Raw genomic sequence first — 550,808 nt, forward strand, 5'->3', positions numbered from 1 at the left:
TCAAGCCCTGGGACAACTCCATGCTGGACCTGGAGCCTGCTTAAGATTTTCTCTCTCTCCCTCCGCCCCTAACTCCACCCCCACCTCTCTTTCTCTTTCTCTCAAAACACACACACACACACACACACACAAACACACATATTTAGATGCTATTACTTAATGAAATTTTTATAATGTTTCAGTAAGTAGCTTCTCATATTACAAGACAGAAATACTTCATATTGCTTTTCATCTTATATAAATTGCTATGATGAGTACCCTATATAGAACTTCCACATGATATTAATAAATATTAATACTTATAAAATAATAAAATAAATATAAGCAGGGATTAGGAAAGTTTATCTCTCTCTAGAGGTCAAACTTGTGGGGTTTGTATTTTTTTATCCCATTTTGCTTGTATTTCCAGTGGAAAAATACTAGTATGAAAAGCTTTTTCCAGAAAGTCTTCTTATTATTATGAAATACTTTGAAAGATAATACTCATCTTAAATTTTACTATGTAATGGTTAAATGTTTGTCTTTAATTTTAAATGGGTCCCATTCTTCACTTTGCCACCATCGTCAAACACATTTCCACGTTTACCTCTCCACTATACAAGTGTGTTGCCTCTGTGATTCATTAATATTTCAAGCTCAATCCCATATCCCCAAAATTCTGATGTTTCCTATTACCTTTTCCCCACCCCCATGACCTTCAGGTTGGGACAGATGCCTCTTCTCTGTGATCCCATAAGACTTCTGTGAATCTCCTAACATCGTTTTCTTTGTTTGTTTGTTTTTCTTGTTCTCTCTTCTCCACTGGGCTGTTACTCTGCTGAAGAAAAAACTTTCTGAACTTTCATATCTCATTTGTTGTATTCCTGAGGTCAAACACAGTGTCTGTGATAAAAACATTTAATAAATTTCTGAAATTTTGACATTTTCCAATTATTAATCCATGTCTATAAGGAACAAATAAATGGATTATTTTGTATTGTAGTTATTTTAGTTAACTTATAGACTCGACAAGATTAACAATGTATTGGCTTTTATAATCAAGTGGAAATTTAGATTCCATAGAACTAACTCAACAGTCAACTAGGCAAATGTCTATTGTTTTGTATAACTGGAAACAGGGTCTTAATTATACCTATGTTTTGCCCAGTTAGTAGCATAGATAATACTGCAGTATCAAAAGGCAATTCAAAAAACAAACAAACAAACAAACAAAAGGCAATTCAACCAAAAAGACCCTATAATTAAATGTAATTAATGTAACAAATGTAACAAAGAAACTTTTAATAAAGTTATAAAATCAAATAGATGTATTTTTAATAGATGTTTTTGTATTAAAATATTGGAATTATCCTGGCTGCCCTTTGACTGATTTGTAGTTTTTTTTATTTTATAGTCTATTACTTTAAGTTTTCAAGGTTATGTAGTTCCTTAAAGAGTTGATTCTCCTAGGTCTGTGAGGCATACAGAAGCATTTGTAGAGTTTCTTTTTTATCAACACTGATTAAATGTTCACTGATGCCAATGACTGTTTACCCATTCTCCACTTTAACCTTTGTTTTCCTTTTTAATGAATGTTGAATAAAGAAGCTCTTAATTCCCCCCCATGCATTATACAGGTGGTATTATCATTTTATAGGCATTTTATCACTCATAAATACATATTGATGGATTACTATTAAAGTTGCTAACAAAGTATCTATCCTCCTTTGCAGATGGTAGAATTATAGAAACAATACTTAAGGAAAATAATCTCCTTAGAGAAATAAAATACCCACCATCATCAAATGAAACACACACACATCAACCAAATTTCTTTTCTAAGTGTTTTTTTAAGGAGCATTTTCCTGTTAATACAGGAATGAGAATGAGAACACGGCCCTATACACAGAATCCTTTAGAGTGCAAGCAATTGGATATGTTTCTGGATGGAAAAAGTATTTTAGGCATTAACATGTATAAATTAAGTTATAAGAAATAACTCATTCAGTGTTTACACAACACTTCAGCAAGCTATAGTAACAGAATCATATAAACCCATTGTACAAATGTGGAAAAATATTTAACAGTTTATACTTGGCTTCTCTCTGAATGCATTATCAAACTTTTCCTTAAAAGAAAAAATCAACACTATACCTTTCATTCTGATGCATGCTATAGTCTTTAAATAGATATTCCTTTTCTACATTCCACTTTTAAGCAATTGACAGTTTACAGTTTTCAAGAGCTTGTGTTTTAAGAAAATTCTAAGTAAAATAAACATTTAAAGGTGGCTTTTACACATGTGAAAATATGTAGGTGAGAATCGATTACATTCCTTTAAAAAGTGGTGAATCTAGCAAAAAATGCCTTTTCTCTATTTTATTTTTATTTTATTCTTATTTTTATCTCATTTTTACTTCTGAAAAATAAAGTTCTCCCAAAGATGATTTTGATTGTCATACTTTCATGAAAAATAACTTCTGTGGATTATATTTTATAATTTTCTTTATTCAAATAGTAATAATTTTGCCCTTGAATCTTACACATTTACAATGAGGACAAGATTTTCTTCTGGGAGATCTTCACATGTAATTATCAGTTATTTTTTGCCTTAATTCATTAAGTTGCATTAAATAATGAAATAAACTAAATTTCGTGTCTATTTTAAACTAAAAGTTTCCATAATATATATTTAAAATTTCAACGTGAGAAACTTCATAAATATGAAATTATATTGATCTTTTTCTGACCCAACAAAAAAATGAAATGCTGATCAGTCATTCTCAGCCTTGACTTTTTATTAGAAACACCTGGGAGCTGGGTGAAACTCCTCACGTTCTGGCTGCACCTCAGATTAATTGCATGAATTTGAAGTGTGGGAACTTGGCAACAATATTTTTAAGAATTCCTAGAAGTTTCCAATGTGCAACGAAGATTAAGAACCACTACCCGAAACAAGTGTTCTCTCTCTTTTTTTTTTTTCACATTAAAATTATCTATGGAGCTTTCAAAACTTCTTTTAAAAAATCCAAAACCATACTCCCTACCAATCAAATCAGGTACAGTGAGACTGTGAAATCAACATTTTTAAAGTGTGCCAGACAATTCCAATGGAGAGCCAAGTTCAAGAACTAGTGCTTTATACTAAAAATCAGTTGAGATATATTGAAGTTTGAGAACTAGTGCTTTAGACTGGATTTTAGATGTATTCATACTTTGTGTGAGTGTGGTGTTTGGTTTTATGAGGTAGGGAGGTGGTTGGAAAGATGTCAGGAAGGGAAAGAATACCATTGCGATTTTAACAAATGCTATTTTATAGATTCTGTATAAAAGCAATTTACAGCTTAACTTCTATTGAATGTGAAACATGTGTAACAGAGACTCTGGCATGAAAACAAAGTAAAAGTGTCTAATGAAGATCTGGAAGGTTTCTCTCAAAATCAGAAGAGTGTATGTGAACCATTATGTAATCCAACCTTTATATCTTTCACAGATAAAATATACCATAAAAGGGACAAGCAAATACTAAATCAACTGTTACTGAAAATTTATTTTCTTTCCTTATACATTGTACCCTTTGTTGAAAACCATTAAATGATAGTTTATTTCTTTATACGCTTAGGTTGTATAAGATGTGCCATTTTCAAGAACTGTTCTAACCTTTTAGTCTGAATTGAGCTTGGATTCCTCCAAGTTGTATTACCATATAGATTAAGTTTCAATCCAAGTTTTAAAATTTACAGTTATGCTTTTCAACAAGAATTCCAAAGAAAAGTAACAGTCAGGTCAATTTCTTAAAATGTGCTACGATAAAAAGCCAAAATAATCATTAACTTTTCGCCCATAATCATTATGTTTGTCCCTATGGATGTCCAAATAATATTTGATAGTTATATGTGTAGTTCACAGTCCACTGTGATAATATAGGTCAATAGGACCAATATTTCTTTTGTGTAATTCTTTCTATAGCAAGTAAACTGCCAAACAGTACAATGTGAGAGATTTATAAATTCTAAAATATGGAACAAATTAAATATTTAAGTTTTTTTATTCCTGTGAATAAAAATTATGAAATTATATTTTAAAATTTGGAACAAAAGTAAGAGTTTTACTAAATAGAGCCTTCATGTTCTTAAACTCCTATTTCTACATGTGTCATCAAAATTACCATCTAGCTGTCAAAGGGTGTTATAATTATCTAAGTGCAGATACCCTCTACAGGGCTCCTATATCACATCCTCCCCCCTCACACACACACACACACCCCGCACACCATATAAAAATTTTTTAGTAATTCCTCTACCAGCTTTTGAAATTATGGGAGTAATTATATTCCTACCCCTGATTTTAACCGTATTTCAGTGATCAAACATTGTACAAACAGGATTAAAACACATCCATGTTTTAATCAAGATCATTTTCCCTGCTGGAGCTATCACTTGTATCAAGGGCAAATGTATGAGCTCAGTTTGAAAATGACTCAGGAGGCTAGAATAACTGTGGCAAAGCATTTAACCAAGATTCTACCTGATCAGCCAAAAACAACTTGTGTCCTCGACTCCTTATGGTGATTTACTCACACACTTGTTCAGGTTGAACTAGTTTTCTGAAGATAATTGTCTATACTTTCTGAAGCCCTATTGAGCATGTGACTCAATGTGTTGAGAGGATTTCTCGGTGTTAGGAACACTATTTTTTTCATGTCAGTGTAAACCCTTACTTTAAATCTGTCTGGTCTGCTGTGAAGCCCTCCCTGAATCTTTGTCTCAACTGTGGAGCATACTGACTATAAATGATTAAAACATAATGCTTGTGGAACACTGTGTATCAGATATTTGAGCTACTGGCTCAACCAATCCTAAATTTAACCTCTCTGCTTCCCAATCTTTGAAAAGAGAAAAATTATCAGAGATGAAACTATATTGTGCTGAATCTATACTTTAGGAATTAGCCTGACTCAATCCGTGCATTTTAGAAGTATTTTATCAGTAGATAGAACATGAGTGTTGAGATTACCCAGACATGAATATAAGCTTCATCACTTACCAGCTCTCACACAATGGGCAAATTTTGTAATTTCTTTAGTCTCCTCATTATAAAAATGGAATTAAATAAAACTACCCAAGTGTTTGTAGAAGCAATTTAGAGGGATATAATTTGTGATATACCTAACACAGCAAGTTGCATAGATTAGGTACCAAAATAATATCAGCTTTCCTCGTTTATACGTGTAAGGAGAGAGAAGTCTGGGTTCTGAGAGTAGGCTTACTTGAAGAGTAACGAAAAAAATAATAATATTGGTGTATAAAAATAAAAACCATGTAAAACTAAAATATTTTTTATCCTTTCTTTATAATTGCATTTACTTTCCTTCTTTGGCCCATTTTCTAGTTTTTCTCACTCCTGTCAAAGATTGTATGCTCTTCTGTTAAGCCTAACAATTTCACATACATAAATATCTACTCTGGCTACCATGCGTGAAGATATTTTAAGGCAAATGTATGAGTTTTAGATCAAAATATACACATAATTGTGGATATTTTGGCCTCTATGTATTTTTAGATCTAGTAGTAACAACAAAAATGTGATGAATTAAGAAAATTAGGAACTACCGTGCCAGTACTAACTGATCTAAAAGCATCTGTTATTGATGCTTCTGATGTGGCTCTATAAACACATCACCAAACTGTTTCAAAACAGAAATACCTATGGCATGGCGACACAAGAAGGAGTAAAAAAAATAAATAAATATCAATGTAACCCATTATGAAACTCTATTGGGGATGTTTCAAGATAACTATTATTTTATTTACTTGACTAATAAAAACAATATTCATTTTTAGGAAAATCTGACTCAAGAATATCATTATACGGATGCCTGGGTGGCTCAGTGGTTGAACTCCTACCTGCCTTCAGCTCAGGGCATGATCCCGGAGTCCCTGTGTAGAGACTGCTTCTCTCTCTGCCTATGTCTCTGCCTCTCTTTCTGTGTCTCTTATAAATGAATAAATAAAATCTTTAAAAAAGAATATAATTATATTTATCTTGGTTTTGGAAGAAAGTTTATTGAAATGGAACATTTGGCCATCTTTTCTCTTTATGTCATGTTTATATTGTTCTCTGTATAAAGACTTAGGGCCACTCTTTACCACAAGCCTTTGAAGATTTGAATTAGTACTAATTGTTCAGCTTTATTACCTATAGAAATATTTTGTGACACCATGTTCTATACACCAGTCATGACTGTAATACTCTGTGATCTCAATTTTTGGACATCTGTTCTTTTCATTCTCTTTATTTTTGAAATCAGCCTTTAAATGGTCAGTGTGCTTCATTGTGATCATGAGAAAAACATCAGATAAATCCCAGTTGAGGGACATTTATAAAATACCTGGCCAGTCCCCCTCAAAATGATGAAGGACATCAAAAGAAAAAAAAAAGTCTGACAAACTGTCACAGTCCAGTTGATTGGCTACTTTTGTAATGTGGTATCCTGGATGGGATCCTGGAACATAAAAAGAAGATTAGGTTAAAAAAACAATATAATGTGGATGTTAGTCAAGAATAATATATTGATACTCCTTAATTGATTGTAACAAATGTGCCATACTAATAAAATTATTAGTAGTAGGATAAACTGAATGAGGAATATATGGGAACTCTCTGTACTGTTCTTATAATTTTTCTATAAATCTATAACCAATCTAAAATAAAATTTTAATTTAAAAAATTCTTTCTGTAATTCACGTTGGGTATTTGATGCCAATTTGAAATCTTTATAATATGTTCAAATTCAAAGCAACAGTTGTTATTCATTATGCAGCATAGAAATTTTCCTTGCCCTTGACATGTACTATCTTCTGCAGATAATATGTATAAGCAAGAAATATCTAAAAGAATAACCCAAGGGCAATGTAAAATTAGGGGATAAAATGAGATAATACCAAAAAATAAAAAAATAAAAAGAACTCTTAGCACTGAGAGGTAAACATTCAAGAAAGTGAGCAGTGTCAGAAAGTATTTCAGGGAGGGAGACTGGCACTGTCCCAGAGAACTTTTTGTGATGATGGAAATGATCCTGTGTGCTATATAACCTGCAGCCTCTAGCCATGCTTGCTGTCAAGCACCTGAAATGTGGCTAGTGTGACTGAAGGACTAAATGTTTTATTTTATTCCATTTAAATTAGTCATTGTGTAGTTAGCACATAAACTGAACACAGAAGCCTAAGTAAAAGTTGTGTGGAATCTCATTTCCGTGCAGGGACAATAGTGAAATGAAAGACACTCCATGTGTGCAACAGTGAGCAGATCTTTGAGCTACGAACGAATCTTAAATCCTACTCACCTCTGTTACTTATTTGAACCAACTCCTTTTCTGTGTAACCAGTTCTAGTTGGGATTTCTATTTTCTATTGCAGCCAAAATCACCCATGAGAATTTAATCCATAAGAATTCAATGAGAAATATCCATGAAGTACCAGTCATTCCCAAGGAGACCCCAGATGCTCCGAAAATGACAGCTTCTTCCCCTGCCCTTCTCTTGAACCATGTCACCTGCACCTTATCCCCTGCCCTAGCATGTTCCCTCTTGACCCATACCACTCACTTGAATTCTTCTCACCCTTCTTTCCCCAACTCAGCTTGCATCTTTCACAAAACTCATCAGCACATGAGAAAGTGCCTCCTATGAGCTGACACCAGCCCTGAATGCCCTACCACTAAAGGCATTTCAAGCTGTCACTAGCAAGTCATTTGGAGTCCTTGCCTGAGAAGAGCTGAGCTGGGGTTGGAGATGAACTTCTGTTCACTTTCTGGACTTGAACCAGGAAGAGAGAGTCCTGAAGCTGCTTCTGGCCATGTCTCCTGTTATGTAGAACACTGAGAGAATGAGACTTACCCATGGAGGAGAAAAGGCGAAGGAAGGAGTGACAGCATTCAAGATGCAGGTTCTAAATATAAACAGATTTTAACAGATTTTCCCACATCTGCCCTAGTCCTTTCAGCCATTCCTTTAATCCCCTCAACCTCTCCTACATTTCCAATAAGCCTTCTTTTATCTTAGGTAATTTGACATTAGATTTCTGTCACTTGCAGAAAACATACACAAAACCTCACATGTGCATATTCAAATATATGTTTGTACACATTTAAATAAGTTACAAGTAAGAATTATTCTATGATACTCAGATGTGACTTGCCAAGATTAATGAAAATTCAAGCCTTAATTATTTTCAGGACTTTCCCTAATACTGTGGGATCACAGGAGAATCCTGTGACATACCCAGGAAAATGAAGGAGGGTGTATGAATTTATCTTACTATGCCTGCTATTCCCAGGGTAGATTGTCCAGGTCTGTATAGTCCACATGGAAAGCTGGGGCAGCTGCTCTTGTGGGCCACAGTTAGTCCCTGAGCCTCTATGACCTCAGAGGTACTAAATGGAACTAGAGTCCCGGTCTTTATCCTCATAGGATATTGTACTAGCCCTTTTCTCAATCTTGGGACATCCCTCTCTGATATACAGCTTGTATATATAACAAAAATGGCATTAAACTATTACATGCTTTTTTAAAAGATTGTATTTATTTATTCATAAGAGACACAGCTAGAGAGGCAGAGACATAGGCAGAGGGAGAGGCAAGCTCCCTGAGGGGAGCCTGATGTGGGACTCCATCCTAGGACCCCACGATCATGACCTGAGCCAAAGGCAGATACCCAACCACTGAGCCACCCAGGTGCCCCTAAACTATTACATGCTTAATTAACTTAGACTCAGTAAGGAAAAAATGAGGGAAGCTTTCCAAGATGGAATAATGCTTGATCTCCAACTTAAAGGAGTAATCGGGAGTACTGGCTTTAAAGAGGACCCAGTTTCATCAGTGACACTTGTATGACTTTGAGCAAATTCCTTGATTCTTTTTTTTTTAAGATTTTATTTATTTATTGATGAGAGACACACACACACACACACACACACAGAGAGAGAGAGAGAGAGAGAGGCAGAGACACAGGCAGAGGGAGGAGCAGGCTCCATGCAGGGAGCCCGACGTGGGACTCGATCCAGGGTCTCCAGGATCACACTCCGGGCTGCAGGCGGTGCTAAACCACTTTTTTAAAAAGTAGATTCTTTACACTTAAAAAATGGAGAGATTAATAGAATTATGAGAAGACCACAGGAGATAAAAACCTTTAAAATATATAAGTATAGTGGAATGTAAACTTTCTAAGACAGGGGTTTTTGTCTTTTTTTTTTTGTTTACTACTTTATCTCTAGTGGAATACTAGAGGATACTAGTGGAATACTAGAGGATATCTCTAGTGGATACTTCCAGCACATAAATATCTGATAAATAAGTAAATGAATCAATCCAACTGTCATTAAGTACTTTAGGAAGCAGAATTGCATGGGCAAAGCAGTAAGTTCAATAGGTTGTTGCATTATTCAACATGTTTTACAAAGAGAATGAGGACGGCTGATTAACCCTATAAGTATGTTAAATGAAAATGTGTTAAGAGCCTCAATTATAACATATATTTTATACACCATGATGCCAGGTGTCACAGAATCAAAGGTAAAGGAAAACATTTCCTGCTTTTTGGAGAATCTGTGATCCAGTGGATAGACATGTATATTTTAAAAGATGATTAAAATACCTTGTGATAAATTTTACAATAAAGGTTTGGTCAGCATTCTAGAGAATATAATTGGGCTTCATCCTGAAAGTTGGGTAGATGTTATACATATGACTAAAGGTAAACTAGAAAAAACAAGCACATGCTTCCCTCTTCCTATGAGCTTAATATACAAGTTTAATCTTCTCCTTAAAAACTTTCTTTTAATTTTTTAAAAGATTTTATTTATGTATTCATGAGAGACAGAGAGAGGCAGAGACATAGGCAGGAAGAAGCAGGCTCCCTGTGGGGAGTCCCATGCAAGACTGATCCCCGGGGATCACGCCTTGAGCTAAAGGCAGATGCTCAGCCGCTGAGCTACTCAGGCATCCCAAAACCTTTCTTTTAATTTAAATCTAATCTTTAGAACAGATCATTGAGAGGAGCACACTTATAAAAGAAAAAACAAAAGGTATATTTGACCCATGAGGTAGAGAACTTGTTTTTTTTTTAAATGTCTCTGCTTTTCTGATCTGATTTTATGGCTGGTATTATGCATAGTACGTTGTGATGAATCCCATAAGGCTAAACTTTTTTTTCTATACCAATGCCTTGGCAGCCACAGTTCTTAGATTTGTGAGTTGGAGTTCTTTTGGCAAGGATATCACTTTTATCCTTCTTTACAACTCTTACCCACTTGAGTTAATAATGTGTAAAGAACAGGAGTTGGCTATATGGCAAGTGTTCCTCTACAGGTGCAAGCACTCAACAATCTGAGCTATAATCCAGAGAAAGATGAATCAGGTGAGGATAATTTCTACCATGTAGTTTTCCATCAACTACCCTAAAATTGCCTAGGACACCGAGCCCAAGAAGCAGGTTATAAAACTACTGAGTTATAAAACTCTTTCTTGCCATGAGAAACCATGTGAAATAATCTCAGGAAGCCTATATTCATATTTATATCATTGATCACCCAATGTTCAATCCTCACAGGTCATCCATCTTCCTCATCTGAACACTTACATCTAAACAGCATCCTCCTCCCCACTAACCTGACCCAATATTCCACCCTTCCCACATGCTGTAAACAATTTCTTATTAATTATCAAGAACATTCTCTATATACTCAGCATTTTCCTGAGCAATCACTTCACTTTCTAGCTCTAATAGAAAACTCTGTATTTCTGAGGTTACTGTTTTCCATGTGGATCTCTCAAGCAGAAAATGTTTTTCCTCTAGCACCCCACAAATGAGATTTCCTGGAGGTGGTGCACTTTTTGCTTCTCATTGCTGCCTTCACAATATTTATCTTTGTCCCACAATCTACCCACCTACTTTGAAGCACTTGACACCAGGTTTCATGATACACCAACTGTTATCCCTCTATGTGTAGTATTTTTCAAGTGCCTCACCCATTGAAGATTTAACTTCCAATCTGTTATAATTCTCGGAAATATCAAATTTCATATATGAAATTAATCTAACATCTAGAATGCTTAGTTTCCTGAACTCACTTTCAATAATATTTTTCCTAAAATTCATTTCAGCCACGCAATTCCGTGGTCATAGCCTGAAGCTTGGCATTAACTATGACAATATTTGTGGTTTCAGCCACCATTCTCTGACCACATATTTTTATCATTTTATCAATCTCTTACTCTCATAACCCATCCCAACAATTTTTTGAGCCCATTAGAACTGCCAATCCACCTACCATCTTACTACTTTTTCATTGTGCACTTTGTCATTTCTGTCCTCTTTGCCCAATTTAAGTCAATGGTCAATCACTTATGATTACTCTCCCACTTCCACCCTCAACTCCCTAGACATACTTTATTATATTAGTTGGACAAATCTCAACCAAGGTTAAATCCAACTTTCTGCCCTATTATACTTAGACTCAAAAGTGGAAGAAAATACAATTGTACTGATTGGGCTTTCTTTTAACTTACCTTACAATTCTATGGTGGTTCTTCTTTAGAGCCTAGAAATTATGCTTCTCTTACTTTTCCTATCTCTTAAATGAGTCATTCAAACTGTTTCCTTCTTCAAATCTCAGACACCTGCTTTTATTTCAACCGATAACTTCAGTTCTTGTTTCCTTGAGGATGGAAGCAACCAGTAAAGAACTCTTTCATTTCTCTATCACCAAATCTAGCAAACTCCCCATCCCTGTGCACTCTTGTCTCCCTAGTGCATGAACACCCTGCTCCTATGTGAGGTGAGTCCCTCCATTTGTGCATCTGACTCTACTCCCTCTTTCTTATACAAGGACTTTAATCTTAATCATTATTTACCTTCCCTAAAGCATGTATTTTCTCTTTGTATTATATCTTTATAAGTTCAAAATTTTTACATTATATATAAATTTTACATCATAAATATATATAAAGATAGTATAGCATTGCATTAATGATCATTGGAACCAGACAGGACAGACTGGATAAAGTTCTTAAATTTGCTGCTTATTAACTGGGTATCCTTTGTAAAAATTGTTTCATCCTCTCTAAATTTCCTAACCTATAAATGAAGAAAATAGTTTTATCTACCTTCCTAATAGGCTTGTTGAGATTATTAAGTGATTTAATACTTGTAAAACTCTTGCATCAGTGCCTGACATCTAGCAAGCATCTAAGGATGCCAGCTATCCAATTTCCAAAACAAAAGCAAAAAATAAAACCTTCTTGGTGCAAAATGCCCCTCCAGCTACCCGATTTTCTTATCAGACTTATATAAAATGTCCTAGTTTTCCCAACTTTTTATAAAATCAGATTCTAACATTCTTCCCCGACTCACCCCATGCCACTGGAGTCCATCTTGCTGTTCCCACAAGGACTCCACTCTTGCTTTTCCTTCCTTGGAACATTTTCCAGCAGACTATCACATGGTTTCCTCCTTCACATCTTTCAGGTATTTGCTCAAAAATCTTCTCAGGGAAGCCTCCTCAGACTACCCTTGCTAAAATACAGTACCTACATGCCTCATTATCTTTCTCTAGCCTGTTTTATTTTTCTCCATAGCACCAGTGATTACTGGAAGTAATATTGCTTATTTGTTTATGTATAAATTGATTGCATTCTCCTTTGAGAATGTAGCTGCAAGAGGGTGTGGAAATCATGTGGTTCATGACCCTTCTTCATAAGGAGGAACTGCCTAACACTTGGCAGAGGATGATGATAAGCAAATGTTTGCTGAACAAGTAGCTAAATTCTGGTGTCCTAAACAGACTTAATAAAAAAGTGCTAGTCTTTGTTCTATGAAAAGATGACTGGGGGTTTCTTTCATGTAAATAAATTTGTCTGGTGAACTTACAACATTGGTAAGTTACATGATCAACTCAGATTTAAAGGCAGGGGTCAAGACTATTGTGTATTGGCACCCCTATTATTCATTGTCTGGTTCTCAGTAGGTGCTCAGTAAATTTTAATAATGAAAGAAAGAAAGCAAAAGCCCAGTCTTAGGCTTAAACCATTGAATATATATAATTCCACATTTTACACTGATGTTGGTGTCTGGAGAAATTATACCCACCAGAGAAGACCATGCATGAGGTCATTTGTGCATGAGGACTTGCATGAGGACCATGCAATTAAGGGTCATTTGTGCTAAGAATAGAATGGAAGTTAGTGAGATTTGACAGAAAGGGAGAGAAACTTTTTTCCCATCTGAGAGAGTAAAGAAGATGGGCAAATGGAGTTCTAATGTTATCTTTATTAGACCAGGTTGCTTATATAAATAGCAACAGTGGATTTCCAAATATTGAATCTCAGAATTATCTAGTCTTTCTGTTCATACTCAGGGTGAATAAATACATGCTCTCATGCTCTGTCAAAAGTTAAGTAAAGAAGCATATCATATACTGACTGTATATGACCAGTTCCTACTAAAAGATTTCCCAATTGGAATTCAGTTCCCCTTTTCTAGGGAGAAGTGAGTGAAAGAATGGAAAAAAAGCTATCAGTTTTCTGCTAATGAATGTCATTCAACATGCAAATACAAAGAAAGGGGTATGAAGATTTCTCCCACACTAGGCCCCAAATCACAGAAGACAGAATGATATTCTTGGCCTATAGAACTTTTTTTTTTTAAGATTTTATTTATTTATTCATGAGAGACACAGAGAGAGAGGCACAGACATAGGTAGAGGGAGAAGCAGGCTCCCTGTGGAGAGCCTGATGTGGGACTCAATGCCAGGACCCCAGTATCATCATCTAAGCCAAAGGCAAACAAACACTGAGCCACCCAGGTGCTCCTTGGCCTATATAACTTAAAGTTAAAAACTGAGGTCCAAGAACCTTCCTGTAGTGAACTGACTAGTATATAGAAATGTTTTAATATCAATAAGAAGACAGGAAGTCAGAGAGCACTGAGGAATTCTTGATGATTTTGTGATGGGGTATTGTCTTTTGGAAGATTTTCTATATATCAATAACCTATTTCCACAATAATCCTGCAGCTGTAACACTGCAGAACAAACTACCAAAAAGCTGCAGTGGTGGTCAACAAAAACTGTTCATTATACATGCATCTGTAACCAAGCAGGAACCAGCTAAGGGGCTTGGCTAACCTTGGCTGTGTTTGCTCAGATATGTGAACCAGCCTCAGCTGATTGTTGGATGATGTAGTCTGGCTTCTTCTAGGGTGATCAGGGTAACTTGGCACTGTCACATGGCATTTAAGTCCACTAGGCTGGGGGCACGTGGGTGACTCAGTGGTTGAGCGTCTGCCTTCGACTCAGGGTGTGATCCCAGGGTCCTGGGATCAAGTCCCGCATCAGGGTCCCTGCAGGGAGCCTGCTTCTCCCTCCCTGTGTCTCTGACTCTCTCTCCTTGTTTCTCATAAATAACTAATAAAATCTTTAAAAAAAAAAAAAAGTCCATTAGGCTGACCCAGACCAATTTCTGGCAATGACAGAGACATGAAAAAGACCTTTTAATGTTGAGGTTCCAAAAAAAAGAACACCTTCACTACTGAAACATTCTATGGACCAGGGCAAGAAGCAGCCAAATTCAGAATGAAAAGATGGGGAAACGCCATCTTCCCTTTTTTCAAAAGGGACTGCAAGGTCATAAGGCAAGGGCAGGGACATGGCTGGAGATAGATGCTTTGCAGATTTCAGGTAAAAGAAGCTTAAGGTAAAAGTTGGCACTTGTTTCTTTCAACAAGTTGTATTTCCAAGAAAACAACATGAAAGAGAAAGTACATGATGTTTTTGAGACGAACGTACAAGAATAACTTCTCTAGATAGACTAAGTAAAATAAATGCTATAGAGAAAGAATTCAGACAGGTTACTAGAGTAATTTGGTTTGTAACACGTTCCTATTAAATCAGCAATCCAAGTGTAAGACTGTGAGCCTAAACCTCCACAACATTCATCAATAACCATAGCCACAAAATTAGAAATCCTATGACAAAACCCTTTATCAGAAACTTGACAATCACTTTGAGTTGAACATGCTGTGCCATAATATACTCAGGGACTTACCAATGACTTCTGACCCAAGTAATTTCCTTCAAAAATGAAAGGGAATCTGATGCTGTAGCTTGGACAGATATCACTAAAGAATTTCTATTGTATTATTTAGCCTAATATGTACTGTAAATCTAGCTTTTTTTTCAACTGATGACATTGGCAGCAGTAAAATTATCTAGATAGATTTTCAGAGTAAATTTTGACCATACAACATTTACAAGTATTGCAGTTTTTGTCTTTTATCACTTATCTATTCAAATGGCCTGGCCTTGCCCTTTGATAATTTTAGCTGGATTTCAACTTATTTGGATAAAATAAGTTGTAATTTAACCCACTGATGCCATAAACTTCACTGCAATGCATGCCCATAACATATACTCATGAGCATAATACATTCTCATTGTGCACTTGCTTGACACACTTATTTATATAAAATGCATTCACTGGAATTAAATTTATTGACCTAGAAGGTATATACAGTATGAACCAGTTTTGTAAAATCCATTTCCTTAAAGATGTTATACATTTATATTTTAATTTATAAGCTGTGTCCTTTCAGTAAAATTGGAACTATTTGCAAATTAATCCTAAACTGATAAAATACAAATAGAAGTTGACTGAACTTCAAACAGAATCAATTTTATTTCTGAAAAGCCACAAACTACCAAAACTGGAACAGGAAGAAATAGAAAACCTGAACCAGGGAGGAAATTGAAGCAGTCATCAAAAACCTCCCAAGACACAAAAGTCCAGGGCCAGATGGCTTCCCAGGGGAATTCTATCAAACATTTAAAGAAGAAACCATACCTATTCTACTAAAGCTGTTTGGAAAGATAGAAAGAGACAGAGTACTTCCAAACTCGTTCTATGAGGCCAGCATCACCTTAATTCCAAAACCAGACAAAGACCCCACCAAAAAGGAGAATTATAGACCAATATCCCTGATGAACATGGATGTAAAAATTCTCAACAAGATACTAGCCAATAGGATCCAACAGTACATTAAGAAAATTATTCACCATGACCAAGTAGGATTTATTCCCAGGACACAAGGCTGGTTCAACACTCATAAAACCAAATCAATGTGATTCATCATATCAGCAAGAGAAAAACCAAGAACCATATGATCCTCTCATTAGATGCAGAGAAAGCATTTGACAAAATACAGCATCCATTCCTGATCAAAACTCTTCAGAGTATAGGGATAGAGGGAACATTCCTCAACATCTTAAAAGCCATCTACGAAAAGCCCACAGCAAATATCATTCTCAATGGGGAAGTACTGGGAGCCTTTCCCCTAAGATCAGGAACAAGACAGGGATGTCCACTCTCACCACTGCTATTCAACATAGTACTGGAAGTCCTAGCCTCAGCAGACAAAAAAAGACATTAAAGGCATTCAAATTGGCAAAGAAGAAGTCAAACGCTCCCTCTTCGCCGATGACATGATACTCTACATAGAAAACCCAAAAGTCTCCACCCCAAGATTGCTAAAACTCATACAGCAATTTGGTAGCATGGCAGGATACAAAATCAATGCCCAGAAGTCAGTGGCATTTCTATACACTAACAATGAGACTGAAGAAAGAGAAATTAAGGAGTCAATCCCATTTACAATTGCACCCAAAAGCATAAGATACCTAGGAATAAACCTAACCACAGAAGTAAAGGATCTATACCCTAAAAACTATAGAACACTTCTGAAAGAAATTGAGGAAGACACAAAGAGATGGAAAAACATTCTTCCATGCTCATGGATTGGCAGAATTAATATTGTGAAAATGTCAATGTTACCCAGGGCAATATACACGTTTAATGCAATCCCTATCAAAATACCATGGACTTTCTTCAGAGAGTTAGAACAAATTATTTTAAGATTTGTGTGGAATCAGAAAAGACCCTGAATAGCCAGGGGAATTTTAAAAAAGAAAACCATCGCTGGGGGCATCACAATGCCAGATTTCAGGTTGTACTACAAAGCTGTGGTCATCAAGACAGTGTGGTACTGGCACAAAAACAGACACATAGATCAGTGGAACAGAATAGAGAATCCAGAAGTGGACCCTGAACTTTATGGGCAACTAATATTCGATAAAGGAGGAAAGACTATCCACTGGAAGAAAGACAGTCTCTTCAATAAATGGTGCTGGGAAAATTGGACATCCACATGCAGAAGAATGAAACTAGACCACTCTCTTGCACCATACACAAAGATAAACTCAAAATGGATGAAAGACCTAAATGTGAGACAAGATTCCATCAAAATCCTAGAGGAGAACACAGGCAACACCCTTTTTGAACTCGGCCACAGTAACTTCTTGCAAGATACATCCACGAAGGCAAAAGAAACAAAAGCAAAAATGAACTATTGGGACTTCATCAAGATAAGAAGCTTTTTCACAGCAAAGGATACAGTCAACAAAACTAAAAGACAACCTACAGAATGGGAGAAGATATTTGCAAATGACGTATCAGATAAAAGGTTAGTTTCCAAGATCTATAAAGAACTTCTTAAACTCAACACCAAAGAAACAAACAATCCAATCATGAAATGGGCAAAAGACATGAAGAGAAATCTCACAGAGGAAGACATAGACATGGACAACATGCACATGGGAAAATGCTCTGCATCACTTGCCATCAGGGAAATACTAATCAAAACCACAATAAGATCCCACCTCACGCCAGTGAGAATGGGGAACATTAACAAGGCAGGAAACCACAAATGTTGGAGAGGATGCGGAGAAAAGGGAACCCTCTTACACTGTTGGTGGGAATGTGAACTGGTGCAGCCACTCTGGAAAACTGTGTGGAGGTTCCTCAAAGAGTTAAAAATAGACCTGCCCTACGACCCAGCAATTGCACTGTTGGGGATTTACCCCAAAGATACAGATGCAATGAAACACCAGGACACCTGCACCCCGATGTTTCTAGCAGCAATGGCCACAATAGCCAAACTGTGGAAGGAGCCTCGGTGTCCATCGAAAGATGAATGGATAAAGAAGCTGTGGTCTATGGATACAATGGAATATTCCTCAGCCATTAGAGATGACAAATACCCACCATTTGCTTCAACGTGGATGGAACTGGAGGCTATTATGCTGAGTGAAGTAAGTCAATCGAAGGACAAACATTATATGTTCTCATTCATTTGGGGAATATAGATAATAGTGAAAGGGAATATAAGGGAAGGGAGAAGAAATGAGTGGAAATATCAGAAAGGGAGACAGAACGTAAAGACTCCTAACTCTGGGAAAGCAACTAGGGGTGGTGGAAGGGGAGGAGGGCGGGGGTTAGGGCGAGTGGGTGACGGGCACTGTGGGGGGCACTTGACGGGATGAGCACTGGGTGTTATTCTGTATGTTGGCAAATTGAACACCAATAAAAAATAAATTTATTATTAAAAAAAATTTTCTCTTTGATAGCTGTGTAGATAATGATAATACATGTACCCTGACATTATTTAATCAGTATTTTGTTGTGTGGGTTATTTTTGAGAATTCACATGCATATTTCCTACTTTTTATATTTTATAAACTAAATGTTTCACACCAGGTTGATTTGGATGAATATAAAAGGGAAGCAGACATTCTAAAGGAGAAAAATGTATATTTAAATGAAAAAATGGACATACAAATCTGTTTAGGGCTGTCCAAAGAAATGTCTCCTCTTTGTAATACTCCCAACCACTCTAACTGGATGGTTCTGTGGAAGACGAGACATACATTGCTTTTATTATATTTACTTATTCCACAGATGACATTGAATGATTGACATGTGTTAGGCATTGTGCTAATTACCAAAATTAAAGTGATGTATCTTTTTGCTCCCAGTGTCCTTCACAGAGCCCTATCTTGGAAGATGCTTTAAAATGTTTGTTGTTATATTGGTCTCCCTCTCTTCTGTGAAGATAAATTGCTCCGTGCTTGATATCATTACACTTTCGTGGAAAATTGAGTTTTTGGAAAATTTTTGCTAAAAATCATATGATACATTATAAAGCCAAGTAGAAATTTTCTCATGACTTGAGGCTATTGTAGAACGTTGTTACTGCCACTGTGATTCTTCATTAGAACAAATTTTTGAGAAGCGCCTGAATTGCTGGAACTAATAGCTTGAGGTTTTTCTTCCTATTACGGCCTGAACTGACATTTTAAACTCAGGCCAGTTTGTTTGTGTGGGACTGGATCTATTCATGTAGTCCTATGGTGAGATTTGATAAGTGCTAGAAAATCTATCCTGCTCCCAAATACTTTCATCACAGCACTTAAAATGAGCAACATTAAAAGTTCTCTCTTTGAGGTTAAAGACTTCACTCCAAAATTTCTGTTTTGAAATAAAAATATGTTAGGAAAATAAATTTATCTTTTATTGGTCCGGAATAAAATTATACTTTGTCAATAATTTTTTTAATTTTTTATATACTTTGTCCATTAGATAAAGAACAGAACACAGACCAGATGAACATTTGTAAATAATCCTCAGCTTTACTGAAGAATAGTTAGCATAAGATTATTCCATTCACTTTACTACACAGTCTGATGAAATTTGAAAAATGGATCACTTTTTGTTGTCACTTCAGTCAACCTTTCCTTCACCCGAAAAAGTTATCTCTTTGTGATTATTTGTGTGTGAGCCATTTCTCTGGCATCTATTTTTTGAACCACTGGTTTCCTTTTTTTTTTTTTTTAAGATTTTATTTATTTATTCATGGGAGACACACACAGAGAGAGAGAGAGAGAGAGGCAGAGACACAGGCCAAGGGGGAAGCAGGCTCCATGCAGGGAGCCTGACGTGGGACTCGATCCCGGGTCTCTAGGATCAGGCCCTGGGCTGAAGGCGGCGCTAAACCGCTGAGCCACCCGGGCTGCCCCGAACCACTGGTTTTCAATAATTTATTATAATGTGTCATGTTGCAGTATTGTTTGTACTTATTTAGCTTAGGTGCCATTTTTGAATGCGATAATTATTTTTATTTGAAAGATTTTGTGTATTCTTTCTTCAAATATCACCCCTTATATACTGGAGTCCAATTTTATTTATATTAGACAACTTGGTATAATCGTATAGGTCCCCGGTGAGCCAATCTATGTTTTCACTCTTTTCTCTCTTTGTGCTTTATTTTGGATAGTTTCTCTTTGTATTTGTATGCCTTCAAGTTCACCGATGTTTCCTTTTTTTCTTTTCCTTTTTTTTTTAAGTAGGCTCCTGGCCCAGCAAGGAGACCAATGTGGCGCCTGTACTTAACGACCCTGAGATTAAGACCTGAGCTCAGATCAAGAGTCAGATGCTTAACTGACTGAGCCCCAGAGATGCTCCATCCTTCTGTAAGTTCTATCTCCAATTGCTTCCAAGTTTTCATTCAAATATTATATTTTTAAACTAAAAACTCTAAAGTTTTCATTTTCATACCTTCTATTTCTTTTCTCATCATGTTTGCCTAATATCCTTGAATCTATAAAGTTTGTACTAGGTGTTTAAAGTATTTTTGTCTGATCAGTCTATCATTTTTGTCATATCTGGGTCTGTTTTATTGATTTTTTTTCTATTAGATATAGGTCATTTAGTCCTGCACTTTTGGATACTGGTTATTTTTTATTAAGTGCAAGGAATTGTGATTTGTTGGTTTTGAATGGTGATTTTCTTTCTTAAACAGTTTTGAATTTTACTGGCATGATGTTACCCAGAATAAATTTGATGCTTTTAAGGCATGCTTTTTCACTTTTTTATTAAAGTTTTAAAACAGCCTTTGCTCTAAGGCTACCACTACATAGGCAGGACTCTTCTAAGTACTCTAACCAGTGCTACGTGTACTGTGACATTAGCAACTCTGGCTTGTGGGAACACAAAGTCTTCCCAGCCCTAGATGAGCTCCCAAGAATTTTCAATGTACTTTCTAGATGGTGTTTATCTTGGCTTCATGAAATTTTACTCCATGCATTCTAGATTTCTATTCAGTCAAAGACTCAAGGAGACATTTCTGTAGATTTCCTCTGAGTGTGTGTGTGTATGTGTATGTGTGTGTATTTGACCCCATCCTTTTCATATTCTGCCCCACAAAATTTAACCAACTTCCTCCCTTAGCTGTAATCTCTTATCTTCAACTCAGATAGCTTGCTCACTCCTGTTTGAACGCCCCCTCGACATACTCTGATCCACAAACTGCCCCAGGGAATATAAGGAAGGAAACTTTAGGATTCACCTCACTTATTTTCCTAATCTCAGAGATCACAGTTGGGCACTGCCTATTGTCCAATATGTGATACTGTTTATTTTTAGTAAATATTTGGTCTAATTTTATAAATGTTTTGACAGAAAGATAATTCCCATAGATAGAGGTTAAACTTTCATGGAGAGTAGTGGAATTTCATGTGAATGCTGATGAAAGTGATGATAAGGCTTCTAGAAAAAGTAACATCACCCTAAGGGGTAAAATTAAGTAGAGAACTGAAGCAGAGAACTCTGGGAAACTAAAATATAACAACAAAAGACACTTATGGGTGAAAGAAGCGAAGATAAATTTTACTTACTGCCCAACTTGTAAGAATATTCTATTTTAGCTATGTCCATCTTCATGAAAAATTCTATGCAGCATCCACCAAAGCTCTGTAAAGAATCATTACCCCCATGTTCCTCTTTCCAACTTCTGAACTGCTGCAAGACAGGAAGTTTAGGTTTATTTAGCCTTGAGGAAATGTAAGATTGGGTTCCAGTTTCTTCTCTATCCCTCCCCTGCTGCTCTTTTTTGAGCTATGTTTCTTCACACTGTTTGGTGCTTCATCTCAGTTCTTTTTGCCTCTAGCTCCCTGTATTCAAGATGTACAATAGCCTGCCAGGGTTTATTACTACTAAGCTTCCCTGGTGCCACACTTAAACCTATTTATTCGCTAAGAATAGTCTACATTTGTAGCATGCTTTTGCAAAAAGTTCTTATACACATTTTTGAAAAAGCAGCCTCTGACATACATGTTATTTCCATAGCCTCAAATACCACCTATATATTGAAAATTCTCAATGCAATGTATCCAAGGTTTCTATCACAAATTTCAGATCCATACATCCAACAGTTTTCTGGACACTTCCAGTTGGACAAATTCAATACAGTGAATTCATCCACTTTCTTCATCAAATATATTGTTGAAGGCAATTACCATTGAGAATCAAAACCAAAAATTAAGGACAGGATGGGTAGGAGATTGCTGGATTTCATTACACACATTATTGTGTTTGTAAAAATACATATATGCTGATTGCTTTTATAGAATTTTAAAAACACTCATGGTGGACTATGAATAAATAAAACAGTAAGTTTTTTCATCTTAAAAAATTTTTTTAAACATTAAAAATAAACAATAAAAAAGGAAAATGTCATCTCCTACCTTGAAAAGCAAACACATCCCAAGTGAAATTAAGGTCCTGGCCCTATGGGAAAGTACAAAGTATGCTATACAATGTTGAACTTGAGCCATATGCTGGCACAAAGGGAGGGGATATTTTCTTTTTCACTTAATGTCTACTCTTTCTCCTTCCTCAGTAATGTTGCGTAAAACAAATCACTTCTGGGTTTTTGGTTTTTTTTTTTTAATTCAAATGTATAGGCCAAATTAAATTCCATGGCAAGGAGACGAATCTTAGCATCTTTTAGGTAGTCTTTTTAGTAATGAACTGTGACAAAAAAAAATTTTTTAATACTTAAGGAATAAATTATATGACATGATTCTTAATGAATGATGGGCAATGATGAAAACAATCCCTAATGTATGATGAGGCTGACTGTTTTCCCTTATTCAGTTTATGTAATTAAATTTAAAACATCTCTGCAAGGTGAAGGAAATTATACTTTTAATTTTTTAATCTAATGTTGAGAATATTCAATTAAGGCTGTCAACATAGCAGTTGATTCTGTATCTGCTATTTGGAGACCTGCTATTACAGACCTTGAAGAAAATTATGCTCTGGTTAAAGAGGCAGATTTGTATTATTAACTCTACAGAGACACAAGGGAAAGGTTGAAGATTCAGTTGAATAATTTAGCTGTTCACTCTGAATTTACTTGCTTCCAAAGACCCAGGTTAAGTAACTAAGAGTATTTTAAAGTACATGTTGCAATTGATTCTGTTTAGTTTAAATGAGACAGGACTTTGACTATCTGTACTAAATCTTCATTTTGAAATATTACTGGTGTTGTACTGCTTCAAATAGTCAAAGGAGGATGGATAGTTCATCCTACCATTTTCTCCCTATAGTTCTAAGTTATGCAAGAAGTACATCTTAGTAGTCAGACCTTATGACTTGATATAGTGGTATTGTACCTACTTCTTTATACTAGTTTTTTTTCTAACAAGCTCACATACTTGTGGTCACTCTATTTCTGACTCTGAGACTTGTCTTGCACATAACAAATACCTCCAAACTAGTTGTATTTTCTTAATGTTAACACATACTTTTTTATTAATGTAAGATTAGTGTATATGGCATTATATGTTTCAAGTGTACATTGTAATTCAACATCTGTATGCAGTACACACCCCTGTGTTCATTTATTTACAGTAACCAAGAAATGGAAACAACCAAAGTGTTTCCTGATGATTGAATGGATAAAGGGGTAGTGTGTATGAACATATTTTCTTACATATTTCTCATTCTGAAGCCAATGCAAGCAAATCAGTATAAATGGACCCAAACATTTACCATCTTCTTTTAAAAGCGCCTTGTCAACTGTGACAAAAGATTTATGCGGACATTTTTAGTTTCCATTAATACATTCCAATCTTTACTGTGGATTATAAGGAGCACTAACCATTTGTTTGATATTTATCTACAACATTTGAAAGTCAAGACCAGGGCGTGCCTGGTGACCCAGTTGGTTAGGCATCAAACTCTTGATTTGGGCTCAGGTCATGATCTCAGGATCATAAGATGAAGCCCTGCATCAGGCTCTAGGTTCAGCATGGAGTCTGCTTGAGATTCTTTCTCTCCCTCTTCCCTTCCTTCTGCTCACACACTCTCTCTCAAATAAATAAATAAATAAATAAATAAATAAATAAATAAATAAATCTTAAAAAATAAGTTAAGACCAGTTATTTTATTTTGGTTCAACCTATAAGTAAATGGCAGTAGAAGCTCATTTTCAGGATTCTAAGGATTAGAAGTATCCAAATATGGATTTTTAAAAATACTTTTAAAAATCATCACGTATTAAAAAATAGCTGTGACATTGTAATAGTTCAAAAATTAAATTATAAAAAGGCACAACTGAAATGTTTGTTTTCAGGTGCCAGAAGAATAGACAGGAAACAAGGTAGGGTATGGAAATAGGAACAAAATTTATTTTTATGTCATTTTGACTTGTGACCATATGATGTATTACCTATGTGAAATAAGCTAAAAGACTTGTGGTAGTAGCCCTCTATTATCAAAAGGGCTAATAATGAATGATAAATGTTCACTCAGCAGCCCAATCTGTGTGACCCAGACAGTGTGTTGTCTGTTTTAATGACGATTGAGAGTCTTGTAAAAATTGCATGGATTTCATGAAACAAAATAATTTAGTACAGAACTGGAGATCCTCCAGATGTACAAGCTGAAGGAAATATTTGAAAAGAAAAGACATAACAAGAGGAAGCAGATGACACTGACGGATGTTTTCAAAGGAACTGTCACATCATCCTGGCTTTGGTTTCTGCAGATGCTGTTAGAACTAATCCTGATGATGAGTGAATTTACTTCAGTGCTATTGCAGATCAAGGATTCTTTGGTTAATAAAGTTTCTGTCAGTTTTGTTTGTTTGTTATTGAGCACAATGCCTTTTGCCATTTTGAAGGAAAAAGGAAATATTGCAAATTTAGCTTAAAGTAAATGAAACACTTGCAATGCAATTATACTTTGCATTTTAGTTAATTAAATATATATGACTTATTTTGCCCCATTTATAGTCAAAGCCTGACATTTTAATATACGTAAAACAATGGACATTTAATATATTCTTCAATTGACTTCATGATATATTTATAGAAAAAAAGGTGTTTAGGACAAATCTGCATTAACTTTTAGACTACTTATCATATATCCATGTTATGTAAATACATTAACTACGACAATATCTTCTTTGTTATTTACTATTGTGCTCTTTAAAATTTAAGATATCAAAACATAGAAACATGAAATTAGAGCAGGACCAGTCTTAGATATACAAGTAAAGTAATATTTGAATGACATGTAGTATCTTGCCTAATATCCTGCATTCTAATTTATATTTATAAAGAACGTTAGAAAATGTTAAGTCAGAAGTCACTCATTTTTCAAATGAGGAAATTTAGAGTCTTAAAAATCTCTCTATTTTTCCCAACCTCGCAGACTGGGTGACGGGCACTGAGGTGGGCACTTGACGGGATGAGCACTGGGTATTATTCTATATGTTGGCAAATTGAACACCAATAAAAAATAAATTTATATTAAAAAAAAGAAATAAAAGTCATGTACAGTAAAGTAAAAAAAAATAAAATAAATAAATAACCAGTAGATTGAGCACCAGAATGAAGTTTGAAGTTTTCTGTCTTTTTTTAGCACAGTGTTCTTGCTTTTAACTCACAAACTGACTTGCTTTTCTTTTTCTTTTTTAAAGATTTAATTTATATATTCATGAGACACACAGAGAGAGGCAGAGACATAGGCAGAGGGAGAAGCAGGCTCCCTGTGGACTTGATCCCAGGACCAGGATCACGCCCTGAGCCAAAGGTAGATGCTCAACCACTGAGCCATTCAGGTGTCTTTCAACTTGCTTTTCAGAAGATTTTTCCAATGATTATGAAAGTTTTGATAGGATTTGAATCTACCTACATAGTTTTAAGGTATACTTGTACGTCTTTACATTGGGCTTAGTTACATAAAATTTTTAGGTCCTAAGAATGTTTACTATTAGATAAAGGGATAGCTCCTGGCCATTCTAAGTTGGAAATCAACAGATAAAATGGTGCGAGGAGAAAAATCTTAGTGAGTCCTCTCTAAAAACATTTCTCGAGCAAAACAAAACAAAATAAACAATAAAAAATTTCAAGATAACTTGGAATACAAAGGAAAATGGCAAATAAAGACAGAACTATCTAGGGAGACTTAGATGGGAAATTTTATAACAATCTGAAATAATCATGAATTTAGTTTACAGTTTAGTCATACGGTAGCTTTATGTGAGATAAATTTAATTTTATTTATATACATTTTATTTATATATGTAAGTTACTTAAATATTTTAGAACCAATATTTTTAACACAGTGGACTAGACCTAAGTACAATGACTTAATTGTCCTTACCCTTCACTCACATTTAAATCTATGCTATTTGGTGCCATATTGGAATAATGACCTCTAAACTTGTTGAAGTGTTTGCTATTATTTCTGGCAATAAGTCGAGGAGACTATGAGAGGATAAACCTTACTTCAGAAATTTTCAAATTATAATGAACAATTTTTCATTCTTAGAACGTATACAACATTCATGTGAATCCGTGGTCTAACCAGATTCTCTACAAAGAAGGTTTTCAAAATCTGTGATGAGAGCTATGACTGCCAAATAATTCTAAATGAGAATATCCTCCCGGCTCTAAAAATACCAAGAAATCCTTCAATGTTTCACTTCTAGTTTTTCCTCATGTTAATTAGATGAGATTTTAATCTTAGGAACAACCCTACTATGTTCTATTTTTCATTTAATTGGCATATCAGATCTTTATTTTGCTTTAATTACACAAAGGAATGGCAATTACAGCTATTACAATGAAGCCTCACTCTTGGGGTCCATACCGCAGGCCCATTAGAGGTAAATCAGTTCATGAGTCATGGTATGCTTGTGGTAATTAAACTCATCTTCAATCATGTCCCACATGTGTCCTGTTCTGTGTCAAGAAAAACTCAGAATCAAGAAAAAAATTTTCACAAAAGCAAATGTCATTCAATTGTAAGACAAACGTGACCCAAAATTCACATTTTTATCCTTAGGAAATAGCTTTTCACAATCTAGATGATTGTTATGGATAAAATTCCCATCACTAGGTGTCATACTCTTGCACTCATGAACATCCTATTACACTTAAAATACTAATAAATTGATATATTTAATGTCTCCAAAAACTTTATTCCTACTCATGACTACCATCCAAGTGCATAAGTAAATGATCCAGTTGTAAGTAATTTCTCTCACAATAAGAACTTTCTAATTAAAGCTACATTGAACTTACCCCAATGCAGCTAAGAAATTAAAAAAATTCCCAATCAAAAATCTAAAACATATATATCCATTATTTTTTTTAATTTTTTATTTATTTATGATAGTCACAGAGAGAGAGAGAGAGGCAGAGACACAGGCAGAGGGAGAAGCAGGCTCCATGCACCGGGAGCCCGACGTGGGATTCGATCCCGGGTCTCCAGGATCGCGCCCTGGGCCAAAGGCAGGCGCCAAACCGCTGCGCCACCCAGGGATCCCCTATATCCATTATTTTTAAACACAGTGATTAGTGATGTAATTTGATAAAGTCTTCGGTAGAGTCAATTATTTTTTCCTGAATGTACAATTTGGGGAATTTTGTAATAATAGTTCCTTTAAAAAATAAATTGCTACTGATTTCTGGGCATTGATTTTGTATCCTGCCACGCTACCGAATTGCTGTATGAGTTCTAGCAATCTTGGGGTGGAGACTTTTGGGTTTTCTATGTAGAGTATCATGTCATCGGCGAAGAGGGAGAGTTTGACTTCTTCTTTGCCAATTTGAATGCCTTTAATGTCTTTTTGTTGTCTGATTGCTGAGGCTAGGACTTCCAGTACTATGTTGAACAGCAGTGGTGAGAGTGGACATCCCTGTCTTGTTCCTGATCTTAGGGGAAAGGCTCCCAGTGCTTCCCCATTGAGAATGGTATTTGCTGTGGGCTTTTCATAGATGGCTTTTAAGATGTCGAGGAATGTTCCCTCTATCCCTACACTCTGAAGAGTTTTGATCAGAAATGGATGCTGTATTTTGTCAAATGCTTTCTCTGCATCTAATGAGAGGATCATATGGTTCTTGGTTTTTCTCTTGCTGATATGATGAATCACATTGATTGTTTTACGGGTTTGAACCAGCCTTGTGTCCCGGGGATAAATCCTACTTGGTCATGGTGAATAATTTTCTTAATGTACTGTTGGATCCTATTGGCCAGTATCTTGTTGAGAATTTTTGCACCCATGTTCATCAGGGATATTGGTCTGTAATTCTCCTTTTTGGTGGGGTCTTTGTCTGGTTTTGGAATTAAGGTGATGCTGGCCTCATAGAACGAGTTTGGAAGTACTCCATCTCTTTCTATCTTTCCAAACAGCTTTAGGAGAATAGGTATGGTTTCTTCTTTAAACGTTTGATAGAATTCCCCTGGGAAGCCATCTGGCCCTGGACTCTTGTGTCTTGGGAGGTTTTGATGACTGCTTCAATTTCCTCCCTGGTTATTGGCCTGTTCAGGTTTTCTATTTCTTCCTGTTCCAGTTTCGGTAGTTTGTGGCTTTCCGGGAATGCGTCCATTTCTTCTAGATTGCCTAATTTATTGGCGTATAGCTGTTCATAATATGTTTTTAAAATCGTTTGTATTTCCTTGGTATTGGTAGTGATCTCTCCTTTCTCATTCATGATTTTATTAATTTGAGTCTTCTCTCTCTTCTTTTTAATAAGGCTGGCTAATGGTTTATCTATCATTAATTCTTTCAAAGAACCAACTCCTGGTTCTGTTGATCTGTTCCACAGTTTTTCTGGTCTCGATTTCGTTGAGTTCTGCTCAATCTTTATTAACTCTCGTCTTCTCCTGGGTGTAGGATCTATCTGCTGTTTTTTCTCATTGCTATACACTAACAATGAGACTGAAGAAAGAGAAATTAAGGAGTCAATCCCATTTACAATTGCACCCAAAAGCATAAGATATCTAGGAATAAACCTAACCAAAGATGTAAAGGATCTATACCCTCAAAACTATAGAACACTTCTGAAAGAAATTGAGGAAGACACAAAGAGATGGAAAAATATTCCATGCTCATGGATTGGCAGAATTAATACTGTGAAATGTCAATGTTACCCAGGGTAATATACACATTTAATGAAATCCCTATCAAAATACCATGGACTTTCTTCAGAGAGTTAGAACAAATTATTTTAAGATTTGTGTGGAATCAGAAAAGACCCCAAATAGCCAAGGGAATTTTAAAAAAGAAAACCATATCTGGGGGCATCACAATGCCAGTTTTCATGTTGTACTACAAAGCTGTGGTCATCAAGACAGTGTGGTACTGGCACAAAAACAGACACATAGATCAGTGGAACAGAATAGAGAACCCAGGAGTGGACCCTGAACTTTATGGTCAACTAATATTCGATAAAGGAGGAAAGACTATCCACTGGAAGAAAGACAGTCTCTTCAATAAATGGTGCTGGGAAAATTGGACATCCACATGCAGAAGAATGAAACTAGACCACTCTCTTGTACCATACACAAAGATAAACTCAAAATGGATGAAAGACCTAAATGTGAGACAAGATTCCATCAAAATCCTAGAGGAGAACACAGGCAACACCCTTTTTGAACTCGGCCACAGTAACTTCTTGCAAGATACATCCACGAAGGCAAAAGAAACAAAAGCAAAAATGAACTATTGGGACTTCATCAAGATAAGAAGCTTTTTCACAGCAAAGGATACAGTCAACAAAACTAAAAGACAACCTACAGAATGGGAGCAGATATTTGCAAATGACGTATCAGATAAAGGGCTAGTTTCCAACATCTATAAAGAGCTTATTAAACTCAACACCAAAGAAACAAACAATCCAATCATGAAATGGGCAAAAGACATGAAGAGAAATCTCACAGAGGAAGACATAGACATGGCCAACATGCACATGAGAAAATGCTCTGCATCACTTGCCATCAGGGAAATACAAATCAAAACCACAATGAGATACCACCTCACGCCAATGAGAATGGGGAACATTAACAAGGCAGGAAACCACAAATGTTGGAGAGGATGCGGAGAAAAGGGAACCCTCCTACACTGTTGGTGGGAATGTTAACTGGTGCAGCCACTCTGGAAACTGTGTGGAGGTTCCTCAAAGAGTTAAAAATAGACCTGCCCTACCACCCAGCAATTGCACTGTTGGGGATTTACTCCAAAGATACAGATGCAATGAAACGCCGGGACACCTGCGCCCCGATGTTTATAGCAGCAATGGCCACAATAGCCAAACTGTGGAAGGAGCCTCGGTGTCCATCGAAAGATGAGTGGATAAAGAAGATGTGGTTTATGTATACAATGGAATATTACTCAGCTATTAGAAATGACAAATACCCACCATTTGCTTCAACGTGGATGGAACTGGAGGGTATTATGCTGAGTGAAGTAAGTCAGTCGGAGAAGGACAAACATTATATGTTCTCATTCATGTGGGGAATATAAATAATAGTGAAAGGGAATATAAGGGAAGGGAGAAGAAATGTGTGGGAAATATCAGAAAGGGAGAACGTAAAGACTCCTAACTCTGGGAAACGAACTAGGGGTGGTAGAAGGGGAGGAGGGCGGGGGGTGGGAGTGAATGGGTGACGGGCACTGGGGGTTATTCTGTATGTTGGTAAATTGAACACCAATAAAAAATAAATAAAAAAAAATAAAATAAAATAAATTGCTGAGTTATAACATCATTCCTTTAAAGAAAGTACACACATACACAATACATACATACACAATACATTTAATTTCAAATAGTTTCACATACCTCCAACACAAACCTGTTTGGATATTAAAATTATTAAGGACCTAGCTTCTAAAGAGTCTTATAATTTTTAAATTGTAAAAGTCTAACTCTTGTACGGTAAAGCAGGCTTGGCAGATGGGTGGAGAGAGAAGAACAACACACAAAGCTGAAAGAAATGCCTGGAATGTGATTGATATTTGGACTTTGTGCAAACACATAGGGCGACGCCTACAGAAGAGGCTACAGTAAGAGAGAGTATAATAATAAATAAAGTTTTGCTGTTCTAAATTTAAAAAAGCAATTTTACAACAATCTGAAATAATCATGAATTTAGTTTACAGTTCAGTCAAGAATAGTTCACCGTAAGTACTCTCAGATATTTCACTTGCCCTTATCACCTTAACTGGTCACGTGCCCAGATGGGTTATGTTTATAAGTCATAAGATGCTTCTTCCATGACTTTAGTGGCTTCTAAACTCACATGAAATTTATATGTTTACATCTTGTCCAAAATGAATCACATCTGGTTTTCTGGAAACTGTGGCCAGTTTAAAACATTCAGTATGACATGAGTACTAAAAATGCTTTAGCTGACTTGGTACAGAAGAAAGAGTTTTGAGAGGATATATAATTTTGATATTATGGGCATTACCCAATTATTTTTGCAGTTTTAATATCAGCAAAAAATACTAATGCTGACATTTGGATATATGTTACCGTGTGGCAGAGCTGTTTCAGTTATGTAGTGGAGAGAATTATTTTTTCTTTTATAACAAAAATAGACTTCATTTTAACTATCAAGGAGAATTAGCAAGCAAAGTTTTCAGAGACTTGATATGATGGAAGCTCTCATTAATAATAAGACAACTTATACCAATGGAGTTATAAGAAATCAATCCTGAGCCAAATAGCCTTGAAGAGCTAAAATATTTAGATGATATATTTCTTTTTTTTTTCTATTCAGTCCATATAATTCTTTGGAACATGTTTCCTATTTCATGATTTATTCTTGTTTATAGTGTTTTATGAGATAGGGATTAAAGACTGAAGAAAATATCATAGTACTGATACTATTCAGTTTGGTAGGATAGTCTGCATTAAGAAATATTCCCCAAGATAAAGGATAAAAGAAAATAGAAATTATTTTCTCAGACCTTTAATAGTTGAAAGAAGGGGCTATATTTTAGCTGGCAGCTCTCCTCTTGTGGTAATTCAAGGACCCACACTCCTTATACCTTGTGACCCTGTCAATTCAGATGTAGGGTCCTTCATTTTGTGTATTTGTGCCATGGACCACCTTGTACTCAGGTAAAGCCTAAATATAACATTTTTAAATACTTAGAAGATATGAGACTATAAAGGCAAGCAATTAAATTGATGTAATTTATTAATATGTGTATAAAATGAATTTATGACACGGTAAATATATGTGCTTTTTAATTAATATTAACTAGATCTAGCACGACAGTTCTAATAACCATGTTGGTTTTGAAGTAGTGATGAAGGTAAATGATATTTCAAAATATATGAGCAGTAGAAATGAGAAGATATAAAATATATGTGATTTTGACTGGCAACTGAATCACAAGTATTAGTACTCATGGGGTTATCATAAGTGAAAAGAAATACTAACTTTCAGTTAGAAGCTAACTAAAAGATACAATTTGTTCCCATCCAAGTTCATGAATTCACTGAAATCTGTCTATAAGCTCCCAAGGGCTAAGAACCTCCACCCTAATCTGACCCAAAACAGCAGGAAGGAAAGTAAGCATAGAGCAAGTCTTCCATCTTTCATACTTAGACTGGTATATTTTAATTTATTTATTCATTGATTGAGTCAACACATACCCATGAAATTTACCATGGAACCAGCATGGTCTTAGGTACCAATACTGTACTCAATAGCTAGATAAAGTCTTTCCATTCATGGAGATTTCACTTTTGTAGGGGTAGAAGAAGAGGAAATAAATGCACAAACAAGTAGCTACATAATAAGTCTTATAGTATGTAAGACTTATAGTATGTAAGTATAGTATAGTATCTGAAATTAATAAATATTTATCTCAAGTTCCTTGAGTCAAGTCTTTCTATGTCTTCTTTTAAGTTATACAAAATATTCAGAGGGTCACAGCTATCAAAAAGAGAATCTTGGTTCTGAGACCAGAAAGAGCTGAACATAAAGAAGTCTACTAAACTCTTAGATATGGGCCTATACAAGGGCAGTGAGAAGGGAAGGCACATATTTTGTAAAAAAGATTTTCTAGTAGCCTACTCAGTTTACAGACCTGAAAGGGGGAGTGCAATGGGTCCTGTTAAATCTCTGGCTCTTTAAAATTGTCTTTCTCTTATGTTTTCTACCTTTTTAATAAATGTGTTTTTTTTTTTTTAGTTTCCATTCCCTTTTTAATTTATTGGTAAACTTAATAAAATGTATTGACAAAATGGGATTAAAATATTATATTAATGTAGTATAACGGAACAAGTATTATTATCTGGCTCTTGAACATGATATTTCTGGAAACAAGCTGGCTTTTTATCTACTAACAATACATTAATGATTCATATGCATATGAGTTGCAGAGAAAGCAGGTAAGTGCCTGAGAGGACCCAAAGAAAACCTGGCGGTAAAACCTGGAGGAAGAGAATGATTGTCCTCAGAAATATAAAACAAAATTTCTAAGTGTGGAAAAAGCTTGCTTTGGGATTTTAGGGATGAATATAGTATTTCAACAGGTAGAGAGATTTAAGGAAATGGCATCCAGAGAACACTGTGAACCAAGGAAAAGAAGAAACCATGTTCTGGAAATGATGAATGTCCTGGGTTGACTGTAATATAAGGGCTTGTGAAGGAGAATAAAACAGAAGACAAGACTGGAAAAAGTTGTAAGGGTCACATCTTGGAAACCTTGATGTTCTGCCAAGATTTTGGTAGTTATATACACAGACACAGGTGTGTCCATGCGTGCGCGAACACACACACACACACACACACACACACACACACACACCTGGTAAGAAAATAACTTGATGGTACCATGAGGAAGAGAGAGGAGGGAGAGCTGGTCTAGAGACCAGCTAGATCACCACTGTGAAATGAAATCCAGGAAAGTGAATAAGCTCCTAAAATAACACATTAGTTATAAAGAGGGAACTGGGTGGATTAATTTGAGAGAAGAATTAGATTTAGAAATAACAGGTCATAATGGTCAATCTGTTTTCAGGAATAAATGAGACAGAGGAAATTGAAGGAGAGTTTTCTGCTTGATTAATCTAGAGGACAGTGATGCTGTATCAACCACAGTGGAAAAACAAAGGCGGACAGGCTGATGGAGGGAAAGAAGTCAATAAACTCAGTTTGAGACATTTTAGGTTTGCTGTATGAGCAAGACATGCTTTTTACATTCAGAGAAATGGTTGAGGGTGTAAATCTGAAACTTAAGAGAGGCCAGGGTTTGGGTCATAGGTCTCCTGGGAACTATTTGAGAAGTGTGAGTAAAATCAGTTAGGAAAGGATTGTCAAATGGAACATAAATCAATTGTAAATCACCTAGGAAAACAGTTCCACTGAGCAATCATGACCATCTCATACTTTTTTTTTTTTTAATTTAACTGATAGATGAGAAAAAAGAAACATCAACAGACCCATTCAAGCAAGATTTTAAAATATGCCCTGCTTTATTTTCAGGGACAAAATTAAAGGAAGATTTATCTTCCCTTTCATGTATTTGTTTCTTTTAAAATGATGACAAGTATGTCGTTGTCAATAGTTTCACTTAAATATTGAAGAATAATTGAGGGCGTTGGTGAGTAAATGCCTCATAAACCTAAGTAGGGTCACATGTCCATTCCTGAGCCAATCATTGACAAAAGGAATGGGACTCCCTCTTGGACCATCATTCTCTTCCTATAGGGAGAGTGGGATTTACCTCATCAAGATACCTAGCTGTATGTGTGTTGGGTGTGAAGTAGTAGTTAGCTGGAAAAAAAATTGGGAAAGTACAAAAAACAAGGATATCATGAGGGCAAAAAGTAGAGTCTGTTATATTATGATGATATAGTTAAGTGAATAAAGAATAATAACAACAATAGCTTGCATCTCAACCTTTATTATTGAATATTATTCTAAAATGTATTATTTCTTCTTACTTGAGTGAATAGAATTTATAAAGTATTTTGTCCCCACGGTTATCAATTTGCATTATCATGAATCATCATTACAAAAAATAATGTAAAGGTATAGAGAATTGAATTAATACAATATCACAAAATATATTGGAAGGTGTTTTAATGAATTTTTGTGATCTACTTAGAATATTTTAAGAATGCAAGTCCAGAAGGAAAGGATATTATTTGTTCAGTTCACTGGTGAATACCCAGTGCCTAAAACAATACCTTATATACAGTAGGGCTCAATAAATATCTATGAAATGCATAAATGAGGAAAATATGTATATCATCTTAGTTGTGATTTTTATCCCTCTCTGAAAAAAGAGAATTCTCTTTAAATATTCTATATCAAATTATTAGTATTTAATTTGCACTGATTCTACTATTCCCTTTTGTAATGCTCTTTCTAAATTTAACTATGTGTGACCTTCTCATTTGCCCTTCAACTTCATCCAAAGTTCTGGGTTTAGTCATATTGGCTTGTTTCTCCACTTGGGAATCAGATATCCTGGTATGATTTGTTTTGAATGGGCAGAACTATATTCTTTTTGATAGCCAATTTCCTTGAACTCCACTTTCTTAGAGAAACCCAAAGATTCACTGTACTAGTTTTTAAACTTGATACAGTTAGCTCCCCAAAGTTAATTTTCCTAAGCTTGCTGACATTTCCATTCCCTTCCCTTAGGGAAAGGAATTTAATTTCAACAATTTGTGATTGGTTCTTTAAAGTTTCCTTCTACTATTAAAAGCCCAACTAATTTTTTTTCCCTATGAGCAAGTATCAAACCTGATGTCTGCCATGGAAAATGTTACCTTTATCATAGAAGACCATTCTATGGAGATCTCTTTGCTTCCAAACTGTTCTATCATTGAGTATTCTCATTTTGATATGTGCCTGCCAACTCTTATCTTGAAAATCACTATCAGTTGGCTAAAGAAAACCTTATTAACCTTCTTTCCTGGTTAAGTGGTTTACACAATTTATATTAGATTTACAATATAGTAATTCTACATGTTCTTTCCATCTTGACTCTAATGCAATTTTTCCCCAAATAATCCCATTACTATGCCTTTATTCTAGGTTTATGAAGGCTTTAATTTCATAAATAATTATGAATGCTCTCTCTTCCCTAGGCCAGCCTATCAATTCCAAGTGCTATTCTACTACTTGTCAGATATTTTCATAGCATCTTCTCTCTGGCCCTGCTATGGGGCCTCCATATACTCCTAATTAATTCCTTCATTCAAAAGTCACATCAGACCCTATTTGAATAGATTTATGATCATTTCATCACAAAAGAATATAGCAATGTAATAGATGAAGAGATATTTTACATCACAAAAGAATATAGCAATGTAATAGATGACGAGATATTTTAAATATGTCACTGTTCATTAAACATAAAAACATTAAAGAAAGTAAGCAAATAATTGTGATAGAATAAGAATAAAAATCTTTAGTTCACTTTTTTAGAAAGAAAAAGGTGATAAAAGATTTGGTGAGAGCCTATGGAGGAGTTAAATGAATAGTTGAATCTACTTGATGAATTAAACAAGGAGATACTGGATGACTACATATGATAAGAAAATGAATATTTTATAAACACTGAAAAATGCCTCAAATTAATTTTCATTAATTCTTTTGATTTCATTAACTAATACGTTTTGAGTGTACAGGTTCAGAGAACACAGGGATAAATAACATGTAGTCTCTGCCAAGAATAAAATTACAGTTTTGGAATGAGAGACAGTTTATGTAAAGCTTTGTTTTCTTTCTTTTGCTGTATGTCTGTGATAGAAATCATAATGAGTACAATGGGGATGCAAAGAAAGTTTGGTAGAGAAGTCAGTTATCCTTAGTATAAGAGAAAATGATTCAGGAGCAAGAATATCTATGTGTAGGTATTTGTAAATAAGATTGTGCTGACTACACAAAGGTAATTGTATTCCATTGCTGTAAAACATCTCCAGCATAGAGTGAGAGAGGATGGTAAAGATTGTGGACATTTTCACTGAAAGTTCACCTCTGAAGTACAGAAGTATTTGGTTTCTTATACAAGGATGCCCAGGCAAATCACCAGGACACAGAGTTGGAGGATGGCTAGCATGTAATTGGGTCAATGGACCATGAGAGAGTGAAAGATGAATTTAAAAAGAGACATTTGCAGTTGCAAGACCACTGAGTTGATAATTTCTCTCAACTTGAAGGGCCATAGCTGATAGAATGGGTCATGAGTATGTTTATGGTGGGGGGAAGTGTCAAATGATATTTCCTTTTGGGCTATTTCTTCTGTTTATGATGCTTGTCAAGACACTTCCTCAATGGTGTTTTTGTCTACCCCAGTATGTCCTAAATGTTCTACTGGGTATTCTCAAGCTAACTACAATGAAATGTTTTATTTTATTTTAAAACTGCATACTAAATTCCTTAAAAGGAGAATCCAATATTTTTGTTTGCTTCAATAATTTTCTGAAAGGTATGTGTTTGACCTTTACGGAAGGTCACTAAGAAAACTATCTTATGATAGCCACACTCATACAAACACATTCTAGTCTCTCCAAAATTAAAAATGAACTCTCAGTGCCCCTGATCTCCACTATACTCCCATCTGTCTCTAACTCTGTTCAAAGCAAACCTTCTCAAAAGAGTTATCTGCATTTGTTGTCTCTCCTTTCTCAACAACTATTTACACACCAGTCCAGCTTCATTCCCAAGCATGGCCCCACAATGCCCTTTACCCTACTCTTGCCAAGGTCATTTACAATCTATAAAATGCTAAATCCAGAAGATATCTTCTGTCCTCATCTTATTAGGTCTCCTAGTAGCATCTGACAAGATTTATCATTACTTCCTTCTTGAAACAGTTTTCCTCCTCCTGCTCTCGCTATCTCTCTCTCTCAAATAAATAAATCTTTTTTAAAAAAAAATGAATACAATAAATCTTTTTTTTAAAAAAGAAAAGAATTGAGAGTTGAAAATATACACAGTTTATCAAAACAGGTTATATTTAAGGCATAAATGACAATAGAAAACCAAGCAGACAGCCCACTGTTAAGAAAGTGGGAACAACTGGTTTGGGAAGCAAATAACTTCACAGCCGAAAGCAACAAAATACCAGCTGTAACCAGCTCAGGAAATAATGGCAGGAAAGAAAAAAAAAAAAAAAAAGCTAGTCTGGCTTGTAGTCGTTGGAAATAGAGTGGCTTTTCTTCATCAGACTTTAGACTGATGGGGAAGTTAAGAGAAAAAGAAGAATGAGAGTTTGTGCCAGATTGAAACGATAACTCAAAAAATTTTCTTCAAATATTTGATAGAAAACAGTGTTTAGAAAATAGTGTTTAGATAGCAAATGGACTTTTTTCTGCTGCATTTTATTACTTTTATAGAAGGTTGACCATTAGCAAATCACCATTGTATATGATAAGCATTTTGAAAAGTTTCAAGAATCAATACTTTATCTTGATAGTTTTATTACATTGGCTAATTTCACTTTTTTTTGGAAACCTTAAAACTAGGTACTTTTGACAAGAATGCCACTTCCAGGTAAAACAATTTATTTATTCAGTGAATACTTTTGTGCATCTGCAAGGTAACAGATACCATAACTGGCTCTGAAGACAAAGATGAAAAAGATGGAAGCTTTTGTTATGAACCCCCTCGTAGAAGAGGAAATCATGATGTAACAGATAATATTGCAGTATTGTATAAAACACAAGGGCTAGAAAGAAGCAGTAGAGTGTAATGGCAAAGCGCATGGACTCGGGAGCCATTTCCTTGTGTTTAAACCCATTTTTAATCATTCTCTTACAATTTGGGTATTTTTGGACTGATTTAACTATTTCTCAGTTTCCTCATTTATAAAATGGGGACAATAATAATGCATTTGCCTTTTATAATCTAAGTGAAGGTTAAACATGAATCGATATGATTCACATGTAAGTCAAGATATGTAAAGCAGAGTGTCTGATGTATATTAGGCATTATGTAAGTGTTAGCTAAAGCTACACACACACACACACACACACACACACATAAATACGTAAGCAGTAGTGCAAGAGGAAAGGAGAGAATGTTGTTGGGAAGAATTTGTCAGGTAAGGCTTAACCAAGGAGGATTCCAAAGATGATTGCAAACTGGTAAGAATGAGAATTTGATCTAAAATCATTTTAGGTCAGGACACCTGGGTGGCTCAGCATTTGAGCATCTGCCTTTGGCTAAGGGCATGATCCCGGAATCCTGGAACGAAGTCCCACATCAGACTCCCGGCATGGAGCCTGTTTCTCCTCCCTCTGCCGTGTCTCTGCCTCTCTCTCTGTCTCTCGTGAATAAATAAATAAAATCCTTTAATAAAATAAAATAAAAATAAATAAATAAATAAAATCATTCTAGGTCATAGAAGTTATTTTTCAGCATAAATAAATAAATAAATAAATAAATAAATAAATAAATACCTGAAACTAGTTTAGCTAGGGGAGGAGGTTGATATTTGCGTATCGAGTTTTTTTCTCCTAGTATATGTAGTAATGTATATTGCATCTGGCTCTTATACTGGGAAAATCTAAGGTACAAACTAATTAATGTTTCACTAGCCACCCCCATCTTTACAATGGATTTTTACTCTGCCTCCAAACTTCAGATTCCCTAATTAATTTAATCAGATATTTCAATGTTTTGGCCACCTGGCCAGTATGGAAGTAAATATACTTACTTTGCTTTTAAATATGCCTGATTACTAATAAACCATTAAGAGACAAGACTGTCTTTTGTTAAATTGATTAAGAATTGGCCCCAAGAATTTCAAATGAAGCTTATTAGATTAAAAGCTCTTGAGGGCTACTATTGTACTTTTTTTTTAATGTATATTTTTTTATTGGAGTTCGATTTGCCAACATATAGCATAACACACAGTCCTCATCTCGTCATGTGCCCCCCTCAGTGCCCGTCACCCGGTCACCCCATTCCCCCAGCCACCTCCCTTTCCACTTCCCCTTGTTCATTTCCTAGAGTTAGGAGTCTCTCATGTTCTGTCTCCCTCTCTGATATTTCCCACTCATTTTTCTCTCTTTTCCCCTTTATTCCCTTTCACTATTTTTTTGTATTCCCCGTATGAGTGAAACCATATAATGATTGTCCTTCTCGAATTGACTTACTTCACTCAGCATAATACCCTCCAGCTCCATCCACGTCGAAGCAAATGGTGGGTATTTGTCGTTTCTAATGGCTGAGGAATATTCCATTGTATATACAGACCACATCTTCTCTATCCATTCATCTGTCGATGGACACCAAGGCTCCTTCCACAGTTTGCCTATTGCGAACATTGCTGCTATGTTTTTTATCATGATAGTCGATTCAACAAACACCCACATTATATGCATTTTAATGTAATAGCTGCCAGGTAAACCTGGAGCTCCACGTGGAATAGGTGTTAGAAGAATATAGGTCACACTGTACTGCGGTCTGGTGTTATGCTGATGGGTTTCATATTTGAGTCTTTCACTACTGTTATCTTTCCTCAATTATTTCCAGTAATTTCAGGGATCGTGGGATTGGGGCATAGAAAACTAAAAGAAAATGGACCTTAATTTAGACCAACAGCTGGTGGTTACACATGTAATTAATGGGGAAGACTGTTTACTGGTATTTATTTTAGAACCGATCCTGTCCCTGCCAAAGAAAATGGCAGTGCTGAAACTTCACATTTTCAAACAGCGAGTTCATTTGGCTGCCATGAACTTGCGGCTGTGACAAATTTATCTCAATTTTTCTCATTTCTTATACTGCATATGTAAGAGTCAGAATTTATACAGGGCATCGAGTTTTATTTTCATTTGATAATAGCCCTCTGGTTTTGATACAGATTAAATGAAATCCATGGCATATACTCTGGGATATAAAATTGTACATCTTAAAATATATTTAATTTGTGTTTTCCCACACTGTTGAGACATTTCAGTATCCTAATAGATACCACAAGTTAGTCTAATGAAGTCTGTGGGTGACTTCCATGCCATAGTCTATGGAACTCTGACATTTCATAATTAACCAAAGTCTGGGGATTCAGTTCTAAGTTGGTCTTTTGCCCAAGCATTCAATTCTTGAATATGATTAAGAAGCTGAATTTTATTTTTGAGTCCTTGGCTTCAGTTCCTTGAAGCCATGCTACTGAAATAATTTGGTCTCTGAGCATTTCCTTGTGGAGGGAATAATTTCCATGAAATAGTGTTTTTTTAGAGATTTTTCAGTTCAGTATTCTGTATAACATAATTCTCTCTACATGACATTCCTTTGCCTCTGCACGACTGGTTCTTTATCTTCCAGGTTTCGGCTTCAATATTATTTCATAAGAGACTTTTCCTGAATGATCTATGATCACAACATTTTCCACCTCAAATTATTTTAAGTCCTACCATATTTGTCATATATGATGTTTAACATTAACATATTTTTAAATGCCCCCAATACATGGAAACCATCAACTGCTCTTATTGTTTTTGCTCTGAGTAATTCAGCTAATTGTCTATTGACATTTTGAAGTTGTTTCCCTTTCCAGACTCTGTGGAATGTTAGGAAAGATTAATGAAAACCAAGAAAATTTGTTCCAATTTTCTTAGCTTAATATATAAGGTTAAAGGATCCAAACAGCTAGCATGTATTTATACTTAGTTATATATTATAGTTTATAAGAAGATTTTCAAAAGAACAAATCTCCAAAGCCCCTAAGAGTATTTTGTGAGCACTGTCTTTTTCCCCCTTCTCTCACCAGAAACTTAATGCAACTGCCTACCTTCTCTGCTCCAGAACTCTGGGTCTCTACTCTTGATTTTCACACAGATCTCTCAAATCCAGCATGTTCAAAACTGAACCCATCATACCCTCTCCAATCCCCATGCCTACAGAATCCTCCTCTGCTAGGCCATATATTGATTATTAGTATCATCTTCCACCACTTCTGGGCCAAGATCTGAGAATGGTGTGGAATTCTCTCTCAATCTACCGCTCCATAAGTCATCAAACGTCTTTCTCTATATTTCTACAGACATAAGTACTTATCTATCTGTACTAGCTACCATGTATACCTATCTGTATGTAATATCTATCCTTTTATCACACATTTGTTTACCTATTTATCTGTTTTTCTCTTTAATAAAATTGGAATCAGGTCCTCCCTCTCCATCCCCTTACCCCACCATCACCCATCTTTGCCACTGCCTGAGTTCAGGTCATTTTTTGGTCTAAGTTATCAAAATCAACCTCTTGCCTTGCCATTTCCAGTTCATTCCATCATCACAGAGTGATTTCTTTTCCAAAATTCTATCCTTTCTGTCTGAACTCCCTCTATCGTTCTTGAATGCCTTCAGGATAAAAACTAGCCTCTTAAGATAATATTTACAATCCTTCATGATATTGCCCTTGCTACTTCTTAGTTATATTTTTTCTTTCTCTCCACTTTGAGCTTTACATACAAAAATGTAGAGCAGCCTCAGCAGTTCTAGCAGAGCAACACCTGAATGTACTCTTCTTTTCCATGTCTCCTGAATGCTTGCACATTCACTGCTTTCTCTCTAAAATGATCTCAGTGCTTTACTTATCCCAGTGCCCTTCAAAATTTAGCTAAGCTATAGTTTCACCTAAAATGAGTTTTCAAGCCTCTCATTTTAGGTAAGTGCTTCCTGTTTCCATGGTGTTGTGAATAGTCCTGTCAGTATTCATTACTCTGCTTTTTTTTTTTTTTAATTTTTCTGCCTCTTCCTCAAGGGTATGGGCTTGTTTAAGACAAAGATTACGTTCTTTATCTAAAGCTCTGGTAGTTAGCACAGTGTCTGGCCCAAGATTTATGTTTAACACTAGATGAATGAAGAAATAGGCATGGAACCAAGAACAATAGATTCTATTCTGCAGCTAGAAAAGGCAATGTAAAAGTGGTTGGTACGTAAAATTTGGCCCTGGATTCTGCTTTCTATGTGTCAGGATATGTTCTAGATGTTTTTCATGTATGAATACATTTGGTCAGTGCAATTATTCTGAGACATGAGTACTACTTGTATCCATTTCCATGTTAGGAAATTTAGACATAGAGAAGTTTATGTGCCTAAGATCATACATTTTCTTAGTCTGTGTTCCTCTGGAAACAGAGCCTGAAGCAAAGGGTTATGTGCTAAAATTTGATTAGACAGTAAAACCAAGGAAGCAAAAGTTAGGGAAAAGGACTGAGACTACAAAGGGGAGAGTCAAAATAAGGTAGCATGATCAGCACTTGGTGTCAACTGTTCTGGCTCTCTCAGGACCATCTCTGGAGAGCCTTTATCATGAATGCATTTCAGGACTGTCTATCTATTGAAGGAGGGGAAAGGGGAAGAATTATCCATGGGTTCATGTGTCCAGTGGGCTAAATGTTTTTGCCACATTTATTTCTGGACTGGGCAAGCACAGTTGTCAAAAGGATCCCCTGGCATTTTATGTCCTTTCCTCAACAAGGGTACACCAGAGGAGACACAGGGGTGTGCAAGCGAATGATTCAAGGTAGAGTTCATTTATTTCCCTCTGGAGCCATTTTGAAGCTTGTGCAAAGATTGGTGCAGCAGGATGATGGATGGAATGACTGGCAAAGGCCCTGGAGAAGGTATGGCAGAAAGAATCTGCGGAGGTGCCTATGAAAAGTTTGATGTGTCCCTCAAATAAATGGTGAAATTCTAATTCAGATGCTAGCGATCTGACTCTAGGTCTTATAGTCCATGCCACCCTTCCATCTGGGCAACAGAGGCCCTTGTCCAATGCTTTAGTGGGACATACCTCACAGAGATATACCAGAAACAAAATTATGAAAGAACACATGGATGCTTCTATTTCTGATACATCCACAAGTCAAAACATCTGCTTTGTTGACCATATACTGCTAAGGCCCCAGGAAAATACTTGTCCACACTTTTTTTCAGAGTCCTTCACCCAAAGCCATGCTTGAGGGTTGTTGGGCTGCTGACACAAAAGAGTATGAGGGGTAAGTAATCTGCTGAAGCACATAACCAAGAGAAAAAGATTTAAAAATTTGCCAAGTCTTTCAGAGAGCATGACCACAACAAGTTCTTATCTGGTAAAATATCATTTCTGAGTGTTCTAATTCATAATATGGAGGGGGTATTCATAAAGAAAGATTGTAATAATTTTATGTGGCGTGTAAGGTTATTCTCTACATGGCCATCTGGTTCCTACTGAATGTTAGAATTATAGATAGTTTTATTTCTAGAAACTAATTTAGTAGGATTCAATTAATTTTTTAATTAAATTTAAAAACTCAGCTGTATATAAAATCTGGACCTGAAATTATTATATTCATCCAGTATAATTTCTATTTGCCCATAATTTTAGTAGATAATATCAAATGTTTTAGAGAAAAATAACTTTGTAAAGTACATATGAAAGGCAATTAAAGTTAATTTAATTCTTAAATTTGCTTTAATGTATACTTCTTGATGAAGATAATTCAACTATTGTGAACTCTGAATATAATTAAGTGTTATTATTTTAGTTCTTTACATCATTAGATATCATTAGAATATAAATTATGCGAAAATCTTGGTAATATCACAATTCAAGATTTGCTGAAACAAAGGCATAAATAAATGTTTGGAATACATATAAAAAAACTTATGAATTATGTATTATTTTAAACTTATCCAGATACCCTCAATCAGCAGAATATTAAGCCATATGCATTAATAATTGAATTTAGCAATCTATGGTATTTGGCTGACTCAATCACTCAAAAACCATAGATTTAAATACATCTTCAAGTTTGTTATTATTAGTTGTATGTGATAAAACATTGTACTTCACAGTTGGTCAACTATGAAATATAATTTTTCAGGGGACCTAGTGGCTTGGTTGATTAAGCATCTGCCTTCAGCTCAGGTCATGATCCCAGGGTCCTGGGCTCTCTGCTCTGCAGGGAGCCTACTTCTCCCTCTCCCACTCCCCCTACTTGTGCTCTCTTTCCCCTTATCAAATAAATAAATTAAATCTTTTTTAAAAAAGAAATATAATTTTTCAAATATTTAGACATAATGTATGTATGTGCCCCCATTTCTACTCTTGCCCCAGACTTCACAGATATTACGGTTGGTTCTGCCCATATTTATAGTAAATGCCTGTATTCCGCTCTACCGTACCACATCCACTCCACCCCACTCCACCCATATAGTACCTACTCTATCTACTCCACTCCGATACTAAACTGCTTCCCTAGTATTTTAGAGATTGGTCCAACTGAGCAATTCTTTCTAGTTACACAGTTATGAAATTGACAAAACTAAGACATCGCTTTAGTGCAATTAAACTATTGACACTGTATTTAAATAGATAATATTTAACTATCTACATACAAATATGAAAATAATTACAGATGATAAGTACTAAATATTCCAACTTATAGTATGGTACAATGTGATACTTTCAGCTCTTGAGGAAAATCCTATTTGAATGTCAGTCACCTCCTCAGTCTCCCAACAGGATTTCATTTAAGTCATCTTAATTAATTCCTCCTGTAAGGAGGAACCCTGCTTTGTCCTCTTCCCTCACTGAATGAATAACTCAGGTAAATTGCCTTAGGTAAATTTCACTAGGCATTTGCTTACTATGTTATTTTTGTGTAAGACAAAATGTTTTCTGGACATGTAGAAATTTTATTAGGTAGTGTTAAAAATATTTCTAAAGGGTTGTAGTTTTACTGATTTTTATATATTCTCTTTTGAATTGATTCCCAATAAGGAGCTTCTGGGGGAGGCAGAGGTAATTAAAAGTTATATCACTTTTACCTCAAATGCTATCCCGTCTCTATTTTTCCCTGATGAAGTCGTAGACCCTGGGCACACTTTTCAAAGAGACTCTGTTTATTTGATACCAAGTTGTTGTTTTTATGTTTTTCCCCCATAATTACAATTTTGGCATGTTATACTCAATAAAAATTAGAATATTATAAAATATTCCATTCTTGATCTTCCTATGAAAGCCAAAGGGGAAGATATAGCTGCTAAGCAATCATCTTGAGAGAATACTCTTATGATAATAAACTCATCTTTAGCCACGAAGTAATTTAAATATATTTTGGTTTTTCCTAACAGTTATATTTTCATCTCTGACTCCATCATAGAAATCTCCCATGACGTATATTTAGGTATTTTGTATTTCTGTATGATAAAGATCTCTTTATTTTTTATCTTTTATATATACAAACTAAAATAAAACCTCCGTATGATTTTTTAGTTCTGGCAAAGTTATTTTGCAAAGTTATTGCAAAATAATATTTGGTTATTCAAACTCTATTCACTTATAGGCTATCAATTTATTATATTCTAAGTTAAACTCAGAAATGTAAATACAGTCTTTAATATATTCTCTGAACCCTTCTATCAGAAGTTTAGTGTAATGTAGGTTCATTCAAATGAGATAGCAAAGCCACTAATAGGCTAAAGTATTTTTAAAAATAATCCAAATATTCACTCTCAAGTATCCATGCAAATGAGACTAAAGATTGGCCTAGTAATTAAATATTTATTTTAAAAATCTGCTCTACTTTTTATGATGCACAGATGTATTCTTAACGTTAAATCATGACACGAGAGGGAAATCAGGTATCCAAGCTTGGCAGATTTCTCAATGCCAAGCAAATCTATGTCTCCGAAGATGGTCTAATGAACTTGACCTAAGCCAGATGGAATCACCAGGACAGCTGGGAGGACAAGCATACTGGTGAGGGCAGAGAATCTCTCACCCTTCTGGCTGAATTGGTTCCATAACTCATACTTGAACTATAATTATTTGAAAGTTGAGTAAGAAGTCATGACATCCAGACATCATATTTCTTACAAAATCCTCTCTGGTGCCAGAGGCATATAGAAATTCCCTGCTTCCAGACAGATTGATGCTCATAATCATGACGATTTGTGACACTTACTTGACCTCCTCAAGCTACAAATAATCAGAATATTTGACCTAAAATAAAAACTTTTCAAAGTAAATTAATAAATTTCTTTGGAAAGCTTAAGAGTAATGAAATGTGTGTGTGTGCATGTGTGTGCATTGTTGCTACTGCTCTATACATCTCATTTATTTTTAGGTTGTAAGATAACCTCTAATACTAATAATATTTATTTACCTTAAATAGCTATTATTGCAATTATCTGAAGTAATCCCTTTATCTGTGAGGAAAACAACTGCAGACAAACAGATTATGGTTATATGTCTTAGAAGTGGATTGTTCTTTAAAAGAACACATTTTTTTGAGAGCTGGCAATCTCCTGCTAAGGTCAAATGAGTTTTAAAGTCAAGTGGTAAAATTAAATGGCTGTGAAATATTTGGAATGCAAGTTAATACCTAGAAACTTACAAATGAAAATATTTTAGAAGAAATCAGCTAAAATCAGGAATGTTTCATTGAACTCAGCTGTAAAAGAGCAGGCAATGCGAAGGGCAAAACACTGGAAGTAATATGTTGCTAAGGTGAAAGAGCAGTTTTATTTACAAGGAGTTTGGAGAATATGACACTTTACTCAACTGTGATAGATTATTTGTGTTGTCATTTCCAATGCATGATAAATGCAAAGTATTTTCTAATCCGGAGAATATGGAACATCTCAGAATTTCTAGCTACCCCATCATATACTGAGCTCTGGCTACACTGAAAATACCCACCAATATCTTCTTCTATACCTTTGCACAGAGTAAACCCTTGTACTACCATTTCCTCTTTTTCTTTCAGCCTACAAAATGTCTTCTCATCCAGCAACAGCAAATCTACCTTGACTTCTCCAGGCAAAGTGAATTCACTTTTCCATTAGTCAGATTATATGATATTATAATTATTTAATCATAGGTATTAAACTCATTTTTATCATACTTCATAATTATTTGAAACCCCAAACCTCAATATCAAACCACGTATTCCATGACTACAGAAAGCATTTGTGTTCTTTTTTATATCCTCAAAACTTCCATAATACATTTGTATGTAATATTCTTGAATCTCATTTGTTGAATCCTTGCTGTGGTGTGGGTCTCCAATCATTTTCTTTTTCTGTGTCCCCCATTCTCCCAGTATTCTCTCAACTTCCCTAGCTTTCCATCCACACCTTCACCCATGCCACCACTGGATGTGACTCTTATTTCATAAGCTCACATTAAGTTGTCCACTTGGAAGATTTTTTTTGAAACTCAGTTACAGGAGTGCCTGAGGTGGCTCAGTTGGTTAAGCACTTGCCTTCGGCTGAGGTTGTGATCCCAGGATCCTGGGATTCAGCCCTGTGTGTGTGGCTCCCTGCTCAGCGGGGAGTCTGCTTCCCCATCTCCCTCTGCTGTTCCCCTTGCTTGTGCTCTCTCTCTAATAAATAAATAAAATCATAAATAAATAAATAAATAAATAAATAAATAAATAAATAATAAACAAATAAAATCTCAGTTACAAAATTCTGTTATCTAGCTTACTTTTTAAGATTGCAAATAAGACAGTTTTTTAAAAGGCAATAAGCCTATCTTTTAAGAGTCTATAATCTAAACCACATTTTCACATAAATATTTTACACTATATATTACAAGGAAAGAAAAGCAGGTGAATCCACTAGATTGCTGAACCTCCCCTCTCTTCCTCCAAAATATCCTGAATGGCATTAATCAATCAGTGCCTGAGACCCTCAGTGCACCCACAGAGAAGTAGGAATGCACATGTCAGTTTGCATATTAAATTTCTATAAAATGTGACTTCTTTCCTTTTTATCTTAATGTAAAATAAATATAAATAAATGTTTTATTTTTATGTCAACACATTACAAGCTATTAGTTAAAAATGTTCTCTCTTAATATTTGCATTATGCTCCACAAAGGATATGATAGGGCTATGTTGAAAAACACCCTTAACTGTAGTATAAGAAAGTAGAATGGAGAGGCACCTGAGGAGCTGTCAGCTAAGCGTCTGCCTTTCACTCAGGTCATGATCCTGGGGTCCTGGGATTGAGCCCCATGTCAGACTCCCTGCTCAGCGGGAGTCTAGTTCTCGCTCTGTCTCTCCTGCTTGTGCAAACATATGTGCGTTCTCTCACTCACTCAAATAAATAAAGTCTTTTTTTTAAAAAAAAGTAGAATGGAAGAGAATTCAGAGCAAACACAATTTTCCCTAGTGTTTACTTTTTATTTTCTTGTGGCTATTTTTTAAAACAGCTTTATTTGAGATACCTTCTATACAATTCACCAATTTAATGGTTTTTAGTATATTTATAGAGTTGTTCAATCATCATTACAATCAATTTTAGAACATTATCATCATCTCACAGAGAAACTCTGTACCCATTAATAGCCACTCCCCATTTCCCAGCAACTTCTACCCTCCCCTGTCCCAGCCCTAGGCAACCAACAATCTACATTCTCTTTCTATTTGTCTTTTCTAGACATTCCACATAAATGGAATCTCAAAATATGTGCTCTTTAATGAGTTTCTTTTAGTTAACATGTTTTCAAGGTTCATCCATATGTAACATGTATCCACATTTCATTTCCTTTTAGCCTAATAATATTCCATTCTACAGATATACCATTTATGTAGCAGTTGATGGATATTTGGGTCCTTTACACATTTTAGCTATTATGAATAATGCTGCTATGAACATTCATGTACAAATGTTTGTATGAGCATATATTTTCATTACTCTTGGGTGTATATACCGAGGAGTGGACTTGCTAGGTCATATGGTAGCATATGCTAAACCTTTGGAGGAACTGTTAGACTGTATCATTTTACTTTTTTCTACATTTTTTCCCACCAGCAATGTATAAATGTTCCAATTTCTTCACATGCCCACCAACATTTGTTATAATTTTATTATAGTCATCTTGGTGGGTGTGACGTGGGTGTGAAGAGATATCTCACCTTGGTTTTGATTTGTATTTCCCTGATGGCTAATGGTGTTGAGCATCTCTTCACATGCTAATTGCTAATTAGAGTATCTTTGCAGAAATGCCTATTCAGATACTTTTCCCCTTGTAATTGGGATACCTGTGTTCTGATTATTAGGTTTTAAGAGTTCTTTATGTGTTATAGATACTAGTCCTTTATCAGATATATGAATTGCAAAATTACTGCTATTCTGTGGGTTTTCATCTCACTTCCTTGATAGTGTCATTTGAATATGAAGCACATAAATTTTTACTTTTGTTAATATCCAACTTATCAATATTTCTTCTTTTGTTGCTTGCCCTTTTGGTGTCATATTTAAGAAGCCACTGTCTAATCCAAGGTCACAAGATCTACACCTAGATTTTCTTCTAAGAATTTTACAGTTTTAGGTCCAATAATTAGGTCCTTAGTCCATTTTGAGTTAGTTTTTGTATCTGAGGTGAGTTCTACTTGTTTAAAAATATGTAATATAACTAAAAATATATACTTGGCCTTTGTCCTTGGTTCCTGGCACATATCTCCTAAGTCTTGAAATCCCCTGAGTGATAAGTGTTTGTATGCTTATAATATGACTGATAACTGTGGTCCCTTGGGTAACTTCAGAATCAGGACTGGTCTCCAAAAGGACCGAGGCATGATTAGAGAGTTGTAATTTTCAGCCCCATCTCACAAACCTGCCGGAAGCAGAGAGGGGCTAGAGACTGAATTCAATCACTAATGGTCAATAATTTATTCAATCATGCTTGTGTTATGAAACCTCCATAAAAACCTCGAAGCGATGGTGTTCAAAGAGCTCTTGAGTTGGTAATATATTGACATGTTTTGAAGGTCCTGTGCATGAGAGGACATAGAAGCTCCTTGCACCCACACACTCCCCCATACGCTACCTCATGCATCTCTTCTATTTCTTTTTCCTGAGTTGTATCCTTTATAATAAGCATAAGTAAGCTTAAGTAAATTGTTTTTTTGAGTTCTAGCAAATTATTGGACCTAAGGAGGAGGCTGTGGGAACCCTCAAATTTATAGCTGATTGGTGAGAAGTACAAGAGACCTCTGGAACCGTTGACTGGTGTCTGAAGTGGAGGTAGTCTTGTGAGACTAAGGTCTTAACTAGCAGTGATGGCACTAATTTCAGAAACTAAGTTTCAGAATTCAGTTGAATTGTTGAACACGCAGTTGATGTTAGAGAATCAAAGAATCACAGAACTGTAATGTTTTGTTTTTTGTTTTCTTTTTGAGAGAGAGAGAGAGCATATGCGCACACGCACATGCATGCACACGTTGGCACGCATGAGTTGGGGAGGGGCAAAGAGGGAGGGAAAGAGGGAATCCCAAGCAGGCTCCATGCCCAGTGAACCTCCCGGGCACCCTGCAATGTTGTTTTGACTGTTATTAGGCACTTGACGGGATGAGCACTGGGTGTTATGCTATATGTGGCAAATCGAATTCCAATAAAAAATATACAAAAAAAGAAACTTATTTTCCTCCTTCTCTCTCTCTCACTCTCCCTCTCTCTCTCTCTCTCTCTCATAAAAGCAAATTAAGTACTATAGTAAAAACAATAGTGCTTAACAAAATCCATTTGCTCTCCTTTACTTCCTAACCCCAATGCAATTAAGGGCCAATGGATCAGAGAGCAGCTCAGGCCATGAAAAGCCCATCTATTGTTTCTCAGTCTCTCTTCCCTGCTCTTCAGACTTCAGAAGATCTTTCCCAAGATGTCATACTGGCCATCAGCCCAGTCCCTAAGTGATTATGTGAGTAGAGGCCTTTGCTGACCTATGTTAGATATATAGTATGAATAATAAATACACCTTTATTGTGTTAAACCACAGTTTTTATTTAGTTTAATCTGTTTCGGCTGTCACAGAATATTGTAGCCTATCCTAACATAGGTCCGTCTACTAATAATTTTCCATTAGCTTTAAACTCTCAAGAGGTAGAACAGCTTTCATGGGGTAGTTTGGTAAAACTGCTTGCCTCTGCTTATTTAACAGAATGACCTTAAGAGTATGATAATTTTTAAGTTACAAAATATCTTACATAAGTAAGATAAATTTTCTTCCTGGTATTCCTGAGTTAAGCAGAGTTGTATTAATATCCAGACTTTACTGATAAGGGAACGGGTTTAAAATGGTTAAGGAAATTAACCACTTAACATTGCATACCTACCCAGCAGCACATTTGTCCTACAAATTTTGATCTATTTCCTCCTGGTGAATATAGTTTTTGAAGCCCTGGGGTTTTCAGGACTTTTAGGACCTTTCTTTCTAAAAAGTTTACTTATGATTTTCTGTTTCTGAATAAATTGATTTTTCATGTTGTTTGATCATTTATTTCAAACAAATAATACAGTCAATCACAGTATGGGTCCAATAGATAATGACTAGGTTATCCTCAAGCTTTTTTCAAAGGTTATCTGTGAGGTCTCTAAGAATCAAATGTGATCATGGGCCATAGGTTAGTTATCATCATTCAGGACAGGTGGTTTTGTTTTTTGTGGGTTTTTTAAAAAATTATGTAACTTCATTTCTTTTAGTGTACTTGTCTGGTTTTGGTATCAAGCTAATGCTGGCCTTATAAAATGAGTTTGTTAAGTGTTCCCTTCTCTTTAATTTTTTGGAGGAGTTTGAAAAGGATTGGGTTAATTCTTTTTTGAATGTTTCATAGAATCACCAGTTGAAGCCATCTGGTCTCAGGCTTCCTTTGTTAGGATATATTGCATTACTCATTCAATCTCCTTACTCATTATTATTCTATTCGTATTTTCTATTTCTTCATGATTCAATCTTGGTAAGCTGTATGTTTTTAGGAGGTTATCCATTCTTTAAAGCTATCCAATTTGTTGGTATATAATTGCTCATAATAATCTCTTATAGGCCTTTGCATTTCTCTGGTATCAGTAGTAAGGTCTCTTTCATTTATAATTTTATTTATCTCTTTTTTCTTCTTAGTCTAGATAAAAGTTTGTCAGTTTTGTTGATCTGGGACACCTGGGTGGTTCAGTGGTTGAGCATCTGCCTTCGGCTCAGGACATGATCCCAGGGTCTGGGATCAAGTCCCACATCAGGGCTCCCTGAAGGAAGCCTGCTTCTCCCTCTGCCTATGTATCTGCCTCTCTCTGTATCTCTCATGAATAAATAAAATCTTTTTTTTTTTAATTTTGTTGATCTTTTCAAAACACCAATTCTTTATTTTGTTGACTTTGTGAATTATTTTCTTGTCTGTATGTATGTACGTATGTATGTATGTATTTTGAAAGATTTTATTTATGTATGTATTTAAGAGAGAAAGAGTGCATGAGCAGGGGGGAGGGGCAGAAAGAGAGGAAAAGAGAGAATCCCAAGCAGACACCATGCCCAGCCCAGAGGCTGACATAGAAGCCCGACAGAGGGCTCAGCTCCATCTTGTGACCCTGAGATCACGACCTGAGCTGAAGTCAAAAGTGTTTGCTCAACTGAATAAGCCACTCAGGCACCCCTGTATATCATTTATTTTTGCTCTAATCTTTACTATCTCCTTCTTTCTGCTAGGCTGGGTTTTAGTTTGTTCATTTTCTAGTTCCTTGGGGTATAAAGTTAGGTTGTTTACTTGAGAGCTTTCCTTTATTTTATGTATTATGACTATAAATTTTCCTCTGAAGTATAGAACTGCTTCTGCTGTATCTCATAAGTTTTAGTATGCTGTTTCCAAGAAATAGAAAGTATCCAAGTTGGAAGAGAAAAATTAAAATTTTCTGTTTGCAGATGACATGATCTTATGCATAGAAAACCCTAAAGATTCCACTAAAAGACTGTTTAAACTAATAAACAAATTTAGTGAAGTTAGATGATATAAAATCACCATACAAAATCAGTTGCATTTCAATATACTAACAGCAAATGACCTGCAAAAGAAATTAAGAAAGCAGTCCCATTTACAACAGCATCAAAAACAATATACTTAGGAATAAATTTAACCAAGGAGGTGAAACATCTGTATACTGAAAACTATAAAATACTGATGAAAGAAATTAAAGAAGACACAAACAAATGGAAAGATGTTTCACATTCATGGATTGGAAGAATTAATATTATCAAAATGTCTATGCTATCTAAAGAAATCTACAGATTCAATGCAATTCTTATAAAAATTTCAATGGCATTTTTCACAGACTAGAGAAACAATCGTAAAATTCATGTAGACATACAAATGATCCCAGATATCTAAAGCTATCTTGAGTAGAACAAAGCTGGGGCATCATACTTCCTATTTCAAACTATATTGCAGAACTATGGTAATCAAAGCCACATGGAACAGGCATAAAAACATACCATTGGAACAAAGTAGAGCCACAGAAATAAACTCACAGACATATGGTCAACTAATCTTCAATCAGGGTGCCAAGAATACAAAATGAAAAAAGAGTAGTTTCTTCAGTCGATAGTGTTGGAAAAACCTAGATACCCACATGTAAGAAGAATGAAATTGAAAATTATCTTACATTATACACAAAAACCAATTCAAAATGGATTAAGACTTAACTAGAAGATCTGAAACTAAACTTCTAGTAGAAAAAAAAAACAGGAAAAAGTTCCTTGACATGAGTCTTGGCAGTGATTTTTTTGGAAATGACACCAAAAGCAAAGGTGATAAAAGCAAAACTAAACAAGTGGGACTACATCAGACTAAAAAGCTTCTGTTTGGCAAAGAAAACAACAAGATGAAAAGACACCCAACAGAATAGGATAAAATATTTGCAAACAACATATCTGGTAATGGGATAACATGTAAGAAACCATTGCAACTCAATAAGAAAAGTAACCATATTCCTTAAAATGGCAAAGAATCTGAATAGATGTTTCTCTAAAGATGACATACTACTGTCCAAGAGGTATATGTAAAGATGCTCAACATCACTATTCTTAGGGAAATGCAAATCAAAACCACAATGAGATCATCTCACAACATTTTATAATGGCTATTATTTTCTTTAAAGATAGTAAGCCAAAAACAAAAAAAATAAAGATAGTAAGCATTTGCAGAGGTGTGGAGAAAAGGGAACACTGGTACATTTTTGGTGGGAATGTAAATGAATTCAGTCATTATGGAAAACAATATGGAGTTTCCTCAAAAATTAAAACTAGAACTGCAACAAGATCCAGCAATGCCATTTCTCAGTATTTATCCAGAAGAATTGAAATCAGGATCAAAGGGACACCTGCACTTCCATGTTCACTGAAGCATTATTGAGAATAGCCAAGACATAGAAGCAAGTTAAATGTTCATAGCTGGATGATTGGTAAAGAAAATGTGGTATAATTATGCTAAGTGAAATAAGTCAGACAGAGACAAATACCACATGATTTCACTTATATGTGGAATCTAAAAGACAAACAACAACAACAAAACACCAGAAACAGACTTATAAATATGGAGGAAAAACTGGTGGTTGCCACAGGGGAAAGAGGTAGAAGGATGGGCAAAATACGTAAAGGAGATTAAGAGGTACAAACTTCCAACTACAAAACAAATAAGTCACGGGGATGAAAAGTACAGCATAAGGAATACAGTCAATAATACTGTAATAACATTGTATGATGACAGACGGTAACTGCTCTTATTGTGGTGAACATTGCATAATGTAGAATAGTTGAATCACTATGATAGGTACCTGAAACTAATAGAACATTGTATGTCAACTATACAATAATAAAAAATTTAAAAAACGAAAGAACAAACACAAATGTAATACATACACACAGTAAAATATTATCAAGCCTTAAAAAAAGCAGGAAATTCTGCCAATTGCAACAACATGGATAGACATGCAAGACATTATGCTAAGTGAAATGAGCCAGACACAGAAAGACAAATACTATATAATCTCACTTATATGTGGAATCCAAAATAGTCAAATTCATAGAAGAGGAGAGTAGAATGGTGGTTGCCAGGGGCGAAGAGGAGGGGAAAATAGGGAGGTGACAATCAAAACATACTAGATTTGTTTCACAATAAGTTCTGGAGACTTCTAGTAATACAGCATAGTGCCCTAAGCCAACAGTACTGTATTGTATACCTAAAATTTGCTTGTTAAGTGTTCTTATCAATGCACATAATAATAATAATAATAATAATTATTATTATTATTATTATTATTATAAAAGAAGGTTAGGAGGAAACTTTGGGAGATAATGGATGTATTGTTCATGGCCTTGATGGTGATGGCTTTACAAGGTCTACTTATCCCCCACTTCACTGAGTTATGTATCTTAAATATGACAGCTTTTTACATGTCCATCATACTTCCATAAAGTGATTTTAAAAAATAAATTATGCAGGGGCACCTGGGTGGCTCAATCCGTTAAGCGTCTGCCCAGGCTCAGGTCATGATCCCAGGGTCCTGGGATCAAGCTCCATTTGGGCTCCCTGCTCAGTGGGGAGTCTGTTTCTCCCTCTCCCTCTGCCTCTCCACTCCCACCTGTGCTCTCCCTCTCTCAAATAAGCAAATAAAATATTAAATAAATATATAAAAAGATGGGTTTGTGGGATCAAGTTATGTATAATGTAAGGCAGAGCATTATTCCACAAAGATGTGGGTTCCTCTTACTCACCCATCCATCCAAATATGAAGAAACTAAATGCAATTAGAGACAGCCCTTTCCAGAAGGTTGAATATTAATTGTGTAGTTATAAAATATTGTGTCATCATCTAATATTTGAAGAATTAAACTCCTTGTCAAATATTTAATATTAAATATTTAAAATATTAAATCTAATTCTTAAAGGCTTTCTCTTCTTTTCCAAAGAGATGAACAAGGTTGACAAGAGGCACAGCAGTTTATGTACTGTGCTGTTCTGAAATTTATTCAATACTGAATTACCATGTGAAGACAGTGAGTGGTAAAGTGTTTCCAAGCAAGGAAGCCAACTGTGTTTACAATTCTCTCACTTAATGGACTAAGCAAATGTATTCATGAGCTTAGTCCCTGAAAATACAAGTGTGATGCATTGCATCCAAAAATTATATACAGTGAGATATTAATAGTTTGGGACTCACTGAATTAAATAATACTTTTCCACTGAAATGCTTCTCAAGATGTTTAATGTGCTATGTGTGTTTTGAACCTCCCCTAAGAAGATAAAGCCTAAAACATCTAATGTTATTTGGCAGTACAAACTTATTTTTGTGGAGTATCCATGATGGAAGACAATTTGAGGAATGTAAATGTATTGAATGTAACTGAGGTGGGAATACGGTCACCTTACATACTCACTAATTCTGAAAACTGGCAAGCTACTTGATTCCTGGACTTCCGCTAATGGTACTGCTTCTGCCTGTTTCATGAGGAGGGTTAAGGAGATAATAATATCCACATAGAACTGTTCATATGCATCATTATATGCTCATCACCAAGTATAGTGCTGCTATATAGTGAATATTCAATAAATATTTATTGGACATGTCAGTAAAACAGCATGTTTATATACATAATACATAACTAGATAATTATAAAGTACTTGACAAATATAAAATAGCATCTCATAATATTAGAATGACTCATCTTGACTTGAAAATAATTTCTAAAGTTTTATCTCTGCCATTATAATTTGGGGTGACTCATGATTTTTTTCACTGTGTAAAGAGGCATATAATTAGCCACTCCTAATGACTATTATTAGTGTCAAGTTTTACATTAGCAATAATCTTGGAAAGAGAACAGTAGTTGAATATGAAAAAGTATAGGAAAATTATGATAGGAAGAGACCTATATTATAAAATGCTATTAGTACGGATCTTATTTAGTTTTTACATGGTCTCTGTGTAGCTCAATAAAACTACAAAAAAACAAGATGGAACATTTTTGTGGCAGGTTACTGATGATGACATAAGTATTTTAAGGTACTAAGAATGAATGGAGATAGTTACAGTAACAAAACTTATAATCAAAAGGGTTACATTTAGGTCTGGATTTTTCTAACATGGTTTTTCATTAGAACTCTTTATGCTTTTACTTTCCTGCACTACTATTGTAGCCTCCTTTCTTCCTCTAGCTACTTAATATATTTACCTGCACTGTTAGATCTCTCAAACAGCATTTATTTCAATGATCTTGACTTGTTTCAATTAAAAAAATAAATAAAATTATGGAAGATAAACCCTGAAGAGCCTATGTTTTGAATGTTTGACCAGTTAGAGCGTTTTCATAGTCATCATTTCAACCTCAAGAAAACTGCCTTTCAAGTACTTTATATGACGTTCCTGAGAACTTTTTGATTTTGACCAAATTATTGAATATATTGGTTACCAGTTCAGGAGCAGGTTTGTGAAGGCAGCATGCCTTTATTCCAGATATAAATCCCCAAAGAAATCAGCCATGTGTGCTAGTTATACCCACAGGGATGTAACTGATGGAAAACTTGTGAAGAAACAGACAAAAATTGTTTTTTGAAAGTGGGAACAAAAATTAACATCTGATTTTAAAGATACATTTATATTTCATTACTTCAAATAAATTATAATTCATGAGAATGGAGACGAGCGCTCCAGAGAAGAGGAAAAATAGTATCACATTGTTTTTTCTGGTCTGAAGCCGAAGTACACTTGTGCAGCTGTGGAAAAAAAAGGGGGGGGGTGGGGCTTTCAAAGACTCTCAACAGGCATGCTTCAATAAGACATCCTACTGTTCTAGAAAATGCCTCAACAGAAAGGTCAATTTTTAAGAAATCATTCAAAGGAATAAGCCAAACTTAAAAGAAATTTGTCTGGGATCCTAGGTAACCTTACTTTGCCCCTTCTGAGTTGATTCTGTTTCATGTCAGAGACACACTAGACAAGTGGATGTGAAAGGGAAGGGCATTTGAGCTTTCTTGGCTGATCCACCACAGCCATTCTTAGCAATGCTTCCTCCATTGTCAACACTTCAAACAGAAACCATAATATGAATATCACCAGTGAGAGATTTGGAAAATGCACCACATCAATGACTTACTCTCCTGCCTCCCTCCCCCAACACCTGCTACCCTCCCCCCCAAGACAACATCAGAGCTTACTATCACGATACTGTAAGAGAAGTTTCGGACAAATTAAGAGTCCCCGCCAAGCCTCATTGTTACCGTATCCAGTGTCATCCTGGCCTCTTGCAACAAAGCCTTTAACGATGAGTTTTGAGTTAGCATTCCAACTCCTGAAAGCATGTTAGGGAATTTTATTTTTTATTTATTTTTATAAGGTTTTTAATTTTTTAAAATAATCTCTACACCCAACATGAGGCTTAAACTCACAACCCTGAGATCAAGAGTCACATGTTCCAGCAACCAAGCCAGCATGTTAGGTAATTTTAAATAAAAGTCAGTTACCTGTTAAGTGTTCAGTACATTCAGGATTTTCTTTGAATATTCTTCTGTCTACAGGTACAGCAGGTAAGAAACTACAATCGAACACTGATGTCAAAACATTAAGAAAAAGGAAAGAGAAATTTTCATTGGGTAACAACACTGTGCTTCAAAAGGAAACACATATTCTGATTGTTAAGTCACTGCTATTTCTACTGCATCATGCTTCCCCCTACCACAAGGATGAGTTTTCTCTATACTATTATCGATACTGGAAAATTGCCAACTACTTTGTTCTTTTGGTTAATTGAACTAGGAGTTTTATACGCATTATTTAATATACAATGATTAAAAACTCCCTGTTTTATTTTAGCACCACGGCTCTCCTCTTAGGGTTTGCAGATAGATATACATATCCAGAATCTATATATCTACATATCTTTATTCCAGACAGCTCTGCTCCCAGGCCCGTCCTTTTTCCTCTTCTTTCCTTCTTCTTCCTTTCAAGAAGGCAAGCTGAGAAATTCCAAAAGTCGGTTCTGGAAAGGTTCGAATGAGATGCCATATCATACCAGGACAATTTGAACAAATTTCCAGTCACTTTCACTAGCTCTACCCTTTTTTTTTTTTTTCCACTCTGGTCCATCCAGCATACCATTCTCAGACAGATAATTCAAAAACCTCACTTTCATTGCTTAATCACTTGATGAAGAACCGACCTGGACTCTCATTTCCTACCGCAGCATGTTCACATACATCAGCCTGACTTCAGCTCTCTGCATAAATAATGTAGCCACAACATATGTCCCACTCTTCTAGAACAAATGGCAGTCTTTCTGAATGAAAAACGTTCCTCGCCTTCTCCCTTTATCAGTTATATTTATTTCCAGTTCTATGATTTAGCTTTGGCTGCCACTCTCCAACCTAGATGCTTTTCTTTTTGTTCTTGAACTAAATAAAACTATTGTTCACGACTCCTCTCTTCTGGAAACTGGGGAGAGAACCCCTCTCTCTGTTACAATATCACTTGGAGTGAGTGACATACGGCTGGTCACTTCATTTTTGACTAAGGTTGTCCTGACCCTTAGTTTTCTTCTTCTGTACTTACCGTAACCTGTTCATGGGACTATGTCTAGCCAATAATCATGTTGTTGGTTTGGGTGCCTACCACTGGCTATCTAATTAGAAGGATCTCTAAACGTGTTTATTTTTTTAAAAGATTTTATTTATTTATTCATGAGAGACACAGAGAGAGAGAGGCAGAGACACAGGCAGACACATGAAGCAGGCTCCATGCAGGGAACCCGACGTGGGACTCAATCCTGGGTCTCCAGGATCAGGCCCTGGGCTGAAGGCGGGCGCTAAACCGCTGAGCCACCCGGGCTGCCCTGTACATGTTTTATTTTAGCAAAAATATTTCTTACTCAAGAAGAAAAGTAGAGAGAAAATCTCTTTACCTCTCTGCCCTGCCCCCCTCTCTCATCCTGTCTCTCTCTCTGGACAAACTGCACAGATTTTGAGTGAAGGCAGACAAGAGCTACCCATGTGGCTTCCCACTAGTTACTGATGAGTTACTAAAACCCATTTCCTCCTGTGGATAACAAGAATGTCATCTAATTCATGGTTCATGTAAGAAGGAAATAATACAATATATGTGAGGCCATTAGCACTATTCCCAGCATAGAGTTCGTACTTGGTAAATGGTGTCTTTTTTTTTTTTCTAATTTAGGAGGGAAAGTCAGTCTAATGATTAAAAGAATAAACCATAAGAAACACAAACCTAGCTTCAAATTCTAGCACTATCATCTATTAATTTGCTAAGTTCTCTTAACCTCTCTGATCCTTACTTTTTCACTTCCAAACATTTGGGTAATAATTTCTGCCAAACACTGGGAAGATTGGGTAATAAAGACATGACCAGTATGTGGACAAGCATGATGTGTGCTTACTGTGATCACCAGGTAAATTTAACGGGATCCTGGGAGACGATATACCTTCTCTGATCCCTGGAGGGAACACTCAGCTTCCCCTGCTTTTCCTCTCATTACAGTGGATTCAACTATGACTATAAATTGAAAACACAGACTCAATTCAGTCACCAGAATGTTTTGTCTGATGTAATAGTGAAAACTACAAATATGATTTAACATGTAACCTAACCCCCAACCATCCAGCACCTGTCTCAGGCTGGAGCTTACAATGGCTCGAGGGCTCTCAGTCTTCTCCCTTCCCATCCACCCATTCTCTCAGGCCTCAGCTGCATTCCAAAATCCCAGTTGAAGAGAGTGAAAAGAAGTAACATCTGAGGTCTTTCTGCTTTCTGATCTGGCAGATAGTTAAGGCTGGCAGCAATTAGTAGAAGGCCATGCATATGTTTACAGCTGCCCTTTGTCTTCATAGTTGCTTTACGGAGTTATTTAAATCTTCTCCTTGGCCAATCTCTCTCATGATTCTCTTGGTCTCAGAAGATACATTTCTATTATAGGGCCTTGGCTCCTGCCTTCGCTACTACTTACCAACTGAACCTCCTTCCCCTGGAATCTTCTCATGCCTCCAGAAGCCCCGAGACAGATCTTGGAAGACCTAAGATAATCCTATACCAGGGCTCTCTTCCCGATGGCCCACAGCCACCTCTCAAGCCTCATTCCTTGTTTCAACAAACCAGATCACCTTCCTTCGATCCTGGTTAGCCTCTCTTTAAGCTTACAGAAGTAGGAGGTGGATCTAAGCCAGAGTCCAGTGCAGCTTCCTCAGGCATGAGTCAGATATCAGGTCTTTGTGGTCTCCTTGAGTCCTTATCTTCCCAACCACAAAAGGATGGGGGACTCATAGCAAGGGGACTGCTGTCTCTGAAGGGGTTTCTTTATGAATATTTTCTCTCTAACCTACTTTTAGATCTTTTTCTGGCCGAAGGATCTAAGACATATGGAATAGGTTCCTAGAGCTACTTCCAATGCCCTCATATGGTGGGCAAGTTGCTTCACACTCACCTTGGTATCCCAGCAGGTACTCTGACATCTGCCCTGTTGTACTCCAGTCAAACTGAGGAAGAAGGAAAACTGAGGAGGAATCCTGTTATTATTCATAAAGCATAGAGCAGTATCTGGCACTGGGACTGGCTACAGAATTTCCTGAGCCAGACAGATGGATATTCAGCTCCTCTTGTTCACATATTATTAAGGATTTCAGGATAATGCTAGGAAAGCGTAAAACCGCCCATCTAAGCGCAGGGCCCTGTGTGACGGCACAAGTGACATGTCCATGAAGTCAACCCTCAAAAACACGTGGTAGAAATAGTCATTGCTGTCAGTCCTTTGGTTCATATCCCAAATAATCCCATTCTGCTCAGTTGTGCCTAAATGGTCCTAGCAGCACTGAGACTTTATTGATAATCCATTACCAAAGACCCCACTGCAGCACATTTGTGCACAGCTCAGAATAGATTTCATGCTGAAACAAAAACCAGTCAATTTAGATCTGAACCGACTTCCCCCAAATTTACTGGCTACTTCCCTGATAAGAAAAGGGGGCTTATTAATATCCTCTGTAATTGCTTCTTCCCAATTCTAGTCAGTTGCAGAAAGCAGAGATGTGTGTGAAAGGCACATAAAGCACCACTACCTATACTGGTAGGCTCTTTGTTTCAGCTTTGAAAAAATAATAACAGAGCAACAAAACAGAAAAAGAGTCCTCTAATCAGAAATATTGAGGATGAAAGCACAATGTGCCATCCATCAAAGCACCTAATGCGTGTCATTATTTCCATTAAAGCATTTTGTATTGGGAGAAAATAAGACATTTCTCGGAAGGGGACGGTTTGCCTCTCTAATTCAATGGCACAGAATCCGGCATCCCCGAGGTAAGGTGCAGCAGGAGCTCAGAGTCAGCGTGGAAATGTAGCCACTGCGGAGACCATCCATCTCCCTGACACGGGCAGGGCCTCATTGTGTGGCTGCCAGACAGTCGGCTGAGATGACAATGTCACAGAATACAGAAAAGCAATCCATGTCATTGGACTCGTTTCTGCTCTTACCTATGAAGAGTTCCATAAAGCAGCTCGGGAGAGCATTATTCCGAGGCAAAGCAATGGAGATTGGGTCCGTGGCTGTCATAACCAATGCAGGTGGTCAAGGAGTTAAGTGAACACCGCACAGCGAGCGTGCAGAAGCTCTAGGTGTTAGCAGTGATGCGGGCACTGCATCTTTTTCAGAGCAATATTTTCTGGTGCAGATGCTGAGTCAGATCAGCTGCCTCTGGAGATTGATGACACCTCAGCCTCTCCCATTCCTTGAATCCAAAAAAAAAAAAAGAAGACCAAGTGTGCCTGATAGGAAAGACATCACTTGGTCATCATTGAAGAGGTAATTAAAATGACGGTGTGATATGGCTTCCCCCCTGATCAAAAAACAAGAAAAATACAACAGGTAATCTGGAACAGGCCAACCCAAGGAGGACTTGAAGGGCTTTGCATAGATCAATATAGCAAAAAGGGCTAGGGGATGGTCTTTTGAGGACGTGGGACAAGGAAATAGTTTAGGGCAGTCTCAAATAAGGGGCATCTGAGGCTAGATCAAACCTGTCCCTTAGCTCCCCTCACTGCCATTATTTGGAGGATCACCTGGTTTACTGCTATGCTTTGGGATATATGATTTGACCTGTGACCTCTAAATCTGCATAATATGATTTTTCTTAAAAGGATCTCATACTATAGAAGAAGCCACACCTCCCCCAACTCCCCCACCTGTTATTTGAAACAGGACTTCTTTCAGGAAAGAGGGCAATTAGTGCAAAATCTATCAGAAGGCGTCTCAACCTGTCCTCCAGTCTCCAGCCAGGAGCTCCCTGGAAGGAGGCCATGCAACTCTCATTATTTGTTAGGCCACGGCCTATTTTTCCAGCCTGTTGTATAAGACAAATCCATTGCCTCATTCCTCATAGCCTCTCTACAAAGGAAAAAGCAGACAGATCTTCCCAAACTCAGACAGAATATTGTGCACAGCCAAGTGGGCTGAAAAAGCACGCTGCCAAATTGGCTAGCACAGTCCCACGTATCGGTCCTTTCCAGAGTTTCAGCAACAACAACAAAGATGCTGACCCCCAAGAAATGAAAAAGAGAGCTCATATGCTTCTATTTGGACAGAATTAGGGCCCTGAAAAGCAAGCAAGAGATGTTGCCATCAAACTTTTCAGTGCTCTTCAGAAGGATCACAGCAAGGCCTGGTAACCAATATTAAAAAAACAAAAAAACAAAACGAAACAAAATGGAAACGGAAAAACTATCAAGCCTGAACTATAAGTCGGATAGGTAGATGAGTGCTGAAATGGTGTAAGTCCTCGCCACATAGAGGACAAGGCATTTACACACACGAGGGGGTCATAGGTCAAGCTCTGCTGCTAAAGCATTACCATTTCTCACAAGGATAATATGATCGTTAGAATCCTAATAAACAGGGATCCCTGGATGGCGCAGCGGTTTGGCGCCTGCCTTTGGCCCAGGGCGCGATCCTGGAGACCCGGGATCGAATCCCACATTGGGCTCCTGGTGCGTGGAGCCTGCTTCTCCCTCTGCCTCTCTCTCTTTCTCTCTGTGTGACTATCATAAATAAATAAAAATTAAAAAAAAAAAAAAAAAGTTGCATTTAAAAAAAAAAAAAAAAAAAAAAAAAAAGAATCCTAATAAACAATTAATAATAGCCACTACTCTTCATGAGTTGACCAAGTGTGACGCACCATGATAAGCCCTATCCCTGGCCTATCTCATTCTCACCCCAACCCTGAAATTATTCCAGACCCACAGCTGAGAATACTGAAGTTCAGAGGAGTTCAGATTCTTGCTCCAGCTAATAGTGGCGGAGTCAGCCCTCGAGGTCAGTACAGACCGATGCAAAGGTCTTCCGCAGTGAAACCAGTTCCCATTCACTTCAGCTGCTCTGAAAATCATCAGCTGTGACTTTGATCCTCATTGGTTTCATCAGTACTTGTGGTATGTAATAAATTTCTATAACAGATGATGTATTTGCCCTCAGAGAATTAAAAATTCCAAAGAGGATCTTCTAGAAATGAATTTAATTTTTTTGGGGGGGGGGGGAGAATATCTTTGAGATGATCAACAATTAGGGAAGAACTGGAATAGAACCACAGCACTTCAGGTATTCCCTCATCCACCCCAGCAGTGGATCAACGTCTCCCCTTCCCCCGTTCTCTCTCTCTCTCTCTCCCTCCCTCCCTCTCTCTCTTCCTCTCTCCCTCTCTCTCTCATTCATTTGTTTGATCACAGCACTCCTATGCCCATGCTACACAATGTGAAGGCTGACTCCCATCTGCCCTCTTTTCTCAGAGACCAATAGTGAGGCATTCAGACTGCAGGGATCACACCCCCAGTGGCTGCAGGGCCTCTGGTGGCAGTCAAGAGATTGGAAACTCTACAATCTCAAAACACTCCATCAAGCCATTCAGCCAGTGGCATTTCACATAATGCTACATGATTAAAGACCATGAAGGTTAAACATTCTAACCAGACACATATGTCTAGCAATGGTCTTTTGAAAACCCCCATTCTGAGGAACCATCTGGACATTCCAGGTGATCTCCATGCCTACTGATGGGGGTCTACTCCATCATACATAATAGTTTGTGTAATCCAGCAGAGAGTGTATTTGATGGCCTCTTTTGTTTTAGCTTCTTTAAGAAGAGAGCCAAAGATTGGCTTCACTTTCATCAAAAGAGTATTGTTACACATAGATAAGAATGCCCTGGCTCTTTAAGAGTTTTAGAATTTAGAACTTGTTCCTGAGTAGTGTAAGGATTTAGATTCTAAGTGAGACTCTGAAGACTAAGGATAACTCAGACAATGGATGCTGAAATGACACAGGGCTAAATTTTAGCTGAATGCAGGGAATACCCTTCTAACAGCAAGAATAGTACAGGGTTTGAATAGATTCCCTGGCTCTCAGAGAGTGAGATATTCATAAAATCTGAGTCAGACAAGATCTTAGTAATTGTCTCTCCAGCACACTCTTTCTACAGAGGAGGAAAAGTGCCAAAGGCTGGGTGCTTGAAGACGGGACCTCAGATTCCTGGACTTTAGATTTACAGGACAGAGCATTTTCCTCAAAAACAAACTGGATACGCTCAAACAGAGGCTTGATTAAACTTTGTTCAGAATGTTACAGTTTAGATAGCAGAAAAGGGCTCAAGGAATATTTTCAACTCTCATAGTCTATGATATTGTAGCTAACTACCTGGGATAAATGGTATAATGCTGGTAGGTGATGATACACTAGATAACTTTAAGATTTCTCCATCATCCTAACACTGTATATAGACAGAAGCACCATCTGTTATTTTTAAAAAAGAATACATCCAATAAAAATCACCTAAAGAGAACTCCTATCTGTCTGTAATCTATCTACCGTCATCTATGTATGTATGTATGTGGATATATGTATATTGTATGTGTATATATGTATATATACACTTCATGTGTGTATATATATTACATATGCATTTATATATGCATTTATATATACATATTCATATAACTTTGCTTTTCTACAGAACGTTGCGAATACAGAAGCAAAATACAATGTTATCCTGATCATTTTATTAAATGACCTAAATAAACATTGTGCTAATAAAGAGTGCTACCCCAATTCTCTTTTAGGAAATAATTTTTTCACACATTTGTTTTTTTAGTGCATAGTATAAGATCTTCCAAAGAATGTTTAATTTAGGTGAAAACTTACCTGTTAGACACAAAATGGATTTTCATAAATTGTCTCTGAAATGCAATGCCTTGCAGTGGGCCAGAGCATTCATCGATTTAATATTTGAAGTTTGGAAACTGAAAAACGAACTCTAGAAGCCAATGCCATTTTGTCATGTTCCATTTTGCTGAGTCATGAATATAAAGGTCAGTATGCAAAAAAGGAATCACTTAAGCAGATAAATGAGATTGTCCAACAAACGCTTTCGCTGAGATTCAATTGAATTCAGCCAAGAGTTTTGAACTTCTATTCTTTCACATTATCAGCGAAGCAGTATTTCTCATTAAGCTTCTGAGGGACCACTTAAACATTTCAATAATGCTTTATTCCATTTTACATGGACAATTATATGCCATATTAGCAGTCATGAATCTGAGGTTTCCTGAAAAAAAAAATAAACAGTCTTTGTGGAAGTCCAGGGCCTGATATTAATTTTGCAATAAAAGAAAGAAAATTTTTGAATAAAAATTTAGAATCAAATATAATCTTGCCAGTATTCAGTGTTTTTTTTTTTTTTAGTATTCAGTGTTTTATTTAAACATACATACATATCATCTACTATCCTTTCCTTGAAACATTATTTATATGACTATATTTTTGTCCATAAATTTTGAATGGACAGTAAAATCTTGCCACTTTTAGAATCAAATTCATTCTGACACTAGAACACTGACTAAACCTGTTATTTGTCCATTTTCACTTAAATTTCTTTTTCTCCATTATGCTATATTCTCTAAATTTCACCTTCCTTTTTTCATAAATTGAGCACAATACACTCTCCAAGCTGTCACTGAATATTAAATTCCATATATTTTCAAAAATTTTAATTGTCCTAGCTCTAGTCAGATTTAATGATACTTGAAAAAGGAGCTACAATAACCCTAGCAAAATGCCCTGGGTTAAGCATAGAGAAAGAGCCCAGAGTCATAGATTTGGGTCCTGAAATGGCTGATCTCAATTGCTTTGTACCCTCCTCCTGGTTCTTTTTCCTAAGCACTGTTGGTTGTCAAAATCACCAACATTTCCATTTATATTCTCACTTATCCTGCCAGCATGGCTAAGATGTAGAACATTCTCTTTATCTTAATTCACTTCTTTGCTTCCGTTTCACTATGCAATGCTCAGATAAAGTGTGGGCTACATCAAATTCAGAACAGAAAGCCTGTATTATTGTCCTCTTTATTCTCCCCAGCTGAGAGATAGGACCTAGATCTAGATATATTTGATATTTCAGAACCCATTCAAAACAATTTAAAGAGTCAGAATTTGTGTAGTCACCTAAGAAATGTATTTTGTAAGTGACAATTATAAAAGCTATGGAAGTTCATTCTCTAGTTTTCTAATTTTAGGAAGGAAAGAGTTATTATTTACTGTCTGTAATGACACAATTTATGCAAAATAAGAAAATGTTTTATGCATTTGACTGTGCCTATTTATTCTATTGTGGCTTGCTTTCTTTTGGTATGTTAGGGAGAGAAGTAAGGATCAAATCATTTGGAGGGTTTTTTTTTTCCCTTATGTTTCATATCAGATGACATTGTATCTGAATAGAGCCGGATCCCAGTTGTTATTCAACCAGTGAGCCAAAGGACGTTGATAATAGAAATTTCCCCAATTGGTTTCTTTGTTTTTAAAGTAGAAGGGTAATTTAAAATAAAACTAATTTTGTTTTAGTTTTTGAAATTTCAAATAATTACTATGCTATAAAATAGAACTCAAAATAGTTAATTTAATTGAGATGTCTAAGCCTAACACTACTAGACCTTTCAAATGAGCATGACTTACACTGATACACTGATAATGATTTAATAATATGTATTATCTCCCTCGAAGTTGGTATACTTACATAAACAATGGTTCGAAAGCCATAAGCCAAATTGAAAGTGAACCAGTACAGAAAGTGCTGAATGCGTCTATTATGCATTATTTTAGCTAGGGTAATGAATATTGTATTATCTCTTAATGTCGAGGTAGTTTTGTACTATTGTGGTGTCTGTTATTCTTAGAGAATCCTTAATGTAATGAAATGGAGCTAAGCTTAAATGCTATTTTGCTGGTTAGGTCATTATTTTTCCTTTTTGCTTGCACTTTGGATTATATAAAATCCTGCAGAGGCGAGAAGACACTTTAAAGATACAATAGAAGCAATGCTAACTTTAAAGTGAATCTTTCCTGGGTGGAACACAAAGTGCTTTCACTCATGATTTCTAATTACAGTATAGGTGACTCAAGAATTGCCACATATTTCATTCCCAGAAAAGGCACCATAAATAAATACTCTGTAGATGAGGAAAATTTAGGGATCATAAGATTAGATGACTTGCTTAGAACTAAATATATATATATACACATATGCATGTATGTGTATATAACTAAATATAGGTATATACACATATATAACTAAATATGTATATAACTGAACATATATACATAACCTATATATATATATATTTATTTATTTATACATATATAAAAGGGAAGGGAACTAAACATTAATTGTCTAGTATGTTCTAGGATTGAGGCAAATAGGTAAATGTTTTATAAATAATACCTCATTGACCCTCCTCCATGTTTTTCTAAGCATCAAATACTTGCAAAATTCCAAGCCACTGTTAGCAAATCAATTCTACCATGAAGATTATTTCACACTCATACCTCATATAGTGAGCTATACTCCCTACCAACCAGACAAAAGCATGGAAGCAGCATCTACTTTGATTTCTTTTCATGACTGACTTGGGAGCCCAAAATCTTTCCAAGGTCACTGAGTAACTAGTGTGAATTCCACTTTCATACTTTCCGGAGATCTAGTAGCCCCTCCCTTCTCTCTCCATTCATGCCCCTGGTTCTTTCTCTACTGCCTCCTTTTGTCACTGCCACACTTAGCAACAGCTGCTCAAATGATGCCCACTTCAGTTCATTATTTAACTCCCTTAACATCTCTCTGTAATAATTGTGTTTATTCAGGAGTTTCATCTTTGAGGATAGTGGATTAATTATAGTCTATGCAGGCACCATCTTCCTAAAACTGCCAATTCATCACCTTGCTACACATGGTTGGACACATTTCCCAACTGATTATTACGCGTGACCACTAGTGGTGATCATTTCCTAACTTGATTTTCTACATTTTCTGGAAGTAGTTTGCTTATTCACTTTTCCCAACATCTATCCTTACACAGATGCAGATAAATTTGTATCTTACTTTATAGACAGATATGAATATAATTTATAAAAAGACCACCTTTGTAGTTGAACATTACTACTTATTTTGAAATTCAAAAATATGTACACATTTCATTACTCATTTTTTCCTTATATTACAACTACGTTTTATGTGCTTAATGTTGACTCAATCATGATTTGATTTATCAAATCAAAGCTTAAAAAATATATTTCCTTTTGGCCAAAATCAAACTTTTGACATTCAACTTATCACCATTAGAGCTCTACAATGTTTGGAAATCCATTTTAGACTGATCTCTTTTTTGTTTTTAGCAGGTATCACTTTTTTTAAAAAAATCTACACCTTTCAGGAGAGTGGTATGCAATAGACCAACATCTTGGTGCTTAATTGGTAAGTTGGTAATTCTAGAAGCAGTGTGCTTTATTTGATAATAATTTTTAAAGTCATAAGCTGATATTTCTCTATGTCATTTGCTTTCTTCTCCTAATGAGATTTAAAATTTTATCCTCATCTTTTTTATATCAGTGATTTTTTTTTTCTATTTCCCATGCTATATATATTGTCACTCTAATCCATATGTTTCAATGACAGTGTTTCCCAAAGATGTAGAAACTTTAATTTGGGGGGGTATACGATTATATTTTATTTAAGTAAACCATAAAGAAACTCCTACGGTTCATTAGTCATCCTCCCCCTCTTTCCCTGCTTCTTATCCCCCCTAGCTTTGGGAAAAAGTAGTGCAATAATAAGGATTATAATTAGATAAGGATACATGGGGACACCTGGGTGGCTCAGCGATTAAGCCCCTGCCTTTAGCCCAGGGCGTGATCCTGGACTCCTGGGATCGAGTCCTGCGTTGGGCTCCCTGCAAAGCAGCCTGCTTTTCTCTCTGTTTCTGTCTTCTCTCTACTCTCTCTGTGTCTCTCATTAATGAACAAATTCTTTAAAAGATAAAAAAAAATAGATAAGGATACATGGGTAGAATATGCTATTACTGAGTAATAGTTACATACTATTTCTTTTTGACCAATGGCTAAAGGAACATGGAGTGATTCCTAGGTGAAAGACCAGATAAATCTGCTAGCTATCATTATTCTAGTCGGAACAAGCTCCCTAAAAAAAAACACTCCCAGCCACTTTCCATTGCAAGGTAGCATACTGAATACAAAGAAACTTATTTTATAAATCGAGTCCACTATTTCTTTATATTTTGCTTCTCCCGTTGTTGTTCTTATTAATATTGTTTTATCATAGGATGTTCCAGTATTGAATTGTAATCCTTTAGAGGAGCTTGAACATAAAGACAGTGATATTTAATACCTTCTGTTTTAACTAATCTTATAACTGAGGTTGAAGTGCAACAAGTTTAGTTTAAGAATAATCAAGAAGAAACGTATCAGACAATTGGAAACACTCACCCCTAAAGATTATGTAGAACAATGTTTTATATATTCTATAAAAAGTTTACAATATTACTTGCAATTTTAAGTACCAATATACAAAAGACCCAGGCACAATTGAGCTATAACATTCAAATTGCAACAGTATAGTTACATTTTGTTAGCCCTTTCATATCACTCCAAATAAATCCACATTTAACAAGGTCTCAGAATGATGGTTTTTTTTTTTCAAATAACATAAATCCAGGAAATTCAGAAAGTTGCACTTAGCTTAGTTTGATTACAAACATCTGTCATTGGCATGCACTAGGCACTGCTTACCTATGTCTCCAATTTAGCACTCTGTGGTAGTTGTAAATTGCCCCTCTAAACCAGCAGATAAAGCTCAATCACCTTGAAACATTTTTTTTTCAGGTTTTGGTTTTAAATTTTAGTATAAGCCAACTGTATATTTTTCAATAATTTGACAATTTAAGCTAATCAAAAGTTCTACTTGGGGAAATGTTACTTTAAGGACACTCCCATTCTGATGTTAGCTATTAAATTTTTACTAAGGTGTTGTCAGTTCCAGTTCAGTAAAATAAGGTTTATACAACTTAAACTCCTAGTTAAGTAATATAAAACATGTTGTTCAGAATTTGTTTTACTCCAGTAATATAATATTCACAGTCACCCCGAGAAATGTGTTCTTTGATCCCCATTATAGAGGTAAAGAGAGGCTTAGAGAAATTAAGTAACAGGCCTCAAGGCAATACCAGCTGCTATGGGCTTACCCAGGATTTGATTTCAAGCCATTCTGACTCCAAAGACATAAATCCAAGTTAAATGCAACTGATGTCTCTGCTTTCTTCTACTCTTCTCTTTGAGAGCTGGTCAACGATGTAAGACCTCTTCTATGTACTATCATCTATAGAGATTTTTCTCTTCTAAAATATATCAAGACCATAGACTATTTTATGTTTTTTTAATTGAAGTTTTGTTGACATACCACGTTATGTTAGCTTCAAGTGTACAACATAGTGAATCAACAATTTTATGCATTACACAGTGCTCAGCATAAGTGTGGTTATCCTCATATCTATACAATGTTATTATAATACAATTAACCATACTCCCTCTGCTGTACTTTTCATTCTCATAAGTTATTTATTTTATAACTGGAAGTTGCTTCTATAGTTTCAAAGCCTAGGCCTTGCATATAATAGAACAAGATAAATTTTGCTACTTGACCAAAATGCTTTTTTTTTTTAATTAGTTTATTTATTTGAGAGAGAGCATGAGCACACGTGTGAGCATGAGGGGGGCAGGCACAGGGAGAGAGAGAGAGAGAGAGAGAGAATGTCAAGCCAACTCCCCTCTGAGAAGGGAGCCTGATATGGGGCTTGATCTTATGACTGAGATCATGACCTGAGTAGAAATCAAGAATCAGATGCTTAACTAACTGAGGCACCCAGATGCCCTTCAAAATGCCTTAGTTGCTTAATAATTCTAATTTTTCTTAGCAGACACAAAGTGACTTAAATGCTATCTAGCCACTGTAAATGAATTTCAGTAGCATAATAATTCCAGGCCTACTTACTTTTATTCTCTATTTTTTTTTCAAAAAAAATTTAAGCAAAAAACCGAGCTAAATTAGAATTAAATATGGGGTGCTTTTTTTCTTTTTCCTAGGGCATAAATGTGTCCCTGATTCCTGAAAGGATGTAAAATATTACCAGAAAGCTAAGAGAAGAGGAAAGTCATCTACCTATTGAAGACGAAATATAACTAACTCATTTAAGAAGTTTACTAGGAGGTTTTGTTTTGTTTTTCATAGAAATTAGATGGGTGACTATTTTTGCTGTAGGTGGTATCCTGGTGCTTTCCAGATACTTTTGTTAGAAGGGAGGCAACAATTTATAATTATGGAGTGCCTAGATGTGTCTTTCAGGAGAGACACAGCATGGAAAACCTGCTAGCACTTGCTGTGGGTTAGGAATCACCACAGACCTTTCAGTTGCGGTTTCTAACTGTGGATACCTTAGCAGGATGCCAGCTATTTGGTTCCTGGAAAATGTACTATAAGTTTTAATGTTTTCATTCTACCATTGACATATATATTGGAAATTTATTATTTGTGAACCACAAGAAAGAATCGCATTTTATAACTGTCCAGATAAATAAAATTAAAACATAAACCCCATCCAAAAAAAGTGAGACTCTTTCTTAGCCAAAGAATTCTTTCAGCAGTTGGCCTTAGAAAGAACAGGATAATGTTTAACCCATAATCATGCTTTGAAAGTTGCCAACTGTCCTGGGCCTTTGATCATTCCAAAGAGAAATACTTTCTTGTCTGTCTGAAAGAGAACCAGATACTGTGTACTTTGGTTACAGGCCCTATGCTTGGTCACTAGATTCATAAATGAAGTTGTTTAAAATGCAAAGAAATGACCAAAAAAAGCTATTAGAATTTCAGGAAGTAGTGGAAGAGAACCGAAGAGATTTAAAAAAATAAAAAGCATACTTTATGAATGAGTATCATAAGATAAAAACTTACAATATACTTATAACTCAAAAAATTTAGTTTGCTCCCAGAAATATTAAACATTAGGTTCATTTATGCCACTGAGAAAGAAATCTCCATGATTATTCAGGGGTTAATTTTGGTGATTGTGTGGAAAAAAATACATTTATGAGGGACAATTAGGAAGGAAAGTTTTATAAATACTCGGATTTCAAGAGATATTGAAGTGAACCGTCTGTTTGGATGAGCATCAGAGAATTCTTAAGGGTACCAGAGCATCTTGTCAGTGAAGCACAATACACAGACTTAGATACTGCAAAGAATCTAGTTGCTTTGAAATCTCACTTCCTGAATAAAACTCCATGAAAAATCTTTGACTTAACTAGTTTTCAACTTTTAACACTTTGGTATCCTTCAAGTAGAATTTAGTTCTTCACTGGAAAAAATATTAAAAACATTCAAGTTTTAGAATAATTTTTCCTCAAAGATAAAAAAAATTCATAAGATGAAACTGGTTAAACTTTGGAAGTTGAGGCAAGTAGAAGCCCATTTTAGGGCTTTAAAATAGCATAAAGCAGTCTATTATAAGTTAACTTCTAGACATTTTCATCTCTCTAGGTTTTATTTAATTTCCTCCTTTCTCTGGCCATCATCTGGGTGGACATTTTTACAAGGTATTCACTTATATGTCTATTCAAAATACAGCTATATTTAATTTGGAAACAAAGAGGGAAACCTGTAGGCAAACCTATAGGCAAAAGATATAGTTAACGAAATTTGCCATCAATGTACCCTACAATAAGGGTTTGGGAGAGATTTTTCTAGAGGGGAAACAATGGAAGAGCTAAATGATTATAATCTTGTATTAGTGGGTTCTACTAAACATGTTTAGCAAATTGAGGTGAATTTCAACCTACTATTACTATATAATAATTAGAGGTTTCAGGATAGTTCTAAGAAAAGCTCGTTTTCTATTAGGTTCCTCTTAGCTATTGCTACTTAACAAATAACTCTGAAACTTTGCAGCTTAAAACAACAATCATTTTATAATACTTTACAATTTGTGAGCCAAGCATTTAGTCAATGCTCAGCTGAGTGATTCTTCTGTTACATATGGCGTTGACTAAGGTTACCCAGTGCTATTCAGCCGGCAGATGGGCTTGTCTGGAGGGTACAGGACAGCTTCAGCCACATGTCTAGTGCCAGAAACTGGATGTGTATGCCCTTTCAAAATTCAGATATTGAAATCCTAACCTTCAATATTATGGTATTTGGAGATGAGGTATTTGGGAAGTAATTAGGTTATAAGCATGAGGGCCTCATGAATGAGATCAGTGCGGGGTCATAAAAAAGACCCCGGAAAGCTCCTTTGCCCCTTCTACTACATGAGAACAGTGAGCAAATGGCTGTCTATAAACCAGGAAGTGGATCCTGGCCAGGCACTGAATCTACTTGTCACATGATCTTGGAATTTCCAGCTTCCAGAACTGTGGGAAATAAATTTTGGTTGTTTCTAAGGCACTTGTTCTATGGTAGTCTGTCATAGCAGCCCAAATAGTCCAAGATATCTGGTGTCTTGAATGGGACGGCTGGATTATGGGTTCAGTTGGAAGTACACCACCCAAGCATAGCCTCCCCATAATGGTGGCCTCAGGGCAGTCAGCTTTCCTCCATGGTAGCTTGTGTTTTGAAAAGAAAGTGGTCTAGGAGACAAAAGCTAGGAGCTTCCAATTTCTTAAGGCTCCCCTAAAGTGGCACACCATCATTTCTGCCATATTGAATTTGTCAAAGATTCAAGGGGAGAGGACACAGATACCTCTTCTTAGTGGGAAGTATTTCAGAAATTTGTAATTTTTATTTTACCATGCTTGTGGTTACTAAAATCAAGTAAGTGTCCCTATTCAAAATCTATATATTCTTAGCAATGTGCTAGGATAGGGAGTCACAAGTAATGAAATCTATTCCTGAATATAAACTTTTTTCATTTTTAATCATTTATAATTCCATAATGACCAAATACAAATGAATAAAACTTTGTTTTGCTCCTCAACTGTAAAAAAAAGAAATTTAGACAAGAGAGGAAATCTGAATATGAACTGGGTATTAGACATAAAGTGAGTACTGAAAAATTTTTTACACGTGATAATGCCACAAAGGTTATGTAAGAAAAGGCTCTTATTGTTATTTTAAAGAAATATAATGAAATATTTAGGAATTAAATAACATTCTTTTGGAGACTTGCTTCAAAATACTCCATCACAAAGGTGACTAGATGGATAAAATTAATATAACAAGATACCGCGATGATTGTTGTTGCTGCTAGTGAGCATATGAGGGTTCATTATACTCCTTTGAATATGCTTATAAATTTTCTAATGATACAAATAAAAAGAAATGCTTTGTTGTTCTAAAAGTGAGTATATTTCATAGTTACCACTGATTCATTGCCTAATACAGAAATATTTCAAAAGTCATAGTGCAGCTTTAAAGATAAAGTTCTTGTTGAGTCCTTTTTAATTTATTATGCACAATTTGTCTCAGCAGATAGCTCTGGATCTTGTCTATTAAGATACTACTAAGTCTATTCTCAGCAGTTTATATACTTTAATTTTCATCATTAATATAACATAATTTTCTTTATAGGTATTTATTTCTTCATCACAAGTATATCTGGAATGCCTCCTATTTGCTATTTCCTTCCTTCTAAAAATCAGGAGAAGCTTTGAGATTTTTAGGGTACAAAAAGGAGCTTTCTTCCTTCCATCCCTCCTTCCTTCCTTTCCTTTCTTCATTCTAAAAAGGAAGAAGCGTTGAGAAACCATGGAGAATAGAATGATGGATGGAGACCAGAATGATCATGCTTTCAGTCTGAAAATAATCTTCTTACAATGTGAAGAGCAGATTCAGGGTAGAGGAAGGGAAATGTATAGATTCACGAAGGTTCCTGTGGACACAGAGACAGTTTAAGAAAAATCAACAAAATTTGGTGAGAGATTAAATATAGAAAATAAATGAGAGGAATTGAAATGTAAGTGCTTGCCATTCACCAATATCCATTATCTCTTGTTTAATAACACTTATTTTAACTGAGAAACACTTATATGTGCCAGGCACGGTTCTAAATACTTTACAAATAACTTTCTCTGAAGCAGAGAGCTCATTCACCTTTTCCCATATGAGGAATCTAATACAGAGAGAAGCAGAATAACTCATGAAAGATCACACAGTTGGTGAGTGGGATATAAATCCAGTCTGCCCTAAGAATCTACATTTTTAATCCCAAACCTTGCTAGCCCATTCAAATTTTAGTTAGGCTCATGGCCAATCAGCTAGACATTACAGTTCTCAGATTACAACTCCCTTACAATTTGATGTGTTCTTGTGACTAAGCCCAGGTCAGTGGCATGTGAGCAATAGTGATACATGCTACTGTTTGGTCATGTGTTTTATTCCTCTGCCTTTCTTTCTTTCCTTTGAGAGAGATGGCATTGGAAAAACTGCCTTGAACCCAGAAATGGAAGCCATATACTGATGATAGCAAGCCTGCCCCCATAACCCAGGACCACTTATTTAGAAACCATGTGAAAGAGAAATGCATTTTTTTGTTACCTAATCTGTGCTAAATTAGTTACTATTTGTTGCATCAAATTAACCTGTCTCTTCCTTAAAGTAAAAACTGTCATAGATAACTGCCCACTTTCTGGAGTGCAGAATTGGAGGCATGATGAGACAAATCGTTAGGAGAGGAAACAAGCAGGTTTGGAGAAAGAAAACCATGTTAGTTACATGTTAAGTTTAAGATAACGTTAAAGCATTCAAGTAGAGATGTTGAGTAGGTAGCTATATACATGGATCCAGAGCTTTAAAAAAAAAATAGAGCTGAAAATAAACATTGATACAACTCTGAAATCAGCTGCACATCAGTGAAAATATATTTTTTTCTGAAATAGTCCATAATAATCTCAAGTGCTACAAAGAGGCTTTTTCCTAGCATTTTACTAACTTCCCAAATTTATATTGGAAAATATACTTTTAAGTGTGAATGTTTAGAATAGATGATCCCTTGAATCTTACATTTTTGAAACAACACTTGTCTACAGCCTCTAGAAAGTTAGTTTAGTAATCTTGTATCAGAAAAATTACTTGGTTTAGGGAGGTTGAGGTTATTGGTAATTGTATTAGTTGTCTACTGCTACATAACAGATTACTCCTAAGCCCAGAACCTTAAAACAACAAAATTTTTATTATGTTATAGCTTCCGTAGGTCAGGAATCTGGGCACATCTTAACTGTGTGCCTCTGGCTCAGGGTCTCTTGTGAGGTTGCCGTCAAGCTGGAGGTCAAGGCTGCATCTCAGAACTCAACCGGGACTCAAAACATCTGCTTCGAAGCTCACGCTAGTGGTTCTTGGAAAGCTTCAAGACCTTGCTGAACTGAGGGCCTCATTTGTTTACAGAGCTCCCAAGGCCTCCCCCAAAGGATTGCTGACAGCATGGCAGCCTATTTCTCCCAGCACTGCAGGCCATGAGAAAGAGAGAACACTGCAGATGGAAGGCATAGTTTTTTCAAAACCTAATCTTGGAAGTGCTACCTGTTACCTCTAAAACAGTCAAATTCATGGAAGCAGAATGGAATGGTGGTGACAACAAAGTTGCTGTGGAGGGGGAAAATGTGAAGATGTTGATCAAGGGGTAAAAAATGCGTTCTGCAAGATGAAGATGCTCTGGAGATCTAATGTATAACAATATGACTACAGTTAAATACTGCATTACATTCTTAAAATTTGCTGAGAGAAAAAAAAAATTGCTGAGAGGGTGGACCTTTAGTGTTCTCAGCATATACATACACAAAAAGTAACTATGTGAGATGATAAATATGTTAATTGGCTTGATTGCAGTGATTACTTCACCATACGCATATCAAAACATAAAGTTATACACCTTAAATATATGCATTTTTTATTTGTCAACTATACCTCGGTGAAGGAGGAAAAAAAGGATAGCAATAAAGAAAAGTGAATTATTTAGCCCAACCTACTCAGGGAAGCAGGTAACAGAGGGCTGAGGGCTAGGAGGCAGAGATTATTGGGGCCATTGTAGAGGCTGTCTAGCATGTAACCAAGAGTGGTCATAATGACATTAATGTAGATTTTGTGAGGGTACTTAAATTCTCTCTTAGAACTTAAGTTCTAAGTTTTTTGTATGTACATTAAATTAACATTAAATTTAAAAATTTAAGTTTATACACACACACATTATGGTAAGTATTCTATGGAATACAGAGATAAATAATTTATGGAACCTGAACTCTTGTTTCTAGTACAACATGTGTGTTATTTATTCCTTGGTTGGAAACTTATATTATTTCTCGAGTTCAGTTAAATATATATGTATACATATATTCCTCATGTGGCAAAGTGGGGTATGAAGAAATACTGTGTTCTTTCTTACATAGAAATAAATGAAATAAAGCCTCTGTATTTAACATTGTAAATGTGCCAGAAATAATAAATACTATTAATGATATGCTTTAAAATTGAAATTCTTAACTTTCATCAACAAGATATTTTTATTCTTAAGAAATGGAAATTGAGGGCAGCCTGCCCAGGTGGGGTCACTGGTTTAGCACCACCTTTGGCCCAGGGCGTGATCCTGGAGACCCGGGATCCAGATCGAGTCCCACATCAGGCTCCCTGCATGGAGCCTACTTCTCCCTCTGCCTGTGTCTCTGCCCCCCACCTCTTTCTCTGTGTGTGTGTATGTCTCTTTCGTGAATAAATAAATAAAATCTTAAAAAAAAAAAAAAAAGAAATCCTATTTAAAAAAAAAAGAAATGGAAATGGAAAATTTTCTAAAAAAATATGCAAAGGTAAAATGTAAAATACTTTTACATTTCATATTTATTATAATCAAATTCAAGATAAGAGAAGTGATGATAAGCTTCTGCAAAGCTTCTTGAAAAATTCCTTGCAGATATATCGTTTAAGTATTAAGATTAATAAAAAGCAATTAAATTAAAATAATTAACACAAAATACAGTGTTCATGCTCAGTAGGGTTACTTTATAGTAGATTTTAATTGAAAATTGACATCTTCTTACCCAGCATACTAACCAAAGGCTTTTATTTCATCTTGAGAAGATTATATATCAGTATAAATCCAGAGATTAGAAAAGTCTTTGTAATTACACAAATTGCCTCTCTAATATCAGGTCAATTTAAATGTTACATAAAGATAGAGCAAGAAAACTAAAAATGCTAAAGCAAACAATCATTGAACTGCTGGGAAAAAGTCCATAGAAAGGGCATATTGTGTCCTCTACTAAGAAAATATCAGAGTTTCAATTCTTTATTGATCAACTCATTTCCATAATGTGAAACCATGTAAACTATTGAACTAGATGGAGAGGAATAGATAAATTCAGATGTTGCAAATAAATGATTATGCTAATTCTCAGATTCAGATACAATTATAAAACATTTTTATACTATTATTGGTTTATTCCACATTTCAAATTAAATTTCTATGATGAGGTAAATGTACTTCTCATAGCACATAGGAGTTATCCTTATATGTCAGTACTACTGTTAGCTAAATCTCTGGTCTATCAATGATTATATTTAAATATACTGCTCTACAATTTAAACAAAAATTGATTAAGAAATACTTGGGTAGATACAGTGCTGACTGGTTAGATAAGCTGCCTACTAACTGAGTAGGCAAAATTTCCTTGGATAGGTAGAGAATTTCTCATATTTTGTGTAAGATGAACATTAAAAAATTCCTCATTATTTTGATATGTAATATCCACTATTCAGTCATCTATTAGATTCCAACAAACATCAGTGAAGCACTTATTATGCAACAGATAATGTAATAAGCACTCTGTGAAAGACAGAAATAAATAAAAACATATATACGAAGGTAATATTAGAAGTGATCCATGAGGCTGACTACAGATAATGTCAGGGAAACTAACCTCATATACTGTCTGATAAACTGTGAAGGCTATTTATTTACCAATTTGAAACTTATATTACTTTTCGGAGCTTAGCTAAGAAATGAATAAGGGAATCTCCCTGTGTAAGTCGGCACTTCAGTTCCCTTTCTCCTCCTAGAAATCATGCAAAAGCCACAATGATAATAAAGACCTCTCTGCCATTTTCAGGGAAACTAGGAAGTAAAATTGAAATGCATGCATTGAGGACAAGCTACATAGAAGAAATTGCAGAGAATAATATGGGAGTTCTAGAATTGCTTAGTGGCAGCATATACCAGAAAGCATCAGCAAAATTATATTTCCTCAGGTGAGTGGCTCTTTGTGAATTGTGAAAATATACCCGTCCTCTGCAGTAACAGGAGAAGGAACAGGTCTGAGCAGCTCTCATGGCAAACCTGCCACCAACCCCAACCTGCAGCGGTTGAGATGAAAGAAGCAAAGGTTGGAGAACTAACAAAAATTTCCCAGGAGAGAAATTTTGGCAAAAAGTAGTCTAGAAAGATATTTGTCAGCAGGAGAAAGAATCTGGAATTTGAAATTTTAAAGAATACTCTGGAATATCTAACCCTACAGAAACTTTCTGTAAATACCTTGTCCAGAAAAACTTCAATGCATTCAGTGATGAGTAATACAAAAGGACCGAGAAGAACATCTATACAAAAATAATATAGAAAATGAAGCATAAAGCATACCAGAGAGTAAACTCGTTGCCATGGTGCCTATAAAAATTATGAACAAATATTTCAGCATGAATTGAAAAACAAAACAAAGCAAACATTAGACTAGAAACACAAATAAAGAAGTCAGGTAAAAGACATCAAGAAAACTTGGATCTGAAGTGATCTTACTTCAGAAAAGAAGTAGAAAAACCATTATAAAGTAAGGGGAAATTTGAAGTCCACAAAGAAGGATAGTCACTAAAAAGAAAAAAGATATGAAAAAGTAAGATAGAAAATAGAGAAGTCACAAATGAAAACATTAAGAGTTAAAAATAACCTAAAATATTAGCTATTTAAATTAGATGGAGGTCTCTCCAATATATATGCATAGAGTCCCTGATGAAGTCCCTTTGAGAAAGCAAAACAAAACAAAACAAAAACCAGAAAAATATATTCAAAGGCATAATTTGATAAAACTCATGAAATATCACAAAAGAAAAATGTATGATTGTGCTCATGTGAGGAATCTAAGGTAGTCAAATTCACAAACAGAAAGTAGGGTGTTGGATGATGGTTGTCAGGGATGGGGTAGGAGGGAATATGGAAATTTTTGTTTAATGGGTACAGAGTTCCAGTTTGGGAAGATGTAAAAAATTCTGGAGATGAATGGTGGTGATGGTTGCACAACAATGGAAATGTATTTATTGCTACTGAACTGTACACTTAAAAATGATTAAATGTGATGTTATGTATAGTCTACCACAGTAAAAAAAAAAAAATCATGAAGGAGGATTTGTCTTTTCATAACAAAAAGGAACAGTGTGTGTCAGAAAATATTGACCTAGAACAGGCCAAGACATAGTCCATTAAGAACACTGGACTTTGAAGATACAGACACCAGCAAAAGTCTCACAGGACTTGGAAAGGGAAAAACAAATCAAGCTGATCTCAAATTTCTCCCCATTAACTTTCCATACTGGAAGCTACCTAAAATATAGTTAAGGAGAGAAAGCATGAACCATGGATTTTACATGCAGACGAGCCATACTGATTTATCAAAATTGCAGATAATTATTTTAAACATGCCAGAAACATGGAATTTTATTTTCAAGAGACCTTTTTAAGAAAATTGTCGGAGGGAGGGACTGACTAAGGAAAGACTGGTGAAAACATGACAAGATAATTGGAAAAAAAACACTAAATATATTTAACTGCAAAACAAATGCAAAGATTACAGTTAAAGTCAAAGCAGGCGAAGTTATATTCCCTGTCAAGAAAAAAATAATAATGAATAGGAAAGAGAAGGTAGGGAAACACTAGAAGGAGAATTTCTTGATGGTCTCTTCTTTTTTTTTTAATTTTTATTTATTTAGGATAGTCACAGAGAGAGAGAGAGAGGCAGAGACACAGGCAGAGGGAGAAGCAGGCTCCATGCAGGGAGCCCGACGTGGGACTCAATCCCGGGACTCCAGGATCACACCCTGGGCTGAAGGCAGGTGCTAAACTGCTGCGTCACCCAGGGTTCCCTTGATGGTCTCTTCTGATATATCTGGGGACCAAAGAATATCATCTATAGATGAAAAATAAAATACAAATATGTAAAATATAATATTTGTAACACCATTATATATGTACATTTGCCCATGGTCACAATCATGCAAAAAAAACAGTGGTTAAAACAATAATCTTTAATTTGCAAGAATCTGCAGTTTGGATAGCTCTGCTCAGGAGGAAAGTCTGTGGGCCCCAGTCTCCTCCATATGGTTATTTTCTTTTTGGGGATAGTAGACTAGCTAGTCAGGCATGATTTTAGGCTTGGGCAGAGCCTTAAGAAATCCATGAATCTCCTTGAGTATTAGCTTTGAAAAAAGCCCTTGCAAAATGGGTGAAGGGGGTCAAAAAATAAGAAACTTCAGATTAAAATAAGTGTCCTAGAGATGTAATGTACAGCATGGTGACTATAGGAAATAATATCATATTGCATATTTGAAAGTTGCTAAGAGGAGCAGCCCCAGGTGGCTCAGCTGTTTAGCACCGCCTTCAGCCCAGGGGGTGATCCTGGAGACCCGGGATCGAGTCCCACGTCAGGCTCCCTGCATGGAGACTGCTTCTCCCTCTGCCTGTGTCTCTGCCTCTCTCTGTGTGTCTCTCATGAACAAATAAAAAAAATCTTAAAAAAAAAAAAAAAAGTTGCTAAGGGGATCCCTGGGTGGCGCAGCGGTTTGGCGCCTGCCTTTGGTCCAGGGCGCGATCCTGGAGACCCGGGATCGAGTCCCACGTCGGGCTCCCGGTGCATGAAGCCTGCTTCTCCCTCTGCCTGTGTCTCTGCCTCTCTCTCTCTCTCTCTCTCTGTGACTATCATAAATAAATTTTCAAAAAATTTTTAAAAAGTTGCTAAGAAGATAAAAGTTCTCATCACAAGAAAAATATTATAACTATGTAAGGTGATACACGTTAACTAGATGTGTTGTGGTGATCATATTGCAATATATACAAATATTGAATCAGTATGCTATATACTGAAATAATATAGTGTGACATGTCAATTATACCTCAAGTTCTAAAAGATTAAATTTTTAAAAAATCCCTCACTTTTCTGAGCTCATCTCTTTCTTATAGTACCTTATTACCTCATCATACGTAGCTAAAAGTCACCAAAATATGTTTCTGACTTTCGGCCTGGCAGTATCTTGCCCAACCTTCCATTCCATGATCCATGCCTGAGATCACAAAAGCTTTGGGTACACTTAAAAATTTTCAATTTATAGTTAAGAGACAGTTTTACCAAATATTTTGCCACTAACATTATTCAGTGTTTGGCTGAATAATCCCCCCTCAAGATGTCCACATCTTAATCCTGGGACTTGTGAATATTTAACCTTGCAGAGCCAAAGGGTCTTTGCAAATGTGATTAAATTAGGGATCTTGAGATGGGGAGAATTTTCCAGGTCATCTAGGGATGCCCAAAAGTAACCACGAGGGTCCTTCTAAAATGGAGGCAGGAAGATCAGAGTTAGAGAAGGTGGTTTGATAAGAGAAGCAGAGAGAGGCCTGAAGATACTACTCTTCCCGCTCTGAAAATGGAGAAGGGGGCCATGGCCCAGAAATGTAGGCAGGCTTAAGAAGTTGGACCAAGCAAGGGAACAGACTCTTCCATACAGCTGCCCTTAGGAACCAACCCTACCAGAATCTTGACTTTAGACTAGTGAGACTGATTTTGGACTTCTGACCTCCAGAATTGTATGGTAATAAATGTGGGTTAAGTCACTAAGATTGTGGTAATCTGTCACAGTAGCAATAGGAAATCAATACACAGGGGTTATCCATTTCCCAAATTTGTATAATAATTTATCTTCTCACCATTTCTTCAACCTATTGTAATAAATATGACACAAACACTCATTGGGAATATAAAAAAATGAATTGGCCATATAGAAAGTTTTTCTGATTGTCTCATCTTAAATACCTGAAAGCTAAATATATTATTTATATTTGGCAAGTCAAGTAATATTAAGTTTATATATATTTAAATACCTGAAAGCTAAATATATTATTTATATTTGGCAAGTCAAGTAATATTAAGTTTATATATATTTAACAGTATGAGGGTAAAGAGTAAAAAAGATAATCAAATGTTGGAAGAGACAAAAATATACTAATGTCATTATTATAGGAACTAATGGGCACTATCTGAATCAATAAAAAAGGGGAGTCAAAATTATAGGAATAGGAATAAAATTCAAATATTCCCAAACATTAAATACACGTGCAGGCATACACCACATATACAACACCCCATAAATATACCAAAATGAAAGAGATCACTCAGTGAAAGTATACAAAAAAAAACACTTTGGGGTAAGGGTGGGAATAGAAAACATAACAAGATAATATGAAAATTTAAAAATGGGCAAGAGTGTACCATGCAAATGCCAAATCAAAAGAAGCAGACGCAGGATTCATTATCAACTAAGATGGAACACATAGTGAAAACATGAAGTGGTACAGAAGGGGGAACTTTACAATCATATATGATACAGTTCACAATGAAGATGTAATAGTTATGAATATGCATGTCCTAAGTAGCATAACACCATTATTGAGAAGGCAGAAATTATAGAATATTCAAGCATAAATGTACTAAACACACCAGCAGGGAGACCCACAATTATTCAACTTAATTCAATCCAGCAATATTGATCGAACCCCCACCAAGCAGTGGGGATATAGCAAAGAAATAGACAAAGACTCCCTCTTTGGTGTGTCTCATTTTCTAGTGTGGAGCGATAAACAGCAAGTGGAAAAAGGAAAATATACAATATAGTAGGACATGATTGGTTCTACGGAGAAATTAGAAGAGTGCCGGGGTATGGGTTTCCCTGTAAGCAGAGGAGACAAGAGAAACCTCAATGAGAGGGTGATTTTGAGCCATGTCTTGAATGAGGTTACGTGGTTCATGGAGTATTGAGAGAGGGATCGATGGCAAGTAGGTAAAATAGGCAAGCAGTGAAAAACACACTTCTCACTCTATGCCTTTTATAAACGTTGAACAATGTGGTTATAATATCTTTTCAAAAAGTTAAAATATGATCGAGAACTAGCACGATTTGGAAAAACAAACTGAACCATGAGATTTGGGTTTTGGTTCAGGTTCACTTACTAACGTACCTATAATTTGGATGAGCCACTAGGTCCTCTGGGCTTCCTTTCCAGATCTGTAAAAAAGGGTGGAGGCGATCCTCAAATTCCTTCCTCCTTTAATATTCTGTGGGTCTATGATTTAATACAGTGTTCATCAAACTGTGGTCTAGGAAAATAGTTTTGGAGTCTAGCCATTAGTCAACCTGTTTATCAGTACCCTGTCCTCAGCTTCCCCGCAACACACAAATAATGAATAGCTGTATTTTCCAATCTAGAATTATGTAATTCAAGTCATGTAAAGAATAAATATTAGAAAACTCAAGAAATATCACTTTTGCAAAGGCATTCAAGACTAAATGACAACAGGAAAGTTCCTTAAACACAGACACACCATACACACACACACACACACACACACCAAACTATCTGGGTAGGCCTCATCATCACAACAAAATTATAATTATATTTTAATATATATATTTAAATTTATAAAAGGTACCTTTTTACTCTTTTGGAGATTGTGATGTGGCCTTTGGGTAAGGCCCAGGACATTTTCTGTTCGTTGTAAAATTAAGTGCAATTAAAAAAAAAAAAATTAAGTGCAATTAAAAATATGGGTGAAATATTTCTTCCTCTAAGTGGTTTGGCAATTCATAAGGTAGTATGATTTATGTTAGTCTTCTAGCAATATACCTAAATTCTGTCTCCTGTCTCTGTATTCTATAGAATTAACTCCTTAGAGTAGATCTCACTCACTTCCTTGATAACTTCCAGAGCACATACTACAAAGCTCTGTGCAAATATGAACTTAAATACAGTTCTTTTTTGTTTTTAAGATGTATTTATGTATTTATTTGAGAGGGAGGAAGAGAGAGAGAAGAGCATGAGATCAAGGTGGGGGCAGGGTGAGAGGCAGAGGGAGAAGCAGACTCCCTGCTGAGCAGGGAGCCTGATGTGGGGCTCAATCCTGGGACTCTGGGATCATGACTTGAGCCAAAGGCAGATGCCTAACTGACTGAGCCATCGAGGCACCCCCTCAAATACAGTTCTATCTTGATTTACCTATGATATGAGGAAAGATATGAGGTGGAAGGTCGGGTGCAGCCCTCTCGGTGAATTATCACTTCTAAATTTTCCTGCCTTGATGTAAATGAGCAATCAAGAAAAATAGGCAAAGGATACAAAATCTCTCCTATTGGGTCACCTGGGTGGCACAGCCATTAAGCTTCAGCCTTCAGCTCAGGTCATGACCTCAAGGTCCTGGGACCAAGCTCCGCATGGGGGTCCCTGCACAGCAGGGGAAACTGCTTCTCCCTCTGCTCCTCCCTGTTCCCCTCCCAACTTGTGTTCTCTCTCTCTCTCTCTGTGTCTCAAATAAATAAATAAAATCTTTAAAAAAAAAAAAAAACCTAGCACAAAATCTCCTATCCACAAGGTCAAGAGCCCTTCCCACAGAGAATAAATGTCCTATGCATAAGATCATACCATTTATACAAGAAAATATTTTCATGGCCCAAAACTCTAATAATGGTATTTTTGTCTTCTATCCAAGGGGGGATTTGATACCTGGCTATTTCCCTTAACAACAAGGGAAGGACGTCTGTGACTCCTATAAATAGCTTTTGCCTTGAAACGCAGGTTGAAAGAAGTTTCTTAAGGATTAGACCCAACCTCCAGTACAGTCTCTATATAAGCTCTGGAAACGCAGAATGTGGCTGCTGTGCCATTTTGGTAATGGCTTACTATGTTTCATTTTTCATTAATCTAAATGTTTTCTTTCTTTTCCCATGGGGACTCTCCTGAAACTGTGGTTTTCTTGTCTAGGAAATGATAAAACCAGTTACAAATCTTGCACCAAAGTCAGAATCAGCATTTCCTAGAGAAATGGTCCCATATATTTCCACTCTCACACAATTATAAGTTGATGCACTATTTTATTCCCCATGCATGAAAGTATGTGTTTGGTGATTTTTTTTCATCAGTATAGCCCATAAAACTGCACAACTTTCTAAAATCCAAGTGGCAGAATTGAACATTTTTTAGCCAGAGAGGGATCGTGTTAATCAAAACAAGATTCAAAACAAGGGCAATAAAATTGCATTTCACTTCTTTGTAGGTCTGACACAGCTGCCTTAGCACGTGAGCCAACAGAAATTTGGGCTGCACTCCTCCTTGGAGGAATTCTGTCCTAATTATACTCAATTATCATGGATATCACCTGTTTTGAATTTCTTACTCCTTGACTAGCTTTTTTCCATTAGAGAATTTGTGTTCGTATGTAGCTCATAAAAGATACATAAAATGTATCTAAATATTCTCTTTATATTTGTCCCCCCATTCTTTGTTATTGTGTTAAAATACCATGTTATTCCTGTGTAAATACCTATTACAACCATACCCAAACTAGAAAAATGTTTCATGTTATTACAAACAATTCTAAAAAATGAAATACTGAAATAATGATTTGGCAAATTGTTGTCCTCTCAAGTTTATATGAGATTTTCAGTAAAACTAAAAAAAAAAAAAAAAAAAAGCTTTAATTTGCTCAATTATGTTTTTCTTTTTCTTACTCCCAGTATTCAGAAATGTCAGAAAATTGAACTACAAAATATCTTTATTTAGATAAGTAGCTTTGTAGGAAAAAAAACGTTTTAAAAATCACAATTTGAATTAGTTGTTCTTGGGAAACTGAAATCCCACCAATCCAAAAACTAGTGTTTTCATTCCTGAGAAAGAGCTAAAACTAAAATGTTATTTTACAGTATTAGTAAAATTGGACAGAAGTTGATATAGGAAACAAAATCAGTCACTTTCCAAAGTGGACCAGAAGCAAACACAAGAAAAGTTGAGTTTTAAAATATTATATATTATATTAGATTCATAAAGGAATAATGATGTAGCCTGTGATAGAAAAATATATTATACCGAATATACACCTAATGCTTCCTTATTTTCCACTTCAATAAAAATTTTTCCTGGTTTCACTGGTCAAAATTTATTTATGCAGGAAATCTTTATGATGTATATTTTCAAGGAATATTTAGATTTAAACTTGGTACTCTGGTACCTCCAGAGGTGATATAACCTTTGAGACATTGGTCCATCAATATCTTTTAATCACTTAAAACCACTGAGTACTTCCTGGGATCTGAGATTTAGAAAGTGATGAGCTGGCTTAGCAAAATCATAGCTGATCATCAACCAACTGTTCTTATTTCACAGGACACATGAATTAGCAAAGTCTTCTGGGGATTCCACATTGTCTGAAAGAGAATGCATTTTGCTTGGAAGGACTTTGTGCTAATCACTGAGTTCCTAGGGCAGAAGGGAATAAATTCTGGAAACTTCTTTGCCTTTGAAGTTTAAGAAGTGATCTATTGTGGGAACTGAGCGGCCCTAACCAGCCAAACCAGAACTGTTTCTGAGACCTACATAACCTCTTCCAGGGCTACTTATTTCCATTCAACTGTTAAATTCAAGACTCTGGATTATGTGCAGTGGAAATGCATGGAAGAAAAAGCTACAGATCCTACCCAGAAGGACCTAATTGTCCCTGAGCAGAGGTAATAATTCTACATAAACATCTGGATAAATACTGAAAACTAACTCACCTAATCTGGAGCCATCATCATTCTACTTGTGCCAAACCTGTGCTTTCTCATGCATTTCCTGTTTTAGTAATGATACTTCTCAATACAGATACATAGCAACTGTCCTAATCCCTTCTGTCTTTACCTCTCCATCTCTGCTACCTATGTTTTATCTCAAAACCTAACCTCATTTTTCCCTCTAAATAACTGTCTAACTAGTTCCCCTAATCCCATAGCTTCTTCAAAATGACATCTCTACTATGCACATCTGATCATATTCCTCATCATTAACCGACAAGCTGAATTCCAAACTCTTGTGTATAGAAGGTAAACCTTTTTCATCTCTCTCCTCATGGCCAGTTCCATATTTTCACTTCTTCCTCCATGCAACTTAAGTTCTGGTCATTCTGAATTATTTAGTTGTCCTCAGATATGTGTCAAGCATGTGACTTTGCACATATTCATCTGTCAGGACTGCCCTGTGCCACCCCACTCTATACCCAATGTGGCTCACTGTGAACTTTTGTTCAGTCTTCATCTCAGTCCAAGCATTTTTTCTCTTTGTAATATATTTCATCATGCCTCAGATAATAATGTAGCCATTATTTATAGAATAGCAGCTGTAGTTCTATAGATTCAGAGCCTTTTCGACAAGATATATTTGTTCTCATGTCTGTCTCACTACTAGATTATGAAGATCTTGAGGGTAGAGGCAATATGAGTGGTTTTTTCACCTTAACATCCCAAGCTCTTGCTGCAATACTAGACATATGATAAATTCTTGATAAATATTGAATTAAAAATATAATTATAAAGTAATAACTCAAATAGCATGTGGAAAATGCTCTAATAGTTATACCTTAGTTGACAGAGTGTTTGTCAGGCTAAGAAAATCAGGAAAGACTTCACAGTATAAGGTATACTTGATACAAACATAAAAGAATGCATAGAATTTATAAACATGGAAATAGAAGGGAGAAAATGAGTGATCAATAATGAGAAGCTGAAAAAATATTTCCTGTGTGTGAGGAACTGATCTGAATAGAAAATAGGCACAAGATAAAGAACTGTAATAAATAAGATAGAAAAGTCAGCTTGGAGAATACATTGGTAAAAGTCATGAATATCTGGCTAAAGAGTATAAATTCATGTTTTTTCCCTAGGAAATAAAATATTTAAGGATTGTTATCTTCACACACACACACACTCACACACACTCGTATATACTCTGTCAGGAAAATGAATTTTAATAAATTAAGGAGAAAAGTTAGCTTAGGGAAAATATTATGGAAATTCACATACAATTGTTTTTCTCTTGAAAAAAAATATATATTTTAAAGGGTACTGCCTTCACCATAGCTATAGCTATAGATGCAGATATAGACATTGACATAGATAATCAGAGAAATTTAAAGCCAAGAAATGAAATAGTAGACCGTTGACAAAATGTAGAGGGTCTTGACAACCTGAATTTGGATGGCTATAATTCAGAGTACATAAAATTCTAGGAAAGGCAATATGCATAATTCAGTATCTGGCTAGAGAGAATGGAGGTAAGGTAAAGGAAAAAGTCAGAACAGAAAGAGATGAGTCAAAATTCCCACTGATTAGGCATCGTTTATTTATTATCCAGAACAATTAATTTCCTTTCTTTGCATCAGCCAGCCAAGCTTACTGAAGGTGGGGTCATTCATTATCTCTTTTGAAACCCCACCACTCAACAGAGAGTGTAGTCAATTTTGGGTAATCAACAAAATTGAATTGATCTGACCACAGATGGATACCTTTTGCCTACAGCTGCTGCCATCTATGGCATTTGACTGTTTTCTTTGAAATTTGCATCCCCTGGGCCATGGCAGAGGCATGGCTATGTTAGACTTACCTGTCTATGGTTTTCTTGTGAGTGCTGGTCATATATCAAATATATACACTGTGCTTTTCAAAGACCTGAGACTATCACACTTAGCTTCAGTGTTCTTATATAGTTCAATGGCCCCTGCTGTTTAATCTTACTGCACATGGAAAAAAAAAAAAAAGAAGTGTGCCAGCTTGAGGAAGCAGTGTCTTATTGTCACAGTAAATATACTGGTTTATGCTAAACTTAGTGAGATGTACCATGTTTGCCAACAAATTATTCTTAGCAAAAATACCAACACTTGTGCATCCATCTAAAGCTCCAAAAAAAAAAATACTGTATTTATCTTTCAAATAGTGAAATGCAAATTTAGAAAACCAAGGGAATTAAGACACTGAATCTTTTATGCCCTCTTTATTATGTTTTCTCTTTGTGGAAAACAAGCTGTGCAGTATAAAGTATCACCTCGAGAAAAAAGGAATGCCAAAAATATGTGTGGCTACCACTTTAAAGAATGCGAGTTTGTTCCCTTTTCTTTCCAAACGATGTATATTATAATTTAGACATCTAGAGAAATTACCTCCTCGACTATACCAGTCCTGAATACTGCCTGTTATGTCTAGAATAGCTATTACAAAGCTTTCTAAAAATCCTTGTAATTTCTAGGGGGATATAGGGACTACCTTTAAACCAAGTATTTTGGCTTTTCTCCTTCTCTTTCCTCTGCAAATTATAAAGAACTGGAGTGCATTTGGCCAATAATGATCTAGTTTGAATTTTTTTAATATCAAAATTGTTAGGGAATTTTCTTTCTGTGATGTAGGCATTGAAAAGAAACTTGTGAATTACTACTGTTCTTTTCTGTGTCTATACATGACAGATCTACTGTTCGTATGGTTAATTCAGCCAAAGAAACCATTTGATCTGAATTTTTGACTGAATGACCAGCGGTTTGACTGAGTTCATAGCCATCATGCCTGCTCTGGCCGCTCATGTCCACCCGGGCTTTGTTTGTGTGCTGGCAGTCTCTGCACAGAGAACACACAGCATATGCCAGGTGGCCATGTGTCTGAGGCAGAGGGAATAGAGAACAAAGCAAAAAAAAAAAAAAAAAAAAAGGCTTCCATTTGGACAGAGATACTTTAAGCCATCCGACTGCCAGTAACATATTAAAGAGAGAAGAAAATGCAGTGATGCCTGAATATACTCAACAGTAAACAACTTCAAGCCTGAGATTCAGATCACAAATCTTTCTCTGCTGCTGCTGACAAGCTCAGCTTGAGCATGGCTGTAGGAGACAAAGAAATCTGCTTCAAGAGGAAAATAGGAGAGCAGATCCTCACACTAATTTTAAAATATCTCAAATGCATGTTTTAGGAAACTGCTATATCATAATCATTGTTTTCTTATGTCAGAAATCTGTTCTATTGAAAGTGGGAATGGGGGAAGAAGGTTCTAGAATGACAAAACCAAGAACTTCCTGTCCCTGTCCTCCCTCTTTAATTCTACCCTCCTCTTGGTATTTACCATACTGCTCACAACCGTCTTCCCCATGAACTGAGGAATAGAGTGGGCAGATGCTAATGCCATCTCACAAGTGTCGGGGGCTCCAAAATATTATTTTAGGAAGGGAGTAGGATGGTGTGGGTTCCCTAAAAGTTGGAATGGGTAATTTCTCTAATAAATACTATATTGTCCTCATCTGCTGCATCATGATTTAGGATAATAAAATGTCTTGACTGCATCATTTTCCTATCACTCATTTATTGAGCAGCTGCTATGGGCTAGGCGGTATGCTCAAAGTCTTACCTTCAGTTCAGTATTTTCAGTCTTCCCAACTGTAGCTACTAACTGCTCCATTGTATTCATCTTACAAATAAGAATAGTGGCATTCAGAGCAGTTAGTTGATGTACCCAAGCTCACTCAGCTAATTACTGTGAGAATGATTTAAGTCCAAAATCATCCATCGTTTTTCTTTGTTTTGTTTTGTTGTGTTTTGTTTTGAGAGAGAGAGACAGTGCATAAGCAGAAGGGGAGGAGCAGAGGGTGAGGGATAGACAATCTTAAGCAGACTCCACGCTCAGCACAGAGCCCAACACAGGGCTCTATCTCACATTCTTGAGATCATGACTTGAGCTGAAATCAAATGTCTGACACTTAACTGACTAAGCTACCCAGGTGCCGCAAATTTACCTGATTCTAAAACCTGTATTAATCATACTACACCAAGCTACAATGCTACACTACACCAAGGTACACCAGGGTACACCAAGCTACTACCAAGCTACTACAACTTACGTACACCAAGCTCCATAAATAAGTCAGTTTCGCAAGTCTCCTAGATGCCCTGTCTTCTACAACCTACATCATTTAATCAAGCCCAAATGAGTCTTTCAATGGAGTATTATCCTATTTCAGATACTAGAACACAAAAACTCTTAGCAGCCAGCTGGCCTAAGGCTCAGTCAAAATTCAAGCATATATATATATATATATATATATATATATATATATATATATATAAATATACTAGTCCAAAAGCTCTTGAGCTGAACTCAAGAGAATGTAGAGTTAGCTTCACCTTTCCTGAAAGTGTCATGTCGTCTTGAAATTTAAAAAATGGGTGCAAGTTTGAATGGATTTAAAATCACAGGACTTTGTATATTTGAATATTTTGTTCCTTCTGCCAGAAATGCTTTTCTCTCTATTACATCCTACAAATTCCTTCCATTTGAACTTTCATAATCTAGTACTGATATATGTTTTTAGATACACTCCAATTCCAAAAGGGAGGACTTGCCGCTCCCTTACTGGTGCTCCAGTAAGCAGTGTATTTGCACCTGTAATTAGAACATTTTGTCATGTTCTACTGGATTGTTATTTGTCTCTGGGTGCATGGCTCCTCCAGGCAACCTGGGATCTCCCAAAGGACGCATTCTGCATCCTGCTGACCTTTAAGCTTCTAGTATCCAGGTCAGTTTCCTATCATATAGGTGTTTCAAAACCCTTGCTGAGTGTGTAATCAAGTGAATTAGAATGAGAAGCCATTAGAAAAAATAGAGGTGTATATGTATATATGTTTAAAAAGCAGTGTGGAAAAGGAAGAAATGCTATTTGTATTACAGGGACAAACTTGTATTACCTCTTATCTGGCTTTTAAGGGGATTTTGCTGAGCAAAAAATCCTATATTTGTAGAAAAGCCTTACCTGAGCCGCCAGTACCATCTAAGATTATTAAAAGAAGGATTTTAAAGATTTAATTTACTTTTTGTCATGCACTGCTTGCTATTTGCATTCCACTCTGGTTGAACATTGAAATGAGACAAGCCTTTATCACCTTTGTGTCTGGTCACGTCTGCTTTCTAGTCTCCCTTGCTAGCACAGCGCTGCAGTACCAGGCTGTAAACACAGCAGCAAAATGGTTCAAGGAAAGAAAAAGAGAAAGAAAAAGGAAAGCTGCTTTGGTTCATAATTGGATGGAAATATATTTAATGTAAACATTTCTATTGGTAGCAGACTTTTTATAAATTTTTCTTTTTCTTATAATTAAATTTTCTAAAATGTAGACATTTGGCCTTAAGTATCTCATGGATGTAATACTGGCACCAGATCAGGACAGCTTGCTTGCCAAGCTTAAAAGGGAAAATATAATGGGAAAATACTATAATTTTATGGTTCTTGTAAAAATGAGGAAATCACAACCCACACAAAACCCCCAAATATTGTGTCCCTAAATCTGCCCATAGAGAGACCAAGATATATGTTTTCAGTTTTGAGGATGACCCTAGAAACCTATTTGGAGTTTATTTTAGTTTACCCTAACATAACTGTAGATCCATCTCAGCAAACAGATGTGCAGAACATGAACTTTATGTTCATTGGCTCAGGAAATGGAGCTGAGAATTTAAACTAATTTCCATTTTTATTATGTAGTATGACTTTTGCTTCTTTGTTCTCTCATAATCAACTTCAGTCCCCCTGAAAATACCTTAACTGATAGCTTCTAACAGGGTTAGATTGTGTGAGCGGAATGTAGACTTGTTTATGACTGCCTTATCCACATATGCACCTGACATACTGTCTCTCAGTGGAACAGCAAATTGGATTTTTCAAGAGCAGGAGAAAGGTACAAGCTCCTTCTAATAAAGTAAATATGATACCACTTGTGTGTGGCGAATCTTTTGAACCGAGTTAAAAGTGCATTTTTGAGGCATCAAGCATAGGAAATTCAGCATCTATAACCTTGCTACAGCATAAATTGCACTGAGCTCCCAGGTGGTGGTGAAGAAGACCCCGTCTGAGCACATGCACAGGCTCTCCTTCCTTTGCCCACAGAACACATTTCCCTCTCTCTCTGACCTCACTGTGCTTGTGTTGGTTAATCTCATGTGTCAACTTGACTGGGTTGAGGGATATCCAAAGAGCTGGTAAAACATTACTTCTGGGTGTGTCAGCGATGGTGTTTCCAGAAGGGATTAGCATTTGAATCACTAGATGGAGGAAAGCAGACCAAAGGCTTGCCCAGTGCAGGTGGACATCATCAAATCCATCGAGCACCCAAGTAGAACAAAAAGGCAGAGGAATGGTGAATTCACTCTCTCTACTTGAGCTATCACCTCCTGCCCTTGGACATCTGTGCTCCTGGTCCCTGGGTATTTGGACTCAGACTGGGTCTACACCATTAGGTCTCCCACCCCATTCCAAGTTCAGACCTTCAGATAGGAACTGAATTATACCACCAGCTTTCCTAAGTCTCCAGCTTGCGGGTGGTAGGTTGTAGGACGTCTCAGCTTCCATAGGTATCAAATTCCTAAAATAAGTCTCTCTCTCTACATATATATGTGATATATATATGTGATATATAGAGAGAAATAGAGAACCAATAGGAAATATATATGTTTATACATATATATGCATGTACATATATGTGTGTGTATAATACATATATATTCCTATACATATATATACATATATACATATATATATGTATATATATACATATATATATACATATATATATACATATATATATATATATATATATATATTTGTCTGAAAAACCCTTACTAATATAGTGCTCCTACAGATGATAACTGTGAACTGCATGTCCTTGGCTCTCCTGCAGGATGACCTTCAGTTAGGTTTGACTACTCAGATCATCTACAATAGAAGAGGGTGGGGAAAAGTAGGAAAAAATCAACTGCATTTATCTTCCCTCTCCTCCTTGCTCTGATGCCTGCCAAAAGTATGGCAGTGGCTGTATCCCTCTACCATTAATGTTTTCATCAGAATGTTTCCCCATGGTCTTCACCCCAGTGGTCCACCATAACTGTGTCTTTCCAGTGTCCCTTTGGCCTTTGGAATGGCCAAGGCTCCCTAATATTGCTAGTGTTTTGGTACCTCACCAACTCTTGTTTGCTCTCTTATTTCTGCTACAATTCTGTATGTCATTTCTCTATTTAAAACTTTTCATATGAACTATCTGAGATGAATCCATTGTCCCGTTAGGACCTTAAATGACAAAAAATACAACCATTCTTCTTTGAAGTTAAATAGTCACTTGAATAAAATAACCCATTGGATAGCCATGGATTGATTCATTGGCTTACAGTAGGAAGAACACTGTAAACAAGGTAGTCTAACTGCCTCCACATCTGACATTCATAGCAAAGACTGATAGAGCATAAAGCAACTAAATTCTGCATCTTCTAAGGAAACTAAAAAGGCTATCAAAACCTTCTAGATTCCTTAAGGAATCTGCTAGACTGAGTGTAAAGTATTTCATATCACAAAAGGGATTGACTCATGATTCTCTGGGTAAGACACAGCATCAAATCAAAGAGGGAAGGGGATAGAGATGACCTAATGAAACTAACATCCTTGAACTCAAAATAGCAAAGACAGGCTGGATTCTGGGACATCTTAGCAAAAGAGAAAGTTTTCTATGACATTTTTGTGACCAGAAAATGAGGAAGTAACTCAAAAAGTATCTAAAAATACTTTAGAAAAAATACTTTAGAATACTTTAGAAAAAATACTTTAGAAAAAAATACTTTAGAAAGACAAAGGATTTAAAGGGGCTCTCACTAGCCAAGTATGGCTATTCCGAGCTCAAAATACATGATAGTAAACACAATGAATAAAATAAGAATCCTTATTTTATACTGAGAAAGAAAGAAGGGAAGAGAGAAAAGAAAAGAAAAAGAGAAGAGAAGAGAAAGAGGGAGGGAGGGAGGAAGAGAAGAAAGAAAGTAGGAAGGAAGGAAATGAATCTTCCCTGCAGTAGAAAACAAAATAATAAATAAATGAGAAAACAAAATATTAAACAAAATAATAATCAATGAGTACTAAAATAGTGAAGCATTGATCAAGAAGACATTTCCAGAGGAAATCAAAGGACCTCACCACAAATTACTTATTAGTTACTAAGCTAGTAACTTTTGTAAGTTATGGTCCTAGAACTACTAAAATCACACTGATCATGTCAATTATTTTTCATTTTCTCTCCTAGTATCTTAGCCTACTCCAAGGATTTGGCTAAAGACTGAATTTGCCAGTCATCTCTTAAAAGACTAGGCTTCCATTTTGGAGGAGCTTGAATCTCTGACAAGTAATCTAATGAATTGATTAATTTATCTCATAATTCCACCAATTCTTAAGGCAGGATTTAGATGGCCCATTTGAAAGAAAAAGTCTCCTTAATATTGAATTCCTTCTTTTTTTTAAGATTTATTTATTTATTTATTCGTGATAGACATAGAGAGAGAGAGAGAGAGAGAGAGGGGCAGAGACACAGGAGGAGGGAGAAGCAGGCTCCATGCCGGGAGCCCGACGTGGGACTCGATCCGGGACTCTAGGATCATGCCCTAAGCCAAAGGCAGGAGCTAAACCGCTGAGCTACCCAGGGATCCCATATTGAATTCTTTCTAATGATAACTCTATCTACTTACTATATTCTCTAATCCCTAAAACGTCTAATTGCTTCCTGTTGAGAGGTTGGGTCCCTTTGTTTTATTTTCATTTTCCATCAGATACAATTCGAAGCAACTTTTCTCAGACTCCATGGTGAACTTTGTCTCCTTACAGCAATTTAAACCAAAAAGACTGCAAATATTCCCCATAAATAACTATACATACTATTTGCATAGTGTACATGAGCCAGCAATTTGGGATTACGATCTTTCTGAGTTGCCTAAGGCTGACAGCTATATCCTGATACCGAACAGTATCTACTTTGGAGATTTAGCAAAGGCTAAGATGCCCCTTCCAGAATGCAGCAAAGTGAATTTCTATAGGAATTTTTCTTTCAGGCTATAACATTATTTCATCACTCATTCATTTTTCCATTAATTCTCATTAATTTTTAAAAAATCACTTATTTGGAATACTTTCAACTCTTTTTGGATTATAAAGGCAAAACAATTTCTCATACTTGTGTACTTTTTCTACAGAATCCTATGATCTCATTTCACTTCATGGTGCAAAGCCTCATGAAGTCTGTGCTAATTTTGCCAATGGTTTCCACCCAGATCTAATCAGACAGGGTCGCTAGATGAATGGTCAAGGGATTTTTCTAACCTTTATCACAGTGGAGTTTCCAGTTCTTCCTTAAAATGTGTATGTACTTCTTCCAAAATTCTGCTTGCTTAACAGGTTCGTGTTTATTCTGTATGGCGAACCTAAGGAAGTAGAAAAGCCAGAATTATATTTCAGACTTTTCCAACTGTCAGTTTTGTACTCAAACAAACGAGTCATTGCTGTCCCTCAGAAGGAAAGCTGCCTCTCACTTAGAAAGAACCTTCCTCTTGGAAGATTCTGTATCTTAAAAGGTTGTTTTGAAATGTTGATATACATATAAGTAAAAAAATTCTCCAGGCAGATTAAATGCATATATAAATTTATAATAGCCCACTGACTCCAGTTGGCAGAGTTATAGCTTTAGGATAAGTGGCAAAACACTTTCCAAAGAAGTTTGGAGACTTTTTTTTTTTTTTTTTTTTTTTTTTGTCTTTCTGCCAAGTCTTCTCCACTGAATCTCATGCACTGACTAATGCATATGCTTGTTTGTGTAAAGGTTCCATGGAATGGTCTTTATTAAGCCTGGTAGGTGAGAATACTATCAACTAAGGCCTATTGGAAATCTTGACCTGGACAGCTTTTGGCTTCTGCTATATTTCTAGTGGCTGTCCTGCTGTATATACCTCAACATTAGCAAAATGGGAGTCCTGCAGCTTTTAATTCATATTCAGTAAGCTCAGATATGAAATATGTTTTATCATTTTAAATGTTCATTATGAAACAATACACACATACTTCTTATTGACCCTCCCACTTCTATCAAGCAATTTCTTTCTTCTCCAGGATCAGTATTCACTGTAATTATTATTCATTGCCGCTTAATATTTCATTATATAAACATATTTAATGTATTTATTTTTCTGCTTATGCATAAACGGGTTGTTTACTGTTTGGGAGCAGCTATAAATAAAGTTAAGGAATATTACTGTGCATGCTTTTTGTTGCTATAAGCATTCATTTCTATTGTGTATACAACTCAGAGAAGAACTGATTATGCATATATTTAGCTTTGGTAAATATTACCAAATAATTTTCCAACAAAGTGATTTTCAATTGGGGTATTAGATTATATAATGTTTGGGAATTCTACTTGATTCATATCTTCTCTAGCATTTAATATTTTTAGTCTTTTACAATCTTAGTCATTCTCCTTGGGATGCAGTGCTATGTCATTGTGATTATCATTTGTATTCAGTTGAAGCTCACTAAAAAGAATTTTTCTGAGTTGTTGGCATTCTTCATATATCGTGCAAAGAAGTCCTTTGATTTTACATATATACCGATATGATTATTTGTATGTAGTCATACATTGTAACTTATAAATTATAAGCTTATGTATAGTTATTAAATTATTATAAAAAGTATAGTTTTAAGTTACATATATAACATACATATAATTATTCTCTCATTTGGTAATTTGACTTTTCATACTCTTACTACTACTATCTTTTAATGAATAGAATTAACTTATTTAAATGAATTCTAACTTATTAATATTTTCTTCACGGCTAATTATTTTTGTTCCAGTTACAAAATCCTCCTACCACAACATCCATGAAGGTATTCTCCTATGATTTCTTCTAGAAGTGTTCTTTTTTGGCTTTTCACATTTATGACTAAATTCCATTGCCAATTCAACTTTGTGAATGGTGTAAAGTACAGACTGATTTTTTAGAAGATTTATTTATTCACGAGAGACACAGACTGAGAGAGAGAGAGAGAGAGAGAGAGAGAGGCAGAGACACAGGCATAGGGAGAAGCAGACTCTTCACAGGGAGCCCAGTGTGGGACTGGATCCCAGATCCCAGGATTACCCCACGAGCCGAAGGCAGGCGCCCAATCGCTGAGCCACCCACGCGTCCCTAACTTATGTTTTTTTTATTTAAATTCAATTTGCCAATATATAGTAACACCCACTGCTCATCACATCATGGGGTAAGACCAACTTATTTTCAGTTGACTCAGTAATTTATTAAAACCACCATCTTCCCTGCATTAAATTGCTGTGGCATCTTTGTGATAAATCAGGCGACCCTTTGTGTGAGTCAGATTCTGGGTATTCTATTCTGTTCTATTGGTCTGCTTATTTTTACATCAGTATCATTCAATACCACCCTGTTTTACTTACTGAACCTTTATAATGAGACTTGATCTCTGGTACAATTCAGCTAGATCTCTTCTCCTTTAAAGATTGCCTATTCTAGGTCTTTTGCATTTCCATACACATTTAGAATTAGCAGACCAATTACCCATCCTCCATAAAAAACAAACAAAGTGGGGATCCCTGGGTGGCGCAGCGGGTTGGGGCCTGCCTTTGGCCCAGGGCGCGATCCTGGGGACCCGGGATCAAATCCCACGTCAGGCTCGCGGTGCATGGAGCCTGCTTCTCCCTCTGCCTGTGTCTCTGCCTCTCTCTCTCTCTCTCTCTCTCTCTCTCTCTCTCTGTGACTATCATAAATAAATTTTAAAAAATTAAAAAAAACAAAAAGAAAATATCCTCTGTTATTTTGATTGAGAGAACACTGAATATATATATCAATTTTGGAAGAACTTACATTTGAATAATATTGAGCTCCACAATGCAAGAGCATGTTCTATCTAACTAAATATCTATTTCTTTGGATTTAAAAAAATTTTTCTTGGCACTCTTTTTTGTTATTGTTTATAATGCAGAGGAGTAGGATGTTTTTCATTTGAACTATTTCTAAATATCTTGGGGCTTTATTTGTGCTATTATAAATAATATGTATTAATTTCTTAATATTTGCTGCTAATTTATAGAAATGCAATCATTTGTTGTACGTTGATTTTATATCCAGTGAATGACTAAATTGACATTATTCCAATCATTTTTTTGCAGATTCTTTTGAATGTTCTAAGTACATATCCCTGCCATTTGTACATAAAAACAGTTTAAAGTTTTTTGTGGGCTTTTTGTTTGTTTTTTCTTTTAGAGAGGGGAGAGGAGCAGAGAGAGAGAGAGTCTTAATCAGATCTCACAATGCTTATATCATGACCTGAGCCAAAATCAAGAGTTGGACACTTAACCAACTAAGACACCCAGGCACCCTTAAAGTTTTGTTTTTTCAATCTCTTTTTAATTTCTTTCATTGCTTTATTTCATTGGCTAGGCCCTCTAATACCATGCTGAATAAAATTAGAAATGATGACCATTGTCGCTTTGCATCCCTGGAGAAAAGGTAACAATATTTACTACAAATTAACATGCTGACTATAGGTTCTTTTCTGGATATAATTTATTAGATTGATAAAATTCCATTCTACTTCTTTAAAAAAGATTTATTTGTTTATTTATTTATTTGAGAGAGAGAAAGAGAGAGAGAGCATGGTGGTGCTGTAGAGGGAGAGAATCTTCAAGCAAGCTCCCTGCTGAGCATAGAGACCAAGGCAGGCTCGATTTCATGTCCCCGAGATCATGACCTGAGCCAAAACCAAGAGTTGGAAGTTTAACCAACTAAGCCACCCAAGAGCTGTGAAGTTCCATTCTACTTCTCATTTGCTTAGGAGTTTTTGTGGTGACTGAATATTGAATTTTATCAAGTGTTTTTTGTAAATGTATTAAGATGGTCACATTATTTTTCTCCTTTATAGGGTTAATGCTGTGAATTACACTATTGCTTTTTGAATATTAAAAAACAGCTTTACAATCTTCTGGTAAGCCACACTACATTATTATTTACTATGTTTTTAAATATACATATACAGATTAAATTTGCTAATATTTTTCTTAGAATTTTTTGCAAAGGTGTTCATGGGAGAATTTGGCTACAATTTTCTTTCCTGGTAATATCCTAATTAGGGTTTGCTATTAAAGATATGCTGGCTCCATGTAATTTCTGAAGCATTCTTCAGAGAGCATGGTGATTTACAGCACGGTCTCTGAAGTCAGACTGCTGAGTTCTAATTTCAACTCCATGATTTACTAGTTGTGTAACTTTGACCAAATAATTCTAGGGAATGGTGTCAGAAGTCTCAGATCACATTAGCTATGCAAGCCTAGAAAAATTATTTACTATATTAAATTTTTAATTCATCATATTAGAATTTACCTTTACATGTTACATAAACATGATAATAGTACTTACTATATAGGGTAGTTATGAGAACTAAATGGGATGTTCTATTAATATATTGAATATGGTGCCTGACACAGGAAGCACTTAAATATTAGCTACATGTGTAGATGATAAATAGGTAGACCAATAAGAGATAACACACACACACACACACACACACACACGAACACAGTTGACCATGTCAGTTGGACTGAAAGTGTATTTTTAATCTATCATTTTCATTACCAAATCTGGACTTTGGTGTCACTGCCCATTCTTGTTCTCTACCTGCCAACCCAATACTTAAACACTCTCCTAACTTTAATGAAAAAAAAAAAAAAAACTCTCACTTTCAATGTGCCTAACACTGTTTGTTTAAGATGGCTGTTAACTCTTCCTTGATTTATCTATTGTATTAGCCAATTTTCTCTAGTTTAACAGAACTAAAAGGATGCATATGTATAGAGAGAAAGAGATTCATTATAAGGAATTCATAATAAGCAAGTATGGAAGCTGTCAAATCCACAATCTGCCCAGTGGGCCAGCAGGTGGAGGTCCAGGAAAGTCAGTGTTCCAGTTTAAGTCAAAAGATCTTTTGGTGTAGAATTCTCTCTTATGTGGGGGAGGCTGATCTTTTTGTTCTCTTTGGGCTTTTGACTGATTGGGTAAAGTCCACCCACATTATGGAGGGTAATCTGCATTATTAAGGATCCACCAATTTTAATGTTAATCTCATCCAAAAACACAGACACTTAGAATAATGTTTACCAAATATCTGGCACCCTGTGGTCCAGTCCAGTTGATACATAAAATTATCATATCCATAATATAAAACCATGCAATTCTGATTTCAGAAAGAATCTTGTTCTGGATTCTGATTTTTTATTTTCAGACAAATAAAATATATTTATGAGTTTTTTAATATTTATTTTTCATTTTGAGGGGGATTTAGGAATGTAAGGAAGCTAGAATTTGTATACTGAGTCCACCATTTTGAACTGCCAGCTTCTGTTTTATAACCTTGATTGGGGAGGGAAAAGTTTAAAGGTATAGCACCTGAATGATTATTACAAAGGTGAGGGTGGTTGATAGATTCCAAAGGGCAAAGTTTATTGGATATTTTTATTTAGGTAAAGGAAATGAGGTTTTAACTGTATGAAGCCAGTTACACATAGCTAGAGGTTCAGCTGCAGTCTCCATGTTGAAAATGTAAGCTCCCCTACCTACAAGGTGTCCTTCTGTGGAATGATGGGTAATTGAGCAAGATGAGACAGGTGATGATCATTTTGGGTCACAGAATGACCATTTGAGGTCCTGCTCAGGATAAGACTGGAGTTTTCTTTATTCCCTTGTGGTGTAAAATTAACTGCCACAAACTATAACTCAAATGTATCAAAGTTATAGTTTTTCTTATTATTATAATAATTACTTTTATTTCTTTTAGCAAATTGTGAGCTCACATGGACCAGTTCAAGCATACTCATAAGCAAAGTATCAGATTTACATGAATCAAATGTCAATTCCAATCATCTCTGGAATCTCAACATTCCAAGTAAGATAGAAATTCAGGACTATGTAAAGTTCTATCTCTGTAGCTTCTGATATTGCTAAGAGAATAAAACACAGATAAGAATATTATGTTGAATTCCACTTAAATTTATGAAAAAATTGGGGGCAATAAACATATGTATTTATATCAGTGATTCCCTCTTGGGCTAAGGGAAAGATTTTCATTTCATGAAATACCCTTTTACACATTTGACTTAAATTTTGTCATGTACATATATTATGTTTTTCAATTAAAAGTTCAATGACTCTAACAAGTCATTTTGTTATAGAGTTAATATTTTTTTTAAAAGAAATAGAGGTGATTGTTCCTTCTGTGAATGAACAGCTGTGGCCTAATGAGATATTCCCTTACATTTCTACCAAGAGAAACAAGAAATAGTAAAGGGAACATGTGTGAAGAAACAATACAAGATTCTGATTTCAGATACCACTGGTTGCCAACCAGTAACTATTTTCTAAGTATGAAGTAGGCATGTAGGTAATTTTCATGACTCCTGAAGAAAACTGAAATTACGGAGTTTTTAATTCCTAGAATGGATTCAGAACACATATGCTTCTTTAATGCAATTGAGTTTCTGTGGTTAGAAAGGGAAAGTACCTACTGCAAGGTCTATTTCACATCCCAAGCAGATAATTTATTCATCTGGTTGGATCTGGCTTCAGTTATTGAGAAATTACCAAAATTTAGTACTTAACACTTCCAAACAAACAGAACTTTGCAATTGAATTCACTTCTAAGTTTTAGTAGATTTGCTTTACTAGAAAAAAAAAAAAAGAAGAAGAAGAAGAAGCTTATATTTTAATGTTATTTTATACGTCCTCTTTATTTTTTTTCTGTCTAGCTTACCGGAATAAATTTTTCTTAAGATAACCAATGACTCTTCAGAGCTAGACCATTTGTCTGGTGTTTATAGGAATTTCACTGAACAAAAATTGTCCCATAAATTTTATTGAAATCTCTCCAGAACCAATAGAAACAGAGACTCCTCCTTTTGCCTAGGCCTCCAGGATTCTGGTATAAAACCGCTGCCATTTGCACTGTACGCTAATGACAAGCTGGATGTTGGCATGAAAGCCAATATGTTCTTACACTGCTTTCTGAGACAAGTAATAATCAGTCTGTCATCAATGTCATGCTGCAATCAGGCTTTGACAAGGTTTGCAAATAACTTGAAAGGAATTGCTTATCCCTGAACGCTGCAGATCAAAACCAGATCTGAACAAAAGCTAAAAGTCTGCTGCGCGTCAGCTGCAGTCTCTGGGAACGTGCTGTGCATAAGCGGAGGGAACACCAACCCTTAATCTCCCCCTTCTCCTCCATTTTTAATTTTTTATTAAGAACTCTCGGCTACCAATCCTGGAAACTCACTATTTGAAACCGCGGTGGAGCCACCTAGAATGCCCAATGTGATTGGAAGTACTAGTTGTATTACTCCTGAAAAAGTCTGGGAAAGTAAACAACACTTCCATCCTTGGGGTGGCTTGTTTTCTTACCTCATGAGCTGCAGGCAGGATTTCTGATCAAACTCAGTAATGCTGTCAGTGAGGAGTCTATGTGCCTATGGGGTGGAGACACAAATTGCCTTCTTTTCCTCTCTTCCCCTTCTCAATCCTTCCCACCCCCCTAGAGGAAGTGGCATGTGTATTGTTTATTCACGGCTGTCCCTGACTCTTGTCAACTGGTAGGCTTTGCAGTCATAAGAAACAAGTGTAATTTATACAACTTTGAGAATACTTACATAAGTTCAACTTATAAAAGTTTGAGGCCCAGAGCCTTTGGGAGAAAAAAAAAAAAAAAGATTTTTTGAGATGTGTCACTTGGCCACAGGTCTGCTCAGAACTCCAAAACTTGTTTGTTCTTCATGTGCGTATAAATAGCTGGACAGTCACATGACACGTGGCCTTGGGCATTCATGAACTATGCTCGAAATAGGAGCATAGATTTGAGATGTGAATTAATTTTTTATTTTACTTTAGCATAAGAGAAGAATTTGATTCAGTTATCTTGTTCTTTATTTTTTAAACAAAGATTTTTATTTATTTATTTATTTTAAAGATTTTATTTATTTATTCATGAGAGACACAGAGAGAGAGAGAGAGAGAGAGAGGCAGAGACACAGGCAGAGGGAGAAGCAGGCTCCATGCAGGGAGCCCGAAGTGTGACTTGATCCCCAGGTCTCCAGGATCAGGCCCTGGGCTGAAGGCTGTGCTAAACCACTGAGCCACCAGGGCTGCCCTATCTTGTTCTTCTTTATAAGGAATCCTGAAAATCAGGTGTTACTGAGGGGTCAAGACATTCAAAGTTAAGTGAAGAAGAGAAGCAAATGCATCATAAATGAAAAGATCACATTATAAAAAGAAAGAAGATGCAAACATATTTAAGATCCTATTTCAGCTGATTATACTTATCTAATACCATGGACCCACAGAGTCCTAGAAAGAACTGTCCAATAAAGTGTCATTTAATAAATACATGCCAAGCACCATAATATCGGTATCATGTGAGTTATTATGAGAGATAAGCATGATATATAAGAATGAATCCCTATTTTTTTTTCAAGGAGCTTATAATCTGGTTAGAGGAAAGATACTAGTGCACATGGATATGTAGCAGTAATTTTTTGAAAGTGAATAATGTAAATACTGAAATATGAGAGAAGAACCACTCGTGAACTACATTGAGGACTTGTAACAAATACCCATAAGCAATTTCTTTAAGCCACGTTTGTATATGTCCCAATTTTCCCAGTCTTCTAAGCTTACCTGTTACCATTTAACTATAATCCAAAGCTCATTCTCAGGAATAGAGGAAGCTCGGACCCCATCTCTGTTTGAGTTCCCTACAACGTGCGCTGCACTTCCGTGTGTAGGCTGTCACTTGTCACCTCTTGATTCTGATTGTAGAGCTGGATTCTTCAACAGCTGCCTCTGTCCATCATTGTATGTCTTTGCTGATCCTGTTGCGTATAGCCCATTTCACTCCAAGCCGCGACTATACCCATATTTTGGCTTCCCTACAGCAGTTTACCAACATTATATTGATTTAACAAATTGAACTGAAGTTTTAAGGACTGTGTCAAGGAATTATAATGCAGAAAAAAAAAAACACCTTAAAATTGGTTATAAAGTAGCATGTCTCTTGGAGTGTACCACCCATGCCTGCTTTTTTTTTGTCCAAGCTTTATTACAAGGCCCTTCTGTCTTCCCCTGGAATCAGAGACTCGTCTCTCCCAACTACCTAGATCTCCAACTTCCCTTTTCAGGTTTCGTCAGTGAAAAGTCCAACATCAGTTAACATGACCACACCTCAGGTATGTGGCCCTGCTCAGAATGAAGTCAGACTTCTATATAATTGACAAAGTCCTTTAAACTCTTTCTACTAAGTTTTGGAACCCAGTATTTTAAATGACAATTTTTAAAATAATTGCGATCTGGAAAACTCTACATTCTTATTCAATGAGAAAGTTCAGTGTAGCAAATTTTGTGTGCTATTTAACAGAAAAGTTTTTCAGTTCCCAAGATATAATATTGAGGTCTGTAAATTAACATATATTCTTTCCCTATTTCCCAGATTCATCTTTGTTTCCCTTTCTATGATAATAGGAAAAATTAAGTAACCTAGAATTCTCAGGAGAGAACCTTCTCCCTTAGGGAAAATTAAACTATGATTTCAATTTTGTTATTTTGAAGAAACCATAAGGAGTTAACATTCTAAGATATTAAGTAGGAGTCTTTTTAATTTAAGTATTTTGCTTCTCAAGTCTATTTCAAATGGCTCAGCATACAGCATCAAGAACAGAGATCTGTGGCAGCATATACTAGTGCCCTTCTGGTGGGTTCATGTTATTCCACTAAATCATGTGTCTGAGAAAATATTTCCAGAATGTCTGCTAATGAAGGTGCTGTGCTGGAGCTGCTGAGTCAGTGATGAACAAGAAAGTGAAGGACTGACCTTCAAAGAGACTATACAACAATCAAAAAGACAAATGATGACCAAGGACAGAAATAAATAATAAATAAAATATTTACACATTGCACTGAGTGCAAAGAAGGAGATAAGACAGCGTTAGGATAAATGGAAAATAAATTTGAACAGTTCTTAAACATATGAAAACAGCCCAACCTCCGCAAAGAGAAAAACATATAAATTAAAACTATGGTGACTGCTTTTGTACTACTTATGGACAAAGATTGGAAGTTTGATAGCATATTCTCTAAGTAAGAGTAAAGGAAAGGGTATTCTGATTGTGGATATAAATCAATTCATCCCGTATGGAAAGTAATCTGACAATATCTATCAATATATATAAGCACATCACTTTTGGGGACCCCTGGGTGGCTCAGTGGTTGAGTGTCTGCCTTTGGCTCAGGTCGTGATCCCGGGATCCTGGGATCGAGTCCCATTTTGGGCTCCCCGCTGGGAGGCTGCTTCTCCCTCTGCCTATGTCTCTGCCTCATTCTCTATGTCTCTCATGAATAAACTTTAAAAATCTAAACAAAAAAAAATTTTTTTTAAACTACATAACTTTTGACCCTTATTTCAGAAATAGAAACAAAACCTATAAATTTTCTCATTGGTACAACATGTGCTGTCATGTACAATGTTATTCATTGCAATACATTTTTAATAAGCAAGATTTGGAAAATATTAAAATATCCATCAACAATATACCAGTTTAACAAATTATACTACATATATATAAATTAGATGCAATGTCGCCATAACAGAGAATAAGAATTCAGTTTTTTGTTTTTGCAGATATGAGCCAATTTATGAGTGTTTAAAAAAAAACCTCATTAAGACTATACAGTTTATAGACTAAGCTACAAAGAACGTGTATATTTTTGTTTGTATATACCTAAATGTCCCTTAAAAGAGTGGAGTGGGAGGAAGTTTTTCCAATGTACATATTTCCTTTTATACCTTTCTAATTATGAATTATGTGAATATATTATCTGTTTTTAAATATTTAGATTTTTTAAGTAAAGGTAAAAGTTCCCAATAGTGTCAAGTATAGATTCACATTACCAGCTCAATAAGTTATAGGGTCTGAGAGCAAGTTCTTCAAAAGTTCATCATACAAGATCCAATTTAAAAAAATACACATTAGGAGCACCTGGGTAGCTCAGTGGTTGAGCATCTACCTTTGGCTCAGGTCGTGATCCCAGGGTCCTGGGATCAAGTCCTGCATCAGGTTCCCTATGGGAAGCCTGCTTCTCTTTCTGCCTATGTCTCTGCCTTTCTCTCTGTGTCTCTCATGAGTAAATAAATAGAAATAAATAAATAATAAAAATAATACAAAAATACACATTAGAACCTATTAGGTTCAAGGTTCTGTCCTCTTGAGATACAAAATTAAAATATATGAGTGCCTGGGTGACTCAGTCAGTTAAGTGTCTGCCTTCAGCTCAGGTCATGATCCCGGGGTCCTGGAATCAAGCCCTGCATCAGGCTCCCTGCTCAACAGCAAGCCTGCTTCTCCCTCTCCTGTGCCCCTGCTTGTGTCTGTGCTCTCTCTCTCTCTCTCTCTCTGTCTCTCTCTCTGTCAAATAAATAAAATCTTTTAAAAAAATAAAATAAAATAAAATATATAAAATATAGACCCTGTTCTTAGGAGAATATATTTCATTGGAGGAACTGGATGTTTCCATAAAAGGTAAATGGTGATAAATATAATTAGCAGGTTTACTATCAAAATTCTTCCAGAGTTACCATGAAGTATTGGGTTCAAATAATTACTAAAAATTTCTAGTATATGATTTATAAAACACCGTTCAATTTGATGTAAACCTCTAAAGTATTATAGGCATACCTTTATTGGCTTATATATGATGAAAACTATTCACTCAAAGGATATGGAAAAGGAATTCTGAAGAACACCTATTTAAACACCTATTTAATTATATTTATTATCAAGATCGCCCAAAAACTTCTTCCAGGCAGAAATCTAATGTTTCCCATAGAAATTAAATAGAATAGAGTGTAGCATGATCAGGAAATAAATTATTTAAAAATAACTCAATCTGTTTATTTTCTGTTATCAAGCATTTCATTTACTACTTACAGTTTTTATTAAATAGTCTTGAAAGTACAACAATGGATGCAAACTACGTGTTTTTTTGTTCCTTTTTTAGAATGTGCAAGCTCAAGATTAGTGGAAGATCTATAATATCCCCTAAAACTTAAGGAAAAAAAGTAAAAACAGACATGAGGATTTAAAACAAAACTACAAGTTTACAAATTTGAATTTCATAAGTGATACAATAGTAATGATATGTGATCAAATAAATCACTTCTATTTCCCCTTGTTTTGAGAGATGGATGCAGAATTTGTGGAACTTAAAGTATATATAATGAGGGAAGGGCTTTTTAGGAATAATAGCAATATATTTATAAATGCAAATTTAGATGCAAGGCCTTGGAAGGGCCCTTGCAAGTGAGACTCTGACGCCTAAGCAACTTTTGCTTCACAGAAATCCACTCTGCTTCTCTTACCAAATAGCATCTTTTCTTCAACTTCATTCTTTCAGTTTAGTCTGAATATTTATTTGGGGGAAAGGATGTAAATATCAATAAAGTCATTGGTGATTAAAAGAAGTTTTCTGTCTTGCTGTCTAGATTACATCTGATTGTTCTAGGTTTTCTTCATTTAAGAGAGTAAAGCTAAATCTGCCATATCAGGTTCAGAACAGACCAGAAATTTCCACTTGCAAAACATAGCATCTTGCGATCCAATTACATACTGTTCTTTTAGCCCACGTGTGGAAATTCAACAATGATTTTTTTTTCATTCCTCACAAGTGGTTTGCAGTAGCAGCTCTGACAAATTCGCCCACCATCGAGCATCTATTAGAGTGTGCGAGCCCACAGCCCTCTCCCTTCTAAGTTATGCCTCCTTGCAGTCTTGACTGCAGAGGTATGCTGAATTTCCCCTGATAGTAAGAAAAAGGCAGACATTTCTAAGTTTTCTCTGTTTCATTCTGCTGGGCACAGGGGCTGGGGGAGAGAACCAGCTTCCACTAATTCTGGTAACCATGTTATCTAACTCTCAAAACAGTGAAAATGATGGGGAAGAGTGGAGGCAGAAGTTCTGAGAAGCATCCCCTGGTTATTGTTGCTAGGGCAACTGCTACTTGGCATCCTCCAAATAGTCATCGTCTGTCACACTTGGGGTATAATTCACAGACATACAACACATCTGAGTAGATTGGGGGGGGGGGGAAGGCAGGGGAGGGGATAAAGATTCATGTAAATAAATGAGAGAATTTTAAATAGGCACATAAACAAAAGTGCATGCCTAATATTTAGAGAGAAGAGAGAGGAGACAAACGTAAGAGGAATTCAGTTTTGAAAATGAGGGTCACTGCTAACTATTAGTGTTTTTCTTCTTGCACAAATTAGTTATCCTCTACCCATTCCCAATAATTGTCTACCCATCTGCCTCCTTTTTTAAAAATCCCTTCTTCCCTCCAAATACTAGTCTTCTGTAGCATGACATCAAACCATTTTTGCAAAGATGTTGATGTCATTTTCCTTCTCACAACCCTTAAGAGAGCAAAGAATACTTAAAAATACTTCTTCCTTGTTTAGTAGAATGTCTGACTCAGAGGCAGGCCTGGCTTTGTTATAAGAGAAGATAAAGCATTTATTACCCAAGTAATCATTCACAAAAACAGACATGAGTCCTGAAATACCCTTGGTTAAGTCTAAGTTATACTTTTCATTTTTCTTATTTCTTCATTCTTAGGGTCAGAGTGTCTGCTTAATCTTTTGAATCACTGTTTCTTCTTCTGAACATTACAGAACGTTATCTTATACATTGTGAAAAAAGAAGCACTGCTGTACAAATCATAAAGCAAAAAAGAAAGCCTTACAATATCTATCATCAAAGTCACATAAAACCCCAACAGTTTCAACCTCCTCTTAGCATTCACTGGTGTCAGCATCATAAAAAATGTGCAGGAAACTCATATCAATGTATCAATCACATTTACAAAATGAGTCTAATAGCAAATGCATTTTTGGAAGCAAGGGGAAGAAGGAGAAAGATTTTAGCCAAATACACTGAATGAATTAAAAAAAAAAAAGGCATGACGGATTAAAGAAGATGAAATAAAATTAAAAAAAAACACCTGTTGTAATGGCTTCACCAAAAGCTTTTCTTTTCCCTTTAGAGAGCATTGCTAAAATTCTCCTGTGAAAGCCAAATATATACTTTCATCTAACCAAAATATTGAAACTAGACACCAAGAAAATAAAAAACAATCATTCAATTACTAAGCTTACCATTGCACATTGGTTCCACCAAATTGGTCAGGCTTCAGTATTGTTTTACATGTTTCTTTTTATTCACCCAAATTTTGTGAGCCAATGCACTCACTTCTTGGAACTATAGGAGGATAATCACATAATGCTAGCCATAATAGAAATGATAGTTTACTTTTGCTAAGCATTTATTATCTGCCAGATGCTATCATATAAACTTTATAGGGATTACTTTAATTAATACTCACATTACAATTATGAGGTAGACACTAGATCAAATTATTCTTATTGTACAGATTAAGGAATTAAAGCACATAGAAACTACATAACAGGCTCAAATTTCAACAATAAGGAAAAAGTAGAACCAAGATAGAAACTGTGTTTTACATTAGCGTCACGTATTGTAGGAAGTTCGTTGGCTGTCCACTCTCTATTTGGGCCCATGATCTCTTTTCACCTGGAGTAATTCCATGCATTTGGGCTACAGCTTCCCTACTTGATCCCCACCTTTTATACAGCAGATGCTCCTGACTGTCCTTCTTTCTGGATCTTTTGTTCCCACCTCAGATCTCTTATTACACATATATTTGCCTTTAACACTAATATTGCAGGTTGAGGCAGCTAATTCTTCCCCTTCTCTGCTGGCATCATTTTGCCAAGGCAGATATCTAATCCTTGGTAATACCTTCTACGAATTTCTGCCTTGTCCTTTTGGTTTAAACAGCTGGGATATTTTATCATTTGAATTTGCATTTCCTCTGCTCAACACTTAGGGAGTTGGTTGCTGCACCTTCTCTCTCTCTCCACCACACACATACAGACACACACACAGGAATATACTACCCCTTGAGAATTCTTCTGCTTCTTTTCCGACATGCAGAATAGAATTGCCCAGCATAACATAACCTGGACCCTGATAGTAAGGATCAAATGCTCATGAGAATAAAGTCCGAACATCTTGAGACCCATGACTTGAGTTCTACTGATTTCTGTGTCTGCATCTCAAATAAATACCTACTGCTGTTCCTTATGCACAAAAGATTTCAATAAGTGATTGTAAATTAAGTGGGATTGTATGCCAAGAAACTAGCTTTTTAATTTACATTAATGAGTATACTAATCAGGATAAGCTAGGCTGTGCACTAACAAGCATACCCAAATCTCAGTGGCTTTTCATAAGAAAAGCTTATTTTTTACTCACCTAGTCCATGCCTTGCAGGGCAGCATGGAGACTGTGCTCATCATAGTCATTCATACTACAGGTTAATGGAGCCTCCATCTCAACACACGATCCCCTGTGGCTGAGACAGGGAAAAGGGTCATACAGCAAAACACATAGCTTCTTTAGGTTTCTGCCCAGACACTTGATGGGATGAGCACTGGGTGTTATACTACATGTTGGCAAATTGAATTTAAATTTAAAAATTTTTAAATATTTCTGCCCAGAAATGACATATATAATCTCCTCTCACATACTACTCATCAAAGTAAAACAACATGGTCATCTCAAATTTCCAAAAGTACAGAGAAGTGCAACCTCTCAATACTGCCACATTCATTGGGGATTATGTTTCAAAATACTAATTTTGCAGAGACACAAACATTCTGTTCATAGCACTTGGATTTTTTTAAAGATTTTATTTATTTATTCATGAGAGATACACACACACGGAGAGAGAGAGAAAGAGAAGCAGAGACACAGGCAGAGGGAGAAGCAGGCTCCATGCAGGGAGCCTGATGGGCCCTGATACCGGGTCTCGATTCTGGGTATCCAGGATCAGGCCCCGGGCTGAAGGCAGCACTAAACTGCTGAGCCACCCAGGCTGCCCAATAGCACTTGGATATTGATCATATTTCACAGCATAAGACATGGAAAGGACTATCAGTGAATCAGGATGCAATGAGCCCTAGCTAACATGTCCCTTAGTGAGACAAGAATATGATATTATCTAAATTCATTTCTTCTCTGAACACTTACATCTGTGAACTTTATGATGTCAAGTGTTGTCTTTAGCCTAGTCTAACATCTCTTGATGTGTTTATGTCCAAAGAGGCCAAGAGTGTATTTGAGAAAAATCATGTGTACTGATTATGTGTGTATGTGAGTGTAGGTGTGTGTACATATATAAAAGGATACACACATACAGAAAGAGAAAGAGAGAGAGAAAGCATGAGCAAGTGCTGGATAAATCCAAACTATAATGCCACTCACAAAATCTCCCAATAATAAATACAAATTTTATTTACTTTCAAAAAGGTGTTATCAAGATGCACTATGTTCAGATTTTATAGTAGGAAAATAATTTAATCAAAGATCAGATTCCTACCTAGTGTCATGATTCCCACATGGTGTAGAGAGTCAGTGGTTCCAAGACTATCTTCCCCAAAAGTGAGCCTGCTACACGGGGTAGGAGACAGGGTAGAAGACATCTCCTTCTTTCATTCCATCAGTACTGGATTTTATAGACAATAATGAGAAAGCACTACAGATATTCTAGAAAGAAGAAAAAACTACAGCCAGCCCGTAGTTACTTTTATACAGTCAATCGTAGTTATTTGATTTTTCCATGGCATGAAATCTCTTTTGAGTATCATGTATGCTTCATAGATTATTTCTGAAATGTACACCAGGAAATTCAAGTACTCTAATAATGATTTCCAAACAATAGAGATTCTTCCAAAAATGTTACTGTGTCCTGTATATTGCCTTACAGTGTATATCACACTGTGTTTACTCCTGGATATCCAAATATAAGTGGGGTATTATAAATGGGACAAAATTGAGAAGCACCTAGTTGTATGAAGAATAAGAATTCTTTGGGTTGGGGGGGGGGCTGGGAATCTACTATTAAGTAACATGGACAATGCAACTGTGAGTTTGACTTAGTTATAAGACCCTAATGGTTAAAAGGGAATAGAGATTCTGAGTACAACATGATAGTTGTTGTGAAGATCTGATGCTGGCCCAGGCCCTTGATGTATATCAATAGCCAGGGAGGGAGTAAATCTTAAGGTATACTAAATGGTGGGTTTGCTGAACCCTATCACATACCCAGGCCCAAGGAACACTGTGTTCGAACCTCACAAAACAGGAGACAACTTTGCCTTATAATCTCGTCTATAGTCTCCACATAGTTTTGGGGTCCCCTAAGGCTGAAGGAACCACTAAGAGATAATACCTCTGCCCAGAAAAGCAACAAGAGAGATTACTACACTCTGAAGTGGAACACAAGTCACTCCAGTGCATGGGACACCAAGAACAGGACTGAGAGTGGCTACTTTGCTGACAGACTGGAAGGAAATGTACACCAGGAAATTCAAGTACTCTAGTACAGTTATTCTCCTTTCTGAAGGAGATGCTGGATCTGAGTAGTAAAGAGCAATGAAAGTGTTCATCACATGCAGAGAATAGCAAGTACACCCACAGTGGAGGAACTGGAGCTGTTGCCAGAGGATAAACTACTCTAGAGGCAGGAAAAGTGAGGACCCCTAGCTTTGGACAGTGGATGTAGCAGCAAGGAAAGGCTATGCCATGCAGAGCAGTTTATGGCATCTTCCAATTGTATCTCCACATATGCATTTAAACATTTGGCAGATCCTTGGAGACTAACATATATGAGTCCAAAGTCTTTGCAAGAAGCTAAAATATATGTGTTGGTAGTACATGAAGACAGCCTTCTTTCTTATTTAGAAATGTATATGACTTCATGTATTCTCATACACTGTTGAGGTTGAGAGCGTTCAAATTTCTTAGTGTCATCATTTTCACACTCAGAGTTAATTTTGTATTAAATTATGCTGCATGTTTGTTAATGGCAGTTCAAGAGGCAATATGGCTCCCCCCAAAATTTTTGCAACGCAAACCAGAGGATGGAAAACTTTTGAAAAGGGAATATTTGAAAACTGTTCTTAAACATGTTATATGGATGGTTCTTAGATTAAGTCACAAGGATCAATCCTTCCTTACCAAGTGTTTCATGCTCTCCATGACTGTTTCAATGGTCTTTTGTCCTAATAATTTATTTTCTTAAATCTTGACAATCCTTTGAAAATATAATTACTTGAATTTCTGCAAGAAACATGTCAGGTCGACAGTTATTCATGAACTTTATTTGCTCTTTTCTTTTCTCTGTGTGTGTGCATGTGCATACATATGGTTGCACACATCAAATACATCTAGTAACATCTCACAAAGGAAGCCACAATTCCAAATAAGGGTATGGGAAAAGAATTTCTGCATCTCCTCTGAAGTGAGAGCTTGACAATAAGCCCTCTCTACAGCATGAAGTTATTTTCTAGAGGGTTTGCACATACTGAGAACTCAATAAACCTTTGTTGAGTGATGAAATCATATTTTCATATATCTCATTAAGGATTAAATGTAAAACTTACCTGAGCTGTTATCCAAGATGAAAAAATTGCTTCTACGATCCCTAATAGACAAATTCAGTCTTTAGAACCAAGAAAAATAATAGGTCTCACTAAAATCTTAAGGCTTTTTATTTAAATTGTATATCTTTATCTGGAGAGTTCCTAGTTATACGGAGTTGAAAATTCACCTCTCTGAAACATCACCCTTTAAGCCTAATCATTTTCTGTGAAGCTTCACAGAAAAAGTTTACCATACTACGCAACCTATATAAGATAATTTCAAATATTCAAAGCAGTCATATTTGTGCATTATATATATACATAGAAATCAGGTATTATATGCACAAATATTTTAATTAATTATATGCATATTAATATATGATATAATGCATTATACGATAAAGTAGTATTATACCGAGTTTATACATAAACGTGCAGTTTAATATCTCCAATTCAACCATTCTTTCATTATCCTTCACCATCTAGGTCATTCTTCCCCTTATTTGTCATGACCTTGTTAAATTGTGATCCTTAGAATTGAATGCAAAGTTCCACATATGAACTAATCAGTATTCATGGTTTGCTCTTTCAATAAATACTTAATAAGCACCTATTATAAGCCACTTATTATAGCAAAGACTAGTGGTTAAACAAGACATGTAGTCTTTACCTGCCTTTGGAGGCTTAAAGTCAAAGATAGTGTTGGGATTGTGGTAAAGATAGCCATATTAATATTAAATTACCACTGTGGTAATTTTACATTAAGAATAGGGTGGATGAAATGTCTTCCATTGGACATTATAATTATATTACAAAAATATAAAATTATGTGAGTATTTTTAACATCCACACCAAAAGCTTAATTAAAATCAGTGGTCATTCATGTTTTCATATAATTTGCTACTAAGGTTAGTCATACAGATAGACACATTTGATATTGAATTTCTTAGGATGTGTGAAAAAAGAGAAACCATAAAAGGAAGAGCCTAAGGAAAAAAAAAAAAGATAGAACATCTCCAGATTTCTAAGAAATTGTAAAAGAAAGCGTATGCCTAAACAAGCAAACAAAAATAAAAGCCTGGAAGTCATTATATTTAAAAAGTAAAGAATTTTGGTTTTCCTTGAGACAGCACTGCACAGAGGACAGAGTACTGAAAAAAATTAGACAAATGGATACCAATCCAGATGGTTTAGGCTAAAATCACTTATTCTCCTTAAGGCCAGTATCCTTATAAGAAATATGGAATTTAAAATGTCCCTTCTTCCCTAATTATCATCCTGAGTGCTAATTCATTTGGTAACATTTTGAGAACAATATTAGATAATGCATGAAAGTGCTTTAAAAAGAGTAAGCCACAATGCCAAGGTAACTATTTGTTTTGTACAGAGGAAGGAGAGAAATTGTGACTAATCCCCAATAGGGAATAACAGGTATTGACTGACTTCCCAACCATCAACAGCTATAAAATGGTTTTGTCATGCACAGACAGTGCAGAGCCATGATCTTTTAAAAAATGAACACATGTTAAGTAAACCCAACATTTACCTTAGCTTCTATCTGGGGACACTTTCTAAGCCGGAACACACAGAAGTAAAGACAAACTGTATTGCTGGGCAGACAAACCAATCTTTTCGTGATGATTTGGGGCTGCTGAGGGGGCTGAAACTTATGAGACAGAACACTCCAGAGGAGAGACATACAGAGAGAAAGAAATCAGAAATCTGCAGGGTTCTTTTTTTTATTCTTTTATGAAACACTAAAGTTGCATTTGCTTGAGGTGTGACACCTTGGGATCTGAAAGAGATCTAAATGGGAGCTGAATGAAAATTCTAGAGGTTTCTCAGTGCTGAGAATACTAAGTAGTCAGAGTATATAAACCTCACTGAAAACTAGAAATTTTTATTTCTGACTTCAGAAAGACTAAGTTTTAGGAGTAAGGCCATTCCAGACATGCCCAAGCTTTGACAGGATCAAGCTGACCTGTGAACAAATTAATCACTTGCCAAAACAAAACTTCATATTCTTTAAAAGAGGCCACATAATTTGGATTTCAGCAATATAACATCCACAGTACCCAGGATAAAAGTAAATATACCAGACATGCGAATAAACAGATAAAAATGAAGGGCAGTCAATAGACACAGATACAGAGATGACACAGATAGTACAAGTATGGAGACAAAAACACTGATGGAACTACAATAAATATGTTCAAATATTTAAAGGATAAAGTGAATATAATAAATAAGCGTATGGAAAAATTTTAGTGGAGAAAGGACAACTATAAAATAGATATTCTAAAACTGAAAAATGCAGTATTTGAAAATTTTAGAAAAACACAGTTGAGCACTGCTGAAGAAAATATCAGAAAATTGAAGACAGGCCACAGAAACTATGCCAACTGAAGCAGAAACTATAAAAGAATGAAAACAAAAAAGGCCTCAGTTATCTATAGGTCAATATCAAGCATTAGGGAAAAAGGTGTAATAATGTTTTTTTTTAAAAATCAGCCCATATCAGCAACATAAAAGAAGCACAATCCATATAAACATTAAAAAAGCACACTTAGGTACATTGTCAAATGGCTAAAACCCAATGATAAATAGAAAAATCTTAAAAGCTGCCAAATAAAAAAGACATTATATAACAGGAAAAACTAAAAGAGAAACCACGGACTTCTTAAATAGAAAATTAGACATTTCAGAAGACAGTTAAACAACATTTTAAAATGCTGAAATTTTAAAAATGTCAATCTAGAATTCTATGTATTGCACAAAAAAAGTTTATTTGAAAATTCTTAAAGAGAAAATAAAAACATTTTTGTTAAACAAATGCTGGGAGGATTTATCACCAGCAGATTTAAAATTCAATCACTGTGAAAGAAAGTTCTTTTGAAGGAACAAATACCATATAGACACTCAAATTTATGTGAAGGAATAGAGTGGGAATAATTAATATACAGTTAATATGAAGTGTGCTTTTACACTTTCTTAATTTTTAAAAGACTGTTTAAATAGTAATAACAATGTATTTTGAAGTTGCTAATATATTTAGAAGCAAATGGTATGAAACAGTGGCACAAAAATAGAAGCAGGTAAGGACAAATGCATTGTCAATATGTTTTACATTAAATATGAGGTGCAGAATATTACTTTGAGGTGGGGATGATAAGTTAAAGATTTACCTTATTTTTAAAATAAAGATAAATGAAGGAATTGTATGTACTTATGTACATACAACAAGAGATAAAGTGGATTTCTATATATAATGGTGGTTGTATAATCCGACAGAAGGCAATTTACTTAATGAAGCAGCAAACTCCTGATGCCCGTGATACCACACGATGGGGGAAAAAAGAAAGAACAAATGGTACCATAGAAAACCAATAGCAAGATGAAAATTTAAACCCAATCATAATCATAATTATATTATTTGGGAGGGATCTGAATACACATTTATGGCTTATAAGAATTTCAATTTTCTGTTTTCACGAAGGAAAGATCTCAAGCCTTTTTGATTGAGTTTCACATTAAGCAGTACTTTATTTGCTTAAAACCTAGACATTGTTAGCTAAGAAAGATCTACTCTGCTGTATAGATCTTGCCATTTAAATTCTAGGTTTGGGGGATCCCTGGGTGGCTCAGCAGTTTAGCATGCCTTTGACCCAGGGCGTGATCCTGGAGTCCCAGGATCAAGTCCCACGTCGGGCTCCCTGCATGGAGCCTGCTTCTCCCTCTGCCTGTGTCTCTGTCTCTGTGTGTGTGTGTCTCTCATGAATAAATAAATAAAATCTTTAAAAAATAAAAAAATAAATTCTAGGTTTTGGGGGGTTTTTTGACCCTTGGTAAAATTTTATCCAAGAAACAGAGTAGATTCTATTTCTTGGATAAATATATTTTGATGATGGATGAAGATATGGATGAAGATATTCAAAAACATGAACCATTAGAGAATGAAAAAGGAAATTTAAGTTTTGGGGCACCTGAATGCCACAGTCGGTTGAGCTCTGACTCTTGGTTTGGGCTCAGGTCATGATCTCAGAGTTGTGAGATTGAGCCCCAATTTGGGCTCCTCATTCAGCAGGAGTCTGCATGGGACTCTCTCCCTCTCCCTCTGCCCCTCCCATGTGTGCATGCATGCACATTATCTCTCGCTGTCTCTCTCTCAATAAATAAATCCTTTTAAAAAAAGAAAGTGATTTAAGTTTTGGTGGTCCTCACCTTTTTTTTCTTTTTTCTTTTTTAAGATGTTCTTTAAAGACCATGGCAGAATAAAAAGGTCACTGGCTCAGGGTCTCTCTGAGATAACAACTTATGAAATTTAAAAAAAGATAAAATATGTGGCATGCCTGAGTGGCTCAGTGGTTGAGCATCTGCCTTCGGCTGGAGACTTGATCCCGGGATTCTGCAATCAAATCCCACATCGGGCTCCCGACATGAGGACCCTGCTTCTCCCTCTGCCTATGTCTCTCTCTGCCTGTCTCTGTGTGTCTCTCATGAATAAATAAATAATTTTTTAAAAGAAATTTTTAAAAATAATAAAAACCACACAAACAAGATCAGATAGCACCATCCCCTGCCCTTCCCTCAAGGTCAAAAATATAATACTTTTGGTAACAATTCAGAATTCCTCTTTATCTCCAACTGGCCCCATCAGTGAAAGTTCAACATCATGATATTTTTTAGACATCTATACTTGTGTATATAGATATATAAACCTGTATTAGATGACAACTGATTTTTTTTAAGTCCAGGTAGAGAAAGAAGCAATATTTAAAAAAAAATACTTTGTTTATTCATGAGACACACAGAAAGAGGCAGAGACACAGACAGAGGGAGAAGTGGGCTCCTTGCAGGTTGCCCCATATGGGGCTGGATCCCCGGACCCGGGATCATGCCCTGAACCAAAGGCAGATGCTTAACCACTGAGCTACCCACGCATCCCAAGAAGCAATCATTTTTAACTAAAATCCTTTTATGCTTTTTGATTCTGTTCAACTTGGTACCATTTGGCAAAAAGCAAAAATATCCATGCCATCCAACCCAAATCTTATTTCTCTATGAGAAATAATATATCTTCCATTAAAAATAAAAAGATAAGGTAGTCAACCTGGGGAACACTTTGACATAGCTTTCATTGGTAAGCAGGGTGATGGCAAAGAGAACACCATATACAAAAAGGTAATTAAGCATATAAAGGTTTTCTTAAAAAGAGAGAGAGATGTTATTTTCAAGAAAAAAAAAAAAAAGCACTGAATTCCCTAAGTCAAGCCATAGCCAAAATCATGTTCTATCCAAATAGGTAAATTTTCTTTTTTTCCTTTACTTTTTTAAAAATAAAATCTCTCTCCAAGAGGGACCTGGGTGGCACAGTTAAGTGTCCCATTCTTGGTTTCAGCTCAAGATTGGTTCTCAGATTGGTGACCCCCACTTTGAGCTCTGCACTCAACCCATGGGGCTGCTTGAGAAGCTCTCTCCCTCTCCCTCTGCTCCTCCTACATGCCCTCTCTCTCTCTCCCTCAAATAAATAAACAAATTATCATCACTTTTTTAAACTCCCCAAGACTGGGCATCATCTTCAGACCCTTCATCCCCTGATTTCTTAGGTGGAGAGTCTGCAGAGGTTTTCTTTCTGGAGGGTTTTCTGGTTCCTCCTCTTCTTCTTTGGGAGGACGAGTCTTTTCCTTTGATGCCTCTGAAGCTGTGAGGTGACCTACTTTCCGTTTGCCTTTCACAGGGCCTAGCGTCCCTGCAGCCTTTAGTCTTGGTTTGGGCATTTTCTTTTCTTTTTTCTCAGGTTTGGACTTTTTTTTTTTCTTTTTTTTCTTTTTTAGGTTTGGACTTCTTAACCATCTTTTTGTTTTCCTTTTTCAAGCTGCCATAGTCAGTGCCATAATCATCTTCCATTAGGAAATCATAATTGCTGCTAGAATCTTTCTCCTGGAATTGTGCCCCATCCTCCTCTTGTTCTTCTCCACTGCCCACATCTTCCATGAGCATCTCTCTCTGTTTGGAAGCTGTTTTAGAGGCTGCCTGCCCTTTCTTGCACACATTCTTATGGGCTTCTTTTTCATCATCCCTGGCCTCTGCTGAGTGAGAATCATCCTTGGTCTTCACATCTTTTTATTCTGAGTCTTCACTATCTTCCTGTGAATTTTTTCCTATCACCTTTTATTTTTAGCTGCTCTAGGAAATGACTGAATTTTCTTAGCTGTAAGGCCTAAATCTCTTCCATAAACCTTCTCAGTATCATTAAATCCCTGATACCAAATAATCAATGACCTTTCTATTTCTCACAGGCAGAGACATATTCTCTGTTGAAACAGGATTGAGTCAAGAAGCCACAGACCAGGCCTGTCACCCACCCCTACACGCGGTCAGCACGTCGCCTTTCAACTTTGGCCCATGGAGCTGCTGCTGCCAAACCCCAACCTGCTGGCTTCTCAAATTCTGCCACTTCTTGGTTCAGGGCCCCTTAATCAGGTGAGCCCCCCATGCACCCCTAAACTCTGCTCCCCCATCTCTTCAAAAAGGATGAATCAAACCTGCCCTTATAATTACATTAAATGCTAGTAGACTAGACATTCCAATTAATAGATAGATGATAGATAGATAGATAGATGATAGATAGATAGATAGATAGATAGATAGATAGATAGATGATAGATCCAACCTACTAGAAACACAGAAAAATGTTCAACTCCCAATATGGCACCATTCGAAGAAGAAACCAAATAGACACTTAGTGTCAATTTGACGTTAGACCCTCTTCACTCTGACAGTGATGTATTATGACTGAAGCCAACATACATTCTGTATATTTTCTGCTTTATAGGACCTCAGCTCCAATATCCAAGTGCTTACAGGGTATTGTATTTTCAAGCATAAACAGTGCCCCAAACCAAATGACTAATTTTATAGTGAGAAGTATGGCAATGTGCAAGCAACAATGGAACCCACTGGTCTTAGTGCATACATCACCACCAGAAGCTGCCAAACTGACCTTTCAGTAGAGTAGCTTATTGAAGTTGCAACTGAGGCACAAGTTCAGATATGGTAATATGTGAGGATGCATACCTCAAGGATACAATATACATTCTTTAATTGGCAATCAATTGATGGTTCTATGTCTTGAACTAATAAAAATCATGGGTCTACAAATCAAAATGCAAAAGTGAAAATATTTACCTAGTTACCATCACTTTTCTTTTTTTTTTTTAATTTTTATTTATTTATGATAGTCACAGAGAGAGAGAGGCAGAGACACAGGCAGAGGGAGAAGCAGGCTCCATGCACCGGGAGCCCGACGTGGGATTTGATCCCGGGTCTCCAGGATCGCGCCCTGGGCCAAAGGCAGGCGCCAAACCGCTGCGCCACCCAGGGATCCCTCATCACTTTTCTTAATTTGTGCTTCTGGTCCTGGCAACACTAACTACAATAAAAGACCTTTGGAGATCCTGGTTTTCCAAAAGGTTAACTCTTCTTTTTTTTAAGATTTTATTTATTTATTCATGAGACACACAGAAAGAGAGAGGCAAAGACATAGGCAGAGAGAGAAGCAGACTTCATGCAGGGAGCCTGATGTGGGACTGGATCCCAGGACTCCGGGATCACGCCCCAAACTGAAGGCAGGTGCTCAATCACTGAGCCACCCAGGCATCCCAGGTTAACTCTTCTAATTGGTGCCACCGAGAGTCTTGAAAGGTTCTATTAAAAACCCCTCCCCAGTCAAACTTACAGACAAAACTCGTAGGTGTCTGTATTTGGCCCTCTTTGTTTTTCTAGATCATGGTGCTCTACCATTTTCTGAGAAAATGGACCACAACTACAAAACATACTCACCTCTAGTTGAACCACAGTCCCCATATGTGACAAGCCCTGGACAGAGCCCCTTGAAAAACCTGTCACCTCTTGCTTTACCTGGCCAAGAACCACCCTCCCCCATGGGTACAGCTTCAACCCTCACACATCCTTAAAATCTCGTAAAAGGCCCAGCCTAACAGAAACTCAGGGCCTACATCTCTTGATATCCAGCCCCTCTCCTCCTTTGGAGAATGAATAAACTCTGTCCTGCTTATTGCTCAACTCTTGGTGCAATTCTTTGCATCCTGTGTCACCGGCTACCCTAAAAAGTCTCAATAGATTTTATTCTCTGGAAATTGTCTGAGAACTTTGAATTCAAGTGCCCAGAAAAAGGCAAAAACATGGAGGTGTCATGGATCTGAGGAGTAGTGTCCCCAAATATCACAAGGAGCTAGAGCTACTGTTATACAGTAAAGGAACAAATTTAGCACTCAGATGGCATACTTCAACGTTTTTTGGTGCCCCATTTGCACAAACTTACTACTTAATGAATAAGTATAGCAGCCACATTCAAAGAACAGTATGGTGACCAGGGCTCTCAGTACCCTCAGATATTAGGTTCTTCATCATGCCACTAAGTAAACTTTCTAAATGAGTTTAGTTTTTAGTCAAAGGTGAGGGAAATCTAGAATGGCTGGTAGAGGGTGAAGATGATGAGTATCAGTTGTGGCCAAGAGACTGCTTCAGTTCATCTCACTAAACTTCCTATGACACATTTGCCAGGGAAGGCCCATCAGAGTCCTAATGGATCTGTTCTCAGAAATTTTATGAAGTGAGTGGATTTAAGTGGCACAAAGGATGAACTATAGTGGACTCAGTCCTGTGCAACCCAGCACACCAGCCCTTTAGTACTGAAGGAATCATTCTCCCAGCTGCTGGAAGTGTTGTTAGCAGATAGCTGTCAGATGTAAGCTCTCTCTGCAAACTGCTCTCAGCTAGAAAGAGCAAACTCATTCAAGGCTACATGTCCTCTTAGTACAACCTGAAACAAAAAACTGATTGATAAGGGTCTTAAAAGTCGGGTCACTTTATTTCAGTTCAACTCAATTTGGAAGGTCTATCCCAGATTTTGATATTCCCATCTGACAAGCTGGTGCGTTTGTTGTAACTGCATTTTAACCCAGCTTCTCCTAACTAATCCCACTTGCACCACTTTCACCATAAGTAAGTTTAGATCAAGTTTAGATCCCAAGAGAACGCTCTACTATAAACTTTCTGCAAGCTAATCTGTCTCAGAGTTGGATCTGTAACTCCCATACACAGAAAAATACAAAAATTTTGATGAAAAGGCAATAAAGAATATCTAAATAAGTTAACATAGATATTAAATTAAATATTGCATGGGTCAATACTGCTAAGATATCCCATAGTGTCCTTTGGATCGATGTGATTCCATTAAATTTTTCTTGCAATTCTTTTGTAGAACTTGGGAAAGTGGTTCTAAATTATATATGTAAATAATAAGTATCTAGATGGTCTAAAACAATTCTGACAAAGGCAAATTTGAAGAATTTATATTACATGACTTCAAGACTTAGAATAAGATGTATTAATCAAGACAATTTAGATTTGTGTAAGGATGAACAAATAAATTCAAAGAAACTAAAGAGACTTAGAAATAGTCCTAATACATACACTCAATTAATTAATTTTCAACAAAGACATTGGAGACTAAATGCAATTTGGGGAGAATAAAAATCTTCCTGCCAAAAGATGCTAAAACAGGCAACATTCATAAGGAAAAAAGAGACCATCATTCCCTAACCACTATTTTGCTACATACAAAAAAGAAAATCTGAGATGGAGGGTAGGTCTGAAAATACACACCAAAATCATAAAGCTTATAGAAGAAATTGTTGGAGAATCTCTCCTATCCCTTTAACTTTCTTAGATAGAACACAAAATGCATGAACTACCAAAAAAAAAAGGATAAATTAGATGCCATCAAAATTAAAACAGCTGCTCATCCAAAAACACCTGTTTAAAAAAGTGGAAAAAAGGCAAGCCACAGCCTAGGAAAGATATTCAGAACACTTACATCTGGCAAAAGAATTGTGTCCAAGATATATATAGATCTTTTACAATTAATTAACAACAATAAAAGAAGCAAAAAATTTTAAATAAGCATAAGACTTGAATAAACCCCATACAAAGGAAAATAAGGAAGATATACAAAAGGCAAATAAACACACACACAAAAATGCTCTGTATCATTAGTCATCAAGGAAATGCAAATTCAAAACACAATGAAGTATCACTTCACAAACTAAAATGGTTATAATTAGAATGTTTGACAACCTGAAGTACTGACATTTTGGAGGAACCAAAATTCTCATACATTGCTGGTGGAAAACTGGCTATTTCTTACAAAGTTAAACAGAGATCTATCCTTTAATTTAGCAATCCCATTCCTTGGTATTTGCCCAATAAAGCAAAATATGTGTCAAACAAAAGATTTCTTTAAAAATATTCATATTTATTCATAATGGCTCAAAGCTGGAAATTATACAGATATTCATCAGTAGTAAAATAGATAAACATGCTGTATTCATACAATGGATTACTACTCAGTAATAAAAAGAATGATCAAAGAACTTGGATGATTCCACTTAAGAACTTGGATGGTTCTAAAAATGTTCCCCACTTACATGAATTTTCATAACAGACAAAACTAATGTCATGATAGCAATTAGACAATAGTTGCATCTGAACGTTTAATTGACTCAGGAAGGAAAGGAAGAAAGTTCCTGGGGTGTTGAAAATATTCTACCCTGATAGGGGTGTGAGTAGCATAAGCACATGCATTTGTCACATACTCTATACTTAAGATGAGTCTATTTCCCTGTATAAAATTATACCTCAAAAAATTTAATAAGAGGTAGAATTAAATGTTGGGAAGTCACTAAGAGGCAACACATTGGAATATTTCTGGGCAGGTCAAAGCCAAATCATAAGTGGGTTGTTTTTAATGACCATGTAACTCAATGTTGTCTTCTTTTCCTCCTTATAAAATATTTTGTTTCTTGTCAGTCAGCAGATAACTATTTGGTGAGCATCCACTATATACTAAGCATAGTAATCTCAGGTTTCCTCTGCCTAGTAGGTCACAGCAGATAGCTAGCTAGTTAATTAACTTACATGAACTTCTTAATATTTGTAAGAACTTTAAGAAAATTAATATGGAAGAATAAAATCAACTGTTGAAAATTGTTCCATCAGTGATGCAATAGTTGGGGAGATATTTTTCATTTGGGAAATTCCTAGCCCTCATGAAATAACTGAAGTCATATTCTTCAAGTTGAATCCTTTTCAATCCTCAAAGAGTTTAATGAAAGCACAAAAACAAAATAAGACTCATCAAGAGTAGAGTTTTATTTCACTGTCACGTTGAGTATGCTTTCCTGGAAGTTTAAGCATTATGGAAGAACTTGATAAATATGGAGATTTTGAGTCCCTATCTTGAAAACTATTTTAGTAAATCTATGCTGCAGGGTTCTTAAAATAGTAAAAAAACAAACTAGCTTTAGACATAAATACAGAAAAAGTCTATGAAAAAAAAAGAAAAGTCTATATGGAAGATTGTTATAGACTGTGTCCCCACAAACTTCTTATGTTGAAAGCTAGCATCCAATGTGGCAGTATTTGGAGATGAGGCCTCTGGGAAGTGAGTAGGTCATAGGGATAGAGTCCTCATGAATGGAATCCTTAAAAAAGACATTGGCCTTTCCCTCCACAAATGGACACACACAGAGACATTGAAAAGACAACCATATATGAACCAGGAAGCAGAATCTCACCGGCCAATCTGCCAGTGCCTTGATCTTGGACTTCCCAGCCTCCTGATCTGTGAGAAATAAGTTATTGTTGTTTATAAGGCACCCAGTGTATAGTATTCTGTTATAGCTGCATGAGTAGATTAAGACAGAGATCATCGCAGACAAAAACCATGGCTGTGTGAATGATTTTTCTCTTCCTAGGATTTACATCTCCCTCTTGGTTCTCTTTTGTCTCTATTTTAGCCTCCAGGGACACCATATTGTCTCCTTGAGGCAAGACCCAGAAATGGACAAGAACTCCTTTCTCATCTTGCTGCTTTCTTAACAAAGAAAAGGTAAAAATTTGAAAATTACTTTAACTAAGACCTAAGGAGAAAGTAAAGGAAAAAAAAAAAGGAAAAAAAAGTAAAGGAAACTAAAGAAAATGCAAATTTAGGAAAGGCTCAGCCTAATAAAATACAGATTTCTGATTCAAACATAGTTAAATTGAAGCCACAAGTTAACTGGTCCAATTTACCAACAGTCAGGCCAGGGTTTTGCTCACTTCCTTCAACACATTCTACTGATTACAGATTCATTTAGGTTTGGGGGGAAAAAAACACTCCTTCTAAACTTACAAATTATTACTTATGGAGGTTAAATCTATTATAAATTCTAATTAGATATCCCTATTTTTGTTGTCATCATCGTTGTTTTTGATACAAAGCTGAGATAACTGGGAAGAAGCAGGGTTAAACAGACAATTTTGGAGCAAAAAACACAGTAGGGAAACAGGTCAGAGTCTAAGCTTTTAGCAACTCCTTGCGTGCCATACTGTAGGCCTGAAGTGTCCTATAAAAAGCAACTAGTCCTTTTTTCACTCAGAGTCTTTCTTTAGTCCCCCATTTAAAGACTCTCCCTGTCTTCTCTTGGCTTTTTAATTCGCTTTGTATGGCTTCTTCTGAACAGTGACTGAGTTGGCTGGTCTGTGACTTGGCTATAAATTACTCCCCTGTAAGTTTCCTCTCATTTGATTGGCTTCAATCTCTATAGTCTAGCCTCTTCCCAGATCTTGGCCTAGACTCCAAAAACACTGCACTACAGCTTAGTCTGTGCTGAGGGGCTCCTCCTTGTCTGAAAGTTGACTCAGATGCATGAGGAGATGAAATACAGAACTCTGTATGAGCAAATCACTATCAGGGCACAGAGTATGTGAGCAAGGGTTGTGTCGGGGGATTCTAAGTTGAAAAGGAATAAAGAAAAGGAAGAGACTGTTAGAATTTTGTCTGACCCTGAGAATTGCATCTGCTTACAACACATATCGAATTTTTTTTCTCTGATGACATGAATGCCAGTTTCTGCCCTCGAGAGTGTTTAAGTTATCTTGGTTCCCCACACACCTCACTGCTTTTCCTCTATGATCTTGAAGGGACCTTCTTTTGCCCCTTCCCAGGATTTAATCCTTGGCTTTCTGCTCTCCTCTCTGAGCTCTATTTAAATCATTCTTCCATTTATACATTTTAAAATTCTGTCCCCATGCTTTCAATTTCTAACTCTGTTAGTGTATGTTCAGCACTCTTCCTCCCATTATTTTCCTTGAAAACAAACGTCACTTGACCTATGGCTTCCAATAGCTACCTTCCTCCTGTTGATAGAATTATTCGCTGACAAATTTATTGGAAAGACAAGAATTATTTGCTGACAAAATTATTTGAAAGATTTTACATCCAAAGCATATGTTTTCTTTTTGTAGTTTCTTACATACTGCCATCTGGTTTCTGTTCCTGCTTTATCTCCCTCTACATTCTCTCTTAGACCTCTTTGCTGCATTAAAAACTAGAAAAGCTGCTTCACTGCAGACCATGAAAATCTTTTAATAATTTCCCTTCTTCCTGAGTTGCTTAAACCAAGTGGAGCTGGGATATATTACAAAGAAAAGGAGTACTAATAAAGCTAGGTATGAACTGGAAAGCTGCCTCTCTCCTAGTCCAAGTAAACATGCCTTTATTGAGGTCTTACTATATCCCAAACACTTTATATAAATGCTAGAGAAGTGAAGGGGAAGGGGAAAAGATGGATTGTTGAATTCCCAGATGATAACTGAGTTCTTGAAAAGAATTCAAGAAATTATCATGTTCATTTTACCTGGGTGAACTTGAGTTCTAAAACTCCATTTGCAAAGGCCTAATAGAAATATCTTTGCCACAATCTTCATATCAACAAAATTAAACTCATTAGCCTTCTTTCAGTTGGTCCTGAAAACTGATTTTATGTTTTACTAATGCAACTGCTTATCACATTTTTATCTTTCTTACATCCCTTTAATCACCAGCTACATTTTCTGATGTCTGAGTACTACTACACTGGTAATGCCTCTCCTGGAATTGATTTACCTGAGCTGAGTTTTGCTTTTTAAGTCTTTGTAAGAATAATGTATCATCATAATGTCAGGAAACTGAAATGTAACATTAAGATCATTAGAAAATACAAAGTGGGATATTTCATGTTGAAAAAGAAATGATCCACCCAAGAAAAAGACTTAAAAATTGTGGAACTTTCTGAACCTCACAAAAGAAGAAGCTAACATTTTGACAATCATCATGGGAAAGTTAGCATACTTTTTTCCAGAAACTAGCAGATAAAATAAATTTACAAGACTAGGGAGAATTTAAGTAACATAAAAAGTAAACATTACGGCATTCAAAAGGCAATACATATCCAGTTGAAATGCATGTACAGTATTTACAAAGAATGACCACATATAAAGCCACAATGGAAGGCCCCAAAAGTAAAATTTAAGAAAATTGGGCACTTGGGTGGCTCAGTGTTTGAGCATCTACCTTTGGCTCAGGTGGTGATCCCAGGGTGCTGGGATCGAGTCCCACATCGGGCTCCTCGTGAGGAGCCTGCTTCTCCCTCTTCCCATGTTTTGACCTCTCTCTTTGTGTCTTTCATGAATAAATAAAATATTTTTTAAAAAATTAAGAAAAGTATTTTATGCATAAAAGTTATATTCACTATTAAAGCAAAAAATAGGTAAAATTCAATAATCTTTCAAGTAAAAGAAAAAAAACAAATAAAAATCTGTCAAATTAGGGAGATAAAATTCTGTTATTCTGATAATGAATATTTATTAGAAGTCCAAGATGCACATCGTGCTGGAAACAGCTAATGGAAAATATTACACATTTTCCTACTAAAATCAGAAACACAATGATAATTTCTGCTATCGCCACTACTATCTATCATAATATTAAAGGTCTTAGCCAATGCAATAAAACAAGAAAAGAAATGAAATTGGAAGATAATTTATATATATATATATATATATATATATTACTAATATACATTAGAGGAGAAAACTAGTATCTTTATAATAGTTAGAACCAATAAGTGAGTTTAGCAATGAAGGAGGATTAAAGTATAATGTATAAATAATAATAGCTTTTCTAAATCCTCCCAATATAAGTAAAAAACAATCATGTTCACAGTAATAATAATAAGTATAAAATGCTTAAGAATATACTTCATAAGAAAGATGAGTATTCAACTTATGACAGCAGAAAAATTTCAGAGTAAATTTTCAGAAAACAAAATTTAAAAATATGCTAAAACTTATGAAAATAAAAATTCAAACATGAGCAACAAAAGTTAAAACTGGATTATATGAAAAAAATTAGTTTAAGAACAAAATGTTAGATAAGGGATTTGGGGAAAATAAGAAAAGGCTTAAATAAAATATAAAAAATGAAAAAAGCATATTTAAAGATGGAATAGAAGAGAGATTTAAAAATTGAAAGAGGGGATCCCTGGGTGGCTCAGCGGTTGAGCGTCTGCCTTCAGCCTGGGGTGTGATCCTGGAGTCCCGGGATCGAGTCCCACCTCAGCCTCCCTGCATGGAGCCTGCTTCTCCCTCTGCCTATGTTTCTGCCTCTCTCTGTCTCTGTGTGTGTGTGTCTCTCATGAATAAATAAGTAAAAATTAAAAAAAAAAAAAAAAGACGAAGAGGGTCACATTAAAAAAAACTCAGGGGATCCCTGGGTGGCGCAGCGGTTTGGCGCCTGCCTTTGGCCCAGGCCGCGATCCTGGAGACCCGGGATCGAATCCCACGTCAGGCTCCCGGTGCATGGAGCCTGCTTCTCCCTCTGCCTGTGTCTCTGCCTCTCTCTCTCTCACTGTGTGCCTATCATAAAAAACAAACAAACAAAAAAAAAAAAAAAAAAACTCAGTTTCTCTTCAAAAAAATAAAAAATAAAAATAAAATAAATAAAAATTGAAAGAAAATATTTTGACCTCTAAAGAGAAAATTATAAAAGCATACACAATGACATAATTACTCCTTAATAAATAAAGAAATATAACATCTTCATTGATGGCAAATCTCAACATAGTTTTTTCTTAACTAATATAAAAAGTCATTACAATGTAAATCAATAAAATCAATATTTAATAGGATTTAATAGAATTCTGCAGGCTGATTCTAAATTTCATATAAAAGATAAATTTGTAGGCATCTGGAAATGAACAAAAAGGACAATCTGTACCACCAAATGTCAAATATACTTTTAAAAGAACTGTGATATTTATGCAAGAATAGAAAATGAAATCTATAAAACTAAATAAAACATTCAGAAAGAGACTCTTAATTAAGTATTTGAAAAAGATGGCACTACATATCAGTGAAGAAAAGAAACATTATTCCACAAATGGTCTTGGAAAATTAATTGAATATTTGGACAAATAAGCTAGCTCTCACCTTAGGCTTATCATAAATATAAATTTTAGGTGGAATTAAGAAAAACATAAAACAAAATATTATAAGACTATGCTTTCTCAAGTGTAGGCTAGGGTGTATAAGAGAAAAAAAGGAAGTTATAAATAAAAATATTGATACACAGACTAAACCAGAATCAATAGCATGAATTCCACTAATATAGCATTAATAAAGTTAAATGATAAGTAAAGATGGAAGAAGAATATCTGCAATATATATGATGCTAAAATTTCAAAAATCAGTAGTTCTCAAATTCTCTGTAGCAAAGAGTCATTTTTTTCTATTTTTGATCTTTAACAGACAAATGCATTTATAGAATACAATAAAAAATGAATTATCAGGAAAATAAAATTTTAAAATATATTTAAGATGTTAAGTATTTTTCTTAAATGAGGTTGAATAGTCATAAAATTACTGGGCCCACTGACTTTCAGTTTCTCCACCTACCATTTTGTACACCAGAAATAAATCATTGGTGGAATAGCACAGGTCCAGATAAGACACTCTAAACTGGACAGACCTTAAGATGTCCTATAGATTAGTATGAAAATGGCAAAAGGCCAAAACCAAAAATGATCCAAGAGTACTAACATGGAAGTAACAAAAAAGCATAAGTATACATGAAAATAGGCAAATAATTCTTGGTAATCAGGATCTTGCAAATTAAGTGAACAAGACCTTTTAAAAGCTTGATAATATCAAGTCTTAAAGGAAGTTGTAGAGAAAATAAGCATCCATACATTGCTGATGAGAGGATAGATTGGTAAGAGCCACTTTGGGAACTCTTTGATACTATCTCTTAAAATTAGCCAGATACTACCAAACCAAAACTTTGTAATACCTCATGTTTAATTCATCTTATACTCTCGTGGAAAACTTCTATATTTTCTCCAGGAGACATATATAAGGATGTTAGTTTAGTGACTGTTTATAAAAGCAATACATTGAAGGGAAAAAACACAAAGGTTCTCAATAAGGGACTATGAAACTTTTATACCATGGAAAACAGATTAAAACTTGTTAGATTACATTGACACTTTCTTTTTGAGGATGAAAACAAAATCTCCATAGTACTCTATAGGCAATGCATATAAATACTTAGAAAAAGTATTAAAGTTTTGAAGCAACTAAGTCAGCATTTCTTTTCATTTTTCTTAGCTTCATTGAGGTACAATTAACAAGTAAAAGTTGTATTTATTTATGGTGTAAAACATGATGTTCTGATATATGTATACATTGTGAAATGATCATCACTATCAAGCTAATTAACATGTCCATCATTTCTGTTGATATTTTAACTCCATGAGTTCTTTGGAGAATTCCTTTATATAACATTCCATAGCTGTCTTTAAAACCAATTATCATGAAATATGTTATTTTGTCATTAACATGTATTGCCCAAGTGCTATGGGAGAGAAAAAAATAAAGTGATAGTGTAGAGAAATGATATAATACATAAGATAAATTCATGAGTGAATGCTGTAATATTTCACAGAATAAAGAAAGAAATTGTATGTAAGCAGCAGAGAAGATTTTATTTTGTTTTGAATGGGAAAAATAAAAACAAACAAGATAAGTGTAATGCTAATAATGTAATAAACAGAAAACCTGGATTGGGACAAGGTATAGGAAAATGTAACATTAAACTGGTAACCAACTTATAAATAATCTGAGCAAATGTGCAGTGTAGTAAATAATAAATAATAAATAATAAATAATAAATAAGTAGTAAGATATAGTAAAGAATAAGGAAAAGATAAAAGAAGTTCCTAAAGGAATTATTGTGGGATGAGACCAACTCATTGAGGTATTCAGAAATTCATTCAGACATAGTTACCACCCAGACACTTTTGACAAACACATAATTGGAAGAATCCACAATAGACCAACTGCAAAGTTAGGGATTATATTGAAGATGTCATCCTAACTTCAGCCAACACCAGAGACATTTTACATATTTATTAGTGCTATCACAGTCCTTCACTATTACACTATTATTTCAACTCCATTCAACAAATGGAAATATTCATTATATTAATAAAAGACACCATCTATTTTAGTGTTTCCCATATGCCTGACACTGTAATAAATAGTTCAAATACTCATTTAATTCTCATAAAAAGTAAAGGTAGAAATTAATATCCTGTAATCATACAGCTAGTAAGCAATGAAGATATGAATAATTCAGGGTTTTTTAATCCAAAGCTTATTTGTAATTGCCATTTTGATACCTCTTAGTTTTATTAATGTTTGTACAACACTATACAGCATTATTGCCTTTAAAATAATTTGTTACATGGTATGTACCCAGCCCTACTGAGTGTACTTACGAATTCCGAGAATTAGTAGCCCTACCTTCAATGGTATACATACATTGATGCTTAAAAGTTTATGATTAAAAGAATTTGAAGATAAAATGCTGGTTTAATGTTCTTTGTCTTCTCCCCAGTCTCTATCATAAGACAGGATGATAATAGCCTTTCATCTCAAAGGAGTGCCAAAAAAAGCAGGACAAATCCTAGGGGCTAGAGGAATTCAGGAAGGGGAAAATTAAAATAAATTTAAATGTTCTGTGAAAACTTCATAAAATGGGAAACTTATACAACTATTCATGGACCAAAAGTCAGTTGTATTTTGCAAATTCATAATGCTTCTTTCTCCCTCACCGTATTGGTTTCCTACAACTTCTATAACGAAGAATCACAAGCCAGGGAGCTTAAGCAACATACATTTATTCTTTGGCAATGATGGAGGTCAATATCTAAGATCAAGATGACAGCAGGGTTTATTCCTTTTAAAACCTGTAGGAGAGAATCCTTCCTTGTCTCTACTAGCTTCTGGTGTTTGCCAGCAATCCTAGTTGGTCCTTGCCCTGTGCTTATCTTTGCCTCCATCTTTATGTGGTCTTTGCCTCTGTGTGTTTGTACCTCTGTCCAAATTTCCCTCTTTGGTCCATCTTCCTCACTACAGCTCTCCTGCATTCTCCTGGTCCACCTGAGCTACCCAAATAACCCCTAACCAGGCCTGCCTCCTTCCCCTCTTACCCGATCCAGTCCATTCTGACACATTAACCTGTCGTCTTTCAACATGTCAGTATGATGTCTCACCACCACCACCCCAAAAAAAATCCTTCAGTGGTTTTCTTTTACTCTTAAGCTGAAATCCAAACTCTTGTTTTAAAAGATTTTATTTATTTATTCATGAGAGAGAGGCAGAGACATAGGCAGAGGGAGAGCCTGATGTGGGACTTGATCCCAGGACCCTGGGATCAGGACCTGAGCCAAAGGCAGACACTCAACCACTGAGCCACGCAGGTGCCCTGAAATCCAAACTTTTTACTGCTTCTCCAACTCTTTGCGTCTCCTGGCCTCCACCTGTCTCTTTCACATGATCTTTAAGCCATTCTTTCCTTCACTGACTTTTTAGTATTGCTCTGAAATCCTGTTTCTTGCATTTTAACCTGGATAATTCCTTTTCATGCTTGAGTCCTTAACTCAAATGTCACTTCCTCAGACAGCTCCCCCCTGACTCAGTCTAAATTAGCCTGCTATTCTTTCTTATAAATAGTTCTTTTCTCTCCCAGTGCTCACCATAAATAGTATAATATACAATTTCACATTTATTTTGGTGCTTACTTTTCTTTTATCACCCATACCCACCACCTTGAAAGCTTATAGAGAAGTAGAGAGTTATTTCTTTATTCCCAGAACTTAAGCACAGCACTCAGAGGGCAGCAGGTGCTCAACAAACACATATGGACTAATTAGATAACTGAGTAAAATAAGGATGGCAAATAAGGAAGGATCCCAAAGCTAAAAATGACCATGAAGGAAGAAGAGAAGAAAGAGAAGAAAGAAGAAAAAATTGAATTGAATGTAAAAAAATAAAAATAATAAATTTGGAAATTTATAATTTACATATAATTATATAATTATACATTTGGAAAAATTATAATACTCATTTTATAAAAGCAAGGAAAATATTTTCTACAAAATATTTTGTAGATAAACATGCCAGGTCATCATTCCTTAATTGCCTTTTTTTTTTTTTTTCAGAATTATGAAGACAGAATAGCGTTTTAGAGTCTTTTCTCTAAGCACATTACTATCACTATGATATCATATGTTAATACAATTTAATATTCAACTACAAAAACATGGGCTGCCTTATTTGCACTATGCTCTCTCACAATATAACAAATGGGATTTTCTTTCTCCATAAACCTTTTTTGAACCACTGAAAGAATTTCACTTCTTCTGGATGTGAGGTGAGGCCAGATGGTTTCTGAATAGTTTTAAAAAACAAAAACAACAACAACTAGAGAATAAAAACAGAAAGCAAAGTAATCACTTGTGTTTGTAATTTATGTGAGATAATATAAATAATGGTAATGTGCCATGTTCTTCCCACAGGCATCATTTCAAGGCTGAGAATGAGGTTCCAAGGTTGAAGAGTCAAATATTGGTTCTCTGTGGGCACATCAAATGAGTTTTTCTTCCCTACCCTGTCTTTTCATTATGTCTGTATCAGTCAGTGTCCTGTTGCAGAGAAAAGAATCTACTCTACTCAATATAACCAGAAGGGATTTACTTGAGAACGTTAAATGCCACACAAGATCATTAGGAGTGCTGAAGACCCTGACTCTTGATGAGGTTTTCAGGAATCATTCAGAAAGCTACACTGCAGAACTGGGTTAAGGGAGCTGCTGTCTCTGCCACTGTCCAGAAGCTGTAAGAGCAGGAAACTGCATATGACATCAAGAGGATGATGCTACAACATCTGCCAGCTCAAGGGCCACACTACATCTGCCAATAGCTGCACCAGTAAAATGGACTTCTGGTATCATGATTCCCTAGCCATATGACTTAGTTTGAAATAAAAATTTTGTCCTAGTTCATCAAATCAAAGGACTTATAGCACCTATAGAAATATACACACACATATATAACAATACATATATAAATTACATCTAGAAATGTATATATATACAATCACATCCAGAACTACACGACTATAAATTCCATCTAGGAACTGTAGTTTGTTGTTGATTTTTGTTTGTTGCATATACTAAAAGGGGGTTAGGGTTTGGAATGTCTGTTGAGAAAGCTCATTCACAGCAGTCATCATACAGAATATGCACCTTCCTCGTTTCTACCAGTGAAGAGGGACTACACAGGTGACTTACGACAATAACAAACAAGATATGGATGTTCTGGGAGATGTTTGATATATTTCTGTTTTACTTTCCACAAAGTATAGGCCTTATTTTAGAGATTCAAGTTGAAACTTTGACATTTATAAATAGTTATTAAATTAAATTATTCATGGCAATATCAAAAATTTATTGGCTTTTCAAAGAAAATATGAAGTTTTTAACAGGTTAGTTCAAAACAGTTAAACCTCAGTGCTATTGACACTTTGGCCAGATCACTGTCTCTTTGAGAGGCTCCCCACATTGTGCGATATTTAGCAGCATGTGTGGCTTCTACCTACAAAATGCCAGTAGTTCCATCTTCCCTCAGGTGTGAAAATCAAAACTGTCTCCAGCTATTGCCAAGTGTCTGCTGGGGAGAGCACAAAATTGTCCTCAGTTTTGAACCTCTGGTATATGTGGGATCACATATGAGAGAGACTGCCAAATCCCACTTCAAAAAATAGAAACAAAGAGTAACATCCAGAAAACATAATTTTTATTTCTTGATCATTTTCTATTCTAAATTTTAGAAATATGTTTTCCAATTTTATGTTTTTAGAAAATATTTTTAAAGATGAGCCTCATCCAAGTTATTAGCACCTGTTTGTAGATTTTCCCCTTTACACAAAGTAGTTTCTCTACATTATGAGGTACTTCAACATAATATAAAGAAGTACCTTTTAAGTAATCCTATTTTTATATGCAACTATAAATTTGAACTGTGTGGATTTTGCATTTTGTATAAATTTTAAAATAACATGGCTTCCCTGTTTCTTTAAATTCATTACAATTTTTCATTTATATCACTTAATGCCAACAGTGATGTTAACCTCAAGAAACCAAAATTTTCACTTGTAAAGATACCACTTTCTCATAGAAATGAATCTAGCTATTAAAATGAAATGGAAAAATACTTATTTCTGGCAAATGTGAGAGAAGTAGTTACTCATTAATATTGCTTTGCAATAATAGTGATAATGAGGTAAATTATATTTTTAATTCTATCTTCCGGTCATCATCATGTAAGCTCCAAGTCAGACTCTTGCCCCATCCTTAACGAGAGAGTTATGGTTCTAGATTTTCTTCTGCTTCAACTTTCTTCAATTAGTAATCATGGCTCAAAATGGCTGGGATTTTCAATGGAATGGATTTTCAATGGAACCTCCAGAAAGAGGTTCTTGAATTCTCAACTCTGGTTACACAATTATCTCTTTGATAGGAAACACTGATGTCTAGATCTCATCCTGAGGGCATCTGATTTAATTCGTCTGGGGTGGAGCCTGGCCATAGGTTTTCTTTTAGAACTCTCTGGATTCATCTAATATACAGCCAAGGTTGAGAAACATTATTGGAGGACAATAGAGCTCAACTCTGAGAAAATTATATATAGTTTGAAAAAGTCCTTTGGATAATTTTCATATAACTTCTTTATGGGAATACCCTGAGAATGAGCTTCCCATGAACCAAGAGTCTTCTTTTCTTGTCTTTTCTCTCTTTTTCTTTCTCTGCTCCACTTACCCCAAAGATGGAACCCTGAAGAAAAACAAGACTCTCCAATGCAGAGTCAGAAAAATTTTGTGTGGCATAGGATGCTTTCTTTAGTCTCAGGATGAAATCTGGGAAGATGAGGCCTAGTGTCATGATCGACCATAAAGTTCCAGGGAGGGATCCCTGGGTGGCGCAGCGGTTTGGCGCCTGCCTTTGGCCCAGGGCGCGATCCTGGAGACCCGGGATCAAATCCCACGTCGGGCTCCTGGTGCATGGAGCCTGCTTCTCCCTCTGCCTGTGTCTCTGCCTCTCTCTCTGTGTGACTATCATAAATAAATAAAAATTTTAAAAAAAAGTTCCAGGGAAAGTGGACAAACAAGCAGCGCAGGGCCCCTAAAAGTGGACTGGGAAGGGTTTTCTGACCTGCCTCTAGGATACTGGACTGTCTCTGCCTCAGTGGCCTGTGTACCATAGACACCAAAGGTCACTCTGAAAGCTTGACCGCACAGCTGCTAGGCCAGCTTCAGTCCTATATAATGTATGCTCCAGATTACTTCTTCCTTGTAGGACTGTGTGGCCATAAGATGAAGACTGCTACATGCCTTTTCTTATCTGTGAAGTAAATAGACTAAATAGCAACTAAAATCAGGTCCTGATTCAATAATTTATAATCCTTCCTTGCAAGATTTTCTGCCAAGTGATTAATTACTGTTATGATCATTGAAAACCCAACGACATATATAACGTTAAACTCAGAGGTTTTGGATATTGCTCTGCCTTCAAAGTCCATCAAATTGTCCTCCTCTACTCTCAGCTCTGTTTCACCTTAGCATTTCCTTTTCTGAGATAGTTAGGGTGATAGAGTATTACTTTTTCTATAGAGGGAAATTAATGGGCTTAGTGTGAAACACAGAAGACAGGGAATAACAATTTAAGTAACAGAGAAAAGAGAGAGGAGGAGTGAGATCATAGACATCAAATGCACATAATTTTTAAAGATGGGAACCTGGAATAACAAGGTGTCAGTAAGGTCAAGTAGATGAGGATCTGGTGTTGGTCTGTAAATGGATTGCACACTCTCTGCCAGCCCCCAACCACAGAGAGCTGCCACATGCTCTCCTGCCACTTTGACAACTCCCCTCAGCACTTCTCCTCCTGCAGAGAGTCATGAGTAATAACCCCAAAGCCCCTGCAAAGACATCCCTCACCCCCACTGTGGGCAGGTGCAGTCATTCAAAATACACACAAATTCCATGGAGAAAAAGACATTATGACGGCATTGCAATCGATCTCCTCACTACTAAAGAAGTTAAATCCACATGACCTATATTCATGTACAGATTAGCTCAGATGGAAAAATGAAAACCAGTGACAGTGAATCATGCAGCAAATACACAGGAGCTCATAAATAAATAAAATCCCTGCGGGTAGGAAACTCAGAGTGGAAATAAGAATGTCTGATAAAATGAAAAAAGAAAAATGGGATTCAAAATATCAAACTTTGGGGGAGTGGGTATAAAAGTTTTTCTAACATCTGAAATATATCTTGGCCCTGGATGAATTAAATCAGGGAGGTTGTACCAGTAAGCAAGCAACAGATACAATCTAAATTTGGGGAGCTGAATAATTCTGTTCTGATAGACTCTACAAGAGAAAAATAGACTAATTACTTTTAAAGTTCAAAGATTAATAAGTAAATAAAACAAGAACAACAACAACTACAACCCTTTATTTTAGCCCTCCAGTCTTGGTCTCTAATAGTAACCACTGTCACAAACTGGTTTCCAAAATATATATACACCAAATATATATTTTTCTGCTACAGACCCTTTTCTTGCTCTAGAGTCCACTTAATACCAGCAAGCTTTTATTTCACCTTGTAAATGGGCTGAAACGGTACTCCAAATTGCTAAATCTGCTGCCTTCAGAATCCAAAGAGGCCTGTCCATTACTGTGTTGCTTGTGAGTGGCAGGGGTTTTAAGAAGCAATCTTTTACTTTTACCTTAGAGAAGAATGTTTCCAAGTCCTATGAAACCCATAAGACTTTGACTACTCTGAAAGGGAAAAAAAAATCATTTTGCCTTGTATCGATAAATATTCCTTGTTATATATATTTGCCTTTTCCCCTAAGAAACCCCCAGTTAACATTTTTTGTGAAGACTTGCAGCATATTTGATCCACCGACATGAGATTTTATATAATACTGTTTCAGGATAAAGAAAATACTTTAAGCTAAAAGCGGCATGTGAATGGACACAACTGTGAGATCCACTTATCATATCATACGTTGCACCCCTCAGAATCTGTCAGCCTGATATTTCAGCATGTTGGCTTCTTAAAAACACAATTAGCATTATTCACTTTAGCCAAGATATAGAAACAACCTAAGTGTCTGCTGGTGAATAAACAGATAAAGAAAATATGACATAGAGATATACACACACATAGATCTTCCTTGACTTACCATGGGGTTGTAGTCCAATAAACCCCTCATAAATTGAAAATACTGCAAGTTGAAAATGCATTGAATACACCAAACCTACCAAACCAGCAGCTTCGCCTAGCCTATCTAAAATGTGCTTAGAACACTCACATTAGCCTACAGTTGGTCAAAATCACGGAACACAAAGTCCATTTTGTAATAGACTCTTCAATATCTTATGTGATTTCTTGAATACTGTGCTGAAAGTGAAAAACAGAATGGTCGTGTGGGTACAGAATGGTTATTAGTGTATCAGCTCTTTACCCTAGTGATCACGTAGGCCTGCCTAGGAGCTGTGGCTGCTGCCACTGCCTGGCATCATGAGAGAGGATCATATCACACATAGCTAGCCCAAAAGATCAAAATTCAAAATTTGAAATATGGTTTCTACCAAATGTGTATTGCTTTCACACCATCATAAAGTTGAAAAATGTAAGTCAGAGACTTAGCATATTATTCAACTACAAAAAAGAAGAAAATCCTGCCATGTGCATACATGACATGGATCTTAAGGGCATTGTTCTAAGTAAATAAGTCAGACAGAGAAAGACAAATATGTATCACTTATATGGAGAATCTAAAAACATTGAACTTGGGGCACCTGGGTGGCTGCTCTAAGAGACCAGCAGACAAGATGAAGAGTCAACATGCTAGTGGGAATAATTAATGTTAACAATCAGGAGGAATCAGGTCTTCTGAGTGCTTCCAGGCCCAGTTTTAATGAAATAGACACAATAAAGAATTCAAGAATAAAAAGCGTTTGGTAACCAGTAGCTCAGACAGCTCATAATTACAGGTCTGAGCCACCCCTCCAGGTAAGACACCTCTATAGCAGAAATGTTAGCCAAGAGTGAGGGCAATATAGAATGGATTCTTGAAGTGGGTATGATGATTATCAGTTATGGGCTCTAGATCAACAGCTTCGTTGAGAGCTATAACTCTACCAACTAACTTTCCTTTTGTAACTTTTCCTAGGAAATTTGACCAACCATAATCCTTAAGAAGCATTTCCCAAATGGGAATTTGCCATAAAAACTAAGCCGATTTGAGCAATGCACGATGTCTATAGTGGATAGTATGGTATATCACCCAGATCCCTCATCAGGGCCAAATAAAAGCTGTGGATGACATTATAAAGCTGGATATGATCAATGCTGATAGTTTTAGCTCTACTTCAAACTAGAAACTGCCCTCGACTACAGGGACTTCCCTCACTTAAATTTCATGTTCCCTTTCCAGGAAGGCTATGATCAATGACTGAGTAATGCAGAAATACAATTCTCCTCTCCATTTTGCCACATTTTGGTGTAACTCTAAAGGACCAGCTCAGGCCAAAGTTTTCTGTAATATCATTTAAGGTCTCAGTTATAATCCCATGGCAGATCAGATTCTCCTTCTTCCTAAACCTTCCATTCTCAATTATTCCTCACTCTCCAGCAAACATTCTGCACACGTTCCTCCTCAGAGTATGTTTCCTGGGAACCTAACCTAAAACATCATATCATGAGTATGTCTCTAGTCAGTAGATAAATATCTACCTCACTAAAATGCCTAAGTGGGGTGCCTGGGTGACTCAGTGGTTGAGCGTCTGCCTTTGGCTCAGGTCGTGATTCCAGAGTCCTGGGATCAAGTCCCACAACAGGATCCTGTTTCTCTTTCTGCCTATGTCTCTGCTTCTCTTTCTGTGTCTCTCATGAATAAATAAATAAATTTTTTAAATGTCTATATAGTTTTCTATTGTATCTATAATTTATAACAGCATAATTTACCTAACTGGTGAGTTAGAAAATTCTTAAGGCAACCTAGACTAGATCTCATGATGATAGCAAGTGTAGATTATAAACGCAACCAGTGAGCCAAAAATTTAGCCTCTCTCTTTATCACTGAAGATGACTTACTGTCATTCACAGGGCTTGTGGTTTATTTAGAATAACTGAGTCAAAAAAGAAACTGACTTTATTTTTTGCTGACAGGCTTACATGGGAAAATCACTGATCCCGTGTGGTAATGTATTTCTTCAATGTTACTTTATTACACTGATTGACAGCTGACGGTAAGTGTGTGTGAGTGAACAGATGAGTAAGAATACAGCAGAACTTGGAATCTAAAGGAGAAAATGTAAAATGGTAAAGTCATTCTAAAGAACCAGGTTAAGGGTTTTTTTTTTTTAATGCAAGTTTTAAGTAGTCAGATTTTTTATTTATAACTTTTGTTTAAAATCTGTTCTTTTTTTTTTTTAAAGATTTTATTTATTTATTCATGATAGTCACAGAGAGAGAGAGAGAGAGAGAGAGGCAGAGACACAGGCAGAGGGAGAAGCGGGCTCCATGCACCGGGAGCCCGACGTGGGATTCGATCCCGGGTCTCCAGGATCGCGCCCTGGGCCAAAGGCAAGCGCCAAACCGCTGCGCCACCCAGGGATCCCTAAAATCTGTTCTTTAAATATTTTACCACTCCTGAAAGGTCAGTGACATCTATAGTCTAATTAGAAGTATGAGAGAGACACAATCCATCTTTGGAGGCCTTTACTGCTACTCAAAACTTCCTTTGTCCACAGACAGATAAAGTTGGTTCCATTCCCTTCCCTTCCCCAATAGAAGGTTGAGGTACATTTTTTTAAAAGGAGAACACACACACACACACACACACACACACACACACAAAACCAAGGGGAAATACTTTTAGTTGCTACAGACCATATTTTTCATCCAGTCATGTGTAAATGCAATGCTGCAACAGTGTCATATTAAGTATTTGTAAGTCTTTGATAGATAACACTAAAAGGACAACAAAATGGGGAATTATCAGACCCAGCTGGTAGGTACTAAAGTTGGTAGGTACTAGACAAAATGTAAAATGATAGACTTTATGTCACTGGGACTTTTATAACTGTGAAGCTTGTTCATTCTTAGCAGAGAAATCAGGTACAGCACACCTGTGATGCTTAACTTCTATGTTCATTCTTGATAGTCATCTTCACATTAGCTCTCACTGGATCTTAGAACTCAGTAGATCTTAACTAAGTTTGGATTTCCTGAAGACACTTTCCCTGCATCCCTTCCAAGTAGAGGCTATATATTTTTTCACAAGCTAGGTACATCAGGGTCCAGAAATGAGGTCATTTCCTCGCTTTGTAAACTCTGCACATCCAGAGTCACACTGTGACTCCCGGACTGTTAGTTCTCCACCTTCTCATTAACGCTAATGTTCTTTGAGGCTCAGATCCTCACCTCTATCATCTACCAGCTTCCAAGTCACTTCTCATCATTGAATACCTCTGCACATGGCTGACATGATTACTCTGCCCAAGTTCTCCCATCTTGGGTGATTTCAAAAGACCATATGGCTGATCATCAACCAATAATGAGGCCCCCTTGCTTCCTTGTTTTCTTCATATTCAGAAATTGATTCTTCAAATCTCTCTCTGCAACTCATTCCTATGGTCACAATCTAGAACTTTTCATACCCAAATGCTCCACCTCCAAAATCATAGATTCAAGCATCTGCTCTTTCATAATGCCTCTCCTTCAGGTGCTTACTTTATAAACTATTTCTGCTATGCTTATATTCTTTTATTTGTCCTTTTCTTTAAATAGCAATCAGTTTTCCCTTTTACTTTATTCTTTTTCATTTCCTTCCTTAAATATTCTTGCCAATCACCTTAATTCTCTGTACCTCTATCGCTTTCCTACATTGACCTGCCAAAGCCTTCATCCTGGATCAACCCCCTTATTTTCTTATATAGTGTCTGCATGTAAGCTGTGGAATGATGCTAGAGAAAGGGATAATTTGATTTTGTTAGATATTTACAGTCACCAATAGAAAAGTGGCTCTAAAAAGAGCACAGAAATTTCTGATCAAGTTTATCTCCTAAGACTTCTCTTTGTTCATTCTTCTCTTGTGCTCATTTACTCATACTTAAGGAAATTTTATCTTTCTCTCTATATTTACATGGATAAAAAATTATTTTTATAGAGGTGATTGTCATCTCCAGTATTTTTCAGGAATGAAAGGGTACAAAATGAAGAGTTCAGTCAAAGATGTACATGAAATCATAGACACAACTATCTCCAAAGAACCCCAAAATGAAAAGTAAAAGTATGAGTGGCATATGTGGCGGGAGTTTTGGTGTATGTACTAATAATGACAATAAAGGCTGGAAATAGTATTTGCCTCTGACACTGTCAAAATTCACTTTTTAGAAAAGGCTTTCCATTTTCCTATTTTAAATTTGAATGACTACTGTTGGTGATTTATGTGATGGTTTTGAGAATGTATCATTGATTCTAAACTAAATTACATGTGACACAGATTTAAGATATTACCTTACATTTTTCTTTTTAATCTAGAAAAGTAAACAACAGTTAGGTTTAATCCCTGCTTCAACATTTTTAATCCCTGTACAATCTTGAAAGTGTAGACAATGTATTGTACCTCTCTGAGTCCTGGTTTCCAACTATATAGTTAGAATAATGAGAATGCTAATACCTCCCTCAAATTGATTATTGTGAGGGTAAAATATAAAAGTCTGTATCATTTAGGCATTCAATAAACAGTAGTTCTTAATAGACTTAATATTGAGCTTCTGTTTTTGAGCCTTCGTTACAATCACAGGTATAATTACCCTGTTTAATTTTGCAAAGCCAACTACAGTGATTTATAAAAACAAAATGAGATATAAATGAGAATTTTATCATCATCATCATCTATAGAAGATAGTGGTTTCTAAGGTCATAAGGTTATTTCATCAGAGGGAAGTAGTCGGGACATGAGTTCTAATCTATTGCAATAAAGTGGTGAGAGTTCAGATGCAAGAGACGTAAATGGTTGTCTATGCTTGCAAATCTCTTGGTTAAATTTCTGGGATAAAACTTCACATTTAATTGCGCCCGCTTAGTAAATAGATACCTGGTAGCAAACATGTAAGCCTCATCTAGCAGGCTGTTTTGGTGACTCCATAATATAGATTATGTTCTTATGCTTAGTGTGAAAGTTTCCTGACCATGAACTTTGCCCTCTAAGAATACATGGTCTAATGAGGAGAAAATCTATAAAGAGATCAATGCAATTTCAACAAAGAAGGTGCTGAGATAGGGGTATGCATAAGATACTATGAGAGTATACAGCAGCAATATTTATTTATAGTTAAATTATCACTTACAGATGAAGAAATTAATAGAAAAAACAAGCAGATATCTGTGTAGATAATAACAAAACCACCATCACCTTAACTTGTTTCTATCAGCAATAAAAGGCTACTGGGATAGTCACCAAAATTTCTGTTTTCTCAGAAAAACAAAAATGTGTTGATATCATTATAACCTTTTATTATTCCTCTATACACCTTTGAAGAAATAGGATGAAAATCTGTTTTCCAAACTGCCAGCTAATATGATTTATATCCCTACTTTCAGAAAACAAACCCAGCTTTAATCAGAGCTTATTCTCCTACACTCTCCCTCTTTGAAATATGAAGAGAAATTCCAAGCAAGAACAAAACAAAAGTCAGGCCACTGTTTGAACTGTTAATAAATAATTATGAGGCTCACCCCTATTTTTTTCCTTTTAATGTTACTTTAAAATATACTAGGCATTGTAAAGCATACTACTAAATACAACATTTTGAGGAAACTTTGGACTGAAATAAATAATATTTTATTCAAAACAAAAGGATAAAAAACAGATGCCACAGGGTAATTTCCTTTTATCCTAGGGGTAAGAAGCAGTCTATTATTTTGGAGTAGAAAAGATAGTGAATGGGATGTTCTAGAGCCATACTATCTCAGTTTATCTCATGAAATCATTACAATAAATAAATTTAATTATTTTTTCCAAAGCCAACCTCTTAGCCTTCCTGTAGAGTTTCATGCTCTTTGTCTCTACTTTTATTATGAAAAAATAACAGTTACGACACCATATAATAGCTAATAATATTGTTACACTCCCTTATTATTCCTTAGGTCAATGAAATGTAACAAAAATTAACATTCATTCAAATCAAAAGAGACTTTATATGAGCATTTTTTAAAATTCCTTTTTTTGTAGTTTATCTTAACTGAAATCTTTTAGAATCCATCATAATATTAAGAAAAACTACACCAGGAGCTATGTATGTGTTATTTTTGACTGCATGATGCCATCTAAGTAGATACTTGAATGAAATAAGGGAGTGCAGCTTGTCCATTTAGGGGACAAATGTAGATTAGAGCTTCTTATTATGGGAACCAAAAAAATATACAAGTATATATATAATAATTTTCAAATTAGAAAGCAAATACAAATAAGGAACAGGTAAAAGGAAATTTAAGAAATGGGAATATCCATATATCTAAATAGAGATTTAAAAGTTAGATCATGAAAAAAATTACATTGTAGATAAAGCAAACTTTTATAGAAGTAATAGTAGAATTAAGTATACATAGATACAGGGGCATGTGGGTGGCTTAGTTGGTTAAGTGTCCGTTTCTTCTTTTCAGCTCAGGTCATGATCTTAGGGTCCTGGGATCGAGCCCCACATTGGGCTCCCTGCTCAGTGGGGAATCTGCTCGTCTCTCTCTCCCTCTGCCCGTTCCTCTGCTCATGCACATCACGCATGTGCTCTCTCACTCTCTCTCTCTGAAATAAAGTATACACAGATACAGAAAAGTCATATCAAAATTGAATAAAATTTTCCTCACACGAATGTATATATACACATATAAATAAAATAAGGAATATATAAATATATAAGTGGATATAAGGAGCATATTTTTGTGCTGTCAGAATTAATGATTACCTTCCTAATAAGGACATGAGATTAATTCTTAAGGATATATGTACTGATTTGTTTTTAGACCAATTTTCTCTTATCCTCTTGACAAATTTTAAAATATGTTATTTTTTTCATCTTTAAAAAAACATGCAGTGTGAGGTTGAAAGACAGAGAATCATGTTCTCAGCAGCTGTGCAATGCTAACATGTTGTGAATATTCAACAAATATTAAGTGACATTGAAATATGAATTGATGGATAATGAATCACTTTAGGGAATTATCCTGCCAAAATGTTTTGGAAGATCCATGAAATGTTTGACAAATCCAAAGGATCCCAAGATTTGCTTTTTGCTGAGATTTATTTATTTATTTGGGGGGATGGGGAGAACAGGTTCTGATTTTTCATCTGGCTCATTATGTCCTTCTGTTAGAGAGTAATTCACGTTCAAATCATATTACTTTAACTTTTGTTCAGCAATTGATTTCTTAGTGGTTATATAATTGGAAAAACAGGACATCTAGAAAAATTGCCTCTTTTTATTAAGTACAGAAATAAAATTGATTAAGCAGAAACTTAATTATAGTAATGGGATTGACCTAGAGGAAGGGAATGAGCACCAGGACAGGACACAAATATTGCATTTACAGAGTTTATTACTAACAATGTTATCTTATTAGCATTTACTTAAATAAGGGGAGAAAATTCACAGCATATTATATATATATATATATATATATATATATATATATATATATATATTTTCCCTACTTTTTGGTTACATTCAAATGAACAGAATATAGTGATTTTAACAAATGATTTAAAAATTATCTCACCTTAAGTACTAAGAAATGTTAGCTTGTTTCTTTCCATTTTAATGTCCCTGACACAGTTTTTCTGTGTCATCACATTTACTCATCATTATAGTTATGTAAACCTTCTCACAATGCCTGTAATATGGAAAGTGTATGGATTAATCAAGATTCTTAAAGTTGCAAATTACAAAAGCCAGCTTAAGTAAAAATCCCTGCATTAGGATACAGGGGTCTCTAACAGTAATTTAAAAAAATAATTTAAAAAAACATTTTTAAAATTAAAATTAAAAAATAAAAAAAAATAATAATGCAGCCAGATGTCAGGTAGGACTGGAAGGAGCACTAGAAGATTATTAGTTCCTGAGACCATCCTCTCACCATCTTTTCTTCATTCTGCTTCTCTCTGTGCATTTTTTGTCTCTCTTTTGGGGCAGACATTTTTTTCTCCTATTCAAGTCACATGATGGCAGAAGAATAGCAGAGGCACAAGTATATATGGTACATTTCAAGCCATATTGGAGAGATGAACTCCCTTGATCTAATTCCTAATTTTCAAGAACATAGTCCCAGAGCTAGGTGCCCAATCATTTCTCAATTAGTTCTGGCCAGAGACTCAAGATGCCATTATATAAATATGGCTGCTACATGCTAACAGTATGAGTTTGAGGAGGTCTGAAGTAGGTGATAGTAATTAAGTACTTCATTATAAGTCGGGCAATACCCAAAGGAGTCTACTACATTATATAAATGAAGTTTTATCTAAGACTCTCCTTTTCAAGTACTTTATTCTTCATACTTACTGTAATTTTTAGGACAATGCCGTGTCACCACTGAAAATCTAGTTTTTAAACCATTTCTTAAGTCCTCCTATTAATGGAAAAATGACCCCCCAACAAAGCCACCTTAGAAAGAATACTGATAAACTGGAAAACTTACAAACCTATCTACCTGAGGTTTCTGGAGACTGAAATATGATAGGCAGCTTCTGAAGCACAGCCACAACAAGGAAAGCAATTAGACAAATTGAGCCCCTCGGGTTTTTCTGCAGTTTTGTTTTAAGGGAAGCCTCAGTCACAGTGGCAATGGTGTGGTGTAGGAATGGTTCAATTAAAGAGAAAGCCCACTGGCTTATCGGCTGAAGGAAATAAGGCAAGAAGCACAGGACGACTGGAGTTACCAGAGAATAAGAGGAGAATAGAAAGAAGAGAGCCAGAGAAAGAGGATCCCAATTTCTGTGCTTAACCTCAACCCAAAACTCTGGCTGACCACTAAACCACATGTTGAATGGGATAAATGGAAAGCAGCTCAGAGCTATAGTTTAAGGAACTGATCTGAGATCTAAGCTGCCGCCCACCACAGACATGCCTGTTTGCCCTCTGAGTCTTACCAAGTTAATTACCTGCTAAAACAAAAGCATCAACACTTCTTGGAACAATATAACAGAATCCAGATTCTCCACAACCTAATATTCTGAATGTTTGGGATACAGTCCAATAATACATATAAATAGCCAGGAAAATGTGATCCAGTCTCACGGGAAAAGGCTTAAAACAGAGGCCAACTCTGAGGTTAGCAGATGTTGGAATTCTCAAGACAAGTTCTTCAAAAGAAGCAGTTATAATTATGCTCAAAGACATAAAGAAAATTACACTTGTAATGAATGAAAACATAAGGTATTTCCGCAAATATTGCAAATTAGAAATTTTAGAACTGAAAACTCTAATACTTGAAACAAAATGTCCACTGGATAGGCTTAAGAGAAACAGAGATAAAAGGGTCAGTAAATTCAAAAACCTATTCTTAGAATGCATCCAATTTGAAAAAATACTATCCTGTACAGCATACTTATTAATTTAAAAGGAAAAAAAAAGTAACTGTGTAATGGAGAAAATGGCAGACACCACTTCCATCAAGTGATAGAGTGAATATCACCATTAATAAGACCCAGTGACAACTTCTTCCTCTTAATATGATCCGCTGAGGAGAGTATAGCATCAGTTCTATGGTTTTCTTTCTGGAAATGAATAACCTAAATTTAATCGTGAATAAATATCAAACAAAAATTGGGAGGTAGTCTACAAAATAATAGTACTCTTCAAATGTGTCAAGGGCAAGAGTGACAAAGACAGAGGTTTCTTCCAGAATGAGAGAAATTAAGAAGACATGACAACTAAATGTAATGTGTGACTCTGGATTGCATCGTGGTCCAGAAAGAGGATGTCAGTAGTAGAACAGTTGATAAAATTTGAATAAGCTCTGTAAATTAGCTGATAGCATTTTACCAATGTTAATATTGTGATTTTGCTAATTATATGTGGTTATGTATGTATTGTTAAGAAATCTGTTTTCACCAAATTTATAATTTCAATGCAATCCCAATCAAAGTCCCAGCATGTTTTCGCACAAGTTGACAAGCTGATTCTAAAATTTTCGTGGAAATGCAAATGAACAAGAATAGCCAAAGCAATTTTTGAAGCGACAGAAAAAATTGGAGAATTTAAATGTTCTGATTTCATGACTTACTATAAATATACAGTAATTGAGAGAATGTAGTAGTGCAGAAAAAATAGACATATAGATAAATGGAAGAGAGTCCAGAAATAGATCCAAACATAATGGGCAAAATGATTTTTTTTAAGTATAAAGGGTCTTTCAGTAAGAAAAAGAAATGCCTTTTCCAAAATAATGTTGCAACAACTGAATATTTGCATGGGAAAACAAGTAAACATTGATCTGTACCTAAAACCATATTGAACACTGAACCTGAAAGGATCTCTAGACCTGAGTGTCAAAACTAGAAAACTTCTAAAAGAAATACGGGAAGAAAGTCTTTGTGTCCTTGAGACATGGAAAACTATCTTTGATAGAATGCAAAATGCTTGAATCATTTTTTATTATATAAGTTAAACTTTATCAAAATGAAAACAGGCCACCCCAGAATAGGCATAACGAGGAAGTTGCCCCATCCCAGACTTTTTTGTAATTCTTTCCATCTTCGAGGTCTAGATTGCCAAAAACACAATTAGATAGATGCTGCTAAAGTGTTTTGCTTGTTACTCACAAGAAGTAATGTCTCTTGGGCTCGGTTTACCTGTTCATTATGATGCTTCACACTGACAACTTCTTTCTAAGATTAATGTTTAGAAAGGATTCTTTACACCCAATACACAGAACATTCTCACTAAGGTGAAACCATATGGGAGTCATTTGCACTAAACATAGAGACTGTTTGACTACTTACCATGACCAATGTGCCTGCCTTGCGGTACAGATAAAAGTTCAAAAGTGAGGGCTAGAAGACATTTTCAAAAAAGGGGAGAAGGATGTTCTCCTCCCCCCAAAAAACCTAGGAATGCATCACTAAGTGATCTCAGGATGGTCTGAGTTAATGTTAGGAGAGTGACAATGTGAGTTAGGTCTTTACACAGCTAGCACGTACTCTTGAGAGAAGATTTCTGGCAAATGGCAACATATTGAACCGAATCCCCATTACATCTCTGACACTCTCAAGGTATTTTTCAATTGTTTGGCTCAACAACAACTCACAAAGCCTTTTGCACAAGCAATTTTTCAAAACCTTGTAATGCTTGTAGATGTGTATTTAATTCCCATTTTTTATTCTCTTTATGTTAAGACACCAGAACACAGGAGTTTCTGTTTTTAAATAAACATAATTTGAATGTCACAGAATCCTGCCGAGTATTTCTTAAAGATTTTTCTCCCTTGCTTAAAAGCTTTACACTGTTTTCCTAAGAGCAAACCTATTCCAACATTAAAAGGTTCCAATTAGATATGAAACTCCAAACCCATGAATTTTGAGAGGGTTCTGAACTTGCCAAAACAATTTCTCGTTAGACTTGATACTTGGATTACACACTCCCACTGCATATTTTAAAAGTCTTTACTATAAAGGTTTCCTATAACAAAAGGGAGATGAAAAGATACTGTAATTATTCACGGAACATATTCAAGCCATCACTGCTGATGAAATATGATATCTATGACATTCTTCCACTGTAAATAAGGCAGTGATTCAGAGGAGTGTTATTAGCTACAGAAAACCCATTCTTATCCTTATTAACACATAAAACAATAGCTTTCATCTCGGAGTGCTCTGCCTCTCAGCCTAAAACATACTAAATCTAAACTCTCTGGGAATAAAATTTAAATTGCAGACCGGTTTCAGCTTTTCAGACTTTCAACTCAAGTGGGAACTTTGGGTGCCTTAACTCTAATGACATGGCCAAGGCTATAACCTTCGCACCTGGAAAACAAGCCCATGTTCTAGCAGCCTGATGCTGTTGGGTAGGGGGACCTGGGCTGTGGAGCTAGGTTAGAGGAAGGCTGCTGATCCCTCAGCAAGGGCTGGCCTCATCGGCCTGGAAATTGTCCTAGAAGTTCCTTGTGAGGCCTATGAGGCATGGATGGCCCTCATCTTTCAGTGCTGTGGAAAGCTACCTCAACTCTGAACTGGACACTGAACACAGAAATTAGAGTGAAGCGCTCTTAATACCTAAAGGCAGCTTGCAGCTTGCAGAGTGAGTGCTACCCTCGCATTCATTCTGATAAGCCATCCCTGAGACTGCTTGTAAACATATTCTGGTAATGACAGAAATGCTGGTAAATGGACAAACACCCAATGAGAGGAGTTTCCCCACTCTCTGTGTGATGCATTCCAGAGGGTCTGTCTTTGCCACTGGCAATGCTTTAGAAAAGGAGTCATGCACACTTTGCATCTCTTGCTCTAATAAGGTCTCTAAACTGCCAGGGCCATTATTAAGGCTTTCAAAAGTGGCATGAGTAGCTTCAGTGCCCTGAGATCTCTCTGGATTTCTTACAGTGAAACTAATGTAAAAAAAAGTGGCGGGAAGATGGCAAGTTGACACTCGTGCCATTTCCTGTTAGGCCATCAGAACCTGCCACTACGTGAGTTTTCTTGCAACCGATGCTGTTTTATGCATCACGACCTTGTCGGACTTAGAAAACCTGCATCCATTTTAGCCACTTGCTGAAAGCACACAGAACTGCTGAAGATAAAATTTCCAGGAATATATTAAAACAAAACTGCAAAGTCAGCCAAATTTCCTACACACTTGGAAAGCCTGTAGAACAGCAGGCCAATGTTAATACGCAGAGAGAAGGGAAGACAGTATAACTAAGTAGAAGCTGCTGTTTTAACGTCAAGGTTTTGAAAATTAGGGGAATGTTTCCATGAGTGCCAATTATCTTTTAGTGACCACAGTTCTTTCAACTCACCTTCGGGGTATTCTTAACACTGAAAATTAAGATTGCAATTTGCTGAAATGTACCAATTTTACTCTTTTACTCTTTTACCAAAGTGAAGAAATAATTTGGTGAATAAAGTTAGGATTTCTGAGAAACTGCCATGTGTTCCAGTTTAGGAAAAAGTCCCCCAAATTGAGAAATACCTTACATGTGTGTGAAATAGGAGATAACATGCAACGATTTCTGATACCAACAAGTAATTTGTGACTTGTCTGATAGCTTTATGTCTTGACCCAGGCACTGAATTTATATTAAATTAAATTTATAAATATAAATTTATATTTCTATCTACTCCTCACTCATTTCCAAATATTCTCATAACTCAAAAATACTTTCCTCAGTTATCCCCACACCATGAATGACCCAGCTCTTAGTTTTTCACCCGATCACAGCTAAAACTGTAGGTTGTAGGTTTCTCACATAAGCTCACTGTTTAGGTCAACTGATACTGTTCTTGGCAAATAGTGGTCCCAGAAAAAGTATGTATTAACAGAAACAAGCTCCATTCCTCACAAAATTTATTTTGATATTTAGACTAAAAAAAATTTTAATGCAAAACATATCGAGTTATTCTACAGATAGGAATATATTATCAGTTTAATACCTATTGTTATTGGCACAGCCTATTTAATCCCTTTTATTTCTATCTTACATCTTTCTTGAATGTTATGGCAGGTTTGGGGTATATACGTAAATTGCTCAACCTATCCGAAATGAGTAATTCTATTCTTTTTTTTTTCCCCCCCTAAAAGCGCATACCAGAGCTAGATACTAATTCTGTTGAGCTGGACTAAAATCAAATTGAGGAATTTTGGGTCTCCTTCATGAGCAATGGCCTTTGCCACTTAAATTAGCATTAACAGAACCTATAGATTACTTGACTTGATACTCCATTTTTAAAAAGAATTATTTTAAGGTGATATTGAACCTGAACCAAAGGAAAATTATCTATTAATTATCTCGCTATTATTTGTAAGTTAAGGATTTAGTATCTTCACCTACCTAAATAGTTGAAATACTATGTGATTAAAAATCTTTCAAAAATTTTTCTATATAGTGGGAAGAAAATTCTGGAGAAAAAAAAAGAATCTTTCTTTAGTTAACAAATAACATAGATTAGGAAAAAGGATTACTGTTGATTTCAAACTGTAAAGAATATTTGCACCACTGTATCAATATTCTTTATGTTTAAGGGGTTAGTGAAAACAGGACATTTTAGGAAGCAAGGAATCAGATTTGTGAAATTTGGTTTTTCTGCATGTAAGTAAATAAATAAAATAATAAAAATTGTCCTACTCGTGAATGGATTTACTCATCTAGATGTCACATTATGTCTAATTGATAACATTTCAACCAGCAATGTTGAAATTGCAAACAATGTCACACAGAATAAGCATTCATCTAGGAGTCCAAGGATCTGTTTTTTAACCCTGGTTCCATCACTAACCAGTCATTGAGTTTATAGTCTTTAGTCTCTGGCCCATAGTCTCTTCCTCTTATTGAGTTAGTTATCAGATCAACCTTAAAGTTATCCTTTCTAGCCTTAAAACTCTCTGATCTTTCAGAAGACTTCAGTTCGGCTGGTAACTAAGGGCTCTTTTTAATTCTGGCCAAAGATTATGTTTAGGAAAGTGTCCTCCTTTCTTTATAACTATTATATTCACTAATATAGCAAAGATGTTTTCAGAGAATTTTGTCTGAAAATAGATAATAATAAAAAAACCAAGATATAAGAGATAGATTTGTTTTGGGGTCACCCATCACCTACACTCATGGATCTGTGTGTTATGTGTATGCATTTTATGTGTTTTCTGTTTGTCTTCGTTTTTTCCTTTTTCTGCTTTTTAGCATTTCTTGCTTTCAGAAACTTTCAAGTGCCAAAAGAACCACATTTATATAAAAAGATTTTTTTTTGGAGCATTCTCGCCAACCTTGATTTGAAGCTAGAGTTTACAAAATCTTCACAGAGCCTATTTTAATGAGGTTTCCAGCTTTAATAAAAGGAGTGTGGTTGCTTAACTGAAATGACCTGCCAAAACTTTCCTAGGTTCATCCATGGTTACACTGAATATTAAAAATATTGAATAATAGATTGAAGCAAAAGCATAAGCTTTCATCTAAAAGGCAGAGCGGCTGCTCCAATCCTTTATATTAAGAACAAATCATCTCAGGGCATATGTAGAAACAACTAATAATTCTCATTAAGTAACATTATTTACTACAGGTATAATTTGTAGTGGTTAGCATTTTGCAAAATTGAACTTGCTTCAGTTTTGATTAAAAGTATTTATTCAGGGTCTGTGAATAAAAGGGCCCCGATAAAAATGGAGAAGATTTTTTAGGTTGCTAAAACAAACTAGCTTTTGTTCTTCAGTCTTTAAAAAAAAAAAAAAAATGAAAGCATATTTGTTTCCAGATGGAAGATAATTAACACAAAAAATTTGCTTTATCTATAAATATGTTTCCTTCTTAAGTTTCAGTAAGTTCATCAAAATATACAAATTCCCTTGAAACAAATTAAAGTAAAGCTGGTATTGGAGAAAAATTAAGTAAGTAAGAACCAGTTATTTCCCTTCCTTTTATCCAAATCATGGGAAAGATGGGTATTATAAGTTGAGAAATTGTCTCTTTGTCATTCTCATTATTTCTTTGTGCAAGATGTTTGTTCCAATGAGGATCAGGCTGTCTATTGACAAAATTATATGACAATCTGCATAATTATGTTGCATATATGTGAGACTAGTTATGAATGACTAGATTGTTGCTCAAAGTTAGAATGTCTTTATTTCAGAAAAGCCAATGACTACGAAATGAATGGGATTGTTTGTGGCAGCAAAAATATGTCCAAATTGCAGAATTAGATGGCCTGCTTAGAAAGGACTTAGGCTGAGTAGTGTTATTTACCTCTGTCCATTAATGACAGGAGCTACATAAAAGAATCTGCATAAACACAACAGTATAAGTCACCGCTAAGTATGGTGTAACTTAAATTATTTCTGTTCCAGTGCATTTAAAGTGTCAATTAATTGCCTCCATTTCAAATGCACACCTTTTCCCCAATTATCAAATTAAAATTTGCGCTGAATCAATGAGCACAATGATAGTTTAATTATATTAAACCACATGAAATAAACAGTGAGGAAGTGTTTGTGCAGATGGGCACCTGAGTCTGTCACCTCCAGGCATAGCCAATGACAAGTGTCATTCTCTTGGTAAATAAAATTGCTTTATTTTACTGTCACTGTAGCATCCCTACTTATAAAGACAGGAGAATGGGTTGAGATAGAGAGATTTGAGGGGAATTACAGAAGGAGAAATTGCAGACGCAGATGTATTTTTTTTCTAAGGGCACCAGGTGTTTTAAATGCCACCAGAAGGGTGCTCCAGGCAATTCCGTGCTGTCCAAGATAGCTTGGCATAGATTATCTGAAAGCTTTTGTGTCTTTTCAGCTTTTGATTAAAGGCCAGTGTCAGGACTCCTCTGGGCTTTTGCTTGGTACAGTAAAGCCGAGGGATTTTTTTTTAAGCTGCTGCCAAAAAGATGCCAGTTAGGATAATTACATTTCAATTTAAATTGGTAATTTTATGAAAATTTAAACTAGAATATGTGTCACCCAAATCTCCTCACTTTCATTCCTCCCAAACATGCATACACACACCCCTCTTGTTTTGGGGGAGACAATGACAGCAGCCCACCAGAACCTTCCCATGACCCAGAGATATGTGCCAGGAATTAAACAGATGAGAGAAAATTGAACAGAGCCTGTTTTCTGCGTCCAAATTTATTTGCTAGCTTGGATTTATCACTAGTGTACACTGGAACCATCCCAGGGCATCCTAGCTTCCAGTATCTTTTTCCCGTGGACCTCGGCAAAAGAAGCTTTAGACCATAACTGTAGTATTTAAGACATTGTTTTCCATTCACAGTCAAGCTTTGTATTTGTTAACAGGATGTAGAAAAGGAATCAAACCAACTTAGAGTCTCTCACCCTCTTGGTGAAAGGCGTGGGGACACAAGTGGCTAGATGAACCCTGAATTTTCTGTCTGCCACTTTCTTTTTCCAGGACACATACGCAAGCTTGGCAGCACCAACAAAGTGGAAGTAATGTTCCTTTGTTTAGAATGCAGTGTGTACGAACATTTACATAATAAAATACACACACAAATAACAGATGGTGAAGAGCCACTCATTTCGCCACATGTTGTAAGCACGATACCGTTCCTTGATGATCTCATTTCTCTTACTTCTGCCTACAGATGTCTACCAGCTATTTAACCTCAGGGGTTATTCAGATGGTTGAAAGGTTTGAAGACAGGCACAAATCTGTCTCCAGAATTTTCTTCTTCCATCAGGTGTAAATGCCCTTTCCGGGTAGAGTTATCAATCCACGAAAATGCTTTCCTCTGTCTAATCGACTGAATAATAAACTCCTTGCTCATGACACTTGTTGGGCAGATATTGTCCACAAAAGAGAACAATAAATACTGTCAATATGCTGACTCTGAAAGAGGTCTTTCCCCTCTAACCTTTTGTTCTGAGCAGAAAGTGGCTTATTAATACTCTTGGTTATTAAATGAATAGCCTTCTTTTATGGAAGTGAAGAAGGACCTTCCGAAATGAATGGGAGTCTCCCAGATGCTGTTTGCTCACATGTCCTATCTGTAATTAGAGTTAAGCCTCAAATGTGTGGTAATAGACATGTTGTATAGATTTAACTGCCACTTCCCTCCCTAATTTACACTTCGATAACACTTTTCTTCCCAAAAGCACAAATTACATTCCTTTTAATTAGCTCCCAATGTACTTTATTAAAGTACATTGAGAATGCACATTATTAACCTAATAATATATGAATGCACATTATGCAAAAGCAGATAATCATTAATTAAATATTGCAACATGGAAGGAGACAGCATTAGCATACCCATTTTACAGAAATGAAGGCATGTTAAATTATTTGCACAAAGACATAGTCCATGTTGATCTGTCTAGTATTCATTACTTCCAAGAGAACACACCTTTGACTAAATTCTCTTATTACTTCTTAAATAAAGGGAATCATAATTTTTAAGCCACAATTGTTTAAAAAAAGAAAAGGACGGTAATGCTTTTAAATTAATTAACATTCTAATTTAAAGAAATCTCATGTTTTGACAAGTATATACATATATGATATATGATATATATATATCATATTTAATACCTGGAGTTGTGTAATAAGGATTTAATAGCACCAATCTAAGCCAACAAATATGGATATTAAAAATAGTCTGCCTAATATTGATATCTTAAGGATAGAACAATGAACTTTATTCAAAATAGCTAAAAACACTCTTATCCTCAGAGAATATTAGAAAATAATATTCAGAAAATTGGGGTGTCTGAGTGGCTCATTGGGTTAAGCATCTGCCTTGCTGGGGTCATGATCTCAGGGTCCTGCTCAGGGAGCTCCTTCCACTCCCTCTGCCACTCCCCCCACCTGTATTTTCTCTCTCTGTCAAGTAAATAAATAAAATTTTAAAAAATAATAATACCTAGAGACAGGCTTAGTGACTGCCTGGAATATGAATGAAAACAATTAAAAAGATGAGAGGGCAGCAGGATGGCTCAGCGGTTTAGCGCTGCCTTCAGCCCAGGGCCTGATCCTGGAGCCCTGGGATCGAGTCCCACGTCAGGTTCCCTGCATAGAGCCTGCTTGTCCCTCTGCCTGTGTCTCTGCCTCTCTCTCTCTCTCTCTGTCTCTCGTGAATAAATAAAATCTTTAAAAAATATATGAGAATAAGTTTTGAAAAGGGAAGACAAGCAAAAAAGGGGATTCATTTAGGCATATTCTGGAGCATTGACTATAGGATATTTGATGACCAATTAAACACAGGCATATTCTAGAATTAGCAAATGATCCATTAACCATTAGAAGAAAAAAGAGTGGTTACAAAAGAAGGAAGAAAAGACAGGAGAGTAGAGGGGAGCAGGAAAGAATAGGCTGTAAGAGGGTGGCACAAGGTGACAAAAGGGCTTTTTACCAGAGAAGGAGCTTTCAGCAAAGGTAGGAAAATGAAAAAGAGCAATGAAAAGCTTATAAGAGCAGAAAAGGAAAAACATAAATTGATAATCTGACAGAAATTATTAGCAAGCACTAGATCTGAGAAGCATCATAATTCCCAAGAATAAACTGTGCACTCATACAGTTGCAGCCTTTACAGAAAACAGAAAACAAAAACAAACAAACAAACAACAACAACAACAAAAAACACGCAACTATATTTCTGAGGACAGGTACTCCAGTTAAATGATTTCACTCGCTTATTTTAGGCATTTCCTGCTGGCTCTCTCTTCTTATATGGTAATGAGCAGAAGACCCTCACATCTGAGTCTTCTCCCATTTTCTTCATTCCCCTTGTTTTTGTATAGTTCCATATGCTTCTGTCACCAACGCCTCTATGTCCCATCCTTTCTTTTACCTGGTGTAGCCAACAATTGACATAAAATAATCATGGCAGACTGTTCCTTTGAGTTTACACCAAAGTCAAACCATCATCAGCCACTGACACAAGAGATGAAAGAAATTCTGAGTTGTGACAGGGATGTGCCAAATGTGAGATAAAATTCCAGTTCTCAGTTTCTGGATTCTTATATGGTACCCTTTTAGAAAATAAGCAAGGAAAATAGGTTGCTAAGGGATGTATATAAAATGCAGCAGGAATTAGGTAAATTTCAAATCACAGACTAGGTTCCTCCAGCAAAGTTGGAACCTTTCTAAATTAAAAATGAAGCCAAAAATTTTTATTTCATTTCTATGGGGTTTACAGAGATCCCAAGCCAGAGCGGAAGTTTGCCCATTAGTGTCTTCACAAAAACTTTACTGCCAGTATTCTTTGCCCAAGTCTGGGAATTCTCGTTTACCACCTTCCTTTGTCATTGTCTGCTCTATCCTCCTGATCTCAGTCTCAAAAAGTTACATAACTGATGTTTGCTGGTTGAGATGCCACGTATTATGCTAATGGCTTGCATGTGTGTTAATTTATTTACTCCTTTCAACATCCTAGGACAGGCCTTCTTATTTCCAATTAGGAGGGAATGGTAATAATATGTGGAAGTTTGAGTTCAAGGAAAAGCCTCAGAACAATCCTATACCCCTCCACCTTCCTCCTGCAGACCACCCTTCCTACACAAATGCTTTTAGCATAGATATCCCCCACTGAAAATCCTTAGTAACTCATCTGTTTTCTTAAGATCGCTATATTGAGAGCATTCTCTTGGAATGCCTTAAAATTCCAGATACTCACATCATTGCACTCCAAAACGTCACACAACTTAACATTTGGGGGATGATCTGCTGCCTCTCTAACTCCTTCCCCAGGCTCTTCCATTCACTTGAAACTTCCCTGCTTCTTCTGAATTCCAACTCTTTTTTTTTTTTTTTAATGTTTATTTTTTTTTTCTTGGACATTCCCAACACCTAACAATGAAAAATTTTTGGTTTATCACAGTTATTTCTTGCTTAAGATACAGTATTTGTTTTTTTTTTTAAAGATTTTATTTATTTATTCATGAGAGACACACACACACACAGATAGAGAGGCAGAGACATAGGCAGAGGGAGAAGCAGGCTCCATGCAGGGAGCCTGACATGGGACTCGATCCCGGGACTCCAGGATCACTCCCTGGGCTGAAGGCAGACGCTAAAACACTGAGCCGATCCGCAAGATACAGTATTTGAATTACAGAATGAAGTTGTGGAATTTTCATAGGTACTTGACTAAACTTGGTATTTTCACATTGCATTGGTCTGTAAGAAAATAAAAAATTTTACTTAAATGACAAACAAATGTCTAGGATAGGAACTATTCCACATTCTAGATAGTTACACACATGAATGTACTTAACACACACACACACACACAAACACGAAGTTATACAACTCAAATATCAGGGATTCCTTAAACAGAAATATAAATATTAGTAGTAGAAATGGGTTGATTCTTTATATTGACTCTTTATTTGTAGTTGATTTGATTCAAGGATTGCTTTTTTTTTTTTTTTTTCAGATTCTTTTTCCTTGAAATACTTACTTCTTAAAATATTTTCCTAATTTCTTTCCTCAACGTCTTTTCTTGGTGGTGGTCATTTTCCATCATTTTTTTCTAATGAAGTCTTCTCTAAACACGACTTGGTCTAAATTTCTGAAGCTCTGCTGGCAATTACACTGAAAAAGTAATGCTTGAGATTGACTTACAGCTCTGGTGCCCAGTTGTTTCTTAACAGAGCATTAACCCATGGTGACCACTACCCTTTATTTCTATTTTTTTAATGAAATAATAATAACTTAGGGGAAACTGTAGCTCTCTTCAATGTAGAGCCAAAAATAATCTTTGACATTCTGACTAAACTGAATTTAAAAATGAATTTAGGGGCAGCCCGGGTGGCTCAGTGGTTTAGCGCCGCCTTCAGCCCAGGGCCTGATCCTGGAGACCCGGAATCGAGTCCCGCGTCGGGCTCCCTGCGTGGAGCCTGCTTCTCCCTCTGCCTATCTCTGCCTCTCTCTCTTTCTCTCTGTCTCTAATAAATAAATAAAATATTTTTTAAAATGTCTTTAGTCCTTACTGCCTTGCCTTACTGCAAATATTGGTGATCAGCTCCATTCTGAGATACAGCCTCATGCAGACTTTAACTCTAGCAGGAATTATAAGAACCACAGAGCCCCTTTGCTTCCAAGCATGCATCTTATACTCTATATTTTTTATTTGCCCCCTCTAGCTCAATTTTCTATACTTTTTCAGCTTTTTTTACCCTATTCCATTCTCAGATGATCTCTATAGATCACATCATTCCAGCTCCTTTGCTTTGTACATCCAGTTGGTTCAACTAGAGGAGAAAAGAGAAGTGAAAGGAGAGAAAAGCAGGAGTATTTACTCTCCTAGCACCCTCCCTGCTTGGCTGAGAGTTAGTAGAGGCTGTGTTCTCTTAATTAATAGACATTTCTTGGTAGATGTACCTTGCCTAGAATTATCCCTCTCACAGGCTTTCAATAACTGCTCCCTCTACTCATCCCGTTAGTCTTAGGAGTGGTGATAAAAGTCTTCCCAATATTGCCTCATTTCTATTATCCCATTTTTAGTGTGTGATCTGCTTCTTTCTGGAACTCTAATGGCTACTGTCTTTTTCTTACCATATTCATTTTTCTGTCTCATAGCTAGAAGTCAATAATTGAACATTTATGGAGCTAATTAGTACTCAAAAAATTTTAAAATAAGAATACTAACTGTAGTAAAAAAAAAAAAAATCCACCCCAAGCTACTAGACCTATATTATTCCCTCATTTCATCTTTCTGAGACTCTACTAAGAATCTTTCAATGTTGTGTTTCTTATTTCAGTCAAATAAACTGAGTTTTGCTTGATCAAAAGAAAAAAAAGTGGAACAATCTTTAATGCTTGAAAATGTAAGCTGAGGGTGCCTGGGTGGCATAGTCGGTTAAGTTACTGCCTTGGGCTCAGGTCATGATCTCAGGGTCCTGAGACTGAGTCCTGCGGGGTCTCTCTCAAATAAATAAATAAAATCTTTTTTTAAAAAGTGTAAGCTTAAATTTTAATAGTTATATTTTACATTCACTTAAAATCAAGTATCATACTTTTTCCCACAAACTTCTATTAAAAATGCTCACACACACACACACACACACAAATGCTCACACACACACACATAGCTAAAGCTATGCGAAAGGAACAATCCATTTCATAATTGCTATAAAGTTTCTGAAACATTTCTTATACTAGTATCTTTAAAACTAAGAGTAAAATAACAGATGATATCTGAAATTTCACTTTCTCAAAAATACCTATATTCCCACCTTTTTGTGCAAAGCTATCAAACACAAAATAGTCCTCCTCAAGAGTGATGAGTGACTCACTCCCTTCATCATTAATATCATATTAATGACTCTACACAATTGCTCTTACACTTTAAAGGGAGAATACCTAAAGAGAATCAGATTTCCAAACAAATCTCTGCATGCTTCAGTTGTAAAACAGATAGAATGCTTGGAACTAAATACCCTGGATGGGTATTTTGTTGACATACCTTTCAGCCCTTGAAAACTTTCTCATAGACTAAATACTGATAGCATCACAGATTAAATATTTTGCAAGGATTCATCTTCATTCATTCATCTTCATCATTCATTCTTCATCTGTGTGCATTTTTTTCTTCTCATGAAAGAATAATGAAATACCCTGAAAATGTTTCATGAAAACATGGACTTCTTTAAAATAGTAGCGTTAACTAAAAATAAAATGCCTTTACCACATGGAGACAATTTTTATTTCCTAAAAAACAGGAAAGAAACATGAAGGAAACTCTTAAGCCTGTGTTCCTCGTGAGGCTTGTGTACCTGCCCACTATAACATGGCAGTATAAGAAATATTTCAAAACACCATCACTTCCTTCTTCACTCTCTGTACTGGTTTAGCCCTCTCCAGGTTCATAGTTTGCCCTACACTGTCCTATGCTTTGCCCTAAAGATTCACATCATAAATGGTATAAGCTTGCCCTCTTGTTTCTGCATAGGCCCTATGCTGGGGGTGGCGGGGATACCAGTAGACAGCACCTAGGACATTTCTCTGTGTATTCCCTTCTCACGTCACTTCTGTAGTTTAGCTATATTTTCTCTTATGACTGCAGTCTTGCTAGGCAGTATGTCTTCTGGTCTTTAACTCTTCCACCACTTCAGTAAGTTTCCTCTGCTTGCTTCTGCAGGCCTGAGCAGTAATGGCCTCCCACTAGGTTAGTCCCTGAGTACTTGAACAGCTCTTGTTGGCTCTTTTAACCCTGTTCTGTAAATAGCCTCCAGAATTTCATCAGGGTGAGCCCCATTCCAATTCAGAATGCTGACATTAACTTTGAATTCAGAATGCTGATACAGCCGCTTTCTTTTAAATTGTGATAATAATACAGCATGAGATTTGCCATCTTGACAAAATTTTAAGTGCACAATACAGTGTTGTTAACCCTAAGTACAATGTTGTATAGCAATTTATAGAACTTATTCATTTTGCATAACTTAAACTTTTTATACCCATTAAACAGCAATTCCCCATTTCCCACTACCCACAGCTCCTAGCAACCACCATTCTACTGTTTTTGTTTGGCTATTTTAGATACTTCATGTAATTGGAAACATACAGTATTTGTCCTTCTATATTTGGCATATTTCACTTAGCATAATACCTTCTGTTGTTATCAATTATGGCAGGATTTCTTTCTTTTTTAAAGCTGAATGATATTCTACTGTGTGCATATACTACATTTTCTTTATCTATTCCTTTGCTGATGCGTATTACATCCCTACTAAGAGAGTGCAAGGGTTCCAATTTCTCCATATCTTCACCAACATTTATTATCTTTTTTAAAATAAAAGCCACCCTAACAGGTATGATATTTCATTGCTGTTTTGATTTGGATTTCCATGATGATTAACTTTAAAATCAAGTTATCTGTCTTCCTGTTTTTAAGTTATAGGAGTTCCCTATATATTTTGGATTGTAACCCCTTATTAAATACATGGTTTTCAAATATTCTTTCACATTCCATAGGCTGCCTTTTCATTTTGTTGATTGTTTATTTTTGCTATGCAGAAGCTTTTTAGTTTGATGTAGTACTACTTGTCTATTTTGGCTTTTGTTGGTCATGCTTTTGATGTAATATCCAAGACATTCCCACCAAGACCAATGTCATGAATCTTTCACCCATGTTTTCTTGGGGAGTTTTACAGTTTTAATGATACATCTTCTTTCAACTACTTTGCCTTACCTCCTCTAGATACTACTAAGTTCATAGTCCCTGTTCACTATTCACAGTATGCTTTAAAAGAACGTGTTTTTTCTGTCTAGGAGTATTTCTAGGTGAAAGTGGAAATATGGTGGGTGATAAACTACTCTGGAAGCAACAAGAAGCAGATTACTTTTTGGCAAAATGAATCTCCTGATGTTCTTAAATTTCCTCTCTATGCCACCACCTATTCACATACCCACCAGGTTCCCTTGCTCTTATTGCTTTGATTTATTGCTGTGGTTAAGTATTTAAAAGGATGAATTATTTTATATAGTCAGTACAATATCCAATAGTTGCCAAAATGAATAGAGCAGCACCACAATAAAACCATAAAGGTTTTAATGTCTGTAGAGTAGGTGTTCAGAATAGAATTTCAAAGTCGAATGTGTTTCCTGATTTCTTTTCTGTTCCTTTCTCATTGCCCTCACCTCAATTTCCAAGGAGTCCATATGTGAAGATGTAAGAAGGTAAACAACATGCATTTGGAAAGAAAATATATTAATGAGAAAATATGGGAAAGCCATGTTTTGGTTGGAGGAAGAACAGAACTACATGGAGACAGAGACTGGATCCTAAGTTAGTCTGTGTACTAGTTGTCTGCAATCATGCCTTGTCCTTTTAATAGAAATGTGTCTGATAGAAAAATGAAAGATTAGATAGAGTCATACAAATCTTTCAGGTCTCCTTTTTATCTCTAAATTAATGAGATCCAGAGAGCCTACATGGCTTCATGTTACAGTTATGAGTCCACTGTAGGTAGACTTGCAACATACCCCATCATACCTGTGCTGGTGAATAAACTCCCTTCCGCAGCAGGGCTCAGAGCTCCAAGACAGGAAACAAAGACAAGAAGACTCAAACTGAAGACACCTGGAATCAGCAGGTTAGTAAATCAAGATACTGCTCAGTCCAGAGTATACTGAAAAGAAAAAAAAAAAAAAAAGGAAAAGGCAGATCCCTAATATGACTTTTCTAGAAAACAAAATCAACATATAGTATCTTCTTCTTTCTTATTCACAGCCTCTGCAATGTGCCAGAAGCCCCTAAGCTCTCTCTTTAAACTATGCTTTAATTCACTCATTGATGCTTGCATTATCAATTACACTTTTTTTCTGTTTTCCATATAGCATCTACAGCATTACTGACTGTCAATTTTGAAAACACAATAGTGCAATTTTCATTCCACAGATTCGCATAAGACTAATTATGTCCTCCAGAGGATAAGAAGATCATACAATAAAAACATAGTATATTAGTATCTGATATTAGAGGAAGTAACACGTAATGTTTAAGAGCCCAGGTTCTGGTATCATGCTGCCTTTGTTTGAATCCTGGCTCAACTACATATTAGATTTATGACCTTGAACAAATTACTTTTCTGTGCATCGGTTTCATCACCTATGAAATTAAGATAATGGTAATACCTGCTTCAGTGTGTCATTTTAAGTATTAAATTGGTTAGAACAGTGCCTGATAAATTTAAGCAGAGGAAAAAATGCAACAGAAGGCCTTGGACCAATCCCCAAGGAACTGATTCCTTATGATAGGCTCCCTCACAATAAAAACTGGAGTTTTAGCCTGATTTTGTCTAATGGTGCCCCCACTTCCACCTTTAGGGAAAATTTTAGGATACATTTTAAACATGTTTGTTCTATCTGCACACACCTGCCAGGGCAACCCTACATCAGGTATCATAAGAATAAAGATGGAAAGCTCATGGTCATGAAGTATATCCTCGCATCTTTCCTGATTTCCTATACCCATCTTCAAGGCCCTTATAAAAATATTTACAAATATTTCTAGAATATCTATAAAATACATTGCATATTAACATATCATATATATTTATAAATACACTTAAGTATTTATGAAATAGTTATGCTCTAAAGAGACTCGTCCACTGAACAATCAGGGTTGATATTTCCCAGTGTGGCATGTTTACTCCTGAGAGAATCAAGGAACAGCAGGCACAAAGTAAGGACACATTATGCAAATTGAGGTTGTATCTCTCACTTTTCTCTCTCTTCTCCTCTAGCCCCACAAAGTTAGAAAAGGAAGAATTGAGGCCATTGTACCCTATTCATATTCTAACACTACCTGATCTTGAGAAGGGATCAGTTGCAAAGGATTGTATGAATTGAGGTTGGAACAGTGAGGTGAGCTCAAAGAATCTGTCTTGGGAAGGATTCAATTTCATAGGTCCTTTTGATTTGCTTAGGAGATATGAAACATGGTGAACCTGCGAATGGCTAGAAAATAGAAAAATCTCCCCGAACTGGGAGAAATGGTTTTTCCCCAGGGAAAATATCTTAAAAATTGAGAAGCTGGAGATCATAAAGATTGAAAGTGAGTTACACAGCCTCAACAAGGACATTTAAAGAGCAATACATAGAATACTCTGGGTATATTAACTTAGAGAGTAATTTAGTTTCATTGTGTATTTCTGGAAAACTTTACACAAAAGGTTTAATATTATGAGATTTGTAGACTAGCCTGCATCACTGAAGACAAGGTAAATGAGAGAGGGAGAGAAATCAGATCCATGATGCCTGGATTAAAATTAAATTAAATCCCATTAAAATGCATAGGATAATATTCAAATTTAAATTGAGATATAAACTGAAGGTTTTACATTTGTGTGTGTGTCATGATTTATTTGCATTGAGCATATATATTGGCCTTTGTGATAATAACTCTTTTAAAAATGTCTAATAAAACATAAGATCATTTTCCAAACCAAGTGGGAATAACTGCAGAAGAAAAATATAAGGCAGATATATGAATCTTGGAGTTGACGCAATTTCACTGGGTTCCTAGTACACACTAAAATCTCTATAATAATTACCAGTGTCACTGGTCCTTGCAAAGACAGTATCAGCACTATTACCCAGTATAAATTGAGAGGACCACTTGATCTATCAAAACAAGGTCCTACCTAAATCACTATAGATTATTCTGGAGCAACCAACTGGAAATTCCCTGAATTAAATATAATTTGGACTCATTTACACTGGGATTTAATGTTAAACCAGGATAGGCTATGAGCAAAATCCAATCCAATCATTTTTCTGAAATATAAGAAAGTATTTTGAACCTTGAAAGTTGTGAAAGATGCTTTGTGGAAATATGGCTACCTATCTTTCCAACCCATATAAAATAGCAAACCAAATGTCTGATCAAAATATAGGACTTTTGAAGTTCCATCATGCAAAGAAACAGCCTCTATTCCTTTGGTCTTCATATTTCCTTTCTCTTTGTACATAGCTACATAAATTGCTAGTGTGACCCTGACATCACTTCTCAAATTCCTATTGCAAGTTTGAATTCCCCTGTTGTGCCCTTTGTGTTACATTACTAATAGGCCTAACTACGAGAATGAAAGTGGGTTAGGTTTCTTTACAATTACTCATCTACTAATTCCATCATTGCCCCTGCCATAGAACCAACTGAAGGACTAGGCCAAACCTATCTAAAGGCATAGAAATGTTATCAAAGGCAGCATGGCAGCCTGAGGTCGGTGAAGAATAAAGTTGTAGCAGAAACCGTGAAAATTTTGAGGTACAACTACAAACTAGGAAATGAAAAAAATGTTTTGTTGATTTCTTGGAAGCCAAAAGAAGGAAGAAAGAAGGAGGGGAGGGAAGGGAAGGAAAAGAAGACAGTTAAATTGTTATTAGGATATAAAAATACTACACTGGGATTTCTAGGTAGATAATGATTTGCTTAGAATTCAGAAACAGCCAGAAAAACCTAGACTCTAGGTTATATCTGGCCCACTAGCTATGCGACATCTTTGTTATTTTCTTTTGGAGGATGATACACTTTATGGAGATTTTGTGTGATTTAAGTAAGTCATATTTGAATAATGAGTCCTTCTTATAATAGGCACTCCATGAGCACTAGTTCTCTTACCTATTATAAAAGACTGGCTGGATACATTCTATTTATGCCCTCTTCTTTAGATCATTGGATAATGAAACAAAATTTGTAATGTCTAGCTAGGAACCCATATAAATTTTAAACAGAAAATGGATTTAGGTAGTGTGATAAAGATCTTATGTTAAAAAATGGATAATTAAATCTGAACAGAGAAAAAAATGAATAGGCTACTAATGCACATATATTAAGTTATGCCATTAAAACCCAAAATTCTCTCTTATTTTCTAACAACAATTTTGTATCTAACATTATAAAATTTTCATTACCTGTACAAAGAAATTGGGAGCTTTCATTTAAGTACAAATATTTATTTCCTATGTAAAATAACAGCAAACATTTTACAGAAGAGGAGGAAAAAGTTACGATTTTTCTAAGATGCCAGTCTAAGAAAAAATATATTATCAGGATCATTATCAGGATCATTATATAAAAGTAGAGAGATTACTGCTGGGTCCATTCTTCAAAGATCCTTTGCAAGGGCTTGCTAGTGACTCAGAGGATAAAAGTGGGGAAGAGAAGCATGGCTTCACCAAATGGTGCAAAAAAGATTAAGAAGCTCCCATAGACAACCAGATAGGCCATAGTCTCCACTGCTCATCACCACCAAAATTGCCAACATGAAAGAGTATAAATTTAAATTTCTTCCTTGGCTACATGTGTGGTTTGGTTATTTTATTTTGTAATATAATATTTTTTCAAGTATCTCTTTGATTTTCAAATGTGTAAAAATATGTTTTAATATGTTGATTCCTAAACACAGTCATTCTTGGCACTAAACCATAATGCATTAAAAAAGAAAATAAGAAGGTACTCAGTTTTTAGTCAATTACTCATGTATGCCCTAGTAGAGAAGACATGGTCAGCACCTATCTACATGCATATCATACCTCTACAAATTATATTAGAGGTAATCTCATTATTAGAGGTAATAATATTAAGATATGTAACCAAATTAAGAGGATATTGCTTTCATTTATCCATAATTCTTGTATATTTTGTTTCTGTAACAAAATAAATTTTATTACAAATTATTTTTTAGATAGCTAAATGAATGCTTTCTTAGGATGAAAATAATAAATAGAGTTGAAACTTTAAATTCATATTTCATGTTTATTTTTTATACCAAATACTAATTTGTTCAACAGGTCAATTTAATAATAAAGATCTAAGAAATATTTTGCAACCTTATAAAATTATTTATAAGTATCAAGTTGTAGAATAGAGCATAGTATAGAAAAGATTTCCAGTATACTTATAATGATTGAATACTACCCTCAAATGTTGACATCAGTTGCCTGAGCTATTTGAAGTATTTTTACAGTGAGTAAAATTGTTATCTCTCTAGTAAAGTATGAAAATATTTCAATAAGGAAACGGATAAGTTACCTAAAACATTTTTAAAAAAATCTCTCAGGAAAACACCAATAAGAAACAATTGAGAACTAATAAATGATGGAGTACAAACAAGATAAATAAGTACAAGTTTGATAAAGAAATTGTGTTACTATAATTGAAATTTCTAAATTGTATAAAGAAGAATAAAATAATGGAAAGCTTCATCCAAGAGTCCTAAATATTCAGTGAGTCACTAAGCCACTCTGACAATTTTTTCTCATATGTACAGGAAGATATAGATATCTACTGTTTTGCTTCGTGACAATTCTGAGTTTCAAAGGAGGAAACATGTGAAAGTACTTGAGAAAAAGATGATACTGTTTGTTTTCACATTGTTTCTGTGAAGATACAGATACATCTCTTCTTCTGTTATATACAAAGTAGAATGATGAAATTCTCTAGTCCTATCTTCTTTTTCATACTTGATTTAGAAAAAAAAATCTTACACTTATAAAGAAGCCAATGCTCCCTACTCACCTATTCTGTGGAAAGAATTCTTCTGTGACTTACATGAAGCATTTAGTTTCAGACATTCTAAAGGTCTTTAGGGAGGTCATAGAGCTCAACCTTTTCATGGCTCTAAGTCTTAGACGATTCACAAATGTCAACATCAGTTTGAGGGGCATTTTAGACAGGTCAGCTATGAGCATAATTTGACATTATGTGGCACTGTGGGATCAACTGCAATTAGATCCTACAAGACTACAACTCTACCTACTGCTACATGCTGCCAGTGAGGGGCACCAGATATTCATAGCAGATAACAACCTGGAGTAACTGTAAGTAAAGGAAATGGAATAAGCAGCTCAAAGTTCCTGAAAGCATTCTTTGGAACAGTCTCTAAAAGAAGTCTTTAAACTAAGTAACTTAACTCTTATAACCATTTCATGACATAGGCATTTTAATCTCCATATTACTAAAGATAAAACCTTTACTAGAAAAGGTAAAATAAGTTGCCTAAAGTTTGTAAAGATAGTGAACAGAAAAGGGAGAATTTGAACCTATGTATATATGTGTCTTAATTAAATTAATCTAGATTGAAAAAATGTAGACGTATATAGCCGAATTCTAAAAACTGCATATTTCCCATTAAAAATAGACATTTAGCAACTGAGAAATTTTTTTTTTCAGATGTTGGACAATTTACATTTAGAAAAAAATGATAACTCTGAAAGTCATATATGAAAGAGTTCTAACAGTCAATTAGCAATATTTAATTGAATAAAATGTAATGAAGAAAATACCTACTATAAATAGATACTAGAAATTGCAATTATTTGTAACATTCAAGAAAAAATAAGTTTTAAATCAAGACATTTTACTTGGGTTCCATAAACTTTATCATATGTATTAAAATATTAAAATTCGCTACAAAACTTTGTGCATACATAACTGGTATGGTGAACTCTTTCTGGTGAAAGAGACTTTCTGGTGAAAGAGTTTGTAGCTTTAGTCTTATGCTATTATCCAAGGAGGGGGAATAATTACTTTTGCAAAGACAAAAAACAAAATTGCTTTAAATAAAACACCTACGAGTTGCTTTTTCTTTTACTGAATTACTCCTAAATAATTTAAGGTAAGCAGTCAAGCCATAGAGAAAAATGTGATTTTTACACTTTTTAATGAAAGAATTAAGTATGTAGGCCACTGAGGATTAGGCCTGATTTTCTCCCCTAGGGTAGAGAGTTTACTTAACAGAATACAATGGAGATTCAGTTAACAATGCAAAAAAGTCTGTTTTGATGGTTTCAAATATGGACCTGATATGAAAATTCAGTCATGATTAAATCTAAGGAGTAAAATAAAATCTAGACCTCCAGTCTGATGTGTAAGGAACTTAGAATTGTTATCACATCCTAATAAAAAGTAAAATGCTGAATAAAATGAAAAATGAACAACTCTTTTTAGATCCATGAGAGACAAGTCACAGGGCTAATTGCTATCCACAAGAGATAGATAGGCAGAGTCACAACTTACCAGAGCAGAAACCCACCAGCAGAAACATGGGAACCAGTGAGTGCTAGGGAAAGAAAACTTGAACTGTGATTGAATTGCTGGAGGCTCAATGTGGACAAATTTGAAAGTTAAAAACTCAAGGGAGGACTCAGTCTTGGAGGTAGCAGGGGGAAGGAACACACTTTTATGAGTTTTACTTTCAGAAGAACTACCAGGTTCTCACATGAATACCAGAGAAAAGGCTCCTCATGTTTTAGGCAGGGAAGAGGAAAAAAGGGAAAGTAATCATTTTTAAAGCCAGAGCATTCTGGTTTTTATAACAAGGCCTGCTCTCAAGAGAAACTATTTTACCAGAGCCTAACATATTGGAGTTTTATAAGAGCTTTACCAACCTGGAAGAAGGGAAATACCCAGATGGAGCCCTTTCTGGCCATCCAGTCTCACCAAGGGATGGAGGGTGGGGACAAACTGAGAAGCACTTGTGAAGTTCCAGCTCATAAACACATGCTCACCGAAAGATTGAGATCTGCTCACAGGACAATAGAACACTTCCACTCCACCACATCTTATCATATTACTAAAGGCTTTTTATCAGAGTTCCTTTTACCAAATATACCATGTCTGGCTTTCAACAACAAATTACAAGGCATACTAAAAATAAAAATATATATATAAGAGATGGAAGAATTTTAAGAACTAGATTCTGATATAACAGAGATGTTGGAATCGAGTGAGGATTAAAAATCATTATGATTAATATGTTAATGACTCTAACAGAGAATAGACACTGTGCAAGAAGAGATGGGTAAGAAAAAAGATGAAAATTCTAAAGCAGAACCAAAAAGGGAATGCTATAGATCCAAAACATTGTAATAGAAATGAAGAATGCCTTCATTAATAGTCTGGACACAGCTTAGGAAAGAATCTCTGATCTCGAGAATATGTCAATAGAAAACTCAAACAAAAAAAAAACAAAGAGGAAAAAGACCAAACTAATGGAAAAGAATATAGAACTATGGAAAAACTGTAAAAGGTATAACATATGGATAATGGGAATACCAGGAGGAGGAAAAAGAAAGAGAAGAAATATTTGAGGTAACCATGACTGAGAATTTCCTCCGAATTAATGTCACACACCAAATCACAGATCCAGGGAGCTCAAAGAACACTAAGCAAAAAAAAAAAAAGAAAAAAAAAAATTGCTGGAAAAACTACATGTAGGCAAATGTCAGAAAATGAAAGATAAAAAATCTTGGAAGATATCAGAGGGAAAAATGAACCTTACCTATAGAGGAAGAGAGGAAGAGAGAAGAGATTTTTATCTAATTTCTCCTCAGAAACCATATAAGCAAGAAGAGAGTGAGGTGAAATATTAAAAATATTGATTTAAAAAAAAATGCACCAGCCTAGGAAATTGTGTCCTATGAAATTATCCTTCAGAAGTTAAGGATAAATTGAAGACTTTCTTAAGTAAACAAAAATTGAGGGAGTTTGTTGACTTGTAAGAATTGTTTAAAACAAGGACAATGATACAAGTTGGAAATTCAGATCTACATAAAGAAAGGAGGAGCATTAGAGCAGAAAGTGGAGGTAAATAAAACCTATTTTTCAAAAAAAAAAAAAAACCTATTTTTCTTATTCTTAATTGATATAACAGATAACAGTTTGCTCAAAATAACAATAGTAACAATGTATTTGGTGATTATAACTTATGTATAAGTGAAATGAATGACAGCAATATTATAAGTAGGGAGAAATTAGAAATATTTTGTTATTCTAAAGTACTTGCCCTAACCACCAAGTGGTATGGTCTATTTGAAAATGGACTTGGAATAGTTGTGTATATTACAAACTCTAGGGCAATTACTAAAATGTTTAAAAGAAAGCATAATTGGTGTGCTAATAAAAGGAGAAAAATCAAGTATATTAAATGCTCAATTAAAGTGACAAAAAGCATAAAAAAGTGAAAGATAAAATAGAAATAAAAAACAAGAACAATGAAAACAGTAACAAAATAAATATTAATCCAACTACATCAATAATCACTTTAAATGTTCATGGTTTAAATATTCCGATAAAAGGCAGAGATTGTCAAAGTGGATAAAAAATCAAACCCAACTATGTTATCTACAAGAGACCCACTTAAAATATAGACACATAGATTAAAAGTAAAGAGATGGAGAAAGAAATATCATGAATAATTCTATGATCATAAATTTGATAACCTAAATGAAATGGACCAATTTCTTGAAAAACACAATCTGCCAAAACTCACAGCCAAAAAGAAACAGACAATTTGAACAGGAATATATCTATTAAAGAAATTGAACCAATAATTAATAACCTTCCCAAACAGAAAGCACCAGTCCCAGATGAGTTACTCTGAGTTTGGTGAATTCTACCAAACAACTAAGGAAGAAACTATATCAATTCCCTACAATCTCTTCCAGAAGATAGAAGCAAAGGAAATACTCCTAATTCTTTGTATGAAGACAGCATTACCCTAATACTAAAACCAGATAAAGGCATTACAAGAAAAGAAGACTGGCGGGGGGGAACTATAGATCAATATCTGGTATAAACATAAATGCAAAAATTCTCAACAAAATACTAGCAAATTAAAACCAAAAGAAAATGTATAAAAAGAATTATACACCATGACTAAGTGGTATTTATCCTGGGACTACAAGATTGATTCAACACGTGAAAATCAATTAATGTCATCCATCACAGCAACAGACTAAAGGGGAAAAATCACATATCATCAAAAGACACACAAAAGGCATTTAACAAAATCCAATACTCATTCAGGATCATCTCAGCAAACTAGGAATAGGAGGAAATGTTCTCAACTTGACAAGGAACATCTTAAAAAAAAAAACCTCATAGCTCACAACATATTAATAGTGAGAAGCTAGATGCTTTCCTGATAAGATCAGAAACAAGGCAAGGATATCTCATTTCACCACTTCTTTTGAACATCACACTAGAAGTCCTAGATCATGCAATAAGACAAGAAAAGAAAAGAAAAAGTATACAGATTAGGAAGAAAGAAATAAAATTGTCTTTGTAAATAACATAATTGTGTAGGTAAAAAAATCAGACAAATGAAAACAAAACAAAGAGCTCCTGGAACTAATAAGCAATTTTAACAAAGTTACCAGATACAAGGTTGATATATAGGTCAATCACTTTCCTATATACCACTAATGAAAAAAAAAGTTAAATTTGAAATTAAAAACACAATATCATTTACATTAGTACCCCGCAAAATGAAATATTTAGGTACAAATCTAACAAAACATATCTGAGATTCACATGAAGAAAACTACAAAATTCTGATAAAAGAAATTAAAGAACTAAATAAATGAAGAGATATTCCCAAGTCATGGAAAGGAAGGAAGACTCCATATTACCAAGATGACAGTTCTCCCCAACTTGATCTTTAGATTCAACAAAATCCCAACAAAAACATCAGCAAGTTATTTTGTGGATATTGACAAACTGATCCTAAAATTTGTAAGTCGAGGTAAGAGACCCAGAAGAGTCAATACACTACTGAGAAAAAGAAAGTTGGAGGATTGACACCATCTGACCTCAGGACTTACTATTAAGTTATGGTAATCAATATAATGTGGTACTGATGAAAGAACAGAATTTAGATAAATGGAAGAGAATAGAAATTCAAACATATATGGAAAACTGATCTTTGATAAAGGAACAAAGGTAATACAATGGAACAAAGACAGTCTTTTCCACAAATGGTGCTGGACATCTGCATGCCAAAAAAGAAAAAAATAATCCAAACCTTGCAACCTTCACAAAAATTAACTCAAAATGGATTACAAATCTCACTATAAAATGTAAAACTCCTAGAAGATAAAAGAAAATCTAGATGACCTTGGGTTTTGTGATGATTCTTTAGATATAACGCCAGAGGCCCAGTTCATGAAAGAAATAACTGATAAGCTTCCTGAATTAAAATTAAAACCTCCTGGCCAGTGAAAGACACTCCCAAGAGAATCAGAAGACAAACCACAGTCTGGGAGGAAATATTTGCAAATATTTTCAAATATCTGATAAAGGACTGTAATCTAAAATATACAGAGAACTCTAAAAACATAACAAAAAGAAAATGAACAACCTGATTAAAAAATGAGGAAAATATTTCAACAGGGACTTCATCATAGAAGGTATCCAGATGACACATAAGCATATGAAAAAAAGTGTTCAATATCATATGTCATTAGAAATTGCAAATTAAACTGACAATGATATGTCACTACACCCCTATTAGAATAGCTGAGATCCAGAACATTGACAACACCAAATGTCTTTCAGTAGGTAAATGGATAAATAAACTGTATAATTCCAGACATGTAGTGCTAAAAAGAAATTAACTAATATATTTATCCATGAAAAGACATGAAGTAACCTTAAACACATATTGCATATTAAGTGAAAGAAGCCAATACAGAAAGGCTACATGTATGATTTAAACTATATGACAGGGCAGCCCCGGTGGCTCGGCAGTTTGGCACCACCTTCAGCCCAGGGTGTGATCCTGGAGACCCGGGATCAAGTCCCATGTCAGGCTCCCTGCATGGAACCTGCTTCTCCCTCTGCCTGTGTCTCTGCCTTGCTCTCTCTATATATATATCTGTCAGGAATAAATAAATAAAACCTTTTAAAAAAATAAATAAACCATATGACATTCCAAAAAAGACAAAGCTATGGAGACAGTAAAACGATAAGTGGTTTCCAGGGGTCAGTGGGGAGATAGAAATGAATAGTTAAGTCACAGAAAAGTTTTAGGGCAGCAAAAACTATTCTATAGGGTATTATGATGATGGATCTTCAATGATCTGTCAAAACCCTTAGCATTGGATCCCTGGGTGGCTCAGAGGTTTAGCACCTGCCTTCGGCCCAGGGCATGATCCTGGAGACCCGGGATCGAGTCCCACATCGGCTCCCTATATGGAGCCTGCTTCTCTCTCTGCCTAGGTCTCTGCCTCTCTCTCTCTCTCTCTCTGTCGCTCATGAATAAATAAAAAGAATTTTATTAAAAAAAAAACCCTTAGAAAGAATATACAACACCAAGAGTGAACCCTAATACAAACTATGGACTTTGGGTAATAATGTGTCACTGTAGGTCAATCAATGATCATAAGTGTACCATTCTGTGTAAGGTATAGATAGTGGTGGAGGCTCTGTAGATATGGGGATAGGATGTATCTTTCACTCAGTCTTGTCATGAATCAAAAAAAGGTTCTAGGGGGCACCTGGGTGGCTCAGTGATTGAGAGTCTGCCTTTGGCTCAGGTCATGATCCTGGGGTCCTGGGATCGAGTTCTGCATCACGCTCCCTGTGGGAGCCTGCTTCTCCCTCTGCCTATGTCTCTGCTTCTCTCTCTGTGTCTCTCATGAACAGACAAATAAAATCTTAAAAAAAAAGTTCCAAAAAATAAAGTCGATTTTTTAAAGAATCTGCATAAATTTAAGTCTAGGATACACTATGGAGACTCAACTAAAGTAGAACCTCAACAGCAGGGATAGCCTCAGAAAGCTGAGAAGAGAGGAAATACATTAGGCTTGATGAGCAGCAAGCACAGCAGGAAGGGTTGTTCTCTTCAAACGTATAAATACGACAAGCCCACCAAACTCTAAACAATCGTCATAGTTACAGACTAAAAGACAGTTTTCCAAAGTCTTAGTAAAGAAAAAACAAATCAGTCTTTTAAGTTAAAAGCATGAAAGTCTACCAAATTCATAAACGGCAGAATGATTATGAAGAAAAGCTATGCAGATACTTCTGTATCGCACAGAGATCTAAACATGCACGAACATCCCGTGTTTGACTTTTATTTACCCTCTATAATTGTTTATCTGTTCCTATCAGGTCTCTGGCTTTGTTATCCTTTCTATTCTTATGGAAGTTTTGAGAAGATGTCATGTTATGGAGCTATTTTGAAAATAAGGAGGGATTCTATCATCAAATGATCCCTTTTAAAATAGATGTATTCTTTGGGGTGCCTGGGTGGCTCAGGTCATGATCCTGGAGTCCTGGGATCCAGCCCAAGTCATGCTTGCTCAGCTGGGAGCCTGCGTCTCCCTCTCCCTTGACCTCTCCCCCTGCTTGTGTGCTTGCTCTCTCTCTCTCTCTCTCTCTCTTTCTCTCTCTCCCTCTCAAATAAATGGGTAAATCTTTAAAAATATTTATTATTTAACTTTATCTTATATTTATGAAAAGTATTTGTTCTTCAAACAAGTTCTGATACTACAAAGCATGAAAAGCTATTTAAATATAGAAATTTTTAAATATAGAAATATTCTCATTATGTTACTTTTTCAATAAGAAAACAGTTTTTATTCATAATGTATATACTCCTGTACAGCCTATAATGTGAACTCAGAACATACATAAAAATTAGATTGCACAGGGGCACTAGGGGTACAGTCAGTTAAATGTCCACCTCTTGACTTCAGCTCAGGTCATGTCTCAGGGTCTTGAGATCAAGCCCCTCTTTGAGCCTTGAATAGAAATAGTGGAGAGTCTGCTTGAGATTCTCTCTCTCCCTTTCCCTCTGTCCCTTCCTCCATGTGTGCACACATGCTCTCTCTCTAAAATAAATCTTTTTTTAAAAATTAGATTGTGCGATAAAAGGCAAAAATTTAGTTTAACTCAAGAAAAGAGAAAAATGTAAATAGGCTTTGTGAACTTGTAATAAATCATATACAAATATAACTGCAAAGGATATTTTTTACATGTCCTTCCCATTAATGACTCAGTCTTCTTTGCTGTTGTCTACCTCCATTTATCTTTTTCTGTTATTCCTTCCTCAATACATGGCTCGAAACCTAATATCTCAGAGAATTTTCTTCTTATTCTTTTCTGACATTTATCAGCCTTTTACTTTCAGTCTACAATTTACTCTTTTTTGGGATCTTGAACAATAAGTGTCTCTGCACACTTGGACATGCACATGTGTTTTTGCACACATGCATGTTTTCACGTGAGTGTTAGCCAAATAACTTATCAGAGGACTACTTCTAACTTATTGCCATATCTCTTACAACAGGGCTCCAACATAAAGGAAAAGCTGAATAAATGTTGCTAAGCCACTGACTTTTGTAACAATGACTTTAATTATTAGAATAAAAACATAATTAGCACTAGTAGATGACATTAGGGTTTAACAAAAGCTTTCAGATACACCAGCTCATATGATTATTGTTTTATAATACATGGTCTGCTATAGTTTATCTATTGATAAAGTGTATAATAACAATTTGTATTTAACCTTGAGGTGTGAGGTTTCTTTAACATTTATGTATGAACATATCCTGGGAATTCATAAGATTTCAAACTGATAATTTATCATTTGGAAGGTTGCTCAGCACTTCCATTATTCTTCTCTGCTTAAAATATGCCTAGTATGTATACCATCCTACTCCTATTCTGTTTTTTAGTTGACTCTTTTTTGTCTTCCACCCTTGGGTAACAAAGATTTCAATTTTTTTTTAAGATTTTATTTATTTATTCATGAGAGACACAGAGAGAGAGGCAGAGACATAAGCAGAGGAAGAGGAAGAAGCAGACTTCCTGCAGGGAACCTGATGCAGGACTCGATCCCTAGACCCAGGATCATGCCCTGAGCTGAACTCAGACACTCAACTGCTGAAGCCACCTAGGTGTCCCTAAAAATTTCAATTTTTAAAAGCTCAAATTGGACTATACTGTAAATCCTCACACTTCCTTTTACTCCTAATAGGCTTTTGATAGTAAATAGAATAGTCAGTGGAGAAGGTAGGAAAATCAACACATTTGCCTAGGCCTCAACAGAGGTCATCTAAATGGAACACTTAGGATAGGCTTATCTAATGGCAAAAGCTAGCATTTGATGAGAGAAAACAACAACAACCAATTGGGTATAGCTGGAGAAAATATTTTCAAAAATTAACCTGAAGGTATTCTATAATTACTAATAACTGTTAGGGAATCCAGAACTATAAGTAATACATCAGGAATATTTTTTAAATGGTCTTCTATTAAATGGGATAGAAAATTCTTAAAATTCACTTATTTGGCCCACACTAAGAACTATAATTTTTAAAACTCTTGCTTAAAAAAATTAGCAAGGGAGATAAATGGAGTAATGTTTATACATAGTTTAATACATTACCTGAATAAAGGTTTTATTTATGTTCAAAGTTAGATCCAGAGGTTAGTCTATAATGTTGACTTAGAGTTGAATGCTTTATTGTAAGAAAGTAAAAGAAATGTTGTGTCATGCACATTTTTTAACATCAGATCCCCTCAACCAGTGAAGATATATATTTGGAAGAGGAAGGGAGGACAAAGCAGAAATGTGGGTGTCAGAAGATGAAAGTCTGAACTATTTTAAAGAATAATAATGTCTAATATTCACATTATTCTTAAATTTGTTTGTTCATTTGTTAGAATAGTTAATATTACATTTCAAAATTCAAAAGATACTATTTTATTTTTGCTTTTTTACATAAATGATAAAATACAATCTCTATTTTACTAAACTGATTATTATTTAATAACAAATGTGGGGAGTTCTTCATATATCAGTATAACAAGGAGAAAAAAAAATGTCCCTTTTTCTTCTAAATGGCTTTTTGAATACGTGTAATGTTTTTACGCCATTCTCTATGAATAGACTTTGTTTTGTTAAGTCCTTTGACCCTCATAAAAACACTACTCACTAAGCAGCTTGGTACATATTATAATTTTGCCCACAAACACACTTAGGCATAGCATAAAGCCCTAGAAGTGGAAGTGCTGCATCAAATGTATGCACATTTTTAACTTTGCAGGATATTGACAAGTTATCCTTCTACAGAATTATACCAATTTAAACCTTCACAAATAATATATGAAAATGCTTGTTTTTTCACATTTTTGCCAGCATAGTGGATGATTAAGATTTTGGGTATTTGCCAAACTTCTCAATGCAAATAGCACAACAGAATAGTTCTAATTTGTAATTATCCTATGACAAGTGTTATTGAGAATGTTTTCATGCTTAAAAATCATTTGTAATTTCTTCTCTGCTCACATGTTTTGCCCATGTTATTCTTGGTTGTTGGAATTTTTCTTGATTTGCAAAAGCATATCAATGAGTTCAAAATATCCTTCTAATCCTTCCTCAAATTTTAATGTCTTTTGACTTTCTTTTGGGTGCTTATTGCTAAGCAGAACTTTTTGTAGGAACTGAAATTCATTTATTTATTATTTATTTATTTATTTATTTATTTATTTATTTATTTGCTTTGAAAACCATCTATATTCCATCATTTAAAAAAATTTTTTTCCCATGGGCTGAGTGGGTGATGGGTATTGAGGGCACTTAATGTAATGAGCACTGGATGTTATATGCAACTGATGAATCAGTCACTAAATTCTACCCCTGGAATTAATAGCATACTATGTGTTAACTAAATTGAATTTAAATAAAAATTTTTTAAAAAGGAGAACACTTGTGATGAGCACTGGGTGTTATATGTAAGTGTTGAATCACTAAATAATAAGTAAATAAGTAAATGAACTTTTTTCCCTATTTTTCCCTAGAATTTTTCCTAAAGCATATTTAGTGTAAGATATGTTTTAGCACCAACTTAATTTTTTTTCAGGATTGCTACCTTGTTATACATTTTTGATAACCCAATCTCTACTAATTAAAAATGACAGTTTGACATATGTTAATTTGTCAAACATATATAGGCCTATTTTTAAACTTTATATTCCTTTCCATTGGTATATATCCATTTCAGCACCTTGCCTCCATCTAATCAATATTAAATGAAAAGTGTATTACAGGAGTGTTTATACCTCATTGGTCTTTATCTCTCAATTTTCCAATTCACTTTTTTTCTTTTGTCATGTGAACTTTATAAAAATAAAACTTTTTAATTTCTAATATTTTTATTGAGATTGCTTTGGATTTATAGATTAATTTAGGGGCACTAAATCTATTTAATGATGTTGAGGCTTCTTCTACAAGGACATGGCTCACCATTGCATTTAAGACATGTTTTACATTCCAGAATACCATCTTCAAGTTTTATTTATTTATTTGTTTGTTTGTTTATTTATTGATTGATTTTATTTTTAAGATTTTATTTATTTATTCATGAGAGACACAGAGAAAGAGAGGCAGAGGGAGAAGTGGGCTCCATGCTGGGAGCCGGATGTGGGACTCGATCTCGGGAATCCAGGATCACGCTCTGAGCTGAAGGCAGACGCTCAACCACTGAGCCACCCAAGCATCTCTCAAGTTCTTTTTATATACATTGCGCATATTTCTTGTTATTCTCAGGTATTATATTTTATTTAGTGGTTAACTTCAGAATGGAATTTTTTTTCTATTATAGCCTCTCACTAGTATGTTATATATATGATGGCTATCGATTTCTGTATATTAATTTTATATTCAGATACATCTGAATTCTTTAAATCTGTACTTGTTTAATTGTTTCTTCAAGATTCGCCAAGTAGAAAATACCGAAATCAACAAATAATATAATAATTTTACATTCTCTTCAAAAATGTTATATTTGTATTATCGTCATCTTTTTTGTTTGTATTGACTATATTTCTGAGGTGTGGATGCCCTTCCAAAGCAAAAGCAAAATTTTTAAAAAAGTAAATAATAAACACCCCGAAGTCATTAAAAATATATAAATTTCAATTTCTAAGAAAGAAACTACCATAAAGAAAGTCACAAGACATATTGAAAAATGATAGAATTATTTTATGCTCATTATAGAAGCCCAACAACTGGGTAGAAAAAGTTGTGAGGATATAGCTCACAGAAAAAATAATTATTCTAAATACAAAAAATGCTCAATATCACTTTTCACTTGATAATTAAAAATTAAAACTATCCTAACTACAATTTCTAACCTAACAGTTTGACATTCTTTTAATAAGGATGTAGAAAAACAAGTACTTTCACATGTTGCTAGTGACGGTTAAGGAACACCATATCAAATTTTTCTTTTCCCTAATTCATGTGGAAATAATTTTATATTTAAGGTTGAGGTAGATGCATTTTACCACTTTATAACATTCATCTACTACATTTTATTGAGAGTTTCTATCTAAAATGGGTGTTGAATTTTATCAAATGCCTTGTCAACACACTTGCTGATTATCTGGTATTCATTACTACCATCACAGCAATGAAGATATCATATATCAAAGCCTTCAGTTTAGAGTGAAAGCGGTGTTCTGAAGAAAAATTCTAACAATCAATAATTACATTAATAAACTAAAAAAGGAAATAAAAGAGCTATAACGCCAATACATGGACTATCCCTTACTCAATGGGCCTAATACTGACCAAGAAATAAAAAGGGTACCCCTATATCAAAGAATTTTTTTCATAGATGATATTATGCACCTGTTACTGAAAGCCTCCAAACTATTCATTTTTGATATTACAATGCTTTGCCTCAATTCCTTTCCTTTAATTTTGTTTCTTTTTATTTTTTTTTTAATTTTTATTTATTTATGATAGTCACACAGAGAGAGAGAGTGAGAGGCAGAGACACAGGCAGAGGGAGAAGCAGGCTCCATGCACCGGGAGCCCCACGTGGGATTCGATCCCGGGTCTCCAGGATCGCGCCCTGGGCCAAAGGCAGGGCCAAACCGCTGCGCCACCCAGGGATCCCTGTTTCTTTTTATATATAATTGTTTTACAGTAGGTTTCTGATTAATATGATAAAAATAGTATATTAACATGAAGTCATTATAATATATCACCTACTAAATCAAGTTTCAAGTTTATAGTTTATTTCCTGCTTGCTCACCCTATAAAATTAGAAAATTCATATTTCCCTTGGCCTACTTCACTGAAGTGGTCCTTTGCTTTTCTAGAGACTTTTTTAGACTACTTGCCAGCCCTCTCTCCACTTTCACTAACTAGTACATTTTTAGTACAACCCTTTGCCATGACCATCACTTCTGTCCTGGTGCAGCATAAAAGTCCAGGTAGTGAAACTCTTGACACAGAAGTTCCTGAATGAAAAGTACCTGGTAATTAGAGTGCAGCTTCTTAGGTACGTCAATGTTGATAAATAAACCCATCTAGTATAATATTTCCACATGAAGTATAATAATTTGTATTTTACTGTCCTTAAAGTTTTAACATTCTGTTATTTAGAGGTGTATTTTCTTGGTTGACTTTTGGGTTTTGTTTGTTCATTTGTTTTTTGAATGTTGACTTTCCCCATTTCTCTGAGGTGGAAAGGAAAATGAGAATATCATCTTGAGAACTTTCCATTATATGATAATCACGCTCCTGATTTGTAGCAGAGCTTACTAAAGAAGAGTAAAAACTGGGATGCCTGGGTGGCTCAGCAGTTGAGCATCTACCTTTGGCTCAGGGAATGATCCCAGAGTCCCGGGATCAAGTCCCACATCAGGCTCCCTACATGGAGCCTGCTTCTCCCTCTGTCTGTGTCTCTGCCTCTCTCTCTGTTTCTCTCATGAATAATTAAATAAAATCTTTTTTAAAAAAAGAGTAAAAACATTCACAGTGGCAGATTATGAGTAATAAAGTGCTAAATTTAGAATAGTCCTAATATTGTTGTCTTGCCATGAATATACTGTTTATGTGCAACATAACCCATCAAGGTTTCATTTATTCCTGAACAATCTAACTGGCATTACAAATAACCAAGGGGTTGGTTCATTCTCTATTAACAAGATGCTACTGAATAACCTTCAGATAAAGCTTTAGATAAATCTATTTATATTTTTGGTTTATAGGTGATGCAATCAGTTCAAATGGTAGAAGTAGTATATTCATATAAAAATCATTATAATGCATCATCTACTGATTTGTTAAGAGGTCAAAGCTTTCTTAAACTGAAAGAAAGTAATTCCTTGTGGTTTATCTTGCTTTTAGCGTCTGCTATTTTCTGGATTTAAGTCATCCATCACCATGTCTATTTTAAAAGTAGAGGCTTTTAAAGGGTCTCATGATAAATGCCTAATATTGATATTTAGAATGAAACTAGGAATATAATCTCATCTATCTCGCTCATTGTTTTATAATTGCACAGTGTATGGCACTGAAGTAAAACCCAATTATAACTTCTGTTCTAATTTCCAAAGCCTTTTCTAACATGAGATACAACCTGACTGTTTATCCAAACCAGGTGATCAAACACATCAACTAGACCAGAATCCCCTTCAAGTGCTGCCCACTCTGTTTTCACACTGCTTTCAAAGGTATGTTGTTGTGTTTACACAGACCTTGTATTTAAGGAAGAACTAATTATGGTGTCTGTGATTAAAACTGCAGAATTATAAGCAAACTCTCTAAATATTCAGAACCCTAAAAAAAAAACTCCTTTATAGAAATTTTCAGTACATATTTGTTAGATTTTATGTAAGTTACATGATCCAGAATATTTTTACCTTGTAACAACAACCATAACAAAATAACACTATTCTATGTAAACTAGAGGGATTCGGTAATTTCTTAGTTACAATAGTAGCATTTTAGAAAGATTCTTAGGGCTTTAGAGCATGATCCTTTCAAAAGAGACTCTCATTCACAAAACATGGCAAAGACACAACTAGCTTTAATGCCATCTCCATGCCTCCTAAGACCCACCACTAATGTAAGGGAAAGTATAGCACAAAAGCAGAGTTAAGAGCTACAGTAATACCTCACCACCCCAGAAAGGGAAATGCAAACTTCAGTGCTAGAGAAGCCTACTGGCATTGTCTCTAAACTCATAGCTTCAGAAAGTGAGCTCATTTTATACACAGACCTAGAAGAGATCAAACTTCATCATAACCCAATGGGGATTTAGTTAGAACGATAGTATAGAGATAAGTACCTAAGTACAAAGAGCAGCCAATCCAAAAAAAAATTATCTTTGTCTTTATTTCAAGTATAAAATAAAATTGTACTTTTTAGTGGCAACACTAATATGGGTACTTTGATTTAATTGAGGAATCTACCTCACAGGCTGCTTCATTTGCAAATTCAGAACTAAAAATAAACCCTCACTGCCCGGATAAAGCATTCAGCAATAACTGCAGATGAGTTATGGAAAAGGAATTGCCAGTGGACTAAAGGGTAAAGGACAGAAAAATTATATGCTCCCCAAACATTATTCTTTGATGTGCCTTATCCTTTTTGCTACAATTTGCAACAAATTTCAAATCTGTATCTTAAATCTATAATAATTTTTATAATGTGACAGGAAAACCCAGATCTCCTGAAACAAAATTCTCACTAGTTTGTGTAGTACATGGACACATGTTTAGCTGCCTATTATCCTACAGATGACCATGTTGTGTGCAGATGTTATGTTTACTATGACTGTTCCAAACTAGCTGTCAAGTTATTCTGAAACCTTCTGTAAGTATATTAGTAATAAGTGCATTTTTTTCATGTTCACATGCTTAATTGTATACCCCAAATAATTTGTAGTAGTTGTCCTAATTTGACCTGGAAATATATAGCATCTTGATCCATGTTCTTTTCATTGAGCATTTATTTTTACTAGTGGCATGTCAAGGACACAAAAGTTCCTTCTCACAGAAATAAAAACCACATCCAGATGGTCAAAGTCTCTTCCAGGAGAGTATGGTTAACAGAAATACAGAACAACCAAAAAAAAAATCATGCTTTGTCAAAAGAAACCTTCTAGCAAATAATCAAAATACATCTGATCCAACACAACCTACCTGATATGTCTTTCCCCTCATCCTGGTGTTTGGCCAGCTTTTTGGCTGTTGGAAGTACCAGGTCTCTTGTTTCCAAAGAGCCGCCTGTGTTGGCCTGTCTTTCAGACTCTCATGTTGCAAAATCTGAAATTCTGTTGCAATAAACACCAGATTTCAAAGGAAAAGCAATGGAAATTGTGCAGAGATGAAACTTCATTTTTATAGCAACAGTCAGCAGTAGCATGATTATGTGTCTAAACAATGCCTCTTCTTCCAATATAATATTAGACTGAGAAAGACCTGTAGTTTATTAGTGCAGAAGCAGGCACTGATTTTCAGGGTACCTTTAGGAAAACATATTTAGGCTTTGGAGAAATAAAGGGTTGTCATCTCTATAAACACAACAAATGTATCCTTTGAATCCCTCCTGAAGGAACCATATGCAAACAGATAACTTTAGAACTGCATTATTCTACAGTAATGCTCAGCCAAATTCGGTTGAAAAGTATTTGGGCAAAAGAAGGGTAACCCTGACACAAACATAAGCAATATGCTTCACAAGCTAACAATTTTAAAATATAAGTCAAATGAGAGCACAGTATTTCAGGAATATTTTTTTTTTCTCTTGATGCTCATTTAGTTTAAATTAGGAATGATGGCCTCAAATAACAGTACCTCATGAATTAGTTTTCTTGGTCTTTTCTCATGGACATCTTCATTAACATTCTAATATATGTAATTTTCAAGGTGTAGGATATAATGTTTAAGGAAGACTAAGGAATTAAAATACCAAAAATTCAGAGAAATGTTCAGAAACAGTTGATAAAAGCAGAAAGAAAGACCCAGGGCACCAAGGAATGTAACACGTTGCTTAAGGGAGAATGTCCTTTACATTTCAACTCACTAACTTTTCTCTAGGTCTCTATTCATTCTTTCTTGATTTTACAAGGTCAGGACTCCCGTGACCTAATTACTATAGAAGTGAAAGCTCTCATATAGATATTCATCATCACAGAAAGGTAGAGCTTAAAGAGTAATCATTTCAGTCCACCTATTTTCAGATGAGGAGGATGAAGTTTGAACTGGTTAAGTGATTTGCTCCAAAGTGATGGCTGTCCTGCATCAATATGGGGAATAAAATCCAGGTTCATAATTGTCAAGTACTCATGCCTTTTCTAGCATACTACAATTTAACTTTCTACAGTAAAAATTTCTTCAATATTCACCAAGATTCTTCAAGATGGAGTGGATTTGGCAATATTTAAACTAACTTTATTGCAAATTATGAAGATAAATCAGAGACCTGACTGAATCAAGGTTGGATAACATATTCATATATATAATTATATATGTAATTTTATATACATACAGATATATATATGGTGATTGATATGATATTGATATTCTAATATAAATGTTTATCCTGGGTGACTACCTGACATTGGTATTCAGCCAGGTGAACTGATTATGGAATATGATTCCTATAAAAAAATGATGGTGGACCATCTCATAATAGTTACTCTGGAGACAACCAATTCTCAAACGGTGGTTGGTAGAGATGCCATGTGGATTTTATCTTATTTTCCCTCAGAATTCACTCTTTCAGTTTTTTTCTTTTTTACACTATCTGCCATGAATTAACTATTAGTGACCTTTGGGAATAATAATATTACTTTTATTTTGTCTGTTTTCCTAATCTTCAAGAAACTGGCAAAACTATTTGGTATATTTATTCCTGGTTGGCTGTCATCTTAGGGATTCTCCACTGGACTTCCATGCCTTCCTCATTCCCAGTCTAAAACCAGGTGTATGGGAGTCAATTTGATTGTACTGGGGTGTTGGGGTGAGCATGGAGATCATCAACAGCATACATGCAAGACACTCTGTAAAAACAGTCCAAAGTGTCAGTCACCTCTTACAGTGCACAGCAAGATGGAGTATCTACTTCTAGTTTTTTTTAAATAATAGTAAAAGATCGGTTTTGTTTTTTTTCCTCTAAAGGAAAAAATAGTATCAGAATAATTGGATGGTTATAAAATATAAATTATTAAGACTTATTTGGGGGACAAATACAAATATTAACAGATTGTGATGGATCATAACCTGCTGAGTCAAACCTGGAACCAAAAAAATTCAGATCACTAGAGTATAAACTTTTAATCTTGAATTTACAATCAGTGAGTTAGAAAAATACATGGTTTATTTTTACATAATTTATAAATACCAATTTTATGGTATTTATTAATTTAATTGCTAATTTAAAATTTTAAAAAGATCTATTTGTATGCCTTGATTTTGTTCATGAAATGAATCCCTTCTATAAAAGAGTCACAAAACTTGAATTAATATTCCTGTCAGAGCAAATCCAATTCAATGATCAAACTGTTTCACTGTCAAGTGTAGTGTCCACTCTGAGGTGAGAACCTCCTGATAGGACCATGGTAATGACTTCCTTTCAATCCATAGCCCTTCCTCCCCCTTCATCCATCACTTAAATAATGTAGTAGGGAATTACAGTTGCATTGTTAGTCAGTAAAAATTATAAAGTCATATAAAACTCCAAATTAAAATTGGCTAAAATCCAGGGACATCACAAGACAAGGGCTGACATTTTAGCCCATCACAGGGTAATGAAACTTTAATAGTTTTGAAATATTCACCAATTGATTTCTTTGATAAACAGAATAATAAATCAATCAATCGGGTAATATTGCCTGTAGATCAGTACAGAAATCACATGCATTAGTTTCACCTTAAGAAAGGTGCAAATTGGGGATGCCTAGGTAGGCTCAGTTGGTTAAGGGTCCAACTCTTGATTTCAGCTTAGGTCGTGATCTCAGGGTCATGAGATTGAGCTGTAAATTGGGCTCTGTGCTCAGCACGGAGTCTACTTGTGCCTCTCCCTCTGCTCCTCCCCCTTGGGCTCACTCTCTCTCTCAAATATTTCTTTTAAAGGTGCAAATTATTTTCTTCCAACTTTTTATCCAAATGTAGACTTTTTAAAAAAATTTCATTGTTTACCATGCTTGTTTTGGTTAAGCTATTCACAGAATTACCATTAATGTGAGAAAGTAAAAAGGAGTGTTCTGGTGGGTCACTGAGACTCTTCTGTTGCAGAATGTGTATCCTGGACCCTTCAGTGAGGCAGTGCAATCTGGAGGTTATTAAGGGCCTTGACCTAAGCTTTAATATGAAATAGCTATATGTCTATTTTCATCACTGAGCTTTGATTTCCTCATCACTAAAGTGGGAATTATAATAGTACCTATCACATTAGCCTGTTCTAAGTACTACATGTTTTAATACATGTACCACAATTGGCAGAGAGCTCAGTTCATAGTAAGCCCTCAATAAATGTTAGATTTTGTTTTTTTAGTATATTTATTATGACAAAAGTGATATAAGTCTTGTTAACATCCATCACATACGTAGAAACGTTTTTCCTTATGATGAGAACTTTTACTTTTTTTGCAACTTTCAGTATTATTAACTACAGCTGCCATGTTGTACATTATATCCCCATGACTTAATTATTTTATAACTAGAAGATTCTACCATTTGACTCCACCCATTTGAAAAGATATCTGCACCTCTATGTTTATTGCAGCTTTATTTACAATAGCCAAGATATGAAAGCAACCCAAATGTCTACAGATAGATGAATGGATTAAGAAAAATATCTATAATGGAATATTACTCAGCCATAAAAAAGAAAAATGTCTTGCCACTTGCAACAACATGGATGAACCTAGAGGTTATTATGCTAAGTGAAATAAATCAGAGAAAGAGACTGTATGATTTCACTTATATGTGGAATATATAAAAACAAACAAACAAAAAAGCAGACTCTTAAATACAGAGGACACATGGTAGTTGCCAAAAGGGAAGTGGTTGTGGGGGGTTGGGCAAAATAGATGAAAAAGATTAAGAGGTTCAAACTTCCAGTTATAAAATAAAGAAGTCACAGAGATAAAAAGTACAGCATAGAGAATATAGTCAGTAATATTGTAATCACATTGCATGGTGACAGAAGGTAACTACATTTATCATGATAAGCACTGAATAATATATACAATTGTCAAATCACTATGCTATATACCTGAAACTAAAAACATAAAAATATATAAATTTAAATTTGGTGGCATTAAAAAAAATCCCCAATCCATAGATAGAACAAATTGGTCGTTGCCAAAGACTGGAAAAAGGGGTAAGCAAAAAAGCTTTTTTTTTATTCCAAGATCACCTTCATTTTACTCTGATGCATTATCTAGTTAGAGATCTGGGGTGTTAGAAGTACCTGCTAACTTCCAAGGTTGCTACCTAACCATCATGGCCCAGCATAAATCTTGGGAGAATATGACTCATTTTTTTTTAAGGCTTCTAGAATAGAGTTCCTCTGGTTTTCATTTCCTTTTAGATAAATCACATTATTTTTTTAACACTCTTACATTGTTTCCACTAGAATGCCTCAGTTCCATCACTGACTTATTCCTATCATCATGGCAAGAAAAAGTAGCTCACAAAAGATAAAAAGCTTTTACATGTAAAATGAGTTACTGAAAGTTTTTCTAACAAGAAGGGGAAATTTGCTTCAAACATACCATTTTTTAAATTGAATATGCTCTATTAACAAAATTAAAATTTCTAAAGAATTTAAATTCTACCAAAATGTAAATGATTTTGTCCTGACTTGGCTTGGGAGAGAGACTTAATTTAATTTTTTATGATTTATGTAGTCTTTAACTTGTGTAGGTTTTTCTTTCCTTTTTTTGTTTGTTTTCTGGCAAACATGACTTTACATAAAGGATGTAACTATTATTCACTATTAAAGTATATTTAAAGCTCTAAAAAAGCTTTAGAATATTAGCAATAGATTTCATTTCAGAGTCAATGAACAAATGTGAATTTCACAATTACTTTGATGTTTAGGGTTTATTTTCTGGCTAGGATATTAGTGGTGAGTCGAATGTTTGCTCTATGCGGTCAATTCCTTCCTGTTATATTTTCATTATATCTTCTCATATTAAAATAATGCCACTTTTCAATAGTAGAAACTGCTAATACTACAGTATGAATTGTGATAATGTTCTTGTGTTAGTACCCTACCGTATTTTCAGGCCCCAATAAAGAAGTATGCACATTTATTCAATACTGAAATGTAGCATACATCTCAGTGGGAAAGCAAGTTTTATTTGTCTTAACCTTCAATCTCTAAATGAGAAAGGGGGAAGAAAAAAGAGGTATTTTTCCCTAGCCGAGTACACTCCAGAAACAAATATGCTACATCTGTTTTAGCTGGCATGGATGGGGCCCTGCAGGGTAATGCATTGCTTTAGATTTCAAAACTGACAGTCTTCAGACTAGTAATCCTCCATGTTGCAAAGCAGCAACCTCCATGCACAGAGATTTTATTTTCCAGCAACGTTTACTTCGGATTTTTTACTGGATGAATTGAGCTTGCAAGTTTATGAACTCTATTGAAGCAATTATCTCCCCAACTCAGAAGGAGCTGTTGGAATTCCTCATGTCAATACCACACAGCCAGCAGGTTCTCTCACCACAGTCACACGAGGCATTTTTGTGGTTTATTTGGAAGGCATTTTTATGCTAAATCCCATTTTTCAATACTCTGCAACTTCTCCAAAAGCTTTCATTAGCCTTAATATGGAGTTAAGAGCAATTTGTCCATTCTTGGAGAGATTGATGTATGAGAGAAAGTGTTCCTAGGATATTTGGTGATGGGATAATATCAAATTAGGCCATGATAAAATATGGTCAAAGCCCAGCATTTGAAATTGAAGAGCCATATGAAAGCATTAAATTCAGATATTTAGATGCGGAACAACACACAGGGAATATTTTACATTTACAAAGGATCTTCTTCCTAAACCCCCTTTCCCTGTATCATCCATTCCCCAAACACAAACATGCACACATTCTTTTGAAGTATGTGAAGGTGAAATCATAGCAGGCATGCCTCACAGTTTATGCCTGTGGGCATGATTTTAAACAGAAACCTTGAGGGGGTTTATTTCTGTTAAAATGCATAGAGAGGACTATGTTTTTTAAAAATTTGCAGCACAAAAACTTAAAAAAAGCAGAGTCAATACATGTTTATACGTATGTTCAAATATATACAGGAGCTTAAAATATAAATATACAATATATTTATGCTACTGGCAGAGATGAGCAATTAAACAATGTGCAATTGGGTGTGTAAAATTCAGGTCCAGTCAACAGATGTGAGTGTATTTGAGGGTAAAGCTGCCAACTTGTGCTATAACACAATATGCTTATACTCAGAAAATCCATCTTACATGAAAGAAACAAAAGAAAAGTGTGCTTTCTTTGTTCTATTTCAAAGGGAGACTGGTTTTTGGTATTGTTTTCATTGCAGAAGAAAAAGCAATAATGATCTAATTGCCGGAAAACATGCATACAACATGAGACTTGGGAATCTGAGTTCTTGAAAGCCATATCCAGAGATTTTCTCTAATACCTTTATTTTCTGAGTATCTTTCCCCAGGGGAACAAAATAGTTCTACAGCCTTTATCTCGTTAATCCTCACATGATCATTGTTAGGGAGTCAGGCAGGCTAGGACTTCTGTAGTTTCCACTGGTGAAACAGACAGACAATGGCTGCTAGAGTGACTTGATTGAAATTATAGAATAAGTCGGGGGCACAGCTGGTGAAAAGATCTGGGTCTGCTGTTTGCCAGAGCTTTCTTTTACCCGACAGAACATATTGCCTAAAGCTGAGAATCCCACAGTGTCCTTGATTACGTATTTTCAAATTATAGTTCACTTTAGAGATTCCTATTAAAAATCAGATATGGCAGCCGGCCTGGAAATCATTTAGAAAACCCCAGGTTTCAAGCAAGTGGGAGATTTAAGAAGAAGGGCTGGAGGGATGGAATATCTACAATGTAGATGGGGGTGGAATGTCTAAATGGCTATCTACTGGCTCTTGCAATATGGAGGGCATCATGGTAGGTGCTATGCTGGTTAATCAAAAAATACAGAAGGCGTTCTTTAGGCATGCAAGTATGTACGCATGTAGGTATGTATGTATTTACTTTTAAAAGTGGCTTCTTGTGAAGGTTTCATTTCTACTTTTAAGATGTGGGAGAAGACAGATTAAGAATAGTAAGATACATAGCTATTTTAGAAGCCCAAGGGCAGCTTGAAATGAACTCCCTCATAAAGTAGAGGGAAGGGCTTCTCTCCTGGGAGAGATTGAGGAGGCTCCCTCTTGTCTCACAAGGATTTTTTAAGACATAGTCTAGTAGGGATAGACTTTTCCCTCATGAATTATTGATACTCTAAAGCAATTTTAATTGTTTTTCCTTTCAGTGCTATATAGAGAAACCCAGTAATGATTCTCACTGCAATATTAGCATATATTTTAAGCGTGCCATAATACCAAGGGAAGGCATCTAATTTTCCTGAAACAATATGCTTCTTTAACTTCAAGAAATATGATTTAAATTAGTAATAAAGATGAGAAGTAATCTAACTTAGGTTATGAAATTCCTTTCTGTGCTGAAATATTCTGTAGGAAAATAAGAAAAAAATACACTTAATGTAAGATTTAATTTAATCACTGAAAAGCATGATTAAACATTGAAATAGATTTGTAGATATAAGATGAATTTCACTACAATATGACAGTCTTTTCTTGGTCACAAATACAAAATATTAAGAAAAAGTCTTAAAATATATAAAGATTTGAAATATTAAATATTTATTGAATATTTAGTAAATTTATTAATATTTATTGAAGTCTTTATTTTTATTAAACTTAATATTTTATTAAATATTCTTATATTTATTAAATTAATACTGTTTTCCTAATAGGAAGAGCTTAAAGACATTTTAAATAAATATTCTTTAATAAAGCAGTTTCCAAACTTATGACCTTAAGACCCCCTTAAATTAATAAAAACCACTGAGGAACCCATAGTACATTTATGTGAACTCTACCCATTGATATTTACTATACTAGAAATTAAAACTGAGAAAATTTTGAAATGTTTACTAATTAAAAATAAACTCTGCATGTTGACATGAATGCATTTTTATGAAAAATTGTGCTGTTTTACAAAAATACATATAATTGAGAAGAGTGATACTGTTTTACATTTTTGTACATATCTTCATTGTCTAGCTTAATTGTCTGGCTGTATTTGCATATCTGCTTTTGCCTTCAATCTGTCATGGAGTCATACACAATGTAGCCTCTGGAAAACTACTATAAATTCATGAGAGAATGAGAGTGTAAAAGGCAAATAACATGTTGGTATTACTATGCATGAGTTTTGACCTTGTGGATCCTGGCAAAGGTCTCATGGATCCTTAGATCAGTCTTTGAGATCAGCTGAAGAAAAGAGCTCCAGTGTGAGGTGTTTCTATTTCTGATGCTATCATCAGCCAGATTTAATTTCTCTTTGGGCTAAACGTTCTGATCCATAAAATGAAGCTGTTAGATCATATAAACTCTAAGGTCACTTTTATACTCTCATAGTCCACAAAAAATTGTTTTCATCATGTTAATCCATACCCACAAATATATTTTTATTTTTGTACATGATATTATAGTTATGATTAAGGTAAAAAAAGAAGCTTATAAGTAAATACTGATCTGGTAAATGCTATTCGTTATTTCTACATGGATGCTTACTTGGATTCTGCTCTAGCACAGCTTGTTTTATTGAAGAAGTGAAAACAAATGGTTGCTTTCTACCTCATTTAGCCGCTGAGGTAATCCTCAGGAAGTGGATGACTCTCACTCCACCTGTACTTGTGTCCTAAATACAAGAGAGCCTTCTCTGGAATTAGATATGTTTGCACCTAAATCCCAGCTCTCCTATTTAGTAATTGTGTTATATTGGTCAAGTAACATAAGCTCTCTAAGCTTCATGGTTGTTAATTATTAAAAGCTGATACAGTAGGTGATGGGAATGCAAAATGGTATAGCCACTTCGGCAGACAGTTTAGTGATGTCTTACAAAATTAAGCATACCCTTACCATACAATCTAGCAATCGCACTCCTTGGTAATTGAAAACATGTCCACACAAAAACCTGCACATGGATGTTTGTATCAGCTTTATTCATAATTGCCAAAACTTGGAAGGAACCAAGATGTCCTTCAGTAGGTGAATGGATAAACAAACTATAGTATATCCTGACAATGAAATATTACTGCACAAGCCATGGAAAGATAGGAACTATAAATACATATTACTAAATGATAGAAGAAAAAGGTTACATACTGTATTTCCATATATATCACATTCTGGAAAAGGCAAAACTATGGAGAGAATAAAAAGATCAGAGGTTGCTAGAGGTTGGCAGCAGTGAGGGATAAATAAGTGAACCACAGAGGAGTTTTTGGGCAGTGGAAATATTCTGTATGGTACCATGATGATGGATACATGTCATTATACATTTATCCAAACCCACAGAATGTACAACATGAAGAGTGAACCATAATGCAAACTATGGGCTTTAAACGATTATGGTATGTCAATGAGGCTCATTGACTGTAACAAATGTACCACTCTGGTGGAGGATATTGATAAAGGAGTAGGCTACAAAGGTTGGAAGCAGGAGGAATATGGAAAATTTCTGGACCTTCCTCTCAATTTTACTGTGAACCTAAATGAACTCTAAAATATAAAATCTTATTAAATTATTTTTTAAATTCAAAAAGGTAATAACAGTCCCATCTTATATAATTTTATAAGAATTACATAAGATAATCCACATAAAACATTTACCATAGTATAGCACCCAGCAAAAACTAAGCACCCAACAATTATAATGCTATTTTCACAAAAATTTCCCCCTATATATCCTTTGTAGCTATTGTTCAGTATATCATTATTATTACTTTCCATTTTAATGCTTCAGATAACTTTTTTTCAACCATGACAACACTCAATGTAGTAAGCATTTATTACAAAACCAAGAAAAACAAAGCACAGAAATATCTATATTCACACTATCAAGGAATAACCACACAATATTTTTATGTGTGCCTCTAGTTTTTACTTTGAATTTATACTTAACTTTAAATAGTATTTTATTAATACATATTTTTAATCTGCTTCTTCTTATTCATATGTTATTAACAATTTCCCATGTTAAATAATTCTACTATAATGAGATTTCTGCACTCTGAATTATATCATAAGGACATTCATAATTTGCTCAGTTTTTTTCCAGGTAAACCATTCCTTTATATTTTTCAATATTGTGATAAAGATGTCATTGTTGACTGATCCTAGTACATATTTCTCATCTCCCATAGAATCCAAATATGTCAGTGTCTTAAATAAAAATATAGGAGCATCCAAACACTTGGCTTTCTGTGGGTTTCCGTCAAATATTTCCTCGGGCTCAGTTTTAAGCCTCATTGTGATCTCTCCTTAAACTCTCTCCCTGAGTGATCTCGTCTATTCTGTTAGCTATTAACTCTCCCAAATTTATATATCCAGCTTTGAACTTTCTCCTGAGACTCAGACCCATATATCCATCTCCCTTCTTGATATCTCTATTTGGATGTATTACAAGCATTTAAAATGTAACTGAGTTTTCATTCCTCTCTTCCCTTAAATCTTTTCCTCCTTCATTTCCCTTCCCATAAATAACAGCAAAAATTTCCTCTAAGTTGCTAACGTCAAGAATATGGAATCATTTTTGGTTCCTACTTTTCTCTGCCTTTCTATAACCATCTACCGTAAGTTGTCAAATGCTATCACTTCTGTATGCTGTTCCTTGTTACTGAGTAAAGCTTCTTTGTCATCTTTACAGAAGGAAGGGCTTTAGTTTCATACAAAGGTCTGTAATTGTGCTTTGTTAGCCAAATCTCATTTTATTTTGGAAGTATTCTTAAAAGTTTATAGATTATAAGAATTTCATTTTTATGAAATACAGGAATATCTAATTAAAATAGTCTTATTGTTGGGTAACATGGCTGGCTCAGTGGGAAGAGCATGTGACTCTTGATCTCAGGGTTGTTGAGTTCAAGCCCCATGTTGGGTGTAGAAATTACTTAAAAATAAAATATTAAAAAAACACACAGTTCTGTTGTCAAAAGAATGGAAACATTTATGAATAAAGAAACAGAAACAGATTTGGGATGACTTAGAGAGCAAGGGGTCTTGCTTTGATTTCAACATTTATTTGAAGCAGCCTGAAAAGTGTGTTGACATAAGAAGGTAGATGGAATGGAAATGATCTGCTGGTTCATATGAAACTACATGATCTTCTGTTAAGATGTCTGTAAAAAGTATAATTTCCTCTCTTTTATATGGAAAAAAATACGAAGAAATATTCTCTAACCATAAACTCCATACCCCACAGTGTACTAGCTTATACAGTCTAATCCAGTCTCAATATCCAAGGTTTAATGGTAAGAAAAATGATGTATTCTGGAGGGAAGAGGCAATACAAAAATTCCCTAGCATGATCAAAAGTGTGATAAGGTTCTTTCATTATAGGTTAAATACTTCCTGAGAAAACAAATTGGTATACCTTTGCCTTCTTCAGAAAGGGAATATTATATGATTTCTTAAACTAAAGGAGATAAGTAAAAACCTGTATTTTTATGCTTTAAATATGCTGTCCCTTAAAGAAAAAGAATCCATCCTCTGCATGTTCAGAAAAAATCAAACTGTGATATTATATTACTTATAAATAACCATTAAGCTAATATCTAATAATCATTAAATGGGTTAGTAAAAGCTTCTTTGAAATATTTAACATTTGTCAAATAAATATGGAGGAATTATATGTATCCTCATTTGTGTAATATTCCTTTTAATCAGGATAACTGTTTCAATGAACTTGATTGGCATGTTAACTTTGGTTTAAAGGAGCTGTGCATCTTCTCTTTGATCCTATCACAGTAAGGAATATAGTCTATCAGTTAACTATAAACCACCTCAAAAGTTAGTGATTTCAAACAACACTAATTTTATTATTTCCTATGAAATAATGGATTAAGTTAGCAGTTTTATTTGTGTGTGGACTCTCAGCTGAAGCTGGATGGTCTGGGATAGCCTCTGATGGCCTCAGCCACTTGGCTCAACAATGTTACCTAAGGTGATGAAGATGATTTGACTATCACCATCCAATAAAGTAGCCTGGGCTTGTTCACATGGTGATAATTGCAAAGTTTCAACTACAGCAAATAGGAGCAAGTTCCAATATGTAAGTCCTTTAAAAGAGCTTCTGCTTGTGTCATATTTGTTAATATCTCATTGGCCAAAGCAAGTCACATTACCAGCCCCAGATTCAAGAGGGGGATTCAAGAAATAAACTCTCAAGTTGCCTGGGTGCCTCAGTTGATTAAGCATCTGATTCCTGGTTTCAGCTCAGGTCACAACCTCAGGATCCTGGAATTGAGCCCCACATTAGGCTCTGCACCCAGCAAGGAGTCGGCCTGGGATACTCTCTCTCCCTTGCCCCTTTCCTTCTTTATGCTCTCTCTCTATCCCTAAAGCTAAAAAAAGAAAATAAAAAATAAATAGAAGAAATAATAAAAAGAAATGAACTTACTTCCTCATGGGAAGACCAACAAAATTAAATTGCAGAGATATGTTAAATAGATGAAACATTGGCAGCAATTTTTGTAATCTGCCACAGACTGCCTTCTGACCACAAATTAGTCTTCCTATGTGTAAAATATGTTCACCCTTCCCAAATGCCAAAGGGCACTCCCATTTATGGCATCTGGCTTGAATGCCAGGTTCTCCTATTTGCTTCTAGCTTAGATATGGATGTGGCTCACTGGATGCATGTGCTCTTCACCCAGACAACTTTAAACTAAAAACATAAATTGTTTGCTGCCAATCAACCTAATATTAAAGAATGAGATGGGAACAAAATAACCACAGTATTTGCTTCTAATCAAAAATGAGACGAATGGGAGGCACAGAGCAGTCATTGGTTTGTATCCATTCTGAAAGCCATCCAGATACACATTAATAGTTTCCCGTATTCTGGACCTGGGAATGTTCTGTGATTAGAGTCCACTTCTGCTTCATGAGAGTGGTTTTTCTTGTTCACTATTCTCTGAGTCTCTTGACTCCAACTCTGGATTTCCATATCTTTACACAAGAAATTGTCATGATTTTCATTCTTATTTCTATACATAGCAGGTTAGGAGCCTAGAAATCTTACTCTTTTTTTAATCACTGCAATCTCTTTTAGAGCAACTAGCAGTTCTTTTTTTTTTAGTATAATGGTCTTAAAAACTTCATGGATTGCCCATGAACCTGATTCACAACTCTATGTCATTCCTAAAATTCTCTATTCCTAAAATTTGCATCTAATTCTTTTCACACAGACCTCTCTCTATTTTCTATGTGTTAGGCTGCTGAGAGAAAAATGCCCCTAGGAATATTAGGAGTCTGTTCTATTTTCCTGAGGTCTCTTAAATATAACTTAGGACTTTTTTTTAAAGATTTTATTTTACTATTTATTCATGAAAAACACAGAGTGAGAGAGAGAGAGAGAGAATGAGAGAGAGAGAGAGAGAGAGAGGCAGAGGGAAAAGCAGGCTCCATGCAGGGAGCCAGACATGGGATTCGATCCTGGGTCTCCAGGATCAGGCCCTGGGCTGAAGGCAGCACTAAACCGCTGAGCCACCCGGGCTGCCCATAACTTAGGACTTTTAAAAGTTATTACAAAGGGTATTCTACCCAACACCATTGATTTTTATCTTTACACTTGAGGCTATTTCCTACTTTGAGAATGTTTAACAACTTGAAAGACTGAAGAAAAACACAATTTTGTTTTTTAACATAGTAAATCCTGGATAACTTTTTATTTCTTCTAAATTCTTATAAACAAAACAGTTCATTTTTCAGCTCATCTCTCTTTCCATATTTTACTAAGTGCAGCTAAAAGAAGTCAAATGACACTTTTAGCATTCTGTCCAAAAATGTCCTTAAGTAGATCCACAAGTTCTTTGGGTACATTTTCTATCACTCAAGTTTCTGCAGATGAAAGTTTTGCCAAATGTCCCACTAAGACCTACCTTCATTCACCATTTTTCCAGCCTTTACTAAAAGTGGTCTCTGTCCACAGCCTGAATTCAAAGCCAATATTATATAGTTGAGGTTTTATTATGGCAATACCTCCTTTCAGCTACCAGTTTTTGTATCAGTTAGTTAGCTTTTGTTATGGGAAATAAAAATTTGCTTTAAAAAGTAAACACTTGTTATCTTTCTGATTCTATGCTTTGTCTGGTTTAATCTTTCCGAGTTAGCTATCTAGTGCTACAGGCTTTTACATAGCCTAATTCACATATCTGGCAGTTGGTTTGAAACTATTAGCTAGGGTGATGGGGATGACTTTGGCACGTGTCTCTCATCATCCAGCACTTTAATATGGACTCATTCAGTTGTGGCAGAGTACCCAAAGTCAAGAGAAATTCCACTGCAATGTTTTTCCAGCTTTATCTTATGTCACCTTTGATCATATCCATTTGCTGAAAGCAAGTCACAAGACCAAGCCCATATTCAAGATTTGAAAAAATGGATTCCACCTCTTGATGGATAGAGCTTCAAAGTCTCATTACAAAATGCAAGATGCATAAAAGAGTAGAAGAATTTCTGGCCATTTTTGCATTCTATCATAGAGAGTATATTTTATGTAACACCTGAATATAATTATTGTTTGACAAATCTAGTCATTTAGAGTTTCCTAAATTTCCTATGTTAGTTTTATGGGAAAGATTGCTATTATTTTCATAAGTTATTTAAGATTATGGGAATATAAGCATATGTATTAAACTAGATTGAATTATAATATTGATGTCTTTAAAGACATCTTATGAACTGGAGACAGTGTGGCAGATTATGTGAACTAATTTACTACACTTCCTCTATCTTGTTACAATTGTAAAAGGTATTTCTTTGACACATATTTAATATCAATTTTGATCCTGTTGCTCTGAAGGACCAATTTAAATATAATTTCCAAAAATTAACAAATTCATGTAATTTCCATTATCCCTAATTTACTCTAAGACTTTCGGTTGGGGAGAGGCATGTAGGTGGCTCAAGTCGGTTAAAGCACCAGCCTCTCGGTTTGGCTCAGGTCATGATCTCATGGGTCATGGGATCAAGCCCCAAGTCAGGCTCTGCACTCAGATAAGAGTCTTCTTGATATTCTCTCTCTCCCTCTCTCCCTCCCCCCAACATGTACTCTCTCTGTCTCTCAAATATATAAGTAAATAAGCCTAAAAAAAAAAAGACTAGGTTAGTATTAATGAATGAGCAATCTTTATAATTAAAGTGTGAAGTCCAAGAAATTATATATATCCTCTTACACTGATAAGTTAGTATTTTAAAGCTAATGGTAAAAGCTTCATCATTTAATATGCTTATTTAAGTTTATATAGACTTATATCCAAATCATTAGATAAAGATTTGTTATGATAAAAAGTAGAATACTGTTAATTCAAAATTGGTCTTAAAGGATTTAATCTTTTTTTTTTTTTTTTTAAGATAATGAATTATTCTCTGTAATCTACCCAGGGAGCAGAGTTTCCTTAACTGAATTCTCTCACCTGAGATCTTGTTATGTTTTTTCATCATACTTTAAAAAAATTGATAATAAACAATTAAAGTTTCTCACTTCAGAAAGAACCAGAGTTACTTTATTATGTTATCTTCTGCTATGTTATTTTAATATATTGTCACTCTGATTAACAGTAATCTAGACTGTAATAATTTACCTATAACTTATCCTCATATCTTGATGTAATGGCCAAAGTCCTCTCATTAATCTTTTTGATATTGCCTTTCCCAAACTGAGAATTATAAAACTCTTTGAATGTCTTTTAAACCTTCACTCTCTTGTGGAAAAGCATTTTTCATTTTGTTTTGGGTTTTTTTTTTTTTTTCCACTTACTTTCTAAGAGAGAAGTGACTAGAAATAATTAGGTAGGTTGGGTATTCTCTATATGTTAATTAGATCAACACCATTGTGTGAGAAAGAACCACTCTATTTGTCAAACTAACAGTACAGGAAGAGCTGTCAAATCAAAAAGAAGCTCAGCCTCATCTGGGTCAATTATGTGCAAGTAAGATATCATTAATATGAACATGTTTCCACAATCATATATGCTTTCAGGATGAATTGAAGCATTTTCATGTTCTTGTGAAAGCCTGGCATAGGTTACTCGAACAAACTGATTCTTTAAATATTTTGTTTCTACATTTATAATACCCTTCTAAGCTGGTGGCACGTGTAACACACATTTTACTAGATGGCTCAGAGGCTCTATAGGTTTTTCAATGCCATCAGTATTCATAATATGTTTGCATACTCATGGTAATCATTCTCTTGATTCTAAGGAATTTTGAACTATGCCCAAATACGCAATTCTAATCTCCTCAGTTCTCATATTTTTGTCACTGTTATAAAATTAATTAAGACTATTCAGTTTTACCATCATCAAGTGGATCCTGCTACCTCTCTCCAAATATGCACTGACTTAAAGGACATGCTATATAAACTGTAGAAAAGAAACTATGTTTAAATATATATATATATATATTTATTTATTTATTTATTTCAAAGAGAAAGAGAAAGCATGAGCAGGAGGGGCAGAGAGACAAGAGAGAGTCTCCTAAGCAGACTGGGTGCTGAACATGGCAGGTCTCAATCTCATGACCATGAGAATCCAATCTGAGCTGAAACCAAGAGTCAGACACTTAACTGACTGTATCACCCAGGAGCCCCAAGAAATAATGTTTTTTAGAAGAAGCATCATAAGGATCACTGTCTCAGTAAAAAATTGTATTAGCTATTGTTAACAGCTGGTACTGAAATCAATAGCTTTATGTTTATAGTGTATAAGCAAATAGCTGCCAGAGAGTATTAGAGAATCCATCAAAATTTCCAAAACACCTTTGGTCCAGGAGCTGATGATTTCTTGCAAGCAGATTACTACCTCAAGTTCTGATGTGACAAAAATTAATTAGGCAAGACTAAATAAAACTGGGAAGGGGCATCTAATTCGTATTGTTTCATTGAAAATTTGATGGCATTGCTTATAATGTTCCACATTCTGGTAGTCATACATTTTTTTCTTTTTCACCTATATCTAACTTTCATTTTAGTGAAATAAATCTGTACAAACTGGAATTAAACATTTTCTCATTGTAACTTCTTCTAACTGACCAAGAATTCAAGAAAAATAGGAGCCCCTCAGTGGCTCAGTTGGTTAAGCGTCTGACTTGATTTTAGCTCACGTCATGATATCAGGGTTGTGAGATTGCACTGGGTGTCAGGCTCCATACTGGGTTTAAGATTCTCTCTCTTCCTCTACCCCTCCCCTACCCCTCATGCTCACTTACTCTAAAAAAAAAAAAAAAAAAAAAAAATAGCCTATAAAAAATCTCAGTATAGATTATAAACCTTATAAAGGATGATATGTGTAGAATAATAATACGTATGGTATTATATAATAATAATAATAATAATAATAATAATAATAATACAGCTTTGTTTAGAAAACTGTTCAGAACAATGTTCAAAGGCATTCCAAATGCCTTTACTGAGTTTCTTTATCTTTTCATGGTATGATACGGTATAACTGCATAATTATATATCTACTTCTTACCAGGTTAGAAGTGAATAAACAAAACATGTAAGAAAGATCACATTTAAAGGCAAATCTTATTTAATTAGTTGTAGTAAGTCCGCAATTAAATAACAAGAACAGGGATGCCTGGGTGGCTCAGCAGTTGAGTGTCTGCCTTTGGCTCAGGGCATATGCGATCCTGGGTCTGGGGATCAAGTCCCACATATTGGGCTCCCTGTGAGGAGCCTGATTCTCCCTCTGTCTGTGTCTCTGTCTCTCTCTGTGCGTCCCTCATGAATAAATAAAATCTTTAAAATAAATACATAAATAAATAAATAAATAAATAAATAAATAAATAAATAACAAGGACAATGTGGAAATAATGCATGCAAAATTCTTTCAAGAAGTGTATTTTAAAGAAGGAATTAGGGGTGTCTAGGTGGCTCAGTCAGTTAAGCGTCTGCCTTTCACTCAGGTCCTGGGATCCAGCCCTGTCTCCTGCAGTCTAACATACTCAAGTCCTTTCTAGTTTCAGTAGTCAGGCCTCCTGTGAGCAATAATATCCTTACTCAACTCCTTCCTCAGTGGGGACTCTGCTTTTCCCTCTCCTTCTCCCCCCCCCCAACCTCATGTTCTCACATGATCTGCTCTCCTCTAAATAAATAAATAAATAAATAAATAAATAAATAAATAAATAAATAAATCTTTTAAAAAAAGGGGAATTAAGGTTGCTAATCAGCTGACCTTGAGATGAGGAGATTTCCCTGCCTTATCTGAATGGTACAGAAAGAAGAGTCTGAGTCAAATAGATACTTGAAGATGCTACCCTACTGGCTTTGAAGGTGGAAGGAGCAGCCATTGGCAAGGTATACAGGTGGCCTCTGGAAGCCAGAAAAGGAAACAGATTCTCCCAAAAGAGACTCCAGCAAAGATCACAGCCTTCCTGATAAGTTGATTTTAGTCCAGTGAAACTCATTTCAGATTTCTGATCTCAAGAACAGAGAGATAATATTTATAAGATAATAAATGCGCATTGTTTTAAGAATTTGTGATAATTTTTATAGCAGCTATAGAATAGTAATACACTTACATATTTTTAACAGCCATTAGAATAAAAGCCAAACTCTTTCCCATGTTCTCATGTCCTAAAAGGAAATGCATGAACAAGCTTCTCCTTCTCTCATGTCATCTTGACACTCCTCAGTTACTCTACTCAAGCAACACTGATATTCTCTCATTTCTTTGAACTTGAAAGGTTCTTCTACCTAAGGGCCTTTATGCTTGCCATGCCTGCGTCCAGAGGGTTTATTTCCCTACTCTGTCATTCTCTTCCCTACTCTTTCTCATTCTTCAAGTTGCCTCTAAGTGTCATTCTTCAACTGGCCTTAAGATAGATCTTAAGATAAACAAATCTTTTAGTGATAGATAGATAGATAGATAGATAGATAGATGTATATTTATATATATAGATATCTTTATATATTATATATACAGATATCTTTATATATTTAAAAGATATATAAATAAATAAATAATATAGATAGATATTTATATCTGTATTTGTGTGTGTGCGTGTATATGTGTGTGTACATATATATATATATATATATATATATATATATATATATATATATCCCAGTCCTTCCCTGGGATAGATAGATAGATGATAGATCTATATTTATATATAGATAGATATCTTTATATATTTAAAATATAAATAAATAAATAAATAAATAAATAAATAAATAAATAAAATATATAGATATTTATATCTGTATTTGTGTGTGTGCATATATATATATCCCAGTCCTTCTCTTTCTCTGGACAACTCTGACAAGTGCAAGATGGGAAAAGATAGTCTACCTCTGGAAAGATGGGAGTATATGCAAGGAAGGAAGGAACTGAAATAGCTGTCTTTGGAAATCACGTAAAATGATTTGCTCTTTCCTTTGAAGAGCCACAGAACCGTGTTCTTCTGTTATGTCTTTCACTACATGACCCTACAGTTTGATCGTCAATCCTTCTACTGGACTTTTAGTACTTTAAAGTTAGTAATTGTGTCTCATTTATCATTATGTTCCTAGCACCTTCATTCTATACAGTATTTAATGATGATGGATGGATGGATGATTGATTGAAAAATGTACCCATACTCATGAATTTTTTACTGAGTTTTTATAAGCTTTATTAATTCCTTCCTCTTAACTCCTACTTAGTTACCTTATATTCTCCCTGACAAAGCCACTACGGTATTCTCTAAGACATCATCACCACTTTAAGATTTCCAAATAATCCAGAACAATATGGAACCAATGATATGCAATTATTGCTCTGTAGTATATGCCCTTCATTTGAGCATAAAGACAACCCAGTTGTAACTAATATTATCCACAAAATTGATGAGATAAATTTAAAATTATAAAATTGTTTTTATACTTAAAAATTCTAAAAATCACATTCTCTAAGCATATATAATTTAAAAATCTAATTTAATAACAAATTCTTTCATACTGATTTTGTTTTGAATGTGATCTTTTTCATATCTGGAAATAATAAATATTCCAGAGCTCAGAACTCTTCTGTGGTAAAAAGAAGATCTGGGTGCATACTTCTCTGAAAGACTTTGGCTGGTTTAACATCCCTCATTCCTACTTCATTGTCTCCTTTTACCACTCTTCATGAGCTCTGCATTTCTAACAAAGAAAAGACACTTTCAGAGCTTTGGAAGGGCCTAAACTTTGCTTTACCAAGGACAATACTGGCAACTTTCCAGAAACCTGGAGGCCATGGCTCATCTGCAAATCATGTACATATATTTGCATGAATTTTATTTTGATTAGTAGCCTCAACCCATGATGGTACTTAGGATGAATGAAGCATTTTACATATATGAATAAATGAAGATGATTTAGTAGTCTGACTGCTCTTGGCTGTGTTTTCCCTATTCCTCTAACTGTAACTCTCCTCATCCATCCCCTTATTATTCCTTCTCCTTAAATCTAAAGTGAGTGTTGCTTTTCTATTTTTAACACATTGATTCTATAAAGGTGATAAGAATGAAGTTTTCCCTGCTTTTGTGTTTTATTGACCTACTTAACCTAAATCTACTCTGCCTCAAATCATTGTGACTTAGTGATTTTTGCAAAGTTCTTTATCTTAACCTGCATAAACTGGCATCTTTTTTGTGCTGAGTCAGTGGAGAATACAAAGCTTGATAACTGTGCAATTTTATTTTGAAGAGCTTATCCCTAATGTACTCCATAAACTGAAATACAACTTTAGGGATAAATATATTAAAAGTAATATATAAAGGTGCCGAAAGTAGTGACAAAGGAGAGTTATCACTCTATTCATGACCTTTTGTTTTCCCTAAACTTTAAAATTCCCCTGAATGTTAAGTGTGTGTTTGTGTATGTGTATGTGAGTGTGTGTATGTGTGTTTTTCACCTAAAGTAGGGTAAGTTGGTGGAAAATAACACAAAAGGTCATGGGTTGATCAGGATACAGGATATGATGACTGCTCTCAGAAAAAGGACGGGAGGAAGACCAATATGGAACTTGAATCTAGTTAGATCTATCTAGATTTGGGGGTGATTTTTTTTCTAACCTTGCTGTTTCATTTTTTCTTCTTTTTTCTTTCCCATTCTTTTGTTTCTTGTTTTGCTCTCCTACAGTCTAACACACTCAAGTCCTTTCTAGTTTCAGAAGTCAGGCCTCCTAGACCAATAATATATTCATTTTTGTATTAGTTATTACTGAGTAGGTCTAGGTTACTTATGAGAAGTTATAGCTATTTATTCCTCTGATGTCTGGAGCAATAGAAAACATGAAATTATTTCAAAGTATAATTAATATCTTCCATATATAAGGGTGACAATATAGTTCTAGCTATTTAAGATTAAAAGTCTACAAATTTTACATAGAATTAAATTAATGTTACTAGGTAACAGAACTATTATTAGAAATAGTGCTTGAATTCAGGCTTAAAATGAATTTGGGAGGGCACCTAGGTGGCTCAGTGGTTGAGCGTCTGCCTTTGGCTCGAGTCCTGATCCTGGGGGGCCTGCTTCTTCCTCTGCCTATGTCTCTGCCTCTTTCTCTGTGTCTCTCATCAATAAATAAATAAAATCTTTTTTAAAAAACTGAAATTTGGAGTTGTGTCAGTTAGGGTTTGATCAGAGAAGTAAAACCATATGGAATAAGAAATTTATTACAAGGATTAGATGTTACACAATTATGAGAGCTGGTGAGGAAGCCCATGGAAAAGCTTGACTCCTGGATCAGATGTACCTGAAGTCACTGCTGGTTATCACGGCCTGCAGTTAGGAAGGAAGGCTGCACTGGACAGAATGGGATAGAGTAAGGATAAACTAGAGCCCATTCAGATAAACTGGAATGCAAAAAGATAAAGGAGAACTCACACCTAGTTTTCACAGCCTCTAACCTGGCATAAGTGACCTGAAGAACAACCTGGTGCTGTTTGCCACAGAGTTGCTAATGTACTTGTTTCCAGAATTTGGAAAAACTGAAGTGGAAGATCCAATAGTACCTTGGGTGGGGGAGGGGGAGGGGAGTGGATGGCAGTTGTCAGCCTGGTGCTGCTACATATCAACAAGATAAGCTAGCACATTCACAACATAAGGAAGCTACAGTAGTTCTGGTACCCCACACTGACTTTCAGAAAGTAGAGTCTGCTGATTTGCTTCCACCTTCTTAATCTCTATGCAAATTTCTCTTGCTGCCCATTGTAACCTGGGCCATACCCAAAGGACATTTAGAGAAATGTAGTTGCACCTTCCATCTACGGTGAAACAGAAAAAAAGACACTACAACCTCTTAAACACTTTTGTAAGTGATCAGTGATATTATGTGTAAATAATTGAGAATGTGCCTGGCACTTAGCAAAGGCTCAATAAGGGTTTAACTCATTATTAAATTATCATCACCATCATTTTGTTATCTTACCTAGATTAAATTTTAAATTGTGGTTATTTTAAGTTTTTATTCATGTATTTTTCATGTTTTTTCCCTTGATTGTAAGTTTTAATTATGAAGATCATGTTTTACACATTTGTAATATGTAGTAGAGTACTAAAGCACAGAATTCTATAATTACTCATAACCTTATTGTATTTAATACACTTGGCTAGAGATATTAGGACTATTAGGAGAATGTTTAGATAGGGACAGAAAAAGTGATGTATGTATTAGCGATATTACACTAAAATATATGCTTCTATTCTGTTCATGGTGATATCTTAGAGTCCAGGACAGAGCTTGGTCCAAAGTGAGGATTCAATAAACATTTGTGGATAAATGATGATCGGTGGGGTTTTGGAAAGTCTGAGGCATAAACTGGAAACCCACACCATGAAAAACTCAATCTTTTTTAGGGGCACTACAAATTCCTGCCCTCTTTCTCCTCAATTACAGGTAGTGATGTTACAATATTTTACACGTAGGTAGAGATTGTAGTTGCTTTCCTCTGAAAGCTTACAACCTTTTTAGGTAAATATAGACACATATGCACATACAGGCACACAAAAGCAAAATGTTTAATTACATACCACTGGATGAATAAAAAAGATGCAAATTGTAATTTAACATTTCACCATAACAACTTATAACAAATGAGTGTCATGTGGTATCTGATTTAGAGGGTGGAGATTCCTGAGCCTAGAGATTTAAGAGTAAGATTTTAGAAAGTATTTGAAACCAAGAAGCAGCAGAAAATTCCTGGAGATAAGAAAATAATTATATAAACCAAAACAATGGAGGTGGATATTGTCATAGTTCCAGGAGAATGGGTTAACTGAAGCAGTTTTGAACTATAAAGTAGTCATTATTCTTCATATTTAAATATGCTCAGTGTCATGTGAGCAAAGAATGCCCAGAAATGACTGCAGACTTGTGTGTGGCATATCGCGTGCTCTGACTGCTGCTGCTCACTCAGGTGTCATGTGTACCCAAAGGGCCAAATATACAGTCAGCATAACATGCTGAAATGGCACAGATCGTGTCTAGCCCTGCAGCCAAATTTATTAGCATCCCAGATTGCAGATAACCAAAAGTGCCAGCAAACCTCCTTCCCAGAGTAAAAACAGTATATTCTTAAGACTGGAACAAATTAAAGGACTGTGTTGTCGATCCACAGGATGTTTGTGAAAAAATAGATGTGTGTTTTACAAAACCTCTAAGCCTTTAGGTTAATTTATGTTATTTTGCACTTACTCAAGTTCAAGTCATTTTAAAACAATGGAAAATAAAAAGGGAAAATAATTTATTCTTTGTCTTCTTTTTAGATATGTGCCACCAATTTAATACACATTTTGAACTCTTTTGTGATCATGAGCAGTAAGGAAAACCTCTCTCTAATACAGTGTTCTGTACACTGTGTCCTGCCTATGACATAGAACGTTTCATAAGTGATCTATTATGATATAAACCATTGTCTGACAATTCAGTACCAAAAGCTTGAATCTGTGAAAATACAATTAGACTGCCTAGGGACATAGCAAAATTAAATGAGACCTGGTTTGATCTTAGACATCTATTGGATGTCTTGAATCTTACTCTTGGCCAGCAAACAATCAACATGGGAATGAAATAAAGGGACATACATAAAACAGAACCAGACTGCACTATCAAAAAAAGTTCCTCAGCTAGTTCTGGATCCTCAAGTAGGTGAGTATTTGCTGTGTAATCCGCCTCAACTCTATGGCTTTCCCTCTGTTGACAGTTTTTTAAACCAAACTATGAAACGTGCATAAATGTTATTTATTTTGTATATTGGTTGATTTACATTTAGTTAATGACCTTAAACTGAAGTGAAAATGTGTGTTGAGGTAACCATATTTTAGGGTTCTCTCCTAGAATCCATGGCCATGCAGAAAACATTATCTCAAATTGCTTCAGTACAACCAACATCTGCTTATACAGTGGATATAATTACCTCCTCTTAGGATTTGTAACCCCTTGAAACTAAGTGAGAAGCCAGAATCAATGTCAAATCTAAAAGAAAAATTTATTGGCCATCTAGACTTTATTTTATTTTTTTTCAGTTTTTATTCAAATTCTAGTTAGTTAACATACAGTGTAAAATTAATTTCAGCTGTACAACATAATGATTCAATACTTCCATACACACCCAGTGCTCAATACAAGTGCCCTCCTTTATCCCCATCACCCATTTAACCCATCCTCCCATCCCACCTCCCTTCTGGTAACCATCAGTTTGTTCTCTTTGGTTGAGTCTATTTCTTGGTTTGCCTCCCTCTCTCTCTTTTTTCCCCCTTTGCTCATTTGTTTCTTAAGTTCCACATATGAGTGAAATCATTTTGCTTAGCTTAATACTCTATCACCATCCCTGTCATTGCAAATGACAAAGCTTCGTTCTTTTTTATGGCTGAATAGTATTCCATTTTCCATCTATCAGTCGGTGGACACTTGGGCTGCTTCCGTAATTTGACTGTTGTAGATAACGCTGCTATAAATGCCGAGGCATATGTATTTCTTAGAATTAGTGTTTTTGTATTTTTAGATCAATACGTAGTAGTGCAATTGCTAGATCATACAGTAGTTATATTATTACCTTTTTGAAGAATCTCCATACTGTTTTCCAGAGTGGCTGCACCAGCTTGCATTCCCATCAGCAGTGTAAGAGGGTTCCCCTTTCTCCACATTCTCACCAGCACCTGTTGTTTCTTGTGTTTTTGATTTTTACCATTCTGACAGGTGTGAGGTGATATCTCATTATAGTTTTGATTTGTATTTCCCTGACGATGACTGGTTCTGAGCATCTTTTCATGTTGGCTATCCGTATGTCTTCTTTGGAAAAATGTCTATTCATGTCTTCTGCCCATTTTTAATAAGACTATTTGATTTTTTGAATGCTGAATTGTACAAATCCTTTATATATTTTAGATAGTGACTATTTATTAGCTATGTCATTTGCAAATATCTTCTCCCATTCCATAAGTTGCCTTTTAGTTTTGCTGATTGCATCTTTCACTCTGCAGAAACTTTTTAATTTGATGAAGTCCCAATAGCCTATTTTTGCTTTTGTTTTCCTTGCCTTAAGAGACCTATCTGGAAAGAAGTTGCTAACACAGACTGCCTGTGTTCTTCTCTAGGATTTTTATGTCTCACACCTAGGTTTTTAATCCATTGTGAATTAATTTTTGTGTTTCGTGCAAGAAAATAGTCCAGTTTCATTCTTTTGCATGTTGCTATCCATTTTTCCCAACACAATTTGTTGAAGATGCTGTCTTTTTCCCATTGGGTAGTCTTTTCTGCTTTGTTGAAAATTAACTGATCAACTGATCACACACTTTCATTTTATATATGAACAAAACTATGAATCTAAAAAGTTTAGAGAGCTGCCCTGGATCACACAGGCCATGAGGAGCAAAGAAAGATCAAGATTCCTTAGGAATCCCAGGAGAGTGACTTTTCCAGTAGATCTCAGAGTCTGAGAATTAGGAGCCCTCAGGTTTGGAACAGGCCCTTTTGGTAGGAGTCACTAGCTGTCGGGCAGTTGAGAAGGCTAGACCAATGACAAAAGTGAGTTTCTTTTAAAAAGTAGCATTTCTTTCTTATTCTCTTTTCATGACTTTTTGTCCCCCTAAATCTTGTATCCAATAGAATTACAACTTAACCAATGGGAAAATTTTCCAGTCCCATGAGTGGGAAATAAGGTCAGGTGCACATACCCCCTAAATTGATATATATTTGGCAGCTAATGGATTTTAAGAAGATAGGAAAGCATAAATCAATTTCTCCTGCAATCTAATCCAAATTGTTTATTTTACATTGTTAACTTTTTGCTCTGCTAAACTCTCATCATAAAAGTTTTCACTAAGCAAAATGAAAGTTGTGTTGTCTTCTTTAGCTTTTCTTTCCTTTGTTCTAGCATTTGATCTATACATAGAGTCTAAAAACTATTGAAAATTACTTCACTCTTTTGTCTTACAATTATGCTACACTGAGTAACCATTTATAAACCTAACCTTCTGTTATAAGTTTTTCTCTCCACTATGTGTTAAAAATAGAAGTTTTGGGTGAAAAATTAAGATCATTTTAATTATGATCAAAACATCTATAAAAGTTCCACCTATTAATATTTCCACCAACAATACATAAGAGTACTTGCTAACCCACTAGACATTCACAAATTCACATTAACGTGGTATATTTTCTCTCATCATGAGTGGTTGACCTATTTTCCTTTATTTCATGACATCTAATTCTTTTTCATATTCTTTGCCCATTTTCCTAAATGTCTATCATAAAGGATTAAATATATTTCTGTGTAGCCAATTAATAAAATAATAGGCAGCCATTACTAAAAGTCAGGCAATTCTAAATGACCTAATATGGGAAAACCTCTGATATATATTGTTAAACTTTTTAAAAGCTGTCAAGTGAGCAAAATGTGTGAAGGGGAATGGGAGGTACAGGCTTCCAGTAATGGAATGAATAAGTAACAAGGATAAAAAGTACAGCATAGGGAATATAGTCAATGGTATTGTAATTGCTTGGTTGTATGGTGGCTGATGGTAGCTACACTTATGGTGAGCACAGCACAGTACTGACTTGTCCAATCACGATGTTGTACACTTGAAACTGATGTAAAATTGTGTATCAGCTATACTTCAACTTTTAAAAATGAGAAAAGCACGTCAAATAGTGTGCATAACATGCTAACATTAATTTTCTCAGAAAGATCTATACACAACTATACTTGTATGTGCAGAGAACATCTCTGGAATGAAAACTAGAAAACATCTCTGGAATGAAAACTAGAAAACCTCTGAGAAGAAGTATGATGGACAGGCTAAGGAGAACAACTTTCTTTTATACTTGTACACAATATGTTATTTGGCAACTTTTTATTTCTTTTGGTTTTTACTACACATATGTGTTAGCAACTTAAATAAAAAATGGTAATATCTGGGCAGCCCAGGTGGCTCAGTGGTTTAGCACCGCCTTCAGCCCAGGGTGTGATCCTGAAGACCCGGGATCAAGTCCCACGTCAGGCTCGCTGGATGGAGCCTGCTTCTCCCTCTCCCTGTGTCTCAGCCTCTCTCTCTCTTTCTCTCTCTCTCTCTCTCTGTGTCTCTCATGAATAAATAAAATCTTTTTTTAAAAAATGATAATATCTGAAAACTGAAAAAAAAATACCATATTAAATAGAAATAGTAAGAAGCAAGGGAAGGTGAAATCAAAAAGTTGTCAGTGAATCCTTCCCCAAACAGTCATAGGAAGTTGAAAATACGGTTGTTGGTTTTAACTGTCAATGAACAGCCAGAGGGCATCAAGACCGGCTGTATTGGCATCTACCTCCTTGGGTGACTGGTAATTCTATTTGTCCCTGGTAGACCTTCCCTTGCTTGAAGGAATCCTGAGGCACAGAAGTAGCACAAAGAGTTTTTGGAAGGCCAGTTAGTAGTGAGTCTTCCTCAGAGAGGCAAAATACAAAACTAGAACAACAAAACCTAATTCACCGGTAAGAAATTTTATCACTAAAAAAAAAAAAAAAAAAAAAAAAAAAAAGAATTTTTATCACTGAGTTCCTAGAAATCATGTAACACTCTGGACTATAGTCTCCATAAGAGAGACACATAATTGGATTATGAATTATTTATTTATGTACTTTTATAACAACAGAAAAAAGAATTACAAAGAATTTCAACCATGAATAAAAAATGAAATCACCTATAATCCCACTTTACAAATAAAGCACAATGTTAATATTTTTATTTTTCTTATATACGAATGCATACATTACATATTTTATATGCTCTGTATACATTTTAAGTTTTTACATATACAGGGCAACCCCGGTGGCGCAGTGGTTTAGCGCCGCCTGCAGCCCAGGGCATGATCTTGGATTCCCTGGATCGAGTCCCACGTCAGGCTCTGTATGATGCCTGCTTCTTTCTCTGCCTGTGTCTCTGCCTCTCTCTCTCTGTCTCTATGAATAAATGAATAAAAAATTTTTTAAAGTTTTTACATATACAGATAATTTATATATATTTATTTCATTTATTTTTACATACTTGGGATAATGCTTTTTAAAAACATTTCTATAAATAGATACAACCAATTATCTCAAGGAATACTTTCAGAGGAAGCAAAATTTATATTGATGTCCAAAGAATTTAGGATTATTCTATTCTCTGTAAGTGCGATGATTGAATTTTCTTCTTTTGGACACTGTTTGGCAAGTTTTGATATTAGGTTATACTAGCTTTGTGGGTTTTTAAAAATATTTTATTTATTTATTTGAGAAAACGAAAGAGTCAAAGCATGAGCTTTGGGGAGGAGGCAGTGGGAAAGGGACAAGCAGACCCCCTGCTGAGCAAGGACCCAATGTGAAGCTCTATTCAGAGTGATCCTGAGACCCTGAGATCATACTCTAAGCCAGATACTTAATCGTCCGAGTCACCCAGGTGCCTCAGGTTATACTAGCTTTGTAAAAACAAGTTTGGAATCGTCTTTATGGGGTGTGTGTGTGTGTGTGTGTGTAAAGCAATTTAAAGAGCGCTGCAATTAAAGTTTGAATATAATTTTCTACAACACTGTCTGGACCCAGAACTTTTGTGGAGGTAGTTGACACATTTTTAAAACTTCTCTCAAGGTTATTGTTATATTTAATTATCTATATCTCCTTGTCTTCATTTTAATTATACGTATTTATCTATAAACCATCCAGTTCAAGGAAATTGTCAAATGTATATTTTTAATCTACTCTTCAGTTTTCATATATGGCCTCTGATTTTCAAAATTTGTGGGGGGTGCTGATGAGCTGCTTTCATTAATTTTTTATCTGATTGCAACTGTATATTTAACTGACTTTTTCTTAGAACCAACTCTTGAAGTTGCTTACTTACAATTAACAGTTTACTCAGACTTAGAATTCTACTCTGATGTTTTCTGATTCTGTTATCTTTATTACCCATTTCATCCTAGTTATTAATTTCCCAAATTTATGAGTTGAATGCTTATTTATTTTCCTTCTTTTATTTTTAAATAATGAAGGCAGGGTTAGAAAAGGATTGCATTATTGATGCATATTGAATGTTATTTCATAAAACAAGGATATATTATATAAATCTCAGAAGGCTTTAAAACATTTACAACTTAAAAATTATACTTGAAGCCACATAAAAATGTACTAGTCATATTGATTACAGAAAAATCTCCAAAGTGCTATAAACATATGGAAAGTATAAATCATAACACTAATAAATTTGATCATATAAAATGAATATAGTAATGACAAATAATAAGGCAATGAATTATCAAAAAGTTTACCTTTTAAGACTTTAAAGAATATTTGGAGATAAGCTTTAACATAGCATACAAAGTCCATCCATTAATAATGGATATAGATCGTTTCTTCTTCAACAACAGAAAATATCACTGGAGGAGATTTTTCTACCCCCCATCCCCACACTTCTTACTGCACATTGTAAGTTCAGCTATGAAAATAAAAATAAATGATATAAAGGTGACTTGAGAATTGTGATTGAATGAATAAATCACCAGAGTTTCCCTTTGTTGAAAAAGAACTATGAAGGTTTTAATAAAACTATTGGCTATAAACTGTCAACTCATCATGTATATGGGGAGCCAAGAGCAGCAGTGTGAAACGTTATGTTTATTTGTTGGAAGGCATTCAACATAATCCACTCAAGTTTTAACGAGCAAATAAATAAAGGCAGCAAAAATTTAACTATAGGATTTTACTTGGTAATTTTAAATAATCAGATTAAACAAATGGGTCATTGCAAGAACTAATTTGTACTGCTGCTATTTATATACATACATTTTGTATCTACTTTCTTAACTGGATTGAGGTCATATGAACAAGTGAATCTCTCCTCTATGTGCAGCCATTTTCAAAACACATTTTAAAGGAACATATTTTCTTCTGGGTATGACATGGACAGGAAGCAAAATTTAACATAAAATAGAACTTTTGTTAAAAATACATAATTAAGTTGGATTCTCTTAACTTTTCCTTCTTTTAAACAAGCATTGATTCTTGTAAGTTGACAGAAAAATTTGAAGAACAACATATTTATGGTCAAAGAATCACTATTATATCTTATAATACTGCTGGGATTAAGAAATTTGATTAAGGATAATGATGTTGCCCATTCCTATCGTTTGGATCAGTAATGATAGCTTTAAAAAAAAAAAGATTTTATTTATTTATTTGAGAGAGAGAAAGAGAAAAAAAGAACAAGTGGAGTCAAAAGGGAAAGGGAGATAGAGAAGCAGATGCCCCACGAGCAAGGAGGCAAAGGTGGGGCTTGATTCCTGGGATCCTGGGGTCATGACCTGAGCCAAAGGCAGACCAGACGGGTAAATGACTAAGCTACTCAGGCACCCCAGTAATGATAACGTTTTAAAATAAAAATTTTGAAAAACTAAATAAATAAATAAATAAATAAATAAATAAATAAATAAAATAAAAATTCTGTAATGTTCTGTTTATAAGCTTATGTAAATGATGCTCTGCAGGAGTCAGCTCCTTTTTGCTATTTCCTGTTTTTAAAAATTTAGCAGTCCTCTTCTGAAGATTTTCTATTTGTTAATAGGTTAAACAAAAGGTTGAACAGGTTAAATAAAATTGTTGCAATTTTTGTTTAATAAAGATCTCATTACTGATCAAACAATGAGACTGAGAAAGAATTTTCGTATCAGATATGGAACTCTGGCCTGCTATTTAAAAGGTAACAGAAATTAAATTCATAAAAACAAGAAATTGAGAAAAAATAAAACTTCAAGCTATTATGCTTATTAGATTATGATTCTGAAAAACTCCTATCTCATCACTCTCATGGTATGAGACTGGTTCTAGTTAACATGATCTGACTCAAATTAAAGTCTGATGAACAGATTTTTGAATGAATAAAATAGAAAATTTAATATTTTATTAGACACCAAAATTGTTTCCAATAAAGAAAGGAAATACAGAAGTTGAACGTTCTATTTCAGGTTGTTGTTACATGTTTTACAAGCAATTTTTGATATTAATTTTGGCTGAAGTTGTTACTGGAAACACTTTAGTTTTCGATTAGAATACAAAACTTCACTTACACAGAAAAAAAGCACACACTCAATTATAAGAATATAAAAGTGGCTAAATAATAGCAAATGATCAATGGTGCTAAATAAATATAAGACCTAAAGTATAATATGATGTTCTTAAAGAATAGGTATGTGGCCAATATTTATTCAATCCTAGTGATGCTTTTCAAAGCACAATGATTACAGAAAATAACAAATCTTCTGGTTTAGGTAGAAATCATTTCAAAATTTATGTTAAAATGGCCAAATATGTACAATGTATTTCTTTAAATATTATCACTTAGAGAAATCAAAATCAGATGATTAACTTAGTGAATAATAAAGTGAGAGAAGCAATTTTACACAAAATTAAAAAGTAAGTAGTATTTATCAGTTCAACCAGAGTGCACAGGAAAATGAGAACTAAGCCGAAAACAACATTTATTGTGCATACCATGGAATTATCAGGAAGAAAACAATGAGGTTGAAATTAATGAGCATTTTAATGTTTTTGCACTTATTATTTTAAAAAGTACACTTTTAAGTGAAGAACTGAAAAAAAACAGCTGGCATTTTTAAGCCTTGGATAAAAAGATTATGGAGGACAACACTATGAAAATGTCACTAGAATGATTGATTTTTTGAGGCTTTACAATCTAGAATTTTGGCTGATAATCCTGAAACATTCCTAAAACATGTGCAGCACATAGTTTGAATCTATTATCAGGAGACCTCAAGTAGACTCAAAGAAATGAAATACTTTGAAATGATTTGAAATCTATATGTGCTATTTTCTGCATCTGCCTAAAAATGTAATATCTGGAAGAAAGTATCAATTTTACAAACATTCTGGGAGACATGATAAAAATGCTGACTAAGTAGTGTTAAAAACATCCAAAATTAAAAACATACTTGAAAAGATAAGCAAAACAATCAAAGAACCTCAAGCTAAAGGAAAATTTGGTCTTTCATAAAAAATGCAATAATCTGCATAATTCAAAATTATTTGATATTAACTTTTGAAAGTTATTCATATTTTCTTAAAAATACAAAAATGAATGTATGTAAGGACCCCATGAAAAAAATGCCCTTTTTTTCTTTGGTCCTTTCCTGCTTCTATTCTTTTTAGGACTTGCATACCCTTCCTTACATATGCCTTAATGTATGTTCTCCTTGTAAAAGTCAAGGAATTAATGATTTCCTTGGAGTCTTCAGCACAATAGATGACATCCAAGGAGTAACTGGGTGAGGTGGTCATGAACTTGTGAACGCTCTCCCAAGAAAACTGGCTCCAAACATCTTGATGCCAACCAAGATCCCTGGCTCCAGGGCATAAGAGACTTATGGAGGACATCTGAGCATTCGTCTTTGTTCATCCAGTTCCTGGATGCCTGAAAAGACACATACACCAGACCACCATCCTCAATAAAAACTCCAGACCCTCAAGCCAAGATGAGATTCATGCCCCTTTTTCTTTCTGAGTCTCCCAGGCACATTATCTGTATCTGCTCTATCCCTTCAGTAAACCCTGCTCTTGCTTCTTCTTGACTCATGTTTGATTTCCATGCTTCATAAAGCCAAGAATCCTCTGGGCTGTGGGACCCACTCTAAGTCCTCAGACTCAGACTGCCTGCATCATCTTATCATGATATAAAATAAAAAATTTAGGGTTTATTTCTCCACCTTAGTTTTAAGAATTTGTTGCCCAGTCTATTAGCCACTGATTCAACAAAATAAACTTCTCCAAATTCAAATGACATTAATCAGAAAAAATTATTTTGGCATTGATGATAATAGAACATAAGTTAGTTGAAGATATTGACTACAAAAACATAACTAGTGAATTTCCTAAAAATGTGTGAAAAAATAATTTTATTAAACTAGTATGACATTTATAATTTATGAATATACTAATTTTATTCTCATCCAAACATCACTGCCCATCAACAAAACATGCAGACAAGTACAATATTTAAATTCATTCATCTTTGGTATTTTGCCAAATTTCAGTCATGAAATGCCACAGATGCACACATTTAGTATGTTGTTATGAAGGTGTATTTGTCAAGATAAAAGAATACCCTGTATTTAATAATTTTAGATATATATATGTATATCTATATATGTGTGTATATCTATATATGTGTGTGTATATATATATATATCTTTTGAATAATTAGACTCATGGTATGTGGGCCTCCATTTGCACTATTTCCCAGAGTCTGAAAATGAGTTTTTTTAAGCTTTGTTTTTTCAGAGTCTGAAAATGTTAATGGCAGGCCTAATCATTGGTATCTCTTTAAAAAAAGTTATTTGCATTCTGAATTGAGCACTAAGTCAGTTTTTAAAATGTAAGAAAACACTTGGTCCTAGGTAGAGTAAGACTAGAAGACAGGCTTTGTCTATAAAAGCCAGGTGACTTCTTATAGATGCTTTTTGTGGGGTGGGGAAGGTTTCTCCAAGTCTGTTGGTCTGGATCCCAATAGAAAATACATTTAAATTAGGGTTAATTCAAGGAAGGTTACCAGAAAACTACAACTGAGAACAATATAGGAAATGACAAGAATGTAGTACCTTAGGGCAGAGCTCTTAACACACCTAGGCTCAAAGGGCTGACTTGAAAGGAAGAGGTTTCAGTAGAGAGAAACAATCCAAAGGACTTAGTCCCACAGGACTAATCCAGGGGAATAAATAAAATTCTCTCCCTTTCTGTCTTCCCTCATATTTTTTTTAAGACTCCCATTGGATGAAAGCAATCATAAAATAGAGGGCAAGAGGGATCCCTGGGTGGCGCAGCGGTTTGGCGCCTGCCTTTGGCCCAGGGCGTGATCCTGGAGACCTGGGATCGAATCCCATGTCGGGCTCCCGGTGCATGGAGCCCGCTTCTCCCTCTGCCTGTGTCTCTGCCTCTCTTTCTCTCTCTCTCTCTGTGACTATAAATAAATAAAAATTTTAAAAAAATAGAGGGCAAGAGAGCTCATTGATACAATCCATATAGACTATCCTCTCAGGATATAAATGTGGGTAGAGAAGGACAGAGAGAGATTTAGTGGGAAAAAAAGTTACCTGGTGAGGTACAACTTTTCTCCCTTTAGATCACTCTTATTCTTCATGGGTTTGAAGTTTCATTCTCCACATAGGAGACATACAAATATCACCAGGTACCATATCATTGTGGCGATATTAATTTGGCCATATGCCCAACTTGAAACCTAAAATATTAACTAAAACTCATATTCTTCATTAAAAAGAAAGAAATAGGTAGAAGGGTAATTTAACATTAAAATAGCTGCAACATTCTGCTTCTACAGCTGATTCAAAGACCTGAATTAGTAAACATAATTGTTTACCTCACAAACTATTCCATGTTCCTTTACACTCTGTCAGTGACTCAGCTCAGACCACTCTCAACACCTTTTGTCACAGACTCAATCTGTGAGTACTCTTGAGAACTATCTCTGAGATCATGATTTATATGTAGAAAGTTTATTTGGACTTGCTCAATATCAACAGTTATGAAGTAAAGAAGCAGAATTGGGCAGAGGGAGAATTTGAACAGTGACACTCTCAACAAAGACTTTAGCTGATTCTATAGATTAGAGCTGGGATGGTTCTTCAGAGATGTTCTATATTGTGGCATGGGAACAGACCTTAATGCCTCTGTATGACCAATTACTGAATTGAGCTGTCTCTAGGAAGGGGGCATGACTTTAGGTAGGTAGAATCTCTTCAGCTAATACGACGTCTTGGATGAGAACTCAATTGAGAACAGTTGGCTGCCAATGACTCCCAGAAGCAGAAGAAATGAATACTTTAGTCTTAGAAAACAGTCATTGGATCATGACCTCTACTATAGCCACTCTTTTTGGGGTCACTTTGAGAACTGCTGTCACCTTCTAACTGATGCTGATACTACAATCAGATCTACCAATAAACCAGGTTCACTCTTTTTCCTTCTGCATGGTGGCAAAGAAGTGAAGTAGGTACCTTGTTCAACTGATTCATCCATTGTGCTAGTGGTCTATTACATACCACCTCCATTTTATAAAGTAATGCTGCTATTCATATCCAACTTTTATATCTGGGCTGATTCTGAATAACATACAGCTCATCTTGGATAATCAGATTCACATAATTACAGTGTTTTACAAGGTCAAGCATCTACTTTCTACCACAGTCCAGTGACAAGCCAGAAACAGTTGATAGAAGAATATGGAGAATATTGCATCACTCCTAAACTGTAGCTGCCTGAGCTGGGATTTCTTGTACTTGGATTTGGAAAAGTGTCATACAACATTGTGTCTGTCACAAATACTTGAAAAAAAAATCATTGGTTATGTTACATAATTAAACTCAAATTATAAAATGGCTTGAGCCAAAATCAGCCTTGTTTCAGAGCTCTTTTTAATTCAAGGCATGAATCAATACTAATACCTTTACTAATCTGGATAAGTAAATGGGTTAAGGAAGAAGATGATGGAGAATATACCGCTTCCAAAAATCCAAGATCTACCAAGCTGTGTCTCTTTCACTAGGTTAGGTGGAATAATTTGTTTTATTGTTTAGAAGGGCTGTCTTACCATGAACCCCTAAAAATTCCATTGATGTGGCATACTACTGAATTTTTTCAGCATTTATCTCCCATTCTCTGACACACATATAGCTTACTCATTTATGGTGCTGTTACTTCTTGTTCACCATTTTCAATCAGCACAACATGTTTGATGTAAGGAATTGAGATGATTTTCAGGCCACACCCAGCTCACACCTCAGACTGAATCTAAATCTGCATTTTAAGGATTCCCAGGTGATTCACATGTACATTAAAATGTGAGGGCAGCCTGGGTGGCTCAGCGGTTTAGCACCACCTTCAGCCTGGGTTGTGATCCTGGAGACCTGGGATCGAGTCCCACGTCTGGCTCCCTGCATGGAGCCTACTCCTCCCTCTGTCTATGTTTCTGCCTCTCTCTCTCTCTCTCTCTCTCTCTCTCTGTGTGTGTGTCTCTCATGAATAAATAAATAAAATGTTTTTGAAAAGTTTTTAAAAAATGTGAGAAGCACAGCCTCACACTACATCATATAGTCATGTAAGTCAGTGATTTGACACAGTCTTGAGGCAAAACAGAATAAGTACACTTTGTCCTACTATGTAAATATCCCCATTCCTACATAAAAGTCCTATCCTTCCCCACTATGGTCCTTACCTTAGTGTGAAATAATTAGCAAGATCGAGTATCTAATTGACTGTTACAATCAACCCCTATTGGTCTTCAGTCTTATATTCCCCTATGAATTCATGAGATTCCTTCAAAACGGCTAAAAAACCTTCCAGCTCTCCACAGTATTCATAATTGTCTGTTAATAGCTGATATTTTCACTTTTCCTATACATGTATCTCTAAAGCTATAAACTGAATCCAAGAAATCCAACAATCATATAATCACTACCATTACCTTAACCACTAAGTGCCACAGCCACTTGATCTCCATCTGTGCTTCATCTAATGATTCGATTTAATTAATCATAATGCCATGCTATGCTATGGATCACCCAGGCCCCATCCCATTTGGCAAAGAGTTATTACCCCTGTGTTTTTGTTTTTTTTTTTTTGCATACATGAATGATTCTATTCTAGAATTCCATTTAACCCTCAATATGGTCCCAGGAAGGCATATTCTATCTAGGATATTTTGAATAAGGCTGAATAAAGTGAAATCATAGGGGGATACTGCCATTATTCCAGGCCTAGTAAAAATGGACTGTTAACACATCTGGATAAGAAAAAGGAGGGTAGGTAAAGTTATTATCAGAATCCAGAAATAGTGTTATAAACAGACCACCTTGAAAGTGGTGTCAGTTAAGTGTCACAGAAAGTCATAGGCACAGAAAGGAATAGTATTCTGACCCCTTAATTGTCCTGCCCTCTTACCTACTTTCAGGGTTTTCCCATTGACCAAATACAACAAGAAGTCAATGGACAAAAGAACCCATTGATGCATATTATTGAAATCAGTCACTTGGGGAAAAGAATCAGGTGCAAAAAAAAAATGGAAAATACACCTGAGGGAAAACAGAAACATACAGCACATCACAATTCAATATCCAAGATACAATGAAAAATAGAAGTGCCTAGAGTAGGAGAGGCTTAAGCCTTCAGCAGAATATTTTCTGCTGGAAGGCAAATTACTGGGGAGGGGAAGGGAAATTATAATCAGAAATTTGTTTGATGAGAAAAGAAACAGGAACAAGTATGTTCATTAGATTAATGATTATTAACAAGTTATTATAACCTGATGTAGTCGTCTTCACTGCAGCGACATTCTTCATTCCTTTTTTTTAAAATAAGGTTTTGAATTCTTCCCATGTCTTCAAAGAGCTCCTGGTCTACTGAAAAAACATAAAATCAAGTAATAAGTTCTATGTCAGAGGTAAACACAAAGTGCATGAGAACTGAAGTAAAGGCACTTACATAGACTAATGGATCAAGGGAGGTTCTTGGTAAGGATTATCTGTGCAGAGTGTTAAGGATTAGTAGGTGTTATATAGGAAAGAAGAATGAGAAGTATATTCAGCAGAAACAACATTATATGCAAAAGTATTGTGGACTATGCAGAAATTTTCAAATTTCAATCTATTATGTCTGGGATGTATGTGTAATGGTTGTGGCAAGAGATGTTCATTTAGCCAGAAACAAAATTAAGCCAAGGCTTTTACATGCTAAGAAACTTATACTTTACCCTGGAGTTAATTGGGGAGCTACAGAAAAAATGTAAAGCTTGGGAATAGCCTGAATCCTGAAAGAAATCCACCCACTAATTAGCTACTCTTTCTCCTAGATAGTGTTAAAGTCATTCTGGCAAATCTTTTTGCTGCTTCAGGCTCTACTTTTTTAGAATTAAAGCTAATGATTGCCCTTCTGTTTATATGTTCTCCTTTCTGACAGTGGTTAACTAACTTGTTAAATTTGATTTTCTGTTACAATGAGTTTCCAAATTTTCTGAAGTAATCTTGACTGAAAATCCATGATCTCTTCAGTCACATATTTATGTATATTTTCCATGGAGTCAGTTACTTATATGATAACTTATCTTTGCCAGTCATCCCAAGAACACATTTCACAGATTTTATTCTTAGGTACTATCTTTTGGGTTTTGGACTTTATAGCTTTTATTCTCAGGTATTGGTTAAAATTAAATGAGGAAAAATTCAGAACATTAGATCAGCTCTTTAGAAAGCTTATCTATGAATGACAGAAAATATTTTTATATATTTATTAGATTATACCATAAGAAATATGAGAATGATGAATATGTACATTATAAATAGACATTAGATGAATGGATAGATAAAGGGATATATGGAGATTAAGACTGATTTCTTCCAAAATAGGAAGGAACTTGTGGAAGGCTGAGATTGATCATTATAAGCAAGAAGATGATTATATGAAGAAACAAGTTATTGAAATAAAAGTTAATTTCATATATAGATGAGAGAAAACCATGGCAAAAAAAAAATCTTCATATATCTTTCTCTAAGAAATAAAAGAAGTTGCAAGTGAAATATAGAACTCTTCAATGAGGGACACCTGGGTGGCTCAGCAGTTGAGCATCCGCCTTCACCTCAGGGTGTGATCCCGGAGTTCCAGGATGGAGTCCCACATCGGGCTCCCTGCATGGAGCCTGCTTCTTCTCCCTCTGCCTGTGTCTCTGCCTCTCTCTCCCTGTGTCTCTCATGAATAAATAAATAAAATCTTTAATAAATAAATAAATAAATAAATAAATAAATAAATAAATAAATAAGCCTAGCATGTAAGGTTAGGAAAGAAAAATTTAAAGACATTTTTAAAAATAAGCTTTATTCTCTGTTAATTATAAAACAACAGCAACAAGCAACCTAGCTTTGAGGCTTAAGTCTTATACTGGGGAAATAAAATTCGTATTTTATAGGATAAAATAGAAAAAAATTCTGTTAAGGACTGCAAGTACTATCTACATCATTGTCTTTTATTTTCAAGATAGTTTTTAATACAGTTGTTATTCAAAAAGAGTGGTAAAAATGAAAGCTACAACTGATGAGGCCACAGGCTTTTTCTCCCTTTTCAACAACAAAAGTGATATACTATGAGGGTCGATGCTTTTACAGAGTAATACTAGATTGCTTCAACAACTATGTTCTTTGAAATGAGTGTATTCATTGAATGTCAATATTCCTGTGTTATGAGCTGAATCCTCACCTCATAAAATTCATATTGTGAAGCTCTAATGTCCAGTATTTCAGAATATGATTGTACGTGGAGATGAATTTGAAAGATATGATTAAATTAAAATGAGGGTGATAGGATGGGTCTTAATCCAATCTGACCAGTGCCCTTATAAGAGAGAAAATTTGGGCACACAAAGAGATACCAGTGATGATGCACAGAGAAGAAAAACCATGTGAGGACACAGGAAAAAGATGGCCATTTGCAAACTGAGAAGACAGGCCTCAGGAGATACTAAACCTGCTGACACCTTGATTTTGGACTTCCTAACAGTAAAAAAATAAATTTCTGTTGTTTACACCACTCGTCAGTGGTATTTAGTTATGACAACCCTATCAGAGTAATACAGATTTTGGTACTGAGAAGTGGGTTCTACTGTAAAAAAAATTTACAAATGTAGAAGTGGCTTTAAAACAGAGTAATGGGTCAAGACTGGAACAGTTTTGAGATGCACATTTTAAAAAGCCACAATTGCTTTTTTTTTTTAAGATTTTATTTATTCATGACAGACACAGAGAGGCAGAGATACAGGCAGAGGGAGAAGCAGGCTCTCAGCAAGGAGCCCGATGCGGGACTCAATCCCAGACCCCAGGATCAAGCCCTGAGCTGAAGAGAGACACTCAACTGCTGAGCCACCCAGGCTTCCCCACAATTGCTTTAAAAAGAGATTGTTGGTAAAAATATAAAAGATGCTTCTGGTCAAATCATTCAAATGGAAATGAGGAACATGTTATTGGACAATGACGGAAGGGTATTTCTTACAAATAACTTGTCTAGTTTTTGTGGAAGATAGAGTTCATGAACAATAAAAACCAATGTTTAGCTGGGGCAGTTTCTAAGCAAAATGTTGAGGGTATAGTCTGATTTCTCCTTACTATTTGTAATAAAATACAAAAAAGAGATGAACTGAAGCAATTATTAAACAAAAAGGAAGCAGAACTTGAAGCTTTGAAAAATTCTCAGCCTATCCATACTTCAAAAAGTGAAAAACTACATTCTGAAGAGAACATCAAGGGTGTGGCTGAACAATCATTTGATAAATAGTGTGACTTACACGTGTGAGTCATATGTGTGAATGACTCATACATGGCTGTATCCAATAGGACTTCTCAGCAGAAGAGAGGAATAGACATGAGTTATACCAGTAGAAACACCACCAGCTTGGATTAAAGAACAGAGAGAGAATGAAACAAAGGAAAACTATCAGAACAGAAAGGATAAGACAACAGAGTTATCTGGCTATAAATATACGTTATCCTTAAAGAAAAGGGAAGAATGACTCAGAAGGTGATCCAGATATCAGTAGGGTGCCCCTACCACCACAGGTGCAGAAGATACAGGCTCACAGGACAACGTGGTCTCTTCCTTGGTTTCAGCAGGGCAGAACTGTTGCCCAGAGCTAAGGGGACAACACTGTCACCCCAGTGGGTCCAGACAAGACCACTACCTCTGTGGGCTTAGAGGACAAAACATTGAACCAAAAGGATTGTTTCAAGCCTCAAAACTAAAGGAATTTTCCCTGCAAGGTTTGGACTTGCTTGGGGCCTGTGACTAGATTCTTCTTTCTAATTTCTCCCTTTTGGAATGGGAATGTCTATCCTATGCCTATCACATGTTTGTGTTTTGTTAAGAACATAATACAATATGTGTATCATGGTTTCACTGGTTACAGGTTCACAGCAGGAAGTGAATTTTACCTCAGGATGAATCACCCATACTTGATTCAGTCACAGCTGAGAAATCGATTTTAGAAATTTCCAATTCTTTATAATGGGCTACAAGAAAGCCTGCTCCACCTTTGCCCTTTGGAGAGATGCATTATCTTTATTATACTTGACAACAAAGAAAACTGTCCTCTGTTCAACAGAAAAGATGCTTTCTCTATATTGCAAGGCTATTTTGCTACTATACTACCTCCTGAAAAAGACACTCTTAAAAAACTGACTGCCACTGCTTGCTTGCAAGAAATGCGTGAGACACCCATGGAGAATTCTCTCCCAACAATAATTAATAGAAAAGTTTATTGACCCTTGTTCTACACTCTTGAATTTGTGCTATCATGTTTGTTTCTTTAGGTCCTTTCTAGACAATTCCTCCTCATCAAAGCCATTTGTGAAAGTGTGCAAAAATCAGTCTTCCTTTTCAATGTCTTATGTGATGAAGTCATACCTGGTTTTTCTCTGAAGCTTTGGAATTTCCCTCTTCATTACTGTATTTACCCAAGTAATTATAATCCAGACAAAGAATGAGGTGAGTGCTACATGAGTGGTACAAATTGTGATGAAAGAATCACAAAGGGAAAAAATAATAATTTACATGGAAAGGATCTGGAATGTCCTTTCAGAAAACAGGATTTAAAGAGGGCCTTAAGGGATCCCTGGGTGGTGCAGCGGTTTAGCGCCTGCCTTTGGCCCAGGGCGCGATCCTGGAGACCCGGGATCGAATCCCATGTCGGGCTCCCGGTGCATGGAGCCTGCTTCTCCCTCTGCCTATGTCTCTCTCTCTCTCTCTCTCTATCATAAATAAATAAAAAATTTAAAAAAAAAATAAAAATAAAAATAAAGAGGGCCTTAAAGAACAGTCGGGGCATTGACAATAAAAATTTTCAGTGTAAGGGAGAGAATTACATGAGCAAAAAAAGCAGGTTGTAGGAAGCAAGGTGGATACTTAGAACAGCAGGGAACAAATCTGCAAGGTTAGGTCAAAGTAATAGGATATGAACATACTTTTTCATATTGTTTTGTGATTCAAATTCTGTTACCGCTAAAATGTCTGGGACATATTATGTGTACATTATGCAGAACAAGAAGGAAAAGGCAGACTCAGCAAAAAGAAGTCCAAGATAGCCTGCTGTGACAAGCAAAGCAAATGAGAAGCTTGTTTGACAAAAATAGATTCTACAGTCCAGTGCCTGTTCCTGATGTTGACAGAGGCAGAGGAGATGTGCATAATATAGAGCATTTATCAAGGTGATGTCAAAGGATGGTGGTTCCCACCTGGGAACTCATTCTAGGATTATGATTTACAAAGGGCAAAGAAAGGCTTCTAAATGTGTAGGCCATCGCAAAAAAGAAAATCTATCATTTACATTTATCATAATGGAATTTCTTAAATTTTTCACAAAACTTGAAAAGCTATCCTAAAAAGTGAATGCTTTGAAATTATATATAAAAATTTTTTAAGGAAGTTATAGTAAAAAAAAATTTCTTCCAGTTTCACCAAGCTATGACAAGTATGTAATAATTTCTTTAATTCTATCGTTCACTTAGAAAATCTAGTCATATGATTTTTAAGAGCATTGTAAGTTACATATTAATATTTAATTCATTATATTATATTTGTGTGGTTGTCTAATGTCATTTCATGTGCAGTAGATATAAATCTCAATCCTAAACTTGAGTGCTCAAGAAATAGTACCTTCTTTTCTGCAACTCAGTGTTATTTCTTTTTTTTTTTTTTTTTTCAGTATTATTTCTTATTCTAAGTCCCTTTCCCTTCAGATACTTAGCCTTTCTCCCATAAGACCACTCTATGGTTCTGATACCTCGATTTAGCACCAAGGCATTACAAGAGGGGATACTCTCTATTCACCAATCATTTCCCTTCATAGACATCTCTTATTCCTAGTTCTTTTACTAGAATCATCACATAGTTTTCTTTTTTTCACTTCATTAATGCCGTAATTTTATGAGTCTGTGAGAAAAATGCCTCTTCAAAATGCTCTAGGTAGCTTCTTCCCTTCTTTCCTACGGAAACTCAGCTCCTCTCTGGCATCAGTCATGACTTTTGAGTTGAAAAGGAATATTTTAATTAGCATAATCATCATGTTTCACAAGGCTGACACTAAGGAAACAGTCCAGAGAATTACAAAAACAGTTAAAGACAAGAGAACTAAATAAATAAGTAAATCTACTCAGAATAATAGGTGTTAGGGCCCTACTGCTAGATAAAGAAGGTACAAATACAAAAGGGGACAAAAGCTAGAGCAAATCTGAGGTATCCATGTGAACATGTAGTTTTTACATAGAAATAGACAAAAATACGTATATATGTGAATTTATGCGTAATCCTGGAGGTAATGAACACACACTTGGTTCCCAGACTGGTGTTTCTAAATCCATTCATTCTCCAATTTAAAAACAACAGCAAAAAGTTGCCAGGGCTTCAGCTAGGAAAATATAAGATTAACCAAAAACATTCTGTCATGACAGAAACTAAGGGAGCTTATTCAAAGATTCATAGGGACATTTCAAAAGATTAGACAAGTTGATCTTAAGGTTGTACCATTGACTAACCTTGGAAAAAAATTAATATCAAAATAAGTAATGATAATTTATTGTAGCCCATTAAAAATGGAAATCTCTATCTTATAGTAGAATGCCAACTAACAAATATAGAAGGCATAGTGAAATTCGAAAATCACCATTCCATAATCATCATCATAATAATCGATTCAGGAAAGAATCATTAATGGATGCTAAAATTAGTAGATCAATGTTTGATGCAAAACAGGATATTTACATAGTCTCAAAGTATCTTCCCACAAAATATTTTTTATTTATTTATAAGTATAAGATACTTATTTTTTTAATAATAAATTTTTATTGGTGTTCAATTTACCAACATACAGAATAACACCCAGTGCTCATCCCGTCAAGTGCCCCCCTCAGTGCCCGTCACCTATTCACCCCCACCCCACGCCCTCCTCCCCTTCCCCTAGTTCGTTTCCCAGAGTTAGGAGTCTTTATCTTCTGTCTCCCTTTCTGATATTTCCCACACAAGATACTTATTTATTAATCTTAGAAAGGAAAAATCTGGCAGACACAATTTTAAACAAGTTATAAAAGTTACCCCTACCAACTGTAGGACAAACCATATGACATCTCATGAGACAGAGTAAATACTACATTACTTTCATGGTATTCCCAAAATGCATAGCTGGAAACAAATTATAAGAAAATATCATAGAATACAGACATCTTAAAAAAGAAGTCAAGGCCATGAAAGATAAAGATTCAAAGAGTCTAAAAACACATGGCCTCTAAATGCAATGTGTAACCTGGATTGGTTTATGGACCAGAAAAGAAACAAACAAATGAAAAAAAAATATTTTACTCTATAAAGGGCACTTTCAGAAAAAACAGGTAAAAATCTGCATGCATGGGGATTAGATGATGGTATTTTATTCATGTTAATTTCCTTATTGTATTAGGTATACTGGAGTTATGAAGGACCATGCCCTGGCTTTTAGGAAACAATGGAAATTTTTGGAATCTGGGTCATTGTATCTATGACTTATTCACGAATAGCTCAAGACAGAAAGAGACAGAGAATGAAAGGTAAAGTGCTAAAAATTGTGGAATACAGGTGAAGGTTTGTATTAGGATTCTTCAGAGAAAAAGAACCAATAGGATATAAATAGAAACATAAGAGATTTATCACAGAAATTGGCTCACATGATTATGGAGGCTGAGATATACCACAATATGCCATCTGCAAGCTAGAGCACCAAGGAAACCAGTGATATAATTCAGCTCAAGTCTAAAAGCCTGAGACTAAATTCTATACCTGAAACTATTATAACACTGTATGTTAACTAACTGGAATTTAAATAAAATCTTGAAGAAAAGAAAAAATGGAAGGCCCAAGAACCAGGCGATTTGATGGTGTAGCTATCTGTCCTGGTCCAAAGTCCCAAGAAGTAGGAGCTCTGGTGTCCAAAGTGGGAGTAAATGGATGTCCAAGCTCAACAAAGAGAGAAAAAGTGAGTTTACCCTTCTTCCTCTTTATTCTTTTCAGGCACTTTAGCAGCTTGGATGATATCCACCACATTAGAGAGGCAGATCACTTTACTCAGTCCATTGATTCAAATGCTAATCTCTTTTAAAAATACCCTCACAGACACACCCAGAAATAATGTTTACCAGCTATCTAAGCATTTCTTAGCCCAGTCAACTTGACACATAAAGTTGACCATCACAAGGTTGTACCAAATTTCTTTGTACTGTTCTAATGATTCTTCTGAAATTTTTTTTTTTTTTAAAACTCTTTTTTTTTTTTTATTTTTTATTTATTTATGATAGTCATACAGAGAGAGAGAGAGGCAGAGACACAGGCAGAGGGAGAAGCAGGCTCCATGCACCGGGAGCCCGATGTGGGATTCGATCCCGGGTCTCCAGGATCGCGCCCTGGGCCAAGGGCAGGCGCCAAACCGCTGCGCCACCCAGGGATCCCTGATTCTTCTGAAATTTTAACATTATTTTAAAAGTAAAAGTTAATGCCAAATACTGCTATTGCTCTATCTTGAAACCCAACCTCTCTTTTACATCCTAACTATTCCTCTTAATTATCCTAAGGGCTTATGAGTTTGGAAAACACATGTCAGGAAACACTGCAGACAACCTTTGCTTTCTACCCTTCCACATAGCTCTTCTCATAAGACGCACGTTGTCACATGAGAACACTTTCTATTGTCTTAGGCTTTATAAAAAACAGATATACAAATCTCGAAAATCTACAGAACACCAATTACTGGGTTATGATTTTTTGTAATTACTTTTAGAAAGCTAAGGTATGATGAAAAATAACTTGGAAAAATTCTTAATGAGCAAGTATTAAAGTCAGTATTTGACCAAAGAGAAGGCCAAAGCCAAAAAATAACAGCATAAATTTCTATCTTTTTTTTAAAGATTTTTATTATTTATTCATGAGAGACACAGAGAGAGGGAGAGAGGCAGAGACACGGACAGAAGGAGAAGCAGGCTCCATGCAGGAAGCCCAATATGGGACTCTTTCCTGGGACTCTAGGATCACGCCGTGGGCCGAAGGCAAGTGCTTAACCACTGAGCCACCCGGGTGTCCCCTAACAGCACAAATTTCTAAAGTAAAAAAAAATTTTTAATCAAATTTTATTAAAATTAGATATTATTATAATTTTATTATTAAAATTTTACTAGTCAGAGTTTGAAATTTTGACATGACTATGCAAGAACAATTACTTTTCAACACATTGAACAGTTAGATTGCTCCTGAAGGCACAGTAATGTACATTATGAAGCTAAACATATGCTCACTTTCAACTGAAGTCACTGAAAAAACAAGGCGGTTTTTGGCTCACTCTGTTACTATATATGTTACTGCTGCTGATGAAGTCACCCCAGTTTATTCAGCATTATTTTCTTTCCATATGAAATAATAACTTGGAAAAATTGTTCATTTCTGAACTCAAGCATTTGGTTGATGGTGGTAATGCAACGTCACTGAAGCGATCCCACAGATTAAAAGCTTCTGCAATATTGGGGGTGCCTTCTGATTATTTTCAGAAGTAGTTTTAAAATAACAGCCCTTAAAGACAAGCAATTCCAGAATGGCAGAGTAAAGAACTTAAAAATTTGATTCCTTTATATAAGCAATAAAAACACTGGATGAATTGTCAAAATCAACTTTTTCAGAAATTTAGAAATTTACCAAGTGCTTACAATAATCCAAGGAGCATTTATGAAGAAAAAAGATAAATCTTTGTAAGAACAGTAGGGAGTTTTGTGGCACTTTCACTTACCCTACTTCCAGTCTCCTTTCCCCAGTTCCACGATAATCTTGGAAATCAGCAAGCCTTTCAAACATGGTAGTTGTGAAAAACAGCAGATTAACACTCAATAAAGTAAGCGCAGAAGGGTTTTTGGAGTCTCCCCCAATCTGGCATCGTCAGAGAACTTCCAGTATTTGAACCTATCAGCTAACTCCTTGAAAAGTCCCTTCACAAGGCTTCTCTTCATTTGACTGGACTAGAGTCCCCTCAGTGTAAAAAGCACTTTCTCCAGGGCATTTCTTTAAAAAAAAAAAAAAAAATCAAACAAATAAAATCTTGGGTAATTATATAACATCACAGCTGCCTCAAGCAGCAATACCAATACAAAAAAAAAAAAAAATGACCAAAAACCATAAAAGAAAAATATAAGCAATTATGTAATTAAAAGTAATAAAAAGACCTTCAAATTAAAAAGAAAGAAGTTAAACTATCTCTATTCACAGATAATATGATCTTGTATGGGAAAAAAAAAAAAAATCCTAAGGAATTTACGAACATGCACACACACCCAGGCACACACAAATGCTCTTAGAACTAATAAATGAGTTCAGGTAAGTTTCAAGATCAATATGCAAACTACAGTTGCCTTCCTATACAGTAGCAATGAATACTCCAGATATGAAATTAAGGAAACAATTCCATTTACAATAGCATCAAAAAGAACAAAGTCAGAAATAACAAAAGAAGTGCAAGGCTTGTATGCTGAAAACTACAAAATACTTTTGAAGTAAAAGATCTAATTATATGGGAAGACACCATGTTCATAAATTGGAAGACTTGATAGTGTTACGATGACCATACTCCTCAAATTAATATACAGATTCAACACAATACCTGTCAAAATCTCAGTTGCTTTCTTACAGAAACTAAGAAGCTAATCTTCAAACTCATATGGCAATGCAACAAGCCTAAAATAGGCAAAACGATCTTAAAAAAACAAACAGGTTGGAGCACTCATTTTTCCTGGTTTGAACTTACTACAAATTACAATAAGTAAGAGACTGTGGTACTGACATAAAGATATAAAATATATAAAATGTGTGTGTGTGTGTATATATATGACATAGGAAACAAAGGCAGAATAAAAAATATTAAATTTCCTTACTGCCTATAGCCCACTGAAAAATCCTTGAAACAGGCAGAGTGATCTTCGTCTAGGGACTCAGTTGCCTCGACGTTAATACTTTGCTAAGGGCAAAAGGCAATCTTAGCCGGACCCCCAGGATCCTATAAATCTACTTTCATATATAAAAATTCTTTTGGAAACTTCCTTTATCTCTACCCCCTAAAATATATATCACCCCATATGCAAAAATAAATTCAATATGCATCATAATATACAGTAATATAAGAGCTAAAACTATAAAATTCTTAGAAAACAACATAGAAATAAATCATTGTTACCTTGTATTAAGCAACAGTTTCTGAGATACGACTTCAGATGTATAAACAACATCAAAATAAAAAATTTATGTGCCTCAAAATATATTTCTAATTTCCTTAATTTTTATTTATTATTTATTGAAATATATTTGACATAAAACATTATATAAATTTAAGATGCACAACGTGTTAATTTGTTGCATTTATATATTGTAGTATGATTGCCGTTGCAGTGATAATTAGTACCTCTATCACGTCACATAATTATAATCTCTTTTTAGTGGTTGGAATAATTAAGATCAAGTCTCATAGCAAGTTTGATGATTATAATACAATATTATTGATGTCAAAGAACATCATCAATAAAGAAAAACACACTCCATAAAATGTGAGGAAATATTTGCAAACCATATATCTGCTAAGGAACTTGTACCCAACATATACAAAAAGCACAATTCAACAATACAGAGACAAATGATCTAATTAGAATAATGGGCAAATGATTTGGATAGATAATTCTCCCAAGAATGAAAACAAATACCCAATAAACAAATCAAAAGATCCTCCACATCATTTATCACTACTGAAATGCAAATATAAGCCACAATGAGCTACCACTTTACTCCTACAAGGATGGCTAAAATAAAAAAGACAGACAATGGATACTAGTAAGATGTGAAGAAATCAGAACTCTCTTATATTGCTGGTGAAAACAAAATGGCAGCCACTTCAGAAAACATTCTGGCAGCTTCTCAAAATATTAATGGAGAATTACCATAGGACCAACAACTCTGCTTCTAGGTATAAACTCAAGAAAAATGAAAATATGTCCACACAAAAACTTGAAAACAAATTTTCATAAAATCATTATGTATAATGGCCCAAGAGTGGAAACACCCAAATATCCTCCAACTGATAATGGATAAACAAAATGTGCTATACCCATACAATGGAATGTTATTATTTCTTATTTTTAAAAAATGAAATATTGATTCATGCTGCAACATAAAAAAAACCTTGAAAACATTATGCTAAAATGAAGTTAGTTATAAAAGGCCATTTTTTATAGGATTCTATTCATGTGAAATGTCCACAGTGACAAATCCATACAGACTGAAAGTAGGTTAGGGGTTGCCTGGGTCCAGGGAGAAGGTTGGAGAATAACAACTAAGGGGTGCAGAGTTTCCTGCTGGCGTAATGAAAATGTTTTAAAATCAACTGTGGCAATTGTTGCACAAGTCAGCTACTATACTGAAAGTCACTGAAGTGTACACTTTAAGTGGGTGAATGATATGATAAGTGAATTATATCTCAATAAAGCTGTTGAAAAAGAAAATTTCAAAAAAATTATAGCCCTCACTTACATTTTTATTTCTAAAGCTTTTTAAATGAACATGCAGCCTCATAAGATCCCTCGAGAAAATTCTGCTCTTAAATCTTGGATCCAGAAACGAAGCCTGAAACGGTGTAACTGGATTTCAAGACAACAAAATCATCTTAGAATTTCTCTCTGTAGCTCCACTTTCCTTACGCACATATACCAATTTTAGCAACAATCCTAGAAAGGACTAATAAGTGGATCCTTACTGCAGGTAACATGTAAGAAACATTGACTATTCTGTTACTTCACAATCAAGTTCCAACCAATGTATTCTGTGGGCAGCTATTGGTTATGTGTTGCTCTACTGATAATGTTAACTACAATGTATAGTGCAAGGTTTTCTTTGTTCAAGTAGGACTTTTTAAAAAATTCACTGAGTTATAATTCACATTCAACAATGTATTCTTTCCAGGTTTACAACATAATTATTTGATATTTCTATATTTTATGAAATGACCACCACATAAGTTTCCCCAATATATATCACCATATATATAATTACAGAATTTTCTTTTTCTAGTAATGGGAACTTTTAAGATCTGGTCTCTTAGCAACTTTCAAATATGCAATAGTTTAACTATAGTCACAATGCTACACATTATATCACCGTGACATTTATTTTAAACAAAAAGTTTGTGCCTTCTGACTCCCTTCACCCATTTTACCCACTCCCTATCTTCCACCTCTGGCAACAACCAACCTGCTTTCCCTATATATGAGCTTACTTTTTTTTTCACACATAAGTGATACCATGTGATGTTTTTGTCTTTGACCTATTTCACTCAGCATGATGCCCTCAACATCCATTCATGTTGTTGCAAATGGCAAGATTTCATTCTGTTTTATGGCTGAATAATATTCTATCTTACAAAAATATACCACCTTTTCTTTATCCATTCATTTATCAATAGAAATTTACATTGCTTCTATATCTTGGCTATTATAAATAATGCTGCAATAAACATGGGGATGCACATATTCAAGTTAGCGTTTTCATTTTCTTCAGATAAATGCCCAGAAGTGGAATTCCTGGATCATAAGCTAATTTTATTTTTAATTTTTTGAGGAACTTCCATACTGTTTTCCAGTGGCTGCACCAATTTACATTCCCACCAACATGCACAGGGTTCCCTTTACTCTACATCCTCAACAGCATTTGTCATCTTTTTTCTTTTTGATAATAGGTATGAGGTGATAGCTCATTTCATTATAGTTTAGATTTGCACTTCACTGATGTTTAGAAATATTAAGCATCTTTTCATGCACCCGCTATTTGTATGTCTTCTTTGGAAAAATGTCTATTAAGATCCTCTGCCCATTTTTTAATCAGATTTTTTTTTTGCAGTTGACTTATAAGAGTATTTTATATATTTTGAATATTAATCCCTTATCAGATATATGTTTTGCAAATATTTTTTCCCATTTGTAGGTTAATTTTTTATTCTCTTGGTGGTTTTCCTTAATTGTGCAGAACCTTTTAAGTTTGATATGGTCCCACTTATTTATCTTTGCTTTTGCTACCTATGTTTTTCTTTTTTAAGATTTTATTCATTTATTCATGAGAGACAGGGAGAGAGAGAGGCAGAGACACAGGCAGAGGGAGAAGCAGGCTCCATGCAGGGACTCGACCCCAGGTCTCCAGGATCAGGCCCTGGGCCGAATGCAGCACAAAACCGCTGAGCCACCCGGGCTGCCCGTTACCTTTGCTTTTTAAATCAGATCCAAAAACTCATCAATAAGACAAATATCAAGGAATTATCACCTATGTTTTCTTCTGGGAGTTTTATGCTCTTGGGTTTTATATTCAAATCTTTAATCCATTTTGAGTTAATTTTCACGTATAAGATAGTGGTCCAGCTTCATTCTTTTGCACGTGCCTATCCAGTTTTCCAGTTTTCCCAACATCATTTATTGAAGAGACTGTCCTTTCCCCATTGCATATCTTTGCCTATTTGTTATAAATTAATTGATACATAGTGTGGGTTTATTTCTGGGATCTCTATTCTGTTCCATTGATCTATATGTCTGTTATATGATAATGCCATGTTTTGATTAATGCCATGCTGTTTTGATAACTTTTGTAATACAGTATGAAATCAAGGAGTTTCATGCCTCCAGTTTTGTTCTTCTTTCTCAAGATTGTGTTTGCTACTTGGGGCCTTTTGTGGTTCCATACAAATTTTAGGATTGTTTGTTCAATTTTTATAAAAAAATACATTGGAATTTTGATAGGTATTGCCATGAATCTGTAAGTTGCTTTGAGGAGAAGGTAAATTTTAACAATAGCGATTCTTCCAATTCATGAACATGAAATATCTTTCCATTTAATTTCTTTCATCAATGTCTACAATTTTTAGCACACTTTCATATCCCTAGTTAAATTTAATCTGGAGTTTTTTGATGCAATTGAAAATTGGGTTGTTTTTTAATTTTTTTTTCTGATAGTTCATTATTAGCATATAGAAATGCAACATATTTCTGTATATTGATTTTGTATCTGCAACTTTACTAATTTTTTTTTATTTTTTTTATTGGAGTTCAATTTGCCAACATATAGCATAACACCCAGTGTGCAACTTTACTAAATTATCTATTGGTTGTAACATTTTGGGGGCAGTCTTTAGGGTTTTCTATATATAATAAGGTCATTTTTGGATTCTTGGTAGAATTCACCAATGTAGCTGTCTGGTCCTGAACTTTTGTTTGTTGGGAGGTTTTTGATTACTGATTCCATCTTCTCACTATTAATTGGTCTGTTCAGATTTTCTCTTTCTTCATGATTCAGTCTGAGAAAACTGTGTATTTCTATGAATTTATCCATTTCTTCTAGGTTACCCAACTGGTTGGCACATATTTGTAATATGTAAAGAACATGGGAAAAGTCACTGAAAAAGATCTTTCTCAACTTATGATAGGGTTATGTCCTGATAAACCTGTCATAAGTTGAAAATATTAAGTTGAAAATGCATTTAATAAACCTATCCTCCGAACATCATAGTTTAGCCTAAAGTACTCAATGTGCTCAGAACACTTATTTTGCCTACGGTCAGGCAAAATCATCTAACATAAAGTCTATTTTGTGATAAACTAATATCTCGTATTCTATTGAATACTGTACCAAAGGTGAAAAACAGAATAGTTGTATGGGTATAGACTGGCTGTTTACCCTCATGATCATGTGGCTGTCTGGGAACTGTGGGTTGCTGCCACTGCCCAACATCATGAGAGAATATGAATCATACTGCATATTGCTAGCTTGAGAAAATATCAAAATTTAAAATTCAAAGGATAATTTCAATTGAATGCATATTGCTTTTGCATCACTATAAAGTCAAAACATCATAAGTCGAACCATAGTAAGTTGGGGACCATCTGTGCCTCTAGTATTTCATGTAACCTGTCTTTGGCTTAAGGTCAGTTATCTTGTTATATTATGGTAGGCAACAATTACTCAGTGAACATATAATTAGTGAGTATGAACACACACATATATCATACTTGCTACATCATCAGTGACAAATTCATAACACTCTATAAAGCGTTTCCATTCTGGAAATATATTTTCAATCACACTCAATACAATGTAAACTGTGAAAGACTCAGAAATACCTAAGCAATGAGTAAAGTAGGAGCACAGAATTAGTCATTATTTCATTCTGCTATTGAATTCAAACTTTTGATTGAATGTTTAGCCTCCATAAATTCAGATTTAGAAGAAATTATCTTCTTAAACTATTTGTTTAGAATCTATTGTTTTGAAATTTAATTAGTGTGAACCAACTATGTTTTGGTTGGACATTATGTTTATAATTAATTTTCACAAGATGTGAAAATTAATAACTTTTTCTCAAAAAAGTCATATCCTAATTAATGTCCTAATTTTAAGTAGTTTCAAATCAAAAATACGATTAAAGTAGTTTCATGCTATAAATGCTATTTCCTTACTTTACTTACTTGAAGTTCTCAATCACTTCATGAATAAAATTTTATATCAATTAATGATATATTTTAACTTTGAAATGACATCTATACAATTCAATGATTAATAGATTTTCAACATAGAACATTTAAGGGCACTTTCCACTCCAACTGATATCTATAATGTTCTATTCATCTAAAATGCATATTCAGATGTCAAAAATAAATTCAAATGATATATCTGTTTGTGTTCCTGAAATTAACTGAATGTGATGATAACCTCTGTGCGCAAATGACTATTGATAACATATTAACTGAAGATGAAAAAATGACATGATATTAAGCATTCACTAATTGGTTTCACAAATACTGAAGCTGAACCCAAGGGTGATGAAATATTTGCGGCCAGTCACTGAGACCAAAGTTGAATTATGGTGCACATGAGGAAGACACATACAAAGCCAAGATAAAAGCATGTCACCCAACATTCTTTGAAAACTTACCAGGCATTAGTTAGTCTATCCAGACATTCCAGAGAATGTATGAACTTTATAGTTTGCCTGAAACAAATACACATATACAGAGAGAGTATTCTTAATGTTCTTTACTTGAGGTAGCCAACATCATTAATATTTATTTTCTTGCAAAGCCACAAAAATATGCAAATAACATCTGCTCTTTCTTATAAATCTAGTTTTAAGAGACAACAATATATTAAAACTGCAACAGAGACCTTTCAAACCAATCTGTTCCACTTTTCCATTAACTGTCTTTTTTATTGTATTTCACTTAGTTACACTTACAATTGACTGGTTCACATCAACTGAGCTATTGAAACAGATATCTGCAGAATGCAACCCGGATGTGCTACTCTCTACATTAATATTGAACATGTAGGGAAATTCAGAACTATTAGTTGTTAGGTTTCCAAAGGAAAGGTGAAATATGGGAATCAACGTGATTTACATGGGTTTGAATATATTTTGGAGAAGATATTTATTCTATATGTTTCGTACACCTTAAAACTTTGGAAGCTAAATACTCATCCTTGGCACCAATGCTTACCTTTTCTAACCATGTTCACTTTATGTCCGAGTCTTTCTCTGCAGAATGTGGCATTTCTACTGACCTCAAAGCAAGTTCTAAACCCTGATGTGTCGTTCAGTCTGGGGAAGGAGAGGCAGTTTTCAATAGAACTCTTTTCTTATAGGTTTCATCATAAACATATTTTATTTCAAACTCAATCAATATTTAAGGCCAGGAGAGAAAAATTCCCAGATAAACTACATCTTAAACTATCTAAACCACGAAAGTGAACACACAAGGAATAGATCTATTTAAGTGCTCTGTCAATATCAGCTTTAGTATTGCCACTGGGTTTTATAAAAATTTTAGGACTTAGTAACTTTTTTTTAACAGAAGCTCTGGAGCTAAATTTAAGTTACTGTTATCAATCCAAGGGCAAACATATTTTTAAAAGTCTGAGTTATCATCCAACAAGAGTTTAAGAGTTAGAACGTGCCCTCCCCCAGGATGTACATGCAGATTTTCCCATTCCCCCTTTTGAATTCCCTACAAGATATAGTCATTGTGTCTTACTGCCGACCAAAACTCTTCCTGAGCTGCTTTAATCATATTTCCTTTGGCATAGAGCAACCCTGAAAAGGATATGGGATGAATAAAAAAACATTCGTGAGTTTTTACAAAGTAAACCCATGAGTTTGTTTTAAAAACAAACACTAAATGTTGTTTCAGGAAAGTCTTGCCATTTCAGTAGAAGTTGTAAAGGAAAAATTTTTGACATCACTATCACATGTTGGGTTTATAGCGCCCTCTCCAAACATAGTCTTTCTTATTTTCTCCTTTTAAGGAAAAAGATGGATGTGTGTGTGAGTGTGTGTAAATATACATAAATGTATAAGTGTATGTTTAAAATTCACTTAACAAAAAGAAGTATGAAACACAAACACCAAGCAAATATATATGGATTAAATTAAAGTTTAGAAAAATAGTTCCCAGGGTTTTCAAGACTCTAAAAAAAATTCCTAACCCTAATGGAAAACAAGATTAGCGCCACAATGTCCCATTGAGTTTCTTAGAAAAGCATAGTGAAATACGTAATATATAAAGGGAAAGTGTGGAAATGGGTCAGTTAGTTTGAGGAGCCTGATAGGAAATTTTATCATACAGTTAAGTATTCAGGAACTACAAATTAATTTACTACAAATGTCTGTTAAAGCCTTCTGCCCATTTCTTGACTGGATTATTTGGGTTTTAAGTGTTCAGTTTGATAAATTCTTTATATATCTTGGATACTAGCCTTTTATCCCTTTATCCCTTTATTTGCAGATATCTTCTCCCATCCCATAAATTGCCTTTTAGTTTGGTTAACTATTTCCTTTGCTGTGCAGAAGCTTTTTATCTTGATGAAATCCCAGTAATACATTTTTTCTTTTGTTTCTCTTGTCTGTGGAGATGTATCTAGCAAGAAGTTGCTGTGGCCAAGGTCGAAGAGGTTGCTGCCTATGTTCTCATCTAGGATTTTGATGGATTCCTTTCTCACATGTAAGTCTTTCATTAAGTTTGAGTTTATCTTTGTGTATGGTATAAGAAAATGGTCCAGTTTCATTCTTCTACATGTGGCTGTCCAGTTTTCCCAGGACCATTTATTGAAGGGACTTTTTCCCATTGGATATTTTTTCCTGCTTTGTCGAAGATGAGTTGACCATAGAGTTGAGGGTCCATTTCTGGGTTCTCTATTCTGTTTCATTGATCTACATGTCTGTTTTTGTGCTAGTACCATACTGTCTTGATGATTAGAGCTTTGTAACACAGCTTGAAGTCAGGCATTGTGATACCACCAGCTTTGGTTTTCTTTTTCAACATTCCTCTGGCTATTCAGGGTCTTTTCTGGTTCCATACAAATTTTTAAATTATTTGTTCCAGCTCCATTAAAAATGTCAGTGGTATTTTGATAGGGATTGCATCAAATGTGTAGATTGCTCTGGGTAGCATAGACATTTTAACAATATTTATGCTTCCAACCCATGGACATGAAATGTTTTTCCACCTCTTTATATCTTCCTCAATTTCTTTCATAAATGTTCTATAGTTTTTAGAGTACAGATCCTTTTTACCTCTTTGGTTAGATTTATTCCTAGGTATCTTATGGTTTTTGGTGCAATTATAAATGGGATCAATTCCTTAATTTCTCTATCTTCAGTCCCATTGTTAGTGTATAGAAATGCAACTGATTTCTGTGCATTGATTTTATATCCTGCCATGTTAATGAATTCCTGTAAGAATTCTAGCGATTTTGGGGTCCTAAACCAAGCAGTAGAAGAGAAATAATAAAGATTAGAGTAAAACTCAATGAAATAGAAACCAGAAGAACAGGAAAAAAGATCAATGAAACTATAAACTGGTTCTTTGAAAGAATTAAGATCAATAAACCCCTCATCAGCGTTATCAAAAAGAAAAGATAAAGGACCCAAATTAATAAAATCATGAATGTAAAAGGAGAAATCATAACCAATGCCAAGGAAATACAAACAATTTTGAGAACATATTATGAGCAACTATATGCCAACAAATTAGGCAATCTGGAAGAAATGGATGCATTCCTGGAAACTTATAAACTACCAAAATTGAAACAGGAAGAAATAGAAAACCTGAAAAAAACCATAACCAGCAAGGAAATTGAACCAGTAATCATAAATCTCCTGACAAACAAGAGTCCAGGGCCAGATGGCTTCCCAGGAGAATTCTACCAAACATTTAAAAAGGAACTAATACTTATTTGTCTGAAGCTATTTCAGAAAATAGAAATGAAAGGAAAACTTCCAAACTCATTCTATGAAGCCAGAATTACCTTGATCCCCAAACCAGACAAAGACCCCATCAACAGGAGAATTACAGACCAATATCCCTGATGAACATGGGATGAACATGCCAAAATCCTTACGAAGATACTAGTCAATAGGATCCAACAGTACATTAAGAGGATTATTCACCATGACCAAGGGGGATTTAATCCTGGGCTGCAAGTGTGGTTCAACATTTGCAAATCAATCAATGATACATCACATTAATAAAAGAAAGGACAAGAACCATATGATCCTCTTAATTGATGCAGAAAAAGCATTTGACAAAATAACAGCATCCTTTCTTGATTAAAACTCACCACAATAGGGGCACTGGGGTGGCTCATTTGGTTGGCCATCTGCCTTTGGCTCAGGTCAAGATCCCAGGGTCCTGGGATGAAGCCCCATGTCGGGCTCCCTGCTTAGCTAGGAGCCTGCTTCTTCCTCTCCCTCCACCTCTGCCCTTGCTTGTGCTCTCTTGTCTCAAATAAAAAATAAAATCTTAAAAATAAAAACAACTTTCCACCATGTAGGGATAGAAGGAACATACCTCAATATCATAAAAATCATCTATGAAAAGCCCATAGTAAATGTCATTCTCAATGAGGAAAAACTGAGAGCTTTTTCCCTAAGGTCAGGAACATGACAGAGATGCCCATTCTCACCACTGTTGTTCAACATAGTACTAGAAGTCCTAGCCTCAGCAATTAGACAACAAAACGAATTAAAAGGCATTCAAATTGGCAAAGAAAAAAAATCAAACTCTCACTCTTTGCAGATGACATGATACTTTCTGTGAAAAACCCAAAAGACTCCACGCCAAAATAGCTTTACATTCTTAACCTCCATGCTGCTGTTTCTTATCTCTTTGTCATCAGAAATTTCTGCAGGGAGCCTGCTTCTCCCTCTCCCTGTGCTGTTCTCCCTGTTTGTGCGCGCGCTCTCTCTCTCTCTCAAATAAACAAATAAATAATCTTTTTTTAAAAAACACATATTTATTGGTGTGTATACATTTAACACATTGTTCCATACTGTGCATCAAATTTTCTGCCAGAATCACCTGGAAATACCCACCCTTATCTCCTTTTCCTATTTACCAAAGCATATGGAAAACAAAATGGGAAGGCAAGTCATATCAGAATCACCTAATCTTTCATCAACAGAGATTAAAGTATCGTATATATAATATGTTAGATTAATGAAGTACTTAAAGTGTGCTTATATTTATACTACATGTGCTCAGAACATTCACATGCTCGTATTTAGGAATTTTGTGGGAGATATTGCTTGATATGCAATATATGGGATGAGGTAGAAAAATTAAAAAGAATCTGGGATAATAAAATTATACGAACTAAAGGGGGGTTATGGAGTGGCTCTAGGAACTAAAAACAGTAATATTTTGGGTTTTTTAAATCACTGATGAATAGTAATATTTGAAGATAAGGAAATTATCTTCATTTAAACAAGTTTTATAGACTCTTCACTACAGTCTCAATTTCATCCTCCTTCAAAAAGTAAGTTTATGGAACACTAACTATGATACAGTCATTTTAATTTAAAAGCAGCAAATTTGAAGTTATTACCCCAATGTGTTAATAAGGAAACTAAGATATTGAGGAATATGCAAAAAGACATAAAATTAAGGCAAGGCAGAAGGAACTGATTCAAGCCTAGAGTTGAACGAGCAGGCTTTGTTCAGAAATGTTTGGTTCAAATCTCAACCCTGCTATTTAACCATTCTCTGACATTTGGCAAGTTACCTGCACTCTCTATGCATTAGTTCCTAATCGGTACAATGAAGTTATTGATTTCTATCTAAAGAATTGCTGTAGATATTAGAGATGAAACATGGAGAATATCCAGCACAGTGTCTCGCATGTAGTTGGGACATATGTATGCAAGTATTTTCTCACTCTTACTAAACTCACACATTTCATGGAAAGGACATTAGAACCCACATTTTGGGGGCATAAATTCAGAACTTGTCTCAGAAGACTAGTTATATCTTTAATTAATCAACATATGAGATACTTCAAAAGCATCTGATGTCTAATCTAACATATTTTGTATCTTTAGTTGCCTTGTTCTCTCAATACTTATTGACCAGAGGAATCTTCCTCTAGTACCAGAGAAATCTTCCTTCTGACCTTTTGCCTGGATCATGTTATTAATTGTCTCAAGAAAGCACCATATTTAAAGCCCCTCACAACCTGGACTCCATCTACTTTCCAAATTCATCTGCTTCTATTACTGGGGCTACAACTTTGGAAAGGTCTGGTCTTTATTCTGCCTTCACTTTTACTTATCAATTGCCTTGCCCATACGTGGTAATCTCTCTTTTATTCATTTCAAATTTTCATCTACTCTTCCAGGATCCTAAAGCCTTTCTTTCCCTGTAACTTGAAGTGTGTAGGACATAGCTTCTCTGAACCTTTGAACTATGGACAATGCCTTTTCCTCTTCTCGTTTGGCATTTACATAGAACTTTAAATTGTAGACATCTATATTCTTAACTCACTCTCCATGGTTAATTAAAGCTTGTTAAAAACAGGAACTCTTTTATTGTCTTACTCATTTCTTGTCAGCTCTTCCACTTCATATATAATACCTTACACACAGCTGGTGCCTAGCCAATATTTGTTGGACATAAGTAAATTAAGAGCTTAAAGGTTTTCATACCTGGGCTGCGGGAACTCTGTTTCTGAAATGACTTTAATCTTCCAGGTAATTTCTATAAGAGCAAAAGTAACTTTCAAGAAGATGATGAAGAACAACTGATGGATAAAAGAGTTAAACTTTCAGGAAGTAGTGACAGCATTCATTTACTTCACCAGCCAAGACAGACTCAACAATGCAATTAAGAGCTATTGAAGTGAGCTGGAAGCCTTGGTGAAACAACATTGCATAATATCTCACAGTGGCTCTAAGTCACCACAGCACAGTGGGTTAAAGCATTTTCCACTTGGAATCCAAGGCAACTTAAAAGGGTTATTGATTTTTTCCCTCTACTTATAAATGAGACTCACATATTAGGAGTGAGAACTGCAGACACAACATAATGACCTTTCTACTTGGCTTCTTTTTCCCAACATAAACAGAATCACTTTCAGCGGTTAAGAGGATATTAAGCAGTAAATCTTGTAATTATGTGTGTGACTGTCTGTACCTTGAGAGCAAAAATTAGCAGCCACATTTTTAATTTTAAAAATATCAGTTCTGTTCACTTAGCATTAGAAATCTCAACATGTAATTGTGTGTTTCTTTTCCTGCACTGGTGTTGAAAAGTCCTATGTTTGTTCACACCTCAGCACTAATACACAAATTTAGCTTGAAACAATCAGTTTATTGAAGACATAAGACCTTGCATGACCTTGCTTTCGATGTAAGATTTAATATAAACTTATTGATTCCTGCCATGTTATCTTAAGAGAAAGATTCTAAAATATCAAACAGTGGGGGAGCCCTTATTCAAAATGTCTCAAAACAAAAGCTAAGAGGTTGATAGCTTAAAATCAGATTTGTTTTGTACCTGTTGGATTTATTTCACCATCATTAATTTAATTAGGGACTTTTTGAAAACAAGTTGAGATTTGATGGATTTCCTTTTTTTTTTTTTTTTTTTTTTTTGCCTATTTCCTTTATCAGAGATTTAAAATAACTATTTTCTCTAACTTTTCACTTTCAGGCATTATATATTTAAACCATTTGTTTATTTCAGGAGGTTTTTTCTTTGGAGTTTTTTGTTATTGTTTTCTTTCCTGGGTATGCAGTGAGATCTATTACCTCTGTAACACTAGAATGGTAACATGCTCTAATTCACTTCAAGTAATCACAGACATTTTTATGATTTTAAAGGTACTGGGTAGATACTTATCTATCTAAAAATACTCACACACCCCACATGCATCTATAGTGCCCGTTGTTATGTCTGAAGTTCTCCCATTGAAAATCTATTCAGTTCAGCTCAGTTTGTTCAGCAACAAATACGTGTTTCACAGATTATTGAGAGTCATTCTGTTAGATACTGGAGTGACAAAGATAACAACATTATGCAATTTAAGCAGCACTAATTGTGTGCAGGGCACAGAGCTAAGTGTTTTGTATCTATTCTCTCATTTCATCCTTACAACATCACTATGTGGTATTATAACCCTCATTTTCCATATAAAGAAAGTGAGGTTCACAGAGTTAAGCACATAGCTGAGGTCACAGAGCCTATTAGTGCCAAAAATGAACAAGTTTTTCTGATTCCAACTGTTTTGGGTCCACCTGAAATCCTATGAATAAGAAAGTCCTCTAGATGATTAAGAGAAAGAAAATGAAACTCCCTTTCCTCTTAAGCATTTGAAAAAGTTTTCGATTTTGGCAAGGATTTCATTTTTATAAGATAAGAGGTTCAGAGAATGTTTTTAACTTTCTCGGCTTATAAACTTAATGTGTCAGTTAACAATTCGTAATGTCTCAGCTTCAAATCCACTTTTCACTGACTGTTGTTCAGTAATAGAAATAGAACCTGTGTATTAGTTTGCTAGGGCTGCCATAACAAATACCACAAACTGGGTTGCTTAAACAATAGAAACTCATTTTCTCATAATTCTGGAGGACAGAAGTCTGAGATAAAGTGTCAGCAGAGTTGGCTTCCTTCTGAGGCTTCTTTCCTTGGCTTGTAGATGGTCATCTTCTCGTTTTGCCTTCACATCTTCCTTTTGTACATGTCTGTATCCTAATCTCTTCTTTTTTTTTTTTTTTTTTTTTAATCTCCTCTTCTTATAAGAACACCAGAAATGCTGGATTTGGGCCCACCCTAATGACCTCATTTAACATTAAATACCTATTTAAAGACCCTATCTTCAAATACAATCACTTCTAAGGTACTAGGGCTTAGAACTTCAACAGATGAATTTAGGAAAGCACAATTCCACCCATAGTACCCTGTACATATTTCTTCTTTGCAGGCTGCATTGTATTAAGCTTTTTCCGTAAAAGGTGCTGATGGCACACTGGAGGGGGAGAGGTTTCTCCTGGTTTAGATGTATACCTCTAAACAGGCTCCTATAGCATATGCAGCACAGCCTCTGTGGTACCAGACTCCTGCAGCACGTGTGGCTTCTACAGCACGTGGTTCCAACAGCACCCACCAGGCAACAACACATGCAGTTCCCTATTGACAGCTTCTTCTTTGGGGGCTTTATAGTGAAGAGTAACTCGTATGACAGCTGCTACAAACAGCTTCTCCAGCATCCTCTTGGGTGGCTGCACAGCCAAATGCTGCTAACCCAGGGCTTCTGTCAGAGAAGGTCAATGGAAAGAAGTGACCTCCAGTTGACCCTTGAGTTGGACCTGGGTAATTGGAGGCTCCTCATCCCCCTCCCTTGTTGTTGGAATATGAGTTCTACTTGCCTTTCCTACTCTGAGAGGCTGCTCCAAGGACACATAATTATGTAGTATTGAGAACATCTGCATGATATACATGACTGAACCCAGTAAAGGCCTCTTTATAAGCTTTTAAGATTTGGCAGGCAGGCTTGGGGAGCCATTCATCTTACTGCCACTCAAGAAAAGTCTCATATGTAAGTTCCCTTTTTTTATTAAAACTGCCACCTACCAACCTGGAGTTACCTGCCTCTTTCTTCTGTTTCTTCCTGCCCTGCTGTAGGCGGGCCAGTTTCAGGTTATACCAGGGAAGTCACTAAGAGGGTTGTGAACCAACAATTTCCCCATAAAAGGTTTTGCTAAGCACACCCAAGGAGCAGCTTCATAGAGAGTTCTCAGGTGTAGCATATCCCCAGGGCAGCTTCCCCCAGAACCCTACAGAATGACTTCCCAGCCAGCACTGCCAACATGGTAATTCCCTGTGATGGCTTCTCCTGGAATCCTTCCAGAACACTCCTGGATGGCTCTGCAGCCTCAGCAAACATTCCTGTCATTCAGTAAACTATGGCTGCACTCTCTCCAATGAAGTTTGGATCTCAGTCCTGGGGTAGGAGGGGTCTTTAGATTTTTTTCCTTCCTTGGGTATTCTTTCTTATCCTTATGGATGGTAGCTACTTCCTGTACCTGCCATTCCTCTTCCCTTTTTACTCCTCAGTATTTTACTCCTCAGTAGTCAATCTCCTGTTATTTCAATCCCCTATTAATAATTCTTTATTATAATTGTCAAATTATTTTGTGGTTTCTGACTCCTGGTTATACCCAAACTGATAATACTGGTAAATGGCAGAGCCAATACTCAGATAATCCTATAAGAAAGAAAAATGTATAGATGCTCTAAAGTTGGCAAGGAATCTGTAAAATTGTCATTCTTTTCGCAGGATAAGATCATCTATATAGAACATTCCCTTATGTCTCCAGTAGACATAGAAAATATAGAGGGAAAAAAAGCAATCTATTCTTACAACAAATTTGTAAACAATCTAAGAAGTAACCTATAATAGAACACATAAGATCATTACAGAAGAATTTTAAATAAAAAATGGAAATATGACATCAATAAATAATATGTTTATAAATAATATTAATAAAAATTTTAAGGAATTCAATACTCCACAAATTAAATTCAATAAAATTCCATATGGAATCTCAGAAGAATTTTCGAGGAATTTGGGAAAATTATATTGAAATAAAAAAATAAGGTTTGGCAAAGTGTTTAATCATCTTTGAAAAACTAAAACAATGAGTAAAGACAGATTTTAAAATATATTGATAAAACTGAAATCCAAAGCAATTAAATAATATGATATTGTATAACAGATAAACAGACCACTGAAATAGAATATGGAAGCCAGAGATAAAACCATGTATGTACAGGAAATTGATGCATGGTAAAAGTAAACTACAAAGCAAGAACAGAATATATTTTATGTAGATAATTTTGGGAGAGCTGTCATACTCTAAGGAGAAAATAAAACTGAATTCATGCCTTATACTATGAACAAAGAAAAAATCAGCATTATTAACCTACATGTAAATGGTAAATTTATAGATCCAATAGGTGAAAATGTAGAATACTTTTGTGACCTATTGCTAAAGAAAGATTTCAAGAAGCACAAATGATAAAGAAAGCATGATTGACCATATTGAAATTTAAATTTTCTATTCAAAAAAGGCCATTATATATGAAGTTAAATACACATAGACTGGGGAAAATATTTGCAATATCTGTAACTGACAAATTTCAGCTATTAAATATACCAAGAGCTCCTGAAAAACAAACAAAATGATAGAAAACCCAATAGAAATTAGAGACAAGAGGTATAAATAGGAAATTCATAAGAGGAGATGTCCAAGCATATTACAAGATGCTCAAAATCACTAATAATCATAAAAATGAAAATTAAAAGAACATTAACATGCCACTTCATATCTATCAAAATGGCAATAATTAGAAAACTCATTAATACCTTGGTAATACCAAGTATCCTCAAGGATATGAGGAGATAAGAATTTTTATATACAATGGGTGGGAATATAAAATGACAACTCTTGTCAAAGCAATCTGGATTTTTTTAAATTATGTTTTTGAGCTATGATACAATGATCCTATTCTTAGCTAAATATACAATAAAAATCATTGGGCAAGTCTGTAAGAGGACATATACAAAGATTTTCACCTAGAAATTGTTTGCATCAATAGGAAATTAGAGGTAAAGTAGTTGTTTAGTTTATCTAACTAGTTGTTAATCTAAACTACTTGTTTTATTTATCACTAATTAAATTATGGTACATGTATACTTGAGAACAACATGCAGCAGGTAGAAGCAACACATTCAGCAATACAAAGAGATCTTAAAATTATAGACTTGAATGAATATAGTAAAAACTGAAAGAGATTATAGTGAAAATTTATAAACAAAGACTTTTTAAAGAATAAATGCATTGTCAGAATATATAAAACTTGTGAAAATGAATGCCTTTAAAACACTGTAATCAAATAGTATGGTACTGGCATAAAGACAAATAAACCATTGGAATCAAATAGAAAGCCCAGAAATAAACACTTTATTAGGGAAAAGACAGTCAACAAATGGTATTGGGAAAACTGAATAACCACATCAGAAGCTGAACCTTTACTTTACACACATACAGAAATTAACTCAAAATGGATTAAAGACCTAATGACCTAAATGTAAGACCTAAAACTATAAAACTCCTAAAATTAAAAAAAAAAGGAAAATGTCATAACTTTGGATATGGCACTGGTTTCTTGAATATGACACCAAAAATACAGGCAGAAAAAGCAAAAATAGACAAGCGATGCTATACGCAACTTAAAAATTTATACACCAAAGGACGCTACAAACAGAGTGAAAAAGCAATCAATGGAATGGGAGAAATTATTTGGAAATCATATATCTGATAAGGAGTTAATATCCAGAATATATAAAGAAGTCCTATAACTCAACAACAAAAAAATAAAGTAACCCAGTTTAAAAATGGGAAAAGGACGTTTCTTCAAAGATGATATACAAATGGCCAACAAGCACAAGAAAAGATGTTCAATTTCACTAATAATTAGAGAAATGCAAATCAAAACCACAATGAGATAATACCTCCCACTATTAGGATGATAGATAGATAGATAGATAGATAGATAGATAGATAGATAGATAGATAATAAAAAGTGTTGGTGAAGACATAGAGAAGTTGGATCCCTTTGCGCTATTGATGGGATTGTAAAATAGTGTAATTGCTATAGAAAAGAGTATAGAGGGACGCCTGGGTGGCTCAGTGGTTGGGCGCCTGCCTTTGGCTCAGGTCATGATCCCGGGATCCCAGACTGAGTCCCGCATCAGGCTCCCTGCGAGGAGCCTGCTTCTCCCTCTACCTATGTCTTTGCCTCTCTCTCTCAGTCTGTGTCTCTCATGAATAAATAAGTAAGACTTTAAGAGAAAAAAAGAAAAAGAAAATAGTATGGAGATTTGGCAAAAAGTCAAAACAAAATTACCATATGACCAGCAATCCCACTTCTGGATATATATTCAAAAAAAAACTATATCAAGGTATCAAAGGAGTATTTGCATAATGATGTTCACAGCAGCACTATTCAAAATAACCAAGAGGAAAAAGCAATCAAAATATCCACCAGTGGATGAATAGGCAAACAAAATGTAGTATATACATGTCCTAGGATATTATTCAGTCTTTAAAAGGAATAAAATCCTGTCACATGCTACAACATAGGTAAGCCTTGAAGATACTATGCTAAGTGAAATAAGCCAGTCACAAAACACAAAAACTATATGATTCCACTTATATAAGGTACTTAAAATAGTCAAACTCATAGAAAAAAGAAAAAAGAAAAGTAAAATGGTCATTACCAGGAGCTAGGGAGAGAGGGGTAGGGAAGTTATAATTTAATGGACATCAAGTTTCAAATGGCAAGATAAAAGTCCTGGAGATCTGTTAGACAACTATATGGATATACTTAACACTACTGAGCTAGACACTTAAAAAAAAAAATGGTTGCAATGGGGGCAGAACACCTGGGTGGCCCAGTTGTTTAAGCAGTTGACTCTTGGTTTGGACTCAGGTCATGATTTCAGGGTCCTGGGATGGAGCCCTGTGTCTTTGGGCTCGGTGCCCAGTGAGGAATCTGTCTGCTGGGAGGGAGGGCTTCTCTCTCTTCCTCTCCCTCTGCCCCTCCAATCACTCAGGCATGTGTGCTTTCTCTAAAATAAATAGATAAATCTTTTATAAAGTGGTCATGATGGTAAATTCTATGTTCTGGTTTTTACCACAATAAAAGGGGAGGCAAAGCACAGAAACACAATGAAAAGAAAGAAATGAATAATAAAAAGCAGTTCCTCACACAAAATAATGGTTACAAACTTAGTGACTCATTTACTTTCTCTACAAAAATTTCCCCCAAAAAAAGTGCAATGAAATAAAATAAAATAAAACAAAATAAAATAAAAGGCTATAGGAATGAATATGACCACTTAGAGATTTTTAACTGGAGGGAAAACGGTTGATCACAATGAGAAATGGAGTAGAGAAGGAATAGCCAGCAAAGGTACTAAAAAGAAATGAACAGAAAAAGTAGAAGGAAAATTGTGGATGTATGATGTAAACTAAAGAACAGGGGTAAACAAAAGTATAGTCTATGAGTCAAACCTGACCTTCTTCCACTTCCTGCCTCCAAACTCTCACCCGGCTTGTTTTTGCACAACCCCTAAACCCCTAAGGTAAAAATGGTTTTCATGGTACAATAACAATGTTGAACAGCTGTAACAGAGACTGTATTTTAGGCTATATTATCTGGCCCTTTATAGAAAACGCTGATGATCCCATAAATAAAGAATGATTTTAAGAAAGGAACTTGTGAGCTATATCAAATGCTATTGTGAAGTGGGATAAAATGAGAACAAAAATATGACCATTGGAAAAAAAAATATGACCATTGGTTGTCTGGTATTCTGGGTCTATTGAATGTGTTACATCACTAAATTGCAGATGTGTAAAAACCTAACCTCTTTCCCCCTAAAACTGAATTTTACCAACTCTTGAACTACCCTTCTCAAATTCAAGATATAATCAGTCACATTTCCATTGTGTCTCCCACAGACTCTTTTGAGTAAATATTCAATCCATATTAGAATCCTCAGATTCTCCTGACCTAAGGGCGATTTAAGCTCCCGACAGATTACTTATCATTCTAAAACTGAGGAGAAAGACTACCTGGTCCACAAGTCTCCTCCACTGACCTCCACCAAGATACATATTCTTCACAAATTTTGGTGGTTGACATTCACTTTCTGGTATGTTTTCTACCCTTCAGGTATGAGGGTGATGGCAGGCATACTCTATCTTCATCACACCAATTATGTATGTCAGGTTAAGTCTTTTAGGTCCTCACAATCCCTATTTAACCCTTCTCAGTTGGGCACTTGGAAACTGTGGCATCACATACCACACTGGATAAGCAAAAATCTGTGACTGTTTGCTCATCTACTAACATTCTGCTATTCAAGAAATTTCTCTGAAGACCTGAATTCACATCAGGCATACCAAGGAAGCAAGCCACAAGCCCTTTATAATTTTGTTCTAACAAAACTTAACAAAAATGTAGAGGAAATGCAGGTCTGAGCTTGAGACTTGCTTAAAGACATTCCCCAAGATCTGACTCTTCCTTTCTCCCCACAATTCTGAAGCTTCTTTCAATCTTAGCATCTCTTCCAGTGGAGGAAAAACTGATTCTTACAAATATTTTATTCATTTAAAAATTCTATTTAATATGGCAAAATAAGGAATGAGAGGTGACATTATAGCATATTCTACACATTTTTTAAAAAATGAGTGAATATTATTTTAAAAACTTAATGCCATAAACTCAACAACTTAGATGAAATGGACAAGTTCCTTAAAAGACACAAACTGCCAAAACTCTCCCAAGAAGAAACAGATAAACCTAAATAGTTCTATATATTAAATAAGGTGAATTCTTAGTAAACACTCTTCTCCCAAAGAAAAATCTACTTCTAGATGTCTTCACTGGTAAATTCTATCCTACAGTTAAAAAGGAATCAACACCAATTCTCATAAACTCTTCTAGAAAACTGAAGATATAATACACCTAAGCTTATTCTGTAAAATCAAGATTACTCAGATACCAAAACTAAACAAAGACATTGTAAGATTTTTTAAATGCAAAAGAATATAACCTCCATAAACATGGATACAAATATCCTAAACAAAATTTTAGCAAATCAAATCCAATCGTACATGAAGATGATAATACATCATGATCAAGTTGTGTTTACCCCTGCAATGCAAGGTTGGTTTTATATTTTTTTAAAAATCAACCCCATATAATTTACCACATTAACAATCTTAAAAAAAAACATATGATCATTTTTATTGATGCGGAAAAAGCATTTGATAAATTTCAACATCTATTCTGACAAAAACTATTCATACTAGTAATGGAAGGGAACTTCCTCAAATTGATAAAAGGCATCTATGAAAAACCACAGCAAGGGTGAGGGATAGGCAAAAGAGTGAAGGAGATTGGGAGATGCAGGCTTCCAGTAATGGAATGTATAATTCATGGGAATAAAAGGCACAGCACTGTCAATGGTATTGTAAAAATATTATAAGTTGACAGGTGGTAGTTACACTTGCAATGAGTATAGCATAATGTATAGAGTTGTCAAACTACTATGTTGTACACTTGAAATGAATGTAATACTGCATGTTAATTGTTCCATAAAAAAATAAATAAAAGTTATAGTATATAAAAAAAAACTACAGCTAACATCATACTTCATGGTAGAGTCAAATTAGGAGCAGAATGGAAATTGTATTGATGTCAGGTTAAAAACGAAGACTTTATTCAATAGACCAGAGAGATGGTAAATTGATTTCAGCTCTAATGCCAATTCTGATCAACTATACTAACAAGGATTCTCCAAGACCAAATTCAGATTTCATAAGAAAGGGAGGTTTGATTAAAGAGCAATATGAGGAGCACCTGGATGGCTCAGTTGGTTGAGCATCTGCCTTCAGCTCAGGACATGATCCCAGGTTCCCAGCCCCGCAATGGACTTCCAGCTCAGTAGGATGCCTGCTTCTCCCTCTCCCTTTGCCATTCCTTCTGCTTGTGCTCTATCTCTGTGTCAAATAAATAAATAAAATCTTTAGAGAGAGAGAGAGAGAGCAATGTGAGATGGTATGTGATATTATTCTCACTACCAACAATGGGAAGTCACTATTAGTGAAAATGGGAATTATATCAATAGAGAATAAGATAATCTAAAACTTGAAAGGACACAAAATTTTAAATTCATGTTTTGGAAAGAACATACTGATGAGAGAATGCAGAATAACTCATATAAGAGATCAAACAGAAGCTATGTATTGTATAATATATGCAATACTGGGGTACTTTTTTAAGAATTTAAAAAGAGAAATATAAGATTACTTATGTCTATAAAGATCAGAGAAGAGATATGCCAAACCATACTAAAGAACCAGATGATCCTTAGACTAAGACTTCACAGGAATTGAATAATAGGTTTTGCCATAGCTAAAGAAATAATTATTATTAATCAGAAGGGAGGTGGCTATTATTATAATTATAGAAAGTGGAATGCCAACAAAAAAAAGAATTATCAATCTATCTACAGCACTCTTCAAGGAAAAGAATGTCCTGGACCATAAAAGGGTTTGTTTGATACTAGTGCCACTCCATACCTTCTTAACACTAGCCATCAAAATCACCTGACCAACTCATCTTCCTCTGATTCTATTCCTACCACCAACTTTCTTTTTTTGTATATATTTTTTATTGGAGTTCTATATGCCAACATATAGCATGCTCATCCCGTCAAGTGCCCCCCTCAGTGCCCATCACCCGGTCACTCCAACCCCCGCCCAGTTCCCTTTCCACCATCCCTTGTTTGTTTCCAGAGTTAGGAGTCTCTCATGTTCTGTCACCCTCACTGATATTTCCCACTCATTTTCTCTCCTTTCCCCTTTATTCCCTTTCACTACTCTTTATATTCCCCAAATGAATGAGACCATATAATGTTTGTCCTTCTCTGACTGACTTACTTCACTCAGCATAATACCCTCCAGTTCCATCCACATTGAAGCAAATTACCACCAACTTTCTAATTATCTTTTGGTTTGCATGTGATTTGTCTTCCAAGAGAGTATACTGACTAATGAACTCTGATCTCTGTTCCAAATTTTATTATAAATTTTTAAATTAGCATTAAATTTTACATATGCATTTATTATGACTTCAGCCAGGCAAGCCCCAGAGCCCTCTAACTTCAACATGCATTGACTCGCATATTTCTCAGACGACAGAGCTGAGATCCTCACCCTGAACTGCAATAGCTACATGAACTTTCTACCACTTTAGAAACATACAGCTAGGGGCACCTAGGTGGCTCATTCGGTAAGCTTCTGCCTTCAGCTCAGGTCCTGATCCCAAGGTCAGCGAGGAGTCTACATATATCAGCTAACTTAAAGGAATTCTGAGAAATAAGATGAAAGCTATACAAAGAAAAAACTGTCTCATGTCCAACTTTGAGGAAAAACAAATTAGAATTTTTCTGATGAGCGGGGGGTATTGCAGACAGGTATTTATATCATAGGGCCAATAAAACTCACATTCTCAGATTCAATTAGCAATTAGCCCTGCAATTTGAAGTAGAAGCTTAGGATAAACAAAAATACATATGCAAAAGTTATGCTCCACCATGCTAAAGTAAAATTTAATCAACAAATAATGGATGTTACATGGCTGGAATTTCCTTCATTTAGTTTCCAAACTAATTATTCAAATTTCAAATGACCAGTTGAAAATCAGAGAGCTAAATACTCCATCTAGATGTGTCATGAACTGCAAACACTCATGCTGAAAACTGGATTCACAACACATCCATTTAAAAACTATTTTGAGAAGATATTATGTTCAATGAGATAGGTCTTCCCATTCTCTATCCCCTCTTTGAGAAAACATAAATGACAGGACAGCAGACAGACTAAACATTTCTGGTATATATACCCCAAAGTTAGCTACTTTATCACACACTTCTATATATTCTTTACAATTATGGACATTATTCAGCAAATAATTGCACAGAATAGCTTGTTAACATGGACTGGTGCCTTCAGACCTTTCTACACCTTCTTATTTCAAAAACTTTCTATCTCAGTGTGGTACAATTCCACAGGTCTCTGCAGAATCTCTACACTGCCTCTCCATTAGTGCTAGGATATTAATTGACAAGAGAACCATAAGGTCATAACTATCACTCCCAGGAAGAGTAGACTTTTTTTTCCCTATAAAAATAAGTTTTTTGTATGACTGATGATACACTGGAAAATCACTGCTTTACCAGGGTATATACCTCTATGAATAGTAAGGATATTTTAAAACTTTGGTTTATACCCAACAATAATAGAATACAAGATATGTTACTAATGATTTCAAAGCATAATTTCTAAATAGGGCTCCTTTGTTCCTTTCTTACCATTACAACACAGCTGTTGTAATGTCCTGACTCTGAACAAGCACATACACACAAATTACATGAATCCTATATTTTACTAAAACCTGAAAAGATTTTGCTCTATTTAAGATCTATAATACGTCACACAATTACATGATGTGCTCCTTCTCTAGCTTTGTTTTTTAACACTTTACCTCAGGGTAAATTGTAATAATAAATATTTACAATATCCTGGCCAAGATTTTCGATAAATAAAACATCAGAAAAAGAAAATGTTAGACCGGTGTCTTAGTCTACTTAAACTGCTATAACAAAATACCATAGACCAGGAGGCTTAAAAACAGACATTTACTTCTCACATATTTAGTCTGAGAATCTCAGATTAAGCTGCCAGCAGATTCAATTCATGGAGATGGCCCTTTTCCTAGATTGTTCTTGCTGTGTCCCCATATTACAGCGATAGCTCTGGTGTCACTTCCTCCTTTATAAGGGCACTAATGCCATCATGAGGGCTTCAGGATATGAATTTTAGAAGACAATTCAGTCCACAGAAGTCTGTTTGTAGTATTCACACAGCCTTCTTCAAAATCAATTCAATATTTTTGAAAAATTTTTTTAATTGTGATATTTGACAAAGCCAAGTTTATTACAACCTATTTTTCCCCTTTACAAGTCATTGTTCAATAAGAAATTTAATAATACTAAGAAAACTATCAATGCAGATCAAACTACTAGCAAAAATAATATTGTGAAAATATTTATGAGTGTCCTTTCTTTTGAAAATACATTGAAAACCAGAGTAATTAATTTTGTATATTACAAATTGTTTTTATCCATCCCTTATGATAGTACTCATAACTTGTAACTACTTATATAAGACATGTTGCCAATAGTAAAAGAGAAATGCACCAAATAGGAATATTATATTATTCAGAGTAAGCTGGGCTGAAATAGCAAATGGACTCTGAATTTCAGCAGCTTAAGAAAATTTGAAGTAAAGAGTAGGCAAAGGAATAGGAATGTATGAACACTGGCATTTCACCAGTCCACAAGGGTAACTGCACGGTTGAGGTGACTAGGGGCTGACCATTTTAATCTGCTTGGTAAACCTCACTATGCTGACTCTAAGACTTGTGTATTTCTGGACACTACCTTCCAGAGAGTTCCATCCAGCTTTCACCAAGGTCTCCTCTGCTGTGAAGAATTCCACCACAAAGAATCAATGGCTCTTAACATCCAGCAGATAATATGCTTAACACCTAGCAGGGAACTGGTATCTGGTATGGAAAAGCTGGCCAAGAACTCAAGGAGGCAGTATTGGAACCATTGGTAGAAAAATATTTACACTTGATCAGTTGAGAAGATGGCTTATTGCTGAATAGTCTGTTTGGTCTTGGAGCATTGTGCTACTATGGCTTAGGAATATACAATTAAATTGGAACTACTGAAAAGGCTGTAATTTGGCCTCAGTATGTTAAGGATAGAAATCATTCTACATATATGTACTTCTCCAGAAGTATTGGTTTTACAGTTTTGTCCACCCTGGAAGTGAACAGAACTCTGCCCATGAATTCATGATGAAAGGCTCTTGGGTGACAATCAGTGCAACCTTTGCAGCCATAATTGGAGCTGGAATACTGGTACAATCAATATTATTTGACGAGAGCCCAGGACCCAAAGCCACTTGCTTAGTTACTATATTCTAGTGTGAAGGGTGCCATAGTGGCTCCTTTCATGATATGGGGCAGTGGGGAGGCTCTTCTCATCAGAGCTGCATAGTACACAGTAGACATCAAAGCCCTTCCACTGTGGTCATGTGCACACTCAGTGGGAAATTTCCAAACATGACAGCATGCCTGGGAGTGGGGCTGGGTCTCATTTTTGTATCCTCACTAGGATCTATGTTTTTTCCACCTACCACTGTGGATGGTGCCATTCTACTCTGTGGCAATTTATGGTGGATTAGTTCTTTTCAGTGTTTCCTTCTATATAATATGCAGAAAGTAATCCGGTGTTTGGAAATAGTACTAATATATAGAGTTCAAAAATACAGTCCCATCAATTCAATGCTGGGAATCTACATGGATATGTTAAATATATTTATGTGAGTTGCCACTATTCTAGCAACTAGAAGCAACAGAAAAAAGTGAAATGACTCAGCTTTTGACTCTTCCAAATAAGGACACACATTTTCAATTTTCATGTTTGAGTAATTCTAAAATGCTTTAATGAATATGAAAACTAGGTTTGTGTTGTGAGAATTTAACTGTTTTATCTATTTTATTTTATTTTTCTAAGATTTATTTATTTATTCATGAGAGACACAGAAAGAGGCAGAGACACAGGCAGAGGGAGAAGCAGGCTCTGGGACTCAATCCCAGGACCCAGGGATCACAACCTGAGCCGAAGGCAGATGCTCAACCACTGAGCCCCACCCAGGTGCCCCTGTTTTACCTATTTTAAAATGTATTTGGTTAAGTAAAAATTAGCAAACTGTGTTTACCTGTATATTTCTGAAATTCAAAATATTAACAAGTAATAAGTGAAGTACAGGTTTGGTAAAGGGACCAAAGAGAAGTAAAGGTTACCTGCAGTCTTTCTTTGAATACTTAGCACTTGCATAATTGGTGGTGAGCCAGTATGAAGGGTCTGGCTATTTGGAAACAAACAAGTCACTGCTGTTTTTATTATCATCTGCTAAACCAGTCAAAAGCATGGAGCATAAAACAAAGACAATAGTGATTCATTCTCCCACTATTCCTTCACTGTGCTATCTTTGCCACATAGATGTGATCATGTTTGGCTTCTCATTGTTTGACACCATTAGGACAGTCTAGAATGTTCATCATACAGAGAACTCCTGATATATAACACCAATATATTCCTGACATATTGGTAAGTTTTACTTTTGAACCTTCTAGAACAAAATATCGGCAAAACTCTTGTCAGGACAAAATACTCAGAGCAAGAAAATAGATGCATTTTTAAATATACAAACACTATGTTCATAACTGTCATTTTTTGCATATTTATTAAGAAATATTTAACAGAATACATGCTTTTTGTCTTATCTCTTCAAGCTTTGAAGATTTTATCAGGAAAGCCTGTTTGTGACTTCCACTTGAGATTATGAAATCAGTTTTCCTCCTAAGAATTGGTTTCTTGAGTTCCTTCTCAGACTAAGCACTAAAACAGCTAGTCTTTCTTCATGAATTATATCAATCAAAAATGTAATAGGCAAAATACCTCATTAGAGTTTCCCCTAGCAGATTTTTCCTTCTCTTCTGCATACACTATTTGATTGTGTTTATATTTTTAAATAAATATACCATATTCAGCAAAAGAACTGAGAATAGAGTATCATTTATTTAACTTTATTTATTGCATCATAATCTGTCATGATCAATTTGTGTTTACAGGGACCACAGAAAGAAATTAAACAGGGATATGATGTTACTAACTCCTCTCTCCATAGTCCTTTAAATATTTCATAGTGGCACTAGGCTGGGCAGTTCCTCTGGGGTTGTACTGTTGCTTCTGATTTTTGCTGAAAATGAGGAAATAGATTCAGGGATATCCCATGAGCCTTCCTACAATGATGGCTTCTTATTTCACAGGTCGGGAAGTGAATTTTAGAGTTCCACCAGTCACAAAATATGCATTCAGTGATTAGGGAAGTGCCTTCCAAGTAGATACATGTACCATGAGGTTCATCAAGAAATGGACTTAGGCCAGAGTTCCATATACATCCTGAACCCCATAAACCCCTACTTTATCCAGAAGACCATAGTGGCATTTTGGGTCACTGGGTAACTGTGTAACCTCAGATCTTTATCCAAACAATGCTCATAGTCTAGGAGTTTCTTTTCCTCCAGAACAGTTACCTTGGTAAGTAACTACAGCTACCTGGGGGAAAATCTGTATTTCTCTCATAAATTTATATGTTGATATTGCGAAGATCTTTCTTAGTGGAATCTGGCCTCTTTTCAAGCAATGAGTATTGGTGTGTGAACTTATATCGGAAAACTCAGTGACACTCTAATTTTTCCAATGCAGAGTCTAACTTCAGGCTTTTGTTCATCAGATAATTGTATTTCGGTTGTTGTTACTGTTGTTATGAGGAGCCATCCCAGAGGCATATCTAAACAGGTTAGACTTACCAAAACATTAAAACTTTGCCCCTATGTCAATAGGTTTTTCCCGATACAGATGCAGTGAAACCCTAGGACACCTGCACCCCGATGTTTATAGCAGCAATGTCCACAATAGCCAAACTGTGGAAGGAGCCTCGGTGTCCATCAAAAGATAAATGAATAAAGAAGATGCTGTATATGTATACAATGGAATATTACTCAGCCATTAGAAATGACAAATACCCACCATTTGCTTCAATGTGAATGGAACTGGAGGGTGTTATGCTGAGTGAAATAAGTCAATCGGAAAAGGACAAACATTATATGGTCTCATTCATTTGGGGAATATAAAAATTAGTGAAAGGGAATAAGGGAAAGGAGAGAAAATGAGTGAAAATATCAGTGAGGGTGACAAAACATGAGAGACACCTAACTCTGGGAAATGAACAAGGGGTAGTGGAAGGGGAGGTGGGTGGGGGGTTGGAGTGACTGGGTGATGGGCACTGAGGGGGGCATTTGGCAGGATGAGCACTGGGTGTTATGCTAAATGTTGGCAAATTGAAGTCCAATAAAAAATTTTTTTTAATTGGTTTTTCCCTACCCAGGCTTATAATTTATTCCTTGAATTCTAACATCCTGAAGATCCTATACACTTTCCTCTGGTTCCTGACAGCATATGTTAGCCAAATCTTGTGATTTCTTTTGTTTGTGAACTATTCCCTCCCATAGCAAGAATTTTATTTTCTTTTTTTTAAGATTTTATTTATTTTTCTCAGCGAGAGAGTGAGAGTATGTGTGAGTGGGGGGAGGAACAAAGAGAAAGAGAAGGCATGAGAGAGTCTCAAGCAGACTCTGCACTGAGCATGGAGCTTGATGCAGGGCCCAATCTCACAACTCTGGCATCATGACCCGAGCCAAAATCAAGAGTTGGATACTTAACCAATTGAACCACCCAGATGCCCCAAGAATTTTATTTTCTAGTTCAGGCTGTGTTGAGCTCTTATCATAATATTAAGTAGAGAACACAGGGAATGACAAGAGCAGAAGTTGTGGACTACAGAGCATTGTGTTTTAAGTTGCTAGTGTTGGCTAAGGTTTTCACCTTTTCTCCAAACAACAATAGTCTTTTTTCTCTGGCATGAGATTCTTTGCAAGCTTAGAGAATTTAGGGAAATTTGGCCATGTTTGTCAGTCTTAAGTCTCAGGCTTATAGTCCCCTCTTATGAAGATCTTGTCTCTGACATAGGGAACTGTTAAGGCTACTCTTTATTGGTCTGCTACACTTATAATTATATGTTGGCACAGTGACAAGAAGGATCCCACAGGCCTACATTGTTTCCTATAAGGGAAAAGAGACCAAGATCAACATCTAATTTCTTCAGCCTTTGACACTGTCTTAGTGGGCCCACTTCTGTCTTGGCTCATGCAGAACAATAAGTGAATTATGGCTCAAACACATGGGAACATCTAGGAACAAATAATAGGAACAAGACTTTTAGATGCCAGCAAGTGCATATCTTGGCACTAGCCCCTTACCTCCACCAGTGGCTTTATAAGCCCTGTGTAATTGCTGCCCTACCAGTTCTTTGCCAGCTTTTCCTAACCACGGAGCCTCCCCTGCCCCTGCAGATGCCACAAGATCAAGAGCTCCACCAGCCACCCTGCCCAACAATGGAGGCTGTCAGAAGTCTCTCTCCCACTGGGGAGCCCTGTCAACAGCCTTGCAACTAAGAAACACCCTCAACTAGCTCTTCCTAATCAGAGCCCTGTTAGGGACCTCAGGACCACAAAGCCCTTCTTACTGGCTCTGCCAGCCATGCATTCCCATAAAGAGCCTGGCCCCACTACAAAAGCTTCACTTGACCCAGGAGCCCTACGTATCAGCCCTATCAAGGAGCCTCATTCAGTAGCATTGCCCCATGTTGGAACCCCACCAGTATGACTGTTGAGCCCTGTTACTGGTCCTACCCAATTGACAAAACCCCATCAATAGCCTCACTACACTGTGAATCCCTGCCAGTGGCCTTGCCTAACTGCAAAACCTCTCTATCCAGCCCCTCCTGACTGCAGGGGCCCCAGCAACAGGTCTGCCTGACCATGGAACACTGATGGTTGATCTCATTTGATCATCAACACTGGCAACAGATCCTGCACAACTCTGGAATCCAGCAGCAGGCCCCATTTATCTGCCTATGGCCCCCAAGTAAGAGATTCCAGGTGACTACAGACAGCACAACTGGCTCATCTAGAATCCACAGCTGAGTGACTGGTGAATGCCTTTCTCTGCTAAAGCCAGTCTGTAAAGATCAGAAAAAGTGTCCACATCTTTAAATGTATAGATACCAATCCAAAGATACAAGAATCATGAAGAATCAGGGAAACATGACACCACCAAAGGAAACTCATAAAACTTCAGTAATTAACCCCAAATATATGGAGATATATATAAAGTACTTGACATCAAAAAGAAGCTCCATATACTACAAGAGAACACAGATAACTAGATGAAATCAGGAAAACAATACGTAAACAAAATGAGAAGTTCAACAAATTAGTAGAAACCATAAAAACAAAGAGAAATCCTAGAACTAAAGAATACAGTGATTGAACCAAGAAATTCATTACAGGGATTCAACATCAAACTCACTGAAGTAGAAGAAAGAGTTAGTAAACTCAAAAATAAGTCATTTGAAATTATCTTGTCAGAGGAGCAAAAAGAAAGAATGATAAAGAATGACAACAGCCTATAAAATTTATAGGATACCATCAAAAGACAATATATACATTATGGGAGTCTTAAAAGAAAGAAGTAGAAGAGGACAGAAAGACTTTCCAAAAAATAATGGCTAAAAACTCCCCAAATCTGCAGAGGGAAATGGACAACTAGATTCACAAAGCCCAAAAATTTTCAAATAGGTTGAACTTGAAGAGGTCTACACCAAAACGTATAACCAAATAATCAAAAATCGAAAATAAAGAGAAAATTCTGCAAACAACAAGAGAAAAGTGACTCATTACATTCAAGAGAATCCCCATGAGACTACTGGCAGATTTCTCAGGAGAAATTTTGCAGACAAGAAAAGAATGGGATGATTTGTTTAAAGAACTGAAAAAAATACCAACCGAGAATACCATACACAGCAAAACTGTCCTTCCAAAATAAAGGAGAGATAAAGCTCTTCCCAGATAACCAAAAACTGAGGTAATTTTTCACCAGTAGAGCTACCTTCCAAGAAGCAGCCTTGCCAGCTCCCATAATTATATGAGCCAATTCCTCAAAATAAATCTCTTTCTATATGCATACATACATCCTATTGTTTCTCTGGAGAATCCTGACTGACTCAGATGAGACTTTATTTTTATGCTTTTATACTTTTAGAAAAGAAGATATCTCCAACCTCTTAAGACCAAGAACAGGATGATAATTACCTTTTTAACAGTAAATGATCCCACTCCAAAATCCAATCCAGAGTATATGCTCCTATAGGCCACTCCCAGAACCACCTGTCTTAGTATGGGCTCTCCACAGATCAGTCTTATTTTCTGTTTCCATTCATGAGTCAGTGGACACTAGGGCTGTTTCCACAATTTGGCTATTGTAGTTAATGCTGCTATAAACATAGGAGTGCATGTAACCCTTTAAATTAGTATTTTTGTACTCTTTGGGTCAATACCTGGTAGTGTAATTGCTGAATTGTAGGATAGTTCTACTTTTTGAGGAACCTCCATACTGTTTTCCAGTGTGGCTGCACCAGTTTGCACTCCCACCAACAGTGCAAGAGGGTTCCCCTTTCTCCACATCCTTGCCAACACCTGTTCTTTCTTGTGTTGTTGATTTTAGCCATTCTGACAGGTGTGAGGTGATATTTCATCGTAGTTTTGATTTATGTTTCCCTGATGATCAGTGATGGGGCCAGAGAGTGTTATGCTAAGTGAAATATGTCAGTCAGAGAAAGACACATACTACATAATTCACTCAAATATGTAATTTAAGAAAAAAATGAGCAAAGAGGGGGGAAAAAGAGAAAGGGGCAAATCAAGAAACAGACTCTTAGCTATATAGAACAAACTGATGGTTACCAGAAGGGAGGTGGATGGAGGGATGGGTTAAATACATGATGGGGATTAAGGAAGGCACTTGCTGTGATGAGTACCAGGTGTTGTCTGGAAATGTGGAATCACTGTATTGTACACCTGAAACTAATATAATGCTGTAAACTAAATGGAATTTAAATAAAAACTTAAAAATAAGTTTAAAATAAATTTAAAATTTTTTAAGTCAGATACTTTATGAATGTCAGTTTCTAATCATAATGCCTAGTGTATAATAATCTTGATACTTTTCAGGATAATTAGAGTTTAAATTCTTTCTTTCTTAGGTGTGTGTAGATGGGTGCTTTAATTCTGAAACTACATAATTACAGTTTCCTTAATACTTATGTAAACCTACTTTTAATATTTTTATTCCACTTACCTAATATTCACATTCATAGAAGTCTTCTTTGTAACTGTTATTATATGGACTCATAATTCACTTTTTGACAATCCTCATCAAATTTGTAGCAACATATTAGAACTTTGATCTTATCGACATAATATCTAAAAGGCATTTACTTTAGAATTTTATTTTCAAATATTTTCAATACTCAAAGAATACACTAAAACCTCAACAGAGATTCCACTATCCCAGTGGGAATAAATCTCTACCAGTTGAAGCTATCTGAATCAAAGTAATTTTCTATATATGTCCCTTCATAAGTAAATACATTATTTTTATACTTCTCTACCAATATTAGAGAAAATACTCGAACTCTGCTGCCTTAACATTACCCTAGGCATGAAACAAGAGAAAATGTAATCATAATATCAGAAGTTCTGTTTAAATCTCCTTCAAAGAAGTTTGGATCAGGTCTCACACTGTGTCTGAAAGTAGATATTTATAAATTGCTTTGAATTATATGACACCTTTCTTCTCCCAAGGAGCTTATTCTGATAGCATTTATTCTGTGGCATTTCAAATAATTGATTTGTTTCGGTGTGCATGTCCAGAGGCCCCAAGGACATGGCCATGTTTTTCACAGACCTAATAAGTAAAATTAACTTGGGGCAAAAACCAATGAAGGTAAGCTAATGCAATCTAGCGGGAGGAACAAAGACTCAGCATGTTGTATGTCATTCATCTTAGAGACTATTTTTCTGTGTGCTGCAAAAATATTGAAGATATATAAGTTATTGAATTTTCTATTTCTATTCCTGGCCCTATGCTGACTCAGTAACTGATCATGGGCAAAAAGTCACTAAACTTTTTGCAGCTGCAATATATTTATTTAGTAGAAATTATGTTATTGGTCAGCTGTGATTTAACAGCATTACTTGCCAGACATTATAGTAATGGATGAGGTCATATTGTATATAACTTTAAATTCCTTAGATGGTGAGAAGTAGCAAATCATAGCTCATATCTCTTAGAGGACAAAAGAGACCTCCTGCTGCTATTCCACTCTGGGTCCACCTTAATGTTACTTGACCCATAAAAATTCCTTGGATTCTCTCATGAACCTTTGCCTTAAGAGAACTTTACAATATCGCCTGAATTGAGGCATCAATGACCAAAGATCTTATCTAATCTAATAGAAATTAGAACAGAAAATGCTGCTAAAACTTCCAGTTTTTAGTAAACACATGCCATAAGACAGACATTAACTCCATTCCCTGAATTTACAATATAACTATTTTCTATTCTTTTTTTTTTAAGATTTTATTTATTTATTCATGAGAGACACAGAGAGAGAGAGAGAGAGAGAGAGAGAAAGGCAGAGATACAGGCAGAAGGAGAAGCAGGCTCCATGCAGGGATGTGGGACTTGATCCCAGGTCTCCAGGATCAGGCCCTGATCTGAAGGTGGCTCTAAACCACTGAGCCACCTGGGCTGCCCATATTCTTTTCTTTAATATAACTCCAATATATAGTCATATTGGTTAAATTAGATTTGTATGAAACACTGTAACCTAAAAAAAAAAAAATCAAGCACTTTTCAAAAATTGCCATTTATGTCATTTCAATCTAAATCTAGGGTCCATTTTTACCCTCAATAAGGTGTTTTCTTTCATTTTAAACAGATGTCAAAAGTTCATACACCTCCTAGAAGTATATTTCTTAGCATTATTGTATGTCCAAGCTGTCAATGTCAGAATTAGAGAACAAAAGTAAAGGAGTATAATGTGCATGTGTACATTTATTTTGTACAAGTTAATGGTGACTCAATCCACTTGAAATGAAATACAGCTAATATATTTACATAAAATGCTATCTACTATTCTTGGTAAAATCTTATCATGAGGGATCCCTGGGTGGCGCAGCGGTTTGGCGCCTGCCTTTGGCCCAGGGCGCGATCCGGGAGACCCTGGATCGAATCCCACGTCGGGCTCCTGGTGCATGGAGCCTGTTTCTCCCTCTGCCTGTGTCTCTGCCTCTCTCTCTCTCTCTCTCTCTCTGTGTGACTATCATAAATAAATAAAAATTAAAAAAAAAATCTTATCATGAAAAAACCCAACAGAATTTAATAAAAGCCTTTTTTTTTAACATAGTCAATTTTCTTTTCTTTTATCCCCCCTATTAACAGTTAACAGTTCCACGGGAATTTTCCCAAGAGCTAGGTTTTGATCTCATATTTCTAACAAATTCTGCCAGTGGAGCAATAGATATAATGTTGCCCACCGGTTCAATTCAATCCTTCCCTCTACTCATATACCATATGCCAAAATAAGTTCTATCTCACAGCTCCATGTGCCTGAACCAGCTTCCACAACTAAAGAAATACCTCTTACACTAAGGTTCCTCTGCAAATGCATAGGTTTGAAAGGAACTATATATATATATATATATATATATATGATTCAGTTTTGAAAAGTTTGCTACATCCAGTTACAAAGATGAAGATTATATAAGACTCTTCAAATTGTTCTATGTTAACTGTTTTATTTTCTTTAACAACCTTAATATTAGTATTCTACCTTAATAGATATATGTTAATGATTATGAATTTTAAGGTGAAACCGGTGTTCTACTTGTGTTTTTCTCCTGGAAGTTTCAGCTGCACAGGTGACGATACTAAGTACGTGGTGAGTTGGATTTAACCTGTGTTACTGTCTCCAAAATAGGTAAAATATTTTTTAAAAAGACTTCAAATGATTAAAAGATATACACAATAGTATTTAAAATGATCACGTGACACTTTCTAAATCAGAACCCACATGAAACAGATGTCTCATTATGTCTAAAATATGAATAGCACTTAAAAACTGATCTGTTTTTATTTCTGCTTCCATCTTGACTCCACTGTTAGAGAACAATGACCTCTGAGACAAGGGGAAAAAACAAAGTAAGTCCTAAAATTGTCCTATTCTGCTGTCTAGGGAAGTTTCCAAAATATAGCACAGGGGAAGGGGACAGCTACACAAGAGAAAACACCAAAGGTCTGCAGAGAGCTCCCTCTGAGCCTTCATCATGAGCATGAGCTTGCAGAGTAGAAAGATTCCTAACACAAGGGGCTTGGGTAGAATCCTTGAAGGATACTGCTTTAAGCCATACCTAACAAGGATCAAGTTGTTTTGAAGCAACTTAATGCTTCCCAGAATAAAGTCCAAAAATATTAAAAGGAATGCAAATACTGTAGCACACCACATATAACACTCACAGTGTGATATCCAATCAAAAAATGAAAGAAAGAAGAAAGAAGAAAAAAAGAAGAAAGAAAAGAAAGAAAGAAAGAAAGAAAGAAAGAAAGAAAGAAAGAAAAAAGAAAGAAAGAAGAAAAAAAGAAAGAAAGAAAGAAAGAAAGAAAGAAAGAAAGAAAGAAAGAAAGAAAGAAAGAAAGAAAGAAAGAAAGAAAGAAAGGAATGTCTGTGCAGCTCAGTGGTTGAGCATTTGCCCTTAGCCCAGGGCATGATCCTGGTCTAGGGATTGAGTCCCACATCGGACTCTCTATGGGGAACCTGCTTCTCCCTCTGCCTGTTTCTCTGCCTCTCTCTGCCTCTTATGAATAAATAAGTGAAATCTTAAAAAAAAAAAAAAAAAAAAAAAAACAAAAACAAGTATGCAAAGAAGCGCAAGAAAAATCACTCAGTACAAACAGATGCAGAAATGACACACATTAAAGAGTAGACAAAAATGTTAGAACAGGGGCACCTGAGTGGCTCAGTTGGTTAATAAGCAGCTGCCTTCAGCTCAGGTCATGATCCCAGGGTCCTGGGATCAAGCCCCACATCAGGTTCCTCACTCAGTGAGGAGTCCGCTTCTCCATTCTCCCTGTTCCTTCCCCCTACTTGTGTTCACCCTCTCTCTCTCTCAAATAAGTAAATAAAATCTTTTTTAAAATGTTAGAACAGCCATTATAAATATGTCCTATATATCCAGGAAAGTAGATCAAAGTGGGCATAAGGAGAGACATGGAAAAACTTATAAAAATTAAAGACCAAAACAATAAAGATAAAAAATGTGACAAAATACAAACTTTTTTTGAACACTTACCAAAATATTTCAGGCCATAAAACAAGTCTCAATGAAAATAAGTTTTTAAAACATAAAAACTTTGATGTCTGATGACAATTAGATTAGAAATCAATAACAGAAAAATATATGGAAAATCCAGAACTTTTTTTCAGAACTTTTTTTAAACAAAACAACATGCTTGTAAATAATTGATGTGTCAAAGAAGAAATAAAAAAGGAAATCATAATATATATGAACTAAATAAAAATGAAAACACAATATTTCAAAATTTGTGCAAGTTAAACAGTTCATAAGGGGATAATTAAAGCTTTAAATACTTATGAAACAAAAACAGAAGGATCTGAAATATTCTAAACTTCCACAATAAGAAATTAAAGAAGAGCAAATAATATTCAAAGTAAGCAGAAGAAAGTAAATAAAGAGCACAAATCAGCAAAAGAATAAAATTACATATATATGTGTGTATATATAGACAGAGACAAAGAGGACAGGAAAAGAGAGTAAGATACAGAGAAAAAGAGAAACCAAGAGAAAAATCAATGAAAGCAAAAGCAGATTATTTGAGAAGATAAATAAAACTGATAAACTTTTGGTCAGAAAAATGAAAGAAGATACGTATTACCAATATCATACAGGAAAAGGAGACTCACTACACATGCTACAGACATTAAAAGAATAATAAAAGAATATTATTTTTTTTAAACTACAATTATTTCAATAATTTAAATGAAATGAATAGAATTCCTTTAAAAAAAACCACTAAAGCGGGATCCCTGGGTGGCACAGCGGTTTGGCGCCTGCCTTTGGCCCAGGGCGCGATCCTGGAGACCCGGGATCGAATCCCACGTCGGGCTCCCGGTGCATGGAGCCTGCTTCTCCCTCTGCCTGTGTCTCTGCCTCTCTCTCTCTCTCTGTGACTATCATAAATAAATAAAAATTTAAAAAATTTAAAAAAAAACTACTAAAGCTCATTCAAGAAGAAATAGACAAACAGAATAGCCCTATATCTATTTTATTTTATTTCATTTCATTTTATTTTATTTCATTTTACAGAGAAAGTATTCATATGCATGCACAATTGAGGGGGCAGAGGGAGAGAGAGAATCCCAAGCAGGCTTTAAGCCCAGTGGTAGAGCCTGAGGTGGGGCTCATGACCCTGAGATCTCACAACCTTGAAATCAGGACCCAAACTAAAATCAAGAGGAGGTTGCTTAACCAACTGAGCCCCTCAGGTGCCCCATATCTATTTAAAAACTAAATTTGTACTTAACAATTTTCCCAACAAGTAAACTCCAGGCAAAGTAAGACTTCACTGGTGAATTCTACCAAACATTTAAGAAAAAAAAATACCAATTGATTTTTTCAGCTCATTCTGAGGCCAGTGTTACTCTAACAAGATTCCAAAAAAAAATCAAAACAAAACTACATATTAATGATCCTCATGAACACAGATGAAAAATTCTTAATCTCACTTTATAAAATGGAATTTAACTATATATAAAAAGAATCATATGTCATGGTTAGATGGGGGACCTATCTCAGAAATGAAAGCTTTATTTAACATTTGAAAAATCAAACAATATAACTCACCATAATACAGAATTAAATAGAAACATCATATGGTATTCCCAATAGATGCAAAAAAATAATTTGGCAAAATTCAATATCCACTTATGATTGTAAAACTTAGTAAACTAGGAATAAAAGTTGTGGTAGACTGAATAACTATTTCCTAATCACTGCAACCTGTCAGTATTATTATATATGGCAAGAAGACTTTGAAGGTATGATTAGGTCAATGATCTCGAAACCAGATTATCTTGGATTACCTGCATGAGTCCTAAAACAACCATGAATGCCAAAATAAGAAGGTAGCAATGTGGAGATTCTAGTACAGAAGAAAAAAGGTTTTATGATGACCTCAGAATCTCAAGATTCTAAGACACAGGTTTTAGAAATAGAGGAAACAGCCATGAGCCAAAGAATGCAAAGAACGGAACTCTCTAGAAGCTGGAAAAGGCAAGAAAATGGATTCTCCCCTAGAGCCTCTGGACACTATGATACCTTGGTTTTGGTCCAGAGTAACTAATTTCAGACTTCTGGCCTTCATAACTGTTGGAAAATAAATTTGTGTTGCATAAGCCACCAAGTTTGTAATAATATGTTACAAGAGCCCTAAGAAACTAATAAGAAAGGAACTTCTACAACTAAATAAAAGGCATCTAAGAAAAATCAACAACTAACATCATACTTAATGAAAGACTGAATATTTTTCCCTTAAGATTGGAAACAAAACAAGGTTGTTCACTCTTACTGCTTCAGTGCAACATTATGCTATAGACACTAAATATAAGACTTCAGGATAGGAAGGAAAAAGGTAAAAACTATGATAGAAAAAGAAGTAACACTATTTACAAAAGTCAAGTGGGTTTAGATAGAAAATCTTAAAGAACTTTTAAAAAAGTACTATAATTAATATGTAAGTAAAGCAAAATCATAATCAATATTTAAAAGTTAAAATATATAACAAAAAAAATCCCAGAAAAAGAAATGGAAAAAAAATACCACTTAAAAGAGCATCAAAAATATTAAATTCTTAGAAATAAGTTTGATGAAGATGTAAACAATTTGTGCACTAAAATCTACAGAATATTTACAGAATTAAAGAAGACTTGCAAAAGTAGAGAGATAGAGCATGCTCAGATATCAGAAGATTAAATGAAAAGTGCAAATTCTTCTCCGACTGACCTGTTTAAAAAAATTCTTAGCTGAGGGGCAGCACAAAAACAGCCTGAAAGCTGGATTTGACATATGGGCTATAGTTCCCAAACTCTTGCTATAGATTCAATGAATCCCAGTGAAAATCCCAGCATGCTATACCATGGAAATTTATATGGAAACACAAAAGTCCTCACATAGCTAAAGTCTGAAAAAGAACAAAGTAGAAAGACTTATAATACCTGATTTGAAGCTTATTTTCAGTCCCCAATAATCAAGTTAGTATGTATTTAGTAGAAAGCTAGATATATAGATCCTTGGAACTATAAAGGAAGTCCTCAACAAGACTCATGCACATATAGTCATTTGAATCAACAAAAATGGCAAGGCAATTCCACAGAGATCAGATAATCTTTTAAAAACAGTGCTGGAACAATTGAATATCCATGTGGAGTAAGAAAAAAAAAAAAGCAAGAGTCCTTAGCTTGGGGAAAAAACTAAGAATAAGTCTTCGGTTAGGCAAAGATTCCTCAATAAAACACAAAAGTCATGGACTATTTAAAAAATCAATAAAATGCTAAATTTTATCAAAATGTAAAACCTATGTTCTTTGTAAGACACTCTTATGGAAATGGAAGGACAAGTCACAACCAGAGAAAATACATTTGCAAAGCATATATCTGAAAAAGAACTTTCATCTAGAACAAAAATAAGCAAAACAAGTCCATTGGCTAAGTCTGATGTGCCATTTGTTTTAGTCAATAAAGTTTTATCGATACACAGCCATATTCATCCATTTAGGTCTCAAGTGCTGTTTTCATGATACAAGGCCAGAGTTGAAATTGTTGCAACAGAAATCACATGGCCCATAAAGCCTAAAATATTCACTTTCTGGCCCTTTAAAGAAAATGTTTACCAATCCCTGATTTAGAATGTGTAAAGAACTTGTACAGCATATCAAGACAAACTTCCAATTTTCAAAAATGATAAAACATTTGAATAGGAACTTCACAAATGAAGATATATGAATGGCAAGTAAATATGAAAACCTGCTCAACATCATTAATGATTAGAGAAATGCAAACTAAAACCATGATGAGATACTGTTACATAACAATTGGAATGGCTAAAATTAAAGACTGTTCATACCAACTAAACAAGTGGGGAAGGAGCAAATAGAATCCTCAAGCATTGCTAGTGGAAGTGTAAGATGATACCATCACCACTGATCATTTGATAATTTCATAAAAAGCTAAACATACACATGCTATACAACTCAGTCATTCTTCTCCTAAAGAAATAAAATATGTCCATTCAAAGACATGTCTGTGAATATCCATGACAGTTTAATGTTACAGCCCCAAACTAGAAATGACACAAATGTCTATCAGCAGCTGGACGGATAAACACAGGGCAGTACATACATTCAATGAAATACTACTCAGCAATAAAAAGTACGTGCTGCTCAATACATGCAACTCAATTATGAGACAAAAACCCAATTTTCAAAAATGGTGAATCTCATAATATTTATGCTGAGTGAAGGAAATGAAAGCAGCTAGATAATAAAAAGTACATATCATATTGTATTTTTAAATAAATTCTAGAAAATGGAAAATAATCTAAAATGACAGAAAGTAGATTAGTGGGCACACAGGCTATGGAGAGGGGAAATCAAGGAAAGATGACAAAGGGGCACGAAGAACTTTTGAGTGATAGAAATGTTCATGATTGTGGCTGTTTTAATGGTTTCTAGGTCATATATATGTCAAAACTCATCAAATTTTACACTTAAAAATGCCAGTTCGTTGTACATCAGTCTCAGCTCAATAAAGTCATACAAAAATGGAAATTTTTCTGGGATAGTATTTCCATAGCCACAATTTCTCCATAGATATTATTTTTGGAGTGTTACTTGTATGGGAAAAATAATTACAGTGACATTCAGCCTAGCTACTCAAATTGTTGTCTGAGGAGCAGCAGCTTTGGCACTGACTGAGCTTGTCAGAAATGCTGAGTTCTTTCACTAACCCAGCCGCCACCCCAGAGCTTTTGATCAGAATACACATTTTGAAAAAGTCTCCAGGCAACTTGCATGCAGTAAAGTTTAAGAAACACTGTACAAGAGACAACAGCTTTGGTTCAATTGAAAAGTAAAAATCAGTACTAATATTCCTCATCAGAGATGTTATTTAAAAGATTCCTTTTATCATGTTGTGGGTATTACCAGAGAATTCTAAAATACCTTTTGATTCTGATCCCACAGTCCCACGTCATTGCCTATTTTCAACTGGGGTTGCCACCACTTTTCACACATGTACTTTCCTCCAGTATCTCCCTCCCTTGCATTTTCCTCATATGTAGCATAATTGTTCAGGTTTGTTTTTGTTTTAAGTCAGCTCCATGCCTGGTGGAGCCCAAAGCAGGGCTTGAACTCATGACCCTGAGATCAAGACCTGGACTGATCAAGAGTCAGATCTTAACCAACTGAGCCACCAGAGCCCCATAAATGTTCATATTTTTAGAGGGAAGATTAAGTGTTTGTAATGTCTTTAAAATTATATTGTGCTCCTTTGCCTTCATTTCTATGCAGAACTCTTGAGCATTGAGGTAAACTGGGGCAAAGGGTGATTTCAGAGAGCTAGTCTCCTAACTTGAGTCAAAATCTCTGAAATGAACACTAGAAATTGAGAGAAATAAATGAGAAAAAAACTTAACCATGTAAGTAATTATCTACTTAATTCTTTTAAAATTCTTTAAAAATACTTTAATTCTTTAAAAACTTATAGTAAAATAAATACAACCCAAAGAGATGAAATAGAAATAAAGATTTGAAAAGAAACTAATATAAAGCAAGTGTATTGAGAAAAGAACACACACTAAGGAAAATAGTACCTTACTTCATACAACTTTTGACAGATTTTAGTGTGCTTTCACATTCATTATTTCATTTAATCTTTTCTATAAATCTATGATATAAGAAGTCAACTGTTATTATCGCCATTTTCCAGTTATATTATTTATCCAGTCTTGCTCAGCTGGGGATTCAAATCCTGTTGTTCCAACTTCCAGCTTACCAGCCCACATTGTATGTATGAAATGTCCTTGCAGGAGACAGTAAAGATCTCTTTCAAGTTTCACATATAAGCGGTTCAATTAAAGACTAAAACAAACACTCTGGGGCATTTGCTCTCATGACAAGCCAAAGTCTGAAAGGGTTTGATATTAAAATCAAAATTGCCTTTGAGTTACAAAAGCACATAAACACATCTTTATCTCCAAAACTCTGACTGTCTTTTTACCTAAAATGAAAAAGCAGGCAGTTAAAAAAAAAAATCTGGGTAGGAGGAATTTTTTTTTTAATCTGGAGAGGTTTTTTTCCCCATAAAGTAGTTAATTCTAGTGAGTTCCAGATGTCGTATTTTAAAAGGCACTGTTCTCAGACCTTTCTATCACCCAAAGAAATCCTCCTTCTTTAGGTAAATTTACTATATTTCTACTACCTTTTATTCTGGAGTCAACCATCTACTGTATCCTTTTTTTCCCTTCTCTTAAATGACAGTTCTCCTTGATTTCTTTCTTATTAAAGGGCTTGACAGAGATAGATAAAAATGACACCTAGGAAAGAACATTTCTGCTCCTGGGAGTCATCAAGTTTCAAACTTAAACTTGGAAAAGTATCTGAAGCAAGCCAAAATGAACACAGAGCAAGCACAAAGACAAATGTTCTTTTTTCTTCTTTTTTAGTTTGAGGGAAAGAGATTATTTTGTTTTGTTTTGTTTTGTTTTACATTTGGTCAGTTGGCACACTGCATAGTTAATTTGAGATTTTTTTCCCCCTTTCTCATTTCAGTTACTTTAGATGTGTCTTACATTAGCTTTTCTTTAAGTCTTGAAGGGAGTTGGCCTCCATTCCCCCAATTGGAACAATAGTTTCTCTCGGTTGACAGTGCCAGCTACATATATTATCTGTCCTGTTCCCAGCAGGAACATTCCAGTGACTGCTTAGAAAAATTAGTCACATGGATTTTTAGACTGGGGAGGGGTTGGCTAGCTTCAGTTGTCATCTTTGTGAGAAAATTGAACTGTTTCTTTTCATGTCTCCCATTTACCTATTTTAGACTTTTATAAATGCTACTACACCTTTTCTTCATGACAGTTAAGAATGAGCCCATCTTTGAAATCCTCCAAGAACTGGGGGCACATTTAGCCTGTTAATGCTTCTTTCTTGGCCCAATTCCACTTAGGCTAATTACATTCTGTTTAAAAAAAAACTCCTTGCATTTTCATTTGGAGATGAAAAAGATTGTTTTTCAACCTTCTCTTCTGAGCTTTAAAACTCTACCCTCAAAAGCCCAGCATGGATCCATCCAAAGTTGCCTAAGGACAATTCCCAGAGTGTGGGAGAATCCAAAAGTACACAGCCATTCCCAGAGGATAAAGTGGCCATCCTTGCACCCAGTCTTCAAAGAAAAATATATGATTATCTATCTGCAGAAGGTTGCCCTTTGCTTTAAAAAGACATACTTCTTTATCAAGGGATAGTGATGACATACTTCAGGATCCACACCAAATACCATCCAAAAGAGACGGGAATTCCCTGGAAACACATTGTCTGTTCCTTTTTTGAAAATGAAAAGCACTGCAAAGTAATCCAAAAAGTCAAATTCTTATAGTTTCTAACCTCTTCTTTGATGCTACATGTTGCATGCTCCAAATATGTTTAGCATGCTACATTCATTGAAATATATACCTCCCATGATGTCTCTTTTTTGCTACAATCTTTACAACAAGAGCTCTTCCCTTTTATTTCAATTGAATAAAGCAATGTGACATTTGCCCTTGTTATTTTAGCTTTATTTCAGAAATTTCTAAAACACTTGTCTCTGCAAGATTTCCTTGACATTAAGGCACAGGAAATTGCTCTAGGCTCTGCTGACTCAACATTTACACATTTTTCTTCTGATGAAATATTTGTTTGCTTTAAAACTAAATGATGTAATGCAACTAAAACAATATAGAATTATACTAATTATGGTCTAAGTTGACAGATTTAGATGGAATCATATTTTATGTCTGTTCTTGTAGTATATATAGTCATTATCTGTCAAGTATTCACATGCAGTTTGGGAATTTTCACAACCAACAAAGTCAGAACTCCAAACCAACAACCTAAAAAAGGGGGCGGGGGGGGGGTAAACTTCAAAAGACTTACAGGTTTAGTTTATACAGTACCACCAAGAAGGGATCATGAACAAATTCATTTTGCTAGTCTTTGTGACTAGAAAGTTCCCACGATTAAGCACTGGGGAAGGGAAAGAGGATATATCTTTTTCTTTAATTTTATTGCATATTTTTAATTTAATGCCAATACAGTTAACATACAGTGGTATATTAGTTTCAGGTGTACAATATATGATTTAACAATTCTTTACAACATTCGGTACTCATCATGGCAGGGGTACCTCTTCATTTTAAGATTCATGAACAGTCTAAAAATAGGTTCATGGGAGGTTTACCCTTAGTGTCACACTTTCACATTTTCAATTACAAGTTTTGTATAAATGTAAAATCATGTTTGTTTATGTCTCATAAGTAGACTTAATAACAAGCTTTCTTATACAAAAAAAATTGCAAGTTGTGCTTACTTCGGCAGCACATATACTAAAATTGGAACAATACAGAGATTAGCATGGCCCCTGTGCAAAGGATGACATGCAAATTCATGAAGCCTTCCATATTTTTGAAACAACAAATATTGGCAAGGATGTGGAGAAAGAGGAACCCTCTTGCACTGTTGATGGGAATGCAAGCTGGTGTAGTGTGGAAATTCCTCAAGAGGATAAAAATAGAGCTACCCTATGACCCAGCAATTGCACTACTGGGTATTTACCCCAAAGATACAGATGTAGATCTATATATCTATATCTATATCTATGTCTATGTCTATGTCTATGTCTATATCTATATCTATATATACCCACAATGGAATATTAGTCAACAGAAGTGATGAATACCTACCATTTGCTTTGACAAATGGAGGGTATGGTGCTGAGTGAAATAAGTCAATCAGAGAAAGACAATTATCATATGGTTTCACTCATGTGGAATATAAAAAAGTACTGAAAGGGGCTATAAGAGAAAGTAGGGAAACTGAGTGGGGAAAAATTAGAGAGGAAGACAAACCATGAGAGGCTCCTAACTCTGGGAAACAGAAGGGTGGGGGGTGGGGTAACTGGGGGATGGGCACTAAGGAGGGCACTTGATGGAATGAGCACTGGGTGTTATATGTTAGCAAATTAAATGTAAATAAAATCAAAACAACTAAAAAAATCACAAGTTGCAAAAAAAATCTTGCTGAGCTCAATGAGAGGGTAGGAAAGTGCCTTCATCTATGGAACAGAATTCTGATAACAGAAGCACTGAAGAACAACATGTGAAGGAATATAAAGAAATGCAGCATGCTTAATAAGAGAGAAATTCCACTGAATCTTTATGGTCTCTCTTCACCACTAGTTCTAAGGCACTATTTGAACATGAAAGAATCCCAGATCCTTCAGATATATTTTCTTTTACTATCCAAATTATAGAATGTCATGGCTCTTTCAGTAGTTCTGTCCTACATTTTTAAGTTTCTAAGAATACATAAAGTGATAACTAGACTTCCTAATATAAAGTGCTAACCTCCCTCTGAGGGACCAGAATCTATATAAACCAGTTCTTAACATTTTCTCTTACTTTCTCTCTGAATCTCACTAAAGATATTCCAATGAGTGTCTAATAAGACTAAAGTTATATAGGCTCTTTAGTGATTTTCTTAGTTACTTTGACAAAAGATAAATTTTTTCTTTTCATACTAGAAAATTTGACGCAAGGAACTGATTTCCACTTCAACATGTAATAACAGTAGAAGAAGCTACAGGTCATTTGTTGAGCTTCTCCGCTGCTTAGAGCTCTTTAAAATGATGTAATTTTGATGGCAGCAACAACCCAAGGGGACAAAAGAAAATATTATAATGCCAATGACCTCTGCTGCTAGGGAAACATGAAAATTTAGGATTTAAAATGACAAAATGCTTTAACAATGTTATAGTCCCCCTATTCTTAATTTAGCTAACTTGCTCAATTTTAACTATCATTTAACTGATTCTATACAATAGCAAATGGAAATTTATACAGTACCATTTGGAACACACTATCTTTCATAAGTGACGTAATTATTCCAAATTCTAACTGTACAGCAAAGGATATACTTGCATGAATGTTGGCTTGAATGTTTTGGCTTCAATTTCAACTTTTGTAATAGCTGCAGCAAAATTTTCCTATCTAAATGTTTTTAAAGGCAGAATGTCTTCATAAATGAGCAAAGAGTTGGGTATCTAGATACTCCCTGGAAGCAAAACACAGACAAGTGTCCAAATGCAAGCTTTCTCATTTATATGTAATGGAGTTTGAATATAACACAGCTGTTTAGTTTTGAAAGATGTGGCTATAATTACTCTCGTTAGGGCTCTATCATTCTACCTGCATGGCATATAGCATCGTGGGCCAATTGTGGGAGAATATATGAGGGAAAGTTGATAAAGCAACCCTGATGTTCATATGGGTTGATGTGATTCAGCTGTTCCTGGCTCATAAAACCCAAGAATAAATGTATTGAGATGAGGATAGAAAATCATGGAGAACTCTTACCAATGTACAAGAGCTGTATACAAACCACAAGATTGATATTTTAGGCAAAGTGGCATCTTGAAGACTATATAGAAAAGAGAGAAAAAGGCATAGTCAAGTGATAAGTTCAAACAGAAAAAAAAAAATATCAAGAAAAAAATGAATAAAAAATGCAGGTAAGGGAAGGTGCTAGCAGTAAAGCTTCCCAAAAAGTAGAGGTAGTAAAAGCCCACCTTAGAGCAGTCAGATGCACGTGGAAAAGTGGTATGAAAGCTAAATTAAACTATAATATAAATTAGTTCACAGAATTAGTCACTAATAATTTTCTTTACATGGAATTGGTGACAGTTTCTGTTCTCCTCCCACTTTGGAATGAGGGAAAGGGAAAACTAACATTTCCTGACGACATACTATGACCCTGGCAAAATGCCATATAGACAACATGCTGTCTTGTTCAATCCCATGAGGATGAAGGGTAATGATCCTTTGGAGTGGTCTGTTGAGGTGGAAGGTACACTGTGCAGAGATTCTCAAGAATGCCTAGACCCCATTAGAAATAAGAGGTGACTGATGACTGATCAGGATACGTCTAATATGATGGGTTAGAATGTCTGTTTCATTCCCTGAGTAAAATTAAAGAAGGAGTACAATCTGAAAAATTCTACCTTTAGAAAGGAAAGCTGAAAACAGAAGTCTAATATAGACTTCAAAATGGTAAGAAAGGAAATGAGTTGGTATCTCTAGAACAGGTACGAAAACTATTAACAAAATAACAAAAAACTATAAAACTATAATTATAGCTTTCCAATGTTCCTGTGACCTATTTGTGTTTTCTCATCTACTTTTATGAAGTGATTTGCTTTAGAGTAAAAAAAGCCTTGTCCTTTAGATTATAAAACAGCCTAATGGTTGGAGAATTTGTGTCCAATTCAACTCAGGTTGGGGAAAGACATCCCCAAAAGCAACCAACGATACCACCAATGGACACTTTAGGTTTCGTTTGCTATAATGCGGGGATGGAAGTGGGAAGGAAAGGATGGAGGGAGAAAGGAAAGGGAGAGATGGAAGGAAAATCAAAAAGAATGGACCTGGGGTTTAAGACTTTGTCCAAGGTCTGAACAGAAAAATCTGTGAACTTTGTGGTAACCCATGAAGCTGACATCACACCTTATTTCTATTGAGAAAATTTAGACTCATAGAAGTTTTGTCATCTGCCCAAGGTCACATACCTTGTAAATGGAGCTGGAATTCAAGAACAGTTGTGATTCACTCCAAAGCCCATAATCATGCTCCTTAATCACAATGACTGGCAGTTGAGAATTTTAAGCCAAGAGTGAGAAAATGGAGCCATAAGAAATAAAGAACAATAGGCATATGCAGCAAAAAGGTTACTTAACAGACATTGGTGTAATTACTTTGAGAGAGAAAAATATTACAGAATTTAATTAAAATATTATTGAATATGTATTAGTCCAATGAAGTACAGATTGTATAAGAATAAAATATCAGTGAAGCACCTTATTTCAATGAGAAAAAATTATGTGCATGAAATAAATAAGCAAATACTCTTGAGGAATAGGCTGGGAAGAACTAAATTTTGTTGTCACTGAGTGGGTTATGTATTACAGCCCATTTTTACTATATCTGAGCTTTCCTGGACATACTGTAGTTTGGGGAATACAAAAGAATACTGGACTAGGGTTCTGAGCCTTAGCTTTTATAAGATCTATAATTAATCACTTCAAGGAATGTCTGGCCTCAAGTTTTCTAACTTACAAAAATGAGGCACTTGGCTAGATTAATGGTTATCATATTTTTTTGTTATAGAACCCTTTTTTTCCAAATAAATTCTCCAGTTGATTTCAAATAAGTAATGCTGATAAAATTGCAGCATGACAAATACCAAAAAAATAAAGACTTTTTTCTTTGAGCTCTTAGATTTATGTTTTAGAAAAGGCCTAGCCTTAAAACATGTGGGAAAATGATACTAAAATGAAATATATTTCCGCATTTCACATATTGTATTCCAAACTGTCCTAGTTCTTGGAAGTAGTGTTTAAAAAGAATTCTCTGGCTAAAAATATCTTTGAGGGATGAACACTGCACTTCCCTTTTGGAGAGTTACGTGTATCATGTTAAGAAATCAGTAGAATTCTGCAGCAAAATAAATTTGTTTAATTTTGCTTATTCACATGCATCACAAATGACCTCAGGTCGCTTTGTTTCGCCTGAAGTGAATGTTCCAGGGATCATGCTTTTTAATGTGGTTTATAAATTCATGAACTTCAAGGGCCCCAGTGTAAGCACACTGACCTACTCATAGGTTCTGAAATGGCACCTACTATACATAAGCACTCAATGAATATAATTTCTATGAATTTAAAGTTGAATTCCACAAAAACAGAGTTAACTGAGCACAAACCATGTCTTAAGATACCTTTTAAAGGAGGAAGGAAACTGCTGATGAGATATAAAGGATATTCAAAGCTCTTCAAGGAAAACAAGCCTGAGATGATGCAGATACACATCCAAAATAGGAAAATATCTTGAAAATTCTTCTACCTTCCCTTTTCTCCTTGGCTTAAACCTAATATTTTGTCCTATTGATCCATCTTCTGTACTTCTCAGCCTTTCTCTTAGTTAAGGTCAGAATAGAAAAAAAAAAAATCTAAAGAATGAAGTGCTAAATCTCAGTAAGTTACCATACCTCCACTCTGCTCCCCTCCTAGATCTGGTCATTCCCATTGCACTGTCCTTATCAGTTCTTATGCCAGATTCCATAAAAGCTCCTCCCATCCCAGAGTTAGTACCTTTTTTTTTTTTTAAGGCTTTTTATTTATTTTATTCATGAGAGACACTTAGAGAGAGGCAGAGACATAAGCAGAGGGAGAAGGAGGCTCCCTGCAGTGAGCCTGATGCAGGACTCAAGCCCATGACCCCAGGATCACAACCGGAGCCAAAGGCAGATGCTCAACCACTCAGCCACCCAGGCATCCCCAGAGTTAGTGCCTTTGGTGACTCTGCAGCATGGCCTATGACTGGTTTTCCACCAAAATGTGGATTGATGTCCTTTAAGCCCTTTTTGTACAGAGATTACTTTCTACCATCCATATGTACCTCTAAAATCATTAAGTGAAAAAAAAAACTTAAAAAAATAAAATCACTAAGTGAAAGAAGGGTAATGTTGCTTTAAAAAAGGACAGTTATTGCCTTATTCCTACAAATGACAAAGAAATAATGAGAAAGAATTTTGTTTGTTTTAGAAAAGGAGATTAAAGAAAAAAAACACTATTTTTCTTCTATGTTAGGCCATCATGAACAGAAACTTTACTTCTAAGCCATAGATGGTGCTGTGAAAGAAAGCAGATGAATAAAGAAAGACAGAAAGAAAGAACGAAAAGAAGAAATTAAGGTCAGAATCCAGTGCCAAAAAGTGAGTTTTCTCTCCAACACTTCAGCTACTTAAATCACTAAACTGGCCCTTAGTGATACTTAGAAAAATTAATTTAGAAAGATTTTCCTTTCTTCTTGCTAAAAGATAGGAGTGTCAGGGAGACTTCCATAATTCCATCACAGTAAAAGATGATGCAATATTGCCAACCCAAACTAAAAATGTAAGACTTTTCATAGAGACATTTAAGTATGCGTTGTTAAATTTCACAGCATTATTGACATAATACTTTTGGTATACAACATGATTGGTGAGCTAGCCTTAGGACTGAAACTCCAGCTGTGACATGATCCCTACCCTTTTGGAACATAACTTGTTCATGAAATGGAGATCGCTCTTATTTTCAGGAAAGTACTGAGGTTTCTCTAATCCAGAATAGTTTAAATATAAGGAAGTGTTCCAAAGGATAGCAATCAAAATGATGAATGAGTCAGATTATTTTATTCATGGAAATACAAATGAAGCATAAATTACCCAAGACAAATTTGCTAAGAAAAAAAAAAATGGGGGAAATTGTGTGATGGTCTGCAGAATGTGAAAGGCACAGACCTCAAGGCTAGAAAAATAATTTAGTGTGATTCAAAGACTAGTAGTACAGATAATAAGAATGTTCAGAGTAAAACAGATGCTGCCTCCTCTGTTGAATAAGTAGCAAAGAAACTACACTAATTTGAACATGGTCTAGGAATCCAAACCAGGTAAAGACTTCAGAATAAATGCTAGTACTGTATTAATATTCTTGTCAAAGGAGATAATACAGCCTAATTAGGTTACCTAGATTATTTAGACATGTCATTTGACCCATTGGAGTCTTCTTTCATGAATATCAGACTCCACCAATGTGCTACCAACTCCCCACCACTGGAAAAGCCTATTAGAAACATCAATGTTTAGGTGGCAAGTTGCTTGTCTTTTTCTCTGGGCATCTAAAAAACAAGTAGATGCATGATAAGCAATTTAAAAATCACAATTAGTTTATTCCCCATGGACAAATAAATAGCAACCCCACATAACCTTAACAGTCTCCAACATTGCCCAACAAAATTATAATATGAAAAATATATGTAATTTTAAATCTTGAAGTAGATACATTTAAAAAAACAAGTAAAATCAATTTATTAATATGTTTGATTTAATCCAATATATTGAAAATATAATTTCATCTTGTGGTACTAGTCACATTTCAGTCCTCAGTAAGCATATGTGGTCAGTATGCCTCAGCATACAGCACAAGTACTAAAAGAAAAGTAGAGGTATAAAACAAAGAAGAAAAAAATGTGCATTGGTCAATGAAGGGACATTCTTTTGGACCCAGGGTAATGAAAATTACGATTGTACTGAACACTACAAGTAACTTCACTGAGAAGGGGAAGGAGGACAATAGGCACTCTGCATGTGAAGTGAAAATATCATTAAAATAATAATTCCTTTATGTAATTTGGAGAGGAGCTAATTTTTAAATAAAATTATTTTCTTTAAATCCCCATCAGTGATCAATCAAAAATATATCAAAACATAATTTTAAACATATTTATAATTCGCAATTGCAATGATGTTAAGATATGATAAGAAAATAAAATATTATTATGAAAATTATTTTAAAATTGTCAAGGACAGCACTTATATTAAGCACTTAAAAACATTTCTAGGACAGTTGAGGATGCCTAGATTTAGACTACCATTGCAGATTATCATTCAGAAATATACCAACAATTTATTTTTTTATTCAATAAAAATTTCTTTAGTATTTATTCTATTCCAGAGCTGTCTTTTGGCCCTGAGGATACAATGCAAACAAAAACTGGTAAAATCCATGCTCCTCAGGATTAATTAGATACTTAATTCAATTTGTCTACCAAAGCTTTGTTAAACAGTTTTTAAAGAATTTCCTTTTTCCATCACCAACTAATACGATCTAGAATTTGTTCTCTTTAGGGAACATATTCATTGACTGTCAGCCTCAAGAAGTCTGGAACCTGTTTTATCTATCATCTAGTTCATTATATAGCAGAGTGACTTATAGATTATTTAATGAATTAATTGAATCAAATTGAAGTAAATCAAACTTAATTTAATTAGAAGGAATAAAATAAGTGTTACTGCACTGCTAAAAATCCTTACTCAAAAACCAGGAATATCTCCATTAAAAATACTGAAACCAAATGAAGACATTAATTACAAGAAAGGAAAACTTCAGACCAATATCTCTCATGAACATAGGTACAAAAATAATCAACACAATATTACCAAATCTAACATTATATAAAAAGAATTATATACCATGACCAAATGGGATTTATTCCAGGTATATAAGACTGGTTCAACAAATGTTAATCAGTTAGGGTTATCAATCATATAAATAGGCTACAAAAGAAAATTTACATTATCATAACAAATGATGTTTAAAAAAAATTGACACATCCTAACATCAAACACTAATTTGTGATAAAAACTCTAAGCAAATTAGGAATTAAGGGGAACTTCCTCAACTTGATAAAGAACATCTGTAAAGAACCGACAGCTAACATCATACTCAATGGTTAGAAACTGGATGCTTAGTAACACTGAAAACAAGGCAAATATATTCCCTCTCAAAACTCCTATTCAACATTATACTACAAGAGCTAACTCATTAATACCAAAAAAATGAAAATAAAGTGTATACAGTATTTGATGTAAAAAATAAAATTGTCCTTGTTTAGAGATGGCATGATTGTCTATGTAGGAAATCCCAAAGAATCATCAAAAAAACTCCTGGAATAAATAAGTGATCATAGCAGAAGTGCAAAATACAAGATTAATACACAAAAGTCAATTGCTTTCCTATATGCCAATGATGAAAAATTGGAATTGGAACTTAAAACACAATACTATTTACATTAAGACCAAAAACAATGCAATACTGTTCACTTTAGCAGCATATATACTAAAATTGGAATGATACAGAGATCAGGATGGCTCCTGTGCAAAGATGACATGCAAATTTGTGAAGTGTCCCATATAAAAAAAAAAGAACAAGAAAATAATATGATTAAGATATAAATTTTTAAAATGTATAGCATTTATATAGAAAAACTACAAAAATCTAATAAAAGAAATTTAGGAATATCTAAATAAGTGGAGAGATATTCCATGTTTATGGATAGGAAGACACAATATCGTTAAGATGCTAATTCTCCCCAACTTGATCTATAGTTTCAAGGTAATCCAAATCAAAATTCCAGAAAGTTATTTTGTGGCTATCAACAAAGTCATCCCCAAAGATTACATGGGAAGATGAAAGACTCAGAATAGTCAACACTGTATTAAAGATGAAAAAGAAGTTAAAAATCTGAGACTGACTACAAGACAATATAAAGCTACAGTAACCAAAAGAGCATGGTTTTGGCAGAAGAACATACACATAAGAAAAAAAGAACATACACATAGATCAATGAAGCAAAATATAGGACCCAGAAATAAGCCCACACAAATAAAGGCTACTGATCTTTAACAAAGCAGAAAAGGCAATTAAATGGAAACAAGATAGCCTTTCAACAAATGATACTGGAATAACTGAATACCCAAATGCAAAATAAATTTAGATTTAAGACTTATACCTTTCAACAAACTAACTGAAATAGATCACAACCAAATGTAAAATGAAAAACTATAAAATTTCTAGAAGATAGTACAGGAGACAATCTAGGTGACTTTGGTTTAAGGATGAGTTTTTAGATGCAACACCGAAAACATGATGATCATAGAAAAAAGTTAGTAAGTTGGTCTTGTTAAAATTGAAAACATCTGCTCTGTGAGAGATAACCTTAAGAGAATGAAAAGACACATACAATGAGAAAATATTGCAAAACATATATTTGGCAAAAGATTTGTATTTAACATATGCAAATAATTCTTAAAGCTCAATAATAAGAAAATAACTCAATAAAAATGGTAAAGCAATCTGAACATACACTTCATCAAAGAAAATACAGATGGCAAATAAGTATATGAAAAATGCTCAACATCATTTTTCATTAGGGAGCTTCAAATTAAAACAACGAGATATCATTATTAGAATGACTGAAATAAAAAAAAGCTGACAACAACAAATGCTGACAACCAAGCTCAGCAACAGGAACTCCTATTCATTGCTAGTAGAAAGATAAGAAGGTACAGCCACTTTGGAAGACAGTTTGGTACTATCTTACAAAGCAAAACATAGTATTATCATATATTTCAGCAATCGTGCTCTTAGGTATTTACCTAATTGAGAAGAAAACATGTACATAAAAGCATCTGCACTCAAATGTTTATAGTTGCTTTATTTATAATTACCCCAAATTGGAAGCAACCAAGATCTCTTCAACAAATAATAAACAAACTGTAGTCCATCCAAGCAATGGAATATTATTCAAGGATTTTTAAAAATGGCCTATCAAGCCACAAAAAGACATGGAGGAACTTTAAATATTACAAGTGAAAGAAGTTAGCCTGAATAATGCTACATAGTTCATGACTCCAATTACAGCACATTCTGGAAAAGACAAAACTAGAGTAAGAGATTATAAAAAAAAAAATCAATGGTTGCCAGGGCTCAGGGTGAGGTACATGAAAGGAATGAAGAGATGAAACAGAGTGCTCAAATTTTTAAAAATTTTATTTAAAATGCTAAAGAAGGTCAAAGTGACACAGGAGTCCACGAAAAGACCTCCCAAAGGTCAAAGCTGGAACAGCTGGAGCAATAAAATAAAGTAGTCCTGGATCATAACTCAAAGGTTAAAATAAGTATCCATGAGTCCATACTGATATAAATAAATTATTAAATAAATTAACAAATGAGAAAGAAGAGACAAATCTCCCATGCAGAAGAATTCCACAGAAATTAATTAGATATACCATCCTGACAGTTGAGGAAAATAACTCCTCATCCTTAAGTGTGAGCTGCACATGATGACTTCATTCCAAAGAGTGTAGTATGAAAATAGGTGGGAGAAAGTAACAGTGAAGAAACCTAAATAACATTACTTTTGCCTGTTGACCAAGGTCAACGTCAATGGTCATAGATCATGCAGATTGTATGTGCCCTTGATATGAGATGATAAAAATGACACTCTTTACCCCTGTGACCTTCTTCCCCAAAACACATAACTCCCATCTAATAAGAAAAACATCCAATTCCAGTAGATGGTCATCACACTCCCCAAAACTGTAAAGGTTATGAAAAACAAGAAAAGTCTTAGAAATTATCAAAACCTAGAGGGGACTAAGGAGACATGATCCCAGAACAGAAAAGAGGCATTAGGTTAAACCTACAGAAGTCTGAATAAATTATGGACTTTGTTAATAATAATGTACCAATGTTGGTTCATTAATTGTAACAAATTGACTATGCTAATGTAAGATATTAACCATAAGGGAAACTGTGTGGAATTGGGGGTGGTAAAAATATGTATGGGAACTCTCTGTAAGATCAATATTTCATAAAACTGAATCTTTTCTAAAAATAGTCAATTAATTAAGTCAATTAATATTCTAACCTATTGGCACACCATTAAATACAAGTAAGATTAATTTTTGGAACATTACTAATAACCAGACTATGGGCCTTATCAATGCCCACTGAAATCAGTGCCAGAAGATCCAGTCTGAAGAAACTTGCCATCCTTACTCATTTATGAAAATTATAATACTATAATTATCTTTGAAACCAGTTCTTATCAGAATATAAACTATAGCTGACTCTTGAACAACACAGTTTTGAACTGCATAGGTCCACTTACTTGGATTTTTCAATAAATACAGTACAATACCATAAAGTATTTTGTCTTATGATTTTCTTAACATTTTCTTTTCTCTAGTTTATTGTAAAAATATGGTATATAATACATGTAAAATACAAAATATGTGTTAATCGACTATTTATGTCACTAGTAAGGCTTCCAGTCAACAGTAGACTATTAGTAGTTAAGTTTTGTGGGAGTGGGATCCCTGGGTGGCTCAGTGATTTAGCGCCTGCCTTTGGCCCAGGGCGCGATCCTGGGGTCCCGAGATCGAGTCCCACGTCGGGCTCCCGGCATGGAGCCTGCTTCTCCCTCCTCCTGTGTCTCTGCTTCTTTCTCTATGTCTATCATAAATAAATAAATCTTTAAAAAAAAAGTTTTGTGGGAGTTAAAAGTTATATACAGATTTTAGACTATGTGGGGGTTGGCACTTCTAACCCTCATATTGTTCAAGGGTCAATTGTACTCAAGTCTCCTCCATAGTCTTACAACCTAATCCAGCCATTGTCCTAACTCTTTATTCCCATTCATTGCTAATCTAAATTCACAGTTATATTCACTATTTCTACCTCCTTATTTTTCACTCACAGTTCACAGTAATTTGGTTCTTCCAAAGTCTTCCAAAGTCAATGATGGTCTACCTAAACCAGTTGATTATTTTACTTCATTCTTTGGAAGTATCTGATATGTTACCCATTCCTTCCTTTTTAAAACACTTTCTTTAAATAAATAAATAAATAAATAAATAAATAAATAAATAAATAAATAAATAAATAAATAAATAAAACACTTTCTTCCTTTGCATTCATCACATTTAATTTTCCTGGTTTTCTTCCCATCTCTCTCGCATCTTCTTGATGTGTGTATGTGTGTATGTATGATTCTTATCCTGTCCTTAAAAGTTATTATCCTTAAAGTTCAGTTAAGTAAATTCTTTTCACTCTATATTACCCTCTCTATGTGAGTACCTTAATGTTCATGGTTCAACTACTACACGTTGATGTATGGTATTTCCACTTTGCAGCTCTACTCACATATTGAAGTCCAAATGTCGCAGAATAATCTACCATGTCCTCTTTCCTAAACTCCTTATATTATCCATATCCAGACATGGTATCACCATTTTCTACTCAAGGCAATATTCATTATAATCAATTGATTCCAATATTAAATCATTCCTTAATTCTCATCATATCTTCTAAAAAATTTCTCACATCCATCAACTTCTGTCCACCCACAGAACTACCATCGTAGCTCAAATAATCATTGTCTCCTAACTAGATTTCTAAAATAGTCCCTTAGAGGTTCCCACAATTCCATGAGTCCTGGCCTCCAGTCCATTCTTCATTCTGTCTCATCATTCCCTAATTCAAGACACTTTAATGATTCCCCTTTGTTGTTAGTTTGAGATCCAAATGATTTAATTTTGTCTATAGGGCTCTTCATAATTAAGGCCCTGCTTAATACTCCAGTCTACTTTCCTACTTCTTTCCCCACGTCCCTAATCCTGGCTCACACCATGCTAAACTGCTTTCAGTTCCTCAAATGTATATGGCTGCTTGCTCTGCATATATTATTACTCTACCCCACTCTCAGTATCATTTACTCTATCTTCAGAGTTCAGCTTAAATCATGTTTTCAAGAGGTCTTCACTAAATCCTCAAATCCCAGATAGTTGCTTCTCCTATATATAGTCACAGAGCCTTTTACTTCTGCTCTCAACACCCTTAACATACACACATACAATTTTAAATTTCCTCATTACTTATCCATACTGCTAAACTCCAAGCCCTCCAAAGGAAATGAGAACATACCCATTATTTATTAACTCTTCTTAAGAATATCTAGAACAGGGGATCCCTGGGTAACTCAGCGGTTTAGCGCCTGCCTTCAGCTCGGGGCATGATCCTGGAGACCCGGGATCGAGTCCCACGTCGGGCTCCCTGCATGGAACCTGCTTCTCCCTCGGCTTGTGTCTCTGCCTCTCTGTCTTTCATGAATAAATAAATAAAATCTTTTTTAAAAAAAGAATATCTAGAACAATGACTGGCATCCAGACAACATTTGATATATTGACTGATGAAAATATGGATGGATGTTTGCAGTAACTCAGAAAAATACTCTGAAAGGGTTTTAAACTTAGACGTTTAAAAGAAAAAGAAAAACACCTCTCTGGAATGAGTTACTGCTTGCTATTTTCTTAGAAATAGACTTGGTTTCTGTGAGTATGAAAAATTCATAAAGAACACACACTGTATCCCAGGTTTAAAATAAGGATTTTCCAAGACAGTATTATTGCTTGAGGTTGCAATAGTCATGTTAATCACCTAATACCATGTTTGAACTACACATGAATGGACAGCCAAAATTTCAAGACATCAAAGGACTCCAGTTTGATAATAATAGTTTGGAAGCAGTCAGAGAATGGTTAAGGAAGGAACTGTCAGCAACTGAAGGATAACAGAGGGAATTAACCAGTACATATCATGGAGCTATGAAGGCAAATTCAGTATGGGATGTATAAGTAACAGTACAAGCCAGGATGAACCCCTGGCTCCAGCAGCCTTTAGACTTGACAATTGGACAGTCTGGGAAGATTTCAAAACTTCAAGAAATAGACATAGAATAGATAAGGAAACTATGAGCATTAGTAGCAGTAAAACACAGAATAGGCTGAGATCAAAGATACGCTACCATGCCTAAGTACAGGAGAGGATTGACTTAAAGAGTGAAAGATACAGTATTTTCTCTAAATCAGCTTTTTTCATTTAATAGCAACAATGATTAAATAGTTATAGTTTCAAAATGCTTTAATTTTTCTTTTGAAAAAAAAATTTCTTTTGGTTATACTTAAATAAAAATCCTACATAAAAACTACTAGTAAATATTTTACTTCCAAAATGTATTTTTGGGACACTTGGGTGGCTCAGCAGTTGAGTGTCTTCCTTTGGCTCAGGGCGTGATCCCAGGCTTCCGAGTTCGAGTCCCACATGAGGCTCCTCCCAGGGAGCCTGCTTATCCTTCTGCCTATATCTCTACTTCTCTCTCTGCATCCCTCATCAATAAATAAATAAAATCTTTAAAATAAAATAGAACAATAAAATAAAATTTTTAATTATGATATCTTAAGTGACAAAGAAATTGGCAACAAATTAACATTAACAATAAAGTCAATGTTAATACAATTAAAGTAACAGTTTCTTTTGACTTCTACTCTAAAGTCTATTATATTATTCATTATTGACTTTTTTGTACATGAAGATACAATCAAAGAAGGAATTGTTGTTAATATTTTATCAATTCTGAAATTATACCATTACATCTTCCTTCACTGATGTCACCTCCACTTAGATTATTCAGAAAGTAGTTGGGTTGGGAAACAACTATGATTAATTTGTCTCAAATATTTTAGATAATCTAGGATCCCGGGGTGGCGCAGCGGTTTAGAGCCTGCCTTTGGCCCAGGGCGCGATCCTGGAGACCTGGGATCGAATCCCACGTTGGGCTCCCGGTGCATGGAGCCTGCTTCTCCCTCTGCCTGTGTCTCTGCCTCTCTCTCTCTCTGTGTGACTATCATAAATAAATAAAAATTAAAAAAGAAAAAGAAAAAAAATATTTTAGATAATCTAGCTCTAAAGATCCAAATCACCAGGCTTTGGCAAATCACCCACTCTTTTCTGTCTAATTTGACCTGCCACATGTTCAACATCATCAAAAACCTCATGAGTCCACAAGTAAGATCAAGCTTTTCCTTATCTCCTATGTGTTGCATAGTAATAAGCAAAAGAAATTCTCATAATAAGTGCTCAGAAAATACTTGTTTGGTGAATGAGTGAACCAGAAGTAAGAGAATTAACTCTCTAATCCATGGCTCACTTTGTGTCAGGTATTATGCCTAAATTAAAAGAGTGGATTAGAACATACTTGACCACCTATCTTTACACATAATATCAAGCTATTGAACTTTTCATTTCTGAAAGGTGTGAGATACTTGGAATATCTCTCTCTTTTTTAATTCCTTTGTTGATTTACTTCCAGGAGTTCTACATTTTCTTATTATCTCTCTTTTCCTGCAGCCATTTGTGCATATAATTGCTTTTAAACCATAAAGTTGTTGTTACAAATACTGCTCTATTTAATGAAGAAGACAGTACTTGACAGATTAATGATATTAAATTATTTAATAACCTATATCTTTAAATAAATTATAAGAGACACAGTTCATTTGTTTATTTTTAGTCCTCAGACTTTGTATAGGCAGGTAATACATAGGAAAGAATTAGAGCAAACTCATTTCTGCCTCAGGAACTAGAGTTGAGCTCTTCTCCTAACGCTGAATATTTATTTGAATTTCTAAGCAGAGCCAAGCGCCAATCACATTAAAATAATCTAAGCATCTTTAAAATCTAAAGGCCCATTCACTGGGTAAGTTGGACACCCAAAATTTATGGAAATAGTGATTTCATAGAAGCCTGCAGTAACTTGTTCCTTTGCCTAATGTGCTCACTGAACTAAACAACACAGATGCAAAATTTTATGGGAAAATTATATTAGGTAGCCATAAATGGAAACATCTAAACCTTTCAGCCAGTTCAACTTAAATAAAGAACAGTGAGCATCATGAAATAAAACTTATAATTAGGTTTATGTTCTCTAAAGACTCGCCAATCCTAATTTTAGAAAACAGGCCTAACTGTTCATTTAAATTTATAAAAAATGAGAATTTGCTTAAGTGTTTTCTATTTATGCCTTTAATTCTCAAATTCAATTAAATTTTAATCTTAGAACTTCTTATGTCTTGGGCTTTTTTCTATAGTTTATTGAACTTAATATTCTGAGGGTGGGGTTTTGTGCATGTATACTTGTTTGGTTTTGTTTTTACTCAATACAAATACACTCCATCTAATTTCCTTTCCATATTTCCATTGGTTTTGTAAAATAACTGGAAGCATGTGTATAGACTTGAATGGAATTCTTTGTATATACCTGAATTTTTAGTGAGAAATTTTCACTTGATGTTTATGAAATAAATGTTTTTTTAAATTTGTAGATAAGTTTTAGAATCTAATCATTCTTCCCTTATGGATATAATACCTGAGGTGCCTGGGTGACTCAGTCATTTGAGCATGTGACTCTTGGTTTCAGCTCAGGTCATGCTCTCCGGGTCAAGAGATTGAGCCCCACATCAGGCTCCACACTCAGCACGGAGACTGCTTGGGATTTTCTCTCTCCCTTTTCTTCTCCCCCTCCTCATACTCATGTACATGCTCTCTCTCTCAAATAAATAAATAAATCTTTGAACTGGATATAATCCCTAACTTTCTAAAATATATTTATCTATTCAATTTATGCTATGTTTATATCAGTTTGACATTCACTATCATTTTTATAACATTTTTTTTAATTTCAGCACATAAATAGGTGTCCCATCAAGTATATTTATTCAAATTTGGATACTATGACAGTAAGTATTATAATTGCTACAGCCACAGAATAAACTTTGAGTCATAAGACTTTTTTTCCCTACATGGTGGTGGCTAGGTGCTCGTCATTTGGGTATGAATGTTCAAAACTGGCAGACTAGAAGAAAAATTTGAAAACTATTATTTTTTAAATGTATTTTCTAATTTAGAGGAAAAATAAAAAACAAGAAAAAATATATTTTCTGAGCAACCTCTAAAGAAATGAATGCCTTGGGTAAACTTTATTACTCACAACATTTATTTTTATTTTTTTAAGATTTTATCTATTTATTCAGGAGAGACACCAGAGAGAGAAAGGCAGAGACACAGGCAGAGGGAGAAGTAGGCTCCATGCAGGGAGCCCAATGCGGGACTCGATCCCAGGACCCCAAGATCATGCCCTAGGCCATAGGGCAGGCGCCCAAATGCTAAACCACCCAGGGATCCCACAACATTTATTTTTAATACATTTTGTATCGTGGTTTGTTTTCCACATTTTATACAATTTTCAGCTCAGGCCTGAAGTCAAAGTTCTCATGGCTGCTTATATCTGAGTGGGCATTGATTTTCTTTCTCTATATGTAGTGTTCTCTCTCTCTCTCTCTCTCTCTCTCTCTCCCCTAATCTCCTCTTCTTGTAGGACACAAATTGTATTGGATTAGAACCCACCCTGATGGCTTCAGTTTAATTAATCACCTTTTTAAAGGGCCTATCTCCAAATACAGTCATATTCTGAGGTACTGGGGGAACCTCAGTAAATGACTTTTGGGAGAACACTATCAAGCCCATAACTACCACAAAATTCTAATCACCTCAAAGTATATTTACCCAAGGATCCCCAAACCCCAGAGGCAATCTTGATTCCCAATTCCCTCCCCGTTCAACTGTCCAACTCTCTTCTCTTTCTGCCTTCAGCTGCCTATCTCCCAACTCTACCTCAAATTTAATCTCCTAACCAGCACCAAGGCTAGAGTGGAAGACTCCCATCTATTTTCCTTGATAAGCATTTGTGGTGCATTATATGTGGGACCCAGACAAATATGTCCTGATTTTTTTAAAAGAGTTGTTTAAGTTTGTAAGTTTACTTTAAGGCAGGATGACAGAAAGACCTCCCTGATGAAGAAGTTTAAATATCCTCTTTCTGATAAAGCTAGCTGATTAACAAGTTTGTTGCCCAGGATATCCAAAGGTTGGAGTCAACTGGTTGGAATAGTATTGGCTAAGAAACTAATTTTGAAATCACTTCAAGTTAGGTCACATCGGTGGCTCAGTCGGTTGAGCACCTGATTCTTGATTTTGGCTCAGATCATAATCTCAGAGTTGTGAGATCAACCCTCGTGCCTGGCTCCACACTCAGCAGGGAGCCTGCTTGAGATTCTCATTCTCTCTCTGTCCCCCCCCCTTCTCTCTCTCTCTCTCTCTCAAATAAATAGATATATCGTTTTTAAAAAAAGAAATCATTTCCAGTTATTCTCTTTTTTTTTTTTTTTTTTTAAGAGACATGCAGAGACATAGGCAGAGGGAGAATCAGGCTCCATGCAGGAAGCCCAATGTGAGACTCGATTCTGGGTCTCCAGGATCACACCCTGGGTGGAAGGTGGCACTAAACCGCTAGCCACCCGGCCTGCCCTCAAGTTATTCTTTTGTTCAAAAAAGTTCTGAGGTTGCTTAGAGTTGTACACATGCTCATGAAGATATCTGATTGTAAGAAGCTGAAGGCTTCTAAACATCAAAGAGAGTGATTTTAAGCCACTACAATTTAGCTTTGAGAATAAACTTTGTGTAGAAGAAATCAATCTTAAATTAAAACACAGATAATACCTAGAAAAAGACATCAATCCATGCTCATAGAGTGTATCTTGAAATCTTGCTTATGATGGTATTTTCTTCCAATGTATAGATAATCTGAGGTTAACAAGTACTCTGTTATAATTTTAATAAACAATTTTTATGTATTTTGTCAAAAATATATCATTGCTATGCTGGATAGTTTGTGTTTAGCCTTATCACAATATCCTGCATTTGAGTAGTACAGAACTGCTAAGGTTACTGCTTTAGTGAAAGACATTAAATTTGGCAAAGTGGTTTGGAGAAATCAACAAATTCCTAAAGATGTGGCCTTCAGATCCAAACCTTTCTTATCATCATAGGTGTGAAGCAAAAGCTCCTTTCTGAGTCCAATGGCGTCTTAAAAAGACATAACCCTCCACCTACTTCCACTACCTCAGTACTGCTCTTATCCTTTCATCTCCTGTCCTCTCAACCTTTATCTCCATGCTCCCATTAAATTCTAATGCCTGCATCTGGTCAGAGTACAACACAAATGATAGTTAGCAAACACCTAGATAACCAGTAAGTCAAGGTCCCAAGAAAGCCCCTTTATGTTTTTCTTTACGAGAAAAAATGCAGCTGCAAAAAAGGTAGATTTCATGAAATGGGAAATGGAAAACATATTGTATGCATTTAAAATGGATGATTTGAATATAAAGAAAATCTCTTTCTCCCTTAGTTCACTCTTCCACCACAATGAGGGTATGAAACTTTAGAATGAGTCAAGAGGGTCATAAGACATGAGAAAGTTTTCAACTATTCCAAATCATTATCCATATGTGGATTTTAAAAACCATTACTCCTATGAGATTGTTTTTCATTTCTAAGACTCCATAGGGCATTCTTTGGTCTTACATCCTATATTCTTCCTTTGTTTGAATGTTATATAGCAGTACAAAAACTCCATAGTTCTTTCTGATGAATACCTTTATTACTTGGGAATATGATCCTCATCTCAGAAGGACTTTGTAACATTCGATACAAAGGTCACCACTGCTATATTGCTTACAAATTACAATTTTTAATAGCCCTTCTGCCCTACTCTTTACCCCCATCACCCATATATGCCTAGCATGAAAAGAAGACCTGTTCTTCTGGCAGGATGAATATGAAACACTAAAGTTTTTGTTTAAATGAAAATTATTTTCAATGAGGCTTTTTGTTAGTTCAATTAATGTATACAGAAACTTGATGGAAGCAATAAGACATGATAGCCATATAGAAGAAAAACTTTGATCTCTCTCTGCCATATCTAGTTGAGCTAAGTGAAAGCTCTCATGCATACAAAAATAATGATGATTAATAAATAATTATGAAGAAGTTATCTAGACTGGCCCCTAGTATTGCAAATTCAAAGGCCTGTAGAAACCAGGTTGACTATGAGGCAACAAGTAGACTAGAGAACATATGTCCATCTGGTTGAGTACCCACTATTGACTCTACAATATTCATAGAAATGCAGTCCTTGATTTGCCAATTCTGGCTTTTCAAAAACATATCAGATTTTGTACATGAAATCTATCCATTTATAAATGTTGGCCATAACTCAATAAAAAAACAAACAAAAACAACTCTATGAACTAAATCAAAAACATCTGCAGGGCAGATTGCTAACAGCCATCAGTTTGTAAGTCCTACTCTAGACCAGTGACTTTGAACCTTGTGCCACCCAGGTGCCTCTCAAGTACTATTTAAATCTCTTGGAGTTATAAATGTTGTAAGAATAAAAACAAGTTTTCAATAAAAAATAAATGTACAGGGGCACTTGTGTGGCACTTGAGCACCTGCCTTTGGCTCAGGTCATGATCCCAGAGTCCTGGGATTAAGTCCCACATCGGATTCCTATGGGGAACCTGCTTCTCCCTCTGCCTATGTCTCTGCCTCTGTTTCTCCATTAATAAATAAATAAAATCTTTAAATGAATGAATGAATGTACAATTCAGTTGTCTTTTTCTTTTAAGAGGTAAGTACACATTGGTCACCAGGCCTGTCCCATGCTGGTACCACGGAAGGAAGAGATTGCTCTGAGAGTCTGTGTAGCACATCCCACATGGCTCCATCTTTCACATTGGTATCATCTGAGTTTTTGAGACCCCACGTATCACCATGCTCACCTCAAAGACTATTCTTTTATATGCACATTTCACTCTAACAAGTTGGAGAAAATATGATTTGGCTGAGAATTCTAAAGAAAGCCTCTTCCATAGAATGGGCAGCCCCATCCTGTGGAAACATGCATCCCCTAGTCATCAGATGCAACTTCATTCCTCTGAACCTCATCACTTTCTTCCTAAAGCAAATGTCCACATCTTTGCAAAACAATGTGTCATTTAAAAATATTTTGTGGGTGCCTGGCTGGCTCAGTCAGTTAAGCATCTGCCTTCAGCTCAGGTCATGATCCCAAGGTCCTGGGATTGAGCCCCACATTGGGCTCCTTGCTCCACTGGGAGCCTGCTTCTCCCTCTCCCTCTCCCTCTGCCTGCTATGTGTGCACATGTGCTCTCTCTCTCTCTCTCTCTCTGAACAAATTTTAAAAATTTTTATAAATAAATAAAAATATTTTTGAATAAAATAAGGTACACAGAGACTAATGCAAATAATAATGTTACATTTTCAAGTTCACTATTATATTTTTAATTTGTTTCTTTTTGAAATTTACTCCTTATTTTTCTTTCAAGATAACTTCTCCTACATTCCTTTACCACAAGCTCTTTCTTTTCTATCTTTCCTCTTTCTTTTTTTGCCTTCTCTTTTTCTACTTTTTTTCCCTTAACGGACACGAAGGTGAACATGAGAAGAAATCCACATTTATCTATTGAAATAAACCTCATATTCATCATAAATGAAAAGACAAGCTAAAAAAATTATATATATATAACACATATATTCATGTACACAATCATACATGTCTTAATATTTAATATATCACCTAAGGGTGGATTTGGCTTCAAGTGACAAAACATCTAAGAATGTCTTAAACAAATAAAACTTACTTTTCTCAATAAGAAGTCCATAGGTAGGCTTTTCCTAACATTAGTTTAGCTATTCTGAAATACCATCAGGGACCCATGCTCTTCCCATTCTCCTCCTCTACTATTTTAATGGTTTTGACTTTCATCTTCTTGCTTGTTACCTCTTCGTTACAAGCTCCAGCTCATGCTGGAACCCCAGACATCACATAAACACCATAAAAGGAAAGAAAATATGAACAGAATACCAGCTGCTTTGCCCTTTCATCAAGAAAGATAAAAGCTTTCCCAGAAACCCTTGCGGACACTCACTTTGATCTTATTGGTTAGATTTTAACCTTTCAAGTCATTAGAACTATGTTACATGGCCAAATCCAGCTGCAAGGGAAATTAGGAAAGAGAATATACACCTAGATTTATTGCTGCATCAAATGACTCATGTTTTGTTACCATGAGTAAGTAAGAAGAGAAAAATAGGTATTAAGAAAGCAAATAACAGGATTTGCCATAGTGACCTATTTAAAGGATAGCAAAAGTAGTCCATATTGTCAGATACGCCATCTCAACTAGGCTAATAGAGGACCCAGTAAGACCCTTAGAAACCCATCTGAAGAATAAATTTATCCCTAACTAGAATAATTATTGTTCTTAGTGGAGTGAGTACCTGTGATGTGCTTTGATCCTTTGGGAAAAAAATGTCTTCGCATGTAATAATTTTCCTTACCAAAATTTGTGCCCCACTGAATTAGTAATACTTATAAAGAAGCATTTGCTTTGCAAAGGTAAATTTGAGCCCAGATTATTCATATTTTACCAATTCAAAGTAAATAGAGTGTGAATGTGCTATTACTACATGGTTTTAAAACAAAGCATGATAATTAATTCAGAGTGTTAAATTCAGATATTGAGCTTGGGTATTTAGTAACACACGAACAGTATTGAACTCCCATTGAAATGACAAATTATTTCATTTCAAATCCTTTATAGTTTACAATGTCCTAATAATGCAGTTTTCACTAAATTGCAGTAGTCAAACCTGTTGAAAACAGCATTTATACACTATTAACAAGTCATAGTAGCACACATTGCCAGCAAAATAATAATGGTGATTTCAAGTAAGCCTAACTTCTGATTTCTAAGATTGGTAAATTCTCTCTAGGAAGAAATTGCTTAACTCATATACTCCCACTGTTGCCTTCCTTTTCTAAATATTCTGGAATGTACAGATGTGAAGAAGCTAAATGTATATGAATCACTTTTATTTTTTCTCAATTATGCCATACTTTTCAATTTCTCCCTCTCTCCTCTCAGGTCTTCTCTGTACTATGCAAATTTTCCCTTACCTCAACTTTCTACAACTTCCTATCCTTCTTTTTCCTCCTCATTTTACCAATCTCACCAATTGTCTTCCTTTTAAATTTCCTTTAAGTGTGTTTCAGGCCTCTCAGAAAGTCAGCAGCAGAACCAAAGGGAAGAGATCTGGTTCTATAACTCTAAGGCAGCGTGCTGCCCAAGTGCACCTTATAATTTGGTGTTGGCTGGTACATGAGTAACAATCTAAATTACCAACATACTGCCTTAAGAGCTTTAGGATTTCAGCTGGTTTTTGTTTATTTGTTTTAAGAAAATTTTTCAGCTCTTTACCCCTTTTTCTTATTCTCACTTTGTCTTTTTTCCCCTTTCAATTATGTTATTGTTTTTAGATACTTGATACCAAATTATTCAAATTAAACTTAAACTGACTGAGAGGATTTTAACTTTTTGAAAATGGAAAGCCTTCTGGGTAAAAGCCAGCTCCCATCTCTCCCCCGCTGTCACCCACACAAACCTATCTATCCAGTAAAAGGCTAAAGTAATAGATTCTGAGATGGGCTGCAAAGAAGTGGGGGATTTTTTCCAAATAAAATTCTTATTATTCTTTAGGCCTCTTTCAAGAACCAAAGTATGTGTCATTAAATTAATCTTTAAAGTGCCTCTTTAAATGACTAACAATTCTCATTTCAACTGTTATGGCATAAAATTTAAATGCAATTATACACAAAGAAATTGCCTTCTTCCTTTGTACCTGATAATGACAAGGTCATAAACTGCCCTAAATCTATATTCTTTGCTTAGCCATTTGCAATATAGTTTATTGTAGGTATTAAGTGCTATTTAATGAAATAGCTTATAACATTAAGAAAGTGTTCTGTTCTCTAGAGGTAAAATGGTAGTAATTCAGACCTTCACTCAAAAGCATTTTGAAAAATGAAGGTTCCAACTTGGTTATCATATGTGAATTAATTGTGTAGCTATCTGAATACTTCCTCTGTCACTCTCCACATTTCTGGATTATCAAAACAGAGCCTGAAGACACAACTTTGCCTTTCTGAGAAGAGGTCTTAATCATGACTACTAGATATTTTTTGTTCAGTTTATTCACATACTCATTCCCTTATGTAACACATGGAATCTGCTTATGTTTTGCTTATGTTAGGAAGAAAAGGTCACAAAGAAATAGGCTGTCATAATCAAGTCAACCAAGGAGTATAGTAATCACTTTAGCAACTAATTACATTGCAATTCCTAAAACATACCAAATAACTTACAAGAAAAAAGTGAGGAGGAGTCTAATGGCCTGAAAATTAGAATGTATTGGTTTTGAAAATGATTTTTTTTCCTGGAACTGGAAATGACTTTGAAGATAATCTAATACAGACTCCTTACTTTGTGTGACTGAAATCAGGAGAGGCAAAGTGACATCCCTGCAGTCCCCGGCTTGTTCCATCACTTGAATTGAATCCAGATTCACATGAGGGCTATTTTCCCAGTGACCTCCCACTGAATCTGGTGTCTGAGACAATGTCTTCACATTCTTCCATAGATGCCATATGGACCTGATAATATGCACCCTATGGTTTTAAAACATGGCCATTTTCCACAGGTGGGGAACTGAACAGTATGAACATGATAACTGTCTTCAGTAAAGCTTTCCATTGAAGGAATGCATACAGTAATATTAATGTGAATAAATATCCAAAGCTAAGGTGTTTCTAAGAGTGTGTGTCATAAGTTTTCAAAACTCATAAGAATACTCAAATCAATATTAATGTCTATGTTGGTTTATGACCTGCCAAATGTGAATTCTCTTCTCAAATACACACATGAATTTTCTGTTGATTATTATTTGACAGGACACATTTTACCTGCAGCAAAATCCAACATTTTACTACCAGCAGCATTATTGGAAAGCTAATCAATACTTTTTGTTAAAGCTTCAGGCAAGAAGCTAATCGTATGCAACACTGATGGATGGAAAATATAAAATCTGATTTACATGTTTCTGGCCCCCTTTAAAATGGTAGTAGGGTTATAATTATCAGGTAAGATTAGCCATTGAACCATGAAGTTTTGGTTTATCTGTTAGGACATAGGAGTTTCAGCAAGCATTGATTATGCCTCTGACATTATTTTCCACACATAATGAGATGGTCATTGTCAGGTTAGGTAAAAGAGTAACTGAGAACTCTATTTTGGCTCACAAAGGTGAAACAACAGAAACCATCCAAGAGACTAAAATCTGGCTTTTGACTCAATTTAATGAATGAGAGCTTGAAGAGGAAACTCATATACTAATACAGAGATTCAAAATTACTCTATCAGCAGACCTCCAGACCAAGAAAAGAAAGCTTATATGTGATTAAATTGGAAAAGTATACATTTGCATGGGATAATTACTCACCTTTAGTCACACACTTTAGACCTATAATTCAAAAGTGCAGGAAACCAGGATTACATTATATTTTCCAAAATGCTTATTCAGTAACTTAAATATTATAGAATAGGTGACTATAAATGCTTCTAAGAACTTAAAAATTGTATCATTTCTCCTGATTATGTGTTTTAAAACTTGACTCTCAGAAATAACAAGATACTGTGATCACATTTCACAGAGATAACAAAGACAGGAAGCCAACATGCCACATGAACGATTAGTTCTTTAATCACGTTCTCCTATTGCCTGTATTTTTGAAATGTTGATATTCATGTTGCATCTATCATATATTACCCAGGCTCAATCAACAACTCACCTCTTTAAACTATTAATGATAAACTAAAGCATTTATTAACATAATGGTTGATTTACATCTTAAACCTAATTCCCAATCTAACACTTTAATATAAAACCAAGCACTGGAATAAACAGCATTAGCTTTTCCTTGCTAAGATACCAAGGGTGGCTTTAAAATAAGTCAGTTTACTGCTGTAACCTATGAATTAATGTGCCTTATAAATATGCCTTGTTAACTGATTAATGAAATGCTTATCATTGCAAATTGTAAATTAGATTGAGGCAGATGGATAGATAAACGAATCTATTTAAAATGTACTTCCTTCCTATTGCATTAAACTAGACCTTATTTTGGGCTTGGATAATAATAAGTTTTCAGATAATTTGAAGTAATTTTCTGCCGTGAGCACTGATCACACCCTCAATCAGCCTTAGTGACTAAAATGAACATTGTTCTCCACCTCTATCCTCAACACATTAACTGAAAATTGATTTTTTTTTTTTTTTTACTCCTTTTTCCAGAATGGTGCAATCAGCAGGTGATCACTTCAGGAAGAAGACCAATGTGTTCATTCAGGTTCTTTTTGTTTTTCCCAGGCTCCTAACAATGATGGCTTGTGATGTATATGGCCTACAAATTCACTATAGACGTCAGTTGGTTTTCATCAATGATCCTTCTTCTTGCACCTATTTTCTTAATAATCCCCTTGTGATTTCCACCCACCTCTATTTATGTAGCAAAAATGTAGTTAAGTGCTTGCTATAGAAAGCCATGAAATGATGTTTTGAAGGAAAGCACAGTCTACATGGGAAATATATAAACATATGATTTAGTGAAATGCAATATAAAGACTACTGAACCTGGGTTTGAAGAAAAGGAGTAGGGAAGAAATCATTTGAATAAAAGTTGAATGAAATTTTGTGAAATGTCTCAGACTGCAGAATATTTCATGCAAAAGGAAAAGTTTGAGCAAATAACATTGTGTTTAATTCCCCTTGCTTAAAATTCAATGTAAGTCAAATGATATCCCTACATCTTTTCCCAAAAAATAGGTAGAGTGAATAAAAAAGCACTCCTAGTGGAGATACTCAGAACTAAAAAAGAACTAAAGTCAACAAAATAAAAGATAAATAAAAAAAAAAAAGATAAATAAAGCAGAAGGAAAAGAAACAGTCCTCTTAGAAGAAATGAAGTAGATAAAACAAAAGCAACTTGGCTTTGAAATTGCATATCTGTATTGGTCAGTGGAAAAAGTTCAAACTTCATTCTAAAGCAAGATGGCTCCAGGTCAGAATGTGTTATTATATGCTTATGTGAAATTTTTGTAAGACTGGGAGTTTTCATAAACACATCTTACCATTTTAAAGATGTGCCTGTCATGATGTATTTAAGAAGATAATAAAATATTTGTGGAAAGAGAATAAATTGGGAATGGAGGATGATAGAGTTGCATCTAACTGACAGAGAATAAATTCAAAACCTAGTCCCAAATGATATGGAAAGAACTAGCTTAAATAAAGACTTGGGAAAAAAAAAAAAAAGACTTGGGTTGGAGAAGACCATGCCTATCCATTTTCCAGTTTTGAGTTCCTTCATAAAGTGCTAATTTATTCATTTTGAAAACAAAGAAATAATACCCGTCATATCAATTCACCCAAAGTATTTATTATGCACTACTCATTGTACATGCTAACTGAACATTGCCTTGTAATGGATAAGTGCAATGCCTGCATACATACTGGTAAAAGAAATACCTAGTATCCCACACATGGGCAATTGACTAACCGCCGGCCTGATAACCCAGTGCACCCTACCCTATCATGCTTTGTACCTGTCCTTTGAAAACTGTTGATCCCTTAATTTGAACTTTACCATAGGCACCGCTGCCTTCAAAGACCAAACAGACATATTTCTCTATTTTTGCTCTCAATGTTTATCATCTGCTAATCCTCTGGCTGTGTACCCAATGCTGAGGAAGGGATTATTACTCCATCTCACTCCAGACCACATCCTTATTGGGGCAGTAGAGACCACTGCTGTGGGATGGACATAAAACTGTAGTGTAACAGGTACTGCAGGTCCTAAGATGATCATACCCAGGTACTCATTTTCTAATGAGTAACATAGGAAGAAGTGTCTAATTCATTGACATGAGTGTTTTTAAAGCATATATTTAGAAATAAAAGAGGATGAATGAATTTTAAAGAATATCTGAGAGAGAAGACAGACATTGCAATGTGAAGACTAGGAAGATAAACTGCCAAAGCACCAGGGAAAAGACAAAATGATGTGTCTGAACAACTACATACATTCTTCTGATAAGGACAACATAGATAATTCCTATAATTTTTTCTACAAGCAACTACTAATAGTTTGGGAAAAGAAAATGAGTTAGGATATGAGTTACAGGACTAAAACTGCTATAAAGAATAATAGTAGCTAAAAAGACTAGAAGAGATTGTTGAGATAAAAGACTGCCAAATGACTTTCTTTCAGAATCTAACTTAGATTAAAAATCCAGAGTGCTCACGGTTCTGCAATTTTCCCAGCATCACTTGTCAATACTAGAATCAAAGACTAAAACAGAAAATAGGGAACCCTGGGTGGCGCAGCGGTTTAGCGCCTGCCTTTGGCCCAGGGTGCGATCCTGGAGACCCGGGGTCGAATCCCACGTCGGGCTCCCGGTGCATAGAGCCTGCTTCTCCCTCTGCCTATGTCTCTGCCTCTCTCTCTCTCTCTGTGACTATCACAAATAAATAAAAATAAAAATAAAAATAAAACAGAAAATAGACACAATGAAGTTTGAAAAAAGATTTGATAGAGGAAAAAGACAAGAGAGGAGTAAACATATGGGAAGGGAGGACAAAGAGGCTTCTTGTCTCAAATTATGTGACTTTAGATGCACCTTATAGACTCCAAAGCCCTATGAATTTGGGAGGTATTTTCTTTATTATCAATTTATTATTACTGAAATATTGCATGTATGTACCCCATACCACCTGGAAAACGGTTACAGGTTTTCCAGAACAAGAGAGAACATACACTTTCATTTCAATTCACAAAAAAACTTAAGTTTCTAGAATTGAGACCTAAAATTTGCCCTGGAGAAGCTTACTGTCAATTATGGGAGACAAAGATGTAATTAGTGCACATTAAAATACTATGCTAAGAACCACATTAAAAATAGGAGAGGCACTTAGTTAAATCTTCCTAGAGAAAATGATGCTGAGGAAATTTGGAAATATAAGTAAAATTGAGTCAGCCAGGACATTTCAGGCAGAAGGAACTGCAGAGGAAAAGGCAAAAGCCTAGAAAATGCATTTAACTAAATCACCAAATCCAAGAAAACAGTCTGCATTATAATATTTGTATCATCTGTAAAACTGAGAAGAACCGATAAGAAGAAATAGTTGGGATTATTGTTCAGAAAATCTTCCCTTCCCTGCGCCTTCCCACTACAATCACGTTGATTTCTTAATTGCCTATATGATTAACCTTAACTTAAGGTATGCTAGAAGTGACTCAAATAGAGACTTGAAATGTGAAGCTTGCCTGTTGGCCACTTGCTCTCTTGCACCTCTGCCAGTGCAATGAGAAGATCATGCCTTGACTTTCCCAATGCTCCAAGGAACATGAAAGACAGGTGGGGGAGCACCAACCATCCAGCTGAGAGATGTGAGGTGTGGAACCCAGCCAGGTCCTGCCTAGATCATTTCATTCCAAGCTAGCTGGTGGACATATGAGTGAATTTAAATGATTTTTATTTTATGATTTTTATTTTAAACCTCCCACTTTTAGAGTGTACGTTATATACCAATAGCTACCTATACACAGTTGAGCATGGCTGACGCTATGTTGAATCACTGTTTTAATTTCCTACTTTTGTTTCACATTCTCTACAAATTTGCGTTTACTTTTGTAATAAAGATAATTTTAAAAAATAAATCATATATGTAAAATATCATTTATGATACAAGAATCTTTCAAAAGGTTATAATGTCTAGTATCTTTCCTCTTAAACAATTGTCACTCATTAACTGTATCTTTAAGTCACAGTACCATTATTCTCAATTGTATTTGTATATGAAACTCCTTTGATGGTCCTAAAGCATTTCTTCTCAACAAACTTCTCTGGTTACTCCTTCAGGAAAAGATGAAGCCCAGAAGGAAGTGGAAAATACAAGTTTCAGATATATGGAGAATTGATTTAACAAAATTAGACAATTCTAAGAAAGCACCTAGTACAGCGCCTGGTGCATAGTAAGAGATGATCAAGAAGGATTTGAGTCATGCTCATAGTCTCCCCTCATATTTTCATTAGCCAGTTTCAGGAAAGCTCTCCTGAGGATTTTCAAATTCATGCTCATTTGCATTTTGGTGGTGGCCCAGGTAAATCATGCTATCTCTTCAATGATGCAGTTAAGAGACAAAAGTCAGGAAGGTTCTGGCCCTTTGGATTTTCATGGAATTTTCAATGTCTGTTTTGACAACTGAGTTTCTGATTTTCTGTGATCTGTCATTTATGAGTGCTGAAGTGAATAAGTGACAGCCATTAAACAGCTGCACAATTTGGGGGACTTTTCACAGCCCAGTTGTTGGACTCTGCAGGGGATCAGTGAGGATTAGGCACAAAAAAGCAGACAGGCATTTTAATTAGAGTAATATTAACATTCACAAACTGTCATATTATGGAAATCATTAGCAGTGTGGAAGCTCTGCTACTGAAGCAAAGGCAGGAAAAGCAAAAACAATCAGACCTCAGAATTTCCAGGATATCCTCAGCAGCTAGCAGCTGACATAGTCAGGTGAGCACCTAGTGTAGCATTCAGGAGAAACAAGTACAGGACTTAAAGAGACATCTAGGGGAATCTCAAGCAGATCTGTGGATTCTCCAAAGCAACTTTTTCTTATTAAGAGTCATTTCTATAAAGAGGCTGTTGTGTTCTGGTCCCAGGCCATCAGCCAGCAATGTTTTTTGTTTGTTTTTGTTTTTTTTATATAATTTTTTTAAGATTTATTTATTTATTTATTCATGAGAGAGAGAGAGAGAGAGAGGCAGAGACACAGACACAGGCAGAGGGAGAAGCAGGCTCCATGCCGGGAGCCCGACGTGGGACTCAATCCCGGGACTCCAGGATCACGCCCTGGGCCAAAGGCAGGCGCTAAACCGCTGAGCCACCCAGGGATCCCCAGCCAGCAATGTTTCTTACTAAGGAAAGGACATTACAGAGACACAGGAAGGTATAAATAAATCTATGGCACAGTCCTTGACTTCAGGGACTTTTGATGAAACTATACACATAACTACACTAAAACAATAACTGAAGTATACATGAAAGAATAACATGTAAGTGAATTTCTGATAGTTAACACAGCTCAAAATTCATTTCTGGGTTCTATAGCCACAAAGTTATCAAGAATATCAACTGAGAATACCTATGAATAACTTCTTATAAGAAATGAATTTTGAGATGAGTTTGACAAAGAGGAAGGATAGGATTGGTGTACAAAATAGAAAAATCACAAATAAGAAAATAACATTCAATATTTACTACATATCTGGGGTGCCTGCGTGGCTCAGTTGGCTAAGCGTCAAAACTCATGACTTCAGCTCAGGTCATGATCTCAGGGTCATGAGATGGAGCCCAGCAACTGGCCCCGCACTCAGTATGGCATGAATTTGAGTTTTTCTCCCTACCTCTCCCTCTTCCCCCACTTGCATGAGTATATGCACATGTGTGTGCGCTTTCTCTCTCTCTCTCATAAAAAAAATAAATATGTATATGTATTTTTTTAAAAAAAGAAATAAGTACTGTTTAAAAACAATATTAACTGGATGCCTTAAAAGTGCTAAGACAAAATCACAGAGAACAAAGAAGGAAAAAATGTAAAGGGGATAAAGTCAACATCACAACGTGTTTATATAGTGTCAAGGTTTTATAGTGGTCCTTTGGGCATGGTCTAGTAATCTCTGCCAAATGTAATCCTCCCACCACCACTCTTGAATCAAAGACTCATGTACAGTTTCACAGGGGAGGCCACTTGGAGGCAGAGTTGAAGGTCTCTAGAGTTATGAAGGAAGTGGGGTATGGTGAAATGGCTGGAGCTCTCTGACTAGTGAGACACCAGTTACACCCTGTCCTTTATTGTAGTTTACTGGTGAGATCATTGAGAAAGGCAAGCTCATAACTACTAATGAGGATATAAATGAACTGAGAATGATAAATATTAACTTTCCCTTAATCCCGCAAAAAAATCCCCACACTCACCACACCACCATAAAAATCAGCCTCATCCACATGCACCACAATCAAGAAAATGAAGCAGGTCTGCAGAGTAGATAAGTTAAATGAATATAAAGTTTGTTCTTGTTTTTTGTTCACCCAAAAAAAGTGCTAACAAGTTGTGAGTAGACAGAATTTGGGTATATCATTTCTGTATTTCCAGTTTCCTTTCATTAAAATATCAGTGATCAGCCTCATCCACATGCACCACAATCAAGAAAATGAAGCAGGTCTGCAGAGTAGATAAGTTAAATGAATATAAAGTTTGTTCTTGTTTTTTGTTCACCCAAAAAAAGTGCTAACAAGTTGTGAGTAGACAGAATTTGGGTATATCATTTCTGTATTTCCAGTTTCCTTTCATTAAAATATCAGTGATTTTCTTTTCATGTTATTTTTCAATTGGCCTCCTGGAGAGGAATCATTAGAGCAATCTCTCCAATAATGCTAAGATTCACTTAAATACACATCAAAGAATGAGCTTTGTAAGAGTTAAACATATCTTTATTTTTCTTGACCTTATTTTATTATTAATTTTTTATCTTCTTTATGGTTGGGCTTCTCTAGTATTAGTTCATACTTATTGAAAGCAGATGCTTATATGTTTTTCAAATTCTTCAGTCAAATGACACATGAAGCAGCAAAGTTGATAAGCATGTTTATGGATGAGAAAATACAAGCAGGGCCAAAATAAGCTTGGAAAATCAAATTCATTTTTTAACTGCCTAATGACTTTTGAAAATTGATGAAATTTCTATATCCAAGAAAAAACACTAACCTCTCATATTTTACAGTAATACATATTCTTATGCAGTAAAAAAAAAAGTTGCAGACAATTATTTCAGAAAACACATCTAGTGAAATTAGAGCAATTTAGGGGAGAAGAATCATTACTCAAAAAATTTTGCGACAGTGGATATTACTTAAAATATGACCACAAAGTAGCAGTCGTAAGAAGTACAGTAGGATAAGAGATAGAAAGGAACAGGGAAGAGTAGAATAAAGTCAAGAAGGAGTGAAGGAAGAGCACCTGGGTGGCCCAGTCAGTCAAATCTTTGACTCTTGGTTTCCGCTCAGGTCACGATCTCAGAGTTGTGGAATCCAGCCCTGCTTCTGGCTCCAGTGCTATGGAGTCTGCTTCTCTGCTTCTACTTCCTCTACTCCTCCCCCACCACCTCCCCAGCACCCCACTCATGCACATATGCTCGGTCTTGTAATCTCTCAAAAAAATAAATAAATAAATCTTAAAAGGAAGAAAAAAGGAGCAAAGGATGAAATAATGAGAAGGTAACAATAAAAGTGTCAAATTAAGGTTCTACTTTATAGGGCAGTTTTCCTGGCCAGACGCTCATCACCTCCACCCCCAGGACAGTCTTCCTGCAGGTACTTCTGTTGCCAGCTTTCCTGTGTGTCACTGCTACCTTAGACTTCATGCCTCCTGCTCTGACCATGCCACTTTCTTGCTCTACGGTTTACAGAGATCTTCGATTATTGCTTATTGGGCAGAATTCACACTCCTAAATGGGCAATCACCTGATCCCATATGTTCTACGAGGCCTTATTTTTCACTCTGTGCCATATACAATTCTCTGCTCTAGTCAAGTCAGCCTTTTCATATCCCCTTTTTCCTTTCCTTTTTCCTTTGCCCTCAATTTCTATACTCATTCCAAGTTCTACCTACACCTTTGATTCCACCATTTATTTCTCTTGTGAAGAATGACTCTGTTCTTCCCAAACTGAAAGCTTAAACTGCTTTCAAGAAAATATGGAAAGTAACAGTCAAATTTTCTCTCTGCTTCTTTACTCAATTTCCAGAGATAAAATGATCACCCCAGGGTTCAATGTGTATACAAGCTCATACAAGAGGGTTCTGATGGGCCTGGGTCCATGTGTCTGTTTCTAACCCCCTTTACACTGGCTTCAAGGGAAGGGGGAGCAGTGTGCGTGAGCAGGTGTATGTTGGGGAGTAGAGTATCCTGTCTCTACATGGAGAGGCTATCTAGTGGAGACTCTAAATGTGGTGATCTCATTTAGATCCAACTGTGGGCTAGTAGTGCACTTGCTCATAAGTCAAAATATTTGCTTTTTAAAGTTTCTGTGCTTTTGCACAGGGTATCAGCAGCCTAAGTGTTGCCTCTTTTTAGTCAGTAGAGAAGCTCTTATCAGTTTGCCATATCAGGGTAAATGATTAACAAATGAACTTAGCTCTTTGTATGAAATACCATATCCAGGATCATGGTGAATTTCCATAATCGAAGAAGACATACATATTGTTTCTAGAGATAATGAATTTTGGCTGGATATAAAACAGCCATCAACCTTAATCTTGAAAATTTCAGGTTTAGAGCCAACAGCCTTATTATATTGTGCCTGGTTTAATCTAGCCAGGCAATGAGACAGATATACACAACCTCTCACTTAACTTTTTTTCTTATTTTTCAGTGAAGGCCAAATGAATGCCTTCCAGTGAAAGCTGAGCATTACAAAATGATCAATATATATTATTATTTCCCAAAAAAATGTACTTATAAGTACCTTGCATATCTTTCCTTTACATAAACTTCCTTTATGATTCTTGTATAGGCTAGTGTACTTGTCTGCTTTAGTAATAAATAGATGTTTGCCTGGACTTAAATGTCAAAGCAAGCCTTTCCCACAAATACTTTGAAAAAACCCAATACCAATAAATTACTTTATGCTTTGCAACAATTTCACTTTCCTACCCCAAGCAAATTATCATCCCATAAGAATTACAGAAATTCTACTTAAACTTCTTGTTTTTACATTGCTCTAAATGTTTGAATCAATAATACATTATTTGTTCCCTCCCATCAAAGCTCATTTTCCTTCATAGCTATTAAATTTATATCAAAGCCACTTCAAAGTGAGCTTTTCATTTAATATTGATAAGCCACACCCTGTATTTAGAAGAAAGATTTTTTTTCTCTACAAGGGTGATGGGCTATTTTTACAGACTCAGAGGGTCCTCAGGAATCTGAGGATTCAAGATTTTCAAATGCAGCAAGCAAGGGTTGCCATCTGATATCTTTGGGTCCCATTCTTTGCCAATCTGGGTTGGAGCACTGCAATGGCAGACCTAACTATTTGAGGAATTTCACTTTCTCTGGAGATCTGCTATCCTTAGACCCTGAGCTTTTCTGCCTTCATGCTACAGGAGATAAAAATCTCTTCATGTGTTTCCAAGGAGGCCCCCTGGCTTTCTCATTTAGCCTTTATCAATGGTTAATTTCCCGTCTTTCATTCTCTCTTCCCAAAACATCAATCAATTGCCCCCAGGAAGCACTATTCAATACCATTGCCCTCGTAATCACTATTTCTCACACATATCTCAAATGCTTAATATAGTGCACCTACTATTGAATTTTCTATCCCCAGTACAGCAACTCATTTTACCTATGGTGAATGCTCTGTAATTGCCACCTTGTACCAGGGGCTTTTTGTACTCCATCTTATTGCTCACTAAGTAGTAGGTTATCCAGCTCCAAAATCCCATTTTAGTATTTGTTTTCTCAGATCATTGTCATATCAACTATAACAGGCTGTGCAGGAAATTGAGATGAAAATTAGCAAACTTCAAGTTTATTAAAGAATGCTCTTGGAATCAAAAACTGTGGGAGAAGGGAACAAAAGTGAATTTGGGTAGAGAGAGAATTTGGTCTGCATTGGGAGTCACAACAGGCCCCAATTCAAATTCACAGGGAGCTCTGAAGCTAACTTGGCTCTTTAGAATTGTCCTGAATTGAAGAAAAAGAGCAAGGCTTTTATATGCTTTCATTGACTTAGATTCCCAGCTCTCTTGCTCTCTCTCTCTCTCTCTCTCACACACACACACCCACATACACACACACACACACACACACACAAACACACCTTTCTCCAGAAAAGGAGTGTGATCTTAAATAAGGCAATTAAACTCAGTTAAAGAACAATTCCCAAAGAGAGTAGACAGCTGAGTCAACCCTCAATCTTTGGAATAATTGGCAATAAATCCATTAGTCCTGAAGTGGAGATCTGAGTGATAGAGATTAGTATCTATTATTGAAGGATTAAGTATTGATGGAGACACGTCAAAGGACAGTGGGACCAGGCTATAAGATATCCCATTGGGGGATCCCTGGGTGGTGCAGCGGTTTGGCGCCTGCCTTTGGCCCAGGGCGCGATCCTGGAGACCCGGGATCGAATCCCACGTCGGGCTCCCGGTGCATGGAGCCTGCTTCTCCCTCTGCCTGTGTCTCTGCCTCTCTCTCTCTCTCTCTGTGACTATCATAAATAAATAAAAATTTAAAAAAAAAAGATATCCCATTGGCTGATTTAGGGCTAAGTATTTATCAAAAAGAATAACAATGATAATATGTTTTAAGGTATCTGAATGGAAAAGAATCCAAGAGTCCATAGCTATACTAAAAGGTAAGTGGGTAGAAGCTTTTCTTTGCAGAATAATGTCAGTTAATTAATGTAGAATGACAGAATTAAAAGATCATTTTCAAAAATCAGTGTATGATTTAGTTATCAACAGTTGCTAATATTGACTAAATATTTGAGGATCAGGAAATTCACACAATTTCAAAGTATCAACATGTAGTATGTACATTAATTATCAACGGAAAAAAACACACCTTTACAATGGGGAGATCTTAAAGATACTAAGTGATCAAACTTAATACCACCAATAAGAGGGAAAAAATGGACATCATTAGCCTTTTGATTTCATGCAGTGGGAAGCACAAAGAATAATCTATGTTATTCTTGACAAAATGTTTAACTTTATGTAAACCTAAGAAAGAAACTGGACAAATCCAGACTGTGAGAGAGTTTATGAGACCACTAGCTTGAATTCTTCAAAAATATCACAATCATGAAAAACGAAACTGTAAGGGGACTGTCCTCAATCAAAAGACTCTAAAAAAATATGACAAACAAATATTCTGCAACACTGTTAATCAAATTCTGAATTAAAAATTAAAAAGCTTTAAAGGATATTTGGGTTCATTTGGGTAAATACAAGTATGGTAAATATAAGTAAATATGAGTATATGGTATTATTTATTATTATTGCATCAATATTAAATTTCTTGAGTATGATAATGTAGTCATGATTATGTTGGAGTTACCTGCTAAAATAGTTAAAGGTCAAATGACATGTTGTGACATTACCAAGGTACTTTTAAAAGTTCTTTTTTACAAAATACATGGAGAAAGAGATGTGGCAAAATGATAACAATTGGTGAATCAAAGTAAGGGTTATAATGGACATTTGTAACATTCTACTTTCTATTCTTCTGTTGGTTTCATTTCTTCAAAATAATATTAGAAATAAATTCTAAAGTTTAACCCAAGTCCTGATTCAATTTCTACAAATCCGCTATTAATAAGGTCTATGTTCATAAAATTTAACTGTTTTGAATTCTAATTATAACCTACCTCACACCACCTTTTTCTTCTTAGTATTAAAAGCAAAATGATTTTTAAGAGACAATACATAAAATACCACACTTACTTTGACTAATCTTCATGACTCCATTCCAGGTCTCCCTTTTAGTAGTCATTTTCACCTTGACAAATTCCTACAACTCTCAAAATAAAATCTCAACACTAGTAATTTTCACTAAATTTTTCCTTTTCACATATTTTAAGTTTATAGAGATTACTTCCCCTGGCTGAGAAGAATGGAAGGCCTCTATCTGGCATAAAGGGAAAAAATCATTTTAAAAAAAAACTGTTTTAACTTCCCTGTTGTGAGCAATATTTTCTCCTTCCTCATTACTTCACTTAATTCTATCAGGATCACTTATCAAACCTGTTTTGAAGAGAATAAAAAAGTAAAATTAAAGTTCTGTATTAGCCATCTTCAGAAGGATTAGGGGAACACAGAAGTTGATAATACACACATGTCTCAAAGTGTATCTAGTAGGAAGGACCTAAGGAAACACTTCAATGCCTGGTTTAAAAAGAAGTGGTAACTCTCTGTGCTCTCACTTTCTCAAGAGCTCTGGTACAGTCATTTAAGGAATGTATCTCTCATTTTCGGCATTTATAGGCTTCACTAGAATTCTTACTGACAAAATACATCAAGATAATATATATACATATTGATAAGGCTTCCATTGCCTAAATATGTATACAATCTTCAAAATACCCTCTCTCAATTCCAAATTTTCAATTATTTCAAAAGTGAAGATCTCTATTATCTAGTGCATTTTCTGACACAATAAAACTTCAGTAGAACTCAAGTAATTTTAACAAGTATGTATATCCTCCAATATTTTCCTTTCTTTGCTATTTAAGGCTGTCTCTCATCTCACAAATGCCCTCATAACTATATAGGCTCATATATTAAAATGTGTGCACATATATACCTATAAACCCTTATAATGTACTTATATAAATGCATTCTAACACGATGCATAAAACAGGTGAGTTATTTTTAATTTTATCATGGGAAATATGTAAAGGTAATGTGAAGGAAGATAAAACAGAATCCCAACTCACAGTTTTTTATTGAAAAAATACTCTAGATGTTTTGTGAGAAGGGAAAAATCTCTATAGAATTGAATTGCAACAGAACTTTTATGTAAAGCAGTTTTATTTGAAATATATTGTCCCAGACAGCAGCGAAAAGAACAGTTTTAATCCAAAATGCTTCCAGGCTCAGTCCCTTCTGGCCAATTAATTTGATTTCAGTAATGCTCTGTTTGCCTCTGCCTAGCACAAGCTATTAAATACAGTGCTGTGCCTTTTAGAAAACTTTTACTTTACATGAGAGCCAAAAGGTAAATCTGTACAAAATTGGACTAGGAGTTGAGATATGATTTTGAAATGGGAAAATACATTAGCTCAAATTCTGACAAATGGGAATCTTTTTTGAAAAAAATAGGTGACAAAAAGTGTCAGTCAGTGTCTGTCAACCATCTGTCACATTTAGACAAAGACTGAGGAAAGACAATCCTTGTCCTCGGGGCAATCTCACGGATAAAATTAAGCAAGTCCTATAATACTATAAGAAATAAGATGACTGTATCAGTTATCTATCATGATACTTAGTAATCTAAACAAAAACCAGTTAGCCCATATCTCTTTCTCTCTCTAGGAAACAACAGAAATTTACTTCTCACAGTTCTGGAGGCTGTAAGTCCAGGATCAGGGTGCCAGCATGGTTGGGTTGTGGTGAGAGACCCTTTCCAGGTTACAAACTACCAGCTTCTGTTGTGTCCTTGCATGGTGGAAAGGGTTAGGGAGCTCCGTGGGGTCTCTTTCCCAAGAGCACTATTCTCACTCATGAGGGCTCCACCCTCATAACCTCAGCACTCTCAAGGACTCCACCTCCTAATACCATCACATTGTGCATGAGGATATTAACAAATGAATGGCGGGGGCTGGGACGCGGGGAGCACAAACATCTTTTGTTGCTGAGAGGCATTCCATTGTACAGATCATTTCCATATAAAATTAGGATCAACTTGTCAATTTCTACCAAAAAAAAAAACAAGTCTACTAGGATTTTGATAGGGACCATGTTTATTTTATAGATCAATTTGAGTTAATCTACATTTCTACAGGCCCTTGCTGATCTGCACCAGATTTCAATCATTTCAAGCCCAATACTGGGCTTGACCATGTATCTGTGGTATTTGCAAGGTCAGCTATGGCTATCTAGTTGCAGATGGTCTTATCCACATGCTTTGCCATTTAACAAAAAACAATAATAATTCCTACTGAAACGAGGGTGGTTGGGGAGGATCTGATAGACATTTTAGAAATAAAAAGAAAAAGCATTATTGATTTAAAGCTTACACTATTATAGACTCTAGGACAATTATTTTTAAATGAGATATTTTGACACATTTCATCTCACTGTTGCTCAACAGCTTTCTTTTTTTTTTTTTTAACTTTGCAAGATATATAAGGTCAGATGATATACCTTTAACCCTTGCAGTACCTCATGATTTTCTCTATCTCTTAAAATAGGACAGTTTTAAAACTTCCAAGTATGATTTTCTTTTCTTTTTCTTCTTCACTTTCCATATCAGATTAGTTGCCAATTTCTTCTGTCTCCAGAATCCTTAGCCCATTGCTATTCCCAACTGCCTTCACTGAATCTCAGATCCGACCTGCCTCTTGCATGGGCTGCTTTAATATGCCGATCCGTAATCTCTTCACACTCAGATTTGCTCCTCACAATCCCACTACTGCCTCCAAATTAATCTCCTTATCTCGCAGCTCTGATCAGATCATTTCCTTCTGCACAGAGGTTTCTATAGCTCCCCATTCTCAACTGAATCCTCAGCCTGGCATTAAAACTTTCCACACTCGGCCCCATTTATATTTCTAAAATATTGTCTCTCACTGTTCTATAGCACCAGCACTGTACATCAATCAAACGAAGACTCAACATTCTTTCAGACTCCAAGACACACTTGGTCCTTTCTAGCAACTTGGAATATCTTCCCTGATCTCAAAAATCCTGAATATTCTTCTACAACCAGTTCATAAAAGCACTTCTATATGAAAAGCCTCCCCCAATCATCTTAGCTGGAAATTCTCACTCTGAATTATATCATTTATTCCACCAACATTATATTAATTTATGTTATAGCTATTTAAATACATATTCTAAGGGCACCTGGTGGCTCAGTGGTTGAGTGTCTGCCTTTGGCTCAGGTTGTGATCTCCGCAGGGAGCCTGCTTCTCCCTCTGCCTATATCTCTGCTTCTCTCTCTGTGTCTCTCATGAATAAAGAAATAAAATCTAAAAAAATTAATAAATACATTTTTATCTTCCTTAAGAAGCAGTATTTCCCTGAACAAAGGTACAACCTTATCTTATAATGTTTTAATACTGCACATGCACACGAGTCTGCCAGTTAAAAAGCCACCAGTCTAGAATGAGAGATAAGTGTGTAAATGAATATCAAAAGAACAAAATAACTATAGTAATAGAAATATGTTCAAACAATCACACAGAGAGTAGCCAATTTCAGTTGGGTAGAACAGAAAGAGTTTCACAGAGGAGAGATCAATGGGGCTAGGTCTTGAGGTATAATACTTTTCAAGTAATCCAGGGCAAAACTATTCTAAGTAGGAGAACTAGAGTATTCAAAGGTATGGAAGCACGGAATGGCTCCTTGTGTTTAGAGACTAAAATTGTTTTTGTTCTCTACTACATAGCAGTCATTTGTGGGAGTAGTGAAAGATCAGGTACACAATTTAATTTTATTCGACATCATAAATCAAAATTTATTTTCTTAAATTGGAGCTATCCTTCACTGCTACACGACGCTGAAAACAGCAATAATAAAAACAATGAACAACTACTCTTCTATTTCTTAGAATACCAAAAATACATTCTGAAATTATATCCTTTTAAAAGATGATCCTTGATGCTGAATTTAGATTTTAGAATAAATCCCACCACAATATCTCAAATTTTCCTGTGTGTGTTCACAGTATTTGGGAACCATTATTATAAGTGATGAAAATGTGGGTAGTTATTAAAGAATTTTAAGCAAGGAAGTAGCAAATTTATTCTACATCTTAGCTAAAAATCTTCAAAGTCCAAACTATCTTGGTAAGGAGACGAATGTTGAAAAGGTCTAAATGACAAATAACGGCCTGTAATATGGTATTAAGTAGTAACAGCAGGGAAGAAGCATCTATAACATGGATGTTAAATTGGCAAGATTTCGGGGCTTCTCATGGAAAGTGAGAAAAATGGATATTTCTGGGTTTGGGGCATAAAAATCAAGAAAAAGAGACAGGTGTGTGATATAGATACAATGAGTTCAGTTTCAGACACCTATGGTTATCTATTGTTTCAATACAAATTAGCTCAAACACAGTGACTTGAGATAGTACATTTTTATTATCTAATGGTTTCTGGGGGTCAAGAATTCAGGGGTACTTTGCAGAGTGATTCTGGCTCAGAGCCTCTCATGAGACTGCAATCAAGATGATGGCCAAGGCTATAGGCATCTGAAGAACCGACTGAGACTGAAGGATCACTTTCAAATTCACTCGTGAGCAGGAGGCCTTAACTCCTCATCTCACGGTCTTCTCCATGGGGTTGAGTGTCCTGACAGTATGGTGGCTAGTTTTCCCCAAAGCAAGCAAGAAGGAAGTGACTACACCTGTTATGCCCTAATCTTGCAAGTCATCTCTATCCTTTCTGCCACATTCTATTCATTAGAAGTGAATTACTAAGTTCAGCCCAACTCAAGGGCCAGGGAATTAAGCTCCAACTCCAGAAAGGAGGAATACCAAAGGAAGTATGGATACATTTTAAAACCATCAAAGACATGTTGAGTTTTACTTTCTTGAGGGACACAGATGGAGATACCCAGTATCTAGTCTAACTTTCAGACTCCTGATCTAGAAATGCACATTTGAGAACTATCAGTTATGTAAAACTGGAGGCTGTGATGGAAATAGTGGACAAGAATGAAATCATTCCATGTGAAGGCAGAGAAGAAAATGGGGTAAATGTAGATATACGGAGGATATCTACTTTAAAGACAAAAACAGTGGAAGAGCCAGCCAGTGGAGCTGAGAAGGAAAAAGCATAACTTTTTTCACTTCCTGTCATAAAATCCAAGAAAAAAAGTTTATTTATTCAGAAAATATTGTATGCCTTGACACTGGGCAACAATAAAGAATGCCAAGAAAAGAAAATATCAAATAAAGTAAGGATTTAGGGTTATAGCTGATCTTTTTTCAAGTAAGAGTCTTTTATTTTAAGATTTTATTTATTCATGAGAGACAGAGAAAGAGGCAGAGACATAGGCAGAGAGAGAAACCGGTTCCCTGCAGGGAGCCTGATGCTGGACTCGATCCCAGGACCCCAGGATCATGACCTAAGCCAAAGGCAGACACTTAACCACCAAGCCGCCCAGGTGCCCCCAAGTAAGAGTCTTTACTGAATACATCTCATGAAGAAGTAGCAAAGGAGAAGTCACGTTGTACAACACATGCAGGGACTTCCTAAAATTCCTCTTATGGGGCACCTGGGTGGTTCAGTCAGTTAAGCTTCTGCCTTCAGCTCAGGTCATGATCCCTGCGTCCTGGGATCAAGCCCTACTTCAGGCTGCCTGCCCAGTGGTGAGTCTGCTTCTCTCTCTGCCTCTCTCTACCCCAGCCCCAGCTTGTACATTCTCTCTCTCTCTCTCTCTCTCTCTCTCTCTCTCTCCCCCCCCGATAAATAAATAGAATCTTTAAAAAATAAACAAATAAATAAATAAAATTTCTCTTCTTTCATTCTCTCCCTAAAGTCCCACGTCTCATGGCAACTGCTTATTATCACTCCTTTCTTCTCTCTCTCCTTCAAAATAAAAATCGAAAAGCTCCTCTAAACTCCCTTCATATTTTGTACTTGCTGGATCTCCATGCAGTTTCTCCTTTTTTTTCCAGCTTTACTGACGTACAATTGTTACCCAAAAACTGCACATAATTAATGTACACAATTTGGTAAATTTGGACATATGTATACATTCATGTTACTATCATCCACCAACAAAGTAATAAAAGTATCCATCACCTCCAAAAGTTTCCTTGAGTCCTTCTGTTGCTTTTTTGTTGTTGTTTATGGTAAGAACACAATGTCAGATCTACATTCATCACAAATGTTCAAGTGCATAAGACCTGTTACTAACTGTAAGGAACTATGGTGTACCCAGACCTCTGGAATTAATTCATTTTGTATTACTGTTAATATGGAGCTTATTGGTAACCTTTTTGCAGTTTCAAAGGTCTAGTGGCAGTAGGAGACAGGCTATAGATTCATGCACAGAGAGTGGAAAATGAGGAAGTGATGTAGCTGTCCTTGCAAGAAGTTTAGCTGAGAACTAAAGGATAGAGATAAATATATGCTATATACAAAGGTTTTGTTTTCCTTTTGTCTTTTCTTAACTTTCTATTATAAAGCTCTCAGTTATGCAACAGAGACTAGTATAATGAACCTCATGTACCCACCAACCAGCTTCTTGCCTCTCTTACAACTGTATTTCCTATAAATTATAGGCACATAAAGAGGCTTAGGTACACATTTGTTTTTGAGCCTGATTATATGAGGTGAAGTCCAGTAGAAATTGAGGCTAAAAACTCAGAAAAGAAAATAATGAATATCAGGTTATTTTTCATATACTTTTCTGACTGATGTCATTTTCACATTCTGTAGGTGATGAGATGAGAAAGAAGAATAAGCATGGGTTTTGAGTCAGAAAACCTTATTAAGATCCTGGCTACAATACTTATCAGCCCTATAACTTCAGCAGCATTTTGCTTGATATCACCAATCTGAGCTTCCTTATCTATAAAACGTTGGTGACAGTGAAAGAAGATAGTGGGTGATAATATTTATATCAAATAAGTAGTTCTCTTGAGAAGTAAATGAAATACTATAAACAAATATTTGAAAAAATCTAAAGAACTGTACTGAGTCTACTTACTATTCATAGTGTACCAAGAGAAACAAGTTCAGGATAAGCATACTATCTAATATTACTCAGCCAGTAGTAAGTGAAAGGCTCTGAATGCTGCTCATCCTGTCCCTAATTCAGGGCTCTTTCTACTTTGCCATGTTGCCTGTCTGGCCTAGAGTTGATACTTAACAAATAATTGTTAAGTTAAAACAAAGGTTAAAGCATGCCTGAAGGAGTAATGGCCAAGATCCATAGGGCAGGATTGTTTAACGATCTGGAAACTTCACAATCAACACTCACTCTTAGGATGTTTTAAGTATCTCTGTTTTAATATGTCTGGTGGTTAAGGCAACTGTAGCTACTGTAATAAATAAATGCAAAAGGTTAATGGCTTAACACAGTCAAATTTTAATGCAAGTGTTTCTTGTTGATAAGAGCTATCTTCCATGTGGTAATTTAGAGACTCAGGCTTCTTCTATCTTGTGGCTCCAATTCCCTATAGCTTCACATTCTCTTGGCAAAATCTAGTTATTAGCTCTATGAGAAGGGAAGTGGGTGAAGTGTAATGTAAACCTTAGCTTGGCAGTTACTTTGCATCAAAAACTCAATACATAATTTGAAAGGAAAGGAAAGGAAAAAGGATCAGACCAAAATTACATGTTAAGAATTAACAGCTCCTGTTTTCCAGAAACCTTGTCACCAGAGCTTTGACCCATGATGGGGATGGCCAAGTAAACCATATCTTCACCCCTCACTCCCTATGGTCTGGCCACCCTGAATGTCATTCAGTTTCACCTACACACCAGTGCTGCCTCCCGTCACAGGCCCATTCCATATTCTAATTTTAATTTTTTTTCTTTTGAGCAAATTTTAGACTTCCATAAATGCTTCAAAAACAGTTCAGTTTCCGTATATTTCCCACTTAGCTCCCCCTAATGTTAACATTCATAGACATAGCTCAAAGTGCAGAAGAAGGCATTAAGTTTCAGGAGGGCAGGGAATAGATCTGCCTTATTCATTGCTGTATCCCTAAGGCTTAGCACAGTGCCTCACCAATAGGAGACACTAAGCAAATTGCTGTCAATGAATGTGTGGTGAATTCACCCCAGCTCCTTCTCATTACTTCTTCTGTATTTGTTTATATTTGAAGAGGATTCTGGGCTACTTACACAGAACAAGTTCTAGTTCTAGTTATCTTTTTAATTTCTGAAAGTGATAATAAATTGTGCAACTCAAGTTGCAGAAACTATGCAATTTGAGTGCCAATATTGTGTTCCTCAAATGCAAACTATTTTGCCTTTTGACTATTTGTATACTGCCCTTGAAGCAGCAACTTAGCATGCTATTTGGGAAAGCTTCTTTACCCCCTGATTTACATACTATCACCACTTTTGGGCAGCATGCTACTTTTTATTTCTGTCTCAGATCCATTTCACCATGCTACACTTCTTAATGTTCATTTTTATCACCTTGATTGTTAAGTCTAAAATTTTTGTAAAAGCTGGTCTTATTCAACTACTTTCATTATCTTTGGGTTTCCTGGGCTAGCGAGTTTTAGAAGCAATAAATTGGAAAGGAATGGAGAGTACAAGAAGGTACACTACAGCAATAAAAAGTAACATCTAATGATGATGACCAACGGTAAGGGAAGAGACCAAAAAAAAAAAAAAAAAAAGACAAAAAGCAGACTTAAGGCAATGAGCTTGCCATTTATCTAAGTAAGACCAAGAAACCTTCCAGAAGTCTCAGAGCATCTCTACATTAGAACATGAAAATGAATTAGGTTCACAGCAATAAGTCATCAAGAAGAAATTAAATAATGCTCAATTTACTTCAACAGAGAATTTTGGGAGTGCTATTCATTTCAAAAGCATTTTGGTTTAAAACAATTTAATTTAAATGAGATGCACTTAAAAATTTAAAGATAGCTTCAAATTATCTTAAAAAATAATGTTTTTAACCATGATGGATTAAGGATTTTATGTGCTTTTAACCATCTCTTAAAGCAACATTATAAATTTAACCTACTTTGTTTTGTAAGATTATCTGTTATTTCAAACATTCTCCAGAAAACATTTTTAAACTTCATGTCAGGTATTTACAATAGAAAATTCAACTTTTAAAATTAAAATACCAAAGGAATGCATTGAGAAAATACATTTCATTACCACCTGGCATCAAAATTGCCCTCAAGGGAAACCCTAAAAATTACCCAATGAAGCTATTAGGTACTAGTACATTCAGAGGCTAGAATTTAATTCTTATTTATCCATCTTTATAATTTTTAGTGATCTCCATGACAGTGAATGAGTACTTCTCATCCCAAACCTCAATAGCACTGCAAGGACCATTTCATCATTATATTTCTAAAATACGTTGTGCAAGAGGAATTTGGATCTCAAATTTCATAGGTGAGATATTAGGAGGCATTAACAATTAAGCAGCCTGTCCAAGAGCACAGAATAATTTATTTGTAAAGAATGGTACTCTAACTCATAATCTTTACATCTGCCATTCCAAGACAAATGGGTTCCCCCCACCCTTAATTTGATTTCCATAACAGATCTATAAGAGAGAGATTGGCTATAGAATTGGAGAAGTCATTCTCTTCAAATTCAACATCATAATCTATCACCCTAAGTAGATGCCTCTTTATGTGGTACACACTTTATGGCTACCACAGATCCCATCTGAACCATACCTTCATAGATTTAAAGAGTAAAATCTCAAACAAAGACTTCCTGAATTCAAGGGAATTTTTTGTTCCTCTTGAATGCTGTGAGACATAACTGATATTACTGACACTGGATAGTATTTCTTAGGGTATATTTCTTATATTTATGATGTTTCTTACATGGTAAATTCATTCCCACTAACCATGAAACTGATTTCCTCCCAGGTTGACCTCCTTCAAATTACTTTTTCTGCCTCCCCTCAGAGCCTGTGAATCCAATTAAATGAAAGAAATTTCCATCTGTTCAGTTTCTGTACTTTACTAGACTGTGGGCCTTTGTGTCCCTTTCCTGGTCTTGAGAGAGTAAATACTTTCCATGCAGAAACAGTTTCAGATCACTTGATGGTTACGAGGGACACAAACAAAACACACAGAAGACACAGCCTCTGTTCTTACTCCTACACGAAATGAAGTGTTAAAATAGTCTACACTTTCTTTTCTCTACTTTTGGTAGCTAAATAGAGGTAACTGTCAGTTTTACCTTGAATTTACTCCTTTTTTCCCTCTCCTACTCACAGAAAAGCCCCAGGGATTTTGGAAGAAGTATGATTTAAGTAGCTGGAAGAAATGAGAGACCAAAAGACATAGACCAGAGGAATCAGGAGCTAATGCATATATATTATTATAAATATTTAGCAAGTAAAAATGATGAACACATACCCAATAAGGTAGGAAAGGAGCCAATGATCAGTTAGGTACAAAGCTTACCTTGCTACCCAATAAGATAATGTCACCTGTGGACCAGAAAAAATTTTAATGTCTAGCAATTTCTTAAACACTTGAAATGAATTGAGACATGTAGAGTGCCTATCTCAATTGTTGTAACAAAAAAAAAAATGCTTTCCTTAAATTTTAAAACTATTCCTGCTTCAGAATTAGTAAGACTTAATGACAAATTGAACTCCACAACAAATTTAGGAACCATCCTGTCTCATCATACTATGTTCCAAAATGGTATAAGCTCCAGAACTTATATATAGGAAGGATTAGAGTGGGAAAGATAATTACAGGGTAGAAAAACAGAGAACCTCTTTTGAAGATGATTTTGTATAACTGTATTACATCAATGTATTTACATAAAAATCACAGGCAGTTAACATGGCTTTGCAGAGAAGAACAACACTCTCTTCACCGAAGTCATCACTGACACTAGTTCTGCTTCATAATTTTATTTTATTTATTTATTTATTTATTTATTTATTTATTTATTTATTTATTTATTGCAAAACGAAATGCAAGGAAGAGGTAGGAGAAATTTATATTCCAGGCTATATACTTTTAATCCTACTTCTCTACAGGTCAGAACCCAACAAGTGGAGTTCTAAAACTTTTGCTTAGACAAGGGTTTATATCTTGAACAAAACCAATTTCCCCCAATCTACTTCATACGTGCATGTGTGTATGCATGCATATTTTTGCTCCACATCTCCTCGCCTCTTGACACCTTGATTGTTCTAACTTTGTCACCTCAAATATGATGCTTGATATCTGTTTTCAGGTTCTAAGCTCTGGCTTTCCTGGACTCACCCCTTAATGATTTAACAAGACCTTACATAACTTTTATTAATCAGTCACTATTCTAAGCATATCACACACACACTATCTCATTTAATCATTATAACAATCCATAAAAGTTAGATGAAATTACTGTTCCCATTCTTGAAATGTTTGACTCCATCTATGAAATACTGCCAACCAGTAAAATTTGCCCAAGCCTTGTCATCCAGGGTAATGATGAAGTGGCAGTCACATATGTATAGAGTATTCAGAGGAGTGATCTTAATTAGTCGATCTCCACCCTTCCAGAAGTGAAAGTAATGCATCCTGGCCTAGGGATGAAATAGGTGATGGGGATTAAGGAGTATACTTGCTGTGATGAGCACTGGGTGATGTATGAAGTACTGAATCACCAAAACTATTCAATTTGAAATTATTATACTGTATGTTAACTAGCTGGAATTTAAATTAAAAAGGGGGTGGATGCCTGGGTGGCTCAATGGTTGGGCATCTGCCTTTGGCCCAGGGCATGATCCTGGAGTCCCAGCATCGAGTCCCACATCAGGCTCCCTGCATTGAGCCTGCTTCTCTCTCTGCCTATGTCTCTGCCTTTCTCTCTGTATCTCTCATGGGTAAATAAATAAAATCTTTAAAAAGGAAGGAAGGAAGGAAGGAAGGAAGGAAGGAAGGAAGGAAGGAAGGAAGGAAGGAAGGAAGGAAGGAATCCTTTCTGAAATTATCTTCTTAATTGGCTTATCTGTCTTCCATTACACCCTCAAGTTGTAAACAGGGACCTTGTCTATTTGGGCACAAAACAGTGCCCCAAAAGAGTAGATATTTCTTAAATATTTGATAAATGTAATGAAATGTCTCATCTGTAAAACTGCCAACAGTAATAACATCTAAATCTTAGAATTTCTATGAATATTATATGAAATAATGCAATAAAATATTTTAAATAACTGGTTTAGGGTAAACACTGTGTTAGCAGAGACAACTGTACTCCTGATAAAAGCCTACTGTGGTAGCTGGAGTTACTCTTTTACTGCATTACCTCAGCTACACAGGGCTTGATATTGAAAGTAATGGAAAAACAAATGTGGTAAGTTACATCAGTCTTTATTCTTCATGTTCCCTTATAGTCACCATTCATCATGTGACTTTTCAGTTTCTCTTATTAAAGGAGAAAAGTAGGGGTGCCTGGGTGGCTCAGTCGGTTACGCATCTACCTCTGCTCAGGTCATGATCTCTGTCCAGGTCTGAGTCCTGGGATGGAGCCTCACATTGGACTCCCTGCTCCATGGGGAGCCTGCTTCTCCCTATCCTTCTGCCTGCCACTCCCCCTGCTCATTATCTCTCTCTCTCTCTCTCTCTAATAAATAAATAAAATTTTTTAAAAAATAAAAATATTTTTTTAAAAAAGGAGAAAAGTATATTTTACCACCTTTGGCCTTGGATTTGAACATGTGATTTGCCAATTAAATGAGGTAAATGTTAGGATATCTGTTTTCTACTCACTCTCTTTGGCTTCTGTCATTGCCATGAGAGGAGAATTGTGGGCTATCCCACTGATATAAATAGATGAGAGACGTGTGGAACAGAGCTGACTCCATATCTACTTCAGACATGGGAACAAACCCCAATGACATCCGTGGTATAGCTCAGACTACCCAAAAGGAAAAGGAAATCCTTATTTCTACATGCCACTGTGATTTTGTGGTTGCTTTTTATGGTGTCTTCTAGTAATAACAGCAAAGTAATACAATTCTGCTTGGTAAAAGCTCCATAGAAATCAAGAATGGTACTGAGCATGCTGTATCTCCAGCAGTGTGCCACTGAGCAACTAAGCCTGTAGTTCAACTGCTGCAACTGGACTGAAATGAATCACTCCAGAGGCAAACAGAAAGTTGGAGCAGAACTTATCTTAATTAAAGATGAACTAAAAGATTAGGGGGAAAAAGGCATTTGGCTCCCTAAGGGAGGTACTTCAGAATAAGAGAAAGGAAGAACACCCAGAATATTTAGAGAAAAAGTGTGTTTTCAGAAAATAATTTAATTAAGGAGCTGGGAAGTTTCACAAAACTGTCATTCTGAAAAGAGTGAAAGTAAATATATTGCCTGAGCATCAGATACCCAAAGTCAAGAGAAAAGACCAAGAAAAGATAGAGATGAAATAGATGAGAAGAAACCAAGATAGACAATATATGAAGACTCATACAAATTTCACCAAAAACCCCAAGAATATGATCTTCTCTCTGAAGAATATGATCTCTTCTGGAGAGATACTGTGAAAGCATAGCTGATACTGCAGAAAATAAAAATCTGTGAGCTATTCTAAAATATGAAACTATAAAAGAGAGGAATGGAAATACAAATAAGAAAATGATAGAACTGGAAAACATAGAATGAATGACCAACATATAAATAACAGGTAACCTTAAAACACACACACACACACACACACACACACACACTTTAAAATAAAACATTAAAAAAAAAATCCAGAGTTAAGCAATCTGCAAAGCTCACTTTACTGAAAACATTTTTAACTACAGAAAGTAAAAAAAAAAAAAAAAAGAAGAAGAAGAAGAAGAAGAAGAAAGAAAAGAAAAGAAAAAAAAAATTTCAATGTGTTACACATTTAAGATGAGCCTTCTAGGGAAGCCTGGGTGGCTCAGTGGTTGAGCAGATGCCTTTGGCTCAGGGCGTAATCCTGGCGTCCTGGGATCAAGTTCCACATCGGGCTCCCTGTAAGAGGCCTGCTTCTCCCTCTGTCTATGCCTCTGCCTCTCTCTGTGTGTCTCTCATGAATAAACAAATAAAATCTTTTTTTAAAAAAATGAGCTTTCTGAAGATAAATACCACACGTAAGGCACAAAGGAAGGAAGAAAATTAGGAAGGATGAAAGGAAGGAAGGAAAGGAGGAAGGAAGGAAAAAGGACCTTATATGTGAGCTCACAAGTGAAACATAAAATTCAAATTGACATACATTAAAAAAAAATGAGAGAGAATTTTTTAAGGGTCCTGAAGGCCAGACTGAAGATGTTGAAGTAATTAGCAAATTAAAGCTACTACAGATTATTTACCAGGGATGCAACATGACTGAAATAATATATGTGGCAGACTTTCTAGTAAAGGTAAGTGGACTAGATCAACAAAGCAAGAAACTTGGACATAGCGGAGAGCGGATAAGTTTCTATATGACAGCATTATTTTACAAAACATGGTGGAGACCTTGGAGAAAAAAAAATAATCAATACTTAGTAAAAGATTAAACCACTAAGAGAGGAAAACAAATAAGGTTGTAAGTCTCAAAGATTTGGAGACAAGTGTGCTAATCTGCTGAATTTGTAAATATCAGAACACTTCCATTCTTATTCTTTAAGGAACACTGCTCTACTAAAATAATGACTATCCCTTTGCATGCATATGTGCTTAAAATGCTTAATAATATGGTGCCTTTCAAATGATATACAAGATACTATGCTTTCAAGGCTGGGGTGGCGCTCATTCTAAGAAGCAACTTACAGAGAAACCACTGTGGGGTTTTGAGCAAGTTTGATCCCATGGCTTAATGCTAAAGAGTTGGATAGAATAAAAGAAACAGTCTAGAAATCAAATTAGAATGTATAGAAGTGGGAATCCTGGGTGCCTCAGCGGTTAGACATCTGCCTTTGGCTCAGGGCGTGATCCCAGGGTTCTGGGATCGAGTCCCACATTGGGCTCCCTGCATGGGGCCTGCTTCTCCCTCTGCCTATGTCTCTGCCTTCTCTATGTGTCTCTCATGAATAAATAAATAAAATCTTTCAAAAAAAGAATGTATAGAAAAAGTTGAAGTTCTAAGTGTAGACTTGTCTTAGAATATTCTATCAAAATTATTGTTATAGAAATAACAACATTGGGATCCCTGGGTGGCGCAGCGGTTTGGTGCCTGCCTTTGGCCCAGGGCGCGATCCTGAAGATTCAGGATGGAATCCCACGTCGGGCTCCTGGTGCATGGAGCCTGCTTCTCCCTCTGCCTGGTGCATGGAGCCTGCTTCTCCCTCTGTCTGTGTCTCTGCCTCTCTCTCTCTCACTGTGTGCCTATCATAAGTAAATAAAAAAATAAAAAAAAAGAAATAACAACATTAAAGGAGCAAATATATTTAAATACTAGCATCCTTGGCTTTGGAATGTTAAAATAAAAATAAAAGGCACTGATATTTCATTTACCTGTTTTTCCCTTAGGGAGGATAATGTAGAAAAGGGAAAGAAAGTCAAGGTTAAAGTCATCAAAAGGAACTTTTTCAGTAGGAGGAAAGGTTACAAGCATGAGTCAGTTTAAAGTATTTTCACTGTCAGTGATATAATCGCTGTACTATGTTATAAAGAGTTTTACCCAACACATAGAGCAATTAAATGCAACTCTGAAGCACATAAATGTGATCCCCACTGCTTCAGATGCAATCAGTGCAGACCTGGGCTCCAAGGTGAAATGTGCCACTAACAACTCTGATGATTTTAGGGAAAAAACTACCTCCTTCAGAGTCAGTTCATATCCCTCTACAATGATAAAGGTGAATTGACATCGTCCATAGTTCTATTTTTAAAATAGACTCATTTTGTAAGGAATTTCTTCACCTGAATGAATTCAAGTTTGTCATAGGACTTAGCTATAGGACAGAGACCAAGAATAAATCTCTGTGCTTACTCTGAATCTCAGTCGAAATCACCTGTAATGTGTGGGAAGGTTAAGAAAAGAGAACACTAGAAGATGCTGAGTATTAAGATAATATAATAATACATAAGAATATTTATAAATTCCTTTTCCCTGCAGCAGAAATCAAAAATTAACAACTTGAGAAACAAGTTCTCTTCAAAAAATAACTAATAATTATACGTCAATTGTATGTCAAATTAATTAATTTAATAGCAAAAAGCAAAAGCAAAACATATCTTTGTTTTAGATGCTCCCAAATTCAAAAACTGATTAACATAAGAGGCTTTCCCCCAAACTTCTTTGGAAAATGTCAAGAAAATGAGTGCCATCTTTTAACTAATTACCCATATATTAGTAACATCTATCACTGAATATTTAGCATCCACTGTACTTTTTATTTAGTTCCATTAAGTGTAGTAGGGGCTATAAAAAAGTTTAGGTGAAGTCCAGGAACCAACACTTTTTTAGCCTTTTAGTTTTTTATTGAGATATAAATGACATATTAGTTTCAGGTGTACAACACAGTTATTCAACATTTGTTTGTACTGCAAAATGATCACCACAATAATCCAGTGAACTACTATCACTACAGTTACAAAAATTTTTTTTCTTGTGATAAGAACTTTTTTATGGATTGTTTTTTAAAGATTTTATTTAAGAGAGCAAGCATGAGCAGAAGAGAGAAGGAGAGGGAGAAAGAGAAGCAGACACCCCACTGAGCAGAGAGTCCAATGCGGGGTTTAATCTCAGAACCCTAAGATCACAACTTGAGCCAAAGGCAGACACTTGACCCACTGAGCCACCCAGGCACCTTGTGATAAGAACTTTTAGGATCTACTCTCTTAGCAACTTTCAAATATGCAATACAGTATTTTAACTACGGTCACCACACTGTACATCCCTGTGACTTACTTATTTTATAACTGGAAGTCTGCACCTTCTGACCACCTTCATCCATTTCACCCCACCCCTACCCTCTGCCTCTGACAACCACCAATCTAGGAACCAATGTTTTAGTTGAAGAGGTGAAAATAATAAAAATGGGGAATAAAATAAGTATAAGTAAATACCATGAAGTCTAAATTTTAGAGTATGGACTCAAACTCTTTTAAGAAATTTAGAGCAGAGAGAGACTAATTTAGCAGAAAACGTTTAATGGGTCAGGTCAAACAGATTCAGAGTGGGTAGGACTGAAGCAGGTAGGAAGAAATATCCTCCAAACCTGTTAGAGAAGAAACACAAGCAAGGACTTAGACGCAAGTCCAAGGTTAGTATAATGAGGACAACAGGCAGGGCAGCTCCAATGGCGCAGCGATTTAGCGCCACCTGCAGCCCGGGACGTGATCCTGGAGACCCGGGATCGAGTCCCACGTCAGCTCCCTGCGTGGAGCCTGCTTCTCCCTCTGCCTGTGTCTCTGCCTCTGTCTGTGTGTGTGTGTGTGTGTGTCCCTATGAATAAATAAAATCTTTAAAAAAAAAATGAGGACAACAGGCAATCATAAAATTTCATATTTCTACCAGAACCAAATATTTTTCCTTCTTCTTTAGCTGTTATTTTGGTGCCAAAGCAATTCTAGTGAGTATTCATGTCAACAGAAAGAAAGAACACGTGCCCCAAAACTCAGTGCATACAAACTATGGCATATACTCAACACCACCTCTAAAGCTGGTCGAAACTGTTAAGTCAGGTATTTTCTCCCAAGCAAGAACATCTTGCCAAGGGAACTCTCAACACCCAGGACTTCAGCTTTATCTAAGAAAAATCTTCACTCCAATCTAATAGTGCTTCTGAACATTTGACAAAATCCATGAACCCAGTCCTGAAATTTCTGTTAGCTCCTGCCAACAAAAGAGCCAGAAGGCAGTGCCTGGTCCTTTTACGTGGTGGACAGAGAGTTAGATATCCTGCCTAAAGGACCTTTGAAGAGAGATGGTATAAAAAGTAAAATGAAAGTTTCCTTTGAAAGTCAATGAAAGAGATGCCTCGGTGGTGCAGTGGGTTAAGCCTCTGACTCTTGGCTTTGCTTCAGGTTGTGATCTTAGGGTTGTGAGATCGAGCTCCATGTCAGGTTCTGCATTCAAAGTGGAGTTGGCTTGAGACTCTCTCCCTCTCCCTCTGCCCCCTCCCCACTGCATGCTCTCTCTCTCCCTCTCTCAAATAAAGAAATCTTAAAAAAAAAAAAAAAAAAAAAAGAAAGTTAATGGGTTATTTAGCCCTATATCTGGATAGAGGTGATAGGAAGAGGGTGCTAAGCAGTGTATGGCAGAAGATGGAAACATGGCTATAGAAGAATTTGACTTGGATTTTTTTTTTTCTTTAGAAGAAGTTAATTGTCCATTTAAGTGCTGTGGTCAGGGACACCTGGGTGGCTCAATGATTGAGTGTCTGCCTTTGGCTCAGGTCATGATCCCAGGGTCCTGGGATCGAGTCCTACATTGGTCTACCTGCAGGGAGCCTGCTTCCCCCTCTGCCTGTGTCTCTGCCTCTCTCTCTCTCTCTCTCTCTCATGAATAAATAAAATCTTTAAAAACAAAATAAGTGGTCAGCCCTGGTGGCCCAGTGGTTTAGTGCCTGCCTTCAGCCCTCAGTGTGATCCTGGAGACACAGGATCGAGTGCCACGTCAGGCTCCCTGCATGGAGCCTGCTTCTCCCTTTGCCTGTGTCTCTGCCTCTCTCTCTCTGTGTCTGTCATGAGTAAATAAATTTTAAAAATCTTTTTAAAAAATAAGTGCTATCATCAGTAACGAAATAAAGATAACTCAAAACCTAGTTCAGCTATACAAAAAAAATAGATTAATGACATCATTAATGATTGTTGTCTTACAACTTTGGTTAATCCCTATGTGCACAATAATCATTGTGCATATTATATGTCATATTAATAGGATTGTATGCTACATTTGATAAAAGCATTAATTTCTATTTAACATCTTTTATTGTTGCATGAAGTTACCTAATGTTGCATAGTTTCATGTTTATTGCTTTTAGAAATTCAAAGGAACTCAAAATCTGAGTCTAAACTTGAACTTGATCTAGTTCCATGGCAAGAAAAACCATCTTAGTGTCTGCAGGAATTAAGAAAATGTGTCTAATAACTGCCCCTTCCCACAATAATATAAATAAATAAAACTTTTGAGCAAATTATGAAACGAAGTGGAATTCCAGAATCTCCCTGCCTATCACTTGAAGAATAAACCAAAAATAGTAACATGTAGTAAAATGTTTATAAAATGAAATACTGAAAGGGAAATATGCCTCAGAGAATGATCAAAAGGAAAAGTCCTCAGATTTGACAAGATTGGCTAAGCAGTTAACCCCACTGTGCCTTCAACATCAGAGATGCTTCGATGGGCAAATGAGGTCTAGTGGAACTCTGTTTGCTATGCTGGAGGCTCTTTGCCCTAAACATGCCCCCAAACAACTTAAAGTTACCTGCAAGAGAACAAACTATGATTTGATTATACTCCCCCCCAACAGCAACCAGACACACTTTTCAGTGATAGTACAAAGTGGATAGTACAAAGAAAACACAGGGAGAAGGATGATAAAAGATATGTGAGGAGTACAAGTACAAAACAATAAAGACAACAAACAATTAAAAGCAAAATAAATCAATAAGATAACACCTATTTAACAATTTTTTCAAGAAAATAGAAAATTAATTTGCCAACTAATTTATGAAGTTGGTATGGTATAATCTTGATACTTCAACTAAATATGGAATAGAACATAATATAAAAGTTAATCCAAACCCATAAAATTTAATATACATGTGTATAGATATACATAAAGAGATACATAATGGTCATATAGATATTTCTCCAATAACACAAGGATGATTTAATCTCATACATGCAATATAATTTACCACCACAAGAATGAAATAAAGGAGGAAAACACACAATCTTCTGAATAAATGGAAAAATTACATAATAACATTTAATTTCTACTTATGATTATGAGAGAAAGTGGAAAACTTAGAAACTAAAAGCAATCTCCCTGCTTTGGTAAAGATTATCATAAACTATAGCAAATATACTCCATGGAGAAACTCCAGGCAATGCCCTGTAGTGTCTGCAATTACATAAGGATGCTCAGTACTAACTTCTTAAGGCAATAATATTAAGAAAAAAAATCCTTGGTGGGACTCCTGGGTGGCTCAGTGGTTGAGCCTGTGTTGACGCCTGTTGACGCCTGTGGCTCAGGGAGTGATCCCGGGGTTCTGGGATCTAGTCCCGCATCGAGCTCCTGCATGGAGCCTGCTTCTCCCTCTGCCTGTGTCTCTGCCTCTCTCTCTCTCTCTGTGTTGCTCATGAATAAATAAATCTTTTTTAAAAATCCTTGTTAAAGCAACTATATTAAGAAAAAAATAAGATAGGAAAGGAAGAGATATTTTTCTATATGCAGTTGGTAAATAATTCTTACATATAACAACCAAGAGGATCCTCAAATCATTAGAACTATTAAATGTTCATGAAGCTTGTTAAGTATAAGATTGCCATGCAAAAAAAAAAAAAAAATTAAGCATCCCTCAACATCGGTCATTCTCAAATGGGGGGATTTTGCCCACCAGCAGACATTCCACATTATATGGAGACATTTGGTTGTCACATCTGAGGGTGTGTGAATGTAAGGTGCAGTTGACATCTAGTAGGTAGAGGCCAGGGATGCTGCTAAACATCCTACAATGCACAGGACAGTCTCCCACAACAAAGAGTTATCCAGCCCAAAATGTCAAATTGCAGGCTGTTAAAAAACCCAGCTCCATACCACCACAATAACCAGTGAGAAAATGTAATAAAAAATAAGATCCCATTTAAAACAGCAAAACGAAGTGCAAAGTATCTAGAGATTGATCTAACGACGTTTAGAGAGACTTAATTTAAGAGAAAATGTTAAACACTCTTAAATGGCCTAAAAGAAAAACCAAATTAGTGAAAAGATATTTTATATTTGTAGATATATTTACTTCATGTTGTAAGAATTATTGACTCTCAAAATTATTGATAAATTTTAAATAATCCAACTTTAAAAATCATCAGGATTTGGGGAACTTGTTCATCAGACTGTAAAGTTTTTAGTGAAGTATGGATTGAAGAATCTTACCTACCCCACACTTTTTGAGTAGCTGGTAACTTCTTTCAAAAAAGTGTAATAAAAGGCAGATGTTGAAACAAATTGAAGTTTGGTATTTGCAGGCTTTGGTTTCTTAGTTCAGTGCAAATTGTAGCAATCTTCAATATATAGAGCTCAGCCTATTTACGAGATAACTAGTTTCTTATCTTGAAGGATAAAAATTATATATCTACCATCATTAGAAAATTAGTTTCTAAAACAGTGTTAATGATATTTTAACATCATCATTGCTTAAAGTATGCGTACCTATAGTTGCACACTACATGAAGACTAGATGATCAGATAGAAAGTTTTCAATGTCATTTTTCCTTTGTTCTTCCCTGACATGGCATTCTACTAATTTTGGTACATGTTTAATATCAAAACTCCCTAACTCTAATCTCTCAGAAACTCATTAATCTGCATTAATAGCCTTTCTGGGAAGCTGTAAGTTTAATCAATTCTTATTTGATAAGGGTCTCTAATGCTTTCAGTGATGGGACACATACTGAGCAACAAATTGTTTCAGAGCCATCAGCATTATCCAAAGTCATGTCAGATGTTGATAAAGCAAAATTCCTCGTACAATACAGGAATGTAATTCTCAATTCTTTATCCACTGAGAAGGTTAATAAAACAGAAGGCCCTCATAATGTTATCTAAATACTTGAAGAAAGATAACTTCTTAAAACATAGTATTTCCTCATAATCTGGATATTTTTATATTTAGATAGAAGAGGGCTGTTTTCTCAATGACCTGATGGAGTTATACAAGTCACTGCTAGGCTCAGTTTTTAAATGTCTAGCCACCACAGTGAAGGCAATAACTGCAGTTACTGTCACTTTTTGCAGCAAATACCCTACCTCTGAGCTGTACACTAACTCACTATACTTATATAGTTTGGTGTCGACTTTTTGGTTTTGGGGGGGGTGCAATTTACATAATCATTCATATCAATCCTCACAAGCCTTATGTTATCCTCACATAAGGATAACAAAAAGAATTTCTTTACGGCTATGTCATATACTAGTTACTTAGCTCCACTGAACTGGAGCAGCAAGCAGCAAGTTGATGCTGCTGGTCAGCCATCATAATATTTGCTGTTTGATTTCTCCAAAGCGGGGATGGTTTTGTACTAACTCCTGTTGCTTTTCTTCTCTGAATGCTCTCATCCAATCTGTCAGGACACACTGAGGACTTAGTGTCTATAAGAGGCAATTTGTGGCTAGGGGACCACAGGATTCTTGAGGGTCATGCTCTCTTATTCTTCTCTGTGTCCCCAGCGCCCAGTATAACATCTATTACCTACAGAAACAATACACACACACGCACACACACTTAAATTCTGAATTCCAGTGGACTGCTACTCTGCTGTGACCCACTGACCTAACTAACAAGCCTGCACAAGTCTACACACACCATATGGACCCAAAAATTGTACCTAGAGCTCATCCAATTATTTATTTGGCAATGCAAGACCCCGAACACTCTTTTTCCCAAAGAGACATCTTTATGCCTTACATGAGTGTTCCTTTCTTTTTTTATCCTCCTGCAGAGCTAAGTTCTCTTCTTCCTTCAAGACAGACCAAATCTCACCCTCCCCTAAAGCTTCTCTGACTCCAGCCGCAGGCCAGATCAAGGGAGTAAATCCCTCCTTGCTTTAAGCCATCATCACACCTTTCACTTCCCTGCATTTTTGCAGAGTGAGACAGTATTTATACTCTAAGTAGCTGGTCTAGGAGGGATTAGAACACTGAAGTCCTTGAGAAAAAGGAACAAAATGATTCTGGTTTTGCATTCAATAAGCTATTTCAGTGAAGTACCACTGCCCTGTGTTCAAACAGGAAATCTTAGTGTCCAGGGATCCCTTTGTTTAAAAGGTAAATTTAAGAGGTTAACTCCAGGGTGAGAGGCAAGAAGAGAGTCCCAATGCTGTAGAACCACTTTTTAGTACCTTGCATCTTCCATGTGTAATGTAACTGTAATCCAAACATGGAATAACTGTAGTAGGTGAGACCAATTAGCAAATTTGGTCTTCTCAAAAACCAAAATTCGCAATAAATAAAATTAGCAATAACTGCTAATTCTATTTAAAATGTATATTTTTCTTTTTTTGCTTAAAGATTTATTTGGGTGAACTAATGTCTTACCCTCAATATTATCACTAGTACTTGAAGTAATAGTTTATTTTCATTTATCAAGTACAATTTCACCTGGACTAGATTCAGTTATTTCTGAGTAAGTTTTATGGGTTTTTTTCTATTCATAAAACCAAGATATAGCTGAAGTCAATTTCAACAGAAGTAATTTTATTTTTTGAAGATATTGGATTGTTTTTATTAATCATCATGTATAATTAAGCCTCTGGCTCTGATCAGATTTTAGCACATATAAATATTTGAGAACTCTGACTGTAGTGAGAAGTCACGATTTATAAATATAAAATAGTATTTCTTGACCTCCACTTTCAAATGGCTAAGTTGCTTACTAAATTAGCTTTGGGAATACAAGCATTAAAGCAAATACAATTACTAATATTCTTCCCTGGAAATTTTTCTGATTTTTTTAAACATGAGAATTTCTGTATAATGTATTCATATAGAAATAAAGTAGTCTTGGGACTCCTGGGTGGCTTGGCGGTTAAGCATCTGCCTTCGGCCCAGGGCATGATCCTGGAGTCCCGGGATCAAGTCCCACATCAGGCTCCCTGCATGGAGTCTGCTTCTTCCTCTGCCTATGTCTCTGCCTCTCCCTCTCTCTCTCTGTCTCTCATGAATAAATAAAATTTTTAAAAAAGAAAGAAAGAAAGAAAGAAAGAAAGAGAGAGAGAGAGAGAGAGAGAAAGAAAGAAAGAAAGAAAGAAAGAAAAGAAAAGAAAGAAAAGAAAAGAAAAGAAAAGAAAAGAAAAGAAAAGAAAAGAAAAGAAAAAAGAAAAGAAAAGAAAAGAAAAGAAAAGAAGGAAAGAAAGTAGTCTATATGTTTCTTAACCATGGATTGATTGGACCTTCCTCCTAAACCACAATTGAGCTCTCCAAATGATAAATCAAAACTAATCAAATGAAAAAACATGTATGAAACTACTTGAAAATTAAAAAGCATGTAAGATGTTATTATTATTCAGCTGCATTAAACTAAACCATCTGAAGATTAAATATCTGTCATCCAGGATTTTGTTTTCATAGTTCCAAGTTGACCAGTGGCTTACTACATTGCCTTGCTTAGAATCTATACATAGTCAACTGTAGGAAGAAAAGCAAACCTAAAATATTTTTCTCTGAGTCTTAGAAGCAAATCCTTAAGGATACTTCCAAAGAAGTAATCAAATTACCTTAAAATATTATTATAGCAGGTAACGTGTGCTCTATTTCATTTTCAGTTCTGGCCTGATTTTGGCTTTTTATTTTGCTTTTCACCTGATATATGCTGGAAATATGTTTTCCATTGTTCTCATTTTCTAGAAACTACATATATTGACTTAGATCTCTGGTTTTGCTTATTGAATTTTCTTATGGGAAATGGAAATTTAGCTTCACCTTTTGTAACAACATAAAAGAACAGCAAGAATCCAAGAAGAAAGCTTGGCCTCTCCCATTATACATGTTAAACACAAACTTTCACAGGCCCGGCCAGACGAAGACAGGCCAACACATGTCCTATCTCTGTGAAGGCAGGTCAGGACGCCAGCTGGCCCAGCAGGATGAGACCTGCAACAATACTCAGTAACAAAAGATGGTGATCTGTCTTTCTTGTGGCCTACGAGACTAGAGTTATGTCTAGTAAGGAAATGCATTTTCATTTTTTACTTTATTTAACCATGTCTATACCTGCCATGAACTAAACATTTGGGTCCTACAGACATAATAAACATCGCAAAAGTCTGAAATTCCTACTGATGAACTACTTCCTCTCTGACATAGGAGAAGGAAAGAAGACTGGATTTGTATTTGGCATATCGAGAACTGCTATGGTTCATTTTCCAAATTGAAGGGGACAGTGGTCTTTTATATTATCATATACACTAGAGTGTCAAAATGCCTTCACCAGCACGCTTCACTCACCTTTCTTGGGAGGCTGCCCACAATTCCACTGTTCTCATTCTGAAGAAGTATCTCTTTTTCACTTTCCTGATGGTTAGTCAAAATGTTTTTCTTTCCAGATTTAGTCTTATAGTCTTATTAATTATAGTTTTATTCCTTTGTACCATGTTAAATAATTCTCCTTGCTACTTGAATCTTTTAAAGATGAGTAGGTGGTTATTATCTTCCCTCCCCTCTTCGTCCTTTTGCAAAGCAATGCATATTTTATGCCCTTTATTTTCCCTTTTAGGATTAATTCTTTTATTTTGTAAATTAATTCAATTGCTCTTCTCCAAATTCTTCTCCTCCAAGATTGTTTCCAAATCTGAAGGGATTAGATGTCCTAATATTAGTTCACTATTCTGAACTCTTTATATATTTTTTTAAAGATTTTATTTATTTATTTGAGAGAGAGCATGAAGAGAGAGAGGAAGAAGCAGACTCCCTGCTGGGCAGGGAGCCTAACTCAGGGCTCCATCCCAGGACCTAAGATCATGATCTGAGCGGAAGGCAGATGCTTAACTGAGGGAGCCACCCAGGCACCCTTGACCTCTTCATATTTATTCACCCATTCAATCCTCACAACAGCTCTGTGAGGCTAAGTCTAGCATTTTAGCAATTGTACTGATAAGCGTGGAAAGGTTAAGTAATTTGCGTCAGCTTATTCATCAAGTAAGTAGCAGATCTAGGACTGGAATTCAGACCTTCTGGTTCTAGAGAACACTATATCTCAATGTCTCCCAGTAACAGCTGGCCTGTAGTTTAAATTTGAGCTCTTATTTCCTTTATTCACAATATGAGCATATTTATGGAACACAAATGTTGAATTGGTTGGAAGAGAGTATTTTTAAATGCTGTGACAATACAATTCAGTATACATTCCCTCTTAACTACTTAATCTCAGCTCAAAATATAAATCAAACAGCCTGCCTTTGTCCCGTCATTTTATGGGCTCTTGGAGATATCTGGACTACAAAAAATTACCTTTTACAATACAAATATTCCCAGAAAAAGTTATGTCTTAGCCATTATTGTATGTGTATCTTACTACTATAATAAGAATAAATGAAAATGTGAATAGTATGTTGGTGGCAACACAAACTGGACACTTACATATATCTTGCTTGTTTGAAAGTGAACACTTGCACTTTTTCTATACTTGCACCAATTTTCTACAATTAACACTTAGGAGTTTTTCATCAAAAAGTACACTTTTTAAAGAGATTACTCTGAATTGTAGAGTATGTTCTGAGTTATACAATATCTGCAATCTTTTCTCACATTGAACATAGTCTAAAAAATTATATATTCATTCACTCACCAAATATTTATGGGGTACCTATGATATTGTTGGCATTAATATAGGTGTGATATATTTAAGGGGTAGGAACATCAAACAGATATTCTGCCCAGGAGCATATAGTAATGGAGATAAAACAAGAATTGAAAAAAAATACAAGAAATGAAAACACGTAACACTGAAAAAACCACTCAAAATAGAACATATTCCCTAACAGAGACAGCAAATTATACTTTAATTAAACCTGAGTAAACATATGTACTTATAATACTTATAATAGGGCAGTAAAAAGGGCAACCATAATAGTATATTGAAAAAGTTAACAATACAAATTTCTTAGTTAACATGACTAACCTAGAACCCTATTTATAGCAAATATTAACACATATTTGCAGAAGGAGCAATAATATACACAATACAGCTCTACTTGTGCTAAAGTTTGTTGCTTCTTCAATTTATATAATGGGTCTGAATTCATCACCCATGAGCCCACCTTCCACTGGGTATCAGGGGAAATTACATAATAATAAGAGTAACAATAATAGCAAATGATTACCTTACTCTCTTCCATTATGAAACATTCTCTTTCAGATAGACCCAGACTCTAAATTCTAGACTTTCAATAATTTCCCCAATCTTACTCTAAAAACATCAAACAAAAACAAAACAAAGAAATAGTATGTCCAGATGGAGAAGAGCCCACTCATCATCCCCTCAGGCCTTTATTGTCTAACACTGGGTGCTGCTCTGGTCAGCACCCTAGACAGCTGGCTGCCTCCCCATCTGAAGCAATAGCTAGTAGAATCCCTGGTGTCCTCTCTCCTGAATCTAATTACAGGTGTCCCCACATCTAATAGCAAATGTTGCCTCCTGACTAATTCAGCTGATGGCTTTATCCAAGTGGCACATCCAGTGGCATCTGGATGTCTAGATGGGTACCATCTGTAACCAGTTAGAGGAAGTTACCCTAAAACCACCTTCTCCTGTAGCCATCCTGTTTCTCTTACCTGAGTCCTAGTCACACATATCAAAAGAACGGAGTTTGAACTTTTACCAATACAAACAGTGAAAACAAAGCAGAAATAATGGCCCAATGTCTCCTTTGGAAGACTAAAAACAACTCAGTCGCCCCCTGTTGCCTTCTCAATTTATGAGCTCTGTTCCAGTTTGCTAGTAGTTTGAACATTTGGGAATCAGTTCACTTTAACTTTTGGTCTTTGTTATATTTTTTAATATTTATTGTTTTGATGTAAGGCCCATTCAACTCCTTAACCAAACTTTTTAAATAAAGAGATAAACATTTTGTCTTTTCTTTATGAAGTACAGCCTGATTGGCTGCACTGAAATATTAGCTTCATTTTCTCCTTAGTCAGATTTATGTTTATATAGTGTATAAATTAAAAAGAAGAGAAGAGAAACATACTGAGAGCTATCTTTACAACCACTGCAGGATTGCCCTTTCTTTCATCCCCAATTTCAAAAAAGACAATATAAAGCATGGCGCTGGCATGTTAACCACAGTCAGGAAGAGGCTGAGCTCAAATGTGTATGTAAAAATTTAGTTGTTTTTCTTTGATTCATCTGATAGCATCACACTGGGTCAGTTTCTTGTTTATGCTATCTTTATTGTTTCTGGTCTTAGAACAATAAACAGCCCTAAGTGGTTTCAATTACAGCAGCAAAACTGTGCAAATGAACTTTGGCTTTGTTTCATGTTGAATAGGGGGTTTTTATGATTTTATAAATGGTGATGTTTAGGAATCTTGCCAACACTGTTCTATAAACAGTGAAGAATCACATTTTGCCAGCTCTAGGCCTTTAATCTCCCAAATATTCTTCCCCTGATATGGATAAAGTATTTTTAACCTTGCACCATAGAGATGAATAGGAATGATCAAATTATCTGTGAATTCAATATTTGCATAAACAAAGTATTGGAATGTTTTTGCTGGTCATGTATCCACAAGCTGATACTTGATTTTTTTTTGTATGTCTCCTTTAATTACAGGAAAATATTAGTTAGCTGTCCTCATATTTTAATGAATATGACACACAGCTGTATCACAAAAGATATAGGGTAAATGTGTGATAACAAACATGACCCCACCCTTCTCAGTGACTTCACAGAATAAAAGGGAGCAATCGTACCTTATACTTCCATAATCACCTGGGCAGAAGGAATTCTGGAGATTCTTGCCCCGACAATTAAATCCTCTAGAACTAGTAACACAGGCCCTCCAGTCACAAGGGGTCCAGGAAATTCAACTATTTGCCTCAGAACAGTGACAATAAAGCACTGATTCATTTATAGAACCTAAAGTTTCAATCTACAGAATGATCTGGGAAAAAAGTAATCGGTTAGTGAATAGATTAGTGAGCTAGAGCTGCCATAACAAAATCCACAGGGCAGGTGGCTTGAACAACCACAAATTTATTTCTTATGATCTTGAAAGCTGGAAGTCCAATATCAAGGTTTCTCCTGAACTCTGTTTCCCCTCCCGAAGTCTTCATGTGGTCCTTTCTCTGTGTTTATGCATACCTAGTGTCTCTTTCTCTTCCTATAAGGACGCCAGTCGTTTTGGATAATGGCCCCACCCTCCTGGCCTCATTTTAACTTAATCACCTCTTTAAAGGCCCAATATCCAAACACAATCATATAATTAGGGTCTACTCCTCTGGCCTCCCTTAACTTTAAGAACGTCTAGAAAGGTCCTATATCCAAGTGTGGCTACATTCTCAAGTACTGGGAGTTGAGACTTCAGCATTATGAATTTGGGGAGGACAAAATTCAGCCCTTTACAATGAACATCACTACAGTCCTGTTAGGGTGTCTTAGCAGTTCAGATTTACAAGATGAAAATAATTTTCAAGGAAAAGTAAGGAACAATACTGTGAAACCTACATGTGGTATATGAGGCCAAAGGCAGGCTGCCCCAAGATGGGCCACTTTGGCATAAAGATCATTGTGAGTAAAAGTGATCAAAATCCACCAGATTCAGGGAAAGCTCTTCATCTCCCTGACAATTGCCTTAAAAAAAAATGGAGCTATGGGTGCCTGGGTGGCTCAGTCTGAGCTTAAGTGTCTGCCTTCAGCTCAGATCATGATCCGGGAGTCCTGGGATCTAGCCCCACATCAGACTCCCTGCTCAGTGGGGAGTCAGCTTCTCCCTCTCCTGCTGCAGCTCCCTCTGCCTGTGCTAGTTCATTCTCTCTCTCTCTCTCTGCCAAATAAATAAATACTTTATTTAAAAAGTTGAGACAGAAGACGTGCTTGGGGAGAAAGCTATTACTATAGATAACTATCTTATACTATGAACTAGGTCTAGTAGATAGGAAGGAACCTAGCAAGACCTGTTTGATCAAAGTCTTCTCTTTGCCCCCATTGTTTCCAAGTGGCCCAATAAACATCTGTTTACCAAACATTTACTGTTTTTCATCTTCATATGAATTGCATTCCTTCCCTTTAAAACCCCAGACCTTTGCCCTGTTCCTCAGTTCCGAATGACTTACATACCTCATTTTGCCTTACTGCCTTTGGAATTTGCAGGTCTATGTTGATTTCCCACATGTATGAAATTAAATTTTGTTTTCTTCATGTCAATTTTATTCTTAGTCTGGCTAAAAGGGCCTTGAAGAAGACAAGTTTTCTTGCTACCCAAAGGTGGCATTTAAAGAGTCTTAAGTATAAGAAAATTTTGTAATTATAGAAAATATCTTTGACTCATGCTGATTTTAAACTTTGAATACAAGATTTGAAAAGAAAATTTAGAACATTGCCTATATTGCTCCAATTAAGTGTTTCAAGTTTTTGCAAAATATGCTAAGTCTTGATTATCACTAAATTTAAAAGACAGGGAAATTCCATGTAAAAACTGTCTGATATTAAGAATTAGAATTTACTCATCAGGGCAGCCCTGGTGGCTTAGCGGTTTAGCATCACCTTCTGCCCAGGGCGTGATCCTGGAGACCTGGGATCAAGTACCACATCAGGCTCCCTGCATGGAGCCTGCTTCTCCCTCTGCCTGTTTCTTTCTCTCTCTCCTGGAGACCTGGGATCAAGTACCACATCAGGCTCCCTGCATGGAGCCTGCTTCTCCCTCTGCCTGTTTCTTTCTCTCTCTCTCTCTCTCTCTCTCTCTGAAAAAAATAAAAAATCTTTAAAAAAAAAAAAAAAGAATTTACTCACCAAACTGAAGAAATTATGTCAATAAAATTATTTGCCTTTAGGAGTCTGTAGCTTATTTTTCATTTGACTTTTCCTTAAATATCTTGACTCAACAGAACTAGGAAAAACTAAATTCACATTTATGTGTGAAGCATGTTCAAATGTGGTTCTGTGGAATGAACCTATGTTATACTTTTAACTCTAAGCACATAACTATTTATAGTTTTTTGTGTATCCTTGTTCTAATCAGTAACCTCACCGAGCTTCAATTTCATTATGTGCATAGAAGAAGATAAGACGACTGACTTTTCACCTTTAACAGAGGATAATATTTGAAAGTGGGTAGTAAATAGGCAATCATATAAAATGTAATGGAAGGCAACTTCAGAAGATAAAGATCCCTAAGATATAAAAATTGAGTTTTATGAGGGGTTGGCAGGAATGGTGAACCATCAATAGAGAAAGGTTGTTAATTTTTGCAACATTCATTTACACTCTTCTCTACTGCAGATGTATAAACAAATTCAATCATTCAATTCAGATTCCTTTCAGTGGATCTTTTATTAAATCATACAACTGTATTTCAACTAATAAAAATCATAGAGGTCACCTAATACAAGGGATAGTGCTGATCATATTAAAATTAATCAGTTTAAAATACCTCGTACATGTGTCAAGACTGCATAACTTAATTTTTTTATAAACTGCACAGATTTTTCTGCAGAGAAAGCAATATTGGCAAAGAAGTCCAGATGTAGTGTTAAATGCAGTATAAGAAATAGGAAATAGGGAGAAGATAGTAGAGTACAATGCAAGATTATAGGATAGTTTGTTTACAAACTGCATAAATTGTTTTAATTCGGAGTTTACAATGGTTTAAATTATATTAATGCTATTGCATTTTTAAAATTATCATTGATATTAACAAATAATACATAAAATATGGTATTCCAATTCTTTAGACTTTTAAAAGCAATCTTCATTTTTTTTTCTTCAGAGAATCCTTCCTTTCCAGGAAAATACTGGCTGACAAATGCTCACCCCATGCAACTCAAATGAAATTAATTTCCAACCTACCTCAGCCCCTACAAGAAACATTTATTCCTTGTATCTGACCATCACTCTGAATCTTTTCATTTCTGAAATCCACAGCTCAGAATCTCCCTATCCTACCATCAAGTCCATCCCAATGAATCTCCTGTCCTTTGTCCTCACACTACCTCCTCCACTCCCTGGGCCCCCTAGTCTATCTGTCTCTCTGCACTGTTTTCTCTCCTACTCTGCCCCTGTAACCAGTTTCTCACCAGCATCTAAAAGCCCATATACCACCTACTAACTTTATTCAGCTTCTAATATTTCAAATATTTTCTATTTTCCCATTTTAACACATAGGCTGCAAAAACAGTACCAAATAATGCCTCATTTCTCCAAACTCTTGCATTCCAAATACCTCCAAATAATGAGCACCTTTTAATTTACCTTTTATCAAGATTAAACATTAGTTTACTAATAAGAATTCCTTTTCTGGAGTTCTTTCTGGAGTATTTTCTGGAGAAAATACAAAAAAGTATACAAATGTGACTAAAAATTATCCAAAATCCCATTACTCAGAGAAAATTATCATTAACATTTTGATAAATGCCCTTCCGTCTCTCTCACCCTCCATTTGTTTTCCTTTTTTTACTGAAGTATAGTTGATATACAGTGTTATACTGGTTTCAGATATACAATATAGTGATTCAACAATTCTATACATTAAGTTGTGCTCACCATGATAAATGTAATTATCTGTCACCAGACAATGTTATTACAATATCATTGACTATATTCCCCATGTTGTACTTTTCATCCCTGTGATTTACTTATTTTATTCCTCTAAATTTCTACATCTTAATCTCCTTCACCATTCTGCTGCCTATCTCCCCACTCACCTCCCTTCTGGCAACCACCAGTTTATTTTCTATATTTATGATTCTCACTCTCCACCTTTTAAAAAATATTTTAATAAAGAATCAACCCTGTCAATCTTTCCATTAAATTTTGAAGTTATTTTCATGCTTATAAAGAACTACCTACCCTCAAGAGTTTTCAAATATTCAATTTTACTTCCTTCATTTTTATAATTTTATTTTTAGACTTTAATTCTGGGTCCTTTACAATTTGGGACATGAAGAAGAAGGAAAAATTAGACCACTATTTTTACAAGGCTAGCCTGGTTTTAATAACTGTAAATTGTAAAATTTTAACTATTTGATAAGATTGATCAAATATTATACATTGAAAAATCCATCCCTCCTTCTGCTGATTCTTAGTATCTTCCTTATCATAAGCTAACTTATTATATTTACTCAAATCTACTTCTGGACTATGTATTTTGATCCACATATCCACTCAACCAGTCAGCCTGGTTGTGTAGCAAATCCATGAGGCTTTAATTATTGCAATCTTGTTATGTGTTTTAATATTTAATCCAACACGTTTCCTCATTATTCTTCTTTGCAAACCACTTTAAAAAGTATTGTTTGTAATTTAATTATACTAATTAATTGATTAAAATTAGTTTTAATTTTTATTAACTCCTTGGACTTACAGCAGTGTTGGTTCACTTTTCCTCTTCCTTCACACCCTTTATCATTCAACTTTTTTCACTCCCAGCATATTCAATCACCTCAGCATTGTTAACAGGGAAGTTGTTCACCCTGAAACTCTTCACTTTTCCAGGCTCCCTCTGAAGGTGTCTCTAAATCCTTACTTTGTCCCTTTCTCCTGTTCCATAAGAAGGAAGAGTACCTCCTTCTTTCTGCATCTAACTTTACCATAGCATCCTTAGTTTTATTTCTTCCATTTCTTTGGAAAATCCTGCCCCATCAGAAATCTTTATCAAACTTTTTTTTATTTTTTTATTTTGTTTAAATTTTCTTAAAAGTTTGACTTATTAATTCATGAGAGACACAGAGAGAGAGTCAGAGACACAGGCAGAGGGAGAAGCAGGCTCCCTGAAGGGAGCCCCATGCAAGACTTAATCCAGAATCCTGGGATCACGCCCCAAGTGCCCCAAGTGCCCCAAGCTCAAAGGCAGATGCTCAACTGCTGAGCCACCCAGGTATCCCCAATCGTTTTTAATTAAATTTTACCTTTCTTTCAATCCATAAACAAGCTAAAACTTCCATACCCTTGCCTTTTTTTGGCATCCTCCTCTCTAATGGCTTTCTTGACCTAATTTTCCTCTTGCTTCCCTGACAGCTCATTTGTAAACTTCTCTGGTTCTATTTCCTGTACTTCCCATATATCTATATATTCCATGATGTTCTATCCTTGGAGTTCTTCCTTTTTATTTCTACACTTACTTCCTTTGCAGTCTCAATTATTCCCACAATTCAAACTATGACGTCTCTGTATGACCCCAAAATTAATCTCAACATCAAAGAGCCCCAGATTACAAAACCTACAAGTAATTTCATCTATAATTCATTTCTTTTTTTTTTAATATTTTATTTTTTTATTCATGACAGACACAGAGAAAGAGAGGCAGAGACACAGGCAGAGGGAGAAGCAGGCTCCATGCAGGGAGCCTGACGTGGGACTCAATCCTGGGTTTCCAGGATCACACTCTGGGCTGAAGGCGGTGCTAAACCGCTGGGCCACCGGGGCTGCCCCACAATCCATTTCAAAGCAATAGCTTTACAAATGAGCAAACCAAGAAAAGATTTATCCTAGTTTGACTATTCCATAATCAGAAATAAAATGTAGGTTTTCGACTCCAGGTCTCTCTTGTATCCTACTTTTCAGACACATTTAATCCCCACTGAAAAAATCTCTACTATGATTTCCTTTGGCTCTACAAATTCATCAAACTTTTTGCCCATAGAGCCCAAGTCTAAAACTTCTAAACAGTGTTTGGTGTTTTCTGTACTCACTACTATTCACCTTTCCACACTAGCTCCTGTTAGACCCTTTTATATATACCACATTCCAAACAAACCTACCTATTTCTAATCTGGAATAGTCTGTTCTTACTCTGTTCCTAAATTGAGAACAGTTTTTTTTTTTCTATTAACAAGTTTACTTCATAGTGATAGAATACAAATTTTATACACAATACACTGACTTTGGTATTACAGAATTTTTTATAAACTGTTTTTATAAACTATCTTATGGTGTTACTCTAAGAGAAAATGTGTTGTACCAACAGACCCCCTTTTCCCATAGCATTGTTTTTACTATGTATTTAAACAGTTTCTTTCCCTTAAACAAGATGAAAAACCCTCAAGTTCCCATACAGGAAAACAGTTAACCCAAATTTCAGTTAAACACTAGAAACCTATTTCTGTGCAACTTCTATCTTTTACCTGAATACTATACAAGGTTACAGTGTTGACCAAAAGAAGACACAGGTTTCTCATTAAACTTTTGTTTTAATGGGTCTCAAAATCCTGTGACAGATGTTTGGTCAATTGTTTCCATTAAAAAGTACTGATTTTAAAAACTAATAACTTAAAACTGCCACACACACACACACACACACACACACACACACACACACAAATGGTCCACAAAACACTCTCCTTTCCTTCTGAAGTTTTTATGATGCATTGTTATCATTAACCAGTCTTTTACTATTAAACGGCCAATTGACACAAACAGTTCTGAGACTGTTCTTCCACCACTGATTAAGACTGGGGTGGCAGGTGTTGGGGATAATATTCACTTAGCCTTCTGAGCTTTCTGGGCAGACTTGGTGACTTTGCCAGCTCCAGCGGCCTTCTTGTCCACTGCTTGGATGACACCCACAGCAACCATCTGTCTCATGTCACGAACAGCAAAACGTCCCAGAGGAGGATAGTCAGAGAAACTCTCAACACACATAGGTTTGCCAGGAACTATATTGACAATGGCAGCATCCCCAGATTTCAAGAACTTGGGATCATCTTCCAGCTTTTTTCCAAAACGACGATCTATCTTCTCCTTCAGCTCAGCAAACTTGCAAGCAATGTGAGCTGTGTGACAATCCAACACAGGTGCATATCCAGCACTGATTTGGCCTGGATGGTTCAGGATAATCACCTGAGCCATGAAGCCAGCTACTTCCATTGGTGGGTCATTTTTGCTGTCACCAGCTACATTGCCACGACGAACATCTTTGACAGATACGTTCTTAACATTGAAGTATACATCGTCCCCAGAAAGAGCCTCACTCAAAGCTTAATGATGCATTTCAACAGACTACTTCAGTTGTAACATTGACCGGAGCAAAGGTGACCCCCATGCCACCTTAAGCCATGACCACCAGGATTAAGAAAACCAGTCTCCTCTTGGCCCACTGGGACAGTACCAATACCACCAATTTTGTAGTGTCCTAGAGAGACAGACGCAAGGGCTTATCAGTTGGATGGGTTGGTGGCAGAATGCAATCCAGAGCTTCACGCAGTATGGTTCCACTGGCATTCCCATCTTTACGGGTGACCTCCCATCCCTTGAACCAAGGCATTTTAGCACTTGGCTCCATCATGTTGTCTCCATTCCAACCAGAAATTGGCACAAATGCTACTGTGTCAGGGTTGTAGCCAATTTTCTTAATGTAGGTGCTGACTTCCTTAACAATTTCCTCGTATCTCTTCTGGCTGTAGGGTGGCTCAGTGGAATCCATTTTGTTAACACTAACAATTAGTTGTTTTACACCCAATATTTAAGCCAGAAGGGCATGGTCACGGGTCTGCCCATTCTTGGAGATACCTGCTTCAAATTCACCAACACCAGCAGCAACAGGACAGCACAGTCAGCCTGAGATGTGCCTGTAATCATGTTTTTGATAAAGTCTCTGTGTCCTGGGGCATCAGTGATGGTCACATAATACTTGCTGGTCTTGAATTTCCACAGGGAGATATCAATGGTGATACCACGTTCACGTTCAGCTTTCAGTTTATCTAAGACCCAGGCATACTTGAAGGAGCCTTTTCCCAACTCAGCAGCCTCCTTCTCAAATTTTTCCATAGTTCTTTTGTTGATCCCACCACATTTGTAGATTAGATGGCCAGCAGCGGTAGACTTGCTCGAAACTTATGTGTCCAATGACAACGATGTTGATGTGAGTCTTTTCCTTTCCCGTTTTGGTTTAGATTTAACAGTGGTTTTCATGACACCTGTGTTCTGGCGGCAAACCCATTGTGAAAAAGACCAGTTTTATTTTACTTCCATCTTTTAGTTCACATCACTCTTCTCAACTGAAATATCATTTTCTCACACTATTCCTTCCATCTCCACCTAATAAATCCCTATTCATAACTTAAAATTTCAATGTAAGTAACAACTATACCATGGTGTCCAGCCTGATAATATTCCCATTCTGTCATCCAGAACATACTATTTTCCTCCATTAAGTTCCAGTATCATATTATATCTCTCTCATAGGCATTTATATTTTGACCTTCATTGCTGTTCCTTGTGTATTGTTTTATTTTACTAGTAAATTATAAACTCCATGAGGTCAAGTATTTCTTTGTATTGTATACATCTTCTTGGTCATAGGTTATAATCAAATATATTAACATTAGGTGGCAGACTAAAGTGAATTCCTTATTTTCATCTACTGTGTTCTGCAATTTTTTTAAGTATTTAGTGAAACTGGTCTTATTTCATATAATTCCATTAGAGTAGGATAGTAAGGAAGAATCTTCAGACCCTTGTAGAGATAATCTATACTAAGATCAAAATTCTCCTGTTAGTATGATAACACTAGAATTTACTAAGTAAAAATAATCCATCTATTGAGAAATTTTAACTACCAAAATTATCAAGAAAAGAGGTAAGTTTTTAGGTTCCTATTGGTGCCCCAACATATTACCACAAATTTAGTGGCTTAAAACACACACACACACACACACACACACAACTCTTACAGTTCTAGAGGCCAGAAGTTCAATAACAGTTTCATTGGCTAAAATCAAAGTATCAGCAAAGCTGTTTCCTTCTGCAGACTCTAGGAGAGACTCTACCTTATTGTCCTTTCCAGTTTCTAATACAACTATGTTCTTTGGCTCATGTTTCCTTCCTCCATTTTCAAAGTCAGCAGTGTAGTGTTTTTCCTCTTCTCTGATCTGTTTCCATCTTTTCTTTTCTCATTTTTTCACACTGATACTGCTGCCTCCATTTTATTAGGACCCTTGTGGCTACAGTGGTCCCATCCAGACAATCCAGGATAGTCTTCTCATTGTCAAGATTCTTAATTTGAGCATTACAAAGTCCTTTTCATAGTGTAAAGTAATATATTCACAGGTTCCAAAGATCAGATCATGGGCATCTTGGAGGGGACTATTATTCAGCCTACTGTAAGAGGTTCATCCAAAGAATATTAGAATCTAAAATACTGAGAAAACAAAAAGCTCAATCACAGCTAATAGTTCTCTAGGCCATGAAAAAACTCTAAACAGGATGGAAAGATCTAAATATGCTAAGTGGCAAGATTCACAAAAAGAAATCTAAGAGGAGGAGGAGGAGCAATATTTCTAAGCAAACTGCATCGACCATTTCCCATTGATTCTGCATTCTTCTTTGACCAATAAATCAGCCAGGATAAGAAACACTGGACATGGTACAGAAATGGCAAAGGCACACCATCATATCCTTTCTTACTCATATTACTTCTTGGTGTTAACCAACCACATGACAATGATCATATAGAAGGAAAAGGTAGGAAAGGTAGGTAATCCATAGCACTTTTTCCCTTCAATTTCTTCTTATCAGTAAACTGAAGGCAGAAGGTATTGGTAGAATGTGTGCATATCAAAAAATGATAAAGAAATAGTTGAATTAGTTTGGGGTAGAGTTTGGTAGAAATAAAATATGCATGCACATATGAGCTACAAAATATAAATTGTATAATTTTGGTGATTCTGCATAAGAATTAAATGCTCTTAAATTTGCATTAAAAGTGGTATTGCACAAGATAAAGATGAACAGTAAAATTCAAGGGTGCCTGGGTGGCTCAGTTGGTTAAATATCCAACTCTTGATTTAGGCTCAGGTCATGATCTTAAAGTCTTGATATTGAGCCCCATATTGGGCTCTGTGCCAGTGCTTAAGGTTCTCTCTCTCTCTCTCTCTCTCTCTCTCTGCCTCTGCCCCTGCCCTTGCCCCCACCCCCAGTCATGTGGGTACACACACACCCCTACGCTTTCTTGTGCAAGTTCTCTCTCTCCCCCTAAAAAAAAAAAGATGAACAGTAAAATTCATACTAATGATTTAAAAAATGAATTTCTCTTTACTTAGAATGACATTATAAATAGCAGATAAAACTCATCATGATAAACCAGAGAAAAATCACGAAAGAAGGAGAAAAATTTTATATTTTAGTACCTTTAGCATGACTTTTCTGCTTTTTGAACATAGGGCCTCACAGTTTCATTTTGCACGGGACCCCACAAATTATGTATGGCCTTGCACACCTCTGAGCAACTGGTTTGAGCATAAAATAATTGAGCCAGAAATGGGCTGCCTGAATAATCAAAACCTTGAAGGAATTTAATCACATGTCTGCTGTCTTCTGAACATAGCTTAATTCTACACATTCACTGCTTTCTGTAATAACTGCTTTATGCAAGTCTCAAAGCTTTCATTGTTCTGCCTTAAAACTCTAGGTAATCTGCCTCTTTCCATACATAAAATATTATGTCCTCTATTCCTCAGGTTACCTGGACTCTGTAACCTGTGATTCTATGTTACCAAGCTGCAGATTATCCTCTCATACTAAAATAAGAGGCTGGTGTATGTCACATGCTGAACCCTATGTGCAAGTGTCTGAATAAATCTTTTGTCGCCTTAATTACAGGTAAGACCATGTTAAATTTAACTCCAACAGATGTTCCCTATGAAAATGTGATAGCTCAATCATTTAAATGGAAATGTTGAAATTCAAACATTTCCTTAGTAAAATGGTGAACTCCTGAAAGCTGACTACCAGTTTATAAGCTTGCAATGTTTTTGTGAAGCTATTTTTTAAAGTGTTAATGATGGGAGTGACAATATATGGATTTACTTCTAATAGCAAAGCTGTGTTGCTTTATATTTGAAAGTAATGATAAAAACTGGCTTCTCCTGGAGCCCAAGGATCTCCAGCATTGCATCGGGACCTACAAAAAGCACTGGATCAAGGATGCCAGTTGAACAGGACTCCAAACCTCTTTTCTACACCACTGTTCCAGGCATAGCAGTTCCATGTAATAAACTAGACTTCCATGTAAAATTTTGTTTGAAGAAACAATTCTGAGGCTTAAAGAAAAACACAGCAAATAACAATAATGTCCCCATTACCTTACAGAATAATCTTATCTTTTTAAAACAAAAGGAATCAAAGATAAAGTAAATGTGAAGAATTTTCTAAGTCAAAAATTTCTTCCTTTAGCAATTATTTTTTATAAGATCTCCATTGATAACCAATTCAAACTATGCATTTTATACTCCTTTGTTCTTAAATGGAGATTCTTTATTTAATATTAGAATCACTAGAATGAAATATTAAATGTTGGTACCCCAGGGAACACTGTACATTGCAGGCCATCTGCACTAAAGGGACCCACAATAGCTTAACCTAGAATATTAAGTTAGTGTCTATATTCCACATTTTCCACCTGTCAGCTTAGTGGAACAGCATCACACCTACCTATAATTTATTACAAATTTACTATATATTTAGTTTGCTAGTTTAAAACCACATTGCTTTAGCATTTAAGAGAGAGAAATAATCTGCAAAGCCCTGCAATTCCAATCCAAACATCCCAGGTAATTACTCTGTGCCCCAGGTATTAGATGCCATCAAATCATTTGGGTTATATGGAATAAATGTGGGAATTAACTTTAAGAAGTCTCTAACTATTGGCAAAGCAGTTGGAAAATTAAATTTATTGTTCTGTTTAACATACATACTTTTTAAGGCGTTTATTTGATGATCTCTTTTACTATAGCCTTACAGAGCTCATGGCCATCAGACAAAGGCATATATACTTCAGGGATACAGATCCATTCAAGGCTTCTGATGCAGAATTTTCAAGATTAAAGCCCCTGCTTTCCAACTGTTGACACACCAAAGGGGAGTTTTCTAATCAGCCAGATATTATAAATCCAACTGATGTCAATAAAACAAAAGTGTTTTATATTTCTTTTTTCTTCTATTTCTTTTTTCTTTTATTTCTTTGAAAAATCTAGACCCTAGAATGGCCATACATTCCTTCCCATATCACAGAATTCTGGCAGTCTAAACTCCAATTTGGAGATATTCCCATAGTATGCTTTGGGACATTTTGATTAGTGTTACCCAAGCCAGTGCCAACTGAGATAAAAAAGATCACTAATCCTTTAACAACATTTTTAAAAGATCATCATTTGAGGGTCAAATTCACTCTGTGCAACACGGGATACTTCATACTTTATTACCTATTATCCTCCAGTGTTCTTAAACAAAAGTTTGCATTTCCATATTTCTTTACATCAAAGATCTCCAATGTTCACTACTTCTCATTCTTTATAGTTTTATACTGCAAAGCTACATGTTCTTTTAAGATTTTTGTTAATAAAAGTAAATAAGTAGAAAACAAAATTTCTCTAACACACATTTCTGTAATGATATTTCTGTAAATGTTTAAGTGTCTTTCTTTCTGGTATCTTCCCAATACATAGTAATATAAATGATTGTTTTCTTAAAAATATGTTGAAACACTTAAAAATGGTTCAGATGGTAAACTGCATGTTTGTTTTTTACTGCAATTAAAACTTTCTAAAAATATCCTAGCATCTTGGTATGTACTCTCTATATAAACTTTTTTTTTAAGATTTTATTTATTTACTCATGAAAGATACACACAAACACAGAGAGAGAGAGAGAGAGAGAGGCAGAGACACAGGCAGAGGGAGAAGCAGGCTCCATGCCAGGAGCCCAATGTGTGACTCGATCCCGGGACTCCAGGATCACGCCCTGGGCCAAAGGCAGACGCTTATTCATATTGCTTATTCTGAGCTGAGTCACCCAGGGATCCCCCTCTTTATAAACTTTTACTACAATAGTATTTTGAACATTTTTCTACATTTTAAGTATTCTTCTATAGTAGCATTTTAACGAATACATAATATTGTATCATAATATAGTTACAAGTTCACTATCAATGAAATTGTCTCTTGCCCAAGGCTATATGCAGTTCCATATTTCAAACATCTTGTTTGCTTAGGTTGAATTTCTAGATAATTTGTGGATCAAAAACTAAGGAAAAATTTAAAGCTTTTGAACATTTTTCTACAAGTTCTTGGATAGATCATATTATTGTTCCAAATTACATTCCTCCCTTGGATTATTCATCCATTGCCATGTGATTTCCAGTGCCTTTAGTGAAAAAAGTATTTATTTTTGTTCCATTGTCACTAAGCATATATATATCCCTTGCTTTGGCCAAGTGCACATAAGAAGGCATGACCAAAGTAGAAGCTTTAAGAGCCATTGTGGTTTTACCACAGCTCTTTTGCTCTTTTCCTCTGACATCATAATTATGTGTACCATATTAGGGCTGTTTCATTAGCTCAGATTCCAGAATGAAAAGGACTCATGCAACAGAGCCATGTGGATAGCAGCTACCAGCCTACTGTGGTGACATCAGTAGCCATAACCCCAACCACAGCCAACAAGAAGAGAATGAAGACCACCACAAAACAAGACAGGTAACATCCATAAGAAGTATATCTTAAAAAAAAAAAAGTATATCTTTATAAACTACTGAGATTTGTACAGCAGTAGGGGTTGTTTGTGACTAATATACAGCAGTAAATAATGGCTGTGATAGATTACACAAATGGCTGCATTTATTGATATTTACCCTGTCTCTACACTGTTGTGCCACTCAGGATGGACCTCAAAATTTGATTTCAGTATCAAGACTAAAGATTCCACACATGTGGAGGGTATGTAAACATGTACCTCTTAGATAAGACTTTTAGGGAAGAGCAGAGCATGTCTCTCATGCTGATTTAAACATGGCTTGAAAGAGCAGAGAAAGGCTCTAGCTTGGAGTTTTATAATAGCTAAGAGGTGGTGTTAGGAGGAGAAAAAAGGCAAATACTCCGCCCCTGATGAAGTCTGCATTCTTAGGAAAACAAGAATAAGCAATATGAATAAGTATATGCTATGCTAGACTGTGATAAAAGTCAAAAAGAAATATAAAGTGGAAAAGAGGAATAAAAAGTCTGGGAAGGGGCTTGAAACATTAGATAGGAGGATCAGGAAACGCCTTTTTGAAAGGTGAATTAGAGCAAAAACCCAAAGGAAAAATTTGCCTTATGTAAGAAATGATAATTAAAGGCAGAAGGGAGAGAAACAGCAATTGTTAAGGCTCAGAGGCATAAGTGTGATAGGCATGTTTAAGCAAAAGCAAGAATGCATTTGCTTAAACAAGAAAGAGTGAACAAGATAGAGAGAGGATGCAAGAAATGGTGTCAGTGAGAAAACTGAGGCCAGATTATAGGAAATACTCCTTGGCATTTATTCTGAGATGAGATGCTACTGGAAGACTTTAAGCAATGGAGAGACTGGATCTGATCTGTATTTAACAGTATCACTCTAGCTACTTTGTTGTGAATAAGCTGTAGAGGAGTAAATGCAAAATAAGGGAAGCCATGAGGGTACTACTACGATGATCCAAGAAAGATGATGGTGGTATGGAGAGCATGGTAATGTGGAACTGGTAAAATGCATCTGGATTCTAGATATATTTTTAGATATAGAAAACTAATGTCAAAGAAGTGAACGCATGAAAAACTAAACACATATCCTTGACTGAGGAAGAGAAGACGAGAGATAGTGGATGGTCTGGCCTCAGCGGCAAAGACATCCACATAACAGGAGAGAAGCGAGAGCATGTGGGCATTATGACAAGGGGTGGATGGACCTGTGACAGTCCTCTTTAAGTTGCTTGACTCTCTCAGTGAGATTGACAGCAAGTTTACCAGCTGAGATTAAACGTGAAGAAAGAAGTTCTAAAAATTAGAGGAAAGAAGAAATGAAATTGGTTCTCAACAGTGGTAGAAAGTGACTTGATAAGAAAATAATTACTAGGCAACTTTGCCAGGCAGCAAGACCACTTCAAGCCTGTGACCATGACTTAAGATGATACCAGTACATTTGGATAGACAGATGTTCTAGGCACTCTGCACCATATTCCCTTGGCTTACTTCTAATTCTCTGCAGTTGTGGTGAGCAATTCTTCATACTCTCACAGAATTCCACCTCAAGCCCTGACTGACTCACTCCGATATCTTCAACAGGTCTTTCACTAATTCATGGAAATGTTCTCAACCCTAGCATAAAGTATCCTAGAAGGATGGGAAGGGTAACACCACTGGTTATGGACTGAATAGCATCCACTCAAAATTTATATGTTGAAGTCCTAACCCCTAGTACCTTGCAATGTGACCATGTTTGCAAACAGGATCTTTACAGAGCTAATTAAGTTAAAATAAGTTCATTAGGATGGGCCCTAATCCAGTATAACTGGTATCCTTATAAGAAGAGGTAATTTGGAGATGTACAAAAGGAAGAGGACATGGAAGATGGCCATCCACAAGTCAGAGACAGGCCTGAAACAGATCCTTCCCTCATGATCCTCAGAAGGAATGAATGCTGCCAACACCTTGATCTCAGTTTCTTAGCCTCCAAAACTGAGAAGAAAATACATTTCTGTTGGTTAAACCATCCAGTCCATAGTACTTTGGTATGATAAGCCCTAGCAAAGCAATACACCATCTGGTGACAATTCTTACCTAACCAGGGCAATATTATATATAATATTTAATTTCCTCCATTTCTTTGGAGGAAAAATTCTAAAGAATCTTCTATATGGAGCCCTGAAGTGATAACCAGTTAAATAATGCACATTTTATTGATTTTACCTTTTTTCCTGACATTGTCCTCACTCCATTGATCCGGTTTCTTGGGATTACTTCCTAAAAACAAACTACCTACACTCAAGTTCTTGTCTTGGGCTCTTTTTTCAGGGGAATCAAAGCCAACACACCACATGTATGCATTTATTCATTGTCATTTCCTCTTTAATTGCTTTCTTCTCTTGACTTTTTTGACACTACATATCTGGTTTTCCTCTTACCTCACTTCTCATGCCTTCCCAGGCTTCTTTCTCTTCTATTCAACCTCTTAATATGGAAGTGATTGCTTGGATCCACTTGACCAGTCCTGGATCTCTCTACATAATTTCCTTAAGTCATCAAAAAGCCAATGCTCATCATTTTTGTTCTATCAGCAGGATTTGATACAATTAGTCTCTCCCCCGTCCTTGACATATTTCTTTACAAAGCTTCCGGGACACCCTATTCTCCTCATTGCCCTACTAGACTATTTCCAGTCATCATTTTTCTCAGTGCTTTTCTCACACTTTCTTTTCTCTTCAATCTCCTAAAATTGGAGAGCATGGCCTAAGTCTTGGACCTATTCCCTTCTCTTCCTACTCTCATTCTCTTGATACTGCATTCAGTCTCAAGACTTTAAAAACTATCTATATATTAGCAACTTCCACATTTATTCTTCCCAAACTCCAGACTCATATATCCTATTACTTACTGAATACTTCTATTTGTGGTGGTTTTGTCATCTATCAATTTGGCTAGACTAAATTGTATTTCCCAAAATTCTTTTCTATATGTATTTCATTAGGCTGGGTCTCAAGACAGAATCCTATGAAAGATTTGTAGGGTCAACATGAAGCAGCAGCCATTTTCTAATTCCCACTTGTTTTCATGTACCTGCTGATTATCTCTGGTATGAGGCAGAGGTGAGACTTGCAATTACTCCACTTTCTCCTAAAATATCTTTTAGCTTTTTAGATCCCAGAGTCAAGTGTCTCTATGTTTAACCTCTCTGACAAAGATCCCTGGCTTCTTCAGGAGGCCATACCATCAAGGTCAAAGGAACCATAAATTGACCTTGCTTATATATTCCAATATATGCTGTTCTTTGTACTCTCTGACCTTGCATCCTTCTTTACTTCCAAACTGCCTTCCCTGGATTTCAAGTTTCAGTATGGGACACAGAGACAACAGTCATACAGAGACTGTTAAAACAGAGCCTACAATTGTGTAATGTCAAATCTAACAAGCCCCTTCATATATTTCTCTCTATATATATACGAGATATATATTCAGCAAATGAGACATATTAAGGGATCTGTATATTTCTATCTTGTATATCCCTAGTTTATGTGTCTACCTTTGATCCAGAAATAAAGTAGAATATATCTCATTTACTGCATGTATATCCAGTATGTGTATAGAGAGAGATATGCAAGTCCCTGCATGTATCTCATTACTGAACATATATCTGGTATATACAAAGATAGATCATATAAAGAGATTTGTTAGACTTCTATCTTCATGAAAAAAGATGTTAGTTGAAAGATGTTTTCTAAGGGGAGTGCTTTTGCACTGTTGGTGCTAATGCAAACTAGTGCCACTACTCTAGTGGATAGTTTGGAGATTCCTCCAAAAGTTAAAAATAGAACTACCCTACAATCCAGCAATTGCACTACTAGGTATTTACCCAAAGGACAGAAAAATACAGATTCAAAGGAGTAGATGCACCCTGATGTTTAAAGCAACACTATCAACAATGGCCAAACTATGGAGAGAGCAGCCCAAATGTCCATCAACTGATGAATGGATAAATAAGATGTGAGATAGATATAAATATAGATATATATAATGGAATATTATTCAGTCATCAAGAAGGATGGAATTTTGCCATTTGCCATAACATTAATGGACCTATAGTATATTATGCTAAGTGCAATAAGTCATTCAGAGAAAGACAAATATCGTATGATCTCACTCATGTAGAAGAAAACAGATAAACACATGGAAAAGGGGTGCGGGTAAGGATAGAGAGAAATAAGCCATAAGTGACTCTTTATGATAGAGAACAAACTGAGGGTTGATGGAAAGAGGTGGAAAGGTATTAATGAAGGTACTTGCTGGGCAGCCCCGGTGGCTCAGCAGTTTAGCGCAGCCTTCAGCCTGGGCATGATCCTGGAGACCCAGGATCGAGTCCCACGTCGGGCTCCCTGCATGGAGCCTGCTCCTCCCTTGGCCTGTGTCTCTGCCTCTCTCTCTCTCTGTGTGTGTCTCTCATGAATAAATAAATAAAATCTTTAAAAAAAAATGAAGGTACTTGCTGTGATGAGGACCGGGTGTTATATGTAAGTGATAAGCCACTGAATTCTACTCTGGAAACCAATATTGCACTGTATCTTAACTAAAATTTAAATTAAAAAATAAAATAAAGGAATTTGTTAGATAGATCTGATTATATATTTATATGTATAAATATGTGAATACATATATAAACACACACACACATATGGTTTCGGCTTCTCTGCTTGAACCTTGAATGACACAGATGTCTAACAGGCATCTCCAAATCAACAAATCCAAAATTAAAGTCCAGACTCCACTCTCACTCTCCACAAAACTTGCTCAATCTGCAACCTTTCTCATCTTGGTTGATAGCAACCCTTTTCTTCTAGCTTCTCAGACCCAATCCTTGAAGTCATCATTAATTCCTATTTTTTCTCAGACTTCACACAATCAAACAACTGGAAATGTTGCCATGTCTATCTTCAAAACACACCTCAAAACCTAGAGGAATTGATAAAATTAGAAGATTACCCATCTATAATGTCTAAGAAACGAATATCAATGACTGCTAAAAATGCTAAGACAAACCATCAGAATTAAGTGCCTCCCATATAAGATGTAAGTAAACTATACCACCTTCTTGTCAGGAAATCAAACCTGAATCAAAATAAGGCTCTAGACATAACTATAAATTTTCAGGAATTATAGGAGCCAGAGGTACTGATTGTGTGACCCAACAGGAACATAGTTAACATTATCTAGAATGTGGTAAACTCCAAAGGACAAAGCAATTCAGTATCTTCAAAGAATACACTCTAAGGGAAAAAGAAGGTGGCAGAGCAAGCAAACCTAAAGATTAAAAAATTTAAGGGACATAGCAATGTGTGTCTCCACAAATACAATGTGTGGCTCTTGTCTGAATACTGATTCAAACATCAATTTAAAAATTATAAGACAAGTGGGGAAATGTACACACTGAATGGATATTTTATACCTAGAATTAATATTTAAGGGGAGGCCTGGGTGGCTCAGTGGTTGAGTGTCTGCCTTTGGCTCAGGGCATGATCCTGGGGTCCTGGGATAGAGTCCCACATCGAGTTCCCCACAGAGAGCCTACTTCTCCCTCTGCCTGTGTCTCTGCCTCTCTCTCTGTATCTCAGTAATAAATAAAATCTTTTTTTAAAAAAAAGAATATTTAAGGTATAAAATAATCTGTAACTTCTATGGATACGTACACTGAAGTAAATACAGAGTAAATAATATTATACCTGGTGATTATTTCAAAATAATCCAATAGAAGTAGAAGGGCTGACTTCAGATGAAAATAGATTGATGGGGATGATGGGGAACTTTGTTTTTTGGGGGTTTTTTTGTTTTGTTTTGTTTTTTCGTTTTTATTGCAGTTCGATTTGCCAACATATAACACCCAGTGCTCATCCCATCAAGTGCCCCCCTCAGTGCCGGTCACCCACTCACCTCAACCCCCCGCCCACCTTCCCTTCCACTACCCCTTGTTTGTTTGTGATGGGGAACTTTGAAGGTGAGTAATGCAGATTCATTCTACTGCTCTCTTTACTTTTATTTTTAACATTTCCCATAATAAAAAGCTTTTGAACACTATTAAGATTTAGTATCATAATAACAAAAAAGGGCAGTGAAAACAAATTGTTACAGAAATGTCAGGAAAGGACAAACTTAAAGTACTAAAAGTAGTTTTGTTGACATTATTTTTTTTTTAGGGTCATGATTATGAGTGCTTTCTTTTTTTTTTTTTTTTACCAGTTTCTTCTTTTTTGTATATTTTTTATTAGAGTTTGATTTGCCAACATATAGTGTAACACCTAGTGCTCTCCCCATCCAGTGCCCCCTTCAGTGCCCGTCACCAAGTCTCCCCATCTCCCCGCCCACCTCCCCTTCCACTACGCCTTGTTTGTTTCCCAGAGTTAGGAATTTCTCATGGTTTGTTACCCTCTCTGATTTTTCCCACTCATTTTCTCTCCTTTCCCTTATGATCCCTTCCACTATTTTTTGTATTATTGACATTTTTCTAATAGAAAAACAATACATTCTGAGAAATAGAACAATAGAGCAATTTTGTTTAAATTTCTTTTAGAGGATAGTTTGGGTTTCTTCATTTGTTTTTAAGATTTAGGTATCTAGGGTATTATGCTGAGTGAAATAAGTAAATCAGAGAAGGACAAACATTATATGGTCTCATTCATTTGGGGAATATAAAAAATAGTAAAAGGTAATAAAGGGGAAAGGAGAAAATGTGACTGGGAAATATCAGAGAGGGAGACAGAACATGAGAGACTCTTAACTCTGGGAAACAAACAAGGGGTGTTAGGGAGGTGGGCAGGGGGTGGGGGTGACTGGGTGATGGGCACTGAGGGGAGCACTTGATGGGATGAGCACTGGGTGTTATTCTATATGTTGGCAAATTGAACAGCAATAAAAAATAAATTTAAAAAAAATTAAAAAAAAATAGATTCCTAACTCTGGGAAACAAACAAGGGGTAGCAGAAGGGGAGGTGGGCGGGGGTAGGGGGGGACAGGGTGACTCGGTGACGGGCACTGAAGGGGGCACTGGATGGGATGAGCACTAGGTGTTATACTATATGTTGGCAAATCGAACTCCAATTAAAAAAATATACATATAAAAAAAGATTTATTTACCTGAGAGAGAGAGAGTACATGCCCATGTGCACACACATGCATGTGCATGTAGGGACAAAAACAGAGGGACAGACTCCTCAAGCAGAACCCCCCCATCCTGGTGAGTTTGGAACCCAAATTAAGGCTTCACCCCACAACCCATAAGATCATAACCCCAGCCAAAACCAAGAGCTGGAGGTCCAACCGGCTGAGCCTCCTAGGCACCCTGCAATAGTTTATTTAAAAAAAAAAAATCTGTTAGGACAAACAATTATAACACCTTTTCATGAGTAAAAAACAACTATTTTCAGATTCAGCATAAAGGCAAATTCAATTCATAACTTTCTGAAAGTATGCTAGAGTACTTTCCTCTTTCTTTTCTAATTTCATACAACGATTCCATGCTATTTTCAAAGAAACACAATTTGCCAAGTGGAAAATGTTTTTATGTGCTATAAAAGATAAAGAGTTGTTTGTTTTTTTTTCCAGGAGTGTTTTACACAGTAACCTGTTTTGCTTTCTGAGTATTAATCACATGTGCCTTGCTCATATCTTTCAACTTACTTTGCTCTGATGAAGGAAAAAGCATGCTTGTGGGGAACTTCAAAGTCATTGAAATCCTCCAAAGATGTGATTCCTATAATCAGCCAGCCGATGGCCAATGCTAGTTGTTTCCAGAGCAGTCCTTAGTCATCAGAGTTCTTGACAAGCTTCTGCAAAGCAGACAACTGGCCTGTATCTATAGCAGCTGTCAACTGTCATCCCCTTGGTTTGAAACTCAAGGTCCTGCTCAGTATGAAGACAGAGCTTTTCTCAGGTGAAAGCCTGCTAAGTACAGGGAATAGTAACAAATGTTAATATGTCAGATATGCCATCTGAGAACAAGGTCATGCTGACCCTAAATGAATACCACAAAAACCCACTGGTGATCTGGACTTCACACCAAAAGGAAAGTGGATCACAATTATCAAAACTCTTCTCATCCTACAGGTTTGGGCCAAAAAATTAGAATCAAAACTCTCATTTTCTCCTCACCATCCTCCTTACTCAGGCACTGGTTTTCAAGGTAGTCATAAAGCAACAATAAAACAGACTAATATGGATGAACCCAAAGGAGGATGCATTTCTTTCATGGTGAACCAGTGCTATATACAGTTTACCAAAGACTGCAAATATTTTTTCTGCTCAATCCAGATCACAGTTATGTAAATTAGTGATACTAACAAACCACATATCACATGTCATCTCAGAGACCTGACTATGGGGAGGCCACACATTGAGTGAAGAGGAAAATGCTTCTTCAAGGTTGGGCTCTTTCAGGGCTTTATGCCCAGCACTCTTAAGGTAGCATTCAAATACAGTGAAGATCTATCCATCTGTCTTTCTGAAATTTTCTCACAACTCATCTACCCTGTGATATCTAAACCCGAGATGTATAGAACTTCAAACTCTTCTCTAACCACTAATTCTGCTGATTGAAGCCTCAGCTAGGAAGGTTCCCACCTCTCAAGGGCACCCCATGACCCATGCAGTAATTTGGCAGTATCCTGAGGATCCCTATTTTGTGGTCAGATAGCAATTACTCTCAGGAATGTACTATCTACCCCATGAACCAGCACGCTATAAAACTGCTGTTTTCCTATTTCCCCAATAAAACCCAGACAATAAATCTGGTTCCTTTTATATTTTTAATAGTGGAAATGTGTTAGTGATAAAAAATAATAACTTTTGTCAAAAGGAAGTATAATACATAGAATTCAACAGCTTCAGGATCCCTTGTCAAAAGAAATAACTGCAGAACTTTAACATAATAATATGATACTATATAGAAAAAAATAGCTCATAAAATGTAACATGACCCTCAGCTTATAAGAATGATATCTGAAAACATGTGAGCCAGTATTTGTAACCAAACGACCAGGCAGTTCAAAAAGTCATGGCATCAATGCCGTTAGAAGAGGATTAAAAACTGCCTTTCTTTTTTCCAGTTCCCAGCTTCACATAGGAACATAAACTCATGGGGCTTTGTAGCAGCCCCACAATTGTCCCTAGTAATAGGGACAATTCACATTTTCCTCCCTTCAGGATTAAGAGTGATAGTTTACATAATGAACAGTTTGTAAAGATAATACAAAGGAACTTCCTGAAAGTGTGGTTAAAAACTAAGTTGGAGATGCCCGGGGGGCTCAACGGTTGAGTGTCTGTCTGCCTTTGGCTCAGGGTATGATTCTGGGGTCTGGGATGGAGTCCCACATCAGGCTCCCTGTGAGGAACCTGTTTCTCCCTCTGCCTATGTCTCTGTCTCTCTCTGTGTGTCTCTCATGATAAATAAAATCTTTATAAATACATACATACATACACACATACATAAATACATACATATGAAGTTGGATAGGCTTACTTTAAGAAGTTTAAAGTATTATTTAGATAAGAAAAAGACACTCTTATTAACCCTAATTAATATACTGTATCTCATCTTCATGCTTTCTCTTAAAACTGGTACTCATCAACTTTTAACTAAAAATGCTGACAACCGGGCAGCCCGGGTGGCTCAGCGGTTTAGCGCCGCTTTCAGCCCAGGTTGTGATCCTGAAGACCCAGGATTGAGTCCCGTGTCGGGTTCCCAGCATGGAGCCTGCTTCTCCCTCTGCCTGTGTTTCTGCCTCTCTCTCTCTCTGTGCCTCTCATGAATAAATAAATAAATAAAATATTTTAAAATGCAACAACCTTTCACGATTCTACTGAAATTCAGTTTATTCCCAGATCACTCTACTAGAAGACTCTCCCTTTAACATAATTCTCATAACTATGAAGACCAGCATTTACTGTATATTCTAATCACCATCGCTAATAAAGTTCGTTAAAAACTGACATATATTACGCACCTTAAAAAAAGATTTAATGTTATTGTAATTCTTGTAATACATACTGAAGAAACAATTTAAATTATCTGATCTAATAAAGGGAAACACATATAAGTGAATATTCTGGATAATGATGTAGAAAATAATAAAGAGGTGATTACTGAAGATTAAAAGACTTTTTCAAGGCATAAAGCAATTCTAAATGCATGATAGTAAATAATTATTTTAGAGCCCAAATGCACTTGCAACTGTGTTTGAGATAGATCTTGAGTCAGGGATTTTATTCTGGCGAAGTTTCTACCTTTGCAAAAGCAGGTAAGTTAGGATACCAGCTAGAATACTGTGTTGAGTTTTTGGTAATGGAAGAGTTTCCTATTCAATTTCACACTCTAATATTATTTGTCACATATTATAAAAATTGAAGAAATTTTGCTGAACTGCTATATTTAAATTTACATTTTATTGTTATAAAATAAGAACTGTTGAGTAAAGCTGCATGAGCTTTCTTTTTTTTTTTTTTTTTTTTTTTGCATGAGCTTTCATCCCAAGAGAGTTTTAAAAGGTGGATAGACAAAAAGGTATAACTATAGTCAGAACTTACAGAAACAATAATACGAGTTTCCTTTTAACTCTTTGGTCCTTAGAATGAACAATCTGCTGAGATACAGACTTACAGATACTTACTCCACCTGTGTTACATAGAGTAGTTTGTATGCTAACAATTTCTTCATGATTCTAATTAACATGATGAAAATCTTAGTTACATAAATAGGCAAATAAATCATTAAAAGCCCACCAAGAAAAAAAAATTTGTAAAAAAGGATAGCTCACAGAACTAGAGTATATGTTCCACCTAGATCGGCTAGATGAACTTGAAGTCATTTATCTCCTCTTTATCAACTCTTTCAAGTGAAAAACTTAGATAATGATCCCTGGCCACTTCACAGGATTGGTGTAAGCACCAAATGAAACAATGAATATTCATGTTCTTCATAAAATATAAAATGCTTACCCAATATGAAGCATTATTTTTAAATTGAGTGTGCTGAATGAGAAAGGAAAGCCTGAGGTCTCCAGCTAATTGTCTTTAAAATCTGAAACACATGTTGTAATAATTATCTTTTTGTGTCACTCTCTTTTTTTGTTTTTTTTTTTTTAATTCTTGAGTGATGGATGCTACGGATCTGAAAATCATTATGCTGGAATATTTCCAGCCCTCCCAGCCACAAAAATGTGTCTATCAAGCAAGACTATACATTGCCTCAACTCCCTAATGGTATTAATAGAAGCAGAGGTTCTAAAATAGTGTTATGAACATTTAAAAAGTTCTGCCATTTTTAATTGGCTCATGAATATTTAAGAAAAATATTGAGTTTATTTTGAAGCAAATCAGAATGATGAGATTTTACCCAAACCCTCTATGAAATTTCATCTCAATGCTAGAATCATCTGATAAGTTATAGCAATTATTTTAAAAGGCAGTAAAGAAGTTTTAAAAAGGACATTAGACGGAAATCTCATAATTCTAGACATAGTATTCTCAGAAGGAAAATTAACAACTAAACTGTTGGTAGTGAAAGTACACCAGTTTATAAATCAGAGTTGTTCTCTTGCCAGTGGGCTCCAAGTGGGGCACACACACCCCAGAAGATATGCAAGAGGCCACAGACGATGTGAAGAATATATTAAAACTTCTAACATTTATCCAAAAGTGAGTGAGCAAGCTTTCATAACATTTAATATTTTAGACTTACGAGGTATACATTATTAACTTATTATTTTAGACTTATAAGGTATATGTTATTAACATAAATAAATATATTTATATTACAAGACGCTATTTGCTCAAGTATTTCTTATTGAGAGAGATACAAACCAAAAATTTTGGAAAACGGATTTACAAAAATTTGGAAATTTTACATTAGATTACCTTCTTTCTAGAAGACACACTATTAGCAGCTTCTTAGGATAACAAAGAGTCCACAGAAAAAAACCTTTTACCAAAAACTATAGCAACAATTTAAAAACTAGTAAATGACTCATGGATCTAATTTAGTGTTACTTAAAATAGATAAACCTAACTATGATGAAAATGAGGAAGGAAGGAAGGAAGGAAGGAAGGAAGGCAGGCCAGCCAGGCGGAAGGAGGGAGGGAGTGAGGGAGGGAGGAAGAGGGGAGAGAAGGAGGGAACATGTCTGGAAGAGGCAACAGAAATAGTGTGGGAGTAAAGGCTAGTGCTTTACCCTTAACTGATAACAAAAAGAAAAGATTTTAGTGGTTAATACAGTATTTTAAAATCTTCCTAACTTTGGGAAACCACCTTTTTTTGTTTTGAGCTAGAGACACTCCAGGAAATTCAGGTGCAAAATAGTATCAAGGCAATTTTTTTCTAGTATGAAAATGAAAAGAATAAAATTGCTATCTTTATATTTTCTGCCATGTTTGTTCTTCTGTCTCCAGTTCTATGGAGTCTCTTATCTAAAAAAAGGAAGCAAGAAGACACTGTGGGTCTTACTTCATCCTGGGAACTATAAATTATACCACAAGTCAGAGTTCAAAACATATGTTCAAATCGTAGTTCAAAATCATTAACTAGGAACCAGAAAACCTAAGCTCTAGAACTATTTCTGTCAAGTATAACTTTAACAATGCATTAATTTTGGAAAGGGGGTGTTCCCCCTCTGTAGAACCCTAATGTTGTCCTCACTGATTTCCAAACTCTTAACTCTAATTGTCTATAATCTATATTATTTCATATTAATTTGAAATGTGACTATTGGGAAAATTTGTATGGCATGTCTCTGTAATTTATTATGTTTTTCATCTGAACTGCAATGTACCAAATATGATCAAAAGATTCATTCATACATTTATATTAAGGAAGTATTTATTGATCCCCTAAGATTTGTCAGGTGCTGTGCTAACTTCTTCACCTGTAAAAGTGATTAGAAAGGTATCTGTTCTATATTCACAGAGCCTAGGGAATGTTAGAAGACAGAAGGGCAAATATTTGCAAACAATATTCTAAGGACTATGATGGGGATATTTGGGATGTGTACAAACACATAAATATTTAATCCAGCTTTTAAGTGTTAAAAATTTCCTGGAAGAAGGGATTTATGTCACCCTAAAATATGACTACGAATTGGCCAGGCAAAGAAGACTGATAAGCTCCAGATTAAGAGAAGTCACTGACACCATACAGAGCAAAAAGAGACACATTTATAAATCTAAAGTCAGGACTTCCATATTACATCTCTGGGAGAAGCTCTGACATCATACCCCACATGGCCCTCCTTTGAGCTGTGCACTCCATAGTATATGTAGCATACAATATATCTCTTATAGACTTAGTTCATTATAGTTGGAGTGAAAAGTATGAATGTGGACATGGAGAACTAAAAAGGGATCAAATATAAAAGGTCATTACAATCTAAGTGTTGGAAGTTTAGGTTGAAGCATTTTAAGCAGAGGAAAAGAATAATAATCATATCACCATTTTACAGGGACTCTTCCTGTGTCTGAAGGTCCCCAAGCCTGGGGCTCTTCCAGATTCCAAGCCACATGCCAGCCCATGTGCACCTAATAAAAGCCTGATTAGATTTTTCTTCTCCCAAGAAAGTTTCTCTGCCTATGTCAAGCATGTTCCTCTGACTGCCTGGATACCCAGATGTAATAAATATGCTAAGAGTGAAAATAGCTTCCATTCTCTGCTCAATTAAGAAGAGGCCAGCCTTCTCTGTACTTCATTACATTTAGACATTTTTGCTTCCATAACTCTTTGATAGTTTTAAGAAAAAATTATGACTTTTAATTTAGTCCGTGTTGTCCCATTATGACAAGAGCAATGAATAGTCTTTTTTGGTCTACTACAGTAGAACTCTCTACTCCAGTTTTTTTCTGTTTGGGAGGGTTCCTTATACTCCATTCTTCCTTAAATAAAACTCCAAACAATTAAATCCTTGATTACTGACAAACATTTCAAATTAAATTATAAATTTACATACATTTACAAATCCATTACTGTAGATAATGATTTTCTCTTTAGGGATCCATGAACAAGTTACAGTAGAGTAAGTTATTTCCAACTGTGAGTGGAATGGTCAATCTGTTTACTTCTTTGATATTATAAAGATCATGATTGTGGATAAGGCCTTTGTAATGGATACACAAAGGGCCCCATCTTACATTCTCACAATCCATCCTATTACTCCAGCCATTCCTATACAATCAGCTGGAAGCATTTGCAACCTGACAGCCAATGATTCAGCTACCTCTTCTATCTCTCATTTCTGTCCCTGGCACATGACTGCTCCTATCTCATGGGAGTCCCCTTAGGAACTCCCTAAACCATCTGACTCATACACAAACCTGAGCTATGAGGAGCTAACACTACAAGGGCAATCCTTGACCTATGAGGAGAGAGGGGAACTCCTGGATAAACACTCCCCAGCACTTCCTTCTGTCATGTTTCAGCTGATCAAGTCTGAGGTTCATCTGACATAGCTCTTCAAAAGTCTCTAGTATGACTGAACTCCAGTTATTCACAGAGGTGATTAGATCAGTGAAGCATGCTTGGATAGACTCTCTCTCCTGTTTCACTCTTTCTACTCCTTAGGACTATTTCTTGGAATCATTTCCCAAAATAAACCACCTATATTCAAGCTCTCATGAGAAGCTCTGCTTGGGGGGTGGAGGGGTGGGGGCACAGCTAAAACTGGCAAGATCGGTTGACCAAAAATTATATGATGAGCAGATGAAAGAAAATAGAGATGGAGGCCCATCATGAATTCAGAGATGTGAAAAGATGAGAACCATCACCACTGTGCCAGGCAATAATGTATCTTTATAGAAAAATACCTCTTAACATTTACTATATCTATGTCCTATAATGCACATCTCAAGCTAATAGTATATAAGTAAATATTTTTTTAAATGTCAAACATTTTCAGAAAATGTGAGACATCCTTTTAAATATTTCCACTAAAGATAAAGAAGATGTAGTGTGTACACACACACACACACACACACACGCATAAAGGAGTATCACTTGGCCATAAAAAAGGGATGAGATCAGAAAACATGAGACATCCTTTTAAATATTTCCACTAAAGATAAAGAAGATGTGGTGTGTACACACACACACACATGCATAAAGGAGTATCACTTGGCCATAAAAAAGGGATGAGATCTTGTCATTTGCAACAACATGGACAAATCTAGATGATATTATGCTAAGTGAAATAAATCAGAAGAGAAATACAAATACCATATGGTTTAACTTACGTTTGGAATCTAAAAGACAAAACAAACGAATAAACAACAAACAAAAAGCAGAAACTCATAAATATAGAGAACAAACTGATGGTCGCCAGAGGAAAAGGAGACGGAGAGATGGACAAAATGAGTGAAGAGGAGTAAGAGGTACGGGCTTCCAGTTATGGAATGAATCTGAGTCACAGGGATAAAAGGTACAGCATAGAGAATATAGTCAATGGTATTGTAATAGCATATGGTGACAGATGGCAGATGCACTTGTGGTGAGTACAGCATAATGTATAGAGTTGTTAAATCACTATGTTGTACAACTGAAACTAATGTAACATTGTGTTGTCAACTACACTTCAATTAAATAAATAAATATTTCCATTTAAAATATCAACACTTTAACACACATACAAAAAGATCAATTGTATAAAATAGTGCTATTCAAAGCATATTATAAAACTCAAAAATTCACAGACCATGGGTCACTACATCTAGTAAAAAGACACAGATGTAAAGTTGTATGATGACTATCTAGTTTCATATTTGTGTATATGCGTGTACATTTATGTGTCTCCTGAGCAAATGGCCTTCTTACTCCAATCCCCCCCTTAACCCTCCAAGGGCCCAGAACTAAGAAATGAAGAGTGAATGATGGGGTAGATGTGGACACTCAAATGGATGGTAGCCATGGTGACACCAAGGAGTAGCTAATTTCATCAGTAATTTGTTCCCACTATCCACCTCAAATAAAGCTACTTCAACTATTATCTACTTATTATCTAGATATTACAACTATTATCTGTTACTACTACGATTGTAAATACTACTACTAATAATATTTTTATATAGACAACTATATTTTCCTAGTAAATTTTTAGTAGAAATATCTTTGGAAAAATCTTTATTTTTTTATCTCTAACTTAAAATATAAATAAAAATTTAAGAAAATGCAGCTTTAAGGGGCATCTGGGTGGCCCAGCAGTTGAGCATCTGCCTTTGGCTAAGGTCATGATTCCAGGGTCCTGGGATTGAGTCCCACATTAGGCTCCCTGCAGGAAGCCTGTTTCTCTCTCTTTGCCCATCTCTGCCTCTCTCTCTGTGTATCTCTCATGAATAAATAAATAAAATATTTTTAAAAAAAGAAAAGGTAGCTTTAAGACAAGTCCCCCAGATACCTTTTCTTCCCAACATATCATACCTGATTATTATTCCCATACAGAAATACCAGAGCCAAAAAGTAGAACAACAATCTCAGTGAGACATTATAGTAGACTCAAATAGAGCAATTTTATAAGAAAGGAGTTAAGCTAAAAAGATTTTTTTAATATTTAGGAAAGCTAAAACTCAGTGACTCATTAGATGTGAGGGATGACAAAAATCTAACACACACTATTAGACATTGGTTTTATACTCCCTTCCAATCTATTTCTAACAATAGCTGCTAGGGAATAGCTTGGCGTAGGTGATAGGTAGTTTTAATTAGGATGAAACAGCTTGATGAAGAAAATTTAGGTGACCCAGAGAGGAAGAAAACCTGGGAAAGAATAGAAATGACAACCATTCAATCTCGTATAGAAGATTAAAGACAGAAAAGGCACTTTGCACTTTGATAAAATGTTACTAAGAGAAGTATGGTCAACTAATGTCTAAATGGAATAAACACTGCTTCTCTTGGACCAAACCCTCGTTATGCTGAATTTCACTAATTTTTCATGTAACCCACTGGTTTTCAAAGAGGGGTGAATTACCCCAAGAGCATCTGGCAATGTCTGAAAATATTTTTGGCTATCATAAACTGGATCTTATACCCAGAGGCCAGGTATGTTGTTAAATATCCTATGATGCACAGAACAGCCCTCTCAATAAAGAATTATCCAGCACAAAATATCAATAGTGTCAAGGTTGGAAAATTCTGAAACCCACTGACATCAGAAATACTAAATTTTACACAGAGGCACTGTGTTATGTTGTGGGAGTCACTAAGAAAAGTCACAGGGACACCTGGGTGGCTCAGCGGTTGGTCTGCTTTCAGCTCAGAGCATCATCTGGGGTCCAGGCATCGAGTTGCACATCAGGCCACCTGTGAGGAGCCTGATTCTCCCTCTGCCTGTGTCTCTGCCTCTCTCTCTCTATGTCTCTCAGGAATAAATAAATAAAATCTTTAAAAGAAAAATAAAAGTAAGTTACAGCCCCTGTCCATGAAGAAGAAAAGACTAAATCCATTTCATTTCAATATAAAAACACCTTGTGGGGATCCCTGGGTGGCGCAGCAGTTTGGCGCCTGCCTTTGGCCCAGGGCGCGATCCTGGTAGACCCAGGATCGAATCCCACATCGGGCTCCCGGTGCATGGAGCCTGCTTCTCCCTCTGCCTGTGTCTCTGCGCCTCTCTCTCTCTCTGTGACTATCATAAATAAATAAAAATTTAAAAGAAAAAAAAAAACCTTGTGATTGCTAAATAAATGATACCAATGATAAATACTGTAAGCAGTTTACAGATTTTTATAGGTTGAAGAGCAAAAGTTTACCTGGGAAAGCCTGTAGATATTTTATAAACAAGGCAAAATCCAAGGTGTTCTCAGAAGAGATAAGCTATGACTTAGCTCCCTACAGAACTATAAGTCATGTGACAGATGGAATGGTATATACCAAGGCTTTATTTTGGGAAAATACCAAAGTTTTCCAGAAAACAAAGGATATATTCCATTGTTTAACTGGAAAAACTAACAAGGCTAGTAAGCAGTTTGGCTCTAAACTGCATAGGTCCACCAACAAGTGGATTTTTTATATTACAATACTATAAATGTATTTTCTTTCCCTTATTACTTTCTTTTTTAAGATTTATTTATTTATTTTAGAGAGAATGTGTGTAGGCAAGGGGAGGGGCAAGGGAGAGGGGAGAGTGAGGAAGAGGGAGAGGGGGAGAGAGAGAGAGAGAGAGAGAGAGGCAGACTCCTCACTGAGCATGGAGCTCCACTCAGGGATCGATTTCACCACCCTGAGATCATGACTTGAACCAACCAAAATCAAAAATCAAAGGCTTAACCAACTGAGCCATCCAGGTACTCCTTCCTTATGATTTTCTTAATAACATTTTCTGTTCCTTAGCTTACTTTATTGTAAGAATACAGTATATAATGAATATACAAAATATGTGTTGTTTTATCAGTAAGCCTACTAGTCAACAGTAGCTAAGTTCTTGAGGAGTCAAAAGTTTTACGTGGATTTTCAACTCCATGGGAGTCAGGGCTCCTAACCTCCATGTTGTTCAAGGGTCAACTGTATTTTGTTTAATTGGAGGTAGAATCTGAAGTAGTGAACAGGATTAAATTTGTATTTTAGGAAAAACAACTAAGTAACAGTATATATAGAATTGACTACCAGAGGGGCCGTGGGCAGCAAGAACTCAAGAAGGATAAAAATGTTTGATATATAGCATAATAGATTCTGGCACCAAAATGGTGGCTCTGAGAAAGAAGACAGATAAGAAAGGCAACTGAAGAAGCAAGAATGGATAGGGCTCTCCTCCAGATGTTTTAATGGCAGAGACGAATATTTCATCGAAAGCAATTTGCTTTGTTAAAAGGAGAATTAAAAACTGACCTAAGCCAATTTGGTCTTTCATCTACTGTTATTCTTTTTCATAAGTAATGGTAAATTCTGGTAATTAGAAGTAGAATTAGACTATAGATGATGATGATGATGATGATGATGATGATGATGATGATAATGATATTATTATTATTATTATTATTATTTTATAACTATTTCCAAGGCATCACAGAGAATTCTCTTGATCTTGCCTGGCTCTTATTCCAGTCCCTGGGCAGGGACAGTCCCATATAAACTCTGTTTAGCTTCCTGTAGATGCCTCCAAGGAGCACCTTGTCTCAGTCTACATTATATGTCTCCTTCCCCCGTACCCAAGGGTTCTGCTTAGTGGGATCCTACTGAAATCTGCTTGTGGCCCATATTCATACAATGTGGAAGTATATGGTGGTTAACACTCTATCAGGGCACACATTAACCAATCAAGATGGAAGACAGAAGATATATGCTATCCCCTCCCCTGCCTACAGAAAATCCCAAGACATGGTTACACTGTTTCCCGGGGGTCCTGTAGGACCAAGAAACCAATAACCTATAGTAATGGTCAAGTTGATGAGATATCCTTGCACTGTCTCTTTCTTCTTTCTGCTTCCTTTTTCCTGTCATTCTTGCACATATCTCTAGGGTCACACACCCCAATTAAGCATTTGCTCTTAACCCTTTGTTTCAGGTCTGCTTTCTGAAGAACTCAGATAAAAGCCATGATGATGATGATGATGAAGATGATGATGATGATAAAGACAATAATAACTAATATTGTTGATATTTGCTAAGTGTCTATCAACATTATAAGCACTTTCATCCTTATTATAATCTTATAAGATTGGTATTATTATTTTCATTTTTACACATGAAGAAACTAAAGCAAGGAGAGGTTCCTGCATTTCCTCTTCAATAAGTTATGGTGACAGTGACTTGTTAATGAGGCTACAGATGTTTATTCATTGACATTTTCCCTCTCCAAATAAAACAAGAGAAAAATGGGGAAAATAGGTGGCAACATTAAGTAGATATTTCTAGCTTGTTTTGGTAACAGATGTAACACTGATTCAGTGAATACATTACAAAGTAGACTTTGAAATTACCTATTTTCATTATCATCCAATTAATTCTGGTTGTGGAATAATTTATTTATGATTATCCATATTTTTTAGAAGAAATCACCAATACCAGATTGATTTTTGAAATTTTAGAAATAATGGCAAATTCTGAGGACGAGAACAGCAAGTGCCTCATTGGGTGACGGAGTCACATCTTCCGGGTATACATTAGCTGTTTCCTACAGTCTTCAGCATTTTATAGATATCCAAATGATGCATCTCCAAATCATATTATGGAAAATAAAAAAGTGAATAAGCATGCATTAAACATCATTTACATTTCTTCCTCAGGCACTTAACTTTGTGATTGTGCCACATACAGCACACCCCAGCAGAAATATACTTCAAGTCACCTTTCTAGAATTGGTGTTTTTTACTGATTTAACAAATGCTGGACACAAAAATCCAGGTTCTGATAACAGGTAATGTCCTCCTAGATATTTATAATGTAGCAATACGAAGGGACGTTCTTTAAGACAGACCTAATTGAGATAAAAATAATTTAAGAATCATTGGATATTTAGAATAAAATATTGGATATTGGATACCTTGATCTAAAAATGATATCATTTATGAACTAGTAAATGTAAACATTATTGTAAATACAGTATATTTAACATAGTATATTCTGTAAGCCTGTTGTTAATTTTTTACCCAAATTCCACTCAGAGAATAGGTGAAACACTTACCAAGAATAGTTAAGTTTGATGCTTCTATCCCTGCTCTTGTTCAGATCTATTTTCTTCATCTAATATTCTTCCTTGATGTGCCAAACTGCCTGCCATTCCCATTGTAATGATCACTTTCTGGTACCAGAGCTTCTAATTCAAATGATGTACCACTTTGAGTTCCTCTGATTATTAGAGTTTACATTTAAGTTTATAGTTATCAACTAATATTTAACTTTTAAGATATCCTATCCCTGAAATGTGTTCATAGAATTACAAAGAAATGACACCTTTCTCCTGCACACTTGCTCATTTGTACCACTTCTTTCTACCTCTCAGGGGCACCATCTTTCTGATTACCTACATTTGCAAGTTGCATACTTAGCAGCATGGTTCAGACTGAGTTTTGGAATGAAGTAGATAAAACTGAGTTTGAAAGTACAGTTGGAAATAAAGGAACTTGAAGATAATTGGGAATAGCTGGTAGATGAGTATGGAATCATTTTAAATACTGATGCAGAAAACAAAAGAAACAAAGATTAAAAATAAACATCAAACTGAAAAATTATTTACAATATTATAAAAGAGAAGGGGAAAGTAAAAATCTCTTGCAAACTAGTAAAAGAATAATTAACACTACAATAGAAATATAAAGTTAAAGGACATTAAAAGTAAATAGAAATATAATCAATATACTTTTTAAAACCTACAGTCAAATGAATAATTAAGCAACAATGAGATGTCAAGCCTATAAAACTGTCCAATGCTTGAAATAATCACATTAGTAAGGTTATTAGGAAATTGAAACTCATATACTACTGTTGGCAGTACACACTGGGACATGCTTTTTCAGAAGCATTTTTCCATTACAAATATTTTGAAAGTCCATTTTGTGACTTGGAAATTCAATTTTTTAAACATTTTCTAATGAAATGATTATTTAGTTATATGACAGTTTAGCTGCATTGATGTCCCTTACAATCTACTTATAATTGCAAAAACAGAATCAACCTAAATAATGCTACTTTTATGCAAGAAAATATTATGCAGCCACTAAAATAAATAGATATATTTTAATTGCTATGAAAAAAAATCCAATCTACACCATAAAATTTTTAAATGTCATCTACAAAGCAATATTTATCATAATGCAATCTTACTTTAGAATAAGTGATATATGCATACTTTTTTGAATATAAAAGTGTATGTGACAAAATACCAAAATGTTAATGGTTCTTGTACCTAGATAATGAGATTTTGATTAAACTTTTTGTTTATCTGCATTTTTAAATTTTCTACTGTAATCCTGGACTCATGAAATACATTAAGACAAAAATGTAACTGAAATATTAAAATAAATTCCTGTAGAAGAAAAATATTCTGTAAGCCAAGTGAATTATTTGGATTTACTAGTAAATATCAATTCTTTTGACTAACCCCTGCTCTACTATAGCTGACAAATTATAATACCCTCTTACCACTTTTAAAATACATGTGTGGGGATCCCTGGGTGGCGCAGCGGTTTGGCGCCTGCCTTTGGCCCAGGGCGCAATCCTGGAGACCCGGGATCGAATCCCACATCGGGCTCCCAGTGCATGGAGCCTGCTTCTCCCTCTGCCTGTGTCTCTGCCTCTCTCTCTCTCTCTCTGTGACTATCATAAATAAATAAAAATTTAAAAAAAAAATACATGTGTGATTTCAATAGAATAGTCATATACTTTGTAACATAAATGCTATACTTGGAAGGCTTCCAGTTTAAAACAGCATCCAGTTAACAGACTTTGATGCAACATTTCTAAATTTCCCACATATATATCTGTAAGTAGCCTGAAAAATGCAAGAACATAATGCTACAAAAATTTGGTCTGCAAGAATTTACTTAGTTACTTAGAGAGCTAAATTGAGAAAGGAAAGAGTAGCCCTCCATGCCATATCTGCCTGAGAATATGTCTTTAGTTCCACCAAAGTTCAACCAAGTATCAAGGAAAGCAAAACAGTGCAATGGCTGAGTAAGTACTCTTGAGTGAGGCAGTGCTTGTAAGGTTAGACCAAGACATATGAAGTTGACACCCTGGATTATGCAAGCTTACTGAAAACACCAGTTACACTATTTTTTAGAGAAGGATGGAAAAGAGAGAAAAGAAAATTCATATGGCCTTGAATATTTTCTACAAGCAGAAACAAAGGACAATTGTTGTCTTGCTAATCAAAGTTAAAAACCAAATATACATCTTTAAGAATTAAAGAAAAAAGCACAGATATGAATAGCCTTAGGAATTTAAAATTGAAGGAACAATGTAGATAATTATGAGGTGGCTTCCTTTTTGGCAGTTAATTTGGATACATTAATCATAATCAACTCTCTTTAATCAGAAATTGGGATTTCCTGAGGACTTTTCATTAATTGCAAACCAGAGCGGTAGGCAAATTATTCTTCACTGTAGATCAGAGTACTCCTTTGTGGGTTATGTTCATATCCCACAGAATTAAGTTCAAATAGAATTTTTACTGAATTTTGCTATCATATTACCACACATTCCCCATTATTTCATTATTGCTAATAGGAAACATATGTATCCTTAAAATGGTATACCATGAAATGACTGAACTAATGAATAAAAGTGAGTCTCAACAGGTACAGCTGGGAGCGTGTAGGTGAATGGTTTAAGGGCTGATGTTTTATTCAGCATGGAAGCAGTTAAGCCAGCTCCACGATTCTCTATTTTACACTGGCTTCTAATGACATTGAATCAAATTATATTTCTTTATAAGATTTAATGTTTAGCTTTTCTAATTTTACTTTTATAACGAAATTGAAGTAGGGCCGTGTGCAGTCATTTGGATAAAATTGAAAGTGCCAACAGCTACGTTCTTTAAACTAAATAGCAGCCTCTTTTGTTTAACTTTAGTAAGGGGTCCAATATCTTATGTGAAAATCTTCTACCTCTTTTGTTGGAATTTGACCAAAAGCTTTGAAACTGCAAGTGAAAATGCTTATTATAAGTGGAGAATTCCCAGAAAGAAAAGTTTAATTATAATGCAATTATTTGAATTAGTGTGTGTTTGATTACATATATACATTTGGGGACAATTACCAATCCCTTTGATATCTACATTTAGTCATTCATGTCTTTTCAGTTTAGAGGCAGTTTCACCAGGGTGGTGGTTTTCCGAATCACTCTTCACCTTCTCCACAAACATCTTGAAAACTTGGTGTGAGGGGCAGCCTCAGAGAAGAGCTTTTCAGGGAAAAGCACTACATGGGAGTCATTGACCAAAATCTCTTTCAGATTCTTCTGACTCTGCTAAGCGTACATCTTTGTGCAAGTCCCGTAAGCTCTCCAGGCCTCTTGTTTCTTCAACCATAAGATTAACTAACAACAGTAATTATTAGTTATGTTATTATGGTGATTATGAAAATAACAGTAGCTAACATTTATTAGGTGCTTAGGCACAGAGCATGTTGTAAGATCTCATTTAGTTGCCGCAAGGACTCTACATCCAGTAAGAACTGTTTCCCCGTTTTACCAGTGAGGACACTCAGGTACAGAGAGGGTTAGAAATTTGCCCAAGTTCACATAGCTAAACAGCAGGACCATAAAATTAGGGTCTAAATTAGCAACAGAAGATGCTCAAAGACCCCTTCAGTTCTAAAATTAAAGTTAAAATAGGAATCATTTAAAAAAAAGAAGAAAACCAGTTAACCGGAAAAAAAAAAAAAAAGGAATCATTTGCCAAATTATAGCTCTGCATAAAGTAAGACTGGCTTTAAAAGTATTATAGGAAAATTTTACCTATGAAACAAACACATTACCCAAAGGGCTAAAAATTGTTCCCTGTTAGTATAACTTTATAATGCTATGTAACATAATTACTTACAAACTTTTTTAAAGCTACCATTTGAAAAGAAGACTACCCCATAATTTTTATATAAAATACCAGAAGTAATGTCACTTGTTAATATTCAATTGGCCATTTTCCTCTTTTAAGTCATACCTACCATTAACATCTGTGCCTCTTTTGACTGTGCATTTGAAATATTTGACTAAAATGTAATTTCATTTTTTATAAAGGCAGAAACAATGAAACCATACTCATATTAATTTTAGTAGAGCATGTACTATAAAATGTTTAGTCAGAGTAACATAGTTCATGTCAATCCTAGTAATTAGCAGCTTATAAATCTCTTAGAATCCATTGCAAAGCCAATTTAAGGGTTTGAGTCTCTTCGTAACAGTTACAATGAACTGCTTTTATAGTTTTCTTCTCACCATGTTGGAGCTTACCCCATCCCTTCGCTAGCACTGAATTTTGGCCTGCAATATTTTCTTCTCCTTGGTGAACTCATATATCCCCCCTTCTTTAAGACTCAGCATTGTGTCACCTCCTTCTAGAACATCATCTTCATGCCCCATGAACACCCACACATTCCCAGAAAAAAAATGGAATCAGTGCCCTTCTACAAGATCTCTTATGTACATGTACTGCATTGTAGTATAATTCTCTGTTTATGTCTTTCTTCCCTACAAGATGACATGTTATTTGTTTCAGGCAGCTTTTGTATATAAAAAAACAACCACAACACTCAAAGGCATACAACAATAATCACGTTTCTCACAGATCTGTGGGTCTGCTGGTAGTCAACTGATGGAAACTGGCTTTCCTAGCTAGTTCTGCCTCAAGCCCTGGATTCAGCTGGGCTTTAATCCTTGCTTTGGTATATGCATATTACTTCTGAGGCCCAGTTTCTACTCATAGTGATGGAAAAGGAATAAGTCAAGCCCCACTAGATAAGCACATTTTGTGCTACTACCAAAAGAAAGCCATGGACAAACTCAAATTCAGAGGGTCAGGGAAATACATTCTACCCGTATCACCTCTAGACAAGGCTTTGAAAGCACAGAATCAATTCAAGGGAGTGACAAGTTGTGACTAATAAGTCAAATGCCATGGAATAAAAACCATCTTTACTCATCTTTACTTATACATACAATGTCTGGAATTGTACTTAACCCATAGAAAGTACTCAAAATATACTTGGTGAATGAATGTCTCTGATACTGCTAACCATGTTCCTGCATTCATTCATTTTATAAAGCATACTCCAAATCACATGAAACTGACAAAGATTTGAAAGAGAGAATGATGAAGTATTCACTTAATTTACTGAGACATGAGACATTCAATAGATCCCAAACAGTATGTATTCATACAGTGAACTGCCAGGTTATAATTTGGGCAAAGGAGTATATAGTAGTGGCCTTAAAAATGTAACTCATTCATTTGTGTTTGTAGTATATTGTTTTCCAACATGGCCACAACAATTGTTCCCTTCCTATGTGTTCCTTAGCAATGTGACTATACCACTCCTCCTATCAAAGAGTGTATGTTTACTCTTTGGATGTAGGATATCTTCATGATTTGTTTAACCAGTAAAATATGGCACAAGTGAGCCAGTGCACAAGTGAGCCAGTGCAATTAAGAGTAAGGCCTTAAAAAGTCTTGTAACTTTGGCTTTTGTTCCTTCAGAATTCATCTTTCATGTAAAGAAACTCAGGCAAAAGAACTAAAAATGAGAGACTACCCAAAAAGAGGCAAGACATCTGGAAAAGAATCAAGATGCCCTGCCAACATTCAGAACCAAGGTCCCAGACACATAAGTGAGGCCATCTTTGATTCTTCAGCCCAAGTTAAACCACCCCAGCCAACACCAGGTAAAACAGAGACAAGCCATCCCCACTGGGCTCTGCTTGAATTCCTGATCCACAGAATCATAAATAATAAAATGTTTGTTATTTTAAGCCACTAAGTTTTAGGGTGGTTTATAGCATAGCAATATATAACTAAAAGAATGCTCAAAACAGATCTTGAAAGAACAGAGAAACCTGATGCTATGTACTCTGAAATAGACCAAATGGAATCATTTTACCAAAAGCTTTTACAAAATGCTTCATCTATAGTAAAGTACATTTTATATTAACATATAAAAAATAAGCACAGAAGTTTTCAGACAAAAAGAAAGCAGACCTCCCACTATTTCTTGTCTAAACTTGAATGTATGGATATAAATATTATTCAGTTTAACTTTGTTAGAAAAATCAGCAAGATGTCAGAGCAATTTAAACATGAATAAGTGTGATACAAACGATATGCTTGAGTATATTACAATTTTAAATGTCTCTACTTTTATCTAAAGAATCTAAATAAACCATTAAAAAAATCTCCAATTTCTATAAACATTTAAGAATTAAACACTTAAACTCATGTAAAAATAGTAATCAGTAAGTAAGTAAATTAAAAAGATTTAATTCTTAGTAAACTCAACTGGCAATTTTTTAAAAGACTACTATTTTTTTAATTTTAAGAATTTTTTAAGATAAAAATCTATCTACTGATAATATGAACTTAAACTGAACTTCTGAAAGGTGTGATTTCAAAATCAAGCAGAGGAAGTAACATGTTTTAGAAATACTTTTTCCCCATCTAGCGAGATGAAAATGCACTCTTGTAGATGCCAAACTTCTTTAGAGCTTGTGTAATGAATATAAAAGTAAACACATTTCAAGTTTGAATTCAATTCCACCTGAATATATTACAGGGCAAGTATGTCACATCCAATATTGAAGGAAACATACGGCTTCTTAAGAAATGTAAACATTTCTACTTTAGCAAGTCTAATCTGATTCATCATCATCAGTAAGTACAAAAAAAAATAGTTTGGAAAGATTCCAAAAATCATTAAAAGTGACAGGGAAAAAATGCTATTAATTTTGCATTTTAACTATAGAATTAACAACAGGAAAGGATTTTAATTAAGGTTACACTCATTTTACATTCTATTTTCTAATGCTTTATTGTTATGAGGAATGTGTGCTCCTGGCAACATGTTGAAGACAGCCTCTCTAAATTGTGATCCTTCTTCCTCAGGGAAAATGCCACTGTTCCTGATTACTGTGGAGGGACCAGTGGGGCCACGGAGAAAAGAGGCATAACAAAGAGTTACTCCATATTTAGTACTTATACAAGAAAGATTCTGTCATAGTCCACTGCACCTGCTTTTTGCATCACATGTGTTTTGGTTTCTCCCTGTGGGTACTATGGACAGCTCAAAGTTTTGCTCAAAAATATCTACTCATCTTTGGGTACTGTGTACAACTAGCCTATCTGCTACTTGTTTCCCAGCAAGCCACAGTTATAACATGTTATCTGGCTATGTTACTGAGTATCACTGCATCCTTGAACTACTGTTTTGGGTTGCTATTATTCTCCTTCAGCTTACCACTTAAGAAGCATATAACCCTGATTCTTTATCAGACCCATTTCAGTCAAGAAATACATGAGTTGTGCACCATGATAAATTTTAATTCAATATCCAATCTTGTCATTGTTGCTGAAATAATTAATATAGTTGGATGATACTGAATATATTGTTTACCCTGACTAGGTTTAGATCTCTTATCTGCTATTAAAGTTGTAATTTTTGCTGTGTCTGGTTCTCCCCACTTCTGAACACCAAGTGGATCCTCCCTTTCTTGCTCCTTTTTTTTTATATATTTTTTATCAAAGTTCGATTTGCCAACATATAGTACAACATTCAGTGCTTATCCCATCAAGTGCCCCCCCTCAGTACCCATCACCCAGTTGCCCCATCCCCCTGCCCACCTCCCCTTCCACTATCCCTTGTTTGTTTCCCAGAATTAGGAGTCTCTCATGTTTTGTCACCCTCTCTAATTTTTCCACTCATTTTCTCCCTTTTATATGAAGTGTGGCTAGGTGACTGGTTTTGGTCAGCAAAATATGAATAGAAGTGGTATCAATACTTTGGAGCAGAAATTTTAAGTGTCAGCATATAATCTACCACATTTCCTTCTGAACGTGGCTATCATGAAAGCATATATTGAAATGGTGCCCCTGTCAGCCTGTAACTCTAACTAGAATGAGCAGAGCCCCTGGTCAACAAGAATGGATGTACAGCATTTATTATTTTAAGCCACTAAGATTTGTTTGCAATGCAGTATAATCTAGCATATGGTGGTTTAGTCATAGTGAGTACAACTTTCACAATACTAATTAGAAAAAAATTTTCACAGAAACATCCTCTGATCTGCTGCTGCATTTTGGATATAAGATGTGTAATGGCCTTAACAAAAGAAGTAATTCTGAGAAAAAGAAAAGAGTGCTTTTGCAGCTTGGACCCCAATCAGGAAGCTATTTCACAATCAAATGTTCATAACACCTCTTCCAAGTATAGTATAGCAAAGAACACAGCACATAAAAAGACCACATTGGTCAGGGCAGACAAAAAGAGGGTGGGTGCTATGTAGCAAAGAGAGGAAATTCACTTTGAAAATATATATACTAAGAAATGAGAATTCTAGCAATATTAGAGAAGAAAGCACTCATCTCTAACAATTCACAAAAGTGATAAAAGGTGCACTCTGAGTACATCCATTGTAGAGGCTGAAAATTAGAGCCCAGGTAAAAAATTGTGACATCACAGTATAGCAGGGAGTAGAAAAAAAACAGTTTAGAAGCTAAAATCAAGAGAACAAAAATGTATTTAAACAAGACCAGAATCAAATTTTAGAAAATGGTTTTTATGTCTCTTAAAATAAATTAGAAGTTTTATCAGAACCCTAAGATATACTAATTATAGTTCACCATTAGGCTTCATTCTATCACATAATACAGAACTTCTTTTGCCATCCTGAAAAAGTCACAAATTAAGGAGACCTTGTAGTTTAAGTACTATCGATAACCATCCTTGAACAGGATCTATGTACCTACCTTCTAATGGTTAAATCAAGGTTATACTGCCCAGAGTAAGCAAACCATAAAAAAACAGCACCAGGTAAACAGCTCTATCTGGTTTTATTTCTGCCTATACAGTACATGTCATGAAATCAATGGCCTCTAAAGCACTTGTCAAAGTGAGATGAATACAGTGAGATGAATCAAGATCCCACTATGAACTATTCCTGAAACAAGATATTTCAGGAGTCTTTCTTCACAGATATATATTTACAATTGTTTTAGCTTGGTCTAGTGTCTAATGCCTTATTGGTACTACATTCTGTCTGCTAGCCACAAAGCTCGTATTCACTTGAAAATGCCAACCTTGTTATTATAAAACAACAACAACAACAGAGCAATATATTATGACACAGAACTCCAGTGAACTCCACTTAAAAAATGTGGAACTCTTTATAGAATTTTAAAAATCAAGGACTGGATCCCTGGGTGGCTCAGCAGTTTAGCGCCTGCCTTTGGCCCAGGGCGTGATCCTGGGGTCCCGGGATCGAGTCCCGCATCAGGCTTCCTGCATGGAGCCTGCTTCTCCCTCTGCCTCTCTCTCTCTGTGTGTGTCTCTCATGAATAAATAAATAAAATATTCTAAAAAAAACAAATAAAAAATAAAAATCAAGGACTACCAGTACTTGCTTAGAAAATGGTCATTATTCCTTTTCTTAATAATTGCTGTCTCTTATTGAGTGTGTTACTATGTCCGTGATCAAATAGCTAGAAAATGGCAAGGCTGAAATTTAAAGACTTTTTAACAAAAAAGACTATCCCTCTTCTTTATCCCACACTGATTCTATTTAATTAATCAAGAGTCATTAAGGGGTGTCTGGGTGGCTCAGTCATTTCGGCATCTGCCTTCGGCTCAGGTCATGATCCCAGCATCCTGGGATCTAGCCCTGCATCAGGCTCCCTACTCAGCAGGGAGCATGCTTCTGCCTGCTTCTGCCTCTGCCTTGCTCCCCTTGCTTGTGCTCTCTCTCTATCAAGTAAATAAATAAAATCTTTTTTAAAAATCAAAGGTCATTAAAAGATTGTCTTGCATTCTTGTATCTCATATCCCTTCCCTTATTCTCAGCCAATTCTAACTGTTGCAGTAGATTGGTTTTAGGCTTTTTACTCACAGCCTTCAATTCTTGGTTTCATCAACAATAATTTTTTAAATATCCTTTTTAGATCAGACATCTGTCTAACCTCTGGAGCCTTAAAGGCCTCTAGTCTCAATAATTTTAGAATCCAGTGAAAATATTCGCTATCTGGTAAAGCTAAAATATGGGCTTCCTTCACTATTTTCCAAGTGTGTGTAATCGTGAGAAGGATCCACTTTCATTTTCATACAGCCATGAGACCACTGGAATCTCTGAGAATTGAGGGACCAGGTAAGGAAATTCACCAATATTGGTTGAATTTGCAGGATTCCAGAGTTCCCATAAACCATGAAGAATGTGTGGTAGAGAAAGTAAAAGTAGAGGGTAGGACATGAAATTCCACTTATAGGTAAAGGTCTATGAATTTTGACTTCTGATATATAACTGAATATAAATACCTTTTCCACTTGTAAAGAGAGTAATGGGTGATTTTCAGTATAGCTTTCCAAGACTAAAAAGAAAATTACAGAGATATATTGTGTATATAAAAAAATTATGAGAGAGAAAAGTAATAACTTTCAAATAGGATTAATATGAGTTATACCTGTGAGGAGGAATGACTAATAAATTTTATGCCTCAGTGAAACATGCGCTCCCTTATTTTACTATGGATATCTAGTATATGAGTTTCTCTCAAGGTTCTCAGAACACATTTCCAATAATCTCTGAGGTCTTCTGGGTCTTTTTTTAACTGAAAGCATAAAGTGAAGGCAGAGAAAGAACAAGTACATGGAGTTTCAAGAGTTACAGAACGATGCATGCTCTGTCAAGCGTCTATTTTTATAGTTGTCAATGGGGTTCAGGGACAGGAAATCTCATAAACACCTTTTGAGTGCCCCTGCTTAAACCACTTTATAATAGAACTAGTGTTAAGCTTCATATTTATAGGAGACATTGAAAATTTTGATCAACATAGAAGAAAATAATCAGGAGAGAGAGAAATCTAATAACTATGTCCACTGTGGAAGAGTTGATAAGCTGAATATTTTTGTTTACAGATAACAAACAAAGCATTGCTAGGTAGCAGGGGCAGGAAAACTTTATACTATTCCAGGAGATTAGTCTAGAATTAACATGTAGAAAATACAAGGATCTGAATAAGATTCTGAAAATAAGGCAATGGAAAAAAAACTTTCTCTTAGATGGGGAAACACCCTTCAGGTAGAGTATTTTAAAAAGTATACAACAAGTGGCCCTTCACTTGGAGAATTCTAAAAAGTGGTAAATACCTCACCAAATTTAGAAATCATTTTTGTTGAGTATGGATCAGGAACTGTGCTATGTTAGCATAATATAGATTATGTCATTTAGTACTAACAATAACACCTTGGGATCAAAATTACTGTTATATCTATTTTTCCAGGTAAGTAAATCAAGGTTTAAAAAATATTTTTATAATGTTTTAGATAATATTAACACAAAGAAGGAGCCAAGGAACAGAACTACATTGGTACAAAGTTTCTATATAATATTGAAATCAAATTGGTATTAATGCAGGCTAGAAATTTTGAATTTATTATCTCTGAGGCAACTAATTACAAAATAACTCAGAAATACAATAAAAGAAGCAATAAGAAAATTAAACTTATATACTAGAAAATGTCTTTTTAAAAAGAATAAAGCAAAAAAAAAGAATAAAGCAATAGGGAAATAGAGGAATAAAATAAAACACAAGACATAAGACGTAAAGAAAACAAATACCAACATGGTGGACATAAATCCAACTTTACCATTAATTACATTAAATACAAATGTAATACACACTCCAATCAAAAGATAGAGTTTGGCAAAATAAATAAAAAGAAAAATTATCCAACTATATACTTCTACAAGAGACATTTTAAATTCAAAGACAAATAAATCAAGAAATAATGAACAAAGACATACCGTGTAGACAGTAAACAAGAGAGCTGGAATGACCATATTAATATAAGACAAAATGCTTAAGAGAAAAAAATGAAACTAGAGGCCAGGAAGGACATATTATATTGATAAAGAAAGCAATTCATGACTGGATTATTTGTTTTTTGGGTGTTCAGTTTGATAAATTCTTTATATACCTTAGATACTAGCCCTTTATCTGATATGTTATTTGCAAATATCTTCTTCCATCCCATAAATTGCCTTTTAGTTTTATTGACTGTTTCTTTTGCTGTGCAGAAGCTTTTTATCTTGATGAAGCCCCAATAGCTCATTTTTGCTTTTGTTTCCCTTGCCTTTAGAGGTGTGTCTAGCAAGAAGTTGCTATGGCCAAGGTCAAAGAGGTTTCTGCTTGTATTCTCCCCTAGGACTTTGATGGATTCCTGTCTCACATTTAGATCTTTCATCCATTTTGAGTTTATCTTTGTGTATGGTATAAGAGAATGGTCCAGTTTCATTCTTCTGCACTTGGCTGTCCAATTTTCCCAGCACCATTTTTTAAAGGGGCTGTCCTTTTCCCATTGGATATTCTTTCATGCTTTGTCAAAAATTAGTTGACCATAGAGTTAAAGGCCATTTCTGGGTTCTCTATTCTGTTCCATTGATCTATGTGTCTGTTTTTTGTGCCAGTACCATACTGTATTGATGATTAGAGTTTTGTAACACAGCTTGAAGTCAGGCATTGTGATGCCCCCAGCTTTGGTTTTCTTTTTCAACATTCCTCTGGCTATTCAGGGTCTTTTCTAGAGGTTCCATACAAATTTTAGGATTATTTATTCCAGCTCTGTGAAAAATGTTGAGGGTATTTTGGTAAGGATTGCACTGAATGTGTAGATTGCTCTGGGTCTTAAAGATACAAGTGTAGTGATCCAAAAGGGCACCTACACCCCAATGTTCATAACAGCAATGTCCACGAGCACTGGGTGTTATACACAACTGATAAATCATTGAACACTACATCTGAAACTAATGCTGTACTACATGTTGATTAATTGAATTTAAATTAAATGACTAAATAAAATACAAAAAAAGAAATTAATTAGAAAGACATACAATTATATATTCTCTTAACAAGTAAGCTCCAAAATGCATGAAGCAAAAAATTGACAGTATTGAAATGGAGAAATGGACACTTCAACCAGTCTCCAGTAGGCCATTTTCAATAATGAATAGAATAAGTAGGCAGAATGTCAGGAAGAAAATAGGAATCTGAACACTACAAAACAATTAGATCTAAGAAATCTACAGGGTCCCTGGTGGCTCCGTGGTTGAGCACCACCTTCAGCCCAGCACGTGATCCTGGAGACCCAGGATCGAGTCCCACGTCGGGCTCCCTGCATGGAGCCTGCTTCTCCCTCTGCCTGTGTCTCTACCTCTCTCTCTCTCTCTCTCTCTCTCTCTCTCTCTCTCCGTATCACTCATGAATAAATAAATAAAATCTTTAAAAAAAAAAAAAGAAATCTACAGAATATCACCTGACAAAGCAGAATATGTACTCTACCCCAGTATCCCTGGGACATTCTCCAAATAGACCATATGTTACACCATAATCAAGTCTCAATAAACTTAAAAGAACTTAAATCATACAAAGTATTCCTCTCAACTATGATGGAATAAAATTAGAAATCAGTAATAAGAGGAAATTTAGGAAATTTACAAATACAGAAAATTAAACACCCTCCTAAAAACAATGGGACAAAAAAGAAATCACAAGGCAAATTAGAAAATACTTTGAAGTGAATGAAAAAATAAAACATTATTAATATTTGTGAATGCCACTAACAAAGCACCTAACAGAAAAATGACAGATATAAATGCTTATATTTTCAAATAAATAATACCAGACTTTCACTTAAGAAGCTAGAAAAAGAAGAGCAAACTAAAACCAAAGCAAGTGGAAGGAAAGAAATAATAAAGGTTAGAGCAGAAATGAATAAAATAGAAAAATATCAACGAAACCAAATTTACTTGAAAACATCAAGCCTTTAGCTAAATTGATCAAGAAAAAAGTGAGATTAAAATTATTAAGATATAGAATAAAAGAAAGGATATCATTTCCAAACTTACAGAAACTTTTTAAAAAGGGATTAAAAGGGAATGCTACAAACAACAGTGTGCTAACAAACTGAATAACCTAGAGGAAATGAACAAATTCCTGGAAAGATACAAACTACAAAAACTGATTCTAGAAAAAAACAGAAAATCATAAAGACCATTAACAAGCAAAAAAGACTGACTTAGTAATCAAAAATAGTCCCACATAGAAAAGCCCAGACTCAGATAGCTTTACTTGTTAAACTATTTTAAGAAGAATTAATATCAATCCTTCACAAACTCTTCCAAATAATAAAAGATGATGAAACACTTCCCAATACATTCTATTTGACTATATTACCATGATACCAAAACCAAAGATATTGTAACAAAAGAAAACTACAAACCAATGACCTTTATGAATATAAATACAAAATCCCCAACAAAATAGCAAACCAAATTGAGTAACATAAGAAACAGAAAGAAAGAAAGAAAGAAAGAAAGAAAGAAAGAAAGAAAGAAAGAAAGAAAGAAAAAAAGAAAGAAAGAAAGAAATTACATACCAAGACTAAGTAGTATTTATCACAGGAGCAAAAACTTGGTTCCACAATGAAAATCAATGTGATACACTACGTTGACACAATAAAGAACAAAAAGCATGTCATCACTCTGACAGATAAAGAAAAAGCACATGACACAATTCAATACCCTTTCATGATAAAAATGTAAGAAACTTGAAACAGAAGGGAGGTTCCTTAACTGGGTAAAGGCCATCTACAAGATGTTAACAGTTGACATCATACTTAATATGAAAGACTAAGTGCTTTCCTTCTAAGAACAAGAACAAGATAAAGATGTCCACTCACACTTCTATTCTACACTGTAGTGGAGGTTCTAGCTATGGCAATTGGGCAAGAAAAAGAAATAAAAGGGGATCCCTGGGTGGCACAGTGGTTTAGCGCCTGCCTTTGGCCCAGGGCGCGATCCTGGAGATCGGGGATCGAATCCCACGTCCGGCTCCCGGTGCATGGAGCCTGCTTCTCCCTCTGCCTGTGTCTCTGCCTCTCTCTCTGTATATGTGACTATCATAAATAAATAAAAATTTTTAAAAAAGAAATAAAAGGCACTCAGATTAAAATGAAAGCAGTAAAATGATTTCCATTCACAGATAACATAATCTTGTATTTAGAAAATCCTAAAAAAAAAAAAATCCTAAAGAACCCACACTTACAAAAAAAGTATAGCAAGGTTACACGATACAAATTCAACATACAAAATCAGTTATATTTCTATACACTAGCATTATACAATCTGAAAAAGGAATTAAGAAAATAACTTTATTACAAGAGCAACAAAAAATAAAATACTTAGGAATAGATTTAACAACAATGTTTAAGACTTAAACACTGAAAACTACAAAACATTATTGAAAAAAATTAAAAAATAAATAAATGGAAAGACATCATATGATGTTCATGGACTGAAAGACTTAATGTTAATATTGTAACACTTCCCAAATTAATATAGATTCAGTGCAATGTCAGCTGCCCTTTTTGCAAGATGATTTTAAAATTCACATGGCTGCAAGGGACCCAGAATAGCCAAAACAATTTCTAAAAGGAAGGATAAACTTGTAGGACTTACACTTATAATTTCAAAAGCTTACTACAAAGTTCCAGTGGTAATACTGTGTGATACTAGCATAATGACAGACATATATATAGATCAATGGAACAGAATTTTAAATCCAGATATACACTTTACATTTATGGTCAAACAGCTTTCATAAGCATGTCAAAGCAATTCAGCTGGCAAAAAAAGTCTCTTTTTTTAAGATTGATTAATTAGGGATCCCTGGGTGGCACAGCGGTTTGGCGCCTGCCTTTGGCCCAGGGCACGATCCTAGAGACCTGGGATCGAATCCCACGTTGGGCTCCCAGTGCATGGAGCCTGCTTCTCTCTCTGCCTGTGTCTCTGCCTCTCTCTCTCTCTTTCTCTCATTCTGTGTGACTACTATAAATAAATAAAAAAAATTTTTTTAAAGATTGATTAATCAATTAATTAATTAAGAGAGACAGAGAGAGCATGAGCTAAGGGGGACTGGAGGGAGAGAGACAAGCAGACCACATACTGACCGTAGAGCCAGAATGGGCTGGATCCCATGACCCTGAGATCACCACCAGAGCCAAAATCAAAAGTCAGATGCTCATTCAACTAAGCCATCCAGGTACCCCAAAAATAGTTTTTAAAAAGAATTCTGAGTCAACTGAATATCTACATGCATAAAAATGCAGTTGGATCCCAACCTCATACTGTATACAAACATTAACTCCAAATGACTGTATATAAACATTAACTCAAAACAGACCTCAGAATTAAATATAAAATCTAAAACATATAAATATAAAATTAAATAAATTAAATTATTATAAATTAAATATAAAATCTTAATGACCTTGGATTAGACAATGATTTCCTAGATGTGACACCAAAAGCACAAGCAACAAAAAATAGATGAATTACACTTCATCAAAATTTAAAAGTTTTGTGCTTCGAAGTCCACTATCAAGAAAAAGAAAAAGTTGGGCAGCCCAGGTGGCTCAGTGGTTTAGCACCGCCTTTCGCCCAGGGCGTGATCCTGGAGACCCTGGATCGAGTCCCACATCAGGCTCCCTGCATGGAGCCTGCTTCTCCCTCTGCCTGTGTCTCTGCCTCTCTCTTACTCTGTGTCTCTCATGAATAAATAAATAAATAAAAACTTTAAAAAAAAAAAAAAAGAAAAAGCACATTGAATTAGAAAAATATTTGTAAATCATAAATGTCAAAATGGACTTGTACTCAGAATATTTAAAGAATCCTTACAAGTCAACAACAAAAGTATAATTAACTTAAATAAAATTTCAAAAGTTATTTCAAAATTTATACGAAAAAAAAAAAAAAAAAAAAACAAAACAAAATTTATACGAATAGCCAAATAAATACAGGAAAAAGTATGCAACATCATTAGTCCTTAGAGAAATACAAATCAAAACTACAACAAGGTTATGAGTTCACACACACTAGAATGGCTATAATTAAAAAGAAAGTAACAAGTGTTAGGGTGTGGATTAATTAGAATCCTCATACAGAGCTGACAGAAATTTAAAATTACACAGTCACTTTGGAAATTGGCTACAAAATTCCTCAAAACTAAACATAAAGTTACTATTTGATCCAGCAATTATACTCCTAACTAATAACCAAGTCAAGCAGAAATGTGTTCACACAAAAATTTGCACAGGAATGTCATAGCAGCATTACAGGAATGCACAGGAATGTCACAGCAGCTATTCATGATAGCCAGAAAGTTTAAACAGTCCAAAATGCCCATCAGCTGATGAATGGGTAAATAAAATGGGTCATACCCACATAGTGAAATATTATTCCATAACAAAACAGGAGTGAAATACTGACACATGCCACAACATGGATGAACCTGGAAACTTGATGCTATCTAAAAGAAAGTCTGCAGGGTAGGGGAAAATGCAGAGCAGTGCCAGTGTCAGTGGATTTTACATGTGAATTATATCTCAACAAAATATTATGTTTTAAGTTTTTAATAAATAAAAGACAGCTAGATTTCCAAAAAATAAATGCCCAAAGTCATCAGTTAAAAGGCAAAGCATCTGAGAAATACAATATTTTTATTCTAAGCCCACTCTAATAATCACTTTACTATGCTGTAGCCATCTCCAAATAGTAAATTGGGGATAAAATCACTAATAAGATGTACTCCATCCCTAAAATTCCTCAGGTCTATGGTTTAGTGCAGAGAGGCTGTATAGGTTTATACCCTACTAATTCAGAACAAATTGGGTACTAGAAAGAACAGATCCCAGGGACTTTAATGTAAAATCAGAATTAAGACCTAACTCTGAATTCCCAGTATGAGGATCATGCCTCCAAAATACATTGGCAAGTAGTTTTCAACTTAAAAGAAAATATCTCTCCTCTGCACCAGAAAAAAAATTCCCTCCAATATGGAAGACTGGCCACTATCAACCTACCCCCTTTACCCCTACCTTGATCACCAGTACCGTACTTCTCAACATTCTGCATATTATCAGCCTTTGCAAACAAAATTCCTTACCCCATCAAACACTTCTACAGTCTTCCTTACAAAAATATCTCCATGATTCCAGAAAAAATTGATTATGTTCAATAATCAAGGCAATCAACAGGTCAAGTAGTATAAACTGAGTTGTCCAATTAATGTTTTCCAAATATAAAACTTAAAGGGCACAGATTTCTACAATTCTATAGAACAGAGAACAGAAATATGAAAAGCTGGTAAGAGGGGAGGGGCACTCAAATATTCACAAGGCTCTGCCAGATATTTATTACATATTTCTTATATTCAGTACACTGAGATGGCACAGGTGTTTCAGTTCTTAGAATAAAGCAAACAGGGATCCCTGGGTAGGGCAGCGGTTTGGCGCCTGCCTTTGGCCCAGGGCGCGATCCTGGAGACCGGGGATCGAATCCCACGTCGGGCTCCCGGTGCATGGAGCCTGCTTCTCCCTCTGCCTGTGTCTCTGCCTCTCTCTCTCTCTCTCTCTGTGTGACTATCATAAATAAATAAAAATTAAAAAAAAAAAAAAAAAAAAAAAAGAATAAAGCAAACATACAAACCACTATTTTCAGAGTTTGAGGAGACCTTAGGAATCACCCAAACCAACCTCCATATTATACAGGCTACAAAAGTGCAGTGCTAAGAAGAAAACAGATATGACTAGCTCATACAGTTAGCTGCAGATGTGGGAATTGAATGCATGTTTGATTCATGGGCCAGTTGTCCTTTTCCAGTTATACTTCCCATGTCTTCACGGCAACTGCAAATTGAGAAATCTATCCTTTTTTAAAAACACAAAGCACGCAAACTATAAGTACAGCCCAGATGAGGAAGTTTAAGTTACTCCTTTTGACTTTCTAAATCGTTCCAATATAACCCTAGCACCATGAAATCTGTTCTCCTGTTAGTCTCAGATAATTCCCTAAATTTAATACTATGAAGCTAGGTTAACTCTCAAAAACATGACACATTGGAAGACGAACACTGAATAATGTCCTTTACCTAGAAACCAACAACTCAACACTATAGATGATTCAAGAGAATAAGAGTTGCTTCACCATTATTCCCTCATATATTTCTCTTATGTTCCTCTTTGCTGTTTTTAAATTCCTTTACATTTCCCCTTGCCTTATTTCCATCTCTCTGGTCAAAAAATTCAAATATACAGCAGAGAGAGTAGGACCAAATTCAATTGAATATTCTATCCCCTTTGCTCCTTACAAAGACCCTCCCTTTTGTCCCCATACAAAGTATATGGAAAAGTTTTTCACTTACTGCCTATTTTCCATTACTTCAGTCCTCATGTATTTTAAGCTCTTGGTTTTTTGTATATAGATACAGTACTCTCACAATTTTTCATAAAATAAAAATCTAGCAATGGGGGTGAAAAGCATTGATATTCTGATCATCTATTATAATAGTAATATTTGTTTTTTTTATTTTAAACAAGCTACAGTTTGGAAAAGCAATGTGTTTTGTTTATCATGTCAAGTTCTTATGAAAGTATTTGAGTTGGATTTCATCCAAAATCTATAATTCACCATGTAATGCATAATTTTGCTGTCATATGGCTGCAAATTTTTACACTTATTTTGCCAGAAAACACAGGTATGAATATGAAGGAGGCCCCCTCAGAGATTTATTGCTTAATATCCCACTAGTTCCCTAGTCGTCAAAGCTCAACCATCCATTATTTACCAAGTAGATTTTTCTGCCCTTTGTTTCAGCTCAGATTCACTTAAAAATCTCCCTTTGAAAGATCCATAGGCTATTTGTAATTGTTAATTGTTTTGAGTCCTTCAATATTAAATCCCATAAACTGTTCTGGATGAAGATTTTCATAGCAGAAAACAAACATAGATGATTTTTATAATTCCCTTAAAATGGCCAGAGCTGTAGCTATTAACAGTAAAACTTTTTATTATTCTAATTTTATTATTATTAAGTACAATAAAAATCACTCCTTCTCTTCCTGCTTATCTGCCTCAAAATTCTTTGTTTCAGGTATACAAGAGTCATTACTGAAAGAAATACAGGTACTGTTCTGACCTAAAAACTATTAAAATTTAAATAAATCCAAAATTCAGCATTTTCTGGGTTAAATTAGTGCACTACTTCAGTATCTGCAATTCAAATAAGTCCTCTGAGAAATTGGCCTCCATAACCAGTGACGTGCTGCTGAACTGAACAGATCTCCAAAATATCCTAACAGATTTCTTTCTTTCATTGTAGAATTGTTTCCATCTGGTGCTTAGATATTAAACCTGGAATATGTAAAGGCTCTCCCCTCTCACCCTGTTTGACTTCCAAATGCTGGCAAATAATTTGCATTGTCAATGAATTGAGGATTAAAATTTTGAACTTAACTGTGTAGTTGTAAAATGTACAATTTAAAGCGATAGATCTTTGAAGTAGTGGGGTTTTTTTTCTTTTGAGAAATGGAGATTTGAAGTGTTTGTTGTTTGCAGAATATTCTAACTCAAACTTACTTTGCTTGAAAAAAATAAAACTTTTCTTAATTTTCTTCCGAAGTTCAGAATGTTGAAATATGAATTTATGAAGAGCACTATAGGCCAGTTTTTGTAAGTATGTATATATTTATAACCAAATAGGAACATCTAAAAACACATATATTTCTTTGTATAGATAGGCAGATATTTAGATGTATACATGTACAAATTTCCAAGATCCTGGGTCTATAGACAATAATTTCTTCATGAGAATTTTAAAGATCCTCACAGTAATAAAATGTCTGACTTTTAAGACTGGCAACATTTTCATAGCATCTTAATTGGAAAGCACAGAGTTACTTCTAAGAAACATAATTGCTTCCAGAAATGTTTAAACCACTAGGGAATGTTTATATGAAATGAGCAATAGTCACAGGAGTGAATAAACCAGTTCTATGTACTGCATGTTGTAGTGTAAAAGCCTAGGAGTGCACAAAGAGTTATAAGAGAACCATGTGCAAGACACAATCATTTTGTTCAATCTCTTCTTGTCATTAGTCTGCAACTTCTACCTATCCCTCTTCAACTAATAGTGGATCTCATGTCTTATGAGATAAGACATGGATAACAAAGCACAGTTATCCAGTTCTCTTGTCCAAAACTTCACACTTCATGCCTGTCCTCCCTCCACTGTTTTCTTTTTGATGCCCCATCATACTTTCTTCACATTGTCTCTTATTTAATTGCTTCCTTTAATCTCTTTCCCTTAAATTTGATCTGCCTTGATCTCCTGGAATATTTTCTGATGCATTTCTCCATTTCACGTCCATTTCATGACTAGTTACAAAAAATAATAACTGAATTCCTACCCTGCACATGAAACTATTTACCATTTTCTGTTCACTGTGCTGCTCACATTTAACTTTATTTTTTTTTTAAAGATTTTTTTTTTTTTTCATGAGAGACAGAGAGAGAGGCAGAGACACAGGCAGAGGGAGAAGCAGGCTCCATGCAGGGTGCCCGATGTGGGACTCAATCCCTGGACTCCAGGATCACGCCCTGAGCCAAAGGCAGACACTCAACCACTGAGACACCCAGGCAACCCCACATTTAACATTAAAAAAAAAAAATGAGGAGGGCAGCCCAGGTGGCTCAGCGGTTTGGCGCCACCTTCAGCGCAGGGTGTGATCCTAGAGACCCAGAATCGACCCATGTTCTGTGTGTGTGTGTGTGTGTGTGTGTGTGTGTGTGTATCTCTCATGAATAAATGAATTCATGAATAAATGAATAAAATCTTAAAAAAAAACTTAAAAGAAAATGAGACTCACAGGAAAGGAACTGACACAACTTTGGGAAGGACAGTTAAGTATGTTCTGCTGAAGTTGCTAGTGGTCATGAATCATTCATGTATGTTTGTATTATGTTATTATCAACCAAATAGTGTTGGAAAAAAATACTTAACTTCTTTACTAAGCCCTCAAACCTGTTACTGCATCTCTCATTTGTGATGCAATAGGACACTTTGCCTGTATTAAAAGGGCCAAGAATAAATGCTTTTTTTGTTGAACATGTCTATAGAGTTGACAGTTAATGCCAAAAATCATCAAATAGTCCTTCCAAAATTGTACTTTTGAAATATACCAAAAAAAAAAACATAAATTGATCTACTTAATTTCTATTCAAAAGAAAAAAAAGAATGTTTTGCTGACAAGTATATAACCACTTGACTGATTCTAAACAAACATTTGTGGGAATCTTTTTAAAGCAATTTTTTTCACCTGGATCTTCAGTTGGACCAAGCATCTGAACCCAAAAACCTCCAAACAAAAAGATTAAAATGCGTGAGAATTTTCCAAAAAACTTCAAGATGAAAACTTCAAACTTCTATACTTGCCTGCCATGCAAAAATATTGTAGTGCAAATTTAGGGCTAATAGAACCCATCTTCTAGGACAGACTTTCTAAAAATATTGTATATGCTTTAAAATCTGAGCAATACCCAAAATATTCATTGCAGTTGGCAACATATGAGCATTATAGAAAAATCACAATGTGTTCTTCTGGCTACACACAACAAACACAAAATATCTATGCAAATAAGGAACTGATGTAATGGTTTTGTGTCTTCATCTATTCAGATAGCAGAAAGAAAGAAAGGAAGGAAAATTTAATGTCATCTGATGAAAAATTGCATTTTCTTCTGCCTCTCTTTCCTGTTCCTCTCTCCCATCTGCCCTCCACTTCACCCTCCATCCCTTTAAGTTTTCTCCATTTGTATTACAGTGGCACAGATTCAGAGGAGGGGTGGAGTCTGACATTTCGGGTGGTCTTAATAAAGCTTTAGTCTTTGGCTAACCTCTCCTTAGACTGGAGAGTAGCCAAGAATTTCCAATATTAGGAAGAGTCACTTTGAAAAACTGTGTATGTATGTCGAAGTGCATGTCAATATATTTGTTCTGATTTAATAAGCAAAACTGAACAACAGGGCCCTGTCAGCCAAAGCAACAACTATTTCTCCCAAACTTAAAACACATCCTTGTGTAAGTTATGGTTCTTATTTGGTTTTTGTGTTCATTTATTTCAGTTTATTGTTTGACATCTCCTACCAGCTGAGCCAGGAAACCCATGGCAGTGCTTCAAAAAATAACTCCACCCCACATTTATTTTTTAATTTGCTCTGGTTCTTTACTCTTTTAAATTCACAAAGTTTCATGGAACAAGTGCCTAAAGAAGATAGCATTTGCTTTTTAAGTATAGTTTTAGAAACCATATGTAAAATATCTCTTGCAGCTCCTCTTTTTTATTAGAAAAATTATATTAGATTCATATTTGTTTTGAAAAGTCAGTTGTATACTTTAATTAAAGGGAGAAATAAAAAGTCTTCTTTCCTAAAGCAAGCTTACAAAGAATGGAGAAGTTATTTCTCCTAATAATGACTTAACAAATGAGATTTCAGTTCCCTAAATTGGGGTAAAGATTAGGAAGAAAAAACTATCTGTACTGTGATCATATATTATCACGGACTTTGAAAATGCCTATCTTTTTGGTACTTGGCAACATATAGTAAGAATAGCCACAAGGGAAAAAAAAAAAAAAGCCCGGGGCGGGGGGGGGGGGCACATTATTTCCACAAACATAGCCCAACTGTTGCCAAACAACAAAATAGCAAATTATCTAGGCTCATTGGTACATGTCTTAACTTTCCAAATGAAACCTTGCATCAAAAAAAAAAAAAAGTTTGAGCACTTTCCTATAAGATCAATCAAAACTAAACTACAACTGATACAACATTTAAGAGTTACAAATTTCCACTTGATTGCAGTTGAATTAAAAGCAAGAAAGAGGGTATTTAAAATGAAGAGTTTGTAATACAACACTGGTTTCTTTTCTTAAGCAATTTTCTCTAAAAAGAATGCCAAAACTTTGTAAACTTGAACAGACTAGGACTAGAAAATGTAAACAACACTATAAAATAATAACAAGAACATTTTATCCAGGTTAGCACAGATAGGTAAGCCTTGCTTTTAAATGAAAAATTCCATGGAAACTGACGTACAAAAGGAGGGAGCATCTCAAGCTCACACTAGAAAGGTCATTGGCAGAGACCAGCTTCATATTATTTAGAGTATCTGTTCTGGAACAAAAGAGGGCTAAGCTGATTGAGCAGGGAGTAAGTCCAGGTATTACAGATTAATGTTTAAAGAATGACACTACTTATTTTCAACATTCTCTTTATATTTTTTGAGTTCTTGAATTACTTATAGAAGAATTCCATAACCCAAACCATCTTCAAAATGATAATGCACAAGAAACACTCCCAAATAATCAAACCTTTCTGAATGTGCCTCTGTTTCAGAAAAATGAAACTTTTTTTCTTCAAAAAGTGAGAAACCTAATTTCAATGACGATGACTTATTTGACAGGGGAAAAAGAGAAGCATAAGCTGGGAGGAGGAGCAAGAGGAAAGGGAGAAGCAGACTCTCCACTTAACAGGGAGCCTGACATAGGGTTCAATCCCAGCACTCTGGGATCATAATGTGAGCCGAAAGCAGACACTTAACCAACTGAGGCACCCAGGTGCCCTGACTTTTCCTTATTTTCAATTTCAAGGGACAAAGAGCTACCTTGGAATTTGAAGTTTTACAAGTGCACACTTTGAAGATATCTTTTTATCCTAAGAATATTTAGAAGAATATTAATAGTGACTAACAATGACTCTATTTCAATATGGTAGATTGAGCACATACATCTAATTACAATATTTCCTGAAGCCCTACTAAAACTATAGTAAAGTATTTTTTAGTAAAGTATTTTAAAAAAAAACACTTTATTGATTATGATTGATACACAAAAAGCTGCACATATTTAGTGTATTCTACTTTATGAGTTTGAAGAAAAGCATATATATCCATGAAGTCATCACCGTAATCAATCTCATCACCTCAAACATATCATCACCTTCAAAAGTTTCCTCCCACCCTACTCACTTATTTGTTCATGTATGTGTGTGATAAGAAGACTTAATAGAAATGACCAGACCACAAAAAAAAGACTTAATATTGGGAAATGCAAATCAAAACCATAATGAGATATCACCTCATACCCAGTAATATGACTATTATCAAAATAACAAAATAAAATAAGTGTTGGTAAGGATGTGGTGAAAGGGACTCTTCTACACCACTGATGGTTATATAAATTGGTATAGCCTTTATGGGAAACAGCATGAAGTTCCCTCAGAAAAATTAAAAAATGAACTATCATATGATCCATCAATCCTATTTCTTTGTGTATAATCAAAGGAATAAAATCACTCTTGAGATATCTATATTCCCGTATTCGTTGCAGTTATTCACAGTAGCCCTATGGAAGCAACCTACGTAGCCATCATGGATGAATGGATAAAGAAAATGTGATATGTTTATACAGTGAGATATTATTCTGCCTTAAGGAGAAGGAAATCCTGCCATTTGTGACCACATGGATGAACCTTAAGGACATATGCTAAGTGAAATATGCCAGACAGAGAAAGACAAATATGGCATGATCTCACTTATATGTGGAACCAAAAATAGTCAAACTCATAGAAGCAGAGTAAAATAGTAGTTATTAGGGGTTGAGAATGTGGGGGAAATGGGGAGATGATGGTCAAAGGGTACAATAAGCTTTCAGTTATAAGTTCTGGAAACTGAATGAACAGTATGGAGACTATAATTAGTGGTAATGTGTTATATATTTGAAATTTGCTAAGATTCCTTACCCAAAAAGGAGGGAGGTAACTCTATGAAGTGATGGATATGTTAATTAACTTGATTATAGTAATCATTTCACTGTGTGTGTGTGTATGTATATATATATATATATATATATATATAATCACATTGGATATCTTAAATATGTAGAATTTAATAATACGTCAATAAAACTTAAAAAATACATCACACATTCAAAAACCAGGAAAATATGATTCATGATAAGAAAACCAATCAATATAAACTGAACCAGAGCTGCCACAAGTGTTAGAATTAGGAGACAAATACATTAGAAATGTTATTATAAATATATTCCACATGTCCAAAAGTTAAGACATGGAAGATTTTTTAACCCAAATCAAACTTTCAAGATAAAAACTACAACTATAATGGGTTAAATTGTACCCCCTCCCAAAATTACGTTCAAGTTCTAAACCGCGAGCATCTCAGAATGGGTAGGACCTTATCCTCTACAGGTATAATTAATTAACTCAAGATGAGGTAACACTGGATCAGGTGAGCCCTAATCTAATACAATCGGTGCCTTTACAAGAGGAGAAGAGACACACACAGAAAGAACATCACATGATAACAGACACAGAGATCAGTTTAATGCACCTGCAAGCCAAGGTACACCAAGGATTACTGCTACCATGAAAAGCCAGGAAGGGTCAAGGAGGATTGTGCCGAGAGTCTCAGAGGGAGCATGACCCTGCTGACACCTTGATTCAGGACTCTGGCCTCTAGAACTGTGAAAGAATAAAATTTCTATTGTGTAAGGCTACCCAGTTTATAACACTTTGGTACAACAACCCTATGAAATTAATAGAACATAACAAAACATATGGGATGCCACTAAAAAAACAGTACTTAGGGAGAAATTTAAAGTATTTAATACTTACACTGGAAAATAAGAATTACCTCAAGTCAATGACATCAGCTTCCAAAGTAGAAAGAGGAAATAAAATAAATACCAGAGCATAAATTATCTAGAAATCAGAAAAAAATTTTAAAAAACAATGAAACCAAAAAGTGGTTCTTTAATAACTTCAATAAAACTGATATACATTTTAGCTAGATTACTAGAAAAAAAAGATAAAAGAGAGGTGACATTAGTCACCAAAATCAGGAATGAGGGAATTAACAATAGATTCCAGGAATATTTAAAAGATAATAAGGGAATACTGTGAACATATCTATGGCAATAAATTCAGCAACTTAGATGAACAGGACAAATTTCTTGAAAGATACAACTACTAACACCTACACAAGAAATAAAAATTTTATCTATGAAAAATATTTAATTGCAGCTAACTTTCCCACAAAAAAAAAATCCAGATACAAATAGTTTGACAGATCATTTGTCCTAAAATTAAAGGAAAAAAATAACACCAATTCTACAATACGCTCCCTAAAGCTTAAAAAAGAAATAAATAATTCACAAATAATTCTATAATGCCAGAATCACTGTGACATCAAAACCAGACAGGACAGCCATGCTTTCCCATTCCCATGGCAGCTTTGAGGGCTCCCGCCACCTCCACCGTGCCGGACATCATGCTCTTCAGCAGCAGCTTGCACCAGGACCTGTCCCAGCAGGACCTGGCTGACTTGATGAGCCTGGAGCTGAGCAAAGTGGTCACTAAGAAGTTCAGCAACCAGGAGACCAGCCTTGAGGTCAGTGGAAACAGGAAGGGCAAAGATGTCTATAACATCCAGAGTGGCTATGGAGAAATCAAAAACAACCTGATGGGGCTCTTCATCATGATCAACACTGATAAGATCACAGCATCATCCAGGGTGACTTCTGTGATCCCATGTTTTCCATACTCTTGATAAGATGGATAAAAAGGACAAGAGTCATGCTCTGATTTCTGCAAAACCTGTGGCCAATATGCTCTTGCTGGGGCAGATCACATCATCACCATGGACCTGCATGACTCTCAGGTCCAGGGATTCTTCAACATTCCAGTGGATAATTTGTCTGTGGAGCCTGCAATCCTCTAGTGAATTCAGGAGAACATTGCCAAGTGGAGGAACTGTATTATCATTTACCTGATGTGACGGGAGCTACAAGGGTCATATAAACTGCAGACAGGGTGAATATGGAATTTTCCTTCATTCACAAAGAGAGGAAGAAAGCAAATGAAGTGGACTGGATGGTTCTGGTAAGTGGCATGAAGGACCACATGGCTATCCTCATGGAAGACATGGCTGATATGTGTAGCACCACCTGCCATGCTGCAGACAAGCTACTCTAAGGAGCCACCAAGGCTTATGCTATTCTTACCCATGGGATCTTCTCTGGGCCAGCTACTTCCAGAATGAATATGCTGCCTTTGAGGCTGGTGTTGTCACAGACAGCATTCTGCAAGGTGACAAAATGAGACACTGTTCCAAGATACAGGTGATTGATATCCTTATGATCTTGGCAAAGGCAATCCCAAGGAAACACAATGGTGAATCTGTGTTTTACCTATTCAGCTACATCCTGCTACAGATCCAGACATTCATGAAGTGTGGAGCAAGCCTGCTCTGGCTTATGAATTGTGTACATTTGTCCGACTTTTTAGCAATTATGGGATAATGCAAAAGCCTCTGATCTTTGTATATCCCAAGATCCATTGTTTACTCCTTCTCAAGCTCAAGACCATTTATTTCCAGTTTTGGGGGAGGATAGTGGTTGTTTGATCCTTCTAAGCAAACTGTCAGTGAGAAATGTTTCATCATCCTGGCATATTCTGATAGGTGATCTTCTTTATTTTGTCAGTACTTTGAGGCCACAACTTTCAAATATATAATTCCACTGAAGAAGTTCATAGTTTAAATATTTTGAGGGTGCCAAAGGTGACTTCAGATTAAAGCTTTCTGTGTAAGTAATAATAATGCCCATGGACATTTGGGTAAAATCCTGTATACATCTGAATGAACCTTAGAAAATTTATAATACCCTGAATTTTGACATTTTTTAGTAAGCATCTTTCAAATCAACCATTCTGGTTATTGTGCTTAATGTAACCAAATTTTATGTAGCTTAAGATGGCCACTGACACGTTTACTTTCTGATAAATATTAGAAATATCAGAGGCAATGCAGTTCAGTGTTTTTTTATTTTTTTTTATTTTTTTTCAAATCTTTAAGTCACTAACAAAGCTGACCAGCAATCTTTAAGGTTTCAAACTTCAGTACAGCAGAGATTGAATTTAAGAAGTATCATCCTGGTCACTGCAAAAATGAGCATTTTGCTGTACCTTAAAATTGCTTATAAGAAAAAAATGATATTGTAGTCTGGTAGAGTCAGCAATGCAATACAGATTAACTATATCCAGAAACAGTTGACTTGAGTATATAAAGAGCCTATTTAGATAGATTATGTAATTCTTAGTTTTGATAAATAAGTGATATCTATTTCTTGGGATATTTATGCATAAACAAACAAAAATGTAGTTATGAGCATGCACAAGTAGACATCCTTGGCATACATGTTCACATGACTGAAAAAATTTATTAAAAGTAAATATTTCATCTTAAGATTGAACATAAGATATAGAGCTAGTTTTAAAATAATCTTCAGGTTAAAAAAATAGAAAAACCACCTTGTCATTGTCTGAATTAAGAACTGATTGTTTCTATTATTTAACCTCACTTTTTCAAGTACTTCTGAAATATTAACTAATTACACTAGAATTGGCCATACACGGTGGCAATGCAGACCTTGACCTTTTGATGGTTTTAGTTGAAGAAAGATGAGGAAGGCAGCCTCAGGACCACCAATCCCAGAACTTGTATATCCCTAGCTGCTTGTGTGGAAACATTTAAGTGAAACACCAGATATATCGGTCTCATCCAACTCTGCTGAATGGGGCTGGACTCACATATATTCCACCAAAAACAGGCGCCAGGGAAATACAAATATACCAAAGCTGCTCATCCTCCTACTTCAATAATATTAATCAACTTATAGATATACATGTTATAACTTTCCTTTTTAGATGTCAACTAGATTCAGGAATATGTTATTTGCAGTACTTGTATTGGTTTTGAATATAGGATTTTAAGATTGTCCAACACTGTACTAAAACATTTCAATAAAATCCTGCTACTTCTTTCTTTAAAAAAAAAAGACATTGCAAAAAAATAAAGCTACCCAATATCCCTCACTAATATGGATTTTTTTAATTCTAATTAAATTTCAGGGAAAAAAGTATCTGTCACTATACAAAAAGGATAACACACTATGATAAGAAGGATTCATCCAAGAAATGCAGAATTAGCTTAACATCTGAAAACCAATCAATGTCATGCATCATATTAACAAACTAAAAAAGACAAAGTATATGTTCAATTCGATACATGCAGAAAAATCACTGGAATAGATCACTTTCTACTCCTAATAAAAACTTGCAGAAAACAAATAACAGAAAGAAACTTTCTCAACCTGATAAAGAGAATCTATGAAAAATCCAAGCTAACATCATACTTAATTATGACAAATACCCCCAAGTTAGGGGCAAGACAAGGATGTCCACTCCCACCTCTTCTATTCAATACTGTACTAGAGTTTCTAGTCATGGCAATTAGGCAAGATTAGAAAGGAGGAAGGAAAACTATCTTTATTCACAGATAACGTAATTATTTAGGAAATCCTTTTAAATAGAAAATGGTAATGTAGGAAGACCCTGCTCATTTCTTCCCATGGACACACTGAATCCACAACTACGCATAGAACAATTCCCTCTGAAAAAGACCTGAAAACTAGCTGAACAGTGGCTTCACATCAAATGAGAAAAGGTCCATATCCAGGTGGATAAGAGAGGCTAAGACATGATCTTGACAAAAATTTATTGCCCTGGCATAGGAAATTATAATTGGGAAGGATCAAATCAAGATTCTCCCAGAGAAATGAAGGTTGTAACCCACATTAAGCACTCCAACTCTTAAGATCTGTACCTGAGAGACAAGCCCCCAATATATCTGCCTTTGAAAATCAACAAGGCTCACATTCGCAAGACCTGAGTGTCTGTAGCAAACTGAGAGACTGCTCTCCCTCTGCCTCACTAAAAGTGGCAGGCATATAGCATCCCTGCACTTGCTCTCTGCCTTGCTAAAGCTGGCACCTGCCTGCTGTACCTGTGCTCCCCTCTACAATGATCCACAGTGCCAGTGCCTCAAAGAGAGGAACATTTACATACATCTAGTGCCCTAGTATCTTTTACATCTCATACCCCAGTTTTCACAGTGGCATCCCAGGAGGTGCCTCTTGAGCACTTGGGCTCTAGAGGCTACAGTGGCTTGCTTCTTGAGTCCCAAGAGACTGTAACAATCAGAGATAGTTCTGGGACACTGTACAGATCAATAACTGAAACATCCCATCTTTCTGAGAAGGAGACTTATTTTTCTCCCCAGGAGAACTGGCCCTGATGAGTGGGCTCCTGGTCTAGCATATCTCTAGAGGCCTACAGAGGTACTCTTGGGGAACTGAGGCCAAGGGATACAGCCTTTGTGCTCTCCTTCTGCCTCTCTCCAACCTGCCCATATCCCAGGAAGGAGCTTATACTCTTGTCTGGCACCTTGATTTTACTGCCAGGGAATACCTCTTTATCACCTGGCTCCCAGGTAATGTAGACCAGGGGACAGCATCTCTATATTCTCCTTCTGCCTTACTAGAGCTCACCTGTACCTCCCAGAAAGGGGCTTTATACACTCCTCTGGAGCCTGATTTTTGCAATTGTTGCAAAGGAGATGCACCTGATCTCCTAGTCTAGAAGCCATCAGGATCTACAATGGCAGTAGATTGTATATATTACATACTTTAAATGCTGCTGCCTAAAGATCTGGCTTCCGATCAGCCAGAAACTAGATGCTGGCATATCCTCAACAACTGAAGGTATTAAAAATAAATCAGACTACTTAGATAATGATGAAGGTTCTAGAAACAACCAAAAATTATGGCAAGGTTAAATAAGGTTCATGTTCTACAGGAGTGTACTCCTGAAAGATTGGGAAAAATAGCTGTTTCACCTAATACATAGAAAAAAAAAACATTAAAAAGAGTCAGGTAAAATGAAGAAACAGAGAAGCTGGTTCTGAAAAGATTAAGATAAAACCTCAGGAAAAAACCTTAGTGAAATATGGATAAGTAATTCACCTAATAAAGAGTTCAAAGTAACAGACACAAGATGCTCACCAAATTTGGAAGAAGAATGGATAAATAGTGAGAACTTAAATAAAAGGACAGAAAATATAAGAACACATCAAACAGAACTCACAGAGCTGAAGAACATAATAACTGAATTGAAAAACACACTAGAGAGATTAAATAAGACATTAGATGAAGCAGAAAAAGGATCAGTGATCTTAAAAACAAGGCAGTGGAACTCATCCAAGCAGAGAAAAGAATAATTTTAAAAAGTAATGATAGCTTAAGGGACTTAGGGGATCAACATCAAGCAGAGTAACAGTCACATTATCAGGGTCCCAGAAGGAAAAGAGAATGAGACAGAAAATTTATTTGAAGAAATAATGGCTGAAAACTTCTCCAAACCAGGGGAAGTCCAGGAAGTTCCAAATAAGATGAACCCAAAGAAATCTATACCATGACACATTATAATTAAAATGTCAAAAGTTACAGATAAAGAGAGAATCTTAAAAGCTGTGAGAGAAGAACAATGTGTTAGTTACAGGATAACTCCCAAAAGACCATCAGATTTTTCAGCAGAAATTTTTCAGGCCAGAAGGAAATGACATGATATATTCAAAGCACTGAAGTGATAAAGTTCCAACCAAGAATATTAGCTCAGCAAAATTATCATTTAGAATTAAAACAGAGATAAAGTTTTCTAGACAAGTCAGCATTGAAGAAGTTCATCACCACTAAACTAGTCTTACAAGAAATGTTAAAAGGAACTTCTTTAAAATGAAAACAAAGGGCTTTAATTAGTAACAAAAAAATATGTTAAAATATAAGTCACACTGGTAAAAGTAAATATATAGTAAAGGTAGTGGTTTAATGACATACAAAGCTAATAAGAAGGTTAAAAAACAAAATTAGTAAAACTGTAACTACAATAACTAGTTAAAAGATACACATAGGGCAGCCCCGGTGATGCAGCGGTTTAGCGCCTCCTGCAGCCTGGGGTGTGATCCTGGAGACCCCGGGATCAAGTCCCACATCGGGCTTCCAGTATGGGGCCTGCTTCTCCCTCTACCTCTCTCTCGCTCTCTCTGAATGAATAAATAAATAAATCTTTAAAAAAAAAAAAAAGATACACATAACATGCAAAATGTGACATCAAAAACAAAATGAAGGAATAAAAATGTAGAGTTTTAGAATGGGTTCAACTCAAGTTATCAACATAAAACAGACTGTTATTAATAGAGTTTGTTGCATTAAAGAATTATGGTAACCTAGAGCAAAAACTTATAATCAATAGGAAAAAAATGGAGTGCCTGGCTGGCTAAGTCAGTTAAGCATCTACCTTTGGCTCAGTTCATGATCCCAGGGTCCTGGGATCGAGCTCCATGTCAGACTCCCAGCTTGGCAGGAAGTCTGCCTCTCCTTCTGCCCCTCCCCCCGGCTCCTGCTCTCTCTGTTGCTCACTCTCTCAAATAAATAAATAAAATATTTTTTAAAAAAAGATACAGAAAAATAATAGAAAAGGTATCTAAGCATAACATTAAAGAAAGTCATCAAATCACAAAGGAAGCGAGCAAGAGAAGGAACAGAGATGAACTGGCAAGACAGCCAAAAAAAGTTTAACAAAATAGCAATACGTCTTATGTCTATCAGTATTACTTTTATTAAAAGATTTACTTATTTATTTGTGAGAAAGAGACACAGAGAGAGAGCACCAAGAAAAGCAGAGGGAGAAGGGCAAGCAGACTCTGCTGAGCCTACAGCAGGGCTCAATCTCAGGACCCTGGGACTGGAACCAAGAATCAGATGCTCAACCAACGGGGCTACCCTTTTATTTCCCTTTATTTTTTTCTTAGTGGGTCTATCTAAAGTTCTGCCAATCTTTCAGGGAACCAGCTGTTGGTTGATCCTTTCTGATGTCTTTTTAGTCTGTATTTCATTTATTTCTCCTTTGATCTTTGTTATTTCCTTCCTTCTAATAACTTTGGGCTTTGTTCTTTTTCTAATTCCTTTGACTGTATAATTAGAGTAATTGAGATCTTTTCTTCTTTCTTGAGGTAGGCTGTATTGCTCTGAACTTCCCTCTTGAAACTGTTTTGCCATATCCCATAAACTGTGATATGTTGCACTTGTTTCCATTTTTGCTTTTCTCAAAATATTTTTTTATTTCTCCTTTCATTTCTTCACTGTTCAGTAGCATGTTGGTCAAATCTTCACATATCTGTGATTTTTCTAGTTTTTTTCTTATAACTGATTTCTAGTTATAGACCATTAATTTTAGAAAAGTTGCTTGATATGATTTCAATTCTCTTAAAGTTATTGTCTTGTTTTGTGGCCTAATGTATGATCTATCCTGAGACTGTTCCATTCGCACTTGAGAATAATATGTATTCAGCTGCTTTTGAATGGGATGTTCTGTATATATCTATGATGTACATCTGGCCTAATGTGCTATTTAAGGCTGTTATTGATTTTCTGTCTGGATGGTCTACCCATTGATGTAAGTGGGGTATAAAGGTCCCAACTATTATTATATTGCCATCTACCTCTTCATTTAGGTCTGTTAATATTTGCCTTATATATATTGGTGGTACTGCTTTGGGTGTATAAATATTCATAAATATTATATCCTCTTGTTGAATTGACCCTTTTAATTACATAATGCTTTTTGTTTTTTATTACATATTTTGTTTTAAAGTCTGTTTTGTCTGATATATATTTAGTTATCTCAGCTTTCTTTTGGTTTCCATTTACATGGTATATATTTTTTTCATCCTTTCATTTTTATTGAGTCCTTATATCTGAAGCAAGTCTTTTGTAGATAGCATACAGAAGGGTCTTATTGTCTCTTATCTGTTGTCCCTCTCCCTCTGCTCCTCCCAGGGTTGTGTGTGTGTGTCAAATAAATAAAATCTTTTTTAAAAAAAGAAGGCTCAAATACATAAAATCAGAAATGAAAAAGGAAAAAGTTACAACCGATACAACAGAAATATAAAGGATCATAAGAGATTACTATGAACTATACACCAACATATTTAGACAACCTAGAAGAAATTCCTAGAAATATACAACCAATATACAAGATTGAACCATAAAGAAAATCTGAACATACCAATTATGAGTAAGGAGACTGAACTGGTAATCAAAAATTTCCCAATAAGCAAAAGTCCACAACTGGACAGTTTCACTGGTGAATTCTACTAATTACTCAAAAAGAATTAGCAGAAATCCTTCCTAAAATCTTGTAAAAAACTGAAGACATGGAAAAGCTTCCAAACTCATTTCATAAGGCAATTACCCTGATACCAAAATCCAAAATCACCAAGGACACCACAAGAAAAGAAAATTATAGGCCAGTATCCCTGATGAACACAGATGCAAAAATGCTCAACAAAATACTAACAAATTGAATTGAAAAATATAGTAAAAGGATCATACACCATAATAAAGTGGGATTTATTCTAGGGATGTAAGGTTGGTTCAACGTATGCATATCAAACACGACATTAACTAAATAAGGGATAAAAACATATGATCATTTCAACAGATGCAGAAAAAGCATTTGGCAAAACTCAACATCCATTTATGATAAAAACTCTCAACAGAGTGAGTACAGAAGTTTACCTCAACATAATAAGGACCAAATATGACAAGCCCACAACTAACATCATACTCAATGGTGAAGAGCTATACGCTTTTCTTCTAAGACCAGAAACGAGAGACATGACCACTCTTGCCACTTTTATTCAACACAGGACTAGAAGTCCTAACCACAGCAATTAAGCAAGAAAAAGAAATACATGGCTTCCAAATTAGAAAGAAAGAAATAAAGCTGTCCCTATTTATTTTATATAGAGAAATTCCTAAAGACTCCACCAAAAAGCAGTTAGAATAAATAAATGCAATAAAGTTGCAGGATACAAAAATCAATATACAAAATATGTTGCATTTCTATAAACGAAAAAGAAACTATCAAAAAAAGAAAGAAAACAATCCCATTTACAATTACATGTAAAAGAATAAAATACCTAGCAATAAATTTTACCAAGAAGGTAAAAGACCTGAGCAATGAAAAGTATAAGATACTAATGAAAAGCATAAGTAAATGGAAAGTTACTCCATACTCATAGATTCAGAAAATTAAAAAGGATTATTCACCATGACCAGGTAGAATTTATTCCCAGGATACAAGAGTGATTCAATATTCACAAATCAATCAATATCATACACATCAACAAAACAAAGCATAAAAATTATATGATCATTTCTATAGATGCAGAAAAAAAGCATTTGACAAGATTTAACATCCATTCACTGTAAAAACTCTTGGCAAAGTGAGGCTAGAAGGAACATACTTCAATGTAATAAAAGTCTGATATGAAAAAACCCACAACTAACATCATACACTTTTTCTTAGTGAAAAACTGAGAGCTTTCCCTCTGGCATCAGGAGCAAGACAAGGATGTCCACTCTTGCCATTTTGATTCAACATAATACTTAAGTCTAGCCACAGCAAATAGACAAGAAAAACAAAAAAAAAAGAGGTATCCATATGGATAAAGAAGTTAAACTGTCACTATTTGTAAACAACGTGATACTATACATAGAAAATCCTAAAGAGGGATCCCTGGGTGGCGCAGCAGTTTAGTGCCTGCCTTTGGCCCAGGGCGCGATCCTGGAGACCCGGGATCTAATCCCACGTCAGGCCCCCGGTGCATGGAGCCTGCTTCTCCCTCTGCCTATGTCTCTGCCTCTCTCTCTCTCTCTCTCTCTGTGTGACTATCATAAATAAATAAATTAATTAAAAAAAAAAAAAGAAAATCCTAAAGACTCCACAAAAAAACTACTAAAGAAAGTCAGTATACAAAATTAATACCCAGAAATCAGTGGCATTTATATACACTAACAATAAAGTCACAGAAAAATGAATTTAGAAAAAAACACAATTTACAATTGCACAATTACAATTACAAAAACAAAATACCAAGGAATAAACTTAGCCAAAGAGGTAAAAGACTCATACTGTGAAAATTATAAAACACTGATAAAAGAAATTGAAGATGACACAAACAATGGAAAAATATTCCACACTCATGGATTGGAGAATTAGTATTGTCAAAATGTCCATATTACCCAAAGCAATCCACAGATTCAAGGAAATTGCTATCAAAATCCCAACAGCATTTTTCACAAAACTATAACAAATGATACTAAAATTTATATGGAACCACAGAAGATCCTGAGTAGCCAAAGCAATCTTAAAAAATAAAAACAAAACTGGATTTCACTATATACTACTAAGCTATGGTAATCAATACATTATGGTACTGGCACAAAAATAGACACATACATCAACATAACAGAATAGAGAAGAGAAACCAGAAATAAACCCACAATTATATGGTCAATTAATCTATGACAAAGAAGGCAAAATATACAAAGAAGAAAAGACAGTCTTCAATAAATGGTGCTGGGAAAACTGGACAGCTACATGTAAAAGAATAGAACCAGACTACTATCTAACCATATATAAGAATAAATTCAAAATGCATTAAAGACTTAAACATGAGACCTGAAACCATAAAAATCCTAGAGGAGAACAGAGACAGTAATTTCTCTGACATCAGCCATTCATAGTAATAGTTTTCTAGATGTGTCTCCTAAGACAAGGGAAACAAAAACAAATTAAACTATTGGGACTACACCAAAATAAAAAGCTTTTCCACAGTAAAGGAAACCCATCAACAAAAGAAAATATACTGAATGGGAAAACATATTTGCAAATGATATACCCAATAATGGGTTAATATCCAAAATATATAAAGAACCCCTACAACTCAACACCAAAAAAACAAAAAAAATCTGATTAAAAATGGGCAGGGAACTTGAAAAGGAAAAAAAGGAACCTTCATGCACTTTTGATGGGAATGCAAACTGGTTCAGCTGCTGCAGAAAATATGGAGAACAATACTGAGGTTCCTCAAAAAATTAAAAATTGAATTACCACATGATTCAGTAATTCCACTACTGTTTATTTACCCACAGAAAATGAAAACACTAAAAAAAAAAAAAAAAGGAAAATACTTATTTAAAAAGATATATACACCCCTGTTTATAGCAGCATTATTTACAATAGCCAAATTATGGAAGCATTCTAAGTGTCCATTGATAGACGAATGGATAAGGAAATGTGGGAGATATATATATATTACAAACCTAGTATATATTTATATTTATATAATATATATATATATATATATATTACTTAACCATAAAAAAGAATGAAATCTTTCCATTTGAGACAGCATGAGTAGACCTAGAGGATATTATGGTAATTGAAATAAGTCAGAGAAAAGACAACTACCACATGACTTCACTTATATGTGGAATCTAAAAAATAAAACAAATGAACAAACAAGACAAAAACAAACTAACAGATATACGAAACTATTGGTTACCAGTTGGAAGGGGTTGGGGAAAAGGGAGAAATAGGTGAAGGGGATTAAGAGGTACAAACTTTCAATTATAAAATAAATAAGTTATGAGGATGTAACGTATAGCATAGAAAGTAAAGTGAATAATACTGTAATAATTTTGTATGATGACAGATGGTATCATTAGGATTTATCATTAGGATCCTCTCATAATATGTAAAAATACTGAGTCACTATAATGTATGCCTGAAACTAATAGGAAGGATACTGTATGTCACTTGTACTCAAAACACTACAGTGTACTTTATATCTCAATAATGCTATTAATAGGACTGAGACACAAACTGGTGAAAATTTGAGGACTATAGTAATGGTAATAATGTATAAAATACACTGAATTTTTTTAAATATGTGAGTTCATCTAAAAAGGAGAAAGAGAGAAAAAAAAACTTAAAGAGAAGCCTCTCATTTGGGAAAGAATGCCAGATAAAAAATATAAATTTGATAATCAGAAAAATGATCATTTACAAACCTAATACTATAATTTAATCAGGTGTAAATTAGCAATTGATTCTAAAACATGGTTTATACTCTTTTATACACTCTATATATTTCACATTTTATTAAAGCTACTAGCATTCTTAGTCTAATAATTTTAAGTTTGCCGGTATCTCTCACCCAGTTTCTTTACAAAACTCAACCTGCTGAATTTCTTTTGTAATGAGCAGCAATTTTTGATAAAGGTATGGTGAACTACAAAGTCATGGTAGCATTTTCTAGGGAAGACTTTGATACAAATGAAAAATTCTGGCAATAGTATAAAGGTTATATATAAGTCCTGATCTAGTCTGAAAAATAACTTAGATCTCTGTTTCAAGTCATTTTCACAAACAACAGAGATACATACTCCCAAAAATCAATAAAGATGCTTTTACAAAGTTTTCCAAGATTTTTGTGATGACAAGAATGCATGCAAAATGTTCTTCCAATTTCCCCACATTTTATGACGTGAGATTGAAGCAGAGAGACTTGGTTGTATGTATCTTCCATCATTCTTGCTGTGATAGCAGATATTCTCTTTACTATAGAAATAAAAATAAAATAGAAAAAAATCTCAAATGTTACTGATATGTTTTTAGCAGCAAAGCATGCATTTTGAACATTTCACCTCTGGCAATTTCAGTATTATTTTATTTCAATTAGCTAGGGAACTACTGCTTTATATAGCTGCAGGTGTAAAAGGAAGTGAAATGCCTCTAGTGATTGAGGCTACTGCGAGTATCCTGATAGGAATTTTGAATATACATCCTCTGCATCTCTACTTTTCCTCCTTACTTTTAACATCAAAATATCTGGGGAAATCAAGTTAATTATGAACTGTTCTGTTATACTTAGAAAATATCCTTAGTTAAAAAAAAAAAAAGAATAAAGTTTTACACTGCTAGAAAGTTGTATTAGCCATTATCAAAAGGCTGAAACAGAGAAGCAAAACCACACACACACAAAAAAAAAAAAATAAAAAAACAAAGATCATAGTACATATTTCTGAATTTGAAAGTAATGCGATAATTCTTAAGGAAAAGAAGTAACTTTAATGATTTTTTTTAACAAAACTATTTAAAAAGATTTTTAGGGATGCCTGGGTGGCTCAGCAGTTGAGCGTCTGCCTTTGGCTCAGGGCGTGATTCCCTTGAGTCCCAGGATCGAGTCCCACATCGGGCTTCCTACATGGAGCCTGCTTCTCCCTCTGCCTATGTCTCTGCCTCTCTGTGCGTGTGTCTCTCATGAATAAATAAATAAAATCTTAAAAAATATATTTATGCTTCTCTTTATTTTTCCTATTTTTACTAAGAATATAATTCTCAGTTCCTGCTTTCTATACCCAAGGCAGCTGAAAATTTCCTCCCACTTTAATCTGGGGAAATTATTCATTCAGTGGTACTCTATTCTGTTTCCACCTCAAATGTGTGGAGGCCGAGAAAATTAAGGCCATTCCACTTTAAGTTCAGTGTTAGCACAAGTACAGCCATCCCAGACCCCTGTGAATAAGAGCTGAAATTTACATTACTTCAGTTAAAGAAAACAGCTTACAGTTTACAGCTTAACGTTCTAGAAAGCCCCATATTAGAATGAGAACAGAGTTCAATGCCCTTGAAAGCCCATATCATAATGTAAACAGAACTTGAGAAATTCCTCCACCCCTTCTGGAGGTCCCCTAGACCAGCCCATAAAACTCAGCTGAAACCCACCTCGGGGTCCAAGTCCCTGCTCCACTGTGTCGGGTGTACTTGGACCAAAGCTCGAGTTTGTAAATAAACCTTCGTGTGTTTGCATGGGTGTCGGCTCCTTGGTGGTTTCTCGGATTCACAATCTTTGGCACAACAAAATGGTCTAATACCAAATGAATATATTGTAATTCATTTATGACACGAAGTTAGTTAGCATCAGACTTCACAGTTTAAGGACTCAGTTTTCCACAAGACTGCTCTCACTTCAAAGGCAAGCTGCAAATCTCTGAGGGTCCACCAGGCACCTGTACTTCTGATCAACTGGCTTCCAACTCAGGAGGTCCCCACGATCCCCTCCCTCTTTAATAATTCATTAAAACAACTCACAGAACTTAGGAAAGTGCTATACTTATGATTACCATTTTATTAAAAAGGATACCCATATGAGAACCAGACAAATGAGATTCATGGAGCAAGGTCTAGAAGGGCATGCAGAACTTGCATGCTATCCCTCATGGAATCAGGGCATGTCACCCTTCTGGCGCATCTATGTGTTCACCAACCAAGAAACTCCACTGGGTTTCAATATTCAGAGTTTTTATTGGGGTTTCTTTTTTTTTTTTTTTTTATTGGGGTTTCTTTACACAGGCATGACTGATTAAATATTGGCCACATGACTGAACCCAATCTTCAACTATCCTCTCCTCCCCTGAGGTCAGGCTGACCCAAAGTCACAAATTTCTAATCACATAGTTGGTTCTTCTGATGACCAGCCTGCAACCTGAAGCTATTTAGGGACCCATCATGAGTTACAGCATTAGCATAATAAAGATATTCTTATCACTCAGGAGATTCCAAGGGGTTTTAGTTTTAGGAGCTCCCTGCCAGGAACACCAGACAAAAACCAGACAATTTTTTTTTTACCTTACTGCACATGCCTAACTGGTTCGGGTGCCTTTGAGTAGCCACACAAGCTACTCTCACATTTCCTGTTGTCTAGGGTTCAATGCCCTGGACTGTCTTATCCTACCTGTTCTGATTTTGAGGCTCACTCCATTTGCTTGACATCTTATGATTCAACAAATAGGCCGGTCATTCCATAACACCCTTGCTTCCACCTCTCTGCTTGGCCTGTAGCTCCTCTTTTTCCAGATTACATCTTCATCTCTCCTGTCCATGAATTTTCTTCCATTTAATCAATTAAACAATCTCTGTGGCCTAATGAATTTATGCCTTGAGAGACAAGCTGCCTACAACTAACTTCTTAATGGGATCAAGAACCAAGATTGTTCATATGAACTTGACTTTACTATAGCAGGAAATTTTTGTAAAATTAGGTAAAGTTGTAGAAATCCTGAAAATCCATTCATCCAAATAGCCAACTATTCAACCAGCCTCCTCTCAAAAGAATTGTTCATCAGAATAAATAGCTCCTCCTATGGACAACACATAATTCAAAAGGATCGATTACTTGGCTATTAAATGACTCTCTATGTATCTAAACTTACTGCAAAACTCTCACTTTGCTATGCTTACTCATCTTAAATTATTATATCATGAGGGCTGTTCAATCCCAATTAACCCCATCAATGAAAGACCTCCTAAAACCAGACCCCAAATTCTTATAAACACCTGCCCTTAATCTCTCCTCTTTTAAAATACTAAGGGGACACCTGGGTGGCTCAGTGGTTGAGTGTCTGCCTTTGGCTCAGGTCGTGATCCCGGGGTCTTCGGATCAAATCCCACATCAGGCTCCCCCACAGGGAGCCTTCTTCTCCCTCTGCTTATGTCTCTGCCTCTATGTGTCTCCATGAATAAATAAATAAAATCTTTAAAAAGTAAAATAAGATACTACTAAGATTCTGTCAAAAAGATGGCCTCCCTTACTGGAAAATAATAAACTTCACTTTGCTTAACCAACATATCATTTCAGTGGTCTTTTCAGGAAGTTGGCCATCAGTAATGGCCACTGAAACTTTTCTTTCTGTAAGATTCAGATAAGGGTAGCCCTTCCCATCTAGCCAATTTGATCTAGCTGCCAGAATTGATTCTGATATGGGATGTGGATGATCCTCCTGCCACTGCTATTTCTGTGAGTAATAAACTTTGACCCAGGAGTCTTGCATCTTCTGACAGCATTTACAAAACTGTGGTAGGCTAACTTCTTATCTTGCAAGCAGGGTAAAATCTTACAATTGTCACAGTTCTTGACAACCTATTATATTAGAGAGTAGAAATAAAGGATTTCTAGATAACGACGGGTGAATAATCCTCTGAGGTGGCTCTTTTATAAGAAAGAACAAAATAGAAAGTGAAATTGACAAAAATCCATTAAACTTAACTTTTAGTGGAATTGGATATTTGATTTTAAGCAGTCCACAGAATTTCAAATAGTGTAATAATTCAGTTTTTAAAATGGACTTAAACCATTTTCATGTATAGATATATTAAAAACAAACACAAATGATTTTGCTTTTCTAAAAAAGTATCTAGTATTATTGAAAATAATACCATTTATTTGTTGTCCAGGTAGAAAGGTTAGAAATTTTCTCTTGACTTAATTCTATTTTTTAATTTCAAAGAAAGCTATTGGTAAAAAGTGTTACCATTCAAGAATATGAGTTGGTTGAGGGCAGTAATCCTTTTTTGTCATCTTTGTGTACCTTACAATATATAACAGTGTCCTACGTATGATACACACTTAAGAAGAAAAAGAAAATACGAAAAAATGTAAAAGAGATTATGAAAATGGAGCATAAAATAAAGGTAAGCCTTGGGGCATCTGGGTGGCTCAGTTGGTTGAGCAGCTGCCTTTGGCTCAGGTCATGATTGGGGGTCCTTGGATTGAGCCTAGGTCAGGCTCTCTGCTCAGCGGGAAGCCTGCTTCTCCCTCCTCTTCTGACTCTTCCTTTCCCTCTCCTTCTGCCCCTCCCCCAATTGTGCTCTCTCATGCACTGTCTCTCAAATAAGTAAATAAAATCTTTTTAAAAAATAAATAAGGGTAAGCTTATAACGAAGAATAAGGAGACAAAAAAGAGATCTGTGAAGGAGAAGGGAAAGGTGGGGAAGAAAAGAGACAAAATAAAAGAATTCTTTTGTATCACACAACAGTAACATGGCAATTCTCAAGGCTTAGTAAAGTTTTGGCAGAAGCTATAGAGATCCCTCTGTCTCTCTCTGTGTATCTCTCATGAATAAATAAATAAAATCTTAAAAAAAAAGACAATAATGATTCATTTTTTAAAAAATAAAATAAAAAATAAAGACAGAGCCCTTTAACTCAATTAGAAATCCTTACAGAAAAAAAAAAAAAGAAATCCTTACAGTTCCAGATCTCTCCCTAGGACAGCTGAGATCTCTATTTCAAGTGCCTCCCAGTTCAACTTCTCCCTCTCCTAATCCTGCTTCCTTCACACCTCCACCAGGTTTTGTTTTGTTTTTTTATGATAGTCACAGAGAGAGAGAGAGAGAGAGGCAGAGACACAGGCAGAGAGAGAAGCAGGCTCCATGCACCAGGAGCCCGATGTGGGATTCGATCCCGGGTCTCCAGGATCGCACCCTGGGCCAAAGGCAGGTGCTAAACCGCTGCGCCACCCAGGGATCCCCTCCACCAGGTTTTTAAAGCACTCCTGTGGAAAATCAAGTCACTCTGAGAGGTTTACTATAGCATATTTAAGAGTTTTTCCATTCCTTCCTACCTTCCTTTCTTCTAATTAGAGAAATCCACAAAGGATTTGAAGCAGCAGCAGTATGCCATATAGGAAAACTCAGTAGTCAGCCATAAATTTTTTCCTTCCTTATGACAGTGTTCACTTTAATTACTTATTATTCTGAAGAAAAAAAAGACATAAATTGTATTTAGTTTGGATCATTCAAAACATTTTAATCTATAATTGACATGGTCTATCACAGCTAGACTCATAATTTTGCTTTAAAAGTTTCTGTTAGTTCAATAGTATCAACCTAAACCCTAAGGAAAATCTGAATTTCTATTAGAATGTAACTTCTCTTCTATTTTATATGGAGATATACTGAGGTCTCTTATGATTTCAAACTCACTAAACTTTCTGAAGTGAATTTTAAAGAGTAAAACTTGGATTGTTTCAACAAATCAACTACTATTTAAAGATAGGTTTAAAAAAAAGATAGGTTTATAGAAAAGATGGACTGATGGATAGATAAATGACAGATATAACACATTCATGAAAAATAAATGGTTAATTTAGATGATAAAAACAACTCTTAGATGAAAGGTGAACCCTTCATAAAATAATATGTGGAGGCCGAGAAAAATCAAGGCCATTCCACCTCAAGTTTAGCGTTAGCACAAGTACAGCCATCCCAGGCCCCTGTAAATAAGAGCTGAAATTTACATTACTTCAGTTACAGGAAGAAAACAGCTTACAGCTTAATGCCCTTTAAAGCCCCATATCAAAATGTAAACAGAACTTGAGAAATTCCTCCACCCCTTCTGAAAATCCCCTAGACCAGCCTATAAAAAAACCCAGCTGTAACCCACTTTGGGGTCCAAGTCCCTGCTCCGCTGTGTCGGGTATACTTGGACCCAAGCTCGAGCTTGTAAATAAACCCTCGTGCGCTTGCATCAGTGTCAGCTCCTTGGTGGTTTCTCGGATTCGCAATCTTGGGCACAACAAATATTGCTATTTGTGGTTTAAAAAATTTGATACTAATAGCACAAAAGAAAGTTCATAAATGAAATAAGCACAATTAAAGTTATTCTAACACCTCTGACCATAACTCTTGTTATTGTAAAAAGCAATGTAATTGAACACAACTCTTGAACTAGAAATGTTATAGCTTGCCATTCATCTTCCAAAACAAATTATTTAATGGCAGTTTATATGGAGATACGACAGATAAAAGAAATCTATTATCACTGCAGTTATAATTTACATTTATTATAAAGACAATATAGACAAAATAATGGGTATGGTTCAGTAGTTGATTGACTATACTAATGCAGGTAAAATATTAGTTTTTTTTAAGATTTCACTTAAACCTCATGTCATTCACTAAAGGCAATTTTACCTAAATTATTTCATTAATCAGTTTTTCAATGATTAAATTAAGGTCAATACAACAAAGTGCCAAAATAACAATTAAGTTCTACTAGTATTAAAGAAAAAAAAAGTGTCAACTAGGTGTGTTTGGAGAAATGATCAATCATTTTCAGTGATTTTGTTAACATTCCTGACCCTTTTTGATTGATCCAAGTATTGTTTTGTCAATAGCTACCAATAGTTGCCTCAAACACAGGGAGAGTGCTACTTTGATCTGAAAATCATCAGCAAAATATGTGACTAATTATGGAGACAAATATAAGTCTATGTGAGTAGGAATACATCCTGATAATACCAGAATAGTGCACAGATATGCCTTTTTATAACCTTTTTTTTTTATTAGAGAGAAAATTTAATGCTGGTTATAGCATACAACTGAAGTTAAGAGACATGGGTTCTATTTTTAAGCACAGCAGCATAATAGAAGATTTAGACCTGTGTTAAATCCCTGCTGGGTGACTTATCTGCTGTATGTTATTAAACAAGCTGTTAAACTGTCTGAGAATCTATTATCTCCACTGCACAGTGAAAAAATTAACATCTACTTTGAAGAGTTGTGAAAATTGGGGAGAATGTATAGAAAATGCCTAGGACAACACCAGGTGCATAGTATGCACTCCATATTGATTTATTTCTCCACTTCCCCCAGCCCAGTCCCAGTCCTGTTATTAGTAGACCATGAGGTCTTAAGTAAATTACTCTTTAGGTCTCAGTTTTAATCTCTGAAAAAAGACAGAGCTGAACTAGTGCAACAATTAGCAACCCCAATTTCATGACACTGTTATAACAAAAGCAACTGGGCCATGTGTCACAAGTAGTTCAACCTAATAATAATTAAATTACCAAGATTCACAGATAATTTTGTTTTAAAACTGTATAGCTGTTCCAGTTATCTCCACTATAAAATCAAGATCAGGCACTGGTACTTCACTTGCTTTAGGGTGAAATAAATGAAGTAGTTTCAAATAACAAAGATGAAGTTGCTCATCACACACAGTCTACTTTATATAATAGCCTTTATTTACTCTTAAGAATTGGGTGATTATGAATTATTGTAATTCTCATAAATTATATTTTTCTAACTGAAAATTTCTTAGTGACCTTATCTATGTACATATTTTTAAAGGAAAAAGATACGGCTATGGGACGCCTGGATGGCTCAGTGGTTGAATGTCTGCCTTTGGCTCAGGGCATGATCCTGGAGTACCGGGATCGAGTCCCACATCGGGCTTCCTGCATGGAGCCTGCTTCTCCCTCTGCCTGTGTCTCTGCCCCTCTCTCTCTCCATGTCTCTCATGAATAAATAAATAAATCTTTAAAAAAAAGAAAGAAAAAGAAAATGATAGGGCTAGTAGAGGCTTAAAAAAAAGTCTGTAGCTCTATAGGCTTTACTTGCTATGAAACTCTCCAGCATTTCTCAAATCAGAGTATATTGATGACAGTGTTCTGAATACAAACATAATCATCCTTGATGTTTGTTCCAATGGAGAAAATGTTGGGGATCGCTGGATTACATCATCACTGTCCCCATTCACAACTCTTTAATATCATAGATTTCTTCCAATATGGAAAGTATAGCACTCCTGGTAAAATAAGTCTTTTAATTCCATTCTTAACTTACTTGACATGTCAACTCAAAAATACATAGTATAGAAAACATATAGATGGGGGTACCTGGGTGGCTCAGTTAAGCATATGCCTTTGGTCATGATCTCAGGGTCCTGGGATCAAGTCTTGCCTCAGACTCCCTGCTCAGCAGGGAGTCTGCTTCTCCCTCTTCCTCTGCCCTTCCCCCTAATTGTGTTGTCTTTCTCTCTCTCAAATAAATAAGAATAAGAAAGAAAGAAAGAAAGAAAGAAAGAAAGAAAGAAAGAAAGAAAGAAAGAAAGAAAGAAAGAAAGAAAGAAAGAAAGGGAAAAGAAAGAAAAAGAAAAGAAAGAAAAGAAAAGAAAAGAAAAGAAAAGAAAAGAAAAGAAAAGGAAAGAAAGAAAGAAAGAAAGAAAGAAAGAAAGAAAGAAAGAAAGAAAGAAAGAAAACACAGATGGCCAACAGACACAGGAAAAGACACTCAATATCACTTGCCATCAGGGAAATACAAATCAAAACTACAATGGGGGCACTTGTGTGGCACAGTTAGTTAAACTTCCAACTCTTGGTTTGGCTCAGGTCATGGTCTTGAGGTCGTGGATCAAGCCCCGCATTGGGATCTATGCTTGGCAGGGAGTCTGCTTGAGGTTCTCTCCCTCTCTCTCCCCACCCCTCTCCCTGCTCTCTCTCTCTAAAATGAACAAATAAATCTTAAAAAGAAAAAAAGCTACAATGAGATAGCAACTCACACCTGCCAGAATGGCTAAAATCAGCAACACAAGAAACAACAAATGTTCATGAGGATGTGGAGAAAAAGGAACCCTCATGCACTTTTGGTAGGAATGCAAACTGTACAATCATTGCAGAAAACAGTACAGAGGTTCCTCAAAAAATTAAAATAGAACTACTCTATGACCCAGTAATCACATTACTGGGCATTTACCCAAAGAATACAAAACCACTAATTTGAAGGGACATATGCACCCACATGTTTCTTGCAGCATTATTTTTTTTAAAGATTTATCTATTTATTTATGATAGACACAGAGAGAGAGAGAGAGAGAGAGAGAGGGGGGCAGAGTCACAGGTAGAGGGATAAGCAGGCTCCATGCCTGGAGCCCGATGTGGGACTCGATCCCAGGACTTCAGGATCGCGCCCTAGGCCGAAGGCAGGCGCCAAACCGCTGAGCCACCCAGGGATCCCCCACAGCATTATTTATAATAGCCAAATTACAGAAGCAGTCCAAATGTCCATCAATATAAAGAAAATGTATATGTGTGTGTATACACACACAGACACACATATGCCACACGTAGAATATTAGTCATCAAGAAAAATGAAATCTTGCCGTTTGCAACAACATGATGGAGCTAGAGAATATTATGCTAAGTGAAGTAAGTCCATTAGAAAAAGACAAATACCATATGATTTCACTCAGATGTGTAATTTAAGAAACAAAACAAATGAACAAGGGGGAAAAAAAGAGAAACAAACCTAGAAACAGACTCTTAAATATAGAGAACAAACTGATGGTTACTAGGAGAGGGTGGGGTGGGTGGAATAGGTGATGGGGATCAAGAGTGCACTTATCATGATGAGTACTGCATATGGTACAGAATTGCTGAATCACTATATTGTACACCTGAAACTAACAAATATTATTAACTATACTGGAATTAAAATTAAAAAGTTTTTTAAAAAGCAGTATATACCTTGGGAGCAAAATATGAATACTTTATCTTTTTGGAACATACACTGTATTAGTTTTCTGGGGTTGCATAACAAACACCACAACCTGACTTAAAAGAACAGAAATTTAGTCTCATACAATTTTGGAGGCCAGAAATCAGAAATCAAGGTATCAGCTGGTTCATTCCTTTTGGCAACTCAACGACAGAAACTATTTCATGCCTCTCTTACAGCTTCTGGTGGCTGTCAGAGTCCTTGCCATTCCTTTGCTTATACAAACAGTACCCCTAGTTTTGCTTCCAACCTCACGTAGCCTTGTTCTTTGTGTATTCTCCTCTGTGTCTCTGTGTGTCTCAAATCTTCCTCTCCTTTCTCTTATAAGGGCACTAGTCATCGGATTTAGGGTCTACTCTAAACCCAGAGTAATCTCATCCTAAGGTCCTTAATTATATCTGCAAAGACCCTATTTCCAAATAAGCTCATACTTAGAGATGCCAGGTGTAGGACTTAGACCTATCTTTTTGAAAGACACTATTCAATTTATGTCAGTCTCAAATGCAAAATACATTAATGCTATCCCAGCATCCCCCAAAGTCTCCATTACTCTAAATCCAAAATCTTGTCTAAATTATAACCAGCTAGGGCAGCCCTAGTGGCCCAGTGGTTTAGCATTGCCTTCGGCCCAGGGCATGATCCTGGAGACCCGGGATAGAGTCCCACGGCGGGCTCCCTGCATGGAGCCTGCTTCTCCCTCCGCCTGTGTCTCTGCCTCTCTCTCTCTCTCTCTCTGTGCCTCTCATGAGTAAATAAATAAAATCTTAAAAATATAAATACATACATACATACATACATATACACCAGCTCAAAGAAATTCCAAATCCCACCTTCTACATCATCTAAATCAGGTATGGGTAAGACTCTCTGTAAGATTCATCTTAGGGCAAAGTTTCTCTTTCTCCATGGATCTATAAAACTAGAAAACAAGTTCTCCATTTCCAAAATAGGAATACACATAGGATACACATTCCCATTCCAAAAGGGAGAAAATGGAAAATATAGAGGGATCACTGGTCCCAAGCAAGTTTGAAATACAAGAAGGAAAATTCTGTATGGTTTCCAGGGATGAGAAAATCCTCTTTACCTCAAACCTCTTCCCTCTGCACCCATGGAGATGGACCTCTAGGCTCACAGTTGCTCCATTGGCATTGGTCTGTAGAGCTCCTGTCAGCCCCTGCTTCTGCATTTGCAGCACTGCCCTGTAAGTCGTCCTTCTCTTTTCTTGAAAACTATATGTCTGCAGCTGAATAGCTCTCTGCTATTCCAGCCTCTTTCATGTTTATGGATATTTGGGAGTCTAATAGTCTTTCATTTGTCCAATCTCTGTCCCTTTCAGTCCAAGCGGGTAGAGTTTCTACTGGAGTAATATTCTAAAACTTTGTCAGCCTCCTGTGTAATTCATGAGAATCTACACAATTAGACAAGAGTTGTCAACAGACCTTCCTAGATAAGCTCATCCCTATTCCTGGTCAGGAATGCTACATGGTCAGTTAGCTCCATGGTCAGTTAGCGCCATAACATGGTCAGTTAGCTCCATAAGTCACACACATACTCTCTTCAACAAAGGTGGCCCAGCCACATCCTTGGCCCCATCTCTAATACATGCTTTTCTAACAGTGAACTTCCAAATTTAGCAATATGGGTAGAACAAGAGCCTTCCAAATGATCCACTGCTTGTTGCTTTTTGCTTAAGATTTCCTTCCTCAATTTATCTCTTTCCTCTTGAAGTAAAAGTTGTCCCTTCAAAGCTATGCATGGAAATTTCAGCTAAATACTCAAATTTGTAGCTTATAAATTCTACTTTCCACCCAACAGTAGATCACAATTCAGCCAAGTTTTCAGCCACTTTATAACAAGGACTGCTTTTCCTTCAGTTTCCAACAACACGTTCCTCATTTCCTTTTGAGATCTCACCAGAAACACCTTCAATATTCACATTTCCATCAACAGTCTCTTCAAGGAAATCTGGACTTTTTCTACTATGCACTTCAAAATGCTTTCAACCTCTACCTATTATCCAATTCCAAAGCCATTTCCACATTTTTAGGTATTTGTTACAGCAGACTCTATTCTCAGTATCAAGATTATCTGTATGAGTCAAGTTTGCACCAGAAAAACAGAACCAGTAAACACACACACACACACACACACACACACCCCTCTTATTGAGATTTATTTCAAGGAATTAGTTTCTACAATTTAGGATCTGGCTGAACAAGTCTTGTTGAGGTCTGGGGTCTATAGACATGGGGCACGACAGTGGCTAGAAACTCTCAGGCAGGAGCTAAGGCTGTATCCACAGACAGAATTTCTTCCTCAGAGAAACCCTAGTTTTGCTCTTAAGATCTTTCAACTGATTGGATGAGACCCACCCATATTATTCAGGATAATTTCCTTTACTTAAAGTCAACTAATTGTAGATACTAACTACATCTACAAAATATCTTCACAGTAACATCTAGAATAGTGTTGGGATGAACACTGGGTACTATAGCCTAGCCAAGTTGACACATAAAACCAGCCATCACATGCATCCTATATTATAAGATATTAGTAAAATGCTTAATGTGGTAAGTTCATTATTTCAAGTTGTAAGACAGAGGCACATATAAGGAAAAAAAAGAGAGAGAAAAAAAATCTACAAGCGTATTCTTGGCAAATGTGATTTCCCAAGGTATTGGGGATGGTTTTTCTATAATGTAAAATTATTTTTTTTTTTTTTTTTTAAGAAAAGGGCACCTGGGTGGCTCAGTGGTTGAGCATCTGCCTTCAGCTCAGGGTGTGATCCCACAGTCCCAGGATCGAGTCCCACGTCGGGCTCCCTGCATGGAGTCTGCTTCTCCCTCTGCCTGTGTCTCTGCCTCTCTCTCTCTCTCTCTGTGTGTCTCTCGTGAATAAATAAAATCTTTAAAAAATAAAAATTAAAATTAATTAAATTAATAAAAATGTATCTCAGGAATAGATTATTTTCACATAGTTTTTGAGGGCAGAAATCTCAAATTAAAATAGATTTCCAGGTAGCATTTCTGCCAAAGCAAAGGATAGAAAGATATAAAAGGAAGAAAGAGAAAAAAGAGGAAAAGAAGGAAAGATTTGTCCTGGGACTCATAATTTGGATGACTAGCTACTAAAAGATATTCTTGGGCAAAGAGGCATAAAACAAAAAAAGGGGCAAAAGGGCATTTAGTGTGTACATTATAAAACTCCAAAAAGGTAACAGTACACAGGATGTATCATTTCTCTCTTTTTTCCCTTAAGCCAGTAGTTAACATATCCTGATATTCCAGAAAGACCACTATTTAATATTAATTATAAATACAGAACAAAAATATTTTTAAAAATCTTAGAATAATATAACCTAGAATGAATTATCCCTAGCATTATGAGAAAAACTTTTTTAAAATTGTACTAAGCTTAATAGATGTAACAAATGTTTCTAAACATGTGAATCTCTTTAAAAATATGACTGCTTGACCTGTTGATTTTCAAAATCTGTTTCCTGTCTACCTTTCCGAAACTTTTCTTTCCCACATTCCCAAGTCCACTAATATATTTTTTGAGATTTAAGCAAGAGATTAGCTCTTATGTTAAGGATCGTGTCCTCAAATGTCACCCACCCCCTCCGGAAACCCACCACATAGTTCTATAATTAGACATTCATTTTTCCACCTGTTTTACTAGAGCCAGAAAGGTTAAAGATATATTCTTAGTATCAGTATTTGTGTTAGTATTTCTATTTAGAGGTGCAACACCTAAATGGATGCCTGGAATTCTGCAGCATTCAATAAACATTTACAAAATGAATAAATGAGCAAGAATATCAATAGAGCCTCCATATTATTATGTTTTTGTCAGTGATTTAAATCAGAGACTGAGTTAGGCCTGTAGACAACTTTTAAATTAATTTTTTCCAGAGAAGCATTTTTGTTTTTAAGTCAAATTTAAATACCTTTAGGTAAAGTACACACTCCTATTTCCAGAGTCCAATATCAACTCTATTTTCTCTGATCTGGCAGTTTCACACAATTGTTACCTTACTGCCCCTCACAGTAACTGAGTTTGCTGCTCCTGGAGTATATTTTATAGAAGAAATAATATTATGTTTACAGGTTTAAAATAAGTGGTACACATAGTTTGAAATGAGATGTATTTTAATAAAAATCTTAAAAAGATTTGTACACTTATGTGAGGAAAGAAATGAGAAAAATATACTAGAAATAACATCCCATGATAGATTTTTAAAGTAAGCTTTATAATACAATAGCTATGGAATAGGCAGTAGAGCATATAATCATCCCACATCCTTATTACCCATCTAGACCAAAAACAGGCTGACATGGAAAATGTGAGGATGGTTCCCAGGATGGCTGCCAAGATCAGTAGAGGTTAGAAGAGAAAGCCTGATCATGAAGATTATCTCCAACGAAGACTAAAGAATTGCATCATATTTCTAAAGACGGTAAAGGATGAACAAAAGCAGTGTCACTGTTCATTTAAGACAGCTGGGCAGAGCTCTAGAAACAGGAGGGGTGGAAATTTTTTAAAACAAAACAAAATTGTGAAAAAAAATAGTTGTAAATAGACGAATTCTGCTAAAGAAAGAACAAAGAAAAGGCACGTTGTAGGCGACATTCTGAGGACACTCCTCTTTGACTAAATAAGTAATCAAGTTATTTGAACAGGATAATCACTGCCAAAAGAGGAGTTCCAATAACCATCTGTCCAATTTAGAGAACACGTTCAACTAACGAAACTGTGCACTGGACTTCCCCCACAGAAATAGTACCAATATGATACAAAGAGATATACACTGGAAGAGATTTATTATAGCAATTAACTGGGATGATTAAGAAAGTCTAGAAGTCCCAAGATCTGCCATCTCTATGTTGGAGAAGAAAGAAGTCAGTATAATTCAGTCCAAGGCCAAAAAAGGAGAGCAGAAGGAGAGATGCTGGTGTAAGTACCATAGTCAGAAGGCCTGAGAACCAGGAGCTCTAATGTCAGTGGGCAGCAGAAAGTAGAAATCTCAAGAAGAGAGAGATCACCTTTCTGTCTCTCTCTGCCCTCAACAGAATGGGTCCCCACTATTAGTTCATGAGTGCAGATCTTTACTCAATCCACTGATTCAAATGTTAATAATCTCTTCCAAACACCCTACAGACATACCCAGAAATGTTTCACCAGGTATTTGGACATCCTTTAGCCAATCAGGCTGACACATAAAATTAACCATCACTGTGTGTAAACACACCCTGACTTCAGATTTGTTTCCCTAGTACAAAAAGACATTAATAAATAATTACTGAATAGTTCATCTGTGCTAGCTACCAAGACTGGTGCTGAAACAAAGAACTACAAAGGACAAGCTATAGTCCCCACACAGCTATATGATTCTGTGTAGAGGCCTCAGACTTTTCTTTCTTACAACATATAACTTACATGTAAAACAACTGTTCCATTGGTAACATTTCTTTGCAGTCAATGATTTCCATGAACATTCCCCTACTCCTCTCTCTCTCTCTCTCTCTCTCTCTCTCTCTCTCTCACACACACACACACACACACACACATAGAATTTTCTCTGTACCTCCAGGAAGGTGAGTTAGCTGGGTATATTCCACTTGCCCCTCTGGATCCATTCTCCACCTGCTCCATGGCCCAGAAGACTGGCTGGATTCTATCAAGGGATGGGCTGCATTAACAGGCTCCCCTCCTTGTGGCTTCTTACTGAATTCAGCCAATGAGGAGCACCTAGAAAAGATCAGAGGGAGAAAAGGGGGTCAGGATACTTACTATCTCCTTCCTTGTGGGGTTGCTGCAGGCTGTCTGCATCCACCAAGCATCCCTAACCATCCTGCAGTTTCTAGCCTGAGTCCTGCATTGTCCCCTGTGGTATCCTCACACCTTAGTAAAAAGTCCCTCTACCAAACTCTTCTGAAATTGTCCGATTTCCGTATGCCATCTCTGGATCTTCCAAGACCCTAACACACTGAGACTGAAGTGTCCCGGATCCAAGACCTTTAGGGAGAGCAGGCGTGATGGAAACATACTTGGATACACTGCAGGGGCAATGAAAGGATAGATTTAAAAATCTTGAATCTGATTCTTTCCTGGGCCTGGTCTGGGGAATCATCAGCCAAAGAAACTCAATAAAGAGAGTAGGGGTGGGGCAGCCCGGTGGCTCAGTGGTTTAGCACCAGCCCAGGGCGTGATCCTGGAGGCCCGGGATCGAGTCCCACATCGGGCTCCCTGCATGGAGCCTGCTTCTCCCTCTGCCTGTGTCTCTGCCTCTCTCTCTCTCTCTCTCTCTCATGAATAAATAAATAATCTTTTAAAAATAAGAAAGAAAGAAAGAAAGAAAGAAAGAAAGAAAGAAAGAAAGAAAGAAAGAAAAAGAAAGAAAGAAAGAAAGAAAGGAAGGAAGGAAGGAAGGAAGGAAGGAAGGAAGGAAGGAAGAAAAAAAGAAAGAAAGAAAGAAAGAAAGAAAGAAAAAGAAAGAAAGAAAGAAAGAAAGAAAGAAAGAAAGAAAGAAAGAAAGAAAGAAAGAAAGAAAGAAAGTAGAGCAATATGCAGCACGGTATGAATGTTGAAAAAAAAAATTAGTGGGGGAGATGCCTAAGCAGGAAAGCCTGAGGGTCGTCATACAAGGTGAGTTTGCCTCTGCATGACAGGTGCAGAAAGGGAGGGCCGAAGAGGCCTGGAATTTTGCCAGCCACACCTTTAGAGAGGCTGTGGTGGGGAAAGAAGTCATCAGAGCACACCTCAAAACCACCGCGGGACAATGCACACCTCAGCGGAGACCAGCGCAGGAGAGCTGATGCACAGGTGAGCCAGCCTACCTGCAAAAGACAGAGACGGGCCCCGAAGACCTGGAGAAGCGGGCTGCACAACAGCGAGAGCGAGTGGTCGGGGCCACAGAGAAGGACTGCGGTCCGGATGCCCCTCCCCACGGCCCCAAGGACACAAAAGCTTCCTTCTGCCCCCAGATGACCCCCTTGGGAAGGAGGAGAGGGAGAAGAGAAGCCTTAAAAGAGAAAATTTTGAGAGACTGAGAAATTACCAAAACAAACAAACAAAAAAAAAAAGACTGACACTAACAACAGACTGATAACGTTAAGTTTAAAAAGCATGAGAATAGACCAACCCCCCTCAAACCTGAGAACATACGGAGCGACCCCTCCCTCTCGCAGGGATCAGGCGCGAGGCCCGCGGCCCCTGGAGAGTAGCTCCCAGAAGGCCGAGCGCCGCGGCGGGGGTCCCCGCGCAAGGCCAAGAGAGACGTCCCGAGGTAGTTCGTCCTCTCCGGGTAGCCGTAGGTGTCAGGTGACCTGGCCTGGCCAATCCGCTCGACTCTAGGGCAACCTGCAAGAGCCCTGCTGGCTCGTGGGCAGCTGCGGGGCTCCCCGGAGCTGCGGAAGGGGAAGTCGCCCGTCATGTTTGTGGGCAGGAGCTACGCGGACCGCACGGGGAGCCGCACAGAGCGGCTGAGAGCATGGCGGCTGCTCTTCCTGAAGCTGCCCACCACCTGTGCCCCGAGCGCTTGGCCCGCCTCCTGTCCTCTCAGCCCCAGCCTGCACCTGGAGCTCGAGCTGGGCGTGGTGGTGGGCACGTGGCGGTGTGGCCGGCTGTGCCCTGGATGTGACCACCAGCCATGTGCGGGACGAGTGCAAGAAGGGGCTGCCCTGACTCGCCGCCAGCTTCGCAGCCTTCAGTCCCATCAGCACGTTTGTGCCCAAGGAGAAGATCCCCGAGCCTCACAGCCTGAAGCTCTGGTCAATGGCAAAGTCAGCCGGGAGGTGTGACATCCTCCATGATTCTTCCCATCCTCTGTATCATCGGCAGCGTTTCCAAGATCATGCAAGAAGGAGGCACTATCTGGACCCGGATGCCAAAGGGAATAGGACCGTTTTTAAAAAATAAAGAATAAAGCGTGAAATTCAGGCTGACATACACAAGGTTGTTAATATGAGATTTAAGGTGGAAAGGCCAAAATACTGAGTCCATACAAAGCACTCTTAACTTTTTAAATTTTAGAAGAAAAGGGAACAAGACAGAAGGAAACAAAGGTTCCTTAAGGTCACAGTCCTTTAATAAGAAACCAATTTTTAACAGTGATTTAACTAGATTGCTATGTCTCAACTCAAGGAATCCAAGGAAAATGTGATCTAGAGGACACTGGACTAGAAATGGAAAGGAGAAACATGAAACAGTATCTTCTAGGAAGCAATCAGAATAAAGTACTTGTGATGCTTCTGAAGAGGAGAATTTATCAAACCAGATGTTCAGAAAACTTTCTTTCCTGAAAGTGGACTGGATAAGACTTTTCCATGGATGATCATTCAGGGATTGGTAGTTCAAGACTTAAAATCTAAAGGAAGCAGAAAAGCATGTTTCATGTCAACATTTTCCAAATTTTCTTGATCATGATAATCACCTGAGGATATTTCTAAATACACAAATTTCCCAGTTACTGGCCCATACCAGGCTCTTTTAATTAGTGGGATTAATTCATCTCTAGCTCTCTAAATGATTCTTATGACAAAAATGTGATACATTACTCCACATAATCAATTAACCTAAAATTTACTTAATAAATGAACAATGAAAGAAGACTTATTTACTTAGGGCATGTACCATCGCCCATAGATTCATAGTTTGAGAGGGAATTTTGAAATTATTGTCATCCCAATAAATATGCTATCTTTTGGGGGAGGGGGAGGTACATGAGATATGATAGAACATAGAGCTACATTTCTGCTTCCCAACTTGTGACTGTTCAAACTGAACTTCACCATGTGCATAGTGATTCAATTTGGGGTAGAATATGAAAGGCCTATAGGATATATTTGTCTACAGAAAGATTTGGAAGTCATTGGTATATATGTCATGCTGGAATAATGGATGTAGATAAAGTAGCAACAGCAGAAGGTGGAGAATAACATAGAAGGAAAAGTCAGAAACATGGGTAACATCCATATTTAAAGGAAAGAGAGGGAGAAATTACTAGAAGAAACAAAGGAACAAACAGATTGGAAAGTAATCCTGAGACTAGGGTAACAGAAAAACTGAGAGGAGGAAATCATTCTAAAAAGAGAACAATTAACACTGGCAAATTCTTCGGGGAAAACAGATAGGATACAGACAGAAAAGAGGCCATTAGAGTATTTTCCCTAAAGGCAAAGGAAGGAAGGAAGGAAAAGGAAAGTGTCCTAAATCAACAAGTCTGTTGTTCTGTCAATTCCTTAACACCTTGCCTAATACTGGCTAAGGAGATAATTGTGTCTAAACATCCTAGGAACTTATTAAGAGTTTATATCTTCTATGTTACACATATTTGAATAGCATTAAATATATTTATTCAGCTATTTAAAAATGACAGCTATTAGTAAATTACATTAGTATTTTATGAGCATAAATATATCTGGGTTTTTTGTTTCGCTTTTTGAGAGAGAGAGAGAGAGAGAGAGAGAGAGAGAGACCATGCGAGCAGGGGGAGAGAGAATCCTAAGCAGGCTTCACACTCAGTACTCAGTGCAATTGAGTCCAATGCAAGGCTCAATCTCAGAATCCTAAGATCATGACTTGAGCGAAAATCAAGAGTCGGAATCTTAACCAACTGAGCCACTCAGGCGCCCCTCTATCAGGGTTTAAATGCATGGTTCTTCAGTGTTCATTTCTTCACTTTCATCAAAAAGTTACAAATAGGACTGTGCTCATTTCTGTTACAGTGGATTGTATACCAGTCCATGCTCTCTAATATCTATTTGCCCTCAATAAATGAGACAGCAAGAAAGGAGAGAAGAAACTTACGCGAGAAAAAAAAAAAACAAAACACTTTGGTACTGAGATTTTATGTCAATTACTTGTTTTTAATATTGAAATTTCTTACTGTCAGCAAACTTGTATCAAAAATTTCAGAATTTGGGGGATCCTGGGTGGCTCAGTGGTTTAGCGCCTGCCTTTGGCCCAGGGGCGTGATCCTGGAGTCCCGGGATTGAGTCCCAGGATAGAGTCCCACATCAGGCTCCCTGCATGGAGCCTGCTTCTCCTCTGCCTGTGTCTCTATTTCTCTTTCTCTCTGTATCTCTCATGAATAAATAAATAAATAAATAAATAAATAAATAAATAAATAAATAAATCAGAATTTCATGGTTTATATGGCTTCAAGCCCAAAAGAAATTATACTTCACTTATATAAATGATTAAAGTCTATGACAGATGACTACAGCTAAGAAGATCACAAAATGAAGTAGCAGTATTAATCATACAATAAATGGAATCATTTGGTCTCATTTATTTGACCTAGACCATGATCTAATTTTTCTTTGAACTTAAGGAGTTAATTGTTTGTGCAGAGAGATAGTGTGTTGGTAGGGATAGTCTAATGGGTATGCAGGGTATCTATTTCTGTAAATTTACTGTGTTTGATTAAGTCCTTTATGCACAACTGTTAGTAAATGGGATGCCTTGTCTATAAGACTTCTATTTTCTGGGTTTTGACCCCATTGTAAATTTTGCACATATGTTTGAATACTTAGCATGAACTATGCCAGCCTTCAAGTACTGTAATGGGAAGAAAGAGCCTCAGGTCATGACAGTGCGAATTTGCAGAAGAAACATAGCTTCCCCTGTGATTAGAAGACAATTTTAGTAATTGTTAGGGAATTTCACCCTTAACATCCAGGTTGAGGAAAGGGGTGCAAGATGCAAAGTTTAGATCTTAATTAGATGCAAAGTCCAGGTGTTCCCTTCAATAGGAGGTTCCTGCCCCTACCTTGAGAATAATGGCTGAGAGTGTTGTTCTGGGCACTCTAATGTTTTATGTAGAAGTGTTTTACATAGAAGCTTATCAGTCTATGCCTAGGATCTAATGGAGTAGATCTGGGGTGTGCCAACCACAAAGCAGCCTTCTGAGCCAAGGCACTCACACTCCAGCTTCCAGGAATATAGGCAACTAATAGCTCATAGCTAAAATCCTCTCCTGGAATCTGGGAACCACCTAATCCAAGATTTTTCCTCTCCCCAGGGGCAGTGCAGTCTACATTCAATGACTGGTTAACTGGGATGGGAGAAGGGAATAAAAGGACCAGTCTGCTCCATGCCTTAATTAGGGACAATTCTAAAGAGCCATATAAATTCCAGACCTTCTCTATTGCAATTACAAGACAGTGTCAATCTCTCCTGCCTGATTCTATTCCTTTCAATGCTTTCAAATCCACTTCAGCAGTATAGGATTTGAGAGCATTCACCAGTAAAATTCCCATATGCAAATCTACATCTCAAAGTCGTTTCTAGGAATATTGACCTAAGGCAGAAGTCAGGAGTGGTCCTAGAAGGAGATTCTAAAATGGGACTTTGATGCTAAATCACCTGCTGATGGCTAGCAGTGAGGACTCCATCACTGGTGATATAGGTGGAGTGGTAACAACAGCTCCAGGCAAACTGTTGCAATGCAATTGTTAAGACTTTCACCTGGGGTGAACTGAATGGGAAGAGAAAACACTGGCTGCAGGCAACATTCAAGCATTTGAGAGATTTGGGGGAAGTAGTAATTATAGGGACTGTGGAAGGAATGGCTGTTGCTGAGGGCTATCAATTCACCTGAGAAAAACAATGAAAAACTAGAGATAATTAATCACCAATTTAAGGTAAAGTGTGAAAGCCAGAGGGATCCCTTGGCAGCACATAAAGAATCTCTGCTCTACTGTAGCTGAAAGGCAAAGAAAGCTAAGGGTTTTTTCCCCAGAACTGAATTATAAAGTTAGCAGAACTCCAGAGGAGGTTAAATTCTAAAATGGGTAAGCTGACAATGCCAAAATCAGGACCTGGATTAGTAAACCTGGAATGGGAATATCTAGGTCTTTGCCCTCAAAAATCTTGAATACTCAGATTCTCTTGACCCTTTGGGGCCCATCAGAAGTGATCCATTCCTCCTTGCTAAAAAGAAGCATTTTCCCCTCTTATTTGAAGACAATGCAGAGACTTCTGCCTTTCAAGACAATACATGTCCCTCTCAAGGTCTACCCCAAATCCCCTATGGGCCTCCAATAAACTGAAGAAGGGGGGATCCCTGGGTGGCTCAGCGGTTTCGCGCCTGCCTTTGGCCCAGGGCACGATCCTGGAGTCCCGGGATCGAGTTCTGCGTCGGGCTCCTGGCATGGGGCCTGCTTCTCCCTCTGCCTCTCTCTCTCTCTCTCTCTCTCTCTCGCTATGTCTATCATAAATAAATAAAAATAAATCTTAAAAAAAATAAATAAATAAACTGAAGAAGAGGTCAAGAATCTATGAGGAAATCACCGTGCAATGCCAAGGCAACATTATATAGTAATAATTCAACCAGTTCTTCACAGAAATCTACGCGCGTTTTCTCAGGTAATTATACACTGGAAAAAAAAGAGAATTCCTAGAAATGTCAAGGTCATATTTATTATTCAGGAATGCAAATTCATCCAATACTCCATGCCTGAGTGAGCTCACACAGTAATAAATTCACTAGATATAGTTAACACTGGGTGCAAAGGGATCCTCAAGCAACTCAGTAATCATTTCCTTACCCTTCATTTTATATTAGAGTAGACATACTTGGTATTTAGGAAACACCCTACCCCTACTCCAGGTTGGTGATTTGGACTTTGGAAGTAAGAACCAATGGGAAAGACCAAGTGGATACCTCTGTCCAGATTTCACTATAGGTAGTTAGGCGGCTGCCTGTCCTAAGAAGGACGTGGTCCGGATTACCCATTTGATAAACCATCTAGACCAGCAAAAAGTGAAGAGAATCTAGAATGGGTAGAAGATGAGTAGAACATTAAGTATCAGTTGTAGTATCAAAACCAGCTGCAGCACTGGGGTTTTTTCTGATTACATATTTAAATGATAATATTTTGGGGCACTTGACTGGCTCAGCTGATAGAGCTGACAGTTTGAACTCTGATCTCAGAGTTGTGAGTTTGAGCTCTATGTCAAGTAAAGAGATTACTTTTTTAAAAATGACAATACCTTGGATATATTTCATTAAAGAAAGTATATCATTAAATTAAATTTTTAATTTTTAATATGGCTACTTGAAAATGTAAAACAGCATGTGACTCATATTTGTGGCTTGCATTATATTTCTGAAAAGTTTGTTTTATCATATCTGCAGGAAACAAAAACTGCATCAGGAAGCCATCAGTTGCTAAACACATATGATTTAACCAATGGAGTAAGAGTTAGTTAGGTAGCCATGGTGTTTGGGGAGAAAGCACAATCTATTGAGAAACTGAAAAAGGAAAATATCCTTCCAGCTGACTCCTTTCTTCCTCTTTATAGGCGTGGCATAAATGCCACCCATGAAGCTAGGATAGATACTGCAGAGATCTGATTATTTCATAATTTTAAAACATCATGGGAATCTTCCCTAAATGCTTTGTCTGAACTCAAAATCTATATCCATATCACTTCAACAAACAAATATCTCTGCAGCCATTTGACCTGTCTAGATTGTAGAGGATCCTACAGGTCTGCATATATGAGGAAATGCATCTTAAAATGAAAGCTCTAAATAAGATATAGTCATTGCATTTTAGAAACAAAGTTTAAAGTAAGACAGTAACCACAATATTCATCATCCACCATAAAATTATCTGCTGTAATCTCCACTTCTGGATATGGATAGCTAAATAGCAATATATAAACAAACAACATCAAAGTGCCTTTTTGGCTAACTGCCACCCTGCCATTTCTGAACTATAGCCAATTATAATGACATCACTCTAGCTTTGTGTCCTTTACTGACCTTCCTACTTATGTTGCCAAAATGTATTAAATTTCTCCTCTACAATCTGTCTTTTTCCCTTTGCCTTTGTTTCTTTAAATAATGACTTGACATCACTTGACCTCAACCTACAATTTTGGCTGATAATATCACTGAGCAATTCACTTACATAAATGGCCTTGCATAATCATCTGTTGTGTCACAGAAAAATTTGTGCAAGACAAGATTGAATCTGTGTGACATAAACTGAAGAAATTTCTTTTAAATATTCTAAAAATCATACCTCCATTAGGCAGCTGAAATGAGATCAAGCTATAAAAATCTAGTTTCCATAGTACTAGAGTTTAAAAATATGTTTAGTAAATCGACCTGCACATGTCTATTTTAGCATTCTTTAAGTAAAAGTCATTCTGACCACTAAATTAAAAATGAGGGCAGCCTGGGTGGCTCAGTGGTTTACACCTGCTTTCGGCCCAGGGCGTGATCCTGGAGACCTGGGATCGAGTCCCATGTTGGGCTCCCTGCATGGAGCCTGCTTCTCCCTCTGCCGTGTCTCTGCCTCTCTCTCCCTGTGTCTCTCATGAATAAATAAATAAAATCTTTAAAAAAAAAAAAGAGCTTTAAAAAAATAAAATAAAAATGAAAGTGGTATCCCATTAGTTGAGGTCTTCAATCATGACTGAAGCGTTGAATGTATTTGAAAATCCACAAATACTAAGAAAGAAAACAATTGTTTATCTATCTGAAAGAAAATTAATCTCTTTGGAATGTTAAGACAAAGTTATTTTCTGAAAAAATATATAGTCCAGTCAATAAAGAATATATATTAATGGGATAATTATGTTAAAAAGTATGTGCTCAGGGCACCTGGGTGGCTCAGTGGGTAAAACGTCTACCTTTGGCTCAGGTCATGAGCTCAGGGTCCTGGGATAGAGCCCCGGGTTGGGCTCCCTACTCATCAGGCAGCCTTCTTCTCCCCACTCCTGGCTCTCTCTCACTATCCCTGTCTCTCTCTCTCTCCCTCAAATAAATAAATAGAATCTTTTTAAAAAAAAAAGTGGATGCTAGTCTATATTACATTGACTCATTATCTATTAATTTACACATACTAATTAAGTTAAGGACCATTTTAATTGTTTAACCAGGAGTGTGTTTTTCTTTTATCTTAAAGGAAAACAATTCTTCACTTGGACAGATATTTTAAAAGCTATGACTGACCCTGACTTTTCCTTTTGGTGCTCTCTGGTGCACAATGTCTGGCATATATTTTGTATCAATATGTGCACTTTGAATATTTTAATAATGTCAACTTTACAGAGTACTCACAGAGCATAGTGGTTAAAAGCAGGGACTATCCAATCAAATTACCTGGGCTTAAGTCCTGGCTCTGTCATTTATTGCATGTGTGACCTTGAACAAGTTATTTAATTTCTCCTCCATTTTTTGATCAGAAGTAACAGCCCTGGCCTCACAAGAGTGCATGAGGAATAAGTCTATACATGTGCAACTTTAACAGTATCTGAAGCATAATTAAGAGCTCAATCACCTACAGCTTTTATTAAATGGTAGCACTTAAGCGTACTTCAGAATTCACAAGTTCTTTCACATCTAACATTCAGAATCTCACCAAGTTTTGTGACATAGGTAAGATAAGTACCTACTATAATCCTGGTTTACAGTTGAAGCAACAAAGGCCCAAGGTTACACTATGAAAAAAGAAAAAGCCAAAACTTGACTCCAAAGTGTCTGAATCTGAATTCCAAATCTTTTCCGCTATATAGAGATGGAAGGCATTGTTTTGATTCTCTCCCTAACAGTACCTGAGGAATATCAATACTGAATAACCACAGTAGAACTGTTGGGGTTCACTGCTCTCAGTGACCGAATTGTAGTAGAAATATAAACATAATGAATGATCAGTTTCCTTTTTCAGTGATTTTCTCATGTGATCATGGGTAATTTGTAAGCACCAGTCTTGCTCAGCACTGTAACATGGGTTGACAAGAAATAGGATCTATAACATGCATACATAACATGGAGAGGTGTTGCAGAGAAGTGTCAGCCAAAAGAACATGCAGCATAGAAAAGAGAAATGCTGAGAAACATTGTAGTCTGTAATAGTTTACCGGAACCTGGCATATGCCTAGGGTTCCTTCCTAGGAAAGAAACATGTCATTTTGAATTAATGCACATAAAACCAGTGGGTCTTGTTTTCACCTTATGTGAAACTGAATTGTGGATCTCTAAACAATGTCCAGCTTTACATTGTTATAATATACTTTCACACACCATGTGAGGAATGTAAATTAGTAAAAATCTTTTGAGGGAATTTGCAAAATGAAAGAAACACATACACATTGTCCCAGCAGTTTTGCTGGGTCTACTTCTTTTCATCTCCATTATTAGCACTGATCAAAGTTGCCATCATGTCTTGCCCAAACTATTCCAGTAACCTTCTCACTGAGCAGCCTAATTCCACTCTGGCACCACTACAACTCATTCTTCATACAGCAACTAGAGCAATCATTCTAAAACATACATCAGATTGTCCCACTACTCTCCTTAAAATCCCCCAATGCCTTTTCATCACACTTGGGAAAAAGGCTAAATTCTTTCCGCAACTTACAAAGCGCTAGGGATTTGCCTATATTTCTGATCTCAATCATACCACTTTCTTGCATACCACACTTCAACCACTCTGGTCTTCTTTCTGTTCCTAAGACACAAGTTGTTTGCTGAAGTTGTTACATATGCCTCAAATATTCTTTCTCTGCTTATCCATTTAGATTTCAACTTAAATGTCACCTTCAAATCGGTATACCTGGCAACCCAGGCTATAGACTGCCTAATCAATCTCCAGGACATCACTGTTATTTTAATTCTCTACACAGCACTCTCATTATATGATGCTTTCTTATTTACTTATTCAACAATTTTTCAATGTATGCATGCATGTTGGTACATATTTAGCATTTATTTATTTGTTTCCCCTCCCTCTACTTACTCCAGAGAATTTAAGTTTATGAGAAAAGAGAGCTTGTCTATTCTATTCACCAGCTCCAATAACAATGCCTAGCATGTAATAGGCACTTAGTCAATGAATATTTAGTTCTGGTAATACAACCTATGAGCATTTTTCCATGCATTATGTTTTCAAATAGAGACATAGAGTAAATTTCCAGTTTAACAAATTCACTCATTAAGTTTCTCCTAGTTCTGCTGTTTGAGGAATTAGGAACAAAATGGGTGTGAAATGAATATCAGATGACCTAAAAGAAAACTTGAGTTCACATCCAAGAACACAAAAGGTAAAAAAAAAAAAAAGTTAAGAAAAAGACATTTAATAAGAAAGAAAATTTAGGGGTCCTAGCTGGGTCAGTTGGTAGAGCATGTGACATTTGATCTTGTAGTCACGAGTTCAAACCCCACTTTGGTATAGAGAAAGAAAGAAAGAAAGAAAGAAAGGAAGGAAGAAAGCAAGCTTAAATATTGTATAGTTTTTGTCATTGCTAGTTTAAGTTCATAGACACTTAAACCCATTTAAATGTAGATGGGAGGGGATCCCTGGGTGGCGCAGCGGTTTGGCGCCTGCCTTTGGCCCAGGGCGCGATCCTGGAGACCCGGGATCGAATCCCACGTCGGGCTCCCGGTGCATGGAGCCTGCTTCTCCCTCTGCCTGTGTCTCTGCCTCTCTCTCTCTCTCTCTCTCTCTGTGCGACTATCATAAAAATAAATAAATGTAGATGGGAAGGATCAAGTAGAGACGGCAGGGTAAGCCAATTCCTTATTATAAATCTTCTGTGTATATATTCTGCTTCTCTGGAGAACTCTGACTAATACAAAAAGCTAAGAAGGAATATGATTAGAAACCAAGAGGCGGAAGCCTGGACCTCAGCTAGGAAGAACAATTCATCTTCCATAGAGGAGACCATGAAGAGAGAATGAATACAGATTCATCAATGTATGGGTAAGTGCATAGATTCCATGATGAAAGGTGAGGAAATTCGTCTACTGGTTTCCATATACTCTATGAAGAAATGTAACAAAGTTGCATCCAGAAGTTTAAGGAGAGTAGAAAAGTTTTGAAATAATTTCTGTCTTGAGTGGAAGAAGTTGGCCGGTAAAATATAGCAGGCTTGCTGAGTAGTGTTAGAGTCCAAGCAAGGAACTAATGATTTTATGTGGGAAGCAATCTGCTGAATTCATAATATTCTTTATGCACTCATTTGCACTCATTTGCTCATGCACATGCTTCGGAGAAGCTGATACTTGGATTGATGCAGAGTGGTGTTTTGTCAGAAAGACGTGATGACAAACAGAAGAACAAGGTAATTCTATGTTTAGAGAGGTATTAAAATTGTATAGGTATGTCATTTGTGAAAAGTAATATAACATTCTATTTTTCTCTAACCAAACTTGATTCTACTACTCATCTCCATTTAGCCCAGGGGGAGGAAAAATATTTTAAACAATTATTAATACGTGGAATCTGAGCTGGATAGGAAGAAAATATTGGAAATGGGATAATGATGAGGAAAATGACATAAGACAACTGGATCTAAGTAATTCCCACCTATGGATGATTATGAGCTATAAATGTTCAGCCAGCCTGGTCTAGAATTGGCTCCAAAACTGGATAATACGGGGCACCTGGATGGCTCAGTGTGCTATTGGCTCGGATCATGGTCCTGTGGTCCCAAGAGCATCTGCCTTTGGCTCAGGTCGTGGTCCCAGGGTCCTGGGATTGAGTCCCACATCAGGGTTCCCCACAGGAAGCCTGTTTCTCCCTCTGCCTGTGTCTCTCCCTCTCTTTTTCTGTGTCTCTCATGAATAAATAAAATCTTAAAAGAAAAAAAAAACTGGATAAGCTGGACCTGAAGGTGTTGGAACTCTCTTACTCTAGATGATCAACACTGGGAAAAAGCTGACAGTAAACTACTGCCAGATGCAAAGCTGACCAGAATATTAAGAAGCCCATGTCTCGGCAGTTTAACTACCCACAGCCTTTCCATCCGTTTTTTTTTTTCCATCCCTGTTTTGTCATATGATTTTTATTTAGACAGAGAATGAAGACACTCCATCATTGTACTAGTTTTATTGGCTGCTTTAAAGGTAATGCCACTTCCGATTCTTGTTTAGAAGAAAAGTGAAATTATTTCTGACTGCATAAAAGCAAGGTGCTATTTAGTAGTCTAAACCCCTCTCCTATATTTAAAATCATTCTCTGTCTCTAACATTAGTTACACAACTATCTACCCTTTGCATTTTAAGTGAATTGGAGCCACAAAAGCTTACTCAGCTGGGTTGTTTCTTAATCCTATCAATTCAAGTCAGAATCATCCTTTTCCACCCACATACACTTAGCTTTCAAGTCTAAAATCCAAAGAAACATTTAAATTATTAAAGTCAATCTTGTGAGACAGGATTTGTCACAGTGTAGGCAAGCAATTTAAAGAAACTCTGACATAAATTTCAACTTACGCTGACCAGCCAAGGCTCATTCCCAAATCAAACCAGTGAACTAATATTTGTTTTGTTTTGATGTTTTGTTTTCATGACCGAGTTTGGGCATTATTTTCATGTGTAATTATTTTATTATGAACTCTGTATTATAGAATTAATTTAAAAATAATAAAACAAATATCTAGTATCTAGTAGGCTTAAAACACTATCCTATTGTGCCCCAGACTTAAAAAGCAGAAAGTCATAATTCTTGCGATATAGTATGAAAATTATTAATTGGGAAATCCCATGAAAATGGAGTCAAAAGTTTTCAGCAGGAGGAACTTTCATGCCTTACCATTCATGGTCATTCTCAGACCCAACAGGAAGAGACAGACTGGACCTTACACAGACTTGACTTTGCACAGATACTACTCTACTACTCCAGCCAAAGGAAAAGACTTCCTCTTGCCTCCACCCCAAAACAGCTCAGCCAATGAAAAGTCACCATACTTTGGACTCTCAGTTTACTCAAAGAACTTTTAGATCATAACAGCCTTCCCAACTTACCCTTTTTCTCTTTAAAAAAGTGTACCTCGTCTTTGTTCCTGGGCCTGCCCTCAGTTTTGCCATAGTTTGTTTGTCCCAGATTACAATTCTCTTTTATTCCTGAAGAAACCCACCTTTTGCTAGGAAAATCACCAACAGTTTTACTTTTAAGGTTAATAAGAGGTTTTAAATCCCCTGATATGGGTAAATTAAGGTGTACAAGTAACCTTAAAATAACACCTGAACTCAATTGTGGAAGGAATATGAGCAGTAAACTAAAACAATGATAGGCAGTATAGAGGGGAAAAAAATGTTTTCCTCTACTCATCATTGTTCTTGGCTGAGACTTTTTGTAATAAAAGATTAACAAAGAAAAAAAACAAACAGAAGTTTAATAACATGCATGCTTCCTGCATACACAGGAAACACTCAGGAAAACTGAGTAAAACTCAAAATAGCCTTAGGTGCCTGGGTAGCTCACTCAGTTGCTATAGACTCAATTTCAGCTCAGATCATGATCTCAGGGTTGTGTGACCGAGCCCTGAGTCAGGCTCCACACTGAGCATGGAGCCTTCTTAAGATTCTCTCTTTCTCAGGTGGCTCAGCGGTTTAGCGCCGCCTTTGGCCCAGGGCCTGATCCTGGAGACCCGGAATCAAGTCCCACATGGGGCTCCCTGCAGGGAGCCCGCTTCTCCCTCTGCCTGTGTCTCTGTCTTTCTCATAAATAAATAAAATCTTTTTTAAAAAAAAAGATTCTCTCTTTCTCTCTTTGCCGCTCCCCCTTCCAACTCACACATGCACTCTCAAAAAACAAAAACAAAAAAACAAACAAAAAAACAACTCAAAATGGCCCAAGCCACCAGCCTTAATTAAATACCATCTTCAGCTGAAGACAAAAGAAAGCTGTTGGGGATTGAGGCGATAGAAGCCAGTTACATGAAGTTACCAGGAAAAGCACAGTAACAAAGGTAACAAGGATTAGGCTGTTCTGCAGATTTAAGCCAGTGCCTTCTCCACTGATAGTTTCTTGTGATTTAATCATCCTTCTTTTGGTATTGAGCGGGAGAGAGCCTTATAAATGGAGATTTCTCTTAAAAATGTAAATTCCTAGGGTAAATTCTAATTTTTTTTTTTTTTAGAATGTCTCCCATGTCTGCTTTTTCTCAAAAATAATCAATTCAAAATAATTCTTACATCAAAGAGCCATAGTTTGGAGTGGCACATTCTGCTACAATTCAGCAGAATTAAGCAATGAGAAGGAAGAAGGAGCTGTCTGACTAGACAGAGATGAAGGACTTCAATGAAACTTCGTATTTTTCAGGCTGAGTCAATGGGAGAAAAGTAATAAAATTGGCAGAAATTGGAAATTTAGTAACAATGAGTTGTTTTGTAGAGAAGGGTGATAAAACTGGTTTGACAAATTTTTCGTTTACAGAAACTGTAGAACATGCAAATAATGATGTCTAGCAGGCAGCTGGAAATGTGTAGCTAGAGCTTTGTAGCAAAGGGCATAGGGCGGTGGAACTGGGAGTGATTTACATGAAACAATAAAAAGCTGCTATGATCTTGAATGGTGAGAATTAGATAAAAACAAATTGTGTATGGGGGATGATACGAAGAAAGAAATTTAGTAAGAAGAAGAAAAAGATACAGCAAAGACAGACAGCAAAACGGTAAACACAAAATTAGTATTCAGAAATAGCCAGAGAGCCAAGATAATACCAAAAAAATCAGAAGAGAAAAAGTTCTCATTATGAATAGTGAGATCAACTCTGTCAAATGCCACAGAGATTTTGGAAATAAATCATTTCCAAAATCACTCAGTATTGTTAATCTTGGGAATACAGAGCATGTTATGCCTAATAAGAGCCACCAGTATTAATTAATTTTCAAACTAATAATTATATCTTAATCCTCTCTTCAAATTTGAGAGGTAACATACTTATAAGAATGATGTCTTTGAACTTGTCTGAGTTGAGTTTCTCCTTTACAAGGAGTTGCAGGTATTTCCAGAGGTGTGCCTCCTTTTACCATCAGAATTACACACGGTTTCCTAGTCATCATTTCCAAACAGATGTCACTGGTCTCAGAATAAGCCTCCTTCTCTTTGTCCACTAGAGCTCTGCTCTATTCTTCATCTTTACTCACTTAATGCCTCAGAACTGGAGAAAGAGTTAAGAGCCAGAGTTGTGGGTCATAGCTGCTAATGTTCTGAGGAAGCATTTGCACTGAACATTCCAATCTACTAGAAAAGAAAATAAGATTCAAAGGGAATAAGTTTCAAAAGATCATGACGTTTGAAGAGATACAGGGAGAAGCATCCCTTATATAGCATGTAGACAACCTCTCATTTAACTTATCCTGAAACTGACATTGTAAGTGGACAAGTTTGATTGAGGTTATCTTGTCCATTTTTTTTTATTATTTATGATAGAGAAAGAGAGAGAGAGAGAGAAGCAGGCTCCATGCACCGGGAGCCCAACATGGGACTCGATCCCGGGTCTCCAGGATCGTGCCCTGGGCCAAAGGCAGGCACCAAACCGCTGCGCCACCCAGGAATCCCCTATCTTGTCAATTTTTAAGATATACCAGGATGTTATTATTTCAGTCCCTGAATCATCTCTCTCAAAAGAGCATCAGAGATTTGGAAGATGGGGAGTAGTTATTCCCATGTGTTTTCCCTTTGCATTTCAAAGAGCTTTTCACTTGAGGTACACCAGGAAATCTCTGATGCCACTGTTTTCTACTGGTCTCCTTTCATTGATGGTGGTAGTCAAAAAGAAACCTTACCTTATTATATACCCAGCCAGCTTTTATATATGCATTATATTTTCTTCTTTGAAAGTCCTTGACCATCTTTTCCCTTCTCAGGTGTTCGTTATTTTTTTTTTCTAGAATCTAAGGATAGATGTTATTTAAATTGAGAAAATTCAAAGGTATATCTTAAAATATTAGTTAAATAACTAGAGCCTGGGAGAGAAGCCAAGGCAATTGGGGACATAGGAAGGCAGGACTCAAAAGGTGGCAGGCTGTTCAATAATGGAGAGAAGAGAGGTATTTCAGGTTTTTTTTTTTTTGTTTTTTTTTTAAAAACTATTGTAGTCAAAGGGGTTTCTACTACCTGAATTTCCACCCGGAGCAAACTTTTCCTTTAAAAATGATTTCTCTTGTACTGGAGGGTATTGTGTTGACTGAAATAAGTCAGAGAAAAACAATTTGACTCATATGTGGAATATAAGAAATAGTGAAAGGGATTATAAGGGAAAAGAGGGAAACTGAGTGGGGAAAAATTAGAGAGAAAGACAAACCATGAGAGACTCCTAACTCTGGGAAACAAAAAAAGAGTGGCAGAAGGGGAAGAAGGAGGGAAGACGGGGTAACTAGGTGACGGGCACCGAGGACGGCACTTGATGGGATGAGCACTGGATGTTATACTATATGTTGGCAAATTGAATTTAAATAAAATATTTTTTAAAAATTATTCTTGCATAGAATTGTTGAATCACTATATTGTACACCTGAAACTAATACCACACTGTATGTTAACCACACTGGAATTAAAATTAAAATAAATAAATTAAATAAATAAAAAATAATTATTTCTCTTAAATCCAAATTCTTTTTTGTTAAAAGACAAGAAAAGCTCTTCATATGCTCTTCTCTAGTTGTCAGGCTAAGCCTGTTAAAGATGGCATATCCATAGTCCATGGCTCAGCACTGGCCAGTTAGAAACAGGAGATAGGAGCAAGTGTGAGGCATTAGTTTCCGTAGCTGATTACTTTGCCTTCCCAAATGCTTTTCCTTCCCCCACTGTTCACCCTGCAAATGCATCCACACGCAAAAAAGTCAGCCAAAATATCCTCAGAAGCTCTTGAGTTAAATAACATGGAAATTTCTTATAAACATAAGTTGAAGGTATAGAGATATACAGATACAGTATAGAGTTGGTATGGAAATGAAGAATCATTTATTTTTGGTTATGGTAAGCATGAACATACATCCTGGATATTATAAGTTCCAATAGTTTGGGCCATTTCTTATATGTTCACCGCTTTTTTGTTTAGTCTCTGTGGTGTATACGACAAACCTTACATAAAGCATAAAAGTACTTATGCTCTTACTTAAAACAAATATAAGAAATAAAAACAGGAGGAGTAGAGAAATCTGGTATCTAGTGGGTTAAGGTACTTCCTTTGTGCTTTGTAAATTAATCAGGGAAGATAAATTGAAATAAAGTTCTGGGAGACTATCTTTCAGCTTTAAATAACTTATCCTCTCAAGTAAGTCATGCAAGGAGAATATATATTATTCCTGAAGTAAGTCAGTTTAGACAAAGTATATGTGTGGCCACTCCTCAGAACTTTGGAGACTGAGTGGCTGAGACAGCATTGTCACTTGGAAATACAATTTTAATACTTTACCATCCCAATTGTTTCCCTTCATCTGCTGTCTACAAGCTCAACCTAGTGGTTTTTAAACCCAAATACAATTAATTGCTTTTTATTAATAATATCCAGATCTAAATTTTGTGTTTTTTTTTTAAGGAAAGAACCTCAGCCTTGATTTATAAAATCACAAACATAAAGCTGGAAGTAATTCTTCTATTCCTAAAATAAGTATCTTTGCACACCTGCTTGAGGTTCAGCCTTTTATGGACACCCTCCTTTCACAGATGAGAAAACTCAAACCCAAAGATTTAAAATGTCTCAATCAAGTTCACAAATCAGGACAAATTTGTTTTAAAAGACAGAGGTAGGGGGATCCTGGGTAGCGCAGCGGTTTGGCGCCTGCCTTTGGCCCAGGGCGTGATCCTGGAGTCCCGGGATCGAGTCCCATATCGGGCTCCCGGTGCATGGAGCCTGCTTCTCCCTCTGCCTGTGTTTCTGCCCCTCTCTCTCTCTCTCTCTCTCTCTCTCTCTCTCTCTCTGTGTGTGTGTGTGTGTGACTATCATAAATAAATAAAAATTAAAAAAAAAAAAAGACAAGAGGTAGGGCAGCCCTGGTGGCTCAGCGCTTTAGCGCCACCTTCGGCCCAGGGTGGGATCCTGGAGACCCAGGATCGAGTCCCACGTCGGGCTCCCTGCATGGAGCCTGCTTCTCCTTCTGCCTGAGTCTCTGCCTATCTCTCTATGTTCTCATGAATAAAAAATAAATAAATAAATAAATAAAATTTTTAAATCTTTAAAAAAATAAATAAAAAATAAAAGAGGTAGACCGAGTCTATGAACACTAATTCACTTTAAATCCAGTTCTTAATAGAGTTGGTTTCCTTCTGCTGACCCTTTCAGGAAATATTAATCTAGAAGGAAAAATCTGCTATAGCAGTCATGCAGCGTATATCTTGATGCAATAGAGAAACTCATAAAGCAATCAGCTCACCCCAAGAATCATTGCATTTAGAAAGATGCTTTAGATTCTTAAAACTCCAAGTATGGTCCTTGGATCAGCAGCACCTGGGGCTTGTTAGAAATGCAGGATCTCAGGCCTGAAGAGTACTGAAACACTTCTGCATTTTAACAATATTCCCAGGTAATGTGTATATGCACTGAAGTTTGAAAAGCACTATTTTAGATGATCTTGAAATAGCTTCTAATGTTAAGAATGTGTGAGTTAAAATGGGTGTGTTTAAATGGTATCAAGAGTATCTTAGTATTCAAAGTAATTCTGTTGTGAATATTTTCATAAAGTGAAGAATCTCTTAAAATAAATTATCTCCAATTTATCTTAGGTGTCAATGGGGAATTCTCATACATGGATTTTATATTATATAAGATAGGGCCAATCTAGAAATCATAGAAGTAGAAGCATGAAGAAATAAAATGCTCTCAAAAGAAAATATTAGGGAAGCAATACATAAGTTGCTCTAATTTGAAAATGCACCTCTACAGTTCATTAGTTCAAAACCGACTTATACAGAATTTATTTTAATTCAGTCTAAAGTTGGGTGAAATTACTTTTGCACTATTTACAGTCAAGTAAGTCTCATAAGTCAATTCCAAAGAAATAATTTTCTTCTTAAAGAAAAATATTATTTTTCAAATTTACAAGTCCCTATTTTCATACAAGTAATTGCTATATAAGCAAGAGCAAGTATTGTTTGTACACTCTACTAATTACTAAATGATTCTTAGCTAGTAATTAAAATAACTTTAAAAAGGCAACATTTGGTTTATTTGGTTTGCCTGGCTGTGCACATAAAAACAATAAAAATTTTAAAGCCTGTAAACTATCCATGAATTTAAACAAATCCAAATTAGACACCATTGCTGAATTTTAATTTATTACTCACTTAATATCTGAATCTTTTCTTCTCCAAAGATCCTTCCAAAGTGCTTAAGAACAATGTTACCATTCCTATTTTATGAGCTTCTAAATACTTAAATGAAATAGTATGATATTTCTTTCAAAACTAAATTAATCTCCTGCATGGAAGTAAGACCAGTGTCATAACCCATAGTTTCAACGTTTTATGTTGTAAAGCAAAAATCTTTAGAGTTTTAAACATACAATTTATTACTTATAAGTACACATTGCCCTGTAGGTGTTTTTCAACAATAACCCCATTTTTAATGGCTGTTTGCTCTCTTCAATGATGGGCTTTGGTGAATACTTTGAGAAATTTGCATAAAAAAATTATTGCTCATAAAGTAAATAATAAAATAATTTTATAGAATTATTTATGCAATAATAATGACTGCACTAGTTTTTATAATATGATAACAGATTCTTTCTGAGTGTCAGAAAAATGCTGTGTTACATGCTTGCAACTTCCACTTATCTATTTCCATTACCTTCCTTTAAAACGACATTAATTTACAAAATACATGTATTTTTATGATTACTACTGCTGGATCACCAGAAAACCTGCATTTTGCCGATTTCTATTGGCCTGTGTCATTTTATCATTTTAAAAATCTATAACCACCCTAGCAAATATAATTTCACCTGACTTTTCATACTGCCTCTGAACTTTAAAGTTTTCAGACAGTGTGACACATAACTTTAGTGAGGCATACAACATATGCTTTTATTGCATTTAAGCCTTCAGAATTTTTACATTTATTTCATGTATTTAAACTCTTTCACTAAATAGAGACCTAAAGTCATTCAGAACAAACATTCTGGCCATTTTTCTTCCATCTATAACCAATAAAGAGTATATAATATCACTTATTTAGTGGCCTTATTTAAAATCAACTTTCTAAGTTCCTGAAAGTTATGACCAGAATTACACACTAAAAAGAGTTTAAAAATGAATTGCTCACTTCTATAAATATACTGTTTATAATAATCTAAATGAAAATAAAGCAAAATATTTTCTGACCTTTTCTGGAGTATAAGCAGTGTTAAGGAGTGAGTTAAGAAGAAAGTTCAAAGTAAACAGCACTTATACGTGGTTTAATAGTTGTCTCTTAGGACACTACTTTATGATGATTCTACGGAAAATAAATTTTCTTCTGACTGCTTGCACTGGGTAAATATTACCTCAGATAAATACCATATTTTGCCTAAATAAGTCTGTATAAACATAAGACTGTTTTATGTTGGTTTCCTTAGTTTCCTTAGTTTTTCTGCATTAATTCAAAATTCAAACCACGATTCCCCCTAAAACACTCTATAAAACAGTATTCATGACTTCATACAGTGAGTATGATATTTTCCTTTATAAATGCCACGTAAAATCTGTGGTAAATTCTTAAATAGAAAAATTGTGAAAATCCCAACATAACCACAGATTGCCCTCCATCCCCTGTCCAATAAATTCTAACTTTAGGTTTTTACTATCTGACAGAAATCCTTTACAGTCTTGAGAAAAAAAAAAAAAAAAAGCAGCCTTTTGTTTCTTATGTGTTTGTGTGACTTTCTCTTTCCCAGTTGAGAGTGAATTGAGGATAAACATTATAAGTCATATCTACATAGGGAAAATTTGAAGAGTATATTTTCTTCAGAAGTAATACTCAGAAAACTTAAAAGGGAATTTTATCATTTGGGAAGAAAAGAAACAAAAAATATTTTTTAAGTATACATGCAGTTGCCAAAAATATACTAGAACCTAAAACAATCTTCTACTAAAAAAAATGAGATCTATTTTAAATTGACTTTGAATAATATAGTCATAAAGGAGAGTTTACTAAACCTACCAGGTTAAAGCTTGACTTATGTATGTTTTTATGTTAGAATGTAAGTTTAAGTTTTTTCAGTCAATTACTAATATTAGCAGTTACTACCAAATGTGGAAATTTATTTAAATGAGCTATAAAAATCTCCCATTTAATTTCATATGAAAGTCTAGAAATAGCAAATAGTCATGCTTGGGACTTTTTAATAAAAAGAAAACCCTGTTGTCATATATTACATACTTGACAACATATCATGGAAAATTTTCTGCCTAGAAAATACAGGAAACAAATAGCTAATATTGTGTTGTCTATTCTAAGTAAATTCAGGCAATTGCTCTTTTGACTAAATGACTTACTGAAATACATTCAGCTGAGAGGGACCAGTCTATTGCATATAAAATGAAATTTTGGTTTCTTCTTTATTAACAAGAGTGAATTATCATATTGGCACCCCATGATATCATTTCTCCTCATGTAGTAGGCTTCTAGATTTTTCCATTCCATGTACTCAGTACTCTCTCTCCCATTGTCTTATTTTTGCAATTATTTTGGACAAAGATTTTTAGAGCTAGAAATATTTTATGCACATGCAGTATTTCCTCTCCAAGTTTTTGAGAGATTGGGTCTGTCGTTTTTGAGTTCCCAAAATGAGAGCTGGAAAAATTAATACAAATTAAATCAATGTCCTGTTCAGTAGACTATTAGAAGCTCCTTCTTACTGTTGTGTCTTAGATAAAACATCCCATGCTCCAGAGGACAGAAAATACAGGAAAGTAAAATATTGTGTTCAATAGTGAAAGAGAAGATTTGTCACCTGTCAGATAGTTCTCCATTGACCGAATAAAATTAGAAACCCTATCTTCTCTTCTTTAACTGGAAGATGGTCACAACAAAGGATTTTTGAGCTAGGGATAAAATAGAGATAAACTGATGAGCATTTCAAGGCTTCTCAGAGACATTAAATGGCCTCCTACCAAAAATCAGATGGAAGAAACACACTGATATGCTTCATGTACTTTTGAAATACTGGGGCATCCTTTTTTTTTTTTTTTTTTTTTTTTTTTTTTTTTTTTTTTTTTTTTTTTTTTTAATACTGGGGCATCTTAGTGAGGAACTAGCAATTTTGTTCTTTGAGAGCACAGTAAAAGCCATACATTCAACCATTCCAAACACACCTCAGGAAAGAGGAAAAAGAAGTATACAAAATGCATAGCCAATTAAAGCTGTCATTTCGCTTCTTTTACTTATATCACATGATCCCAATGTTAAAAATTAATTACAAAAGCAATATTTACAGCTAAAAATGAATATGGATTGTATTTTGACTCACGGTTTCAGTGTTTTCAGACCTATCTCTCAGACTCACTCTTTAATTTGCAATTGAGTTGTGTTTATCTGGCTTTTCAAATGCAATTTATTCTTTCTTTATTTGCACATTAATTATTAAAAACTGAGAGAAAATCAACACATATGAAGATACAATGCTTTTCTCTGCTCCTAATGATTAAAATGTTAATAAAGTGGACAAGACACATTTTCAAGAATATGAGACAATAAACATGAGGAAAGAAGGTAAAAAAAAAAAGTGATGTGACCTGTCAATGTCAAATACTGAGCACTCATTACCAAAACTAAAGATTATTCACTGCAGGTGTAGTACAGCACATACCTCAGATAAACGCCAATTACCCCCTCACCCTGAGTCAGCCTAAGGACAGATTGGAAACTGCTTTGTGGATACTTCTCTTAGAAAATGGTTTCCCTGAATCAGCTAATAGGAATCATGATCTAGTTATGAAGTATGTTCTCAAAAATTATCCACAATACTTGCTCGTTAAAAAAGTGAGGATTTTTTGACAACATGAATCCTATGGGTTTAGCCAGCAACCATAAAGATATTGCAGTATGCCTAATACCTAAAATTGCAATCTACCTATCATTTAGTAGCTTCATTAAATAATTTTCTATATAGGTAATTATATGTTCCTTTTCTTTTCCAATGTAGGTAAACTTGAACTCAAAGAATTGGAATAAGTAGGTCTGTGGAGGGGAAATCTAAATTATAAGTCATTTTTTACTGATTCCATGAATCACCCTTGCCAAAGCCTATCTTCCCACTACAGGACATGAGAAAATTATTTGTAATTTTCAGGCATTAGTGATTTTATATAGCATATACTCTTCTTGGGTGTTTGCATTTTAAAAGAAGGATTGTGTCTTAGAACACAATAAGAAAACTATTTGCTTCTCCTGAGAGACTGGTAGGGTTTCTCCATGGATAATGAAAATTATTTGCTTCAAATAGCAAGATATATAGGGCGAAATTTACAGACCACCTTTATTAACTTTTGCAGATCCTAGGCCTATGTATTTCCCATTCTTGATCTTGTATTACAATTGATATTTTCTCTGGTCCTGAATTTTTATAAGCTGCCTTGCTTTCTAGGGAATAAAGCTACGTGTGCAATACCAGCATTACTTGTGTCTTCCAGGATTGGTCCCCACCATCACCCAAGCCCACAAGCCCACATACTGTGTGAAAGTGTCCTTGTTTCAGCTCTCCATTTTCCATACTTAAGCTTCCATATATGTAATATTGTTCATCTCCTACTTAAAGAAAAGTTAATTGAGAATGACTCCTAAAATTGTGAAGGAAGATCGATCTGTTCTTTACCTCTATCCTCCTCAGAGTCTTCCCGGTATTAGGCTTCCAAGACCCCTGCCATACAGACCTTGAACCTCTACTCAGCCTCTACCCTCCATCAGTTCAATTGATTCCATTTTACCCAACTTTTCCATTCCTGCTCCAAAACTTGTTTGAAGTTGTTCATTTCAATAATGTTGCAGCAAAGCCTGAAGTGGCTTAATGTGCTGGTCTCTCAGTATGACCTTGACATTGAACCAAGCCAAATTTCTCCTCAAATGCAGATGGCTAGTGTTTTCTAATTTACATGTGTTTTGTACCCTTATCTCATTCATTCAAGCAAAAATATAGATGCGTATGTATGTATGTATATACCATATTGACTCTAATACACGCTCATGTTTCCCAAAAAGCATTATGTATAGATTTCACATCAGTTGTGTTTATTTCTCGGAAAGCATGCTGAGGGGACATTCTAGGCTCATTTCTTGTCAAATAGAAATATGGTAATTTAAATTTTTTTTATATTAAATGTAGGGCATTAATTGGTCTAAATATTCCTGGCAGAGTTTCTGCACCTCTAATTAAATTCCAAATGGGCCTCACTTCCCAGAAAACACACGTATTAATGCCCTAAATCTAAACTAAACCAGATGAAATGCTGCATCTTAACAAGTCAAGCACCACTGACATGCCTTCCTAAATTTTGAGCCAATCCACCCTCAGGCTGTGCAGCGCTTTCCATTCAACAGCAGTTGCTGCTATTCTACATGCTGAAGATTTTCATTTTGCCCTTTGTATCATTTTAACAAGTAATTAGTGTATTCGGATACCTTTCTGCATGATCTTAATTTTCTCTCATTAGCTTTTGACTCTGTGGTATTCAAAGTTCATTCCTCTTTGTTTTTAGAAAGTATTTTTAAACAACTTGAAGTTAAACTCAGGCATAAAGAGTTCTATTTGTTTTATATTTGTTACATAGAAGAATAATTTCCCTAAGCTTCTATGTTGGGAAACATACTACTCCTCTCTACCTCTACATGTATTCAAAACGGCTCAATAAATCTTATTCCTTTACTTAAAGTTTTAGGAAATAGTAATTAATCACCATGATTTAGCAGTTAATAATTATGATGGAGACAATTATTTCAATAAATCAACACAAAAGATCTCACAAATGAAAGGGATTTCTGAGTTAACATTGTAAAAACTTTATAGAGCTGAATTGTTTCCTGATTATTCTATTAATTATTTAAACAATGTATCTCAGCTTAAGTACAGATGTCATTTTACATGAGCCCAACTCATTAACTTAATAACCAGATGAGAAAGCAGAAGAATGACAAAACATGTCATGTTCCCCAATAATCAAATGAAATTTTTTAGAAACTCCTCTATATCCATAAAAATTTACTTACTTGATTATGCATTCTGCCATTATTTTGAAAATTCATCAAAACAAAAGGAGACCTACCATAGTCAAAAAGACTTTTTTTCCAAAAAGATTTTTTAAATACTACAAAATTAGGTCTGGGTACAGAAGGCAATATTTTATAATGACATAAACTATGGAGCTTTAACCGTAGCTTTTATCTATAAAGAAATATCATTTTGGTGCAAAGCTTTCAGTTCAGTCCATAAAAACTACCTATAACTGAGCAATTAGTTATCAACTGATTCCCAGCCGATTAACTGAATATAAAGTACTTTTTGCCTATACAAATTAACCTTGCCAACAACTTAAGATTAATTGCTATAGTACGTGAAATTTTCTTTAAGGTTAAGTTTAGAGCTGACATTCTAAAATTATTATTAAAATGATCCTTCATCACAATGATCAGTCAATCTAACCTAAATTATGAAACTAAATGATAGAAGTAGATAAGCTGCTGAAGCTAACAATAACAGTGATTTGGAGATGAGAAAGTACAAATTGCCTTTTTAACTGAAACCACTGTAAGATAATGAAAAGAAAACAGCTCCAAAGCATACTATGAACTGAATTATATGACCAAAAAGAGTTCTTTGCATACATAAAAGTGCTTCCAGATTAAGGTGTATACGTAGAACCTTCTATGTAGAGCCCATAATTGGTTTATAGGAAAAATTGGCATATTCTCCTCACCAAACTACAGAGTCTACCATTAAATTAACACCTATATAAGAGGCTTTTAACAAGATAGCTAAATTTCTGATTTAAGACTTGGAAAAAAAATTAAGTTCAGTACCACAAATAAAAGGAATCATTTTTGCTATCTACCAAAAAAAGATTTTGCTGTGCTTCCGAATCTATGCCACTTCCTGCCTAAAATACTTATTTAGAACTGCTCTTTTGTGTTATTTTTTTTTCAAATTTCACTAGATGATCTCAGAAACCAATAGGGATTTAAATTTTCATGAATAATGAGGGAGTCAGATTGATATGGTATTAAAGCAAAAATAACTTACATTTATAACACTAGTTATAAATAATAATAGGACATTAAAGAGTTTTATTAGAAGAAAAATTGCCTGAAAAACTCCCTCCTGTCAGGTTAACATTCTTGAATTTCTCAGACAAATCAAATTATTCTACAAAATCAAAGCCAATATACAAGTCTGTTTATAAAAATCACCAATTCAAAATGCAACTATTTGTCCTTCTCATTTAAAATTTAAAAATGGTCTCTTGCTCTCTTTGTGTTTTAGTTGAATTTGTGCATAGTACATTGTTGTTTCAGCTCAAAAACCTCCTGTGTGGCAGAGGGCTTGGCAGCCCTGAGAAAGGCAGTGAACACTGTTGAATTCAGTGCAGTGCATTTGCTAACAGGAGAGCATGAATAATATTTGGAGATCTAGCACACCTTAGTGGAAACAATTATAACTACAACTGCTTTGAAGACCTTTACATTTTAAATTCCATTGTTTTAGTTTAATTCCACTTTACCTAAATAGAGGGGCTGTGTTTGGACATTTTTTCTTAAACTGATTTGTTTCTTCCCCAAATTCCCCATGGATTAAAAGATAATTTTGATAATAAACTTCTAAAAACGGGGCACCTGGGTGGTTCTGTTGGTTAAACATCTCGCTTTCCGCTCAGGTCATGATCCTGGGGTCTTGTGTCCCTCTTAGCAGGGGTCTGCTTCTCCCTCTTCCTCTTCTCTCCATCTCCCTCTCGAGTAAATAAAGTCTCAAAAAAAAAAAACTTCTAAAAGTAAAAATCATGATTTCTTTTCAGAATATCCATAAGTAGGGGGCACCTGGGTGGCTCTTTAGTTGAGCATCTGCCTTTGGCTCGGGTCATGATCCTGGGGTCCTGGAATCAAGTCCCACATCAGTCTCCCCACAGGGAACCTGCTTCTCCCTCTTACTATGTCTCTGCCTCTCTTTGTGTCTCTCATGAATAACTAAATAAAACTTAGAGAAAAAAAAAAGAATATACATAAGTATCTGTATACCTCCTTAAACGTACAATTTAGGGGCAATGCCATCATGGTTAAATGTAAAGTGTTGGATTTTTCTTGCTAAATGATTGCTGTGATTCTGATTTGCATAAGCCTGTCAGGTCAGCTCTGGGGATACTTCAAAGACTTGGTTTCAAATAAGTTGTACATGGTCTACTCTTAATGGCTGACTCCCCTTCACTTCCTACAACTAAAATGTCATCAAGAAAGAGAGTAAAAAAAATCATAAATATCCATTCTAGATAATTTCAAAAGCTTTCAATTTTATATTCTGTTCCATCATCCTGCAGATTAGAGTTGAGACAGGTGAAGCATTCAAAAATAAATAGAAAACATTCATTCCAAAACATGAAGAAAATTAGCCCCATTCACGTATAGCTCCATTGACACATGTATTTCTAAAAACCAGGATATAATATTTATGGAGTCTTAGGTAAAAATACACTTGCTTATTATCCAGGCATCTCAACTATTTGCTACATGACTGAAAACTAGCAAGAAAGCAAATATGCTCATCAATAAATATTTCAGACCAAGCGACTCCCAAAATGGCAGAACAAGCAAATGTTCTCCCCCCAAAAACAGTGATACAACTAAAGAAAATTATAAAAACAAACAAACCAAAACAAAACAAAACAACTATTTTAAGACTCTGGAAATTAGCCAAAGGCATTCAACACATTGAGATGCATTTATTCAAGAAAAACCTCCAGAAAGAACAGTGGGTGTCTATGTCACTTTTGTCTAGGCTGCTCTCTTCCTCAATGTCCTCCAGCTTAGTTGTCATGGTAGATATACAAGGGCATGCAAGCTGCAAGAAACAGCTGCTTTGTTGATGGAGGGGGCTCACTTGGTTTGGAGTAGAGCACTGAGCAATTCCATGCCTGTGGGAATTGTCCAAAATAGTAGCCATCTCTGTAGCAAACAAACAGGAAGGATAGTGACAAGGCTGTTCTGAGATTATAGTCCTGGTCAGAGCAGGCAACGAAATGTCAAACTAGCTAAAACAATTAATAATAATAATAATAATAATAATAGTAACAAGAAGATTGGGGAATGAGACGACCGTAGTCTCACAGTCTCATTCAGGTGAGGTTGGCAAATTCTCACAAATCTCTGGAAATTTGGAAGCCTATACAGGCTGCACACCTATAGGTGAGACCAGAAAGGGCCCAAACTCTCCACTCATTCCTGGCTGAACATGAGGTCTTGTGTATGCACCCAAGAGAACTGAGAGGACCTGGAAGAAAGCAAAAGCTGACACAGACTTGTAAACTGCCTGGATTTTTATATGTTTCCAAATACACAGATCAATGTGAAAAAAGTAGGGGTCTTACTGAGTCAAGGTGTTTTAGAACAATTTCTAAACAATAACTGGCTGACCACTAAGCTGTGTTGTCACAGGGCAACTAGGGAGGAGGCCAGGATTAAGAATATGAACAAGAATTTTTTTAATTGTGCATACTGTAGAAAAAAACAGATGCCAGGGCACCTGGGTGGTTCAGTCAATTAAGCAGTTGCCTTTGGCTTAAGTCATGATCTCAGGGTCCTGGGATCAGGCCCCAAGTCAGGCTCCCTGTTCAGCAGGGAGTCTGCTTCTCCCTCTGATCTTCTCCATCACCACTTGTGCTCTCACTCACACTTTTTCTCTATCAAATAAATAAATAAAATCCTTAAAAGAAAGGAAGAAAGGAAGGAAAAACAGATTTCATATATTTAGTTCAGATAAGTTGCTAAACACACACACATACACACGCACACACCACTACCACCAACAACAACAATCCACAGGGGAAAACATCAGAATTCAGAGATGCTATATTATCTAAAATAATCATTTAAATATCGATAACAACAAAACATCAAGATATGTAAAGAAATTGGAAAAAGTGACCCATATAAAGGGAAGGAGGGAAGCAATCAGTAGAAAATATCTCTCAGGGTACCCAGATGTTGAACTTAACAGACAAAGAATTCAAATCAACCATTATAAATATGTTCAAAGAACAAAAAAAAATGTTACTATAGGAAAATATGATAATTATGAAATAGACTCTATCTAAAATACAGTCTCAGGGCACCTGGGTGGCTCAGTGGATTAAGCATCTGACTCTTAATTTTAGCTCAGATCATGATCTCAGGGTCATGAGATCAAGCCCTGTGTGGGGCTCCATGCCCAGCGTGGAGCCTGCTTAAGATTCTCTCTCTCCCTCTCCTCTGTCCCTCCCCACCCTTGCACATGCATGGGAGTATGCATTCTCTTTTTATCCAAAAAAAAAGCAGTCTTAACTTAAAAACTGCAATTATAAAAACAAACCACATAGAAATTGTGGAGTTGAAAAGTATATTAGCTAATGTGAGAAATTCACTAAACTGATTCAACAGCAGATTTGAGGTGACAGCAAAAATAATTAGAAAACTTGAAAATAGATTAATACAAATGATTTAATCCAAAGAACTGAGGGTAAAAAAGATAAAGAAAATGAACAGACCTTCAGAGACCTGTGGGACATCATCAAGAATATAAACATATGCCTGGTTAGAATCCTGGAAGGAGAGGAGAGAAAGGGTCAGAAAAATATTTGAAGAAATAATAGCCAAAAAATTCATGATTTTAATGAAAAATATTAGTATACAGATAAAAGTTCAGTGCACCTCAAGTAAAATAAATACAAAGTGATCCATAGTTAGGCATATCACAGTCAACTGTTGAATGCCAAAAGACAAAAAGGAAGTTTTGAAATCAGCAAGGAAAATTCAACTAGTCATATACAAAGGAAAAAACAAAATTTACAGCTGACTTCTCATAAGAAATAGAAAAAGCCAAAAGACAGTGGGATATTATATTTAAAGTACTGAAAGAAAGAAAAAAAAACTAACAAAGATGGAGCCTATATCTGGAAAAACAAACCCTTCAAAAATAAAGTTAATTAAATAAAGACATTCCCAGATTGGAAAAAAAAAATTAAGCCAGTGTGCTACTAGCAGACCTGACACATAACAAATAAGAAAGTCCTTCGAGCTGAAATATAATATTATTCAGTAACCTGAATCCATATAAAAAATTAAAGAGTACCAAGAAAAGATAAATGTGTGGAAATTAAAAGAATGTATAAATATACTTTCTTCATTTCTTCTCTCAAACGATCTTTAAAAAACAAGATTGCATAAAACAATCTTCATAAAACTGCCTTTCTTAGAATTCTGGGAAGATTACAGAGTAGGAAACCCCAGGAATCTATTCTTGCCACCTACACAACACCAGCAGTGTCTAGGCAAAATCTGTCTCATGTAACTATTTTGGAGCTCTGGAGAGTACTGAAGGTTTAACTTCCAGGGCAAGGCTTGGAGGGTAAATCATAGTGAATTTCTGTCAATTTCAGCTCTTAGCACAATAGCAGCTATCCATCTTTCACCCATCAGCCACATGGCAGTTTGGAGCAGCTTGCAAGCTGCTTGAGAGAACTGGGATGGGCAATAAGGATTTTGTCCTGAAAATATCAGGAATTGGTGCTTCGATCATTGGTTGCTGCTTCTAATCATAAGAGTGAAGACCTAGAGTTGGGCAGCCATTGTTGCACCCTCTATCTACCATTGCAAGTCCCTCATCCTCCTGCTGAAACAATTTCCAAAAGAAAATGACAGAAGTGGGTCCCTCTTTTCAATAACTACTTTAAATATAAATGGATTAAACTCTCCAATCAAAAGAAAGAAATCAGAAGAAGAGATTAAAAACACAGGATCCAACCACATGCTGCCCAAAAGATACTCATTTAGATAAAAAGGTAAAAACAGATTAAAATCAAAAGGATGGAAGGGGTGCCTGCGTGGCTCAGTTGGTTGGGCATCTGCATTCAGCTCAGGTCATGATCCCAGAGTCCTGGGATCAAACCCTGCAACTGGCTTCCTACTCCATGGGGAGCTTACTTCTCCCTCTCCCTCTGCCTGCCACTCCCCTTGCTTGTATGGGAAAAGACATTCCATGCAAATAGTAACCAAAAGAGAGCAGGGATGGCAGATAAATATCAGACAAAATTGACTTTAAATAAAAAAAGTTTACAAAAAGCAAAGGAGCATAGTACATATTAATAAAAGATTCAATACAGCAAGATACAACAATTATAAACATTTACGCATATAATAACAGACTATCAAAATATATGAAGCAAGCATTGGTAGAAATTAAGAAATAGTTCTATAATGACAGTCGGAGACTTTGGTACCCCACTCCTGATAATGGATAGAACAATCAGACAAAAGATAAGTAAGGAATGGAGGACTTGGAGAATACAATAAACCAACCAGATCTGAGAGACATGAGCATAATACTCTACCCAACAACAGAAAACACATTCTTCTCAAGTACTCATGGCACATTCTTTAGGATAGGACATATGTTGAGTCACAAATTAAGTGGCTTAGTGGGTTGCGTGTCTGCCTTCAGCTCAGATCATGATCTTAGGGTCCTGGGATTGAGCCCCACATCAAGCTTCCTGCTCAGCGGGGAGTCTGCTTCTCCCTCTCCCTTTGCCCTTCCCCTCGCCCACTCATGCGCATTGCGGGCTCTCTCTCTCTCTTAAATAAATAGATAAAATCTTTTTTTAAAAAAGATTTTAAAAGATAGTTATCACACAAAGTATCTTCTCTGACCACAAGAGATGAAGTTAAAATACAGAATAAACCCTACATTTATGGAAAAAAAAAACTTACATTTATGGTCAATTGATTTTTTTACAAAGATTCCATGGCAACTCCATGGGTTAACAACAGTCTTTTCAAGAAATGATGATGGAAAAATTGAATATTCATATGCAAAATGATGAATTTAGATTCTTACCTCATACGGTATTTCTAAAATAGAATACAGACTTAAATATTAGAGTGAAAGCCATAAAACTTCTAGAAAAAAAGTATATGAGAATATCTTTGTGATCTTGGATCAGGCAAAAGTTCTTAGACATAATTCCAAAAGCACAATCTACATAAGAGGAAAAAAATAACAATTGGACTACATCCAAGTTAAAAATTTTGCACTTCAAAGTCACCATTTTAAAAAACAATGAAAAGACAAGTCACAGACGGAGATATTTGCAAAGCATATATCTGATACAGGAATATATCCAAAACATACAAAGGATAGATACAAAGTAAGAAGATTAAAAAAAAATTCCTGATGGACAAAGAATTTGAACAAACACTAAATCAAAGAAGATATATGAATAACAAATAGGCAGATGAAAAGATGCTCAATGTTATTTGTTATTAGGGAAGTATAAATTAAAAGCAAAACAAAATACTACTTCACACCCACTAGAATTTCTATGATAAAAAAGACAGACTATAATAACAAATATTGGTAAGGATATAGAGATATCGGAAAACTCATTTATTGTTGGTAGAAATATAAAATGATACAGCCACTTTGAGAAGATTTTGGCAATTTCTTTAAAAATTTAAATATAAACTTCTTATACGATCCAGCAATTTTACTTTTAGGAGATTACTCAAGAAAGAGGAAATACAGTCAAAGATTTGTATGTGAATGTTCACAGCAGCATTACTTGTAGTAGCCAAAAACTAGAAACAGTCTAAATGACCATTTACTGGTGACTAAATAAAATGGAACCAACTATTAAATTATGCTATAACAAAAATAAGCCTCAAAAGTATTATGCTAAATGAAAGACTAAAGACCAAAGACTAAAGGATACTGTGTGGTTCCATTTATGTAAAATGCCCAGAAAGGGGACACCTGTGTGGCCCAGTCAGTTAAGCATTGGCCTTGACTTCAGCTGAGGTCATGATCTCAGGGTGGAGAGATGGAGCCCTGCAACAGATTCCACACTGGGCATGGAGCCTACTTAAGATTCTCTCGCTCCCTCTCCCTCTGCTCCTCCTCTCTCCTGCTTGTGCATGTGCATGTGTGCGCTCTCTCTTTCAATCTCATAAAATAAAATAATAAATAAAATAAAATAAAATAAAATACCCAGAAAAGACAAATCGATAGAATAGAAGCAGAACAGTGATTGCTTGGGGTTGACAATGAAAATGGAGCTTGCCTCCAAAGAGACACAAGGACTTTTCTGAGGTAAGGGAAATGATGTAAACCTGGATTGTGAATATTGTGGGAAATCTCTATAAATTTACTAAATATCATTAAAGTTTACATTTACAATTGGTGAATTTTAAATTAAGTACATTTCAATAAAGTGAAAAAATACACCACTTCTTTCTTTAAAAGATTTTTTTACTTCTTTATTTGAGAGCGAGAGAGAGCACAAGAAAGAGAAAGAGAGAGCATAAGCAGTGGGAGGGATACAGGGAGAAGCAGACTCCCTGGAGTCTACTTGGAGTCTGAATGGAGAGCTTGATGTGGAATTCGATCCCAGGACCCTAGAATCATGACCTGAGCTAAAAGCAGACACTTAACCAACTGAGCCACACAGGGATCCCTCAATATTACTTTAAATGTAGATGAACTAAATACCTCAATCAAAAAGACACAGCTATTTCTTGATTAAGAAAAAAACTGGATGATGTATAATATATGGGAATTCAGAGAACAAAAATCACAATTGATAAATAGAAGAGAAAATAAGGAAGTTTGGGATGCCTGGGTGGCTCCGCAGTTGAATGACTGCCTTTGTTTTTTTTTTGTTTTGTTTTGTTTTTTTGTTTTGTTTTTTATTTATGATAGGCACACAGCGAGAGAGAGAGAGGCAGAGACACAGGCAGAGGGAGAAGCAGGCTCCATGCACCGGGAGCCCGACGTTTGATTCGATCCCGGGTCTCCAGGATCGCAACCCGGGCCAAAGGCAGGAGCCAAACCGCTGCACCACCCAGGGATCCCCTAATGACTGCCTTTGGCTCAGGGTGTGATCCTAGAGTCCTGGGATAGAGCCCAGCATGGGGGGGGAGTGGGGGTGGTCCCTGCCTAGTGGGGAGCCTACTTCTCCCTCTGCCTCCCCCCTCTGCTTGTGCTCTTTCTGTCAAATAAATAAATAAAATATTTTAAATAAATAAATCGATATGAAAAATAAAGGTGTGATCCTTTGTGGCTATTTAGTTCAGGAATAAACAATACTATCTTCTTCAATTTATTTGTCCTTAGTGGTATCCTTGCATTTCAGAATAGCACAGTAATTGGATTTCATAGCGAATAAATCCCCCCAAATCTAACAATTTTTAAAACTCAAATAAGGGCAGCCCTGGTGGTGCACAGTTTAGTGCTGCCTGCAGCCTGGGGTGTGATCCTGGAGACCTGGGATCGAGTCCCATGTCGGGCTCCCTGTATGGAGCCTGCTTCTCCCTCTGCCTGTGTCTCTGCGCCTCTCTCTCTCTGTATCTCTCATGAATAAATAAATAAAATCTTTAAAAAAAAACTCAAATACTTAATGTGCATTTCTATGACAATCTTCTCACTTCTAAATTATTTTTTAAAGGGGACAGGCAAAGAGATCAGCAGAGGCAAGGAGCTTTGACTTGGGTTTGGATCCAAGATTTAGTAAGTCACCACCACTGCATCCAATATTCATATTGAAACTTTTTGCTTTGTTCTTTGTTGCTTTGCTTTGTTCTCCCTCAAGAGAGATACATTCTCAAATAATCCCATTAATGGAATTCACAGGTGCAGGCTCAGTCAGTTGAGTGTTGAACTCTTGGTTTCAGCTCAGGTAGTGATCTCACAGTCATGGGATCGAGCCCCACATCTGGCTCTGTGCTCAGCATGGAGTCTGCTTTGGAGTCTCTCTCCTGCTCATTCTCAAGTAAATAAATAGATAAAATATTTTTTTAAAAGATGGTGTCCAGAGGCTTCTACAATTGTAATTCACTGCAATACAACTTTAAAGGGTGAGAGGTATGTCATTTTGTTATAAGGTGAAAGAAAGAAGACTGTGAAAGGGAATTAAGAAGGCAATGGAAGACCACAGAGACACTCTCAGGCAGATTAATTGCGAAGAATGTTTATGAAAGTTGTGGATACAATAATAAATTTCCTTACAATGATCCACGATGACAGATCTTCTAGAAAACCTTCACAGACTCCAGAAACATGCACACTTCAGTTTAAAGATTACTGTATTTGACGACTCTACCCATAAAAACTAGTGGTTTATTTTACCAGCTATATATTTAGTTCACATTGGCAATTTTCCATTCTTACCCTAGAAATGAATCGCTGAGTGGTAGCAAATATTAAATTCATATTTAAAAATGCTTAATTAATGCCCAAAAAATTATTGGGTAACTGGTATGTAATACATTATAAAACCAGTAACTACTCAGTTTTTGCTTAAAAAGTTTTTGCTTAAAACTGAGTAGTTACTCAAGTTTCTCAATCTTGGCACTTGGAAGTTTTAGCCCAGAAAAATCTTTGTTGTGGGGCATTGACTTGTGCACTGTAGGATGTGTCGCATCATCCCTGACCTCTACCCACTAGCGCCAGCCAGTAGCAACCTATTCACACTACCCGACCTCACCTCCCCCACAGTTGTGACAACCAAAAATATCTCTAGACACTGCCAAATGTCCCTGTCAGGCAAAATAACCTCCAGATGAGAACCACCGGACTAGACTGTCTTGCATAATCTTTTTCTTTTTTTGAGAGAGAGAGAGAGAGAAGTGGGAGTGGTGGGGGTGAGGGGCAGGGGCAGGATAGGGAGAGAGAGAATCTTTTTCTTTTTTTAAGATTGTATTTATTCATGAGAGACACAGAGAGAAGCAGGCCCCTCGAAGGGAGTCTTATGCAGGACTCAATCCCCGACCCTGGGATCGCACCCTGAGCTGAAGGCAAACGCCCAATCACTGAGCCACCCAGGCATTCCAAAGAGACAGAATCTTAAGTAGGGGTTTGATCTCATGACTGTGAGATAATGACCCTGAAGTCATGAGCTGAGCTGAAATCAAGATTCAGATACTTAACCAACTGAGCCACCCAGATGCCCCTGCATAGTCCTTTCTGGAAGCACACAGAAAGTTGTTTTTTTATTTTTATTTGTAACCGTAATCTAATTATGTTCCTTCTTTCCTTCTAAATATTTAACTCTAACTTCTCTGAAATCTATGTAACTACTTAAACATTCTGTGCCTCTGGATGAAATGTCTCTTCACTTCTGTGATTTGAATGAAAGTCCCAACTTCTCTAAGATCATTATCTATAAGCCTCTTAAACTGAGGTTGGTTATTCAGTACTGAGAGGTGAAGCCAACAAGCTCTTCACTTTTCACTCCTGTTTTTACACCATTCCTTTTCTATCTCTTTTGTTTATAACAGAACAAAGACACCACTACCCTGAGGTTCATGCCATTTGGCCATTACATTGGTTATAGCCTGCCATTTGGCTAGAAGATCAATTCACCACCCTCTTTATTGTTATCTATGACCTCATACTCTCTTATCCTGCAGCACATGCATCCTAGGCTTTCTTTCCAGGCTGAGTCTTATCATCCATCCAATTCATCCTTCCCAATGAAGCCAAAATGATCCATGCAAAAATAAAGGCCTCTGCAGTCCTCTGCCCAAAATGCATCAGCAACTCCTCATTGACCTTAAAACAATATTTAAATCTCTTCATGTGGTATTCAAATCCCTTCACAGTCTGGTCATTTAATTTCTTCTACCATTTTCTCATAAACACACACACACGCACGCACGTACGCACGCGCACACACACACACACACACACACACACACACACACTGCTCAACTCCAGGTATGCTGAAGTTCTTTCAGTTCCCTAAATGCACTGCATTCTTTCTTGCATCTAGACTATTACATGCAGCATTCCTGTCATTTGAATATTTCTTTCTCCCTTTTGGCATCTAGCCAATGCCTATTCGTCCTTTAGGTCTCAGCATTGAACTCACTCTTCTCCCCGGTTTCTCCCAATCATCCTGCCATCGCAAATTATATATCTACCAAAGTACTTCCATATTCCCTAGCACTTCTCCACAAATGAGTAAGGGCTCATTTACTTCTCTTTACGAGCATTAAAATGTAAACTAAGAGGGGATCCCTCTGCCTATGTCTCTGCCTCTCTCTCTGTCTCTCTGTGACTATCATAAATAAATAAAAATTAAAAAAAATATATCTTAAGAGGGGATCCCTGGGTGGCTCAGTGGTTTAGTGTTTGCCTTCAAGCTAGGGTGTGATCCTGGAGTCCCATATCAGACTCCCTGCATGGAGCCTGCTTCTCCCTCTACCTGTGTCTCTGCCTCTCTCTCTCTCTGTGTCTCTCATGCATAAATAAATTTATAAAATCTTAAAAAAAAAAAAAGAAAGTAAACTAAGATGGACTCTGTTCATCAATAAATCCTTAGGGTTCATTGAGAATCTATCCCACAGTCAAAACTAAATATATATTTGTTGAATGAAAGGGTATTATTGTACTTCATCTGAATAATTTATGGCAAGCTCAAATTTAATTTGGGTTCTTTTGAAGGCTATAAAATGTTTTAAATATACTTACTTTCCTATCTATTCTTTCATTCCCTTTAATGTATGGAAAGTTCAGAGAGCACTTTGTAGGCCATTACAATCCTATCCAGGAGTTTCTGATTATAATAGCATAATAGGCCTACCAAAACAAAACAAAAATCCTCCTTCTTCCACTTAGCTACCCCCACATTTTATCATGTGGTCAAAGCTAACTTGGGGAAAACATTTATTCCAACCCAAAGTGTAGAACCTGCTATGGAAAAGAAAAAGACAGAATCGAAAATTTCTGGACCTGATTTTTCATAACCGAATCCCTGCTCTACATTCTAATGCGAATATTTTAGATATACTCTTGTGCTACCTAAAACATGTTTGAGTTTTTCCCTTGTTATCTCTCAATTCTTAAAATGAAATTAGATAGATCTTTGTCTGTAAGCCATTGCAGTCCTTTTGTCCAATAACTAGTTGACTATTTATTTCATTTGGGGCTAATTATTAAAACAAGATTAAATATGGAGCATCTCTAGTTATCCCACAGCTAGTTACAAGTTAGGAACTAGTCTATCTTTAAAATTTTTAAAGACATCCATGATACACATAAGTTCTAAGATCATTTGTAGAAGTTCTTTTATTTTATCAAAGTATAATTAACATATAGTATTATTTAGTTTCAGATGCACAATATAATGATCCACCATTCTATACATTACTTGATGTTCATCAAGATAGGTGTACTCTTGATCCCCTTTATTTATTTCCCCACCCACCCACCACTCCTCTGGCAATTACTTGTTTGTTCTGTATATTTAAGAGACTGGTTTTGTTTTTAGTCATTATTTCTTTGTTCATTTGTTTTGTTTCTTAAATTCCAAATCCGAGTGAAATCATTTGGTATTTGTCTTTCTTTGATTTATTTTGCATAGGATTATACTCTCTAGCTCCATCCATGTTGCTGCAAATGACAAGATCTCATTCTTTTCTATGGCTAAGTAATATTCCATTGTATATATACGCCACTTCTTCTTTATTCATTCATCAGTCGATGGACATTTGGGTTGCTTCCATACCTTGGCTATTGTAAATAATGTTGCAATAAACATAGAGGTACTTATATCTTTTTCAAATTAGTGTTTTCATTTTTTGAGGGGTAAATACCCAGTAGTGGAATTACTGGATCAGATGGTGATTCTATTTTTAGTTTTTTGAGGAACCTCCATACTGTTTGCTATAGTGGCTGAATTAGTTTTGCATTCCCACCAACAGTGCATGGGGTTCCTTTTTCTCCACATCCTTGCCAACATTTGTTATTTCTTGCTTTTTTTTATTTGGCCATTCTGACAGGTATAAGGCAATAGCTCATGGTGGTTTTGATTTGCATTTCCCTGATGATGAGCAACTTTTCATGTGTTTGTTGGCCATCTGAATGTCTTCTTTGGAAAAATGTCTATTCAGGTCTTCTGTCTATTTGTTAATCAGACTATTTGCTTTTTGGTGCCGAATTGTATAAGTTCTCTTATATATCGGATATTAACCTCTTATAAGATATATCATCTGCAAATAGCTTCTCCCATTCAGGTGGTTTTCTTTGCTTGCAAGAGCTTTTTATTTTAGTAGAGTCCCAATAGTTTAATCTTGCTTTTGTTTCCCTTGCTTGAGGAAACATATGTAGAAAAATGGTTTTCGTGGCCAATATCAAAGAATTTACTGCCTATGTTTTCTTGGAGGAGTTTTATGGTTTCAGATCTCACATTTCGGTCTTTAATCCATTTTTAATTTATTTTCATTTATAATGTAAGACAGTGGTCCGGTTTCATTCTTTTGCATGTAGCTGTCCAGTTTTCCCAATACCATTTGTTGAAGAGACTGTCTTTACACCATTGTATATTCTTACCTCCTTTGCCATAGGTTATTTGACCATATAATTGTGACTTTCTAGGCTCTCTATTCTATTCACCTATGTGTCTATTTTTGTGCCAGTTTTATACTGCTTTGATTATTAAAGCTTTGTATTATATCTTGAAATATGGGACTATGATACTAGAAGTTCTTTTAAAGGCTATATTGTTTATTATGTATGATACCATATAGTCAAATTATTCCTGGTAGGTTGCCTATTGTATAAAAGTCTTCTTCAAATTATTTTTTTGAAAGATCTTTTTTTTTTTTTTTTTAAGATTTTATTTGCTTATTCATGAGAGAGGCAGAGACACAAGCAGAGGGGGAAGCAGGCTCCATGCACGGAGCCCACAGTGGGACTCAATCCTGGGTCTCTAGGATCAGGCCCCAGGCTGAAGGTGGCACTAAACCGCTGAGCCACCCGGGCTGCCTGGCTTCTTCAAATTAAACTAGCAAGCGGATAATTGATAAAAAATTGCCTTGTTTAGAACACTGTCTCACAGGAAGCTTTAGAAAGAGGAAAATGAAAATTCTTCTGAGTTTCTTTTAAAAAATTGTGTTTATAATCAGTTATAGTGGCTCTATGTAGTATAGACCTATCTATCTCATTATAATATTTTATTCTTTCTTTTAATTGAATGATGGACATATTCATCCTCTTGTTCTCTTTTTCCTTCAGTGGAAAAAGTAAATTGTTTTCACTGCTGAAACAGGAAAAGCAGCAAAGTCCCCAATATCTGCAATTTGTTGAAAGAAGAACCCTCTCCTGCTCCATGACATTCTGTCTCATTCAAGAACTCATCATACATAAATAAATAAATATTAAAAAAAAAAATTTAAAGGGATCCCTGGGTGGCGCAGCGGTTTAGCGCCTGCCTTTGGCCCAGGGCGTGATCCTGGAGACCCGGGGTCGAATCCCACGTCGGGCTCCCAGTGCATGGAGCCTGCTTCTCCCTCTGCCTCTCTCTCTCTCTCTCTCTCTGTGACTATCATACATAAATAAATAAATATTTAAAAAAAAATTAAAAAAAAAAAAAAAAGGATACAGGGTTTCTTTAAAAAAAAAAAAAAAAAAAAAAAAAAGGGATCCCTGGGTGGCGCAGCGGTTCGGCGCCTGCCTTTGGCCCAGGGCGCGATCCTGGAGATCCGGGATCGAATCCCACGTCGGGCTCCCGGTGCATGGAGCCTGCTTCTCCCTCTGCCTGTGTCTCTGCCTCTCTCTCTCTCTCTCTGTGGTGTGACTATCATAAATAAATAAAAATTAAAAAAAAAAAAAAAGAACTCAGGAGTGTTGATATTTACATATTCCTCATTAAGCTAGTCAGTTTCAAATTATAAATACAGGATATCTCAAACTGTCTATTTATAAAGTGAAAGACACTTCAAATAGTTAATCCTGGTTTTTTTTCTAAAGCTACACTTCATCCTATTTGCATGCTATTTTTTCTTCTGAATTTAGGGGAAGAAAAAATAGTTAACATATACACATATTTATATAAAAATTAAGGAAAAATTATCTTAATTACTACAATCTTTGTTTCTGAAACTGTTCATGTTGTCAAAGTTAGTATTCATAACTAACCACCTTCTTCTACTACCCATTTGATAGCCCCTTTGCCTTAAGTAAGCTCCTCAACTGGTCATGGTTCTTTGCCTTGAAAGAGTGACCCAAACCTTCAGCCCTAAGGAATCTGAATCATTTGAGGTTGTAGTTTCCCACTGACTTAAATCAGAGGGTATGTGAGTGATAAGTGGCACCTCTGGGGATCTACTGCATTCCGGAGACACTCATCCTTACCCCATTAGGTAGAAGCAACCTAATTACCTCTTTTTAGTCAGAATCAATCACCCTAGCCAGTAGAGTGATGCTTTTCTTTGTTTATTGATTTACTGACCTGAAGAGTAGTCGAGTGGTAGATTCAACTTCCAATTTAGTGGAACCGTTCCCATATTCTCTGGGGAAGGTGTTCTTCCCTTGGCAACTAAAACTTGTAGACCAGTAGAGCTTCAAGTTGTGGGAAAGAGAAACAAAAAATCTTGCTAGTGCATCTCTATAGTTAAGAGTTTGAGGGTCTACTCCCATTTCTACCCTTGGATTCCCAGAACTCTGAATACTGGCTGTAGGAGAAACAACATCACATATTGGTCTGATTTAGAACATATACTGCATCCTAGAGAAAATCATCACAGACTTGCAAGGTATTGCCACCTGGCTACCATCATGACAGAGCTTAATAAATCCATTCCACTTTCCTATCAGGCCAACTGCTTCAGGATAAGAGGAATTTGGTAAGAATAGTAGTGAACTACATGAATATGAGCCCATCACTGAAATTCATTTGTTGTAAAATAAGTTTAAAATGGTTTAAGCATATTCATATGAAAATTAAGAAAAAAAATTTAAACTTAATTATTTCAAACTTAATTGTAATGGTCAGAAGCAATGTTATATGGAATGCCATGACATATTAACAAGATATTCAATAAGTTTATAGAAGGTAGTTTGGGCAAAAAGTATTGCAGGAAAAAGTTAAATTGATGTCCATTGTAAGGTCTATCCCAATACCCGTGACCAGGTAACATGTTGGTCTCTACTAATGGCACATTTTGGTGATGTCAGCATAACATGAAGAACTGTCTTCCTCAGTTAACTGGTCATGCGAGAGTTCCCATTAGATCATCAATACAGACTGGGAAGAAGGAGGCAATGCAGGAGGAGTTTGGGCCATAACCATCTGAGCCATTTGCATGTGCAGTTTACCTTTGTCTTTACTAACCCTTAAACCTAATCTCAATATATGCAACTTCTCTGGCAGTGATTATTATAAACTTAATCAGGTGCTAATTTTAGTTGCTGCTACTGTTCCAAATATGGTTTATTGCTAAAACAAATCAAGCCATATCCTGGCATTCAGCATGCAAATGGAAAATTATTTCTCTACACCTCTTATTAAAGACCACCAGAACCAGACTGTTTTTAGCTGTCAGAGTAGCAATGCACCTTCACTGTCTTTTTTCAGGGCTATTTCAGCTCTCCAGCCTTATGTCGTAACCTAGTCTGCAGGGACTTGATCACCTCTCCATTCCATGGAGCATCATACTGAATTATGACATTGATGATAGTATGCTGATTGGATGAAGTAAAGAGGAAATGACTACAAACACCTTGTCAGAATACATGCGGAGTGGAAGAAAAATCCCTCAAAATTCAGGGAGCTGGGGATCCCTGGGTGGCTCAGCGTTTGGGCGCCTGCCTTCGGCCCAGGGCATGATTCTGGAATCCCAGGATCAAGTCCCACATCAAGCTCACTGCATGGAGCCTGCTTCTCCCTCTGCCTGTCTCTCTCTCTCTCTCTCTCTCTCTCTCTCTTTCTCTGTGTCTCTCATGAATAAATAAATAAAATCTTAAAAAAATTTTTCAACGAGCTGAATAGTGAAATTTCTAGGTGTCCAACGTATGAGCTACCTCAAGATAGCTTTTCTTGCCTAAGGTCAAGTTTCTGCATTTTTCCTCATCCATGAAGAAAGAGGTACAATGCCTAATAAGCCTCTTCAGAAGTAATATATACTGTATTCAGGTGGGTTATTCTGACCCATTTACTAAGTGACTTGAAAAGTTCTCAGTATTGAAAGATACCAAGAATAAGAGAAAACCCTATAACAAGTCCAGACTTCTCTGCAAGTTGTTGTGCCACTTGAGCAAATCTAGGATATATGATGGTACTAGAAGTGTCAGCGATGATAAGGTTGCTATATGGGGACTTGGGCAAACCCCATAGGTAAATCACAGCACAGTGACCTTTAGGATTTTGGAGCAAAGCTATGCTATCCTCTGTACATAACTGTTTCATTTAGAAATGGGGATCACTATATTGTACAATGACTAATATAACACTGTAGGCTAACTATACTGGAATTAAAATTTAAAAACTTAATGAAGAAATAAGGGGCTCTTGGCTAGCTCACTTGGTGGAGCATGCAACTCTTGTTCTCAGAGTCACGAGTTCGAGACCTGCATTGGGCATACAGCCTACTTTATTTATTTTTTTTTTAATTTTTATTTATTTATGATAGTTACAGAGAGAGAGAGAGGCAGAGACACAGGCAGAGGGAGAAGCAGGCTCCATGCACCGGGAGCCCGACGTGGGATTCGATCCTGGGTCTCCAGGATCGCGCCCTGGGCCAAAGGCAGGCGCCAAACCGCTGCGCCACCCAGGGATCCCACAGCCTACTTTAAAATATAATAATTAATAATAATAATAATAAGTTGGAGAGATTTTAACAAAGACCCAGATATCGTGCCCATTGTGTAAAATGTGGCAATGGTGGGCATGCATTTCTCTAGCTACAATCAGGTAGGCAGCATATGCATACTCCAGTATTTTCCTTATACCCATAATGCTTTATTTATTCATCCTTAATTTATTTACAGGATGAGTAGTATTCATAGTAATTTTGGAATAGGTATTTAGATCTCCACATATGTAGAGAAGGATCTACATTTATCCAGATCTTGAGTGGCAGGAAGGTTTCATATGACACCCAGGTTATAAACCAAAAAGAAACATTTATTTCAAAGAAAAAGTTGTCCTGTGACACCAAGGGAGGTCAGTGGGTTCTGTAAGAACCATAAGACAAGAGAGAAGTCAGGCAGCAAAGCCAACCCACCCTACTACAATATGACCTCATCTTTACTAATTACATCAGCAGCCCTATTACCAATAAAATTCACAATATGCACCTGAGATTAGGTATATATATCTTTTAGGAGGACACAATTCTACCTATAACAAATGGGTAAACCCCTGGCAAAAACAAAACTGCCTCGGCCTGGCTTTCCTAAAAACCAAAGCCTGGGACAAGATTTGTGAGCAGGCTGGATTAAGTATCAGAAGGGATGGCTTAGTTTTTTGTTTTGTTTTGTTTTGTTTTTGTTTTTGTTTTTTCAGGAAGTGATTCCAGTGAGCAGGACTGAGGAAATGAGAAGTGAGGCAGGAAGGAGGAAGAAGCAATATAAGTGTATGTTACTGAGGTACACTGTGGACACAAGCAGCTTGATTCTGCTTGAACTTCCAGGAAAGTGTACAGAATGCTTCCCAGGGTCATGTGCTAGAAAGACAAAAGCAGGCACATCTATGCATCATCTCGGATTACTCATAATTGGAAGGGATGTTAACTCCCAGAGATGTTGACTTCCTCACACTTAACAAGCCAATGTACATAAACAAAGTGAGCTCTCAAGGGCATCAATAGCATCAAAGGAGTTCCAGGGCAAAAAAGAAAGATCTGTCACTGTCAACCTGAAGTGAGTGAAAGCCTGCCCAGAACTCTGCACTCCAGCCACAGTTAAATCAGAGGTACGGCCAAGAGAACATGACTAGGCCATCAGATTCTCCCTCCAGGGGACATAGAATTGGAATTCAGAATCTGTAATCGGTTGGTGACACATGAACAGGCAGGAATTGTAAATGCCTACTAGAACCAAATTAAGAACATAATTTTGTCCTGAAGAAACATAGCAGACATATAGTAATATGAATATGAATAAAGCAGAGTAAAACAGACATACAGAAGATGCAAAGATCAGAGAGCATGTTTCCCCAGACAAGTGGAACTAGACAAGGGATCTTCTTTGCAGCCTGACTTCTCTCCAATTTCAAGATTCTCCTGATCTGCTTCTCTTGGTGTCCACAGATCAACTCTATATCCTTCCAATAAATGCGTCTTTTTGGTTTATAGCCCAGACGTCATATGAAGCTTTCCAGACGCTCAAGATCTGGATAAACTCAGGTTCATCTCTATACATATGGAGATCCAAACACCTATTCCAAAATTACTGTGAATACTCAGATTACTATGAATATTATTCATCCTGTGAATAAATTAAGGATGAATAAATAAAGCATAATGGGTATAAGTATGCATATGCTGCCTATCTGATTATAGCTAAAGAAGTGCATGCCCATTATTGCAAGATTTTACAAGATGGGCAAGATATCTGGATCCTTATTAAAATCTCCCCAATTTTAAACGATGTTGTATAACTAAAATATTTTCAAGAACTCTGCAGACTAATCACATTTGTATGCCAGATCTGGCTCCAGTTTCAACATCTGTCGCTTTCCTGAAGACACGTCTGCCTCCAGCCTACTGGGCGTTCTTCAGAATGCTCTGACCTGACCATCTTGTTCCTCATGTGAAATTTACCCCTTTCACTGATTTCCACTGCACAATCTCAATAAGAATTACTCACAAAAGAATAAATATTGTATGACTCCACTTATTTGAGGTAATCAAATTTGCTCAAACAAAAAGTAGAATGGTGGTTGCCAGGGACTAGGGGGAAGAAGAGAATGAGGAGTTAGTGTTTCATGGGAACAGACTTTCAATTTGGGATGATGAAAAACATCCTGAAGATGAATGTTGGTGATGGGTGCTCAACAATGGAAATGTACTCAATGCCACTGAACTGTACACTTTAAAATGGTAAATTTCATGCTATGTATATTTTACTGCAGTTTTAAAAATTGTGAGTTTAGTGGTCTTCATTAAAGGTTTTGGGAGGTTTGAAGGAAGATTCACATTATGCAAATATAGTCTTCACCCCTCCCCTCTCTCCTCCCATTGCCCGGGGCATACCGAGATCCATCTCCTCTTTTACAAAGATCATTATTTTTCTAAATAAAGACACGTCTATGCAAAAATTATCCTGATGATTGCTTTTGAAAAACAAAATTGTCTTATTAAACATAAGTGAGATCGATGGGCTTTCTTATTTGGGGGAACAAAAATTATCTCTGACTAAAGCACAAGTACTGGGATCCCTGGGTGGCGCAGCGGTTTGGCGCCTGCCTTTGGCCCAGGGCCCGATCCTGAAGACCCGGGATCGAATCCCACATCGGGCTCCCGGTGCATGGAGCCTGCTTCTCCCTCTGCCTGTGTCTCTGCCTCTCTCTCTCTCTCTCTCTCTCTCTCTCTGTGTGTGACTATCATAAATAAATAAAAATTTTTAAAAAAAAAGCACAAGTACTTACATACATATTTTCCAGAAGGAGTGAGATGATCTTTCTTAAGACAATCTTTACTCTACGCATGTGTAATATTATCCTAAAAGTTGTAGCATAATGAATAGGACCTATCACACATTAGTATTTCCCTACCTCTGAACTATGTTACAGTAGGGATAGAAAAGATGAGGTGTTGGAGAAATATTAAAATAGAACTTTCATCTTCTGGCTTCTAAATTAGCAGTAAATTAGAAAGCAATGGCTGGATATCTGAAAACAGCAGAGAGGAGAGTTGCCGCCTCTCTAATTTAATACCAAATTCCCAGGAGTAGTTTGCTGTCAGAATTTTATCATGTATTATGGGGACAAGTATTGGCAGGCTTCCATGAGATGCATATAAGCTTTTATCTCGTCCCTAGATCAGGTCATGTGACTGATAGCTAGATCCTTACATAGGCTTTTACCATCCTTTTAGTAATACACTTGGTGATTGAGCAGAGTCCCATAAATCTAGTCCACAGTTACGACTCTACTGGGGTTTATCCTGTTGATCCTCAACCATCTACCACACGTGCACATTAACATTTTATAAAAGCTCTACTTACAGGTCTCCTAAAAGCTTTCTCATACATAGACTAGAGTCTTCAAAGCTTTTTCTGTTTCTCAGTAACTGAAAATAGTTGTTATGCCTTAATAATAATGCAAAAACAGAAGATGACTTCTATTCCACACTGAAATTCCACAATTTGTTACTCAGGCAGCAACAATATAGAGTTATTGGTAGGTGGCCCCGACTTACTATTCTTAATTCTTACCTAGTCCTACAGAATCAAAAATATCAGTAATTGAGGATTGGTCAAAGTCAGCTAATCCAAGGATCACAAATCATTCATCTATAGGATGAATCTGGTTTGCAGAGATGTGTTGTTTAGCAACACAATCTTTTTAAAACTTTGGAATTATTTGTCACATTTTAAAAGGTGGAGACTGTACACCAATATTAAAAATCTGGCAACCTCGCCTGATGTTCTTATTTAGTAATGATGGGCTGGAGCCTGGGAGCCGCTGATGTCTTTGGACAGGACATGTGTCCTCCACGTTGTCATAGGTCTCACTGTGCTGTGCTAACTATCACCATATGCTTTATTCAGCTAAGTATGCTGCCTGGATTGTGTAGGCATTTGAAATTTTAACTTATGTCACTTTAGAAATTATAAAATATGAGATCAGGCAGTGCTGAAATGACTGTCTCAAAAGTGAACAGGTAGCTGGTGCCAAATCCTGTGTCTACAGAAAATTCTTGTGAATGCCAGAACTTATTCTTCACGAAATGCTATAATGTTCTAAGGGGCACAGTTTGGGGAAATCTGCACTACACTATTTTTCTTTTTTTTTTTCACTATTTCTTCTTTTAAAATTTAAAAAAAATAGCAACTTTTCATCTCTTTCCTAACACAAGCTTTAATTTAAGCAACAAGTGATCAAAAAATAATTAGTCTATTAAAAATTAAAATTGTCTAATTCTTATTCAATATTATTTATATTGCAGCAATCTTATAGGCTTTACTTATGGTTTCTAATTTCTTTCTTTTTTTTTTTTTTTGGTTTCTAATTTCTAAGTGACAAACTTGGTTAGAATTTTTTAGCCAAACTTAATGGTAAAAAAGAAAACACTGATGAACAGATGAAATGCACTATTTTTTTGTATCTTGAACCATTTTAAGTAATGACGATGTTTTTGTAATGTGAAATGTGTGTCTATTTGTTCCCCTGTGTTAGAAACAAGCTTACCACTCGGACAAAAGAAAAGGAAGGAGGGAGAAAATGTTGAGGATTGCAATATACCAAAATCCTCCATTTCCCCTGTAGATCTATTCCCTACCTCTCTCTTTACCCCAGGCTGCTGATCTATATCAAGATTTTCATGCCTTCTCTATTCTAGTTGGCTTCTACCAATGGAAATCCCTGGTAGAATAGTTTATGGAGGCAAGAGAGTAAAACCTAGTGTATTTATTCCTCAAAATGTCTCCTTGCAAGGTCTCTCTCAGCTGGCCATATCCTCCATCTGAAAGTCAATACCCCATTTGTCGTGATGCTCCATACAACTTTTTCCTTCCAAGTTCTAAAACCCGTTCTCTCTCCTTGTTGCTTTAGACCTAGGGGGTGATGACATGTTGGTTGCAATAAAGCTCCAGGTCAATGAATCATTCTCCATGGTTTCCCTTCCTGCACCTTTATTTTTTAATTTTTTTTTTTTTTTTTTTTTTTTTTTATGATAGTCAGAGAGAGAGAAAGAGAGGCAGAGACACAGGCAGAGGGAGAAGCAGGCTCCATGCACCGGGAGCCCGATGTGGGATTCGATCCCGGGCCTCCAGGATCGCGCCCTGGGCCAAAGGCAGGCGCCAAACCGCTGCGCCACCCAGGGATCCCCCCTTCCTGCACCTTTATAAATAAATCCTTGAATTTCCTATTGAATGTACTGTTCTTATTGAGACCCAGACTGGTAAGGAGGCACATTTCATTTGTATAGTATTTTTTTAATTAAAATAAACAAAGTAAAAGACTAGCTGAATGTAAATAGTATGCACAACTACTAGAAGCCAAAAGGAACTTCAGTTCTAAGCAATTTATCAAAAGAGTTTTCTGAATAAGCAGTTTCCTCTTCCAGATGAATTATAGTAAGGTCTATTAATATAATTTTTTCACCTCCACCAGACATATTTTTGCTATTTCATCATGTCTTTTAAAGATGTTTCCCCTTTATTAATTTAATACATACATTGTTCCATCTTTTCCAATCTATAAGCCCCATTTCCTAGAAACAATTATTCTACCCTTATATCATTTTTTATTTTACTCCCATCACTTTTAATAATATGCTCCTCATCCTATTTCCTGATTTATAAATTTTAGATATAATCTATTATAATAAATGAGGAATGAGTTGGCTTACCACCAACCCCTTCCAACTAGTTGTTATATTTTGTGTTTCTCATGTAGCTACACTGTGTCTTTAGTAAAATACTAATATCTCATTCCTTATTTCACCAGCTGTGAACAGTACATTTTATAGCAATAAACCAAATGCATACTTTGGCCAAACACCAAGGCAAACCCAAACTTGCTACATCCATAATTTTTCTCAAGTTTTTAAAATGATATTAATGACCATAGTTTTCATCTCAGCCTTACTCCATTCTTTTCATCTGCAACTTCTATTACCTGCACAATAACTTTTGCAATGTTAAGATTAATAGTATTTATACATGATTAATTTTTCTGTGCTTTATCTGTAGGTGGCTATAAAAGATGAAAGTCAATAATAGTATTATGAATATAAATATGGATCAAGCAGAGTCGATTGATTATTGTATTAAGTTTTCAACAGGCTCTGTCTTCAATTTTTTAATTGTATCGAATTTTTCTTGCCTTTATCTCAGTACCAATGTGTATAAAATTATAAATGTTCTATTGAATCACCATTTGGACTGGCTGAACTCCAAGCCTGCTGCCTAACTGCAAGGCTGGGGTTTCCCTTCACTGCTCTTCTAGAGTCAAATTGGCTTCACTATCTCAAAGGATGCCAAGACATTTTTTGTCTTAATTTTCTTCTTGTTTGGATATAGTCCAAACTCAAATAACTTTCCTTTCAGGTATAAGATATATTTTATGAATCTTGTGACATCATTCATTTGAACTTTAAAGCTATTTCTTCACTGTCTTCTAACACTCAACATTATTGATGGAAAATGTGATACCAGACTTGTCATTTTTCTCTATGTCATATTTTTTTCTTAAGAAAAATTTTAGAGTGTTCTCTTTATCCCAGTAATTTGAATTTTCACAATAATATGTCTAGGGATGTGTCTTCATTCATGTGCCAAGAACTCAATGCAATCTTTATTTTTTAAAAGTTTTAATTTAAATTCCAGTTAATTAACATAGAGTGTAATATTAGTTCCAGGTGTACAATATAGTAATTTTGACATTGCTATACATCACTAGTGCACTTCTTGATCCCCATCATTTATTTCACCCATTCCTCACCCACTTCCCCTCTAGTAACCATCAGTTTGTTCTCCATAGGTAAGAATGTGATCTTTGGTTTGCCTCTCTCTCTCTTTTTCCCTTTTTGTTCATTTGTTTTGTTACTTCAATTCCACATATGAGTGAAATCATATGATATTTGTCTTTCTCTGACTTACTTTGTTTAGCATAATATTCTCTACTTCCACTCATGTTGTTGCAATGGCAAGATATCATTTTTATGGATATACAATACTCCATTGTATATACCATTGTGTGTACCACATCTTCCTTATCCATTCATCAGCCAATGGACACTTTCGCTGTTTCCATAATTTGGCTGCTATTATCATAGATAATGTTGTTATAAACATCGAGGTGCACATATCGCTTTGAATTGACATTTTTGTATTCTTCAGGTAAATACATAGTAGTGCAATTGCTGGATTGCAGGGCAGTTCTATTTTTAACTTTTTGAGGAACCCTCACTGTTTTCCAGAGTGGCTTCAACAGTTTGCCTTGCCACCAACAGTGCAAGAGGGTTCTTTTTCTCCACATCTGCATGAACACCTGTTGTTTCTTGTGTTGTTGATTTTACCCATTCTGATAAACGTGAGGTGATATCTCATTGTAGTTTGGATTTGCATTTCCCTGATGATTAGCGACGTTGAACATCTATCTTTTCATGTGTCTGCTGGCCACCTGCATGTCTTCTTTGGAAAAACATCTATTCATGTTTTCTGCCCATTTTTAATTGAATTATTCATTTTTGGGGTGTTGAGTTTTATTAGCTTTTTAACTATTTTGGATATTTTATCAGATATGTCATTTGTAAGTATCTCTTCCCATCCTGCAGGTTGTCTTTTTGTTGTTGATTGTTTCCTTCATTGTGCAGAGGTGTTTTATTTTGATGCAGTCTCAATAATTTATTTTTGCTTTTGTTTCCCTTGCCTCAGGAGACACATCCAGAAAGAGGTTGTTATGGTTGGTGTCAAAGAAGTTATTGAGTTCTTTGCTAGGATTTTTATGGTTTCAGGTCTCACATTTAGGTCTTTAATCCATTTTGAATTTATTTTCATATATGGTATAAGAAAGTGATCCAGTTTCATTTTTTTGCATGTTGCTGTCCAGTTTTCCCAACATCATTTGTTGAAGAGACTTTTTCCCATTGGAGATTCTTTCCTGCTTTGTTGCAGATTAATGGAGCATATAGTTGTTGGGTTCACTTCTTGGTTTTCTTTCCTATTCCGTTGACTAAGTGTCTGTTTTTGTAGCAAAACCATACTGTTCTTGATCACTACAGCTTTGTAATATAATTTGAAGTCCGGAATTGTAATGCCTCCAGCTTGTTTTTTCTTTTGCAAGGTTACTTTGTCTAATTGGGGTCTTTTGTGGTTCCATATAAATTTTAGGATTGTTTGCTTTAGCTCTGTGAAAAATGCTGTTGGTATTTTGATAGGGATTGCATTACATGTGTAGATTGGTTTGGGTAGTACAGACATTTTAACAATATTTGTTCTTCCAATCCATGAGCTTGGAATGTCTTCACCCCATTTCTTTGTGTCATCTTCAATTTCTTTCATTAGTATTTTATAGTTTTCAGAGTACTATGTTGAGTAAAAGTGGTGAGAGTGGACATCCATGTCTTGTTCCTGATCTTAGAAGAAAAACTCTCAGTTTTCTGCCTTTGGGTATGATATTAGCTGTAAGTTTTTATATATGGCCTTTATTATGTTGACGTATGTTCCCTCTAAACCTACTTTGCTGAGAGTTGTTATCATAAATAGATATACTTTATCAAATGCTTTTTCTGCACCTATTGAAATGATTGTATTATTAATGTGAGTAGCATGTTGATTGGTTTGAGAATACTGAACCACCCACCCTTGCAACCAAGGAATAAATCCCACTTGATCCTGGTGAGTGATCTTTTTTAATGTATTGTTGGATTTAGTTTGCGACTATTTTATTGAATAGTTTTGCATCTATTCATCAGAGATATTCTCCTGTAGTTCTCCTTTTTTATAGTGTCTTTAATTGTTTTTGGTATCAGAGTAATGCTAGCCTTGTAGAATGAATTTAGAAGCTTTCCTTCCTCTTCTATTTTTTGGAATATTTGAGAATAGGTATTAACTCTTCTTTAAATGTTTGGTAGAATTCTCTTGTGAAGCCACTTGGTCCTGGACTTTTGTTTTGGGAGTTTTTTTATTACTGATTTAATTTCTTTGCTGGTAATCGATCTGTTCAAATTTTTCTATTTCTTCCTGTTTCAGTTTTGATAATTTATGTTTCTAGGAATGTATCCATTTTTTCTAGATTGTTCAATTTGTTGACATATAACTTTTTATAATATTCTTTTGTAATTTTATTTCTGTGGCATTTGTTATTTTTCCTCTCTTATTCACGATTTTATTTATTTGGGTCCTTTCTTTTTTCTTGTTGATAAGTCTGGCTACAGGTTTATCGATTTTATTTATTAATTTTTTTTCAAAGAACCAGCTCCTAGTTTCATTGATCCATTCTATTGTTTTTTAATCTTCTTTATCATTTATTTCTGCTTTAATCTTTATTATTTCCTTGCTCCTGCTGGCTTTAGGCTTTGTTTGTTTTTCTTTTTCCAGCTTCTGTAGGTGTAAAGTTAGGTTGTTTATTTGAAATTTTTCTTGCTTCTTGAGATGGGCATGTACTGCTATATACTTCTCCCTTAAAACCACTTTTGCTGCATCCCAAAGGTTTTGGACCATTGTGTTTTCAGTTTCATTTGTTTCCATGTATTTTTTATTTTTTCTTAAAATTCCTGGTTGAACTATTCATTGTTTAGCAGCATGTGATTTAACCTCCATGTATTTGTTGTCTTTCCAGATTTTTTTATGTGGCTGACTTCTAGTTTCATAGCTCTGTGGTCAGAAAAGGTGCATGGTATGATTTCAATCTTTTGAATTTGTTGAGGCCTGTTTTGTGAACTAATATGTGATCTATTCTGGAGAATATTCTGTGTGCACTTGGAAAGAATATATATTCAGCTGTTTTAGAATGGAATGTTTTTAATATTTCTGTAAAGCCCACCCAGACAGTGTGTCATTCGAAGTTTTGTTTCTTTGTTGATTTTCTATTTAGAAATGTCCATTGCTGTAAGTAGGATGCTAAAGGCCCCTACTATTATTATGTTATAATCAATTCATTCCTTTATGTTTTTTATTAATTATTTTTATTTGGGTTACAAATATCTGGGTGTTCCTGTGTTGAGTGCATTAATATTTACAATTATTATATCTTCCTGTTGGACATCCCCTTCTACTATTATATAATGCCCTTCTTTGTCTCTTGATAGCCTTTGTTTTGAAGCCTAGTCCATCATATATAAGTATTGCTACTCCAGCTTTCTTTGGGCATTAATTTGTGTGATAAATGTTCCTTTATCCCTTCACTTTCAGTCTGTAGGCTTCTGTAGGTCTAAAATGAGTTTTTTCTAGACAGCATATAGATTGGTCTTGCTTTTTTAATCCATTATGACACCCTATGTCTTTTGCTTAGAGCATTCAGTCCATTTATATTGAAAGTAATTGTTGGAAATATGTATTTGTTGCCATTTTATTACTTGTTTTGTGGTTGTTTCTGGAGATTTTTCTCTGATCCTTGGCTTTCTTTCATGTTTTGCTAATTTTCTTTAGTGTTATATTTTGATTTCTTTGTCTTTATTCTTTGCCTATTTATTAGTGGGTTGTGATATATGGTTACCATTAGGTTTGTATATAACCTCTTCTGCAAATAGCGGTCTACATTAAGTTGATGATCGTTCAAGTTTGAACACATTCTTTTCTTTTCTCCCATTTTAGATGTATTTTATTATATTTTATATCCTTTTTTGTGTGTGAGTTCCTTGACTGATTTTACAGAAATATTCATTTTTATTGTTTTTGTGTTCCCTGTCTTTATACTGTCACTTTTGATCTCTCCTTCCCACTAAAGAGTCCCCTGTAATATTTCTTGCAGGGCTGGTTTAGTGGTCATGAACTCCTTTATTTTTTGTTTGTCTGGGAAACTCGTTTTCTCTCCTTGTATTCCGAATGGTAGCCTTGCTGGAGAGAGTATTCTTGGCTGCAGATTTTTTCCTATTCAGCACTTTGAATAGACCATGTCACTCTCTTCTGACTTGCCAAGTTTTTGTTCAAAAATATCCTTCTAGCCTTATGAGCTTTCCCTTGTAAGTTAATGACTTCTTTTGTCTTGCTGTTTTTAAGATTTTTTCTTTATCACAATATTTTGCAAATTTAATTATAATATGTCATGGAGTTGGCCTACTTTTCTGATTTTGATGGGGGTTCTCTATGCCTCCCATATCTGGTTATCTGTTTCCTTCCCCAGGATAGGGAAGTTTTCAGCTATTATTTCTTCAAATAAATTTTTCCCCCTTTTCTCTCTTCTTCTAGGACTCCTATAATGAAAATGTTATAACTTTTGATGGACTCACTGAGCTCCCCAAGTTTAGTCTCATTTTGCATAATTCTTTTTTTTCTCCTTGCTCAGCTCCATTGGTTGCCATTACTTTGTCTTCTAAGTATTAATTCACTCTTCTATTTCTTCCAGCATGCTGTTCATTGTATCAAGTGTATTTCTAATTTCATTTATTGCACTCTTCATCTCTGACTGATTCCTTTTTGGCTCTTTTATCTCTGTGGGAAGGGTCTCACTGATATCTTCTATTCTTTTCTCAAGCGTAGTGACTATCCTTATGATCATTGCTTTAAATTCTCCAGCAGGAATGTAACTTATATCTGCTTCACTTAAATCTCTGGCTGTGGCCTTATCTTGTTCTTTCATTTGGGATAAATTACTCCATCTTGGCTTTGGCTTTTTGTCTAAGTCTATGCCTTCTTCTGTATGTTAGAAAAGCTAGTTATGTCTCCTGTTCCTGAAAGTAGTGGCCTTATGAAGAAGAGGTCATGAAGTGTCCACGGCCTGGTGCTTCAAGGAGTGTCTCCTGTGTGTGCCACATGTGTTCTGGTTGCTTATCCTTCAGGCCAGTCATCTGCAGAGGCTCTCCTTGCCTGCTGGAGGCATTTGGGTCTGTGCCCCAAATGTGGTGAGTTTTAACTAAGTGTGTTTTGGTCTGCTTGTGAAATGAGACCTGTTACCATCTCCACCAGAGTTGAGGCCCTGCAAAACTCTCTGGTTGGGAGACATGGTGTAGGCAAGTGTTTGTGAAGGCCTTCTGGGAGAGGGATCTACTGACTCTGGGACTGAGGCAAGTATGACTGAGAAAGGCAGTTCTCACACCAGAGCACAGGTGTGTGGGTTTGGCCTAAGTGAGTTAGGCAGCCAGTGTCCACACTGAATTGCCTCCCTCAGGTGACTCTGTGTTTATGCTGAGGGGTAGGGGAGGGAAATGGCAATGGCCAACTACTTTGTTCCCAGAGAGGCATTTCTGTGAACTCTACCTCTCAGGAATGCACTTCAAGAACAACAAATAATTTCCCCACTGTGTGCCCAGGCTTTCTTCAGATCACTGTCTCCATGCTGTCTGCCCCTGGGGTTCTCTCCAGGGGCAGCACAGTACACGCCTGGTTCTATCCTAGCCAAATCCACTGACCTTTAAACTCCAGGCTTTAAGCACCACTGGTTGCAAGGACTCAAAAAATTCAGCCCCTCTTGTTTTCCAAGCCAAGGTCTTTGGAGAAACCTCCTTGTGCACTACCCTGTGTGTTCCTCTCTCTCTCATCCTTCTCTGTGACCATGGCTCACCTTTCCTCTGCAACACCCACAATCGGCTTCTCTCCTAAACCTCATCTCCATATATCCTGCCTTCTTCAACTTGGCCTCTTCTGTCCCTTTAGTTGTGGGGTTTGTTCTCTCAGTCTTCAGGTCAATTTCTGGGGTATTTAGGATGATTTTTTAGTTATCTACTTGTTTTCCTTCCAAAATACCACATCAGTTCTCACTGTTTGCATATAATACTATACATTATTATGACAGTATAAGATTTAAAGACAAATTTCATTCTTTTTTTTTTATTTTTATTTATTTATGATAGTCACAGAGAGAGAGAGAGAGAGGCAGAGACATAGGAGGCAGAGGGAGAAACAGGCTCCATGCACCGGACCCCGATGTGGGATTCGATCCCGGGTCTTCAGGATCGGGCCCTGGGCCAAAGGCAGGCGCCAAACCGCTGCGCCACCCAGGGATCCCGACAAATTTCATTCTAATTCAAAAACAAACTTTTAAGGTAGATACTATTCCTGTATCATAAATTAGGAAACTGTCATTCAGAGAGATTCACTGACTTGTCTGTCACAATACATGGGGAAGGTGATATTCTACCAATGACTTCTGATTCCAAGAATCATGCTCATTTCACAGTACCATACTGCATGCATTAAAAATTATTGAGTAAGCTGAATTCCTATTTTCTGGTTGAAGGGAATATATAGTGATCTTATGTGTCAGACTTCTTAGCATAGCCAAGAAAACCACCAGATATGCATATATAATCAACATAGTATACATCTACATCATCATTTTACAGAAATTTTTACAGAGAAAATTTTCCCTTTCACAAATATATTATAGTAGGTATGAGAAAGTTAAAGAAGAAAACTGATTTATTATCATTAATGACTTGTAATAATAACTGAAATGATTTCAACATTATCTTCAGTTAAACCATAATTCAAAACAATGACAGGCATTTTAGGAATTAGATTGGATTTTGTTTTTAATTGGAAGTTAAAAGTCAGCTTCACTAAAAGGTATATAGAAGGCTCTAGCACAAACTTGTCTAGACTGGGAAATTTTACTAAAGGCCATTTATTTAATAGCTATGCATATTTCCAATAAAGTTGTTATGTTAGTTTTCCATTGCTGCTCTAACAAATTACTATACATTTAGTGGCCTAAAACACCTACAGTTCTGAAGGTCAGAAGTCTGACAAGGTTCTCACTAGCCTAAAGTCAAATAGTATGTTCCTTTCTGGTGTCTAAAGGGCAGGATCAATCTCTTTGCTCATTCAGGTTGTTAGCAGATTTCAGTTCCCTATAGTTGTAGGATTGAAGCCTCCATGTCCTTACCGGCTGTCAGTTGAGGACTATTTCCAGCTTCTAGAGGCCATTGTCATTTACTGGCTCTTGGCTCCCTTCCTCCATCTTCAAAACTGGCAGGCAATGGGGAAGAAGAGGGTGTCAAATTCTTCCTTTACTTCAAATCTCTCCTCTTTTTTCTTTCTCTTCTCTTTAACCTAGTCTGGAAAGTCTCTATTTTTATGGACTCATTTCTTTAGGTTAAGTCCACACAAGCTATCCAGGATAATTTCCCCATTTGAATTTGTGATTCCTTTAATCACATCCACAAAGTCCCTTTTGCCATAAAAGGTAACATATTCACAGGTTCTGGGCATTAGGGCATGGGCATATTTGGGGGGAGCTATAATTCTACCTACCACAGCTGCCAAATTACTGTAATTTTTAATCATAGTCTTTTACAGTAATTTAAACTCACATTCATTTTCTTCACTAGAATAAACAAAAATATTTTAAATATTTTTCTTCATTTTGAATTTTTTCATAATTTTTCCTCCACCAAAAGCTTTGTCCTCTACCCACAAAACTTATCAAGTGAATTGGGGTTGGTTTTTTAATTTTTTTAGATTTTTATTTATTTATTTATTTCACGAAAGAGAGAGAGAGAGTGAACAAGTAGGGGAAAGGATGGAGGAAGAAGGAGAGAGAGAAATTCAAGCAGACTCCACACTGAGTGTGGAGCCTGAAGTGGGGCTCAATTACAAAACCCTGAGATTACAACCTAAGCTGAAGTCAAAACCAGATGCCTAACCAACTGAGCTACCCAGGTGCCCCTCAAATGAATTTATACAAAAACTTCATTTATATTAATTTTTCTAAACCATTTTCATGAACATACATTTGACAAGTTCTGTTTGTCTTCTTTTCATTTCAACATACAACTCATTCACTTACTTAATCTGAAAGGGATTTAGGACTTGTCTTGTCTCTTCTTTAATGTTGAAATTAAGCTTTCACAGCAGACAGATTTCCTGAGAAATAGGAATCACTTGTGCTTTTTTCTATATAAGGAAATTAAAATTTTCTGTTTTACTAGAGATTATTCCATCTTTGAACAATGGCTAGTTTTTAAATAATGATATCTAACTCCTATTCACCCTTAATAAAACATTCAAAATACTGTTTAAGTAACATAAACTGACTTTTTTCCAGTGACCAATTGCCCAGCAAATACATCACACATATCTCCAGTTCTCTTTTTCTCTGTCAACACTTAGTAATTTAGCTTCTATATTAGAAAAGTAAGAAGAAATAAGAAGTACAATTGAAAATCAATTGCAATTGTTGTAATTCTTTTTTAGTAGCTCTAGTAATGGACAGATATTCAGTTATAATTATAATATGAGGCTTAAATGAAACTTATCTATTTTTTCCTAGCTCCTTCTTCAACTCTCTGATAAGGTGTACTAAGTCGAATTATCTATGCCTCTTTTTCTTTCTATCCTTCTTCCCCATGATCTTTTTTGTCTAAGATTTTATTTATTTATTCACAAGAAACACACAAAGAGAGGCAGAGACATAGGCAGAGTGAAAAGCAGGTTACCCCTGGGGAGCCTGATGCAGGAATCAATTCCAGGACCCCAAGATCATGACTGGAGGCAAAAGCAGATTCTCACCACTGAGCCCCCTTCTCCATGATCTTATACAGAACTAGCTTCAAATATCATGTCTATACAGATGAATCTCAATTCTGTATTGTCAAATGTCCAATGGCTGATTTTCCCATTCCTAACAAAGCTGTATTTGAACACCCCTATTTTTTTCCTAAAGATATATTTGTTTTAGAGAGAGTGAGTGAGCATGAGGGAGAGGGACAGAGGAAGAGGGAGAAAAAGTCTCCAGCAGACTCCACACTGAGTGAGGAGCCCAACATGGGGCTGGATTGCACAATCCTGAAATCACAACCTGAGCAGAAATCAAGAGTTGGATGCTTAACTGACTGCACCACCCAGGTGCCATAAACATTCCTTATTAACTCAAAATATCAAAAACAATCACCAATTTTACTATCATTATAATTATTGTACTTAAAGAGTTGAAGATGGAGTACCCAAGGAATGCAAGACAATAACTTGCTGGTGGAATGTGTCAGAAATCAACAGAGATGAGGAATTTGATCATGTGGTATTGGAAAGTGAACAAGTTCATTCACCAGTGCTGAATTCTGCACACAATTCAAGGTGAAAGAGAAATCAAACAAGTCCATTGATAAATTGGCTATTGGATGCTCTAAAGGAAAGGTTAATTTAACCTGCCAAAACAGTATATGAGAGAGTCTGTTTTCTGGACTAGTTGGTAAAAGATGGAAAGAAATGGGGTTTGGAAAACAGATAATGAAGCCAGTGTGATCAATTGATGTTTTCAAGACAAATATATGATGATACATCCACTCTCTACCTCCTGAGATAGAGCTTAGTTCACAAGGCAGTCTACTGCCATTGAGTCTTCCATGTCCTGGGCAAATGTTCAATACTTTTAGCTTTACAAAAACATGGAAAAACACCTTTGTTCTCTCTTTCTCTCTCTCTCTGTCTCTGAAAAAGAGACAGAGAGAGAGTACAAGCAGGAGGAAAGGACAAAGAGAGGGGAGACAGAACCTTAAACAGGTTCCATGTTCAGCATGGAGCTTTACACAGAGCTTGATCTCATGACCCTGAGATCATGACCTGAGCTGAAATCAGGAGTTGGATGCTTAACTGACTGAGCCACGCAGGCACCCCAACACCTTTGCTCTTGATAGGGTTTGATGAGTCCCTCGCATGCCACAAGCTCTATAGGCCTCCAGGCATGCATGCCTAAGGTTCCAGCATATCCAATGTCAGAGTAGACTGCCTTGCTAGAGTACAGCATGCACAGCTGCCCTGCCTGTGAGCTCCCAAGGGAAGCATACTCATTATAAGCACCTTCATGGATTCAGCTTCCCTGGTGCTGGCATTGAATTCAGACAGCAGAAAGGAGATACACATAACTGGTAAGTCAGGCACTACATGAGCTTTGGAATTCAGCCATTCTAGCAATCTTTTGCACAATGCCTCCTTAATAATCCTGGAATTTCTCATTTCATTATATCTGCTAGTATTTATTATCTATTTCTGTAAAACAAATTATCCAAAATTTTAATTTCTTAAAACAATAAACATTCATTATCTCAGTGTCTGTAGGTCATAAATTTGGGAGCAACTTAATCAGATGATTCTGGTACAGGATCACTCATGTGGTTTATAATCAAGATGTTGGCCAGACCCGCAGTCATCTGAAGGCTTGACTGGGGCTGGTGTATTCACTTCCAAGCTCATCCATCATTCATTTATCTGTTGGCCTCAATTCTATTCCATGTGGTCCTTTCTATACAATAACATGGCAGTTGGCCCAGTGTAAGTGATCTGAGAGAGAGCAACTACTAAAAAGAAAGAAGAAGGAGAAGAAGAAGAAGAAGAAGAAGAAGAAGAAGAAGAAGAAGAAGAAGAAAGAAGAAGAGTGCAAAAATATATTACATGGCTCCCATAATCCCTAAGAGGACTAGATGGTCAGTCTTCAGGAGTCGGCCAGCAAGAACAGCACCCAAACAAGCAGGACTGCCTCTGGTGGAGATACCTCAGATCACATCATTGGGAATACACACTGTAGTTCAAACCACTGATAGTAAACATTAAAAACCACAATCTGGGGATCCCTGGGTGGCGCAGCGGTTTGGCGCCTGCCTTTGGCCCAGGGCGCGATCCTGGAGACCGGGATCGAATCCCACGTCGGGCTCCCGGTGCATGGAGCCTGCTTCTCCCTCTGCCTGTGTCTCTGCCTCTCTCTCTCTCTCTCTATGATGACTATCATAAATAAATAAAATTAAAAAAAATAAAAATAAAAAAAAATAAAAACCACAATCTGTACCACTGATTCTCCTAACAGCCATATTTTCCTTACCAGAAAAGAATCGATTCTGTATGGCACGTGGTCGTCAAGTTCCACTCTTCCATATCAAAATCTTAAGCACTTCACTGGTAAAAATCAACATCTATGCCCTAAATACAAAGGAAGACTGACAAAATTAATTTCTGGTTCTGATCTTGGGGAAGATAACTTCCCAAAATAATATGGAAAGTTTCCCATACTAAAGTATGGTATTCCAAAGATGTTGAACAATAACAAAGACTAAAAGGGTCCACTCCACAAAATTATGAAATCAACAAACACCCTCTTCGATATCTAAATTTGCAAATAATAGTAACAAACCATAGTCTATAATATAATCTAGCATATTATAATTTCTAACTCATTATAATATTTTATAATTATATAATTATTAATTTTATAATAATTTAAACCATGACCTATCTATAATATCCAGGACCAGTGAATATTACCCTTAGATCTATATCATGAAAATGTTACCATCATGACATTTTATAATCTATGGACTAAATTATAAACACTACCAGCACACCACATGTATAAAGCAGAACGTTGTTAAAATAAATAATTGAGAGAGCAAAGGTGAAAACAGCAATAGAGAATACAGTTCTGCGAGTGGTCATAAAGCTGTAGTTGAAAAGACTGACTTCTTCTACCACATCTTCCATGTTCTTTGTTCTAAGTCAGCAGCTCAGTTCATGCAGATCTGTCATGGATTCATGGATCTCTCAAGTCTTTTATTTATTTATTTATTTTTGGAAGAGTGTAAGTTGGGGCATGGAGGGACAGAGAGAGAGAGAATCTTAAGCAGTGAAACGACCCAAATTCTTACCGGAATCATTCCTACTGCACTAGAGGGCTCAGTGCCTGAGCGTATGCAATTACATCAGTCTACCATTAGTTTTTACTGTCAGGCACCTGAGTGGCTCAGCTGGTTGGGTGTCTGCCCTTGGGTACGGTCATGGTCTCAGCGATATGGGATCGGCCCTGCATCCGGTTCCCTGCTCAGCGGGGAGTTTGCTTTTCCCTCTCCCTCTGGTACACCCCTTGCTTGTGCTCTCTCCCTCTGTCAAATAAATAAATCTTTAAAAAATTTTTTAGGGATCCCTGGGTGGCGCAGCGGTTTGGCGCCTGCCTTTGGCCCAGGGCGCGATCCTGGAGACCCCGGATCGAATCCCACGTCAGGCTCCCGGTGCATGGAGCCTGCTTCTCCCTCTGCCTATGTCTCTGCCTCTCTCTCTCTCTCTCTCTATGTGACTATCATAAATAAATAAAATTAAAAAAAAATAATAATAAAAAAATAAAAAATAAAAAATTTTTTTACCAATGTCAGTGATGATATGAAAAAGTCTAATTCTAATTCATTGAAGCTGCACATAATCTAAGTGTTAGTTATAGACACAATGCTACTCTGTTTATGAACCCTTTAAGCAAGTACTACAGTAACTAGAAAAAAAAAATACTAGAATGACAAGTCTTCTTGTCTACTCGATCTCTGAGATCCTCTCTGCAGTGGGTCACCTTTCATGTGCATAAGCATGTATATTCTCATATCCCAAAAGATGCATCTACCTACCACTTCCTCGATTGTCCTTGTTACCAATACTCCTGTATCATTCCATACAATTCTCTGAAAATATTCTGAATATAGATCCATTCCCTTAGGCCATCTCTCTTTCCAGGCAAATTAGGCAATGTAATGTTCTGGTCCAAGCTTTGCCAACAGAGAAAATTTCTCTTGCCCACTTTCTTCCAAAACCACCTCTAAGTCTATAATTGAGCCAGAATCCAGTTCTGGGTAGTACAATAGCCATCAGTAAACAAGCTTATTCTTTTTTTCCCCAATTAACTAATCTTTGGAAGATTCTCTGTACATTAAGAGGCATGAATTGAGACGAGATATGGTCATGCACCAACAGTAAGCTTATTGAGAGTATGAATCACTTGCTTGTTCAATCTAATTTGGTCTTTTGGAACTGAAATCCAGCATTTCAACTTAATGTTAGACCCCACCTAAATGTATGGCTTAGGTTCAGATATCATCTAGTCCTTGATGTACAGTGCAGGTCCTACAAACACTCAGGGTGCCACGGCCAAAAATGTAATCTGTATGAGGAACAAGAAGAAAACGAGGAGCTGTTTCTCAAAAAGAATAGTTATCTGTCAAAGACAGCATTACAATTTCCTTAGTAGGGATGGCCATAGACTTAATTTATGGAGATCTGCCATGGATTTATGGGTCTTTGAACTTTTTTTTTTTTTAGAGAGAGAATGTAAGTTGGTGTACAGAGGGAGAGAGAGAGAGAATCTTAAGCAGGCTTCACACCCAGTGCACATGGTGAGGGTTGATCTCATTACCCTGAGATCATGACCTGAGCCAAAATCAAGGGTCAGATGCTTAACCGACTGAGCCATCCTGGCTCCCCTCTTTTCTTCTTTTTTAAAAGAAGGATCCATGGATGTCTGGGTGGCTCAGTGGTTGAGTGTCTGCCTTTAGCTCAGGGGGTGGGATCGGGTCCCACATCGGGCTCCTCCTGGGGAACCTGCTTCTCCCTCTGCCTGCATCTCTGTCTGTCTGTCTGTCTGTCTCTCTCTCTCTCTCTCTTTCTCATGAATAAATAAATAAATAAAATCTTTTTAAAATAATAAAATAAAAGAAGGATCCATGCCCAGTGTGGTGTCCAATGCAGAGCTTGAACTCACAATCCTGAGAGCAAGAGTCAGATGCTTAACCAACTGAACCACCCAAGCATCACTGGATCTCATGGGTCTTAAAAGATATACAGCAGATCTGCTGGCCCAGCTAAAGAGCCTTCTTGTGCTCTGAAAACCACTCTAAGCTGGAAGGCAAACTTTTAGGCCACTCAGTTAAAGGTTTGGAGTAAATGTATATGCTCCTTCCAAATTACAAAGACCACCAAGCATTGTGCTGCTTTTTTGGTAAGTAAAGGAAACAAATCACACAAATATTGAAAAACAGAACCAGATATTTTGCACATATATATACTTGAGGAAAGAGTTCCATTTCACAGATATGAGGGAAAAAATCAAATATTAAAAAGTGCCCTAGGAGTACCTGGGTGGTTCAGTTGGTTGAGTGTCCAACTCTTGATTTCAGCTCAGGTTATGATCTCAGAGTGGTGAGACTGAGCCTGGTGTCAGGCTCTGCACTGAGCATGGGGTCTACTTGAGGTCCTCTCCCTCTGCCCCTCCCGCTGCCTCACAGTGCACTCTCTCTGTCTCTCTAAAACAAATAAAATAAATCTTAAAAAATAAAGTTTGCCCTACTAGAAACTTCTGAGAGGTATTTTATCTTATTTATTAATTATTTAAGCATTACTGGGCAGCCCTGGTGGCGCAGCAGTTTAGCATCACCTGCAGCCCAGGGTGTGATCCTGGAGACCCTGGATCGAGTCCCACGACAAGCTCTCTGCATGGAGCCTGCTCCTCCCTCTGCCTGTGTCTCTGCCTCTCTCTCTCTCTCTCTCTCTCTCTCTCTCTCTCTGTCTCTATGAATGAATAAATAAAATCTTAAAGGAAAAAAAATTATTTAAGCATACTCATCTTTAATCTCCTGAACTTTTAAAAATTGCAAAGATGAATAAAGCACCTGCACAAAGATGACTCCAACTCACAAAGCATTTCATATTTTTCCAGTATCTACCACAGGCACTGTACAGCTCTTCCTATAATCTCAATAAGTGTTTCTTTGAATGACTGATGTGATCATCACTAATGTAGTAGAATAAAAATAGTCTGAACTTTGGAGCCTAAAAACGTCTACATTCAATTCTCATCTTATACTTATCAACTCTGTGACCTGGAGGAAATTAGTAAGGCTGAATAGTGGTCCCTCCAAATATATCCTTGTCCTAGTCACTGAGACCTGTGAATTTGTCACCTTACATGGCAAAAGGGACTCCACAGATGTGATTAAATTAAGGGTCTCGAGATGGAGAGATTGTCTCAGATTATCCAGGTGGGCCCAATGTAATTGCAAAGGTCCTTAGAAGAGGAAGGTAGGAAGGTCAGAGTGAGAGCTGTGATGATGGAAGCAGAAACTGGAGGAACACAGACCTGTTGAAAACTTGATTTTCAAACTTCTGACCTCCAGAATTTTAACAATCCATTTGTGTTGTTTTTAATGACTAAAATTGTGGGAATTTGTACAATGGGAATCTAATCCAGGCTCTCTGAGCTTAGTTTCCTTGTGGGAAAATTGAAGTAATATATTTATATCGTGGGGATTAAAAGCAATTTTAAAGCACTCAGCACTCAGTGAGTGGCAACTATTATGACACGTGCTGTATTGTTAGAGGTGAAGCTTAGCATATTGATTAAAAGCTTACATGCTAAAGTCAGGCTGAAGGGTATTCCTTTCCCGTCTCTACCATTGGCCAATTCTAGGTTCATTTGTAAAATGAAATTAAGGGTAAGTCATCTCTATAAAAAATAAAAAAAACAAAAAAAAAATGGTAAGTCATCTCATAAGACTGTTTAGAGGATTAATTGAAATATTTCATATAAAACACTGAGCCCCACATCTGACACAAGGTTAGTGCATAATAAATATTGCCTCTAACTACTACTGCTATTCCAACTCCTGCTGTTTGTTTTTGCAGTTTCACCACTGAAGCATTCAAAAACTATCTCTGTAATTTAAAAAGATGTCCCTGTAATTTCCTGCCACCAGATGACTACATTTTGTCATGGCCGCTCACTCTGAACTTCAAAGAAGGAAGTTGGCCTGGGGCTTAAAATGGTAGCTCCATCCTGGGCTCACCCAGATTTAACCTTAACTATTAATTCCCCCCAATTCCATTCCAAAAAGAAGAAAAAAAATCTCTTTATTAAAATAACTAAACTGGGCTTCAGTGAACTATAATAAATACTAAAACCAATAATGTTTTTGCTTTAGTAAACCAAATCCTTAAGACACAAGTACATTTCTTCTTTCTTGCCCTAAGCATGTCTTTACCAGCTTATTCTCAGTTGGTCTTTATACACAAGCATTACTTCCTGACCATTACATAATTTAAATTATATTCTAGCACTCATATTTTGGTAAACCATGAAGAGTGTTTTAAACCATCCCTGTTTCAGCACCTTTCATTAATATTTATGAATTTTGTTATAAATCAGAGATAAAATATAATAGGAAATATAAATCAAAATGTTGAACATGCATAGACACGACCTATTACTAGTTTAAAAGCACTTAGAAGAGTGCCTGGCTGGTGCATTCAGTAGAGCATACAGTTCTCAATCTCAGGGTCATGAGTTCAAGCCCCATGATGGGCATGGAGCCTACTTTAAAAAAAAAAAAACAAGGCACTTAAGTGGAAAGTGAGAAACTGAGAAAAATAGAGAGAATTCATTTCTGATTTTCATGAGGTTTTCTTGTGATGGTATGTTCATGAACATCACCATCGTTGTCATCACGGAAAACCAGAAAGAAAAAAAACATTCAGCTTACATGGAAACAATTCATTTTCTATTTTAGATGGAAAGCTAATGTACGTGTATTCACAGTATTTATACTTATATTTGTACTCATTCATATCAAATGAATCAGCTAGCATAAGAAATTTCTTGTCAATGGACTAAATTTGAATTAGAGTATGTACATAATTTGTCACCAAAACTAAGGCACTTTTGAGAGTAAAAGAGGGTCACTGATAGTAATTATGTCAGAAACTAGATGTAAACTGGGACTGTGCTGGACAACCCGGGCACGTGGTCAACGTGGGTTATCACTGTTTGAATGTATGTGACATCACCCTGGATGGACGCATCTGGAGGGGAAAGAGGGAAGGTACTACCACTACACATCTTTTTTTTTTTTTTTTTTAAGATTTTTATGTATTTATTTGGCAGAGAGAGAGTCAGAGAGAGCACAACCAGGGGGAGGAACGGGGCTGGATCTTAGGACCTCCAGGATCATGACCTGAGCCAAAGGCAGCCACTTAACCAACTGAGCCAGGTGCCCCCATCATTTTTTTTTTTAGATTTAATTATTTACATTAGGAGAGAGACACAAAGCAGGATGCGGGGCAGAGGAAGAGAGAGAATCTCCAGCAAATTCCCCATTGCAAAGAGCCCACAAGGAGTTTTGATCCCATAACCCCAAGACTGCAACCTGAGCCAAAATCAAGAGTCGTTAGCTTAAGGACATCTGGGTGGCTCAGCGGTTGAGCATCTGCCTTTGGCTCAGGGCATGATCCTGGGGTCCAGGATCGGGTCCCACATCGGGCTCCTTGTGGGGAGCCTGCTTCCTCTGCCTATGTCCCTGCCTTTCTCTCTCAGTCATGAACAAATAAATAAAATCTTAAAAAAAAAAAAAAGTCGGTAGCTTAACCAACTGAGCCATCCCACATGCCCTGGCTACACCATCTTAAAGCTTACTCCATCTGCAAGTTTACCATTCCCCTTAGCTGGTGTTAAAGTATCCTTTATGTCAATGGAAAGAAAACCAACCTCAAAATAGATTAGTAAATGCTTTATTCATTGTCTTACTGAAAACTATAGCCCACAAAACAGTATTTCAGTTGCTCTGAAGAACTCCAAAGCTTCTAAGCTACAAGAGATTATGTATACAAAAAGGGGAAGGAGTGTAAGTGATTCTAAGAAATTCTCCAAATTTTTGCATGTCACAAGGTATAATTTGTTACAGTTATAAAAATTAAGGATTACTGATTTCTACACAGACACAAGAGAGACCCTTAGGTCATCTGAGTGCATTATGTTTCTATCATTTCTGATTGTTTAAAAATATCGCTTGCATGCCTCTGTTGATCTGGTTTGGATTCCTCCTTGAGGTCACTTGAGACAGTCACTGAAGGCTTACATCGGTTGCCTAGTGCAGTTTCAGTGCACACTTACAGGGCTGTTTGGCTCTCTGAGTTTCAGGCTAACCTAGAACAGTGAACCAAAGAAGAAACCAGAAGCTCTAGATACTCGTCGTCATTCTTCGCATTCCCATAATTATCTTCTTTTATGCTCTATCTCTGATGTAATTCCATGCACATTATTATTCAAAAAAGCTTTAGTATCAGGGGTGCCTGGATGGCTCATTTCGTTAAGCATCTGCCTTTGGCTCAGGTCAGGATCCCAGGGTCTGGGATCAAGCCCCAAATCGGGCACCCTGCTCAATTGGGAGCCTGCCTTTCCCTCTCCCTCTGTCACTCTGCCTGCTTGTGCTCTCTTTGTCCCTCTGTCAAATAAATAAATAAAATCTTTTTAAAAAAAACAACAACAACAAACCTTTAGTATCCTTATATGCTAGGTACATTTAGAGATGAATAAGAATTCTTAAGGAGCAGCAAATCATATAGAAAGACAGAACCTGAGCATCCATCAATTCTCATCCGTGTTGACCTTGCTATGCAACGTAAGCAGAGGTTTGGAAATGTGTATACAAAGAAGTGATAGCATGTGGGGAGGCGTGCCTGAGAAAATCTGAGGGAATAAGAGATGCATTTATAGAAGGTGTAACTCCTAAAATAAGAACCAATGCTTTGGGCATTCTAGGCAGAGGAAACAAAATAAAAAGGGCCAGACACTTGAAACCTTGGTGCTGAAGGAAACTGTTTTCATGTTAAGAGTATACGGGGTTATTGATGATATAATGAGGCTGAAAATGGACAGGAAGGCTTTGATTGCATCATGAAGGATTTTGTTTGCCAACTTAAGGATTCAGAATTTAACTCATCTGTTGGGGTGAGTCTGGAAATCTTTAAATACATATTTTTAGGTTCAGAAAGATTCTAAAGTACTTCTAAAGTTGAGAGCCACTAAGATAGGAAAGTTTTTAAACTAGAATTAGGAGAAGGTTTAGATGTTACAGCTTAGGGGTAAAAACCACGTGGTGATAGAATGGATGATAAAGTGGTGATGTTCAGGGATGCATGTAGAATTCAGATATGCTCTAGCTTTCTGGCTTCGGCTACTGGATCGATTTTGATCACCTTACCACTGTGCCAGACAATGTTTCAGAAGATTTCACCCAGGGAACAAGATGTTTCGCAAAAAATAAAATAAATAAGTACTACTTTAACAACATATCCAATGAATCTGAACTTTTTTTGCTGGTGGAACAGGAATTTGGAAGATGCTGACATTTTCAAGTTTTGATGCTAAGAATTCATTACCTTCATAGGCCTCTTTTTTGGTAGGGCGAGAGGACAGAGCTATCCTTTTGGTGATACACAAATAAAGCAATTCCCAAACACCTCTCTGAAGAAGATGCTACAGACTGACATGTTAAGGCTTTATTAACAGAACGTTTTAGTTTTCACTTAGTATTAAGTTATAAGAGGAGGATGCAGGATGCTAAATGCTATCTTTCCTGTTTCCCAGATTTGACAACTAAAGACCACAGCTGAACACGACAGGCCCAATATCAAAAAGACACATGCCTGTCTTTTCCACTGATTCCCAAATATCTAATAATTTCTTTGACAAGCAGAATAGTATTCTGTTTACCCTGCACATCACTGCACTTCCCTCATGTGAAAGAAGAGGCAGGAGAGTGGAGCTGAAGGAAGAAAGGGCAATAATTAGAAACATTTAGATAGTGCTTACTGTAGGCCACAAATGATTCTAAGCATATTTAATTTTATTCTCCAAACAGCCCTTTGAAGTAGGTATTATTATTGTCTTCATTTTTCATAAGAAAAAGGTGGCATATAGAAGTTAGGTAACTTCCTCCGGGCCACATAGCAGGTAAAGAGCAGAGCTGGAAGACAGAAACACTTTTGGCCTCCAGCGTCAACATTCAGCCAGAGCTGAGGAGTAGCTATACCCTCATCTTTGGGCCCAACAAGGATTTGTTTCCACTGGACAGATGGACACTTTAGAAGTTGTCTGGGAGTTAAACCCATTTTCAGTGCCTAGAGAGAGGGCTGCTCATAAAGCATTGGTCACAGATTTCGGAAAAGGAACCAATGAAGAGAGAAAGGCTGAAGACCTAGGGGAGAATAATTGCTGGAACAGGTTCTGGAGAAGGTAGCACAGGATGGGACTTCCATAGATGAGAGGGATACCTTTTATCAGAGGAACAGACAAGAAAGGATTCAGGTGACTTTTTAGAAACATATTGAAAATTAGGGGATTCCCACCTGATGAAACGAAGAAAACCAGTCCTGAATGTGAAGAGTCGAGAGTGTTTGGGGAGCTGGCAATCTGCAGTTTTCACCTAGAGATTGCTAGACATGTTTAGCAGCATCCGAGGCAGGAACAGCCTTGTGGATCGTGGCTACATAGGGTAGGGCCCAGTGCAAAATGAAAAGCAAGGTTCCTTGTCCAAAAATTGTTAAGAATTTCAAGATAGCAATAGTACTATCTGAAACAAGCACAAGCACAAGATTCTTCTGAGTCTGGGGCCTTAGGAGACTCAGAGGTCACACACCCAGGTCAAAGGTTGAGGGATAAGTGATTCTATAAATCTGTGTTGGCATCAGCCTGACTGCACACAAACCAGATTTCGGATGCACTTCGCTGTTTCTAACCAAAGTCTGTCTCCATGAGGGAGAAGTGAATCAGGTGGTGAGTCAATTCCCTCTGATCACAGGCAGTTTTCCACCTCTTGATTTTCTAACTGAGATTATTTTGCTCTTCTTTCTGTAACAGAGGGCGTTGATTTTTGTTGTTTATTTGTGAGCAAGTCTTGCTTATTATCCTGAAGTCTTTGGCCAGATGCTCCATTGGAAAAGCAGATAAATTATCAGCTTAAAAAGTGACTGCATTTCTTAAAACAGAGATCACAGCTTTAAAACACAAAATTATTTCATTTCAAGAGATTAGAGAATATCCTCATGAGGCTACAGGAAGGAAAAAAAAGGTGTTTCTGTGGAAGAACTTTGAGACTAGCCAATTCCTTATATCCATGTAGAGGTTAAATGAATTATAAGTCATATTCTAAAAACATTACATAGCAGGTTTCAAATTGTATTTAGTTTCAGAAAATCGACATTTTCTCAGTGTTTTATTCCAACGTAAATCCCACTTTCTTACAAAAAAAAAGTGCTTTTCCAAATAAGATTTTTTTTTCAGTTATTAGTTGGAAATACTTGCTTTAGAGCTAATGAGATAATCAAATATTTGTTTAAATACTTGAACAACCTGGTTTGTGTATATAACTCCTATAATTATTTTTGTTACCATGAACTCTCAAAGATACTGAGCATTCCTGGTGGTTATGTTTTCAAAAATATTTATATTATCAGATTAGCTGAAACTATTTTAACTATGTTTGTAGAGATTTTGTGGCAGCCAAAATGCACATGAAGAAACATTTTCAAAATAAATAAAGTGATAGAGATAAAATGAAGCAGGTAGTATCTTCTAGTCCTCCCTCCTCTCTTAAGAGCATTTGTTAGTATAAATATCTCATTTTTGAAAACCCGTAGGAATGTAAACTACAACCATTTGGTTGAATATGTAGCTCAACTTTTTTTTTTTTTTTTTACTACCACTACAGACAATTTCATGAAGTCAGGCTCACGTCAAACTTTGAACCTGTTAATTATTATGTCTGTATTTTGAGCAGTCTGTCAAAATCTGTTTTTTCATCTGTGTAATAAAAGTCTATATTTCTGAAATGATTATAGAAGCACTTAGAAAATGTAACGCAGGGGCCCCTGGGTGGCTCAGTGATTAAGCATCTGCCTTGTGATGAGCATCAGGTCGTGATCCCTGGGTTCTGGGATCCAGTCCTGCATCAGGCTCCCTAATGGGAGCCTGCTTCTCCCTCTGCCTATGTCTCTGCCTTTCTCTGTGTGTCTCTCATGAATAAATAAATAAAATCTCCAATATATATATGACAAATAGAAAGAGGAACTATTCGCATCACCCCTGTGTTTCATACTTTTTTAAAAAAGATTTTATTTATTTATTCATGAGAGACACAGAGAGAGAGAGAGAGAGAGAGGCAGAGACACAAGCAGAGGGAGAAGCAGGCTCCATGCAGGGAGCCCAACGTGGGATTCGATCCTGCGTCTCCAGGATCACCCCTGGGCTAAAGGCGGCGCTAAGCTGCTGAGCCCCCCCGGGCTGCCCCACCCCTGTGTTTCAACTTGAACATCAATACAGTGAAAAATTTGGACATATGATGCCTATGAATCACAATTCTTCAGCAATAATAAATATATAACAACAATAATAATAATAAACACCAGCAGCAAAAGCAGCAACACTTACAGGCTTAAATGAAGATTGAAGGAGACTATTATTAAAACCATGCTGCTCAACTATAAATAGGCAGGTAGATACATAGATCGATTATTGACAGCTAGATAAAAAACATACCTAAATAAATGACAGGGATATCATGCTGCAGGAACAAAACTTGTACTCCAGAAATTCCCAATATAAGATATAATATGGATTCATAAATAATTACAGCACATGGGAAAATTAGTGTAAAAGTATAAAAAGGTAGTATATGGGAACAAGGCTGACTGATATTTCTTGTTCTAGAAGACAAGTTACTCAGATCAAGATGGATGCCTGCACTGGCTAAGAAGATATTAGCAACAAAGTGAAGCCATCCTGATCTGACTAACCTGTGTTTTATAAAAAGAAGTATTATTAGTCAGCATATAAAATATATACACAGTCACTCTCTTCTTTCCACCAGAAACCATCAGAAACCATCTTAGAAGTCCCCAACATTTTTCCAAATTAAGATTGATCTTAAACCATTCTCTCTTCTGACCAAAATCATCATTTTTCATTTTCACTGATAATGCACTGTTTTTCACTGTCCATCCATACACTTCTGGATTATATTCTTTCAGCCCAGGCATGTGATTCTGGTGGAACTGAGCTACCCTCCCCTACCCCTATTCCTTTTTTTTAAAAAAAAGAGAGAAGAGCACATAAGAGGGCAGCAGGTGGGAGGGGTCCTCTAAATCATGACCCTGATATTACGACCTGAGCTGAAACCAAGAGGAGGATGCCTAACCAACTGAGCCACCCAAGTGTCCCACCCTTATTCTTTTTAATGCTAATAAGACCCAGGCCCAGCCAGGTTTAAAAAATCCCTTTTTCTAGCTACAGTGGTATGATGGGGACACTCTCAAACTTTAATACGCACACTAATCAAGTAGGGATCCTTTAATACACAGAATCTGGTTCTGCAGGATAAGGGCCTGAGAGTCTGCATTTCTAAGAGGCTCACAGAGAGGAAGCCTCTGCTGCTATGTGTGGACAACACTGGGAGCAGCAAGGACCTAGATGTGTCCACAGGGTCTAGGGTTATGCACTCTACCCAAACCAGGGCAGTCAACACTCAATAAGCCCAGGATGGCTAAGCAGAGGTGGAAAGAGAAGGAATGACCATTCTGTTTCTTGTTCCAGCCACCTGTACCTGAGGCCAGCTCCTCCTCATTCCAGTCACACAGACCAATAAATCTACTTTTTTGTTTAAATAATTTCCAATTGGATGTCTTCACTTGCAACCAAAAGAATACTTAGAATATAAACTTTCTTTAGCTCTGATAATGCCCAGACTGCACTAAATACAAGGCTATTTTCTTATTGCTACATTTCCAATCTATCTACCTTAAAGAATTTTGGATTCTGGGCAGCCCGGTGGCTCCGCGGTCGTCTTCAGCCCAGGGCCAGATCCTGGAGACCCGGGATCGAGTCCTGCGTTGGGCTCCCTGCATGAAGCCTGCTTCTCCCTCTGCCTGTGCCTGTGCCTCTCTCCCTCTCTCTCTCTCTGTGGATCTATCATGATTAAGTAAATAAAATCTTAAAAAAAAAAAGAATTTTAGATTCTGACTCATCATTTAAAAAAATGACTAGGAACAAATATATAATTGTGAAATTACTTGTTACATGTTTGAAATTCACTTATTTTTCTGTTATATTCAATTATCTTAGTAAGGCTAACATAATACTTTAAGGCTTCTCTTTGATCAGTTGAGTAAAAATATGGTATTCATTAAAAATTTTTATTTCTAATCTGCTAGCTTCCTGTGTTTCCTATTAACTTCTCTGTGGGTGACTATAACCTCTGGAACCAGGACAAGGCGTACAATACAGCTCCAGTCTGTTGAGGGGAACGGACATTTGTAGAACTGAACTGGCATTCTAAATAGCATGCTGTTGGGTCCTAAAATTTCTCCAAATGCATATGTGTCTACAAACTATACTTATCTATAAAAGTGTAAACTAATTGTTATGAATTCTTATTAAAAATAAACTGAGATCATTTTGCATCTTTAAAAGTAGGCTCTCTGTTAATGGCATTGTGGACTAAATTAATCATCCTCTATTCACATGGCATAAATGATTAATCACCCCTGGAGAAAAGATGGGTGGCAATTCTGAAGACAAGGTTAAGTAAACACTTGAAGAAGTCTTCCTAGTGAAAAATGACTCATGGTTCTGAGAGATGATAATGTCATCATTCTCTGAAACAAATAGAACAGATATTCATTCTCATTACAAGCACAAATAGTAGAAGAATCAGCAAATTCACATAGCGGCTTTGTTATCCTTTTGTTAAGAGCAATTCATATTTAATCCAAGCAACTGTTTATCAAAACTGTCATTTTGTGAAACTAGGATAAATCAAGATAGCAAAACAACTTTACCAGGATAGCCTTTATATGCTTTTTCCTTTGAAGGCCTTGTCTGTTTCCTTGGGCCAGGTGACCTGCTTTCCATGGCCTCCTATGGCATCCGCAGAACCCCCGTCATCTGCAGAACCACATCACACCTGCTCACTTCTGCATAGTTAAGAATGTAGCACAAAGTTACTGTTTTAAAAATCTGTTCACTACATGGACAAGAGAGTTGCTATATTAAAACCAACTTAATTAGAATGTGAAGGGGACCTTAGGCTTGTAAGCTGCTTACATAATGCTGATGTGATCTGCTTTGAAAAAAATTCATACAGCATCAAGTTTGTTCTTTTCTAAAAATATATTAACATGAAAAGGTTTTGTTTTTCCTGTATAAAATAAAGCTACCCAATGCTGTTAAATTCGGCTAAAAACCATAGGTGTTGTGTTTGCTTTCAAAAACTTTCAAGTCCAAAGTCACCAAGGGTTTAATAGTAAATAATGAAATAAAATAAAAAACAGGTACATACCTTATACACTGTCCCAAGGTAAAGGAAGGAAATAGTGTTTTTTCTGCCATGAATTGTATCAACAACTACCACTAGGGGGTGCTTCATCTCTTCTTATTCACAGTAAACAGACTACAGCACTGAATCCCCGTATTTCTATACCTATAAGCTAGTATTGACATTCTTCATTGTATGTGCAAGTTAATTTATCCCCAAATTTTATACTAGCCCAAATATAGATATATTGCTATCTATAAAACAATAATTTCACTTATATTTATTGAATAGTCATCAATTTACTCTCAAATGACCACTTTTCTTGAGGGGCTTTAATTTTACATGTAATTTTTTCCTATTTTCATGGCTCCACTGACATGATAAATAAAAAAAAATGTGCTCCGAATCAAAAGTAATAATATTTTCCATTCCAAAATAGGTAACAATTATGTATATGTCTAAAGAAATTAAAGAGAGAAAAAGATTTAGCAACTGTCTTTATTTTATTTTTTTAAGATTTTATTTACTTATTCATGAGAGACACAGAGAGAGGCAGAGAGAGAGGCAGAGACAGGAGAAGAAGGCTCCATGCAAGGAGCCAATATGGGACTCCATCCCTGTACTCCAGGATCATGCCCTGAGCCAAAGGCAGGCGCTCAACTGCTGAGCCACCCAGGTGTCCCTAGCAACTATCTTTAATGATGAGTTCCTCAAACTTCATCAGTGAATAGCAGTACACTTAATGTCTCAGCAATTTTTTCATGATGTTCCAGGTCAAAATAAATACCCAAAGTTTTGTTCATTAAGTACTTAGATTTATCAACTTAAGAAGTATTTAGTTTCTAAAATATATACATATATATATACATATATATATATATATATATATATAGTTTCTAACAATTTCACAGCTATTTGGGGGAAAAATACACATAAACAGAAAGAAAAAAATAATATTTTATTTCATTATTCCATACTTATATATTATCAATTGTTGTTTAACAAATTACCCTCAAAATTTAATGGTTTAAAAAACAAATATAGTTGACCCTTGAACAACAGGGGGGTTAGGGGTACCACATCTTAACTTTTGACTTCCCCAAAATTTAACTCTAATAGCCTACCGCTGACTCGCCTTACCATATCATAGTTTATTAACACATATTTTGTATATTATACGTAATATATACTATATTCTTACAATAAAGAAAGCTAGAGAAAAATATATTATTAAGTCAGAAATAGGGGTGCCTGAGGTGGCTCAGTTGGTTAAGCATCCGACTCTTGATCTCAGCTCAGGTCTCAATCTCAAGGAAGTGAGTTCAACCCTCACACTGAGCTCTATGCTGGACCTGGTGCCTACTTAAAAAAACAGAAAAGAAAGTCATAAAGAAGAGAAAATACATTTGCAGTGTTGTACTGTATTAAAAAAAAAAAAAAAAACCTGTACAAGTGGACCCATGCCATTCAAACCTGAGTTGCTCAAAAGTCAACTGTATTTATCATCTTATCTTTCTGTGGATCAAGAATTTGGAAGGGGCTTAACTGGATGTCTGTGTCTCAGAATCTCTCCTGAGGTTGTAATCAGGATGTCAAGTAGGGCTGGAAGGCCCACTTCCAAAATATCTCCTTCCCATGAATATTCGCAGAACGTTTCAGTTTCCTGTTGGCTGTTGAAAAACAGGCTAGTTTCTTGTCACATGGGTCCCTCCGTAGGGCTGCTTGAGCATCTTCACAACATGGTAGCTGGCTTCCTCAAAAATGAGTGAGCCAGGGGCACCTCGGTGGCTCAGGTCATGATCTCAGGGTCTTGGGCTTGAGCCCCAAGTCGAGTCGGGCTCTCTGCTCAATGGGGGGCCCGCTTCTCTTTCTCCCTCTGCCTGCCACTTTGCCTACTTGTGCTCTCTCTGTCAAATAAATAAATAAAATTAAAAAAAAAAAAAAAGAAGAAGAGCAATCCAAAGGAGAAAGCAAGGAGAAGTTTGCAATGCCTTTCATGAAATAGACCTGGAAGCCACATAGTCACTTCTGCCATATTTGATATTTTAGAATCTAGTTACTGAGTTCAGCCCATACTCAAGATGAGAAAATTAGGCTCCATCTCTTAGAAGAAAAATCATCAAATAATTTTGGGGCACATTTTATAACCACTACACTTCCCAGTGAGGTCCACTCACCTGTTAGGCACTGTACTTATTAACTTCTGTGTCAACTTGACAGGGCTAAGGGTTGCCCAGGGAGCTAGTAAAACATTGTTTCTGGGTGTATCTCTGACAATATTTCTGGAAGAGATTAGCATTTGAATCTGTAAGGCAGAGTAAAGAAGATTGCCCTCTCCAGTTCAGGTGGGCATCATCCAATCTGTTGAGGGCCTGAATAGAACAAAAAGGCAGAGGAGGGGCAAATTTGCTCTCAATTCTCTGCTGAGCTGGGGTATATATCTTCTCCTGCCTTCAGACATCAGCTCTTCTGGTTTTGGGGCCTTCAGACCCAAAGTGTGATTTATACCATTAGCTCCCTTCATTCTCAGGCCTTCAGGTTTGGATTCGGCCTACAACACCAGCTTTCCTGGGCTTCCAGCTTATAGACAGACAGGCAGATCCTGGAACTTCTCAGCCTCCATAATCACATGAGCCAATCCCTTGTAATGCTTGTTTATATCTATGTAGCTATGTATATGTGGATGTATGTACCCTATTGGTTCTGTTTCTCTGGAGAACCCTAACACAGGCACTATGCAATCAAACTTTGGAAATCAGATTGGAAATGGTACCCTCATTTCCTGTTCCACACTGATTTTCTTTTTTTTTTTTTTTAAAGATTTTATTTATTTATTCATGAGAGATACAGAGAGAGAGAGAAAGAAGCAGAGAGAGAAGCAGGCTCCATGCAGGGAGTCCGATGTGGGACTTGATCCCAGGACTTCAGGATTATTCTGTGGGCTGAAGGCAGGCGCTAAACCGCTGAGCCACCCAGGGATCCCCCACACTGATTTTCATGTACTGTTTTTTATCACGCCAACCACTGAACACTCAGCTTCACAAAGACATATCTGCTATAAAAGCAATGTAGCACAAGGTTGAAATTGTAGGCTACCTGATGCTAGTGGTTCATTCAGTGGCCAACAGATGTGTTTCCCTTGAAATTTTTAAATATGTCATATAGCCCCTATGGGTTCACTGCAGCCCCTCCAGACTCCCCCAGTGCACGATTAGACTTAATGACCTTTTTCTCAAAGATGAAAATTAAAGTTGAACGTATGTTTTTAAAAAGCCCTCCTAAATAGTTTCTCTATTTGCATTTCAAACAAATTATAAAAGGAAATTGGGGAGGCTATTTCTATCCATGGTATTGAAATAGAATAAACATTTTATCTTGTTATGAATGCATGTGGAATATAAAAGTATTCTGTGAGCAGAACGTTTTTCCTCTGCCCATTTTAGCCAAATATCAGCTGGATATGAAGAAAAAGCAGTACAAGGATGAAAAACACAACATTAAAAAAAAGCTCACTTGTAAAAAAAATCAGCATCCAGGAAATAATTCCTTCCTTTTTACTAAAAACAAACAAATAAAACAAAGAAACAAAAACACCTTGTAAAAATTCTCCTTTCCTAATATAAAGGTATTTTAGTATTGGCCAGGAGTTTGTGCCAAATGATTATACAGACCATCTATTTCCTCACTCGTAGGAAGTTAGTCTTTAATAAAAAGAAAGCTCAGGTAATGAAAGGTCTTCCTGTTAATTACAGCAGATAGAAAAACAAAACAAAAAACATATTTCTCTTTGCTCCTTCCTGAGATCTCACTAAAATAACAAAAAAATATTTTGTGGACATAATCCCACAAAAACAGAGAAGAAGGAAGAGGTGATGACAGCAGACGATTATGGTCCACAAAACAGTGAAAGAGAGAAAGCTGATTCCTTAGTTGTAAATGACATAGGTTTTAGCTTTCTCTGCTCTGCTAAGTACCTGAGGAGGAAAAATCTCAACTTTAAGTAAGTTGAGTCATGTTGCAGAAACTCAGAACATACCCATCAATAAAGGAACCATGGGCTTCTGAAGGCACTAGGTATGCAAGTAGGACTGAAAACAGGAAAATTTGTTAAAAAGTCTTAACAAGGAGTTAAGAGGCTCTTTAGTCCGTGCAGGCCATGATTATGTATCATAGAAGATGGTAGTTTCTGGAGTGTCTGGGTGGTGCAGTTGGTTAAGTGTCAGAATCTTGGTTTTGGCTCAGGTGGTGATCTCAGGGTTGTGAGGCTGAGCCCTGTGGAGGGCTCCACGCTCAGGGAAGAGTCTGCTTGAGCCTCTCTCTCCCTCTCCTTCTGCCCCTTCTGCTCATGCTCTCTCTCTCTAAAATAAATACATTTTTTTTTTTTAAGGAAGATAGTAGATTCCTACTGATAACTGAGATGTTCACTAAGTCTACTCTCAGGGAGCTCTCTAGTCCCCATACACTGTGGGTCTTGAGAAAGCTGACTGTCAGGATTACGCTTGGTCATGCGAGATAGAAGAGGAAGTCTTCTGGTGATAGTCTAGCCCTATAGATGTGGACAGCAAGGAGTCCCACAGCGAGACTGCCAGCTCATTCCTAATTGCTTCACAATGAAACTTAACACTTGATAAGCTTCCAGCGAATACAGGTTCCAACCAGCATTTTAGATTTTAGTGACCTACTCTTGTGTTTTGAAATAACTTAAATAAAAATTCCCAGATCAGAACAAAGATCTCCTAGGGTGCCTGGCTGGCTCAGTCAGTGGAACATGCGACTCTTAATCTCAGGGCTGTGGGTTCAAGCCCCATGTTGGGTGTAGAGATTACTTAAAAAAAAAAAAAAGAACAAAGATCTCCTTTTTATTATCCTTTTTATTTAAATTTCCCAAACATTAACATTTCCTGAACATATATGATCATCAACCTCCTCTCTCTCTCTCTTCCCTGCCCCATGTGTGTGCCTGTGTGTGCACACATGCATGTGTGTGCAGGTGGGAATATAGTCACTATCATCAATTGTATTTAGGATCTTTTATTTTATTTTTTTAAAGATTTTATTTATTTATCTCTTTACTTACTTATTTGAGACAGAGAGTGTGAGAGCATAGGGATGGGAAGGAGTGGGCAGTAGAGGGAAAGGGGAAGCATGCTCCCTGCAGGGAGCCTGAGGTGAAGCTCGATCGCTGGGTCCTAGGATCACACACTGAGCTGAAGGCAGATGCCCAACTGACTGAGCCACCCAGGGGCCCCTATATTGAATCTTACAAAAGCAAGCTTCAGGCATGATGTCTCAACACCCCTTAAAAATCTAGTGTGTATTTCTGCCAAACAAGGACACTCTTCTACCCATACTTTGCCAACTAAACTGCTTGTTTTTTCTTTTTGGTCTGGGGTTGTGCCAAGGAAATGTGCTGCTTTTGATTATGTTTCTTCAGATCCTTTCAACCTAAAACAGTATTTCCCAGTCTTTGATGTCTTTCTCGGTTTTAAAGAGTACAACCTTCACATTCTATTGGATCACCCTCACAATGTATGTCAGGGCCAGATGCAGGTTATGTATCCTTGACAGGAATACCATGGAAATCATGGCATGCTTTTCTCAGTGCATCTCTTCAGAGGTTTCAAACTTAGCAAAGAAAAAAACAAAAGCAAGTATTAAATATGAGAAATTTCTAAAAAGTACAGGAAAAGAAATGAAGCCAGAGTTTACTATTTTAAAGAGCTAGAGGGGCACCTGGGTGGCTCAGTTCGTTGGGTATCTGCCTTCTGCTCTGGTCATGATCCTGGGGTCCTGGGATCGAGCCCCATCTCGGGCTCCCTGCCCATTGGGAAGCTTGCTTCTCCCTCTCCCTCCACTGCTCCCCCTGCTTGTTTTTGCTCTCTGTCAAATAAATAAGTGAAATCTTAAAAAAACAAAACAAAACAAAACAAAAACTAGAAACAGTCTAAGACTTTACCCTACTTGTAGGCTAACAAATTACCTTGCCAGAGTTTCATGGATGCTGGCAAAAGACTAGAGACTCCTGGACCAGAAGCAAAGAATTTTATTACTCACAGAATAGCAAGTAGAATGAACCTCACAGTTGCTCTGACTCCCCGTCACTCCATTTTCCATGGGGTGACAAAGAATGGCCCAAGTGGATACCGCTCATGCTGTGGAACTGCATCACAGCTGAGGATCCTTGAGTTTAGGGAACGCCAGTCTTTTATAATGGGCTGAAAGCAAGCTTGCATGACCTTTGCCCCAGAGGGAGACATCATCTTTAACATACTGGACAGTAAACAAGCTTGTCCCTGTCCTGGAGGCAGACACTAGCACTGTCTTCCAAAGCTGTTGACTATACACACATTCATGAAATGGTAATCTGAAACAAAAGCTGTCAGTGTCTCTAGTGATACAGAAATGCAAAAAAGCTATAGAGAATTGTCTCCCAATCACTATGTGACTTGCTTCTGAAAATAGCTGCCATAATATAGTAAATCCTGGATATTGACTTAACCAAAAATTATGACTTAAATATATTGGCAATGGGGAAGAATGGGAAGAGTATGTTGAGAAAGCTGGGATTACACATAAAAGACAATAAATTCCTAATATTCTATAGTAGGAAATGGTTAGATAAAATCTAAACCAGCAAATCAAGAAAGAGAAGTAAAAGTGTATTTTTTTTTTTTTAAAAAGGCGAATAACTGAAGTGTTGACTGTGGTTTTGCCTGTAAGATATAGTTCTCATGGAATGGGAAAGTTGAACCAAGTAACTGCTTTCTTTGTCATAAGCTATTTGACATCTTATTCTATGTATGCAATTATTTTCGTAAAAATTAAAATCCAAGGTAAAAAGAGAAAAAGATATTTCCAGGAGCACAATAGTTTTATTATAATCATTAAATTACATATTCAGGAAATTTAATCTGTCCCCAAATGTCTTTAAGTATCTGACAGGAATACAGGCACCTAATTTTTTTAAAAAGTTGCTTTCAAAGGCATTAAGCCAGCCCCCTTATCTTAAGGACCAGACATTCTGTGAAGATGTATAGGACAACACTCTTAGCCCTGGTAGATATGACTGGATTTCCATTCTAGCATTCATGGTGTTCAATGATTACACATCCTCCCAAAGAACACTGGGAGAGAAAAAACTACTTCATTGTTGGTGTAGCGTCTCTAATAATCTCTCCTAGCTGCTCTGGGCTGTATCCACAACAAAGGAAACTTGATTCTGTGCAGGCCTTCAGACTCTTAACTCTCAGGAGCCCGTCTATCTATGCCAGAAAATATGGATGGGAGCAAGGATGTGTGAAGGTGGAAAAAGATAGTGTTGGGATTTTATAAAAAAAGTCAAGTCATTTAATCTCTTCTTCCATGTATATGCTTATTATACTTAAGAAAACAAAAGCAGGGGTGTGTAGGGGGCTCAGTGGTTAAGCATCTGATTATTTCAGCTCAGGTCATGGTCTCAGGGTCTTGAGATCTAGCCTCCCATTGAGATCTGCCTTGGGCATGGAGCCTGCTTAAGATTCTCTCTCTGCCTCTTCCCCCATCCCCCTCCATCTCTCTCTCTCTCTCTCTCTCTCTCTCTCTCTCTCAAAAATAAACAAATAAGAGAAGGAAGTTCCTGTTTATTTTTTTCTTAATTTTTTAAGATTTTATTTATTTACTCATGAGAGACACACAGAGAGAGGCAGAGACATAGGCAGAGGTAGAAGCAGGATCCCTGTGGAAAGCCTGATGTGGGACTCCATCCCAGGACCCCGGGATTATGCCCTGAGCCAAAGGCAGATGCTCAACCACTGAGCCCACTCAGGTGTCCCAGAAGTTCCTGCTTAAAAAAAACCAAAGGTTATGAAAATGTATATAGTAGAAAGTAGAAACTCCCATGCCCATTAATAGCAAGGAATGAATCAAGAAAGAGGAAGTCAGGCCACCTGAGTGGCTCAGTTGGTTGAGCATCCAACTTTTGATTTCTGCTCAGGTCATGGTCCAGGGTCATGAGATCAAGCCCCATAGTGGGCTCCCTGCTCAGCAGGGAGGCTACTGCTGCTCTCCCTGTCCATCTGCCCCTCCCTCCCCAAATAAAGAAAAAAATTCTTTAAAAAAAGAAAACAGAAAGAGGAAGGCATAATGCAGGGAAAGGAGATCGGATAGGGCTGAGGGACTCCCCAGATGACATAAATAGGGATCCCAGAATGATAACTATGCAATGGGCATAGATGACAATCTATGTAGTTCTAATGGAACTACATGATGGACAATCTATGTAGTTCCAACTACAGTAGTCAAAGGATTGGGAACAAATTTCCCCAGGTAGAATAAAATGGCTAGAATACCCCAAAGCTAGCAAAGACTTTGTGTTGAATAGGGTGTTTCTGAGCTGGGGCATTCTCATAGTAGAGTGGGCATTATTATTTATTACCTCTGACCAGCAGGCATAAACAAGGTGATGGGAAAAAAAAAAAAAAAACAAGGTGATGGGCATGTAGTATGAACAAAAGAATATGCATGAAAGAAAAAGTAATCGTAATTTGCTCCATGGCAAACCTGTGGATATTCCTTATAATAATGTGAACACTAAAGACTAATCCAAACAAAATGATAAAATAACCAGACTGGAAAGGTGGGTGCGTGAACGAAGGTACACAGGTGTGGTGGGAATGGGGAAAGAGAATTAAATCTTCATTTTTCTATAGTGAGAACCTGATAGAACATCATAAAACTGAAAAATCAAGAAGTAGCCAAATAAGCATGTCATTTAGAGATGTAAAGGTCAACATAAAATTCAGTGGTTGGGGATCCCTGGGTGGCTCAGTGGTTTAGCCCCTGCCTTTGGCCCAGGGCGTGATCCTGGAGTCCCAGGATCGAGTCCTGCATCAGGCTCCTTGCATGAAGCCTGCTCCTCCCTCTGCCTGTGTCCCGCTCCCCCTCCCCCCCCCGTGTGTGTGTGTGTGTGTGTGTGTGTGTGTGTGTGTGTGTCTCATGAATAAATAATAAAATAAAATCTTTAAAAAAATAAAATTCAGGGATCCCTGGGTGACGCAGCGGTTAGGCGCCTGCCTTTGGCCCAGGGCGTGATCCTGGAGACCTGGGATCGAATCCCATGTCGGGCTCCCCGTGCATGGAGCCTGCTTCTCCCTCTGCCTGGTCTCTGCCTCTCTCTGAGTGACTATCATAAATAAATAAAAATTTAAAAAAATAAAAAAATAAAAATAAAAATAAATAAAAATAAAAATAAATAAATAAAATTCAGTGACTAAATAATTGGTGAATGTAATTTCCTTGGGGAAAAGAAGATGAGCAGAAATGAAAAGGAATTGGTGTTTTTCATTATTATTTGGCTCCTTAAGTTTCATACACTTACGTCTTTGATGTAAATAAAAATTGAAGTTTTCTTGGGGCACCTGGCGGCTCAGTGGGCTGGGTGTCTGCCTTTGGCTCTAATCATGATCTTAGGGATCTCAGGGTCCTGGGATTGAGCCTTACATCGGGTTCCCTATTCAGTGAGGGGTCTGCTTCTCCCTTTCCCTCTGCCCTTCCCCCCTGTTCCTGCTCTCTGGCTTACTCTCTTTCTCTCTCTAAAATAAATAAATAAAATCTTTTTTTAAAAAGTTGGATTTTCTTTAAAAAATAAAAGAAAGATGGAAGGGAAGAAGGAAAGAGCAACATGTCTACTTTTCATCTGTTATAACTGAAAATATTAATAGAAATGTCAAATCCAAACTGATAGGAATTTCCAAGGTATACTTATTTGGTCTTGGTAGGTTGTAAGTAAAGGGACAGGCAAAATCTATAAAAGAAAGATATTCCTTAATATTTACAGGAATAAGAAAATGATGGCAAATTGAGATGTTACTCTGGCATGCCTTGGAAATCCATGTTCAGAAATGAGTTATTCACAGTATGTTTCCAAAGCCATGAACAGTGGATTTTTTATTTTCTTAACTGAGTTTTCAGTTACCAGCAGATGTTATTGAGCAATCTGGAAATGGAAATTGTGAAAATAAAGGGGGAAAAAAACCCAAAATGTCTACCCACACCTTTTCTTACATTGCTATGCTCTTGTGGTTGCTACTTCTTCACTCTAACAAATATTGGCTTTTATGAAGACAACAACTGCTCAATTATAATTTGATTTTCAGGAATATTAACCAACATGTTCTGATTGGAACCAAAGAAAATGTGGTATAGATGATACCTTGTCATCACTAACTTATCTTCCTCAGGAGTTCAGGGAAAGGCCATGTTTTCATTATCAATGATGCATTTTGTGCCCTGTATAGAGGCTATTATCAGAGGCTACTTCCTGGTGGATGCATACTCCTGGGGCCTTAAATCCTTCTTGGTATACTTTCTCACCTTCTCTGGGCGCATTTAACTTATAAAGCCAGGAAAAATTGATAGGTACAATGAAACTCAACTGGCACCAATTCCTAACAAGGATATCCCTAGCACTATTTTTAGCACTATTTTTTAATAGGATTTCATTATAAAAACACTTACTAAATTCAACTCAATCCTTGAACTTGAAACTAGAAAAGCAACCTAACAGAATGTCAATTGTTGTAGACTGTGAGCCCCTCAGAGAGCCAACCCCTGCTTCTATTAGCATAGTGGAACGAACACAGTAGGACAGGAAAAGGACAAACATCTAGAACTGACCTACTAGAATTACTAGAACGGACTTATTCCATGAGTATCTAGCTATTTTTGAGATATTTAACCACTTAGAACCTAGTCTCTTTATTGGAAAAATAAAGAAAGGTAAATAAGGCCTTCTTTACATATGCTCTATCATACTAAGTACCTTTCTTAAGGAAGACACTCATCAAATACAAGTGTTCACTTTCTTAAATTCCTCAAGAACGGGGAAAAGAGTAGCAGGCTTCATGCCTACTTTTCCTTTTATATGAGTAGGTTCCACATTCCCTCCTCTTATTATTGGGATAAGAAGGAAATGAAGAAATTAGCCTATGAAAGACCTCCTTGAGAGCTTGTATTCAATTCTTGTTAGAGGATTTGGAAAATCAGATCAATCCCCTGGGTTCTGCTCTTTCACTCTTGAGCCTAGACTTCCTTAAATCATTGACAGAGATTTTTTTTTTTTCTAGTGACATTGTCAAATCAAAGGCTAGCCAAGGCCAGCTGGATTGCCCTCTTGCGAAAGGTTCTCTTAATAGAGAGGGCTTGATGACGGTAACTCACTGTCCCTTTTCCAGAAGTTAGGAGGAAAGGCAGTGAAGAAAAAGCACAAACAAAAGAAAAACCGGAAGAGGTGGGGATAAAAAATGTTTAGTAAATTAGCAGTTTATAGTGAGGTATTCCTCATTTTTTCTCCTTGGATATCATCTATAATATGATCCTATGTTTGTACAGAATACACAAAAACCTTTGGAACTGGAAAAATACTAGAGATCCTTAAAATAGATGACCCCAATGTGCAGACGTAGAAGTTGTTTGTGGAGGCCAAGAGCCTTGACCAACACAGTACAGTTAATTAGTTATGGATCCCATTTCTACCAACGCACTTTCTTCTTTAGTTCATGTACCCAAGTGCACATAAAAAGTGTATTTTCATGTGCTGTGCAGTTATGTCACTGCATTGTTCTGCTATTGAGGAATTAGCTAAAAGGCTTGAGATTTATTTTAAGGAACTCTCAACAAGTCATGCTTTCTATTTAGAAGTGAGACAGTTTAAGTGGTGAGTGTAAAAGGTGAGACTAGGCATTTTGAGAATCCACATAGAAAATAAGAAAATTGACAGCTTGTTGCTAACTCTAGAAATAAAAACAAAACTGTTCCTTCTCTCCTTCATATTGTTCTTGGGTTCTTCTCTGAATGCAAAAATGTCAAAGACGCATTGCTAAAACTCAGGAAGTTGCTATGCAACCTACATAAGAAATTATTTCTCTCTACCTTTAGTCCTGAGGATCTATAATTCTGCTATTTAAGAAACAAACACGTTGTGTCAGAAGGAAGGAGAATATAACAGTAAGCATCTGAATCAATTGTCAATCTAGTTTTCCAGCTTGTCATTGCTCCTTAGACACTGTGTGAAGAAATCTCAGAAACAAAACTGATTTACCATAAAATATGCCTATTTTCCATTAAATTTTGCTCATGGCTTCAGTGAAGCATTGAAGTTACCAACATTTCATGGGTTGACCCTGCAGGGCCACCTCTTGGTCTTGTTAGTCCAGAAAATGAACCGTGCATAAGAGAGGCCTTGGGGGGAAGAGATTTTATTCGCATCAGTTATTTTGCACATTGCTTAAACTAGAGATGTTAGCAGTTCCTTGAAGAGAGCAGCATTAGTCAGACCCTTGGGGGCAACAGTGGGAAATGGAATTTACCCTGTCACATGCTTGACAGAAACATGTCAGTTGAGACAGGGCAGGACATAAGAAATCTGTTTTTGGAGCTTTAGTGGAACTGTTCTTTCATATCCCAGTTAAAATTCCAGAACTGCTACATACCCACTGTATGACTTTGATGGAGTCATTAAACCTTCAAAATTCACTTTCTTGGGAAGCCTGGGTGGTAGAGTTGGTTAAGCATCTAATTATCATTTTGGGGTCAGGTCGTGATCTCATGGTCATGAAATTGAGCCCAGTGTCAGGCTCCATATTGAGCACAGTGGCTGCTTGAGACTCTCTCTTCCTCTCCTTTTGCCCCTCTCCCCTTTGTACAAGGATTCTCTCTCACTCTCTCTCTCTCTCTCTCAAATAAATAAATAAATCTTTCTTTAAAGAAATTCACTTTCTTCATATATAGAATGGGCATGATACGACTAACTGAAGGAGTTATTATTGGAATAAAAAACATATGGAAGGTGCTCATCCCAGATGTAATCATCAGTGTGTACACATAAATGCCAGCAATCCTGATGATTAGTATTTTAACCCAGGTACTGTCATTTATCAGCTGTATATCCTTGGGTGAGATATTCTGAGTTTCTTCCATTGGAAAATAAGGAGAATAATATTTACCTTGCAAGTTTGTTCTGAGGACCAGAAATAGTGGGTGGAAAATACCTAGTCACAGTATCTAGATCAAACAAGTAGATTCTTGATAATTCGTTTTTCTCAATGTTTTGTCACCTATCATTTACTTAACAATCTATGCCTGGAGGAAGTCATGTTTGATATTAAGGTTGGCTCTTCTTGATATGATAAATGTATACACCAGTCCATCTGATAAATGTTTACTTAAGAGATAGACAAGATTTCTGTTTCATAAGTGTCTGTTCAACCTCCCTTAGGCATAACTCCTCAAAAGGTTGTGGCTGAAAGTCAAACCAGTATCCTCTACTATGAATAGCGCTTATCAGAGCCACTGTGAAAGGGACACACAAAAATTTCCCCAGTTTATGGAGATACGCACTTTCGGCAATTTTGTCAAGTCAAGGCAGGAAACACAACCAGGATTAAGGTGTTTAGGGAACATCTTATTCTTTCTGACCTCAACCTCCTGGTGTCTATTGTCACATGCTGGTTTATCTGTTAAAGAAAAATGGGCTTTACTGAAGTAGCATTCTGGACTTATTAGTCATTTAGCCTGCACACCAGATATCAGAATTTTTAGTCAATTATTCATTGGATCCACATAGTTATAATGTATCTTTTAAACCTTGCCAAAATGCATTCTTTTCAATTGAAAGAAAAAAAAAAAAAAGAAGAGGACAGTTGAGAATACAGACTTCAAATTATGAAAGAATAACATATGAAAGAACAGTTCTAAGTTTTGCTTTTTTTAGGGGGAGCTCTGTGGCGCCAGTGAAACTCCCTACCTCTTCCAATCAATTTAACCTTCCTTGGCAGCTGTTACTTAAGCATTCTTCCACAAGAATTGAAGTTGTCCTTCTGGATATCTCTCCGAGGAGCCTACATGCCCTACTCTTAAGTTGGGTGAATTTTATCCTCACAGACATGTTTCTAAATAAGATCTATGAACAAAGTTGAAACTATCCTTCTGGGAAGTTGGGCCTCTTTACCAACTATTCTAAGATATGTTGGCTTAGTTATCTTAGCCCTGAGTTTCCTCTCCAAAAACAAGAGCCTGTGACAAGGTGAAAGTAATTTGGGAGCAGTAATCCTAAGGAATAAGAGTATGGGTCTTGGTAGAGTGCAACCAGGAAGAGAAAGATAAACCAAGGTCTATTATCAAACTGGTCATTACTTGGCAAATGGACCTTGATCCCGCTGGAGACTCAGATGCTGTGCAGAATGAGTCAGGGTTGTTTATGAGGGGAAAGAACAGATAATTTATCCAGTCTCCCATCCTCCACTGGTCAAAGGTTGCTCATTGAGATATTAGTATTTTCTCTCTTTTGGGTTTGTCCATGCACCAGAATGGCTGAACATGTTCCCACAGGCATCTCCTAGACCTGTGACAAAGAAGCCAGGACAGAAAGCATCAGCTTCAAAAACAAAAACAAAAAAAAAAAAAAAAAAGAAAGAAAGCATCAGCTTCACGGTGCAGCTGAGACGAGGTACCTGCCACTGCTGGTAGCCATGGCAATGACTGAAATAAAAAGATCTACTCGATCATGATATGAATCAGGCATACAGGTGACTTAATTGCTTATGTGACTGCAATGGCGTGATTCACATTAATAAGATTCTCTTCAATGTTTTATCAACACTCACAAATTGTAAACAAAACCTCATCACTTCCATTCCAAAGCCTGAACCCTGTTTTGATGAGAGATACTTTCAGTATGTATGCTTTCAGTAGTTAATACATATTTTTAAAACTTCCCGTGGAGCCATCTTATTTTCAAATTACACATTTTATAGGTAAATATTTAAAAATACTCACTAAACAGTTACTAAGCTGGATCTTTTTGAAGACAGGCAGAACACAAAAAGAACAACACATAAGATCTCCCCGCAAGGGGTTTAAAAACTACTCAGGGGAGACAGGATAAGACAGATAATTTTAAAGGTTGAGTGAAGCTAATAGAGGGAGTGGGAGCAATACTGAACATATGCTAAATTTGTAGCAATTACTTAGCAGATACTAATCAATGCTACAGAATCCTACCCAGACATTTAGAAACATGATAGACTGATCTGACACAGAAGGATACAAACACAGAGAAATGATGGACAGGGTGCCAGGGTGGCTCAGTCGGTTAAGCATCCAACTAGCGATTTTGGCTCAGATCATCTCATGGGTTGTAAGATCCAGCCCTGGGTCAGGCTCCAGGCTCAGAAGGGAGACTGCTTAAGATTCTCTCTCTCCCTCTACCCTCCCCATGCTTGTGCTCACATACTCTCTCTCTAAAATAAATAAATACATCCTAAAAAAAAAAAAATTAAGGACAAGATAAAATTAATTTGTTTTAAACAGCTCTGCTCCAAAAAAGAAAAGAGCTATTACCAGAAGGCAAAATTTTAAAAACTGCGCTTGGAATCCAGAACTGAGGTTTTAATACCCATGAGATAATTGAAGATGTGGCTTCATGGGGGTTAGAGGTAGAGGAGCTGGAATTGAGTCTCAAAATAATAGAACCACAAAGAGCTTCCTGGTTTATGAAAAAAAAAAAAAAAAAAAACAACTACCCAAAGTAACAGGAAAAATCCTGTCATATAGATACAAATTTTACACCAGTTGCATGTGTGAAATTTATGCCAAGAAATTAATAATATAACTTGGTACATTATAATAGCTCAGGTTCTTTCAGTGGAAAACTCAAAACTGATCTTTTACATTTCCAGCCTAGGAATCACAGAGGCCCTCAACAAAAATTCTTCACTGCAAATAGGTCTCCATAAAAAAATTACAATATGCATGAAGAAATGAAATACCATGATAAAAATTAGCAAATGCAGTAAACAGAAAAACTGGTCACTCCAAAAAAATATAAGTGGCTAAATAATTTGAAAGCAACTCTAAAATAAGTTTGTATCTGTGAGCTTTGGCTGCATAACAAAGCTCCCAACTTAAATGGCTTAAAATGACAACCATCTCAATTTTTTGGAGAGATATTACTTTTTTATCCAATTTATTTAAATGATTTATTTAAATGATTTTTAAAAATTAAAACCATGTACCCACTCTTCCCCTAAGCAGCCTGAGGAGACCTCTGAAAATGGTTCACTATTCGCTGGAACCAGAAAACCCTATAAAGTCATGCAAATAGAGAGGTTTAAATCTTTATGTTCACTTTAAGAACACATGTGAAACTGCTCAGGCTGTCAAGGGTATGCATATCCAAAAATTCACCAAGTATCTGAAAGATGTCACTTTGCAGAAGAAATGTGTGCCATTCCGTCTCTACAATGGTGGAATTGGTAGGTGTGCCCAGGCCAAACAGTGGGGCCGGACACAGGGTCATTGGCCCAAGAAGAGTACTGAATTTTTAGTGCATATGATTAAAAATGCAGAGAGTAATGCTGAACTTAAGGGTTTAGATGTAGATTCTCTGGTCATTGTGCACATCCAGGTGAACAAAGCCCCCAAGATGTGGCACAGAACTTAAGGGGCTCATGGCCAGATTAACCCATACATGAGCTCTTCCTGCCACATCAAGATGATCCTTACTGAAAAAGAGCAGATTGTTTCTAAACCAGAAGAGGCGGTTGCACAGAAGAAAAAGATATTCCAGAAGAAACTGAAGAAACAAAAACTTATGGCTTGGGAGTAAATTCTGCATAGAATAAATGCAAATAAATTTTTTTTTAAGATATAAATAAAACAAAACAGTACATCCATTTCTCCCATCCTTCCCCCACTCCCTCATCTTTGGCAACCACTAATCTGTTCTCTGTATCTGTGAACTTGACTGATTGATTTTTAGATTCCACGTATAAGAGAGCTCATAGAGTATTTGTTTTTGTCTGACTGATTTCACGAAGCATAATACCCTCAAGGTCCATCCATATTGACATATATTGCAAGATTTCATTCCTTTTTATGACATATATATATAACATTATTAAATATACACACACACACACACACACACACCACAGTATCTTTATCTATTCATACATTGATAGACACTTAGGTTGTTTCCATATCTTGGCTATTGTAAATAATGCTGCAATAAATACAGTGATACATAAATCTTCACAGGTTAGTGTTTTCATTTTCTTTGGATGAATGTCCAGAAGTGGAATTGCTGGATCATATTAGTGGTACTTTTAATTTTTTGAGGAACTTCCATACTGTTTTCCATCATGGCTATACCAGTTTACATCACTGCCAATAGTGTACAACAGTTTCCTTTTCTCCACATCCTTGCCCAAACTTGTTATTTCTAGCCTTTTTTGAAAATAGCCATTCTAACAGGTGTGAGGGGTTTTGATTTGTATTTCCCAGATGATTAATGATATATAGTACTTTTCCTGTGCCTGTTGGCCATCTGTATGACTTCTTTAGAAAACAATGTTTATTCAGATCCTCTGCCAATTTTTTACTTGGATTGTTTTTTGTTTCTTTTGCTATTGAGTTGCAGGAGTTCCTTATATATTCTAGATATTAACCCTTTTTTGGATATATCATTTACAAATACTCTCATTAAGTAGGTTGCCTTTTCATTTTGCTGATCAATTCTTTGCTGGGCAGAAGCTTTTTAGTTTGATGTACTCTCACTTGTTTATTTTTCCTTTTACTACTGTTGCTTTTGGTGTCAGATTAAAAAAAAAAAAACTTTGCCATAGGTAACACCTATGCTAAGGAGCTTACCACCTGTTTCCTTCTAGGGGTTTTATGATACCAGGTCTCGTATTCAATTCTTTATTCCATTTTGAGTTAATATTTGTATGTTGTAACATAGTGCTCCAGTTTCATTATTTTGCATATGGTTGTCCAATGTTCCCATTACTATTGGAAAGACTGTCTTTTCCCCATTGTATATTCTTGCCTCCTCTGGGTTTATTTCTGGGCTCTCTCTTCTGTTCCACTGACTGTTTTTATGTCAATACCATACTGTCTTAGTTACTATAGCTTTGCAATATAGTTTGAAATCAGGAAGCATGATACTTTCAGCTTTGTTCTTCTTTCTCAAGATTTCTTTGGCTATTCAGGATCTTTTATGATTTCATACAAGTTTTAGAATTGTTCTTTTTTTGTGAAAAATGCCATTGAAATTTTGATGGAGACTGCACTGAATCTGTAGATTGCTTTGGGTAGTATGGACATTTTAACAATACTAATTCTGGGGACAGCCCGGGTGGCTTAGTGGTTTAGCGCCACCTTCAGCCCAGGGCGTGATCCTGGAGACCCTGGATCCAGTCCCATGTCAGGCTCCCTGCATGGAGCCTGCTTTTCCCTCTGCCTGTGTTTCTGCCTCTCTCTGTGTGTGTGTCTCATGAATAAATAAATAAAATCTTTATTAAAAAAAAAAACATACTAATTCTTCCAGGGATGCCTGTGTGGCTTAGCGATTGAGTGTCTGCATTTGGCTTGGGGCGTGGCCCTGGGGTCCTGGGTTCGAATCCCACATCAGGCTCCCTGCATGGAGCCTGCTTCTACCTCTGCCTGTGCCTCTGCCTCTGTCTCTCATGAATAAATAAATAAAAACTCTAAAAAAAATACTAGTTCTTCAAATCCATGACAGGAAATATCTTTCCATTTATTTGTGTCTTCTTTAATTTCTTTCATTAATGTCTTATGATTTCAATATACAGGTCTTTCACCTCCTTGGTTAAATCTATTCCTAGTGATTTTATTCTTTTTGATACAACTGCAAGTTGGATTGTTTCTTTTATTTCCTTTACTAGTACTTTGTTATTACTGTATAGAAACAAACACAACAGATTTTTGTGTGTTGATTTTGTATCCTGAAACTTTACTGAATTATTTATTAGTTCTGACAGGTTTCTGATGAAATCTTTAAGGTTTTCTATCTATATAATATAATATATAATATACAATATACAATATATATGTCACTGTAAAAATAGTGACAGTTTTACTTCTTCCCTTCCAATTTGTATGACTTTTATTTCCCCCTTTTTTACTTAATTGCTCTGGTCAGGATCTCCAATATCACATTAAACAAAAGTGGCAAGAGTGGGTATCCTTGTCTTAACCTTAATTTTAGAGGAAAAGCTTTTCACCATTGAGTATGATGGTAGCTGTGGGCTTGTCATAAATGGCCTTTATTCTGTTGAGGTATGTTCTGTCTATACCCATTTGTTGATAGTTTTTATCATAAATGGATGCTGATATTGTCACATGCTTTTTCTGCATCTAGTGAGATGATCACATGATTTTTATCCTTCCTTTTAAAACGTATGTCACATTGATGATTTGCAGATATTGAACCATTCTTTTATCCCTGGAATAAATCCCACTGATCACAGCATATCCTTTTGAGGTATTGTTCAATTTGGTTTGGTAATATTGTGTTGAGGATCTTTGTATCTACATTCACTAGGAATACTGGCCTGTAATTTCTTTTTTTTTTCTTTTATTTCTTTTTTAAGATTTTTATTTATTTATTTGAGAGAGAGAGAAAAGAGGATGCATGAGGTGGGGAGGAGCGAGGGAGAGAGAAACTCCAGCAGATTCTAAATTCACCAGAGAGCCCCCATGTGGAGCTCAATCTCAATATCCTGAGGTCACAACCTAAACCAAAACCAAGAATCAATACTTAACTGACTGCACATCCAGGCACCGCATTGGCCTGTAATTTTCTTTTCTTGTGGCATCCCTGTCTGTTTTTCTTTTGTTTTTTAAGATTTTATTTATTCATGAGAGACAGAGAGAGAGAGGCAGAGACACAGGCAGAGGGAGAAGCAGGCTCCCTGCAGGGAGCCTGACGTGGGACTCAATCCCAGGTCTCCAGGATCAGGCCCTGGGCTGAAGGCTGTGCCAAACTGCTGAGCCACCCGGGCAGCCCCCTTGTCTGGTTTTGATATCAGGATAGTGCTGGCCACATAAAATTAGTTTGGAAGAATTCTCTCCTCTTCTATTTTTTGGAATAGTTTGAGAAAAATTGTACCAATTCTTCTTTATTTTTTTATTTTTTATTTTTAAATATTTTATTTATTTATTCATGAGAGACACACAGAGAGGCAGAGACACAGGCAGAGGGAGAAGCAGGCTCCATGCAGGGAGCCCGATATGGGACTCAATCCCAAGACCCCGGGATCACGCCCTGGGCTGAAGGCAGATGCTCAACCACTGAGCCACCCAGGCGCCCCTTAATTCTTCTTTAAATGTTTGGTAGAATTCACCAGTAGAGCTGTCTAGTCCTGGACTTTTGTTTGTTGACAGGTTTTGGATTATGGATTCAATCTCCTTATTAGTAATTGGTCTGTTCAGATTTTCTATTTCATCATCGACCTTTTTAGAAGGTTGTGTTTCTAGAAATTTATTCATTTCTTCCAGATTACCCAAATTGTAGGTATATGATTGTTTATAGTAGTCTCTTATGATGCTTTGTATTTCTGTGGTATCAATTGTAACCTTTTTCATTTTTTATTTTATTTATTTGAGTCCTCTCTCTTTTTTCTTGGTGGAATTGTAAAGCAATGTAGAGCAATACTCATGCAGTGACGATAGGGGTGTAAATTGGTACAACCACTTTGGAAACTAGTTCATTATTCTCCTTAAAGTGCCAATAGATACACCCTATGAATAGAAATTCAAATACTAGATTATACCAAACAAATGCATGCCACATGCACAAAGAAACAGATCCAAGAATGTTCATAACATTATTTTTAAAAATCCCAATCTGAATTGATTCATATTTCAATCAATAGAGAAAGAATAAACTCATATATCATAAGATGGAGTACTATATAGCAACAAAGTTTTTTAAACTACAAATATAATAATAGAGCTGAATGAATGTCAAGAACCTAATGAGTAGAAGATGACAGACATGAAATACATAGTGAACAATTCCATTTATACCTAGTTTAAAAAAAGTTAAAAGGAAAGTATGCATGCATGCTCTGGTGGGAAAATCATAAACAAACATAAAGAAAGTTTTACTATAAGTTAGCAGAGTAGTTTCCTTCATTGAAAAAGAAAGTAATGTTTAGGAGGAAACATTTGCAGACCTTCTAGGTTCTAGAAATATCTTATTTCATGACCTTGCTGGTGGTTTCATGAGCATTTACTTAATGCTAATGCATTACACTGTACAATTTTACTTTCTGCACATCCCCAAATACATGTTATAACTCACAATAATAATGTTTTTTTTAAAAATAACAAAAGGATTTCATTATCCCATATAATGAGAAAGTCATAGGTAAGCAGTATACCATTCAAAATTATGATGAGCACTGGGTGTTATCTATATGTTGGCAAATTGAACACCAATAAAAAAATAAATTTATATAAAAAACAAAAACAAAAACAAAAACAAAATTATGATACCACTGCTTTCCTGGATCAGTGTCACGTGCATTAGTTCAGGTCCTCCAAAAATAGATACCAAGATGGGACTGAGCATGCAAGAGATGTATTTGAGACACCGGTCAGAGAAGAAATGGTGGGGGACATCCCGAGTGGCTCAGTGGTTTAGCACCACCTTCAGCCCAGGGTGTGATCCTGGAGACCCAGGATCAAGCTCCACGTCGGGCTCCCTACATGGAGCCTGCTTCTCCCTCTGCCTGTGTCTCTGCCCCTGTGTGTGTGTGTGTGTGTGTGTGTCATGAATAAATAAATACAATTTAAAAAAGAAGAAGAAATGGGGAAATAAAGGAGTTGGGTCTCTGTGAAAGAGAAAGGAAATGAAATATTGGATAAGTAGAGTCTCAGACTGCAGGACCATTTCTGAGAAGCTTTGGCTAGGCCAATGGGGAGTCTGCAAGCCAATTTCCTGGCAGAGGAAACCTGCCTCTTGTAAGAATTGACCTGCTTTGTGTCTTTGCCATGCTCAGTCATGGGCTGAGAGCAGCGTGGCCTTTAGGGAAATGTAATGATAAGATTGAGGGACCAGTATCTGGGCCTATCCACCAATTACACATCTCACAGCAGGAGATCTGAGCAGCGTGTTTCCATGGCTGCTGCATCTACTAAAAGGGATATAAACTAAAGACTCCCAACACAGTAATGCAAATAAGTAAGACCAAATAATTTGAATTGCAAAATCACTTATGATGTTCATATAAATAATTAATACACTAATAAAGCTTCATGATCACTCTAATCAGTAAATCCTTGAATATTTATAAAATGCTATAGAGTGCTATTATTCTATATTAAAGATTAGGGAAACAAGATCCACTGACCTCATATCCACTGAGGTCTACCTGAGAGTAACAGCTAATAAACTGGCAATTTCAATTCTTAAAGCTCTAAGAAGCCTGTTGAGCACTTCTGATAAAATATTTGGTTTTATGAAACTAATATTACTCTAATATTATTCCAGTTAACTAACTGGAATCTATTTTTTTAAGATTTTATTTATTTATTCATGAGACACAGAGACAGAGAGACAGAGAGACATAGAGACAGAGAGACAGAGAGAGAGGCAGAGACACAGGCAGAGGTAGAAGCGGACTCCATGCAGGGAGCCCGACGTGGGACTCGATCCCGGGCCTCCAGGATCAGGCCCTGGGCTGAAGGCGGCGCTAAACCGCCGAGCCACCTGGGCTGCCCTAAAAATTTTTTTAAAAGAAGAAAAGAAACTTTATGTTTAAAATAAATATAAATAAATAAGACAAAAAACAAAAACCTAAAAAACACTAAAAACAAACAAAAAGTACTTGACTTTATCTTTCAACATTTATAACCAAGATAGAGAAAATTCTAGCAAGTAAAGATCTGTTAGTCATTATTGGTGTTCTGACCTAGAGACCCAACTGCCTACAGAAGTGTGAGTATTAATTAAGGGCAATGGGATCCCTGGGTGGCTCAGTGGTTTAGCGCCGCCTTCAGCCCAGGGAGTGGTCCTGGAGACCCGGGATCAAGTCCCACGTCAGGCTCCTGCATGGAGCCTGCTTCTCCCTCTGCCTCTCTCTCTGTCTCTCATGAATAAATAAATAAAACTTTAAAAGGGGGGGGCATTTAATTTGAGCTTGCCAGACTGTAACAGAAAGTAAACAGGCTACCAACCCAATCCCATGTGACTTAATGGTGACAGTATAAAGTGTGTGGAAAATAAGTAGTTCTAACAATGTTTCCAGGAGTTCCTAGCTCCTTTACTAGAAGCAAAGCAGAAAAAGGCAGGAGCTGATGTCTACCATTTAGAAGGTTTCTCTGAAATATTTTATCCTCTCCTGGTGTTTTTAATACCATAATTGTGCTATTTAGGATTTACATTTAAGAGTGGATTAAGAACTGTCAACATCTAAAGGAAGTCAATAGTGGAGGAAATTGAGAGAACTAGTATGTGTTTGTTCGTGGCCTGGTGCTTCCCTACTCATATTCACAGAAATTTACTAATCCTTGGGTTTTTGCATGGTTTAACAGAGGAAACGTTCTTCCCTCAACCTTGTACTCCCCCAAAGTTTAGTGAGATAAAAAGATGAAGATTAGCTGGAAATTAGGTCAGAGGTACTTTATCATATTTTTAAGTAAATCTGCTGCTGCTGATTTACTGTAATCGTTCTAAATTCCTTAAGTTCATTTTCTGAGATAATAGAAGTGACACCATTTTAGGATGTTAAATATTTCCTGTGTTATAAATAAAATGGTAGCACTTCCCTTTCCAAGTAAATGAAGTGAAAAATCAAACCACTGAATTTGTAACCAAATGATGCAAGTCAGGATTCTTGTCCCATTAGGGAGGGGATGAGTTCATTTTCAGGTATTTTATTAGCAGGAACTGCCTTTTCAAAACTCTAAGTATGAGAAGAAGGATGTGCATAGATATTGGAAATATGAAAGAGCAGCTATTGACTAGAGGAGTCATCCCACCTCCCTCTGCGGAACATAAAGGAAACTGATCCATCTCTGCCTGTCATCATCTTCACTCCCACTAGGCAGTCACGACACAAGCAAGTGACTCAGTCAGGTCCAGGCAATCTGGTACTCTTGCTCAAGACTTTGAATTTTGAATAACACAAAGGAAACAGGACAATCTGAATCTGGTTACAATTACAGTAATAGCGACAGTGTCTGTAGCAAAGCCACAACTTCTTAACCTGCTGTCTGTTGTGCTTTGCTTTCCTTTGCCCTGTTTCTTGTCCTTTTACCAAACTTTTCTACAGTTTTTCACTGATTGTTGTTGGAGCACTCAACATCCTTCTAACAAGATTTCTTTTCACTCAGGACTACTACAAGAGCAGTTTGGCAATGAAAGGCAACCTAACTGATAACACCAGCCAAGCAGGCAAAAATCTGCAAAAATTCTAGTCCAGCAGGGATTAGGGAGCTAAAGAATGTGAGGAAAAGTTCAGTCACAGAGAGGTAAGGGAAAATAAAGGTCAGTGGGCAAATTGCTTGGGGCTCTCTTCAGGCAGCTAAATACTAACCCTTCAACAGCTCGGCTCAGTGCCTTGCCATCAGCTGGTGAGAATGGGGACCCTTGTGTACCCTCTTCTCTGGCAAAGTGCATCTCAGGAGATGGTTGTTACTGAATTTGTACCAGCCTCCATTGGAACAGAACCATATAGGTGGGGCGCCTGGGTGGTTTAGCAGTTGAGCATCTGCCTTTGGCTCAGAGCATGATCCCAGGGTCTTGGGATCAAGTCTCACCTCAGGCTCCCCACAGGGAAACTGCTTCTCCCTCTGTCTCTGCCTCTTTCTCTGTGTCTCTCATGAATAAATAAATAAAATCTTGGGAAAAAAAAAAAAAAAGGACAGAACCAGAGAAAGCAAGGACTGAGAGGTTGTAAACGCAGGGAACACACGTGAATCTGATTAATCAGTGGTTAAAACTCTGGAGCAGACAAAACTTAGTAAGATCAAGAATATCCGGGATCCCTGGGTGGCGCAGCGGTTTGGCGCCTGCCTTTGGCCCAGGGCACGATCCTGGAGACCCTCTGCCTCTGCCTCTCTCTCTCTCTCTGTGACTATCATAAATAAATTAAAAAAAAAAAAAAAGAATATCCATGGAAGGGTCCTTCTCTACTAAGTGGGGCAGTGCTCCTTTCTTTGTGACAGAAGCAGGTCTTGGAAAGATAAGGAAAAAGGGAATGAAGGTCAGAGGTAAGACAGTGAGACAAGTTATATTGGTGGCTTTTATTTTCTATTTTCTATATGAAACAGGAAGCCAGGATATTTGTCAAGAATGAGGGAAAGAATGGATAGAGGTTTGAAGAGTAGGTAAAAGTTTTGAATAGTCAGGGAAAAGTATGAATAAAAGAACACTGAATGGTAATGAGGTCCAGATGAATTGAAAATAACACACTTAAGTGGATTCAGGCTAATTATGTGCTTTTTCTTTATAATACCTCACCCAAAAGTACTAGCTGTAAAAACAAAGGTCAGATCACTCAAAAAGCTAAGAACTATTAAAAGTTAGTAGAAGCCCAAAGAAGACAAGGGAGAGTGTTGATAAGAGGATAATAGTGTGTGGAAACATCAGTTCTGGGCTAGTTGAGGGAGGGAAGTGAAACTAGGAAGGAACTGAATGAATGAGAGACAAGGAAGAAAGCCAGAGCTGAAAGGGTATGATATGGTTAAACAAGCAAGCAAGTAAACAAACAGGTTAATTTGTGTGGAAGGAGGTAGGATAGGTGGGGAAAGTGACAGGGATAGGGCTTTGTGCTCATAAAATGCAGATTTTAAGATAATGTGACTTTGGAAATGAAGGCTGAGGAGAAATGGAGGTAAAGGTCATCATGGTAGGAGCTCACTGTCCCTAACATAAGGACTCTGGACACAACATTCCAAGGTTATTGAAGTTACCAAGGACAATGATGGGATCTGAGTAGAGATGACGCCTATCGGTCAGGTGTCAATCTTCTAAGTGGGTATAGGCAATGACCTAAGACTCCAGCGGATGACTGAGAAGAAAGCAACAGAACTGACATGCATGATTCTAAAAGGAGGGGTAACATAACACAATGAAAAAGAAAAGAAAAATAAAAAACTACTACTCAAAACATCAAGACCTTGGTTCTTTCTGTTTTTATTCTTAGCACAGAACTTTAATTTAACTTTCAAGTCTGAGGATAACTTCCAGTACCAGTCAGAGCTAAGTGCTTTCTATCAGGAGATAGAGAGACTAGTATCTCACCAGCTCTTTCAAAAAAAGGGCCGGGATCCCTGGGTGGCGCAGCGGTTTGGCGCCTGCCTTTGGCCCAGGGCGCGATCCTGGAGACCCGGGATCGAATCCCACGTCGGGCTCCCGGTGCATGGAGCCTGCTTCTCCCTCTGCCTATGTCTCTGCCTCTCTCTCTCTCTCTCTCTCTGTGTGACTATCATAAATAAATAAAGAAAAAAATATTTAAAAAAAAAAAAAAAAGGGCCGAACTTTCTAAAATGCCTCCAGGAAACCTCTTCTTGGATCTCTTTGACTAGAATTGGATCACATATCAATTTTTAAGCCAATCACCAGCAGGAGAAGAAAACTTTAGACAAGACGTGCCCAACTCCCCTTATTGCACTGTTACCTCTCAGTAGAATAAGAGCAGTTCTTGAGGAGTCCTCCATAATCTCTGTTACTCACGTACATCTGTGACGACAGTTCCCTCAGCTTCTCCCCTTAATGTGGTAGGTCTAGAAGGGGTAACTTCAATTCTCTGAAGAGAAGAGAAACTTCAACTTTCTATTAAATAATCAAGTTTACATTGGTATCAGCTTCCACCCTATTAAATTCATAACATTTGCATGGGAACACGATCCCCATGATTGCAAATGAAGGTAAGCACCACAAGTACATCACACTCTGTCCGTTGCACCACAACACAAAATTATAGCCCAGTGTGACCACCTTGTGGTCTCTTGCTGAGGTTCCAGGACCCATTCTTATACTTAGTATAAGATTCTCCTCCAGCTCTGCATCCTAAAGGTCATGTTGCTCCAAAGTTAGGCCTCTATGCCCCACACGGTGAACCTGGAGACCATGAATGGTAGAAAGGGTAGGAAGTCCTACAGACACCTGCAGCAGGTAGTGAGGCCATGCGGGTGTAGAGACAGGTAGGCAGGCTTGCAACGCCAACACAAGCACAAGACTTAGAGCATCCTGCTTGAAAACCCTCAATAGCTCCCCCACACAGAACAATGTCTTAACTTCTACGGTTGCACAAAGACTATTTGCCTGCAGGCACAGCCAATCATCTGGGCTTCATTGCCAACCTTGCACTCCAAATATGTTCTTGACATCCCTGAACTCTCCCTCTCATCTTTATGCTTTTGAAGATTCTTTGTCCTCTACCAAGAATTCCTTCCTCTGCTTTGACAGTTAATTGTCCATCATTTATTATTGATACAGTTCACTATATTAACATCCTTAGCTAAACTCCACAACAGCCAAATAGCTGATGCTTGAAAAGAAATGTCCAGCCAGTATTTTCTGACTTTTCTTATCTTGGTATTTTATTTTTTTTAAAGATCTTATTCATTCATTCATTCATTTTAGAGTGGGGGGAGGGGGCTGAGAGGGAAAGGATCTCAAACAGATTCCCTGCTGAGCGCGGAGGCTGACAGGGACATGGGGCTCAATCTAATGACCCTGAAGCCATGACCTGAGCTGAAATCAAGACTCAGACACTTAACCGAATGAGCCACCCAGGCGCCCCTCTTATCCTAGTATTCCAAAAATTGTTGAGCTGTTAAGCACATTTTTGTGAATAAATTGTTGGGTTGTTCATTTTCACCAAGGAGTCTTGCATCATGCAACCACAGCTTTAGCTCTATATAGATGATTGGCACAGAGACATGGTGCTAAATGAGGTGAAGAGAGGCAAACCAGTAGGGCAGGATGGAAGTGTCAAAACTGATGGCCAATGTACATTTTCAAAATGTGTAGGCAGTTTTCCTGGAGGCCAAACCCACTAGGTGGCTTGTTTTGAAAATAACAGCATATGCTTCTTACCCAATTGTTTTGTTGTGTGTGAGTGTGTGTGTAACATACATATAAAATGTGCATTAGGAAAGTAGTCACTGTGTTTACCCTGTTCTTCTGCTAATTAAACAAAAATGATTATTTCCTTTATAAGATAAGGAAATTTTAAATGCTGTTCCCAGGCTGAGAAATCATTGGACTAGTTACTCCCACAGCATACTTCTGAGAGCACACAGCTCGCATCTGATCTAGGGCTGTTCTTGGCTGGTCTTGTTATTGCCAAATTATGTCATTCCTTTTACTACTAAGGAATGACATGCACTTTAACTTTAGCTCTCAAAGTAAAGTTCGTCCCTAGATGTAAATGTCACTTGAGAAATAAATATAAAATTTAAAGCTGTCTCCTCTATTCCATTCCAAATTCTAAGATTTTTTTTTTTAAAGATTTTATTTATTCAGGAGAGACATAGAAAGAGAGTCAGAGACATAGGCAGAGGAAGAGGCAGGCTCCCTGCAGGGAACCCAATACAGGACTCAATCCCAGAACCCTGGGATCACGTCCTGAGCCAAAGGCAGATGCTCAACCACTAAACCACCCAGGCATCCCCAAATCCTAGCATTTAACAACTGAGAGGCTAGGGAGAGAAAGGAAGAAGGAAACAGTTACTGAGTTCATATTATGTACAAGGCAAGGCTCCCAGCTTGTAACTTCCCCCTGAGTAACAGTGTCTGAGTCATCCCAGTACCAGCACAGTTCCTGGCACCTAGGCAGATGTTCAATGAATACATATTTGCTGAATCGATCTAAATCCATTCCAGATGTTGTCTCATTGAGTCCTCACAACCACCATCTGAATTTGGAAGTGTTTCCTTCATTTAACGAAGAGGCTGAGTAACTCCAGGTCATACTAAAAGACCTGACTTACAAACTGAGGATGTAAGACACCCTTAGGATGTAAGCATGTAAAGCATCTTAGAAGTCAGCTAGAAAAATGCAACTTTTAATAAATGAGACCAAATATCCAGCAAATTTAAGTGACTATCTCACACAACACATCGCTATAGAAGTGAAAATCAAGATAAACATATGCATTCAAGCTTAAAACATTCTAGAGGATGAGTTTGACCACACACACACACACACACACACAAATGTATAGAATGCAAATGGACATTTTGAGAGCATTTTGAGTATGCCTGCAATATGGTAGGAACAAAGATGACTAAGCAATAGTCCCTGCCCTTAAGAATCGCAGCAAATAGTGAAGGTAAATAGAAACAGAAATAGTATATTAAGCAGATCCTATGCTTACAGAACTATGAACCAAGAGCTGTGGGGGCACAAATGACAGAACAAATAACTCTGCACTCAAGAGGAAGAGGACTAAGTATATTTAAGGAAACAAAGCAGGAGCAAAGGACAAAGTCACAAAAGGTTCTACTGTGGAAAGAGAATCATGGAGGGCCAGGAGATTTCTACTGTGGAAGAAAGAGTAGGATAAATATTGAAAGTGAGGTTGTTGTAAAGGGTTCTGCCCACATCCATTTGCGAAAAGGGATAAGGATGATTCTCTTAAAATTTTTGTGCCAACTACCCGGAGAAAGACTCATGTGTGTTGGCTGACTCATGGCATCAGTATGCATCTCCTATCAAGTAACTTCCTTTAACTTCTAGGGGCTCTTTTCCAAACTTCTGGTTTCCTTCTCTGTCTTGACCATTATAGAAGGAAAAACAAGTCTAATAATTGACTCTTGATCCAAACTCATAAGCAATAATCTCAACAGTATTATATTCCTTTAGTATTGCAACAAGGTAAAACCTTCCTCTTCTGGTTGATGAAACTATCTTCTTCCCATGATAGACAGAAAAAGTGAGTGCACAAGAACTTGGTTTAAGAAACACACCCAGGACAGTTGACCTAGAGTACACAGGTCAGTAAGATGGGTGGATAGGTTAAAACATTAAAGCATAATTAAAACAACTTAGGCAATTGTTTTTAAATTGAGTTTTGAGAAATGATATGAGATCTCACATTAAGGATATTCACGTGCCTTTTAGAATACTGCTATAATCAGTAATTATTTTTGAATAAGTAATAAATTATATTGTTGCCTAATATTTGAGAGGCTCTTGTGCCAAATACTCCCACGACCTAGCTTTCCTAAGAGCATGGAAGTCCCCCGAGCCTGTGTGTACCTACCACTGGCATGTGTACATGACATCATGATTTCACTTACCAAGCAATAAAATGAGTCACATTTGAAATTGCCTTATCTCATGAAAGTCAAACAACCTGTCAATTAAAAAAAAAAAGAAAAAAAGAATGAATTCAGTTTATTTTACAGAGAGTTCATAGGCTAAAAATACATATTCTATTCTGTCCTACTGACGCAAGGAATATCTTCTGCTTGGTAAACCTCCCAAGCTGTTTTTTGTAAGATTTTTTGTTTTTGTTTCTTATCTTAAGGAACTTATGTTACTTCAAAACAGCAGAACAATTCTTTCTGCTACAACTTTTTCTTCCATGCTTCTAGGATTCTATTTCCTGATATTATTTCTTTCCTCTTTCAGACCGACCTACCAGAGTTTCAAACATTTCACACAGGTAGACTCTGCTTTCCTTTCCCTTTGCTTTCTAAGTCAAATATTTAGCTTCCTAACACACTCTTCTAGATTTGACTTTATGGAGTATCTGCTAGTGAGAAATAGAAATTTAATGACTTTTGGGTTTGCCAAAAGCATTCATCATCATCCAAGTAAATCTTGTCCATCCTGCTTTCTTTACATATATATATATATTTTTTAATTGGAGATCAATTTGCCAACATATAGTATAACACTAAGTGCTCATCCTGTCAAGTGTCCCCCTCAGTGCCCGTCACCCAGTCACCCTATCCCCCCACCCACCTCCTAAAATTCTTCTTCTCATCAGTCCAACATTTATCACAGAGTTGATTTCTATTTACTCTCGTACTAGCTAGCTCCCTGTAGGGTGTATCATCTTACCTTTTCTGAGTGTAATGTCTAATGACATGGATTTCACAAACTCTCTTACCTCAAGTGGGTCATTTTAAGACTCACCCAATAAAAAAATAAAACAAAAAACTCATGCCTGATGCATTCTGCGCTAAGTTTCTAAATCTTTCCCTCTCAAATCTGACCAAGTTATCTATACCCTCCTTGTACATAGCTTTTTTAGCCTTTGAGGGATGAAGGCTAAATAATAGCCATTAGTTATTATTTTCTATCCAGAGCTTTCAGAAGACACATCTCAATAGTTTCTCATATCTTTGTTCCAACTGGTGAAGTCAGTGCAATATGCTTTCTATAATCTTGTCTCTCCTCTGGTAATCGAAATTTTTGGTCACACTCCTTTTTATTTGTGTTAGTTGTGATGATTTATACAGAGAAAGAAATTTATTGAAAGGATATATGGTTGTCCATATCCTCGGGAAGTCTAAAGAACTACTATGTTCAGAATGGGCAAATAAGAAGGGAAATTACACCACCAAAACCATAGCCAGAATCATGCCACAAAACCAGTCTGACGAGAATACACCCGCATTTTAGGGCCACTGCCAAGAACATCCACACTGCCAGCACTAACACCAGCCCCACCACTGCCTTGGCTCCCAGTGTGCACACCAATACTACACAGCCAGAGAGACTTCCCTAACGTTCCTTACCCTTTGTTTGCATCAGTAGCATTTGACCCAAAATCCAAGATATGCAGGTCTGATTGTTGAGCCTAAGAAACAAAGCCTTCACTCGGGGAGGTTGGAAAGGAGGTTTATTTACAGGTCTATTCAGATTCTGTAGAGGAAGATGAGCTCTGTCAACTAAGAACCACATAATACGGATTTCTTAATTTTAATGTAGGAAGGGGATTCAGATACTAAACAGACCAAAAAAAAAAAAATATGCATCTTCACTGCAGTACTCCGTCTATATGGAATACACTATACACTGACCACATTATCTATAAGCTTTGCGATGCTTGGGCTCCTGACATGGAGTCATTGTTTTTCATCTTCCTTCACTTAGCACTGCAGTTCCTAAACTGTACCCTAAGGTACCCCAAGTGCCACAGAGAACTCAGAGAGTTTTTGTGTGTGTTTTTTTTTTTTTTAAGATTCTGTTTATTCATTCATGAAAGACACAGAGAGGCAGAGGCATAGGCAGAGGGAGAAGCAGGCTCCCTGTGGGAAGCCCACTGTGGGACTCGATCCCAGGACCCCAGGATCATGACTTGTGCTAAAGGTAGATGCTCACCCTCTGAGCCACCCAGGTGCCCGAGAACTCAGAGAGTTTTAAGTAAAGTTTCAAGGACAGGGCAGCCCTGGTGGTGCAGCGGTTTAGCGCCGTCTTTAGCCAAGGGCGTGATCCTGGAGACCCAGGATCGAGTCCCACGTCAGACTCCCTGCATGGAGCCTGCTTCTCCCTCTGCCTGTGTCTCTGCCTCTCTCTCTCTCTCTCTCTCTGTGTCTGTGTGTGTGTGTGTGTGTGTGTGTGTGTGTGTCTCATGAATAAATAAAATCTTTAAAAAAAGATGTTTCCAAGGACAACACAGAAGCACCTGTTGGATACCACTACCTCGGGGTGATTCACAGTGTCACTAGATCATGCCATATCCTTTTTGGTGACATTTCTTTTTTGGCAAAGCTGGCCTTTCAGCGGTTGCTGTAATAAAAAGTAAATACTGCATGAAAATCAATGTGGAACAGGAAATCAGAGTGGCCTTGTCCAGACTGATTCTAAGATTGGTGAAGGTAGGCAGTGCCTAACAGGCCTACACACTGATAATTTTTTTAGTTCAAGAATAAAACTAAGTATTACTTTTTCTTTACGGCTACGTACTGGCTTTACAAATAGCTACTCAGTTGTTAAAACACAAATATTTATTAAGGTGTTTGAACCTGGTAACTTAATAAATGGAACTCTTAGTTATTTCTTTCGGCCCATGGGTGTTGTGGAAAATTATCAAGACACTAATGATGGTATCATAAACCAAAACAGTTTAGGAAACTCTGAACTAGCACAATGTCTATTGATTTAAAACAAATACTTTATCTTTCAAAATCCTGCATTGTTTGTGAGAAGCCAGCGCTATCCTCCCTCAAAGAGTAACTTCGAGGTAAAGTCAAGGGTTAATGAAAGGCCATAGCATCTCACTCATAAGGATCAAGTGGTTCCATAAGCAAATGACACAGCCTGGACAGACCAGGAGAGAAAACACAGAGGAAATACCAGCAAATGCCAAAAGCCCTAAGGGGCAAGGGCAGATTTAGGGAGCCTCCCAATCTTCTAGAAAAGGCACTCCTGTGTCTATTACCTAGCATGACTGTACATTATTGCTGCTAGGAAACATTAGGATGCATATATATATATATATATATATGGTAGAGCACATATATATATATATATGGTAGAGCTTGAAAAATTATTCTGACAGGTGGAGAAAATATGAATGTGATTTAGAAAACTTCCAAGTTTGGAAGAATATTACTTAATCTATTTTAATTATCTTGTTTATCGACATCTCCATAGATAGTATCATATCTATGGAAGAATTTCAAAGCAGAGTGCAGATAATGACAGAAGAACTTCACACAGTCATTAAGCTGGGCATTCTCTTCCACAGACTGAATATATTCACCTAGCTTGCGGTATCCTCAAGAATGATTTTTGTACATAGAAAAAATGGTCTAAATGGTTGCTTAATTAAATTAGCTCAATCTATTTAAGCCATAAATTCAAAAAGCCCCCTTCTTTATTAGGCTTTTAAGTTCAACTTGCAAATATAGTTTTCTCATTTATAGGTGTAGTTAAGTTTTAGCAGAAACTTTTAAGAGTTCTTTGAATTATGTTTGATCCCACATACACTCTTGAATACATAAATAGCTTCAAACATGTTAAACTGCATTAACTAATATATATATTCTCTATGCTTTTTGGGGTATCTGGCTGGCTTAATTAGAGAACCATGAGACTCTTGATCTTGGGGTCATGAGTTCGAGCCCCACGTTGGGTGTAGAGATTACATAAATAAATAAAAATGTTAAATATATATGTACATATAAAATATATATAATACATATATATGTACATATACATATATATTCTCTAAGATTTTTAAATATCTCAATAGTCTGACTTAACACACAAAATCTTCCTATTAATTGGCATACTTATCCATCTAACAAGCTTGCTAGAAGTGTGATTTTCAAGTTCTCTTAAATGTTACAGATACACAATTTAAAAAATAACAAATATTAGATTCTTTTTTAATATAAAATTTTCATACTATGGCTTTCAATCCCTTATATGTTTCCATATTTCATTTCAACTATTCTCAAAACTAAAGGTTCCCTGTTAACTGAAGTTTCCTGCCCACTAGGGAAGAATTTACTAATCCAATTAACCAAGGTTACTTGTGATTACAAGATTATAGCAATGTCAGCTAATCGGGAGACTTGAAGCTGCAGGCAAACAGCAACTCTTCTTACCACATCAGTGACATGCCAAGGTCCTTTAAAAAAAAAAAAAAAAGATTTATTTATTCATGAGAGACACAGAGAGAGAGAGGCAGAGACACAGGCAGAGAGAGAAGTAGATTCCCCACATGAACCCTGATGTAGGACTCAATTCCGGATCCCAGGATCACATCCTGAGCCGAAGGCAGATGCTCAACAGCTGAGCCACCCAGGCATCCCCAAGGTCCTTTTTATATCACCATGTCATGGGCCTCAGAACTTGAAGGATTAGTTTTAAATAACAGGTGTAAATAAATGTTGGTTATAACTTCCACATAGCCATCATGAAGATATAAGAATTAATAATTTTACCACAAAGCCCTCAGGTATAAGATTGCAGCATAACTATTTTTTTTTCTAATGTAGTAAAATCTAATCCCTTATTTTGCATTAAAGTCCCTATTATCCTTTGGGTTCTATAAAAACCACAAGTATCCCACGTATTCCAGAACACTCATATAACATGTTTCTCATCTTCAGATTTCTGTAGTCACAGTAGATGTGACTGTTGTCTAAGTCCACCCAGTTCCTTGGATGTGAACAGCCCTGTAGTAAGCCTGAGAGCCTCACATAAAGTCCAGCCTCCCTGAAGCACCAGCCCACTATTGCTATTAGTGGTCTTGCCACCACCTACAAGCACCAAATGGGGGCTCTCTGAATCACAGAATCAGAATCAGCCAAATTTCCAAATACCTCCTTAGATCAACTCATCACCTCTCCTAACGCTAGAAATAACTCCACCACTGGCACATTCTAGCCCCAAATTCAACTTTCAACAAACAAACTTTGAAGGAAATTGTCTTCTGGATAGCAGAGAACCTTGACTATTGACCTGGCATTGCAAAACCAGTTGCTTTACCAATTTAGAAGGTTGGGAGATAAAATAACCTGCAGCAACAAAACCAAATCATAAGTTAA

The 550,808-nt window shown here is 36.0% G+C and overlaps 1 protein-coding gene, 1 long non-coding RNA gene, 2 other non-coding genes and 2 pseudogenes across 10 annotated transcripts; 5 read left to right on the forward strand and 1 right to left on the reverse strand.

Moving 5' to 3' along the window:
* Positions 1 to 148,493: 148,493 nt before the first annotated feature.
* LOC140621491 (uncharacterized) lies at positions 148,494 to 440,215 on the reverse strand. Its single transcript, XR_012021210.1, has 10 exons — positions 439,954 to 440,215; positions 438,702 to 438,865; positions 245,232 to 245,332; positions 244,670 to 244,726; positions 237,455 to 237,723; positions 227,927 to 228,023; positions 189,968 to 190,098; positions 168,722 to 168,808; positions 150,844 to 150,957; positions 148,494 to 149,872 (listed from the first exon to the last, which is right to left on the reverse strand). It is a non-coding gene; the product is annotated as an uncharacterized lncRNA (long non-coding RNA).
* LOC140621278 (growth hormone-inducible transmembrane protein pseudogene) lies at positions 264,111 to 265,145 on the forward strand (annotated as a pseudogene).
* Positions 283,998 to 284,102, forward strand: LOC140621855 (U6 spliceosomal RNA). Its single transcript, XR_012021578.1, has one exon. It is a non-coding gene; the product is annotated as a U6 spliceosomal RNA (small nuclear RNA).
* Positions 292,382 to 292,485, forward strand: LOC140621873 (U6 spliceosomal RNA). The gene has a single exon (XR_012021592.1). It is a non-coding gene; the product is annotated as a U6 spliceosomal RNA (small nuclear RNA).
* On the forward strand, positions 363,404 to 404,518 carry LOC140621490 (uncharacterized). Of its 7 annotated transcripts, none has more exons than XR_012021207.1 (6): positions 363,404 to 363,549; positions 375,162 to 375,255; positions 383,812 to 383,942; positions 389,718 to 389,902; positions 390,787 to 390,884; positions 391,116 to 391,537. XR_012021207.1 is itself a non-coding variant. In XM_072806587.1 (6 exons), the coding sequence occupies exons 1-6, from the start codon at positions 363,437 to 363,439 to the stop codon at positions 404,460 to 404,462; spliced, it is 585 nt and encodes a 194-aa protein (XP_072662688.1). In that variant the 5' UTR covers positions 363,404 to 363,436; the 3' UTR covers positions 404,463 to 404,518. The 7 variants fall into 7 exon arrangements, 4 of the variants coding, with proteins under 4 accessions (XP_072662688.1, XP_072662687.1, XP_072662685.1 ...); XM_072806587.1 differs by lacking the exons at positions 390,787 to 390,884; positions 391,116 to 391,537 and adding exons at positions 404,205 to 404,236; positions 404,433 to 404,518; XR_012021208.1 differs by lacking the exons at positions 390,787 to 390,884; positions 391,116 to 391,537 and adding an exon at positions 387,327 to 387,520 and having other exon boundaries at positions 389,718 to 389,989.
* On the forward strand, positions 411,414 to 412,488 carry LOC140621382 (ribose-phosphate pyrophosphokinase 2 pseudogene; annotated as a pseudogene).
* Positions 440,216 to 550,808: the final 110,593 nt, after the last annotated feature.

The sequence above is a fragment of the Canis lupus genome, chromosome 30, assembly GCF_048164855.1.
Source record: "Canis lupus baileyi chromosome 30, mCanLup2.hap1, whole genome shotgun sequence".
Taxonomy (NCBI): domain Eukaryota; kingdom Metazoa; phylum Chordata; class Mammalia; order Carnivora; family Canidae; genus Canis; species Canis lupus.

What these genes read in the sequence shown, in the direction of transcription:
- LOC140621490 (XM_072806584.1), top strand. Translation starts at nt 363,437, where the DNA reads ATGCAACAGAGCCATGTGGATAGCAGCTACCAGCCTACTGTGGTGACA. An exon ending in ACCACCACAAAACAAGACAG is followed by an intron (nt 363,550 to 375,161) that starts GTAACATCCATA and finishes TTCTCTTGCCAG; the next exon opens with TGGGCTCCAAGTGGGGCACA. An exon ending in CTTCTAACATTTATCCAAAA is followed by an intron (nt 375,256 to 383,811) that starts GTGAGTGAGCAA and finishes TTTCTTCCTCAG; the next exon opens with GCACTTAACTTTGTGATTGT.